At 42.1% G+C, this 481,732-nt stretch overlaps 3 protein-coding genes and 2 long non-coding RNA genes across 6 annotated transcripts; 3 read left to right on the top strand and 2 right to left on the bottom strand.

Moving 5' to 3' along the window:
- Positions 1-77,719: 77,719 nt before the first annotated feature.
- LOC129137322 (uncharacterized) lies at positions 77,720-400,959 on the bottom strand. Its single transcript, XR_010152318.1, has 8 exons — positions 400,640-400,959; positions 314,125-314,246; positions 303,618-303,772; positions 166,632-166,706; positions 161,520-161,648; positions 156,330-156,476; positions 153,581-153,893; positions 77,720-80,041 (listed from the first exon to the last, which is right to left on the bottom strand). It is a non-coding gene; the product is annotated as an uncharacterized LOC129137322 (long non-coding RNA).
- On the top strand, positions 206,329-206,791 carry LOC107972317 (cytochrome c-like). Its single transcript, XM_054668335.2, has one exon. It carries the CDS (start codon positions 206,329-206,331, stop codon positions 206,635-206,637), a length of 309 nt encoding a protein of 102 aa, XP_054524310.1. The 3' UTR covers positions 206,638-206,791.
- On the top strand, positions 227,168-248,856 carry LOC107968813 (uncharacterized). Of its 2 annotated transcripts, XR_010152319.1 has the most exons (7): positions 227,168-227,871; positions 229,155-229,579; positions 236,647-236,912; positions 240,763-240,869; positions 245,285-245,553; positions 247,589-247,677; positions 248,442-248,856. It is a non-coding gene; the product is annotated as an uncharacterized LOC107968813 (long non-coding RNA). The 2 variants fall into 2 exon arrangements; XR_001710275.3 differs by lacking the exon at positions 245,285-245,553 and having other exon boundaries at positions 227,225-227,871.
- A 22-nt stretch (positions 400,960-400,981) lies between the features above and the next one.
- Positions 400,982-423,361, top strand: ZKSCAN2 (zinc finger with KRAB and SCAN domains 2). The gene is made up of 7 exons (XM_001165098.7): positions 400,982-402,593; positions 403,930-404,116; positions 406,269-406,360; positions 407,273-407,399; positions 411,868-412,551; positions 414,980-415,471; positions 418,650-423,361. The coding sequence occupies exons 1-7, from the start codon at positions 402,195-402,197 to the stop codon at positions 419,570-419,572; spliced, it is 2,904 nt and encodes a 967-aa protein (XP_001165098.1). The 5' UTR covers positions 400,982-402,194; the 3' UTR covers positions 419,573-423,361.
- A 6,770-nt stretch (positions 423,362-430,131) lies between these two features.
- Positions 430,132-444,461, bottom strand: AQP8 (aquaporin 8). Its single transcript, XM_016929662.3, has 5 exons — positions 441,846-444,461; positions 437,699-437,825; positions 434,820-435,034; positions 432,195-432,329; positions 430,132-430,956 (listed from the first exon to the last, which is right to left on the bottom strand). The coding sequence occupies exons 1-5, from the start codon at positions 442,085-442,087 to the stop codon at positions 430,908-430,910; spliced, it is 768 nt and encodes a 255-aa protein (XP_016785151.1). The 5' UTR covers positions 442,088-444,461; the 3' UTR covers positions 430,132-430,907.
- Positions 444,462-481,732: the final 37,271 nt, after the last annotated feature.

Here is a 481,732-nt window from a genome sequence, read left to right as displayed (position 1 = left end):
TTTAGAGGCTTTAATAAAATCATTTAATCAAAAATTCAATATAAATATTACTCTGTGTTAATCTTCAAGAACTAACAAGTCAATCTCAGGTCTGTTCATTCCCTGAAGTGAAACTAATTTGGTTAAGGGTGGGACTTTTGGGGACATTTAGTTTCCAAATAGTTCAAAGTTGAAAGCCATGATTCAGTATCTTTTCCCAAATATAACCCCTTAGGGGACCACAATAATAGCACAAAGAAATAAAACAGAATTAACTTATGTTTGAAGAGCCTATAGAGATATTAACTAATGGCATGAGATCCAGAGGATGGTTTAGAAATCAGTTCATATGCAAATATATTTAAACACCAGTCCCTTGGCGCTTGCACATTCAGTACTTACAATTTAGATTATTTGAAAGTGACTCTGAGATGAACGATTGTGAAATTTTGTCAAGGCATGAACTCAACTCACACATAGCATGAAGTTAGAATGCAAAAGTTGGTAGATGGTGAACCAGCAAACTTACCAGTCGGCACTGACTTGTTGTGGGTGCAGTAACTCACATACAGGCATTTCTCATTTTTCCAGCTGTTAGTGTTGCTCCCGGAAGTGCAGAGGTGAAAGGAAGCAATGGCAAGCACAGATAGAGAGTACCTGATGCTGAAGCTCTTGCACCTGTCAAGTGATCACTATAGTCCGTCTGTGTCAACCACCATGACGTCTGCCTTAGGAACTAATTTTCTGAATGTGCAGTTAAGAAAATGGAAGCACTAGTGTCCAGTCTTAGGGAAGAAGATGGAGCTTGGGCTTCTGTTTAATTGGAATTTGAAGGTGGTTTAAGTGACCATTCCCTTACTGTTTCCCCAAATTTTCCCACCTCAGTTCAAAAAGCCATCACCGGGCAGGGCGCAGTGACTCACACCTATAATCCCAGCAGTTTGGGAGGCTGAGGTGGGAGGATAGCTTGGAGCTGGGAGTTAGAAACCAGCCTGGGCAACAAACAAAGACCCCATCTCTTCTAAAAATAAAAAAATAAAATAAAATAAAATAAAATATAAAATAAAATAAAATAAAATAGAAATTAGCTGGGAGTGGTGACACATACCTGTGGTCCCAGCTACTTGGGAGGCTGAGACAGAAGGGTCACTTGAGCCCAAGAGTTCAAGGTTGCAATGAGCTATGATTGCACCACTGCACTCCAGCCTGAGCAACAGTGAGACACCATCTCTAAAAGTACATTCATTCATTAAAATTTGAATAAAAAAAGAAGCCATCAGTTTATAGCCTCAGGCAGGTTAGTTGCACCCAATCCCTTATTCACAGAGTAGGTTTGCTTTTACTTAGTCATCTTTATTTTCTGTTGCATCATCATCATTTTAGTTGCTGAAGTTTGAAACCTTGGTCTCTGGCCCCTATACCGTTATCCTTCTTACCTTGCCCCCTACCAGTATCCTCAGGGCCATCACCATCCATCATCTTTTGGCTTTGATTCCTTGGCCTTCTCATGGGATGTGGCCATCACTTCTAAACCACTTGAGTTACTTAAAGGCCTGGCCACAGCTTGGATCTTTGTGTATTACTCTGAGTCCCTCCTCCTCCAAGAGGGCATCATTACAGGGACCCATTGGGAAAATCCTTTACTTTGGCTCCGCTACCAACATCTCCCCCTATGCCAGCTTGTGCTGATTTTTCTTTATCATGTGAAAGCATGTGAGATTAACTGTTTTGACTCTTTTCTCTTGTTTTAAAGACAGCAACACCAAGATCTGTGCTGCCTCCCGGAAAGCATAGAAATATGAAACCAGAACAGGGAAAATGTGTCTGTAAATTTGTAGCTTAAAGCCCCATGTATTTAAAAATCATTCTTATTTGCCTTGTATCTTTTTAATAAAATGTATAGAGACTCTTATCCCTTGGCGTTCTAAGTAAGATTAAAGAAACTGGCTGGGTGTGGTGGCTCAAGCCTGTAATCCCACACTTTCAGAGGCCGAGGCAGGTGGATCACTTGAGGTCAGGAGGTCGAGACCAGCCTGGCCAACATGGTGAAACCTGGTCTCTATTAAAAATACAAAAATTAGCCAGATGTGGTGGAGGGCGCCTGTAGTCCCAGCTGCTTGGGAGGCTGAGGCAGGAGGATCACTTGAGCCCAGGAGGCAGAGGTTGCAATGAGCCAAGATGGTGCCACTGCACTCCAGCCTGGGTGACACAGTGAGAAACTCCATCTCAAAAAAAAAGAAGAATAAGACTGTTTTTGGATAGCACCAATAACAGAAGGGGATATCTTCTCTCCCTGATGATCTTGGACAGAGGTTCAGCCGCAAGCTAGGACAATCACTCTGAAACCCGCTCCATCATCAAATGAACCACAGCATGCCTGGGGCCCAGGGCTGCCCTGACTAGTGGGAAATTTCACCTTCAGCCGCACGGCAGGAACTGTGCAGGTTCTAATACCTGAATAGCAGTTGGCATTGAATTTGACAGACAGTAAAGGGACTGATAAATCTTTAACCAGTTTTTATTCTTTTGAAGTTTTATAATTTTTATTTCATTTCCATCAATGGAATGGGATAAAAATGATTTTGCCCAGTGAGAAGATGTAACCCTAATGTTGACCTACTCTAAACATAGTGTGAATTCTGAAACCCTCCCCACTTGTCATAGTAATTTCTCCTTCCACCTCTTCATTTCTATTTTCCCCCAGAACCTGTTGTTTGCCGTGACCAGGAGCTCCATTCTCACACCTCTCTTTCTGGCCTCGCTCATCTCAGCCCATGGTAAGCCACATCACTGATTCTCATAAGCATTCTTGATGCCTTTGCCTTCATGAAATTCCATTACCTCTGCCTTCCCGGGTCCCAGACGCATCATCCATTACCCACTTCAGTTCTTAGACTGTCAGGCAATGCTGAGTAAAGGCACAAGGGTTATTTGCTTTTTTTATCTACTGGGTCCTTTGATGCCTTTAATGTCTTTGATCCTCCCCTGGTTGACTACAAAACACATTCTTTGAGGACTTCAAATTTATTCCACTCTGATCAGGGTTTTTATTCTGTCCCAATTGCCAAACCCTTCAAAATTTATATTTTGTAGGGACCAAGTCCAGCCAGTGTGAGTTTTCTCAAAATCTCTCTTATTTACACCAAATTTATATTTGTATGGGCCTCCCCATTTTTTCCTTCTTGTCTCAATAAATTTTCATTAGCATTATTCAATAAAGTTGAAAATATACATGGTACATAACTCGACATTTTTTCTATCTCTTCGTCTTTTTGTCCATTTTCACATTGACTTATTCTATTTATTTTTTTAGATCTCTTTTACTTCTTGGGGAGATGAAACCTTAAAGAAAGCCATGCTGATTATCTATTTCCCTTTTCTCCAGAACGTAAGCCCACTGAAAAATAGACACAAGGGTAAGCCACTGTCATTGTGGAGCTCAGAGTTCAGTGGGGAAGGTGGAGCACAAATAAATATTCCAATGCCATATATGCGCTATAACGGATGTCTACTCAAGGTATAGTTGTGGGACTAAGAAACAGATTAACTTACAGGGGAGTAGAAGCAGGAAAGCATTTCAGACAAGCTACAGCTGAGCCAGGTATTAAAGAACTAGTAGTTCAGTAGACCTGAATTAGTAGTTCAGATGGGAAGGTATCCATTAAATATCTGCTAATTTAATGAAGGAAGGGTCTATCACACGGAGAAAATAACGTGCTCAGAAAGAGTCCCAAAATTTAAAAAAGCTCAGCTTCCTTAAGAAAATGCAGGCGCAGTATAGCTAAATCAGGTAGGAGGAAGAAAGTGATGGCAAATAAGCCCAAGAGCTCAAAAAATAAAAAAAAAAAGGAGTATAGGAAAAATAATGAATATAGATGAAGGAAATAATACTGATAAAAGCAGAAATTTGGGGCTTAGAAATTATAAAAATAGTAGAGTTGACAAATTATTCCAGGGGTTGTTTCTTCGAAAGAGAGAAAGAGTAAGGGGATGAAGGAAGGCAAGAGAGAGGAAAGGAAGGAGGAAGGAATGAAAGGAGGGAGGATAGACAAAGCTCTTGCAAGTTTAATCAAGGGGAAAAGGAACATACACGGAAATTAAATTTATTAAGGATGTATTTACAGAGTGCTTCATGCCTGTCAGGTCTTGGGCTAGGTGTTAGGGACAAACAGCTGTATAAAAGACATGGCCTCTGCCTTCAAGGAGCTGAGTTTTAATGAGAAAGTCCACTTTAAATGTATAATTTTACAAATAAACAAAACTACAAGTTGAGAGTGATATGAAAGGAAAGGAAAGAGTACAATCAGAGGTTATAGCAAGGCCAAGAAGTAAGTTGGACCTGGGCACTGGATCATAAAGACTCTTTTAAAGATGTGACATTTAAGCCAAAAATCTGGCGAAGAAGTTAGCCAGGCAAAGAGTGATTGAAAAAGCAATTTGCTGTGGCTTGGATGTTTCCCTCCAAACCTCATGTTTAAGTTTGATCCCCTATGTTGAAGGTGGGGCTTAATGGGAAGTGTCTGGGTCATGGGAGTGGATCCCTCATGAATAGATTAATGTCCTGGGGAGTGGGAGTGGGGGTGAGTTCTCTATTAGTCCCTGAGAGAGCTGGTTGTTAAAAAGACCTTGGCACCTTCCCTCTCTCCCTCTTGCTTCCTCTCTTACCATGCAATCTCTGCACATGCTGGCTCCCTTTCACCTTCCACCAAGATTGGCGGCAGCCTCAGGCCCTCTCCAGATGCCCAATCTTGAACTTCCCAGCCACTGGAATTAGGATCCAAATAAACTTTTTTTCTTTACAAATTACCCAACTTCTGCTATTCCTTTATAGCAACATAAAACAGATTAAGACCGAAGTCCAGCCAGAGTGAAGGTCTTGAGGTAGGAAAGAACATGGCCAAGTTCACACAACTGGAAGAAAGTCAGTGAGGCTGGAGCAAACAAAGGAAGCAGAGAGTTACAAGACAGACAGGTAGGGGGGCCAGCAGTTCTGGTTTGGCCGGGATTGAGAGGTGGTAGATTTGGGGATGTGGGACTTTCCATTTTAAAACTGGAACACTCCTGGGAAACCCTGGATGAATTTGTCACCCTGTTTACAGACCTCATTTAAGATTTAGGAGCTTAACAGAAGAACAATATGGTAGTCATAAGTAGGGTAAGAGTAGTGAGAATGGAGAAAAGTGGATGGATTATAAAAATATTTAGGGGTCAAGTGATGGAAGTTGGTGACTAAATGACAGCCAGGGAAAGGCGGTGAAGCTGGAGGAACAATCAAGAATAACCTCAGATTTTTCTGTCTTTGGAAACTGGGGTATATGCATTAAAAAAGGAATGAATGCACAATAAATGACACTAAATTTGTCCTTTGACATCAACTGTCAAATCAGAGCTCCAGATTTGATCATCATTGGTTACACAGAAGTAAATGTTGGCACCCTCCATCCCTTCCATCCATGGAGTGCAAACAGATACTGGGCTTGGTAGCAGCCAAAATGTGCTCAAGAAAGAATTTGGAAGTTAGTTCCAACCTTTAAAGATGGGGAGTGCTCCTCACCTATTAAGGGGGTATGACTCAACATAATGAAAAGAAGAAAAGGACGCAGCCTTTGTTACTGACTCCATCCATCCTGCATTCAGATGGCATGTCAGGAAATGCATGGCTCTCATTCCCCAACCCCCAACTCTCAGACTCCAATATTTAACCCAGAGGAAATTGTAACTGAATTATGAAGTCCTTTCAAAGCTAGACATTTGACACATCTGTTATAGGAGCCTTATAAAAAGCACACTGGATGCTTGTAAATTTTATAATTATGTTAATTCAAATTCAAAGACATTCCCATGAATTTTTAAAAAAATATTTCCAACTCAAATCACAGAGTTTGTTCTGCCTGCCATTGAGATGTGGGGAATATTTGCTGTATGCACTAAATTCTCTTCTATAACTGCTCATGTCAGGAGAGCAGAGGACTGGAATGAAGATGAGCACAGTAGACTGAAGATGTAAGTTTATTGAACATGTAGGCTTAATCCAGGTCCAAAAGCACTATCCCAGTGATAGTCAGGTATCTAGATAGGCGGGAACTTGCTTTCCAATACTCCTGCATCTTAAATGGAAAGATGCTTTTCTTAGATGTGGGAGCAGAATGGTAGGATTGGGAAGGGCCATTAAAATCATTCAGCCCAATAGTATGCCCATGGTTGGTTTCTCAAGATTCATTTCCTCATTCACTAATTCAACAAATCTCGAATGAGGACCCACTGTATACAAGGCACTCTTCTCGGGAACTTCGGATATGTGAGTGAACGAAACAGACACAGATCCCTCCTCTCATTGATTTTACATTCTAAAGGGGGGAACTCAAGTAGTGAACAATGAAAATCAGCAAAAAACATGACAAATAAGTAACTTATACAGTACAGTACAGTATGTTAGAAGGTTAAAACAATTCTGTAAGAAAATAAGGAAAAGGGGAGGAGGGAAGAACTCCAAGTGATGACAGAGGGTAGGCAGGCTGCAATTTAAATAAGGTGGTCCGGTAGCTCTCACAGTAAAGACGACATTTTAAAAGGTTTGCAGGGAGTGACGGGGCTAGCCATGGGGATCTCTAGAAGGAAAACTTGGCTGATTGTTTTCTCCTTTTTCCTCCAAAACAGTCCAGTATAATCTAAAATGAGATCTTTAGCAAAACACTCCACTAGGTTCAGAAGCTAGGCTATGCTTGGTTCCCACCCATAAGTCATATCCCATAATTCATTTGCTTTCTAATACTCTGCATAAAATCAGCCCACCCCCATCACAACCCCCATGGTCCCAGAGCCTCTACTGCCGTTCTGACCATCTCATAGCATGATAGGATAGTGTGGAATTGTCTGTTTAGGTGTTCAACTTACGTATGTAGCAGAATAGCAGCTCAAAGACTAGGACAAGCAGGGTCAGAACCGCACTCTGCCACTTAATAGCTGTCTGTCCTTTGCCAAATTATTTAATCTCTGTGAGTCTCAATTTTCTTATTTGTAAGGTAGGTGAAGATAATATGTCTATTAAACGGGATGTTCATTGGTATTACCAGAGAAATCATACGTAGAGCACTTGGCATAGTGCTTGGCACATAATAGGCACTTATTAAAGTAAACACTTTTTGGTGGTGCCCAATTGGTGCCATCCGTTTCATCGCAAGATGCTCTTGTCTTCCATTCTAGTTTACTAGCACCTAGCATAGGGGCCAGCACATATAATTAGGGTTATAGGTAACGGGGTACAGTTTGTCCAAAAATACCCAGAAAAACAAGCCCCACTGGAGAACTCAGCCTTCTTGTCTGTTTGGTAAAGAGCCACCCATTCATTCACCAGATGAAAAGTATAAGCACACACACCAAAATCTGATTTTATCTCCATTTTTTTCTGAACTTACTGTCCTGGGAAGAAGAGAGTAAGGGGAAAATGTGTGGCAAAGTTGTTTCTTGTTTTCTCGCAACTCTCTACTAAACAAGCCTATTCTTTATTCAAAGTATATTATTTCCTGTCCCTTCTTTCTTTCAAAATGTATTCTTTGTCTAAAATTAAAACATAAAAACAATAAAATTAATTCTCTGGTGTGTTAGGCTACAAGAGAGAAGTAGAATGCGATTTTATATATAGAAGGGCTTCGTAAAGAGAATCAAAACTCTGATCCCAAGTGCCTTGCTGTGTGGATAAAAAGTTAGGTACCAAATTTAAAAGACTATTTCCAAATCTCTTTGTTTACTGCATTTTCAAGTTTAAGGACCAACATCAGTGGTGCACAGATTCTGTTTGTGTGTGTTAGACCCTGGTGGCTAATGCATAAAACCTATCATCACCCAGCCCTTCTGGCTGTCCCATCAGAAACTAAGTGGTTATGACCTCTGAGCATCTCTGAGCCTCTTATGGTTGAGGAGCTGTTGGTGGCAGCCATATTCTGATCCAAGGAAAATTCGCAATGTGATCATTCTTGCTGTGAACTGGTTTGGATACAAGTGTTAAGTAAAAGCATAATCTGACATTGTTTTGTATCCAGGGTTAGTAAACTATGGTTTGTGAACCAAATCCAGTCGATTGCCTAGTTTTGTGAACAAAATTTCGTAAATACTGTATGTGGTTGATTGATCTCCCTTTGTTCTGCAGTGTCTCCTGGCCTGTTAAATGTGTCCATGACTACACAGAAATTCCTGCCTATTGCATGCTTTCCTGATGGAGAAGTTCATGATCTGCAATAATCATCAGTGAACTGCAGCCTTTATGCCAATTCTGGCCCACTGCTTGTTTTTTTCAATAAAGTTTTATTGGAACACAGCCATGACCATCATTTATATATTGTATGTGGATGCTTTCCAGTTACAATGGCAGAGTTGAGTAGTTGTCACAGGAGTCGCAAAACCTAAAGTATTTGTTATCTGACCCTTTACAGAAAATTTTGCTGACCACTGTTCCATGTGAATGAAGGTTTCTGAAGCATTTGCACCTAGAGAAGGTTGTGAGATAATTAAGTCATCAACCAGATCATGGTGGTAGACACCTGCCCTCACACTCAAATAAACCTAGTGACCAGCATTGGGCCTAGAAACAGAAATCTTAATGTTGCAAAAAGATATCACTTGTCACATTAAATTAAAGATATTAAGAAATTGACTGGTCCTGTCAAATAAATTAAAAAATTTATTTGTATTTAATTTTTAAGTTTGTTTTGATTTTAAAGTTAATGTAATAGCTTAAAAAAAGGGGGGGAATTTTTTTTTTTTTTTTTTGAGATGGAGTCTTGCTCTGTCACCCAGGCTGGAGTGCAGTGGCTCGATCTTGGCTCACTGCAACCTCCACCTCCCGAGTTCAAGCAATTCTCCTGCCTCAGCCTCCCAAGTAGCTGAGATTACAGGTGCCTGCCACCATGCCCAGCTATTTTTTATATTTTTAGTAGAGACAGGGTTTCACCATATTGGCCAGCCTGGTCTTGAACGCCCAACCTCAAATGATCCACCATCCTCGGTCTCCCAAAGTGCTGGGATTACAGGAGTGAACCACCATGCCCAGCCAAAAAGGGGATTTTTACCAAAATAATCTGTCTGTAAATATTTATTTTACTTTTGAATAAAATAATTTCAGTTGCACCAGAGCTCCTGGAGAAGTTTTGTAAGAAGCCTACCCATAAGTTGGGTTTGAGAAACACTGGTGAAGCATCCCTTTCCTCAGGCCTTAGCACACATCTTCCTGCCCTCCCCTTTTCCCTGTGCTCTAATGTATATCCTTCAACCAGGGACCAGCAAACCTTTTCTTTAAACAGCAGATTGTAAATATTTTAGAGAGTCTCTGTGGCAACCACTCATCTCTGCTGTTGTAGCATAAAGGCAACCATAGGCATGGCAAAAGCAAATGGGTGTCGCTATACTCCATTAAACTTCATTTATAGACATTGAAATTTGGATATTCTATCATTTTCATGTGCTGTGAAATAGTCTTCTTTGGATTGATTTCCAATTTTTTAAAAATGCAAAAATTATTCTTAGCTCATGAGGAGGACTGGATTTGGCCCATGGGCCATAGTTTGCCAACCTCTGCCCTTCACTATTAATGAATGTATTTTTTTCTAAACAGTAACTTTTTTTGTAGACCCTGTTTGTATTAGTCCATTTTCACACTGCTATAAAGATACTACCCAAGACTGAGTAATTTATAAACAAAGGAGGTTTAATTAACTCACAGTTCTGCATGGCTAGAGAGGCCTCAGACAACTTACAGTCATGGTGGAATAGGAAGCAGGAACCTTCTCACAAGACAGCAGGAGAGAGGGTGCATGTGAAGGTGGAACTGTCAGACACTTATAAAGCCATCAAATTTCATGAAAACTCACTCACTATCATGAGAACGGCATAGGGGAATCACCCCCATGATCCAATCGCCTGCCACCACGTCCCTCCCTTGACATGTGGGGATTATGGGAATTACAGTTCAAGATGAGATTTGGGTGGGGTCACAGAGCTTATCACTGCTTGAAAACCTGTACTTGGCCTACTGTTTGTTTGTGTCAATAAGGTTTTATTAGAACACAGCCATACCCATTCACTTATGTATTATTCACGGGTCCCTTATTTCTTACAGGATTAAGTTTATGCAGCTCTTAAGAGGTGAATTCAATTATTTAGGATATTTTTTCTGTCTAATTTTCCTTTACATCCCTCCATAATAATCGTGTTCTGAACACGGTGGACTAATGACTGTCCCCTGTTATTCTGTTGTGCTGTTTTCAAGTCATTTTGCTTTTTCCTAAATGGACTTTATCTCCCCAAAATGCCCTTTCCCTCATTCTTCATCTGTCAAAGCCCTAAGTGTTTTTCCTGGCCTGTCTCTTCCATACAGTGTCTCCTGTCTTGTACAAGCCCAGCTAGCTGCATGGTTCTCCACTGTGACATAGTGCTCAATTCCTCTACTATGAATAGCATTTATTATGTTAAATTCTAATTATTTATCAGAGTGTTTTATTACCCTGATTACCTCAGGTTTTTGAGAGGAGAAATTACAGCAATCCATCTCTGTATCTCTGTCTAGTATAGTATCCTGACACCAACTAGATGCTCAACAAAGATTTGCTTCATGAATGCTGCAGCAATTATTAGTAATAGAAATAACAGCTCATATTTATTAAGTACTCTCCATGCTCCAGACGCTGTAATGAGTACTTTGCGTACATGATCTGAGTTCATATATCAGATCCAGTACATTTTCTCCTCCCACTCAGTTTTTTTAATTAGGTCACAACTCCTTCATTTCACAAGGCACTGTACATTCAACAGTAGCTTAGGGATCAGAGACGGGCTGATGGGAGAAATATTTGGGTCCCTAAACCACACAAACTCTGCCTTACAATTAAGCAAGTTCCATCTACTTGCCCTATGGCAGCCCTGTGCTCTACACAAAAGAAAAGCTTACCAAATTCTTACTAGAGAAAAGATAAAAATAAAGTCTAGTCACTTCAGCAGAATTCTGCTTCATCTTTGTCACTGGGCAAAATTAGGGGCATGTCCTGTGTTATTGGAGTTGCTAGAACACAAACGAAGTCCAAGTTGAGTCAAAGAGGACCCCAGAGACCTGACTGTGCATTGTCCTCCTGGCTGAAGTGAGAAGAGAGTCGCTTTGTTTGGCAGTGGAGGCTTTCCAAATTTAGAGAGTTCTTAATGACTCTTCAACTGCATTACATCCTGAGGATAATTAGTAATGTTGCTGATTGGCTGTTCAGCACCAATCAATCAAAAAGGATACACAGAACTTGCAATAAATCCAGAATTTGAACCCATTCCAGTGAGGAAAAGGTATCTCCTTCAAGGTTCAATAAAAGAGGTTCATCATTCTGGTAACTACATTTAGAAAGGTAAAAATTAAATGAATAAGAGGCTTAGCTTTTGTGCAGTTACAATTCAGTTTTGTCTTGTTCTTCAGTGGTTGGGGATGAATGGCAAAAAGATCTTTATGTGGAGATATCATAAAAGAAGAAAAACAGGTGAGATAGTGAATTTCTCTGAAAATGGCAAGCACTGTCATCTCTTCTAGCTACCTGTGCCAATACTACTTTCCAGAAGTGTCTACTCAGGTTTTTCCTAATCTGCAGCATGAATTGTGCTAGATACCGGGGCAATTACAGGCAGACTCAAGCACAGTATTTGTTCCTGCACTGTCTAAGCAGGAAGACCTGTTCTTAAATTAAGTGAAGAAGGGAGATTCAACTCTTTGGGGAAGCTGTTGAGCAAGGTTGAGGAACATGAGTACAGAGAAATACCCACTGGATTTAATAAGATGAAAGTAAGAGTGATGTTGGACAAGGGGTGAGTGGAAGGAGAGGTAGTAAAGAAAATGAGTGTCAACAATTGTTTTTATAAAATTTCCTGTGAAAGTGAGAGCAATATTGCAAAGTTTAAAGGGGACAGAAGATCCAGAATGCCTTTTCTTTCAGTCATATTGTTGTGTTTTTTAATATGGGAGAAGCTTATCTATTTAAATTATAAAAAGGATTTTTGATGTCAACCACTGATCTGTTTTCTGTCCTTATAATTTTGACTTTTCCAAAATGTCATATAAATGGAATCATAGTGTGTCACTTTTTGAGTCTGCCTTCTTCTTCTTTTTTTTAATTATACTTTATGTTTTAGGGTACATGTGCATAACATGCAGGTTAGTTACACATGTATACATGTGACATGTTGGTGTGCTGCACCCAGTAACTTGTCATTTAACATTAGGTATATCTCCAAATGCTATCCCTCCCCTTTACCCCCACCCCACAACAGGCCCTGGTGTGTGGTGTTCCCCTTCCTGTGTGAGTCTGTCTTCTTTCACTTGACATAATGCATTTCAGATTCATCTATGCTGTTGTATATATCAGTAATTTATTCTTTTTTATCCCTGTATAGTATTCCATCCTATGAATACATTACAATTTCTTTTTCTGCTCACCAGTTAAAGGGCATTTGTATTGTTTCCAGTTTTGGGTGATTTTGAAGAGAAATGCAGTAAACATTCACACACAAGTTTTACATGAGCCTAAGTTTTCCTTTGTCTTGGGTAAATACCCAGGAGTGGGATTGCTGGGTCCTATGTTACATGTATAGTTCACTTCACAGTAAACCACAAAAGTGTTCTCTGAAGTGGCTGTACCATTTTTCTGAATGTAAGTTTTTCAGAAATTAGTGAATGAAATTAAAATTTATCCAAAGCCAAAGATGAGGACCTAGTAAAAGGGGGGAAAGGCCAAGATACAGAGTGGAAGAGATACAGGCAAATCCTAAAATTCCCGGAAAGAAGAAGAAGGTGGGATCCAGGGCACAGGCACAGGGACTGGCTTCACACAAGGAAACACCCCCTTTCTCACTGAGGCAGGAGAAAAGCTGGGAAGGCTGAGTGTAGATGTCAGTTTAGTAGCAGGGGGTTGAGAGGAAGTTTCCATCTTTAAGTCAGAAACAAGCAAGAGGAAAAAGGAAGTAGAAGTTTGAGGACAGTGGAGATTTAAGATAGTCTTTGCAGAGCATGGAGAAACAATTTGCCTAGAGGAATGTAATAAGACTTACAGTCAGTTTTGGGCTTGTATTCGTGGTGCAATTGGCTTGTTTGAAGCAAATGAATTTATGATATCAGTGAGAGAGTCACTGAAATTCTAGGTAGTTAATCTTAAGCTGGAAAGGCAAAGAAGTGGGAATAGTGGATAGAAAGTAAGTAAAAGAGTTGTTCCAGTTATTAAGCTCTTGTCTTTTGGCTTCAAACCCACATGGGGCCAGGGTTGATACTCAGCAAAATTACACTTCTATGACATTTGACACAGGATTCTTTCCCCTTCTTTCCTTTCCTTTCCTGTCCTGTCCTGTCCTGTCCTGTCCTGTCCTTTTCTTTTCTTTTTTCTGATGGAGTTTTGCTCTTGTTGCCCAGGCTGGAGTGCAGTGGCATGATCTTGGCTCACTGCAACCTCTGCCTCCTGGGTTCAGGCGATTCTTCCACCTCAGCCTCCCAAGTAGCTGGGATTACAGGTGCCCACCACCACGCCCAGCTAATTTTTTATATTTTTAGTAGAGACGGGGTTTCATCATGTTGGCCAGGCTGGTCTCGATCTTCTGACCTCAGGGGATCCACCTGCCTTAGCCAACAAATGGCACTTCTATATGGGACTCCAGCTGCCTAGTCCCATTAGGCTTTACCAACATAAAACACTAGACGGTCACCATAATGCTGGAGGTAGGAGGAGGAACCTGCTCCCCTCTGTCTGCCTGTGATTCCTGTGACCAACACCTAACAATGCTTCTTTGTGTTGCAGCAGGACTTCCTTCTTGAACCTACCTCCTGGCACCTTCGCAAAGGCAGCAGCACCTGCCAAGCAGTGTTCCTGCTCAGAGGTCTGAGACCTAGCCCTGGGGCTTTTCCTTCAAGCTTCTATGTCTTAGTCATTCCAACTTTCCCCCTTTGTTTTCTTCGTTTCTAGTCATAGTAGCTGCTTCTTGCAGTCATTATCTCCATGATGCCTTAAAGTTAGAAAGTTTTCCCTTTTCAATTCTTCAATACCTAACACCACTTTTTTTTTTTTTTGAGACGGAGTCTCACTCTTGTTGCCTAGGCTGGAATGCAGTGGTGCAATCTCCGCTCACTGAAACCGCCTCCAAGGTTCAAGCGAGTCTCCTGCCTCAGCCTCCCGAGTAGGTGGGATTACAGGCGCCTGCCACCACTCCTCGCTAATTTTTGTACTTTTAGTAGAGACGAGGTTTCGCCACATTGGCCAGGCTGGTCTCAAACGCCTGACCTCAGGTGATTCACCCACCTCGGCCTCCCAAAGTGCTGGGATTACAGGCGGTAGCTACCGCACCCAGCCAACACTTTTTAATATTAAATTTTCTCTGTTGAAATAGCTTGTGTGATTTCTTTTAAATGGGCCTGGATTGATATGAGGATCATACCAAACTGGAGATAACTAAGCAGTGAAAGGACAGTAGTAACAATGGTATTTGAGCAAGTAAATCGGAAGAATAGGAGGTTTGCATGCTAGCATTACAGACTCAGAGTGGAACAGTTTAGAGAGATGATAAGGTGGAAGGTACTTTGGTCACAGTGGGTGGCTGAGATACAAAGGAAGGTAAGGGTATTAGAGATGAGGAAATCATAGCTCTGAGATGCATTGCATAGGTTGACTACTCAGCCATTGAAGGCAGCCCAGATGATGGCAGCCACTAGAGTAAAAAGGAAAAATGTGAACCAGAATTACATACAGAAACAGGGTTTTGAATGTCTTTAGTGGAAAGGGATGGAATCCGTTTTAGAGTTGAGAGGCTTGAGCTTCAGAACAGTTTTTGGTTTGGTTTGGTTTGGTTTGGTTTTTTTTAATGAGATGAAACAATGGTATCAAAGCACAGAGTGAAATCACAAGGACCACAATAACCATACTTTCTGCCCCCTTGAGGCGTGTGGGCTTGAGATAATAAATTACTTTCCCTTGTGGGATTGCAAGGGACATGGTGTCCTCAGAGAACTGCCAGGTTAAGACAAAGGAGTATTTGCTATCAAATGAGAAATAATGAAGGCTGCTACGAATGTGGTAAATGCTTTAAAATGAAGTTGTATGTTATTAATCACAACATTTATGTGCATCTGTGAAATTTATGTCAAGACACATTCGCTTTACTGCATAGAAGGCCTGGTATGTATATGAATTCCTGGAGCTCATTGCAATGAATTTAAGGGACACAGGGAGTCACGACTCACAGGTTACAGGATGGATCTGGAAGGCTCTGACACCTCTGACATTCCCGCGTCCTCTTCACCTCTTCACTGGTGAAGTGCCTAAGACAGCCCCGAGGAGAAGCACTATGTTCTTCCTATCATCAGGGAGTCGTGTTTTTAAAACGGCAGCTGGATGTAGGCTGGAAGGGATAATCCTGAAGTACACGTGTGTGTTCCCAGAGCCCTGGTTCAACAAGGGTATCAATGCAACAGTGTAAGAGCTTCTATTGGACTGAACAACCCAGTGAAGCAGCTATAGCTGAGGACTGACCATACTCCCCGATTCTTCTTCTGCTCAGTGTTTAGAAGCAGGACAACTCCTTTCGGAACGAACAAGCATCTGAACTTATATGGCATATGGCGGGGGGGTAGGCACCCGTGGGAGTAATAAACCTACTAAGTGACATGTGTGGCCACTCAAACAAATAAGTTGAAAAATAACTGATGTATTTATTTCTGTATCCCACGTTTGTCAAACAGGTCAATGAATAAATAAATATAAATTTTATAAATTAGACTTCTCTATGTACAGAAGTACAACTCATAAATTGTTGCTAAAGGGGAAAGCCAAGGTGATCATTCTTCTTTGTTTCACTTATTTGTAAAATGATCAGGTTCACAAATGAACTGTGGGTAGTCAGTTTATCTCTCTCTAATTATCTATTCACTGAGCTTTGTCATCATCAATAATTATTATTTAATGAGGTCCACTGTACCAGAAATAGCTGGTGAGAAAAGTGCATTGTGTGAAGGTTCCATTCTTAAGAAAAAGAATATGTAATAACAAATAACCAACTGAACAAGGAATGTACTATACCTGTATGAGTGACGTTATAAAATTTTACTGAGAGGTATTCAAAGATTTGGATAAAATGAAAAAAAAAATACACCAGAATCCTGAATGGAAAGAGTCAATGTGGTGTCTCCAATTATCTCTAATCTTAGTCCCAATGGGGCTTCTTCGGATCTTGACAGTAAGTTTCTAATTCTCATCTAGAAGAAATCATGCTGGAAATAGAGAATAGAACTTTGAGGGGGAAAAAGGCATAATGAGAATTCAATACCTATTAATATGTATTATAAAGCTGTAATTGTTAAAACAGCAAAATGGTGGTACAGGAATACACAGTTCCATGGGACAGACTGTCCAGAAACAGATCAAAGAAAAGCATATGGAAGTTCAGAATATGATAAAAGGTGGCCTTTCACATTTATAGGGATAATGATTTACAGACTATCGCTTAACCATTTGGGAAAACAATTGACTTATATAGTTGAATACATAAAGGAAAAAACTTTCTTATTAAGTTGCAAAAGCAAGTTCACCCAAAGGTAACATAAATAATACTTCAAAAATTGTATAAAATATGAATGCCTTTAATGTCTAAAGGGATCTTTCAAATAAATGTAAAAGGATAAATACTCTCAAAAAAGAGAGTGTCAATACAAAAACAGAAAAATATTTACACAGGAGGACACATAAATAGTCAAAGATGAAAAGAGATTCAATTGCATTAGTAATTAAAGAAGTGCAAGTTATAGAGTTAACATGTCACATGCATTATCTTATTCAACCCTAACATCAATGGATATGATGAGCCCTTAATGACTTTGAACTCACAGAATTATGGTATTCCCTATCTCTACCACATTATGGTAGCCTCATGAGAGCCTACCTCTATTTTCTCCCCTGCAGCTACCACATGTTGCCATGGTAGGTGGAGCGGGGAGGCTGTGTACTTTCCTTATATGCCCTCCCGTGGCTGGCTTCCTGTGTCGAGTGGATTGGTTGCCCAGAACCATGCTTTGCAGTAAAATTTCAAGTAGAGCCACCACTTAGGTTCCTGCTATACACATACCCTACCACTACGACCACTGCCACCACCACCAGATTAGCCCCTTTTCATGCTGATATGTGCCTGAACGAAGTCTGCCCTGGCCATGGCCTTTGATATTTGGGCAAACGACCACTAGCCTGTCCTCCCTGCTATATCCTCCTGCCCTGTCTGGACCCAGATTCCTATCCTCCCTGCTGGACTCTGTTGCTGAGACTCCATGCCTGAATCCCCCATGTAATTCCTTGTGATTCAAGTGCCTATGGATGCATTTACAGGAACTTTGAGCTGATTTCACCTCAGATCTCAGGTCACATTTCTCATGGACACCTTTCTGCAGACAAGGTAGTTATTAGCACTGTGAACAGAACAGAACAGAAGGTATCCATCAATCCTGGTGGCTTACGGCATTAGTCCCTGTCTTCTCCAATCATACACAGTAACAGGCACTTATATAATTTAGATATGTGTCCCCTCCTAATCTCATGTTGAAATGTGATCCCCAGTGTTGGAGGTGGGACCTACTGGCAGGTATTTAAGTTATGGGGGCGGATTCCTAATGAATGGCTTGGTGACCTCCCTGTGGTAATGAGTTCACATGAGATCTGGTTGTTAAAAAGAGTCTTGGACCTCCCCTCTCTCTCTTCCATCTCACCGTATGATACACTTGCTCCCCCTTTGCTTTCCACCATGAGTTAAAGCCTCCTGAAACCTCACAAGAGGCAGAGCAGATACTGGTGCCATGCTTCTTGTACAGCCTGCAGAACTGTGAGCCAAATAAACCTCTTATCTTTATAAATTACCCAGCCTCAGGTGTTCTTTAATAGCAATGCAAAGCAGACTAATACAGGCACCTAAGTTATTCTGTCTGAAAGCCCAGTACAGTGCCCAAGAGAACCAGTAGATCAGAATCCTCACCTCTACCAACTGGTGAAAACTGACTCTGTCTTGCTACCTTGAGCCTGATATTGTATGTGGCCTGAGTGGGCCCTTGACTAAAGGTACGCCATCTAAAGCCAGCCCTTTCGGTCAGGACTTATAAGGTTACAAAAGAAAGAAAACTAAAGTCAAGTTTTAGCTTAAGACAAAAAGGGAATTTGACATATGCAACTTTAAAAGGGTGTATTGGTCCATTTTCACACTGCTGATAAAGACATACCCAAGACTGAGTAATTTATAAAGGAAAGAGGTTTAATTGACTCGCAGTGCCATATGGCTGGGGAGGCCTCACAATCATGACAGAAGTCAAGGAGGAGCAAAACAACGTCTCACATGATGGCGGGCAAAGAGCATGAGAGGCAAGAGAAAGGGGAAACCCCTTATAAAATCATCAGATCTCATGAGACGTATTCACTACCATGATAACAGTATGGGGGAAACCACCCCCATGATTCAATTACCTCCCACCAGCTCCCTCCCACAACATGTGGAAATTCAAGATGAGATTTGGGTGGGGACACAGCCAAACCATATCAAGGGGGATATGGCCTCATTGAGAGTCTGAATTATGTCCTCAGAACTCTGTTTCGTTCTCTGTCCATTCTCTGCCTTCATTCTGTTGGCTTCATTCTCAGTTCTACTGATTGATGGCAAGATAGATGGCAAAATTTCTGGAGCCAACTTCTCCCAGGCTCAAGTGCAGCAGAAAAGACGGCAAGTTCTCTTCCAGCAGTGGTAGCAAAAGTCCTACTGAATCTCACTGGCTTCGACTGGGTCACTTGCCCATTTCGGAACAAATCACTGTTGCCAGGAGAATACAGAGCTTCTATTGACCAAGTCTGGGGCACCTGTCTTTCCCGGGATGCAGAGGCAGAGAGTTCTCTTTATTCAAATCATACAGACAAAGAAGCAAAAGGATGGTTTTCCAGTGTAACTCTGGGAACTATTATTAAAGAAGAAGGAGAAAATAGTATATAGCCCACAAAAGAACAGAGGTCTCCTACACACACTGACATGGTTGAAGCTCTTCTCTTACTTATTATTGTCCTGCACTTCCTAGGGCTCTGATAACCTTTGCCTGCCTACTGATGCCAGGATATGTCTGTCCCTAGCCTTCTATGACTGAATGAAATCCTTCTTTATCTATAAACACAAGCAAACATGAGACCCAACTCCTCTGTAGGAACAATCTAGAGAAGTGGAGTGCCATGATTATTAGTTATAGACTAAATCAACATTTTTTCATTCAATAGATATATATCAAACGTATTGTATGTGCAGGAGCTGAGCAAACAGTGGCGAGAACAAGGCAGATGGGAGGAGGATGGGGGGATTAATTCAAATGGTACATAGAAACTACAGGTTGTACTGACGTGTATTTCCTTTGGTGGTCAGCCTTCCTTACCCCCAAGAATATCCCTGGTTTATTGCTGTGTCTTCATTGGTTCACTATTAAAGTTCTGTTATGCATTGTTCTTGAGTCCACATAGGTGTTAATCATTCCACACCACTCTGTTTAAACTGTCCAGCTCTACCAGTACTTCAAACTAATTTGCCTCTTGAGTTTCCATCCATCCTTCTCACAGACATGATTCTCTGGGCCAAAAACAAGAAAACTGCATGTTGGCTGGAATTGAATAAAAGTCAATTTATCAGCCATGTGGCTTCTGAGTGGGCAACATTCATCCCCCAAACATTTATGGGGCTCCTGCAGTGACCAAAGGATTGTGTGCAAGGAGGAAGAGGAATAAAATGTGAGCTCAGCATTCCAGGAGCTTGCCATCTGGTCAGAAAGAAAGGCATGTCTGCAAATGGCTGCACAACAAGGATTAATGTAATAAAAGCAATAGGGTGGCACAAACCAGAAGTTATGGAAATGGAGGCATTTCCTGGAGAACCCAGGGACTGGAGAGCTAGAGAGTAGCTTTTGGTAAGTAGGTCCTATGTGCTTGCAGACTGGCTGTCGTGCTTTATAATTTATCCTAAAAACCTCACTCCTCTTTGCCAGTCTTCTCTAAAGTCTGAGCTTTCAGCTCTGAAATACTGACTGCCGATGTACATTGAAGACACAAGGTATTCTCATGCCAGTGCTAGTATCTGTTGCTGTGTAACAAATTATCCCAAAACTTAGTGGCTTAAGACAACCCACATTTATTTTCCCACAGTATCTGTGAGTCAAGAATTTGGACTAGTTTAGTTATTGATTCGGAGGATGTTGCAATCAAAACGTTGCTTAAGGCTGAAGTCATCTGAAGGCTTGACTGGGAATGGGGAATCAGCTCCTAAGCTCACTTATGTGATTGTGGGCAGGAGGCCTCACTCAGTTCCTGGCTGGCTGTTGGCCAGGTGAGGGGTTCTCATCATACAGACCTCTCCAGGGGGCTTCTTGAGCATCTTTACAACATGGCGGCTGGCATTCCCCCAGCTACGAATCTGAGGAAGAGAGCGAAGAGATACCACACTGCTGTTTATGACCTAGTCTTCAAAGCCATACACTTGTCACTTCTAATATTTTTTACTGAAAGCGAGACACTAAGCCCAGCCTATACTTAAGGAGAGGGAAATTAGACTCCAGCTGTAATAGAAAAAAAAAATCGAAAAAATTTAGACATATATTTAAACCACCACAATGCCTCCTTACCTTTTATTATACTGATCCAGTTGCTTTTTCTGGCAGAATGGCAAAGAGGCTGAGAACACAAGCTCTGAAATAAAAATGTCTAAGTGGAATTCCAGGTCTACCACCTACTTGAAGTGTGACCTTAGGTAAATAATTTAACCTCTTGGGGCCTCAGTCTCCTTATCTGTAAAATGGGAATAATATTAGCACCCATTTCATATGGCTGCTGTGGGATTAAAGGAATGGAATAACATGTAAATATTATATGATTAATACAGGTAATACATGTCAAACACCTAGAACCATAAGTGGCACACAGTAAGTGTTCAATAAATGTTAGCTTTCTTTTTTTTTTTTTTTTTTTTTTTTTTTTGGAGACGGAGTCTCACAGTGGTGTGATCTCGGCTCACTGCAACCTCCTCCTCCCAGGTTCAAGTGATTCTCCTGTCTCAGCCTCCCGAGTAGCTGGGACTACAGGCATGTGCCACCATGCCCAGCTAATTTTTTTATTTTTTATTTTTTATTTTTAGTAGAGACAGGGTTTCACCTTGTTAGCCAGGATGGTCTCAATCTCCTGACCTCATGGTCTGCCTTTTGACAAACTCCTGTTCTTCAAGACTGAATTTGACTGCTTCCTCTATTCCTAAGTTTTCTAGATTTCCTGGGCAAATTTTTCTCCTCCTTCTCCTAAGATTCTCTATCATTTTGATTAGTCTTATAATTGTTACTTTTCAAACTGTATCATCATGACTTAATTACACCTCTGTGTCCCCCACAAAATGGTGTAGCCCATAAAGATAGATTTGGAATCCCTTAGAGGCAGGTTCTATGGAAGGGGAAGGAAAGCAGATTCTGACCAGCCTAAAAGAGACCCAATTTTATATTACAGAATAGGGGCCTTGAGGAAAAAGAGGATTGAGTTCTTATGCAAAGTGGTTTCCTGACCACAGCAGCCTGGAGTTAACACCAACTGCTCCCCAGAGTCGCTTGGTGGAAGTTCTTGGAGGGAATGCTGCCTTGGGGAGAGAATCCTCTCCATCACAGATCTGACACCAGGAGCCTGGGCACTCATTACACATTCAAACACTTCTCAAGGGGACTGTTAGCAGGTTTCGCATACAAGGAAGTACATTTTCAGGAGCATGTGATACTCTGAAAATGTTTTTATCCAGAAGAAGAACATGTTAGGGGAAGGATGAGTTGATGTTTCCTGAACACCTAGGGACAGTTGTTTTTGCTTAGCGAGATTTTGGAAGGGCCTGAATTAAATCACACTGGCTCCCCTTCTTCCAGGATACTATGGGGGAGAGGGACTTCCTCTGCCTAAGTGGACCAGGCTGCTGTCAACAGAAAGCTTCCAGATGTTGCACAATAGCAGGTGTGTCATCAACCTTCACTCCCCCAAAGTGAAAGACTATTATGCTGCTATTAAAAATCATACTTAAAAGGCATTTTCATGGATCGTTTCTATGGTTGTTCCAGGCACAAACTATCACTGCCATTGACTCCACCTCTTGGATATAACAGACCAGTCCATTCTTTCCCTAGCCTGTAAAGTTGTACCATTGTAAATTGTAGCCTGGATTCTAGAAGACATATGAAATGAAATTAGGTTGGTGCAAAAGTAATTGTGCTTTTTGCCACTATACAAGTGGAAAACTTCAAACAGTTTTGAACTGTTTCAAAAGCAGCTTCTACCCAGTTGAAGGATGTCCTGAAGCCCCCATGTTTATAAGATGGACTTGTGGTCATGTGTTTTGACTTGCCCATTCCATCTCCATTAAAAAACCATAACTTTCCCAAGTCAGGTAGCTTGGAGTGGGTGGAGACATGAAATTTCCCTCTATATCTGTCTCCAGCATGGAGGACATTGCACGAAACCGACTTGACCATTCAGAACTTTCAACCACTAGGTCGAGGTGGGGGTAAAGAGTAGATGTTTATATCCTGATTGATATCATCAAGACCCAGGATCCAGCCACACCTGAAATCACACTACTTAATAGATTTCCAAGTTTCATGCCCTTATAAACTATTTTTACTGACTTCAGCCAGTTTGAAACGGATTCTTTCCCTTATAAACCCACAGTTCTGACTAACATGGTAGAACATATAGTCAGGATGGCAAGTACCAATCTCCTTTGCCCTCTCACTCTACATTTCAGACATTTATCTGAATTTTTTGTACTAGAAACTCCTGAAAGATAGCAAAACTAATGATTTTCACTTCCTCTTGAAACTTGGTACCTTTGAGAATACATTTTTGTAAGTATTTTAATTAGAAGATGGGAGAGAGTAAATTTGTACATTTTTTGAAAAGTAATGTAGCAATATGTGTCAAGAACCCAAGAAAATTAAACTCATATAATATGTCTGAAGAATTTCTCTTTTAGGCATCCGACATAAAGAAATAATTAGCAATAGATGTTCATGGTAAGGATACCTGGGAAATTAGGAAAGACAAAAATCTCAATTGCCAAACTGCCAGTTCTCACAGAGACAGAATGTAGTTCAGGAGTTAGATCACAGGATTCAATGCTTCTATATGCACTTGGCTGTCTTGCTACCCTCTTGGAAACATTGTTTCCTAGCCTATTATGAAGGTAGCTTACTTATTCCCTATACTATTGATACTATTAAAACCAAGTGCTCTCCACTCAGCTTCTTGTTACTTTTTAGCTTTTGTTCAATCATAGCTTCCGTTACCTTTTGGCATCAGTCACCTTCAAATCTAGCACTGCCATCTTTCTGTGTGTCTTTTGTCCTCTTCCCCCACTACCTGAGTCTTTCTGGTGATGTATGGTTCCCATTGGCAGTGAGTCCCATGACCCATAGCCCCTGCTTACCCATGGTGCCAAGAAAAGTTTCTGCCGGGCCTGGTGCAGTGGCTCATACCTGTCATCTCAGCACTTTGGGAGCCTGAGATGGGAGGATCCCTTGAACCCAGGAGTTTAGACAAGCCTGGGCAACATAGCAAGACACTGTCTCTACAAATAAAACAAAAAATTTGCCTGGCATGGTGGTACGTGCCTGTAGTCCCAGCTACTCAGGAGGCTGAACCAGAAGAATCAGTTGAGCCCAGGAGTTTGAGTCTGCATTGAGCTATCACACCACTGCACTCCATCCCAAGTGACAAAGTGAGACCCTGTCTCAAAAGAAAAAAAAAATGCTGAACCATGTTTCTTGCTGACCTGTGCAGCTGATGAATCTTGGCTCATGCTGACTCATGGTTTCTACAGATTCATACTTCTACCTGACCCACAGTTTCTGTTGACCCCTTGTTCCTACTGATCCATGGATCCTGCTGACCCATGGCTCCTGGTGACTCATAGCCACCTCTGAGTCACGGCTGCAAATGACTCATGGCTCCTGCTGAACCATGGATCTTGCTGACTTCTCTTCTGCAGACCTGTGTCCTTTAGTAAAAATGATGCCTGCTAATCCATGCCTTCTGTTCATCCATAATTTCTAGTAGGAGGAAGAGAAGGCTAACCCCTCAGAAGAGTTAGGGCTCCAGAAAGTTAGATCTCAGTTCAGGGTAAGCCTGAAATTTCAACCAAAGATCTGTAACACCAATTATGAAAACTGCCTAGGAATACAATACTTCCCCCCTGCCCCATATATTAATATATCTATTGTGCTCCCCGCCCCTACCTTACTGAATGGACTCCTTTGATTATTCTCAACAATAAGGTACAGAGAACACAAAGAATGTTACAGCTCTGGGGTAGTGCAAATAGCATTTTTTGTTGTTGTTGCAGGAAACCTCTAACTCAAATTATTTAAAGCATTTTTCTAGAGCCTCCTAGAAGGTATAATATGTGTGATGATTTTCGATCACTCTAGAAGTTTGCCTTTGGTTTTAAAATAAGTAAGTTCCTCAAGTGGAAGTACTACCTGAAGCTGAAATAGTTTAAAGGAAAGACATCAAGAAACACAGATTTCTAGAATTTCAGTGATTAAAAGCTACTTTGAAACTTTGAATCATCCATCTTTTGTATGAGCAGCTTGTACAACATCCTGCGTAAGAATAACCCAGTCTCTCCTTGAATGCCTCCAGTGAATAGGAGCTCATTAATTCTGGAGGTAGGCCCTTCTATCTTTGCGTAGTTTTCATTATGACAGAGATTTCTTGCACAGATCCCAATTTCTTTCTCCCTGAAATTAATTTAGCTCCATGGACCAACAGGAAAAATAAGCGTGAATTTTTCATATCACAATTCTTCAAACATTTAAATGTTACTATTGGATCATTCATTCATTCATTCATTTATTCATTCATTCATTCTTTAGTCCCTAACAACAGATCATTACCTGGTCCAAAATCTCAATAGTTTCAAGATTGAAAAACACTACCCTAGCCTGTTCCAATACATAGAAAGAAATGTTTTTGTCCCCAAATAAGGAACTTAACAAAGGGTTATTTTTCCTCAAAATGAAACATTTCTTGAGCATTGAGAAGGGGACTACGTCAGGCTTCATAACATTTTTCTTGTTTTAAATTTAGCAAAAAGTATGAAAATGAGGTTCCTGTGAAGCTTCAATTAAATAGCCTTTAAACAAAGTTGTTATTATATTGTTTGTTGCCTTCTTGTATTTATCTGAAAGAGTGGTGAGGTAACCAGTGCCTGTGGCTGTCTACAGAATAAAGACAGCCCTTCTTTCCTCAGCCTCAAAAGCTCTTCCCTGTATCACCTGGCTACCTCATCTGGGCTAATTTCTACCCTGAAGTTTCATGCATGAAAGTGCATCCCAGCAAGTGTGCAGTCTGTAGCAGAGAGCTGGGAGAAACTGTTAAGCCTCTACGCCTGTGATTTCTAGCCACCTGGTAAATTCTACTCATAGAAATAGAAGTTGCACTTACAGACACAGAATAGTTGTTGCTACTTCTCTGGCTGCTCAGTTTGTGAAATGCTAACGAACGAGTATCTTTTGCTATGAATAAGATTACAAGTAAATAGAGATGGGTTATTTTCCTGTTAAAGGCAAATATAAATGTGGAAGTAATATTTGCCAGAAAAAAACTATTAGTATCCTTTATATATAAAGAGCTCTGACAAATCAATAAAAAACACAAAAAGCTTGCTACTTGTCAATAAAATGCAATGTAAAACTGCAACATTTAAACTACCCAGCCATTAAAAGAGAACAAAATGATGTCTTTTGCAAAAACTTGGATGGAACTGGAAGCCATTATTCTAAGTGAAGTAACTCAGGAATCAAAAACAAAATACCACATATTCTCACTTATAAGTGGGAGCTAAGCTATGGGTATGCAAGGCATATAGAGTGGTACCATAGACATTGGAGACAGAAAAGAGGAGGGTGGAAGTGGGGTGAAGATGAAAACTACCTATTGGGTACAATGTACACTAATGGGGTGGTATACAGGTGCACTAAAATACTAGACTTTACCACTAAACAATTCATCCATGTAACCAAAAACAACTTGTACCCTTAAAATTGTTGAAATTTTTAAAAAAATGTAATGATAATATTTTAATCCATAAAATTATCATAATTTTAAAAAGCATTGTTGATTTTAGGGTAAGGTAAATCTAACCTACTGAAAGAAATAAAGATTAGCAAAAATTTCTAAAAAATGCAATCTGAAATTGTGTAAAGATCTTTAAAAATAATTAAAACCCTTTGGAGCAATAATTATCCTTCCTGAAATTTATCATAGGCAAATAATTAGGATTCAGATAGAGATTTATATACAAGAATGTAACCAAATTTCAAATAAACAATATATTATTATTAACTCTAGTCACCATTGTGTACATGTTATATTAAATCTCCAGAGCTCATTCATTTTATAGCTGAATGTTTGTTCTCTTCGACCAACATCTCCCTATTTCCCCAACCCCCAGCCCTTGACAACCACTGTTCCACTCTGTTTCTACAAGTTAGTGTCTAACCACTCACACACACACACACATGCATGCATGCACACACAATGGTAACTATGGGTAGTGATGAATGTGTTAATTAATTTGATAGTGGTAATCATTATGCAATGTATACATATATGAAATCATTATACTGTACACCTTAAGTACAAACAATTTTTATGTTTAAGTATTTTTTAGAAAAATGTAATCAAAGCGTTTATCATACACTTTGGGAGGGCGAAGCAGGCGGATCACCTGAGTTCAGGAGTTCAAGACCTGCCTGGCCAATATGGTGAAATCCCATCTCTACTAAAAATACAAAAATTAGCTGGGTATGGTGGCACATGCCTATAGTCCCAGCTACCCGGGAGGCTAAGGCAGGAGAATTGCTTGAACACAGGAGGCAGAGGTTGCAGTGAGCTGAGATCATGCCACTGCACTCCAGCCTGGTGACAGAGCAAGACTCCGTCTCAAAAAAAACCATGCATTTATGATAGAAAAGAAGTACCCACATTGTTAAAATTATATCCTTTGATGGAAAATATGTTGTCAGAAAAATGGTACTTTTATTAAAATTTTATAACATAAGAAAATGTTTCCCTTCTATATAATATTCTAATATAAAATATTTTATTTAGTATGTCATTGTAAGGGATAAATAATCATGGATCAAGATGGAAGAAAAGTATCTGATTAGTGGCAGAGGTTGATTGTGGAAGGTGGATCATCAGTGATCCTTTTTCATTGTCTTTATGATTATTTCAATTCCTCTGCAAGAAACATGTATTGCTTTGAGAATTCAAGAATTGTTCAAGACTTTTTAAATCTGGAGGTAAGATGGTCTGGAAGGGAGGTCACTGAACTTAGAGAGCCCAGCGTTTGACTCTCAGCTCAGCTTCTCACTAAGGATGGACTTTGAAGCTGGGATAGCTGGCTAGCCGTATGCAGAAGAATGAAACTAGACCCCTATCTTTCACCATATAAAAAAAATTAAGATGAATTAAAGATTTAAATTTCAACCTCAAACTGTAAGAATCCTAGAAGACAACCTAGGAAACACCTTTCTGGATATCAGCCTTGGGAAACAATTTATAACTAAGTCCTCAAAAGCAATTACTTTTGCAACAAAAACAAAAATTGACAAGCAGGATCTAATTAAACTAAAGAGCTTCTGCACAACAAAAGAAACTATCAACATAGTAAACAGACAACCTACAGAATGGGAGAAAATGTTCTCAAACTACACATCTGACAAAGGTCTAATATCCCGAATCTATAAAAAACTTAAACCATTCAAAAAGCAAAAAACAAACAACCTCATTAAAAAGTAGACAAAAGACATGAACAAATACTTCTCAAAGGAAGACATACAAGCAACCAACAAATAGATGAAAAAATCCTCCTCATGACTAAACATCAGAGAAATCCAAATTAAAACCACAGTGAGATATCATCTCACACCAGTCAGGATGGCTATTACTTAAAAGTCAAAAAACAACAGATGCTGGCAAGCCTGTGAGAAAAGAGAACACTTATACGCTGTTGTGGGAATGTAAATTAGTTCAGCCACTGTGGAAAGCAGTTTGGAGGTTTCTCAAAGAACCTAAAATGAGCTACCATTTGGCCCAGAAATCCCATTACTGGGTATATATCCAAAAGAAAATAAATCATTCTACCAAAAAAGGTACCTGAACTCACATGTTCATCACAGTACTATTCACAATAAGAAATAAAAGGAAACCACCGGCTGGGCATGGTGGCTCATGCCTGTAATCCCAGCACTTTGGGAGGCCAAGGGGGGCGGATCACGAGGTCAGGAGATGGAGACCATCCTGGCTAACATGGTGAAACCCCATCTCTACTAAAAATACAAAAACTTAGCCAGGCATGTTGGGGGGCGCCTGTAGTCCCAGCTACTCAGGAGGCTGAGGCAGGAGAATGGTGTCAACCCTTGAGGCGGAGTTTGCAGTGAGCCAAGATTGCACCACTGCACTCCAGCCTGGGTGACAGAGCAAAACTCCGTCTCAAAAAAAAAAAAAAACAGCAAAACAGACAAACAAAAAAAGGAAACAACCTAGATGCCCATCAGTGGTGGATTGGATAAATAAAATGTGGTACACATACACCATGGAGTACTACACAGCCGTGAAAAAGAATGATATCATGTCCCTTGCAGCAACATGGATGCAGCTGGAGGCCATTATCCTAAGTGAACTAACACAGGCACAGAAAACCAAATATTGCATGTTCTCACTTATAAGTGAGATCTACACGTTGGTTACTCATGGACATAAAGATGAAAACAATAGAAATTAGGGACTACTAGACAAGGGAGGGAGGAACGGAGGGGGCAAGGGTTGAAAAACTAACTGTAGGGTATTATGCTCATTACCTGGTTGATGGGATTATTCATACCCCAAACCTCAGCATCACACAATATATCAAGGTAACAAATCTGCATATGCAGCCTCTAAATCTAAAATAAAAGTTGAAAAAAAATTTTTTAAAAATGGACATTGAGAATTGTGCTTCATCCTCTGAACCTCTGGCCTTCAGTGGGGATAATAGTAGCTACCTCATGCACCTATTCTGATTGTTAAGTGAGATGACGTATATAAAAAGACCAGGCCAGGCATGGTGGCTCATGCCTGTAATCCCAGCACTTTGGGAGGCCGAGGCGGGCAGATCATTTGAGGTCAGGAGTTCGAGACCAGCCTGGTCAACATGGTAAAACCCCATCTCTACTAAAAATACAAAAAAATTAGCTGGGCGTGGTGGCAGGTGCCTGTAATCCCAGCTACTCAGGAGGCTGAGGAAGGATAGAATTGCTTGAACCTGGGAGGCAGAGGTTGCAGTGGGCTGAGATGGTGCCACTGCACTCCAGCCAGGGCAACAGAGTGAAACTCGTCTCAGAAAAAAACAAAACAAAAACAAAAAACCAAGCAGCATAGCAGGTACCTTGAGGCTGCTTAATAAACATTAACCAAAGAATTGAATCTGCAGCACAAGGAATCACAATGTTATAGGACCAATGGGTTTGTATGTCTGCTACACTGTAACAGACCCATTACACTGAGACAGCATGGTTGGCAGCAGAGCAAGAGTTTAATGATTGCAGGGCACCCAGCAAGGAGATGACAGGAGACCCTCAAATCTATCTCCCTGAGGAGTTCTGATGGGGACCATGGAAGGTAAGGGGCTGGAAAATTGGGGTCATTGATTGGTTGGGGTAAGGAGGATGAAATCATCAGGATGTGAAAACTGCCTTCTTTGATGAGTCAGCTTTTCATGGAATCCTTTAGACCAGCTGGCCTCAGTAGTTTCACTGGTATGCAGAACCTGAAAAAATATCTCAAAGGAAAAACTTGATGTTTTATAACGTTCACATTCTTATCTATAGGACAGTTAAGGGGAACTATAATCTTGTAACAATATTGATATGGTTTGGATCCGTGTCCCCACTCAAATCTTATGTTGCGTTGTAATCCCCAGTGTCGGAGGTAGAGCCTGGTGGGGTAATTGGATCACAGGGGCAAATTTCTCATGAATGGTTAGTAACATCTCCTTGGTACTGTCCTTGCAATAGTGAGTGAGTTCTCATGAGATCTGACTGTTTAAAAGTGTGTGACACCTCCTCCCTCCCTCTCTTGCTCCTGCTTTCCATGCGACATACCTACTCCCCCTCCACTTTCTGCCATGATTGGAAGCTTTCTGAGGCCTCCCCAGAAGCCAAGCATATGCCAGCATCATGATTCCTATAAAACCTGTAGAACTGTGAGCCAATTAAACCTCTTTTCTTTATAAGTTACCCAGTCTCAGGTATTTCTTTACAGCAATGCAAGAACAGCCTAATACAAAGATCTACATGATCCTAGGAAAACTGGTGTAAGAGTTAAAGAAACAAGAGAAATAAACCTGAGAGGGGCTTCTGGCTGATTTTGGTCTTTAACTTTTACAGTTGGCACCAAACAACTCCAAGGAAGCAGATCAGAGAGCATGCTGACCTCATGATTAAGGCTGTGTGTGCTGCAAGCTTGCTTTATTTTTATTTCTTCCCCTCCCTTCTTCCCTGATTACTTTCATAAAGTTTATAGGGATGGTTTCCATGAGGAGACCCGTCTCGGGGCAGAAGGGTTCACCTAGACGTGATAGCTTAGGAGATCCTGAGCTGGACTCCCGGGCCTGCCACATGCTGATGGATCTCACGCAAGCTGCTCAATCCCTCCAAGACTCAGTTTCCTTATCTGTGAAATGGAGAATAATAGAAGTACCTACTTCCCAGTATCATGAGGGTCAATGTGATAATGCAGGAGTTTGCAAACTGCAGCTCGTGGGCCAAATCCAGCCTGCCACCTGTTTTTGTAAATAACATTTTATTGGAACACAGGCAAACCCATTTGTTTACTTGTTGTCTATGGCTGCTTTTGAGCAACAAGGGCAGACTTATGAATTGTTTCATCAGAGATCATGTGGCCCACAAAGCCGGAAATATTTACTATCTGGCCCTTTACAGGAGAGAGTTTGCTGACCCCTGAGATAATGTATAAAAACTATCAATAAAAATACGTGTCACTCAAAAGATAATTGCTATTGTTATCATTATTATCATTATTATTGAATAATCCCTCTGCTTAGAAGCAGTCCAGAAGAATCACAGTCCAGCCTTATTTTCATCACTATTAAACCCAATTCATCCCAGATGGATGAGTCATTCTTGCTGAGTCACTTTTTAAAACCTACCAGAGCAAGAACTCCTATGGAATCCTTCTGTAATCCATCCCAATGTATTCATCATCACCTTTAGAAAAATATTTTATCTCCTCACCTTCCTTTTCACTGCTGTTTCAATGCATGTTCTATTCCCAATCAAGATAAAGAAGTTTCTAGTGTGAAGTTTCTGTACCACACCTTCTCTTGCCTTAAGAATAGCATGTAGTCACTTCACAATTTCCTCCCCTGAGTGTCATTTGACCCCAATTCCCTTTTGCTATTCCTCAGGCAGATGCTAGTCATAGCCATCCTAGATTTTAGAAATTCAGCCAGTGTAGACAGGGAGGGAGTCAGAGAGCAAAGAAACTGACCTCACTACAGAGCTGGCCCATATAATGTCTAAAACGGAGCAGCACTTTCAGGCCAGGTTTAGGAGACATCATGACCTGATGAGGCCCAATCCAATGGGTGTGATGAAGTTAGGGAAGCCCAGACCACAGGCAGAACCCAGAGTCAGCACAGGCAGATGGCAATAGCATTGGCTGCTAGGTGAACTGAGACAATAGGCCCTTTGTCTGGATTGGAGCAATGTGATGAAACTAGATATACTCTTAGAAGCCTGTGAGTGCCCAGGACTCAGAGCAGGTAACCCAGACACCAAGTCTCAGTCCAGCTGGAGCTGAGATGAATGATAAGTCTCTATTTCACCCAACATTGGCTCATTGGCTCATTAGCTCATGACGGGAGCATAGAGGAGCCTGCAGGTAGCAGGTAAGAGGGATTCCAGAGAAAAAGCAGTGAGAAAGCTCCATCCTGCAATACTAACCTTTCCTCTTGGTCTCTCTCACCTGCAAAACTTCAGCCACTTGTGATCTTGATTGTCTCAATTCTCCATATAAATTATGGCATTTATGATGGGATTTTGAGCATGCTAAAATCCATGCAAAATTCCACTTTTCCCTGGAATACCTGGTAATTGATTGAGCGTTTAGTTCTAGGATGGGGAACATTTACATTTATTTATTTATTTATTTATTTATTTATTTATTTATTTATTGAGACAGAGTCTTACTCTGTCGCCCAGGCTGGAGTGCAGTGGCGCGATCTCAGCTCACTGCCAGCTCCACCTCCCGGGTTCACGCCATTCTCCTGCCTCAGCCTCCCGAGTGGCTGGGACTACAGATGCCCACCACCACATGTGGCTAACTTTTTGTAGTTTTAGTAGAGACGAGGTTTCACTGTGTTAGTCAGGATGGTCTCGATCTCCTGACCTCGTGATCCGCCCACCTCGGCCTCCCAAAGTGCTGGGATTACAGGCGTGAACTACCGCGCCCGGCCAAACATTTATATTTCTAACGTTCCCAGGTGATGCTAGTGTTGGGGGTCTAGAGACTATACTTTGATAAATTCTGGATACAGGAATATTTCATGGGTGAAGCAGAGGTATGAAACTTAAAGCATGATCTCCCTCTCCATTTAATCTTTATCAGAACCCTGAATAGGTGATATCAATCCATTTTACAGATGAATAGAGCAAGTTCCAGGGATAAAATGGGATGGCTCAAGATACAATGCTTGAGACCAGTGGATTTTCAACCTTAGAACAGGTGAAGGGGTGAGGGTGTAAACTAGGAGCTGCAAACTTAAATGCCTGCAGAGGCCATGAAGCTATCACACAGAGAATGAAATAGTTTCTGTAGCAGCTTTTAGCACATATATTCTGTTTTCAGTCCTTACCACATAAGAACGGAGGCCCAGTATTTGTAGAAGGGTTCTTCCGGTTTTTCAAGAGAAGCCCCAAATCTCAATTTTTAAGCATTGCCAATTCTAAATGTCAAAAACATACTGTATGCAAGTCATATAATATACATTTGCTAGCTAAATTTGGCCCAGATGCTGCAAGTTTGCACCCTTTATGTATTAATGTTTCCTACTCCTTGGTGAGCATACAATTTGCCCTAAAGCGAAGCTCTAGAACAGAGCTATTCAGTGTATGGGGTTTGTAGACAGGCAGCAACAACATCATCCAGGAGCTTAAGAAATGTATATTCTTGGGCCCCTCTCTAGAAATGACTGAATCCAAATTTCTTTTTTTTTTTTTTTTCAGAGAACCATTTATTACTGCAGCCAGATTTAAATTTTTTCTCTTTTGTCTTATTTTTTATTACATTTATTATTATTTCAATAGTATTTGGGGAACCGGTGGTGTTTGGTTACATGGGTAAGTTCTTTAGTGGTGATTTCTGAGATTTGGGTGCACCCATCACCCAAGCAGTGTATGCTGTACCCAATGTGTAGTCTTCTTTTTCTTCTTTTTTTTTTTTTTTTTTTTTTTTCAGATGGTGTCTCGCTTTATCGCCCAGGCTGAAGTGCAGTGGTGCGATCTCAGCTCACTGCAACCTCCGCCTCCCAGGTTCAAGCAATTCCCCTGCCTCAGCCTCCAGAGTAGCTGGGACTACAGGCACACGCCACCACGCCCAGCTAATTTTCGTATTTTTAGTAGAGACGGGGTTTCACCATGTTGGCCGGGATGGTCTGGATCTCTTGACCTCATGATCCACCCGCCTCGGCCTCCCAAAGTGCTGGGATTACAGGCATGAGCCACTGCGCCCAACCAATGTGTAGTCATATATCCCTCGCCCTCCTCCTACCCTTTCCCTCCAAGTCTCCAAAGTCCATTATATCACATTCTTATGCTTCTGTGTCCTCATAGCTTAGCTCCCACTTACAAGTAAGAACATACGATGTTTGGTTTTCCATTCCTGAGGGACTTCACTAAGAATAATGGCCTCCAACTCCATCCAAGCTTCTGCGAATGCCATTACTTCCTTCCTTTTTATGGCTGGGTAGTGCTGAATCCAAATTTCTGTAGCTAGGGCTTGGGAATCTGTGTTTAACATGTTCCACAGATTATTCTTATGCACATTCAGGTTTGAGAAACACTGTCCTAGATCAACGGTTCTCTGCCTTGAGACACATTGAAATTTCTCTAGGAGCTTTGAAAATACTGATGTATGGTAACTTTCCTAAATATGTGTATGGAGGAGAGGGGCACTTGGATTTTTTTAACTCCCCAGCTTGTTCTAATATGCAGTCAAGGTTGAAGTTCGTATCAGATTCTTCTTTGTATTTTGTCCGAAATATATACAGTAGCTCGTATGCCCAGGAGGAAAATGCCAAGAGGCTACTTGGGAAGGGGACCCTGACTCCATCCTAGGCCCCAAGAAACTAACACACAAGAAACTTCTTTCCCTGGCACTTCATAATTCTTCCTACAGCCAAGACCCTGCCAGAAAATGAAGCCACCACTCTACTCGGCCACTTGGAAGATGATAACCACCCAGTGCCTGGAGTGGCCAATGGCCAAAGTAACTGATCCACAAATGGCCCATCTGGTCAGGCACAGAGGCCTGGCATTAGTGCCTTGCCTGGTCGTGTAGTTAAAATGCAGGCCACTCTGCTCTCTGGTTTTATAAGTTAATTGGTGATCGGTTAAATGTCCTAAACAGCAATAATAATCACAGTGGGAAATGACTCTCTGACTTCCTTTCCTGAGTGATGTCCGAAGGCTGTGGTCTCTAAAGACCAACAGAGCATGGGAGAAAGTGAGGCCAGCACACAGAGAAAAGAACCAATATCAGAATCCCAGAGGAGGATGGGCTTGTTTCCAGTGGCAGAGCAGGGAGCAAAGGAGCGGAGCAATAGAATCGTTAGGTCCATCAAGCGTACAAAGAGAAGGAATTGCAGATAATCAGCAACAGAGAGGAAGCAAAACAAAGCAAGTGGGTTCTGGAGGCAGAATTTGGAAAGCATTTCAGAGGACCATAGGATGCAGGTGGAGGCAGTGGTGGATGGGAGGATGCCCGTGGCTGAATTGATAGGCTGGAAAGGAGATACTGAGGGCAGGAAGACTGTTTGGACTGCATCCCTCGTTACCTCCTTCCATATCTGTCAGCTGGTCAACAAGTATTTATGAAACCCCTAGTATGGGCCAGGCAATAGGTGGAGTTGGACTGAGGTTTCCTAATTTTACTGATGCATAGCTTTAACTTAAACAAGGATTTTCTAAAGGTTCATTTCTACATTTTGAAATATTTGTTGAGTATCTTTTATATTCCAGGTACTGGGTTCAACACTAGGAATATAATAGTAAAGAAAACAGACTCCATGATTACCGACCTCATGGAGAAAACATGCTAGTGATGAAAGGCAGATCATGATCAAACAAAAGAACAATATAAATAAATATACTTGAGTGCTGTGAGGAAAACTCTAGGTTACCGATGGGAACGCCCTTCTTAGAGAAAACTTGTTTTTCAAGGGTATGGAAAAGGTTCCCTGATGAAGTGACATTTGAGTTGATATCTGAAGGGAGAGTAAGAGTTAATTAAGGCAAAGCTATGAGCCCCCAGCAAAAGGAACAGAATGTGCAAAGGCCCAGAGGCAGGAAGGAGCATGGTGCTTTCAAAAAATGGGAAGGAGACGGGGCACAGTGGCTCATGCCTGTAATCCCAGCACTTTGGGAGGCCGAGGTGGGTGGATCATTTGAGGTCAGGAGTTCGAGACCAGCCTGACCAACATGGTGAAATCCTGTCTGTACTAAAAATATATACAAATTAGCCAGGTGTGGTGGTGCACGCCTGTACTCCCAGCTACTCAGGAGGCTGAGGCAGAAGAATCGCTTGAACCTGGGAGGCAGAGGCTGCAGTGAGGTGAGATAGGACTACTGCACTCTATCCTGCGTGACAGAGCGAGACTCTGCCTCAAAAAAAAAAGAAAGAAGAAAGAAAGAGAGAGAGAGAAAGAAAGAAAAAGAAAGAAAGGAAGGAAGGAAGGAGGAAGGAAGAAAGGAAGGAAGGAAGGAAGGAAAGAAAGAAAGAAAGAAAGAAAGAAAGAAAGAAAGAAAGAAAGAAAGAAAGAAAGAAAGAAAGAAAGAAAGGGAAGGAGGTCAGTGTGGCTGAAATATAGTGAACACGGAGAAGCAACCGGTTCTTGCAATGGTTGGTATGCAATGCAAGGAACTTAGAGTTTTGTCCAAGAGGAATGAGATGCCAGTTAAAAAGCCTTAAAGCAAGCAGGATTGCCTGATGAGTGGGGCTGGACAAACTCTTCAGACTCTCAGATGATGATGATGCCCCTGCCACCCTTAGCAAACAGAGTTTTGCCTGAACTTAAATTTTCACCTGAACCGGAGTCTTCAAGATTTCCAGGTAATAAAAGCTGGCATTTCTCAGCAGTGCCCCAAGCTAGCAGCTAAATTCAAATTTCATGGCATCTGATCCCCACAAGCTTAAAGGACCTGTGTTCCTTCTGATCCTCCTACCCAAGAGGCACAGCCAGGATCAAGTGACACTGCCAGGTTCCGCTGAGCTCTTTGCTTGATGTGATATAGTGAGCTTTGTGACTTTCAAAGATCAGCCAGGCTACTGCATAGAGAATGGACTGGAAGAGGCTCTAGAGCAAATGCACATGAGCATGCTCTCTGTATAAATTCGTATATTACAATGCTTGGCATAGATTCAGAATCTCCTTGGTGTTCTCTCTATGTGTATTTGTATACTAGACTTTGTGACTTGGACCTAGCATCTCCTTAGTGGACTCTCTTTACATATATTTGTATAACTAGAATAATTGAATTGAATCCATTTGGCATTTGCTCTCTCAGATAGATAGATCTAGATATATCTGCATACATATATATACATATCTACATATATAGAGATATCTATATCCAATTCCATTATTTTATGGTTTTTTGTTGTTGCTTTTTGGTTTTTTTGAGACAGAGTCTCACTCTGCCACACAGGCTGGAGCGCCTTGGCACTATTTCGGCTCACTGCAACCACTGCCTCCCAGGTTCAAGTGATTCTCCTGCCTCAGCTTCCCAAGTAGCTGGGATTACAGGCATGCACTACCACACCTGGCTAATTTTTATATTTTTAGTAGAGACGGGGTTTCACCATGTTGGCCAGGCTGGTCTCAAACTCCTGACCTCAGGTGATCCATCTGCCTCAGCTTCCCAAAGTGCTGGGGTTACAGGCATGAGCCACCGTGACCAGCCATTATTCTATGGTTTTTTCGTACATAAGTATATAGAAAATTGTTTTCTATATATTAGCCTACTAGAATAATAATGGATTATATGTATTTTATATAATCTATATTATATATAATCTAATATATATACTAGTGTATATATATAGTATATATATACTAGAGTATATATATACTATATATATACACTAGTATATATATACTAGTAGTAAAATCTCTCTCTCTTTCTCAATCTAAGATCGAAGATCTCCTTAGTGTGTGCCCCCTACATATTTGTATAGTAGAATAGTTTGATTGTATGCAACATCTCTTCAGTGTGTTCTTTCTATATATTTGCTTACTGTAACAACCATACAATAATGGAATGGGATCCAGCCTCTTCTTTAACATACACCCTGACTTGGGTTCCCAAAGAGTCTGCTGCTTGATGTTTGGGAGGATGGACCTGGGGATGCTGAAGGATGGGTTGAGTCCAATGTGGAGAGGCATCTGGAGACCCAAACCCACAAAGTTGGTGACAATCATCACTTATACATTTCAAATGAAATATCAGCCAAGTAATGGCAAAAATCACAACATCTAGCAGTCAGTCTACCCATTAGGGCTTGTAGAAACCTACCTAAAATGCAGGAGGCCTTCTTAGAATCCTTCCTTGAGGGAGGTCTGGACAAAACTCCATTCTCATTACTAGGCAGAGCAATTAACTTACTGTTTTGAAAGGGGTCTTCTGTGAAAAATTGGATGAACTGTTGGAAGTTGCCAGACCTAGAGTCCTCCTGGGAAAAAAAGTGGTTTCTACAACCGAGGTACAGACCCTGGCCTCCATTGTTTAAAGCTGAACTCCATAAGCCAAGTTCAGAAAGGAAAAGTATGAAATTCACCTGCTGGAATGTTGTGGTAGACAATAGGGACTAGACTGCCCTAAACCTCTGTATCTAGAGGAGGTTAATAGCTCATACTGTCACCGTGAAAAATGGGAACAAGTCACCAGGTACTTCTTTAAGTTTTCTAAAGGTCTTTCCATCTCCATCTTATACCAATCCCCACATTCCCAGCCTACCGCCTCTTCTGTATGACTGAAACATACTAAGTTCATTCTCACCTCAGATATTCTGTATTTGATGTGGCCTTCACTTGAAATTCTCCTCCTTTGGAGTTTTGTTTGTTTAGAGATGGGTCTCTCTTTATGGCCCAGGCTGGGGTGCAGTGGCACAATCATAGCTCACTTCAGCCTCCAACTCCTGTGCTCAAGAGATCCTCCTGCCTAGGCCTCCTGAATAGCTGGTACTACAGGTGTGCATCACCATGCTCTGCTATTGTTTTTTTTAGAGATGGGGTCTCACTATATCTTGATATATCGCTACATCGCTAGTCTTGAACTCCTGGCCTCAAGTGATCCTCCCACCGCAACCTTCCAAAGTGCTGGGATTACAGGCATGAGGCACTGTGCCCAGCCACCCCCTGGATTTTTGTATCACCTGTCCTTTCTAATCACTCAACTCTCAGCCCAAAAGTCACCTCCTCTGAGAACCCTTCCCTGATTGTCCTATTGCTTCCTCACATCAGCGTGTTTCATTCCCTTCATGATAGGTATTGTTACTTGAGATGACTTGGGCTGTATAGGTGTTTCTTTATTTTTTCATTGTCTCTCCACCCCGGTGAAAATGTAAACTCCAGGAGGGCAGGGTCATCAGTGCCTAGAGCAATGCCTGGCATTATGGCAGCAGTTCAATAACTACTTGAATAGATGAATAAAGCTTTAGACATGTAGAAGTGGTCAGAAAACAAAACAAGGTATAAAGGGAAAGGTTGTCATTGAAAATTAAGAATTAAAAAAAAGGAAAAGGAAGAGGAGGAGGAGGAGAGAACAAAGAAGAAGGATCAATAGCTTTTGGAAGCTGAGTGATATTGTTTGGCTCTATGTCCCCACCCAAATCTCATGTCAAATTGTAATTCCCAATATTGGGGAAGGGATCTGAAGGGAGGTGATTGGATCATGGTGTAGACCTCCCCCTTGCTGTTCTCATGACAGAGTTCTCACGAGATCTTGTTGTTTGAAAGTGTGTAGCAGTTTCCCCTTCACTCACACACACTCTCTCTCTCTCCTACTGTCATATGAAGATGTTCTTGCTTCCCCTTAGCCCTTGCACCATGATTGTAAGCCTCCTGAGGCCTCCCAGCCATACTTCCTGTACAGCCTGTGGAACTGTGAGCCAACTAAACCCCTTTTTTCCACAAATTATGCTGCCTCAGGTAGCTCTTTATAGCAGTGTGAGAACGGACTAATACACTGAGCTTGCCCAGAACACTTTTCAAAGACATCAGGACCAAGAAACAAAGCTCTAAGGGTGCCAAACTGCTTCCATCACTGAACTCATCTACTGTGTTGTACCTGCACTGACCAGACTAATTCTCTCATGCCTCAGTTTCTGCATCTGGCAATGGGGATAAAAGAAACTACCTTGCAGGGTTGTTGAGGTAATTGAGTCAATATGTGTCATGTGCTTAGCACAGTGCCTGGCACGTAATAAGAGCACAATATAAATGTTCCTTAAGCAAATGCTTTTACACTACTGGTGAAAGTGTAAATTAGTTCGACCATTGTGGAAGACAGTGTGGCGATTCCTCAAGGATCTAGAACCAGAAATACCATTTGACTCAGCAATCCCATTACTGGGTATAATCCCAAAGGATTATAAATAATTATACTATAAAAACACATGCACATGTATGTTTATTGCAGCACTATTTACAATAGCAAAGACTTGAAACCAATCCAAATGCCCATCAGTGATAGACTGGATAAAGAAAATGTGTCACATATACACCATGGACTACTATGCAGCCATAAAAACGAATGAGTTCATATCCTTTGTAGGGACATGGATGAAACTGGAAACCATCATTCTCAGCAAACTAACACAGGACAAAAAACCAAACACCGCATGTTCTCACTCATAAGTGGGAGTTGAACAATGAGAACACATAGACACAGGGAGGGGAACATCACACACCGGGGCCTGTTGCAGGATAGGGGGCTAGGGGAGAGAGAGCATTAGGACAAATACCTAATGCCTGTGGGACTTAAAACCTAGATGACAGGTTGATAGATGCAGCAAACTACCATGGCACATGTATACCTACGTAACAAACCTGCATGTTCTACACATGTATCCCAGAACTTACAGTAAAATAAAATAAAAACAAATAAATGTTTCTTAAGCAAAAATAAAACAATTTTTTCTGTTTCCCATTTCCCTGCATGAAACGTGCTGTCCTCAGTAGACTGGTAGCTCTAAGTACCTCACATGCTCAGTAGCCTCACATGCTCTAAGTACACCTTTGCCCTTAAAATCATGGATGTCGTTGGAGTCCATTGTCCCAGAAAGGACATTTTAGCTATTGTGCTAACCAAACAGAGGGAGAAGACTTGACCTAAGGCAGGGCAAGGTAGGCAGGATGATCTCAACATATTCCAGCCTTGCCTGACCTCCAGTGATACTGGCCTCTGAGCTGTGGCTTCTCCAGGACATGAGCCAGAGACAACTCAACCTGGCAGTGTGTCGTCAGGTCTTTATTCCCCTAGCCAGGAGGCTGTAATCAGCCTTACTTCAATGTTCAGTGTTCTGGAAGTCTGGTGAGCCTCAAACTGCCATCTCCCTGTGCACCTGTGCTCTTGGCACCTGGCTCACTTACCTCTGTTGTGATTCTTACTCTAATGTCCCACTGGAATGAAACCTGACCTCGAATCCTTAAAATCTGGGACTCTGAGACCTCATTAGTTCACCTTAACCCCTGTTCCTTGATGTAGGAACAGGCTATCTGCCTTGACCCAAATATATAGCCTATGTCTTCATTTCTGCAACCTACTTGATATCTTGTCATGGCCTCCAGATCATCATCAATGTCTAGAAAAGTGAGGAGTGACTGGGGACTCACAGATTGATTCACAAGCTCTTTATCTGCCATTATACACCTGGCTTTCATGGACTGTAGAACCAGCCTTAGTTTGAATTGCATCTCTACCACTTTCTAGCTAGGAAAATATATATATATATATATTTATATATAGTATGTGGCATGTAGTAAGTGCTGTAAGTGTTGGCTATTATTTCATATACATTGTCTCATTTAATCCTCATAAGTTGGAGGTGGTAAGTACTATCCTTATTTTACAAATGATGATGCCTATGTTCAGAAAAATTAAATAACATTTCCAAAGTCCACCTCACCAAACTGACCCAACCCACCACTGCTGTGCCGCCCCTTCCTGTTTCTCTGGTTTAGACCCTTTGAACACCAAGACCATTCTACATTAAAATCAAGTTTGCACCAGATACAGTGGCTCATGCCTGTAATCCCAGCACTTTGGGAGGCTGAGACAGGAGGATTTCTTGCGTCCAGGGGTTCAAGACCTGAGTGGGCAACATAGCGAGACCCTGTCTCTACAAAACTTTTTTTTTTTAATTAGCTGGACATGGTGGCATGCACCTGTAGTCCCAGCTACTCAACAGGCTCAGGTGGGAGGATCTCTTGAGCCCAGGAGTTAGAGGCTGCAGTGACCTATGATCAAGCCACCACCCTCTAGTCTGGGCAACAGAGTGAGTCTGCATCTCTAATAAATAGATAAATGAAATCAAGTTTGCTACAGGCATTGAACTTGCCAAATTGATCCTTAGACACCTTCCTGTGTTGGCCTTTGTGCACTTTTCCATCCACCTGACATTCCCAATAGCCCTTTGTAACACCAAGTCACAGCAAAATGAAATCCAAAGAGGAGCTGAGCATGCCTCATCAGTACCCAAATCAAGGTGGGCCATGTATTCTAGGTACTGGCATCCAGCAGGGAGCATAAAGGACAAAGTCCCTGTCCTCCTGGTGCTTGGCTTCCATTAAAAGAGACAGATAAACAAGTTAATATGCAATACAGCAGGTACTAGTAAGTGTTGTGCAGAAAGATAAGGCAGGATGAAATACTGAGAGCACCATAAAATTCTTCAACTTCCCTTAAACCCTTGCTCTCTATCTTGGAGCAGATATTTTCCATGATCCACCATCTGACATCCATGGTCCTTCCAAGTGGCCAAGAAATTTCAGAGCAGATAGGAGAGTAACACTTAAAAGATCAACTCCACAGAACAGATGGCTTCGTTATTTCATGCCAATTAAATCAACGGTTCAGCTGTCTGATCCATTGCTTGCTGATCAAGCTGCAAAGAGCCTCTTGTGCTGGTGCAGATATCTGATTTAATGTAAAAGACGCTAATGGAGACAGACACCAGGGTCACACAGACAATTGAGCAATATTGAGATAGAGAAATTACACAATGGCATCATGGAGAGGCAAGGAGCAAGTGGAAATCGTGGGATGATGGGTGATGGGGCTGAAAAGCTTTATGTAATTAGGACAATGTTAGGGAGAGAGTGTGACAATGCTAACTACTCAATCAACTTGGGCACATGTTATGACAATAGCGTACAATTCCTTTGTGCCAGACTCTGTGCTAAGCCCTGCAGAGGAGGGGGAGGGGATTCAAAGATACAAAAGATGAAGTGCCTTCCTTGAAGGCACTCAGGAAGACTAGAGCTAGAGGAAGACTCAGAGACAAAAAGCTGTAATATAAAGTCAAGTGATACCATCCTGGCCAACATGGCGAAACCCCGCCTATACTAACAATACAAAAATTAGCCAGATGTGGTGGCACACACCTGTAATTCCAGCTACTCAGGAGGCTGAGGCACAAGGATCTCTTGAACCCTGGAGACAGAGGTTGCAGTGAGCCAAGATCGTGCCACTGCACTCCAGCCTGGGTGACAGAGCAAGACCTTGTCTCAAAAATAAAAAACAAAAAAATAAAGTCCATGTGACAGCAGTGTGATTCTGGGTGAAACTATATTTCAAGTCCATTTTTTTCAGCTTGATGAGGAACTACCAAAACTAACCAGGCTGTGACAGCAAACATGTGACACAATATATGGAATATTTGTTAATATATCATCTGTGTATCTGTGCTTAGATGCTGATACCCAGTTGCTCTGAAATAACTGATGCTGGATCATGTCATGTAATTATCTAGTAGGGGCCATATGAAGTGGCCACGTGTTTGCACACTTACTGCGGAGCCAGCCCAGAAGTGGATGGGTCTTCCTGTCCTCCGTCACCCTAGGAATAGATAAATCCCAGGATAAAACATGAGGATTTTAAAGGCAGGCCTAGACTGAGATGGCATGGAGAATTTTCACGGCTCTTTCTGAGCTTAGTAGTAAATTTAGACCAAACATTGAGTGATGAAAATGTCTGAAGCTCCTCCAGTGGTCAGCACATTTCCCGCTGTAGCCTCAGGAATCAAGAAAGGGGCTGTGTCAGAGCTCCTGGGAAGAGACCTGAGCATATGTGGGAGATGTTAATCGTTCCCCTAGTTAGATGTGTAGTGATTCCTTTCCAATACCTCTAAGCTCCAGGAAGGCATCCTGAAAAGCCACTCCCTGTTACAATGCAGCTCTGGTGTGGGAATAGCCAAATAGATCCTTGGAGTAAAATAGAGAGCCCAGAAAAAAAGCCCATATAGTATGGGCACTTAGTGTACTATTGATATGGTTTGGCTGTGTCCCTACCCGATCTCATCTTGAATTGTAGCTCCCACCATTTCTGTATGTCGTGGGAGGGACCTGGTAGGAGGTAATTGAATCATGGGGATGGGTCTTTCCCATGCTGTTCTTGTGAGAGTGAATAAGTCTCACGAGATCTGATGGTTTTATAAAGAGAAGTTCCCCTGCACAAGCTCTCTCTTTCCCTACTATCATATAAGACATCCCTTTGCTCTTCCCTCGCCTTCCACCATGATTGTGATGCCTCCCCAGCCACGTGGAACTGTGAATTCATTCAACCTCTTTTTCTTTATAAATTACCCAGTCTGCGGTATGTTTTTATCAGCAGCATGAAAATGGACTAATAGAATTATAAAACCAGCATTTCCAAATTATGGAGAAGGAATGGGCTGGTCAACAAATAGCAATTTTGGAAAATAAAAAATAAGAACCTACCTTTCACAATACTCAAAAGTGTGTATTCTTGGTGTGTTAAAAAGCTAAGCATGCAAATAAAATTATTTAAATGATAGAAAAAATAAAAGACTTTAAAATTAATGTTGGTATAGGCTCTTCTTAAGCAAAATCCTAAAGGAAAACATTGATAAATCCAACCATAAAACTCAATGATATTCTGTATGTTGAAAAAAATATCCTAAACAAGGCTAAAAGATCAGTGGCAGGATGAAGGAAAGTATTCTCAACATATATAATAACCAAAAGATTGATATCCAACTATATCAAGATTTCTCAAAAATCAATATGATAAAACACTAAAATTTAATAGAAAATTGAACAAACAATATAAAGAGACAATGCACAAAATGAAGAAATACAAATTAAAAGATGTTGAACCTTAATAGTAATCCCCCAAAATGCAAAATAAAACAGCAGTGTTTCATGGAGTTTATTTTTCCAATACAATAGCAATGTTTAGGCAATACAGTTGAGCATCCCTAATCTGAAAATCCAAAATCTGAAATGTTCCAAAATCTGAAAATTTATGAGGGCAAACACAGTGCCACAAGTGGAAAATACCACACCTGACCTCAAGTGATGGGTCACAGTCAAAATGCAGTCAAAATTTGATTTCATTCACAAATTTGTTAGAAAAAATGTTGTGTAAAACTACCTTCAGGCTATGCATATAAGACATATATGAAACATAAATGAATTTCATGTTTATACTTGGGTCACATCCCCAAGATATCTCATTATGTATTTGCAAATATTCTAAAATGTGAAATTTGAAATCCAAAACACTTCTAGTCTGAAGCATTTCAGATAATGGATACTCAATCTGTATTAAGTGCCTGTTGGTGAGCCTTTTCATAAGCTGTTGGTAGATCAAACTGGTAATTTTTCCAGAGGGCAATTCAATAGTACCTTCATTTAAAAAAAAAGAAAAGAAAAGAGGGACAGGTGCGGTGGCTCACACCCATAATCCCAGCACTTTGGGAGGGTGAGGAGGGCAGATCACTTGAGGTCAGGAGTTTGAGACCAGCCTGGCCAACAAGGTGAAACCCATCTCTACTAAAAATACAAAAATTAGCCAGGCGTGGTGGCACGTGCCTGTAATCCCCACTACTCGGGAGGCTGAGGCATGAGAATCACTTGAACCCAGGAGGTGGAGGTTGAAGTGAGCCAAGCCTGGGTGACAGAGCAAAACACTGTCTCAAATAAATAAATAAATAAATAAATAGTTGCAGGAAGTCAGGGACCCCAAACGGAGGGACCGGCTGAAGCCGTGGCAGAAGAACGTGGATTGTGAAGATTTCATGGACATTTATTAGTTCCCCAAATTAATATTTTTATAATTTCTTATGCCTGTCTTTACTGCAATCTCTAAACATAAATTGTAAAGATTTCATGGACACTTATCACTTCCCCAATCAATACCCTTGTGATTTCCTATGCCTGTCTTTACTTTAATCTCTTAATCCTGTCAGCTGAGGAGGATGTATATTGCCTCAGGACCCTGTAATAATTGCATTAACTGCACAAATTGTACAGCATGTGTGTTTGAGCAATATGAAATGTGGGCACCTTGAAAAAAGAACAAGATAATAGCAATGTTCAGGGAATAAGAGAGATAACCTTAAACTCTGACCAACGGTGAGCCGGGCGGAACAGAGCCATATTGCTCTTCTTTCAAAAGCAAATGGGAGAAATAGCGCTGAATTCTTTTTCTCAGTATGGAACATCCCTGGAAAAGAGAATATGCCCCTGGAGGTATAGGCTTATAAACAGCGCCCCCAGGTGCGCCTGCCTCTTATGGTTGAGGCTGCAGGGGTGAAATAGACCCCAGTCTCCCATAGTGCTCCCAGGCTTATTAGGAAGAGGAAATTCCCACCTAACAAATTTTGGTCAGACCAGTTGATCTCAAAAACCCTGTCTCCTGATAAGATGTTATCAATGACAATGGTGCCCAAAACTTCATTAGCAATTTTAATTTTGCCTCAGTCGTGTGGTCCTGTGATCTCACCCTGCCTCCATTTGCCTTGTGATATTCTATTACCTTGTAAAGTACTTGATGTCTGTGACCCACACCTATTCGCACACTCCCTCCCCTTTTGAAACTCTCTAATAAAAACTTGCTGGTTTTTGCAGCTTGTGGGGCATCACGGAACCTACCGACATGAGATGTCTCCCCTGGACGCCCGGCTTTAAAATTTCTCTATTTTGTACTCTGTCCGTTTATTTCTCAAGCTGGCCAATGCTTAGGAAAAATAGAAAAGAACCTACATGAACATCGGGGCAGGTTCTCCTATAATAAATAAGAAAAGAAAAGAAATGCACCCGGCCCTCTACCAAGCAATCTGGATGGTTGGCCTGCAGAAATACATAGGCACAAAATGGTCCATATAAGCTATGGGCTGAATGTTTCTGTCATCCCCAAAATTCAGGTTGAAATCTAATCCCCAATGCCACTGTGATAGCATTTGGAGGTGGCTTTGGAAGGTGATTAGGTCATGAGCTGGGAGCCCTCATGAATGGAATTAGCGCTTGAATAAGAAGAGGCCAGACATACAGAGGGAAATAACAGGTACTGGGGACTCCAAAAGGGAGGAGTATGGGTTGGGGGGTGAGGGTTGAAAAATATAATGTTCACTATTCAGGTGACAAGCACACTAGAAGTCCAAACTTCACCATTATGCAATATATCCATGTAACAAACCTGCATGTATACCCCCGAATCTATAAAAAATTGCATACATATATAATGCATACATATATACATATATATAAAATAAATCTATGAAAAAGGAAGAGGTCAGAGTGCTCTGTAATCACAGAGCTTTGGGAGGCCAAGGGCAGGAAGATCACTTGAACCCTGGAATTCAAGACCAGCCTGGGCAACATAGCAAGACTCGTTTCTACAAAAAATTTTCTTAAATTAACTGAATGTGACAGAATGTACAAGTAGCCCAAGCTACTGGGGAGGCTGAGGGAGGAGGATTGCTTGAGCCTAGGAGTTCAAGGCTGCAGTAAGCCGTGATCGTGCCACTGCACTCTGGCCTGAGTGACAGAGCAAGGCCCTGTCTCAAAAACAAACAAAAAAAATGAAGAAATATATAAATTCTGTGTGAGTTCAAGACACTTTTGAACTTGATAAATTTGCTTCTCATGATAGCCCTGTGAAGTGTTTAACTTCACTCCCATTTTGATACAAAGAAATTCGGGCTGCAGTTAAGAAAGGGTTGCTCAGTTATTGGGTAAAGGAGGCAGGTTCACAACCAGGTCATTCAATCTCAAAGACCATAATCTTCTTCACATTGCCGATGAGATAGACCTTGATATCTGCTGTTATAACAGAAGCAACATCTGTGGTAATAGCATCCGTGTGTCGTATACTCAGTGAGAAATTGTGATAGATGCCGTTTCGAGTGCATATCCAACCCATGCCTCCCTTTCTTTTTTAAAACTTTAAAAAATAATTTTTTATTTCCCACACTACACCAACATAACACACCTTCTTTTCTAAGAACTGTGCTCGGGCCAGGCCTGGTGGCTCACCCCTGTAATCCCAGCACTTTGAGAAACTGAGGTCGCAGGATCACTTGAGCCCAGGAGTTCAAGACCAGCCTGGGAAACAAAGTGAGACCCCGTCTCAACAACAACAACAACAACAAGTTAGCCAGGCATGGTGGCACACACCTCTGGTCCCAGCTACATATGAGGCTGAGGAAAGAGGATCATTTCAGCCCAGAAAGTCAAGGTTGTACTGAGCCATGTTCATGCCACTGCACTCCAGCCTGGGTGACACAGTGAGACCCTGTCTCAAATAAATAAATCAATAAATAGGAAGAAAAAATATGCTCACCTAAAAGCATGGGTAGCCATAGGTCATAGTCCAAACAGGGCCTGTCCCAAATGAGAACAATATGATCCTTTCTCCCAGGAATTTGGCATGGGGGCAGGGGCTTTGGTAATTTACCATATGTTCCCTACAAGAAGGTCATGTAATCTCAGGACTAGGTATACTGTATTGGGGCAGCTATTGGTGACTCTGTACAAGCAGTAATAGGAAACTAGTCTATAAAAAAGGAGAATGAATCAGACTCACCGAGAACGGCAGAGACACGAAACCACATGACCCCAATTAGAGAGAAACAAAGAGTGGCTGCGCTGGTTTTTCGATGTCCACCAGCTCACCATGAGATTCAACTGCACATACGTCGTTTAGGTTCCCTGAATTATCCGGTTTCCTTATTTGCTTGCTCTGTTACTGGGGATTATTTAAATACATATTCATCCATTTTCCTTTCCCTTCCCTTTCAATATCTCCGTTCTATGTTCAATTGAATTGTCCTCAAGCCATAGTGATGGTATCAGTCAGGGGTGAGTTCCCTTGGAGTTAGCCCCTAGGATCCTTCTATAGCTGAGGCTTCTTCTGTTCCCAGGGCTAAAGCACCAGCACTATCCGGTCACTTAGGCACACTGCTTAAGAACTCTCAGGACTTTGCAGCGGTCGGCCTCAGAAGGTTCCCTGCAAGCACCGGTCTCCCTCACCAAGTTAAACCAAATGTATTCGGTAGCAGCCTTGACAGAATATACAGACCTGAATTACTGTGAACAAATTACCCGAGGCTGTTGTACACTTCATCACCTATCCATGCCATACTCAGGAACTTGATTTTGTGTTTGGGAGATAGTGAGGGCATGACTCGGCATAACAAAGGCTGAGCAGGGCGCAGCTTGCTGTGTCTTAGCCACTAACTTCAGTGAATCATTCATTAGCAGGGTTGGTGCATTGGAGAAATGAGAAACAAGGAACCTGATTAGAAGGAGAATTTATCACCCTGCCTGGAAGAGTAAACAAAACAAAGGAGCCGTCCATCACAGTGGGGTCTGGCACCACGTTGGCAGCCAACATCTGCTCCACTGGCTGAACGTTCACCTCAGAAAGGGAAGCGCAACCTGATGGCTTCTAGAAAAGCTCTGCGTACTGCTGGCTCTGGGGCCATAGGGCATTTCCCCAAAGGATCACGAATGTCCCAGACTCTGTAGGTTGCAGAGCAACAAGTAGTCTTTGGGAAAGTGGGTATGTTCAATTTTATTTCTGATCCACCAAATGTTCTACACCCAAAGGGAGGAAATAGTCACAAACTATGCATCTGACAAAGTTCTAATATCCAGAATCTATAAAGAACCTAAACAATTCAACAAGCAAGAAAAACCAAACACCGCATGTTCTCACTCATAGGTGGGAATTGAACAATGAGAACACATGGACACAGGAAGGGGAACATCACACACCGAGGCCTGTTGTGGGGTGGGGGGAGGGGGGAGGGATAGCATTAGGAGATATACCCAATGTTAAATGACAAGTTAATGGGTGCAGCACACCAACATGGCACATGTATACATATGTAACTAACCTGCACGTTGTGCACATGTACCCTAAAACTTAAAGTATAATAAAAAAAAAGTGGGTAAAGACACACAAACAGGCACTTCTCAAAAGAAGATAAAACATGAAAAAATGCTCAACATCACTAATAATCAGAGAAATGCAAATCAAAGCCACAGTGAGAAATCATCTCACACCAGTCAGAATGGCTACCCTTACAAAGCTAAAAAAACAACAGATGCCGGTGAGGCTGCTGAGGAAAGGAAATGCTTACATACTGTTAGTGGAAACGTAAATTAGTTCAGCCACTGTGGAAAGTAGTTTGGAGATTTCTCGAAGAACTTGAAACCGGACTACCATTTGACCCAGTAATCCCATTACCTGGTATGTATCCAAAAGAAAATAAATTGTTCTACCGAAAAGACACATGCACTCACACGTTCATCACAGCACTGTTCACAATAGCAAAGACATGAAATCAATCTAGGCGCCCATCAATGGTGGATTGAATAAAGAAAATGTGATACATCTACACTGTGGAATACCATGCAGCCATAAAAAAGAATGAAATCATGTCCTTTGCAGGAAGATGGATGCAACTGGAGGCCATTATCACAAGTGAACTAACACAGGAACAGAAAACCAAATACTACATGCTCTCACTTATAGGTGGGAGCTCAGCACTGGGTACAGTGAACATAAAGATGGAAACAGTAAACACTGGGTACTACAACAGTGTGGAGAGAAGGAGTGGAGGCAAGGGCTGAAAAACTACCTATAGGGTACTATGCTCACTACCTGGGTGACAGGATGATTTGTATCCCCAACCTCAGTGTCACACGATATACCCATGTAACAAACCTGCACATGTGACCCCTGAATCTAAAATAAAAGCTGAAATTTTTTTTATTATTTATTTATTTATTTATTTATTTATTTATTTATTTATTTATTGAGACAGAGTTTCTCTCTTGTTGCCCAGGCTGGAGTGCAATTCCGTGATCTTGGCTCACTGCAACCTCCGCCTCCCAGGTTCAAGCGATTCGCCTGCCTCAGTCTCCTGAGTAGCCAGGATTACAGGCACCCACCAGCACACCTGGCTAATTTTTTGTATTTTTTGTAGAGACAGGGTTTCACCATGTTGGCCAGGCTGATCTTGAACTCCTCACCTCAGGTGAACCACCTGCCTCGGCATTCCAAAGTGCTGGGATTACAGACATGAGCCACCACGCCCAGCCGAAATTATTTTTAAAATGTTGCTGTACTCCTGCCAGCAGCACGCCTCCCTGTGGGAAAGCTGTACTTCCTCATTCCATGGACTGCAGGCTTTGTCATGTGACATACTCTGGCCAGGGAAAGGTAAATGTAAGTGTCACTTTCATGGTAAGACACTATGTGTTTACTGTGTTTTTTTTTTTCTGTTTGCCGTGAGAGCTGTAGTGGCCCCAACAAAGGATATTCAATTCACCTGACTCCTGGATAAAGACATGATGTTACAGAACTGCAGCTGAGTAATGATGGACAGATAACGTGAGCAAGAAATAAACGTTTGTTCTTATAAGTTACTGAGACTTTGGGGATCATTTATTATTGCTGCTTTCTCTAGCCTATCCCAACTCAAAACATATCCATCAATCTCCCCTACACACATCCATTTTTGTGTTTTATTCAGCTATAAATGACACCAAAATGGGACTGCTGGTGCCTCATTGTTTTGTAAGTTTTGGTGAAATACCTCCTGCAGTTTTTGTTTACTGATCTCTATTAGTGCATTCTCACGCTGCTATGAAGAAGTAACCTGAGATTGGGTAATTTATAAAGAAAAGAGGTTTAATTGACTCACAGTTCCACATGGCTAGGGAGGCCTCAGGAAACTTATAATCATGGCAGAAGATACCTCTTCACAGGGCAGCAAGAGAGAGAATGAGTGTAAGCAGGGAAAATGCCAGACACTTATAAAACCCTTAGATCTCATGAGACTCACTCATTATCACAAGAATAGCATGGGGGAAACCGCTCCCATGATTCAATTACCTCCAGCAGGTCCTGCCTTTGACACTTGGGGATTATGGGGATTAGAATTCAAGGTGAGATTTAGGTGGGGACACAGAGCCAAACCATATCATGCTCTTTCTACCCAGACCTGGTAATTGGTCCACAGGGCTAAATAGAGACAAACTCTTGTGATAGCCACCACATTGGATCCCCAAGCAATCCTTAACTACAAATGCCATCCCTAGATACAGGGTCAAGATTATCATGCCTGACTTATTTTTCCAATGATTGAATCACTCCCAGGGAAGCCTCTCAGTCTCTCATGAATAATTTTCTGAAACCTACCATATCCAGGTCACCAACCGTCTCAGATATCTCTGAATCTTCATTAGAGATGATATTCAAAATATCTAACAGCTGGCATGGAGTTATAGTATGCTGATATAGTGCTGTATTCAAGCAAGGTCCCTCACTAAACTTTATATAACATATTTACTAACATTTTCTTCACATAGTTTTATGTTTTAACTTTTTCATTTTAATTTCATAATCTATATGGAATTTTTTGGTGCACAGTATTAGATAGGAATTTAAATGTCTTCCCCAATAATTAACCCCAGTCATTTATTGAATACTGTACTATCTTTTTACTTATTTAAAATACCAGCATCTTTGGTAATAAATATTTATTTGTACTTAATTCTATTTCTATGCTTTCTATTCTGATCCAAGGATCTATTGGTCTCAATATGCACCATATAGATTAAATACTTAGGGTGTACCGTATTGCATTTCTTTTTCAAAATACTCTTTGTTGTAATCCTATATCTTCTTTCAAATGAGCTATAAAATTATGTTGTCATTCCCCTAGCCTCTAAAAATCTATATTTGTATGTGTATTGGGATTTCCCGAAACTTAAAGATTAATGTTCGGAAATTAAATGGAAATCTATGTAATTCCATCTTTCTACCCAAGAACTTGATATATCTCTTTATTAATTAAGTCTTTTTATTTTTTTAAGTCTTTCTTTACGTCTTCCAGTTAAGCTTACATTTTTCTTCATAAAAATTTTACTCTTTTTATTAAGTTTATTCCTAGATATTTTACTTTTAGGTCCATGGAACTCAGAATTAAGAAACTAACACAAAACTGCACAACTACATGGAAACTGAACAACCTGCTCCTAAATGGCTACTGGGTAAATAATGAAATTAAGGCAGAATAAAGATGTTCTTTGAAACCAATGAGAACAAAGACACAACATACCAGAATCTCTGGGACACATTTAAAGCAGTGTCTAGAGGGAAATTTATAGCACTAAATGCCCACAAGAGAAAGCAGGAAAGATCTAAAATCGACACCTTAACATCACAATTAAAAGAACTAGAGAAGCAAGAGCAAACACATTCAAAAGCTAGCAGAAGGCAATAAATAACTAAGATCAGAGCAGAACTGAAGGAGATAGAGACACAAAAAACCCTTCAAAAAATCAATGAATCCAGGAGTTGTTTTTCGAAAAGATCAACAAAATTCGTAGACTGCTAGCAAGACTAATAAAGAAGAAAAGAGAGAAGAATCAAATAGACACAATAAAAACTGATAAAGGGGATATCACCACCGATCCCACAGAAATACAAACTACCATCAGAGAATACTATAAACACCTCTACGCAAATAAGCTAGAAAATCTGGAAGAAATGGATAAATTCCTGGACACACACACCCTCCAGAGACTAAACCAGGAAGAAGTTGAATCTCTGAATAGACCAATAACAAGTGTTGAAATTGAGGCAATAATCAATAGCCTACCAACCAAAAAAAGTCCAGGACCAGAAGGATCCACAACCAAATTCTACCAGAGGTAAAAAACGGAGCTGGTACCATTCCTTCTGAAGCTATTCCAATCAATAGAAAAAGAGGGAATCCTCCCTAACTCATTTTATGAGGCCAGCATCATCCTGATACCAAAGCCTGGCAGAGACACAACAAAAAAAGAGAATTTTAGATCAATAACCCTGATGAACATCGATGCGAAAATCCTCAATAAGATACTGGCAAACCGAATCCAGCAGCACATCAAAAAGCTTATCCACCACAATCAAGTTGGCTTCATCCCTGGGATGCAAAGCTGGTTCAATATTCGCAAATCAATAAACATAATCCATCACATAAACACAACCAATGACAAAAACCATATGGTTATCTCAATAGATGCAGAAAAGTCCTCCGACAAAATTTAACAGCGCTTCATGCTAAAAACTCTCAATAAACTAGGTATTGATGGGATGTATCTCAAAATAATAAGAGCTATTTATGACAAACCCACAGCCAATATCATATTGAATGGGCAAAAATGGAAGAATTCCCTTTGAAAACTGGCACAAGACAGGGATGCCCTCTCTCACCACTCCTATTCAACATAGTGTTGGAAGTTCTAGTCAGGGCAATCATGCAAGAGAAAGAAATAAAGGGTATTAAATTAGGAAAAGAGGAAGTCAGATTGTCCCTGTTTGCAGATGACATGATTGTATATTTAGAAAACCCCATCATTCTCAGCCCAAAATCTCCTTAAGCTGATAAGCAACTTCAGCAAAATCTCAGGATACAAAATCAATGTGCAAAAATCACAAGCATTCCTATACACCAATAACAGAGAGCCAAATCATGAGTGAACTCCCATTCACAACTGCTACAAAGAGAATAAAATACCTAGGAATCCAACTTACAAGGGATGTGAAGGACCTCTTCAAGGAGAACTACAAACCACTGCTCAACAAAATAAAGGAGGACACAAACAAATGGAAGAACATTCCATGCGCATGGATAGGAAGAATCAATATAGTGAAAATGGCCACACTGCCCAAGGTAATTTATAGATTCAATGCCATCCCCATCAAGCTACCAATGACTTTCTTCACAGAATTGGAAAAATCTACTTTAAAGTTCATATGGAACCAAAAAAAGAGCCCACATTGCCAAGACAATCCTAAGCAAAAAGAACAAAGCTGGAGGCATTACACTACCTGACTTCAAACTATGCTACAAGGCTACAGTATCCAGAAGAGCATGGTACTGGTACCAAAACAGAGAGATAGACCAATGGAATAGAACAGAGGCCTCAGAAATAACACCACACATCTACAACCATCTGATCTTTGACAAACCTGACAAAAAGAAGAAATGGGGAAAGGATTCCCTATTTAATAAATGGTGCAAATGGGCTAGCCATATGTAGAAAGCTGAAACTGGATCCCTTTCTGACACCTTATACAAAAATTAATTTAAGATGGATTAAAGACTTAAATGTTAGACCTAAAACCATAAAAACCCTAAAAGAAAACCTAGGCAATACCATTCAGGACATAGGCATGGGCAAGGACTTCATCACTAAAACACCAAAAGCAACGGCAATAAACGCCAAAATAGCCATATGGGGTCTAATTAAACTAAAGCGCTTCTGCACAGCAAAAGAAACTACCATCAGAGTGAACAGGCAACCTACAGAATGGGAGAAAACTTTTGCAATCTACCCATCTGACAAAGGGCTAATATCCAGAATCTACAAAGAACTTAAACAAATTTACAAGAAAAAAACAAACAATCCCATCAAAAAGTGGGCAAAGGATATGAACAGACACTTCTCAAAAGAACACATTTATGCAGCCAACAGACACATGAAAACATGCTCATCATCACTGGTCATCAGAGAAATGTAAATCAAGACCACAATGAGATACAATCTCACACCAGTTAGAATGGCAATCATTAAAAAGTCAGGAAACAACAGATGCTGGAGAGGATGTGGAGAAATAGGAACACTTTGGTGGGACTGTAAACTAGTTCAACCATTGTGGAAGACAGTGTGGTGATTCCTCAAGGATCTAGAACTAGAAATACCATTTGACCCAGCCATCCCATTACTGGGTATATACCCAAAGGATTATAAATCATGCTACTATAAAGACACATGCACATGTATGTTTATTGCGGCACTGTTCACAATAGCAAAGACTTGGAACCAACCCAAATGTCCACCAATGATAGACTGGATTAAGAAAATGTGGCACATATACACCATGGAATACTATGCAGCCATGAAAAAGGATGAGTTCATGTCCTTTGCAGGGACATGGATGCAGCTGGAAACCATCATTCTGAGTAAACCATCACAAGAACAGAAAACTAAACACCACATGTTCTCACTCATAGGTGGGAATTGAACAATGAGAACACTTGGACACAGGTCGGGGAACATCACACACTGGACCTGTCATGGGGTGGGGGACTTGGGGAGGGATAGCATTAGGAGAAATACCTAATGTAAATGACAAGTTAATGGGTGCAGCAAACCAACATGGCATGTGTATACCTATGTAACAAACCTGCACGTTGTGCACATGTACCCTAGAACTCAAAGTATAATAAAAAAAAGTAAAAAAAAAATTCACTCAATTTTCTCACTGATTTTTTTCATTTGTATCTATAACTTTTTAATTTTTGATATTTCTCTTGTGTTTAGCCACATTATTGGACATTCATATTAATCTAATTAGTTTTTAACTTGGTTATCATGAGTTTTCCAAGTAGATTTTCCAATCACTTAAAAATAATAACTGTGTTTCTGCTTTTCCAAAATATATACTGACAATTTGTCTTTTCTTGTCTTATTATATTGGCAAGAAGCTTGAAAACAATGTATCATATGCTTTGCTATAACTGAGTTGTGTTTTAAACATCTCATCAAAGTTTTAAAAATTTGTAAATTTACTTGTATAAGGAAATCCCTTTAGAAAAGGTAATCATGCAGCTAGAAAGTATTAGATTTACAATAATGCGTTTTGTCCCGAAGGGATTTAAAGACTAATGCTTTGATTGTGTTTTTGTTATTATAAGCTAAAAACGCCAGATTAAGATGTACAAAAACAGACCTAAGCACTTTTTGATTTGTTCTTCAGTCTACATACTTGGCTACATCTTGGTATCCTCTATCATCTACGACCTTGAATTTGAAGTTCTTGATTGATGTATTACAACCAAAAGAAAAAATAATGCAGCATAGAAAGAACAGCCTATCTCTAAAATAAAGCATATTTATGTCTCTGGTCTCCACAACAGCCTTTTCCCTATTGGTTCATACAGAATAGAAATTTTGTTAAAACTCTAGTGGGCCACATGGTAGAAATTGTGTTTCCTAACTAATTAGTCATATATCATATATATCCATTTCTTATTTTGAAAACTTGTTCTGCTGTGGAAATGCCTGTAACAGTGATAATTGCTGCCATTCTTTTCTTGTTCCTGAGTGCAGTGGGATAGCCTCTACTATTTTACTTTGTACAGTCTTTGTAATGCCTGTTTTAATATGGTGAATGGCTAACAGCTTCAGGTACAGGCTCTCCTATCTTCTCTCTAAACACTGTGAAGACACTGAAGATGAATATAGAAAGAAAAAAAAAGATAAAATTTGTAATGCCTGAATCTAGGCAGACTTGAATTCAGTTATGGGGCAAATTGATCTGTATTAACAAAAAAATACAAGCTGCTCAGGTTTTCATTTATGTTGACTTATGAAAGCAAGAACATCTAAAAAAGATAAAAGAGCTTTTGTTAAGTCCAGTAGGTCACCTTGATCACAAGTGTGAGGGGCAAGGTGGGCTGCAACCATAAGAGGACTGGTCAACCAACCTTGAAGATCTGCCCAACACATTTCCACATTTAGACAGGGAACAGATCTGAGAGGACAACTGACATGATAGAATTTGTGCAGGTGTCATCCCCATGACACCAAGGGTGAAGACAGTATGGTAAGAACCTTGGCTGGGCACGGTGGGTCACACCTGTAATCCCAGCACTTTGGGAGTACGAGGCAGGCAGATCACTTGAAGTTAGGAGTTCGAGACAAACCTGGCCAACATGGTGAAACCCCGTCTCTACTAAAAATACAAAATTTAGCCGGGCATGGTGGTGGGCGCCTGTAATCCCAGCTTCTCGGGAGGCTGAGGCAGGAGAATCGTTTGAACCCAGGAGGCGGAGGTTGCAGTGAGCCGAGATCACATCACTGCACTCCAACCTGGGCGACCGAGCAGGACTCTGTCTCAAAAAAAAAGAGAACCTCATAGCAACACTTGACAGCAATTGCTGCTTTTGTATAGAATTTTAGTTCATAGATGTGGAACCTGGCAATGGGAATAGGAGGAAGATGCCACTTCAGGGGATAGGAGTTCATGAGGAGAGAGCTGAATAGAAAGGTACAAAACAAGATTGGTGCACCCTGCCTTTTACTTAGAAGTTTGGGAAAATCTTATCATATCCAATCCAGCATGATCTCCCTCCTGGATCATTGCAGTAGCTCCCTAATGATCTCCCTGTGTCCCCTCGCCTGCCTCCTTTAAAATGTAAGTCAAGGCCAGGCATGGTGGCTCACACTTGTAATCCCAGCACTTTGGGAGGCCGAGGAAGGAGAATTGCTTGAGGCCAGGAGTCCCAGGCCTGCCTGGGCAACACCCTGTCTCTACCAATAATACAAAATTAGCCAAGTGTGTGCCTGTAGTCCCAGCTACTCAGGACCCTGAGGTGGGAGGATCGCTTGAGCCCAGGAGTTTGAGGCTGCAGTCAGCTATGATTGCACCTCTGCACTCCAGCCTGGGAGACACAACAAGACCCTAACTAAAATAAAATACAAAATATAGTCAGATCATGTCACTCTTCTGCTAAAATGCTACAGTTGGTTCCTATCTCACTCAGATATAAAATTCAAAAACCCTTACCACTGTCTGGAGGCCCTAGTGATCTAACCCCTACCTACCTGCGTGTCTAAGCGCCCATCCTACCCACTCTCCCCTCACTCACTCTGCTTCGGCCACACAGTCCTTCTTGCTCTGCTTCTAGTGCTCCAAGCAAGCACATTTCTAGTTCAAGTCATTTATACTCACAGTTCATTCTTCTCGGAGATGTCTGTCTGGGTTGTTCCCTCAGTCCATTTGGATTTCTGTGCAACTTCTCAGAGGAGCACTCTTTGCTCCTTTCTCCATTCTATGTTCTCTATTTAGTCTTCTTTGTTGTTCTTCCTTAGCACTTGTTACACATAATATGCCATACATTTCTTTGTTAATTTATTTCTTATTTATTTGTTAATATTTGTTCATTATTGTCCTCCTTCTACGAGGAGAAAGTTCCTAAAAAGCATTTTAAGTTCTATAAAAGTAGCCAGGCACAGTGGCTCATGCCTGTAATCCCAGCACTTTGGGAGGACAAGGTGGGAGAATTGCTTCAGCCCAGGAGTTCAGGACCAGCCTGAATAACATAGCAAATTCTGCATTGACATCTCTACAAAAAATAAAAAATATATTGGACTTGGTGGTACATATCTGTAGTCCCAGCTACTCAGGAGGCTGAGGCAGGAGGATCACTTGAGCCTAAGAGTTGGAGGCTGCAGCGAGCTATGATCACACCACTGCCCTCAATCCTGGGCAACAGAGTGAGAATTTGTCTAAAAAAACCCAAAAACAACAAACAAGCAAACAAACACGAAAGTAGAAGTTTCATCTTTTCTGTGCACTGATATATCTGCAGTGCCTAGAACAGTACCTGGCACAGAGTAAGGTCCATAATGAATATCTGTTGGATGCATGGATGGATGGATGGATAGACGGATGGATGGATGAGATTTAGAGACCACAAAGGTAAGCAGAAAAAAACCATTTTTACCTGGTGTGTTTATAAACAAGGAATCTCTGTGGCTGCTGTGTGAAAGACAAATTGTGGGAGCTAGGTGAGGGGAGATGCCAGGAGACAGCTAAAGAGCTATGGAAAGATTCAGGAGGGAACGATGGTGGTTGGGGCCTGGACAGATTTCTTCTTTTTCAAGAATGAGAAAGGGAAAAGGGAGCATAAGGGACCTGTTAAAAAAATGCTACCAGTCTAATAAACTGCCTTTGTAGGTAACTATTTTCATACAGACTTGATGCTTATAGAATTCTTTCTTTATCCTTAAACTTACATATATAAAAATAAAGATACCTCAGAGTTGGTTTCTTTCTGTTAAATTTGCCCACAACTAGCTGAACCCCATGCCTCAGTAGGTTCAGTTCTTTCTTTAGTTCAGGAGTGCTGTATTCAATTTTGTCTTTGATTGTTATACAACATTTATTCCTCTTTCTCCCAAAGATCAGTTCTCTATATCATGAATCTCCATTCTCTGTCCTCTAGACATAAGTTATAATGTTCTCTCTCATCATTTTCGTCACTTTCTCTGGTACTTTGCATTCTAGAGCCTCCCAAGTTTATAATAGACAGCACTGATTTAGTTTTCTAAGGCAATTTAAAATTCTGCACTACCATTATTGGTTTCCTTATATTTTCCCTTTATCTCAGGCTACAACTTTTCATCTTAGACTACTGTGATAACTTCCTGTATTTCTACTTTCACTTCAGAGAGAGCAGAAAATACATGCTATCTAAAATGTACTTCCATTTTTCCTAAGATACTCTCTTTTGAATTTTCTTTTCCTATTTACAATGAAATATCTTTCCGTGGAATTCAAGTTCCTTTTCTGACTTTTTAGGTTTGATAAAAGATATTTCTATCTTTGCCTAATATCTGTGAAAAAATACCGTGAGGGAACCTTCTTAACCTCTATTGTCTGACTGCATGCTTTTGTAGAATCGTAAATTTTTTTTTTTTTTTCTCACTCTGTTCCCCAGGCTGGAGTGCAGTGGCACAATCTCAGCTCACTGAAATCTCCGCCTCCCAGGTTCAAGCGATTCTTGTACCTCATCCTCCCAAGCAGCTGGGACTACAGGTGCGCCACCACACCCAGCAAATTTTTGTATTTTTTAGTAGAGATAGGTTTTGTCATGTTGGCCAGGCTGGTCTTGAACTCCTTACCTCAGGTGATCTCCCTGCCTCAGATCATGATTTTTTTAGTGATCAGTTAAGGCAGCTAAGAAACGTTATGGATTGGATTGTATAGAAAGCCAGGTGCTGCTGGAGATCTCTGCCCTGTTTTGACTTTGCGTTTAGTGAAGATACTGAGCTGAGCACCAGTCATTTTTATTTTATTTTATATTCTATGCAACTTGATCTCAGCTTCAAGTATACAATGCGGCTTTGCTAATCATCCTAGTGACACCACCCACTCTATCAGGAAAAAATTACATCATGTCATGGAGAAGACTTGCTGCTCGCCAGCTTCCCATTGGTTGTCACCATCTTTGACCATGGAGGCAGCTGCTCTTGACAGGTGAATGCAATTCACCTGCAGTACTTCCCATGCACACCATGATTTATCCTCCCTCCTAGACATCACCTCTGAAAACTGGAGAAGCAGTGCAGCTCTGCTGTTCTAACTTTCCACATCTCTTCTTGTGGCCCATGCTGCCCTCCTTTTTTTTTTTTTTTTTTAATTATACTTTAAGTTCTAGGGTACATGTGCAGAACCTGCAGGTTTGTTACATAGGTATACATGTGCCATGTTGGTTTGCTGCACCTATCATCTCATCTTTTACATTAGGTATTTCTCCTAATGCTATTCCTTCCCCAGCCCCCCACCCCCCAACCAGCCCCGGTGTGTGATGTTCCCTGCCCTGTGTCCATGTGTTCTCATTGTTCAACTCCCATCTATGAGTGAGAACATGCAGTGTTTACTTGGAACCAACCCAAATGTCCATCAATGATAGACTGGATTAAGAAAATGTGGTACATATACACCATGGAATACTATGCAGCCATAAAAAAGGATGAGTTCGTGTCCTTTGTAGGGACATGGATGAAGCTGGAAACCATAATTCTGAGCAAACTAACAGAAGAACAGAAAACCAAACACCACATGTTCTCACTCATAGGTGAGAACTGAACAATGAGAACAATTGGACACGAGGTGGGGAACATCACACACCAGGGCCTGTCATAGGGTGGGGGGCTGGGGGAGGGATAGCATTAGGAGAAATATCTAATTTAAATGATGAGATGATAGGTGCAGCAAACCAACATGGCACATGTATATATATGAGACAAACCTGCACGTTGTGCACATGTACCCTAGAACTTAAAGTATAATAAAAATAAAATAAAATAAAATAAAAAGTAACCCACCCAAGGTCGAATTAAGAACTTGAGCTATCTTTTTAATCACTACTCTATGTAGACATTTGTTGAATAAATGGTCAAATGTATTTTGATCAAGCATATGCTTATTTAAATATCACTTTTTTTTAAATTTTATGAATATTTATTGACCATTTGGAAAAATGTAAGAACAGAATCTCATGGAAAATGTAAGAACAGAATCTCATGGAAAATGTAAATAATTTTCAATCATGCAAACTTAACATTTGATTTATACACTTCCAGGATTTACTCTGTTGTGTGAATATGCATACTTTAGAATAAAACTGGTATCATACCAAAAAAAAAGAAAATGTGGCACATATACACCATGGAATACTATTCAGCCATAAAAAGAATGAGTTCATGTCCTTTGCAGGGACATGGATGGAGCTGGAAACCATCATTCTCAGCAAACTATCACAAGGACAGAAAACCAAACACTGCTGCCCTCTTTTAATCTAGTTGTGGCTTCTCTAACTCTAGAAGAAATTCCTTGAAGTTCGTAGCAGATGTGTGCCATCTTCCCTGCTTTCCTTTGCTGATCTCTTTATATACTCTTTGGATCATTTTGGGCAAGACTTTGGAAAATGAGAGAAGCGAGAGGAAAAGAGGTCATCTACTGTTTTGGGATCTTTATAATGCCATGCCTGTGACTTAGAAAATTAATGAAACTTTATTGGGTGCATTGATAAAGTGGATGTAGAAGACCCAAGACTTGGGTCTTGGGTGATTTTCCCAAGTTCTCACAGATCACATGTATCTCCCGACCTTTTTTTATGAGGTTCTTGTTCAGATTCTATTTCTGCTAAAAAGCCTGGATTCAATACCCTTATTTTTCCTGCAAAGCTTTCTCTACGCCTCTAAGTCTAAAGTAGTTTTTCCCACACTGAGTTCCCAAAGTACTCTTCTCTGTATCTCTCTTATGACTTTCATCTTTGCTTTATGGTCATTGAATAACTTGTCTTATTCCATCTATCCCTTCAACAAGATAAAAATACTTCCTCTGTAGATGGAGCAGACTTTGATACCCTCTGGGATAGCATCTGTATAAGGCTTAAGATTGAAAAAGAAGAGGGAAATTTGAATTAAGTCAGCCCACTGTGTTGATTTTCACCATCCCTACATGTGTCCTGGGATCCCCAGCCACCTCATGAGCAGAAGGACACACCTGAACTGTTGGCCTTCTAAATCTAGGGATTGCAAACTTTTTCTATAAAAGGTTAGATAGCAAGTATTTTAGGCCATGAATGAGTGTGGCTGTGTTCGAATAAAAGTTTATTTACAAAACAGGCTGTAGCCTGTGGACTGTAGGTTACGCGCCCTATTTTATATCATGGACTTCTCTACCAAGAAAGTGGGAAATAGGTAAGATTTCCTGTTCAGCTGTGGACCCACACTTGACCGGCTAGCTGACCACTATGGAAGGAGAAGAGGTCTTCCCTACAACCAACAAGCATCACAATTTTACTTGTGTAGCAGACTTCAACAAACAATGGAATAGGCATTATCAAAAGTCTTGTGGTAACATAAGAAGAAAGTTGGCACACCAATCAGGTGTTATCAAACTTTGTGGGAGAAATGACCCATTTCTTAATAAGTCAGAATGGAAACATCTCATAAAATAATATTTTAAAAATTCAATAGCAAGCACCTCTCTGTGGAATATTTTAAAAAGGTCCAGGCTAGGCGCAGTGGCTCACGCCTGTAATCCTAGCACTTTGGGAGGCCAAGGAGGGCAGATCACGAGGTCCAGAGATCTAGACCATCCTGGCCAACATGGTGAAACCCCGTCTATACTAAAAATACAAAAATTAGCTGGGTGTGGTGGCGCGTGACTGTAGTCCCAGCTACTCAGGAGGCTGAGGCAGGAGAATTGCTTGAACCCAGGAGGCGGAGGTTGCAGTGAGCAGAGATCGGCCACTGCACTCCAGCCTGGCGCCTGGTGACAGAGCGAGACTGAGTCTCAGAAAAAAAAAAAAAAAGGTCCCATCTGTGATTTTTCCCTCGCAAACATAGGTTCCAGCTAAGGCAGCTGTTTGCAGAATCTTATGGCAGCTAACTCTGCAAACTGACCTACTTCTTCCAAACTCAGTTCTGCAAATTGCGTGGTTAGAACAAGCCCTGTGTGTGACAGGTTTTTTTTTTCAGATACTGCAACCCAGCTGCTATTTCATTATTGCCAACTTTGAAATTCGCCTTGATGGTTTCTTAGGTTTTATGGGAAATCTTAAGGAAAAAAAAAAATAGGCAATGGATAAAAATGGTCACATGCTGAACACAGGTGAGGTTTTTCTGGGTTTCCACCATATGTCAGGCTATGTCCTCTTTTAGGGCCAGATTCACATCTTATTTATTCATCTTGGCATCATCTACAAATCCTAGTGTCTTTCATGTAGTAGCTGTTCAATAAATATTAGTGTAGTGAATGCATACATACATGAGTGACAGATAAAAAGAAATAAGAAGGAAGACAGATAGGAAATGTATGGGCAGGAGAGAATATTTTCCTGTTTCTCAGGTGATCAACTCCATTTATTTGTTCACTCATTCATTCATTCATTGATGAACATTTATTGAGTATTCTCTGTGCCACTACTCATATAGTCATTGGATACCCACTTCCCCACCACTGCCAGGTGCACAGAATCTGTTGGATCAGCATAAGAAATGATTTCATAGAGGCCTTATATGAGGGGTGAATTTGAATTTTGAATATGACTTACTGCTATCCATGATTCTGTCACTAATGAAAATTATAAATATTTTCGTATCATCCTTTTTTTTTTTTTTGAGAGTAAGTCTTGCTCTGTCACCCAGGCTGGAATGCAGTGGTACAATCTCGGTTCACTGCAACCTCCACCTCCCGGGTTCGAGCCATTCTCCTGTCTCAGCCACCTGAGTAGCTGGGACTACAGACGCCTGCCATGATGCCCAGCTAATTTTTGTATTTTTAGTAGAGATGGGGTTTCATCATGTCGACCAGGCTGGTCTCGAACTCCTAACCTCAAGTGATCCACCTGCCTCGGCCTCCCAAAGTACTGGGATTACAGAAGAGAGCCACAGCACCCTGCCTATTTTCAAGTCATTTTACTGAAAGTAGATCCAATGCTAGATCTTTCTCAAATAATGTGTTAATTAAAAGCACAAGTATTATCATATTGCAGATTGGGGTTCCTTTTCGTATTTTGAAAACTGTATTTCAATATAATTAGTTTTCTTAATATATTTCATTTTATGCATTTAAAAACATTATTTTAAAGCAAGCCACAGTGGCTTGCACCTATAATCCCAGCATTTTGCGAGGTCAAGGTGAGAGAATCACTTGAGTCTAGGAATTCAAGATTAGCCTGGGCAACACGGTGAAACCCTGTCTCCACAAAAACATATGAAATTTAGCTGGGCATGTGGTGCCTACCTATAGTCCCAGCTATGTGGGAGGCTCAGATGGGAGAATCACCCACATCACTGCAGTCCAGCCCAGGTGACAGAGTGAGACCCTGTCTCAAAAAGTAAATATATACATACACATATATATATGTGTATGTATATATTTATGTATATATTATGTGCCCTGACCCAAATATATATATATTATATATATTGAATTGAATATATATATAATATATATATTGAATTGAATATATATATATACTATATATAACTTGGGTCAGGGTACATAAATCCAGCCCCTGGCTTCATTCAGAGAGACAGGATCCTCACCTCTGATCATGTGTGGTAAACATTCAGTTTCTATTTTCTATAGGAATTGGTATTCTGTTCCTTTCTCAGCTGGTAGCATAAACTTCACTTAACCCAGTGGGCTTCCCTTGCACTTTGATCAATGGAAGTATTTTAGCAGGGTATTAGTAAGGGAGGGATTTCTATTATTTTTATGCTTATTTTAGTACATTTATATATTTCCAAAGTATTTTATTGATCATTTCTATGTGTTTGCATTGGAGGGTTGAGATCATTGCATGCACCCAGTCTACCATCTTGCCTAGAGGTCTTCTTTTGACTCTGTTGTAAGAGTGATGTTGTAAGAAATTGATTCAATGGCTTCCCACCTTCTGCAGAATAAAGTACAAGTTCTTTAGCAGGACAAACAACTTGGCTCTAGCCAACCTTTCCACCTTAATGACCTATCATTCCCTTTATTCACCTCATATTTCAATCATACTAGATTATTTGCTCTCCTCATAATGTCTGATGAAATAGTACCATGAGTTAATACTCAAGGCCCAGTTCAAAAATTATTTCCTCTCTGTAGCTTTCCCTTAGGCAGATTAATTACCTTTCATCACAGTGGTCTATTAGAGCATTTAATCACTCTATAACCCAATGTGTCTTTTCTTCTCCATCTAATTCTGAGCCTCTAAAACATAATGATATATCCTTTATCTCCAGATTCCCATTACCTAGCATACAGTGACCAGATATGTGTAATGTGTTGTATTAGAACTGACATTAATCCCTCACTCTCTCTGAATGCATGTTTTTAGCGCACATGTTATTCTCTTGAGATAGTTGATCAAAATCTATAGAGCAATTGAGTTTAGAACTTAAAACCTAAGTTGAATTAAACTTAGGTTTAATTCATACAATCGAACATTCTCGGGTTAGAAAGAGATGCTAAGAGCTATGTAGGCTAATCACCCATACATCATACAGTTATTCTGCAACCTCCCAATCTAGCAATCATCCAGAGTTTGACATCTTCTATTTAGCCTGTCTTCATTCCTTGCATATGATGTGGCAATAGTTGGCCTTTTTCCTGGTGCCGGATCACCACTCACTCTCCGGGGTTTCCCAACTCTGCAAAGTTCAACAACAATGAAAAGAAATTCACAGTCCAGTATTTCTCAGATGTCATCTATCCTCCAGCCATTGCCCTTCCAAACTAGCTGATGGTGGAGTTCTGGCAAGGTCTCCTTTATTTGTTTTCTACTGAAATTTTAGGAAGGAGAGTTGGACTAGCTCTTAGTATGCCCCTTGACTTTGATCCCTTTTATACTCTGTCTAGGGGAAGTTACTGGAATGTCTCACTCATGGATGGCACTCTTCCCTAGTTCTACCGCTAATGTAGATTTTTCTCTTCTTTTCATACTCCTTCGATTATGTCAACAAGAACCTGGGAAAAGGGGAGAAGTATGACACTTAAATGCTTCTTCAGAGGAAGAACCAAGGACAGACACCCTCTTCTCTAATCTCAACCTTGAAATGGAGAAATGCTAACCACATATGGTCAAAGTCAAATGTATTGACAGAACATATTTTCTTTTTTTATTTTATTTTATTTTATTTTTTGAGACAGGGTCTGGTTCTGTCACCTAGGCTGGAGTGCAGTGGCACAATCTGGGCTCACTGCAACCTCCGCCTCCCAGGTTCAAGTGATTCTCTTGCCTCAACCTCCCAAGTAGCTGGGACTACAGGCATGCACCACCACGCCTGGCTAATTTTTGTATTTTTAGTAGAGACAGAGTTTCACCATGTTGGCCAGGCTGGTCTTTAACTCCTGGCCTCAGTGATCCTCCCTCCTTGGCTTCCCAAAGTGCTGGGATTATAGGCATGAGCCACTGACACACCTGGCCGACAGGTCATATTTTCTAATGAGCAGAGTCATTGCATGATTAAGGTCATACATGTGAATATGGTCCCGTCTTCTTTTTTATGTTTTTAGGAGGTTAAATCAGCAAACTCACTCTGGCCATCTCCAGCCTATGCCAGGGTACTTCACTCTCTCTTCTTCTTGCCTGGGCTTGTTTGCCCATTTTCATCTTATTGATGAGAAAACAGAAACTTCAAGAAGTGAGCTTTTAGCTTCATAAGAGAGAGAGGGAGAGACCTTAGATGATGGCGATAGGATTAGCTCTATACTGTAACCTAGGTTGTTGGAATGGTTTGTGCTGAGTGTAGGTCATGTGCCCTGATGGTAAAAATCAAATGACATTTGACTCCCATTGGCCACTGTGGGAACCAAGACCCATGGCCCCCTAAAGGTTTGCTGAAAATCACTGACATGGGGCAGATCAACTAACAGGAGAAAAGGCATACAATAAAATAAGACAGGTTATCTTGGTAAATCAGGTTTAGTGGTGGCAAGACAGGCTGTAGGAGAGAGAAGGAAAGAGACTTCGCTAGCAAAGTTGGTCTTGTTATGTAGGCAAAGCCTCACAGGTAGTAGCCCTCAGACAGAAGAGATGAAAATGTTTATTTTCAGACTTTTAAGATTCCAGACTCTAATCTCTCCTGGATCCAGGAAAGGCCTGGCTGCATTATTGGAGATTCTCTACAGATGCAAATTTCCCCTGCAGAAGAAAGTTTACAAGGCCACTCCTGTCTGCTGGCCTGGCTGCAGCCATTTCAAAACATGTCCAAGAAATATATTTTGGGGTAAAATATTTTGATTTCTTTCAATACAGCTATTACTGGAAAGCAGTCTCAACTCAGACCCCAGGAGAAGGTTCTTGGATCTTGCACAAGACAGGATTTAGGGCGAGTCCACTGAAAGAAGTGAAAGCAAGTTTATTAAGAAAATATCAATGAAAAGAGTCAAACTCTGGAAAATATTGGAGGATTTATTCTGAGCCAAATATAAGTGACCAATGGTCTATGACACAGCCCTCAGGAGATTCTGAGAATATGTGCCCAAGGTGGTCGGGGCACAGTCATATTTTAGGGAGTCATGAGACACAAATCAAATATATGTAAGATTTACATTGGTTCTATCTGGAAAAGCAGGACAACTCGGCAGGGGGTAGGGGGCAGGGGAGGGTTCCAGGTTAAAAGTTTTCTGATTGGCAATTGGTTGAAAGCGTTATTATTAATAGAAAGAAATGTCTAGGTTACAGTAAAGGGTTGTGGAGACCAAAGTTTAATCATGCAGATGAAACCTCCAGATAGCAGTCTTTAGAAAGAATCGATTATAAATGTTTCTTAGCTTGTCAGACTTAAGGTCTGTGCGGATATTAAGTGCTGGTCAGCTTTTCCTGAATTCCAAAAGGGAGGAGCACTTCGGGAGGCCAAGGTGGGAGGATCCCTTTAGCCCACGAATTTGGGACCAACCTGGGCAACATAGCAAGTCCCCATCTCTACAAAAATGCAAAACAAATTAACCTGGCATGAGGATGCACATGTGTCATCCCAGCTACTCAGGAGGCTGAGGCAGGAGGATCGCCTGAGCTCAGGAAGCCAATGCTGCAGTCAGCCGTGTTCACACCACTACACTCCAGCCTAGGTGACAGAGTGAGACCCTGAGAAAGAAGGAAAGGAAGAGAGAAGAAAGAAAGAAAGAAAAAGAAAGAAAAAAAGAAAGAAGAAAGAAAGAAAGAAAGAGAAAAAGAAAGAAAGAAAGGGAAGGGAAGGGAAGGGAAGGGAGGGGAAGGGAGGGGAAGGGAGGGGAAGGGAGGGGAAGGGAGGGGAAGGGAGGGGAAGCGAGGGGAAGGGAGGGGAGGAAGGGAAGGAAGGAAGGAAGGAAAGAAAGAAAAGAAAGAAAGGAGATGAAAGAATAGCTGCTCCAGTCCATAGACAGAACAAGTCTTTCTGAAAGCAAAAGAAGGAACATGGCTGCTTTAGATATAATGCTTCTTTATATATAAGACGACTAAGCAAAAAATCATGGATGGCATGTGTTCTACTACGAGGGCTTATGACAAAGGATTGATATCTTTGTGCAACTACTGTCTTCTGCAAGAATCTATATTATTATTTTTAAAGCAAAACTTATTATTAAACTAAGAATGCTTTTGTTCTTAAGATGTTGGTCTGTTAAGACCTGGGTCTGTTTGGTAAACACAATAAACTTGTTCCCCTTACTGTAAATATCTTGTTGACTAAGAATGCCTAACCTCCTGGGAATGCAGCCCAATAGAGCTCATCCTCATTTTACCCAGCTCCTATTCAAGATGGAGTCACTCTGGTTCAAATGCCTCTGACACAACTTCATCCAAAATAACCCACCAGGTAGACCATTCTGCCTGTATCAGACCAGGGCTAGAGCAGATACTGCAGCTCTGAAGGGAAATGTCTGCTTTGGACAGGCTCCACATGAAGGGCTCAGAGATGTTGTTTGCAAGGGTATCCTTCAGTGCCCACTGGTCCTCTGGACTTCCACAGGTGAAAAAGTCAAGGAGATAAACCATTAAGGCTTTCAGAAAGGCAGAAGATGGGGACCATCTTTAGGGTGCAGAGGCCCTCATGGCAGGACTTATCACACTCAGAATAATGTTATTCTTTCCTACAAAGAGGAATGGTGTTTACATCACATCCATCTCTTTCCAACATGTCTGCCTTGGAAACCAGAAGAAGTGAGGGTGTAATGCCCAGCACAAAAACAGACATCTGCCACTCATGGTCACACACCATCAACTCAGCCAAATAACTCATTTTCCAAATGCATAATACCTCTTACACTTGGACAGCTGTCATCAAACAGACGTGGACTCAGAGACCTTCCCAGACAAATCCTTCTGCAGCAGAACAGTGCAGAGGGAGAGGTGTGCCTGTCTGGGGGTTGGGATTTTCAGCTGGAGGGAATTCACTTGGAATTTCAAAAGGCTCTGACTGCAAATTCTGCCGTACATCTTTACTTGTTTGTATGGTTCTTGGGCATACAGGAGACGGGACAAAATTGTACTGGGAAGGAGGCAGCTGTGTTATTGTAGGAGAAGGAGCTACATGCCAGCAATACAATGGTGAACATAAATAGACCTGACACTGATAGCTTAGGATAAGTCTATTCTTGCATAGCCCTGCAGACACATATAAAACACACAAAAATGGATGCACACACTTGGTTCTCACCATCCAAGTTCCCATACAAACAACTCCAAGGCCAAATCTCCCAGAAAATATGAGATTAAGTCACTAATCTGGACTGTAGCTATGAAATCATAGGTAAAAGCCAAAGGAAGGGTCTGAAGAAATGATCATTATCTAAGGACACTTCCTCCTTCCAAGTCACGTTAACATGTGACGGCTCTGTGCTAGAAAGCTGTGAGGCTGGGCCGGGCGTGGTGGCTCACGCCTGTAATCCCAGCACTTTGGGAGGCCGAGGTGGGCGGATCATGAGGTCAGGAGATCAAGACCATCCTGGCTAACACGGTGAAACCCCGTGTCTACTAAAAATACAAAAAATTAGCCGGGCGTGGTGGTGGGCGCCTGTAGTCCCAGCTACTTGGGAGGCTGAGGCAGGAGAATGGCGTGAACTCGGGAGGCGGAGCTTGCAGTGAGCCGAGATCACACCACTGCACTCCAGCCTGGGCAACAGAGCGAGACTCTATCTCAAAAATAAAAAAAAAATAAAAAAAAAAAAAAAAAGCTGTGAGGCCTTGCACAAGTCACAACATCTGATACTCAGTTTCCTTATGTGTTAAATGGGGATAATAGAACCTAGATGAGTCGATATTTCCATGATTTAATTCCATGACATATTTCCATGATATAATCTTTTGTGCATCCAAATGATTATACACAAAGAATCCTGTTTATTCAAGTCCATCTCTAGAGACACTGGGGAATTACAGATTCTACTTTCTATGGCTTGGTCCATTGCAAGCACATTGTGTGTGTGAGGGTTCTTCCTTCCCTGGGGCAGGACAAGGATAAGAAAATATAAAATAAAAATGAAGCCTTAAATAATAATAAGAAGCCACTTCCCCAGAAACTACCTGCAGCTTTGTCAGCAGCCTAACCATTTGCCAAAGCCTGAGGCCACTCTAGAGAGGAAGTGGTGGTATGTGACAGCAAGGAGGAAGGAGTACACAGTGGCTTGCTGTCTGGCGACTGGCCTCCCAGCCAGGTGGAAGCCTCACTCCCAGCCATCTGAAAAAGGAAACTGCATCATGGGAGAACGCAAACAGAAACTATTGACCTCCCCTGCACAATTGAATTTTGTCTCCTCTCTCTTTGAAGTGCAGATAGAGACCACTAATTCTAATTCTGTCAACTTAAATCTATTTCCTGTCATTGGTGAATTATAATGTCAGACACGTGAAAGTCAGCTTTCTCCCTGGATTTTCTCCAAGTTTGGGGATTTGGGAATTATTAAACCCAATTTGCAGTTGGAGAAACTAAGACTCAAAGGGAAAATTACCTATTAAAGCTACATAGAGAATAAAGGGGAGGAGCTGGGGGTCTTTGTGGCAATGTATTAGAAATTTTGAGCGATCTGCGGGTCCTACTCTTATCCCCATTTAAATAGTAATTGTTAGCTACTGTATCTGCTTCTGAACTGAACCTGAGCTGCACACCTCAATAACATCTTCAAGTTCATTTATCCTAATTAAAAAGAAGCCACAAGGGTTCAGAAGCACAATAATAAATCCCCATTTACAGATAGAAATCAATGAGGATTAGATATTCAGGGACACGCAGGGTCACTCAAAATTCAAGGAAGAGGCTGGGCAAGGTGGCTCATACCTGTAATCCCAGCATTTGGGGAGGCTGAGGTGGGTGGATCACCTGAGGTCAGGAGTTTGAGATCAGCCTGGCCAACATGGTGAAACCCCATCTCTATTAAAAATACAAAAAATTACCTGGGTATGGTGGTGGTCACCTGTAATCCCAGCTACTCGGGAGGCTGAGGCAGGAGAATCACTTGAACCTGGGAAGTGGAGGTTGCAGTGAGCTGAGATCACACAACTGCACTCCAGCCTGGGCCAGAAGAGCAAAACTCCATCTCAAAAAAAAAAAAAAATTTCAGGAAGAATAGGAATGGAAATATTTACCCAAATTTCCAAATTGATACTTACTTCATTTAATAACATTCCAATTACTAGCTATAAGGTGCTATGTAAATTGCTTAACATCTCTGAGCCTTCATCCTTTAATGGAACAATGGTAATAATATTTATCTCACACACTATTATGGTTAGGATAATTAACACTGATTGTTGTTAGGGCCAGGAATGGTGGCTTACATCTGTAATCCCAGCACTTTGGGAGGCCGAGGCAGGAGGATCACTTGAGGCCAGGAGTTTGAGACCAGCCTAGGCAACATAGAGAGACCCTGTTTCTACACAAACATTTTAAAAATTAAAAACATATAGAGAGAACACATGGACACATGATGGTGAATGACACACTCTGGGGACTGTTGGGGGGTGGAGGGGAGGAAGGAGATCATCAGGAAGAATAGCTAATGGATGCTGGGCTTAATACATAAGTGATGGGTTGATCTGTGCAGCAAACCACAGTGGTACATGTTTACCTATGTAACAAACTTGCACATCCTGCAGATGTACCCTGGAACTTAAAATAAAAGTTGAAGAAGAAAAAACATATTGTAAGAGTTAAAGAAAGAAGAAAGAAACACGAAAAGCTCCTCAACAAAGACAGGTTTATTTTGGAGAATAAACCTGAGAGGGGCTTCTGGCTGATTTCAGTCAGGAGCACTCTCCCTTACAGACTAACAGTATTTATTGGTGAGAGAGTTTATTAAAGGCTTGGAATGTTTCTGTGTTGGGGAGAAGTTTAAAGTGGGGTTGGAATGTCTTTGGTTGGAGGGCAGGTTATCTCAGGGCTGGCATGTCTCTGGTCAGGGAGGAGCTTATATTATGTTGGAAAGTTTCTCGTCAGAGATGTCATTTGTGGTTTATGGTCATGCTGACCTTAGCCATTAGGCTGATGCACTTTGGATTTAGGCAGTTTTTGACCAAGGTGAACTTTAGAATGGTGGTGCTTGTCCAAGATGGCAATGCTCCTGCTCTGTCACATATATATAGTAATTGTTGTTCAAGACTACATTGGGCCAGACTTATCCAAGGGTTCCATGCACTTTCCACCTATAGCTAAATGCAAGGTTCCACTTCCAGGGTGGAAGAGTAACCTTTCAACATACTGATCCTCCTACCAATCTCAGCTATAAGCTCTGGACACAATCCTCCCCAAAACAACCACCTGAGACCTCTGGAGCATGAAGAAAAGCAAGAGATTTTGGAGGGAAGTCAAAACTTGGAAAGAAGGAATCTTTATGAGTTGAGTTTTCCATTAGTGGGATTTTGCCCTGATGACAAACTCCAGTCTTAATGTAAGGAAGCCAAAATTATAGAAAGCCCACTTACTTTTTGGCCTATGTAACAAGGATGTAAAAACTGGGCAACTATGGGTGTTGAAGAATAAAAAGGGAATCTCAAAAAAAAAACAAAAAATGAGAGCCAGAGAAGAACCCTAAATTGTGTGCAAACCCTGCCCAAGCCTCTGACTGGTGTTTGAACCATTCATGCATGAGACAGACTGCAAGCAGCTGATTTGAATATAGAATATTGAAACTGAGATTTGAGCTGCTACCCACCTAATCAAGTTAACGCAAGTTACAAATAGTATTCACTGGAGGAATGTAACAGAATCCAAATGTGACATCACATCTTATAAAAGAAGGCTTAAAAAATCACTTTGAAGGAGGTTAGTCATGGTCAATGGTGGAAATGGTTCTCGAACTCTGATGTGCCTGGCTCCCAAACCCATGGTTCTTTTTAATTACATCAAAAAGTATTAGACAGAAAATCTAGGAAAGTTGCATTCTCTGTTCTCTCTGCACAGAATCCTTAATGCTTCCACAGCTGGTGAAAGAGGAGATCCCTCCTCCTCTGCCTCCTTTTATCATCTTTATTGAGCTATAATTCACATGAATACAATTAACCTATTTAAAGCCTACAGTGCAATGCTTTTTACTATATTCACAAAGTTGTGCAACTGTCACCACAATCTATTTGAGAACATTGTTATCACCGCAACACACCAAAAAACCTCCATACCCATTAGCAGTCATTCCCTTCCTCCCCACACCCTCACCCTACCCATTGGCAGCCACTAATCTAGTTTTCTTTTGTTTTTGTTTTGTTTTGGTTTGGTTTTCGTTTTTTGGGGTTTTTTTTTTTTTTGAGATGGAGTCTCACTCTCACCCAGGCTGGAGTGCAGTGGTCTGATCTCAGCTCACTGCAACCTCCACCTCCTTGGTTCAAACTGGGACTACAGGCTGGGACTACAGGCGCGTGCCACCATGTCTGGCTAATTTTTATTTATTTATTTATTATTTATTTATTTATTTATTTGTATTTTTACTAGAGACAGGGTTTTACCATGTTGGCCAGGCTGGTCTCAAGCTCCCGACCTCAGGTGATTCGCCCTCCTCAGCCTCCCAAAGTGCTGGGATTACAGGCGTGAGACACTGTACCCAACCCCCTAATCTACTTTCTGTCTCTATAGTTTTGCCTGTTCTGGACATTCCATATAAAGAGAGTCATACAATATGTGATATTTTGTAAGAGACCTGTTTCATTTGGTATATGTTTTCAAGATTCATCCATGGCATAGCACACATCAGCACTTCATTACTTTTTATTGCCATTTAAATAATGTTCCATTGTATGGATAGACCACGTTTTACTGATCCATTCACCAGTTGATGAACATCCACGTTGTTTCCATTTTTGACTACTATGAGCAGTGCTGCTATGAATATTCACACACAATTTTTGTACAGACGTGTGTTTTCATTTTTCTTGAGTATACACCTGGGAGTGGACCTACTGGGTCATGTGGGAGTGCTTTTTTTTTTTTTCTTTAGACGGAGCCTTGATCTGTCGCCCAGGCTAGAGTGCAGTAGCATGATCTCAGCTCACTGCAACTTCCGCCTCCCGGGTTCAAGCAATTCGACTGCCTCAGCCTCCTGAGTAGCTGGGATTACAGGCACCCACTGCCATGCCTGGCTAATTTTTGTGTTTTCAGTAGAGACAGGGTTTCACCATGTTAGCTAGGCTAATCTCCAACTCCTGACCTCAAGTGATCTGCCTGCCTCAGCCTCCCAAAGTGCTGGAATTACCAGCATGAGCCACCGCACCCAGCCCCAGGAGTGCTTTGTTTAAGTTTTGGTGACCGCCAGACTGTTTTCCAAAGTAGCTGTGTATTAGTCCAGTCTCATGCTGCTAATAAAGACATACCTGGGACTGGCTAATTAATAAGGAGGTTTAATGAACCCAGAGTTCCACATGGCTGGAGAGGCCTCACAATGATGGCAGAAGATGATGGAAGAGCAAAGGGACATCCTACATGGCAGCAGGCAAGAGAGTGCATGCAGGAGAACTGCTCTTTTGCAAAACCATCAGATCTCGTGAGACTTAATCACTATCACAGAACAGCATGGGGGAAAATCCCACCCCCATGATTCAATTACCTCCCACCAGGTCCCTCCCAGGGACCCATGGGGATTATTACAATTCAAGGTGAGATTTGGGTGGGGACACAGAGCCAAACCATATCAAGCTGCATCATTTTATATTCTTGCCAGTGGAATATGAAGGGTCCAATTTCTCCACATCCTTGTCCACACTTGTTATCGTCTGTCTTTTTAATTATAGCTATGCTAGAAAGTGTGAAGTGGTAGCTTATTTTGGTTTTAAATCACGTTTTACTGATGGCTAAAGATGTTGAACAACTTTTCATGTGCTAATTGGTCATTTGTATATTTCCTTTGGAGAGCTAGCCAGACTCCTGGACTTAAAAAAAAATTGTCTTTTCCACTGCATCGCTTTTATGGCAAGACAAAAAAAAATTATATATTTTTTTAAAAAAAGATGGGGGTCTCACTGTGTTACCCAGGCTGGTCTCAAACTCCTGGCCTCAACCGATCCTCCCACCTCAGCCTCCCAGAGTGCTGGGATTACAGGTGTAAGCCACTGTACTGTGCCAGAAAATTCTAATTTTGATGAAGTCCAATGTAACTATTTTTCTTTGGTTGCTTGTGCTGACTTCTTCTTGGTACCTGGGTCACCATGTATTATTATTATTATTATTATTTTTGTAGCTCTTATGGTTATCTGAAACTGGATTTATTTATTTATTGCCATACTTGATTACATTCTGTCTCCCACTAGACTCACACTCTGAAGGCAAGAAGCATGTGTGTCATGCCAAAGAAACATCCTAAACCCAAATTAGGCACTTGATAAGTATTTTACATGAATGAATATACAATTCTTTATACCGTCCCAGCAAAAAGCAAGCCCGTAAGGGAAAACATGTCACCAATGAGAAAAGCGTAGGATTCGGCAGTTTGTTTATTCCTTTCCCCCCAAAAAAAGTAATTTTAGAAGCATCCCCTGCAGCCTCCATCCATTCTCACCCGGAACCAAGGCTTGGTGAGCTCTGGGGAAGCAGAGGCCTTTGCTCAGAGATTGCCTGGGGCAGAGCATGAGCTGCTGGTATGGAAATGAGGCTGAGCTACAGTCAGGCGACATCTGCTCATCGAAACCGGCCAAAGGCATCGGCAGCCTCACACAGCTTCATTCTGAGGACTGACAGCCATTCGGTGTCCCTGAAGAGTTCTCACTCGGATACGGTTGGTAGCAAACCCAATAGTCGCTCAACTCCACAAACTAATTGATCATTGTTTGGCCATTAGCATGGCTTACCTCCTACGCCACGTTCCAGGCTCAATCCCCTCTCTTCGCATCACCATCGTGTGAAGGGTTTATCTTCAGATGCTTTTCTTTCCTGGTTAACTTTGTAAAAAGAATGTACTTGGCCCATTTCCCTCAAAAGAAGAAGGCTCTTAAATGGTTCATTTTATCTTCCCTGAATCCCAGGTCTATAGCCTCCTCTTATTGTAACAATTTAAAAGAGACTTCAGAAAGGGTTTCATATCAGGGAAAAATATTAAGGATGTAATTGTACTGGGAATAGTGATGTTACCAAAATGCCAGGCCCTGACTCATCCGTGTGTGACAAGTGGATCTCTCAATCCTAAATTTAGTTTAGTCCAGTCCCTTTAACAAAAACTTACCAGGGACCGGGCACGACTATTACAGGAAAGGGTCCCCATCCAGACCCAGAGAGAGGGTTCTTGGATCTCACGCAAGAAAGAATTCAGGGTGAGTCCACAGTGCAAAGTGAAAGCAAGTTTATTAAGAAAGTAAAGGAGTAAAAGAATGGCTACTCCAACAGCTTCATTTTACCCAGCTCCTATTTAAGATGGAGTTGCTCTGGTTCACACGCCTCTGACATGGTGGCTCATGCCTGTAATCCTAGCATTTTGGGAGGCTGAAGGGGGAGAATCACCTGAGCCCACAAGTTCAAGAGCAGCCTGGGCAACATAGTAAGATTCCATCACTACAAGAAATAAAATAAAAAATTAGCCCAGCATTGTGGTACGCACCTGTAGTCCCAGCTACTCAGGAGGCTGAGGCAGGAGGAACATTTGAAAATCACCAGTGCCCTTATCTAGAGATCCACTAGGAACCTCAGCCTTATCACTTGGTGGGAAAAGAAAATCTGAAATAGACTATAACCCATGGGTCTGGAAGAAATCACCAAACTTATCTAGGATGGCCTAGTTACTGGGATGAGGTTTGTGTTTTCTTTTCCTGTCTCATATTCTAGTTTTCTGCCAGAGCTAGAGCCCCCAGTCCTGCTGACCCTAAATCCTACTTTCATTAGGCCAGTAGTTTCCACAACCGTCAGTACTTATCCATTAGAATTACCTGGGGAGCTGGGCGCAGTGGCTCACACCTGAAATCCCAGCACTTTGGGAGGCCCAGGAGGGCAGATCACTTGAGCCCAGGAGTTCGAGAGCAGCCTGGGCAACATGGTGAAATCTCATGTCTACAAAAATATTTAAAAATTAACTGAGTGTGGTGGTGCACATGCATAGTCCCAGCCACTCAGGAGGCTGAGGTGTGTAAAAAGTAAAGTAGAGGTTCCTCTTCAAAGACTTCCCTCCCCGTCTAATTAGGAATAAATGGTAACTTCTCTTAGAAGCAAAATTTATTCAAAAACCTGGGCACCTAAATATTTGCCCTGGCATGCTTATACTGGTCCAAGCAAGCATTAGGTCATAGCCTGCTCCTCTTCCTTATTTAAAAGTGCTTTTACCTTTCTCAGCATTCCACAAGTTACCTCCTCCTTCCTTTGTTCTCCTCTACCTTTGCCTCTTTTAAAAAGTCCTAAGTTGCTAGCCAGTCGGACAGATACAGAATGTAAGGTCCCGTTCCAGCCAACGGAAACCAGACATAGCAGTAGGGCGGACGCATCAGGTTGCAAATGACCCTGTCTCCTTTGTTCGGTGTATTCTCGTGGCGAAACTGCTGGCGAGTGTACCCTTTCTGCAGGAAGTAAAAATGGCCTTACTAAATAAATTAAATTTATGTTCAAGTGCTATTTCTTTATGGCACCGGGGAACAAGCATTTCAAACAGGTGAGAGGATTGCTTGAGCCCGGGAGGTCAAGGCTGCAGTGGGCTGAGATCATGCCACTGCACTCCAGCCTGGGCAATATAGTAAGACTCTGTCTCAAAAAGAAAAACAAAAAAGAATTACCTGGGGAGTTTTTCAAAAATGCTAGTGCCCAGGCCCTACTCCAGACCAATTAATTCCCAGTCTCTGGGTGTGGGGACCAGACTTCTGAAATCTCAAAAGCTTCCTGGGTAATGCCAGAATGAAGACAGAATGAAGAGCCATGTATTTAGCATTAGATGATAGCGGTATTGAGAAGTAGCATTAACTTTGGGATCCTGAGGCAGGCAGGATAATTTGAGGTTCGAGACCAGCCTGATCAACGTGGTGAAACCCTGTTTCTACTAAAAATACAAAAAAAAAAAATTAGTCAGGCATGCTTGCATGTGCCTGTAGTCCCAGCTACTCGGGAGGCTGAGGCAGGAGAATCACTTGAGCCAGGGAGGCAGAGGTTGCAGTGAGCCAAGATCACGCCATTGCACTCCAGCCTGGGCAACAGAGCAAGACTCTGTATCAAAAAAAAAAAAAAAAAAAAAAGTGATGTTAAGAAAAAGTCTTTCTCCAAGACCTCTGATGCCAATGCCTGCCTGGCTTTCTGCATTAACTCCTAAACGGCTCCTGATAGGTTTACCCACACCTGAGTTTGTCACTCTTTTGTAGATGGACAAGGGGTCAGCCTAACTTCATGGTAGTGTTCTGTCTTCCATCATGCCTGCTCTTCACTTCCTTCTCCTCCCTGTTGACCCAGTTGCTGAGGATTGAAGGGTATCCTAGCACTCTAGACAGTTAGGCCCAGGTGGAGTTTGAGGCTAGAGCTGGGTTGGGGGCACAGAGCAGGGCCCTGGGAGGACCAGCACATGACTGGTAGAACAAGCTGGAGGCCCAGTTTCTCAAATGGAATCTGCATTGGGTGAAGTCCCTGTTGTGCCACATCCCTGTTGACTCCAACACTGTGTCCAAGAAACTGAAGAAGAGACCTAAAATGTGCAAAGGAGACAGAGACATAGAGTTTATTAGAGAGTTACAGACAGGGCAGTCCAGGAACAGTGGGCTGGAAAGAAAACCACTGCCGTTTGTAAAAAGCATTCAGTTTATTTAGCCATGAAACTGCCTTTGCAAAATTATAACTAAGGAAATTCTAACAGTGAAAGAAATCAGACCTAACCAACTCCATTTTGCTTATAACCTTTAAGCTGTCCTTGTTCATTCCTGGGCATAGGCTGAACAAACTTTGGGAAGGAACTCCGTTCATGGTTTGACTCTGAAACAAAATTGATAACAGCCCTTTCCCAAAAAGGCCTCCTTGCCTGGGGACCAGTCTGCCTATGCAGGACTAACAAATTCGTTACAAGATTAGAAATTACAGTTTAGGGGTCGTGCAGCCTGTAGCTCTGAGAGTCTGAACCTCCCCAAATTGCTCCTGGGGATAACATCACTATTGTAAAACCTAAGGTCAGTGTTTGAGATATTTTGCAGACCCTGCACTCGATGGATCCGCTGACACCTTCCAGACCAGTAATCTGGCTCAACCAGTTCTGCCATCCCACCAAGGAATGGAAGACAGCAAGAAAACCTCACTTCAACCCCCTATGATTCCATCTCCAATCTGACCAATCTGCACTCCCACTTCCCGAGCCCCTACCCACCAAATTATCTTTAAAAACTCTGATTCCTGAATCCTCAGGGAGACCGATTTGAGTAATAATAAAACTCCAGTCTCCCACACAGCCGGCTCTGCATGCATTACTCTTTCTCCATCGCAATTCCCCTGTCTTCATAAATTGGTTCTGTCGATGCAACGGGCAAGGTGAACCCACTGGGTGATTACAGCAATCTTCACTTAGCACCCTCCCCCTAGTACCCTCCACCTAGCAACCTCCATTTAATGGAAAACACAGGGCCTTTGTCCCCTGCAAGACCTGCATTGCAAGGAATGGACCAGGGGGTTCCGATGTCCTTCATGCATAAAGAGTGATTCTCCAGATTGACCACTCCTGGATTCCTTAGCTTGGGACCCCAAACACACATTTTCTTAGACCATAGGGTCATTCTCAGGGTATGCTTAAGTTATTGTTGTCAGGTGCACCTGCCATACAGCCCCACATTTCAAAAGTGCTGCCTTTGAGATTATGTGAGCATCCAGGGGTCTCCCACAGCTCTGAGTTCAGTAACTGGTGTCTGACTGCCAGCAAGAGAGCTGGGGAAGTTGCAGGGACAAGGGAGGCAGCCAGAGGCCCAGCTGTCATGTGGGCTCTATTTTCTGAAAATGTGAATGCATCTGATCTCCACTGGTCCCATAGGGTGGAGACTATTAATAAACTCCTTGCCCCGGAGGAAGTCTGCCCTGGAACTGGGACAGGTACAACCAGTAAGTGGGAAGCCTCTGAGACACCAAATTTGGATTGTCATGAAAGGCAGAAGTGGGACTGGCCAGAGATGGGGAGCCAGAGACAGCCAGCTCCTTCTAAGTGTGTGGGGGGTTGACCTTCAGGGCTTTTTCCTTGTTCTGTCCTGACTCCCTTCTGTATTCAAATTCCAGCTAACAGCTAGACTCCACAGGGGTGAGAGCAGTCTTTAAAGGCAAAAGTAAAGACCTCATTAAATGGAGGCATCCAGAGAATAGAATGAATAGAAATGAAACACTTTCAGCTACCCCTTAGGAGGCCCCGGCAGAATAGCACTTCTCAGTGGAAGACATTAACACCGAGGTAATTCCTTAATGAACTACATCTCTACAGTGCCCCCGGAGGCCCAGCATCACTGACAGGGAGTGGGGGAATTTATACCCAGCCCTCTCCCTCTCCCATGATTCAGCCTCAGACATGCAGTCCCAAGGCTGTAGGTGATGAAACGCTGGCCAGGCTGCGGGAGACCCAGAGAATTTGACTGCAAACCCATGCTTCCAATCTCTCACATGCTCTCACTGAGGGTTATGTGGACCTCCAAAGAGAGGCCTGGCTTTTTCAGTGTGCAGTGTTAGAATTTAAAAAGGAAAATTAAGGAATAGTACAAATTTTAAAAGTTTCAGTTGTCCTGGTGTCCTGGGAATCCTGGATGAAGAGAAACCTCTGCTTGGGCTAACCGTGCTCCCCAAGTTAAGAAAATGAGATGTTTTATATAAGCGGGTATCAGGCCGGTGGTGCTGAAGGCTTGAGCTACTTCACACCCATAGAAAGCGGTGAAGGCAGGTCCGTGAAGCTGAAAGCAATGAGAGCTAGAACCAGAAACCTGGGTTTGAATCCTGGCTTTGTTGCTGAATGGTGATATGATATTATGCAAATTCTTAGCCCCCCTAGGGCTTAGAGAGTTGTGTTATTTGTAAGTCAGGGATATTAAACACCTAAAAATAAAATAAAATATATGAATGAGGTGAACTGTTTACTCCAATGAATAGCAGCTATCAATATATATCTGTGGCATTTTAGGTAATCAGGGAGAACTTCTTGATAGTCATGATGATAACAGCTAATATTGGTGAACCATTTATTACATGTTAGGCACCGTGCTTCCATCTTTGCATACATGAACCCATGTATTCCTCTTAACAATGCTGTGAGTAAAGGATTTGTCTTATGATCATTTTACACACAAGAAAACAAAGGCTCAGAATAGACAAATCATTTGCTCAGGGCCATATACCTGGTAAGAGTGAAACCACCTTTGCAAAAATTATAACAGTGATCCTAGGCGTGGTGGCTCATGCCTGTAATCCCAGCACTTTAGAAGGCTGAGGTAGGCAGATCACCTGAGGTCAGGAGTTCAAGACCAACCTGGCCAACATGGTGAAACCCCGTCTCTACTAAAAATACAAAAATTAGCCAGGTGTAGTGGTGGGCGTCAGTAGTCCCAGCTACTCCAGAGGCTGAGGCAGGAGAATCGCTTGAACCCGGGAGGCGGAGATTGCAGTGAGCCGAGATCGCGCCACTGCACTCCAGCCTGGGCGACAGAGCAAGACTCCATCTCGAAATAAACAAATAAATAAATAAAATAAATAAAAAATTAAAACAGTGAGAAAATGATGACAGTGAAAGAGATCTGGTCTAACCAACTCCCATCCTGCCCTTAACCTCCAAACTGCCCTTACTTATTCCTGGGTTTGGAAGAAGCTAATTTTGGGATAAATTTAGTTTAGAATTTAAATGATAACTGAGGGCAGTTTCCAGCCAACAGCCCATGAAGAGCAGAGGCCCTCAGTCCAATAGCCAATGAAGAAGTGAAGTGAATCCCACCAGCAACAGTGTGGGTGGGCTCAGAAGAGGACCCTCCACCAGCCAAACCCTGTGGGAACTGCAGCCCTGGCTAACACCTTCATTGTCTCCTGGTGAAAGGACCCAGCTGAGCCACACCCAGATTCTTTATCCGCAGAAATTGTAAGATCATAAACGCTATTGTGTTTTTTGTTATGATTTTTGTTTTTTTATGGTTTTTTTGTTTGTTTGTTTGTTTTTTGAGACAGAGTCTTGCTCTGCCGCCCAGGCTGGAGTGCAGTTGCGTCATCTCGACTCACTGCAAGCTCCGCTTCTCAGGCTCACGCCATTCTCCTGACTCAGCTTCCTGAGTAGCTGGGACTACAGGAGCCCACCACCATGCCCGGCTAATTTTGTTGTATTTTTAGTAGAGACGGGGTTTCACTGTGTTAGCCAGGATGGTCTCTTTTCTCCTGACCTCGTGATCCACCCGCCTCGGCCTCCCAAAGTGCTGGGATTACAGGCATGAGCCACTATGCCCAGCCTGTTTTTTATGATTTTTTAAATTCGCAGGTTAAAATTGTATTTATTTAGAGTATACAACATGACATTGTGATATATATATATATATATATATATATATATATATATATATATACACAATGTGGATTGGCTAAATCAAACAATTTTAAATATGCATTATCTCATATACTTACCAGTTTTGTAGTGAGAACACTTAAAATCTACTCTCAGCCATTTTCAAGTATACAATATATTGTTATTAGCTATAGTCACTATGATGTATATCTTTTGAACGTATTCCACCTATCTAATTGAAATTTTATGTCCTTCAACCAACATCTCTCTAATTTCCCCTCACCCCAGCCTCCAGTAACCATTATTTCACTCTCTGCTTCTGTGGGTTTTGACATATAAGTGACATCATGCAGTATTTGTCTTCTTTTTTTTTTTGAGATGGAGACTCGCCCTGTCACCCAGGCTGGAGTGCAGTGGTGCCATCGTGGCTCACTGCAACCTCCACCTTCCAGGTTCAAGCGATTCTCCTGCCTCAACCTCCTGAGTAGCTGGGATTACGGGCATGTGCTTCCATGCCCAGCTAATTTTTGTATTTTTGTAGAGATGAGGTTTCACCATGTTGGCCAGGCTGGTCTTGAACTCCTGGCCTCAAGTGATCTGCCCACCTCAGCCTCCCAAAGTGCTGGGATTATAGGCATGAGCCACTGCACCCAGCCAGTATTTGTCTTTCTGTGTCTGATGATTTCACTTAACATAATATCCTTTATGTTCAACTGTGTTGTCACAAATGATAGGATTTCCTTGTTTTTTAAGGCTGTATAGTATTCCACTGTGTATATATACCACATTTTCTCTATTCTAAATGCTGATGTGGCTGGATGCAGTGGGTCACACCTGTAATTCCAATGCTTTGGGAGGCTGAGGCAAGAGGATCACTTGAGGGCAGGAATTCAAGACCAGCCTGGTCAACATAGTGAGATCCTATCTCCAAAAAAAAAAAAAAAAAAAAAAAAAAAAGTCTTTTTTAATTAGCCAGGCATGGTGGTGTACACCTGTAGCCCTAACTACTAGGGAAGCTCAAGCAGGAGGATTTCCTGAGCTCAGGAGTTCCAGACTGCAGTGAGCTATGATTATGCCACTGCACTCCAGCCTGGGTGACAGAGTGAGACCCTATCTCTAAAAAATAAAATACAATAACAAATACTCTTGTTCAAAACTACTAGATTTGGGGTAATTTGTTATATAGCAACATATAACTAATACAATATCTTTTAGCAAAAGCAAAGTGATAAGGGTATATGACCTATATATAAGCTATTTCCAAGAGGTTGAGGGAGAAAATGTTGGCAGGACAAACCCCAAAATTGGGGCCCAGTCCAGGAGACCATTAAGGGTTCTTGGCTTCATTCAGGAAAGAATTCAAGAGTGAACCACAGAGTAAAGTGAAAGCACACTTATTAAAAAGTAAAGGAATAAAAGGGCGGCTAACCCATAGGCAGAGTAGCAGCATGGGCGGCTTAACTGACTCTCCTTATGGTTATTTCTTGATTGTATGCTACACAAGGAGTGGACTATTCATGAGTTTTCCAGGAAAGGAGCAGGGAGTTCCCAGGACTGAGGGTTCCTCCCCATTTCAGACCATGTAAGGTAACTTCCAGACATTGCTATGGCATTTGTAAACTATCTTGGTGCTGGTGGGAGTGCCTTTTAACATGCTAATCCATTATCATTAGCATATAATCAGAAGTGAAGATGATCAGAGGTTGTTTCTGTCACCATCTTGGTTTTTGGTGGGTTTTGTCAGGCCTCTGAGCCCAAGGTAAGTGATCATATCCCCTGTGACCTGCACATATACATCCAGATGGCCTGAAGCAACTGCAGATCCACAAAAGAAGTGAAAATAGCCTTAACTGATGATATTCCACCATTGTAATTTGTTTCTGCACCACCCTAACTGATCAATGTACTTTGTAATCTCCCCCACCCTTAAGAAGGTTCTTTGTAATTCTCCCCACCGTTGAGAATGTACTTTGTGAGATCCACCCCCTGCCCGCAAAACATTGCTCCTAACTCCACCGCCTATCCCAAAATCTATAAGAACTAATGATAATCCACCACCCTTTGCTGACTCTCTTTTTGGACTCAGCTCACCTGCCCCCAGGTGAAATAAACAGCCATGTTGCTCACACAAAGCCTGTTTGGTGGTCTCCTCACATGGACATGTGAGACAGGTTTGGCCAGCTTCTTTACCTCATCCTGTTTTATCAGTGGGGTCTTTGTGATCTGTATCTTGTGAAACAAGTCTTGCTGAATTCCTAACTCAAAAGAGAGAATGATATGTTGCCCAATAATATTCCATAAACATGAGATATGATTTATGTAGGAAGGTGCTTAGCTTACTATTGAAAAGAGCCGGGCACATTCCTCAGCCCCGGGCTCAAAACAAACAAGCCCAGTACAAACACATCCCATCCTCCCATCCCACCACATATCGCCATATATCTCTCAAACTTCCTGAGCCCAGTACAAACACCACCAGGAAAGTCTCCGATAAGGGGACAGCCATTCAAAGTTTTACTGAAAGAGCGGGAACCAAAAGAATTCCTTTGTTCCCCTGTAACTTTCAGGCTATAAAAAGCAAACACTCGCATTGTTCAGGGCCCTCTTGTATGCTGTGGAATGGAGGGACCAGGTTCGAACTTGTAGTAAAGATCCTTGCTGCTTGGCTTTGACTCTGGACTCTGGTGGTCTTTTTTGGGGAACTAACGGTCTGGGCATAACACTATAATGCCTAATATATGGTAGGGATTTGTGGTATTGTGTGGGAGGGGATGATCTTTGAGAGGGAGATGTCCCTGCTCATTTGATATGTGGTCCTTTCTGTATACACAAGGCAGTAAATCTTTTCCCTGTCCCATGAGCTACCAAACGGTAGCTCCTGGATGTACACAGAAAATCATCCAGGATTTTTCAACCTTCAAATGACAGAATGCACCAATATCTAACAACTGGTGCCTTGGTACCACCTGGCTTCTTGTGGCAGTGCCCAGGACTAGCATTGTCATGTTGTCAAGACACACACCATGAAATGCTCCTCCCTGGTAGAAAATAAAATTAGCAAGACTTGGATTCCATTCATGAAAGATAACCATGTAATCACCAAGCCCACCTCTAACATTTTCAAGACATAGAGCAAGAATAAAAATAGAGGCCCATATACTATGTGTCCAAATAGTTATAAAATGAAAATCAAGCTATTGACTATTAAATAAAATATATTCTAGTCTCCTTCCTTGATAAATATATGAAAGAATTAACAGCCCACCAAAGTAGTAAAAAAATTACCTTAAGCTGAAAACATCTGAATAAAAAGCAGCCACAGAAAAATTATCTGAACTTGAGCAGAGCCTCCCAAAAATAAAACTGCTCTTTACCCACCTCCAAGGGAGTTTCCTGTTTGGGAGAAGACTAATCTTTAGCACTGGGAAGTGCAAATTCAGCTGCCATTAGCAACAAAAATCCCAATAGAACCCTTTATACTTTCCTACCTAAGCCCCAAGCCACACTCTTTCCCTTCTTTTGTTAAGTTGGTATAAAACGTTTACCTCTGGCTATTCAGTGAATTACTCATCACTGAGTACTCTTGCCTGCACATGTAAATAAATTTTTCTTCTCTCCTGTTAATTTGTCTACTGTGAGTTAATTGGCAGGTCCTCGATCATTAAACCTAAGTTGGTAGAGGAAATGTTTTCCTCTCAACATATACCTTCATAACAGCCTAGAAGGCCAAGTCCTCAGGTAGAATTATCAGACTTGATCCGGGCATGGGGAAAGCCAACTCTCAGCCCTTGGCCCACCTCCAGCTCTGTCCCACACAACAGCCTCACATAGAAGCATGTGGATACCCTGGCTTGCATGTCCAAGCTCCATCCGCACTCACCCTTCAAACAACTGCACCTTTTACCAGCCATCAGGCCTAGGAAGGAACACACCAGCATAGTCCGCTCTCCAGAAGTCAGACACAGGAAGAAGTTTTTGCAGGGCTGAAACTGATTGATCATGGGGCTATGTGGATAAGAAATTGCAGAATTCTCATGAGCAGATTATGGTCTAGAAGAGTCCCCAAGTATGTATGTTCCCTTGGCATTACAACTCTTCATCCTGGGAAAGGGAGGATGATGTGCAGCCAGAGAACCATGACAGGGCCCTCGAACCACCACAATCCTTCTTGCTCAGGTCCAAGGGCAGTGCTGTAGCTATTAGTGCTTGAAGCGGTGTTGTGTGCATGATAGAGAGGAAATGAAAAGACCATTAGCTGGGACTTGATGGAGCCACTGGGCCGGTGTCCACAATGATGGGATTGCAGAGTGGAGTCGGCTGCAGACTCTGAGAGGAAGCCTAGTTGACTGGGCATGTCTTCCAGTATGGGTATATCAGTGACTGAAATGGGAGTTTTGTCCAAAGCCATCCACGCCCAGCATGAAGTAAAAATGGATATAGGAAAGTCAAAATGACCAGAGCAGGGAGCATCCTTTCCCTGCTGGTAGAAATGGACTAGGGAGGGTCAGAGCAGGGTGAGAGAGGAGAAAGAAAGAAACTGGTCAGGCGGGCAGTTAGGATGGGTCCTTGGTTGAATTCTTCCAAACAAAAGAACAACCTGCAGGCACAGATAAGGGAACTTGCACAGAAGGGTTTGCTTAAGACATGCCCACAGCTGCACAGGTAAGAAAGGCTACACAGGTGACTTGCCCATACATGCCCACAATGGAAAATTCCATTCCCTTACACATATGCAGTAAGGAGAACAAAGCAATATGGAGTAACTCAAGCTAAAGACCCGCATGCACACTAGGGGGACAGGGTGGAGCTACCAGAAATTTGCACCTTATACAAATGAGATGCCCAGCCCTCATTGGTTTCTTATAAAAGCCTTTGCATTCAACTGTAAAAATGCAACCCTCTTCCAGGTCCCCTCTCCACAGTGGAGAGCTTTCTTCTTTCACTTATTAAACTTTCACCCCAACCTTGCCCTTTGTGTCCATGCTCCTTAATTCTCTTGGTTGTGAGACAAAGAACTCCGGGTGATACCTCACAATGAGAGACTGCTACATTGTGGTGCATTGGTGAGACCGTAACAAGGACACACCTCAACATCTAGATAAGTAAGAAATTTTGATGTCAGGGACACAGTCTTGGCCACTAATCAGGGAAGAGGGGCTGAAAGGGTGACAAATTATCCTCTGAACCCAGAGATTGAGGAAGCCCAGTTAGATGGATGAACTTACAGTTACCAGGATGGGATCACCAGGTCAAAACCAGACTAGCAGCAAAATCATGTAATACGGTGTCCACTTTCCCATGTTTTAAAAATCTCAATACATGGCTTGCTGAATTACCCAGCTCACCCCCCTCTGGGAATTTTCAAGCAGCCAAGTGAAATTGCACTTTTCCTATGAATGCTTTCTAAACCCGTGTGCCAAGACAACAAACTACCCTCTCTGTCCTACTCCCTGAAGATGCCATTCATAGCTGGGAGGTGACAGGTGCAACAGGAGAGCCCATACAACTGGGTACCCAGCACGTGGACATTTGAATCATAAAGGTCTGGGTTAATTTTACAGCTACATCGTGGCTGTTTAAACCTCTCTCAGCATTTGTGTCCTCATTCCTAAAACACTAGTCCCTACTTCATAAGATTTTTGTGAAAAGTAAATGAGGTACTATGCATAAAGCATTTAGCATGGTGCCTGGAATACAGTCTGAGCTCAATAAATATCAGCCGTTATTGCATTAGAGTTAGCTGTTCCATGACTATCTTCCATCCTAAGTTATTATTTCCTTAAGGCTGATGGCAGTGTCTTACAGCTTCAGAATCTGTCACAGTGACCTATTCAAAAAAAATTTACTTAGGGCCTACTATATGCCCAACACTATGCAAGGCTAATAATAAGCTATGACTAAATAGATTTTTTTTTTTTGAGATAAGGTCTCTCTCTGTTGCCCAGGCTGAACTGCAGTGGTACAATCACAGTGCACTGCAGCCTCGACCTCCCAGACTCAAGTGATCCTCCCACTTTAGCCTCCCAAGTAGCTGAGATCACAGGTGCGCACCATCACATCTGGCTACTTTTTAAAAATTTTTAGTAAAGATGAGGTCTTACGATGTTGCCCAGAATGGTCTCAAACTTTTGGGCTCAAGCGATTCACCCACCTCAGCCTCTCAAAGTGCTGGGATTACAGGCATGAGCCACCACACCCAGCTAAGTAAAGATTTTTTGAATCAAATAAAGAAGTCAAGAGATTGTAGCTTATTATTAAGAATTTCCCAACTATAAAAGCTCATAAAGCATTTATAACTCATCTTGAAAGTTCCTTGTTTAAATGTTCAAGCAATTCTTTCCCTTTTTTTTTTTTAGCACCTTAGGGGAAATAAATAAGATATTTTCTTTGCTTTCAAACAAGCTGACACATTGGGTGGATCTACAAGCAAAGATTCTGCCATTGCCTTGAAAGCTTCCAGTTTCTCTGATTCATGTGGGGAAAACTGCTGGACAATTATCTGTTATTTGGTTGTTTTATTAGCAAAGTACTCCAGCTACAGATTCCCAGTGGGTGTGAGACCATTCCTTCTCGAAAGGCAGTGATGAGCAGAATCATTTATAGAAGAGTCACCAGACATAGGCACCACACAGCTCCCCACAGTGTTGCCTGTGTGGAAGGTATCCCCACTGGTTATCAATAAACCACAATAATTTATTTCCATATTTTTATAAGTATGTAGATCATTGAAAAGTAAAAAATAAAAGGAGAAACAGCATATTGTATTACCTGTCTCCTCCATTTGATTTGACTAGAGACTAGACTAGCCTGATTTTGTTACTGACAAAGCCATTCTTTCCCCCAAAATTGGGTCTTTCCCTGTTTGGCGCCATGAAGACAATACACAAAACTGAAAGTGAGGGTCAAGCAGTGCAGGCATTACTCAATGGCCATGGAATTAAGACGCAGGAGCTTGGGCCCGGCGCAGTGGCTCACGCCTGTAATCCCAGCACTTTGGGAGGCCAACGTGGGTGGATCACGAGGTCAAGAGATGGAGACCATCCTGGCTAACATGGTAAAACCCCGTCTCTACTAAAAATACAAAAATTAGCTGGGTGTGGTGGCAGGCGCCTGTAGTCCCAGCTACTTGGGAGGCTGAGGCCGGAGAATCACCTGAATCCAGGAGGCAGAGCTTGCAGTGAGCCAAGATTGCGCCACTGCACTCCAGCCTGGTGACAGAGCGAGACTCCATCTCAAAAATAAAAAATAAAAATAAAAGAAGCAGGAGCTTGGTTCACAAATCAACTTCTTGACTAGTGAGGAGTGAGGGACTCAGAGTATACAGTTTTCTGATGAAGACGTTGGACTTAAAAGTGAGGGAAGGAATATTCATGTCTTTTCTGGAAATGGGTGGTGAACTTCCTGAAACTGGGGTGCTGCCTTCTTTTTTCTCCTTTTACGGCTTCTTCCAGTCATTGTGGCAATTATCCACTGTCATGGCGCTGGTGGGAGTGTCATTTAGCATGGAAATGAGATTATAATGAAGTCTGAGGTCTTTTTCAGGTCATTCAGTCAACTAATCAGTCTCAGTTGGTCTGGTTACAAAGGGAACTTTTTAATCACAGGTATCCTGTTTCTTAAACAGAATTAGGGCAGGGTAGAAATTCAGCTATGTCATGAGGCATTACACCAGGTAATAATTTTACCACTAGATCACAAGTTCCTAGAATGAGAATGATGCCTGCCATACAGCAGGGACTTGGGGAGTATTTGCCACATAAACGAACAAACCAATGAATGAGTGAAGAAGTGAATGAATGAATCCTACCCAGGACATTTACTGCACATGGTATCTTTGCCGACCCTGATCCTCAGTGATACGATCTGCTCAGATTTTTCATGGACCTGTTCTGAAGAATTTTTAAAGGCATATCTTCTTAGAATCTGAACCCTAAACTTTCAAAACAATAAACAGAGAAGAGCAGGTTCTATAGCTAAATGAGAGGATGACATGTCTGAGCTGGCCTGCAGATAGTGTGGAGTATTAATTTCCCACAGTTTGTTTGCCCTGTCGGCAAGAGGCTCCTGCCTGAGTATTGTGGACCGTGTGTATATTGAACATTGCTCCTTTAACTTCTGGGACACCTGGAGTTGCATTCAGATGGCCTGGGGAGGGGGGAATTCTTTTGTAATACCTCTTTGGTTCCTCTCCCTATCAGGGATTCTGTATCCTCCCAATATAGCTCTTCCAAGCCCCACTGTATGTAGCAAAGGACCTGAGATTGCATGAGCAAGATTAGAAGTAGCAAAAAGCTGAAAATCATCAGGTCTGGAAGAAAGTAGATAAGAATGTATTCAAAGGATTAAAGTATAAGGTTTTGACCTTGGGAGGGGCATCAGCCTCAAATGGAGAAGAAATGAAATCCTCTGGAAAATAAAGCATATCAGTGAGTACCCCCAATGGTGAAGTGTTTGCTGGCCGGAGAGGAAAGCAGAAAGTTCAGCTAGAGGTAAATAAAAGGATGGTTAGTAAAGGGACAACCTCTGGTTGCCTAAGGGATCTACAGTGACTGCCCATCATAGGGGTAGGAATAAAACCCACCTCTAGGAAGGTCATCCTTTCTACTAAGCTCCCACAAGTCAAGGTGGCCTGCAGAAGAAAATCTAGACACAAAATCCTCTTCAAGAGTCAGAGATCAGATTAGAAGGATATGAGGCTCGTTGGGATTGGCTTCCTTCTTTATCTTTGTGCTAAGTGTAACCAAACACAGGTTTGGCTGCTCACCTCTCGCAAAGTCAAATAACAAGGATGAAATGTGGTGAGAGGAAAGTGACTTTAATACAGAACTAGCAGTAGGGAAATGGCCAAGTCTTCATGCCTTAAAGAAATCATTTAGAATTTTGGACAGAATGCAAGAACTTAAAAAGGGGAGCTGGGTATGGGGGACATGCAGGAGGCCTGAGGAGGTGCTGGTCTACATGACTTGCTCCGATGACTTATCTTGAGTTATTGCCCCACATGATGAATGGGCTGGCACCATGTTAGGCACAATCAAGTTGTAAATTAACTGCAGCCTTGAGGTAATTGCCTGGTGGGGAATAATTCCATACCTTGGGCCTGGATTATTTTAAGACTCAGTCCCTGGAACATCTAAACAAACATATAATTAGATAAAATGACATTGTGCAAGGGAGCACCTGGTGGAAGGAAAGAGAGCAAAGGTTACCATTTTATTTTCAAGAAGCTAAACATAAAGTAAGCAAGGAGAAAAAGGGAAAAAAGAGAAAATATATATTTAAAAATTGGGACTTGGGACAGTGGCTGACACCTATAATCTCAGCACTTTGGGAGGCTAAGGCAGGAGGGTCACTTGAGCCCAGGAGATTTTGTAGAGCCTGGGGTCTGTTTATGTTGACCAGCCTGGGCAACATAGCAAGGCCCCATCTCTACAAAATAATCAAAAGTCTAGCCGGGCATAGTGGCACATGCCTGTGGACCCAGCTACATGGGAGGCTGAGGTGGGAAGTTTGCCTGAGCCCTGGATGTAGAGGCTGCAGTGAGCTATGATTGCACCACTGCACTCCAGCCTGGGTGATACAGTGAGACCCTGTCTGAAAAATAAATAAGTAAATAAACAAAAATAAAAACAGGACACTCAGTTAAGGATCTCATTGTCATGGGTGCTGTCTTTGAACAGTTTCTTACTATGAGTCAAGCAAAAAGAGTAAAATGAAGCGTAACTCATTCAAAACAGTTTTCCCTCCTTAACCTTGAACCACGCTGTATTATTCCATTTTCACACTGCTATAAATAAACACCCTAGACTAGGTAATTTAGAAAGGAAACAGGTTTGCTTGACTCACAGTTCCACATGGCTTGGGAAGCCTCAGGAAACTTACAATCATGGCATAAGCAAAAGAGAAGCAAGGACTTTCTTCACAAGGCGGCAGGAAATAGACCAAGAGAATAAGGAAGTGCCACACTTTCAAACCATTAGCTCTCATGAAAACTCATTCACTGTCATGAGAACAGCATGGGGGAAACCACCCCCATGAACCAATCACCTCCCACAAAGTCCCTCCCTCAACACATGGGAATTACAATTCGAGATGAGATTTGAGTGGGGACACAGAGCCAAACCATACATACCCCAAAACTCACATGAACAGATAATTAAACAGACTTTGAAAATATAGTGATTGAAACAGTGTGGTATATTGATCCAACGAAACATAACAGATAGCCTAGATTATACTTCATTACATGTGAAAATTTAACCTATGATAAGAGAAAAAACAAAATTGTTGAATAAATTATACTGGAACCTTTGACTAGCCATGTGAAAACTCCCTTCAACGTTATGTACCGAAACAATTTCCAAACAGATCAAAGACTTCTTTTAAATCAAAGAATAAATAAACTGTAAAAAAATAGAAATGAATATTGTCAAGCTTCTGGAAAGAGAGGGAGTGTCTAGAATTAAAAGAGATTTAAAATTCACAAAGGAAAAGATGGGCAGATGTGATTACAAAAAATTTTAATCTTCTGTACATAAAAAGCTTAATCAAACTTAAAAGGAGAACAACAAGCAGGAAGATACATTTGAAGTAATACAAAAAAGAATCATGTATTTATAATTTTCAGTTAATTCAAATCTGTAAGAAATAATAATAATAAGCCAACAAATGAGTAAAGAACAGACACCACAGATATTTCTCCCAAAGAGGAAATGCCACTGTTTAACAAACATGGACAGTTTTTTTTTTCAAAATATCTGCTGATCAAAGCCATGCAAATAAAAACAACATTTCGTGCCTTTCAAATTAGCTAGTCTTTCTAAATGATAATAGGCATATTAGCAAAAATGTAGCAAAATGCAGTAATTTTCTTACACTGCAGCTCAGTGTAAATTGGCATAGGCTTTTTTTAAGAGAGTAATTTGTAAATGTGTATTGAATGTCTTAAAATGGTCACATCCATTGAGCAGTAATTACACACTGAAATGTATCACTTAATGAAATAACCCAAAATTTTGATGGTGGGTGGGGGTAGGGGACATGTGAGTTTATTCATCAAGATCAACATCATAACAGCATAAGTAACAGTGAGATAAGCATTTTAAATTATGAATGTTTGGTTAAATAATCCAGGCCACAGTCCTTGTGTGGAACATTATGAAATCATAAACGGCAGTGTTCACTATGACTGTATAATGCAGAAAATGCTTATGATATAATAGTAACTAGAAAAAAATAAAAATTACATATAGACAATGGGTATAATTATGTAAATAAAACTGTGCATAAAATACTGCCCTGAAGAAAAGAGACATTAAAATGTAAATAGTCATTATCCATAGATGGTAAAATTATGGATTATTTTTAAATTTTTCTTTCTGCTTTTCAGGAATTTTCTATCTTTTCTGAAAATATAATAAATGTGTTTATAAATATTTGATTTTTTAAAAAGTTCTATTCTTTTTGATACCTTGGGTCATTATGAATGTCAAAATTTTGCTTCAGTTAAAGGTCAGCTAGGGAAGACTTTGGAATGTAGTGGAAGGATATCAAAATATATATATTTTTTAATTATACATTTTTTAGGTCCTGGGATACATGTGCAGAATGTGCTGGTTTGTTACATAAGTATATATGTGCTATGGTGGTTTGCTGCACCCATCAACCTGTCATCTACATTAGGTATTTCTCCTAATGCTACCACTCCCCTAGCCACCCACCCCCCAACAGGCCCCGGTGTGTGATGTTCCCCTCCCTGTGTCCATATGTTCTCATTGTTCACTTCCACTTATGAGTGAGAACATGTGGTGTCTGGTTTTCTGTTCCTGTGTTAGCTTGCTGAGAATGATGGTTTCCAGCTTCATCCGTGTCCCTGCAAAGGACATGAACTCATCCTTTTTTATGGCTGCATAGTATTCCATGGTGTATATGTGCCACATTTTCTTTATCCAGTCTATCATTGATGTGCATTTGGGTTGGATACAAGTCTTTACTATTGTGAACAGTGCTGCAATAAACATACGTGTGCATGTATCTTTAGAGTAGACTGATTTATAATCCTTTGGGTATATACCCAGTAATGGCATTGCCGGATCAAATGGTATTTCTGGTTCTACTTCCTTGAGGAATTGCCACACTGTCTTCCACAATGGTTAAACTAATTTACACTCCCACCAACAGTGTAAAAGCATTCCTATTTCTCCACATCCTCTCCACCATCTGTTGTTTCCTGACTTTTAATGATTGCCATTCTACTTGGCATTAGATGGTATCTCATTGTAGTTTTGATTTGCATTTCTCTAATGACCGATGATGATGAGCTTTTTAAAATATGTTTCTTGGCCACATAAATGTCTTATTTTGAGAAGTGTCTGTTCATATCTTTTGCCCACTTTTTATGGGGTTGTTTGTTTGTTTCTTGTAAATTTGCTTAAGTTCCTTGTAGATTCTGGATATTAGCCCTTTGTCAGGTGGATAGATTGTAAAAATTTTCTCCCATGCTGTAGGTTGCCTGTTCATTCTGATGATAGTTTCTTAATTAGATCCAATTTGTCAATTTTGGCTTTTGTTGTCCTTGCTTTTGGTGTTTTAGTCATGAAGTCTTTGCCCATGCCTATGTCCTGAATGGTATTGCCTAGGTTTTCTTCTAGGGTTTTTACGGTTTTAGGTCTTACATTTAAGTCTTTAATCCATCTTGTGTTAATTTTTATATAAGGTTTAAGGAAGGGGTCCAGTTTCAGTTTTCTGCATATGGCTAGCCAGTTTTCTCAACACCATTTGTTAGATAGGGAAACCTTTTCTCATTGCTTGTTTTGGTCAGGTTTGTCAAAGATCAGATGAGTATAGATGTGTGGCATTATTTCTGACGCCTCTGTTCTGTTCCATTGGTCTATATATCTGTTTTGGTACCAGTACCATGCTGTTTTGGTTACTGTAGCCTTGTAGTATAGTTTGAAGTCAGGTAGCGTGATGCGTCCAGTTTTGTTCTTTTTGCTTAGGACTGTCTTGGCTATATGGGCTCTTTTTTGGTTCCATATGAATGAACTTTAAAGTAGTATTTTCCAATTCTGTGAAGAAAGTCAATGGTAGCTTGATGGGGATAGCATTGAATCTATAAATTACTTTGGGCAGTATGGCCATTTTCATGATATTGATTCTTCCTATCCATGAGCATGGAATGTTCTTCCATTTGTTTGTGCCCTCTCTTATTTCCTTGAGCATTGGTTTGTAGTTCTCCTTGAAGAGATCCTTCACATCCCTTGTAAGTTGGATTCCTAGGTATTTTATTCTCTTCGTAGCAATTGTAAATGGGAGTTCACTCATGATTTGGCTCTCCATTTGTCCATTATTGGTGTATAGAAATGCTTGTGATTTTTGCACATTGATTTTGTATCCTGAGACTTTGCTGAAGTTGCTTATCAGCTTAAGGAGATTTTGGGCTGAGACGATGGGGTTTTCTAAATACGCAATTATGTCATCTGCAAACAGAGATAATTTGACTTCCTCTCTTCCTATTTGAATACGCTTTATTTCTTTCTCTTGTCTGATTGCCGTGGCCAGATCTTCCAATACTATGTTGAATAGGAGTGGTGAGAGAGGGCATCCTTGCTGTGTGCCAGTTTTCAAATGGAATACTTCCAGCTTTTGCTCATTCAGTATGATATTGGCTGTGGGTTTATCATAAATAGTTCTTATTATTTTGAGATAAAGTTCCATCAATACCTAGTATATTGAGAGTTTTCAGCATGAAGGGATGTTAACTTTTATTGAAGGCCTTTTCTCCATCTATTGAGGTAATCATGTTGTTTTTGTCATTGGTTCTCTTTATATGATGGATTGCATTTATTGATTTGCATATGTTGAGCCAGCCTTGCATCCCAGGGATGAAGCTGACTTGATCATGGTGGATAAGCTTTTTGATGTGCTGCTGGATTCGGTTTGCCAGTATTTTATTGAGGATTTTCACATTGATGTTCATCAAGGATATTGGCCTGGAATTTTCTTTTTTTGCTGCATCTCTGCCAGGTTTTGGTATCAGGATGATGCTGGCCTCATAAAATGAGTTACGGAGAGGTCCCTCTTTTTCTATTGTTTGCAATAGTTTCCGAAGAAATGGTACCAGCTCTTTTTGTACCTCTGGTAGAATTCAGCTATGAATGCGTTTGGTCCTGGGCTTTTTTTAGTTGGTAGGCTATTAATTACTGTGTCAATTTCAGAACCTGTTATTGGTCTATTCAGTGACTCAACTTCTTCCTGGTTTAGTCTTGAGAGGGTATATGTGTCCAGAAATTTATCTATTTCTTCTAGATTTTCTAGTTTATTTGGGTAGAGGTATTTATAGTATTCTCTGATGGTAGTTTGTATTTCTGTGGGATCAGTGGTGATATCTCCTTTATCATTTTTTATTATGCTTATTTGATTATTCTCTCTTTTCTTCTTTATTAGTCTGGCTAGCAGTCTATGTATTTTGTTAATCTTTTTAAAATAAACAGCTCCTGGATTCACTGGTTTTTTGAAGGGTTTTTTTGTGTCTCTATCTCCTTCTGTTCTGTTCTGATCTTAGTTATTTCTTGCCCTCTGCTAGCTTTTGAATTTGTTTGCTCTTGCATCTCTAGTTCTTTTAATTGTGATGTTAGGGTGTCGATTTTAGATCTTTCCCACTTTCTCCTGTGGGCATTTAGTGCTATAAATTTCCCTCTAAACACTGCTTTAGCTGTGTCCCAGAGATCCTGGTACATTGTGTCTTTGTTCTCATTGGTTTCAAACAACTTATTTATTTCTGCCTTAATTTCATTATTTACCCAGTAGTCATTCAGGAGCAGGTTGTGCAGTTTCCATGTAGTTGTGCGGTTTTGAGTGAATTTCTTAATCCTGAGTTCTAATTTGATTGCACTGTGGTCTGAAAGACTATTTATTATGATTTCCATTCTTTTGCATTGGCTGAGGAGTGTTTTACTTCCACTTATGTGGTCAATTTTAGAATAAGTGCAATGTGGTGCTGAGAAGAATGTATATTCTGTTGATTTGGGGTGGAGAGTTCTGTAGATGTCTATTAGGTCTGCTTGGTCCAGATCTGCATTCAAGTCCTGAATATCCTTGTTAATTTTCTGTCACATTGATCTGCCTAATACTGACAGTAGGGTGTTAAAGTCTCCCACTATTATTCTGTGGGAGTCAAAATTTCTTTGTAGGTCTTTAAGAACTTGCTTTATGAATCTGGGTGCTCCTGTATTGGGTGCATATATATTTAAGATAGTTAGCTCTTCTTGTTGCATTGATCCCTTTACCATTATGTAATGCCCTTCTTTGTCTTTTTTGATCTTTGTTCATTTAAAGTCTGTTTTATCAGAGACTATGGTTGCAAACCTTGCTTTTTTTTTTTTTTTTTTTTTTTGCTTTCCATTTGCTTTGTAAATATTCCTCCTTCCCTTTATTTTGAGCCTATGTGTGTCTTTGCACGTGAGATGGGTCTCCTGAATACAGCACACCAATGGGTCTTGACTCTATCCAATTTGCCAGTCTGTGTCTTTTAATTGGGGCATTTAGCCTATTTACATTTAAGGTTAATATTGTTATGTGTGAATTTGATCCTGTCATTATGATGTTAGCTGGTTATTTTGCCTGTTAGTTGATGCAGTTTCTTCATAGTGTTGATAGCCTTTACAATTTGGTATGTTTTTGCAGTGGCTGGTACTGGTTTTTCCTTTCCATATTTAGTGCTTCCTTCAAGAGCTCTTATAAGGCAGGCCTGGTGGTGACAAAATCTCAGCATTTGCTTGTCTGTAAAGGATTTTATTTCTTTTTCACTTATGAAGCTTGGTTTGGCTGGATATGAAATTCTGGGTTGAAAATTCATTTCTTTAAGGATGTTGAATATTGGCCCCCACTCTCTTCTGGCTTGTAGGGTTTCTGCAAAGAGATCCACTGTTAGTCTGATGGGCTTCCCTTTGTGGGTATCCTGACCTTTCTTTCTGGCTGCCCTTAACATTTTTTCCTTCATTTCAACCGTGGTGAATCTGACGATTATGTGTCTTGGGGTTGCTCTTTTCAAGGATTATCTTTGTGGTGTTCTCTGTATTTCCTGAATTTGAATGTTGGCCTGTCTTGCTAGGTTGGGGAAGTACTCCTGGATAATATCCTGAAGAGTATTCTCCAACCTGGTCCCATTCTCCCCCTCACTTTCAGGTACAACAATCAAACGTAGGTTTGGTCTTTTCACATAGTCCCATATGTCTTGGAGGTTTTGTTCGTTCCTTTTCATTCTTTTTTCTCTATTCTTGTCTTCACACTTTATTTCATTAAGTTGTTCTTCAATCCCTTATATCCTTTCTTCTTCTGCTTGATTGATTCGGCTATTGATACTTGTGTATGCTTCTCAAATTTCTGATGCTGTGTTTTTCAGCTCCATCAGGTCATTTATGTTCTTCTCTAAACTGGTAATTCTAGTCAGCAATTCCTCTAACCTTTTTTCAAGGTTCTTAGCTTCCTTGCTTTGGGTTAGAACATGCTCCTTTAGCTCAGAGGAGTTTGTTATTATCCACCTTCTGAAGCCTACTTCTGTCAATTCGTGAAACTTATTCTCTGTCCAGTTTTGTTCCCTTGCTGGTTAGGAGTTGTGATCCTTTGGAGGAGAAGATGTGTTCTGGTTTTTGGAATTTTCAGCCTTTTGCTCTGGCTTTTCCTCATCTTTGTGCATTTATCTACCTTTGGTCTTTGATGTTGGTGACCTTTGGATAGCGGTTTTGTGTGGACATCCTTTTTGTTGAGGTCAATGCTATTCCTTTCTGTTTGTTAATTTTCCTTCTAACAGTCAGGCCCCTCTGCTGCAGATATGCTGGAGTTTGCTGGAGGTCCACTCCAGCCCTGTTTGCCTAGATATCACCAGCGGAGTCTACAGAACAGCAAAGACTGCTGCCTGTTCCTTCTTCTGGAAGCTTCGTCCCAGAGGGGCACCCGCCTGATGCCAACTGAAGCTCTCCTGTATGAGGTTTCTGTCGACCGCTGCTGGGAGCCGTCTCCCAGTCAGGAGGCACGAGGGTCAGGGACCCACTTGAGGAGGCAGTCTGTCCCTTAGCAGAGCTTGAGTGCTATGCTGGGAGATCCCCTGCTCTCTTCAGAGCCAGCAGGCAGGAAAGTTTAAGTCTGCTGAAGCTGCGTCCACAGGCGCCCCGTCCCCCAGGTGCTCTGTCCCAGGGAGATGGGAGTTTTATTTATAAGCCCCTGATTGGGGCTGCTGCCTTTCTTTCAGAGATGCCCTGCCCAGAGAGGAGGAATCTAGAGAGGCAGTCTGGCTACAGCAGCTTTGCTGAGCTGTGGTAGGCTCCACCCAGTTCAAACTTCCACGCGGCTTTGTTTACACTGTGAGGGGAAAACTGCCTACTCAAGCCTCAGCAATGGCGGACACCCCTCCCCTGACCAAGCTCCAGCACCCCAAGTCAACTTCAGACTGCTGTGCTGGCAGCGAGAATTTCAAGCCAGTAGATCTCAGCTTTTTGGGTTCTGTACAGGTAGGATCTGCTGAGCTAGACCACTCAGCTCCCTGGCTTCAGCCCACTTTCCAGGGGAGTGAACTGTTCTGTCTCACTGACATTTCAGGTGCCACTGGGGTATAAAAAAAACTCCTACAGCTAGCTCAATGTCTGCCCAAACAGCCACCCAGATTTGTGCTTGAAACCCAGAGCCATGGTGGTGTAGGCACCTGAGGGAATCTCCTGGTCTGCGGGTTGCAAAGACCATGGGAAAAGCATAGAATCTGGGCTGGATAGCACCGTTCCTCATGGCACAGTACCTCAGGGCTTCCCTTGGCTAGGGGAGGGAGTTCCCCGACCCCTTGTGCTTCCCAGGTGAGGCAATGTCCCACCCTGCTTTGGCTCACCCTCCGTGGGCTGCACCCACTGTCTAACCAGTCCCAATGAGATAAGCCAGGTACCTCACTTGGAAATGCAGAAATCTCCCGCCTTCTGTGTTGATCTCACTGGGAGCTGCTGACCGGAGCTATTCCTATTTGACCATCTTGCCAGCCACCTGGAAGGATATCAAAATATTCTACCCCAAAATATGGCTCCCTGGTATAATGAGTGTTTTAAACTAAAAACTCTTAGAGACCATCAAGTACTGGAAGAGAATTTTCCTTATCTATGCAGAGACAGGACTGACCCGCTGAGGACAAGTGTTCTAGTTCCCCTGCCTCTTATTCTCCATTGCAAAAAGAAGACCAAAAATGTAACCACATCTGAACAGACCCCCTTTGAAGATAAGCACTGTTTCCAAGGACCATGTAAATTCCAAACAGAACTATTCACCTGTTAATTTCTGTTCCCTGGTCATCATACTGCCCCTCAATAGAATTCCTCTTCTCCCTACTCCCATAACCTGTTTTCTGTAATCTCAAGATGATGTATAAGCTTCTGTACCTTGTAAATTGAAAAAACTGATTGAGGCAAGTCTCAATCCTTTTAGATTTGCCAGAGTTGCCCACTTTTGGCAAAGATTTGCCAAAATTGCTCTTGATGTGCACCAGGAGACAGGTCTATGTCTTTCTCCAAAGACGATTTTGAGGGCTTCAAGGAGAAAGGGCAGATATTGAGGGAATACACAATTTTCATGTGAGAGGGGGTAGAGGAAATAGTCATTCCTGCCTTCCTCTGGCTCAGTGAATCTGCAGTTTTACATACAGTAACATAGACAGTAGGTCAGGGGAAGTAATCAGATATGCATTTGTCTCAGGTGAGTGGAGGGATGACTTTGAGTTCTGTCTTATGGTCCTCGCTTGGGCAGACAAATTATTAATTTACATTGCCAAGGTGAAATTCAACAGAAATGATTTAAGGTAAAGATCTTGGAGCCTACAAGGAATTTCCTTATGGGCAAAATGTGAGGGAGGTATGTAGCTTTTTATCTTTGTAGCCATCTTATTTAGGAACCAAATGGGAAGCAGGTTTGTGTCACCCAGTTCCCAGCTTGACTTTTCCTTTTGGCTTAGTGAGTTTGGGGTCTCGAGATTTATCTTCCTTTTACAGCCTATTTGGGAAGTTGAGTCTTCATTCTGAAGGCGTCTGTGTATACACGTGAAATAAATTTGTATGCCACTCTTCTATTCATCAATCTGCCTCAGTAACTTTCAGCAAAACTTTAGGGGGCAAAGGGCCCTGGGCCCCACAGTTATGGCACTGTGAGCAAGATCATCAAAATTGTTCTTTTTTTTCAGGAAGCCACAGCAAAGGGAACCCAGGAAACTGACACCATGGCAAAAGTGTAAGAATTTCGTACCAGCCAGGCTCCTGGCCTGATTCTCTGTGCAATCCAGTTGAGCAAACAGTAAAAATCACTATCTGTCTCCTCTGCAAGGTTTGATTAACGGCAAAAAAAGGATCTGTGTGGCTAGTCTTGGGGTGTGATGTCTCTGGTGTACTTTTGGTATTTTGTGGTATGAATATTCATATCGTTTGATCCCTTTCCCCTCAGAAACAGCCTTTTTTTGTTGTTGCCATTTTTCTTTGTCCTTGTCCTTCTGTGTTGTTCTGTTGTAAAGAGGGGCATGGAGTAGAACATGGACCTGGAAAGCCTATAAGCCTGCAGTTTGAGCTGGCTCTGCAGATCAGTCAGTTTTGTAGTTCTGACTAGACCTGTGTCTGTTAAGATAAACTTTGCTATGGGTCCCTGAAATGAAAACCAGATGAGATTTTCCACTCTTCTTGTTTTATGTCCTTGAGATCTTGACTTGTAATTAAGTGCAGATACTTCTTCTTAATCTCTGCTATCTGGAGGGCATGATTTTTGGGGTTACACTGAGAGAGGAGAAAGGAAGAAGCTGGTCGGGGGGCAGCTAGGGTGGTTCCTCAGTTCAAGCAAAAGAACTGCCTGCAGACACAGATAAAGAAACTTGCACAGGGGGGCTTGCCTAAGACATGTCCACAGCTGCACAGATAAGAAAGGCTACACAGGTGACTTGCCCAGACATGCCCTGCAATGGAAAATTCCATTCCCTGACACATGTGCAGTAAGAGGAGCAAAGCAATATGGAGTAATTTGAGCTAAGGGCCCACATGCACACTAGAAGGATGGGGTGGAGCTACCAGAAATTCATTCATTATGCAAATGAGACACCCAGCCCTCCTTGGTTTCTTATAAAAGCCTTTGTATTCAACTGTAAAAATGGCAGCCTTCTTCCATGTCCCCTCTCTGTGGCAAAGAACTTACTTCTTTCACTTATTAAACTTTCACTTCAACCTCACCTTTTGTGTCCATGCTCCTTAATTCTCTTGGTCCTGAGACAATTAACTCTGAGTGAAACTTTCCAAAGAGAGACTGCTTTATTGCGGTGCACTGGCAAGACTGTAACAACATCAGGTGGCCAGTCTGAAAAGATTGGGAATCTGAGAGGTAAGATTTTAAGCAGCACACTTGTCATTCTGAACATGTCAAGCTTTAAGGGGAACTTTGTCTTAAAAGGGTCTCATTCTTAAGAAACTTTTGCCATATTTGCTATCTTAGGTCTATTTGTGAGACAAAAAAATCTAGGGGGTTCATGGGGACTGCCTCCTTTATGCGCTCTCAAGGAATAACTCTTGCTTATATGGAAAAAATCTGGAAATTTACCACCTGGGCTTTATATGAAGAGGCTTTTGGATTCAGTTGCTATTGGAATTAAGTACTCAAATAACAATTCTATGTGATAACATAATCTAACTTGCAGTCTTTCCTATTAAACTATGATTTCCCTTAAGGCAAAGATTAAATCTTCTTTTTCTTCATGTCTCCAGGGCTTAGCATATTGCCTGGTGCATGAAAGACACACTGTAAATGTTAGCTGACTTGAGTTCTGCCTTTTTTTTTTTTTTTTTTTTTTTTTTTTTTTGATACAGGTCCTGTTCCAGAGAAGTAGTGGTTCAAACATGGCTCACTATAGCCTAAAACTTCCAGGCTCAAGTGATCCTCCCACCTCCGCTTTCCAAGTAGCTGGGACTACAGGCACACACCATGACACCCAGCTAATTTTTTACTTTTTGTGGAGACAGGGTCTTATTATGTTGCCCAGGCTGGTCTTGAACTCCTGGGCTCAAGCAACCTCCACCTCAGCCTCCAAAAGTGTTGGGATTATAGGCGTGAGCCAACACACCCGGCCTGAATTCTTAGCTCCAGCTGCCATAACAAAATCCCATAAACTGGGTGGCTGACAACATAAATGTATTTTCTCATAGTTCTGGTGGCTAGAGTCTGAGATCAGTGAACCAGCATGGTCGGGATCTGGCAAAGGTTCTCCTCTTGGCTTGCAGACAGCTGCTCCTCACATGGTAGAGAGAGAGAAAGAGAGATGGCTCTCTGGTATCTCTTCTTATAAGGTCACTAATCCCACCATGAGGATCCCAGCCTCACGACCTCATCTACACCTAATTATCTCCCAAAGGCCCCATCCCATCTCTATGTACCATTACATTGGGGGTTAGAGTTTCAACATACAGATTCTAAGGGACATAATCCAGTCCATAGCAAGCTTATATCCAATTGAAAGCCAGGAGTCCTGCAAAGAGGAGTCCCCTGACACCTGTTAGAAAATGGGCTCCACGTGTCAAGGGATCCATCCTCATCATTAAGATATATGCTGAGTGGACACAATGGCTCCCACTTGTAATCCCAACACTTTGGGAGGCCAAGGCAGGTGGATTGCTTGAGCCCAGGAGTTTGAGACCAGCCTGTGCAACACGATGAAATCCTGTCTCTACCAAAACTACAAAAATTAGCTGGGTGTGGTGGTGGCATGCCTGTAGTTCCAGCTACTTAGGAGGTTATTAAACCTCCTGAGTAGGAGGCAGGAGGATGGCTTGAGCCTGGGAGGTGGAGGTTGCAGTGAACTGTGATTGCACTACTGCACTCTAACCTGGACCACAGAGAGAGACCCTGTCTCCAAAGTGGGGGGAAGATACAGGCTGAGCAGACTGTTATTGTTAAAAACACTGTGCTTTCCTCTGTGTACATACAAACTCTTCTGCCTTCTCCAGGGCAGTATAAAATATAACTACACAAGCTCAAAAGAAACAAGTGCACAAACCTAAGCCAGACTCAGGTGCATATGTGAAAAGTTCTGTGTAAACTCAAGAAATTCTTATCAATGATGCAAGCCATCCTGAATATAAGCCTGTTCCCATACTGCTGGACTCTCAGATGGGCACTATTTCTCTGCAAAAATATTAGGTTGGTGCAACGGTAATTGTGATTTTTGTCATTAAAAGTAATAACATTGCTTAATTTTTGCCATTACTTTTAATGACAAAAACGACAGTTACGTTTGCACGAACCTAACACTTTATTTATTTATTTCCCCTTGCTGAGATCAGATCTCTCTCTTTCTGATCGTTATTGAGGTATGCTCCATGGCTTGATTCCAGGAAAGCTATATAGAGGGAGACTTGTTAGGCCATCCTCCTCCTCCCTCCACCACCAATAGCACTGTGCTTGAATATTAGATCAAGAAATGGCCTGACAGCCCAAGACCCCTTCTAAATGAAATTAGCTTGAGACTTCTGACAAGAAAAAAGTATTCTGCCCAATGACTCCCGTTTAAAAACCAACTCAAGAGTAACATACTACTTATGCGCTCCAGTGAGACTTTAGAAATAGATATTGAGGCCATATAAGACAGTCCAGAAATTTTCCAGAAAGACTAATAGTTGTACAAGCCTCTTTTTTAAAACTTAAATGTTTATTTTAAATTCCAGGGTACATATGCAGGATGCTCAGGTTTGTTACACAGGTAAACGTGTGCCATGGTGGTTTGCTGCACCTATCAACCCATCACCTAGGTATTAAGCCCACCATGCATTAGCTATTTTTTCTAATGCTCTCCCTCCCTCAACCCCGACAGGCCCCAGTGTGTGTTGTTCCCTTCCCTGTGTCCATATGTTCCCATTGTTCAGCTCCCACTTATAAGTGAGAACATGTGGTGTTTGATTTTCTGTTCCTGTGTTACTTTGCTGAGGATAATAGCTCCCAGCTCCATCCATGTCCCTGCAATTGACATGATCTCATTCCTTTTTATGGATGCACAGTATTCCATGGTGTATATGTACCACATTTTCTTCATCCAGTCTATCATTGATGGGCATTTGCATTGATTACATGTCTCTGTTATTGTGAATAGTGCTGCAAAGAACATACATACGCATGTATCTTTGTAAGAGAATAATTCATATTCCTTTGGGTATATACCCATTAATGGAATTGCTGGGTCAAATGGTATTTCTGGTTCTAGACCTTTGAGGAATTGCCATACCGTCTTCCACATTGATTAAATTAATTTACATTCCCAGCAACAGTGTAGAAACATTCCTATTTCTCCATAACTTCATCAGCATCTGTTTTTTCTTGACTTTTTAATAATCACCGTTCTGACTGGTGTGAGATGGTATCTCACTGTGGTTTTGATTTACATTTCTCGAATGATCGGTGATGTTGAGCTTTTTTTCATATGTTACAAGGCTCCTTTTTAAAGTATTCAACTAAACCAGAAATTACTGTATTCAGATGTTTATATTTATCTGTTTATTTCCTGCCTTCCCACTCCAAAACATAAATTCTTTTGGGAAGAAGGGAATGTATCTTGCTAATCACTGAATCCCCATTTCCTAGTACATAGTGAAGATTTCAATAAATAGTTAACAGACACATTGACCCATCTAATCTCTCCCACCCTCTAAAAGTGGCAGAAGTTTAATGTGATGAATGCGTGAGGTGACCAGAACACTAAGGAAGGCCTCTCTGAGGAAGTGAGGAAATGGCATTTGGTTCAAGTTCTGAATAATGAGACAGCCATGTAATGATGTTGAGGGGTAGAGTCCTGTCTTAGTCTATTCAGGCTTCTATAGCAAAATACCTTAGGCTGGGTAATTTATAAGCAACAGAAACTTATTGCTGATGGCTCTAGAGGCTGTGAAGTCCAAGATGAGGATGCCAGCAGATTTGGTGTCTGGTGAGGTCTCTCTCTCTGCCTCAGAGATGGTGCCTTCTTGCCACACCCCAACATGGTGGAAGGGGTGAGCCAGCTCCCTCTGGCTTCTTTTATAAGAGCACTAATCCTGCCAGGCGCAGTGGCTCATGCCTGTAATCCCAGCACTTTGGGAGGCTGAGATGGGCAGATCATGAGGTCAGATCGAGACCAGCCTGGCCAACATGGTGAAACCCCATCTCTACTAAAAATACAAAAAGTAGTTGGGCATGGTGGCGGGCACCTGTAATCGCAGCTACTAGGGAGGCTGAGGCAGGAGAATCGTTTAAACCAGGGAGGCAGAGGTTGCAGTGGGCCGAGATTGCACCATTGCACTCCAGCCTGGGTGACAGGGAGAGACTCCGTCTCAAACAAGAAAAAACAAAACAAAACAAAAAGAGCACTAATCCCATCCATGAGGGTGGAGTTCCATGAAATAATCACCTCCTAAAGCCCTACCCCTTACTACTGCCACAGTAAAGATTAGGTTTAAACATGATTTTGTGTGTGTGTGTGTGTGTGTGTGTGTGTGTAAATGTATGCAGTAGAAGGTGAAATTTTGCTACAGGGATATATTGTGTAGTGATGAAGTTAGAGTTTTCAGCATATTCATTCCCAGAATAAAGTACATTACCCATTAAGGAATCTCTCATCTTTTTCCACCCTCCCATCCTTCTGAACCTGAGCTCCATTTTCTACTGCTTGTCATCTGAGGCATACCAGTGACCCAGACCTGTGGGAGACAGCTCAGAACATCGTCACAGGGAAGGTAAAGCCGTTTTTAAAGGTTTTAGTTGGTGGATATTTATACAGCATTTACCATTGGTGGCTACTCTTCTAAGTGCTTCACATACAAGAACTCATGTAATTCTCACACGACCCTATGAGGAGGGTACCATTAGTATCCACGTTTTACAAATGCGGGGACTAAGGCCCAGAGAGTTTAAATGACTGGTCCAATGTCACACAGCTAGGAAGTAGCTGAGCCAAGATGCACCCCAGTGTGCAGGCTCTTTTTTTTTTTTTTTTTTTTTTTGAGTGAAACGGACTCTTGCTGTGTCACCCAGGCTGGAGTGCAATGGTGCGATCTCAGCTACTGCAACCTCTGCCTCCTAGGTTCAAGTGACTCTTGTGCCTCAGGCTACCAAGTAGCTGGGACTACAGATGCATGCCACCATGCCCAGCTAATTTTTTTGTATTTTTAGTGGAGACGGGGTTTCACCATGTTGGCCAGGCTGGTCTCAAACTCCTGAGCTTGGTGATCTGCCCACTTTGGCGTCCCAAAGTCCTGGGATTACAGGCATGAGCCACCACACCCAGCCTGTGCAGGCTCTTAACAACTGTGACTATAGAGAACACTGCCTTTGGGTCCAAGGAATCTCTGGTCGTGACTGGGTCACTGTAACACATTAGTAAATCTAGACACCTACTGCAACTTATGTGAGAAGTTTTCCTGATTTATTTTTTATGAATATCATGATGGTAGATGGCAAGAAAGTTTCAGGAACATCTAACTGTCTGAGTGGTCTTGCAACAATCTAGCAGGGTTGTTGAGAGGTTTAGTTAAGATAACTTGCAAAAAGCCCTTGGCAGAGTGCTGTGTGCACAGTAACCACTCCGCTAATAACAGCCACCCCACCAAACCCTGCGTGAATCCCTTATATTGTTAGTCTCTGCTGTAGCTTCAGGGTTTTCAGATTTTCCAAGCAGAGACTGAAGAGCTAAATGATCCTCCAACTCCACATGTTGGACAAACTTCAATTGAATAGATTCACAACGCAAGGTCAGAGTGTCCTCACACCCGTGACCAACACTTGGAAGAAAAGAGGCTGCCAGTTCTCATGATGGAAAAGCTCTGTGACCAATTCTGCCAGCTGGCGCATGAGCCACAAAAACAGTAACCTATCCCATCTCCCATTTCATAGATAACACCTTTGAAGGCATGAGTTTATTTACAGCAAACGTCGGGCCTCTGGTCCTCTCTGATGTAAGTGAATTTCAAAATACTTTAAATTCAGGATAAAGCAGCAAAATGGGAAAATCTTTACACTCCAATAAGACATCATTACTGGCAAGCATATTGCACTTTCAATATCAGACTGAAAACCACCAGTGCATGAAAGGGAATGAGGGCATCAGCGTGGGCATCAGCCGGCTCAATAGATAGGGCCCTGCTAGGGAGGAAAGGAGCTCTGGGGGCTCCTTACAAAAGACTGTCCCTCCCCTTTCTGGACCGTTAGAGGTTTCCAACGATGGCATGGTTTTGAGTCCACTTCCTGCACAGGGGATGGGGTGGGGAGAGTGGATCCTGTTTGCATCTGTACAGTTATTCTAGGGTGTGTTGACTCGCGTTAGTGGAGGAGGATAAGAGGGAAGGTTGGGCAGGGGTCATTAGCATTTGGATTGTACGACTAAGAAACTGATGAATGCAAAGTACAGGCTGCCATGACACATAAGAGGGGAGACCAAGAGCAGACACCAGAAGTCCCTGAGATAGGCCAATTGCTCTTAAATAGGGGTCTCACATATGGGAAATGGAAGAGAGGGAGAGAGGAAAGGAGGGGAAGTAGGGAGGAAGGAAAGAAAGAAGGGCCAGATGGAGGGAGGAAGAAAGGAAGAGACGGAGAAGAGAAAAAGTGAAGGAAATCAATTAGAAAGGAGGATGAATGGAAGGCAGTGAGAGAAAAAGTTTGTATTTCTTGAGGGTACCAGCTATGAGGCAGACGTTTTCTGCTTAATTCTGTGACAGAAGGGCCTCCTGCATTCATTTATGAATAAAGAAACTGAAACTCAGAGAAAGTTCAAGTTCTTTATCATCATATGGCTGAGTCAAAGCCCAAGCTCGTTCTACTCCAATATGCCATTGGCTCTTCCCCTGTTCCTCCTGAGCCAAATGTTCAAAAGGGCAAGTTCAAGGCTGTTAAAAACACCGGAAATGCCTGTCATCACTCATTTTCCATGCCAGCCACTGTGCTAGACACTTAAAGCCAGCGTCTCACTGAATCATTAAAACAATATCCCCAGCACTTTGGGAAGCTGAGGCAGGAGAATCACTTGAGGCCAGGAGTTCGAGAACAGTTGGGCAATATAATGAGACCCCCAACTCTACAAAAAAATTAAAAATTAGCCAGGTATGGTGGCACATGCCTGTTGTCTCAGCTACTGGAGATGCTGAGGCTGGAGAATTTCTTGAACCCAGGAGTTCAAGGTTCCAGTGAGCCATGATTGTGCCACTGCACTCCAGCCTGGGCAACAGAGCAAGACCTTGTCTGTAAAAAAACAAAAACAAAAAACCACACCCCCATTCTACAGAAAAGGAGAGAAGGTCAGAGAGGCCTAACTGAGGTCACACAGCATACTCTGCAGGACAGCCAGCATTCTTATCTGAAGTCTCTTAATTCAGAACCATTAACCTCAGTTAAAATCTCAGCTGAGATGTTAAGGAGTGGTTGCAGGGCTTCTACCTTATAAGCCTGTGATTGGCTGCATAGTGAATGAAGATGCCCATGTTCTAATCTTCGGATCCTGTAAATATATTACTTTACACGGCAAAAAATACTTTTCAGATGTGAGATGGGAGATTATCCTGCTTTATCAGGGTGCACCTAATACAATCACCAGTGTCCTTATAAAGGAAAGAAGTAGGCAGGAGGGTCAGAGTCAGAGAGAAAGTTGACGATGCTATGCTGCTGGCTTTAAAGATGGAAGGGGAGGCCAGGCACGGTGGCTCATGCCTGTAATCCCAGACCTTTGGGAGGCCCAGGCAGGAGGATCACATGAGCTCAGGAGTTCAAGACCAGCCTGGGCAATATAGTGAGACCTCCATCTCTATAAAAAAAAATACAATAAATAGCCAGGCATGGTGGCATGTGCCTGTAGTCCCAGCTACTTGGGAGGCTGAGGTGAGAGGATTGCTTGAGCCCAGGAGGTGGAGGTTGTAGTGAGCTGAGATCATGCCACTGCACTCCAGCCTGGGCTACAGAGCAAGACTCTGTCTCAAAAAAAAAAATGGAAGGGGGCCATCAGCCAAAGAATACAGGTGGCCTTTGGAAGCTGGAAATGGAAAGGAAACAGATCCTCTTTCACAGCCTCCAGAGGAAACACAGGCCTGTGACACCTTGATTTTAGCCCAGTAAGGTTTATTCCAGACTCTTGCCCTCTAGAACTGCAAGATAATAAGCCTGTATTGTTTCAAGTCACTGAGTTTATGGTAATGTGTTATAGCAGCAAGAGAAAACTCAGACGGAGCCTCAGTTTCCTTATCTGCCAAATGGAAATTATAATCTTGGACCTGCTTGTTCCATGGGACTTTGATGATGATTACCAGGAGAGGCATCAGAGCCCTGGCAATGGAAAGTGATTGGCTCACCGGTAGTAAGAAGAATTTCCCAACAACAGTATAGGTTTTGTTAAAAAGAAAGAACCCTGCAGAAGAGGGCATCAAGGTGCCCCAGGAAGAGAGGACTGAGGGTGCCATGGTGGATTTTTACTTTAATATGGTTTGTCTGTGTCCCCACCCAAATCTCATCTGGAATTGTAGCTCCCATAATTCCCACATGTCATGGGAGGGACCCAGTGGGAGGTAACTGAATCGTGGGGGTGGATCTTTCCCATGCTATTCTCATGATAGTGAATAAGTCTCACAAGATCTGATGGTTTTATAAAGGGGAGTTCCCCGCACATGCTTTCTTGGCTGCCACCATGTAAGACGTGACTTTGCTTCTCCTTCGCCTTCAGCCGTGATTGTGAGGCCTCTCCAAGCATGTGGAACTGTGAGTCTATTAAACCTCTAGCCTTTATAAATTACCCAGTCTCAGGTATGTCTTTATTAGCAGCATGAGCATGAACTAATACAGAGCCTAAGGGTAATTTGGGCCCTATCATCCATGTTGGTCATGATAAATGATTACATTTGTAGACATTTTGGTGCCTTGATGTCAGCAAGTTTTGCACAATGAGTTCTGACATGCATGCTATGCAGAGATGTATAGAAATTCTAGTTTCTTACACATTTTAGAAAAGAAGCCTGGTACCAGATGTCTGCTTCAGATAATAGAAAAGTCTAATTACTTCTGAATTCCTCAGCTAAGGAGTTTTGCCTCCGGGTGGTCTGCTTAATGGCCACCAGGGGATCTTTGCTGCCCTCAAAGATGAAATGTGTCCTTACTCTGGCCTGAATGCCATTCCCACTAGGACACATCACATGGGCTATGGTGTCCAAACCTGTTTTTTCCTGTCCAGAAAGGGTTCATCCAGGCCTTCTGCATCTCAGCCTCTGTTCTTTCAGAGTTTTCTGTTTTGCTTGCTCCAGAAATAAGCCAGCTAGTCTACTGGGCTCAATGAAGAATGAAGCCGAAAGTTGGGGGTGATTGTATCCTGATGACATTGTTCGAGCTCCTGGATCCAGCTATGCCTGAAGCCACCTTACGCTGAACTTTTCAGTTAGGCAGGCCAAGAAATTTTCATTTTTTCTTAAGCTGGTTTGAGTTGAGTTACATAGAACTAAAGCATTTGGGATACCCTACTATGTATGAGGCTCCATACTATAAACCTTTGCTGCATCAATTCTATAGAGTAGAATTACTTTTGTTAATAGATGAGAAAACTGAGACACAAATGACTTAAGCAACTTGCCCAAAGTGCAATCGCTCATAAGTAGTAGTGGATTTCAAACCCAAGTTGGAGTCGAAAGTCTTTGCTCTTTTCCCAGTACCAGTTTTTAACTTTCATTTACCTCGAGCACAACTTGGGGGGCCATAAAGTCAAATTGAAAATGCTGTTTCTCTTGGGTCTTTACTCTTGCACTAAAAATAATAGAACACAGTTGTTGTTAGGTCCTATGATGGAAACTCTTAAAACTCTCTGCTGAAAAATCTTATGAAGTTTCTGTTCAGAATGTAATGCTCGGTAGTAAAAAGATACAAGCTCTCTGTAAAACACTTTATATCAGAAAACGTGTTGTAAAAGCTGTTGGCCGTCAGGTAGTTGCCCAAGGAGTCATTTTACTTAAATTCAAATACCACCTAAGAATACTTGATGGCTGGCAATTTACATTAGGAAGGAGTTGTCTGTTACTATGCATGGGAGATTGGAAATTGCATCTGGAATAGAATCCACAACTTTCTTCTCTTCCCCGTCCTCAGTTTCTGTGTTTGTCTGCGCAGCTGAGGTTTTTTTCTTTTTTCTTTTTTTTTTCTTTCTTTTTTTTTAAACTGTTTTGTTGATCTGGGCTTTGGGTGAGAAAGGAGCCTTTTTGTTCTGTTGACCTACCTAGATATCAAAAACTCCAGTGCCTATAGGGGTATGTAAATGAACACACAGACAGGGTAGTATTTTTTTTTTTCAAACACCCTTGATTTTTTTTTTTAATCTTTAAATGTGTACAGTAACCAGCCAGGCATGGTGGCATGTGCCTGTGGTCCCAGCTACTCTGGAGGCCGAGACAGGAGGATGACATGAGCCCAGAAGTTCAAATCCAGCCTGGGAAACATCTCCAGACCTCATCTCCAACTCTAAGAAAAAGAAAAGAAAAATGAAGAATCGTTGCTTGCATCCCAAATAAAATATGAGGTCTTGAAACTCGCTGTGTCTTCGCTCTATTCTTCATTTCCTGCCTTTAAGGGGAGCTGGAAACAAACATGAATGGCACAGAACCTTGGTGGTAGGGACACAGTGGAGAGTGAGTGTTGGGGATAAGACAGAGAGGAGATGTGTGTAACTGGGTGGCCCCAGAGACTGTGAGCCCCTTAACAGAAGTCTGCCAGGCTGAGGGAGCAGGTTGGATGGCACAGGTTATATATCCAGACTGGGACAGGTTTGAGACACATGTAAGTCTAAATGTCTAACAGAAAACTGGAAGAGCTAGAATGGAGGTTTCATGAGGGCCGGGGTTGTGTCTGTCTCGTCTCTATGCCCACTGCTTAGGGCAGGGTCTGGCATAGCACAGATGGGCAATAAATGTTTTCTGAATGAATTGATCAATGAATAAATGAATGAATCCTGGACCAGAATTCAAGCAAGAAGTTGAACCTAAAGATGAATGCTTTGGAGTCTTTTTATATAGATTCATTAGCTGAAACCATGCAATTTAATGGAGTAGCCTAAGAAGAGAGTAAATAGAGATCAAAGGAGAACCAAGGAGAGATCCTCATGGGGAAAGACATTTAAAGATGCTGGTAGGACATTTAGAAGGGCTGCTAAGAGGGAAAAGAGGAGTCAGTGAGGTGAACATACAGGCTGACAACAGAGAGATCATATCAAAAAGTGGGTCTTCTATTCTGAGGCTTAGAACCATTACATCAGCCTTCAGAGAAGCCACAGCTTGGAATCCTAGAAGGACGAAGGCCTGCTGGCAACTGAACAAGAAAAGAGTGGCAGAAAAAGCAGCAGAACCGAAAACCTCCACAGCTTGTTAAATCCTGCTTGAGGCAAAGGAAAGCAGCCTCTAAGCCCAGCAAATTCCAGGAAACTGTCAAGAGGAAGGATTGCCCTCCCCAAGACAGCACAACAGCCTCATCCCAACAGGGCCAAGAGACCTAGCCAGGTTGTCATTGAGCAGGCTTTGCGGTGGCCAGAGAAACCATACTGCCAGTGAGTATTGATCCTCCATTGTTCCTCCCTCCAAGCAATTCCAAAGGCTCATCCATGCCCCTTGGGTCTGAGCTGCTCACAACAAAACAAAAGTATCGTCACACTCAGCAGCTATGATACTTGCTAGTCTTGTGCAGTCTTTGATTAATGATTTTGTTCATAATTTTGTCATCTCCTTACTGTCTTCCCTGAGTAACCCCCAAGTTATTGCTGTTTATGTAGAAAAAAACATTGTACTGGTATACAGGGAAAATTACTGAAGTGGCAGGACTTGAAATTGATCTTCAAAAGACAATAGTGTTATTTATTTTTAATTTTTATTGATGCTTTCATTGTTCTTCAGATAGGAGGAAGAACCTTTGCTGGTTCTCTTGGAGGAGAGGGAGAGAGATCTAAAACATCCTACTCCAAAAATTAATGTGACCTTTGTACCTTACAAGGTCCCTTGTGCCAGCCCCGGCGTGAGGACGTCGTATATATTTAGTCAAGTAAATTCATGCAATTAGAGGACATTCACTGACAAACAACTCTTATTATTGTGGATGAAATACAAAGACAAAAACTTCAAGGTCAAAAACTACTCCTCCAGCTGTAAGAGGTAAAGTTACTGCCTGGGGCAGGACACGGTCGCTCATGCCAGTAATCCTGCACTTTGGGAGGCCAAGGTGGGAGGATTGCTTGAGCCCAGAAGATCAAGACCATCCTGAGGAACATAGCAAGATCCCATTTCTACAAAACGTTAAAAAATTAGCCAGGCATGATGGTGTGTGCCTGCAGTCCCAGCTACTTGGGAGGCTGAGGCAGGAGGATCACTTGAGCCCAGGAGTTCAAGGCTGCAGTGAGCTATGATCACGCCACTTGCACTCCAGCCTGGGCGACAGAGCAAGATCCTGCCTTAAAAAAAAAAAAAAAATTACCTCCCCAACCTAGTCACCATTCACTCCAAGCCAGACACTCGGTCATTGTTGACATTCCATCTGCTTCTTCGTTTAGTCCCTAAATCAAGCTATTTGATTTTATTTCACAAATCTCTTTCAGATCTGCCCTCAACCTTATATTGCTACTGTCACTGCCTTCTTTTAGGGTTTATCACCTCGGGCTAGGAAGGATAACTGTCTCTCTTCTGGTTTTAGCTAGGAGGGATTTGTTCTGGTAACCATATTCTATACTACTAATTACCTTTGTCAAATAAAGTGAGTCTTTACTCTCTTATTTTTAAAAAACCTCCTAGGAATCTAATTTTTTTCAAAATAAATTTTAAACCCCCTACAGAATTTTCCAGTCTCATCCACTTCTACTTCTGCCATTTTTAACTGACATCCCAGCCACGCTGAGCATCGCTCTGATTTCAGAATGAATGCGTCGTGTTCCCAAGATGATTTCATGCTCTTGCCTCCCTTTTTCCAGAATCCTTTTCCCTCTTTTTGACAGAGCAATTTATCTCCTATGACCCCCTTGACAGTCCTTCGTGGGTCTCGAACTGGGTCCCCCTTGCCCTAACTCACCCCGTCTATATCCTCAGTACTGAGGCAAGAGACCCATCATGGCCTGTGTTTTGGGAGCTGCAAGAGAGGACGCAGTCCTCCAAGATAGAGTTTTATCTCTGCTATTTATTTTTTGAAAGGTCCCCAGAGAGGAAAGGACAAATAACACTGTGTGCATTCAATATGTGAAGTAGTGAAAGGGGACATGTCAGGCTGAAAATATTATACAAGGTGAGATGCAAAAAGCAGCACAGAATTGCTTTCCGGCCCTGTATCCTTCCTGCCCACTTGCTAAGCAGCTCCCCAAAGCCCCACGTAGCGGCTGGCCACTGTTCTCACCCAGAATTCCAGGAAATGAATCCCAGCTCTCATCAGGGGCCCAGGACAACCTGCTCTGTCCTGCTAGGAAAACAGGACTAGGGATTCTTCCTTCAAAACTGTACTGCAGCTCGTAGAAAAAAGAACTTAGCAGCCTCCAGGAGAAATGAAGCTCAAAATTACATGCACACAACTCGATTTTTATTATCGAAAAAGAATAGCATATATCAACATGGTCTAATAAGCAAACAATACATAAAGATGTACAATGAAAAGAACGTCTATCTCTCAACTCCGGTACCCTAGCACTTACTGTGGACCTCCTAAAGATACAAAAATACAAAGTAAGTGTTTACCTTATACAAAAATAAGCATCTGCACGTTTTTTAAATAAATGGAAACACAGTAAAAATACTAATCAACACCTCGCAGTTTTTTTTTTTTTTTTTTTTTTAGACAGATTCTTGCTGCAACGCCCAGGCTGGAGTGCAATGGCGCGATCTCGGCTCACTGCAACCTCCACCTCTTGGGTTCAAGCGATTCTCCTGCCTGAGCCTCCCGAGTTACTGGGATTACAGGCACCCACCACCATGCCTGGCTGATTTTTGTATTTTTAGTAGAGACAGGGTTTCACCATATTGTCTAGGCTGCTCTCCATCTCCTGACCTCAAGTGATCCGCCCTCGTCGGCCTCCCAAAGTGCTGAGATTACAGGCATGAGCCACCGTGCCTGGCCAGCACCTTGCAATTTTTAAATTATACTTAAGATATACTTTGAAGATCGTTCCACATAAGCCCATAGACATCTTAGTCCTTTATAATGGCACAATATTCAGTTGTGTGGCTGTGCCATAATTAGATCAGCTTCCCTATCAATAGGGGCTTATTTTGTTTTCAGTCTTTGGTATTAAAATTGTTGCCACAAACAGGTCACACATGTGTCATTGTGCACATATATCAGTATCTGTGACATACGTTCACAAAAGAAAAGACTCTGGGTCAAAATTTACGAAAGAGTTCAGGTGTGATGGCTCACTCCTGTAATCCCAGTGCTTTGGGAGGCTGTGGCAGGAGGATTGCATGAGGCCAGGAGTTTGAGACCAACTTGGGCAACGTAGAGATACCCCATCTACACAAAAAATAAGAAATAAAAAATTAGTCAGGTGTGGTGGCATGCACCTGTAGTCCCAGCTACTCTGGAGCATGAGGCTGGAGGATCACTTGAACCCAGAAGTTCAAGACTACAGTGAGCTATGATTGTGCCACTGCACTCCAGCCTGGGTGGCAGAGTGGGTTTCTGTCTCTACAAAATGTTATGAAAGTATAAACTTTTTAAAAAATGGTCTACTTTTTTTTAAGGTCTTTCTGTGGATGGTTGATCCCTGGCTTTGTGATTCATTCCCCATGGCCCTGTTGGGCTCCAGTGGGGAGCAGCCGGCTCCCAACACAAGGATTGGCATCACGTAGCCTGGCACTACATGCAGGGCAGCAGAGCTTGGGATATTTTGGTGTTTTCAAACCTATTGTCTATATACAAACCCTTAGTGTAGCATTCAAGGCCTTTTACAATCTGACCTTTCACATAGTAAGGTAATTTAGGCTCTATCTACAAACCAAACCTCTGCTCAAAAACTTGAGAGCAGACAATAAGAGTCACCAAGATGAACTCAAATTATGATTAACTTTCCCTAAAGCATGCAGACACCAAGCCCCATGTTACATCTTCCTAGTCTGCCCACAAGTCACTAACGGCCTCCCATTCATATCCCATAATAGTCTCTAGCCACATCCAAAAGGGCAAAGAAAAGTCTAGAGATTTAAGACCTCAGGCATTCCCGATGAGAAATAAAGGTAGATTCAGGGTTGCAAACTCATACACCTACAGGATACTGCCTACAAATACAAACTTTACATTGTGATCAAAGCTGTTGGAGCCTCCACTCGGCAGCTCAGGCCCTGCCCAAAGGGGGCAGCCACTGCTCAGCTCAGCTCTACTGTCTTATGGGAAAGCCTAGTATCATAAGACTTTGCACAGCTTCAAGACAAATTGGAAATCCAGATTTGTACGTAAAGCCTCCCAATTTTGAAGACTCCAAAAATAACATTGTAAAAAGTTAATCCTGGCCAGGCGAGGTGGCTCATGCCTGTAATCCCAGCACTTTGGGAAGCCAAGGCGGGCAGATCACAAGGTCAAGAGATCGAGACCATCTTGGCTAACACAATGAAACCCCGTCTCTACTAAAAATACAAAAAATTAGCCAGGCGTGGTGTCACGTGCCTATAATCCCAGTACTCGGGAGGCTGAGGCAGGAGACTCGCTTGAACCTGGGAGATGGAGGTTGCAGTGAGCCGAGATCACGCCACTGCACTCCAGCCTGGGCAACAGAGCAAGAATCTGTCTCAAAATAAATAAATAAATAAATAAATAAAGTTAATTCTATGCGGGATGAAAAAAAAATGCATATAGTCAGATTAGGACCAAGGGCCCTCTGACCTCTGCTCTAGGTCTATCCTAGACATTTTGTTCCCCTTTCCTCTCCAGACAGGTTCATCCCAAACACTCAGCATCAATGCTTCCAACCCCAAGTAATAGAAACACTACAAAGGGCTCCAACTTACAGCGAACGTGGAGGTGAAACGTTAGACCTGCTTTTGTTATAAGGAACGTTCGAAAGGCCAGTCCTAGCCTGTGCTCCAATTGAGGGTATGAGACTCACACATTAAGTGTGTTAAGGACCTCACAAGACAAGATATTTAAGAGCTACCATGGCAAAGACCAACTGGCAAAATGAATGGCTTGCACTGTAAAAGCAACGAGCAGTTGGATCCACTTAGGAAAGCTGCATTGCTTCATCATCAACACTGAAGCTGCTTCATAATCGAGACTTCTTGACCATTTCCCATTTCCCAGGTGATATCTTTCCTTGATCCTTTGAAATGAGACATGTGCTCCTTCCTAAAGCACCTCAGAGAAGAAGCAGAAAATCTGGGGGCTTCTCACACCCATCCTTGCCATCCCCCCTTTGAGTGGGATGTGCAAATTTGCTTCTCCTTGGAACAGCCTCTTGTACATATGGCATGTTCTTGGAGATGTGCTTGCATCTCAGGGAACTCACTCAGGGCATGGTTGCCACCAGCATATGACCTTTTTCATCAGAACAAGAACAGGTGGATAGATAGGGGTCCTTGGGTTAACAGTCAACAGCACCCCAAATCTGGTCACCATTGTGTAGGCAAGAAAGCAAGAAAGGATTTAGATACCATATGACCTTCATTCCTCATTGCTATGTTGAAATGTGAAAAACACTGGGAGAGATTTGAAGTTTTCCACATTTGTCATCTAAACCTCGCTGGGAAATCAAAAGTACTTCTCTATGTACCCCCCTCTATTGGCTGCCCATTCAATTCACTACTCTTGTGATATTACCCTGATTTCCTTTGGGCTTTGGATATGGGGGATTTTTTTTCCAGATGCTTTATTTTACCCTGGTCAAAGGGTGGAAACGTGTTGTCACTCCTTCGTTGGTTCATTCCACAAATATTTATTGAACATCTTTGTTTCAGACACTGACCTGGCTGTTGAAAACATTGATTGATAATAGTTGTTGTCTTCTCACTTCTGACTTCATAAAGCTTACATGCAAACGTACAATCCAGTTTCCCTTGACCTAGGCTAGGCTAATTAGTAAACTCCCTCTCTGGAATTAGGAGAACACAATAGCTCAAAATGTTTGAACTCATCTATTCCAGCTTGGCACTCTTTGGGGGACTTTGTGGAAGTCCCTGATTCTTGGACCCTTCAGAATTGCTTACATTTTTATCCACAGGGATTCCTGGATGCTTACCCATAATTCTATTTCCCATTTTCCAGCCTTCCCATCCATCCACAAGTACTCAATACACTTCCAATAAACCTTTTGGTTTTTGTTTGCTGGTGTCAGTTTTTATTGCTTGGAAGCAAAGAGCCACTACTGTTTTGGAAGATGCCTCCAGCTTTCCTGTCTGGGCACCAATCATAGGGTGTTAGAAGCAGCCAGACCACCTCTTGAACACTTTGCTGCTTAGAAATTTCTTCTGCCAGATACCCCAGGTCATCACTCTTAAGTTCAAACTTCCACAGATCCCCAGGACATGAACAATTCAGCCAAGCTCTTTGTTATGGTGACGTTTGCTCCAGTACCCAATAAGTTCCTCATTTCCATCTGAGACCTCATCAGCATGGCCTTCACTGTCCATATTCCTTTAAGCATTTTGGTCACAGTTACTTAAGTCCTTAAGTCTGTAAGAAGTTCCAAACTTTCCTTTACCTTCCTGTCTCCTTCTGAGCCCTCCAAACTCTTCCAACCTCTACCCATTACCCAGTTCCAAAGCTGCTTCCACATTTTAAAGTATCTTTATAGCAATGCCCCACTCCTCAATATCAATTTTCCATGTTAGTCCATTCTTGTGTTACTATAAAGAAATACCTAAAGCTGGGTAATTTATAAAGAAAAGAAGTATATTTGGCCCACCGTTCTGCAGGCTGTGCAGGAAGCATGGCACCAGCATCTGCTTCTGGTGAAGGCCTCAGGCCTCTTCCACTCATGGTGGAAAGGAAGGGGAGTTGGTGTGTCACATGGCAAGAGCAGGAGCAAGAATGAGAGGTGGGAGGTGCCAGCCTCTTTTAAATAACTTGATCTCGCTGAACTCAGAGTAAGAACTCACTCATCACCACGAGGATGATGACACCAAGACATTCATTAAGGATCCACCCCCAAGACCCAAACACCTCCCACCAGGCCCCACCTCCAACACTGGGGATCACATCTCAACATGAGATTCGGAGGGGACAAATACCCAAACTTTATCACTCATCTTATCAAAACCTAGAGTGCTTTTTTTAAAATCAGAGTTTTACAAAAACAACCAGGTGGAAATAACTAAACCCATGCTATAGAATACATTTCATGCAGTTTGCCTCTTTCTCTCTCACTTCTCTCTCAATGCTTCCCCCTGAAATTGTAATATCTAAAGTACAATTTTAATGATAACTATCAATGTCTTCTCATTAGGATAATATTGATGTAGTTCTCAGGCAGCAGTGGCTAGGAAAATAGGCAGCTGTGGCCCTAGTTCTCACCTATTTTGGTTTCTTCCTTGTTTAAACTCACCCACTGTGTAAACATAGCCCACTGTTGGGAACAAGCTCCTACATTCTATTTAGTAATTGCTTTGCAGCAGTGCAAATATCCTAACAACTTGTCTTTCAGACTCTCTGTGTATTGTAGCTTCCAGTCCTATTCTCCTATAGGGAATGTTAGATGCACCTCAAAAGCAGTCTGGCTCTTTCTAAGCTAAGCTCCTACATGGCAGCAGAAAACATAAATTGTTCTGGTTATTTTTAGAGTCCAGGCAGATAATGCAAACAAGGAAAGATGGCTTGGTGTAAGATGTCTAAGGTGTCGGAAGCCTATGACCAGGAGCCTCTGTACCCTTCCCGTAGACCCAGCCACCAATCGGCTGTTCCATGCAGAATGCTGGCCCACGACTGCCAGATCTTTCTGTTTTTTCAAGACAAGTTTTGAAATCTGGATTTGTAGGTGAAAGCTACCACTTTTTAGATGTTGGCAATTAACTACAAAGGAATCAACACTGTTTTAGGAAGGTTTTGGCCTGTGGACTGTCAGTTTTCAACTCTGGGTCTTCTTCCTTCACCTTTTCTTCAATGCATCTCACTACGAATCAGCCTGCTGTGCTTCTGCATACTTTGAGCTTTATGTTTTGGTTCATCCTTATTCTTTTTTTTTTTTTTTTTTTTTTTTGAGATGGAGTTTCGCTCCTATTGCCCAGGCTGGAGTGCAATGGCATGACCTTGGCTAACTGAAACCTCTGCCTCCCTGGTTCAAGCAATTCTCCTGCCTCAGCCTCCTGAATAGCTGGGATTACAGGCACCTGCCACTATGCCCAGCTAATTTTTTGTATTTTTAGTGGAGATGGGGTTTCACCATGTTAGCCAGGCCGGTCTCCAACTCCTGACCTCAAGTGATCCACCCGCCTCAGCCTCCCGAAGTGCTGGGATTACAGGCGTGAGCCACTGCGCCCGGCCAGTTCATCCTTATTCTCTTGCCTTGTTGGGAATTGATAACCTCCTAGTCCACTTGCTTTATGGGAGGGGTTCCCAACCCCGGGGCCACGGTACCAGTACCGGTCCATGGCCTGTTAGGAACCAGGCCGCACAGCAGGTGAGTGGGTGGTGAGCAAGCAAAGCTTCTTCTGTATTTACAGCCATTCCCCACTGCTCACATTACCTCCTGAGCTCCACCTCCCTTCAGAACAGAGGCAGCATTAGATTCTTATAGGAGTGTGAATCCTATTGTGAACTGCACATACGAGGGATCTAGGTTGTGCTCTCCTTATGATAACTGAATGCCTGATGAGCTGTCACTGCCTCTCATCACCCCCAGATGGGACCATCTAGTTGCAGGAAAACAAGCTCAGGGCTCCCACTGATTCTACACTATTGTGAGTTGTATAATTATTTCATTATATATTACAATGTAATCATAATAGAAATAAAGTACATAATAAATGTAATGCACTTGAATCATCTTGAAACCATCCCCCAACGATTTGATCCATGAAATAATTGTCTTCCATGGAACTGGTCCCTGGTGCCCAAAAGGTTGGGTAGCACTGCTTTATGGTGTTGCTCTAGGAACTACCCCCAGGTTCCAATCGTCATGTGTCCTTGACCTCACTGCAGATCTCCCAGCCTCCAACCTCTGTTTGAATGCTTTCCATGACAGGGAATTTTCTATCACCCATCAGATGCCTTCATAATAAGGAGCCATGTAACATAGTGGAAAGGATGGGGATTTCAAAGTAAAACAAATGAGTTTAGATTCCAGCTTGGTCGCTCTGCCTGTGTAAGCCATGGTTTTCTCATCTGTTAAACAAAGTCTTGTTTAGAGAACTAAATGTGGTAACATGGGTCAGTGTATTGTACCTGCCACAGGGTAAGTAAGAGGGTCACAGTGGTAGTTTCCCTTCTTTTTATTACTTCCCTGTCCATTTTTCCTGGGAATGCTTTCCAAAGCCATCCAGAATATGTTGAATCTCTCTTTCGTTACGGTCTTTCAAGATTAAGAGATCACACTCATATCCTCCCATGTCTTCTCTTTTCCAGATTCAATAGAACTAGTCATTTCAAGTATATACGGGTCCTGTATGGACATTAAGCCCTGCCACTCCCGGGATGCCAGGCATGGTAAGTTATGTTTGCAGTTTTGATAGAGACGGGCTTCTGGAAGTCTGTTCGAGGAACTACGGATCAACCTGAGAGAGTGGCCATCTTAGGAAGATGGTCCCAAGGGAAAAGGGTTTTGTTCACTTACGATGCTTCAATTTGTGGGTGGGAGGGGGGCATAGGGAAAAGGGTCTTCCTTAGTGCAGCATATGAGATTTGTGCGGCAGCTCATATGATTACATGCCTGAGTCTCTAAGGAGAAGGCAGTGCATTAAGAAATGGGGGAAAGGGCCAGGTGAAGTGGCTCAAGTCTATTATCCCAGTGCTTTGGGAGGCCGAGGCAGGAAGATCACTTGGTGCTGGGATTTGGAGTGTAGCCTGGGCAACACAGACCCCATCTCTGCAAAAAAAATTTTAAAATTTTAAAAATAAATGGGTTGAAGGAAAAAAAAAAAGGAAAAGAGTTGTTTGAGCTTTATAAAACATCAGGACACAGGGCAAGATGGTTTAGATGCTCATGAGACAAACTATACTGTTCTATGAGGGTAAGACGGACCATCTTCCCCCTAACACAGCCTTGTTCCCTACCACCACCATCTCCAACAGACGGAACCCTCTCAGGATTAAAGAGATATCAGCTCTGCAATGCTTTACACATGAGACCTGCAATAATTGTTATTATTCGGTGTGATGGTGTGGAGCTTATAGCGTCTGTGACTCGACAATCAAGTAATGAGATATTGACGAGGGAAATGAAGCTGATGACAGCTAGGGCTGGAGACCATTAACATCTGAGGCTTTTCCTGCTGAGTGTTCTCACTTGGGACTCTTTGATAACAGCCAATCATTACAAGCGCATTTATTGAGATGTTACTCTATGCTGAGTGCTTTCTAGAGATGATTATGTGTAAGTTTCACAACAGCTCTAGGAGAAAAGCAATATTATTCTTCTGATTTACAGATAAGGAATCTGGACAGAAGAAAACAACAAACATCCACCACATATTGGAGAAAGGGGCCTCAGCCATGAGAGAGTTTATCAAGAAACACAAGTAGAGAAGTGACAGATCACATATGATCCCCAGAGAAGGAGTGCATAGTCTGAGCTGAGCTAGGATGGAGGTGCCATGGATGAGAAGTCTATTAAGACAGGTGCTTTTCCCTGTATTGGGTCCACAGTTGTAGGGAAAAAGGAGGGCCAGTCTCTCAGTTTAATTTGCATGGGAAATCACCTGGGGACCTTGTTAAAGATGCAGATTCTGATTCAGTAGGACTCGGGTGAGGTCCAAGAGGCTGCATTTCTTAAAATTCTCCAGGGGAGGCCAAGGCTGCTGGCCCACAGATCACAGATCACACTATGAGTAGCAAGGACCTACGCAAGTGCACAACAATGGTGCTTTTGCTTAGCGAAGTGTCGGGAGGAGCAGCTCGGCTCTGGTCTCAGTCCTACCACTGAGCTTACTCCAACCTCCTGAGCCAAATTCCTGCTAGATCAGCAATGGGGACAGTAGAGAGAAAATGAGCAAAGAAAAAGTGCTGTCCACTTGGGTCTCTCCTTAGTTCTCCATTTGATTTTTTTTTTTTTTTTTTTTTTTTTTGAGGCAGGGTCTCACTCTGTCACCCAGGCTGGAGTGCAGTGGCACAATCATGGCTCACTGCAGCCTCGACCTCCTGGGCTCAAGCCGTCCTCCTACCTCAGCCTCCTGAGTAGCCAGGACTACAGGCACACACTACCACACTCATCTACATTTTTTTTTCTTATAGAGACAGGGTCTTGCTTTGTTGCCTAGGTTTGTCTCAAACTCCTAAGCTGCAGCAACCCTCCCACCTCAGCCTTCCAAAGTGCTAAAATTACAGGCATGAACCACTACGCCTGGCCTCACCACAAGAATTTAAAGTGCATTTAGCTATCATATAACTAAAAAAAAAAAAAGCAAATTAAATGTAAGCAAAACCACAAAACTCATCAAATAAAATGTTTAACATTAAATTAATACGATGGTAATATATTTAATATCCTGGTAAAACAACATGCATTAAGTGAGTGTGATATAAATTACTATAGACAGGGTTCTTTTCATTTTAGCAAGTGAACTGTTCCTAACATAAATTACTGCAAAACCTTTTTTTTTTTTCTTTGAGACGGCGTCTCGCTCTGTCGCCAGGCTGGAATGCAGTGGTGCGATCTCGGCTCACTGCAACCTCTGCCTCCTGGGTTCAAGCGATTCTCCTGCCTCAGCCTCTTGAGTACCTGGGACTACAGGCACGCTCCACCATGCCCAGCTATTTTATTATTATTATTATTATTATTATTATTATTATTTTATTTTTAGTAGAGATGGAGTTTCACCATGTTGGCCAGGCTGGTCTCGAACTTCTGACGTTGTGATCCACCCACCTCAGCCTCCCAAAGTGCTAGGATTACAGGCGTGAGCCACCGTGCCCAGCCTGCAAAACCTATTTTTATACAGCTCACTATGATGTGATTTGGCCCTTGCTTTATTCAAAAGCATCCTTGATCTATTATGGCCACCTCTCTTATTTTTGCATCCACCTGTCAAAATTGAAGTCATATGTTACTGTTTGGTAACATCAAATCAAAATCTTTATTTAGTAACAACATAAGCTGACATCTTCTTTCATAAAAATATCTTTCAATTGCAAAAGACAATCTTTGTTTTCATTCCTGCCAACAGAATTCTAAATGAATGTAAGAGGCAGAAGATGTAAAGTTGTGCCATTTTGTTTGTTGATTTCAAATAATAATAAGCCTTTATTTTTCTTCCATTAAAAGTGTATTTTTGCACTTACTACTTTCTAACATAATAATATAAGTACCCTCTTCAGTTCTATCCCTGTTTCCACTTTCCAGTGTCTTCTGAATTTTTACAATTCAGATTTACAATATTTATATTTTGTTCTACAATGTTAATTAAATCTTCTGAGCTTTATCAGTACGTTGATTCTAAAAATTGAAAATCAATGGTGATTTCATTATTATGACTGTGTAACTGCGGTTCACCACACAGCTATTACTCTCCATGATTAAATGTTCTTTCCTGTATGACTTTTTGCCTGGAGTTCAAATTTTTTGGAACTAATTACTTTGGACATGTTTTTTATTTTGTTCAACCTCTTGCACAAATTTAGTGTTCTGTCGAACCCTCTGGTTTCCCTGGAGAGTTCCTCCTGGGCCTACGTATCTGATAATGTCTTTATTCTGCCATTCTGTTTATTGATACTTTATGTACAGAATTTTAAATTGGTATGATTTTCCCTCATAAGTCAAAGCCTCTCAATATCTAGAGCTGTGGATGAATTGTCTGATGCTGACTTTAAGTTTTCATTTTGGATTTTTCTCTTTTTTTGCTTTTCAGGTTTCTTTTTATCCCTGACCATCTGACATTTGGTGATAATGTGTGCTAGGTGAGTGTTTGGTTTTTTGTATTCATTATGCTGGGCACTAGGTGTACATTTTCAATTTGAGTATTAGGTCCTTCCACTCTGGAAAAATTCCCCCATTACTTATTGGATACCTTTCCCCATCATTTATTTGTCTTTTCATCAGATGTTGATGTTCCTGCATTGATTTTCTGGGGTTCTTTCTCATAGCCATCACCTCCTTGTTTTCTTGCTCTACTTCTGAGAGATTTCTTAAGTCTAATCTTCCAACTTTTCCATTGAATTATTCTCTGTTCTGACAAACATGTCTTTACTATCTAGAAGGTATTTCCTAGCACAGGGTTAGGACACATTTTCACTGTGTCCTACGCTTGTTTTAATATTGCAACATCTCCAGTCTCTCTGAGAACACATTTTAGGATTTATTTCATGTTCTCTTCTGTTCCTGGCACAACATCTGCCTCCTCCAGAATTGTTTTCTGTGCCTGTTTGTTTTGACACCTCTCTTCCATGTTGGAGGTTCCCATTTGGAGAAGTTTATTCATGCTGAGGAACAAGATGAGTAAATCTGGTGAGAGCCCTGTAGCCTGGACAGAACTTGCTGATTTTGCCAATTTGTTCTAAGTGAGACCAGTTTTAAGAAGCAAGTGAACCACTACCTGGTAAACTCCGCTATGGTTTAAATGTTTGTGTTCTCCCAAAATTCGTATGTTGAAGCTTAATCACCAATGAGATGGTATTGGGAGGTAGAGTTATTGGGAGCTGATTAGGTCTTGAGGGTGGAGCCAACATGAGTAGGATTAGTGCCCTTATAAAAGAAGCCCCCGAGAGCTCCCTTCCCCCTGCACCATATGAGGACACAGCAATAATGTGCCCCCTGTGAACCAGGAAGTGGGCCCTCGCCAGAAACAAAATCTGACATGTCTTGATCTTGGACTTCCCAGCCTCCACAGCTATGAAATAAATGTCTGTTGTTTATCATTTACCCCATCTATGGTATTTTATTTTAACAGCCTGAAAAAACTAAGATAGTCTGTAAATGGTAGAAGGTAAAGAGCATTCCCCTGGAGGCTGCCAGTTTCTCTGGAAGAGAATACTCCTTTTTTCAAAGTCTGGGAATCGAAGCCTGGCTTCTAGGCATTATGTTCTCCGGGTAAAGTAAGTTTGACTGTTTCCCATATAGACTTTGATTAATCGCCTGATGTATTAGTCTGTTCTCATGCTGCTATGAAGATGTACTTGAGACTGGGTAATTTATAAAGGAAAGAGATTTAATTGACTCACAGCTCCACATGGCTTGGAAGGCCTCAGGAAACATACAATCATGGCAGAAGGGGAAGCAAACACATCCTTCTTCACATAATGGCAGGAAGGAAAAGTGCCGAGCAAAGAGGGGAAAGCCCCTTATACAACCATCAGATCTCATGAGATCTCACTCACTATCATGAGAACAGCAGCATGGGGGCAACTGCCCCCATGATTCAATTACCTCCCACTGGGTCCCTCCCATGACACCTGGGGATTATGGGACCTACAATTCAAGATGAGATTTGGATGGGGACACAGCCAAACCGTATCACCTGGTTTTCTCCTCCATATCAGCATCTTACCCTCTCTTGGAGCTGGTACTTCATGTTGCTGAGGCCCTTCGATGCATGAAGGGCATACCGCCTGCCTTTCACTTGAACCTCCTTCTGCTGCATTTCACCTGAACCTCCTTCTGCACATACTCTGCACAGTGACTTCCTTGATCCTGCTTCACCAGTTTTTGATCCCCTCTATTTTATCCATCTTCCAGAAATGTGATGAAATCTTTTTTTCTGAAGACTGTCTTCCCATTTTCCTGTCATTGAGTATTTAGACTTTGTTCCTGTTTATTTATTATCATTTTATGGAGAGTGTTGGTACAGAAAGGAAATGAATTTTTGTGATTGACCAGTCAACTCTAACCAGAAGTCATTATTATCAATCTAGCACTGAAAATACCAATCTGCTGGCAGGCCGACCTGTTTACCTACATCTTTAAAGGTAAATTCTGCCTTTAATTGGTGCCAATAATTACCTGGTGCCAATATAATTATAAACTATTTACATAGACAGTACTTGAGCATAGGGATATGTGCCAAATAAGATGTTTTCACCTGTAAGTAAGAGGAAACCTTGACACAATATGTTTAAACAATAAGGACACTTATTATTTCATAAATCATTAGGTCAGAGGTAGGTAGGATCCTGGGTTAGTAAAATCAGGGCTCTGTCTCAAGTTCTCTGAGGTTCGGTTCACTCTGCTTTTCTCTGCATGCAGACTCACATTAGCTTCCATCGTGGTAACAAGACAATTTCCTGTATCATCACTAGAGGCAACTAGGGCAACTGGTTTTTCATTTTTATATCCTGTAAGAAAGGAAAAAAATTCTCGGCCACAAAACTAAAGGTCATCCTAGCAACCTTGTGTCTGCTCCACACCTTTAACAGTCACTAGAGAAGTCTCATGTATTTAAGTCTAGGTTCTAGGTTTCTGAAAGTTACTTGCAAGGTGCTATGGTTTGTTTGTCCCACCAAAACTCATGTGGAAATTTGATCCCCATTGTGGCAGGATTGGGAGGTGGGCCTAGTGGGAGGTGGTTGGGCTATGGGGGTTGATTTCTCATAAAAAGCTTGGTGCCATTTTGAAGTAGTGAGTTCTTGCTCTCTCAAGACTGGATTATTTCTCAAGGGAATGGATTAGTTCCCTCGAACATGGGTTGTTATAAAGTCAGGGTGCCCCTCAGGTTTTCCCCTCTTTGCACACATCCCTTTCCCTTCTCCACTGTGTTTTATGTCCCTCCCCGGGAATCCAGCAGATGCTGATGCCATGCTTCTTGCACTTCCCAGCCTGCAGACCCATGAGCTAAATAAACCTCTTTTCTTTATAAATTACCTGGTCTCAGGTAATCTGTTGTAACACTAAATGGACAAAGACACAAAGGAACTAAGATTGCCATGATTTGCATAAAGAAACCAGAATCTGCCCTCAGAACATGGTCTATGTAAGAGGTGAGAATACCTGAAAATATGGAGCTTTGAAAAAAGATGAATGTGAAATATGTGAAATACGATGCAGGGCAGGTAAACCACAGTGTGCACCATTAGTAGTCATCTCAATGACACAGAATATGCTAATATTTTAATTATTATTAATGCAAACATGGCAATGTATCATTTAAATATTCTCATAGAGAACTGTCCAGAACCTGACCACGTGTTGATGAAACACTGCACCTGACCACATTATACTGTTTCTCCAAATGTGAGCTTCCCCATCAATCTACCTCACTACCCTCCCTACAGAGAGCAGGCTCAGTTTACTGTGCCCTCTGAGATGAAAGTTGTCTGGGAGATCTTAATTGTCAATCCTAAGAAAAGAGTGTCCAGCAAAGGTTTCAAGACAGCTTTGTGGGAGGTAAAGCTACCATGCTGTCCCACCATCAGTGATGTTTGAAAAGGAATTACGTTTATTGTCATTCTCCAACACTGCCATTCCTCTCTGATGCCAAACTTCAATTTACAGCCCAAGCTCTGTTCCTGATCATGCTGCTATCTGCCTTCACCTTCCACATTAATACTTTGTGCTCAAGTAATTCATCTTCAAATGCATCACAAAAGCGACAACCATGCTAAGTTCATCCAAGCAGCATTAAAGTTCAATTAAAATAGAAACTTGCAAAGTGAGGGAGTGTTATCTTACCTAGACCCAAGATTAATTTCTCAGACTTTGGAAGTCCTAGTTTTATTAGTAAAAAAGAATAAAATAAGAAAAATTATGTAGCTTGGGAAATCTGAGCAGGTTAAATTCAGGCAGCTTTGTTTTCATTCATGTATTCATTCCACAGATGTTTCTTTCTTTCTTTCTTTCTTTCTTTCTTTCTTTTTTTTTTTTTTTTTTTTGAGAGTGAGTCTGGTTCTGTCACCCAGGCTAGAGTGCAATGGCGTAATCCCGGCTCACTGCAACCTCCGCCTCCTGGGTTCAAGTGGTTCATCCTGCCTCAGCCTCCTGAGTAGCTGGGACTACAAGCACACACGGCTATGCTCGGCTAATTTTTGTATTTTTAGTAGAGACAGGGTTTCGCCATTGTTGCCCAGGTGGGTCTCAAACTCCTGGCCTCAAGCAATCCACCTGTCTTGGCCTCCCAAAGTGCTGGGATTACAGGTGTGAGCCACCGTACCCGGCCCCACAGATGTTTCTGAGTATCTACTTTGGGGAAACAGCTGGAAGAAGCCCTTAGGGAAACCTAGATGTTCTCCACCTATAGGGTGGTATCTTAAAATTCATCTCCTCGGGATGCAGATGCTAAGATGGAAGTTTGTGAGCAGGAGGCTTATGGGAGGCGCTTTTGGAGTTAATGCCTATGAGGTAGTAAGTGAAGCAAGATTCATAAATGTAAGAGGTTGAACTGCAATGCAGTTGAAACAGAGGCCTGAGGCCACTCCATGGAAAGCACTAGATGCAGGCTGGCCCTTTATCACTGTCCTGAATTGACACAAGGAGGTCAGTTCTCGGTACCCCCACTTGACCAGTCACTAGAATGCAGCAGCTTCTGAGGAACGGTCATGATCTTAAGCATGGCAGCTCCCTTCAGCTGAAGAAAATTCCTGGACGGAAGTTCAGCTGCAAGCAATGCCTTCTCAGTGCATTGACAGCTGACAAGGAGTGCTTGTCCTGGAGGGAATCCAGGCAGTTCACCGGAGCATCAACTACAGGTCTCAGACTTAAAAACATATCAGGACAAAAAATAACAAATGTTGGTGAGGATGCAGAGAAAACACTGTTGGTGGGAGCATAAATTAGTACAGCCACTATGGAAAACAGTATGGAGATGGAGGCTCCTTGAAAAAACTAAAAATAGGACTAGCATATGACCCACCAATCCCACTGCTGGGTATATATCCAGAAGAAAGAAATCAGTATTTCAAAGAGATATCTGCACTCCCCTGTTTATTGCAGCAGTATTCACAAGAGCCAAGATATGGAATCAACCTAAATGTCCGTCAAGGGATTAATGGATAAAGAAAATATGGTATATATGCGCAATAGAATATTACTCAGCCATAAAAACAAATTAAATCCTGTCATTTGCAGCAGCATGGATGGAACTGGAGTTCATTATCTTAAATGAAATAAGCCAGGCACAGAAAGACAAATATCGCATGTTCTTACTCATATGTGGGATCAAAAAAAGTGGATTTTATGGAGGTAGAGAGTAGAATGGTTACCAGAGGCTAGGAAGGGAAGGGGAGAAATGAAGAGAAACTGGTTAATGGGTACAAAATACAATTAGGTAGGCCCGGTGTGGTGGCTCACACCTGTAATCCCAGCACTTCGGGAGACCAAAGCTGGTGGATCACCTGAGGTCAGGAGTTCAAGACCAGCCAGACCAACATAGTGAAACCCCTACTCTACTAAAAATACAGAGTTAACTGGGCATGGTGGTGCGTGCCTGTAATCTCAGTTACTTGGGAAGCTGAGGCAGGAGAATCGCTTGAACCCAGGAGGTGGGGGTTGCAGTGAGCCAAGATTGCACCATTGCACTCCAGCCTGGGCAACAAGAGTGAAACTCCATCTTAAAAAAACAAAAAAAAATTAGATAAAAGGAATATGTTCTAGTATTTGATGGTAAAGCAGGGAAATTATAGTTAACAATAATTTATTGTATATTTCAAAAAAGCTAGAAAAGAAGATTTGTAATGTTCCCAACAAGAGGAAAAGATAAATGTTTGAGTTGATGGAAATCCCAAAACCGTGATTTGATCATTACACGTTGTACACATGTATCAAAATATCACATGTACCATGAAAATATGTACCAACTATGATATATCAATAAAAGTACAAAAAGAAACGGGAAAAAAAGTATCAAATTGACTTCTGGTCAAAGAGGGGTGAATTATGATGTACATGTTTTGAAGCCCCTACTGCTACTCCAAACACATGGCAATAAAAGATAAATGATAAAAAGTCATAAGCAAAAATGCACATTCATATAAAATATAAAAAATTAAAATTAGGAAGGAGTGTTCATGTACTTGGCATATTGCCCTAATAGTAACTTTTTTTTTTTTTTTGAGACGGAGTCTCTCTGTGTTGCCCGGGCTGGAGTGCAGTGGTGTGATCTCGGCTCACTGCAACCTCCGCCTCTCTGGTTCAAGCTATTCTCCTGCCTCAGCCTCCCGTGTAGCTGGGACTACAGGCGCCCACCACTACGCCCGGCTAATTTTTTGTATGTTTAGTAGAGACGGGGTTTCACCGTGTTACCCAGGATGGTCTTGATCTCCTGGCCTCGTGATCCACCCGCCTCAGCCTCGTAAAGTGTTGGGATTACAGGCATAAACCACCATGCCCAGGCAATAGTAACTTTCTTATAGTGATAAAAGAGAACTTCCTGTGGCAATTAGAGCAACAGGTTTCCTTATTCATATGCTATAAGAGTGAGTGGGAAAATTAACATCCCCTTTAACCACAAAGTCCCTCCCTCCAGTCTTGCATCACGCCAGCCACAAAACATCCACAGATAACAGGTATGTGCATCAGTAACCCAAGGTGGCCATGAGGCTGCTGGACCAGGCAAAAGGAAGCCAGGAGTTTGGCCTTCTACAATACAATGAAAATCAAACATTCCCCACAATGGGAAGGGGACAAGAGCCTCAGTTACTGCTTGAGCCCAGGAATTAGACTGGCTTTTCCCACCTCTGAAAGAAAGCTGGAAAAGCTAAGAGTTAATCAAAGGGGTAGTGAGACAGGCAGGAGGGATCAGACACAGCGCCTCACTAAACACAGCCAAGCAGCCAACACAGATGGCTCAGTAACTGCATCTGTGTTCACTCAACATCACCAACAGTAGCCTTCACCCAACAAGAGAAAGTGGGGCTCTGGACTGGGGGCCCCTGAAGGGCCAGCTGCACAATTGTCAATAGGGAGGAATGAGCACAGAGGAAAAAGGAGAGAAAAAAATGTTTTCACCGAAGATGAACCTAGAGTACAAAATAATAAGATACGCAAGATCTAATGTTAAGTAAGGAATTCTATATCATCAACAATTAGGTGATTATAAATGAAAATAACAACAATGAAAATAATAGACTAATCTGAAGTTAACATTAAAATATTTATGTTTTATATCCTTGAAAGAAATAAAGGGATATTACTTTTTGTTGTTGTTGTTTTGTTTTGTTTTGTTTTTTTAATACAGTCTCGCTCTGTCACCCAGGCTGGAGTGCAGTGGTGTGATCTTGGCTCACTGCAACCTCTGCCTCTCAGATTCAAGCAATGTTCCTACCTCAGCCTCCTGACTAACTGGGATTACAGGTCCCCGCCACCACACCTCTCTAATTTTAGTGTTTTTAACAGAGATGGGTTTCCTCCATGTTGGCGAGGCTAGTCCCAAACTCCTGGCCTCAAATGATGTTCCCACCTCAGACTCCCAAAGTGCTGGGATTGCAGGTGTGAGCCACTGTGCCCAGCCACTAATAATAATAAAATGTATGTGTATGTGTATGTGTATGGGTTTTTTTGGTTGTTGTTTTTTGAGGTTTTTTTGTTTTGTTTTGTTTTCTTTTCTTTTCTTTTTTTGGAGACAGGCTGTCACCCAGGCTGCAGTGCAGTGTCGTGATCATAGCTCACTGCAGCCTCAAACTCCAGGGCTTACACAGTCCTCCCACCTCAGCCTCCTGAGTAGTTGGGACTCAGTCGTAGTGCCTCATCATGCCTGGCTATTTTTAAAAAAATTTTTTGTAGAGATGAGGTCTCACTATGTTGACCAAGGTGGTCTCAAACCAATGGCTTCAAATGAGCCTCCCAAAGTGCTGGGATTAAAGGCATGAGCTACTGCACCTGGAAAAAATGCCTATTTTAAAATGTCACTTAGAAATGTTGGAAATGGGCCAGGCGCGGTGGCTCAAGCCTGTAATCCCAGCACTTTGGGAGGCCTAGGTGGGAGTATCACGAGATCAGGAGATCGAGACCATCCTGGCTAACACGGTGAAACCCCGTCTCTACTAAAAATACGAAAAATTAGCCGGGCGTGGTCGCAGGCCCCTGTAGTCCCAGCTACTCGGGAGGCTGAGGCGGGAGAATGGCGTGAACCCGGGAGGCAGAGCTTGCAGTGAGCCCTGATCACGTCACTGCATTCCAGCCTGGGCGACAGTGCGAGACTCCGTCTCAAAAAAAAAAAGAAATGTTGGAAATGAAAACTATGGTCATTAAAAGTTTTTAAATCAATAGATGATATCAACACTAAACTGGATATTGTTAGCAATAATTGGTCAATTGGAAGATAATACTGAGAATTCAACCATAATGCTGCATAGAGAGAGAACAATTTTTTTTCATTAGACAATTAAGGGACATGGAAAATAAATTGACAGACTGCAAAATATGTCCAATAGGAGATGTAAAAGAGAATATCACAAGTGGTAGAATAACAATATTTAAAAAGATAATGGTTGAGAATGTTCCAGATTTTTTTAAAGATGCACCAAATGCAGGTGTATAAAGGAAAACAAATGCACATCCATACACATCCTATAGAAATTTTAGTATATCAAGAAAAAATAGATAATATTAAAAGCTACAAAAGAGAATGCAGATTATCCACAAAGGAATGACAATTACACTGTCAGCAAACTTCTCATCAACAAACAATTGATGCCAGAAGGCAATGGAGTAACATTATATCGTCACAGTGCAGAGAGAAAATAAGAATAACCTAAAATTTCATATCTGACTAGATTGTCCTTGCATGTGAAGGCAAAATAAAGGCATTTTCAAATACACAAAGATTAAAAGAATATACTGCCTCCAGCCCCTCCTGGATACTCACTGAAGGCACTATGCAAAGACGTAATTCAGAAAGAGATAATTTTTGTGTGTGTATGTGAGAGACAGAGTCTCGCTCTGTCACCCAGGCTGGAGTGCAGTGGCACGATCTTGGCTCACTGCAACCTCTGCCTCCCGGGTTCAAGTGATTCTCCTGTCTCAGCCTCTCGAGTAGCTGGGTCTACAGGCGCATGCCACCATGCCCAGCTAATTTTTGTATTTTTAGTAGAGACGGGGTTTCACCACGTTGGCCAGGCTGGTCTTGAACTCCTTGCCTCAGTGATCTGCCTGCCTCGGCCTCCCACAGTGCTGTTATTATAGACATAAGCCACCGCATAAGGCCTGAAAGAGACAACTTTTGAGCTGGCTGAGGCAGTCAATAAACAAACATTTATTGAATGGTTACTGTACATCAGACACTGGACTAGACACTAGAGGTCCATGATCCTTGCCCCTATGGAGTTTATAGTCTGGCTCTGAAGAACTAGACCGAAGAGTACCCCAGGCAGAAAGAACTGAGGGTACAAAGATATATGGGCAGGTGAGTGCATGGGGTGTTACAAGAATAAGTCGTGAGTAATTAGGCCAAATAGCTCGTGGTTAAAGGAGCTGAAATTGAAAAGAATGAGCCCAGGATGTGCTTCCCAGGCAATGGGGATCCGTTAAGGGCTTTGAGGAGCGATTAACCAGAGTTGAATCTTGGTAATTTCAGTTTGATATTAATGTAATTTGTTAAAAATGAGAATATAGGCAAGGCATGATGGCTCACATCTGTAATTCCAGCACTTTGGGAGGCTGAGGTAGGATTCCTTGAGGTCAGGAGACCAAGACCAGCTTTGGCTACATAGTGAGACCCCATCTATACAAAAAAAAAAAGAAAAATGAACTAGCCGGGCTTATTGGCATGCACTTGTAGTCCTAGCTACTAGGGAGGCTGAAATGGGAGGATTGCCTGAGCCTGGGAGGTCTAGGCTGTAATGAGCTATGATCACAACATTGCACTCCAGGCTGAGCGACAAAGCGAAACCCTGCCTCAAAAACAACAAAAAAACAAGAATGTAGGTCCAGCACCCCAGCACCGTGGCTCATACCTATAATCTCAGCACTTTGAGAGGCCAAGGCAGAGGTTTGCTTGAGGCCAGGAGATAGAGACCAGCCTGGGCAACATAGTGAGACCCTATCTCTAAAAAGATTTTTATTTTCTTGTAATTTAAAAATTAGTTGGGCATGGTGGCATGCACATGTAGTACCAGTTACTCAGGAGGCTGAGGCAGGAGGATCCCTTGAGCCCAGGAGTTTGAGGCTACAGTGAGCTATAATCACACCACTGCCCTCCAGCCTGGGCACTACCGCACTCCAGCCTGGGCGACAGAGTAAGACCCTGTTTCTGAAAAAATGAAGGTGTAGAATGTGTGAACCCTGAATATCTCCTTACAGGGAAAATAGCTGGAGAGTTTTAACTCTCTGTGGAGGTGTTTAAAAGATGTCAACCATTTTCTGCACACTATAAATTCATCTGAATTTTTCCAGTCCTAGCTACTGACCATCTTATATTTTGACAATATGAGATAGAAAAGGAGAGAGTGAAAACAGGATAAGTTCCAAATAAAAATAGCAACAAACTGAAATAAAAAGGAAAACCCCTGCCCTTTAGTCCATTTTGCTTTCTGAAAAAAGGATGTGCATATGAATTTGTTTCCCTAGCTACCATGTAGAACAATAGAAGATGCCGTATTTTGGTAATTTTATGGCTATTAGAATGATAAAGTGTCACAGAAAGTTATTGCATTTTAAAGCAGTATTCTCCTTCATGCACAGACTCTGGGGAGCAGGAAAAGCTAGGGGAGATTGCATTGTGTACAGAGATAGTTTCTGTGTTTATGGATCCTTTTACAAAAGTTTTGCATACATAGAAGGCAAGATGCTAGCAGTGGCTATACCATGCTCTCAGGAGTTAGCCCGCACATAGCTCCTCTGAAGATAAATGCAATATTATGAATCTCACACCAGAGATCCTTCATCACAAAACACATAAAACTGTCTTGCCAGTTTGATTTCATGCTGGAGAAAAAAATACATGGCAAGGCACACAATGTAGCAAACACACCAGTACAACCATAGGTGCAGCTTTGCGGGGATACACAGAGGATTCTGAAAGAGGACATGAAGACCAGAGGAGTTTTGATATTGGAAATGGTTGGAAAATTGAAGCGCTTATTTTTGTCCAGCAAAACCATTGGGTTCTATATCTTTGAAAATTATAAATTCAGTCTTTGGAGTTGAATGGCAAGAAATTTAATGACAGGATTTTTAAATTTTTTTTTGAGACAAGTCCTTTCTCTGTTACCCAGGCTGGAGTGCAGTGGCATGATGGGGGATCACTGCAGCCTCAACCTCTACTTCCCAGGCTCAAGCGACCCTCCTGCCTCAGCTTCCTGAGTAGCTGGGACCTCAGGCACGTGCTGCCACACCCAGCTAATTTTTTTGTTTTTTGTAGAGGTGAGGTCTTGCTGTGTTACCCAGGCTGGTTTCAAACTCCTGGCCTCAAGCTATCCTCTTGCCTTGGCCTCCCAAATTGTTGGGATTACAGGTGTGAGCCACTGTGCCTGGCCAATGGTAGCATATTTTTTATGAAGTAAACCATTTGATTACTTGACAGGTATCCAATCCAATCCTTGAAATCTAAGCACATCCTAATTACATCTACAAACATGAGGACAGATAGGCCAACCATTGTGATGGTCTTTCCCAAGATGCCATGATCTTTGTCAATAGGACATTTTTCCTTGCACTCCCGAGGGACATGAAGAGATTACCCAACACTCCACCTTGACTTAGGGAGTACCACAATGAAACCTCATAAAAGGAACGACTGTACTTTTCAAAAATGTCAACTCTGCCTACTGTTTTTTGAATCTAGCTCATGGTTGGGAAAGTCTTCAATATGTTTACATTCCTAAGATTCTCCACCATCTCCTGGAGTATATCCTCCAAAGGTCGCTATTATCTTCAGATTCCAACAAAACTCCTTAGAGTAACAAATATAGCTCCTCTTGGCTTTCTCCTACATCATACATCCCTCCCCCCTTACTCACTGGACTCAGGTTCTCCACTGCACTAGGAACATTCATTCTGTGTTTCAGCCTTACCGAGCCACTCATGGTTTTCAGGATATGCCATTCTTCCTTGACCTCCGTTCCAGGTTGGTCCCTAAATTAGCTTAAGGAATAAGGGAGTATGAAGAGACTCACCCAGTCCTTCCTAACCCACTTCCATGGACAGATGAATTAAGTGCTCATTACTTTTAGGCTCTTGAAATGGTGATGGAAGGTGGTGGTGATTAAAGAAGAAAGTTGTAGTTCCACCCAACTCTTGTCTAAATGCCAAAGGTGTGCCCCATTGAGGTGGTGGTAGCTGACATTACACAAGATGTTAGCGGCTGGGCGCGGTGGCTCATGCCTGTAATCCCAGCACTTTGGGAGGCGGAGGCAGGCAGATCACGAGGTCGAGAGATTGAGACCATCCTGGCCAGCATGGTGAAACCCTCGTCTCTACTAAAAATACAAAAAAAAATTAGCTGGGCTTGGTGGCACACGCCTGTACTCCCAGCTACTCAGGAGGCTGAGGCAGGAGAATCGTTTGAACCCGGGAGGCGGAGGTTGCAGTGAGCCAAGATCATGCCACTGCACTCCAGCCTGGTGACAGAGCGAGACTCCGTCTAAAAAAAAAAAAAAAAAAAAAAAGATGTTAGCTACTGATTCCTCCTGGACCATGGTTATGCCACAGCTGGGTTACTGACTACAGCAGCTTTTCAAAAGGAAAACCAAAAAATCACGGTTAGAACTGAAGTAATAGCTAAACAAGTTTAATGTGCACCCCTAACAAATAATCCCTGAGATCACAACTCTGCCTTCTACCATCTGTCGATTCTCCATCTGTTATCCATCCTTGGTCCAACTGCCCCAGGATCAATATATCAGAATTGAAAGTTACCTCCTAACTTTCTAACAGTCTTGTTAACTCTTATGTTAAACACATTAAATAAGAAATAGACTCCATAGGTAGGACTCTATTTCTAATTGGCTCAACATTTTATCTTGATTAATGAAGGAAATTGTAGTGACAAGAAAACAAAACATACCCCAAATGAAATATTATTCAGCCATAAAAAAGAACGAGAGCCTGTCATTTGCAAAAACATGGCTGGAACTGGAGGACATTATGTTAAGTGAAAAAAGTCAGGCACAGAAAGACAAATGTCACATGTTATCATTCATAAAAATGAAAACAACTGAACCTATAGAGATAGAGAGAATGATGGTGAACAGAAGCTAGGAAGGGTAGCTAGGAGGGGAGGGTAAGGTGGGGATAGTTAATGGATATAAAAATAAAGTTAGGTAGAATGAATAAGATCTGGTATTTGATAGCACAACAGGGTGACTATAGTTAATAATTTCTTGTATATTTTAAAATAACTAAAAGTGTGGAATTGGAATGTTCCTAACATAAAGAAATGATAAATGCTTGAGGTGATGGACACCCCAATTACTCTAATATGATTATTACACATTGTATACCTGTCTCAAAATATCACATGTACCCCATAAATACACACACCTATTACATACCCATAATAATTAAAAATTAAACATCTGTTTAAAGAAAACAAAAGAAACCTATGTATTAAATACAAGCTTTAGACTTGTCCCTTCACTCAAGAGGACACTTTCAAACCTAAAAGTTTTCTTCTTTCTTACAATTTTTATTTTCTCTCCCAAGACAAAGTAATCATAGCAATTCTTGAAGACATTTCACTATATCAGCATTTTGTCTTACACATATTTCTTCTCTAGCCAGGTAATTACACTGAGAGATAAATTTGCATGTGTTTAAAAGCTAACAATAAACTCCTAAATATTAACTATTTGTTTTATAAATATTCTATTTCTTATAGATGTACACATCGTGGCCGGGCATGGGGGCTCACACCCATAATCCTAGCACTTTGGGAGGCCAAGGCGAGTGGAACATTTGAGGTCAGGAGTTTGAAACCAGCCTGGCCAACATGGTAAAACTCTGTTTCTACTAAAAATACAAAAAAATTAGCTGAGAGTGATGGCATGCACCTGTAATTCCAGCTACTGGGGAGGCTGAGGCAGGAGAATCGCTTGAACCCGGGAGGCAGAGGTTGCAGTGAGTGGAGATAGTGCCACTGCACTCCAGCCTGGGCAACAGAGCAAGACTCCATCTCAAAAAAGAAAAAAAAATAGTGTACATTGTACCCATTAAGTAATTTCTCACTCCTCACCCCTCCCACTCTCCCACCCTCTGAGTCTCCAGTGTCTATTATTCCATGGTCCATATCCATGAGTACACACTGTTTCACTCCCACTTATAAGTAAGAACATGAAGTATTTGACTGATTCTGAGTTGTTTCACTTAAGATAATGGCCACTGGTTCCATCCATGATGCTGCAAAAGACATTATTTTACTCTTTTTTATGGCTGAATGCTATTTAATTGTGTATGTATACCACATTTTCTTTATCCAATTATCCACTTATGGACACTTAGATTGAGTCCATATCTCTGCCAATGTGAACACTGCAGTAACAAACACATGAATGCAGGTATCTTTTTGATATAATAATTTCTTTTCCTTTGGGTACATACCCAGTAGCGGGATTGCTGGATCAAATGATAGTTCTAGTTTTAGTTCTTTGAGAAATGCCAGCATACAGTGAGATGAGAGGGCAGGCTGGTTTTGAGTTGGTTGTTTTGTTGTTTTTGAGTTATCCCCAATTACCTGCTCCCAGAGCTGACTTCTGGGCCCCCATTGCACCCCTCTACAATCTCACATTGGTGTGCCACTGAGTGTAGGTGGAGGTGCCAACTCTCTTACTTTTTATCTATGATCTCTTTTATGCCATTTAGATGTGACTTATCACATTTTATCTTGTGAGGAGGATATTTGTGTCCATATTTCATCATAAGCTATGTGAGACCAGGTACTGAATCTTTTCCACTTTCCTAAGTGTTCAGCAGAGTATCTGAAACAAAGAAGACCATCAATTAATCTGTACGTTTCATGAGTAAGTCACGAGTGAATATAGGTAAGAAAGCTGAGACACAGAGAGGTTAAGCAACTTACTCAGAGTCACAGAGAGTTATCTGTAGTGCTAAGACTGGAATCATGACTGCCTGATTTAAGTAAAGCTGTTAATCAGGCAGAAATTGCCCATTCATTCTCCTGAACTAAACTCACAGAAAGCTGACCATTTATTCCACTTTGGCAATGACTGGTCATATGAGAGCAGCCAAGGTCAAGGTTGCATAATTTTCTCAACCTCTTGAGTTCAATGTGAAATACCAAAAGCTGAAAACGCTTCCTAGTTTTAATTATTTTTAGGGTTGTAGGCCTTTTTTTTTTTTTTTCCTTTTGAGGGAGAATATAAGGGAGAAAAAGCATTCACAGGTTTTTCAGCCTAATTGAAATATTCTCTACATCAAATATGTTCAATGTAGTAGAAACTACAGATGTTATTGCTTTAATTTTATAACCCAATTATTATTTTATTTCTAGTTGTCTTCAGGATAAATTAACTCTTATCAGCTATTCAAATAGGAAATTACCATAAAGCTAAATACCACACAACCTCATAATCCATGTCAATTTATAGACTAAACTGAAGTAAAATCGTGCTCTGGAGTTATAAGAAAGAGAAATCCAGATTTTTATTATTTCTCAACATTTTCCCCAGAATACCCAAATGAAATTTAACAAGGAGATGATTTCTTTTTGTGAGGAAAAGGATTCTAGAGTTGGCTTTTTCATTGTGGTGAAATGAATGCTAAACTTCCAGCAAAATATAATGAGTTTGGATACAAGATCTATAATTTATCAGCTGTATGACTTTGGCCAAATTATTTTATCCCTTTGTGTTTCTGTCTCCTTGTCTCTAACAGAAAGGGTTGGGATATTTTATCTCAAAAATCCTTTTTATCCATAAAATTCCATCACCTTATGCTTCTGATGGTACTATCATATTCTTGCCAGGACATCCCAGGATTCAGAGCCTTATGGTTATAATAGATAATACAGTTATCATGTGGCCTTCGAGAACAAAACTGTATTCATCTGCATCACCTTAGGGCAGAGACAGGATTAAGGTGGAGCAAGTAAAACACTCGACATTCATGCAAAATTTAAGGGCACCCTCAAAAAAACTCAGTAATCAAGATAAATCATCTTTTGATGCACTTTTTTTTTTTTGAGACACAGTCTGACTCTGTCTCCCAGGGTGAGTGCAATGACACGATCATGGCTCACTGCAGCCTTGACCCCCCTGGTCCAAGCCATCCTCCCACTTCAGCCTCCTGAGTAGCTGGGACTACAGGAGCACACCACCATGCTAGACTAATTTTTGATTTTTTTGTAGGCAGCTCTCATATGACCAGTCATTGCTAAAGTGGAATAAATGGTCAGCTTTCTGTGAGTTTAGTTCAGGAGAATGAATGGGCAATTTCTGCCTGATTAACAGCTTTACTTAAATCAGGCAGTCATGATTCCAGTCCTAGCACTACAGATAACTCTCCGTGACTCTGAGTAAGTTGCTTAACCTCTCTGTGTCTCAGCTTTCTTATCTATATTCACTCGTGACTTATTCATGAAACGTACAGATTAATTGATGGTCTTCTTTGTTTCAGATACTCTGCTGAGCACTTAAAAACGTCATGTTGCTCAGGCTGGTCTGGAGCTCCTGGATACAAGAAATCCTCCCGCTTGGTCTCCCACAGTGCTGGGATTACAGGTGTGAGCCACCATACCTGGCCTTTGATGCAATATTTTAAAAAATCAAAATTAATGGAAAAATCTACAATGAACAAATGCCAAAATTTTAAATAAAGATAGGATTGATACTTAAAAAGAAGAGATGTATTTTTATCAAAACAGGCTTATGTTGTAGTTGTGTGCGTGCATGTGTGTGTGTGTGTTTTAAGCATCATTCTCATATCTCAGAGGTTTAACAAAGTGACCAGTCATTTACTGTTCTTGCTACAAATTCAGTGAGGGTCTTCATGAGCTCTTTTTCCCACAGTCAGACAGAGATCCAGTTGGCCTCTGTGACTGGTGCAGATTGAGTTATGTGCTAACTCAACTAATTATGACCATAATAAAATGGTTGTTGTTTTCAGCCTCTAAGATTTGGAGGAGCGTGGAATACATCAAAAACAGACCAGAAAAAAATTTGCTACTTGGAGTGGGGTGTTGCCATTAGAAGGAGAAATAAAAATAAACTAAGACATGTCACATTGTCTTTAGGACTGAGTTGCAGCCCAGAGATTTAGCAGCCTCAAGAAGTTTTAGTGAAGGCTTGAAGTTCAGTGAGGAATTTGTTATTAAAGACTGGAGAAAAAGGGATAAGTGTCCTTAATGGTAAAAGGTTTGGCAACATTTTTGCCTGAGGTAATGTGGAAAGCAGAAAATATACATGATGAACTTACAGATTTGGCTAAGGAGATTCCCAGGAAGAATGTGGAAAGTGCCAGTTAGTTTTATTTAGCTACATGTAAGAAAGTACAAATAGAGACAGATGAGCTAAAAAAAAAAAAAGGAATTCTGTAGCTTTCAATAAGAATTTAGAGGAAATATTAAGGAAAAAAGACCTGTATGTTTAAAAATAAAATCATTCCTCATTCCCAGACTTTCAAGACAGCAAAATGATCTCAACACAAGAAATGGCCTCAGGGTACAGATCATCTCAAGGATAAAACTGAGACCCTCTGTTAATACCTCAGAAAGATTTATAGGCACGCCTCATGGACCCTCTCAAAGAGACAAAAAGGTTTCTAAGCATCTTAAGGGTGTCGTCTCACAATATTCTGACTCTAAAATAAAGCTGGAGAGGGAAATGTCATAAAGAGATTTGTGGGTATTGTTTTTGTCTAATGAGGTGAAACCCAATAAGATTTACAGAAAACTCACATAGTATTTATGATAATTTTTCTTTTTTTTTTTGAGACAGAGTCTCTCTCTGTAACCTAGGCTGGAGTGCAGCGGCATGATCTTGGCTCACTGCAGCCCTGATCCCCTGGGCTCAAGTGATCCTTCCACCTCAGCCTCCCAAGTAGCTGGGACTACAGGCACACGCCACCACGCCCAGCTAATTTTTGTGTTTTCTGTAGAGACAGGGTTTTACCACGTTGCCCAGGCTGTTATTGAACTCCTGAGCTCAAGCGATTTGCCCACCTTTGCCTTCCAAAGTGCTGGGATTATAGGCACGAGCTGAGCCACCCGGCAATAATTTTTTTTTGAGACAGAATCTTGCTCTGTTTCCCAGGCTAGAGTTACAGTAGTGTGCCAAATCTCACTTCAGCCTCGATCTCCTAGGCTCAAGCAATCCTCCTGCCTCAGCCTCCCGAGTAGCTGGGACTACAGGCATGCACCACCGTGCCCGGCTATTTTTATTTTTTGTAGGAATGGGGTCTTGCTATGTTGCCCAGGCTCATCTTGAACTCCCAGGCTCAAGTGATCCTCCTGCCTTGGCCTCCCAAAGTGCTGGAATTATAGGCATGAGCCACCACAACTGGCTATTTATTTATTTATTTTTGTGTGATGATTAAATTGGTGGAAGTACCAGCAACTTATACAGAAAGGGAGAAAAATAGTATATATATATAAAAAAGAAGCCTATGGATCTCCAACTTATTCTGGGAAGGAAAAAGGGAGATACAGCTATTCAGTTGCATACCTGATCTATCTTATGCGAGAAAGTGGTCTCAGAGCATGGAACCAAGAGCCATAGCAAATCATTTTCAGGGAGTAAAACGGAGCCCATGTTCTTTGACAAGCAACATGTTCTTAACAGGATTTCAGAATCACTATGGACCCCATATTCCTCCATTGTGATTATTCTATCTGTATTTCTATGACATGTTGGATGTATTTGGGCAATAAAGAGCTTAGCTCTTTAATCCACAAGTCTTCAGATCAAGAGGAATCATTCTCAAAGAACCACATCCAAAGATCTGCATCCATGCCAAGACCTGATTTTGATTATGATATCCTGGAATATGAGCCAATGCCATGATGATGTGAGGCTTTGGTAGTCTTGGAAGATGAAGGTAGTAAATGTGTTTTTCAAGAGAGAAGAATATATTTGTGGCCAAAGGGCAGATTGTGGTAAATGAAAGATGACCACAGACTTTTTGACACTCATCCCATCTATGCCTTCCTACTATTTTGAATTTGGGGTAGGCTGTGACTTCTCTGATCTCTAGAGTATGGTAGAAGTAAGCTATGCCAGTTCAGAGCCCAGGCTTTAAGAGGTGGAAACTAGTAGTTTCCACCGTAGACTCTTGGAAGTCTGGTTGAGTTATGCTGCAGAAGCAATGATCCCCAAAACTCCATGATTTGTTTCTTACTCCTATTTCAAGTTGAGTTAACTGCAACTCTGGCCCACATCTTCTTCATTAGGGGAGCAGGATAAGTAGACTGTTTGTATCTGGACCATATGAGGCTTGTGGCAGAGGGAGATAACGACATGGAGTAACCATATGTTGGCTCCTGGAGCTTTTCCTTGGACAAGTCACACTGCACATCTGCTCACAATCCATTGACAAAAACCAGTCATGTGGCCTGTGTCTAACTGCAAGGAGACTTGGATATGTGAGGGAGTTCTTGAATATTAAGCCCATATCTTTATATCTTATTTATTTCTTTTATTTTACTTTAAGTTCTGGGATACATGTGCAGAATATGCAGGTTTGTTACCTAGGTATACATGTGCCGTGATGGTTTGCTGCACCTATCAACCATCATCTAGGCTTTAAACCCTGCATGCATTAGGTATTTGTCCTAATGCTCTCCCTCCCTTTGCCCCCAACCCCCCGACAGGCCCTGGTGTGTCAGGGGGAAAATTATCAATATTATAGAAATGCATCTTGCTCTGAGGGCTATTTAAAAGGTCAGTAATTCCTTGAATCTCAAGTCAGAAGACCCAAGACAAGGCATTACCAAATCTCCTGTCTTTTTGAAGCATGGAGTCCTAGTGGAATTTTTATTTAATTTTTGAGAAATGTTTAAAATATGGCCAGAGTGGCATTCTGAATATTGTAGAGTAGTTCAAACTACTTAAGCTAGTATTTTCCATGGAAATCTTGGAGAGAAAAATGAAATGACTATGCCCAAATCAAAATCTTTCCTAGAAGTCCCCCAGGAGTTTCTTTTTGAAAAACCATTCTGGCAACATCTGGGACTGAATTTTACAGTTCTAAGATTGGAAGCAGGGAGACCAGATAGGAAGCTGTTGCAGTAATGTGGGCCAAAAATAATGAATTCTTGGCCAGGGTGGGGAAGTTGGAGGTGGAATGAGGGAATGCATTCCAAAGATATTCTGGAGACAGAATTGAAAGAACTTCAGGAACAAATGGTAGCAGGTGGGAAATCCAAAAAGTCAGAAATCAAGGGAGAAAAACTGCATCACAACACATTCCACAAGTCGAAATAAATCATGATGGATCAAATATTCTAAAAATGAAAAATTTAAATCCAAAAATAAAATAAGGGTAAAAGTTATTGCCTTTCTTTTTATAAGTAGGAAACAAAAAAAAAGATAAAAATTGAGAAATTTGACTACAAGGGTTTTAAAAGTGCCTGCATTCTTCCCATATATATGTGCACAAGGTTAAAAGTCAAAGGAAAACAAAGTATCAAGTGGGGAATAAAGGTTGCAGCACAGATAAAAGTGAATGTCCCTAATATGTAAAGATTGGTTACAAATCAATGATAAAATGTGAACTCCTAAATCAAAACTGGTCAAAAGACATGAAAAGGCAACTCACAAAATAAAAAATACTAATCACCAATAAATATATAACATTTATTTTCACTAATGATCAAATAAATTCAAAATTTTAAATGTGGCACGAGCCTTTTCCATGAGATTACAAATACTGAAAATATTTACAAAACCTAACATTGACAATCATTTTGAAGAAAGAATACTCCTAATCACTGTTAATGAACATGTAAACTAATATAATTGTTCTGGAGGGAAGTATGACAATATTTTAACAATTTTTAATGAAAATACCTTTGATCCAGCAATCTGACCAATCTGACATTAAGGACTTTATGGGAAGAAGGCAGTTGTGCAACTACTTTATATTAAAAGTATGTTTAAGGATATTTGTTGTAGAAATGCTTGTTGGAACTCTTAATGCTCATTAGTAAGGAGAACTTGTTAAATAAATTATAGTATATTCATTAAAAATGAAATACAGCCCTTGTAGATGTAAATGTATTGACTTGTAAAGCTGGCTAAATCATATTATTTAATAAAAAATAATGCTACAGTATTTTATTGTCTGATCACAAATGTACAACTTTATGTTTAAGATGAAATCATCATCTTATGCAAAAAGGGGCATTTTCCATGAAGACACTGGGGATTCTCACAGCCTCTCAGAATAGAACTACAGCCAGAGCCAGCGGCACATATTGTCAAAACTCTCAGTCTTTCTGCTTTTCTTCCCTGAATACAGGTGATATTCTTAAGGCTCAGTCTACTAATCTCTTCTGTTTTCTAGTCCATATGGTAGAAAACTTGTCACTAATATCATATTCCAAATTTGCATTTCTTCAGTTCAACCAAGCAGCCAGGCTAGACTAGAATATTTTGGCCTCAACTCCAAGTCCTCAAGAATCCACTCTGATTGGCCCAATCCAGCTCTGGTTTAATAACTGTTAATTGGATAATAATGTCATACTGTCTAAAATTGTTCCCAGTGGTAATGAAGTGGGAGAGGGAGATGAGGGAGCTTGTTTCTATAAGATGAGGATAATTCCCAGAAAATCCAAGATGGAAGAACTAGTCAAATAAAGCAACTGGCATTCAGTATACTGTACCATTTGCTGCCTAGAAAACACAAATAGTCACTTTCTCCCATAATTTTTTTTTAACAGTCTTGCTCTGTCACCCAGGCTGGAGTGCAGTGACACAATCTGGGCTCACTGCAACCTCCACCGCCTAGGTTCAAGCAATTCTCCTGCCTCAGCCTCTAGAGTAGCTGGGACTACAGGCATGCACCACCACACCCAGCTAACTTGTATTTTTAGTAGAGACGGGGTTTCGCCATGTTGGCCAGGCTGGTCTTGAACTCCTGGCCTCAGGTGATCTGCCCGCCTCCGCCTCCCAAAGTGCTGGGATTACAGGCATGAACCACTGCACCTGGCCCCCCCATACATTTTAAAACTACGACATTGCAAACGCAAGCAGGAAACACAGTAGGAAACACAGTAGGAAAGAGTAGCTACTTCCTACGTGCTGTCAAGATCCAGCTCTCTGGGTGATGCATCTTTTTTTCTCCAGTACCACATCTAACCGATCCATATTATCCATTATTATAAGAAAAATCCAAAACTGAATACAAAAAAATGGAGGAAAATGGCATAACTACAATAAAGACTATCATTTAAAAATGACAGTGATGTACCAACTATTTCTTGGCCACTGGCGCAGAGCACACACTCTATTGCAGGGTTTCTCAACCTTGACACTACTGACATTTTGAGCCAGATGATGCTTTGCTGTGGGGACTTGGTTACATCAGCCCTTTACCTGCTAGACGCCAGGAACACTTTCCCCAGTTATGACAATCGAAAATGACTACAGACATTGCCAAATATCCCGTGGGGCAAAATCATGACCAGGTGGTCTATTAGAACACTCTATTAGAACAGGTCTATTGGTCTATTAGAACAGTCAGGGATGGTTTGTAACAATTAAGCAACAGGGGCAGAAGATCTCATAATGGGAAAATAAGTGTCTTGTTCTGAAATGTTTCTACCCTAAAGTCTTCCTAAGGAAAACATCTCCATTGCCTAGTTATGTTAGGAACCACCTCTGTGAGGAGGGAATTGGGGATGATTTTCCTATCAGGGAAATGATGTCAACTAAGCAGTATACTCCCTGTTATTGTAGGTATTTGGGACCAGGAGGAGCTGCCTTGAGAAGAGGCAAGTCCAGGTCATTGTCTTCCAAGCTTGGAATTCTTCTGAATATACAACTCCCTAAAAGAATCAATAAGCTGCCTATCAGTCTCCTTATTAAGAACTTATTTTCCGGCTGGGAGAAGTGGCTCACTCCTGTAATCCCAACACTTTGGGAGGCCAAGGCAGGTGGATCATTCAGGAGTTCGAGACCAGCCTGGCTAACATGGTGAAACCCTGTCTCTACTAAAAATACAAAAATTATCCAGGCGTGGTGGCGCGAGCCTGTAATCCCAGCTACTCTGGAGGCTGAGGAAGGAGAATTGCTTGAGCCCTGGAGGCAGAGGTTGCAGTGAGCCGAGATTGCGCCACTGCATTCTGGCCTGGGCCACAGAATGAGACTCTGCCTCAAAAAATAAAAATAAAAATAAAAAAAGAACCTATTTTCCTGATAGCCTATGACAGAGAGTTTATCAGGCGTGCCCTTTGAACACCCATCCAGTGTTTTGTCTCACGTTCCTGGCCACTCTTTGTCAACCTCACGGCAGGACAGGATCTTCCTACAATGTTGCCCCTATCTTCAGTTTTTATTCCAATCAAGTGTGCTTTACACAGTATCCTTCATCCAACATGAATTATACTGTAATAAGTGTTTTGTGGGGGTGAAATAAAACTGTTCATCTTTCCTGACTTTTCCCACCTTTTCCCTAATATCCCCAATCTAGTACAAGTAGTCCATTTTCTTAACCCCCATATTATGTTTATAATATAGCAAAGAATCCATTCCCTGCCATTCAGCAAGGCATATTTGATCTTAATTTGCTTCTGAAGGCTAGCTAAGATTTCTATACAAGATGCCCACTACTGGGACGACTAATTGTGAACATGTGTTAGGTGGAAGGAGGATTTTGTTATCTTCTTTCAAGATGTATACAAAATAACAGTTCCTTCAGTAATCATGATTGGTAGAGTTGCCTCCAAAACGGGAGCAATTCCAAAAAAAAAAGGACAAATCGTTGTTTAGACAGTTTTGAGTCCACGTTGGAGAGACAGGCTAGGAGGAGAAAAGATGGCTATTAAAATGTTAACCTTTTCTCTGCAACTTCGCCAGTGCTTTTACATTGTTGGTGGGAATGTAAATTAGTTCAACCATTGTGGAAGACAGTGTGGCGATTTCCTAAAGATTTAGAAGCAGAAATACCATTTGACCCAGGAATCCCATTACTGGATATATACTCAAAGGAATATAAATCATTCTATTATAAAGATACATGCATGTGTATGTTTATTGCAGCACTATTTACAATAGCAAAGACGAGGAATCAACTCAAATGCCCATCAATAATAGACTGGATAAAGAAAATGTGGTATATATACACCATGGAATACTATGAAGCCATAAAAAGGAATAATATCATGTCCTTTGCAGGGACATGGATGGAGCTGGAAGCCAATTATCCTCAGCAAACGAATGCAGGACCAGAAAACCACACACCAGATATTCTCACTTATAAGTGGGAGCTGAAAAATGAGAACACATGGACAGAGGGAGGGGAACAACACTCACCAGGGACTGTCAGGGGAGGGCAGGAGCTGGGAAAGCATTAGGGAAAAGAGCTAAATGCACGCTGGGCTTAATACCTAAGTGATGGGTTGACAGGTGCAGCAAACCACCCTGGCACATGTTTACCTATGTAACAAACCTGCACGTCCTGCACATGTACCCCGGAACTTAAAAAATAAAATAAAATAACTTTTTTTAAAAAATGAAATGTTAGCCTTAGTTATCTACAGGAGCTGAATATTAGGATAATTTTTATCAGTCCACTTTGCACTATTCTGGGCATTGCTTTAAATTTTTAGTAATTATCTGTCAACTTTAAAATCAGAAAAATAATTCCACTACGTTAAAAGCAATAAAAATAAATTTCCAGAGAATAAGGATTTGGCTAAGAGAACTACAAAGGAAGTAGTGAGAGTTAAGAGAAAAACAAAACAAAACAAAAAAAACCAACAATAGAAAAATGTCAATTAAGAAAGTTACGAAAAATGTCAATTAAGAAAGTTACGAAGCAATTTTCAGTAAGAAACGGAGTACTCAGATGCTGTAGAGAGGTCAATTAAGAAAAGGATCAATATCTTCCCCTTACAGTTAACAATTGGTTCTTTGGTGATCTTGGAAGGTTTCAGTTTAGGAGCTGGGGAAGGAGTCAGAATAGAGCAGGTAAGGGAGGAACAGTGGAAGGAGAGAGAACAAATTTGGGGAATGAATGGCTACTGAGGAGCATACATTGCTATGCCCCTTGGTGAAGGATATGAAACAGATAACAGACCCTGAATCGTCCTTGGCCAATGAGAAAGAGCACCTGGGCTTTGAGTCTAGCAGTCAGACCTCATTTCACACAGCAGACGTAAATTTTCAGAACTAAGATATTCATGGAGGGGAGCAAACTTCAGCTTCCCCGAAACCTGACTGAAGAGAGCCCAAAAGTGCTTTTCTCCTTCACGCAGTTGCACACTTAGGAAAAGCAGAATTCCAACATCTGCTGCTCTCTATTGAGCTCCAGGTTCACACTTCCCACTGGTACAGGACGAATCTATTTGGAAGTCCACTGGTGTTTCAACCCCAATATATCAAAATGAATTCCTTACCTTAATAACTGACCTCCTGTGTTCTGATCTTGAATAGAAAGCATCACCATCCACCTAATTTCCAGACTTTATAGTCATCCTCAATGTCTCACCAATTCTTGATTTCAACTTCTAATTGCTGTCAAATTTGTCTTCTTATTTCCTACCCACTACCAGTTCTGGAAATTCGTTCTGGACTTCATCATTTCTTACAGAGACAACAAATGATTCCATAACTGGTCTTTCTGCCTCCAGTGCTTACCTCTTCATTCCATTCTCCATATGTGTACCCAGGGTGATTGCTGCAAAACCTAAGATGGAGCTGGGCACTTTGGGAGGCCGAAGTGGGAGGGTCACTTTGAGCTCAGGAGTTTGAGACCAGCCTGGGCAACATGGTGAAACCCCATCTATACAAAGAATACAAAAAAAAATTAGCTGGGCATGGTGGCTTACACCTGTGGCCCTAGCTACTTGAGAGGCTGAGGTGGGAGAATTGCTTGGGCCTGAGAAGCAGAGGTTGCAGTGAGCCAAGATCGAGCCACTGTACTCCAGCCTGGGTGACAGTGAGATCCTGTCTAAAAACAAAACAAAACAAAACAAAAACTAAGATCATCTAAAATCATTTCATGGCTATTCATCAACCCCAACATAATGTGGTAAGACTTAAAGATGAAGGATAAGGTCTTTTTATTAATTGGCTCAAGCCCGAGTACCTTACAAATGTAATATACCACCACCACTTCCCACACACTTTATACTTTAACTACATGAAACTATCTTAGGAAATTTGCAGCCAGGTCCTAGAACATAAAAGTCCATCTTCTTGGAAAATTTTCTCCCTCTCTTTACCTGGAAAACTCCTATATATTAAATGGAGAGCAAGAACATCATTTGTTTTGTGAAGTTTTGACCCTCTCAAGGGAAAAGGCCTTGTCTTTATTATTTTTGCATCACTCCTGCCTTGCATGGTACCTGGAAATCAGCAGGAGATGAAAGAAAAATTGAACGTTTGTGCTTCACTCTTGAAGTTCTTGAAGCACAGTCAACTCAACCACTGAATAAGCCCCAGTGAGCACATTTAAAAAGTCATGAACAATAGATAATGTTTCTCTTAACTCCCAACATTTTCCCTTTTAAAACTATTTGAGTGCCAAGCACAGTGGCTCACAACTATAATCCCGGTATTTTGGGAAGCCAGGGCAGGAGGATTACTTGAGCTCAGGAGTTCGAGGCGAGCCTGGGCAATATACTGAGACCTTGTGTCTACAAAAAATAGAAAAAAAAAATAGCTGGGTATGTGGAGCACATCTGTAGTCCCAGCTACCTGGGAGGCTGAGGTGGGAGGATTGTTTGAATTCAGGAGGTTGAGGCTGCAGTGAGCCATGATTTCTCCATTGCACTCCAGCCTGGGTGACAGAGACCCTATCTCAAAACAAACAAGAAAAATCTATTTAATCACTATATCAGTCATATCAGTCATTATATAAATGTGTGGGTATTTTCCAGGCACTACATGAGAGTCAGGGAATGCAATGGTAAACAATATACATATCTTGCTCTTGAGAAGCTTAGAATCTAGTATGATTCTCAATTGTTTGCACTTACTTCCATCTCCTTGCCTCTGAATTCCTTGCTGAATACAGCAACCTACTAACTAACGCTTGACCTTGCATTTTGGACACTGGCACTGCTGAATGGCTTTTGGCTTCTTCTCTACTTGCTCTGGCTTTGAAGTATTCCAAAATCACTAGGGATAACTACATTTTCGCCCTGGGACACTGTGAGAACACAAATGCTGCTCTGACCCCTGACTGCTATCCCTGGTTTTATCAAACCTGACTTCTTTGAAAATATTTGGGAAAAATGAATGGCTAAAGAATTTTTCAGTCCCTTTTTCTCCTATGACCTTCTTTATTACTTTTGACGCACAGTAGTTTTTGTGTCATTTGCTCCATTCATGTTGAGGACTATAGCATGCAAGACAGAGGGTCTTAGATGCAGACAATAAATTTTCAAGCTGTCCTTTTCAGCTTTGCAAGTGAAAGAGGGATGCAGGGCTGAATGGAGGAGGATGAGGAGCTCGAGTGAACTGTCAGTTTCAAGAAGGTCATTGAGTATGTTCAGGCTGCCAAGTTCCTGGGATTGTTCCCAAACTCCCACAGTGCTGCCTCAATCTGGCTATGGACTCTGTGCCATAGACTAGGATCTGTGGCTCATTCCATGGAACTAAGCCAGGTTTCTCTGGGGTCTCAGATGCTTCCATGGGTGTCAACTGGGTACCTCAATAAGTCACATTCTTGCCTTCAGCTTTCACATTTGTATTTTCTGGTCAGAACTAACAATTAAAATAGTTTATTATATTTAGAGTAAATAATAATATAATTCTATATTATTCTGTCTATGTAAGTACGCTTGAAGCATCTTTAAAATCTCCAAAATGGCTATGCTGGGCAGGACCATGGAGAGCATCCAATGCATCCTCCCACTGTGTCTAACTCACTTCTAGAAGCATGGCTGCAACAGTAACAACACAATTAATGTTACCACTGGAACCCCTCTTCTTGGAATTACTGAAATATCTTCCAGGTGTTGCATAAGAAAAGTATTGAATAACCTTAAAAGGCATACTTATTGTGGAGTAATAATGATAAAATTGAGTGAACAGTTATTACATGCCAGTTCATATTATAATAATTTTCTATGTAGTAACTCATTTAACTCTCCAAATTATTGTTTTTCTTACTTTACAGTAGAAGGGAAACTAAGGCATAGAGTCACAAGTAGTAAACATGAAGCTTTTGCAATATCTCTTCTTCTGAAGTACACAACTTTAGCTACACCCAAGGTAAGTTGATACCCCCCCACCACCCCTTTTTTTTAGACATGGTTTCACTCCGTTGCCCAAGCTGCAGTGCAGTGGCACAGTGATGGCTCACTGCAGCCTTGACCTCCCGGGCTCATGTGATCCTCCCACCTCAGTCTCCCAGGTAGCTGAGACTACAGGTGCTCACCTGCATGCCTAGCTAAGGGTGCTGTCTCTTGAAGTGTTCAGAATGTCCTCTTTGTACTTCATGTCCTCAAATTTTACTATGAAGTAGGTGTCCATGTATGGGCCCTTTCTTCATTCATCTTCCTTAGTAGCCAGCGGGCCCTTTGATCTGAAAAGAATATCTTTATTCAACTCTGGGGAGTTTTCTTATGTTATCTACTTAGTTATTTGCATTTCTCCATTCTATCTATTGTCATGAAACACATGTTAAACATATCATACCATCTTGGTATGGCCTAATCACCCCAAATCTAAACTGTAGTATGGAGAAAATGTCTTATAAAAGTGGTCTTTGACTGTCAATGCATCAGAATCTTCTTGAGAAATTTTTGAAAATCCAGATGTTTGGAATCTCAAAGATTCTGATTCAGGAAGTTTTGATTGAAGCACAGGTATCTATATATTTTTTAAATGTCCACAAGTAACTGTGCAACTTAGAAACTGAGAACCTCTCTCTTTGTAGGAATAAACAATATACGTGTTTTCACCTGTGTCAGAGGTAGACAAGTGATGAAGAATTCTGGATCCTGATCAAGTATCCCCAGTAAAAAGGAGAGAGAAATGTGGTATTATGCAAATACGAACTGAAGATACTCAGTGTGTACTCCTAAGGTTCTTTCCATTTTATTGACTCTAGCTTTCGAAGTTTTCTTAAATTGCGTCTACTTGGCCACAGTCTACTCCCCCATATGTTGTGAGCTGTTGCCTCCAAATTTGTCTCTCCATAAATCTGATCATTTCTGCTTTCTATACATTAGCAATGCCTCAAATTTTCTTATCTACTAATGGCAACCCTCCTTGTTTTCCATGCCATTATGAATTTATTCTTTTTCACAGCTCCTCTATTCCTTCAAGAAATTTTGAAGGCAAAGGATGCAGCTGTGTCTGCTCCTTCCACCCTCAGGAGCCAATTCCTCCTTTCACTTTCTCTGAATTTGATTTTAGGAGGTACTGTTTTTATCTACTATGGAAGAGAACTTCATCAGTTCAACTCAAGGATGAAATTCAAGGAGGATTTCAACATATTTTTTTCCCTATAAAAAAGGCTTGAGGCCAAATGTAGAGAAATGACCTCCTTCTTAAGTCCTATTTGTCAGCTAGGCTTGGAAAGAGTTCCCTTCCTCCAGAAAGTCCTTCTTACTATTCATCTTTCTTCCTCCACATCCATATGACTGCCCTCACTCCCTGACATATGGCATATACTCATAATGCTTGTCCTAAAAGGAGTTTCCAGCTGGACTGGAGCTGGAAAGACCCCTGGATCACGCTGATTATATTTCAGTAGAGAGCCAATTTCCAGATTCACCCTGGCGTACAATTTGGATGCTAAAAAGTCTCTTAGCATGCGATTTCGATGCTAAGTGAAGGATGCTTGTTTTCAATGGAACAAAACAATTCTGTAGAGCAAAAAGCTAGAAAGGACACTGGAGCCATAGCTTTCAGATCCCTTAACCAAAATGTTCAAGAGATAGAAAAACTGCAGAATACAAAGAGATGCTTAAATTTTCCCATGGACAAGGCTTATTTTATAAATCAAGAAAAATAACAGGAATACTCAAAGGATAGTGAATAACTGAAATTATTTTTAAGTTTGTTTCTCCAGGCTGGACTGCAGTGGTGTGATCTTGGCTCACTGCAGCCTCTGCCTCCTGGGTTCAACCGATTCTCCTGCCTCAACCTCCTCAGTAGCTGGGATTACAGGTGTGCACCACCACACCCAGCTAATTATTGTATTTTTAGTAGAGATGGGGTTTCACCATGTTGGCCAGGCTGGCCTTGAACTCCTGACCTCAAGTGGTCCACCTGCCTCGGCCTCCCAAAGTGCTGGAGGCATGAGCCTTGGTGCCCGGCCTCATTTTTAAGTTTTAACATTTTAACTCCCATATCTGATTCCCCTTGCACAGTGGGATGCTGGCTAATACTGATATGACCAACCTAGAACATAGAGCCGCCAGTGACACAGTGAGGACAATGTTTTGTCAGTGGCTTTGCCACATGGAGCTGGAAGAAAGTACCAATTCAAGACTTGGAACAGGAAGCCTGAACCTTGGTTGCATCTTAGAATGACACCAATGTCCCAGCTGTCCCTAGACCAGTGACAGCAATATTTCTGAGCGTGAAATCTAGTCCTTAATATTTTTAAAGCTTCCCAAATACTTCCAATTTGCAGACAAGGTTGAGTGGGCAATTGTAAGGTGAGCATTGTGAACTGTGATAGAAAGCTAAGGAAGTTAAAGATTTAGGAAAAGGGAAAACAACCGAGGGTGACAATGTGCAGATAACATTCAGGAGACTGTTTAATTGGACAGGATGAAATAGATATTGATGTTCTCTAAGGCTCTAGGAAAAGCCCCAAACTATCACACCAGTCTTGCCCCATACCTACAACATACCCAGCATGGTGACGGATAGCAGAGCTATGATTTATGAGACCTCATCTTGCCTTCAAGAAGTCAATAGTGTGGTGGGAAAAGATATATAAGTGACTAATTATGTCCATCAGAGTAAATCTGCAGAAAGATAAACTTTCAAATCGCTGTTGGAGCAAGGAGGAGGGAATGATACCATTAAGTCTGACTTGTGATTGAAGGGTACCAGAAAAGACATCAAAGAAAAGATGATCACTGAGCAGAAGCTTCAAGTATGAATTAAAGTTTCCTGAGCAGCCATGGAAGATGAAACATTCTAAGCAAGGAGATCAGAAAAAATAAAGTCATACCCATGAAGGGTTTGATTTGACAGTTGTGTCAGAGTGGCTATAGTGTAGGGTATGTGTCCAAGAACAGCAGAAGATAGTGTTGACAAGGTAAGATGGAGGGAAATGCTATATTGAGAATTTTGTACTTGATGGACAATGTGGCATGTCACTAGTGAAAGTTTTTAAAAGGAGGGTGACAAGAGCAGATTCATGTGTGTTGTAGAAATCTTCCTGGCTATAACGTGAATTTTGAGTATAGGAGGAATGCATAAAAATAAGATCTACCAGTTGGTTATTACAATGATTTAGGTGTAAACCCTTGCTAAAGCAGTGGCCATGTGAATAGAGGAAAGTGGGACAGACTAACACAGGGAAGATTTTAGAGAAGTTGATAACATGGCTATAGTGAAGAAAATAAATTTAAAAATCAGAAATGATTTTTAGGTTTCTAGCCCGAGTGAATGGGTGGTACCGTGAGCCAAAATGTGGACTAATGGAGTTTTGATGGATTAATTTGAGTTAACGGTGGGTTTAGTTCTGGATGTAAAGTTAACCATCCTATTTCCAACCATTGAAAGGCAAAGACCCTCAACTAACTTGCTCTCTAAAAAGCACATAGATAAACAGATCCCTGAGTTTCCCCAGGAGGCAGACTACCAAGAGCTCCTTGGGAAAGGGTCTGTTTACCTTTCATGGCAGCAACTTAAAGCTATTAATGGTAATTTTCACATGCTCAAGACCCCTTCTGGATTTTTTTTTAATGTAATAGAGTTTATTTGAGCAAAAAGTGATTCGTGAATTAAACAGCACCTAGAACCAAAAGTTTAGAGAGGTAATCCCTGCTTAACATGGGCATTAGCTTTTATAGTCTAAACACAGAAGTAAAGTACAGAAACAACTGGATTGATTACAGGTAGGTACATGCCTTATCTGGGCATGGTCTAATCAGTTGGCTGTCTAGAAATGGCTGAAGCTCAGTTGCTGAGACTCGGTTATCTGTTTCAAAAATGATACTCCTAACTTAAGTGTTGATTTGTTTGTGTACTAAATTCAGTTGCAGGCTGTTACGTAGGAACTCAAAGTATGCAGACAGTGTCAGGCCAATGCCTTCCTGTTTCTTTCTTTTTTTTTTTTTTTTTTTTTTAACAATTTCTCCCTTTTGTTCACCCTCTCAATTTTGAGAGAGTGACAAAAAACCTTGGGAATTGTGACCACTCTGCCACTAACATAATACACTCATTTGGTCTCAGTATGGAATTCACAAGTCACAATGGTGGATTAGTCAAATGATTATTGACCTTGTTGCTGTCCTAGTCATAATCACACTGCTTAACAAACAATGCATAGCTACAAGCAAACATTTAAGACCCTTAAGAGGACACGGTGTGCCAGCAAGACTATTATAATGACTATCAGGAGGATAATACAAGGAAACTGAAGTGTACTCCATAGCAGAGACCTCCCCAAACTGAACTGATTAAAACATATTTAAAAAGTCAAATTTCACACAACATAGACAGTTGAACCATATTTGAGTCCAACTGGTGAAGACTCCTTTTATATCAAGTCAGGATCAGTCATTGGGATTTGCCAAATTCAATAGATATAAACTCAAAGGCCTCTTGAAGCAATGCAGATGATGCTGGTCAGGCGGGGACTGGAGTAAATTAGAAAGTTTAAATACCATCAAAAAAAAAAGCTCTTACTTCAAATGATTATTCTCATGCTTTCATAGAAGATCTGTGTTGCCAGATTTTTGGCTCTTGCAAAAGAAAGTCCTGTTTTTACATGTTGACAAGAAACTTATTAAAAAAAAAAAGAATACTAAACAATGAAACTCACTTGTGACCCCTGGACTTCAAAGCTTCTTGAAGCTGAAGATTTATATATTTGTCTTGTGTTATCACTTTGAGATAACTTAGTGAGAGACAGTTCCAAAAGCCTCTTTCATTTATAAAAGTTGCTCTTTTCATTGGTCCTAAATCTAATGCTTCCAAATATCTCATGATCCTTCTTTATAAGATTCCAGGAATTTAAGAACAATGCCATTTTCAATTTATCCATGTCATTTGTGGTTTTATTGACTTTAATCATAGCTCCTTTCAGCCTTCTTCTTTCTAAACTAATTTTACAGATTATTATTATAGGATAATACTTTCATAGATACAGAAAAGTTTATGTCTAAAAATGATATGATATTGGGTCATCTAAAATCACTAAAACCTCTTCACATTAGAAGAAATCAGAGCCAGATGGACAAAGTAGATGTTCAAAGGTCATACAGCCAATTTCTGGCAGAGAATGATAACCTAGCTTTACTGGCCCTCACTCCTTTGTCTTCCTCGTGTCTGGGCTGAAAGCTCATTGTGGGCTTAACTTGTTTTTCTTTTTGGCTGTATCAGTTAGCTGTTTCTGCATAACAAACAACTCCAAAAATATCAGCAGCATGCTCACATGTGCGTTTGCAGGTCAAGTAGGTTCACTTGTCTTCAGCTACACTCTTCTGGGCTTCACTTCAGATGTCAGATCTGGTTCAAGTCACATGAAGTGGTTCTTCAGTTCTCATTTTGGGATCCAGGTTACCTGGGAGAAAGAATAGTGTCTACCTGAGGTATAGTCTTCTCATGGTGATGACCAAACAGATCTCAGAAGATCAAGCAGAAACATGCAGTGCCTTTAAAGCTTAGACTCAGAATTCATTTCCACCTATATCCCTCTGGCCAAAGCAAGTCATCTGGAAACATTCAATGTCAGTGGGGCAGAGAAGCACATAACCTTATGGAGGTCATGGTGGGAGGAGGCGGTGAGCATATATGGAACACTAATCATGTCTATCATGGCTACCACTAATTGAGGGAATATTGTGTCTGGCACTGTATCAAGCACTTCATTATTGTTAAATGTAACCTTCATGAGAATTCTATGTGGTATGTATAATCACCTCCATCTTACAGATAAAAATATTGAGACCCAGAGAGATCAAACAAGTGGACAGATGCCACATATACTAGTAAGTGGCAGCATAAATCTGAAAAGAGGTCACCAGTGCACACCGACACTCTGCAATGCTGGATCTTTTCTCTCTTCATTCTAAATGTTATTGCCTATTTTCAGAAGCTCAATATATTTGTGAGCCACAAAATGTGTCATTATATCAACAGTTGATCTATGTCTGCATGTTAGACAATGACAGTTATGGTCAAACACCTGCATGGTCAAACCTCTGTGATTAAAGAGAACAAAAGGAACAGAGTAGAAGGGTAAACAGAACTGTAGGAGGAAGACCATGGCAGAAATCCCATTCCATATGTGCTTGCCCAGAAATCATGAAAATAAAAATAAAAATAAAACTCTATGCCAAAATAATAGTGTGCAACTATTGGGTAACATGTCAGTTGTTTTACATTACAGCTTAGCCTTTAAGTTAGAACCGTAAATAAGAGTGAATACTTCTTCTCTTGAAACACAACCCCAGAGATCATATAAATAACTGGAGCTCATTTAACTTGGGAGTTCAGATAGAGCAGACAAGTCCATGACATTAAGGCAAATGTCACTTTCTCTTCTTTGAACTAACACAGATTCCTAACCAGAAAGAGCGAGACCTGGCAATAACACTGGCCGAAAGGAACAGGTGATGAATTAGGCCCTGAGTGAGAGATCATTGATTCCTCTGATGTTCTTCCTATAATAATGAGGTAGCCTAGTCTTCCTATCAGCTTTTATTGTGCCCTAAATCTTGATGCTGGGTTTCTCATTTGGTTCTCACTGAAAGTTGCTGTTCTGATAATTCTAGCTCTGGAGACTGGGAAACTGCTCTAATCTGACCAAGACTTTTCCCTGGGACTAAAGTGCTGGACTTGAACCTGCCTCATTCTCATCACTAAGCATGACTCCAAAAGATTCTTCAAGGACCTTCTGACAGGCCTGATTTTGCTGTAAACCAGCCAAGACTGAACAGTCACTGAGTATCCAGAGCTTTAGTCACAAGGGAAGTTTAGGAGTAACTTCAGACTCTAAATTAGCCAATATCAGAGGCCAGTAGAGAAAGGCTTTTGAGCTAACTGAGTCCAAACTTGTCAGTATCAGCATCACATTTATAGAAATTCACGACCAAGTGATGCCCCCTCCATGGCTAACCTAGAGCTCAGTAAAGAGCAGCAGTCTAAGGCTGGCCGCAGTGGCTCACGCCTGTAATCCCAGCACTTTGGGAGGCCGAGGCAGGTGGATCACTTGAGGTCAGGAGTTCGACATCAGCCTGGCCAACATGGTCAAACCCCGTTTCTACTAAAAATACAAAAAATTATCTGGGTGTCGTGGTGCACAGCTGTAATCCCAGCTACTCAGGAGGCGGAGGCAGGAGAATCACTTAAACTAGCCTAGGGGTCAGAAAACTATGACCTGGGAGCAAATGTGTTCACTGCTTTTTTTTAATGCATAAAGTGTTATTGAAACACAGCTATACTCATTTGTTTATGAATTGTCTATACCTGCTTTTGCATACAGTTAAGGAGTTGTGACAGAGACCATGTGGCCTGAAAAGACTAAAATATTTACAACCTGGCCCTTTACATAAAAAGTTTGTCAACCCTGGTCTAGTTCTTTGAATATATTAAGGATAGATATTTCCAGGTCCCTGAGCTGAGAATTGTCTTCTGCACAGCTCACTGTCTCTCCATTTGTAGAGAAATACTGTATCTTGCAGTTGGATTGGAGCTATCATGAATTAATGTTTTTAAAGCTTAGATATTGTGGCATTTTTAAGATAGGTTCACAACTCTTTGTCCTTCCATAGAGAGGTGGAGTCTATGTCCCCTCCTCTTGAATCTGGGCAGACTTGTGAGTCATTTGTAACCACAGAATGTGGAAAAGTAATGTGACTTCTGAAGCTACATCTGAAGAAAAAAAGACAGTACTGTTTCACCTTGCTTGTTGGAACACTTGTGTTGGGGGCTTGAGCCACCATTTAAGAAGCTTGGCTGACCTTAGGCCACCATGCTGTAAGGAAGCTCAAACCATTTGGAAAGGCCACGGCATAGGTATTCCGATCAGTTTTCTGTGCTGAGTTCCCAGCAGCCCACATCAACTGCCAGCCGTGTGGGTGAGTAATCTTGGACATCAGCACAGTTAAGCCTTTAAATCACCACAGCACCTGCCAGTATGCCAACATCTGACTACAGTTTCGTGAGAACTGCCAACTGAGGTCGGCCTGAATTCTTGACTTACAGATGATGAGAAAACAAAAGATTGGGCTGTGTGTGTAGACAGGGGAGATGTAGGGGGGAGGAGGTAAATATATACACACACACACACACACGTGTGTATATATATACAAACACATATATATATACACACACATATGTGTATATATATACACACGCACATGTGTATATATATACACACGCACATATGTGTATATATATACACACGCACATATGTGTATATACATATGACTTCTGGTTTCCAGTTCAACATGTAAGGAGCTTAGAAGTCATCACTTCATCCTGATAAGTAAAAGCCACAATGAACTAAAAAATCAACAACTCTTCTTAGATATGTAAGAGAAGTGAGGACATGGGGCAAACCACTGCCCCCAACATTGGAGAGACCAACAGGTACACTGGAACAGAGACTCACTGCTTACGGGAGTCGCATCTTAGTGGAGCAGAGACTCACAAGCAAAAATCACTGCAGAAGCCCAATGCCAAGGGAGGGAAACCTGAACTGTAATTGACAAATTGCTGGAGGCTCAATATGAACAAATCTGAGGGTTAAAAACTCCAAGGAGACCTAGTCATGGAGGACTCCACAATATTGTGAGTTTTACCTCCAGGAGCTCAACCAAGTTCTCACAGTGGATAGCAAAGAAAAATTCCCATGTGCTTCTGGCTGCAGGAGGGAAAATGGAACCATTTGAAAATACACAAGAGCAATTTGTTTTTCTTAACAAAATCTGTCTTCAGTAAAACTATTTAACCAGAGCTTAACCTGCTGAGGTTTTATCAAAGTCTTACTGACTTGGGAGAAGGGAAATATCCAACTCCAACCCCCTCCAGCCTTCCTGTGGAAAAAGAGAATTACCCAACTGCAGACCATTGTAGTTATCCTGTTCCCCGTAAGGGAGCAGGCAGAGAAAAATTAAGACACACCCGTAAAGTTCAAAGTCCAGAGACATAGGCTTACTAAAAGACTGAAACCTAATAACGGGACTAGAGAATGCTTCTCCTTATTCTATGCCTTACCACTACATTATTAGAGACCTATTTACAGGAGTTTATATGCTGTAAATAGCATATGCAGTATATATCAATAGTCACTTTAGACACCAATAGTCTAAATGCACTAGCTAAAAGATATTGTTAGAGTGGATGGAAAAACACAAGCCTCTTTAAATTCACTTTAGTGTAAAAACATACTTAGATTAAAAGTAAATGGATGGAGAAAGATATGCCATGCTAACACTAATCAAAAGAAAGTAAGAATAACTATATTAATTTCAGACAGAGCAAACTTAAAAAGGAAGGAAATTTATCCAGGGACAGAGAGGGGCATTATGTAATGATACAGGATTCTCTAAAAAACATAACAATCTTTAACATGTATATACCTAACAACAGAGCATCAAACTAAATGAGGGAAAAATGGACACAACTGCAAAGAGAAATAAATGAATTCAACACCCCTCTATCAAAAAGGGACATATTCAGCATGCAGAAAATCAGTAAGGACACAATTGAGCTCAATAGCACCATCAATGAACTGGATATAAATTGTATCTATAGACCACTTTATCCAACAACAGTAGAATACACATTCTTCCCAAGCTCACATGGAACATTCACCAAGATAGACCATATTCTGGAAAAAAACTAGAAATCAATAACAGAATAACTGGAAAATCTCAATATAAGTGAAGATCAAACAAAACACTTCCAAATAACACACAGGTTAAAGAATAAATTTCAAGAGAAATTTTTAAATATTTTGAAGAAAGTTAAAAGGAAAACACAACTTATTAAAATTTGTGAGATTCAGTGAAAGCAGTGCTTAACAGAAAAATTTATAGCATTGAATGCATATATTAGAAAAAATAATCAAAATTAATCATCTAAGTTTATACCCAGAAAAAGAAGAGCAAACTAAATTCAGAGTAAACAGAGGAAAGAAATAAGTATTACAGCAGAAATCAATGAAATTGGAAACAAGAAATCAATAGAGAAAATCAACAAACCAAAAGCTGGTTCTTTACTAGCCAGGCTAAGTAAAAAAGGAAGAAGACATGAATTACTAATAGAAATGAAGGAGGAGACATCACTACAGATCCATGGACTTTAAAAAGATAATAAAGAAATTCTAAGAACACAAATTTGAAAATTTGGATGAAATAGACCAGTTCCTTGAAAGACATAATCTGCCAAAACTAACACAAGAAGAAATAGACAATCTGAATAGGCATATATATGTTAAAGAAATTGAATTAATAACTAATAACTTTCCTAAACAGAAGCAACAGGCCCAGAGGGATTCACTGATAAATTCTATCAAACATTTAGGAAATAAAGTTACCAATTCTCTACAATCTCTTTCAGAAGATAAAAGCAGCAGATGCTTCCCAACTCATTCTGTGAGACTGGAATCACCCTGAAATCAAAATCAAACAGATGTATTACAAGAAAAATAACTATATATGAAGATCTCTCATGAACATAGATGCAAAAATTTTCAGCAAAATATTAGCAAATTGAATCAAACAATGTATTAAAAGAATTATACACCACAACCAAGTGGGATTTATCCCAAGTATGCATGCCTAATTCAACATTCAAATATCAATTAATGTAATATATCACATCAATAGGCCAAAGACGAAAAATCACATGATGATATCAATAGATGAAAAAAAATCATTTGACAAAACCCAAAACCCACTCATGATTAAAAAAAAAAAAACTTTCAGTAAATTTGAAATATATAGGATACTACAGTAGTGGATACATGTTCTAACCAATAGAAGGTACAAAACCAAAAGTGAACCCTAATGTAAACTATGGACCATGAGTGATAATAATGCATTAATGCAGGTTCATCAGTTGTAACAAATGTTACCACTGTAGTGGTATGCACCACTCTGAGGGTATTGATAATGGAGTAGGCTATACATGTATGGAAGCAGGAGTTATATGGGAAATCTCTGTATTTAAAAAAAAATTTTGCTGTGAACCTAAAACTGTTCTAAGATAATAATGATTTTTAAAAAGTAAAATCTAAGCAAAAAAGAATTTTTTTGTAAAAAGAGTCTTAAACCAAAAGCAGGATCCATCTGACTATAGGTCAGGTCACGTCAGTTGGCTACAAGGGGTCTCTGATGGGGACAGTTCTCAACCAAGTACTGTGAGGAAAGATGGCACAGAGAAGGAGAAAGAGAGATTGAGAGAGAATATTTTTTGAAATTTTAAGCATAATCTATAAAAAAGTGCACAAATCATGAGTATACAGCTTCAACAGTTTTCTCAAAGGGAATAAACCTTTGTAACCAGCACCAAGACTAAGAAACAGAACATGACCAGCACCCCAGAAGGCCCCTTTGTTCCTCTGATAGGTACACCTCCATCCCGTCTTCTAACAACTTAGATGAGTTTCACCTGTTTTTAAGCTTTATATCAACAGGAACCAGACTGCACATTTTCTTTTATGCTTGGCTTTTAAAATTTCACTTCATGTTTGTGAGATTCAGCCATATTACCATGTGTAGCTGTGGGTGCAAATTATCAGAATGGTGAAACCAAGGGTGAGAGAGGCTGCTGAACACACCAACTTGCTTCAACTAACTACCTATAGAAAAATCCTAGACATAGCTAGGAGGAATATCTGCCACAAAGGGACCACAACACAAGGAAGAACAGATCTTTGGAAAGAAGACACTGACAGTGAATGGAGAGAGAACACAGACACTGGGCTGAAGTGAGAGGAAGCTGGGAACCCTGCATGAGGCAATCATGCTCCAGGACTTGTTCCTGGGCCCTAACAACTGGGGAAGGGGTGAGTTGAGCAGGAGAGGAGCAACCCATTCTCACCATGGACCTCAGGAATTCTGGCTACAAGAGACTCCACGATTCCCATGGACACTTGAGCTGGCAGGGAGAGCTGCTTAATGAGGTGGTAGGGACAGGATTCTAGCCTGTGTGGAGCCCAGAGGGTTTGGTGCAGGAATGTCTGCAGAGGAGCACAGCCAGGGATGTCCCTCCCTCAAGGCTCATCATACTGCTCTAGGAGACTCTAACCTTAGGGGAACTGTAAGACCTGAACAGAGTAGGGCAATCTTGTCCATGAGATGGGTCCAGTCTTACCTGGGCACCCTTCTGCCCACTGGCCTCTCCCTGGGACTCATCCTCACCATGCCTGCTTGCAGTGCAGCCTCAGATGCCCAATCAAAGTGCTTCCCAGGGGCCCACATCATAGTTCCTGTGCTGGCAGACCATGCCTGACAATTGGAGAGCTCCAGCAGAGTGGCCCCCTCTGACATGCACCAGCCTACCCACAACCTCCCCCCATAGCAGCCTCTCCTGTACCACTTCACTGGTGTGCACTCACCTATGGCCACTCTACCATCACTTTGCTGGCACCTGTGTGCATAGGGAGACCTCACCCCTTCCCCATTGCTGCCTGCATGAGAGCACCCACACACCCCCACAACAGTGCTATTGTGCCACCATTGCTGGCATGAACACACCCAGGGAAACCAGCAGCCCCACCCTCTGCTCCATGCCACCACCACCACTGGCATGAACACATGCATGGAGGTCACCAGCCCCGTGCCTGCCAGCACCCCACCCTCACTTCAACAATGCCACACACATGAACATGCACACAAATTCCAGTGGCCCCACTCCCTCCTCCTCCATCCCTAGCACTGCCACCTCTGCTGCTGCTGTCAAGGTCCACACTGAGGCCAGCCATCCCAGGCCAGCCAGTGCCCCACCCTAGCTGACAAGCATGCACCCTGCCACACAGCTGCTGTTGCTGACATGTGCAAACATGCACAGATCCCACTGCCACTGCCTGATGAAGCACTTTAGCTGGCATTGCCCTTCAAAGTGTTGTAGCCAGCAGTCCGGGAACACTTCAGCCCCTCCAGGGCAATAGGTTGCCAACCTTGAGGGGCCAGAGAACGAAGCTGGAGGCCTGATACCAGCCCCCCAGAGTTAGAACACACAGCCCAGGAGTGCTGAGCTAAGCCTTGAACACCAAAAAATGTACCAGAAACAAAGCCAGTTGATTGACTCTACCTTATACCACAATCAAAACCCCAAGCACATCAAAGAAAATAAAGCAAAAAAAAAAAAAAAAAAATCCAAAGGACAGCAATTTCAATGATTGAAGGAATACACAGATGAGAAAGAACCAGCTCAAGAACTCTGGACATTCAAAAAGCCAGAATGTCCTTTTACCTCCAAATGACCACAGTAGTTCCCCAGCAATGGTTCTTAACCAGGCTAAAATGGCTGAAATAACAGAAATATAATTCAGAATATGGATAGGAATGAAGATCATTGACATTCAGGAGAAACTCGAAACCCAATTCAAAGATTTTAAAGAACAAAATAAAATAATATAGGAGATAAAAGACAAACTGGCCATTTTAAGACATAACTAAACTGAGCTAATAGAGCTGAAAAACTCACTTCAAGAATTTCAGAATACAATTGCATTATTAACAACATAATCAATTAAGCTGACGAAAGCACCTCAGAGCTCAAAGACCACCTCCAAGAATATGGGATTATGTAAAGAGACTAAATCTATGACTCATTGGCATCCCTGAAAGATAAGGGAGAGAAAGCAAGAAACTTGGAAAACATATTTCAGGATATTGTCCATGAAAATATCCCCAACATTTCTAGAATGGCCAACATTCAAATTCAGGAAATGCAGAGAACCCCTATGAAATGCTGAATGAAAAGAAAATCCCCAAGACACATAATCATCAGATTCTCCAAGGTAGAAATGAGAGAAAAAAATATTAACAGCAGGTAGAGAAAAGGGGAAGGTCACCTACAAAGGGAGCCCTATCAGGCTAACAGAGGACCTTTTGGCAGAAACTCTATATGCCAGAAAAGATCAGGGACCTATGTTCAGCATTCTTAAAGAAAAATACTTTCAACTAAGAATTTCATATCCATCCAGACTAAGCTTCATAAGCAAAGGAGAAATAAGATCCTTTTCAGACAGGCAAATACTAAGGGGTTTTGTTACCACCAGACCTGCTTTATAAGAGGTCTTGAAGGGGGTGCTAAACATGGAAAGGAAAGACCACTACTAGCTACTACAAAAACGCATTTAAGTACATAGATCAGTGACACTATAAAGCAACCACACAAACAAGTCTGCATAATAACGAGTCAACAACATGATGACAAGAACAAACCTGCACATGTCAATACTAACCTTGAATCTAAATAGGCTAAATTCCCCCAATTAAAAGACACAGAGTGGCAAGTTGGATAAAGAAGCAAGACCCAACAGTATGCTGTCTTCAGGAGAACCATCTCACACGCAATGACACCAATAGACTCGAAGTAAAGGGATGGAAAAAAATCTACTAAGCAAATCGAAAACAGAAAAAAAGCAGGGGTTGCTATTCTAATTTCAGACAAAAACAGGCTTTAAACCAACAAAGGTCAAAAAAGATAAAGAAGGACATTACATAATAATAAAGGGCTCAATTCAACAAGAAGACCTAACTATCATAAATATATATGCACTCAGCACAGGAGCACCAACATTTATAAAGCAAGTTCTCTGAGACCTATGAAGAGACTTAGATAGCCACACAATAATAGTGGGAGACTTCAACACTCCCATTGACAGTATTAGACAGACGATTGAGGCAGAAAACTAACAAAGATATTCAGGACCTGAACTCAACACTGGACCAAATGGACCTGATAGACATCCACAGAACTCTACCCATTCTTCTCAACTGAATATGGCACATACTCTAAAAGCAACCACACTATTGGACATAAAACAATAAGCAAGTTCAAAAAAAACTGAAATCATGCCAACTATGCTCTCAGGCCACAGCACAATAAAAATAAAAATAAATATTAAGAAAAACATTAAAAACCATATAATTACATAGAAATTGGACGACCTGCTCTCAAATGACTTGGGTAAATAATGAAATTCAGGCAGAAATCAAGAAATTCTTTGACACTAATGAGAATAAAGATACAGCATTCCAGAATCTCTGGGCCACAGCTAAAGCAGTGTTAAGAGGGAAATTTATACCACTAAACACCCACATCAAAAAGTTAGAAAAATCTCAAATTGACAACCTAATATCACATCTAGAGGAAATAGAGAAACAAGAGGAAACCAACCCCAAAGCTAGCAGAATACAAGAAATAAACAAAATGAAAGCTGACCTGAAGGAAACTGAGAGGAAAAACAAACAAACATAAAAAGAGCAACAAATCCAGGAAATGGTTTTTTGAAAAAATTAATAAGATAGACCACGAGCTAGACTAATAAAGAAAAGAGAGAAGATCCAAATAAACACAATCAGAAATGATAAAGGGGAAATTATGACTGACCCCACAGATATTAAAAAAGAAATCCTCAGAGACTACTTTGAACACCTGTATGCACACAAACTAGAAAACCTAGAAGAAATTGACATATTCCTGGACACATACAACTTCTCAAGACTGAACCAGGAAGAAACTGAATTTCTGAATAGACCAATAATGAGTTCCGAAGTGAAATCTGTAATAAAAAGCCTGCCAACCAAAAATGAAACCGAGGACCAGATGGATTCACAGCAGAATTCTACCAGATGTATAAAGAAGATGTTGTACTATTCCTACTGAAACTATTCCAAAAACTTGAGGAGGAGGGATTCCTCTCTGTCTCATTCTATGAGGCTGACATCATCCTGATACGAAAACCTGGCAGAGACCCAAAATTAAAAGAAAGAAAGAAAGAAAACTTCAGATCCATATCCTTCATGAATATCAATGTAAAAATCCTCAACAAAATACTAGTAAATTGAATTCAGCAGCACATCAAAAAGCTAATCCACCATGATCAAGTAGGCTTTATCCCTGGGATGCAAGGTTGGTTCAAAATAGGTAAATCAATGTGACCATCACATAAACAGAACTAAAGACAAAAACCATATGATCATCTCAATTGATGCAGAAAAGGCTTTCAATAAAATTCAATATCCCTTCAAGTTAAAAACCCTCAATAAATTAGGCACTGAAGGAATAAAATCCAAAATAAGAGCAATCTATGACAAATCCATAGCCAACATCATACTGAACTGGTAAAAGCTGGAAGCATTTCCCTTAAAAACCAGAACAAGACAAGGATGCCTTCTATCAACATAGTACTAGAAGTCCTGGCCAGAGCAATCAGGCAAAAGAAAGAAATAAAAGGCATCCAAATAAGCAGAGAGGAAGTCAAACTATCCCTGTGTGCAGATGATGTAATTCTATTCCTGGAAAACCCCATAGCCTCTGCCCAAAAACCCCTTGATCTAATAAGCAACTTCAGCAAAGCTTTAGAATACAAAATCAATGTATAAAAATCACTACCGTTTCTGTACACCAATAACAGCCAAGCTGAGAGCCAAATCAAAAGCACAATCCCATTCACAATAGCCACAAAAAGAATCAAATACCTAGGAATATAGCTAATCAGGGTGGTGAAAGAGCTCTAGAGGGAGAACTACAAAATGCTGCTCAAATAGATTAGAGATGACACAAACAAATGAAAAAAGAATTCCATGTGCATGGATAGGATGAATCAATATGGTTAGAATGGCCATACTGCCTGCCCAAAGTAATTTATAGATTCAATGATATTTCTATCAAACTACCAATGACATTCTTCACAGAATTAGACAAAACTATTTTAAAATTTATATAGAGCTAAAAAAGAGCCCAAATAGCCAAGGCAATCCTAAGCAAAAAGAACAAAGCTGGAGGCATTATGGAACCTGACTTCAAACTATACTACAACGCTACAATGACCAAAACAGCAAGGAACTGGTAGAAAAATGGATGCATAGACCAATGCAACAGAATACAGAACCCAAAAATAATGCCACACACATCCATCTGATATTCAACAACGTCAAGAAAAACAAGCAATGGGGAAAGGACTCCCTATTCAATAAATAGTGCTGGGATAACTGGCTGGCCATGTGCAGAAAATTGAAACTGGACTCCTTCCTAACACCATAAAAAAAATCAATTCAAGAGAGATTAAACACTGAAATGTAAAACCTAAAAATATAAAAACCCTGAAAGATAACCTAGGCAATATCATTCTGGACATAGGACCAGGCAAAGATTTCAGGTAAAGAGGCCAAAAGCAATTCAACAAAAACAAAAACTGACAAATGGGATCTAGTTAAACTAAAGAGCTTCTGCACAGGAAAAGAAGCTGTTGACAGAGCAAACAGACAACCTACAGAATGGGAGAAAATATTTGCAAACTATGCATCCAACAAAAATCGAATATCCAGAACCTACAAGGAACTTAAACAAATTTACAAGCAGGAAAGAAACAACCTCATTAACAAAGGGCAAAGTACATTAACAGAAAATTTTCTAAAGAAGACATACATATAGCCAACAAGCACATGAAAAAAATGCTCAATACCACTAATCATTAGAGAAATGCAAATCAAAACCACAATGAGATACTACTTCAAACCAGTGAGAGTGGCTACTATTAAAAAGTCAAAAATTAACAGATGTTGGTGAGGTTGCAGATAAAAGAAAATGCTTATACACTGCTGATGGGAATGTAAATTAGTTCCGCCATTGTGGAAAGAAATTTGGAGATTTCTCAAAGAACTTAAAATAGAATTGTCACTTGACCCAGCAATCTCATTGTTGGGCATATACCCAAAGGAATATAAATCATTCTACCATAAAGACATATGCGCTTATATGTTCATCACAGTACTATTCACAATAGCAAAGACATGGAATTTACCTAAATGCCCATTGATGGTGGACTGAATGAAGAAAATGTAGAACACATACACCACGGAATACTATACAGCCATAAAAAGAAAGAGATCATGTCCTTTGCAAGGACATGGATGAAGCTGGAAGCCATTATCCTAAGAGAACTAACACATGAACAAAAAACCAAATACTGCATGTTCCACTCATAAGTAGGAGCTAAAACATCAAGTACATGTGGACACAAAGGGCCCATGTGAGGGTGAAGGTTGGGAGGAGGGTGAGGATCAAAAAACTAGTATCTGGTACTATGCCTGTTACTTGAGTGACAAAATAATCTGTATGCCAAACCCCTGAGACATGCAGTTTTCCCATGTAACAAACCTGCACACGTACCCCTGAACCTAAAATAAAAGTTAAAAAAAAAATCCAAGATGAGAGAAATTAACTAGTGAGTGAATTACTCCATTTTCAAGCAGAATTTAGAAGAATTGTAAAGGAGCCAAGACTTTTGGAGTTCAAAAATAAAACTACAATTCCAGTCTCTCCCAGCAAAAGATTCTCGAAGAATGGGCCTTAGGGCAAGGATCAAGTCCAAGGAGGGACTGTAAGATCCTTTAGTAAGACATTAGAAAGATCTAAGGTGATGCATCATAGATCCTTTCAAGTGTACAGTAATCTTTCAAGAATCTTAAGACGATGTCTCAGAGATCTTTTCCATTAAACAATGGGACTTCTAAGAAATTGAAGGATGTTTTCCCACAGCAATGTTACAGAAAGCCAAAAATAGCAAAGGTCTTATCTCAAACAGATGTGTTGGTGTATCTTTTGTCTAGTGGAGTACATTATAAGAATATTTGAAAAAGGGCTAAATAGAGATTATAAGAAAGTATATAGTCCTTGAAATTAAAGTCTCAATGATGAGTTAAAATAAAGATTAGAGAGATATGCTAGGCACCTTTACAATTCAGTAAATTTAAAACCTAGCTTTTCTTGGCCATTTGTGATACGATTTAATGTTGAAAATAATATCAACAACATTCTTGCCTGAAGGTCAAGCAAAAGCTGAATAGAACATGCTTGTATAGATTAATGAATAGGTGGTCCACATGTCATCTTTGTGTTCACTTTTTAAAATTACTCAAATAAATTGTTTGTTGTGTCTACTTCATGAGCTATATTCAGCCCAAATACCTGAATCCACCATGCTCAGCCACATTCTGATCTCATAGGAGGTATCAGAACAGGCAGAAGCGTGCGGAGCAGAAACTGCCCATCTGCAAAGCTGGACTCTAGCTATTTATGCCTAGTGTTCCATTATTGGAACACTAAGCTTGTGGGAGTTCTTTATATCTTACTGCTCAAAGTCATCGCCAAGGTCTGATTTTTCGCAAAAAAAAAAAAAAAAAAAAAAAAAAAGAACCTCCGGCATAAATGGGTTAGAAGACTTGTGAAGATTCCCTTTGTCACAAGAATCTTCTCAGTCCAAAGCAGTGTCTCCTTTTTGTTTACTACCTGTGGCAGGAAAATAAAGTTGTTAGTTTTGCTTTAACAAATCCACAAGAGAAAAACCAAGCCCTTATGACCTGCAGAAGAGGAGAAAGGGAAGAACTTAATCTGCACCTCCTTAGCAATCAGGTCACAAACAGCGTTAGCTGCTGCCACTGTGTTTCACCCATGCTAGTCATTTCAGAGTTGGCAGTGACTAAAGGGCCAGGAATCCGAGGTATCTTCACATTCCAGCCCTTCTCTCACTACCTTATGTAAAGTTGCTGGGACAATGTGGGTAGATCTGGACAGGAATAGGATAGCTGCAAGGAGGGAGTAGGATGGAAAGGGACATTTGAGGCCACTCAAGTAACAAGACTGGAGGTGGAGAGCCTGCTGAGGAGCCCATTAGTTCCAGCAGTATTTTTACCAATCCCATTGCCTGTATCAAGCCTGCCTCCCCAGGAGAGCAACACAGATGAGCATCTGGCTGGCTACTGTGAACACAGGCAAGAGTCCTGGGAATCTGGGAGGACTTGGAACTGGAAAATTCAATAGATAATGATGATCACTATGAACTATGCATGTCTGCTAAGGAGTGACAGTTCCCTGAAACCTAAACACCTTGTCATTTGAACACCTGAGACACAGGATATTGTGAACCCTATAGGCAGTGTTGCTGAATATAAAATTCTACATTTCAGACATTCAGGGGAACCCAACCAACACAAAATACATCAATGCAGACACACGCACAGTTTGATTCAATAGGAAAGCTTTCTACAGGCACTGCAGAGTTAAGTAACACAGCAACAGTAACAGAGCAGGGAATACAGAAACCAAGGCAGGACACAGAGAAACTTTTAGTCAAGATGCTAAATGACTCAGAATAAATGGAAGAAAGGAAAGTGGAGATGAGAGTGGGAAAAGAAGGAACGGAAAACCTAAGACAGGAAGAAAACAGAGGATGAAAGAAAAGAAGAAAGGGCCAGGAGTGATGGCTCACGCCTGTAATCCAGCCTAGCCAACATGGCGAAACCCCATTTCTACTAAAAACACAAAAATTAGCCAGGCATGGTGGCGGGCGCCTGTAATCCCAGCTACTCAGGAGGATGAGGCAGGAGAATCACATGAGCCCAGGAGGCGGAGGTTGCAGTGAGCCAAGATAGTGCCACTGCAATCCAGCCTGGGTGACAGAGTGAGACTCCGTCTCAAAAAAAGAAAGAGAGAGAGAGAGAGAGGGAAAAGAAAAGAAACAGAGAGAAAGAAAGAAAGAAAGAAAGAAAGAAAGAAAGAAAGAAAGAAAGAAAGAAAGAAAGAAAGTTAGTTTATGATGGAGAAATAATATCAATAAGAAATCTTCTAGTTTCCAAAACTAGTTTGTATCATGTAGTATTATAATTATTTGTTTACATCTCTGATTTTGCCTTAAATTCAAGACAGGAAAACTGGATCACTACTGCAACTTTCGCAGCATCAGCAAGGTGCTTGGAGTAGATGTTTAATAACGATGAATGTAGAGAAGAAAAGGAATCCAGCCAAAGGAGCTTACGGCTTGTGGTTCTTTTATTTATTTATTTATTTTCAATAGCTTTAGGGGGTACAAGTGGTTTTGCATTACATGAATAAATCATACAGGGGTGAAGTCTGGGCTTCTCATGCACCCATCATCTAAACAGTGTACATTGTACCCAGTAGGTAATTTTTCATTCCTCACCCCCACCCACCCCTCCCTTTCTGAGTTTCCAGTGTCCATTATATTATATCACTCTGTTTGCCTTTCTGTATCCATAGTTTAGCTCCCATTGATCAGTGAGAACATGTGGTATGTGGTTTTCCATTCCTGAGTTACTTCACTAGGATAAGGGCCTCCAGTTTTATCCAAGTTTCTGCAAAAGACGTTATTCCATTCATTTTTATGGCTGAGTAGCGTTTCATAGTATACATATATGTGTGTGTGTGTGTATATATATATGTATGTGGAATCTATAGATTCTATATACTATGGAATATACATACTGTGAAATATATATATACACACTATGGAATTATATATATATACCACATTTTCTTTATCCACTCATCAGCTGATGGGCACTGAGGTTGCTTCCATATTTCTGCAGTCTGAAATGCAGCATTTCACTGAGCTTTCCCCTTAGATTTCAGTCTTTCTTCTCTATTTCTTTGTTGTTATTGTTTTTGTTTGATTGCTTGTTTGTTTGAAACAGGGTATTGGTTTGTCTCCCAGGATGGCGTGCAGTGATGCAATCATAGCTCACTGCAGTCATAGCTCACTGCAGCCTCAATCTCTCAGACATAACTGATCCTCCCGCTTCAGCCTCCCATGTAGCCGGGACCACAGGCATGTGTCACCACGCCTGGCTAATTCTTTTTGACTTTTAGTAGAGACAAGGTCTCACTATGTTACCCAGGCTGGTCTCAAATTCCTGAGGTCAAGCAATATTCCCACCTTGGCCTCCCAAACTGCTGAGATTACAGGTGGTGAGCCACTGCTCCTGGCCACTTCTCTATTTCAATTTGTCCTATGTCTCCCTCCCCTACCCCCACTCTCTTTTTCTCTCTGTATCTCTCTCTCACACCAGAGTTAAGAACCTAGGAGGCATCCATAATTCCTCTCTCTTCTTTCCCTCGATTCTCCATCACCGTCGTGCTGACTTTTACCTCCAAATGTTCTTGCGTCCATTACCTCCTTCCAATCCTTGGCACCTCTTCCCTAAATCATCATATGACAGCTTCATAATGCTATCTTCCTCTTTGGCTGCCTCTTGTGATTACTGCCAGAATAGAAAATAAATTACCATCAAGTTTTTGCTTGACATTCTACAGTGGCTCCCTATCACCTACAGGCCTAAGTTCAAGGCCAAGTATGGACTGGGTTGTGGACACTGCAAGGGCACACTCCATAGCCCTTTGAGTCCCCTCTACTATTTCTGGGTACCTATTCCCCCAACCCCAGCTTCTGTGTGTTTTGCTTCTAAGGGCCCACACCTTAGATTCTCTTGGGAGGGCTGCCCCTACATGAATTGACCACCTTTGCTCACAGGTACAAAGAGTCAGAAGTGTCAGGGCGGCCTACAACCAATGAGTGACTGATGCCAAGGTGTTAAAGCCCAGCTCCCTTGGCTCAAATAAGGACAAAGTCTGAGGTATAACTTACATTCCAGAGCTCCCCAGCAGCACCAGATTAATGCTGAGACTTTGCCTAAAGTCACACCATTACTTGGCATATTATTTATCTATTGTTGCATAACACATTTTCCCCAAAAAATTAATGTCTGAAAGAAACAAACATTTATTATCTTGCATAGTATCTGAGGGCCAGGAATCTGGAAGCGGCTTAGCTGTGGTCAGGGTCACTCATGAGGTTGCAGTCAAGTTGTCAGCTGGGGCTGCAGTCATCTGATGGGAATAGAGGATCTGCTTCCAAGATCACCTCACGTGGCTGCTGGCAAGAGGCTCCAGTTCCTTGCCAGATGGGCCTCTCTATAGGGCTGCTGTCTTTTCCCAAAGCAAATGATCCAAGAGAAGGAGAGAGCTAGGAAATGAGCAAGACAGCACCCAAAACAGAACCGAACCTCAGAGGTGACATGCAACCACTTCTGCTATATGCTGTTGGCCACACAGGTCAGTCCTGGTACAACGTGCAAGGGGGATTACAAAAAAGGCAGGAAGTGGGGATTGCTGAGGACCATCTTGGATGCTGGAGACCACACTTCTTCCCCTTCTCTATCCTGCTCCTCACATTCTCTTCTCAGGTTTTCCTAGGAGCACTTTTTTTTTCTTTTTTTGAGACAGAGTCTTGCTCTGTTGCCCAGGCTGGAGTGCCATGGTGCGATCTCAGCTCACTGCAACTTCCCCCTCCCAGGTTCAAGTGATTCTCCTGCCTCAGCCTCCCAAGTAGCTGGGATTACAGGTGCAAGCCACCATGCCCAGCTAATTTCTGTATTTTTCTGAGATCAGGTACATTCAGGATAGTATGGCTGTAGACTAATTTTTGTATTTTTAGTAGAGATGGCATTTCACCATGTTGGCCAGTCTGGTCTCAAACTCCTGATCTCAGGTATACCTGCCCACCTCGGCCTTTCAAAGTGCTGTGATGTAAGGTATGAGCCACCATGCCTGGCAGGTTTTCCTAGGAGAACTTCTCAATGAATCACTTGTATCTGAATCCTAGTCTCAGGGACTGCTTCTGGGGGAACTCAACCTAAGACAGACTGCAAAGTCCTCCAAGACATGGCCCTTGCCTAATTCTCCAGTTTCATCTCTTGCCAGCAACATGTGCCTCACCCTTGATGTGCCAGCAACATCGAAATGACACTTGAAATCACCTGCACAAAGCATGTAATCTTTCTATGCCTTTACTCAGAGGGCAGAAAAAGAGTCTTAATCATCTTTTTATCTCTGTCACTAGCTGCCATTAGACATTTGTTGAATGAATGAATGAATGTGAACATCCTAAAGTCTTCACTGTCACTGTGAACATCCTTAAATGGCCACTACACAGGGGTGAGTGGAGAAAAGGACATGTGGCTTTGTTCTTTCACCTGGAGCAAGTTTGAGAACTTCACCATGCCCTCTAAACTCTGGGAAAGGAAAATAAGGGAATCCATGCATTCATTCAACAAATATTTAGTGAAAGCTCACTGTATAACTGGCATTTTCCTGAGCATTGGAGAAGCAGCAATGAAACAAATAAATTCAAAATCTACTTTCAAGGGCTTATATTCTAGTGCAGGAAAATAGTGACAGCTAAAAGATATCGAGTGTCATATGTCCCAGCCACTGTCCTAGGGGCGTGTGTGTGTATGTGTGCACATATACACATAGAGAGAGTACCTCATTTAATACTTACATAATCCTATGAGATAGGTGTTATTATTATTCTTATTTTGAAAATAAGGAGACTAATGCACAGACAATAAATAGTGGGCCTGGAATTTGAACCCAGTTTGTAGCATTCTAGAGCCCATATTCTTGTCTACTCTACTCAACAAATAGAAGCGCACTAAAAACTGCATTGATGTGGCAACACCAACAACATACTTGTTCGTTTATCTGGATTTTCTTACCCATACAATGTGTTTTATTTTAAAACTCTGAAAAGGGGAAATAAGAAACTGCTGATGCCTAGTGTAACTAGAATAAAAACAGCCGCTTTGGGCCAGGCATGGTGGTTCATGCCTGTAATCCCAGCACCTTGGGAGGCCAAGGTAGGCAGATCACTTGAGGTCAGGAGTTCAAGACCAGCCTGGTCAACATAGCAAAGCCCCGTCCCTACCAAAAACACAAAAAATTAACCAGATGTGGTAGTACGTGCCTGTAATCCCAGCTAGTCAGGAGGCTGAGGCACGAGAATTACTTGAGCCTGGGAGGCGGAGGTTGCTGTGAGCTGAGATCACACCACTGCATTCCAGCCTGGGTGACAGAGTGAGACTCTGTCTACCAAAACAAACAAACAAACAAAACAAAAAAGCAGCCACTTTGAGCCAGAATAGGCCTAAAAGGCAATACAGTGCAGAGATAACAATTTAAATAGAAGTCGGGAGTTAGGGCTGAGCTAGAACTGGTAGTGTGGTACTGTCTGTTTCCTCTTCTCCATGATAAGGAAGCTAGATGAATGTAGCTCTCAGATCCTTTCTTCTATTTCTTCGATAGCAACCTTAATGGGCTGGCTCTTAAGATTTCAATGCCTTTATGAAATGTAGCCTTGGATTATATTCATCAGCCTACATATGCCATCTCCCCTGCTAGACCATAAGCCCTGTAGTAAGTGAATGCTCTTTTACACACCACTATACGCCATATACACCATGCCATCTGGGGCATGTCTTACCATAGAGAATGGGCCTCTATATTCGAAGACCACCCTTGAAAAGGCTTCTTCAAGGTCACAGAAGGAATGAATCAAAGAGTCAACATTTAGACGCAAGCCTGTCCCATTTCAAAGCAGGTGCTTTCAGCTCACACCTAATGACTCAAGAAAGAGCAGTTGCTTAAATAGTATTCCTGCTGGGTCAGCGTGTTGTTTCATAAAGCCTATTTCAAATATTTCTCTCTCAACCACACACACTCACTCACAAGTTCAACACTGACTTTTCTAAATCCCCCAGATGGTATCCGTCACCTTGAAATTGGGTCTTTTATGAGCAAGGTAGGTCCTGGTCTGATTCTTGATTCTCAGCTCAGAAGCACTGTAGGGATATACTTCAGAAGAGATAAAAAACAAGATTTTACCAATATTGATATTTTTATTTCTTTAGATGCATGGGAATTCATTGCATTGTACCTCACTTGCCTTTACATCTTAATTGTTAAATAATTTTTTTAAAGGGAGGCATTGTTTTTCCCCTGAAATATCCTAGTTTCTTGGAAAATTTATGTAGTTTCAATTTCTTTTTTTCTTTCTTTCTTTCTTTTTTTTTTTTTTTGTCAGAGTCTCAGTCTGTCACCCAGGCTGGAGTGCAGTGGCGCAATCTCAGCTCACTGCAACCTCTGCCTCCTGGGTTCAAGCGATTCTCCTACCTCAGCCTCCTGAGTAGCTGGGATTACAGGCGCACACCACCACATGCAGATAATTTTTGCTTTTTTTTTTTTTTTTCTTTTTTTTAGTGGAGATGGGGTTTCACCATGTTGGTCAGGCTGGTCTTGAATTCTTGACCTTGTGATCTGCCCACCTCGGACTCCCAAAGTGCTGGGATTACAGGTGTGAGCACCGAGCCTGGACTCTAGTTTCAATTTCTTAGTAATGCCCTCGTTCCCCACAAGTCTTTGAGGGTTGAGGTCCTAGCAGAAAACACATATCACACTTAGAAGGGGTTACTGAAAAGAGCTTAATAAAGGGGCTACTGAAAAAGGTGTGGGTAGCTATTTGGGAGGCTGAGGGCAAGGGGATTGCTTGAGGCCAAGAGGAGTTTCAGATCAGCCTGGGCAACACAGCAAGACCCACAGTTTCTACACACACTTTTTTTTTTTTTTAATTAGCAGGGTGTGGTTGTGTGCACCTATAGTTCTAGCTACTTGGTAGAATGGCAGGGGAAGATCCCTTGAACTCAGGAGTCTGGGGTTGCAGGGATCTATGATCATGCCACTGCACCCCAGCCTGAGTGATACAGCATGACCCTGTCTCTAAAATGAAAAAAAAAATTAAAAGGGCTGGGCAGGATAAGGGAAATCAGCATGGGTACGGTGCAACACCTCAAAACTAACAACATGAGAGCCATTACTGCCCCTAGGTCAGAAGGCGCAAGAGTGGGGAGGACTTAGGGAAACCTGGTGAGAGTCGTGGAGAGGCCTGGCAGAGAGGCATGTGGCCTCTATTCAGGAATGTGACTCCTGCAGCCTGACTGTGGAGCGAGGGCTGAATATCATTCTCATCTCACCTTCCCAGCTCCTGCTGCTGCGTCCCATTGGCCTGACACAACCAGGAGCTGAAGGAGAGGTAGCCTGGGTGATATGGTGTGGCTGTGTCCCCACCCATATCTGACCTTGAATTGTAATAATCCCTACGTGCCAAGGGCAGGGCCAGGTGGAGATAATCGAATCATGGAGGTGGTTTTCCCCAATACTTTTCTCATGGTAGTAAATAAGTCTCACGAGATCTGATGGTTTTATAAAGAGGGCTTCCCCTGAACAAGCTCTTTTGCCTGCAGCCATGTAAGATGCGACTTTGCTCCTCCTTTGTCTTCCACCATGTTTGTGAGGCCTCCCCAGCCATATGGACCTGTGAGTCAATTAAACCTCTTTCCTTTATAAATTCCCCAGTCTCAAGTATGTCTTTATTAGCAGCGTGAGAACAGACTAATACACTGGGTAATGCGACCTCCCAGGCGAGCCTCCCAGAGCACAGAGCAGCTGGAGAAGAGTGGAGCATGGGTCTGGAGAGGCCAAGTGAATCTCCTGCTCAGAAGCCAGAGAGCCGAGGTCGTATGACAACAGCCACCTTCTTCAGCAGTCAGATGTCAGAAAGGGGATGGTAGAGGCTGACATGTAGCATACGGCATATCTAGCATTCCCAAAGTGAACAAGCATCCATTTGGCTAAAACAGGAAATCTCCTCAATAGTTGTATATTCATTTTGCTTCTCATAGAGAAGAAAAGTCAATCGACAAAATATAGAGAAGAAAGAAGTAGATCAAGTGCTATAATTAGGAAGCATAGCGTAACCATAACATTCATTCATTGAATATATGAAAATTCAAATATGTTGCAGGAGTGGCAGAAAGGGAAAAAAGAACATGTTTAAGCAGCAGCACAGGAAATCCTGCCCACCATGCACTCCACAAGCTTATATATGAAAGTGAGCATGAGGTCGATGACATTAATTCACTGTTCCCACCAATCTCAGCTCCCTTGAGCCTCTCACAGTGCAAGCATTTGCAACACCAAGTGTGATTCTAGTGTGTGTAGATGTGGTCATGTAGGTACTCTTGATTACGTAGTTTAGATTACTATATATGTTAATATTTATGCCTCTGTGCAGGTCTGTTCATAGAAAAATCATGTGTACTATTCTTTAAAAAGCAATTTAAGAAATTTTCAAGGCTTTTTTATGCTTCAGAGCCATAACACTTTTTGTAATCATAAAACCCATGGAAAAAATTTTTGAGACTCAACTACCTATTTGTATATACTGTTTTCTGTTCACTGACTTTAAAACCTCACTCCTGCATAAACTATCGCTCTACTGAAATCTCTTAACAAGGTAGAAATTAGAAAAGGAGTCTACAGAGAGTCCGTTGTGGAAATGGGGAGAGAATCAAAGATTTCTTAGTAGAATAATGAATAAATTCCTCAGAAAAATCTATTAAGTTTTGTTTCCATATATAGCAATTTTTAGATGCTTAATAACACCCTTGGGTCACAAATAAGTGGTTCTTAATTAGACAAAGAAATAAAAATCTAGATGATTATTTGCCATTCACTCATAAGAATCAAGGAAAGGACTTTAATGCAGGATTGGTTTGAGCCCATCAGGAACCCTCTTGGAGTTAACTGGGGAACTCTGATCTCAAAGTCAGCATAGACTAAGTTGTGTCATAATAACAAATAATCCCCATACTTCAGAAGCTTAAACAATAGGAGCGTACTTCTCACTCACGCAGCAAGGGGAAAAAGGTGGCTCTGTTGTCCACCATCATTGTCCTCTCTCTAGGACTCAGGCTGATGGAGCCCCCACACTATCAAACATTGTCCATCATGGTGGTGGAAAGGGGACTCTTACACTAGTAATCTAATGCCTTAATTAGGAGCAACACAAGACTCTACACCTCACAGCTCATTGGCCAGAACTGGCCACATGGCTCCAACCCAAGAGGGCCAAGAACAGCCATCCTACCATGCACCTAGAAGACTGCAGAACCAGAAACAGTCAGTGTGCAGCATTGCTGGCTACTGTATCAATACAATGTCCTTTCCCATGTCCAGGGAACACAGACTGGGACCTGGGAATATGAGCAGAGTGGAAGATGGGGATCATCAGACTACTTGGTCAGCAAATCCAGAGAGATTGCAGCAGTTAGGCCTGAACCTGCACCCACGTGGTCAGGAGAGTACCTTTTAGAACAGTAGTGCTCAATCTTTTTGGCACCAGGGACTGGTTTCATGGAAGACAATTTTTCCATGGATGGGTGGGGAGAAGGGGGTATGGTTTCAGGATGAAACTGTTCCACCTCAGATCATCAGGCATTAGACTCTCATAAGGAGCATGCAACCTAGATCCCTCGCACACGCAGTTCACAATAGGGTTCACGCTCCTTTGAGAATCTAATGCCGCCACTAATCTGACAGGGGGCAGAGCCTAGGTGATAATGTGAGTGATGAGGAGTGGCTGTAAATACAGATGAAGCTTCTTTCACTCACCAGCCACTCACCTCCCACAGTGTGGCCTGGTTCCTAACAGGCCATGGACTGGTACCAGTCCTCGGCAAGGGGATTGGGGACCCCTGTTTTAGAAGCCTGGGAATGTGGAAGTGTGGTCAAAGATGTCACTTGCCAGCATTTCAGTGTTTTAGAGCTATCGTTAAGAAACATTTTAGATCATAATATCCTTTGAAAAAAGTTTTTGGAGAATGGACCACCAATGTGTATTCACATATCTGTAAATTCCATACATGTACTACTATGCTAATACATTATGTACATTACTAAACATACAAAAACAGACATTGAAAATATGAGAAAAATAAGGCCAGGAGTGGTGGTTTACACGTAATCCTAGCATTTTGGGAGGCTGAGGCAGGTGGATCACCTGAGGTCAGGAGTCGGAGACCAGCCTGACCAATATGGTGAAACCCTGTCTCTACTGAAAAAAAAAAAAAAAATACAAAAATTAGCCTGGCATGGTGGCACACACCTGTAGTTCCAGCTACTCAGGAGGCTAAGGCAGGAGAATTGTTTGAATCTGGGAGGCAGACGTTGCAGTGAGCTGAGATCACACCACTGCACTCCAGCCTGGATGACAGAGCAAGACTCTGTCTCAAAAAATAAAAACTGAAAAAAAAAAAAGATAAGATGAGAGAAATACATGTATGCTCTAATATGCTTCCCGTTCAATATCACACCTTCCCTGGGATGTCTGCACCCTGTTTTGGAGAACTTCTCCCTTAAATGACCACAAGGCTTAAGTCTCACTCTTAGGAACAAGAGATCAATCAAAAAGGGATATGTATTTATTTTTAAATGTCCATGTTTCTAGGAGTATATATTATGTACCTATTTAACTTAAAGACATAAAACATTCATTTTAGAAACATTTCAATATATTCTTCTGACCAAGAGCACATAAAATTATCTGTAATCCTAGATATAACCCCAAAATTATAAGTGTTAGTATCTTGGTACATTTCCTTTTTCTCTGCACAGCTATCCATATAGGTAAGTATCTTTAAAAAGAAATTATAATGAACACACTGTTTTATAATCTCCTTTTCCCACAGAACACATTGTGAACAATATATTACATATTCTTCTACATGATTTTTGTAAGTTTTATCATTTTCCTTATTTCAGTGGTAATATATGTTCATTGTGAGATCTTATTAAATGTGTACAAGCAAAGAGAAAAAATAAAAATTACCCACTTTCCATTACCCAGACATAGCCACTTTTAATATTTTGCTGTCAATGTTTTTTTTTTGTCCAATTTCTTTTCAATGCACTCACAGTCTTCCATTAATGGGACCACATTGTTCATACTCCTCTGAAACCTGTGTTATCATTTTATACGTATTGTAAACACCTTTCCTTGTCATACAATGCTCTTCTACAACAGCATTTGAGTAACTCTATATGACAGTGCTTCCAAAACTGATGATCTCTAAATATTATTATAAAACATTCTAATAGGCACATTGAGAAAAATACGTTTCATTGTAAAATAAGTTAGGAAAATGCTGCCTGTTTGAACCATTATCATGCGCATTAGCTATTAAAGTCTGAAAACCCTACAACTAAAAAAAATTGACTTTGTTTAACATGGGTTTTCTCAAATTTATTTGAGCACAATTTACTTTTTTGAGGCACTTCAAACAACATACTGCAGAGGCATGTTAATTACTGTATATCGAGTCCTGTCTTCTTTAACATTAGTTGTCATAATTTTTACCTACAAATATCAGCATTGTAATGAGTATTTTTGTCTCTGTCTTACACCCTTCATATATAATTATTATTTTACCTTAAGTTCTGGATACATATGCAGAACGTGCAGGTTTGTTACATAGGTATACATGTGCCATGATGGTTTGCTACATCTATCAACCCGTCATCTAGGTTTTAAGCCCTGCATGCATTAGGTGTTTGTCCTAATGCATGCGGAGCTAATGCTAATGCTCTCCCTAATGCATGCGGGGCTAATGTCCTAATGCTCTCCCTCCCCTTCCCCGCAATCTGCCAACAGGCCCCCATGTGTGATGTTCCCCTCCCTGTGTCCATGTGTTCTCATTGTTCAACTCCCACTTATGAGTGAGAACATGTGGTGTTTGGTTTTCTGTTCCTGTGTTTAGTTTGCTGAGAATGATGGTTTCCAGCTTCATCCATGTCCCTACAAAGGACATGAACTCATTCTTTTTTATGGCTGCATAGTATTCTATATACCCTTCATGTATTCTAAGATAAATTTAATAAAGCAGAATTGTCAGCTGAAAGATGAATGTAGATTTTGAAGGTTTCTCTCCTAACAAATTGCTTTCCAGAAATGTTAAACTTATTTATACTTCTCCTGGGAGGACATAAGAGTACTCATTTTCATACAACCATGCCAGCACTGGGTATTATTATTCTAACAATAAGTAAACACATAAATAACAGGTCTTCCTATTTCAAAAGCAATTAATATTTGTTGTCTAAAAATTTAAATTTAATATATTTAAAAAACAGAAAAATAATACATAATTCCACAACTCAAATATAACAACTACCTACATGGGAGGCAGTATATGATCATGGATGTTTTGTTATTTTTGAGAACATCTAATTACGCAAATTCTATATCATGCCATTTTACACTTAATGTTATCTAATTGTTTCAGTTTGCTGTGTGTGTGTATTTTTTTGTTTGTTTGTTTGTTTTTTGAGACAGACTCTCACTCTGTCGCCCAGGCTGGAGAGCAGTGGTGCAATCTCGGCTCACTGCAACCTCTGCCTCCAGGGTTCAAGCAATTCTCCTGCCTCAGCCTCCTGAGTAGCTAGGATTACATGTGTGCACCACCACGTCTGGCTAATTTTTGTGTTTTTGATAGAAATAGGGTTTCACCATATTGGACAGGCTGGTCTCTAACTCCTGACCTCAAGTGATCTGCCTGCCTTGGCCCCCCAAAGCGCTGGGATTACAGGTGTGAGCCACTGTGCCCGGCCTGCATTTCTTTTAATTATAGCAAAGACTGAGCAGTTTTTCATGTTTATTATCTCAGTGTTTTTTTAAGGCAATTGTTTATGCATGTCTTATGCTCATTTTTCTGTTGAAGTCTTTGTATTTTTCTTGTAGTTTTGAGATGCTTTCTATATATTGAGGAACTTAACTATTTTTCATGTATGATGCAAATATTTTCCCAAATTACTGTTTTTTCGATTTTGCTTATGTGATTTTTTAAATACCAAGTTCCTGATTGTTATGTAGCTAGATCTGCACAAGTTTTGTTTTTTTTCTTTTGGTGTTGGTCTTTCAAGTAGGGATTAGAAATTCCTCCTATACTTCAAGATTATATTATTTTCTTCCGGTGTTGGTAGTTTTCTAAAAATATTTACATCTCCAATCCAGCAGAAGAAACAGAAAGCAGGTGCCATACCCAGGAAGACGGGGTCCCTGCATGCTATTTCATTTATATTTAAGCCTTCCCCATATGTTTTAACCTATCAGGCTGTGTGCAAACATCCCTCAGATCCTCATCTGTAAAATTCTATATCATGCCATTTTACACTTAATGTTATCTAATTGCTTCAGTTTGCTGTGTTTTGTTTTTTTTTAAGACAGACTCTCTGTCGCCCAGGCTGGAGAGCAGTCTTCTTTCCCTTTTGTGGTCACCACAAATTTAAAAGTATACCATGTCTTGGCCGGGTGTGTTGACTCATGCCTGTAATCCCAGCATTTTGGAAGGCCGAGGCGGGTGGATCACTTGAGGTCAGGAGTTTGAGAAAAGCCTGGCCAACATGGTGAAACCCTGTCTGTACTAAAAATACAAAAATTAGCCGGGGGTGGTGGGAGGCACCTGTAATCCCAGCTACTTGGGAGGCTGAGGCAGGAGGCCACCTGAACCTGGGAGGTGGAGGTTGCAGTGAACAGAGATCTTGCCACTGCACTCCAGCCTGGGTAACAGAGTGAGAGACCATCTCAAAGAAACAAACAAACAAAAAGTACACTGTGTCCTCCTCTTTGTCATGTTTGCATCCAAATTCCAGTAGCATGCTGATTGTGGCATGTTCTTTTTGCCAGCAAGTTCTGTCCCTCTAACTCTATTGATTCAAACTTTTATTTTTAATGACAAAATAGTATATACTAATTATTCTCAAGTACATATACCCATTACAAAAATCTCTTACCAAATATCTTTTCATATTCCTATTATTCAATCTATTTCCTTACTCTGTTAAAATAGATTTGTGCTGATTAGCACTACCCATCAAATGATGTCTGATATAGCAAAGATAGTTTGTGGGGAAATTTTCAGGAGGGTTGGAAGGGAGGTAGAATGGTAATTTTAGCTTTAAATGGAAAAGTGTGCTGGTTTGGGTTTGTTTTTGGTTTTGTTTTTTTTAAAAAAAAAGAGTTCTGGGGAAGAGAACTGAAGAATGGAAGAGAAGACACAATAAAAATATAATAATAACAGGGCCCTTTTTTCACAGAGCCAAATCAAAATAGACTGAAACCATGAAAGAACAATATAAATTATAATTGGAAAAAATATAGAAATGAGATGATTGGACTAAAGGAAGATTTTAGCAGAAAGCTGATAGACTTAGATCAGAATATAACAAGAGTTTAAAATTTTTAAAAAATCATCTCAGAAGTGAAGTCTAAATAAGAAGAAATGTAAGAGTCAAAATTGTATGTGAATTTATTATTTGACTCAGCAATCCCATTTCTAGGAATCTATTTCAAATATACACAGACAAAAGCATGAAAAGGACATAACACAAAGCTATTCATTGCAGCATGATTTGTCATAGACAAAGACTGGAAAAAACCCAAGTGCCCAACAGTAGGGGGCTGGGTTCCGTAACAATGATGTATCAACACACAACGAGATGCTATGAAGCTCTGGAAAAAATATGAAATATCTATACATACTGCTATGTAATCATCTCTAGGATATATTGTTAAGCAAAGCAAAAACAAGAAACTGTATCTGTGTGTGTGTGTGTTCACGCGTGTGTGCGTGCACACGTGCGTGTGTGCAAGTGTGTGTGTGTAAGTATAAACCAAAACTCATTGTTTAAACAGTGAGAAGAGAATGGAGGAGACAGGAGTAGAAAACAGACCTCTCCAAATATATGATGATCTGTATATTTGACTTTGAAACTGTGTATTTTTTTAAAAAAAAAAGCAATCTCTAAAATTCATTTGAATATAGATGAAACAAGATTGGCTATTAGTTATTCATTGTGGAAACTATGTAATAGGTACGTGGGACTTTTATAAATTTTTTGTATGTATTTGGGGAAAAGTTTACAATAAAGAGGTTTGTTTTTTTAAGATGCTATCATGGCCAGACCACCTAATTCTGCCCATAAACCATCACTTTTCCCCATTACGACCTAAACGAATATGTATGCACAGAAAAATGAACAGAAAATTCAAGGAAAATGGCAATCCATTGTTTGATCTGGCTTTGATCCTAAATCTCAATGCAGAAGTTGGGTAAAACGAGCCGAACCATATGGCTTAGAAGGCTGGAGCCGTAAGGGGCTCTCTTTCTCTCCCTGCATATCTGATGCTACCTCTGCACAGAATGTCCAATCCACTACAGCCTAAGGAAAGAATTTTCATTTCCCAAGACTCCATGTGCTATAAAGCACATCCAAATCCATTTTCTGAAATCTAACTAACTTCCCTGAGAAGGAATGGAAATAGAACTGGAGAGAAAGGGAGTAGGGTGAGCAGAGAAGAGCTTTGAATCTTTTGCATCCTTTAAACTCCCAACACTCAAATCTTCCTCTAAGCTTTGCTTCTGCTACAGAGGCCAACAATGCGATTGGAATTCAGGATCAACTCTTTCCTTGCTGCTATGCCCCACCCCCAAAGGCTTTATATCATAGGCTTCATGATACTTCACTAGGTTTGTCCCATTGCAATTTAACTTACTGAAATTCTTCAAAGTTTTTTAACCTAGGCATGTCCTCGTTTTCTGGTTTCCAATATGAATAGGGTTTTTCATTTTTAAAAAATGAACATTTCAATAGCACATCCAAATATACTATGGCATACTATTTTGGAAAAGGGGAGATTAGGCGTGACTAGTTGCTAAGGATGCCATGGCAATGTACTACAGACAGAGTGGCTTAAGGATCAGAAATTTATTTGCTCACTGTTTTGGAGACTAGAAGCCAGAGATCAAAGTGTTGGCAGGGTTGGTTTCTTCTGAGGCCACTCTCTGTGGCTTGTAGATGGCCTTCCTCTCCCTTTGTCTTCATGTGGTCTTCCCCCCTGTGTGTGTCTGTGTCCAAATTTCCTCTTTTTATAGGGACATAAATCGTATTGGATTGGGGCCCACCCTGAATACCTCATCTTAACTTCATTACCACTTCAATGACCTTATCTCTGCATCAACTCACATTCTGAGGTACTGGGGTTAAGACTTCAACATTATGAATTGGTTGGAAACAGAGGACACAATTTGGCTCACAACAGATGTCTTGGCTGAAATTACTAGCTTGGATCAGATGGCTTCAGAGACTGTGTGAAACGGGAATGACTTGAGTACACTGAAATGAACTTGAGAAAAAACCAATAAAGAAGAAGTTCAAGGAAAGAGTGGGATGTTCCTGGTGGAAGGAGGTGGTAGGAAATGAGATTTAGAGTGCAGATCAAGAAATTAACCATGTGACAAAAGAGGGAAAGGAAAAAAGTTTGAAAAAGGATATAGAATCTTTTGTATCCTTTTATGGCAGGAAGTCAGGAAATTTCTTGCTTGATGGCTCCTATTTTCTCTGCAAATTGGGAGGCAAGAACGTCAGCTCAAAGTGATGAGGAAGAATTAAAGAGATTAGAAATAGTCTGGAATAACTGCCATGGAGAATGAATGAGAGACGTATAAAGATTGCTACATCACAGAAATGGTCCTGAGAAAACCAGTAGGAAAAATACTTGATAGTCCCATATGAATGTTTTTTTAAATTCCTGATAGATGAAAGAGTTACATGTTTTGTAAACATATACAAAAATGTAAATATGTGTACATAAGAAAAGTATCAGACCTTGAGAAAGAGATCTTTCTAAGCATAATTATATTTTTAAGAAAACAAGGAAAAAATTAACAAATTTGACTACATAAAAATAAATATGTAATATCACTACTGGTCAAAAAATCACCAAAATACTAATGAGAAACATTTTTCATCTATAAAATTATAAAAATTAAAGAATGATAACATCTAGTGTTTGCAAGGATATGATCAAATGTGGGTTGCCACAGCAATTGAGAATATAAAAGCTTATATCACATTTCTAGATCCCAACTTGGCAATATCTATCAAGAACATCTAAAGACCATTTGACTTCTATTTCTAGAAAACTAAACTAAAGAAATAATCAGAAGTATGCACAGATTATTGTGTAAGAATATTCACTGGTAAATCATTTGTAATATCAAAAAAATTGGCAAAAATTCCTACTTTTTAATGTAGAATTTGCAATTGGTTAAATAAATTTTGATGCCTCACACTATGGAATACTATTAGCTAATAAAAATCATCTTGTAAAATAAAAATTAATGGCATGGAAAAACGCTTGCAATGTAATGTTGGGCTAGCAATGAATGTGGGGTTGTACCCAGGAAAGATACAAAGTGCTACGTGCCTTAAATGAGAGGACCTGGGCCAGTTCAGAAGCCAGGATGGAGGAAACAGTGTAATAAAAGGAAATGGTTTGGAATTCTGGAGCCTGAGTCCGCTACAATCTCTGTGCACATAAAGGGTCAAGGAATAAAAGAAACAAACACAGGGAACTTCAGTGATTATGTCTTAAACATTCTACCATCTTTTGAAAATCCTTCGTATGTTTAGGGAATTTTCCACATTATAAACATTTCCTTCCCAATCCAGAAGCCTGGAACTAACTTTCCCAGCCTCCCTTCCAACGATGGCACAGACATGTGACCTAGGCTCTGCCAATCATACAGGCTCTCCTGAGATTTCAGTTTGAATGACAGCAACCTGGGGAGCAGATACCACATGGAAGTCATTTTCTGATGAGAATATTTAGGGATGCATTGGAGATGGGAGAGGCTGTTAGCATCTGCACTGAGCAGTGACAGCATTAAGTTTTCACTGGAGCAGTCTCACCAGGTAGAGACTTTGTTCCTGGCTGTTTCGAAGTTTGACTCAGCACCCTTGAAGACTCCATGAAGGAGCTATCTGATATCCTATTTAAAAGATCCCTTTTCTGCTCAAAGAACCTCAGGTGAATTAGTTCAGTCATCTGCAGCCAAGCACATTGACTAACTCAGACTTTACTATAGCTGCAGTGCCCACTATATTCTCAATACTTTAAATAATACTTTAAATACATTTATCTCATGGTATCCTCCCAACCATCCTGGCTCCTCAACCAGTAAGTGGAAGAGCTGAGAATAAATCCCCAGATCTGTGAAAACCCATTCTTTTTTTTTTTTTTTTTTTTTTTTTTGACGGAGTCTTGCTCTGTAGCCCAGGCTGGAGTGCAGTGGCGCAAGTAACTGGGACTACAGGCGCCCACCACCACGTCCGGCTAATTTTTTGTATTTTTAGTAGAGATGGGGTTTCACAGTGTCAGCCAGGATGGTCTTGATCTCCTGACCTCATGATCTGCCATCCTCGGCCTCCCAAAGTGCTGGGATTACAGGCGTGAGCCACCACGCCCGGCCCCAAAACCTATTCTTTACTCATGAGAAAGTTTCTATTCTTCTGCAACCCTTTATTTTCTATCTGTAGCACGTGCAGTTTGAGCTAGAAAGATCTCCGAGTTGCTTTTCATTTTAAGTAAGTGTATAGCTCCATGTCCCAGGAGATTTTGTCCCATCACTGTAAAGAATTCAAGAAATCCCTCTTGGATATCTGACCTGGTGCCCAGCTTTTTACCATCCTAAGGAGACACCAGCGGAACGAGATTGGGGAGAGCCCCGCAGGTGACCCAGAAGCTTGACCACAAAGCCCATCAGTATTTCCCAGTACTGGACAGACTCCACAGTTACTCTCAATAACCCTGTGTGCACATTCCGCCTCGCAAACACTTTCCAGATGAGCTTCCGGGGCTGGCTTTGACAGAGAAGCTGAAACAGAGGATTCCAATGTAAAAAGTGCAGAATTAGCATCGGGAAAACAGGCTATTCTCCCAACTCTGCTACTTACTGGATGACCCTAGGCAAGCCATATGACCTCTTCAATCCTCCGTGTCCTACCCTGAAAAACTGAGCATGGTAGGGCAGACCAAATGAGATAACACAAGTGGAAGTGATTTGAAAATTGAGAAGCATTGTACAAATGTGACGAGCTATCATTAATTTAGAGAGGAATCGAAGAATCTAAAACTGTCTTGCATTTGAATAGTGTTTCTTATTTTGCAACATGCTTTTCTCATTTTTGTCTTCACAGCCACCATGTGAGAAAGTAGGGCAGTTATTATTATCTCCATTTTTACAGATGAGGAACCAGAAGGAAAAGTGACAAAGCCAGCCCTAGAAGCCAGGCGTCCTGATTTCCAACCCCAGACTCACTCCAGTATATTTGTAGGTAATTGGTCCCTACCCACTGTGCAGATGACACAGGCAAAACAGTAGAGTACACCTGTCAGTCATAACGTTGAGAGCTGTCGCAGGGTTTGAGCTCATTGGAAGATATTTGGCCTGCAATGCTCACTTTGGACTAACAAGTGGGCTTTCTAGGAAAAAATAGAGAGTTACAGAGTTTCTCAATTGCAATGGAGGGCAGGTTAAAAACCAGAAATAGATAAATGTTAAATGCTGAAAGAGATTCAGTGTACATTTTTAGAGCATGTGCCCCAATCCCGTCATCTTCTTTCTGCCATCCTACAACTCGAGTCAGCATCAGCTGTGAGATCTGCACTCTGCATATCAACAGCGGCAGCATTAGACTATCCCTGGAGCCATCCTGCAGAAAATTAATGTCCAAGTAGGATGCTCAGGTTGAGGTTCACAGACAAATTTGTTTTTATCATCGCTATTGTAACAATTATGAAGAGTAAATTTCAGGTGCTTTGGCTTTTAAAGAGCACTTCTACACCTGCTGGAGTTTCAAAAATAAGCCTAGAAGGTAGATTGATACCATTCTTAGAAAGGACTTCCCAAAGAAGACGCGACTAACGAGGTTTTCTTATTTGAATCGTGAACAAACCCAGTCATCCTGTTATGTCACTGTGATAAATTGGATTATTGTCCAACATATCCTTCTGAGGCAGAATAGACTTCAGGCTTGGCCATTTGTTTATTTTACCCCACAGATTATGTGTGCTACTTCCAAGCCAAGGCCTGAAGAGGCACCATGTATTTCCACGTATCCTCTTCCTGCAACATGACCTACCACAAGAAGAGACGCCCGAGGAACTGGCTACTCCAAAGAGGATGAGGACACTTGGAGAAAGCCTGAACCCAAACTCCATCCTGCTGCTCAAAGCATGGAGCCCTACCTTGACCAAACTGCAGCCAAGCCATAGACCCATAAGCATGAAATAAATGCTGGATATTTTAAGCTTCTGCTTTAGGGATAGTTTGTTATGCAAAATATTGCTGCAAATAATTGACTGATGCAGTTGCTTTCACCAGAAGCAGTGATTGTAAATTATAGGGCCTATTTGTTTTGTTTTGTTTTGTTTTAAGATTCTTGATTTTTTTGCAGGTGGCAGGTAAGAATTTCTCTACAATATATGAAGCAAGAAATGTTCTATTTCTTTATCTCCCTGATGACATGTCCAAGACCCCTCAGTAGTAGACTCCCATCACAATATATGATCTCATAAAAAGTCTTGGACATATGTATCTCCAGACTCATGGAGGAAGGACCAAGGCAAGAGGGTCCTATTTTTGTCATTGCCCCTTCACTACTCTAGAATTTCATTGTATTCATTGCTACTGTAGGCAAGTTCAGAAATCACACTGATGAAATGGAGATATTACTTTTTACTGCTTGACACTATCCAGGATTTGACCAGGTTAGGCCAAGTTGAGAGTCCTTGGATGATATTGAGTCTGACATTAAGAATAATTTGGGCCAGCTGTGGTGGCTCATGCCTGTAATCTCAACATTTTAGGAGGTCAAGGCGGACAGGTCACTTGAGCCCTGGAGTTTGAGACCAGCCTGGGCAATATGGCGAAGCCCCATCTCTACAAAAAATACAATTATTAGCCGGGCACAGTGGCTCTTACCTGTGGTCCCAGCTACTCAGAAAGCTAAGGTGGGAGGATCACCTGAGCCCAGGGAGGTTGAGGTTGCAGTGAGCTATGATCACGCCACTGCACTCCAGCCTGGGTGACAGAGTGAGACCCTGTCTCAGAAAAACAAAAAAAGAATAGTTTGGGCCAGGCGCGGTGGCTCCCACCTGTAATCCCAGCACTTTGGGAGGCTGAGGCAGGTGCATCACTTGAGGTCAGTAATTTGAGACCAGCCTGGTCAACATGGTGAAATCCCATCTCTACTAAAAATACAAAAATTAGCAGGGCGTGGTGGCAAACTCCTGTAATCCCAGCTATTCGGGAGGTGGAGGCAGAAGTTGTAGTGAGCCCAGATTACACCACTGCACTTCAGCCTGGGCAACAGAGCAAGAATCTGTGTCAAAACAAAACAAAACAAAACAAAACAAAGAATAGTTTGATGGCCATATAGTTCACAGAGTTTATACTACGTCTAGATGATCTGAGGAATTCAAAGTCAGCTCTGTGTTTCTCCATTTGTTCAAGACTACTTGTATGCCTCTCTGAAAAAAAAATTTTTTTTTTTTGGAGACAGAGTCTAGCTCTGTTGCCCAGGCTGGAGTGCTGTGGTGCTATCTCGGCTCACCACAACCTCCACCTCCCAGGTTCAAGCAATTCTCCTGCCTCAGCCTCCCGAGTAGCTGAGACTATAGGCGAGCACCACCACACCCATCTAATTTTTGTATGTTTAGTAGAGACAGGGTTTCACCATGCTGGCCAGGATGGTCTCTATCTCTTGACCTCGTGATCCCCCGCCTTGGCCTCCCAAAGTGCTGGCATTAGAGGTGTGAGCCACCACACCCGACTAATTGTCTCTGAAAATTTTATATTTGTGTTTGTTGAGGTCCAGCATGTTTCGTTTCCTTTTTTAAATTTTAGATTCAGGGGTCCATGTGCAGGTCTGTTACATGAGTATATTGCAAAATGGTTAGGTTTGGGCTTTCAGAAAACCAATCAACCAAATAGTTAACATGGTACCCCATGAGTAGTTTTTCAACCCTGTCTCTCCTCCCTCCTCCCTCTTGGAGTTCCTAGTGTCTGTTATTTCCATCTTTGTGTCCATGTGTACTCATTGTTTAACTTCCCCTTGTAAGTGAGAACAAGTGGTATTTGATTTTCTGTCTCTGAGTTATTTCACTTAGGATAATGGCCTCTAGCTCCAACCATGTTTCTGCAAAGGGCATAATTTTATTCTTTTCTATAGCTCTGTAGTATTCAATGGTGTATAATGTGGTATATAACACATTTTCTTTATCCGATCAACCACTGATGGACACTTAGGTTGATTCCATGTCTTTGCTATCATGAATAGTGCTGCAATAAACATACAACTCCTGAAATGTTTCATTTTATTTTATTTTATTTTATTTTATTTTATTTTATTTCATTTTATTTTATTGAGATGGAGTCTTGCTCTGTCACCCAGGCTGGAGTGCAGTGGCACGATCTCAGCTCACTGCAACCTCCATCTCCTGGGTTCAAGCTATTCTCCTGCCTCAGCCTCCTAAGTAGCTAGGACTACAGGTGCCCCCCATCACACCCAGCTAATATTTGTATTTTAGTAAAGATGGGGTTTCACCATGTTGGCCAGGCTGGTCTGGAACTCCTGACCTCAAGTGATCTGCCCACCTCGGCCTCCCAAAGTGCTGGGATTACAGGTGTGAGCCACCGTGCCCAGGCCCTGGAGTGTTTCTTATCAAGTGTATGGCTGTCCCCATGGCCAAGCATAAATGTCAAGTTCTTTTGCATGCCTATAAATGTTCTTCATGATCTGACCCCTACCTACCTTAGTAGCCTCATTTCTCACTCTTTCCTGTGGCCACAGTATGTTTCATTCATCATGAACAACCTTAATATGCCTTATTCTATTGTTTGCCTTTTATTTTTATAGATGCCTTCCCCTTTGTTGGGATATGCATCTGGACATTCCCTTCTTATCTTCAAGATCTATTTCCAATAGCTCCTTCTTTTTAATAGGGCAAGGACTAAGATGAGGCAAGTGAGGTGTCCAAAGTGCTAATTTTGTGCCCCTCAGCACCTCCTTTGCCCTACCCCGCACCTAGCCCAGCTCTTTAATGCCTCCCCAGATATACTCCACTCCTTCCCCAAGAACAGTCTGTCATTCCTTCCTCATGAAAACTCTGTACCTTTCCTCATTATAGCATTGATTGCACTGGGTTGCTTTTTTCTTAGAACAGAGACTATATTTTATCATCTTTGTAACACCAGCACCATGACTGGCATTGTGTGTTTGATGAATAGTAAACTCATGGCTAATCTATATGAGCATTTCCTTTGTTCCAGGCATGATTCTATGCACTTTACTTGAGTGGACTTATTTAGCCCTCACAACAACCTATACAAATATTACTACCTCAGCTTTTATAGATAAAGAACAGACTAAAAAGCACTAGGTAAATCCCACAACATCGCACAATGAGAGTGGCAAAAATTGGGATTTGAACGTGGGTCCTTCTGATGCAGGACCCTGTGTGGATGACTGAACAACGTGACTATTCCCACTATATTACACTGGATAAGAATCAAGGAGCAAAAGACTGTTTCTCTTATGTTATTCGGAATCTAAGGCAATCACTACAAAAATTTCTGTCTCAAGGGCAGGGAGGCTTTATGAGATGGGATGACATTTTGGTCTATTGTGCCGGTGAACAAAGTCTCCAAATGCTGACTCCTTGTCCAGTCTCCAAAGGCTCCAGTATTGGGGGAGATGAACCTGAGTGCTGGTCTCAATCTAGAAATGTAAAAACAAAAGGTCCGAGCAATGCTTTAGACAGCATTGACCAAGGACAATTATTGTCCAAAGGGATTTGAACCCTATCGATCAGCCAGCCGGAAAATTCTGCCTTGTTGGCTGGATCATTTGCTAGTCAGAGGTTATAGAGACAACATTCTCCTCTGTCAGCCCAAATCCATCAGCCATGAGCAGGGAGCACCGGCAGCCAGTGTGGCTGCTTCCCGCTCTGCAGTGTTAACTTCTTACATAGGACAACTAACTCCCCATGCTTTTACATTCTCTGCTATTCACAGTGTCTACCTGAAAACAGATAGTTGTTTTCTAGGTCAAAAAATATTCCTCATCACCATACCAGTGGGAAATTGATGCCAAGCCAGAAGTCCCAATTCAAATGCTTGTCACATAAATGAGGGAACTTGGCTGAGTGAGGAGTAGGGTAAACTATAGGCCATATGCTTGTTGCTTGCTTGCCTGCCTGCCTGCTTCCTTCCTTCCTTCCTTCCTTCCTTCCTTTCTTTCTTTTTCTTTAATTTTGAGACAGAGTCTTGCTCTGTCACCCAGGCTGGAGTGCAGTCGTGTGATCTCGGCTCACTGCAACCTCCACCTTCCAGGTTCAAGTGATTCTCCTGCCTCAGCCTCCCTAGTAGCTGGGATTATAGGTGCATGCCACCACACCCGGCTAATTTTTTTTGTATTTTTAGTAGAGACAGGGTTTCACCGTATTAGCCAAGATGATCTTGATCTCCTGACCTCGTGATCTGCCTGCCTTGGCCTCCCAAAATGCTGGGATTACAGGCGTGAGCCACTGTGCCTGGCCCACATGCTTTATTAATCATACCTTTTTATTTTCTGTGTTTCTGATGCTTTGACAGCTCAGGTCTTGCTGACCCTGGAAAGACTGTCTCTCCCAGGTACTGTCAATTCCTAGAGATAGTAAATGACTCACCTGTGAGCTCCTTTTATATGCAAATTAACCAATCCAGAGTGGATACCCCCAGACATCTCCGTTGTACCCCGAACACCAGATCCTTTCACTCTGGGCCACTATTCCCTGCCCTGATCACCCCAGAGTCAAGCACTACACAACTAGGGACAACCCCTACACCCCAAAGCCCATTGAAAGTATTCCCACTAGCCAATTCTAAACCTGCTTACCCTGCCCTGCCTCACGTTTGACCAAGGAAACCTCAATAAAGATTCTTGCCTAAATTTTCCCTCACTCTTTCTACCTCCTGCCCAACCCTAGTGCCCCTGGGCTCAAGCGATCCTCCAGCCTCAGCCTCCAAGTAGCTGTGACTTCAGGCACAAACCCCACCCAGCCACAAACTGCATTTTCAATAGCAATCATCCCCAATCTGTTGGCCTTACCATATGTGAATAATAATAATCAAAACCTACATTTAAAAACATATGCCCACATAGAGGGAAAGAGTCCCTACTCGTTTCTTGATGATTACTGCCAGCCACGAACCAGCCCAATAATACATTCAGATTTTTTTTTTAATATAAAGTCTCACTCTGTCACCCAGGCTGGAGTGCAGTGGCACAATCTCAGCTCACTGCATCCTCACCTCCTGGGTTCAAGCCATCCTTCTGCCTCAGCCTCCTGAGTAGCTGGTATTACAGGAGCCCGCCCACCACCACGCCTGGCTAATTTTTGTATTTTTAGTAAAGACCAGGTTCCACCATGTTAGCAAGGCTGGTTTTGATTGCCTGACCTCAGGTGATCCGCCCACCAAGGCTTCCCAGAGTGCTGGGATTATGGGCATGAGCTACTGTGCCCAGCCCACACTCTGATTTTTTTTTTTTTTTTTTTTTTTTGCAACGGAGTTTCACTCTTGTCATTCAGGCTGAAGTGCAGCGGCATGATCTCAGCTCACTGCAAACTCCTCCTCCCAGGTTCAAGGAATTCTCCTGCCTCAGCCTCTTGAGTAGCTGGGATTACCGGTGCCCACCACCAGGCCTGGCTAATTTTTGTATTTTTGGTAGAGATGGGGTTTCACCCTGTTGGCCAGGCTGGTCTGGAACTCCTGACCTCAGATGATCCACCCTCCTCGGCATCCCAAAGTGCTAGGATTACAGACGTGAGCCACTACGCCCGGCCTGTGACTTTTTTTTTTTTTTTTAGAGAAGCTAGAAGCCTGGATTTTATTAGCCTCCGAAGGTTTAATGTTGATTTAAAATGTTGTGTTGTTCATGTGTGTACTGAAACACTGGAGAGCTAAGGAAAAAGAAATAGAAAATGGAACAGCCAAGCAGAGTTGCAGCAGAATATCACCTACATTTTCCCATGCCTACCCCACTGAAATTGGCCACACTAGCATAAACACATAGTTCTAGGTCTCAGGAACAATGTCTTTGATCATTACAAAAGGAAATACTTTTTGAGTTTTTCTAACCTGACTCCCAGCAAGAAATATATTTACATTACAACATACACATTTTTTTTCTTTTCTTTTTTTTTTTGAGACGGAGTCTCGCTCTGTCGCCCAGGCTGGAGTGCAGTGGCGCGATCTCGGCTCACTGCAACCTCCACCTCCCAGGTTCACACCATTCTTCTGCCTCAGCCTCCCGAGTAGCTGGGACTACAAGCGCCCACTACCATGCCCGACTAACTTTTGTATTTTAGTAGAGATGGGGTTTCACCATATTGGCCAGGATGGTCTCAATCTCCTGACCTCATGATCTGCCTGCCTCGGCCTCCCAAAGTGCTGGGATCATACACATTTTCATATTTATCTACCTGAAATAAAAATGTTATCCTTACTATACGTAATGTACTTTGACATTTTCTGTTCTATTTTATTCCATTTAATTTTTTAATGACACTGATCATTACTACTCCCTGCATTTATGTTACAACCTGTCAGTGGATATCAAGCCACAGCTTGGAAAAAAAAAAAACATCAATTCAGAGATTAGTGGTACCAGTTCATTATGTTATGGATAAGGAAACTGAGATTCACAGAGATTCACAGAATACTGTGAGTTGTCCAATATTACACAAGGCAAATGGTAGAGCCAAATCTAAAGCTAATTATCAAGTCAAGACCATTTCCCTAATGTACTTATATCCCTAAATGCATAGTATACATGTGTATAAGTAGGGGTTCAGTAAAGAAGCAGACTGCTAGCATACATACACATACGTATAGATTTGTATCTATGTCATATATGTTTGTGTATATGTATGAGGTGTATACATATAATATACATAAATTTGTTATAGAGATTTGACTTTACACAGGCTAAAATTAAGAGGTTAACTAGTTTCCGGAAAGCTATTGACTTCATATCTGATGCTGGAGCTTGAAGTTCACAAAGAACAGAAATAAACTAGAGCCCATGAGAACAGATTGCAGCCATATCTGTTCTTGTCATCGCTGACCTCAGTCATGTAGATGTCCTAGAGAGGATAAAGGAGGTGCTTTGTCATGGATTAGCACACATGTGGCCCACGAGTCAGAGAAGTTGAAGGAGGATCCAGAAGAAGGCCTTGACACTGCCTTGAGCCAAGGAGATGCACCAGCAGATCTGCAAAATCATTGCTGCTTCACTTCAGCCTCCAAATCTCCCATAGCAATCTCTCTGTGGCTCACGCTTTCTTTAGCAATTGAGAAAGCATGCTCATAGTTCAATTTTAAAAACCAAATATCTGTTGCTTCACTTGTTTTTTGTTTGTTTGTTTGTTTTCTTGAGCTGGAGTCTCGCTCTGTCCCCCAGGCTGGAGTGCAGAGGCATGATCTTGGCTCACTGCAAACTCCGTCTCCCTGGTTCAAGCTATTCTCCTGCCTCAGCCTCCCAAATAGCTAGGATTACAGGCATTCACCACCACGCCCAGCTAATTTTTGTATTTTTAGTACAGACAGGGTTTCGCCATTTTGGCCAGGCTGGTCTTGAACTCCTGACCTCAAGTGATTGTCCCGCCTCGGCCTCCCAAAGTGTTGGGATTACAGGTGTGAGCCATCGTGCCCGGCCTTATTGCTTCAATTATTAAAATCGAGAATACAGAATATCTATAGATGAGAAAAAATAGCACACTTTGATTTTATTCCTCTCCATTCTTTCTCGCAGTTTATTATCTGAAATTTTATTTTTTTTATTTTTATTATTTTTATTTCAGTAGGTTTTTGGGGAACAGGTGGTGTTTGGTTGCATGGATAAGTTCTTTAGTGGTGATTTCTGAGATTTGGTGCAGCCATCACCCAAGCGGTGTATACTGTACCCAATGTGTAGCCTTTTATCCCTCACCCCCTCCCACCCTTCCCGAGTCCCCAAAGTCCATTGTATCATTCTTATGCCTTTGCATCCCCATAGCTTAGCTCCCACTTATAAGTGAGAACATGTGATGTTTGGTTTTCCATTCCTGAGTTACTTCACTTAAAATAATGGTCTCCAATCCCATCCAGGTGCTGCAAATGCCATTATATCACTCCTTTTTATGGCTGAGTAGTATTCCATGATGTATGTATACCACATTTTCTTTATCCACTCATTGAGTGATGGCATTTGAGCTGGTTCCATATTTTTGCAATTGCAAATTGTGCTGCTGTAAACAAGAGTGTGCAAGTGTCTTTTTCATATAATGACTTCTCTTCCTCTGGCTAGATACCCAGTAGTGGAATTGCTGGATCAAATGGTAGTTCTACTTTTAGTTCCTTAAGGCGTCTCCACACTGTTTTCCATAGTGGTTGTACTAGTTTACATTCCTACCAGCAGTGTAGAAGTGTTCCCTTTTCACCACATCCACACCAATATCTATTTTTTTTTATTTTTTAAATTATGGCCATTCTTGAAGGAGAAAAGTGGTATTTACATTGTGGTTTTCATTTGCATTTCCCTGATAATTAGTGATGTTGAATAAAACCATTAATTAATTAATGCTTGTTGGCCATTTTTATATCTTCTTTTGATAATTGTCTCATGTCATCAGCCCACTTTTTGATGGGATTGTTTGTTTTTTCTTGCTGATTTGAGTTCCTCCAAGATTCTGGATATTAGTCCTTTGTTGGATGCGTAGTTTGTGAAGATTTTCTCCCACACTATGGGTTGTCTGTTTATGCTGCTGATTATTTCTTTTGCTGTACAGAAGCTTTTTTTTTTTTTTTTTTTTTTTTTTTTGAGACGGAGTCTCGCTCTGTCGCCCAGGCTGGAGTGCAGTGGCGCGATCTCGGCTCACTGCAAGCTCCGCCTCCCGGGTTCACGCCATTCTCCTGCCTCAGCCTCCCGAGTAGCTGGGACTACAGGCGCCCGCTACCGCGCCCGGCTAATTTTTTGTATTTTTAGTAGAGACGGGGTTTCACCGTGTTAGCCAGGATGGTCTCGATCTCCTGACCTCGTGATCCGCCCGCCTCGGCCTCCCAAAGTGCTGGGATTACAGGCGTGAGCCACCGCGCCCGGCCTGTACAGAAGCTTTTTAAGTTTAATTAAGTCCCGTCTAGTTATCTTTGTTTTTGTTGGATTTGCTTTTGGGTTCTTGGTCATGAAGTCTTTGCCTAAGCCAATGTCTAGAAGGATTTTTCCAATGTTATCTTCTAGAATTTTTATGGTTTCAGGTCTTAGATTTAAGTCTTTGATCTATCTTTAGTTGGTTTTTACATAAGGTGAGAGGTGAGGACCCAGTTTCATTCCTCTACATGCGGCTTGCTAATTATCTCAGCATCGTCTGTTGAATAGGATGTCCTTTCCCTGTTTTATGTTTTTGTTTGCTTCGTCGAAGATCAGTTGGCTGTAAGTATTTGGCTTTATTTCTGGGTTCTCTATTTGGTTCCACTGGTCTATGTGCCTATTTTAATAACAGCACCACGGTATTTTAGTGACTATGGCCTTATGGTATAGTTTGAAATCAGGTAATGTGATGCCTTCAAATTTGTTCTTTTGGCTTAGTCTTGCTTTCGCTATGCAGGCTCTTTTTTGGTTCCATATTAATTTTAGGACTGTTTTTTCTAGTTCTGTAAAGAATGATGATGGTATCTTGATGAGAATTGCATTGAATTTGTACACTGCTTTTGGCAGTATGATCATTTTCACAATATTGATTCTCCCCATCCATGAGCGTGGGATGTGTTTCCATTTGTTTGTGTCATCTATGATTTCTTTCAGCAGTGTTTTGTAATTTTCCTTGTAGAGGTCTTTCACCTCCTTGGTTAGGCATATTCCTAAGTATTTTATTTATTTATTTATTTATTTATTTGCTTATTTACTTATTTATTTATTTTTGCAGCTATTGTAAAGAGGATTGAGTTTTTGGTTTCATTCTCAGCTTCGTCCCTATTGGTGTATAGCAGTGCTACTGATTTGTGTACATTGATTTTGTATCCTGAAACTTTACTGAATTCATTTATGAATTCTAGGAACTTATTGGATGAGCCTTTAGGGTTTTCTAAACTCAAGTTTGTATTTTCATAATGTTACTCCTTTATCATGGGAATCTTTCAAGTTTATTCACATTTGCATCCTGCTAAATGACAATCCTATGTCTTCACTCTATGTTCAATTGATTCCATCACTTTCTGGCAGTCATTTAGGCCTCAAGTTTTCTTTTCTAAGATTTATTCATTTTAAATTAATCTATACACTGAACAACAAATTCTTTGTAGAGTTTGTTTGTTGGTTTGCTTTTAGTAAGATACTTCTAAGGCCTTGCATATTTGGAAATTGTCTTTCTATTGCTTTCAAATTTAAATAGCAAATTTACTTTTGAGTTACAACCTTTTCTCCTCAAAATTGTATATGGGCAGTTTCCTCCAGGATATACTGTGAAATGAAAAAGCCAGGTAGAGAAATGTGTCTATATCATACCACCATTTCTCTAAAAAAAAGGGGGAGATACGAGAGACTGGAGACGTCCAGCTTCAGAGCAGGAACCTTAGTTGTGCCAGCGACGAAAAACAGAACTAAATATGGGTGATGTTGAGAAAAGCAAGAAGATTTTTGTTCAGAAGTGTGCCCAGTGCCACACCGTGGAAAAGGGAGGCAAGCATAAGACAGGGCCTAATCTCTTCAGGTGGAAGACAGGTCAGGCCATTGGATTCTCTTACACAGACACCAGTAAGAACAAAGGCATCACCTGGGGAGAGGATACACTGATGGAGTATTTGGAGAATCCCAAGAAGTACATCCCTGGAACAAAAATGATCTTTGCCGGCATTAAGAAGGAGGCAGAAAGGGCAGACTTTATAGCTTATCTCAAAAAAGCTACTAATGAGTAATAATTGGCCACTGCCTTATTTATTACAACACAGAAATGTCTCGTGACTTTTTTATGTGTACCATACTTTAATAGATCTCATACACCAGAATTCCGATCATGAATGACTGACAGAATATTTTGTTGGGCAGTCCTGATTTAAAACTAAGACTGGGTTGTGGTTAAACGAATATGTTCAGTTTTTGAATTGTAATTCCAATTCAGTAAATGCTATCACTGTTTACCCCTTCTAAAGATAGAACTAGACTTTGCTAGTAATGTTCAACTTTTCGCAAAGATGGTGAGTGCCATCTTAAAACTGACTGGAGGTTGGTTTTATATTTAGATTTATATAACTGGTTATGTGAATATATTTAAATACTAGGGAAATTCCTTCACTGGCTCAGAACCAAGCAAAATTCACCTGTGTTTTGTGTTCATTTGCCTCTTAAAGGCAAGGGTTGAAGATAAATAAGGTAGCAATGTCTACTTTATATTTTTGGGCTTAACTGTGCCAATCTAATTAGAATTCCCTGTATTTAAAATAGTTCCTTTTATTTATTGAAAGGCATTTTAGTGTGGTTTATGTGTAATATCAAAGATTATTTAACACTTCTCACATTTTATAGATCTGTAAGGTCACACGCATTTAAAATAGTAGCAAGTTAAACTTCACTCTTGAATTCTTTACAATCTAAGTCAAACTAAGTTATAATTTAGGGTTGTCTTTAAACAGCCATTCAGAAACATAAAACTGTAGAACTGCTGTGTGTGATCAGGAATGGTGCTTTTGCCAACTTAAAAGGATTAAAGTAGAGGCGATATACACAAATTTTAAGATTATGTGTGATCATAAGACTTAAGATAATTAAAAAGAAAACCACAGGGGAAAGAAAAGAAAAGAGGAGATACACACATGTACACAATATATCTAATTAACATGTTAAAGACATATATGTTATAATATGTTAAACTGTGTTAATTAATATAATGTGTTAATATACTATTACATGTTGTATACTGAATAATATTAAATTAGCATATGTTAATGTTATCACACAGTAATATATTGTTTTATACATTTATTGTTATACATTATAGCATATTATATTATTGTATGTTAAATGTATGAAATTAACATATATGTTAAAAACAGAATAAACCTTAACACTTAAAATGCTTAAATTAAAAAAGAGAGGAAATATTTTGAAAGATTCGGGGGTTGAAAACAGACTCCTTTGAATGGACCTGGTATTATAGCTCTGTCTTTGAAGCTATGTTTGTACTTTACATAATCATAAAACAAAATTAAATAAAGAAAAATACAATCCCCAGACTACAAAAGTACATTTAAACAGATGAGCCAAGTTGTGAACTCAGTCGGTAACCTAACCTCACCGCAAAGGAAATAGCCCAAGTGGCTCTAAAACATAGTAATTTAACTCTGCGTCTCTAATGGAATAGATCCTAAGAACAAAAGAAAAGGCAAAGAAAGTCTTAAATTGTTTCCAGTAATAGCACAGCATTGTAGGTGATAGTGTTGATACTGTTATTGTAAGATAATAAATCAAATGAGTAATTACATCGGTGTCATCAAGAACTGAGATTTGGGGCTTGGTGGGAAGGAGATACAGACATGAAATTGATGAGGTCAAATAAAATCCCTTAAGCCTGATTTTGAATTGGATATAAACTTAGGATGTACTGTATCTAAAAAAATACATATGTCCTAGCCCTGTCCACCAAAGAGTCCTAGAAATAATAACTAACTCAGGGCACGGGGCATCCCGGGTACCCAGATCGTAGTCTTTCTTCCCACGAAAAAGAACCAAAGATCTTTGATCTTCGGAGAAAGGGTTGATTCTGTATCTGAGGGAGGAAACGTATAAGTCTGAAAACATCCTGTTGTACAAGAAAGCTATCATAGACAACTAAATTAATCCTTCATTGTTTTTCGGCACTTAATCTGAGGTCAGCCTTCATTTCTTACTTTGCAGATAGTTTATTTCCCCATCCTGCTTGACAGTTGAAGTATTCTTTATCTTTCAGGTTATATCTAGGAGTTGGGCTCTTCATAATTTTTCTGCTGTCTGAATGGGTCTTTTATTTTTGCTAGTGGAATGTATGTAGAATGTTACTAATGCTCCTCATTTCATGATAGACCTTCATTGTTTGTGTGGTTCTTACATTATATGTTTATTTCTTGCCTTTTATTCTATATACTCTTCAATTCCTCTCTACGTCTTCCTGCCTTTGGCAACTATTTGAAGGTGTTAGATGTGTGCTCTTCTATTTTCTATGTCCTTGTAAAACTAGTAGTGTTGTTTTATGCATACATATTTTTAATTCACATAAATAGCATCACGCTGTGGACCTCATTTGATTCTTACATTTTTACACTCAACTACACATTGCTCTGGGTGCATTTCACCTGTTGCTTCTGACCTGAATATTATTACACGGTGTGCATACCATGCCTTTTGCTTATCCATGTCTCGTTGATTGAACCTAGATTCACTTAATCATAGCCTTTAAATCTCCACTACCACAAACAACACTTTGATGAACGTTCTCAGAGTTGTCACCTTAAAAACCTGTGTGACTGACAACTTCTCTGCAAAAACATCTGGAAGTGAGAATTTTTGATCATAAGAGACCTGTATATTTAATGACGATGTATCACTGGTGTGTTCTCAATGGCTGTGCCAGTACAGTATTCACAGCAATGCATGAGGGTTATAGTGTCCCCATCTCTGACAAGTCTTTTTCAATCTTACATCCTGACTGTGCTCTATGCAATCTTCTATATTTTTTGAATATTTATTTACCTCTTTTGTTTGTGTCTTTTCTTTGATAATTGAAAATTATTCAACAGCTGAAAGTAAGTTATTTGTCCCCTGTAGTTATCAACTTTCATTTAATATTCTTACTATTTTATTTTGTTTTCAGTTCTTAATCCTTATCATTTTTTCTAAGAACTAGAAAGCTTCTAAAATGTGTTCTTTTTATTTTCAATTAAATTTCCCTCTCTGTCAGTTCTATACTTTACTGTTTCTAATATACTATTTAAAAATATATCCTATCAAAATGTAAATTGGTACAGCCATTATGGAAAACAATATGGAGGTCCCTCAAAAAATTAAAAATAGAACTACCATATGATCACGCAATCCCACGTCTGGGTATATATCCAAAGGAAACACTGGTCATTAGAGAAATGCAAATCAAAACCACAATGAGATACCATCTCACGCCAGTTAGAATGGCAATCATTAAAAAGTCAGGAAACAACAGATGCTAGAGAGGATGTGGAGAAATAGGAACGCTTTTACACTGTTGGTGGGAGTGTAAATTAGTTCAACCATTATGGAAGACAGTGTGGTGATTCCTCAAGGATCTAGAACCAGAAATGCCATTTAACCCAGCAATCCCATTACTGGGTATATACCCAAAGGATTATAAATCATTCTACTATAAAGACACATGCACATGTATGTTTATTGCAGCACCGTTCACAATAGCAAAGACTTGGAACCAACCCAAATGCACATTAATGGTAGGCTGGATAAAGAAAATGTGGCACATACACACCATGGAATACTACACAGCCATAAAAAAGGATGAGTTCATGTCCTTTGCAGGGACATGGATGAATCTGGAAACCATCATTCTCAGCAAACTAACACAGGAAGAGAAAACCATACACCACAAGTTCTCACTCACAAGCGGGAGTTGAACGATGAAAACACATGGACACAGGGAGGGGAACATCACACACTGGGGCCTGTCAGGGGGTGGAGGGCTAGGGGAGGGATAAAATTAGAAGAAATACCTAATGTAGATGACAGGTTGATGGGTGCAGCAAACCACCATGGCACGCATATACCTATGTAACAAACCTGCACATTCGGCACATGTATCCCAGAACTTAAAGTATAATTTAAAAAAAAATGAAGTCAGTATCTCAATGAGATATCTACATTCCCATCTTCATTGCTACATTATTCACAATAGCCAAGATATAGAAAAAACCTCCATGCCCATCATTGAATAGGAAAATGCAGTAAGTATATATATGTAATATATGTAGTGGATTATTATTCACAGAAAGACAAATACTGCGTGATCTCAGTTATAGGTGGAATCTAAAAAAGTCAAACTCATAAAAGCAGAGATTAGAATGGTGGTTGCCAGGGGCTAAGGAGTTGGGGAAATGGGGAGATGCTTGTCAAAGAGTACAAAGTTTCAGTTATGCAGAAAAGTCCTGAGAATCGAATGTACAGTATTGTTACCATAGTTAATAATACTCTATTGCACACTTAAAATATGCTGACAAAGTAGATCTTAAGTGTTCTCAACACAGGGGGAAAAAAGACAACTATGTGAGGCGATGAATATGTTAACTAGATTGAGTGTGTTCATCATTTCACAATGAATATGTACATCAAAACGTCATGTTGCACACCTTAAATATATACAATTTTTATTTGTCAATTATGCTTCAAAATGCATGAGAAAAAAATTTTTGTGTTGGCTCAACTCCTAAGCCTGAACATTCTCTTAATACTACTCTCTTCAACTGCTTTGGCTTGTTTTCTTTTCCTGAATCCAGCCATATCTGATTTAATGAGAATGAGATAATTAACTGTATGTGTAAAATTTGGCTGTATAGTTATGGTGCTATTGTAGTGTGTTTGTTAAAATAAAAGTTTTTGGCTGGGCACAGTGGCTCACGCCTATAATCCCAGCACTTTGGGAGGCTGAGGCAGGCAAATCACTTGAGTTCTGGAGTTTGAGACCAGCCTGGTCAACATGGTGAGACCCTGTCTCTACTAAAAATACAAAAATTAGCCGGGCATGGTGGTGCACGCCTATAATCTCAGCTGCTCAGTAGACTGAGGAATGAGAATCACTTGAGCCTAGGAGGTGGAGGTTGCAGTGAGTTGACATTGTGCCACTGCACTCCAGTCTGGGTGACAAAGTGAGAACCTGTCTCAAAAAAGAAAAAATAAAATAAAAGGTTTTAAGTCTAAAAACACCGGGGCCTGTTGTGGGGTGGAGGGAGGGGGGAGGGATAGCATTAGGAGATATACCTAATGTTAAATGACGAGTTGATGGGTGCAGGACACCAACATGGCACATGTATACATATGTAACTAACCTGCACGTTGTGCACATGTACCCTAAAACTTAAAGTATAATACAAAAAAAAAACTAAAATAAAATACATTTACCCTATCTTGTAGTATCTCACTTTTATGCTGAATCTTTTATTTCTAACTTTCTCACAGCCAGATTCTTCTTCATTAAATTCTTATTATGCTATTTTGAATTTCATGTTTCATAAAATGCAAGCACTTTTACATTTTGGATGAACAAAATAGAAACTTTCTAAAACTGACTTGTTTCTTTCAGTAGGTTTATAATACTCTCTTTTACTTCTTGTTTTATTTTACATCACATATTCATATGTATATTCATATTTCTTACATATCTTCCCTTTTTCTGAGCTTTGTATGGTGAAATTCTAAATAGAATGGTTTTGTCACCAAACATGGTGAATCTATTGTTTTTGGATTCCATATCTTTCCACTTGGATGCTTTCAAAATATGCCTGTCAAATCATGTGCTAGAAGGCTGATAGTAATAGTTGAACCCTTTCTCAGTTACTAGGGTTTTTTCTTATATTTACAGGTCCTTTGAATTTTTTCCTTCACCCTTGATGTTGAGTAATTTCACTAGAATGTGTGTTAATTATTTGGTATCAATGTTTCCTAGTTCATGTTGTTTCCTTCCAGTTTGCAAATAAAGAGTCCCTTTTATTCAGGAAAGTTCTTTTCTATGATTTTTTTTTCATTCCATTTGTTCTGTTAGCTTTTCCAGGGCTGCCAATTATACATGTATTGCCACTCCTTTGCCCTCCAATCCTTTCTAACTCTTTGTTCTTTCTATTTATTTTTTTTACTTTCCAAACCCTATATTCTGTATTCTTAATTATATTTTCAGCAATGCTAACTCTTGTCAATACTTCCATCTTGACTTTCATATATTTTATGTTGTTTTATTTTTTCCTCCACGTTTCTTAAGTTCTACTAAGTCATTTTTCTACTCTTAACGTCTTCTTTGAGACATTTTATCTTACTTGATTTTCTCTTTCATTTCTTTGATTTTGTAGAGAAGTGTTTGTATCATTTTTCCCTGAAATGCTACATGAACTTTCTAGGCTATAGTCTACATTTGCCTTTTAGTTTATTTTCTAAATTTTATTTATCTTAGAATAGGAGTCATTTCTTCAGAGAAGCTGTAAGCTAAAAGATACTGTGTATGACAAGCTGGGCAAGTGAGCAGGGAGAGCTGACCACTCAGAATTGGGGATTCTGTCTCAGAACACTTTCCTCCCCACTGTGCTATTTAGTCTCCTCTCCAGGCTGTTAGCATTTTTATCCTTCTTTAGGTGGTGGCTTTGCATATGTCTGTTGAGGGAGGTCATCCTATTTGTTTTGCAATGAAGTACTCTTTCTTCCATACTTTTATCTTATGGTCCAGTGTTTATTTTTCTTCTGCCCCTGTCCATCTCTCCTCTCTCCTCTCTTCTGTACCAATATCTTGCTTCTTGGTAACATTATATGCCTGCACAGTTTCTAAATCACCCCCCACCAATGAGTGGCATTTGAATGGACTCATGGATGGTTCTGCAGCCCACTCATGTTCCCAGTCTTTGCAGACACATCGTGTGGTGCTTACATTTGGAAAACCCTGCATGCTGATTGAGTTGTGTAGAGACACATCTTCTCTAGAAGGAATGTCTTGATTTGGTCATGTGTAACTATCTTTAGCAGACATTCTTCATAAGTTATACGTTAGAGGTGCAAATCTTTTATAGCTTTATTGAATACAGAGTTGTGTTTATTGCTTTTTTATTTTTGCTTTCAGTCAATTTCAAGAAAGAGAGTGGGTAAAAACAATTTTAGTTCATAAAAGATTTTGGAGAATCTACATTTGTATTTTAGAAAGATCATATTGGCTTCAGCAAGAAACATCGTAGAAGACCAGGTTGGGGAAAGGATGTATGAGACTGGAGGTTGCTCAAGCCTGGAAACAGACAGGAAGACCATTAAGAAAACTAATATATTTATGCAAAAGAGAGATGATGAGGTCTAGGAAAGGTCAAGGGCTGAAAGATAAGAAAAGGGGAGAAAGAAGACCTAAGTCTTTGGAGTCATCCGTCCACTGATGACACTTGATGACAAGTTTCTAGTCCAATTTATGTGACAAAATTGGATGGAGACATGCAGGAAAGAGAAGTGAGCTGAAATTGAATCTTGGGAATTCTGCACTTAGGAATGGAAAGCCAAAGATTCTCCTGTAAAAGGCAATGAGAGGTAGATACTGAAAATGTAAGAGGAAAATAATGCAATAGTGCGAGGGCAAAGAGTGTTTCCAAACGGGAGATGGTCAGTGGTGCCCAGTGATTCCAGGAATTGGTGCAAGATAAGGTCTTAAAGATTGACATTGGATTTAATGGCATGAACATCATTGGTAACTGTTATGAGAGTAGTATCAATAACAGTGAAAAGGGAAACCTGATATCAGGGGATTGAGGTGTGAACAGAACATTTCAAAGTATAGTTAAAGAATACAGGAAACTCTTAAAGAAGTTTAACTATAAACACGGAGGTAAATATAGAAATAGAATGTAGAATCAGCTCAAGGAAAACCTCTCGTATAATGATATGCCATATATCATAGCTTTAGGATGCCCCAATAGCAACAATAAATCATATTTCTACAGAAATTTAGTTCAGGTGGGCTTTTGCATACCTAAGCTCATTTCAAATTCACCTCACTAAATTATCTCAACTTTACTCATGAGGAAACTAAGGCTCAGAGAGATAACAATAAAACAATTCTCTAAAGAATAAAATAAGAAAATTAGTACTTTTTTTTGAGACAGGGTCTCACTCTGTTGGCCAATGGTGAATGCAGTGGTGCAATCTCAGCTCACTGCAACCTCTGCCTCCTGGGCTCAAATGATCTTCCCACCTCAACCTTCCAAGTAGCTGGGACTACAGGTGCATGCCACCACACCTGGCTAATTTTTGTGTTTCTTGAAGAGGCGGGGGGGGGGGGTCTCATTATGTTGCCCAGGCTGGTCTCGAACTCCTGAGCTCAAGGGATATGCCTGCCTCCGCCTCCCAAAATGCTGATATTACAGATGTGAGCTACCATACCTGGCCAGTACATCATTTTGACCCCAGCTTGAGCACAACCCCATCATTCAAATCCTGGGTCAAGGCCGGTGCCATGACTCATGCCTGTAATCCTAGAACTTTAGGAGGCCGAGATGGAAGGATTGCTAGAGTTCAGGAGTTCTAGACCAGCCTGGTCAAAATAGCAAGACCCCATATCTCTGAAAACAAACAAACAAACAAAAATCCTAGGTCAAAGTCAGTTTCCACATCCTTAGCGCAAAATAGAGTCAATATTTCACCTGAGCCCAAAGTTACCATGCAAATTGTTAGATTGAAATGCATACTTTCATTTCCAATGGAATAAAACTGCAGAGTCCAGTTCGCTTTCTATTAACTCCTCCAGAGCATCTTCCCTGCCCAGGTATTTCCATGCAAGGATGATACTAGCTAATTGCCTGAATTAAATATTTTACTGCTTAAAAGGGTTTGCTAGACTACATGATTTATAAATATTCATTCTGCAGGCAAGAGGAAGCAAGGGAAATTTGGTTTCTGGTGACTGCCTTTGTAGCAAACTATTCAATAGTAACACTCAGAGATAGCCTCAGTATCTAGGTAAAGTGTTTTTGGAGCCTCAAATCCCTAATAGGAAAACAATTTCTCCAAACGCACAACCGTTTCTGCTGAGCCACTAAATACTTCTGTTTGCCCATGACAGGGACAGCCTTAAGGTGATATGATAGATGCCAAGCAAATAATCAATCGATACACTGGCTTAAGTCTCCGTCTATCAGTTTGGCATTGTGTGGACTACTTAGATGATAAAATGTGATGAATGTGTATTAAACTCAGCCTCCCCCTGAAAGCTCCCAGGGGTCCTTTCCCATTTTCTAGCTGACCTTTTAGCGCTCAGCTTTATTGTATGTGAATGCAATTAAATCAATTTGTAAGATATTTGCATTAGTGTGGCTTGTTCAGAATTCAATTATTCAGTGTCTGTTTACTGCCCTTCGGAGGCTTGTGCACTGGCTCGTGTTCAAGTAGTGGATAAAGGCAGAAAGGGGTGATCTGGTCAGGATTGAAGCCCATGAATACCTTCCCTCCAAGATATTTCTGAGAACCAACTTACCCAGATCCCTCTCCTCCCAGGTCTCAGGAGGGATAAGAATGAACTTTCAACATGGCTGAGCTTTCATCCTGGCTCTGCCGCTTACTGGAATAATAGACTTGAATAAGTCATTTAACCTGTGTGAGCCTTTGTTTCCTTATGCCAAAGAGTTGCTTGGCTTTGAGTTCCCTCCAAAATAGATGCTGAGAGTAGGATTCGAGTGCAAGTGTTTATTGGGGAGGTGATAGTAGCAAGTGATAGTAAGACAGTGAGGCAGCAAGAAAGGGATGGGAGAAGCAAATATGAGATGCATTCGGGAGCAGATTACTGTCGTGGGCAACTGGTGTTCATTCCCTCTGGGGACCTCTGGGAGATGGAGTAGAACATTCACCAGAGCTGTCCCACCCAAGAAGCAAGGAGCTTAGGCATTTCTCCACCAACTGCCATTCATTATTGGTCCAGGGGTGTTCACTTTATGGCACTTCAGGTTGGCCACAACACTGGCTGAGTGTCCTTCTGATGCCAGAGAATACCTCCAAATAGAGTAGCTGGCCGCTTTCAGTAAAAAGCCCTGTGCATGCAGCAACATGGCACAGCACAATGGCATCCACTACAGGGGATGGGCTTCATTGTAATGTCAAAGAGCGATAATACATGTAAAGTCCTTAGTACTATTACTGGCACAGCATAAGTCCATCTATCAGTAATAGTTGAGAAAATCATTTCTGGGAATATACAAATCTAGGAAAGTAGCTTTCCTCAGCATGGGAATCCAATTGTGATCCCAAGTATTTGGCAAAAGGAAGGCCACTGTACTCTATGCCTTATTGAGCAGTGCAGAAGGTGAAATCGTGGAAGGCTTTATGGAGGAGGTGACATTTGAACTGGATTTTTAAGGATGGGTAGGAGTTCACTGGGTGCACAATGGGAGTGCAGACATTCCTAGCAGAAGGGATGGCATGTGTTCTGATATAAAGACATGACGTAGAATATGCTTTGTGACCTACTTATAGTTTAGAATGGTTGAAGTGTAGGATGAGGGGAAACTTTATGTCATGATGCCAGAATTCAATTCATAAGAGAATTTTTACATAATTCATGAGCATTATAGTATTAGTATTATCTTATAAGCAACAGGGAACCATTGGATCTACTAATGCAAAGTTTTTAATAACACATTTTGATGACACATGAAGGAAATCATTTATAATAGAAATCAGTGGATTAATAACCATAAGTTCAAAAGATCTGCTATACAGGAATGAGAGAAAATATAATGTTTTATATGAAAAGTGCTTCAAGGTTTTCATTGAGCCAGCATGTTACATGACTTCAAAGAAACAAATAAGTTAATTCAAACTTAGTTAGGTTGCATTAATATAAACAGAGCAGGGTCCAGATAAGGGACGAATAGAATCACACTTGATCTGTACTATCTGAGCAGCTCAGAAAGCAGTTGTCCAATTTTAAATGACATATCTTTTCAAAGGGACACAGGTACACTGGAACAAGCCCAGGGAAGAAGAAGCAGAATGTCAGAGTCCAAAAATCATGTAAGATGTAGATGACTGAAGAGCAGAGAGCAGGTACGCTGCAGAGAGTAGACTCGTAGAACACACCTGAGCTGGCTTCTATTGTGAGGAAGAGATGAGATTGAGTCTATGTGGTTCCAGAGGCTCCCAGTGAAGCATGTTTCAAGTCAGTGGAACTAATCAAAGCCATTCAACAATAAAATAGTCAGCCCTGGAGGAAGTTCTCTATTCTTTGGAGTAACTGGTAATAAACGAGAATACCTCTCCAAGAGGCTTGGATGAGATGCTAGCTTTTAGAAAGGAACTAACCCCTAAAGTCCCTTTCAACTAAGATTCTATGATTCTATGACAATGATTCTCTCCAGGTATCCTGCTAGGAGACACACCACAAAAGGGGGCATTTTACAGGGCATACCACAAAGATGCCATTTCTAGTGGTCAAGGAACAAAAAGCAACATCTCTGTGTGGTCAGTTGCAAATGATTGGAATAAGGGGAATACGAAAAGAAAAAGTCAGTGGTTTCCTTTTGTCGTTGTCTAAGAAAAATAATAGGCATCAAATATCTCCTGTGTTCTGGGCGCCATATTTAATAGCATTAGCAATAGAAGAAGATGGAGAAAGAGATAGAGAAGGAGAAAGAGAAGGAGAAGGGAAAGGAGAAGGAGAAGGGGTAGGAGAAGGAGGAGAAAGAGAAATCACAGTAGTAGTAGCTACAATTTATTATTTATGTGTTACTGAATGTTCTCATGGAACTGTTATAAAAACTTTTTAACTTCATTGCTTTACCGGATGAATTCTTTCTGCTGTAAACAATATTACATGATCATTACTGTAGACAGGGTTCAGATAAAACACCCTTTGGAGAAAGAAGCAACCTCTCACTTAGGGTCTGGGCTAAAAAATTGGTCTTCCCTTTGGACAACATAAGATACTTTCTATGAAACATCATAACGCACCCCTCTGGAAACAATGATTCAGGTCAGTGCTGTTGAGTCTTTGTGCTTACTAATGTGTAGGCTTTTAAGCATCATTTCAGCCCCACCTGTTAGAACATCCTGTCCCCTTTTATCTCAGACCCTTGTAGTCCTCATTTTTGTCGATTGTGTTGCAAGATCACTGAACCTCCTTGACACTGAGATTTTCCCATTCCGGATACCCCCCTCCCTCCCACCAAGTGGATACATCTAGGGCCTGTCCCACCCCCACCCCCAACTGGGCCATCTCTCTGAAATGCTGACGTGTCTATAGATACCACATCTGTCTGCGGAGGATCAGAAACTCCCCAACACACCCCTTTTACAAAGGGATCTACGTTGTCACACACTGACTGCAGCAGTTCTGGGGTAAGCTTCTGTGTGGAGTCCCCATCCATGCATATCCAACAATGACTCCGGCATGCTCACTGATGTCTGGGTATTGGCCATTCCACAATTGGAGAGGAGCTAAATAGCAAATATGTCTCCATCAAGGTTCTTTTGTTGTCTCAAAACAAAAGAGAGAAATGAAAATGCTACCGGGGAAAGGCTGGAAATTGAAGGTGAAAGAGTGCAGCCAAGCCTCCCAATAAGAGACTGGAACTAGGAGTGGGAAAGTGGTCAGAAATCCTGCAGGATGCCTCTCTCTCTTCCTGTCTCCCTACTCCTTCCCCTCGGTCCCTTCCTTTTTTCTCTTTCCCAGCCTCCCTCCTTCTCTCCCTTTGTCACTCCCTTTTTGGGGCCAGATGGCCTTTTGTCTCTTCCATGTGTCCACTTTATTTCGTCTCCCAGATTGGCTTTTGCTAACTTGGAGAGCAAACAGTCAAATATGGCTGCCCCATATCTCCCAAATTTGCATATTCTTGTTTCAAAATAACCAGCAGGAAATAAATCATAACTCTAAATCCAGTTCCAAGTCCCTGGGAGAAAGAATATCACTGGTCCATTTAATATCACTGCTCTATTTAGGGTCAAGTGTTCAGCCCTGGTTCAATAAGTCATGGCACGGAAGCAAAATTGCATGGTTCAAACATGGCTTTCCGATCCCATCCCTGTGGGATGGAGGCAGAAGTTCTCAAAGAAGGGACATATTGGGTGGGGTGGGCTTTACTCCTCTAACTTTATACCCTGATCACAGATAATTTTAGAAAATTCCCTTCCACTTTGGCTGATCTGAGCTCTCTTTAATATATTGACATGCCTTGTTCTAATCCCCTCTACCAGGCAATGCACATAGGAAAACATACCCCATGAATTAAGTTATTGGTATCAAATACCTCCCTAACAGCAGATTTCCATGCAACTGGGATGTATAAAGAGGGAGAAAGATTAGGAGAATTCAGGGGAAAAAAGCTAAGGGATCACACTATTGTAATCTCAAAAATTAGGCTGATGGCTTAGTTCAACTAAAGATTATGAACTGTAGTGAGTTAGTTTCCATCAAGAGATAGCAAATCAGTGGAAGGCCCAAGACGTATACACACACACACACACACACACACACACACACACACAAGCTTTAAAGGAGGCAAGATAGAAAATATACATACTTTACAATGAGATATTAAATTTCAAACCTTTCAAGTGTGCTAGAATCCTCAAAAATACAGAATGAACCTAACATAAAAACTTTAAGTGTGCATCTTCCTTCAGGCAGGTGAATATTGAATTTATGTCCTCTAAGAATAACAGTTTTGTTTTTTGTTTTTTTTTCACAGAGAGAGAGGTTGAAATCTTTATTACATAGGTTTGGAAAATGCCCAGGCATACGGCTGCTTGTAAGTAGAGAGAAAAAATACTGAAGCAGTTAGAATAGTATTCCAAATCAGACAAGTCTAGGTGGCAACCCCACAATTGAATTGTACCAACTTTTTTAACCTCAATTTTCATCATTTATGAAATGGGAGTAATAATGCAATGCTTACCTCTAAAGTATTATTGTAGACATTAAGTGAGATTATGTGTATAAAGTATTTAGAACTGTCTGGCATAGTTAGCTTCCACCTTAAAAAACTAACAAAAGACTGGGCACTGTGGCTCACACCTGCAATCCCAGTATTTTGGGAGCTGAGGTGGGTGGATCACAAGGTCAGGAGTTCAAAACCGCCTGACCAATATGGTGAAACCCTGTCTCAACTAAAAATACAAAAATTAGCTGGGCGTGGTGGCACGCACCTATAATCCCAGCTACTCAGGAGGCTGAAGCAGGAGAATCACTTGAACCCAGGAGGCAGAGGTTGCAGTGAGCTGAGATTGCACCACTGCACTCCAGCCTGGGTGACAGAGTAAGATTAAAAAAAAAAAAGCTAACAAAAAAAGCAAATTAAATTCAAAGTAAGTAGCATAAGAAAGAAACTCATAAAAATCAAAATGAAAATTAATGAAATAGAAAACTGAAAAATAGAAAAAAATTCAATGGAACCAAAACTTTGTTCTTTTGAAAAGATTGATAAAATTGATAAACCTCTAGTCAGACAAAAGAGAAAAGATGCAAATAAACATCAGGAACGAAAGAGGTAAAATTACTAACGAGACTACAGATATTTAAAGAATAATTATGGAAACAGTATGAATAACTTTATGCCAATAGATCTGACAATTTAGATGAAATAGACAAATTTCTTGATAACACAAACTACTAGTAGCTTACTTAAGAATAAATAGACAATTTTAATAGCCCTAAATCTATGAACGAAAGTGTAATTATAGTTAGAAACTTTGCCACCAAAACAACAACAACAAAAAAACACAAAAACAAATGCTAGGCCTAAATGTCTTTAATAGTGAATACTATCAAAAATTTAAGAAAAATAATAGTAAGCCTACACAAACTCTTCTAGAAAATTAAAGAGAAGAACATACTTCACAATTGACTCCATGAGGCCAACATCATCTTAACAGCAAAACCAGGCAAACGCATAAGAAAAATCAATAGACCAATACCTCTCATGAACATAGATGCAAAAATTCTTAAGAAAATTTTAGTATATTTAATTCAAAAATATATAATTAAGATAGTACATCATGACCAAATGAGGTTTTCCCAGGAGTGCAAGATTGATTCAACATTCAAAAATCAATCTATGTAAAAAAAAAAAAAAGAAAGAAAAATGAAAGAAAAAAAATAAACTAAAAAGGAAAGAAAAATTATGATCTCAGTAGACAGTGAAAAGGCACTTACAAAATCCAACACCCATTCCTGATTTAAGAAAACAAAATTTAGCAAACTAGGAATAGAATGGAGCTTCCTTAGCCTGATTAAAAGCATTACAAAAATCTACAGCTAACATCATACATAATGGTTAAAGATGGAATGTTTTACCTCTAAGATCATGGCAAAGCAAAAATATTCACTGTCACCACTTCCATTCAGTATTAAAATGGAAATTCTAGACAGTACTGTAAGGCAAAGAAAAACAATAAAGGGCATTGAAATTGGAAAGAAAAAATTTAAACTGCCTTTCTTCACAAATGACATGATTGTCTATGTAGAAAATCTGACAGAATCGGCCGGGCACAGTGGCTCACGGCTGTAATCCCAGCACTTTGGGAGGCCGAGGCATGCGGACCACGAGGTTAGGAGATTGAGACTAACCTGGCTTACACGGTGAAACCCGGTCTCTATTAAAAAATTAGCCGGGCGTGGTGGCGGGCACCTGTAGCCCCAGCTACTCGGGAGGCATTGGCAAGAGAATGGTGTGAACTCGGGGGAGGAGCTTGCAGTAAGCCAAGATCACGCCACTGCACTCCAGCCTGGACGACAAGTGAGAATCCGTCTCAAAAGAAAAGAAAAGAAAGAAAAAGAAAAAGAAAATCTGACGGAATCTACAGAAAAGCGAACTAGAACTAATAAGTGTGCTTGGCAAAGTTGCTGTGTGTAAGACCAACAACAAAAATCATGTGTATTTTGATATACCAGCAATGAACAATTGGACTTTTATAGCATTTATAATACCATAAAGAAATGAAATTCTTAAGTCTGAAAAAAATGTGGAAGATCTGTACACAGAAAACTACAAAACTTTGTTAAGAGAAATTAAAGAAAAGAAATGGCGAGACATATAGTGTTTGTGGGTTGAAAAATTCAATATCTTTAAGATGTAAATTCACCCCAAATTTATCTGTAGATTTAACGCAATCCCATTCAAAATCCCAGCAGGATTTTTACGTAGAAATTGACAAACTGATTCTGTAATTCATATGGAAATGGAAAGGACTTCAAATAACCAGAATAACATTGAAAAAAGTCACTAAAGGACTATCTAATTTCAAGACTTCTTATAAAGCCATAATAATTAAGATAGTATGGTATTGGCATAATAAACCAATGGAACAGAATAGCGAGTTCAGAGATAGATCTGCACATTTTAGCAACTGATTTTCAACGAGGTTACAAGAGCAACTGGGGGGAAAAAAGACAGTCTTTTCAATGAATGGTGCTGAACTGGATATTCATATGCAAAAGCTAATATTAATAAAATAAAATGAATTTTGTTTCATGCCTTGAACCCCAGAAATAAAGCCAAGTAGCTACAACCAAGTTATCTTCAACAAAGCAGACAAAAACATACGCTGGGGAAAGGATACCCTATTCAATGAACGGTGCTAGGAAAACTGGATAGCCACATGCAGAAGACTGAAACTGGATCCTCATCTCTTACCATATACAAAAATTAACTCAAGATAGGTTCAAGACTTAAATGGAAGCCCTAAAACCATGAAAATTTTAGAAGAAAATGCAGAAAAAAACTCTTCTGAACATTGACCCAGGGCAAAGAATTTATGACAAAGACCCTAAAAGCAAATGCAAAAAATAAATAAATAAGTGGGATTTAATTAAACTAAAAAGCTTGTGCACAGCAAAAGAAATAATCAACAGCGTAAGTAGACAATCTGCAGAATGAGAGAAAATATTCTCAAACTATATATCTGACAAAGGACTAATATCCAGAATCTACAAGGAACTGGAGCATATCAGCAAGAAAAAAAAGCAAATAATCCCATTAAAAAGTGCGTAAATGGTATGAACAGATATTCCTCAGAAGAAGATATGCAAATGACCAAGAAACATGAAGAAACGCTCAACATCACTGATCACCAGGGAAATGCAAATTAAAATATCAAATCATACATTTTATGTAGTTTATTTATTATAGGTCAATTATTCCTCAATAAACATATTAAAAATAATATGTAGATTATAGAAAAATATATAGAGATATATGCATGCACGTTAAAAGAAATGAGACTGGAAGCATCCATGTCAACCTGTTAACAATGGTTACCTCTGGGGATGGGATGCACTCAGAGATGAAGGGATTTGAATGAAGACTCACATTATATGTACATCAGTCTCACTTAAGTCTTTTACCAAAAGAATGTGTTCATGAATTTCTTGTGTAGTTTTATCATTAACAACTGAAAAAATATATAGCCAAAGGTAGCAGCAAATTGCACCTACCACTGCTAAGAAAAACCTTTCTGGCTTCAGGTCAAAAGATCAATGAAAGCATAAGCAGCTGTCACCTCCAATTACTTTTTGGTGAAAACAAACGTACAAGAGCTCAGATGCAAATCTTTCCCTTTAGAAAGATGGTGAAGGTGAAGAGTGTTTGTTTGTTTTGAGACAGAGTCTCAGCTCTGTTGCCCAGGCTGGAGTGCAGTGGTGTGATCTCAGCTCACTGCAACCTCAGCCTCCTAGGTTCAAGTGGTTCTCCTGCCTCAGCCTCTCAAGTAGCTGGGATTACAGGCATGCACCAGCGTGCCCGTCTAATTTTTGTATTTTTAGTGGAGACTGGGTTTCACCATGTTGCCAGGCTGGTCTCGAACTCCTGACCTCAGGTGATCCACACACCTCGGCCTCCCAAAGTGCTGGGATTACATTTGTGAGCCACCACGCCTGGCCAAAGAGTTAATTTTATAAAGTGTCTCTGAGTTCCATGTTCCATAAAGATACAACGTCATTCATGGAGTGCTCATAAGCATGCATCCTTATTCCTCATATCAGGGGACAGGGTACAGAAAAGCATCCCATGATAAAAGTGGACCATGTGGAAAGGAGGAGGGAAAGGGTGAAAAGAAAAAGAAGAGGTAAAGGAAGAGGAGGAAGAAAAAGAGGAGGCAGTGATGAGGAGGAAGAGGATGGTGATGATTATGGCAACAGCAGTGAAGGTGATGAAGCAGAAATAGTAAGAGAAGTAGATTATGTTGATTGGGGATGATGACGGAGGTAGTGGTGATGTATCAATTTTACATATCTTTTGCTATCAATCGTGGGTTAGCCTCTGATATCACAGAGCACTGAAGCAATAAACAAGGGACTTTAAAGGTCCATGAGTTTTTGGCAGGAAGCTCAAAAGCCTGGACACTTGAACTCAGCTAAAGACAACACAAAAAGTCCCTCCCAAAGTGGGAATTAATTCTGCAGATAGAACCCATTGCAGCCTGAGCCTGCTACGACCCCAAAAGACCACAAGCTATCACTCCAGCCTCCTTTTACCACAAGGTGCTCTCATTTGCAACAATGTAGTATTCCCTAAAACTTGTCTTTGTTAATCACATACCTCATGTATTACTCAGAACTATTTATTCAAAGCTATAGGTACTAATATACTAATGTGTTTTATCCAGTTTTCTCAGGTCACGAATTATAATTATTCCACCTAACACATACGGTACATCTAACTAATAATTATTATAACTAAAAACACCAATAATGGTTATAACTAACACATAGTAGCTGGGCAGGGCGGCTCACACCTGTAATCCCAGCACTTTGGGAGGCCAAGGTAGGAGGGTCACTTGAGCTCAGGAGTTCAAAACTAGCCTGGGCAATATGGCAAAACCCCGTCTCTACTAAAAATACAAAAAATTAGCTGGGTGTAGTGGCACGCGCCTGTAGTCCCAGCTATTCAGGCGGGGCTGAGGCGGAGGATCACTTGAGCCCGGGAGGTCAGGGCTGCAGTGAGCTATGATCACACACCTGCACTCCAGCCTGGGTGACAGAATGAGACCCTGTCTCAAAGAAAAAAAAATCATTATAACTAATATATAGTGAAGATTGACGGGGCACTATCTCATTTAACCCACATAACCTGTAAGGTAGTTACTGTTACTACCCTCATTTTACAGATTATGAAAATAAAGCTTTGAGAAGTTACACAATGCTACACAGCTAGAAAGTGGCATCGTCAGGATTTGAATCAAGTGTGCCTCTACATGGACCCAAAGGAAAAGTTGGTTTAGGCGGGACAGACTCAAAGGTGAAAAGACAGATTCTGTAAGTCAGGCATGCGAGCTGGGGGTAGGGGGGCAAGTGCAGTGGAGTCAGCTAAGGCCCAAAATTGTAGCAGACATGGTCCTGAGCATTACAGAGCATGAGGGCAAAGGGAGTTTTTCCCTCCCGCCTTGAAGGTTGGAGTCTTTAAGTCTGTTGAAATAAAGTGGCAAAAGACATCCACAGGAGAAAAATCATACAGATTTATTAATGTGCACAGGAGCATCACAGGAAGTAAGTACCCAATAATCCAATGAGGTTAGAAGGTTGTATACCCTTCTTCATAGGGGAGAGGAAAGTAGGGGATGTAGGCAATTTTAGATGGGTAGTAAATTATTTTTAAAGAGTAAAATGGGCCTGAAGAACAGACAATAGTTTATAAATTCTCATTGGAAAGTTAATGGTAAAAACAGACAATAGCTTATGACAAAGCCTGCCTAGGTGTGATGACATTCCTCAGTCTTTCTTCCTGTGATATGAGTTTAACCTTCCCTGGTTAATAAAATTGCAGGAAAGACATCAAAAGCAATTGTCTTCTTCTATGGAAGACCTGGTCTCTAGGTAGATGAGAGAACTTTAGAGAACAACCTCATCCACCCTTTTGCTGAACCCCAAGTGTCTTTACAATCAGCGAACCAAGGTGCCATATTTGGGGGTGATATTCACTAGGCTCCTTCAGTAGACAGCCCAGGGGGCAAGAATGTGTGGACACTGAGCCAATGAGATAAGATTTTATTCAACATTTCATGGGCAAAGCTGACCTCAAAGTATGAACAAAAATAAGCCGACAAGACACAAGTGAAAATATTGATTGGATCAGAAGATAGGAGGAACAAGATAACAAGGGGCTAGGATGGTAATTAGTTGTGGTGAGAGAAGGAATTGTGGGCGAGGTAGGGTAGCATTTTGATAAAAGCCCGAGATCCTGGCAACTAGCCCCACAGCTCATATAAGCAAGCCCAGGGAGGCTGCCCTAATCTACCTAATCTATGGAGACAGCTGTGAATCGCTGTTTTGAAATGGAATGCAAAGCTGGGCACAGTAGCTCACTCCTGTAATCCCAACACTTTTGGAGGCCAAGGCGGGCGGATCACTTGAGGTCAGGAGATTGAGACCTGCCTGGCCAGCATGGTGAAACCCCATCTCTACTAAAAATACAAAAGTTAGCTGGCCTTGGGGCAGGTGCCTGTAATCCCAGCAGAGGCTGAGGCAGGAGAATCACTGAAACCTGGGAGGTGGAGGTCGCAGTGAGCAGAGATCGTACCACTGCACTCCAGCCCCAGCGACAGAGACTCTGTCAAAAAAGAAAGAAAGAAAGAATGAATGAAAGGAAGAAAGAAAGAAAGAAAGAAAGAAAGGAAGGAAGGAAGGAAGGAAGGGAAGGAAGGGAGAGACAGACATGGAATGCAATCCATACAGATAAACAAGGCCACCCAGAAAGGTCACAAGGGCAAGGGATAAGTAACAATGAACATGGAATTTTGCCCATCCTTATGAACACCTGAATTCTATCCACTGATCCCTTTAGGGTCCATGAGCCCCAAGCGGAGATTCCATCTAAACCCCTGCTTTAGATGCGGGCACTGCAGAGCCACTCCAAGTCATTTGTTCCAAGACCATGTGTTAAAATAAGCCTATTTGTTGAGTGGCATGAGGTTAAAGTTAGTGTCTTATTTATGTTTGTGTCACTGGTACCCAACTAGCACATAGCATATGGTAGGGGCACAGTGAACATAGCAGGGATATACATGCAGTGTTCAAGATGCTGGCAGGGTGTGAACAGGGTACCAGAACGTGGGCTTTATGTAGGATTAGAGTTAGAAGCATTAGCAGCTGAAAAATGGCAGGAAAATGATGAAATCTACATGATGGAAAAAGGGGGTCAGAGATCTAAAGTCTAGATGAATGCAGAAAACAGAGCACTCAGGAATAAGCTTCTGCTCACCACTCCTGGAGAAGTGTGACATACATGCAAAATTCTGCACATCTGGGACTGAAGAAGTAGATCTTTCACCTTAAAATTACCCACTGATATCCACTGGGAGAGAGAACTCTCTCTGATTTGATGCTCAGCAAGAGTGACTCTCATCTCCAGGATTGCTGGTGGGAGGTCAAGTCTTCCTCCCCAGGATGCTGCACTTGGATGGACTTGAAAGAGTTCTGTTTGTTCCAAGTAAGTTCTCTCCATGCACCTGAAGCCACTGTGCCATAGCCTTCATGCAAATTATGCATATAAGCAAAGAGACTTCCCACAAAGGGTGTTGTTTCCCTTTCAGAGGCAGAAAGCACATTCTTTCCACACTCTGGTGGCCCCGGGCCCAGAAGGCACACTTCTTCACAGCGCCTTCCAACAGTGTGGGGAGCACTGAAGTGGTAATTACCTTAGAAAGTGGTTTTTCCCAGTATTCGGCTGCAGAAAAATAACACGCCGCCTCTCTTTCCGTGCATCTCATGGAATTACGTAAATAGACCCAAAGCAAACCAGTCTAAATGATTATAAGATGGATTTCTAAGTGGTACCTGTTACCAGGCACAAATACTAAAAAACATCCTGCTCTTTCTCAGCCACCAAGATGAAAGAATAGAGTTTTTAGTAAAGGATTCTCTCTAGTGGATAATTCCTTCTGGGTTATCCGGCTTTGTTGACTTGATAGAGACAACAGTCTCACCCGAGTATACAGGAGGGATGTCTTCCTGGAACTCTGGCCACATTTCATGAAACTAGATGAGGAAGAAACTAGATAGGGAGAATGTAAAAGTGACTCAACAAATGGAAGAAAGGTTCTCAAACTTTAGCACACATAAACTCACCTGGAAAGGTGTTCAAATACAGATTTCTGCACCCAGCTCTCAATGACTCCTAGGGCCCAGGAATTTTCAAGTTCCCAGCTGATTCTGATACTGGCGGTCCATAGACCACTCTTACTGTGTGGCTTTTGAGGATTGCCCCTCCCTGACATTTACCGGGACTGTCAAACTAGGGTGCCTGCCTACTCTACTAGAAGGGTAGGCCATGAGCCAAGCTGTTCAATCAGCAAACCCTATCTCACAAAACCCAAATTCCTCCAATAGTGGGCTTGAGGTCAATCAGAGCCCACGTAGATGTTGGCAAAGAGACACTCTTTCCTTCTTTCCAAGGTCCTTTGTGCCAAGGACTATGTAATTCTGAAGCTACAAGTGCCTTTCTTTGTAGCCCATTGAAAGGAGACTAACACAGAACCAATACAGAGAAAAGGAAAGAAGGAAGGAGAAAGGGAAGGAATGAGAAAGATCTGATGATTTTGTCCAAAGAAACCCTTGGAGCCAGTCACACCTAAACACTAGTAGACCCAGAACTTTGCTGGTGAGTCAAGAAATTCACCACCCTGCCCCCCACCTTTTTTAAATCTGAAACATTTTGAGTTGGTGTTTCTGCTTAGAACAGACAGATTCCTTATTGATACGCTTTCCTTTCAGCGTCTATAAAAACATCATGAACTTGAGATTTCTGACAAGGACATCAGCACTGGGTGAAAAGACGCACACATATCCTGACTCAAGGGCCTGTAATTCTATCCGTGACGTGGTTCTCCAAGTCCAGCTTTGTTCATCCCAGCTCATGTTCCACATAAGTTTGTCAGGCCCATGCTCCTTAGCCTTTGAGTTTCAGAATGGCTCTCCTAAAAGGAACACTCCTATTTGTCCAGGTTGCGATCTCATATTCACTCTGGGCCAGACCAACTACACAACTCCTTAATTCTTCAGTTGGCCGGGAGTGAGGTTCCAGGATGCCACAGCCCTGTGCTCTGAAGACAACAAGTTCATCTATTCAGATGGATCTGATTCACCTGACCTTAGGAGGAATACACTGAATTATTTTTCATGCTAGAGCATATTCCCAGGTAAAATACTTCTAATGTTACCTACACCTGCCAACCCTAGAACCAACTTCCAACATCAAAATAGGAGGGCCACCATGTTTCTGATACCCCAGGTCAGTGTTTTCTGGAAAGTTCCATCTGCTGCCTGTTATTACTTATGCTGAATATATTGCTAACCCTGCTGTTGCTCTCCAAACTGTAGCCCCTTAGTCTCAGCCCCTCTCTCGGACTCCTTTAGTGTAATTTCTCTGTATCTTACTCTGAAAATACTGTAACATCATCATCAGTGTTCCTTCACCTTCTCAAACTCCTTCCATCCTGTTCTTGCCTCTCTGCCCCAGTCAACTTCTTTCTTTTTTTTTTTTTAATTTATTTTATTTAAAGAAAAGATCTCACTCTGTCACCCAAGCTAGAGTACAATGGAGCAATCACTGTTCACTGCAACCTCCAACTCCTGGGCTCCAGCAATCCTCCCACCTCAGCTTCCCAAGGAGCTGAGACTACAGGTGTACATCACAATGCCAAGCTCATTGTTTAATTTTTTTTTTTTTAGAGACAGGGTCTTGCTATGTTGCCCAGTGTGTGCTCTCTGAAGTCAAACTCCCAGGGTTCAGTACCAGCTATACTTCTTATTTATTACTGAATCTCTTTGGGATTCAGTTTCTTCATCTGTAGAATAGAGATAATGATAATCATCATAGATATTTTATGCAGATTTTTGTGTGCTTGAAATGACAATCTAAATAAAACATTCAACACAGTTCTAGGCACATAAGAAGCATTCCGTACATGTTAGCCACTACTGTGGTATAGGAATATCAGAAAAATCTCACTTCCCTAATCAACTAGCCAAAAAGCAATGTCCGATTATCTATTTTATTTTATTTATTTATTTTTTAAGAGAAAGGATCTCACTCTGTCACCCAAGCTAGAGTACAGTGGCACAATCATGGCTCACTTTAGCCTCAAACTCCTGGGCTCAGGCAATTCTCCTGCTTCAGTCTCCCAAATTGCTGGGACTACAGGCGCACACCACCATGCCTGGCTAATATTTTAAGTTTTTAAAATTTTTTATAGAGACAGGGTCTCACTATGTTGCCCAGGCTGGTCTGGAACTCCTGGCTTTAAGTGATTTTCCTCTCTTGGCCTACCAAAGTGCTGGGATTAGAGGCATCTGCCACTGTGCCTAGCCTGTTCAATTATCAAACTTCACAAATTGTTGTCATCTTTAATTTAACATCAGAGTGTTGAAATTTTATCTTGTTCATTCTTTCAACTAAGATATGTAACTTCATGCCTGATACATTGCAGGTACTTCATAAATGTGTTAAATGAATGAATCAATAATAATAACAATCATTTAATGAGAACTTATTCTGTGCAAAGCACTTTACATATTTTATGTAATCATCAAAACAAACCTGCAAAGCCAGTGTCACTTTCCCTTTTGAAAGGTGAGGAAAATTAAGGATCAGAGAAGTTGAGTAACTTGCCCAAATGCAAACAGCTAGCAAATGGACAAACTTTTCCCACAGCCTCAGATTTTTCCAACTTCTTTTTGACTCATGAACCTCTCTCATAAACAAATATGCTATTGTAGGCCCGGGTGTGGTGACTCATGCCTGTAATCCCAGCACTTTGGGAGGCTGAGGAAGGTGGATCATTTGAGGTCAGGAGTTCGAGACCAGCCTGGCCAATGTGGTGAGACCCCGCCTCTATTAAAAATACAAAAAGAAATTCACCAGGCATAGTGTCACATGCCTGTAGTCCCAACTACTCAGGAGGCTGAGGCAGGAGAATCACTTGAACCCAGGAGATGGAGGTTGCAGTGAGCCGAGATCATACCATGGCACTCCAGCCTAGGCAACAGAGTGAGACTCCATCTCAAAAAATAAATAAATAAATAAACTATTGTAGGCCTTTAGGAATTTTTGAATCATTTCAGCATTGACAAAGAAGCGACTTTTAATAGAAGGTTCTATTATAGCGCTATATTATCGAATAGTATGCTGTAAAGATCATGTTACAATCTTTATAATATTAAGACAAATTTTGACTTGTCCCCATTTAACATGTGATGTAAAGCTGGCAGATTTAGTTTAAATTATTTATGAAAGAAAAATGTGTGAGTTTATTTCAGGAAGGAATTTTACTATGTTGCAAGACATTTAAAAAAGACAAAGCTCCTTTTATGAACCGATGTTTGGAGTTCTAAATTTTGTGCTGATTTTTTGTAACACATAATTGTTCTAAATGATAAGATGCAAGAAAACGTTCCAGATGATATTTGCAAGCACTTTTCTACAAATAACACATTGCAGGTGTGGATAGCCATTATTCTTAATAAATGAAAAGCCAAATTGGATATAATTGTCACTATATTTTCTATTTTTAACATTAGCGTTGAAGGATATTTCAGCATACCTTATAAGACTTTTTATCAGATAAATGCAACTTTCAAATCTGGTGAAGGTCAGTCTGAAGTAAATGTGCAGGTTGATTATCATATTTTTGTTCCTCATTAACTTGCTGCATTTCAATAGCACTGTTCTGTATACTTCCTGTTGTCAAATCTGGGTCTTATAGGTGTACACTAAATAATCTATACTGTGATGAAAACAGCCAAACTGTCTCAAAGTGACCCCAGAAGTTCATTCTGGATTGCCTTGGACAAAGAGATAACTAAGACCAGACACCTACCTACTCTAGGTGAGAACGAAGGGCCATGCCACAAGACCAACAGCATCTTCCCCAACCTTGGCAGAAAGGACTTATGACTTGGAGTCCCCAGGGTCTCCAAGTGCTGAGGGCTGGTATTGCCAGACAAACTCCTGTCAACAGCTGGAGCACCTTGTGTTCTGTTTATTCCCCCACTCACATGTCTGCCTACAGAAAGAGCAAGCAATAAGGGAATGGGTCCCTCCACTAGAATGTAAAGTCACACGGCATGTCTAGGACTTCCTGGCTCCATACCCTCTGCACAAGTTTTTTAAACTGGAAACAAAGTGTGCTTATTTTGCCATAAAATTAAAAGTGCCTCAGTTAAGCTTAGTCCCCAAAGATCTTCTGCAAAAGTCTGAAGTGGTGGGAAGAAGAAGAAATAACAGAACAAGACTTGGAGTTGTTCATGCATCTAAGACTTAAGTTTGGGCCAATGCAATAAGACATGAAACATGTTTGCAGACCTAAATATTAGAAAGGAAGTGACAAAATTATGATTATTTGTAAATTATTTATTTGCATACCTATGAAGTCTAAAGAACATTATAATTGATTTTTAAATGAACCAAAAGGATAGATGCAGGGTAAATATATAAAAATAAATCATATTCCCACTCACCACTTAAAAAGTATATATAAGGAAAAGAGAAATTCTATTCCCAACATAATTGAACCACAGCAAAAAAAAAAAGTTAATAAATTTTACCCCCCCAAAAAATGCTACTTATAAAACTATATTTCTTGTTATGTGTGTAAATAACCCTTATTAAATGTAGCTACAAATTATACCCCTGGATAAGAAGGCTAAAAATATTATAAAATGTAAATTTATAACAAAGTAAAGTGTAGAGACAATTTAATTATTATTCTTACAGCTCTCATAACAAAGGATACTCTCATTATCCTTGTTTTTCAGGGGATAAAACTGATGCTAAGAGATATTAAGTAAGTTGCCTAGAACAGTTAGTAGTAAAGGTTGGATTAAGTCAGACACCAGAGCATGTATATTTAAGAACTCTGCCATATTGCCTTCCAAATCCATGTCACATCCCCAGAAATGTCTTTCTTGGTGCAGAATTTCGTAAAAACTTTTAATCTTGGACAATATAAAAAAAAAGAAATGTAATGGGAGATCAACAACTACTTCCACCAGATGACTGAAATCTATTAGAGGCCCTCAATAATTAAAATAGCAGAGTACTAGCCAGGCACGGTGGCTCACGCCTGTAATCCCAGCACTTTGGGAGACCAAGGCAGGTGGATCACGAGGTCAAGAGATCAGTATCATCCTGGCCAACATGGTGAAACTCTGTCTCTACTAAAAATACAAAAATTAGCCAGGCATGGTGGTGCACACGTGTAGTCCCAGCTACTCAGGAGGCTGAGGGAGGAGAATCGCTTGAACCCAGGAGGCAGAGGTTGCAGTGAGCCGAGATCTTGCCACTGCACTCCAGCCTGGCAACAGAGTGAGACTCCACCTCAAAAAAAAAAAGTAGCATAGTAGTAGAGCATGAATGGAAGAGAGGCCCAATGATTGCCAAGATCTAGCTGACAGTCAGGGTGGTGGTGGCCAAACTGCACCATGGGGGGTGGTGGGGCATCCAGATTGACAGAGCAAAACCCATAGGAGGAACTCATTATGCAGATGGCCTGGCAGGGGAACCAAATTATGGTAAGGCCAAAGACAGTGGGCAGAAAAAGGTAGGCAGGAGAATTCAGCTCCTTGCCTCTGATGATACTGAATGAAAAGCTCATTTTGTCTGAAATGTCTTGGTCACAGGAATGGCTGAAGCAGCAGGAGCTAAAGCCAGTGGGATCCAGTGAGTGGGCTGGGTTGAAAGGGAAGATGAATATTCTGAGATCCACGAAAGAGTGGGAAAACGGGAATATGCTTGCCTGGAATGCAATACAAGCCAAAGAGGAGCCTTCTATGGGGAAGCTTTCTTTTGTCTCTGGTTGTCTATGTCCCTAAAGGGAAACAGCTTCATTTCCAATCACTACAATAAACTGAGATCCACCACGGCTTATCACAGGGTGAAAAGGAGGGATCATATTTCAACTTTGGGCTTTCTCTTCAAATAAGGTTAATAAACAGTCTTGGAAAGAAGCATATGGTGGAAAGGAAAATGTTTATGTTAAATTTTAAACTTGTTTCTTTGTGCTGGATATCTTCCCATTCTCCTGTAAATTCTCTCTCCCCTTCTCCACCCAGTCAGGACTGCTAAAGGCTAAGCTGTGTAGATGTCATTACCAGACCCCGAGACCAAGGCTGGGGCTAGGGTAGGGAGAGTGAGGCATTGAGGGTGGAACATTGAAGAAGGCTGTCATTCTCAGGGCTGTGCAAGTGCTCCATGCCCAGTCCTGACAGTGAGGGCCTCCTTAATTGTTGATCCCCGGATGTGTCACTCACCGTATCCTTATTGGTTCTATCAGTGGGGACTTCCTTCTGGTAGGAAGTCAGAGACAGGGTCAACTATGAAGTCAGGTTGATGTAGGGCAGGCAAGCCCCAAAACTGGAGCTTAGCCTGGGAAGATTCTTGGCTTTACTCAGGAAAGAATTCAAGAGCCAGCCAGTGGTAGAAGAAGACAGTTGTATGAAGGCAGCAGTGTTACAGCTCCGTTGACTGCTCCTGCAGAGCAGGGCTCCCCCATCCTAGACAGTGTGTGGAGAGCAGCAGCTCAGGGGCAGGTCTCCAGCCATATTAATACCCATTTTTAATTACATGCAAATTAAGAGATGGGTTATTTCAAAATTTCTAGAAACAGGGTGCCATGGAAAGGGGCAATAACTTTCAGGTGTTGCCACGGCAATGATAAACTGTCATGGCACTGGTGGGCGTATCTTATGGAGAGGTGGTGGTGGTGCCTCTTCCCTGTTTCAGCCAGTCTTAGTTCTGGTCCAGGATTGAGTTCTGCCTCCTACCTTAAGGTTATTTGTTTCCCTGGTTGGCTGCAGCTCCTGACACATCAGTGCTGCACCCAATGCCCTTGCCATACAAAGCTCTTACTTTAACTTGTCCCTTAGAGCCTGGAGGTGGTAACTGTTGTCTGCTACTAACCTAGATAATTACACTGTCTTCTGTGGTTCTTCTACACCCAAACATCTGTAAATAAGCCCTTTGTAAATAAACTTTCTTTGAATAATCTTCTTCTGAGTATGCCATCTTCTTTCCATAGAGACCCTGATAAATATATGTCCCTCATCCAGGCTCTGCCATTTGTAGAGTACTATGAATTAATATTTTATGAGCCCTGTAATTATCTTGTGAATAACCCAACTATATTGCATCATACATTTTTACATTAAATGCATTAATTATGTATATGGGCACATTTCTTTTTAAATACCACATTTTTGGGGCATGGCTGTTTTGGCCTCAAAAAAATTAAAAGTTGTCCTGGCCTTTCCTAATGCCCATTGAGACCATGATGTCGACAAAGCAGCAGTGATGGATAATGATTTAGAAAACAGGCTTAGAATTAGATAGACTTAGATGCAAATCCCAGCTCATCTTCTTCCTTGCTGTGTGACTTTGGACAAGTTGCTTGCTCCAGTGGGTGTAGAGACTGCAGCCGTTGACTCTTTTTTTTTTTTTTTTTTTTTTGGTCCTTCTAAAATTGGACTTTCTTTCTGAAAATATTTCCCATGCCAGGCTGGGCACGGTGGCTCACACCTGTAATCCCAGCACTTTGGGAGGCCGAGGCAGGCAGATCACGAGGTCAGGATATCAAGACCATCCTCGCCAACACAGTGAAACCCCGTCTCTATTAAAAATACAAAAAATTAGCCAGGCGTGGTGGCGTGCACCTGTAGTCCCAGCTATTTGGGGGACTGAGGCAGGAGAATTCCTTGAACCCTACAGGCGGTGGGTGCAGTGAGCGGAGATCATGCCACTGCACTCCAGACTGGGCAACAGAGTGAGACTCCATCTCAAAAAAAAAAATTTCCCATGCCAGTTTCCAGGCTCAACTCTTATTTGTGATGTGACCCCAATTGAGACACCAAGTCTTGTCTCTTTAAACTGAAGCTCTCAGCTCCTGGGAAAAATCACACAGATCTTCAGCTTCCATATTCGTTAGCTCACACCTTTCCTTGCCAACTGACAGCAAATTGTATGCACCTGAAGGGAGCAGAGTTGGAGACCGACTCCAAAGGGGCAAGATGTCTAAAACAACAAAACGTGAGTTATTTTTGCAATGTTTCTTTTTCAGGCCCTCCCACTCCCTGTAATATCTGGCTGAGGTGTGAATGGCTGACTCCAGCAGGTATCAGGAACAGATGGAACCAGCTAATTACGTCTCTTACATGTGAGTAGAGACAAAGCTGTTAATTACTAATTGTACACTTCTCCCATTTCCCACCCCAGGGCGCTGGGGCAGAGACCACGTCCTAAACCCAACTCAAATGTGGCCTGTGCTCTTGGCTGAAGAAAAGCATGGAAAGCAGTTGGGGACCTGCATCCCCAAGACTGTCAGCCCTTCTCCAGGGCTAGCAACAAGCAGAGTGTAGCAGTGAGAAGATGCTCTTGGCAGGCTCCAGATAGCTGTGCCCTCAGCCCAGGAGGACTCAGCCAATGAAGACTCAGCTAATGAAAGCTCAGCATGGAGGTGGCAAAGGGCTGCAGCCCCACCAGTAAGTGACATCTGGTAATTGTTTCCAGTGTGCTCCAGGGTCAACTTAGTTCCCCAGAACCCACGTGATCCTGAGGTCTCTAGGCTTCTATGCAGCTCCTGACTGGACACTGAAAAGCACTATAATGTGGAATCTTCCTCCATCTTCCAAGCCTTAAGATCATGTCTTGTGATGGTCACAGGATTTTAAGCTAATCAGCATCTCTTTTAGGAAAATATCCCTACCCCATTCCCAGTAGATGTGAGTTGACTGTGGTAGTGTGTGCCTATAGTCCAAGCTACTCGGGATCCTGAGGCAGGAGAATTGCTTGAATCCAGGAGGTGGAGGTTGCAGTGAGCCAAGATCACACCACTGCATTCCAGCCTGGGCAAGAGAGTGAGACTCCATCTCAAAAAAAAAAGCAGACTTACTTAGATACCAACAGGCATAATCAGAGAGATGGCCCAATCATATACTGCAATGTAACAGAATATTCCATTCCCATGGCCACAGTAATTGGTTTAGGGAAGGTCAGGTGACACTAATTTGGCCAATCTGAGGCACTCCCAAGACGAGTTAAAATTCTTTCCAGGCTGGAGTCTGATGGCGCCATCATAGCTCATTGCAGCCCAGATCTCCTGGGCTCAAGTGATCCAAGCAGCTAGGACTACAGATGCCTGCCACCACACTGGCTAATTTCTTACTTTTTTGTAAAGACAGGATGTCACTATGTTGCCCAGGCTGGTCTAGAACTCCTAGCCTCAAGCGATCCTCCTGCCTTGACCTCCCAAAGCTCTGGGATTACAGGCATGAGCCACCATGCTCGATCTGAAATTCTTGGGAAGGAAGCATTCTTCTTTTTTTTTTTTTTTTTTTGCGACAGAGTGTTGCTCTGTTGCCCAGGCTGAAGTGCAGAGGCATGATTTAGGCTCACCACAACCTCCACCTTTTGGGTTCAAGCAATTCTCATGCCTCAGCCTCCTGAGTAGCTGGGATAACAGGTACACACCACCATTCCCAGCTATTTTTTGTCTTTTAAGTAGAAACAGGGTTTTGCCATGTTGGCCAGGCTTGTCTCCAGCTCCTGGCCTCAAGCGATCCTCCCGCCTTAGCTTCCCAAAGTGCTGGGATTACAGGCATGAGCCACCATGCCCAGACTAAAATTCCTGGGAAAGATACATTATTTGGAATTGCTACACTAGGGATATTGTAAGCTACCAGTGGTCCCTACCTTTCTTTCTTCACAGGTATAGCATATGCTGTTGGTGCCCTGTGCCATATCCCCTTGGCTCACCTGAGCTTACCTACAGCTTTGATAGACAGTTTCCAGCCTCAAGCATTTGCATCTTTCCTCTCTGCCTGAAGGCTTTTGCTAGTACCCAGGACCCTTCTCTGCCACCTACAAGTAGGGGAGAGCTGATGCCCTCAGGTGATCTTCAGCCAGTGGGAAATGGAAAACCATAAATAAATTCCCTAGCATCCTTGCCCTTGGCTGAGACAATCCTGAGTATTCTCAACGTAGTCTCTAACAAGATCCCAGTGTGACCTGCCCATGGGGCCACCTGCTCCTCAGTACACTTTTTACTGGTTTTTCTCCCATCTGTCTTATCCTCTCCATTTCTTCACTTGTGCTTCCTGAGATCACCTCCTGTGTTAGTTTGGTCCTTCTGTTGAGATTAGACATGTGGGAAGTTTACTGGAGAAATACCTGTGAAGGCAAAAGGAGAGGGAGCTGGAGAAGGCGGGGAGAAACTCAGACTCCAATATGGGACTCACACTGCAGCAGAGAGAGGGAAGGAGGGATAATTGGGCAGGAAGAGACATAGACTGCAGCCTAATTCGAAGACAAGTTTGGCCAGGCCAGTGAGGGGTTCTCAAAGACACCTGTCAGAGGAGAACCACATCTTGTAGGAATGAGCCTCCCTTAGTGGCCTCACTGTGCTGTCATTAGCTGGGTACAGCCTGAGGGAAGTATGGCTTTGGTGTAAATGTGGTGTCCCAGAAGAGTAAGAGCAGGGCTATTAGTCAATCATGCCTCCTGCCACAGAACATCTGAGTGGTTCATTTTCACGACCACCATATCTCCCAAATAAAGTACTGTACCACAGGGTCTGCTTTTGGTGGTGATGGTGGTGGTCGGGGAACCCAAACTGAGATGATGAAAATCCCTGAAAATGAACCATATGTAAAAGAAAGCAAAGCCAAAGGCCATCGTTTGAGTACCTGGATCCAACCATTCCTGATGTCAGTAACCCACTGAATGTTACAGCTAAATAAGCCAATACAATTTCCTCTTGTTGTTTTTTGTTTGTTTGTTTTTCTTATTGTTGCTATATAATCTAGTTAGAGATGGATTTATGTCAATGAGAGCCAAAAGAGTCCAGACTAGCATAGACATCATAGCTATCCATTTTTACTAGTGTTGGCCTGAAATTCATTTTGCTTGCCTTGGAATTGTTAAGCCAACCATGGTGAAAATTGACTTCCCTTAGCCTTTGTTATAACCATCTTTGACCCTCTTCCTTCTCCCTGCCCAGAACAGCCAGTATGTCATCCAGATGGAACTCTTCAAATATGGTAGAACACATGTTTATCCATCCATGGCTGTACCCCTGACTCTAGATCACTGTTTCTCATGATTTATAAAATAAGTGCACAGGTGTTTTGCGGAATGCTGACATGAGCACATAGGTCCTCTCTGAGCCATATCAGGCAGCCAAGGAAAGGAATCAAGATGCCTGGAGACCAACATGACTGAGGACAGCAAGGCAGGGCGATGCAGCCCAGCCTCAGTGACTGGTTCTAGAAATACAGAAAAATGGGCCAGGTGTGGTGGCTCATGCCTATAATCCCAGCACTTTGGGAGGCCGAGGCAGGCAGATCACCTGAGGTCAGGAATTTGTGACCAGCCTGGCCAACATGGCAAAACCCCATGTCTACTAAAAATACAAAAATTAGCCGGGCGTGGTAGTGTGTGCCTGTAGTCCCAGCTACTTGGGAGGCTGAGGCAGGAGAATCGCTTGAACCAAGGAGGTGGAGGTTGCAGTGAGCCGAGATTGCACCACTGCACTCCAGCCTGGGCAAGAGAGTGAGACTCCATCTCAAAAAAAAAAAAAAAAAAAAAAAAAAAAAAAGAAATACAGATAAATTGGCAGACTTACTTAGAGACCAACAGGCATAATCACCCCAGAATCAGCGTAATCCTGAGGTCTCTAGGTACCAACTTGTGTGCAGCTCCTGATGGGACACTGAAAAGTGCTGTCATCTGGAATCTTCCTCCATCTTCCAAGTCTTAAGACCATGTCTTGTGATGGTCACAGAATTTTAAGCTAATCAGTATCTCTTTTAGGGAAACATCCCTGCCCCATTCCCAGTAGATGTGAGTTTCAGAAACATCAACTCTAAAAAAGGGGAGTTTCTTTAGTAAGGATTTTACACAGTGGTTAACAAAGGACATAACACAAGTGCCCCTTCTTTCTTCTTTTGTGTGTAACTTCCACACAGAAGCTGTCTCATTGGGTTAATATTACCCAAAAACAAATCCCATTTAACGGAGAACTCAATAATAATAAGGCTGCTCTCAGTAAATGGGTTCAGACTGCAAGAGGACCAGAAATGGAAAAAGGATAATTTTTTCTTTAGCTTGATGTGCACAAATACCATATGGCTATGAGGAATGAGTACATTCCTCCTAAAAGCCCAGCCAGAATGAGAAGACAGAAGCCACATGCACTTTGTACACAATGTCATTCTGCCTTGAGACATGTGCTTTCAAGTTTATGTCTGTCTTGGGAAAATAAGGATCACTTACTTTGAGCCGTAGTGATTAATTTTTGTGTCCAAATAAGTATTTGTTTGTCCTTTTGTACAGAACTCTTTGCCTCCAGGCGCTGTGGTGGTGAAGAACTGAAATACACAAACCTTGGGGCTTCCCCTTGTCCCTGAAACTGCAGAAGATGCTGGCTCGGGAGAACTCAGGTGAGAAAGCTGCTGCAGGAGCCAGAAACCTTGGCAAAGACTCTTTCTTTGCAAGTAAGAAAGCTGGTTGGGAAAGAGGACCAACTGTTCCTTCTAAATTCCCAGGGAGTGGAGGGTACGTGAGGCCCTGTGATTCATTGGCCAGGAGTATCTGCTCCAGCTGCCAGGCCAGAGTGATCAATCCAAAAGTGCTTCTGAAAATGAGGCCAGACCCACATTAATGAAGCCTGATTGCCTCAGAATTATTGTCGGATTAATTAGCAGCTTTGCCAGTAGCCCATGTGTTCAGGGTCAGTAACAATTTATGGTGAGTCACATTTAAGTAATTTCATTCAATTCAACCAGCATTTGCTGCACCTACTAAGCACAGAGTTTTAGGCAAACCTAATGTAAGAACAGGGTCTGAACTGGACTTCCAATGCCAAGGATTCTAGGCCTAGATCAGCCGTATACAAGTCATTTACCAGTAGGAAAAAAATCACTTTGTCTTTCTGGCCTCAGTTTCCCCATTTGTAAAAAAAAAAAAAAGGTGGGATGGAATTGACTCAATAGTTGGTCAGTTTTCTCCAATATCAATGAGGTAGGAGGTGGAGCTCTACTCCAGAGACAGGGCTTGGACACCAGATCAGATTGCGGAGTAGTTAAAAAAGGGCCAGGGTGAAAGCAGCTTTAAATCAGACACACCCACCAGTGTGTCATGTCAATTTACTGTTGGCATGGCAACACCTAGGCATTACTGCCCCTTTCCATGGCAATGACCCAATGACTCAAAAGTTAGTACCCTTTCCCTAGAAATTTCTGCATAAACTGCCTCTTAATCTTCATGCAATTAAAAGTGGGTATAAATATGACTGCAAAACTGTCCTGAGCTGCTACTCTCTGCCTATGAGGCAGCCCTGCTCTGCAGGAGCAGTCACGGAGCTATAACACTGCCTCTTCAATACAGCTGTTTTCTTCTACCTCTGGCTTGCCCTTGGATTCCTTCCTGGGCAAAGCCAAGAACCCTCACAGGCTCCACGTTGGGGCTTGCTTTTTGAGAGCTTGAAATGTAAAATTAGATAAGACACATACACACAAAAGGAAAATTCATTAATTCCATGAATGTGTTTATCCACAAATATTTACCGATCAGTTCCTACTAGGTTCCAGACACTATACAAAATAATGTAAGATAAGCTTACCTTCAAACACATACAGTCTACTGGGGAAGACCATGAACAAATGCACAGTTGGAGCATAGGCACAGAGCAGGGAGCTTTTGAATTAGAGGGAGGGTAGCAAAGTTGTGCCAGAGGAAGTAGCATTGTACTGAGAAATATAAAAGAGATGAAAGGCATCTCATCAAAGAGTATAGAATTTAATAAGACATAGAGTCATGATAAAAGTATGTTGGGGGAATGAAGGTGTATTCTGTGAGAATAATAACAAATGCAGCAGGAAAACTGCATTAGAGCTAGGTTATAGGAGAACATTTTTGTTTGGAATTAAATTCTGGAAGCCAAGTGAATCTACTGAAGGAATATGACATGACATGGTCAGATTTTGATTCTACGGTAGTCTAGAAGCAGAGAGGAAGATAAATTGTTGAGGGAAGATGTTAAAGACAAAGAAGCCCATCAGGAGGCTTCTACAATTATCTAGACAAGGGATGGTGCTGATCTCACCTAAGACAGTAAAGCTAGAGAGAATAAAGGTGATACAAGCAATGTTTCAATAGCAGATATTGTAATTCTTGGTGACTGATTAAATATGGGAGATCCATAGTGTTGAGTGTCCATATCAACTGCTAGATTTCATTTCTGGGTGTCTTGGGGAAAGGGGTGCCATTTACTAAATAGAGAATGTGCCAGGAGGAAGTGGTTTGGAAGGAGAGCCATGAAAAGAGGCCCAGCTCTCTCATGCTGTGTCAGAGTCACATAAGCTGATTGATATCCTAAGGCATAGGCCCAGTAAGAAGCTGGAGATGTGAAAATCATCAGCATAGGTGAGAACCTGAACCATGAATGGAATGGATATTGCCAGGAAGACTGGAAAGACTGAGACCAAAGTAGTATTGAACAGAGCCTGGGGGGTCTAAAGAACAGTCTAGGAAGAACAAGGAAGAACATGGAAGAGGGTTGGACAGAGAAGTAGGAAGCAATCCATACTAACTATATAATTATGGTTAGTATATTGGAGTATATCCCAGCATAGAGAGGATGAATGGATAGAGAGATAGTGAGATGGAGAGATAGAATTGATAGCTATATGGATGGAAGGATGGATGGAGAGGTAGGTGGATGGCTGGCTGGCTGGCTGGCTGGCTGGCTGGATTAGATAGATGATAGATAGATAGATAGATAGATAGATAGATAGATAGATAGATGTGATAGATACATGGATGGAAAGATGGATGAATTGGTAGATGATAGATAGATAGATAGATAGATAGATAGATAGATAGATAGATAGATAGATAGAATTGATAAGTAGATAGATGGAAGATGAATGGATAGGTGGATGGATAGAAAAAGATTATAAGAATTTAAGGGGTGAGCAATCAGGGGGTTAGATACCCCAGAAATGTCAAAAAGATAAGGATGGAAAATTGTCCATAGGATTTGGCTCCATGAAGTTCACTGCTGATCTCATCAAGAACAATCTCTGTGGAGTCAGGGAAGTCAGATTGCAGGGCATTCAACAAGCCCTTATTGCGAGAAATGTGGCAAGAAGTGTAGACTACTCTTTCAAGCAGCAAAAAGGGAAAATAGAGAAAATATAGGATGCTATCTCAGGAAGGTTAGGAAAGTTAGGGTTTTTTTCCACTATGGCAGAAACTTGAGCATGGTTTTAGATTTAGAAGAAAGAGCCAATAGAGGATACATTGAAGATAAAGGAGAGATGATCATTGACAAGAGGGTCTGGGATCCAAAACCCAGATTGCAGGATCCTTGTTATACAAGAGGAGTTACATTGCTTTCTCTGAAACAGAAAGGAAGAAAGAAAATTTAGACACAAATCATCTTAAAGGCATTAGCAGAAGAATGAGGTTAGTCTCTCCAACCCAAGAGATCTTGGTTTCCTTAGGGAAAAATCAGAAAATGGTAGACAGTGTGAAGCATGAGGTAAACTGTTGAAGTGGCCACTAGTGAGAATAGGAGCCCGAATTGCCAAGAGACAAGGACATGGATTCCTGGGAATTATGGAGGCTCCCACTGGGGTTTAAACCATGAACATAGTAAAGCTACTGCCCTCATGAAGGAATGGAGAACTCCAATGGTTGAGTCAACCAAGGATAAATAGGAACAGACATTTCCACCATTATCTTGGATTCTACCTCTGCTCTTTCCGCAATCCACCAAGCCCCGTAAACTTGCCAGAAGTTACATTGTGTCTTCAGTTATAATGTTTAAAACATGCTCTCACTTGACCCCAGGATTCTCATTAGCTGGGTTACCCTCTCCAACCTCATCAGCAGACAAGAAGCTTGGCAAAAACAAATTAAACTTTTAAAATTACCCAAGTAAAATATACTTTTGTAAAAAAAATGCATCTAAACAAAATAGTACAAGTAAAATCACCCATAATCTGAATAATCAGATAATTATAATTAGTATGTTGGAGTATATCCTGGCATAGAGAAGATAGATAGATAGATAGATAGATAGATAGATAGATAGATAGATAGATATAGATAGAAAGATAGATAGATAGATAGATATAATTGACAGATCGATGGGTAGATACATGGATGGATGGATGGATGGATTGATGGAGATAGATACATAGATAGATAGATATCATTGATGGATGGATAGATGATAGATAAAATTGATAAATAGATGGATGGAAAGATAAGTGGATACGTAGATTGGTGGATGGATGAATAGAAAGATAACTTAGAAATAATTGATAGATGAATGGATAGATACATGGATGGATGGATGGATGGATGGATGGATGGATATAGATAGATAATTGATGGATGGATGCATAGATAGATATAATTGATGGATAGAAAGATGATTGAATAGATAGGCAGATGGATGAATAGATGGATATATAGAAAGTGAAAGCACAAATGATGAAGCAAATGTGGCAAAATTTAATAGATGAATCTGAATAAAGAATATACAGGTGTCTTTGCACAATTTTTGTAATTTTTCTATATGACTAAAATAAATAAAAATTTTTAAATACTGAAAAAAGTGTGTTGCTTTCAATCTGTGAAATGAGCATGATACAAACTTTAGAAACCATTGTTCTATCTTGTAGAAAGTCTTTATTTTGGCATGTGAATGGCACTTTTCCTTGATATCTCACTGATACAGATTTTCTCCTACTTTTTAAATTTTTTTTGGCCATTTCAATTATATGAGCTCTTTTTAATTGTAAGTGAGGCCTGCCAGTTAGTAAAATTTGGTTTCTTTTCTAAGGATATGGATCATATGAAGACTTTCATTCCAAGAACGTCTTGACCTACTGTTGGCTTCTTGCCACAGATGAACAGAAAGACTTCCCTCTCCCCATTTTAAAGTATGCCTGGAGCAGTGGTTCACATCCATAATTGCAACACCTGGGAGGCTGAAGCAGGAGGATTGCTTGAGTCCAGGAGCTCGAGATCAGCCTGGGGAAACATAGCAAGACCCCATCTCTACAGAAAAAAAAATTAGCCAGGCGTGGTGGCACGCACCTTTAGTCTCAGGTACTCAGGAGGCTGAGGTGGGAGGATATTTTGAGCCCGTGAGTTTGTGGCTACTGTGAGCTATGATCATGCCACTGTACTCCAACCCTAGCCTAGGTGACAGAGCAAAACCCTATCTCTAAAAGCAAAGTAAAAATGAAAATAAAAAGTATGTGCCACTAATAGCCATTGATTAAGGAATAAATATTTTTGCCCAGCAGTACTTATTCTGAAACCTGTGAATGATCAAGCATTTCCTGGTGGTTTAAGTATGAAGCTCTGCCAGCCTCCCCAAGTATTCCATGACAACTCATCTTTCAAGACGCCTTTTTTTGTCCATTTCCCCAAAGTGATTTGGCAGAATCTGCAGTCATTTTGGAATGTCAAAATGCATTATTTGGATAGAAAATAAAACTATCTAGTTAGTGAACATTGTTTTCCCACACATTACTTTGGATGGACAAAGAGAGGTAAGGCCTTCCTTCTTGCCTTCCATTCATTCATCTATTTATTGAAACAAATACTTATTACGTGCCTGCACTGTGAAAAAGATTGTGCTGGGCACGCAGGATACAAAGAGGCTTGGTAATCTCCACCTTTGATGAACACAGGCTGGCAGATCAGTTTCCTACGAATGAGTGACAGGTGCACTGCAAGTTGAATCTCCTTAGCCATCAGGGCAGCCGGGAAAGTCTTGACTCGGGACAAGCCCCTCAGCTTGGTTATCTCAAACACAAGCAGTCTCATTCATTTATCCCAATGTGCTACACAAATTGTATCATTTTTCATGTACACTGTGACACAAAAAAGAACAGAAAACACTGGAGGAACCAGATCATTAGAAAAATAATAGGCCAGGCACAGTGGCTCACACCTGTGATCCCAGAACCTTGGGAGGCCAAGTTGGGAGGATCGCTTGAGCCCAAGAGTTCAAGACCAGCCTGGGCAACATAGTGAGACCCCGTCACTACAAAAAAAAATTTTAATGTTATTTTAAAAAAGGAAAAATATTCAATAAAAATTGAAAAAATAATGACAACTTTTATGAGTGGTTACATCATTGTTTCTGTTCTAAGCACATTGCACATATTACCTCATTTTCTCCTCATAACAACCCTATGAGGCATGCAACATTATTCTGATTTTGCAGATAAGGAAGCTGAGTCAAACAAAGCTTAAGTAACTTACCCAAGTTTGCACAGCTAGTAAATGACAGCCAGGATTCAAAGCCAGACTTTCTGGTTCCAGACATGTGCTTTTAATCACTGCATTATAACGCTTCTTGAAGATATAATCACCATGCATCATGATAAATTCTGTAACATACATATTCCTAAAGTGCTATGTGTGTACAGAGGAAAGAGTGATTATTTCTTCATGGGAGAAGTGAGGGAGACTTCACCATAAACAACCTAAGTACTGGCTGATAGGATACAATCCTGAACAATATGTACTGAAATTCAAAGCAATATTTTGGAACACAAAGAAGTAAAAGCATTTTCTTCTTTTTTTTTTTTTTTTTTTGAGACGGAGTCTTACTCTGTCACCCAGGCTGAAGTGCAGTGGCACCATCTCGGCTCACTGCAAGCTCCGCCTCCTGGATTCGCACCATTCTCCTGCCTCAGCCTCCCGAGTAGCTGAGACTACAGGTGCCCGCCACCATGCCCGGCTAATTTTTTGTATTTTTAGTAGAGATGGGGTTTCACCATGTTAGCCAGCATGGTATCGATCTCCTGACCTTGTGATCCTCCACCTCGGCCTCCCAAAGTGCTGGGATTACAGGCGTGAGCCAGTAAAAGCATTTTTTCTAATTAATGATCATTATGGCCTAATTGTAACCATAAGTAAGAGTAAGTGACATATAAATAACAGCATGTCCATAAAGATCTTGGGCTTTCAAGCCAGGCCCTACCAAATCAGGATTTCAAGCCAAGCCTTTCTTAAATAAAGGCCTGTGGTCCTGGTATTCAAATTGTATGCTTGTTTCAGTCTTTCATTTTGTGTATGTGTGTTGCTGACCTTTCCATGTGACATTTAGTCTGCCATTGATTTTTAGGTTCCTAGGACACAGGTTGATTGATTTTGCATTGGCTGATTTTCAAGAACTTACCAGAAATTTTGGTCAGGACTTGGCAAATTGAAAGGGTAAGGAATATTATGCCCCAACTTCTTATTGAACTAGCCTGTTCTTCACAGTCATAATAATTTCTCAAAACACATATTGGAATAAGGTACTCATTTGCTTAAATACCTCTAGTAGTGTCATGTAATTTGCAGGGAAAAGTTTGAGCTCAATTTTTTAGTTCAGTGTGAAAAGACTTTCCTAACACGAACACCGATTATCTTCCCAGTTTCATTTACCATCCTTTTCTCTGACAAATCCTAGTTTTCAGGCACACCGCATTCTCATCCCTCTCCCTGTATTATATGCTATATTCTTATAAGTTCCTATAACCATATATTATGTATTCTACTTTTGAGTGTCTTTCTCCTATATATACAGCCAGCTAACACCTATCTCCTATGCATACATCAATACAAAGTTCCAAAGACACCTCCTCAAAGAAGTCTTCCATGAGCCCCTTCACTCAGTCTTCAGTAAGTTTCTATTAAATTTTTCTCTGCGAATCCTTCCACAGTATTTCTATCTCTATATCTTTATCTGTATGTCTATATCTGAATATTTATCTCCGTGTGTGTGCATATATGTCTGGGTATATATATATACATATATATCTTAGTACAGTGTCTGAGAAAGCGTTAATCAATGTTTGTTGAATTAACACTTCTAAGAAAGTAGAAACACAGCAGGAAAAAAAGAAAATATTACTCAAATAAAAAAGGGGCTTGAGAACTGAGCATTTGGGGGGAAATAAAAACATAAACTAAGATTGAATATCGCCTGAAAGTTCACAGGGAGCTGCCCAGTTGAAAGAGGTTGTGGAAGGCAGAGAGGGGAAGACTCATTTTACCTTAATACAAGCCTCGGAAGAAGGAAAATTGCTTGGATGTTGGGGAGAAGGTGCAATTCTACTAATAAAGTGAAAGAAATTTGGCTTTGAAACAAGAGATCCAGAGTGCAAAAAAGAGTTAAAATATTTATAAGGATAAAAGCAAATGTTACATTATACACTAACCAACGGGCCATGCAGTCTTTGAGTAAATCTCCGGAGTGAAGCTTTTGAAGTTCTCTCTGAAGAGATGGAGTGTGTGCAGCTATAAGTTGATGCACAATCTCTCTCCCCAACAAAACTGAAAACCTTCCTCTATCATTGTTCATATTTGTCCTTGCTGTCTCCAGGAAAGCCTTTTTCTGCTGTGCTTAAAAAAAATAAAGAAAGAAAGAACAGAAAGAAATAGGAAAGAGAAATCCTATTTAACCAACTTTCAGAGGTTATCTCCTGATAATTGAGCTTGGAACGAGGCAAGCTGCCTCTTCTTTGCCAAGGTCATGGGTGACTCTTGGCTGGATATCAAGCAAGGGGGCAGGAGTGCAATGCAAGGTAAGTGGCTTTCCTCAATCATGGCTGCTTCCGAACCATTTTAAAGAGGACTGCTTTCCTTGTGGAATGCTTAATAATCTTCACAGCCAAAGGGATGACAGCTAAGATTACAAACTCAAAAAAGAATCTAAGAAAAACCAGCCTGCCCTAGCCCTAGCGATTCTGTAGCCATTAATTGTACAGACACCACCTGGGGAAGGTTGATACTTGATATAACTAAAAGAGAAAAGCAGGTACAAAAGCCATTTTTTTGCAGGGCTAGAGACATGTAAATTAGGCAGATCTGGGGTCGAATTGCAAAAGAACCCGCCCAATGATCCTGTGCCTTCCATACAGCCTAGCCCTCATCCCCCATTCACAGATGGGTTAGCATGAAAAGAAGGAACGTAATATTCTTTCAACGGTTACAATATTCCAAGGACTTTTACATGTTTTATTTTGCTTCATTCTCACAATAACCCTATCAGATGGACATGATTATCTTCATTTTCTAGTTGAAAAAATTGGTCTCAGAAAAGTGAACCTGCTCAATGTCATGTGACAAGGAAAGAGAGGGTCTGGATTTGAACACAGGCCTCCTCATTTAAGAAATATTTCTTATCTCTCTGTATTATACTATCTAGATCCTGTGTTAGATAATGGAGACACAAAAGCAAAAAGATAGCATTTTAAAGCTACAGGGAACATAACAGTCCAGAAGAGAAACAGGCACACAGAGAATTACATTACGATGTAGTATATTGAGTTAAAATTGAGGTCAGTACCTAAGTACAGAGGGCGGGCCTGTCTTCCAAGGGTGGGATTCTGAAACGGTGCCAAAATAAGATATCTCCACCTTGCCATTAAGTTCTAACCTAACTCTTGGATCTTTCAATCAAGTATATGCAAATACAGAAGAAAATGAGCACCAGTTAACATTTATTGAGCACTTGCCATGAGCAGACCCAGATGCAAAGGACCTGAGACACAAACAATTTGGGGCATTACTGAAATCCACCCACTGCCAGGATAATTACAGGACCTTTATAAGGAGTATATACTTTAATGCATGGGGGAAAAAAGTTAATCATAGCTCCTGGTACATAGTAAAGACTCAATAAATGTAATTTGTCATGCTGTTTTTGTTGGAGGGTGAGAAACATTGCTCCGATTTCCATAAATGAGAGAGGGTTTCTGTTCCACTTTACAAATGTAAACAGTTTGAGGAAAATGATTTCCTTCTCTTTCAACACCCCTTGCTCACTCCTTCCTTTGGAAGGAGAAGTGTTCTTTGTTTGTTTGCTTGTTGTTGTTTTTTGGCTTTTTATTTTTATTTTTATTTTTGTTTTTGAGACAGGGTCTTACTCCATCACCCAGGCTGAAATGCAGTGACATGATCTTGTCTCACTGCAATTTCCACCTCCCGGGTCAAGCGATTCTCCACCTCAGTCTCCCAGATAGCTGGGACTACAAGTGCACACCCCTACACCCAGCTAATTTTTTCAATTTTTTTTAGGGATGGGGTTTTGCCACGTTGCCCAGGCTGGTCTCAAACTCCTGGGCTCAAGTGATCCACCTGCCTTGGCCTCCCAAAGTGCTAAGATTACAGACATGAGCCACCGTGCCTGGCCAGGAGAAGTTGTTTATCTGGTTGGTGCTTCTCATTTCTCTAATGCAGGAGTTTTCAATGTCATGATCTGAAAAGGGAGATTATAATCCCTGCTTTTCTCATAGGTTTGTTGAAATAATTTATGAAAGCACATTGTGTCACTCATGACACAAAGTGAAGTGTTACTCCATTAAGCAGCATGGCATAATAATTCCTACGAACAAGATGAGTGCTTCCTACATACAAGAACTTTAATGCATCATTTTATATTATCCTCCTGATCATCCTGGCTAAAATGTGTCTCCTTTTTACATAGGAAGTGATTGAGCCCCAGAGGTGCTGAGCAACTCATTCAAGGTCACACAGGTGGCAAATGGCTGAGCCAAGCTTCAAATCAATTTTGCACCCCCCGCAAATATTTGACAGTATCTGGAGACATTTTGGGTTATTCTAACCGGCATGGTGGTGATGCTACTGCCATCTAATGGGTATAGGCTAGGGATGCTGCTAAACATCCTACAATTCCCAAGACAGCCCCCACACAGTGAAGAATTACTCAGCCTAAGATGTCGATAATGCAGAGTTTGAGAAGCTCTTCTCTAATGAGTATTAAATATGCTGCCTAGTATAATGGTTAAGCTAGGAGACTCCTGAGCTACATTGCTCAACTCCACTTACCAACTGTGTAACTCTGGGCAAGTCATTTAACACCCCCCTGCTTCAGGTTCCTCATCTGTAAAATAGGGTTAACTATAGTTTCCACCTCCTAGGATTTTTGTGAAGGTGAAATGTGACTGCATGTAAAGTATTTAAAACAGGGCTTGGCATTTAGCAAAAGCTCAATAAATGTTTACCATTGATGTATTAGAAAGTCATGCACATTGTAAGCCCACTCTCCAGCCCATCCTCTGTGTAAATCTTCCCAGTCCTGCTCATACTTTATGCTCCTGGTGATTAAGAGCTCTGAAGCCAGACTGCATGGGTTTCCTGCTCTGAATCCTGACTGTTAGTTCAGCAGCTCAGGAGATGGGATTCGAAGTGATCAAGATCATCTGAGATGCATTTGCTCACTTAATACTTAAAACAAACCTAGGAAACTGGTACCACTATTTCACTGATGAGGCTTTGGAGGATTCGTTCACTTGCCCAAAGTTCCAGCTACTAAGTAGAGAGTCTCAAGGTACTGCCAGGGCTGGGCGCAGTGGTTCAGGCTTGCAATCCCAGCACTTTGAGAGGCCGCAGAGGGAGAATCGCTTAAGGCTAGAAGTTTAAGATCAAGGTGCTGCCACCTGTCAGTGTCATCACAAATGGATTTAGAGACTCAACCCCTACCCTTCCATCTGTGGAGAGAGGGCATTTGCAGGCAGAAGGTTAATGCCGGCTCTGCCACTATGTAGTGGCCAGACACTGAGAAAGTAACAATCTCTCTGAGCTGCCATATATATATAAAAAGATTTCAACTTTGTTGATTGTTGATATCAAATAATATTTGAAAACACATAATATAAGGGAGATTTAGGACCTCTTTCAGGCAACAGAGTTTGCCTTAGAATGCCTTAGAAAATCCATATGTGAAGCTCGACCTAGTGGCTTTGAACAATGTACAAATAGCCTTTTAGCAATCCTTGAAATTCCTCCATTTCTAGTATGACCTAGCCCAGTTTGGGGGATTTATGGAGCAGGATTGATGGCCAGGTATGTATCTGCAAAATGCCGTATGGACACTCATGGAACCATCCCAGCCATTCAACTCTCTCTGGGTCATAGCACACAAATGTGAGAGGAGAGGAGAGGAGAGGTCATTTAATAGGACTATTGTACTCTCAGCTTCACTGGTTCAATAACTATCTCAGCATGCTCAAGAAACTAATATTCCCCAGCTAGCTCACTGCCCTGAACTTTTTCAGAAGCTCTGACCTCTGAGCTGTTTCTTGGAGATTGCAGGTGAACCTCACTTATTCCTACCGTTTTCCCTTGGAGCCTCTAAATTCTCCTTGGCCTCTATCACTCTGCCAATGTAGATGAAGTACCGCTCCCAAAGTAAGAAATCCTAGGCACGAATGGGCCCTGGTGGGGTGACTCTGGAGAAATTACTAAAATTATATGAGCAATGGTTTCCTCATTTGTAAAATGGGAAACTAATAATATCAATGTCAAGGGCTAATTTGAGAATAAAATTGACTTAGTTCATATTAAAGTGCTTTCGAATGTGTGTAATGTAGAATGTGCTATTATTTCTTATCTAGGTATTGCCTTTAGTACCATTTGTTAAATCTCTCTGATGTAACAAGGACTGATGAAGGATTTACACACAGTATCTCATCTGGTCCTCACAAATAATTCTAGGACATAGGACTTGTTATTGGCCCCATTTGGGGAGTAAGCAAACAGGCTTAAAGTGGTTAAATAATTTCCCTAAGCCCGTAAGTGGCAGAACCAGTACTTGGACCTGGGCCTATCGTAGAACAAGTCCATGCTCTTACACTATGATAATCTCTGGTCTTCTCCAAAACACAGAAGAGGTGGGACAAGGTGGCTCATGCCTATAATCTCCGCACTTTGGAAGGCCAAGGCAGGCGATCACTTGAGTCCCGGAGTTTGAGACCAGCCTGGGCCACATGGTGAAACCCTATGTCTACAAAACATACAAAAATTAGCTGGGTGTGGTGGCACACACCTGTGGTCCCAGCTACTCAGAAGGGTGAGGTGGGAGGATCATCTGAGCCTGGGGAACTCGAGGCTCTAGCAAGCTGTCATCGTGCCACTGGACTCCAGCCTGGGCAACAGAGTAAGACCCTGTCTCAAAACACAAACAACAAAAACAGAGAAGAAGCTAAGAAACTAGGAGGGAACCAAAATTATTAGTACTGAGATGATTGTTTTTTCTATTGGGCTTTAGAGAAAATGATATATGGTGAGACAGAGCTATAAAGTATGGTCCAATAAATTGCAAAACCCTTTTTAACCCTCACAACAACCCTATGAGGTAAATATTTGATCCCCTCTTGACAGATTGGAAAATCGAGGCTTAGGGACCTAAGAGATATGCCTCCAAATCACAGAACTAGTAAATAAAGGTACCAAGACTTGCACCTAAGTATTCTGGGACCAACTCCTGCCATCTTTCCACCATTCCAGTATGGATTTGACACTTGGCTCAGCCATTTATGAGCCACGTGACCTGGGATGAGTTACTCAACCTCTCAAAGGCTCAATTACCACATAGGTTAAAAAAAAAGACATATTTTAACCAAGATGATCAGGAAGATAAAATAATGCAAGTTAAGTTCTTGAACACAGCAAGCACTCAACAAATGATAGCGAGAATTATCACACCATGCTGCCTTACTGTACTAACATCTCACTTTTGTATCATGATTAATGATTTACACATTGTGTTTAAATACATTATTTCGGTAAACCTATAAGGCAAGAATTATGGACCCCTGTTTTAGGTTATGACATTGAGATGTTAGAGAAAAATAACACTTACTCAAAATCACACAAGTAGTAAGTAAAGGTTTGGGGATGCAACCCAGTCTTTTGGTTTCAAATGAAGAATAATTTCTATTGCACTGTGTCGGGCATTGAACACATTATACACTACCTTTTCATTCATTCATTCATTCATTGTTCCAACATCTACAAAGTTATCCCTCAGATTCAAAAGTGGAAGTTGAGTTCAATTTTCTTCTCACTCAGGGGTCACCCTCCCAGTTAAAAAATCAAGTTACTAATGAGTGACTGAAAAGACCTCCCTAAGAGGCAATACTACCATTTGTTAATGTAATAGGTATTTATTGAGCACCTACTGTATGCAGATAAATATGCTACATGTTGGGAAAACAGCAGACACGGCTCTTTTTCCTCTCTGCCTCTAAGATGTCCAGGGAAGCACCAGAATGCAAAGCATTATTAAATGTGCTTATGATACAGGTGCTGTGCAAGAGAAAATGAGAGTCACTAACACAGGAACAGAAAACCAAATGCTTCCTGTTCTCACTTATAAGTGGGAGCTAAATGATGAGAACTCATGAACACGAAGAAGCGAACAACAGACTTAAGGGTGGAGGTTGGGAGGAGGGAGAGGAGCAGGAAAAATAACTGTTGAGTACTAGGCTTAATATCTGGGTGCTGAAATAATCTGTACAACAAAACTCCATGAAACAAGTTTACCTGTACAACAAACCTGCACAGTATCCTCAAACCTAAAATAAAGCTTAAAAAAAAGAAGTCACCAACTCACCCTGGAGAGGTCAAGAAACATCTATGGAAAATGACGTTTGAGTTGAGATTAGAATGATAAGTACAGTTTATCTTTGAACAATACTGATCTGAACTGCAAGGGGCCACTTATGTGCAAATTTTTTTTCAATAAAAGTGGCACTGAGTGTGCCTGCCTCTCCGGGCTCCCTTTCTGCCTCCTCCACCTCTTCCCCTTCTGCCTCCCCGAGACAGCAAAACCAACCCCTCCACTTCCTCCTCCTCCTCAGCCTACTAATAATTAAATTTTATTGTGGAGAAGGGATCTTGCTGTGTTGCTTAGGCTGGTCTTGAACTCATGGCCTCAAGCAATCCTCCTCCCTTGGCCTCCCAAAACCCTGGGATTACAGGCATGAGCCACTATGCCCAGCCTATCACACATCTTTGTTTCTCTGAATGTTACTTTCGAGGAAGTTCTTAAACCTGAAAATGATGAGAATGGAAAACTTTATGATGATCCACTTCCACTTAATAAATAGCAAATATATTTTCTCTTCCTTGTGATTTTCTTAATAACATTTTCTTTCCCCTAGCTTACTTTATTGTAAGAATACAGTATGCAATGCATATAACTTAAAAAAAACAGGTGTTAACTGATGGTTTATGTTATTAGTAAGGGTTCCCATCAATAGTAGCCTATTAGTAGTTAAAGTTTTGCAGAGTCGAAAGTTATGTGCAGATTTGTTTATTGCATGGGGGTTGGCACCTCTAACCCCTGCATTGTTCAAGGGTTAACTGCAGATGTTAACCAGATAGTAGCTGTTCAGACAGAGGAAAGCATGGAGAGAGAATGGTGCATGGAATAAATAGAATCACTGTGAAGCTGAACTACATAAAGGGCAAAAGAAGAAAGTCAGGCCTGAGAAGAAAAGACAAGGGTACTTCAGATTTGCTTTATAAGCCATGCCAAACAGTTTCAACTTTATCTGAAATCCCCTAGGGAATCATAGAGATTTTTTTTTTAAGACAGAGTTTCACTCTTGTCACCCAGGCTGGAGTGCAATGTCACGATCTGGGCTTACTGCAACCTCTGCCTCCAAGGTTCAAGCGATTCTCCTGTCTCAGCCTCCCGAGTAGCTGGGATCACAGGCACCTGCCACTACACCTGGTTAATTTTTGTATTTTTAGTAGAGACAAGGTTGGCCATGTTGGCCAGGCTAGTCTCAAACTCCTGACCTCAGGTGATCCGCCCACCTCGGCCTCTCAAAGTGCTGGGATTACTGGTGTGAGCCACTGCACCCAGCCCATAGAGAGATTTTGAAGAGTTAATCAAATCAGGTTATTAGTTGGCTCACTGATAATTGAGAAACATCATGTGGCAGGCCTGAGGATGGAGACACTGGATCAAGGGAAAGACTAGAAACAGTTAAGACCAATTGTGGTGTTATTTGCGACAATCCTGGTAAGAGCAGCGAGGATGGACGGGGGAAAGGATGGATTCCTGAGATACGTAGGACAAAGCCTTAACAATCATGGGCAAACTGATCGTTAAACTGGTCACATTCTGCATCTCTACTGCTGACCTAATACCTGCACTGAGCAAATCAGTAGAGCTCAGCCCTGCCGGATCTGACCTGGAATTTGGAGAGCCACCAGAGAGGAGCACTAAGGGTCAACTCTCCAGATCCTGCAACAAGATGAGTTTGACTGTCAAGCATCTTTCCCACCAACACAGTGTCAAGTCTCCTAGCAAACAGGCTGGCACAAAAGTGTATGATGGGGAGCAAGGGATGACACACAGGGATGACAGTTGACGCATTAGCACTGTTGCAGAAACAGGACCAGTGATGGCCCACAGAAAACTCCTGGAGTCTGAAAGTGACTAAATTGGACTCCTGACAGCTTTAAACTCAGAGGCAGAGCCTGCATCTCAAACAGAAGAGGGAGAATTGTCTAAATGCTTCAATTCTTGTAATTGAAGCAATTGCACATCATTTTACATGCCAGCTCCCTGACAGGATAACCAGTTTGAGCTGAGTGTGGGAATTCAATTATGGATCTTCTGTCTGCATTTTTGAAAGAAAACAACCCAACTGGCCTGTCAAATATCCAGCATGTTTGCCTGTTGGAAATTGCTATCTCCTCCTGACACAGAAAATGTCTGTGCAGAAGAGAAACCTATTATATTTCAGAAAGCTAGCATAACCCTATTACAAAACCTGACAAAGAAAACTACAGACCAATTTTATCTATGAATATAAATGCAAAATCCCTAAATAAAATATAAGCATATGCAATGTGGCAGTATAACACAAAGCTTTTCCATTAAAAATTGGAAACAAAATAAGGATACCCACAATGACCTAATTATTTTAAATTGCTTTGACATGTCTGGCCAATGCAATAAGACAAGAAATATAAATAAATAAAGGGTATAATTATTGAAAAGCAAGTGGTAACATCTCTCATTATTTGCATATGTGATTATCCACCTGGAAAATCTAAGCAAATAAACTGAAAAAGTTCTTAACCCCCGTAAGAGTTCCCTGGTTACTTTCCTAAGAACTTAACCTAAAGTAACTTTCAGAGAGTATCAAAGATTTATGATAGGCTGGGCACAGTGGCTCACGCCTGTAATCCCAAGGTTTTGGGAGTCCAAGGGAGGAGGATTGCTTGAGGCCATGAGTTCAACACCAGCCTGAGCAACACAACAGGCTCCCTTCTCCACAATAAAATTTAATTATTAGCTGCGCATGGTAGCATTTGCTGTAGTCCCAGCTATTCAGGAGGCCGAAGTGGGAGGATCTCTTGAGCCCAGAAAGCAGAGGCTGCAATGAGGTATGTTTGAACCACTGCACTCCAGTCTGTGAAACAGAGCAAGACTCTGTGTCTTTAAAAAAAAAAAAAAATTGTGATAGAAGGATTCTCATCCCAGAATTATTTTTATTAGTGAAAAAAACAAAAATAATCTAAACATCTAACAATGAGGATGTGATTAAACATGTTACTTTAGATCCAAGTGACAAAATATGCAGGCATTAAGACATATTTTTAAAAATATTTGATAACTTGGACAAATGCTCGCATACTATCAGAATAAGAGCAAAATACAAACCTAAATACAGTATGATTTCTCTTTTGTAAAATAATCAAATAAAACAAATCAATGCTTATTTGCATAGAAAGCATACTGTGAGGAATATAAAAATGGTAATGTAGTTATCATTGGGTGGGGGCTTTTAACTTTTATAGAATTATAATACACATGAATTAGTTTTACAAATTACGCTACGACTATACTGTGAAATGTATAGGATTAGGCCAGATAACAAAGATACTTGCCAATCTGCTTCTACATAAATATGACGATTTTCTATGAAAATCAGACACTCCAAAACACAAAAGGGCCTGTGATAGTATTATCCCTTGAAGACCTGGGCTGCCACACAATGCTAACAACTAGCTTCACTCAGAATTTGGCGGGAGCTGGCCTTCCTGGACAAGACCCTAACCTTCAACCTTATCAGCAGACAAAGCCCTTTTTCTTTTCTGGGTCCAGTTAGAGTCTAATTTGTCACCCAACTCCTTTTTTGCCACACTCCTATCTCCACTGGGCCCCTCTGGCCAATCCTTATAAAAGCCACATGTGTGACCCCACCTGAGATGAGCTTCCCAGGTGAGCTCACAGGGTCACTCTATCAGAAACCACTTGAACTCCTAGCTCAGGATCTTCCCCCGGGATATCGACGATAGGGTCCTGGATTTACATGGGTTCTCCTTTAATAGATTTCTTGCCTGAATTTCCCTTTCTGATGAACCAAAGCAGACCCAACCTGGATGCCAACCTAACAGACCAATACAAAAGGTTATGTCCGGAGGAGCTAAACTCAGACAGAATACTTTACCTACTGAAGGTGGCTTGGAGTGAGAAGACCCTGGGTGTTTATGAAGGCCAGTAAATTTAGAGAGAACTGGAAGTCAATACAGAGATACCAGGTGTGAATGCCCCACCCACAGAGCTAGAGCAAACCTACAAACCACAGATAAAGTCAAGGATAGGAAAGAGTCAGAGACTATGCAGAAAAGCCTGGACACAGCTGCAAAATCTTTGGGATAGCCCAGACTCAGTTTCAGTGATTTGCTGTGCACATGTTATGATAGGTTAAAGCAAGGACGTAGGAACACAAGCTCAAATGCCCATAGAATGCAGGCAGTAATCTAAAAGAGTGAAGTGGGCCAGCTGGAGACCACGTGCCTCACGCAAAGGGGAACAGCCACTACTGAACCCTAACTAATTGTTGCCATGCAGAAACAAGGCTAGGAATCCAAATTTGTGTGTGAAGTTTCCCATTTTAAAATGTTGCCAACTGTTTTGAACATTATACAAGCCAAACAAAATACATTTGCAAGCTGCATTTTATCCCTGGAAAGAAATTCATGACTTCTAACTAACACAAAGTCTAAAAGGGGTGGGAAATTGATTCCAATAAGATTGACCCATCCCCAACTTTCCCTAAGAGGCTTCCCTTGCAGGAGTGTGAGAAAGGAGATGTTATGCTTTCACCTCCTCCAGAATGTGACCCATCCTACCCCAGGGTCAAGGCAAGGGGAAAACAGTCACCCACTGACTCTGAGCCTCATGCATTTCTTCTATGTGTGGGGGCCTGGTCAGTTCTCAAGGTTTGAATATGCATGCCCTCTGGAAACCAGGACCCTATAGTTGAAGTCCTAGAGGAGGATCCTGAGTCAGGAGTTTAAGTGGATTTTTATAGAGTGATGCTGGAGGATAAGCTCAACTGGGAAACTCATTTCAGGTGGAGTCACACATATGAGAAACTCAGAGGCACAACAGTAATGACTGCAGAAATCCAAATGTCATCACCACATCTAACAAGGTCCTATCCATTGAGAGCTATCCTGCTGGATGAGCTCTGATTGACCATTGTCTAATAATACGCGTCTCCAGAGTATAAACAAGTCCAAGTCAGAGAGGTAGATGGGTGGAAGACCTCCCTGAGAACTATGGGGTTTGTCAGCTTTTAAAATTCCCTACCAAATCCAGCTATCCCAATGCACATTGCTCAGTGTGTGCTCCATGATTTATCTCAGAGGCCTTCTGATACTTTCTTGGGATCTTGAGAAGTACAAAGCATGTATCTGTATGCTGTTGGCATTGGTACGTATCAACCTAGGGAAAAAAATGCATATTTCACCTGAAAGCATTTCCAGATAGAAGAAACATGAGGCAGGATATTACTAATAAATAAATAAATAAATTTCCCAATAATTGAAGGACTTGAGTTTTTTAGAATTACCCTTTTAGGACCCACCACCATGAATGAAGACCCATACCAAAGCAGGTTTTGATGGTATTTCAGAATAATGAATAAAAAAGGCCAGGTATGGTGGCTCATGACTGTAATCCCAGCACTTTGGGAGGCCGAGGTGGGCGATCACTTGAGGTGAGCAGTAAGACCGGCCTGGCCAACATGATGAAACTCCATCTCCACCAGGTGCTGTGGCTCATGCCTGTAATCCTAGCACTTTGGAAGGCTGAGTTTGGTGGGGATTGCCTGAGTTCAAGAGTTTGAGACCAGCCTGGGCAACATGGTGAAACCCCATCTCTACTAAAATACAAAATGTTAGCTGGGCGTGGTGATGGGTGCCTGTAATCCCAGCTACTCGGGAGGCTGAGGCAGGAGAATTGCTTGAACCAGGGAGGCAGAGGTTGCAGTGAGCTGAAATCACACCACTGCACTCCAGCCTGGGCAACAGAGTGAGACTCTGTCAAAAAAAAAAAAAAAAAAAGTCTGAGGATAAATAATTTCCAACTCCAAGTTTCTAGCCAAATTAGAAAGTTATTTGTGAGAGCATAATAAAGTCAGTTGTAGATATTCAGGGTAACAAAACACTTAGCTTCCCCTCACATTATCTCAGAAGCTACTAAAGGTAATAACAAGGAAAACAAAGACATAAAGCCCAGGAAACACATGATCAAAAGAACAGGGCAAGAAAGTTTGCAGGGTGAAATTCCAGGATAACATCTGTATAGATGGCCCAAGGAGTGACACTCAAAACTGGAGCAGGAGATGGAGAATTCCTGGGGACACACACATGCACACACACACACACGAATCTGAAAACTCATCTAACACAGTCGATGACACTGAGTTTTGAGAGTTTTATTGGATAATTTGGGAATCAATACATATATAGAAAAATAAGCCAACCAACAAAAAAAGAGGCAACTATTAACTCCTGGAAAAATAAAAAGAAAGGAGCTATGGTCATAGGACACCTTATGGTTCATCTGAGAACAGTATTTTCATAATCATAATAATGTAAAACTATTTAACTTAAAATCGTGATATAACTGTATTGAGAGACTGACGGAAGGGGAAGAAGAATGCAATGGGGTGGGGATTGGAGTAATATTAAAAAAGCTAATTCTCATGTCCCATAGTAGGACGTCAAAGAACTTTTTTAATTAGAAATTTTTTAAAATCAAGAAATGGCAAAATAAGTATATGATTTACAAATATGAGGATAAATATCAGAAAAGCTGAGAGTTGAAAATGGTTGCCTCCTGGGAACTGGATTCAAAGGTCAGGTAGAGGTGGTCAGTGACCGCTGATCTTTGTTAAAATGTTTGCAGGATTGCACAATTAAATTATTTACATGAATTACATTGATTTTAAAAAATTAATTAAAAAGAGATTTCTATATATATATTCTCTGTTTATTTGAGATTTATTTTATATATATATATATATATATATATATATATATATATATATATATATATGCTTTCTTACTTTGTGATTCTCTATCACCTGAAATGATCTGCACTGGTGGCACATATACCATGATTTATTCCAATACTTGAGAAAACCCCTGAAGCCCTAGGTTTTATCATTACCTTCCTGCCCTTCTGTAATATAAGTTTTTCTGTCACTGACATGCTCACCAAAATAATCAGCTTTTTTCCATCCCAGGCTACCACTACCTAAGTAGCTGCCACATTAACCTAGGTGAGAATTATGAAAACCTAGTCTAGGGTAGTAGAAGAAGGAATGGAGATGCAGGAATAAATACCGAGATATTGAAAGGGTTCAGTAGCCAGCTGATGAGATGCAGCTTGGGTCAACAGGGTGAGGGAAAGGCATTGAATATAATAGTAAGGCTTTGATCTTAATTGACATGAAGAAAGAAAGAAATCAAAAGGAGAGATACACTTGGAATAAATGATTTTGTGTTGGGATGTTGAATTTTAGTTTCAGTGGACAACCAATTTAGAGATGTTACACTATTAAACATACACTTTGTCCATGATCACTGGAATCCCAGGACAGCATAACTCAGACAGATAACTCATGGCAACAGAATCTTAGAAGATTATATTGGCCACAGTGGGCCCCATAACACAGAAGACAGATAAAATCCTGGAGCAAACCTGCACCAGAGGAAAGCTATCACAAATACTTCATTACTGCCAAAATCACAGCAACTTCCAAAGCTCCCTTCCCAAAACAGCACAGTGTCCACCTGATGACAGAATAGTGGAAGTGGTGCAGAGACAGTGTGCAAACTTTGACCTTTGTCATAAGAGTGTTTATGTCACTCATAGCATTCCAAAAGGCCATTAACCAGATTTCATGATGTCCTATGGCAAATCTCACAGGTTCTAAATTCTTGATTTTATATACTGGATTAGAGGAAGCTGATTGTATTAGCCCATTTTCACACTGCTGATAAAGACATAGCCAAGATTGGGTAATTTATAAAGGAAAGAGATTTAATGGACTCACAGTTCCACATGGCTGGAGGCCTCACAATCATGGTAGAAGAGCAAGGGACATCTTATATGGCAGCAGGCAACAGAGAGCTTGTGCAGGGAAACTCCCCCTTATAAAACCATTAGATCTCATGACACATATTCACTTTCACCAGAACAGCATGGGAAAGACCCACTCCCATGACTCAGTTACCTCCCACCAGGGCCCTCCCATGACACATGGGAATTGTGGGAACTACAATTCAAGATGAGATTTGGGTGAGGACACAGCCAAACCATATCACTGATATTTCTCCATCTTTTGTACTTTGGTATATGATCTTCCTCAGCCTATTCTTTAAACATTGATGTCCTCTTCTCCTTTTCTCCTTGGGCAATTTTATCTATTTTATCCCCATATGTAAGGTAAGAAAATCAAGGAAATGAAAAGGATTCAGACCCTTGGATCAGCTTCTCTCTCAGATGCAGGAAGACAGGAAGAAGGAGAGTACCATAATCATACATTGGTAGTTTAATGTACAATGAGTCTATCCACCAGCAAAGACCTAAACTGTGACCAATCACATTACTATCCCTCCTACATCTGGAAAACTTACAGAATGTTCTCTAAGGGAGGAACACTCAGGGAGAAATGTGAAATAGAATCAGCTAAAAAAGATGACTAGAAGACTTATTTAGCTTAAAAACACTACATCAAGGGATGTGGTATAAAACTGAGGTAGCGGCCGGGTGCAGTAGCTCACACCTGTAATCTCAGCACTTTGGGAGGCCAAGGCAGGAAGATTGCTGGAGCCCAGGAGCTCGAGACCAGCCTAGACAACATAGTGAGACAAAAAATTAAACAATAAAAAATTTGCCAGGTATGGCGGTACACACCTGTAGTTCCAGCTACTCAGGAGGCTGAAGTGGGAGGATCACTTGAGCCTGGGAGTGAGCCAAAATTGCACCACTGCACTCTAGCCTGGGCAACAGAGTGAGACCCTGTCTCAAAAAAAAAAAAAAGAAAGAAAGAAAAAAGAAAAGAAAAAGAAAAAAAGAACTACAGCAGAGATTGCCAGTAGCCAAAAATTGTCTATTTTTCCCTCCTTCACTAACAATGAAATCTGATTTTATTTGAGGTAGCAGTGCATTTATAAAAAACTACTCTGCCCCACCTTCCTTGAGGCTACATGTGGCCATAAGATTGTGTTCTAGTCAATGAAATGTAGATGGAAATGTTGGGTTGAGCTTTCAAGAAAGCTTTGTAAAAGAAGTTACTTCAGCTGAGACATCTGCCTCCTTTCCCTTCCTTTCTTCCTCCATCTTCCTGCCTCAAATACAGGCATGATGATTAGAGACCCAGCAGGCATCTTTGACCATGAAGTGGCCTTGATGCTAAACGCCAATGGCTTATATTACCAGAAAGATACAAGGAGCTGGGTCAATCATGAAGTTGACTTTTTAGACTTGAGAGGCTTCCTCCAGACTTTGTTTTACATTGAAGAGAAATAAACTTCTCTTTTTTTTTTTGAAACCTTCATTCTCAGCAAACTATTGCAAGGACAAAAAACCAAATACCACATGTTCTCACTCATAGGTGGGAACTGAACAATGAGAACACTTGGACACACGAAGGGGAATATCACACACCGGGGCCTGTTGTGGGGTGGGGGTAGGGGGGAGGGATAGCATTAGGAGATATACCTAATGTTAAATGATGAGTTAATGGGTGCAGCACACCAACATGGCACATGTATACATATGTAACAAACCTGCATGTTGTGCACATGTACCCTAGAACTTAAAGTATAATAAAAATATATATATATATATATATAAACTTCTCTTTTTAAATCAGTTTTAATTTTAGTTTCCTAATACAGGCAACCGAACTCAATCCTACTAAGTGATGCAGAAATTATTCAGTCGGTGCAAAAGTAATTGCAGTTTTTGACATGACTTTTTATAAAGTGTATGTTTAATTCAGCTATAAATGTCCCCAAAGTGATTGTAATCCTTTAAGGAATGTACTTCCAAATAAATCTTCCTGGAAGAGTCATAATATGTGTAACCAAAGTCTACTGCTAAAAGAAACTATCACTGAAATATTTACTGTATGAACAGTCTCTTCTATGAATACTAAGTTTGCTGGGAAAGGTGACTGGAGTAGTGAAAAAGACTGAGGCAAGTAAAGTAAAGGGAAAACTTCTCTTCAGATGGGTAAAAGAGAAGAAATAATGCTTTTGACACTGTAGGGAGGAGGAAATTCTGTTTTCTGTGTAAGCAGTGGCTCTTCTATTTTTCTTTTTCCTGAAAGGTTTGATTGCGTGGTCTCTGAAAAGAGGTTAAGAAGGAAAGACAGATAGTGAAAATGTGAAGGAAAATCTCAAGTGCGCTCAAGGCTGAGATACAGCTGAGGGGAAAGAAAAAAACCTGGAAAGGGGGTTATTTGGAGGCTTTGGTGACAATCTTGCCTGTTTGATGGAAATCTGAGTTAGTCCTGGAGGCCTGGATACCAAGTTAGGATTCACAGTGAATTATAAGGTTGGCTCCTCTACCAGATCTACCCTGCTACTCAGATCTAATGAGCATAGCCCACTATCACCACCTGATGGAAGCATACCTAAATTACAGGAGCAAAGCTGGTGGAAAGGCTTAATACACAGAGAACATTCCTTTTCCATTTTCTTAAACTTCTCTCAATTACTGTTCTGCCATTACCTATCCAGATAATAATATTCTTTATGTTTAAAGTTATGTTTATTGTGGTTACATTTATGACATGATTACAGCTTGCAAAGAGCTTTTGTATACATGTTCTTATCCAATTAGCATGGCATATCTATAAAGTTATTGGGAAAGATTAGAAAACTAAGGCTCAGAAAGATTAAATGATGAACTAAAATGCTCTTTAAAAAGGAGACATCTTAGGCCACACGCAGTGGCTCACTCCTGTAATCCCAGCACTTTGGGAGGCTGAGGCAGGTGTATTACTTTAGGTCAGGAGTTCAAGACCAGCCTGGTCAACATGGTAAAACCCTGTCTCTACTAAAAATACAAAAATTAGCTGGGGGTGGTGGCATGTGCCTGTAGTCACAGCTACTCAGGAGGCTGGGGCAGGAGAATTGCTTGAACCCAGGCGGCGGAGGTTGCAGTGAGCCAAGATCACACCACTGCACTCCAGCCTGGGTGACAGAGCAAGACTCCATCTCAAAAAAAAAGAAAAAAAAAAAAAAAGACGGAGGGGGACATCTTATATTCTTAAGTTTCTTGACATAATTTAGTGTTCATTTCCACTAATCCATGCTGACTTTAGAATAAATGTGGAGGGTTTTCATTTTATTTTTCATTGGTCAGGAATCAGTTTTTCTCTGAAGTGTTTCATAGGGATGAATCAAGAGAGGGACTAAACCCTATTCGACATGACTCTCTTTGGACATTAGTAATAATGAAGTATAGGCGTCATTAGTCACAAGTTAGTGTTGTCTGAGAAGTGAAAGTAATATTTCTGCCCACTGTCACTGACTGAATCTCCTCTGCTGGGCCAATTTCACAGTACTGAGTAAATCCTCAGACTACCATCCTTTTCTTTAGACATTTAACTTACAAGATTATTATTTTTATAAAAACGAGAAATGCCTTTCTGTCACCGCTCACAAAGAAACTACTGAAATTTCTGCTCATTTCAAAATAATTTGTCTACTTCTTTAACTTTCATCCAAGTCAATTGTGTTGTGAATCCTGGCAGCTGAAAGTGAAGCTCAGAAGGACTGACCATCAAGAATTAGATTCAGAGCAAGTTATGAAGCATTTTCATGTGGTTTCTATAATTTGATCCAATAATCCAGCATTGCAGCCACTGGCATTATTTTTAGCTTGTATCTAAGAAAACTGATACTGTGAGACTTAAATATCTTACTCAAAACAGAAAGTGGTGGAGCTATAAAGTAAATGCAGGATTTTTTTAAACTCCAAACTTCAAGCTTTTTCCACAACACCACACTGAATTAAAATTTTTACCTGATCTCTGTATAAAATAAGGGTTAGAGCCAGCAGATTAGCCACAATGCAGAAGATGTGGAATAATTTTTACTTTTGAGTTGCCCATCGTGATGGTTAATTTTATGTTTCAACTTGACTGGGCTAAGTGATGCCCAGATATTGTTTTTGGTGAGTTTTGGAAGGAAATTCACATTTTAATCAGTAGACTGAGTTAAAAAAAAAAATCCATCATCAGTGTGGAAGGACCTAAATAGAACAAAAAGTCAGAGGAAGGGCAAATTCTCTCTCTCTTCAAGTGGGGACATTCATCTCCTGCTCTTGGATACTGGAGTTTCTGGATCTCAGGCCTTCGGACTTGGACTGAATTACATCACTGGCTTTCTCCTGAGTCTCCAGCTTGCAGATGGCACATCATGGAACTTCTCATCCTTCATAATCACACAAGCCAGATCCCATAATAAGTATCTTCTTATACATTTATATCTATCTACATCTATATATATAAAAATATGTATATCTTATTGGTTCTGCTTCCTTGCTGAACCTTGACTAATACACTCATGTTATACAAACTATTTCAAAGACTTATAAAAGAAATCCGTAAAGCTTAGAATTGCCATGAAATAAATTAGATTACTATTCTTACTATAAAAAGAGCTTTTTAAAGTCATTTTTTTTAAATCCTAATTCTAAAATGAAAAAAAGCAAAGATCATGAATAGGCAATTGATATAAGAAAAAATGTAAATAAGTGCAAATATTAAGTGATACTAATAATTAAAGACATTTTAAGGACATACAATCATCTTTCACTTCTAGACCCAAACTACTAATTGAGTAATTGATTCTCCAGAAAATTAGTAATGGCCAAGGTCTGTTAAACTGGCAAATATTCAGTATAGGAAGGTGTAAGCTCTCTCATAAACTATCTGTAGCAGTATAAATTGGCTCAATCATTCTGGAAATGTGAGATATTCCAGAAATATGGAGTAATATGGGCAAAAGAGTACAAAATGTTCATACTAAAGACTTCTGGATTAAAATCAGCAGCCCAATCTAAACTTCTCAGTAAAATTTGAAAACTCACAATATACTCCATAAACTAGGATTGATACAAGTTAATGTCATTGTAAGGAAAAATTGGCCAATAAGTATTAGAGACACAAGTCAGGATTAAAAATTACAGCTGATAGGCTAAATGTTCTAAGCTGGCACCAAGAGCCTCTAAGCCTTAATTGACAATTAGATGAGGGAGTTTCAAAGGAAAGGCAAGACTGCTGGCATGCACAGAAGAGAAGGCACTGAGTTAGCTATAATATGCTGCCAAGAAAGGGTTATATCTAAAGATTACTTATATTTGCTCTGAGGATTCTATTAACAAATATACAAATATTAAAATGGATGGAGATGAAAGTCCATTTTTAGCAGAGTCATACCTACTTTACAATCATATAATTATGAATCATATTCTGGCTAGCTTGTTTAAAAGCAGTTCCTCTGAGACATAATAATTTCAAAGGTGTTACCGTCTTTTAAATGTAACCCCTAAATCCTGAGGATATACACAGGTGTGTCTTAGGAAATGTTTATTTTTGCAATGGTGATTATCTGAAAACAAGTTTATTTACTCAGAAGTTGTGAAATACATGCCAGCATTATAACAAGTAACCCTCTCCCTATAATCTCATTTACATCAAGACTCATTGTGTTTACTTTCTCCCAATAGACTTATTTTCAAAGATGAAGAAATTCTAGCAGATTTCTTTCTTTCTTTTTTCTTTCTTTCTTTCCTTCTTTCTTTCTTCCTTCCTTCCTTTCTTCCTTTCTTCCTTTCTTTTCTTTTCCTTTCCTTTCTTTTTTTTTTTGAGATGGAGTCTCGCTCTGTCGCAGAGGCTGAAGTGCAGTGGCACAATCTCAGCTCATTGCAGCCTCCATCTCCCAGGTTCAAGCAATTCTTGTGTCTCAGCTTCCCGAGTAGCTGTGACCACAGGCGTGCACCACCACGCCTGGCTAAGTTTTGTATTTTTAGTAGAAACAGGGTTTCACCATGTTGCCCAGGCTGGTCTTTAACTCCTGACCTTAAGTGACCTGCCCCCCTCAGCCTCCCAAAGTGCTAGGATTACAGGCGTGAGCCACCATGCCCAGCCGGATTTGTTTCTTGAAAAGCCAGATACATTGAAGTTTTTTTCATACATAATAAGGGATATGGGCGCTTCCTGAAAAAGATTTACTGCAGTTATCAGAAGAAATTTTGGAAAATGCTCAGCAACTTGGAAGTAGCCAAGAAGGCAAGTATGAGGCTGTTTAAACACCTCAGTATAACCAGGCATGCAAGGGGTAGGCCACCAAAGCACAAGAAGCCTACCAATCTTGAAAACATACAGATAAAAGTCAGTCACACACTTTATTTCACACATGGCATTGATACCTAACCTCAAACAACTGTATTATAACCAAGGTAAGCTTCAACTACCTTAGGAGAAACACTGGTGACAAAAGAAACAAAGTCCTGTTCCAGTGTGAAACTTACTTTGGGGTATCCCAGTTACTCCTTACCAAAACACCTCACATATACAGGGTTACAGTGGAAAGTCCCTTATAAATATATGACACTACTCACTACCTTAACCACAATTTATTGGTTCATATCTGCTATGGTTTGAATGTGTGTCCTCAACAAAACTCATGTTGGCATTTAATGGCCATTGTGACAGTGCTGAAAGGAGGGAAATTTAAGAGGTGATTAGGATGAATGAAGAGGCCATATGGATTTATGCCATTACTGTAGGAGTGAGTTAGTTGTCATAGGAGTAGGCTGTTGATAAAAGGATAAGTTCAGCCCCCATTTGCTCTCTGTCTCATGCATTCTCTTGTCTTCCCACCATGTTATGACACAGCAAGAAGGTCTCCAGCAGACATAGTCCCTGATCATGAACTTCCCAGCCTCCAGAACTATAGGCCAAATAATCTCTTTTCTTTATAAGCTACCCAGTCTGTGGTGTTCTGTGATAGCAACTAAAAATGGACTAAGACAACATCTGAGTACTTTACCCAGGAAGCATCAATCAGATTCTTTCTTTCTGGAAATTGGAAGTAAGACTAAGACTCCCCTCCATGATGACTGCTTTCTGAATAAAGAGTTATTGGCAGTGATTATTTGCATTATATACTAGTTACCCATTGATGTGTAAAATATTAGCACAAAACTCAGTGGATTAAAGAGTAAGCATGTTTTCTCACAGTTTCTAGGTAGTTTCTAGTACTCAAGAATTCCACAGGGGATGAGCTGTATTGTTCTAGCTCACAGTCTCAGATGAGTTTTCAGTCAGGATGCCAGCTGGGCCCAGAGTCTTCTGAAAGTTGATTGAGGCTGAGCAATCCAGTTCCAAGATTACTCATTCACTGCTGGCAGGAGGCCTCAGTTCCTCACCACATAAACCTTTCCACAGGACTGCTTGAGTCTCCTCATAACATGGCTTCCTCCAGAACAAGAGATCCAAGAAAGAGAACAGGGAAGGGGCTACAATACTACAGAAGCATATACACAGAGAGAAACAGAAGTGAGTAAATGAGAAAGAGGTCTGCCTGGGTTTCCTGACTAAAGTCCATTACTAAAGACCCCTTTGTACCCCTGCCCTTGATGGTTTCTTAACTAAGAAAATAAATTTTCTTACTTAAGCTATCTTGAGTTGCCTTTAGTTACATTATAACCAATAAAATCTTAATCATTATAAGGATTACTTTGATTTAAAAATGTGATTCTTCTGATTATTCTGCTTCAGTCACCTTGCTCACTGACCTAAACACCAAGGTACTGGATCTTTATATTGGATACCCTAGAGTAGGTGTCCCTCCTCCAGATGATCTCACCTACCAAAAAAATCAAAATAAAATAACCACAAGTACCCTATTATTGCTCCTTCCAAACCTGCCCCTCCCCTTTCTCAATCCTGCTTAGTGATATAAGAAGACAGAGAACATAAAACAAGAAATAGGAATAAAAAATTCTCTCAAGCATATATGGTCTGGGTAGTGATTGTACAGAATTTCTGACAAGGGAGCCTCCCTGAAACTTTGAATTCAAATTCAAGAAAAGGTGACCTGTGCTACTAAAGCCAATTTTTAAAAATCAATGTTTAATGAATGACCTTAGTCATGTGCTAAAAATGTTCCTCTTCACTTATCCTCAACTGCCTGGGCAATACGTCTTGAACTGTATTCCTGAAGGCATAAGGAAGTCTCCAAAATTCAACCAAAAAGATTATGGGGAGGGATGGCATTATGTTAATGATGTAAAGAGTAAACCCTCTCCAAGTTACTTGCCTGTCAGAAGTCTATGGGTTCTGTGATGACTGATGGAGAAAATTAGAGTTTAAGGCTTTGCCAGTGTTTGTACTGTCCAAGGCAAAGAAATATTTATGGTAGATGTAGTGGTTTTGTCCACTGAAAACGTTTGGTTTAAAATGGAACAGGAGAGATGAAGAGCAGCATCACTAATGAGCAGCAGGAGATGACCTTAAAGCAGAAACCTTCACTGGCCCTGCGCTCACCTGTAAGCTCCAGAAACATGGCAAAGAAGAGGAGGACTCTGGCCTCTTGGACATCAGAGGAAGAAATGGCAGCAGAAACTGCAGCTCTGTGGGTCTACTTTCAGTGACACAGGTCCTGAATTCCAGCAGAAGGGCTAATGTCAGTCAGTTTGAAGAGCCCCACAAAGGAACTGAATCAGCATGAAAATGCAGTTTCTTCATCTCCTCATCCTGCGACTTCACCCTGCATTCTTCAACCAATGATCCACCTGCCAACCTCAGCCTACTCCAAACTCCTTAAAATCCCAGGTCCCACACTCCTCAGAGAGGTGGATTTGAGATTTCCTCCTGTCTCCTCATTCAACATCCTTATGACTAAACTTCTTTCTCTGCTGCAAAAATTAATAAACAACCCAGTACTTTGGGAGGCCAAGGCAGGTGGATCATCTGAGGTCAGGAGTTCGAGACAAGCCTGACCAATATGGGGAAACCCCGTCTCTACTAAAAATAGAAAAATTAGCTGGGCGTGGTGGCGGGCACCTGTAGTCCCAGCTACTTGGGAGGCTGAGGCAGGAGAATTGCTTGAACCTGGTAGGCAGAGGTTGCAGTGAGCCGAGATCACACCACTGCACTCCAGCCTGGGTGACAGAGCGAGAATCCATCTCAAAAAAAAAAAAAATTAATAAATAAGTAAGTAAGTAAAATAGAACAGAATAAAACATCTCCCATACCCTTCCAAAGTGATTGAGAAATATTTTTCTAAGGAGAAGCAAAAAGAACTAATATTTTTAGATATTATGCAGTGTAGCTGGCATTACGCTAAGTACTTGTATAATCCCTACAAACTTATAAAGTATAGACTTATAGTGGACACTGGGAAATGCTGTCAAGATCCCCTCTTCAAAACCAATGCACTCTAACTGCTGGGAATAGAGGCTGTTAGAAGCCCACAGCTGTACCTCTCACTAGAAACTGCCCTCAGTTATATGGAATGACATCATCCAAGGTCATACACCCTCGGCATGGTATATGGCCACAGATTGATTAATGTAAAGGTTCAAAGGCTCAGCCCTTCTCTCCCAATTTGAGACAACTTGAAGGGTTATCCCAACTCTGAAGTCCCTATCCAAGTTCCAGAGATCTCAGTTACAGCCACATTGCAGGTCAGTTTATCCCTTCTACAATTCTCACTTTCTTACAAGTATGTCTCCCCAGTAAGACTCTGCTTGCAAGTCTCAGTTTATTTCTAAAAATCCACTTTAAATTTGTACTATTATCTCTATTATTCAGATGATAAACGCTTCAGAGAATTTTACCAAAGGTCTGCAGTCACACAGCTGATGGTAATTCCAAAGTTACATGGTTCCCAAATTGAGTCTCCTCCAATCATCCATTCCACATCTTTTCCCATTTTCCAGGTGCCTTAATGACTGGAAGGGTGTCCTAAGGATTAGACCTGAGACTTCTTGTCACTGCAGTGGTTTATCTTCCCTCCTTGTAATAGTGCAAATTTGGTTTGTAAATTAGACTCAGTGTGTCTAGACAATGTGAGTCTGTCCCTAAAGAGATCCCATTTCTAAGGGAATGGATAAAATAGTTTCAGACACTTTGAGTCAGTCTTGCCTGAGAATCTGCCTGTCATCACTGTAGCTACCCTGGTCTTTTATATCATCTGCTTGGTCCACAATGATAAATGTTTTATAGCTTTCCAGCAGGACCAAAGCAGACTTCTGACTATGTTCTCCATAGCAATAAGCTCTCTCTGGGTACTTCAGGTAGACTAAGTTGGAGGAGCATATATAAAGAATAGGGGCCAGGCATGGTGGCTTAGACCTGTAATCTTAGCACTTTAGGAGGCTGAGATGGGAGGATCGCTTGAGCCCAAGAGTTCAAGACCAGCCTGGGCAACACAGTGAAACCCTGTCTCTACAAAAATCAAAAAATTAGCTGGGTATGGTGGCACATGCCTGTAGTCCCAGCTACTCAGGAGGCTGAGATGGGAGGATTGCTTGAGCCCGGGAGGTGGAAGCTGTAGTGAGCCATGATCATGCCACCACACTCACAGAGTGGGACCCTGTCTCAAAAAAAATTTTTTTTAAGAAGAAGAGGGTGAGATTATTTAGAGAAATGTGCAGCTCCAAATTCTGTGAGTCCAGCCCATCAAGGCTGTGGGCAAGGGGGATCAGGATGAGTGGCACCTGGGGAGCCCTAGACATGGAGAGTTGTATCTCCGGGCTTTGAATTTCAAATGCAGCAACCAGCTAAGTGATTTATTAGACTGACCTCATGGATCTATATCAGATACATCTCAACTTCACATAAGGATCAACAATCCCAGAAATTGCCTTAATATTGGAAATATATATATATATATATATATATATATATATATATATCCTTTTTATGGCTGCCTTTGAGAACCCCATACAACCAATGACTCCGAAAAATAGTAATTTTTCTGTATAGAAGATGAAAAGAGATTCTTTGATTTGTTTTATCTCCATTTTAAAATTGTTTGATTCTTTTCATTTATTTTTCTTTTTAAATTACAAAAACAATAATATTGATGATAAATTTTTGGACAATATGGAAGAGCATAAAATAATAAGTAAATTCCCATTTAATCCTCTCCCAAATCCACCCTTCTGAGATGTTATGGTCTGGGGTATGTTCTTTCAGACTTTTCTCCATGTCTTGTCAAATTTACATACATACATACATACAAACTTGGAAAAATATACTTACACACACACAAACACACATATATACAAACACATATAGTTGTAACATAAATGTGATTATGTTTTATGTTCATTGTCTTCTGTTATTCAACACAATCCAATGGATTATTGTATTATGCATCTAGTCAATGCAACTCATTGCCACTTAATTATCAGCAACAACAGTGAGAATACTGATCATGAAGCGTATTTTGAGCAGACAGTGTTTCAAGGGCTTTTCATCTATTAACACATTTACTCTTCATGCACTGTTTACAGATGAGGAAACTGAGAACCCCAGACATAGCATTAAACTTGCCCAAGGGCACACAGTCAGTAAGTGACTTAGCTAGGATTTGGGCTCAGGTAGTTTGACTTAAGAACCCTGTTCTAGATGCTGGAGAGGATGTGGAGAAATAGGAACACTTTTACACTGTTGGTGGGAGTGTAAATTAGTTCAACCATTGTAGAAGACAGTGTGGCGATTTCTCAAGGATCTAGAATCAAAAATATCATTTGACCCAGCAATCCCATTACTGGGTATATACCCAAAGGATTGTAAATCATTCTACTATAAAGACATGCACACATACGTTTATTGCAGCACTTTTCACAATAGCAAAGACTTGGAACCAACCCAAATGTGCATCAATGATAGACTGAATAAAGAAAATGTGGCACATATACACCATGGAATACTATGCAGCCATAAAAAAGGATGAGTTAATGTCCTTTGCAGGGACATGGATGAAGCTGGAAACCATCATTCTCAGCAAACTAATACAGGAACAGAAAACCAAACACCTCATGTTCTCACTCATAAGTGGGAGTTGAACAATGAGAACACATGGACACAGGGAGGGGAACATCACACACCGGGGCCTGTTGGCGGGTGGGGGGCTAGGGGAGGGATAGCATTTGGAGAAATATCTAATGTAGATGACGGGTTAATGGGTGCAGCAAACCACCATGGCACGTGCATACCTATGTAACAAACCTGCACGCTCTGCACATGTATGCCAGAACTTAAAGTATAATTTTAAAAAAAACCTGTTCCGATAGTATGGGGAACATCTCTCTAATCAATCACAACAGGAAATTGGGAGAAGATGCCCTGGACACTCCCAAGGTAACAGAGTGACCCATTGCAAGGTCTATCACCAAATCCTGAGGCTCCCAAATGTCTATTTCAGAGGCTCTGAAGACTGAGTACATACAGGTTTCCCCTATGTAGAGTTGCCACCGCCACATACTCCAGGAGGAATGGTCCATGAAGCTTAATCTCAGAAATAAAATCTGAACCTAAAACATAACTACCATTCAACCCAGCAATCTCATTGCCAGGTATGTATCCAAAAGAAAATAAATTGTTCTACCAAAAAGACACATGCACTCATATGGTCATTTCAGCACTATTCACAATACTAGAGACATGGAATCAACCTAGGTGCCCATCAACAGTGGATTCAATAAGGAAAATATGCACATATACTCCATGGAATACAATATAGCCATAAAAAAGAATGAAATCACATCCTTTGCAGCAACGTGGATGCAGCTGGGGGCCTTTATCCTGTGCAAATTAACACAGGAACAGAAAACCAAATCCCACTTAGAAGAAGGAGGTAAACATTGAGTACTTATGGACATAAAGATGACAACAATAGACGCTGGGGACTACTAAAGTGGGGAAGCAGTGAGGGGCAAGCATTGAAAAACTAACTGTTGGGTACTATGCTCACTACCTGGGTAACGGGATCATTCATACCCCTAACCTCAGCATCATGCAGTATACCTGAGTAACAAACCTGCACATGTACCCACTGAATCTAAAATAAAAGTTGAAAATATTTTTTTAAAAAAGAAATAAAATCTTAGTAAAGGATCCCAGTGTCTTCATTTATTGTAGCCTCTAAAGACCAGCACACAAAACTGGATTTTATTTTGGATTTTATTATGATTCAGAGGAAACACGGAGCATAAGTTTTAAAATTAAGAACACAGTAGGCATTTAACAAAAGGTAGATGGGTGATGGATGATGGATGCACAGGTGAACAAACGAACATGCAGAAAAAACAAAGGAGAGCCATGAAAGCTGCCTTGAGCCCTAGAAATGAACCTGTATTAATCTGTTCTCACACTGCTGTAAAGAACTACCTGAGACTGGGTAATTTATAAAGAAAAGAGGTTTAATTGACTCACAGTTCCATGGGCTTAACAGGAAGCATGGCTGAGAGGCCTCAGGAAACTTACAGTCATGGCGGAAGGTGAAGGGGAAACAAGCACCTTCTTCATGTGGTGGCAGGAGAGAAAGTGTGAGGGAGGAAGTGTCATACACTTTCAAACCATCAGATCTTGTGAGAACTCACTCACTATCACGAGAACAGCATGGGAAATTCCACCCCCACAATCCAATCACCTCCCACTAGGTCCCTCCCCCAACATTGGGAATTACAATTCAACATGAGATTTGGGTGGGAACATATTGCCAAACCATACCAGAGCCCAAGTCTTAACCCTTGAATCACAGCTTTTCCCTGGCCCCAGGTGCAGAATGTTCCTGTAGTTCCAGCAACACTCATATTGAGACAGAGTCTCATTCTTGTCGCCCAGGCTAGAGTGTAGTGGCACGATCTTGACTCACTGCAACCTCCACCTCTGGGTTCAAGCAATTCTCCCGCCTCTGCCTCCCAAGTAGCTGGGATTACAGGCACCTGCAACCAGGCTTAGCTAATTTTTGTATTTTTAGTAGAGACGGGGTTTCATCATGTTGGCCAGGCTGGTCTTGAACTCCTGACCTCAGTTGATCCACCCACCTCAGTCTCCCGAAGTGCTGGGATTACAAGCGTGAGCCACCATGCCCGGCCAACACTCGTATTTTTCTGATTTGGAGATTTAACGGGTACTTCACAGACCCCACTGAACCCTGAAGGTCACTTCTTTGCCACTTTTCCACCAACCAGTTCTCTCTTGGACTTTTCTTGCCTTCTTTCTTACTAGCCTTCCTTCTGATTTTCTCCGACTTCTTTAATTTTCCTTTATTAATTTTATCTGGCTCTCTTGCTTTAATTAAAAATGTAGTAATTGCTCAATATAACCAGTGAAATAATGCAAAGATATACAAAGAAACACTTCCTAATGCTTCCCCTTCCATTCCAGCCTTCCTGAGATAACCAATATTAACAGCCTAGAGAGTGTTTTTCCACTTCTTTCTTATACTCATGGAAACATACACAAACACATAATCATACATAGAAAGGATTTTTGGTTGGTTTCACAAAAATAAGATCATGGTATCCACCTTGTTTTACAACTTTTTTCATCCTAAATTATCAGGAGACCCCGCCCAGTCAATCGGTATAGATATAACTCATTTTTGATGTCGTTAAACATGTTTTATACATTATTACACAGCAAAATCAACCTTTTGGGAGTGTATAGTTCTATGAATTTCAGCAATGTCTGCATTCATGTGATCACCACCACAATAAACATGTACATTTCCACCACCCCAAAAAGTTCCTTCACATCCAGTAGTCACACCCTCCTTCCATCCCTAAGCCCCAACAACCACTAATCTGTTCTTCAACATTATAGTTTTGTCATTTCAAGAATGTCACATCGGCCAGGCATGGTGGCTTACGCCTGTAATCCCAGCACTTTGGGAGACTGAGACTTTGGGAGACAAAAAATAAATTAGCCAAGTATAGTGGCACATGCCTGTGATCCCAGCTACTTGGGAGGCTGAGGTAAGAGGATGGCTTGAGCTCTGGAGTTTGAGGCTGCAGTGAGCTATGATTATACCACTGCACTCTAGCCTGGGCAGCAGAGTGAAGCCCTTTCTCTAAAAAATTAAAAAAAAAAAATTTTGTGGCTGAGAGAAAGGCTAGCATTTCTGCTGGCAATAATAGTACCTATCTCTCAGGGGTCTTGTTAGGATCTTCAAAGAGATAACTGTCATGATGCCTGGCACATAGTAGGCGATTTGGGTTTTTTTTTTCCTAACCTATTAGAAATTGAGATGATAGTAGGTGATTTTGGAATGTACTTTTCCCTTTTCTCTAATGCAAACACTGAGCCAGGCCCAAGAAAGGGCAGCTGATCTATGCTTTTCACAGGTTGAGGAAGCATGATTTGGAATCCAAAAAGCACAGGGACTTATAGGCCGATCTTCACACAGATAAGTCCCTTAGGCATAACAATAGCTAATATTTACATAGCACTTTGTACGCTGGGCACAGTGGCACATGCCTGTAATCCCAGCACTTTGGGAGGCTGAGGCGGGTGGATCACCTGAGGTCAGGAGTTCGAGACTAACCTGACCAACATGGTGAAACCCTGTCTCTACTAAATACAAAAAATTAGCCAGGTATAGTGGCACATGCCTGTAATCCCAGTTACTTGGGAGGCTGAAGCAGGAGAATCACTTGAACCTGGGAGGCAGAGGTTGCAGTGAACCAAGATCATGCTACTGCACTCCAGCCTGGAAGACAGAGTAAGACTCTGTCTCAAAAAAAAAAAAAAAAATACGTAGCACTTCGTGTATGCCAAGTACTGTGTCAACTCCTTTAATCTTCACATCAACACTACAATATAGGTACTATTATTATTCATATTTAGAGTTTGAAAAAAAAACTGAGTCACAGAGACCAAGTAACTCACTGAGGATCATATAATCAGTAAACTGCAGTGCTGGGATTTGAACACAGACAGTCTGGCCCCAGCTTCCATGTTCTTAGCTACTATGCCATGCTATGCTATACTGTATTATACTATGCCATATTACATTATATGATTATCCAAGAGCAATATCAGAGACTCATGATTAGCTCAGGGTGGTAAGTAGGGTACCCTGGGGAAAGTGAGTTATCTAAAGCAAAAGCAAAGGATGAGGGCTGGGTCTTGAGCTCTTCAGCAAATGTGGGCAAAGATTATTCCATTGCCTGATTTCTTGCTGAGAGTTCAAAGCATGCCATTTTCATTTCCAGCCACATGAAAAGCCTTTGTTTTGTTTTGTTTTCTTTTCTTTTGTTTTGTTTTTTCTGACAGAGTAGACCCAGGGCTATGGTTTGGGCATGTCCCCCAAAATGTATGTGTTGCAAACTTGATCCTCAATGTAGCGGTGTTGAGAGGTGGAACCTATGGGCATTGATTTGGTCATAAGAGCTCTGCCCTCATGAATAAATTACTCCATTTATGAATTGATGGATGAATGGGTTATTGAGAAAGTGGGTTAGTTGTCACAAGAGTGGGTATGTTATCAAAGCCAGTTTGTCCATCTCTGCCGAGACCAGCTCGGTCGGGGAGACCCTAACCCAGCAGTGCTAGAGGTATTAAAGACACACACACAGAGAAATATAGCACGTAGAGTGGGAAATCAGGGGACTCACAGCCTTCAAAGCTGAGAGCCCCAAACAGAGATTTACCCACATATTTATTGACAGCAAGCCAGTGATAAGCATTGTTTCTATAGATTACAGGTTCACTAAAAGTATTCCTAACGGGAAATAAAGGGATGGGCTCTGGCTAGTTATCTGCAGCATGAACACGTCCTTAAGGCACAGATCACTCATGCTATTGTTTGTGGCTTAGGAACGTCTTTAAGTGGTTTTCTGCCCTGGGGTGGGCCAGGTGTTCCTTGCCCTCATTCTGGTAAACCCACAACCTTCAGCATGGGCGTCATGGCCATCATGAACATGTCACAGTGCTGCAGAGATTTTGTTTATGGCCAGTTTGGGGGCCAGTTTATGGCCAGATTTGGGGGCCTATCCCCTGCACATCTCTCATGAGCCTTCTCACCATGTGATGCTCTGTCCCACCTCGGGACTCTGCAGACAGTCTCCACCAACAAGGCCTCCACCAGAGGCAACCCCTTGACCTTGGACCTCCCAGCCTCCAAAACTGTAAGAAATACATTTCTTTTCTTTATTAATTACCTAGTCTACACCGTGGTCTATGCCTGTAGTCCCAGAACTTTGGGAGGCTGAGGTGGGCGGATTGCTTGAGCCCAGGAGTTCGAGACCAGCCTGGCCAACATGGAAAAACCCCATCTCTACAAAACAAACAAACAAACAAAAACTTAGCCAGGCATTGTGGCATGTGCCTGCAGTCCTCACTACTTGGAGGACTGAGGTGGGAGGGTCACTTGAGCCCAGGAGACAGAGGTTGCAGTGAGCCAAGATTGTGCCACTGCACTCCAGCCTGGGTAACAGTGAGATACCATTCCAAAAATAAATTAATAAATAAAATAAAATAAATTACAGGTACTCAGTTATAGCAACAGAAAATAGACTAAGACACTCAGGAAATCTGTCAGGGTGTTTTGTATGCACAACATAGAAATGAGCTCTAACCAATTTAATCAAAACAGAATTTATTGGAAAGTTTTATAGGGAAGCTCAGAGAACTGAAGGCAAAACTGAACAACCAAAAGGATGTAAAATGGCGCCACTCTGGGCATCTGGGTGGCAAGAACTAGTGACCAGTCACTCCTGGATTCCATCATGGAGGTGAACAGAAGCCAGTCATTTCCCATTCCTCATGCTATTCTTCTCAGATTTCAGAAAGAGAGTATCTGATTGGACCAGCTTGGGACTTGGGTCCACCATTTAGCCAGAAGAGGAAATGGTAGTAAGAAGATGCTGCTCTGTATCTCCTTTGTACCCACAGAAATTAAAATCAAAAATTAAAAAAAAGGAAGATGCTGTTGATAAACCCTATCTTCTTGGCTCACCTGAGTTTGCATGTAATTTCAGTAGACAGCTGCAAGCACACGATGAACTTCTCATCTCAAGATCCTGAATCTCTCTCAAAATCACATCCCAAATAAACTACTTGAACTCAACGTCTTTACCTAAGATTACTTTGGTGGCAATCTAAATTAAGACAAGTACCACATTTGACAATCACACCATTACAGTATTCAATGGGGAAAGGTCATTTTCCCAAAGAAAAAGCAAAAAAAAAAAAAAAAAAAGAGAGAGAGAGAAAACATGTTGGACCAAAAGCAAACAATTTCCACCTCATGCAGATAGATCTTAGCATTCTCTACACAGACATCTTACTTTAGAATTATCACCCAGAGCTTTGTCTGGCCAACAAAGCCAATGTGAGTGAATTTCTCTTTTAAATCCCCAAGGCCAGAGCCAAGACACTCAGACAAAGTACACTCCAACATAGACATTTTAATGCACAATGGGAGTGCCCTAGGAGACCTGTAAATCAGGTAGCATCTCTATTGTCACTGATGACACGTGGGAATGTATCTGTCCATCTCCTCCTCCATGATGAGCAGACATCAAATCACCCCTCATCACCACGCACACCTTCAGATCATTCTGCAGCATGTCCTGGATACCTAGTGGCTTGGGAGAATGTCTAGCCTTGAAGATCACTCAAAGCGGAGAATGCACGTAAGAATTCATGTCAATAAGAAAAGGGCCATAAAATCAGGACTCATGAGACCAAACTCTGAAATCCATGAAAATTTAGCAGAAGTCTGCCTTGACTCCTGCGTGAATAGCCAACAAATGGAAGCTGAGGCTGCTAGAGAGATTCCTGAAGAAGACTCAGACCTCCTCCAAAAAGTATTCAGAGTGCCTACTGCTTACCTGGACCATTGATGGCCCCTATTATGCAGCAATGTTCCTACCCCCAACCCCAAAGAGCTCACAGACAAGCCTATAAACAATTGCAGTATATGCAATATTTATTTATTCAATTCATATGTATTAAGTTATATTTATGTCAAACTTATGTGAATTTCTTGCTCACACATCTGTTGGTTCACTGGGGTTTCGCTGATCCAGGCTGGGTTGGGTTCATGTATGCTGCACTGTCTCCCCTTTTTGGGGGATGGGTTGGACTCCTGGAGCATTTCCATCCTACAGTAATGACAGGAATGCATGAAGTCCAGCCCACCTAGCGCATCCCAAGCCTCTGCTTGCATCATGTCTACTAATATCCCAGTAGCCAAAGTAACAGCCAAGAGACAGGAAAGTAGATGCTACCCACCATGAGGCCATGACAAATGGATGCATGATACTATTACACAGGAGAGGCCGGGTGTGGGTGCTCATGCCTGGAATCCCAGCACTGTTGGAGGCCAAGATGGGTGGATTGCTTGACACCAGGAGTTCAAGACCAGCCTGGGCAACATGACAAAACCCCAACTCTACTCAAAATACAAAAATAAGCCATGTGTGTTGGTGGATGCCTGTAACACCAGCTACTCAGGAGGCTAAGGAAGGACAGTCACTTGAACCTAAGAGGTGGAGGTTGCAGTGAGCCGGGATTGCACCACTGCACTCCAGCCAGGGTGACAGAGTGAGATTCCATCTCAAAAACAACACAAAAAACAAAAACAAAAACAAAATAACAAAAAAAAAACAAGGGAGAATGTGGGGCCAATCTATCACAGATAGATTGAATCTATAATTCCATCTATCACAGTTTAAATAATGATAAATGGGCAGCCTAGTAAAGATCAAAGAGAAAGAACATTCCATACAGGTAACAGCAAGAGAGAACAGCTATGGCCAGAGACTAGAGAAACACAAAGATGGACACCCAATACAGCTTACAGGAGTCTAAGGGGGCTTTCATGTCTTATAAAGGCTTCTCCTATACTCCCTACCCTGGTAAAGATCTACTGTCTCACAGAATGAGGCTGAGCTACTGATGTCCAACTACTGGACAAAAGGACTCAGGGTCTAACATTCTGTTTCTTTTTCCTTATTCTCAGGTCACTGTCACACCTAGAAAGACATTATTACAATAGGTAGCTCATCAGGCATGAGCAGGGCAGGAGAGGGCTCCCCCTGTCCCACCACCCCCCGAACAAGGAATGTCAGGCAACCATCAGGTGATGGTCAATAATAATTGGTTGCAGCCAGTGCCAGGGAAAGGCAGTCTCCCTATAGCTAGAAAAAAAACTGAAATTGGTGATCAGCAGCTTCCTGATAAGATCTCAGGAGTTGGGTGAGTGTGCTCAAGCATGCACACTAAGAGGCAAAATGGCAGAGTTTAACTAGTATATGACCTCCTAGGGACAACAGGCTGGTAAGAGAATAATGCCTCAAGTGAGCATGTGTACAACTCCAGTTAACACGCTGCACACGGTGGTCCCCTCCCAAACACTGGCAGGCCACCATGTATGCAGAGAGCCCACCATGAGGGAAGAATCACTGGAGAAGTAGCAACTCAGAAAAATGCCAATGTATAAAACCCCAAGTCAAAAGTCAAAGTGCACCCTTGACTCTCTCCAGTCACCTGCTTGGCCCTCTTCCAAGTGTACTTTACCTCCTTTCATTCCTGCTCTAAAGCTTTGTAATTCATTTTCAGGCCAGGTGCGGTGGCTCACACCTGTAATCCCAACACTTTGGGAGGCCAAGGCAGGTGGATCACCTGAAGTCAGGAGTTCGAGACTAGATTGGTCAACATGGTGAAACCCAATCTCTACTAAAAATACAAAAATTATCTGGGAGTGGTGGTGGGCACTTGTAATTCCAGCTACTCGGGAGGCTGAGGCAGGAGAACTGCTTGAACCCAGGAGGTGGAGGTTGCATTGAGCCAAGATTGCACCATTGCACTCCAGCCTGGGCGATAAGAGCAAAACTTCATCAAAAAAAATAAAAAAACATAAAAAATAAAAATTGACAAATAAATTTTCACTCCTGCTCTAAAACTTGCCTCCATCTCTCCTTCTGCTTTATGCCCTTCAGTTAAATTCTTTCTTCTGAGGAGGCAAGAACTGAGGTTGCTGCCGACCCATGCAGATTGGCCACTGCTAACAACATTGGTGGCCATCAGGAGAACAGTTTCAGCCAAGCTGTAGGAGCAGAAACTGGGTCACAGGGGATTAAGATTGTGAGGACATTGTTGCTACAGTGTAGACATTTATTCAATAATTTACTAAAGGTTGGATCCAGTGGCTCATGCCTGTAATCCCAACACTTTGGAAGGTCGAGGTGGGCGGGTCACCCTGAGGTCAGGAGTTCGAGACCCGCCTGACCACCTTGGTGAAACCCCATCTCTACCATAAATACAAAAATTAGCCGGGTGTGGTGGTGTGCACCTGTAATCCCAGGTACTTGGGAGGCTGAGGCAGTAGAATCACTTGAACCCAGGAGGTGGAAGTTTCAGTGAGCCGAGATTATGCCATTGCACTCTAGTCTGGGTGACAGAGCAAGACGCTATCTCACAAAATAATAATAATAAAAATTTTAAAAATTAAAAAGTAATTTACTAGAAATGAGGAAAAAACAGAAGAGAAGGTAGAAGAATGTGTCATTCTTGCCTCAGAGCATTTGCAGATGCTTCTCCTTCTACCTGGAATGTGTTCCTGTTACCGGTGGAGGGTCTTGACTATGAGTTGTCCAAGTCCTTGGCGTTTTGAACAAAATATTGAACAAAATCCTACAAAAGTAGCAGAGGAATAAAATGCAGGAAGGAAGCAGCGAAAGCAGGAATTTATTAAACTGAGAAAGCACCCCACAGGGTGGGAGTGGGCCCAAGCAAGCAGCTCAAGGGCCGGGTTACAAAGTGTTCTGGTCTTTAAGTATTCCATTGTAGTTTCTTATCAGCTACCCCTTATCTGGATGAAGGATTTGGTCTGTGGCTAATTAAAAGCTGAGGTGAATTGGTGCCCTATAGATGAAGGGATGGTCCCTGCTTGGCCCAAGGCCAATCCAAGACATTCTCCCTTTCCATCTGAGACCTGGCAGAAGGCGGAGAGCTGTAGGGAAAGTAGCCTTTGATCCTTTGCTACTCGGGGTGGGGAAATGGAGTTTCCCCTTTTGATGTAGCTTTAGGAAGTAGTTATTAATTGGCCTTTGATTTCCTGCCCCCAGACGTTGGTGTTTTCTGTTTTAGAAAGTTAGCACAAATTGGCCTTAAGTTCCCTGTCTCCAGACCCTATTCTCCTGCCTTATTCCCACCAGATCTTCACAGAGCTGACTCCTAGTTATCATTCAGATCTTGATTCAACCATCATCTCCTCAGAAAGTCTCATGCTGACACCCCTGCCCTACATAAAGCATCCCTGTTCCACCCACACATTGCTCTCTACCACATGCTATTATCTTCATTGTATTTATTAGTATGTAAGTTTTGTTTGTTGTTGTTGTGTTGTTATTTTGTTTACTTGCTTATTGTCTCCCTCACCAGAATGCGCTTCAGTACTGTTGATGAAAGAAATCAGACTCTGTAAATTAGGCACTTATTCCAAGCCTATGTGAGTGACTGTGGCCCTGAGAACAGTCTCAAGAGGTCCTGGGAAAACGTGTCCTGAGGCAAGAGAATAGGGTCTGAGACAGATCACCTGAGGTTAGGAGTTGGTGACCAGCCTGACCAACATGGTGAAACCTCGTCTCTACTAAAAATACAAAAAAAAATTAGCCAGGCGTGATGGCACATGCCTGTAATCCCAGCTACTCAGGAGGTTGAGGCAGGAGAATCACTTGAACCCAGGAGGTGAAGGTTGCAGTGAGCCAAGGTCACACCATTGCAATCCAGCCTGGGCAACAAGTGCAAAACTCCATCTCAAAAAAAAAAAAAAAAGAAAGAGAGAGAGAATAGGATCTGGAGGCAGGGAACATAAGGCAGATTCATGCTGATTTCCTAGAACTAAATCAAATGGAAACACTTCAGCTATGACAGAAAATATCTTCTTCATTTACATAGGGCGTACAATGAGTAAATGACTTTGTAACTTTACTTCATCCTCTTTATTTACAGAGGGCATACACCAAGTAACCAATAGAAACCTCTACAGGATATTTAAACCCCAGAAAATTCTGTAATGGGGCTCTTGAGACCCTATGCCTGGGCCAGCTCCTACACTGTGGAGTATACTTTCATTTTCAATAAATCTCTGCTTTTGTTTCTTCATTCTTTCCTTGCTTTGTTTGTGCATTTTGTCCAATTCTTTGTTCAAGACACCAAGAACCTGGACACCTTCAACTGGTAAGACAAGGTGATTAAGTTACAAGTTGGTTTTATACATTTTAGGAAGATAGGAATTGTAGGCGAAATTATAAATTGATACATGGAAGGTGCACATTGGTTCAGCCTAAAGAGACAGGACATCTCAAAGCGGGGGTTTGGGAGAGCTCACAGGTCATAAGTGGATTCAAAGATTTTCTGATTGGCAATTAGTTGAAAGAGTTAAGCTTTTTCTGAAGACTTGAAGTCTGTAGAACGAAGCCTGAGTTAAGGCAGGTTGTGGAGACCAAGGTTCTTATTATGTAGATGAAGCCTCATTGGAAGCAGCCTTCAGAGAGAATAGATGGTAAGTGTTTCTTTTCAGACCTTAAAAGATGTCACACTCTTAGTTAATCTCTCCCAGATCCATGAAAGGCCTGGCTGCATTAAAGGAGATGCTCTAGAGATGCATATTTCCCCCTCAAAAGATGGCTTTGCAGGGCCATTTCAAAATATATCAAAAAATATAATTTGGGGTAAAATATTTTTATTTCCTTCAGGGCCTGCTATCTGTCATGTGACGCTATACCAGAGTCAGATTGGAATGTGGTGTCTTACTGCCACACAGAGTCTGTTTTGTCAGTCTTATGATCTCTATTTTACCGTTAATGTGGGTCAATTGTGCCTAAACTCCAAAAGGGGGAGACATCTGACCTCCCTTCGGGTCATGGCCAGGAATTCCATTTTTCAGGTTTCTCTGGAATCTCCTTGGCACAGAGAGGGTCTGTTCAGTCAGTTGGGGATGGGAGGTGGAGGAGCTTAGAATTTTTATTTTTTCTTTATTTATTTTTTAATTATTTATTTATTTATTTATTTATTTTGAGACAGAGTGTCGCAGTGTTGTCCGGGTTAGAGTGCAATGGCGCGGTCTCAGCTCACTGCAACATCCGCCTGCCAGGTTCAAGCGATTCTCCTGCATCAGCCTCCTGAGTAGCTGGGATTGCAGGTGTGCACCACCACGCCTGGCTAATTTTTTGTATTTTTAGTAGAGACAGGGTTTCACCATGTTGGCCAGGCTGGTCTTGAACTCCTGGCCTCAGGTGATTCACCCTCCTTGGTCTCCCAAAGTGCTGGGATTACAGGCATGAGCCACCGTGTCCAGCCCCGGAAATGGACCAGTTCCTAAGCTGCAGGCAGTGCTGTTCTCCTTGGGATACCGTCCTCTGTTGGGACTGTAACCGCCCAAAGGGTTCACTTTGCCCGCTGCCTAGACAGATTTATCAAGACAGAGGAATTGCAACAGAGAAAGAGTAATTTACGCAGAGCCACCTGTAAGGGAGACCAGAGTTTCATTATTAATCAAATCAGTCTCCCGAAGAATTTGGGAATCAGAGTTTTTAAGGATAATTTGGTGGGCAGGGGCCAGTGAGCCAAGAGTGCTGATTGGTTGGGTAGGAGATGAAGTCACAGGGAGTCTAAGCTGTCCTCTAGCACTGAGTCAGTTCCTGGGAGGGGTCCACAAGATCAGATGAGCCAGTTTTTCAATGTGGGTGGTGCCAGATGATGCATCAAGTGCAGGGCCTGCAAAAGATCTCAAGCACTGATCTTAGATTTGACAATAGTGATGCCATCCCCAGGAGCAACTTGAGCAGGGTCAGAATCTTGCACCCTCCAGCTGCATGACTCCTAAACCATAATTTCTAATTTTGTGGCTAATTTGTTAGTCTGCAAAGGCAGTCCAGTCCTCAGGGAGGAAGGGGGTTTATTTTGGGAAAGGGCTGTTATCATCTTTGTTTCAAAGTTAAACTATAAACTAAATTCCTCCCAAAGTTCCCAGGAATGAAGAAGGACAGCTTGGAGTTTAGAAACAAGATGGAATTGGTTAGGTCAGATCTCTTTCACTGTAATAATTTTCTCAGTTATAGTTTCACAATGGTGGTTTCAGGACTATCTAGGGGCCAAACCTGCAGATCTCGGCATCAGCTTGTAGCAGCGAAAAAGAGGCCTCGCATGACTAACTCCATTTTTCTCCTAACCTCGTACCCCCACGGTGTTATCTTTTAGGTTAACTGCTTGTGCTTATCTCTGCATGTAGGCCAAGCTAACTATGGAAGGAATTTAGTTTATAGTTTAACCTTAAAGCAAGGATGATCATAGTCCCTTCCCAAAACTAGCCCTCGAGGAGATAAGGAGGGTGCACACACAAGTATCAATGTTATACTAAAGATTTATAGGAGTTGGCCAGGCGTAGTAGCTCACGCCTGTAATCCCAGCACTTTGGGAGCCTGAGCCGGGTGGATCACCTGAGGTCAGGAGTTTGAGACCAGCCTGGCCAACATGGTGAAACCCTGTCTCTACTAAAAGTACAAAAATTAGCTGGGCATGGTGGCAGACGCCTGTAATCCCAGCTACTTGGGAGGTTGAGGCAGGAGAATTGCTTGAACCTGGGAGGCGGAGGTTGTAGTGAGCTGAGATCGTGCCATTGCACTCCAGCCTGGGTGACAAGAGCAAAACTCTGTCTAAAAAAAAAAAAAAAGAAAGAAAAAGAAATGTTTTATAGGAGCATTGTGACCTGACCAATGCCACCCAGATACCTGTGGTCAGCAGTCATCTTTTGATCTCAACCACGCTCCTCTTTTCCCTTCCCCTCACATAAAAGGAGCCCAAAATTCATGTTAGTTTAAGAAGCTTTTTTAGGACACCAGTCCAACATCTTCTCAGCTTGCTGACTCTCGGAAATAAAGCCGCCTCCCTTGCCCCAACACCTTGTCTCTCAACTGATTGCTTGTCATGCAGCAAGCAGTATGAGCTTTGGACTCAGCTACAAGCTCACCACTTCCACAGCACTCCCGCCCTGCCTTGCTATTGCTCCAACTGCCTCAGACTCACATTAGGCTTAAGTAGCAAAGAGAGGGTTCAACTCACCCTGCCTATCTACCATCTGTGGCACCTGGGCCTCTCTATCTCTTTCACACTGACAATCAACCACTTGCTCCCTCTCCAAACAACTTCCATCATTTTAGTTAGGTTCTAGGATGCATGAGCCTCTACCTCTCTTCTGCATCATCCTCAGGATTAAATTCAGGAAGGAGTCAGTCAGCAGCCTTGATTAATTCTCCTTCTTGGCTAATCTACTCTTCATGCATAGACTAGCATGCATGCACGCACACACGCACATGCGCGCGTACACACACACACACACACACACCAAATAAAGCGTAATATTTGCAACTTCATGTAAGCATATTTGCAGGACAAATTCTCTTGAAATGCTGAAATAATGGATGCGCATATTTTAAATTTTGATAGAAATTGCTCGAGTGCCCTTCAAAACAGTGTACCAATTTACACTGTCAATCTTAGTGCCAATTTTCCCGCAAAAACTGTATACATAGGGTATTACCAAACATTTCAATGTTTATGACAAAAAGGTATACAAAAATGATATTGTTCTTTCAATTTGCAGTACCCCAGTTATGAGGAAGATTGGATTTTTTCCCCATGCATATTGTAGCAGTTCTTAAAATAGTTGAAAAGGAGACTTGATCTAAATATCTACCATCAAAATGATTTGTTAAGTAATTTGTAGAATAGGTTACAGAAAAAATAAGTGATTAGTAAATATAAGGAAAAAATGCTCTCTGCCAACTATAATTAAAGAAACATGAATGAAAACAGCAAATATGCTACCATTATTTTCAACCTCATATAACTGACAAAGATTTAAAATTTTTAATAATTCCTGTGGTTGGCAAAGTTCCACCACTACTATTGCTAGCACTTGCTACAGAATTCAAATAAAAGTGATGACCTCTGTCATATACTTTTGCCCCAAATCATGCCTTTCCTACTTTTTAATTCCTCAAGCTATACTCAATGTACCATTAAAATCTCTTTTAATACCTATTTTCTTAACTTGATCAGAACTTGACACTCATACTCCCTTAATTCTGGATGAGAAGCTAGATAAGGTGAGAAAGAAATAAATTGGATTTCCACTTACCAATGTTTAGTGCTCCAAACATTTGACACCCAAGAGGTCTTCTAGTATCTTAATTTTGGTTTCCCCAAAAGCAGTGTCTAGGACTTGGCTACAGGGATGTTATTTGGTAAGTAATCCCCAGAAGTGTAGTAACAGGGTGGTGATTATGAGGCAGGGAAGATGTAGCAGTCACTAAAGAGTATTTTGAATAACAGATGCTAGCCAGACTGCAGAGAAAAGGGAACGCTCATACACTGTTGGTGGGAATGTAAATTAGTTCAACCAATGTAGAAACCAGTCTGGAGATTTCTCAAAGAACTAAAAATAGAACTACCACTCAACCAAGCAGTCACACTACTAGGTATATACCCAAAGGAAAATAAATCATTCTACCAAAAAGATAACTGCACTTGTATGTTCGTTGCAGCACTATTCACAATAGCGAGGACATGGAATCAACCTAGGTGCCTACCAACAATGGGTTGGATAAAGAAAATGTGGTACATTTACACCATGGAATACTACACAGCCATAAAAAAAGATTGAAGTCTTATTGATGCAGGATCTTTTGCTCCTTAGTTCAGCTAAAATCTGGGTTCTTGTCACACAACCAGGAAACATTAGGCACACAGACACATTCTCTGAAAGAGAACCTTTCTCTGAAAGGTGAGGAGAGTGGAAGTTATTTTTATTTTATTTTATTCATTATTTTTTTTTTTTTTTTTGGAGATGGAGTTTTGCTCTTGTTGCCCAGGTTGGAGTGCAATGGCGCGATCTTGGCTCACTGCAACCTCCACTTTCCGGGCTCAAGCAATTATCCTGCTTCAGCCTCCCAAGTAGCTGGGATTACAGGTACCCACCACCATGCCCAGCTAATTTTTTTTGTATTTTTTAGTAGAGACGAGGTTTCACCATGTTGGGCAGGCTGATCTCAAACTCCTGACCTCAGGTGATCCACCCGCCTCGGCCTCCCAAAGTGCTGGGATTATAGGTGTGAGCCACTGCACCTGGTCAAGAGTGGAATTTATTTTAAAAAATCTCCCAGTGAAAAAAAGAAGAGGTCCTGCCAACAGGCTCCCACCTCACAGATTAAATGGCCACCACACACAGGAGCTGAAGAGGCCAGGCTCCTCCCTCCTGCATAAGGCGCAAATCCCCAGTGGCTCCACCCCATTCTCCCAGTGTGCAGGCAGGCCCCCAGTCCATGGTGGGCACGTCCACAGAAAGCCCTGAGCAAGTTCGCTCATCTGCACATAAGCATCTGATGTAAACACTTGTAGGGCGGGTCAGAGATTCTCCCGGGGCCCTCCCTTATCTGCCTCCTGCTTCTATCAATATCATTTGCAGTAACATGGATGCTGCTGGAGGCCATTATGCTAAGTGAATTAATGCAGGAATAGAAAACCAAATACTGCATGTTCTCATTTATAAGTGGAAGCTAAACATTGGGTATACATGGACATAAAGATGGGAGTGACACACACTGGGGACTAACAGAGGGAGAAAGGACTCATGGGGCAAGGGTTGAAAAACTACCTATTGGGTGCTATGCTCACTACCTGGGTGAAAAGATCATTTATAGCCCAAACTTCAGCATTACGCAATATACCCAACAAAGCTGCACATACACCCTGAGTCTTAAAAAAAAAGTTGAAATTTAAAAAAAAAAAAAAAAAAAGAGTATGCACCTCTAATCTTAGCTATATGGGAGGCTGAGGGGGGAGGATCACTTGAGGCCAGGGGTTTGAGAGCAGCCTGGGCGACGTAGTGAGACTCTATCTCTACAAAAAATTTAAAAATTAGGTGGCTGCAGTGAGCCATAATTGCACTACTGCACTCCAGCCTGGGTGACAGGGCAAGACCCTGTCTCAAAAATATATATGTAAAGAAGATAAATAGATAAAAATTAATTTTTTTTTTTTTTTGAGACAGAGTCTCACTCTTTTGCCAGGCTGGAGTGCAGTGGCACGATCTCAGCTCACTGCAACCTCCACCTCCCGGTTCAAGCAATTCTCCTGCCTCAGCCTCCTGAGTAGCTAGAACTACAGGTGCATGCCACAATGCCCAGCTAATTTTTTTTTTTTTTTTTTTTTTTTTTTTTGAGACAGAGTCTTGCTCTGTCGCCCAGGCTGGAGTGCAGTGGCGCAACCTCGGCTCACTGCAAGCTCCGCCCCCAAGGTTCACACCATTCTTCTGCCTCAGCCTCCCAAGTAGCTGAGACAACAGGTGCCCACCACCACGCCCGGCTAATTTTTTTGCATTTTTAGTAGAGACGAGGTTTCACCGTGTTAGCCAGGATGGTCTCGATCTCCTGACTTCATGATCCACCCGCCTTGGCTTCCCAAAGTGCTGGGATTATAATTTTTGTATTTTTAGTAGAGATGGGATTTCACCATGTTGGCCAGGATGGTCTCAAACTCCTGAGCTCAAGGCAATCCACCCACCTTGGCCTCCCAAAGTGCTGGGATTGCAGACATGAGCCACCACGCCCAGCCTATACTCTTTTTTTTTTTTTTTTTTAAACCATGGATCTTAGCAAAAAGCCATAAATTTAAATTTAAAAAGTGCATCCACTGCATGCAATAGCCTGTGTTGAGGCAAATTTCCCTTGCTTTCCCAACCTGGCTTCACCCCCGATCACTGAGAGAATGAACCCCTGTTGACCCCAAGAAAAATATAAATATCTCTGTGACATTGTGATATAATAAGAAATGTGTTTCCCTACATCGTCCTTAGTCTTCAAGGGCTAGTCCTCATGTAGAACTTTTCAGAGTTCCCAGCCAGCCATCCGTGTGCAGAAAATTCAGGGACATTAGTCATGCCCTTTCCTCCTGCTGTGGATTCTAACCTATCTGAGGGAAACATTCAAAGAGCCAGAGGAGGATCAACTGCAGAATTAGTTTTCCTTATGAAGCTCAATTGGAGAGCATCGCATGGCTCCCCTTACAAATCTAGACTTTGAGACCAGCATGACCCAGATTTCCCCACCCAGTTACAGGTTGAAAAGCTGTAAACACAGAAGAGTGTGTGAAAAGGCAAACACAGAAGAGTCTGCCTGGTCTCTACAAGAAGAAGGAAATGCCAATCCTCGTTGTACCTGGGAGCAGATCGGTCCACAAGAGGAAGGACGGCAGATACAAAGAAGCAGAGAGAAAGACAGGAAGGGAGGAAGAGAGGGAGAGGTGGAGGAAGGATGACCACAGACAGAGGGAGAGGGAAAAGTGTAACAGTTGCCTCTGGATCACCCAATGAGGAAGTAAGCCATGCCTTGCCCAAATGCATAAACTTCCTCCCCACACTGCGAAGAAAACAGAAGCATTAGCAGAACTACCTCCCTCTACGGACCTAAGTGGGGACTACAGAAATTAAGAACTGTACCCACTTGTAACCTGCTTCTAGTTTCTTTTAGACCTTGAGCCTGTGCTAATCAGGATGCCTCCTCTAGATGCTAAAAGGCATTCATTCCCAACATTAATGGAAGGCTTCACATACAGGGAATATATTTGCAGACTTTTGTAATGCCAAGAAACCTAGGTGTGAGTTTCCCAGCTAACTTCTTTTCCCCATGCCACTCCTGCATTTTTGAAAAATGATGCACGTTCCCCTCTTGGGAAATTCCAAGTCTACCTGGGCATCTCCAGGCCTGTGTACCCACCTGCTTCTAACTCCGAGTACCAAAGGCTGCCTCTGAAAACTAATTATTGACTGCATGCCTGTTCATGGGATAAATTTGTCACAGCTGCTAAAACACTTGCATTCTCAACACGGCCTTGGTGCCTTTGGGAAGCCTGACCACAAAACGAGTTGATTTTAATGGCATCTTGCAGGGAATACACCTATTTTTAGCAATTATCTTTGGAGTCACTGAAATAAAAGCTTCTGAAAATTAGTGATTCTTACCAAGGTGTTGGCTTCTTGATATGCAGAGCTGAACTGCACAAGATTAAAGAAAAGCCAGGCAGATGGTGTTAAGGGAAGAGCGTTTTTTTTTTTTTTTTTTTTTTCTAGGAAGAGAATATAGAAAAGAAATGGTGTCAGATAAAGGAAAGAGCTATGGACACAGAGTCAAGAAATGTGAGTCGAATTCTACGTGGCCATAGGTAAATAGCCTAGAGCTTCTCTCTAACTCTTAATGTAGCCATTTTTAAGTAAAGAAAGTGTAAGTCAGGGGAAAAATGAGGTTTTGTGTTTTTTTTAAGCTAACCTCAGGAGTTCTCTCAAGAAGTGAATTGACCTATTCTTTCATGAGAATATACTTAATAGATATTTTTGCTTATGAACTGAGCCATTCTAAACAAAGCCAGGTTACTCTAGGGTAAGAAAAAAACAGATAATTAACTGGCTTGTATAAGAAATAAACAGAAGTCTGGGCGCAGTGGCTCACGCCTGTAATCCCAGCACTTTGGGAGGCCGAGGCAGGCAGATCACAAGGTCAGGAGATCGAGACCATCCTGGCTAACATGGTGAAACCCCATCTCTACTAAAAATACAAAAAATTAGCCAGGCGTGGTGGCGGGCATCTGTAGTCCCAGCTACTCGGGAGGCTGAGGCAGGAGAATGGCGTGAACCTGTGGGAGGCGGAGCTTGTAGTGAGCCAAGATGGTGCCACTGCACTCCAGCCTGGGTGACAGAGCGAGACTCCATCTCAAAAAAAAAAAAGGAAAAAAAGAAATAAACAGGAATTTAGCATTACGTCAGCTAGTGGGGAGAGGGGAGAAATTCCAGGAGAGGGGAAAGGATTTCAAGTAGGGCAGGGAAACAAAGCTAAAAAATAAGAGCTAGCCAGGAGTTTAAGACCAGCCTGAGTGACATAGCGAGACCCTGTCTCTACAAAAAAAATTAAAAAGTATAGGTTGGTGCAAAAGCAATTACAGTAAAAGTAAATGTAGATTGAAAGCAATGACAAAAACCGTGATTATTTTTGCATTAACCTAATAGCCAGGCATGGCGCTGTGCACCTGTAGTTCCAGCTACTCAGGAGGCTGAGGCAGGAGGCTCACTTGACCCCAGGTGGCCAAGGCTACAGTGAGCTATAATTATGCCTCTGCACTCCAGCCTGGGTGACACAATGAGATTTCATCTCGAAAAAGAAAAGAAAAGAAGAGATGATCCATAAAATATGAATAGAGATGATGTCTGTCACTTCCAGGACAAAGCAGTGGAAAGGGCATGCACACTTCCCTTCCATCTTCAGCACTGAGAAGGCTTGATGTTCCCTCTGGAACCTACAAGAACATAGGGCACCATTAGCCTGGGTCCCTGAGTGACCATGTGGAGCTGACCCCTCACTATTGCTTACATGGCAGCAATAAATATTCATTAGTTTAAGCTAGGTTAACTAGATTATATGTCATCACAGACACCCTCTACATCTTAGGGGGTGTCTGTGATGGCATATAACCTAGTTTCTTCTGGGTCTCCTTTCCTGCTTTATGTTCTCTAAGAACCTCTTGAAAAATTGGATTTCCTACTGCATATGAGGTAGAAGTGTGTCCTAGTTCCACTCCACACTCTTCACAGCTCTGTTCTGTGTCCAGGAGGATAATTAGCTCCACAGATTGAATCACCAGACATCCCTCGCCCTCTGCCTGCTGGATAGGAGCAGTCAATGGGAGGCAGCAGCAAGAGCTCAGAGGGTGGGGTATTTAGTCCTGGCCCCCAATAGAGCCCTGAATCCACCTACTGCCACCACTCCTAGCTGGCTGGCCCTCTTCCATGTCTACAGCTGTTTCAGTTTCCAATAACACTGCTAGTCTCTCCCTTCCCTTCTTCTTCGTGCCTGAGGCTGGTCACAGCTCCCTGCTGGTGCTATTTCCATGTGCTTCACCAACTCCTACTGGCTCCTTAGTCCTTGAGCCTATACAACTTGGGATGCTTCCTCTAGATACTAAAAGGCATTTCCAACATTCATTGAAGGCTTTACATACAGAGAACATATGTGCAGACTTTTGGAATGCCAAGAAACCCAGGTGTGAGTTTCCCAGTTAACCTCTATAGAGTATGCCATTCTTTCCTCCTGGGACTCTGATGTTTACAAAGCTAACACAAATTTTATTTAAATTATATGAAAAAAATGCTCAACATCACTAATCATCAAAGAAATGCAAATTAAAACGACCGTGAGATACCATCTTACACCAGTCAAAATGGCTGTTATTAAAATGTCAAAGAACAAGAGATGCTGAGGAGGCTGCAGAGAAAAGAAAACACATATACACTGTTGGTGGGAATGTAAATTAGCGCAACCTTTATGAAAAACAGTATGGAGATTTCTCAAAAAACTAAAAATAGAGCTACCCTTTGACCCAGCAATGCCACTACTGGGTATCTACCCAAAGGAAAAGGAATCATTTAATCAAAAAGGTATCTGCACTCATATGTTCATCGCAGCACTATAAGCAATGGCAAAGTCATGAAATCAACCTAAGTGTTCATCAATAGATGACTGGATTAAAGCCAATCATCTACTGACCATGGAATATTACTCAGCCATAAAAAAGAATGAAATTATGTGTTTTGCAGCAATATGGATGGAACTGGAGATCATTATCCTAAGTGAAGTAACTTAGAAACAGAAAGTCAAATACTGCATGTTCTCACTTATAAGTCAGAGCTAAACAATGGGCACACAGGAACATAAAGATGGAAATAATAAACATTGAGGAATCCAAAAGGTAGGTGGATGGGAACAGGGTACTATGGTACTACCTATCGGGTACGATGTACAGTATATAGTTGATGGGTACAGTAAAATCCCAGACTTTACCACTACACAATATATCCATGTAACGTAACTACACTTGTACCCCTAAATTCATAACAATTTAAAAAATTAATTAAAAATAAAAATAAATTTTAAAGGCCAAGATGACCCCAGTACAACAAAGATCCTAGGAACACCCAGGCTGTTAACATCTGGAATACTGTACAAATAAATACTTTTAAAAACTGTCATAAGAGAGCCTGGAACATAGGAAGTATGCTACACATATGAATCTGAACCTGAAAGAAATAAAGCTTTTATTTCAATGAGATGTTCTGGAATTGTACATCTGTCCATTTACACTATCTATGGTTGAATTCAACCATAAGTCAAGGACACTGACATACATCTTGAAATACATATTAATATCTTACAGATTTCATCCTGGGTATAACAGAGGTTTCTCAGGATAGGGTTGGAGGGAGCTTGAGCATTCTTTTTATTTCCCATCTAAGGTCCCATAAACCAAGAAAGCAATGCCTATCAGGGCCACTCCCTCCCAGCTTCCTGCAGAAGCCTCACCTGCAATCTGAGATCTCTTTTTCCTTCCTCACCTCTTCCCCTCTGAGATATTGAGTCGGGCACCTACACTATGCCAGCATCACCAAATTAAAGTGGCAATGCCAAACACTGGGTAAGATTCCAAATCCTGTTTAATGAGGTAAGAACAGAATGGAGGATCTTATTATGATCAAGTTAACACAAAAAGTGATGCCAAATACTGATGCAGTGACTCAAACAGCAGTCCACAGGAAAACAGGAAACTGATGCTAAGTGGGTGACAATGAGGTATGCCAACATGAAGCAACTCCAGAGTGCACCATTTAAATAGAATACAAGGTGAGTGGTGCAATGCACTTTACTCATTCATCCAGTCTCGAAGCCAGAGAAGGTGAATTCTTGCTGTTGTTTGGAAGGCCCTCACGGCTACCCACTATTTTTCACATTCATTTCCCTGTTTGTGTTGGCTGGCTGAGCCAGGCTTGTGAAAGGTGGGATCCTCTGCTGTAAGTGGAGGATTCTGAGAGGAGCTGCCAACCTTCAGACAGACCATCAGATCAGAACACTTTGCTCAACCCTGCAGCTCCTAATGTGGCCAAACAGAGGGAAAAGTCTTCTCCTTATGGAGATAAAGGACTTTCTGGTGGAATTTAACAAATATACAATGTAATGCCTGGAAGAATCCAGAGCTCTCTTTGAACCCTGGATTCAGACTGTTAACCAGCTATTGAGCATCCAGAGATAAAACAGCACAGTGACTAGAAGCGTGGACTCTGGAACTCAAGTGCCTGGGTCTCAATCCTGAGTCTGTTACTCACTAGCTGGGTGATCTTCGGAGAAGTCACTACACTCCCATGTTGTTACTAGGGATACCAGTTATATCAAAAGGTGAGCTCTTTCCTGATTGACGTCATGAAGCCAATATATGAAACCAGAAGTGAGGCCAGGCACAGTGGCTCACGCCTATAATCCCAGCACTTTGGGTGGCCGAGGCAGGTGGATCACCTGAGGTCAGGAGATCAATACCAGCCTGACCAACATGGCAAAAACCCCATCTGTACTAAAAATACAAAATTAGCTGAGTGTGGTGGTGAATACCTGTAATCCCAGCTACTCGGGAGGCTGAGGCAGGAGAATCACCTGAACCTGGGAGGCAGATGTTGCAGTGAGCCAAGATCACGCCATTGCACTCCAGCCTGGGTAACAAGAACAAAATTCAGTCTCAAAAAAAAAAAAAAATGCAACCAGAAGAGAGCATCAAGCAGTGCAGGCTTTCTTTGATAGCCATGGAGTGGAGAAGTGGGAGCTTGGCGCGACCTCAGCTTACTGCAACCGCTGCCTCCCGGGTTCAAGAGATTATCTTGCCTCAGCCTCCTGAGTAGCTGGGATTACAGGCCCACACCACCACGCCCAGCTTATTTTTGTATTTTTAGTAAAGACGTGGTTTCACCGTGTTGGTCAGGCTGGGATCCAACTCCTGACCTCGTGATCCATCTGCCTTGGCCTCCAAAAGAGCTGGGATTACAGGTGTGAGCCACCGCGCCCGGCCAATAGGGGGTATCATTAATGAAAGGGTTGGGGATAAAAAGCAAGGGGAGGAATATCCAAGCTTTTTCTAAAAAGGGGAGGAGATTTTCCTTCTGTGGTCTTTTCCAGTCATTGTCATGGTGATTGTCAACTGTATGGTGCCAGAGGGAGTGTCATTTGGTATGGAAATTGGATGATAATGAAGTTGGAGGTTCTTCAGAGGTCCAGTTACTGCCATTTTGGATTTTGCCAGCTTTGACCAGTTTAGTCCTAAGGAAGAACTTCTGACCACAGACAGCCTGTTTCCTAAAGACAAGCAGAGTTAAGACTGAGTATGAATTCAGCTAAGTCATGTAGGCACTGCGGTAGGTAACAGATGGGTAACAATGTCTGTTTCTCTGACTATAAAGTGGGGATAATAAGAATACTTTCTTCAAGGGCCGGGCACAGTGGCTCACACCTGGAATCACTTGAAACTGGAAGGCAGAGGTTGCAGTGAGTTGAGATCACGCCTCTGCACTCCAGCCTGGGTGACAGAGCGAGAAAAAAAAAATTATTTTCTTCATATATTCTTAATAAATGAGTTAGTATCATTGGTGCCTAACATCATGTATCATACATAGTAATAGTCACATAAGTACTAATTGTTATTCTCTGTCTGAATAGGCCTCAGATGGGCCACAACTAAAACTCAGATGTTTAAAGTAGAACTCATCCTGCCCTTTCCCTTCAAAACACACAAAATTTCTGCAAGGCACACTGACTTGCTGATCTTGTAAATCACTTCTCCATTTCCCCAGAAACCAAAATCCAACTTCTGAAGACTTCTCCCTGTCAATCCCCTGTAGCAGGACGAGCTGCAGACAAGAACCCCTCAGACACCGAGTTGTGGAAGGAAAGGGCTTTATTCAGCTGGGAGCATCAGTGGACTCATGTCTCCAAAAACCGAGCTCCCCGAGTGAGCAATTCCTGTCCCTTTTAAGGGCTTACAACTCCAAGGGGGTCTGCGTGAGAGGGCTGTGATCGATTGAGCAAGGAGTGGGTACGTGACGGGGGGTTGCATGCACTGGTAATCAGAATGGAACAGAACAGGACAGGGATTTTCACAGTGCTTTTCCATACAATGTCTGGAATCTATAGATAACATAACCGGTTAGGTCAGGGGTCAATCTTTAACTACCAGGCCCAGGGTGTGGTGCCGGGCTGTCTGACTACTGATTTCGCTTCTGTCTTTTCTTTAACCCCTACTTTTTCTTTTTTATTAATTAGCAAATAATATTTTATTCCCATTTCATATAATTTTTTTATTATTATTATTATACTTTAAGTTTTAGGGTGCATGTGCACAACGTGTAGGTTTGTTACATAGGTATACATGTGCCATGTTGGTGTGCTGCACCCATTAACTCGTCATTTAGCATTAGGTATATCTCCTAATGCTATCCCTCCCCCCGCCCCCCACCCCACAACAGTCCCCGGTGTGTGATGTTCCCCTTCCTGTGTCCATGTGTTCTCATTGTTCATTTCCCACCTATGAGTGAGAACATGCGGTGTTTGGTTTTTTATCCTTGCGATAGTCTGCTGAGAATGATGGTTTCCAGCTTCATCCATGTCCCTACAAAGGACATGAACTCATCATTTTTTATGGCTGCATAGCATTCCATGGTGTATATGTGCCACATTTTCTTAATCCAGTCTATCATTGTTGGACATTTGGGTTGGTTCCAAGTCTTTGCTATTGTGAATAGTGCCACAATAAACATACGTGTGCATGTGTCTTTATAGCAGCACGATTTATAATTCTTTGGGTATATACCCAGAGTGAACAGGCAACCTACAGAAGGGGAGAAAATTTTTGCAACCTGCTCATCTGACAAAGGGCTCATATCCAGAATCTACAATGAACTCAAACAAATTTACAAGAAAAAAACAAACAACCCCATCAAAACGTGGGCGAAGTATATGAACAGACACTTCTCAAAAGAAGACATTTATGCAGCCAAAAAACATGAAAAAATGCTCATCATCACTGGCCATCAGAGAAATGCAAATCAAAATCACAATGAGATACCATCTCACACCAGTTAGAATGGCAATCATTAAAAAGTCAGGAAACAACAGGTGCTGGAGAGGATGTGGAGAAATAGGAACACCTTTACACTGTTGGTGGGACTGTAAACTAGTTCAACCATTGTGGAAGTCAGTGTGGCAATTCCTCAGGGATCTAGAACTAGAAATACCATTTGACCCAGCCATCCCATTACTGGGTATATAACCCCTACTTTTTCTTTGAGGCAGAAATTGGTCATAAGACAATATGAGGAGTGGTCTCCTCCCTTACCCCTACCGCCCCGGCCCCACTGACTGGTAATCAAATGCAGGTAATTCTGTCTTGGAAACATCCTAACCTCTCCCTTCCTAGCTGTACCTCTCTACCATAGCATCAGTTCAGACCCTGAACTAGACTAATGGAAAATCTTACGAATTCATTTCCCTGTTTTCAGTCTCACCTTGAATCCACATCCCCATCCCAGTCCAGCCCTTTAAACTACTGCCAGAATGATCCCCTTAAAACACAGAGATAGGCCATGGATGGTGGCTCACACCTGTAATCCCAGCACTTTGGGAGGCTGAGGGGGGCGGATCACAAGGCCAGGAGATCAAGACCATCCTAACTAACACAGTGAAACCCCATCTCTACTAAAAATACAAAAATATTAGCTGGGCATGGTGGCACGCACCTGTAGTCCCAGCTACTCAGGAGGCTGAGGCAGGAGAATTGCTTGAACCTGGGAGGCGGAGGTTGCAGTGAGCCAAGCTCACACCACTGCACTCCAGCCTGGGCAACAGAGTGAGACTCCTTCTCAAAAAAAAAAAAAAAAAAAAAAAAAAAAAAAAACCACAGAGCTGTATTAGGCAGACTAGGCCAGGCTATGCTACATAGCAAGCAAACCCCAAACCTCAAAATTTATGAAGGCTGATTTCTCATCTACATAACAATCCAACGTAGTTGGGTGGCTCTTCTGTGTTGCCCTCCTCTAGCCCAGGGATCCAGGCCGCTTCCATGTTTTTAGCTATGCCATCTGCAACTCATGGCCTGGAGGACAGCAGCATGGTCTAGATCAGTAGTTCTCAAACTTTGACCTCAGGATCCCTTTACAATCTTAAAGAAGTCCTGTCTGTATGGGTTATAACTGGAAAATTTTACCATATTAGAAATCAAAGCAGAAAATTTAAAAATATTTATCTGTTTATTTAAAATTAATAATAACGGGCCAGGTGCGGTGATTCACACCTGTAATCCCAGCACTTTGGGAGGCCGAGGCAGGGGAATCACAAGGTCAGGAGTTTGAGACTAGTCTGGCCAATATGGTGAAACCCCATCTCTACTTAAAAAATACAAAAATTAGCCGGGCGTGGTGGCATGCACCTGTAGTCCCAGCTACTCGGGAGGCTGAGGCATGAGAATTGCTTGAACCTGGGAGGCGGAGGTTGCAGTGAGCTGAGATCATGCCACTGCACTCCAGCCTGAGCGACACAGTGAGACTCCGTCTCAAAAAATAATAATAATAATAATAATAATAACTGGCCAGGCACAGTGATTCATGCCTGCAATCCCAGCACTTTGGGAGGCCAAGGCAGGAGGATCTCTTGAGTCCAGGAGTTCGAGGTTGCAGTGAGCTATGATAGCACCACTGCACTCCAGCCTGGGTGACAGAATGAGACCCTGTCTCTAAAAATAATAATAATAATAACTCATCACGTTATAAATAAAATATCTTTATGAATAATAAAATAATGTTTTGTTTCAAAACAAAAAAATTTAGTGAGAAGAGAGGTATCGTTTTACAAATTTTTGCAAATCTTTCTAACATATGACTTGATAGAAAAGAGCTGGATTCTCTCCTCTGTTTCTACAATCAGTTTGTTGTGATATGTTGTTTGGGATGAAATAAATGAAGAAAATCCAGCCTCACACAGATGTGTGGATGAAACAGGAAGAGTACTGTAATAATGTTTTCAGATGATTGTGGCTATTTTTCTTTGAAACTACAACAAACTTTGACAAGTGCTTATTTTCTTAAAGGTTATTTGCAACGTAAAATACGAAATCCTATCAATGAACCTTTCATACTCCACTACACTACAATGCATTGGTCTGTCTTATAGTCTGATGGACCTTTTTTCTGCATGATTTCGCAACATTGTTCATTGGTTATTTGGAAAATATTGGTTCACTGAGTTATGAAACTCTTCCAAATGTTGACGCATTTGATTATACAAAATTTAAAAATCATAGCAATTAACATGCCCGATTTCATCAGAAATGACTCTAAAATTTGAGAAGCCATTACGCTTACAGTGGCAGATACAAGTTTTTCAAAATTCTAATTTTCACCTGGAAGATAAACTTTGTCTCTCCAACAAATACATCCTGCTAGTTGCTTCCCTTAAATAGGCTCTTTTCATTCATTCTAAAGAAAATATCTGCCAAATATCTGTGTCAGAATAGCCATAGTTTGTCTGTCATTCCTTCAAGTACAATGGTGTTGCACTTTAAAAAGCAACTAGGTCATTAAATATAACCTTATTTTCCAAAACAAAAATTTAGTAAGAAGAGTGGCATTGTTTTATATTTTGAAAAATCTCTGTAATGTTGGACTTGCAACTCAACTGCATAAGTGCTTTTCACACTTTGGTTTGCAGTAGCAGTGCTGGGTACATCCCATTTCATCATACAGAATAATAAAAGAACTTGTACCCAAGGCTTAGGATTTAATAAAATTAATAATTTGTACTGCTACCTCAAGGACTTTTATAAGTGAAAGTGGTATTCTTTTCAAATGTAAATTCACTGTAAGAATATAGTGAATACTGATACTGTTTGCCACCACTGCCTTCATTCATCCTAAGTGCCAGTTTTATTATTAAATGGTTCCAGTTTTACTTTGAAATCTTTTTGACCTTGAAGACCCCCTGAAAGAATCCTAGAGACCCCCTGAGATCAGTGTTCCACACCTTGGGAACCTCTGGTCTAGCCTACTGTGATTAATAACAGTATTTTACATACCTGCTTAATAAACATTCCCCAACCAGGGCAGCGCTACTCAAAGTTGCTCCAGGAACTGGTGCCAGTCCATAATCCACAGCAAAATGCACAGATTGAGAGTAAGCATTTATAAATTTTTTAGTGATTTCAACAGAGTAATTTTATGTCTGCCAAGCCTGACAATAAAAAAAAAAGAATGCTTTATATACATTTGTTTTTTGTTTCATTTTCTAAACATTTATTTTTATTTCATCTTATAAAATATCTGTGACAAATTATAATTTTTTTGTTTCTTTCCTAACTTAGCCAATACTATACAGTCTTGTTTATTGTAGCTATGTAGTAAGTCTTCAAATCAGACAGCATGATTCCTCCCAATTTATTCTTCTTTTACAAATTTGTTTTAGCTATTGTATTTCCTTTCTTTTCTTTTCTTTTTCTTTTGTGTGTGTGTGTGAGAGAGAGACAGAGAGAGAAAGAGAGACAGAGTTATGCTGTCACCCAGGCTGGAGTGCAGTGGTGTGATCTCGGCTCACTGTAACCTCTGCCTCCCAGGTTCAAGTGATTCTCCTGCCTCAGCCTCCCGAGTAGCTGGGATTATAGGCACCCGCCATCATGCCTGGCTAATTTTTGTATTTTTGTAGAGATGGGATTTCATCCAGTTGGCCAGGCTGGTCTTGAACTCCTGACCTCAGGTGATCCACCTGCCTCGGCCTCCCAAAGTGCTGGGATTACAGGTGTGAGCCACCACACCCAGCTGTAGCTCCTTCTATATAAATGTTAGAATAATCCTGTCTATATCTCCAAAATATCTTGCTGGGATTTTGGTAGAAACTGCAATGAAACCGTCAATTTGAGAATTGATGTCTACTACATTGAGGCTTTCGACTGATGAACATGGTACATCTCTACATCTATTTAAATTTTATTTGATTTCTTTCTCATCAACATAGTGTAGTTTTCAGCATAAAAGTTCTGTACATGTTTGGTTAGATTTACACTAAGTATTTTATTTTGGGGGTTTATGATAAATTGTATTGTTTCAATTTCATGTCTGTTGCTAGTTTATAGAATTACAATTGATTTTTGTGTGTATATCTTGTATCCTGTGACCGTACTGACTCATCTATTAGTTCTAAGGGTGGGTTTTTGTTGTTGTTGTTGTTGTTGTTAGTTTGTAGATTCCTTTAGATTTTCTAAGTAGACAATCATGCTATCTGAAAAGAGGGGTCATTTTATTTCTTCCTTTCCAACTTGTGTTTATTTCCCTTTCTTGCCTCATTGCACTGGCTAGAATTTCAGCATTATGTAGGTTTCTAAAATAGTTTGATTCCATCTTGGTTGGAGAACACACTGTATTATTTCAATTCTTTCAAATTTGTTGATGTTTGTTTTACGGCTTAGGTTATGTTCTATCTTGGTATGTGTTCCATGAGCACTTGAAAAGAACATGTATTCTGCTGTTGTTGGAAGGGCGGGACCTACTCCCAGAATTTCCCATTCAATATGTCTGAGTGGGGCTTGAGAATTTGCATTTCTTTTTTTTTTTTTTTTTTTTTTTTTGAGACAGAGTCTCACTCTGTTGACCTGCCTGGAGTGCAGTGGCGCCATCTTGGCTCACTGCAACCTCTGTCTCCCAGATTCAAGTGATTCTCCCGCCTCAGCCTCCTGAGTAGCTGGGATTACAGGTGCATGCCACCACACCCAGCTAATTTTTGTATTTTTAGTAGAGATGGGGTTTCACCATGTTGGCCAGGCTGGTCTCAGACTTCTGACCTCAAGTGATCCACCGGCCTTGGCCTCTCAAAGTACTGGGATTACAGGTGTGAGCCACCGTGCCTGGCAGAGAATTTGCATTTCTAATAAGCTCCCAAGTTACACTCGTGGGGCAGGGAGCACACATTGTGTCCAATAGTTACCAAACTGATGATTGGAATAACTGGAAGAGCTTTTAAAATCAGGTCATGCATAGACAAGTTAAATCAGAATCCATGAGGGATGGGAACCAGGCATCAGTACTTTGGAATCACCTGGAAGCGTGTTTAATACATTCCATAATGTGGTCAATTTCTATATTCTGAGTTCACTGGTCTGGGGGAAGAGTCCTGAACACTGGCATATTTTTAAAGCTCCCCAGGGGATTCTTCTAATCACATATCAACAGACTTGAGAGACACAGAACTAGATGGAAGGTGATGCCATGTGCTGAGATAGGTTCAGGCGTTCTCTAACACGGTTCACCTTGCAGGAGCTCACTAAGTCACTACTTCGGTATATGATGCTCTTAAAACATCCGGACCAACAGTCTTCTCTTCTTTTCCTCTCTTATTGCAAACACACAATGATGCACATTCTCAGAAGGCTGGCTGTTAATCCCAGACCTGCAGTCCCACATAAGAAGGCAATAGAAAATTCAGGAAAAACTGCTCCTTCCCCATTGCATCTTCTATGCCTAGCACCCTGCCTGGTCCATAATAAAATTAGATACATATGTATTAACTAAATATACTACTCTGATTCATGAAAAACACAAATATACTCAGAAGCTTTGGAATTTTAAATATTGGTAGTAACCAATGAGTTCAATGCATCTAAATTCTGGTTGTGAAACGTGAGGAGTTTGATCTGCATCCAGCTGCAACACACCCAGGTGAGCTCAACCTTGACCTAACAGCTTCTGAGCCATCAGGAAACAAAGACATGTTTGCAGAGCCCTTGAGGACCTGCAAGGAGTAGTCTTGTCAGGGAAGATGTGGGTTGATGGTACCTTCCATGTAAGTGGCCAGGTTCCACATGTCCTCATGTTCTCCATCAAAGCATTCTGATGATATAGCTATGAATTCACAACCACCATAAAGAATGTGCAAGAAATGTCATTCCCTTTATTTTATTTTCTTTAATTCCATCCAAATTCCAAATCAGCAGCCTACATATATTATTTTTACTGAAGGTCACACTACTTGTCCAGCCCACCTAAGAGGTGTGGGGTTTTTGGTGGAATAAAATATTTGGGGAGGTCCCTTCTGGTCTTAGTCCATACCCCTTATCTATAATGAGCCCACCTGGTACCTTGAAAATGGCAAGCTCAGCTTCCATGTTGTGCCTGGGCATGAACATTCTCACGGGCTGAAAGTCTGGGCATGCTGGGTGTGGGCTCACTACACAGTCATTTCCCCAAAAGTCCTCTCAAGTTTTTCAGGCTCTCTTGGGGCATGGATTAGCAATCTTACTACCAAGAGTTTCTGGCCAGGCACGGTGGCTCCCTTTGGGAGCACTTTGGGAGGCCAAGGTGGGTGGATCACTTGAGGTGAGGAGTTTGAGACCAGCCTGGCCAACATGGCAAAACTCCATCTCTACTAAAAACACAAAAATTAGCCAGGCATGGTGGCGGGCTGGCTAGTAGTCCTGTAGTCACAGCTACTCGGGAGGCTGAGGCAAGAGAATCCCTTGAACCTGGGAGGCAGAGATTGCAGTGAGCCAAGATCATGCCACTGCACTCCAGCCTGGGTGACAAAGCAAGGCTCCAACTCAAAAAAAAAAAAAAAAAAAGAGTTCTGTCTCTTTCCTCTTGTGGTTGGAATCTCTTTCCTCTTAGTGTTTCCTCCCTGTACTCAACTTTGGGCACTCACAAATCTCCCATCCTCTTCCAGGACGCCTAGTCTCATCTTCTTAGTAGTCTTAAGTTTTCATAAAATCCAAGGAGAGACGTTGTCTTTCAGGAACTTTGACTTTTTTTTTTTTTTTTTTTTTTTTTTTTTGAGATGGTGTCTCATTCTGTTGCCCAGGACGGAGTGCAGTGGCACGATCTTGGCTCACAGCAACCTCTACCTCCCAGGTTCCAGCAATTCTCCTGCCTCAGCCTCCTGAGTAGCTGGGACTACAGGTGCCCGCCACCACGCCCAGCTATCAAATATTTTTAGTAGAGGTGGGGTTTCACCATGTTGACCAGGCTGGTCTCGAACTCCTGGCTTCAAATGATCCACATACCTTGGCGTCCCAGAGTTCTGGGATTACAGGCATGAGCCACCATGCCTGGCCTGGAACTTTGCCTTCCTGCTTTGCAAACACATTGAAGAAAGAGAAGACAAAGGCCTTGCTACTTTCTCACACAGAGAGAGGAAAAAGTTCAGATTCCAAAGCACAAATGCACTTTTACTCTTGTAATTCTTCAGCATGTTAGCATCTCAGTAAGTTATCGTACTACAATGGTAAATTGAGATGCAATGCATCTCCTGGCATCACACCATTCTAGAAGCCAACGTGGCCTACTTCCCTAAGGCTTCTGCAGCTGTGAGGGGGATAGTTTCTGAATCTCTTTTGACTATGTCAGAAAGGAAATCTCTGTTGATGAGGAACACTTCTTATAAATCCAACAGTCACAAATCTTTGCAGGCAAAAGTCTGCACAGCTCTGTGGAACCTCTTCCAGAATCTTTTTCCTAGACTTAAATTGGCATTTCGTTAGAACTTCTCTTACCAGCCAGAAGTGTTTCTATTCAAAGGCAATACAATCTAATTCTCTTTGCAAAATAGACCAGATTGCACTAATAAATGGGAAGAGTTAGCCTAATTTGGGTGTCATTAGTAAATCTGGCCTCAGCAAACATTTACTGAGTGTCTGCCAGCTGCCAGGTGCTGAGGACTCAAAGAGAAAAAGGTCTTCAAGGAACACTTGTTTTTTGGGGGGATATAACCACAAACTTCTATAATATGAGGTAATAGGATATGGAGAAAGGGCTCTGGGATCCTAGCAGAAGAGCCAATAGAAAATGTATAGAGGAAATGACATTAATGTGGGTTGCGAAGAACAGATAAATATCTTCCAACTGGGGGTGAGAGAAAGGGCATTACAGGAAGAGGAACAGCCAGAGCAATGGCAGAAGGTCAGAACTTTGTGAATTTCCTTGTGATGGGGTATGTATGAGTGTGTTTGCACCACTGCATTCATTGGGAAACGGGGAGTAGGAGTTGGTAGGAGTTGAGTTTGGAGGAGGAGCACAAGGATAAGAAGTTTCTCTAAGTTTAGCCGAGTTTTATAACTAACATGTAAATCTTTGGTCTCCCAGGTGGAGTGCAGGGGCATAATCATAACTCACTGTGGCCTCAAACTCCTGGGCTCAAGCGATCCTCCCACTTTAGCCTCCTGAGGAGCTCGAACAACAGGCACGCGCCACCATTCTCAGTGTATGAGTCTGTTCTCACGCTACTAATAAAGACATGCCTGAGACTGGGTAATTTATAAAGGAAAGAGGTTTAATTGGCTCACAGTTCCACATGGCTGGGGGAGCCTCACAATCACAGTGGAACGTGAAGGAGGAGCAAAGTCACATCTTACATGGTGGCAGACAAGAATGCTTGTGCAGGGGAACTCCCATTTATAAAACTATCAGATCTCCTGAGACTTATTCACTACCATGAGAACAGTATGGGGGAAACAGCCCCCATGATTCAATTATCTCCACCTTGCCCTACCCTTGACATGTGGGGATTTTTACAATTCAAGGTGAGACTTGGGTGGGCACACAGACAAACCATATCACTCGGCTAATTTTTTAAAAATGTTTTATAGAAATGGGGTTTTGCTATGTTGCCCAGGCAGGCCTTGAACCCATGGCTCAAGAGATCCTCTCTTCCTGGCCTCTCAAAATACTGTGATTATAGGCACCAGCCACCACTCCCAGCAAAGTTAAGTGTATTTAGGGATTATCTCATTTGATCCTCATAATATCCCAAGAGTAGGTTCTACTCTTATTCTCATTTTATAAATGTTCTTCTTTATGTTCTCACATGTTATTCTCTGTTCTTACTAGTATTCCAGGTACCTAACAGACTCAAATATCCCTGTGTGACTACTTTATTCCTACAGAGCCATAGAGTTGTGTTTGTTTTTTTTGGGGGGAGGAGATAAAAAGGTCTGCTTTGCAGCAAACTGAAGTGGCCCAGCGTGGTGTCCACTTAAAATGGTTGCTATGCCACAGGACATTTTGACCTCATCATTTTAACCCCTCTGTTTTGACTTTGAGGACAATTGCTCTTGCTCTTTTGACCCTGAGAACATTTTGAATTCAAGACTTTTAATTAGAATTATATCAACTCAGATAGACTTTTCATCCAGAAAGTGTTTTCCAGAGTGAATTCCATTAAGCCAATTTAATCCCTTGATCAATTTTCTACATAGCACAGTTAGACCATTTCCAAAAATATTAACTCTACTGAAATTATTTTCATTTGGATCAATTCTTTTCCATTTAAAATTTGAAACAAAATCTGATGTATTGATTAGGTATTGTCCATACCAAATTTTATTGATCTTGTCTTCTACTTTGTGTAATAGTCATTATTTCTATCAAGTCCATTTTTTTTCCCTGGGTCAAAACTCACAGACCTAAGTTTTTTATAACTAAAGTTTGACTCTTCTGTCAATGTGTAGTCAATAACAAGGTTTGTTGTGTGCAGTTTTAGCTGTTGATTATTTATACCAGTAAATTAAAATTTATGTCCATTATAAATTGAAATAAAATAATGATGCTTTTGGTTTTATATTCATAGGAAAATTTTTTGTGCACATTTTTGCAAGAGAGAGGAAAAAAGAAAAAGGGACGGGGCAGTAAAGGAGACAGAGACAGAGAGATATTTAGAGAAAGAAAAGTTGTTTGCCAAGTTCTCAAACATATTGCAAATGTATTTAAATTTAAATGTATTGCAAAAGAGTTTAAATGTCCATGAGGTCAGAATGGACAGAATATGAGAACAGTGTTTGTTTCTGGGAAGAGTAAGGTTGCCCTGAGTAGAAGCAGGGGCTGAGATCCCCATTACCCTTAGGAAGGAGCCTGGAGAAAGGATCTGAAGGCAGAAGGAAGATTTATTTACACAAGCAGCATCCAATACACTGCTTGACAGCTATGGTTCCCTGGACTTACTAGAAAAACAGAATTATTAGATAGCACCAACCTTATGCATTTCTGTTTATATAACCAGCATCACTAAAAGTAATGTGCAGATGAAGGTCTTGGACTCCTGATATCTTCAGGGTTCTTAAGACGGAAATTCATTGATATGGGGCCAGATGCAGTGGCTCACCCCTGTAATCCCAGCACTTTGGGAGGCTGAGGTGGGAGGATCACCTGAGGTCAGAAGTTCGAGACCAGCCTGACCAACATAATGAAACCCTGTCTCTACTAAAAATACAAAAATTAGCTGGGTGTTGTGACAGGGGCCTGTAATCCCAGTTACTCAGGAGGCTGAGGCAGGAGAATTGCTTGAACCTGGGAGGCAGAGGTTTCAGCAAGCCAAGACTGCCACTGCACTCCAGCCTGAGTGACAGAGTGAGACTCTGTCTCAAATTAAAAAATAATAATAAATTCGTTGGTATGGATTTCCATTGTATCTTATAAATCCCGTCAAGAAGGGGGCTAGTGCCTTCCAGAACTTCCTTTTCAATTAATTTCCATTTCCTATTGGGTTAAGTCCAGCTTCTTTTAGTGTAGAATACTGAATCCTTCACAATATGGCTGATGTCGGCATCTCAAGCTTCTGCTCCCATCACTCCACACAAATGCTCACCTCACTCAGGTGGCTGAAAATTTTTCTGTTTGCAGAGCACTTGATGTTTCCCTGGTTATCCCCATGGCGGTTTTGCCTGGAATTTTATTTCCAGTTCTTCTGTCTGAGAAACTCATACACATCTTTCCCAAAGGGGCTCTCTATTCTGTGAATTAGGTAGAGGGACGGAAACGACGTGGAGGGACTGTTTAGAATGTGCAGCACAGGGGAGTGACTGGGGCAAACTGTGTGATGGGGGCAGACAGACAGGGGTTGGGAAGTAATCTGAGATGAGGAGGAAGACCAGGAGAAACAGGCAATTGGAAGGGACAGGGGAAATAGGAAGGTCTGAAAGAGACTTGGGGAGGCTTAGACTTAGACTTGGAGGATGCTATAGAAAATGTGAGGAGATGAAGAAATGGATGAGACTAGGGGTGACCGGAAGGCAGTAGAGATTAGGGTTAGAGTCAACTATGCCTCCCTGTATTCTGTATAGCACCCCATGGGGACCCTACTACAACCCTGAATGCATTGAGTGCCTAATGTTGTGTCTCTTGCCCCCTGTAGTTCCTCTCGCAGTCCTGGAACATGATTGGGAAGAGTGTGCCATGGCTGAGCCTCCGTTCCCCAGGGAGAAACTCTTTGGTGAGAAGAGATAAGAGTGGGTAGGCAGGGGGCCTACCATCTTTTCAGGGTGTACCTGCTCATTTTCCCTCAGGACAATCTTAAGCCATTAATATACTTTGGTTCTGTTTCCACACCCAAATCTCATCTCAAATTGAAATCCCCACATGTCAAAGGAGGGACCTGGTGGGAAGTGATTGGATCATGGGGCGGTTTCCCCCATGCTGTTCTCATGATAGTGAGTTCTCACAAGAGCTGATGGTTTTAAAGTGTGGCCTTCCTTGCTCTCTCACCTCTTTCTCTCTCTTGCTGCCTTGTGAAGAAGGTGCCTTCTTCCCCTTTGCCTTCTGCCATGATTGTAAGTTTCCTGAGTCCTCCCCAGCTATGCAGAACTGTGAGTCAATTAAACCTCTTTTGTTTATAAATTACCCGGTCTCAGGCAGTATCTTTATAGCAGTGTGAGAACAGCAGCCATGCTGTTAAAGCACCAGAATCTCACTGGGTCTGATTCAGCTCCAACTTCCCCTGATGGTCTTCTCCATGGAGTCTGTGCAAGGAATGGCTGACCCTCCCTGGGGAACACTCACAATGTGAGAGGGGAGGTATGCCCCTGAATCGTCTTTTAAACTTAAGTCTTCATCAGGTTGTCTGCCTGGGTACTACCCTAGGCTAGAAAGAATAATCATTTGCTAGGAGTTATGAGCTGGGTTAAATGAAAACTGTAAGGTAAATTTACCTAATGGGGACATCTGGAGAACAACAAACTGACTATGGATGTCTTATGAACTCCTGGTGTGTGATTTTGTGTGACCTCAGGTAAGCCGCTTGGTCTGTCTGAGTCTCATTGTTTACATCTTCAAAACTGGGATCAAATAGCTATCTTTTAGGGCTTTTGTGATAACTAATAGTGTTATGACACCCTTAGTGTTTCTTTTTCCTATTTAGATTTTAATTAAGTTTCAATTGATTTTTGTGTCTGATGAAGTTTGGAATTTCAGTTAATTATTTCCTGAATGAATAGACAATTGTACCACAACATCATTGATGGAATAACCCCTTCCTGCCTTCACCAATGAGAGATTCCATTTTTATTGGACACTGAATTCTGATCTGTCCCTTTCTGGACTCTCAAATTTTGTTCCATACTTCCACTGGACTAGTGCCATACTGCTTTATTATTGTAACTTCATAATATGTTATTGTATGTGGTCCCTTATCATCATTCTTCTGTTTCAAGATTTTCTTGTCTGTTCTTAGGTCTATGATTTTTCCCCTAGAGGAAAGTTTTTATCAAACAACTTGATATGGTTTGGTTGCGTCCCTACCCAAATCTCATCTTGAACTGTGGTTCCCATAATCCCCACATGTCATAGGAGGAACCTAGTGGGAGGTAATTGAATCATGGAAGCAGTTACCTCCATGCTGTTCTCTTGATGGTGAGTGAGTTGTCACAAGATCTGATGGTTTTATAAGGGGCTTTTCCCCTACTTCGCTCTGCACTTCTCCTTGTTGCTGCCATGTGAAGAAGGACATGTTTGCTTCCCCTTCTGCCATGATTGTGAGTTTCCTGAGGCCTCCCCACCCATGCAGAACTGTAAGTCAATTAAACCTTTTTTCTTTATAAATTACCCAGTCTCAGATATGTCTTTATTAGCCGTGTAAGAACAGACTAATACACTACTAAATTCCAAAAATATTGGGACTCAATTGTAACCATTCATGTATGGATTTAGGGAGGAATCGTACCTCTTTAAAATAGTGACTTTTCCTAATTAGGAGAATGCCATGTCTTTCAATTTACTCGGGGTTTTCTTTTTTGTCTTTTGATTTTTGTATGTAGTTCTTTGACATTTTTAAATGTTTTTCTGAGTAACACATATTAATGAATGTTATCATCTTCATTTTACTTTCCTTGTTCACATTTTCTTTGCTCACTTTGATTCTGGATAGTTATTCTGCCCAGCATCATTTCCCTCTTCTTTCACCATACTCATGTCACATGGTTATTGCAGGAGCTGCCATATGAGACGGCATGACCCTGCTCAGGAACATTTAATTTGGCCAAGGGAGGATGTCCTAGCATGACCAGGTGCACCCTCTCTGGGACTGGTAGGATTACATAGACAGCTGGGCTTTTTCGACATTGGGGTCTCAGGAGCAAGAATTAGCTATGAAAATGGAATAAGAGAAAAACTAGGCTTCTCAGGGCCAGGGACGGTGGCTCATGCCTGTAACCCCAACACTTTGGGATGCCAAAGCAGGCGGATCACTTGAGGTCATGAGTTCGAGACCAGCCTGGCCAACATGGTGAAACCCCATCTCTACTATAAATACAAAAATTAATCAGGGGTGGTGGTACATGCCTGTAGTCCCAGCTACTTGGGAGGCTGAGGCAGGACAGTGGCTTGAACCCAGGAACCAAAGGTTGCAGTGAGCCGAGATCACACCATTGCACTCCAGTCTGGATGACAGAGTGAGACTCCATCTGAAAAAAAAAAAAAAAGAAAAACTAGTCTTCTCATCCTGGGTAAGTAAGGGTGCCCTCCAGAAATGAGATGAATCTTGTTGCATCTAAGGTTGAATCTAAGAGGTCAGCCTAAAAGCAAACTTCAATTCAGACTCAAGGGTCAGCAACAGTAGTCATAACACAAAAGCAACAAGATGTGGAATAGAATAGAACATGGAGATTTTCTGTGGCAATGCCACAGAGAGATGAGATGGAGGAGGGGTTGGTGTCTGTAGCTGTCAGTTCTTGTGCCATTAAGGTGATCAATTAGTCTGAATACATGGGGTAAGTCAGTAACATAGGGAAGATTAGAACTGACATTTGTCTAACTTCAAAGACTGGGGTATCTCTGCAATCTTTGCATGCTCCCCAGACACCTCTGTCTACTCAGTCCCTTATATACATTTATACTTTATGTCCATTCATACCTATTCTTGTGCCTCTGGGAAGATAAAGGAGGTACACTTTTCCCTATTCTCTCTGCTAAGTAAAACTAAAACCCCCAAACATTATATATAAAACTAGCAAACGACTTTGAAATGAAGTGAAGCAAGACTGTCTGGGGACCATTTCTTATCCTCCACACACCCTTCCTCCTTCTTGAAACCTCCTTTCAACCCTCTACTCTCTGTCATACTTTATTTCTGCAGCATTGGCTGACCACAGACCTCTCTAGTTTCCCAGAGTGGGGGACAGTCCAGAGGACTAAGGATTAAGGACTTCCTTCATTATTTCACTCCTTCTCCTTGAAGCAGATCATTAGGCATAAAAGCTTTGAGCCAACCGTAACATCAGATTGTTCCACAAATGACACATAACATGAAAATAGCCATCATAGCTTGGAATAACAAGTAAGGGCATCCCTCCCCCTTCATACGATGTCTTGCAGGAGCCAAGTCTTTCCATCTACATCCAGGCAGATGGTGCAATTTTCCTGTCCTTCCTCATGCAAACAGCTCATCTCCGAGGATGAAGATGTTGCTATTTGGGCTGTGCTCTTTGCTTCAAGTTGTAATTGTTCAGGTTAACTTGACACTTCATGGAACATCTGTAATTAATGTGTCACTTAGGGAGGTACAAAGGAAGGAAAACAGCGAGGGACCATTTTAATTGAGATAGAAATTCAACAATTAATTCAAAAACCCTTTAAGCACCTACTATGCACAAATAACTGCTTGGGACTAGAGCTACAAAGTTGAGAAAATGGTCCTTAGCTTAAGGAAGACAGCCTTTAGCAGAGACAGCAATTATCAGCAAGGGACAATGCAACATGCTCAGTGTGTTAGAGGAAATGTTCACAGATGCTCTGGTAATAGGTTGGAGTTAAACAGAGACAATGTATTTGCAATGCATATAACAAATAAAACTGTAAAATGAGTTCTCTCAAACTGATGAGAAATATACTAACACCCAACAGGAAAATGGAAAAAGGCAGGAACAGGCCAATAAATGTATGTTAACTAAAAATGAGATACTATTTCACCCCGACAAAGGCAAAAATTTAAAATGAGGCCAGGCACAATGGCTCATGCCTGTAATCCCAGCACTTTGGGAGGCTGAGGCAGGCGGATCATGACGTCAGGAGATTGAGACCATCCTGGCTCACACAGTGAAACCCTGTCTCTACTAAAAATACAAAAAAAAAAAAAAATTAGCCGGGCATGGTGGCGGGTGCCTGTAGTCCCAGATATTTGGGAGGCTGAGGCAGGAGAATGGCATGAACCTTGGAGGCGGAGCTTGCAGTGAGCCGAGATTGTGCCACTGCACTCTAGCCTGGGCGACAGAGCGAGACTCCACCTCAAAAAAAAAAAAAAAAATGTAAAATGAGAGGAAACTCCCAGAGCTGGCAAGACGCTAGAAGAAACATATATTGTCATGTCACTGGGGAAATGTGAGTCATCAGAGCCTTTTGTGGAACCATAACCATGCCATGTTTATTCAACTTAAAAGTACATATACTGGCTGGGTGTGGTGGCTCAAGCCTGTAATCCCAGCATATTAGGAGGCTGAGGCAGATGGATTACTTGAGGCCAGGAGTTCGAGACCAGCCTGGCCAACATGGCAAAACCCATTTCTACTAAAATATACAAAAATTATCCAGGTGTGTTAGTGCACACCTGTAGTCCCAGCTACTTGGGAGGCCGAGGCATAAGAATCTCTTGAACCTGGGAGGTGGAGGTTGCAGTGAGCCAAGATCCTGTCACTGCACTCCAGCCTGGGTGACAGAGCAAGACTCCATCTCAAAAAAAAAAAAAAATAGTACATGTACTGTTTATCTTGATCTGTCCTTTTTTGGTAATCTATCCTATATAAATAAAATTATTATTTGTGAAGGCAATAAAACTAAAAACAAGTTAAGTAACCATGGCTCTTCCATATTATAGAATATTAAGTAGCTAATATAAAGAATGAGTTAGATCTATGACTGTTAGCCCAAAAGGGTATCCATTATGTATTATTAATGAGAAAAGGAAGTTGCAAGAATATATACAGTATGATTTCGTTTGGGTAAAAACAGTGACAAATATTCTGTGTGTGTGTGTTTGCATGTGCATATTTGTAAATGTGTATGGAGAAAGAATAAAAGGATATACTCTAGGCTCTTAACATTTATAACTTTTTTGGAAAAGAAGATACAATAAGAGAGAGACTTTTCTCTTATAAATTGTTTTTTGTTTGTTTGTTGTCTGTTTTTTTTCCAAGACAGGGTTTCACTTTGTCACCGAGGCTGGAGTGCGGTAGCACAATCATGGCTCCCTACACCCTCAAACTCCTGAGCTCAGGCGAACTTCCTGTCTCAGCCTCCCGAGTAGCTTCAGACCACAGGCACACACCACCATGCGCGGCTAATTTTCTTTCTTTCTTTCTTTCTTTTTTTTTTTTTTTTTTGTAGAGAAGAGGTCTTGCTATGTTGCCCATGCTGGTCTTGAACTCCTGGGCTCAAGTGATCCTCCCGCCTTGGCCTCTCAAAGTGTTGGGATTACAGGCTTGAGCCACTGTGCCCAACCAATAGACATTTTTTTTTTTTTCCTAGAAACTGGTTGCAGTTCTTGTGCCTCTGGGAAGATAAAAAAGATATATTTTCCCTATTCTTCCTACTAAGTAAAACTAAAAACCCTTGACATTACATATAAAACAAGCAAAGGATTCTGAAATGAGGAGAAAGCAAACTGGCTGGGGATCAAGGAACAACACGTGGGTCTGCTCACTTGGTTTCTTTTCATTTTGTGTATCCCAGACTTGAAGCTGAAGAAGCTAACAAAAAAGCCTGTATAAAAGCCCAATCTTTCTGCCAAAAAACAAAAACAAAAAAGAACAGGAAAAGAGCAATCTAGCAAGAGAGAAAACTCTGGACAATAACCACTTAACTACATCCAAACACCATAGAAAAATTGTGGCCCTGTGTCCAACCACACCAGCAGACTGAGTGAGACAGCCCAGACTTCCACTTCCGGGGGACCCGTGGGACTGTAGCAAAACATTTAACATTTTTGTCACAAGAGAACCAGAAAGACAGAAGAAAGAGGATAGGACAACAACAACAATAACAAATAACATTTTTTTTTTAAAGAAATCATGGCTGAAAACTTTCCAATTTAACAAAACTTCAAAACCTCATTTCTTTCCATCTATTTTGTCACTTTTTAGATTGGAAGGTGGTTTAACAAGGCTTACAGGTGATCCGGAAGCATGCTTGAGTGAGAACCATTGCTCTAGTAATTCCCCAACCAGAAACCTGGGAGTAAGTCTTGATTCTTCACGTTCATCCCCTATCCACATTTAGCCAAGCCTGTCTATTGTACCTCAAAGTTCCTCCACCTCTTTCTCTCTTCACTACCACTATCCTAGTCCAAATGACCATCATCTCTTGCCTGGGCTGATGTAACATCCTCCTAAAGCTATGGCTCGCAACACTAGTTACAGTGATGCCTGGCCCCACTCCCAGAGGCTCTGATTTACAATAGCCTGAGGGTGGAGACACCCCTGAGTGACTGTGTCTTTAGCAACTCCCCAGGGAAGTATAATATACAGCCCACATGGAGAGCCATCTGAAATCATCTTCTCCTTCCACTCTTGCCTTTCTAGAAGTGCTGCTTCCAGGAAACACCCCAGAGGGTACCATTCACATTGTGGTTTGCATAAACCGTGGAGGGCTGCAAAGGGATTGCCCTGCCCTGGCACTTATTCTCTGCAAAGCAGGAGGAAGAATATTCTTAAAACATAAATCCTCTGTTTGGCTTTCACTTATAAGTGAGAGCATGTGGTATTTGGTTTTCTGTTTTTGCGTTAGTTTGCTTAGGATAATGGCCTCCAGCTGGGTCCATGCTGCTGCAAAGGACATGATTTTGTTCTTTTTATGGCTGTGTAGTATTCTATGGTGTATATGTACCACACTGGGTAAGTGTGGACATAAAGATGGGAACAACAGACACTGGGGACTTGATATGGTTTGGCTGTGTCCACACCCAAAACTCATCCTGAATTGTAGCTGCCATAATTCTCACATGTCATCGGGGTACCCGGTGGGAGGTAATTGAATCATGGGGGCGGGTCTTTCCCATATTGTTCTCATGACAGTGAATAAGTCTCCTGAGATCTGATGGTTTTTTGTTGTTTGTTTATTTGTTTTGGGACAGAGTCTCGCTCTGTTGCCCAGGCTGGACTGCAGTGGCGCAATCCTGGTTCACTGCAACCTCCGCCTCCCAGGTTCAAGCGATTCTCCTGAGTAGCTGGGGCTATAGCTGCGTGCCACCACGCCCAGCTAATTTTTTATATTTTTAGTAAAGACGGGGTTTCACCGTGTTAGCCAGGATGGTCTCGATCTCCTGACCCCGTGATCCACCTGCCTCGGCCTCCCAAAGTGCTGGGATTACAGGTGTGAGCCACCGCGCCCAGTCGATCTGATAGTTTTATAAAGGGGAGTTCCCCTGCACAAGTTCTCTCTTGCCCGCCACTGTGTAAGATGTCCCTTGCTCTTCTGCCATGACTGTGAGGCCTCCCCAGCCATGTGGAACTGTGAGTCCATTGAACATCTTTCCTTTATAAATTACCTAGTCTTGGGTATACAGCTGGAGAACAGACTAATACAGGACTACTAGAGGAGCAAGAGAGGGAGGGGGGCAAAAGGCTGAAAACTACCTATTGGGTATTATGTTCACAACCTGGGTAATGGGATCATTCTTACCCCAAACTTCAGCATCATGCAATATATCTTTGCAGCAAACCTGCACATGTATGTTCTGATTCTAAAATAAAAGTTGAAAAATTTTTAAAAACATAAATCTTATTAGGAGTTTCCCCTGCTTAAACACATATGTGCCTTACCATAATACATAGGAGAAAATCCACGCTCCTTACCAAGGCCTAAATGCCTTGCAGCACCTGGCCCCTACTTACAACCTCATCTTCCTTCCATCACCATTCTCTCCCCAGACGGCCTTAATTCAGTTCTTCAGACCCACAGAGCTCTTTCCCACCCTGGAGTCTTCATGCAATTTGCTCCCTCTTTCCAAAATGTACTTTCTCCACTCGTCACATGGCTAACATCTTCTCATTCCTTGGGTGTCAACTCCAGTCACCTCTTCAGCATGGCCTGGCCACAAATCCAAGGTGGCACACATCCCCCAGCCCCCCAGGTGTTCTTTATCTCAATCACATAGTTACTGTCTTTACAGCACTGTTATTAAAATCATTTCACTTGTCTGTTTGATTGCTTGGTTCCTCTCTCTGTTTCTCTGTCTCTCTCTTACTCCTCCCCCAACCCAGTCTAGACTGAAAGCTCTGCAGAGTCAATGATAATTTTTGTTTTGCCCACCTTAACACAATGCCCAGCACATAGTATACAATACAGATTTGTTGAGGGAATTAATTAATCATGGATCCAAGAGATGATAAGACATCCAAGTCTGGGCCTCCACACTGGACACCTCTTAGAACTCAGGCAGTAAGGCAATTAACACTGGGAAGATTGATCCAAGATTAGGAAACCCTTCCTTGGGGTCTAGGATTCAGAATCAAGACTCCAGACTTGGAAACGAACCATAAAGGGCTCAAGTAGAAATTCAGGAAAAAGGACCAAGATAAAATTCCAATCTTGCAAACTAAAGCTAGCGAAAAACAAGACTTGATGTTTTTGGATACTGAAACCCTTGTGATAGAAAAATAGCAAAAGAAAATAGGAAGCACATGAACACAGAGGATGCTGAGACACTGGTAGGCATTCCTGGGAACGCGAGCCCCAGTGGCTCAAGCAACGCTAAGTCCTCATAATAGGCATTGCATATGTCCCAGGATTGATCTGGGAGTGGAGGAGTTTGCTGAGAACTGCTTTACCCGCAGTTTCCTGTTATATATTTAGTGAGCATTTATCATGTGCCAGGCACTGCGCTAGACGTTGGGTTACAGTAATAAGGAAAACAGACAATGACCATGCAATCACTGGAAAGCCAGTCAATAAACAAAGAAATTGAGCCAAGCAAATTCTAATTTAATGGAGCCCAAAGCTTGTATACAGTTGTCCCCTAGCATCTGCAGGGAATTGGTTCCAGGACCCCCTACAGATACAAAAATCCATGCTCAGGGCCTTTATATAAAATGACACAGGCCTGGCGCAGTGGCTCACGCATGTAATCCCAGCACTTTGGGAGGCCCAGGAGAGCAGATCACAAGGTCAGGAGATCGAGACCATCCTGGCTGACACAGTGAAACCCCATCTTTACTAAAAATACAAAAAATTAGCAGGTAGGGGTGGCGGGAGCCTGTAGTCCCAGCTCCTCGGGAGGCTGAGGCAGGAGAATGGCGTAAACCCGGGAGGCGGAGCTGGCAGTGAGCCGAGATCGCGCCACTGCACTCCAGCCTGGGCGACAGAGTGAGACTCCGTCTCAAAAAGTAAATAAATAAATAAATAAATAAATGACATGGTATTTGCATATAACTTGCACACACTCTCCCATATACTTTAAATCATATCTAGATACTTATAATACCTAATACAATGTAAATGCTACATAAATAATTGGTATACTGCATTGTTTTTTGTTTGTATTATCTTCTACTGTATCATTATTTTTTTCATTGTAGTTTTTTTCTAGTATTTTCCATCTGTGGTTGGTCAAATCCACAGATGTGGAACTTGAGGATACAGAGGGCTGACTGTAATTTGGGGAAAGGAGAGCATCTAAAAAAAATACAAAGGTACAAATGCAAAATTAGGTACTGAAGTCAATGTCTATGGGCTTGTCAAACTCCCAGAACTGTACATCCAAAAAAAGCATATGTAAATTTAAAAATAATTTTAAAAAAGCAGAAATAAGTGGCATAGAAGTAACCATTCAATAGGTTTTATATTGCATTACTGTCTCCAGAACAAAAAATAAATGTGTATAAAGAAAAAAACAAACAACCCCATCAAAAAGTGGGCAAAGGACATGAACAGACACTTCTCAAAAGAAGATATTTATGCAGCCAAAAAACACATGAAAAAATGCTCATCATCACTGGCCATCAGAGAAATGCAAATCAAAACCACTGTGAGATACCATCTCACACCAGTTAGAATGGCAATCATTAAAAAGTCAGGAAACAACAGGTGCTGGAGAGGATGTGGAGAAATAGGAACACTTTTACACTGTTGGTGGGACTGTAAACTAGTTCAACCATTGTGGAAGTCAGTGTGGCGATTCCTCAGGGATCTAGAACTAGAAATACCATTTGACCCAGCCATCCCATTACTGGGTATATACCCAAATGACTATAAATCATGCTGCTATAAAGACACATGCACACGTATGTTTATTGCGGCATTATTCACAATAGCAAAGACTTGGAACCAACCCAAATGTCCAACAATGATAGACTGGATTAAGAAAATGTGGCACATATACACCATGGAATACTATGCAGCCATAAAAAATGATGAGTTCATGTCCTTTGTAGGGACATGGATGAAATTGGAAATCATCATTCTCAGTAAACTATCGCAAGAACAAAAAACCAAACACCGCATAGTCTCACTCATAGGTGGGAATTGAACAATGAGATCACATGGACACAGGAAGGGGAATATCACACTCTGGGGACTGTGGTGGGGTGGGGGGAGTGGGGGGGATAGCATTGGGTGAGATACCTAATGCTAGATGACGAGTTAGTGGGTGCAGCGCACCAGCATGGCACATGTATACATATGTAACTAACCTGCACAATGTGCACATGTACCCTAAAACTTAAAATATAATAAAAAAATAAAAAAATAAAAAAAAATAATGAGTAAACTGCTGGACTTGGGTGGAATAGGCTGTTTATGTGTGTGTGTATATATATATATCTGTGAGGTCCATTTGGCCTATTAAATACAATGCTATTCAAGTCTGCTGTTTCTTTATTGACTGTCTGTCTGGATTTTCTATTCATTATTAAAAATGGGGCACTGAAGTCTCCTACTATTATTGCATTGCTGTCTATTTGGTCCAGCAATCCTACTTCTGGATATTTATCCAAAATAATCAAAATTAGGATCTCGAAGGGATATTTGCACTCCTGTGTTCATTGCAGGCTTATTCACAACAGCCAATATATGGAAACAACCTAAACATTCATCAGTGGATGAATGGATAAAGCAAATGTGTTCTACACATACAATGAAATAGTATTCAGCTTTATGAAGAAAGGAAATCCTGGCCACGTGCAGAGGCTCACACCTGTAATCCCAGCACTTTGGGAGGCCGAGGCAGGCAGATCACTTGAGGCCAGGAGTTTGACACCAGCCTGGCCAACATGGTGAAACCCCATCTCTACTAAAAATACAAAAATTAGTCGGGCATGGTGGTGCGTGCCTGTAGTCCTGGCTACTTGGGAGGCTGAGACTGGAGAATTGCTTGAACCTAGGAGGCAGAGGTTGCAGTGAGCTGAGATCATGCCACTGCACTCCAGCCTGGGTAAAAGAGTGAAACTCTGTCTCAAAAAACAAAAGGGGGAGTGGGGGAAGAAAAGAAAAGAAAGAAAGAAATACCTGACACTGGGTAATTTATAAAGAAAGAGGTTTAGTTGGCTCACAGTTCTGCAGGCTGGGAAGGAAGGAAGGAAGGGAGGGAGGGAGGGAGGGAGGGAGAGAGAGGAAGGAAAGAAGAGAAGAAGGAAGAGGAGAAGAAGGGAAGGAAGGGGAGGAAGAAAAGGAGAGGAAGGGAAGGTAAGAGATGGGGACAGCAGCAAATGTTAAGAAAAAACGGGAGACAGACAAGTTTCATAATATAAACTCAGCCCCTATACACACCATGGAGCTATCCATGAATGCTGCATGGTCTTTTCAGTTATTTCCCTTTCTACTTAAACAAGTTTGATTTGAGTATCTACCACTTAAAAAAAGAAGGAAAGAGCTTTGGCCAATTAAAAGCATATGTTGCTAGGGAATTTAACCTAGTCTACTGAGTTAGGTGGGATCTGTCTAAGTACCCCTTAAACCAAGACTCTAAGGGATAGTGAGAAGGAACCTCCAAATCATTTTAATTCTGAGTAACCCAAAGCCATGTGTTTGCCTTCAGAGTGGAGGATAAGATCACATAGATTTAATGAGATCTCTGCTCCTTTTGAGAGGAAAGAGGTCTGCAACAGTCCAGGAGTTTTTCTTCTCCATGTATCAATCCTGCATGGGGATTTTTCCCTAGAACTGAGAAGCAGGAGACAGAATTTGCACCCACCAAGGATCAGGCATGTGGTTCAACATGGCATCTATGCTTCCACCCTCAGGCATTGGAAAGTCTTGGTCCTGAAGCTAATATCAGGCTGTGCTCCAATCCAAAGATCATGAATTAATGGCCCCTATCACAGAAATAAAAGTAATATGTACTTTAGAATCTCCCTATGCTATTCACAGGAAGATTTCTCCCAAGCTATGTTTATTCTGTTTTAAGCTTAATAACCTTATATGTAGGTGTTGACTATAGCTTGTATGTAGATTTTTTTCCGAAAGAGGGTCAAGAGTTATATTTCCTATCATTTTCCCGTGATATAACTTGAACTTCTTATCCCCATTTTACTGGCAAGTAAATGAAGACACAAAGAATAACAAAATTGAAAATATGAGAAAAGCCAGCATGAGACAGATAAAATGTGAGAAAGCCAGAGGCTTGGCATGGGGATCATTCAGAATCTGGAATATTGTTGGTAACAATCACACCTAAAATTATATTTCTTTCATTTTTTTTTTTTTTTTTGAGATGGAGTCTTACTCTGTCACCCAGGTGGGAGTGCAATGGCACGATCTTGGCTCACTGCAACCTCCCCCTCCCGGGTTCAAGTGATTCTCCCACCTCAGCCTCCCGAATAGCTGGGACTATAGGCATGCACCGCCATGCCCAGCTAATTTTTGTATTTTTAGTAGAGATGCGGTTTCAACCATGCTGGCCAGGTTGGTCTCAAACTCCTGACCTCAAGTGATCCGCCCATCTCAGCCTCCCAAAGTGCTAGGATTACAGGCATAAGTCACTGCACTCGGCCTTAAAATTATATTTCTTTTTAAAATGTTTCAAAAATAAAGAAGAATTCATCCCCCCATCCCCCACTCCCCATTCCTAACAAGAGGTCTTTCAAGAGAGAATGTACCAAAGAAATACACACAGAAATGATTTGATTGAGAGAGTGGAAAAGCTGAAGATATGATAAAGGAACATTATGTTTTTGGCAACAAGTTAAAGAGCAATTAGAAACTCCAGGCTTAAAAAACTATGAGAAAGTCATGCTCTAAATATGAAGCTAATTAAATGTGGTGTGGTTTTAAGCCACTGCCGTAAGAACATAAAAATCTTTTAACTTTGAGGCTTAGGACATTCTTATTTGAGTGACCAAAGGGTTGTGACTTTATATCTGTAAAGAAGAAAATATAATTTTAGTTCAATCCCTGCTCCAGGTGTGAATGACCATTACATAATTATAATAACGAAAGCATGAGTTTGTATTCTATTTTCAGTGTCAACCTATTGGCAAAGAACAACTTAACTGTTTGTTAAAGAACAGAATGTAGCTGTTAAGTGTCTTGGCAACCTGAGAGTAAAAGGGTAACAGAAAAGGGGAGGGTGAGAGTTGAGTAGAGGCAGGAAGAAAAATGAAAGGAAATAATGTCCCCATCTCAAAAAGAACGTAGGAAAAAAGCACCGATAAAATTTAAAATGGGAAGATAGAAACTGTGTACAAACTATATTGCATAAAGTTGAAAATGTAAATTTAGAAGAACCAAAAACAAATGCACCAAATATTCAGAAGGGGACAGAAGAGAAAGGGTTATTTGTCTGAACTAAATCTAAATCCTCATTTTTCATCACAAAGAAGAAATAAAAATTGTATGCCATAGATAAGTCAGAAAATAGAGATGTAAGTATACTATTTAGAGTTCTAGTGGAAACAGACAGAAGAAGTAAAACCAGAAATAGTTAAAAAATAAAAATAAAAAAAGCTGCCTCTGGAGAGAGAGCTGCAGGTGGAGTGAACACCTATTGTTTTCTGTCAGTGAGTGTTTCTGTATTTCATGACTTGTTACCATGTATATCTATTGTTTTGATTTAAATTTTTTTAAATTTTAATAGGTAAAATTCTGGAAAAGGATTCTCCGAATCAATGCCCATGTCTTGACATTATCCTTTGGTGGTGGTAAGAAAGAAGGGATCTGATTTAATAGTGCCCTGGGGAGCCATGGTGTCCCCCACAATTCAATTTTGTGAACGTTTATTGAGTAAATAGATTCTCTGTGGCAGGACCTCTGCTAAGCCATGAAAGGATAAAAAGATGAATCAAACATGGTTTCTGCCCCCAGAAGCTTACAGGAAAGTAAGAGAAAAGCATGAACTGACAAAAGAAGGTAGAATATACCAAAAGTATATAGTTCCATCAAGACACGGTGGAAGACAGAGGAAAGACTGACTATAGGAATTAATACGAAGAATGTAGAAGTGTAGCTGGTGCTGTTAGAGCCCCACCCATATTCCTTCATCTGTCTCCTTCCCCATATATACCAGCAGCATCCCACTGAACATGCCTGTGACATTTCACATGAACTGAACAGGACCCAGACAGAAATAATGTTATTATCATCTTGAGTGACCCTAGACCACAGTAGCTCATGACCACCAGAAGATTAGTGGAGAAATTTGCTATGACCACGGGATTATGGTCTTTTTAAATAAAGTGGTTCCTAAGTTGAGGCCATGAAGAATGAGTAAAACTGGGGCAGGCAAAGATTAAGGAGAAGAACACTGTAAACAGAAATAAAAATTGCCAGCAGTAGATAAGCCAAAAAATAGAGATGTAAGTATAGTGCTCAAAGTTCTAGTGGAAACAAACAGAACTAAACACAGAAATAGTTAAAAAAAAAAAAAAAAAAAGAAGAAGTTAGTTGCCTCTAGGGAGAAGACTTCAGGTGGAATGAAAGGTTGTTGCTTTTTGTCAGTAAACACTTCTGTATTATATGACTTGTTACCATGTATAACTATTACTTTGATTTTAAAGTTTTAAATTTTAATAAATAAAATTCTAGAAATTGATTCTCTGAATGAATGGCAATGTCCTGACACTTGATTAGAAGGAACAGAGACAGGAAGGGTGAAGAGAGGCTTATTTCTCATTGAAATTTCCCATGTCTCTGAATTTCCCTTTTGAAAGATTCATCTATTACTGTTTTTTGTTTGTTTATTTATTTGTTTTGATTTTCGTTTTTTTGTTTTTTTCAGTGCAGTGGCACAATCTCAGTTCATTGCAACCTCCACCTCCCGGGCTCAGGTGATCCTCCCATCTCAACCTCCCAAGTAGCTGGGACCACAGGCATGCACCACCACACCTGGCTAATTTTGGGTGTTTTGGTTTTTGTTTTGTTTTGTTTTGTTTTGCTTTGCTTTTGTAGAGATAGGGTTTCACTATTGTACTAGTCTGGTCTCACACTGCTAGTAAAGGCATATCCAAGACTTGGTAATCTATAAAGAAGAGAGATTTAATGGACTCACAGTTTCACATGGCTGTGGAGGCCTCACAATCATGGCAGAAGGAAAAAGAGAAGCAAAGGCACCCCTTATATGGCAGCAGGCAAAAGAGCTTGAGCAGGGGAACTCCATTTATAAAACCATCGGATCTCGTGAGACTATTCACTACCGCAAAACAGTATGGGGGGAAACACCTCCATAATTAAATTCTCTCCACCTGGCTCCGCCCTTGACATGTGGGGATTATTACAATTTAAGGTGAGATTTGGGTGGGGACACAGCCAAACCATATCAACCATGTTGCCCAGGCTGGTCTCGAACCCCTAGGCTCAAGCAATGCTCCTGCCTCAGCCTCCCAAAGTGCTGGGATTACAGGCATGAGCCACTGTGCCTGACTTACTAGGTTCATATCTGTCTTCTCCATTTGGTAATCTCATGAAACTAGCTATTAATTCATTTATTACTGCATCCTCCAAAAAGTCCAATATCCAGAAGATGTTCCACAAGTTGATGGAATGAGAAAAAACAAAATGAGAAAAGGAGAGAGGAAGGGCTGGGTGGTAGCTTAGTGTACACATCAGCTCTTTGCCCTGAACAGCTACCTCCCCGCCTGTAGAAATGGCATCTGGCATCTTATAAGTGACCTCTCCTTTGTAAACTTTTGCATCTGATTATTTCTCCACGTACCACCACTCCCTTTGATCCACAACCTGTCTTCATTTGCACTGGATCCATTTCTTGCTTTCCACCCCAGCTCTTCATATTTGATGCATCAGACTGTCTCTGACTTCTGGACTCACCTGTAATCTGGACTCAAATCTGTCCACTTGATGAAGAAATTTTAATTGAGTGCTTATTGTATACCAGGCACGGCAATATAATGAAGAAATACACCCACGTAATGTCTGCCCTCTCTGAACTTACCTTCTCCTGGAGTAAACAGATAATCACACTCACAAAAAAAAAATTACAGACTGTGTTTGAGTGACATGAATAAAAAGAACAAGGTGTTATGAACTAGAATAATAGGTGATCTAAATTAGTCCAGAGCTGCGAGGGAGAAGGGAAGTTAGAAAAGACTTTTCTGGGGAAGTGACATTTAAGTTGGGATCTGGAAGAAAAATAAGATTAAGTGATGTAAAGGGGGAGATGTTTGAGAGATAAGGCTGGAGAAGTCAGACCAAATCATTAAATCACTCAGAGCCTTACAGACTGTATTAAGTTTTGCTACAATAATAAATATCAACGTCTTAAAATAGTGATTTATTTCCCATTCATGTTATACGTCCATGTGGGTCATGTCTTCATGTTGCCTTCAGGACTGATGGATCAGTCTTTATCTGGGCCAATGCTAGTCTTATAAAAGAGGAAAAAGAGAGAAAAGAGAAGCCATATATCTGGCCCTTAAAGCTTCTGCTTAGAAATAACACACATCACATTGGCCCACATTCCATTAGCCAAAGCAAGCCACGCGGCTACATTTGTGTTCAACAGAGTAGGAATATATAATCCTCCTGCATGGAGGGACCCTGCAAGTCACATGGCCATGATTAACATTAGTGAGACAGGGAAGTAGAACCCTTACCCAGGAAGAGCATCAAATATTTTGAACACTGATACAATTTCCTACATAGGTTTTATCCTAAGAGCAGTGGGAAGCCATGGAAGAGTCTTAAGCAGTGATAAGATTCATAATTTCACAAATTATAAATCACAATGCAGAGAATGGCTTGGAAAGTCTCAAAAGTGTTTATTGATGGTTATCATAATAGTAAAGGTGGGAGGAAATGTATGACTTATACTAGGGTGATGCCAGTGGAAATAGAAGACATAGATGGGTTAAAGTCTTATGAGATGGAATTTATAAGATCTATTGAGTTGTTGGGTATGGATAGTAAGAAAGAAAGAAGGATCAAAAATGGTTCTAGATTTAACTCTTTATGCCTTTACATTATAGTTACCCACTCATTCCTAGCCACTCTCTTTTTTTACTAAATATCCTGGTGTACCATTTTCCTCTCTGTTCCAAGCACTACCACTATCCCAAGTGACTTTAGTATCCATTTGAGCACCCCATTCACTATCTATGCTTCTCAAATCTTTTGCCCGCTCAACTCAGTGGCCTTCACCTCCACTCTTCTTTGACCATCTTCTCTCATGATCACACCCCAGACCATAAAGTCATCCATCCAACAAGAAATCTCACATCTCTGAGATCTTAAATTCTAAGATTTCTTTTTGGCAACAGCTGACAATCATCCTAGCTCCTTTTTTAATATTTTAATCTTTTGTATCAATGTCTGACTTTCTCACCTACATGGAAAAATGCCAGCCCTGGATGAATCCAGTAATTGCCTCCCACACGTCTTCACTAGCTGTGAGCTCTGCTGGAAGAAATCATATAATTAGAAAGAATGGAATAATAGCAAAATTCTGGTCTCAAAACTCATCTGAGCCCTTCATGCTGTTGTGAATATCTTCTGGGTTTCTTTTTCCATAGTTGTTTCAGATCTGTAGTCTCCTGAACTGTATTAGTCCATTCATGTTGCTATAAAGAAATACCTGAGGCTGGGTAATTTCTAAAGAAAAGAGATTTGTTTGGCTTATGATTCCACAAGCTGTACAAGAAGCATGGCACCTGCATCTGCTTCTGGTGAGGGTTTCAGGGAGTTTCCACTCATGGTAGATGACCAAGGGGACTAGCATGTGCAGAGATCCCATAATGAGAGAGAAAGCAAGAGGGGATCAAGTTGCCAGGCTCCTTTTAACAACCAGCTCCCAAGGGAACTAATACAGTGGAACTTGCTCGTTACTCCCACTCAGGGAGGGAGTTAATCTATTCATGAGGTATCCACCCCCATGACCCAAACACCTTCCACTAGGCCTACTTCCAACACTGGGAATCAAATTTCAACGTGAGGATGAAGGTCAAATATCCAAACTATAGCATAAATTTTCTTAACTTCCTCTTCTCTGATCACCCTTAGAATAAGACCTGACCTTCTACTTCCCAAAGTAAGTTAAAATCCTGTATTATCTCCCCTCCCCATAACTTCAAGGGGAAACTACCTCACATGGTTCCTGTAGCATGTATGCATGTAGAGCACGGCCAAGATTCAAGTCACATGATCCCTTCCACTGTCCAATGCATCATTCATTGATTAGCCAGTCATGAAAAATTTGTAAGTCTGGCTCACAAAATTAGGATCAGCCAATCTGATATTTGCCTGAATTTGGAATTACAAAACTGAAGCAGCTGAAAGAAAGTGATGTGGGCAGCCAGCACGATGTGGGTATGTGAAGGTTAATATCAAGTAGAAAGAACATATAAACAGAAGATGCTGATGAGTGGAGAAAGGAAACCAGAGCTGACACCCAGGGAAAAGAAAGCAATTCCCTGCTGTTCATTAGACAGGGAGCATCTTAGCTCCCAGTTCCAAACTCTGTAAGGTCTGGCTCTACTTCGGTTGGTTAGATGGACTTTCTGAGATTTTTTTAAATTTTATTTTAGAGACAGGGTCTCACTCTGTTGCCCAGGCTCAAGTGCAGTGGCCTGATTTTAGGTCACTATAGCTTCAAACTCCTGGTCTTAAGTAATCTTCCCGCCTCAGCCTCTCAAGTAGCTGGGACTAAAGGTGCACACCAATACACCCGGCTAATTTTTTTAAAATTTTTTGTCTAAATGGGGTCTTGCTATGTTGCCCAGGCTAGTCTTGAACTCCTGGCCTCACGTGAGCCTCCTGCCTCAGCCTCCCAAAGTGCTGGGATTATAGGCATGAGCTGCCACACCCAGGTGAGATTTTTTCATGCATTCTTCTGCAGTAGACGTTGCTATTTGCCTATCCACATTCCCTTCTCCTTTTTGCCCTGAATAACACTCTGATTTTGTTGAGGGGACTGTATACCAATGAAATATACTTACCTTTGACAGGTGCAGTGACATGAGCCTGTAGTCCCAGCTACTCAGAGGCTGAAGCAGGAGAATTGTTTGAGCTGAGAGGTTCAAGACCAGCCTGGGCAATGTAGCAAGAACCAGTCTCTTTAAAAATTTAAAAATAAAGTAAATATATTTGCCTCCCCAAACCTTCTTGCAAATAGGAGAGTTATATGACCTTCTCTGGCCAATGAGATATAAGTGGTAAACTACTGCCAGTGTCTCCAGGGAAAAATTTTCCTGATTGAAAAAAATGAAGAGGCTCAACTGATATGTACCTTTTGCACTTGTGATAGTCTGTCCTCATGCTGCAAATAAAGACATACCTGAAACTGGGTAATTTATAAAGGAAAGAGGTATAGTTGACTCACAGTTCCACATGGCTTGGGAGGCCTCACAATCATGGTGGAAGGTGAAGGAGGAGCAAAGTCACATCTTACATGGCAGCAGGTAAGAGAGCTTGTGCAGGGGGAACACCCATTTATAAAACCATCAGATCTCGTGAGACTTATTCCCTACCACGAGAACAGTATGGGGAAAACCACCCCCATGATTCACTTATCTCCACCTGGCTCCGCCCTTGATATGTGGAGATTACTACAATTTAAGGTGAGATTTGGGTGGGGACACAACCAAACCATATCAGCACTCCTTTCCTGCTTGGAATCCAGACATGATGCTTGAGATACAGTAAACATGTGGCCATGAGGGCAAAATTTACACACTGAGTCTGGTCAATCAGATATCTAGAAAGAGCTTTAATTATTTATTATTTCCTTAAGTAGCTGATACTATCCCTGATCTGCCTACTCTAGATTCTCAATATTTGAGAAAAACATAAGATTTCTTTTGGACTAAGCACCTATACTTGGATTTCTGCATGCAATTCTAACTGATTACCTCTCTTGTGCAAGCTTAAGTACGTTTCTGTTCTTACAACCAAAATTGCCACAAGTCAAAAAACATCAGCTAGCACTTCCTCTGCCTATCTACCCACTCACCTACAAAATATATGCATCTCTACAATCCTTTCCTTCCCAGAGGAAGAAGGTCCTTCCTCCTCACACATTCTAGATCCTATGACTTCTTCTCAAGAACACTGTCCATCATTCACCCCTTTTGCCTGCACTTTCAACCTCTCCCTTTGCTCTGTCCCCTGCCAGTCACTAAACCTACTCAAGTCTCTCCCAGTTCAAATAAATCCTGCCCTTAATTCCATCTCTGCTTCCTATTACCACCATGTATTTCTTCTCTTCTTCAAGGTTCTATCAGGAATTATCTTTACTCTTGACTCGCATTTCATCCCCTTTTTTTCATTCCTTAACCTATTTCCCATTTGCCCTGAGAATAAGCTGCACTTTTTTTTTTCTAAATGGGAAATGGGTTTCTTAATTCATCCCAGCACTCGACTGAAAAAAACTCTTGTTGAGGTCCCTGAGAACACAATACACTCTGCAACCCAGTAAAGTCAACTTGCATACTCACTGTTTACAGAAGATACCATGCTGTTGAGATAGGAGGCAGGGTTCAGATACTGGACAAAACTGAGGACTAGCTAAAACAGGGAGAGGGTGGAAGCAGCTTTCCATGAGACACACCCACCAGTGTCCCATGTCAGTTTACCATCGCCTTAGCAACACCCAGAAGTTACCATCCCTTTCCATGACAATGACTCTGTGACCCAGAAGTTACCACCTTTTTCCTAGAAATTTCTGCATAATCTGCCCCTTGATTTGCATGTAATTAAAAGTGGGTATAAATATAACTGCAGCCCTGCCTCTGAGCTGCTACTCTGGGCACACTGCCTATAGGGTAGCCCTGCTCTGCAAGAAGCGATACCTCTGCTGCTGCTGTACACTGCTGCTTCAGTAAAAATTGCTGTCTAACACCCCTGGCTCACCCTTGAATTCCTTGCTGGGTGAAGCCAAGAACCCTCCCTGGCTAAGCCCCAATTTTTGGGCTCACCTGCCCTGTATCAGCATCTCTCACCTCCATACCTTGGCATGGCTACATCTAGGGAGCAGTCCTCACTCTACTTTCCTCCTGCACCCTACGTGTACCTGGCTCTCTTACACATGTCCTTCTCAGACATCACCTTCTCCTAGGAGTTTTTCCTAAAACACCTTCTGGCAAAATATGTCCCTTGCTCCCAGTTAAACTCTTTGCACCTCAGTTTACTCAACTGCAGGATGGGGATGTTAATCGTACCTACCCTAGCAAATATCATGAAAATTAAATAAGTTCATTGTATCAATACTTAGAACACTTGCTTAGCACATAGAAACTACAATATAAGTGTTCAATGAATAAATAAATAACTCATTTGCTGAAATTGCTCCTGTCCAACAATTATCACACTGTATTGAAATTGCCTCTGGCTTTACAGTAGAAACATTTGGGAAACTTTAAAAATTTCTGAACCCCAGACCACATACAGACCAATTACACCTGTATCTCTAAGGGTAGTGCCAGACATAAGTATTCTTCATACATACACACACACACACACACACACACACACACAATTCTGTTGTGTAACCAGGCAAAAACCACAATCCTAAACCCACTGATTCTAATCCCTGATTGTGCCTCAAATTACCTGAAGAGTTTCTTTAAACGACTGATGCCCAGACCCCACTCCCGACCACACTTAGAATTTCTGGAGATGGGGCTGACATCAGCATTACTATAAAGCTCTCACATGACCCTGGTGCACAGTGTGGTGTAAGAACAACGCTCTAAACCAGGGGTTGGCAAACTATAGCTCAGCCCATATCCAGCCCATCATCTGTTTTCATAAAGAAAGTTTTACCAGAACACAGCCATACTCATTCAGTTACATATGGCTGTGGCTGCTTACATCCCACCATGGCAAAGTTGGACAGTTATGATAAAAACCATACTGACCAGAAGCCTAAAATAGTTGCTCCAGACCCTAATTTTGTCAATGCATTCATAACACTGAGCTTAGCATGTGGCAAGCACTGGAAAAATATTTGCCGGCGTTAGTTTCTCTCTCTCTTTCTCTCTCTCTCTCTCTCTCTTAAACTAATTGCTAAGATTCTTTTTTGGCTTAGCTTTATGGTTCAACAGAATAAATCCAGCAAGTCTTGGAGGCAATGCCCTTCGTAGAATGTTTTTCTGGCTTCAGGACACTGTCAACACAGGGCTTATTTTACTTTTCCTCCTGTAAGTAGCTGCAAGCAAGACTGCTCCCTGCTTCTCCAATAAGCAATGATCCTCAGGGAGACTTGACATTCTTCCTTTAATTACCAGTAACTGAGTCAAATTATTTCCCCTGGGCTCTCCCCGACCTCCATCACTCACAGAAGCAGAGGATGTGGTGTCTTCCCTGCTACTGCCCTACCCTCCAAAAACAAAAACAAAAGGAACTTCACTCTCAATCTTCCTCTTTTCCTCTCACACCATCTCATTTTTGCAAAATATGTCTCAGCTCCCCTGACTCCAGGTAACGTCAAAGAATGAGCCCCTTTTCAGCCTGAGGATAGATACCAAGGAAACAGCAAACAAATTTAACAAGATATTTTACTTGCTTCAGGTCTTTCCAAACCTTGTCGGGAGTGCAAGACCACAGTGGATTTGGGAGGAGACGCAGAGAATAGCCTTTGAGCCACTGGGAAAGAAATTGCTGAGAATCACAGGTTATAATCTTCCAAGTCCTATCTTCTCCTTGGAGGTCCAGACAGCCCCTTTTGTTGCATGATGTGATTTTATTTCTATTAATCTCCCTCAGCTGCTGGGGAGATCCCACATCTAGTTTAAAGGATGCTCCCAGGCTATTATTCAGCAACTCACTCACTCTGGCTCCGCACAAACGTCAGTTCTTACGCAGCATAACTCGGTTTCTGCAAAATGGGACTAATTTCCTCATCTCTCGTCTACCTTCATAACGGTGCTCTGAGGGACCTAGTGAGATATAGATGAGTGTCTCAGAACTAGATGATATTGCCAAAGTCTGCCAAAGCCAATCTCTCAACTCCAGGCCTGATTGCTCTAGGATCGTTGAATTTTAGAGCCCTTTGCTTATTTTCCAAAGGAGGAAATAAAGGCCCAGTGAGGCCAATCACATACATGACTGTATTTCCAGCAGCCTATGTGATACCTCCTCATATAACCATGTCTTATTTAGTTTTGTCAAATCTAAATTCTTGGTTTTTCTTCATTATCCCCAAATTCATTTCTCCCCATGTAAGTTCATGGCTCATGTCCATGTGCCCAGTTGCACCAGCCACAACCTGAAAGTCACCTTTAATTCTTCCCTTTCCTGCAGACCCATACCCAATCCATCAGCAAGCCTGGTCCCCTCTGCCTGCCAAATCCTGCCAAAAATGATGAAAGGTGAAGAGTGAAAACCCCTTTGTCGCCACTGCTGCTCCTCTAAACCACTCCACCATTTCCATTCATCTGGACTAAGTACTGCTAAGACTACAAAAATTAGACAGTTAAAAAAAAATCATTCTTCTCTCTGCTTCTACTCTCGATCTGCTATAATCAGTTTTCCATTCTGCAGCCAGTTGTCTTCTGAAACGTAAATCCCTGAAAGGAACTCTATTGCTTCAAGTCATCTGACAAATTCTCTTCCACTTCAAATAAATTTCAATCTCCTTTCCTTGGCTTATAAGCTTATAATCTCCTTTCCTTGGCTTGTATAGAGGAATCAAGGTTTCTCAACCTTGATGCTATGGACATTTGGGGCTGGACCATTCTGTAAGCTGGAGACTCCTGTGCATTGCAGGGTGGTAAGCAGCATCCATGGCCTCCACCCACCAGATGCCAGCAGCGCAGCCCCATGTGGTAACCCTGACTCTCAATCCAAACTCTCAAAATGTATCCAAAGCCACCTCCAACTTGCAACCCCTGTCCTGGCCCTGATCACTGTGCTCTAACCTCACTGTCCTGCTTTCATGCTTGTTCCCAAATTTACATTTGCTTCTCCTCTGCCTGGAAGACCCTTCTTCCAGATCTGCACAGGACCAGCCCCTTCCCATCATCCAAGTCTCAGTTCAGATTGTCACCTCCTCAGAAAGGTCTTCCCCAGCCATCCTGTGTAAAGCAGCCCACCCACCCACTTCTCTATCTCATTGCCCAGTTTTATTTCCCTCACTGCACCTGTTAGTGCCTGAAATCATCCTATTAATTTATTTGTTCAGGTTTGTGGTCCTGCATTAAACTACCAGCTTGATGAGGCTTTGTCTGTACTGCTCTCTGCTGTTTCCCCAGTGCCTGCCTAGAAATTGTGCATAGTAGGTATTCAATAAATAGTTATTAAAGAATATGACTCAATGAATGGATAAATAAGATTAGAACTCATGTCAGCTAAGGCTTTATACAGGATTCCTTCCAAGACCCCAGTGCAACCAGAACCATTTCAAGAGAGTGATTATCTACTGTGAGAAGTTACCACTGCTTAAAAATACAGATGCCCTGGGTTCGAATCCCAGCTTTGCCATTCATCAGCTGTTTGGCCTTCGGCAAATTGCTGAGCTCTCTGACCTTCAGTTTTCTCATCCATAAAATGAGAATAATGATGGTATCTTCCTCATAGGACTGTTGTAAAGACTAAGTGAGATCATAAATATAAAACACTTAGAGTGGCACTCGACACAGAGTAAGCACCATGTGTTGGTTGTCATGGTTGTTGTTCTTTCACTGATGAAGAACTTTTTAGAGGAAAATAATAACCACCGCAGAATACAAAAATTTCAGAGCCTCCTCACCACTCTACCCTGACAGAGCCAAAGCAGTCCCACAGAACTTTCTATCAGGGACTTCTTCTCTCTAAAGCTATTTCCCTCCAGTTAAAATAAATCTGATTTTATCTTGGGCCCAAGCAGGGAACTACTTACATAGTAGTCACCTTTACTAGCTCAGAACAATATAATTGCCACCTCTTAGCATTCTCTTCTCCAGGGTAAATCATCCTAATGCTTTTAATGCCTACTTGCTTTTCCTATTTTCTGATCTTTCACATTCATTGTTTTCAGTTTGGAAATAGATCCAGATGAAGAAGGAGGAGGGCTGCTGTTGTCATAGCAACTGCAAAGGGACGGACAACCCAATTCAGAGGAAATAAGAAAAGTTGAGGGTTTTTCTTTATCATATTTTTCCTTTCTGATTGAAAACGTTGCATTGCTTTGAACAGAAGACATGTGGCTGATACTGTCACTCTCACACATTGCCTCCTGATCCTCCACCCTCACCACCCCCCCGACACACACATAGAAAGGGGAAATTGTCAAAGTTTGATGAGTGAAGGTGCTTCGTGTCACCTCTATTGAAAAGCATCCCCCCTTTTATCACCACTTTTAAGGCTTATTTTTGTATTCACCCAACATAATCCACAGCCTCTCTCCCTAGTTTCTCTCTTGGTTTGCATTACACAGCTGGACACCTGCCTATTCTCCAGTTTAAAAAAATAAGCTTATTTCTTATTTTTTTAATCTTTTTTAATTACACAAGTAAAACAGCATTATACAACTCAAACAATCTAAATACATACCCCTTCATGCCACTGCTGATTCTACAGCATACACACACATATATTTTTAACATAAACAGAATAGTATATACAAACAGTATATACTATACACACTGTTCTCAAAATTGTTTTGTTCTCATCATATGTCACGGGTATTAATATCACTGTCCCTGCCTCCTTTCATCTTGGTTATCATTTGCCTTATAGATCTTTTTCCAACTCTTTATTTTCAGAATTTATATATTGTTTTGCCTTGGTTTATCTCTTACAAATAACATGTAAGTAATTGTTTAAACCAAGATGAGTGGTAGTTTAATAGAATGATTAAGAGCATGGGTCTTAACCATCAAAGAGCATGGGTTCAAATCTGGCCTCTCACTTGAAACAAACGGCTTAATCTCTCTTAAGTCTCAGGGTCTCATCTTTAACATGAGAATAAAAATAGAACCTACCTTGTAGAGTTTATTGTTAGCTTTAAATAAAATTGTCTATTTAAAGTGCTCAGCACAGTGCCTAAATCATAATAACACTCACTAAATGGTAGCTATAGTTTCTGCCTTTTTATAGAGGAGTTTAACTCATTCACATGTAATCTGAATACTAATACTTGAGTTTATTTTTGCTGCCATATTTTGTGTTTTCTATTGTTATGCTTTCTTGAGTTTTCTTCTATCCTTTGTCTAACTTCTGTGAAATTCATGAAGTTTCATTATTCGATTTTTTTCTATATTTTCTATTTTTTCTCCACAGTGGTAGTTAATCAATGTCCATATCCTACTTTTAACTTCTAAGCCCTATTAAAACCCTTAGCATGTTTCACTTCTATTCTCAGATCCCCACTCTCACTTCCTGCTTTGAAAGCCACTGGAGATTTTTTCCCAAACTGTTACCCCTTTTGTATTATGCATCAAAATTCTTTATCCTTAATTCTATGGTTTTCTGGTTTACTGTGTCATCATTTTTTATGTCCCATATTTTCCTTTTTCTTTGATCTATCATTTTCATTTTGCTGGAATACATCCTTAAATAATTCTTTCAGATAAGGGCTCTCAATGATAAAATTCCTAAATACTTATATATATGAAAATGACTTTAATTTGTCCATACTTGACTGATAGTTTCTCTGAATAAAGGACTTTAGGTGCAAAATAATTTTCTTTCAGAATTTTGAACTCTATTTTCTCTTTATATCCAGTATTGCTATTGAGAAGTCAGATATATATGTAATCTCTTTTTGTTTTTGAAATGCTGTTTCTTCCTTCTTGAACCTTCAAGAATGTTCTCTTTATACTTGGGATACTAGAGTTTTACCTAATGTGTCATAGGAGGATCTTTTTTTAATACTATTCAGCACTCTGCATCTGTCTTCAGCTCTAGAAAATTTTCTTCTATTGTTTCTGTTATTGTTCTCTTCCCTCTATTCTATCTCCTTTTGAAACAGCTATCAATTTTGTAACTTAAAGGTCTATCCTCCCTGGCTTTTAGTCTATTTATTATTCTTTACATCTCTTCATCCTTTTATTCTGCATTCTGGAAACGTCCCCTGCTTCTAGTATTCTAATTCAGTCTTCATCTTTTCAGCCCACTTATTGAATGGGGTTTATTCTGCAATCATACTTTAAAATTTTAGGTCCTCTGATTTCCTATTTTTCTTAGCAGTTTTTTATGGTTGTGATAGTCTCTTGAATCTCTCTGAGAAATTAATACTAGTGTTTATATTTCCTACTTCCCTTCTTTAATTCTACTATCTCAGATGTCAGTTTTTGTGCTTAGTGAGTTTGGTACTTCTCTTATGAGACTGGCTTTTCTCAAATGATTAGTGATTTTTTAATTGCATTTTGTGGATGAGAACTTAGAAGGGAAATACTTGGCAGGCGGTCTGGGTTTTGTCAGCTCAAGTCAGGTCTCTATTTACCTGGTAGCAAATTCACGTTTTCATCACAGAATTCCTCCTCAAGCGATTTTGTGAGGCAAGAGGTAAAGTGTGCAGTCACACTTAGTGTATGTGGCAGGTAGACTTCAAGATGGCTTCCATGATCTCTGTCTCCTGGTGTTCGGGTCCTTTTGTGATTCCTCCCATTGAGTGTGGGTGAGACCTGTGACTTACTTCTACCCAGTAGAATATAACAGAGGTGAGAGGATGTCACTATCATGATTATGTTACATTATCTAAGACTCCTTCATGTTAACACACTCTACTGTCTTCGTCTCTCTTACTTTCCATTACTGGCTTTGAAGAAGTAAGCTATCATAAATCCTACACCGCAAAGAAATTAATTCTTGCAACAACCTCAGGGCGCTTGGAAGGAGATCCTTCCCCCAGCCGAGCCTCTAATAAGAGCCAAGTCCTGGCCAATACTTTCATCGCAACCCTGTGAGAGACTAAGCAGAGGACCCATCTAAGCCACACCCAGACTCTTAACCCACAGAAACTGTGAGAAAATAAATGTATGTTGTCTTAAGCTAATAACTTTTTTTTTTTTTTTTTGAGATGGAGTCTCACTCTGTCGCCCAGGCTGGAGTGCAGTGGTGCGATCTCGGCTCACTGCAAGCTCCGCCTGCCGGGTTCACGCCATTCTCCTGCCTCAGCCTCCCAAGTAGCTGGGACTACAGGGGCCCGCCACCATGCCCGGCTAATATTTGTATTTTTAGTAGAGACAAGGTTTCACCGTGTTAGCCAGGATGGTCTCGATTTCCTGACCTCGTGATCCGCCCACCTCAGCCTCCCAGAGTGCTGGGATTGCAGGCATGAGCCACCACGCCTGGCCACTACTAACTTTTTTAGTAATTTGTTGCACAAGCAATAGACAGCTAATATAGTTTGTTTGTTCTCTGGCTGTAGGCACTTTCTTCTCTTCTTGTAGTTAGGTTACCTGAGTGTGTTATCCGATTTCTCTATCTCCAATGCACACTTGGAGAGTGTTCTCCCAGTAAACACACACACACGCACAGTTTAAAGAGGTATACTTTCAGCTTTATCCTGGGGAACAAGGCTAGAATCAAGGATTCCACATCTTTTTTACTACACAAAACACTAAGACTAAAACACAGCAAAATAAAGACTAGTGGCAATTTTCATGGTTGAGAATAGATGAATATTTTTAGATAAAATATTACTAAATAAAATTCAATGAAGCATAAAAAATAATAAATCATGAGCAAGTAAGATTTATTTCAGAAATACAAAGACAACTTAGTACTATGAAGTTTTAAAAATGTATTTATCAAATTCATCCGGGAATTTAACGTACAATAAGGTAGTATTTCATTTCAATGGTGAAATTATAAAGTATTAAACATTATTGAGATTACTGACTAGCCTTTTGAATGAATAGCACTAGGTCCTCAACTCACTTTTAATAGCATAATAAATCTTAAAGGATAAAAAAGGATTTTAAAAGGACTTTTAAAGGTTTAAAAGTTATGTTGAAATTTCATGAATTTTAAGATTTGTAATGGAAAATCTTTATAATTGTGGCATGAAATCCAGAAGCTGTAAAAGAAAAGGTTAAAGACAAATACTTTTACCCTCTAAAAATATTTAAACGTCTACATAGCACAGCTGGTTATCTATTGTGTGTGGAAAAGAAGAGAGCTGCAATTAGAATATACATAGGCTCCTGGGCAGTAGAGAATGACTCAGCCTAGATGTACAATGATTGATATATCAGAGACCAGTGTGGGGACATGTGGATGGACATGTGGAAGTAAGCAGAAAGGGTAAAGATGTTTCTGTTCACTAATAGCATGCATCAAAGAAAGCACTACACAACTTGAGAGATTAAAATGCTCAGTCATTTGGCATCAGTCAATATCTGTCATAAGCCACCCCAGTCCTGGCACAATGGGTACATTCAGTATCTAATTTAGACGATGGTAAAAAAAAGTTCATCCCCCAACTCTCAACTTCAGACAACTCTGGAGATCATCCAAGCTTCCGTATTATCTTAAGGTCAGCTAAGGTCTCCATTGAGATGACATCTTAGCTCAATTTCTCCCTCTGCCCAGTCCTGCATGATCCCTTCCCTTCTATAGTTGTTGATCCCAATAATATACCCTAATGAACTTCTTACCCACTACTCACTATTTCAGAGTCTGCTTCCTGAAGAAGCCAACTTGCAACACACATGAACAATATGGGAGAGTGTCTGTTTCCCCAAACCCTGGCCAACAGTGGGATGTGTATAACTTTTTATTCTTTCCAAATTGATAAGTCAAAAGTAGTATCCCTTTGTTGTTTTAATTTGGAATAAGGTAGACACTTTGATATGCTTCACTGTCATTAGGAGTATGCATTGAAGTAACGTTTTTGGAGAGTAATTTTACAATAATGCAAACATTGAAAATTATATATGCCTTTTTAAACTTGAGGTGACTCTTTCAAATTTTCATTTACATTTTATTTTATTTTTAACTTTGAAGTTCAGGAGTACATGTACAGGTTTGTTATGTAGGTAAACTCGTGTCACAGGGGTTTGTTGTACAGATTATTTCATCACCCAGGTATTAAGCCTACTACCCGTTAGTTATATTTCCAAATCCTCTCCCTCCTCCCACCTTCCACCCTCTGGTAGGCCCAAAGTTTGTTGTTCCCCTCTATATGTCCATGTGTTCTCATCATTTAGCTCCCACTTCTAAGTGAGAACATGCGATATTTGGTTTTCTGTTCCTGCGTTAGTTTACTAAGGACAATGACCTCCAGCTCCATCCATGTTCATGCAAAGGACATGATCTCATTCTTTTTTAAGACTGCATAGTATTCCATGGTGTCTATGTACCACACTTTCTTTATTCAACCATTGATGAGCATTTAGGTTGATTCCATGTCTTTGCTATTGTGAATAGTGTTGCAATGAGCATACTTATACAGGTGTCTTTATGACAGAATAATTTATATTCCTTTGGGTATATACCCAGTAATGAGATTGCTGGGTTGAATAGTAGTTCTGTTTTCAGGTCTTTGAGGGATTGCCACACTGCTTTCCACAATAGTTGAACTAATTTACACTCCCACTGATAGTGTACAAGAATTCCTTCTTTCTCCATAACCTTGCCAGCACCTGTTATTTTTTGATTTTTAAATAATAGCCATTAGACTGGTATAGGATGGTATCTCATGGTGGTTTCGATTTGCATTTAATGATCAGTGATGTTTAACTTTTCTTCATGTGCTTGTTGTCCACATGTATGTCATTTCTTGAAAAGTGTTCATGTCTTTTGTCCACTTTTTAATAGGGTTGTTTGGGTTTTTCTTGTAAATTTGTTTAAGTTCCTTAAAGATGCTGGATATTAGACCTTTGTCAGATAGTTTGAAAATTTTTTCTCCCATTCTGTAGGTTGTTTAAACAGATAACCAGGGTAAACTGAGTGTTGATAGCTTCTTTTGCTGTGTAGAAGCTCTTTAGTTTAATTAGATCCTATTTGTCAATTTTTTATTTTGTTGCAATTGCTCTTGGCATTTTTATCATGAAATCTTTGCCCATTCCTATGTCCAGAATAGTATTGCCTAGGTTGTCTTTCAGAGTTTTTTATAGTTTTGAGTTTTACATTTAAGTCTAAACCATCTTGAGTTGATTTTTATATATGGTGTAAGGGAGGGGTACAGTTTCAATCTTCTGCATATGGCTAGCCAGTTATCCCTGCACCATTTATTGAAAAAGGTGCCCCTTCCCCCATTGCTTCTTTTTGTCAGCTTTGTCAAAGATCAAATGGTTGTAGGTGTGTGGCCTTATTTCTGGGCTCTCTATTCTGTTCCATTGGTCTGTGTGTCTGTTTTTGTACCTGCATCATGCTGTTTTGGTTACCATATCCTTGTAGTATAGTTTGAAGTTGAGTAGCGTGATGCCTCCAGCTTTGTTCTTTTTGCTTAGGATTGCCTTGGCTGTTTGAGCTCTTTTTTGGTTCTATATGAATTTTTAAATGGTTTTTTCTAGTTCTATGAAGAATGTCGTTGGTAGTTTGATAGGAATAGCATTGAATCTATGCATCGCTTTGGGCAGTATGGCCATTTTAACAATATTGATTCTTTCTATCCATGAGCATGGAATGTTTTTTCATTTGTTGACATAATTGTAGATTCACATATAGTTGTAAGAAGTAACACATAGAATTCCATGTACTTTTTACCCTAGACCCAACTATATTACAATTGTAATATTGTAGCCTATATTATACCACTATATTACAAGGTAGTTGTACATTTTGTAAGACTGCAGTGTAATATCACAACAAGGATATCAACATTGATATAATCAAGCCATCTTATTCATATTTCGCATTTCATTTGTACTCATGGTGGGAGGGGTGTATTTAGTTCTATAAAATTTTATTACGTTTGGTTCCACATATCCAGCATCACAGTCAAGGCATTAAACAATTCCATCACCACCAAAATAACTTGTTTTGCTCTTTTCTAATGACATCCACCTCTCTCCCACTCCTACCCTCTACCACCCTACCCCTGTCACTAAACCCTGAAAGTCATTAATATCTGTCCTCCACTTGTAAAATTTTGTGTGTTGTCAGCAAGATAGCAGAAGAAGAGTTTCTGACATTCATCTCCTCACAGAAACATCCACTTAAACAACCACCAACACATAAAAATACCTTTACAAGAGCTAAGAAATTCAGGTAAGAGATTATAGCCCCTGGGTGAAGCACAGAAACTTTTTTTTTTGTAATGTTTATTTGGTTTATCACTTTAATGGCTTGCTTTTCTGCTTCTTATCTTTCTCACTCAATAATACTCCATGGAAGTAAAATTCCAAGTTACTCAATAAAGATCTAAATAAATCGTTGTGATGAATACCAAGTGAGAAATGGGATAGTTATACTATAAGTTATTCATTAATTTTCATATCAGTGGTATTTGTTTCCATTATTTTCCTACCACAAACATTGCTACAATAGCATCCTGTTATACATATCCTTGTGTGTACCCTAGAACTTAAAGTATAATAAAAATATATATATTAAAAAAAAAAGAAGCACAGAAACTTTAAAGGGCGTATTGACGACGATAGGAAAACAATGTCACATTGCCTGCATCACCCTTCCCCAAAGCCCAGGAAACACAGCATAGACAGTGATACCTTCAACATGAGGAAAAGAGAGTATGGCTGGGAGCAGTGGTTCATGCCTGTAATCCCAGCACTTTGGGAGGCGGAGGCAGGCAGATCACCTGTTCTGAGTTCAAGACCAGCCTGGCCAACATGGTGAAACCCCGTTCATACAAAAATACAAAAATTAGCTGGGCATGGTGGCGCATGCCTGTAATCCTAGCTACTCGGGAGGCTAGGAGAATCACTTGAACCCAGGAGGCGGAGGTTGCAGTGAGCCAAGATTGTGCTACTGCACTCCAGCCTGGGCGATGGAGCAAGACTTCATCTCAAAAAAAAAAAAAAAAGAAAAGAAAGAAAGAAAAAAAAAGAAAAGAGAATAAAGTGAGCACCTGACTTTTCCGTGGACCTCAGAAACAGGCTCACCCCAGTGAACCTCAGCACTCAGCCATTCCCACAGAATCAGGCCTCAGACCCAATGGCAGGACATCCTCTGTGGCCCCAGGCTCAGGCCTGCACTAGCATCAGGCTATCCCCCTAGACCTGGGCTCCAGACCAGCCCCAGCACCAAGCCAGGCCCCAGAGCTCCAAGTTAAAAGCCAGCCCCTAAAAACTCAGGCTCCAGGCCAGCCCCCATAGACCCAGGCACCAGGCCAGCCCCCACAGTCTCAGGTTCTAGCAGACCCAGGCCCCAGGCACACCCTAGTAGACTCAAGATCTAGGCCAGCCCCATCATCCTCAAGCTACAGGCTGGCCCCTATATCCTCAGCCTCCAGGCCAACCTCCACAGAGCTACACCTCAGATCTGCCCCCGTACCAAGCCAGCCCATGGCCTCAGGTTCCAGACCAGCTCCCATAGATGCAGCCTTTAAGTCAGCCCCCACAGATTTAAGCTCTAGGCCTGCCACAGTGCCAGGCTGGCCCCTATGGCCCCAGACTCAAGACTAGCCCCATGGGCCCAACCTCCAAGCCAGACCCCAGAGCATCAGACCACAGACCAGGCCCCATAGACCCAGTCTCTGGGTTTGCTCCAGCAACAGGCAAGCCCCCACAGACCCAGGCTCCAGCAGAAACAGGAATCAGGTCCACTCCAGTGAAATCCGGAGTCCAAGCTTGCCCCATTATACCCCTGTGCCACACCAGCCACCACAGACCCAAGCTCCAGTAGATCCAGGGTCCAGGCCTACTCCAGTGAATCCAGGCTTCAAGTCAGCCGTTATGGACCCAAGACCCAGGCCCACCCTTGCAGGCCCAGGTGCCAGATCATCCCAGACAGATTCAAGCTCCAGACCTGCACCAGTGGACTCAAGTTTCAGACCCACCTCTGCACAAATAGAAATCAAAACCACAGAAGCAGGCCTGACCATGGACCTCACCAACCTACCTGCCCAGAATCTCAGGACAGGCTAACTGGTGAAGGGCTTCCCTGCCAAAGCCAGCAGAAGATATTCCTACTTCTTCAAATGTTCAGACACAATGCAAGGCCACAAGGATCATAAATAATCATGGAAACATGACACCACCAAAGGAACAAAATAAAAGGCCAGTAATTTACCCTAAAGAAATGGAGATTTATGAACTGCCTGACAAAGATACGAAATGATTGTCTTCCAGATGCTCAGTGAACTACAAGAGGACATAGATAGACAATTAAATAATATCAGGTGTGATGATTAATACTGAGTGTCAGCTTGATTGGATTGAGGGATACAAAGTATTAATCCTGAGTGTGTCTGTGTGGATGTTGCCAATAGAGATTAACATTTGAGTCAGCAGGCTGGGGAAAGCAGATCCACTCTTAATCTGGTGGGCACAATCTAATCAGCTTCCTGTGAATATACAGTAGGTGGAAAAAAGTGAAAAGGAGAGACAGGCCTAGCCTCCCAGCCTATATCTTTCTTCCATGCTGGATGCTTCCTACCCTCGAACATCAGACTCTAAATTCTTCAGTTTTGGGACTCAAACTGGCTCGCCTTGCTCCTCAGCTTGCAGACAGCCTATTAGGGAACCCTGTGATCATGTAAGTTAATACTTAATAAACTCCCCTATATATATCTCTCTCTGTCATTAGTTTTATATATATATATATATATATATATATATATATATATATATCTTATTAGTTCTGTCCCTCTAAGAGAACCCTGACTAGTACATCAGGAAAACAATAATGAACAAAATGAGAAGTTCAGCAAAGAGATAGAAACCACAAAAAAGAACCAAACAGAAAATCTGGAGCTAAAGAACATAATGACTGAACTGAAAAATTCCATACAGAGCTTCAACAGCACAATTGATCAAGCAGGAAAAAAATCAGCAAGTTTGAAGACAGGTCATTTGAAATTACCCAATCAGAGTAAAAAAAAGAAATAAGAATTACGGAGTGAAGAAAACCTGCAAGACTTTGGGATACTATCAAGCAAACCAATATATGCATTATGAAAGTTTCAGAAAGATCAGAGAAAGAGAAATGTGCAGAAAACTTATTTAAAGAAATAATGACAGAAGCTTCCCAAATCTGAAGAGGGAACATCCAGATCCATGAAGCCCAAAGAACTCCAAATAGATTAAATATAAAGAGATGTCTACCAAGACATATAATCAAAATCTTAAAAGTCAAAGAAGAAAAGACAATTTTGAAAGCAGAAAGAGAAAAGTGACTTATAACATACATGGGAACTTTAATTAGACTATCCATGAATTTCTCAGAAGAAACTTTGCAGGCCAGAAAGGATTGGGATGACATATTCAAAGTGCTGAGAGAAAAAAAACTGCTAATCATGAACACTATACACAGCAAAATTACCCTTCATAATTAAGGAAAGATACTGTCACAGACAAACAAAAGTTGAGGGAGCTCATCATTACTAGACCTACCTTACAAGAAATACAAAAGGAATTCTTCAAGTTGAAAAGATGCTAACATAATAAAAACATATGCAAGTATAAAACTCACTGTAAAGGTAAGAATATGATAAAATTTAGAATACTCTAATTCTATAATTGTGGTACATAAAAGCACTTTTAATATAAAATCACTTTTAGTATAAAAGTTAAAAGACAAAAATATTTAACATAACTATAGCCACGATAATGTGCTGATGTATACACAATATTTTAAAAAGTAAAATGTGACATTAGTGGCATATAATGTATACTGAGCATCAGCTTGATTGGATTGAAGGATACAAAGTATTAATCCTGGGTGTGTCTGTGTGGATGTTGCCAATAGAGATTAACATTTGAGTCAGTGGGCTGGGGAAGGCAGATTCACTCTTAATCTGGTGGGCACAATCTAATCAGCTTCCGGTGAATATACAGTAGGTGGAAAAAAATGAAAAGGAGAGACAGGCCTAGCCTGGGTGTGGTGCTGGGTGTGGTGGGTGTGGTGACTCATGCCTATAATCCCAGCACTTTGGCAGGCTCACTTCAGGCCAGAAATTCAAAACCAGCTTGGCCAACATGGCAAAACCCCATTTCTACTAAAAATACAAAATTCAGCTGGGTGTGGTGGTGGGTGCCTGTAATCCCAGCTATTCTGGAGGCTGAGGCATGAGAATCATTTGGACCCAGGAGCCGGAGGTTGTAATGAGCCAAGATCACGTGACTGCACCCCAACCTGGGTGACACAGCAAGACTCTGTCTCAAACAAAAAAGAAAAAGAAAAAGTAAGAGGAGAAGTTAAAGTGTAGATTATTTTTATGCAGTTGAAGAAAAATGCTATTAGTTTAAAATAGACTACTATAAGAGGTTTTATACAAGCTTTATGGTAACCACAAAGTAAAACCTGTGGTAGATACATCAAAGAGAAAGAGAAAGGAATAAAAGCATACAAAAACAAAAGTCATAAAGGAAAATAGCAAGAGAGAAAGAAACTACAAAACTGTCAGAAAACAACAAAATTGCAATAGTAAATCCTTACTGATCAATAGTTAATTCAAATGTAAATAGGTTCAAAGCAAAGACAGAATGGCTGAAATGGCTGAATGGATTAAAAAAAAAAATTCCAACTACATGCTGCCTACAAGAGACTCACTTTAGCTTTGAGAACACACATAGGTTGAAGGTGAAGGGACAGAAAAAGATATTTCATACAAATGGTATCCAAAAGAGAACAAGGGTGGTTATGCTTATATCAGACAAAATAGACTTTAAGTCAAACTGTCATAAGAGACAAAAAGGTCATTATATAATGATGAAGGGGTCAATTCAACAAGATAATATAACAATTGTAAATTTATATGCACCCAACATCAAAACATCTAAATACATAGAGAAAATATTAACAGAAATAGAGAGTAATACAACAATAGTAGGGAACTTCAATATCCCACTTTTCCTAACGAACAGATCATCCAGACAAAAAATCATTAAGGAAACAGCAGACTTGAATGACACTATAGAACAAATACCTAACAGATATACATAGAATATTCCATACAATGGCTACAGGATACACATTATTTTCATGTACATAAAGAACACTTCAGGATAGATAATATGTTAGGCTGCAAATCAAATCTTAAATTTAAGAAGATTGAAATTATATCAGTTATCTTCCCAACCATAATGGTATGAAACTAGAAATCAATAACAACAGGAAAAAATGCAAAACTCACAAATACATGAAAATTAAACAACACACTCCTGAACAACCAGTAGGTCTAAGAAGAAATCAAAAGGGAAATCAAAAAATATCTTGGTACAAAGGAAGATGGAAAAACAACATATCAAAACTTACGGGATACAGCAAAAGCAGTTCTGTGTGTGTGTGTGTGTGTGTGTGTGTGTGTGTGTGTGTGTGACGGAGTCTCACTCTGTCGCCCAGGCTTGAGTGCAGTGGCGCAATCTTGGCTCACTGCAACCTCCACCTCGCAGGTTCAAGCAATTCTCCTGACTTGGCCTGCCGAGTAGCTGGGATTACAAGCACATGTCACCATGCCCAGTTAATTTTTATAATTTTAGTAGAGACAGGGTTTCAACATGTTGGCCAGGCTGGTCTCGAACTCCTGACCTCAGGTGATCCACCCACCTTGGCTTCCCAAAGTGCTGGGATTACAGGCATGAGCAACTGCTCCCAACCAGCAAAAGCAGTTCTAAGAGGTAAGTTTATAGCAAAAAAAAAAAAAAAAAGGCTGTGTTAAGAAAACAATATATCTCCAGTTAACAACCTAACAACCTAACTTTATATTTCAAGGACCTAGCAAAAGAAAAACAAACTAAGCTCAAAGTTGGCAGATGGAAAGGAATAAATATTAGAGAATAAATAAATGAAATAGACTGGAAAAGCAATAGAAAAGATTAATGAAACTAAGAGTTTGTTTTTTGGAAATAAAACAAAATTGACAAGTTTGGCTAGACTAAGAAAGAAAGAGAAGATAAACAAAATTATAAATGAAAGAGGAGATATTACAAGTGATACCACAGAAATACAAAGGATCATAAGAAATATAAGAAGCAATTATATACCAACAAATTGGATAACCTGGAAGAAATGGGTAAATTCCTAGAAGTATAACTTAACAGGACTGAATCATGAATTGAAAATCTGAACAGATCAATAATGAGTAAGGAGATTAAAGCAGTAATCAAAAACCTCCCACAAAAGAAAAGCCCAAGATGTGATGGCTCCACTGATAAATTCTACCAAATATTTAAATAAGAATTAGGCCGGCCGCAGTGGCTCACACCTGCAATCCCAGCACTTTGGGAGGCCGAGGCAGGCGGATCACTTGAGGTCAGGAGTTTGAGACCAGCCTGACCAACATGGTGAAACCCCGTCTCTTCTAAAAAGACAAAAATTGGCTGGGCATGGTGGCTGGCGCTTATAATCCCAGCTACTGGGGAGGCTGAGGCAGGAGAATCACTTGAACCAGGAGGTGGAGGTTGCAGTGAGCTGAGATCACGCCACTGCGCTCCAGCCTGGGAGACAGAGCAAGACCCTGTCAAAAAAAAAAAAAAAAGAAGGAAGGAAGGGAGGGAGGGAGGGAGGGAGGGGAAGGAAGGAAGGAATTGATCTTTCTCAAACTCCTCCAAAAGTTTGAAGATGACAAAACACTTCCAAACTCATTTTATGAGACCAGTATTACCCTGATTCCAAAGCCAGGGAAGGACACTACAAGAAAAGAAGACTGTAGGCCAATATCCCCGATGAACATGGTGTAAAACTTTCCAACAAAATACTAGCAAATTTATTTCAACAGCACATTAAAAAGATCTTACACTTGATCAAGTGGGATTTATTTCTAAGATGCAAGGATGATTCAACATATGCAAACTAATAAATGTGATAAGCCACATGAACAGAATGAAGGATAATAGTCCTTTGTTAAAATAGCTATACTGCCACTTTGGTCTACAATTTCAATGTAGTCTCTATCAAAATTCCAATGGCATTTTTCACTTGAAATAGAAAAAAAAAAAAAAAACTTAAGTTATATGGAACCACAAAAGACCCCAAATAGCCAAAGCAATTCTTGAGGAAGAAGAACAAATATTATTCTCAGTGAAAAGAAAATTTTATCACTTAAATATGTTAAATAAGTGAAATAATACAGTATGTAACATTTTGGGGGGTTTGAGGGTATGTTTGTTTTGTTCATTTATTTGTTTGTTTCTTTGTTTGTTGAAACAGGGTCTCACTCTGTCTCCCAGGCTGGAGTGCAGTGGCGCAATCTCGGCTCACTACAACCTCCGCTTCCTTGGATCCAGTGATTCTCCCACCTCAGCCTCCCAAGTAGCTGGGACTATAGGCACCTGCCACCATGCCCAGCTAATTTTTGTATTTTTTGGTAGAAACAGGGTTTCATCATGTTGGCCAGGCTGGTCTCGAACTCCTGACCTCAAGTGATCCGCCCACCTTGGCCTCCCAAAATGCTGGGATTACAGGCATTAGCCACCACATCTGGCCTCTCACAATATATACATATATCAAAACATCATATTATACACCTTAAGAATATACAATTTGTATTTGTCAATTATAGCTCAGTATAGCAGTGGCAGAAGGAGAAGGAAAAAAGAAAATTTTGTCGCTTAAAAATGTTAAATAAATGAAATGATATAGCATGTATATCATACTTTTTGAATTAGCTTTTTTCACTCAACATAATTCCCTAGATTCATCCAAGTTTTAGTGTGTACCAATAGTCTGTTCCTTTTTATGGCTGATGTGAATTCCATGATTTGGAATACAAAGCAGATCATGGTTTGCTTAGTCATTCACCTGTTGAAGGACATCTGGGCTGTTTTAAATCTAGCAATTCAAGATCTGGAAATTTATCCTTCAAATACAGTACACAAAGGCAAGGAAGTGTTTACAATAGTAAAGAACAAAAGAAATGCAAAGTTTATCAATGGGGGCCTGGTTAAACAATGTGCATTAATTCACACAACGTGTATTTATATAGAGAGAGAGAGATTCCATATACATACACATGATATATATGTAAAAGTAATTTCATACATATGTTGTATATAACTGAGTTACAAAAGAGTAAATGCAGTATGACCGGAAGCAAGGAAGGCAGAGAGAACAATGTTTTCATGTTTCAGTTAATAAAATTCTGCAAATTCTATATTCCTGTCCAATATTTATCTCTCACATATTTCCTCTTATTGCATTGGCTAGGCCCTCATTAGAATTGTGATTATTGGTAGTCAAAGCAAACATCCATGTGTTGCTTCTTATTTGAATGACAATGTTTCTAAAAAATTCAGCATTAAGTGTAACATTTGCTGTATATTTATGGCAGACCCCTTTATAGTTATTTCTAGTGTGTCTAATTATGAAAGGATGTTGCATTTTAATAAATGTATTCCTAGTATCCATTGAATGATTTTCTTCTTTGATCTGTAAATACAGTGAGTTACATTGATATTTACATTGATTCCCAAACTTGAATTTATTAGATAAATCCACTTGATCAAGATATATTATTCTTTTAATGTACCACTAGATTCAATTATCTAGTACTTTTTACAGTTTTTTGCCTCTATATTCAAAAGTGCCTGTAATTTTATTTTGTCTTGATGTTGGAAATAAATTTGCCTTATAAAATAAGATTGGTTGTTCCCCATATTTTTCAATGCTCTGGCATGTAAAATAGAGTGGGCTCTTCCCTGGAATTTGGTAGAACTTACCTATGTAACTACAAAGGGCTTGTGTCCTGGATGACAGACAAGGAGGGGCACATTGGTCGATGGGCCTTTAACTGCCATTTCTAATTTTTTTTTTAATGAGTGTTTTCTATTGCTTTTCTTAGACCAATTTTGGTAATTTATATTTTCCTTGACATTTTTGTCCATTTCATCTAAGGATTTCAAACGGATTGGTATAAAGTTACATAGTTGAATCACATCATCCATACATTTATTATATGTGGATTCAACTATACATGCCCTATTAAATTTTTTATATATTTTTAAAGAAAGGAAAAAAGGAGGGAGGGAAGCCAAACAATGTAAACTGCGTGGGCAATTCCTCCTGTTATTCCAATTAAAGAGGCTATGCCTCACATGAGCAAGATGTGAATCTGCTGCTCAGGCTGTTAGTTTCTGTCAAGCATCTCACCTCTCCAAAGGTGATCGTATGGTTTAGAAGTAAACTATACAATCATATAAGTTGGCCACTAATTTAAAAACAATGATGACGTTTTTCATATAAGTTGGCCACTACTTTCAAAACAATGATGAGATGCAAAGATGAATTTAAAAAAAATTAGTTTTTGCAAGAATATATCCACCTTTGATATAGGTATGACTTACAAAGTAATTTCAATGGCATTTTTTTATTACAAGCAGTTACTGTTTTAACCTCTGACTGACTTTAGCAAAAGTGCTGTACAAAGTAGCCTCCTAATTTTAAAAATCTCTTCTGTATCCATACTCTATCTCCTTCATCATTCCTAATACCATTTGGATCCTCTCTCTTTGCCTTGATTAGGCTAGCAGAAACTGTGTGTTTTATCATTCTTTTAAAAAAAATCCAGTTCTGGGTTTTATTGATCATCTTTACTCTTGTTTTTTCTGTTTCATTTATTTCTGCTTTGGTTTTTATTAACTTGATCCATCTATTTTATTTGGGTTTCTTTTGTTTTTCTCTTCTTGCCCAGTGCTGCTGGAGTGTAGTTTGAGGTTTCAAAGGGAAATTTAGCAGTGCTTTTTTTAGAGAAGCACATACTTTCTGACCCAGCAAATTCACATCTCGGAATCTATCCTGGAGAAGGATTCACACATTTGTCCAAGGATGCTATATTAAAATTTCCTTTTCACACTATTGTTTGTAACCCAAAAAAAGCTAAAAGTACATCAATATGAATATAAGTTATGCTATACTGAAACTATGGAACAGTATATAGCCAATAAGAAGGAAGAGTAAATTTTCCTAAATAACCTACAAATGCTGTTTCACTTCTTTTTTCTCCATATAGCTATCCAGTTGTCCTTAAACCACTTACAAATAACCTGTCTTTTCTCCCACTTAGATATGTTCAATCTTTGTAATACACTAAATCCCCATCTATTCTTGGATATATTTCTATACTTCATTACATGCCATTGATCTAACAGTCTGTTCCTGCATCAGTAGTCTGGTGTTATAAATTGCATTATTTTATAATGCATTATACTACATGGTGAAGCTGGTTATTTCTCATTACTCTTCTTTTTAGAGAAGGTTCCTGGTAATTGTGACAAGTTCCAAGAAAAAAGTACTATTGAAATTTGATTGAAATTGCATTGAATTTATAGATTTATTTAGTGAGAATTGACATCTTTACAATTTTGTCTTCTTATCCAAGTGCAAGGTTTGACATGCCATTGATTCAAATCTTCTTTTATGTCCCTCAATAGAGGTTTATAGTTTTATTCATATAGATCCTCCACATTGCTTGTTAAGCTTGTCCCCAGATATTATATGAGTAGTGTCTCACAAGCATATGGATTTCAGTATGCCTAAAACTAAACTTTTAATCTATCTCCTGAAATCTGTTCCTTTGCCAGACACCACTTCCCCAGCCCCCACTGCAAGTAAGGTATCTGTATTCACCCTAGTGCGATTGTCAGGAATCTGAATCATTCCTGAGTCCTCTTTCAAACTTACATCCAACTCATGACTAAGTCTGACCCTCTCCAAAACATATCTCAAACACACTGGCTTCTCTTCCTTTCTACTACTACTACCCTCCTTGTCTAAGCCATACTGCTATCTGAACTTATTGCAACAGATTTCATTGGTCTATGTCTTCTCTTTTCTTCTTCCAATTCACCCTTTCTACAACAGGATCTTTTTAAACATGTAAATTGATCAATCACATCCATGCTTAAAATCTTCCGATGGCTTTGTATTCCATTTAGATGTAATTCAACATCTTCAGTGAGACCAGCAAGGCCCTAAATGATCTATCCCCTCTGTCTTTGGCCTTATATCCCACCACTGTCCTTCTTGTTCATGACACCCAAGCCCCATGGGAATTAGTTCTTCAGATTTCTGACTATGTTTTATTAGATTATTTTTTCTAATTCTTCATTTCCTCCATGTTATAGAATTACACATCTTTATCTCATCAACATTGGACTTGGCCATGTGATTTGCTCTTACCAATGGAATGTAAACAAACAATGCAAAGAGAGGCTTTAAATGTGCTTGCATGGTTTAGTTTAGCTGCCTGCACTTCTGCCATATGGGAGAAGAGCATGCTGATTTGCTGCTGGTCCAGACTGAGAGATACGTGGAACAGGCCTGAACCCAAACCATAGCCTAAAGCAGCACTGTCCCCAAGCAACTTGCACACTGTTGAGCAGAACAATAGATATTTATTGCTTTAAACTACTAAGATTTAAAACAATTAAGGGATTGTTTGTTACACAGCATTTATCAAAGCAATAGCTCACTGATGCACTAAATTCTTCCCTCCATCAGGGATTTTGTTTAATGTATGCCCACTTCTTTAGACTATAAGTTTCATGAGGGTAAAGCTTCTGTCTGTTCTGTGTACCTCTATTTAGCTGTGGCCTAGCATGATACTTGCTATGTGGTAGTGGCCAAAATAAATATTCATGAAATAAATTATTATTGGAGCCAGGCACAGTGGCTCACGGCTGTAATCCCAGCACTTTGGGAGGCAAGGCAGACAGATTGCTTGAGGTCAGGAGCTTGAGACCAGCCTGGTCAATACAGTGAAACCCCATCTCTACTAAAAATATAAAATTTAGCCGGGCATGGTGGCATGTGCCTCTAGTCCCAGCTACTCGGGAGGCTGAGGCATGAGAATCACTTAAACCCAGGAGGTGGAGGTTGCAGCGAACCAAGATCGTGCCACTGCACTCCAGCCTGGGTGACAGAGCAAGACTCTGTCTCAAAATATATATATATATTATTGGTATTGTAAATGCTGTCTTTGATTTCATTAACCTTCACAAGTAACATTGTAGGTATAATTAGATATATAATCTATAACATCTAATTATATGTATAATATATATGAAAATATATCTAAATATATTTGGTAATATATAGTTAACAAGTTGTTGTTTTTAATCTATTCTGTTATCCATTATTTAACTAAATGCTCTTATCATTCCTAATCATTTTGTGGTTGATTCTGTTATGAATCTATAACTAAAGTCTTATTATCTATCATGGTAATTTGTTAAATTGTTGTCCCAATAAACCACACCTCCTGGTGTTTGCACCCTTGTGTAGTCTCTTGCCCTTGGTTCTAGGCTGGGTCTGTGGCTTGCTTTTGATTAATAGAAAGGAATGGAAGTGACGTTGTGCCTAATCCTTAAGAAGCCCAGCAGTTTATGCTTTTGTGCTGTTGGGAACCCTAATCCACCTTGCGAAAAGTCTGATTCTATTGCTGGAAAGACCACGTGCAAAGGCCATAAAGAGAGAAAGATGGAAAAACCCATCCAAATTGGCAGAATCATGAGCAAATAAAATGGCTGTTATCTTAAGCCACTGAGTTTTGGGGTAGTTTGTTACACATCAATAGATAGTTGAAACATCTACAAATAACAACAATTTTGGGTCCTCAATTAAGATTGTTATGCTACTTTATATTCTTTTCTAAGTGTGTTGACTAGTTCTTTGATCCCATTTTGTGACCCATCCAAAAAAATGTAATAAATCTTAGTATTTTCTTAGGAAAATAAAATTAGGAGAAAAGGCATCAAACGATTGAATTGATATTTTAAGAGCATGCAATTATAGGGAGGGCTTTCACTTTTTATTATGTTTTTCTGAGAAGTTTAAATTTTATAGTATAATATGCTTTACTTGTATAATTAAAAAGATACTAATAATTGTGATTGCAGCCCTCATTTAATTTCTTGCTTTAGTAGGAAATGTTTCAACATTTCACCCTTAAGCAAAGCCCTGGCTTATTTTGTTTTTTTTTTTCCTATGTGTATAAATGAGTGTGAATTTTATATTTTTATATGAAGCACATAAATGTATATTTGTATATTATATATTTTTATATTTTTTGTCATGTTAAGTATGTGTCCACCTATTATTATGTAACTAAATGTTTAAAATCAGCATGGGACTTTAAAATGTATTGAATATCTGTTTTTGCATTTATTTAAATGATATAGTTTTTTCTTTTTTGGCCTACTAATATGACAATTTACATTACAAAATATTAAATCATACTGGCATTACCGATTGTCTTTTTTTTTTTTTTTTTTTTTTTGAGACAGAGTCTCACTCTGTCACCCAGGCTGGAGTGCAGTGGCGCAATCCCAGCTCACTGCAACCTCCATCTCCCAGGTTCAGGTGATTCTCTTATCTCAGCCTCCCGAGTAGATGGGATTACAGACACGTGTCACCTGCCCAGATAATTTTTGTATTTTTAGTAGAGATGGGATTTCACCATGTTAGCCAGAGCTGGTCTTGAACTTCTGACCTCAGGTGATCTGTCTGCCTTGGCCTCCCAAAGTGCTGGGATTACAGGTGTGAACTCCTGCGCCCAGCCTGACTGTCTTGATGGAAGAACGATGCTCTTAATACAGTAGGGGCTCTGCCACAGGAGAAATTCATGAGGAAGAATTGAGGCTTCAGAGAGAAACAGACCAATGTCCCCAAATCCCTCCCACAAGCTAAGCACCGTCTACATTCTTTAAGGGAAAACTCAGTTACACTGCATATTCCCCACACCAAATTCCCTGTCACCATAATCCACATTCACTGCCTGAGCCACACTGATTTTCAATTATGCTGAAAGAACCACACTTCAATCCAGACAACCAAATAGTTGAGGCAAACAGCATGAAACATAAGGCTGAATAAACAGAGGAGCTAACACCAAATGAAGTAGTACAGTTAATACAAAAATCAGAAGAGACTTCTCAAAGAAGTATGGTTAATATAAAGAGATATTTGAGTAGATATCACATTCTTAAATCGAAATGAGGACGCCAACAATACAAAGGAACCGAGTCCTTGTAAATTTAAAGAAATAGTTGCCAAAATTAAAAGTCCAACAACAACAAACAAAGCAAAGGGCAGGACAAACACATATGAAGATAAATTTCGTGAGCCAGAAAATCGATATCATTTATTGTCCAGATTGCAGTGTTAAAGTAAAAGAATTTTTCTATCCTTTAGGCAGTCCCTCTCTTTCTGATGCAGCTTTGGAGAATTTGGAGGCAACTGGATGAGTAAGGCAAGAGGAGGAGAAGCCTTGCCAGGCGTGGTGGCTCACGCTTGTAATCCCAGCACTTTGGGAGGCCAAGGCAGGCGGATCACCTGAGGTCAGGAGTTCAAGACCAGCCTAGCCAACATGGTGAAACCCCATCTCTATGAAAAACACAAAAATTAGCCAGAAGGAGTGGTGGTCACCTATAGTCTCAGCTACTCTGGAGGCTGAGGCACACGAATCACTTGAACCCACGAGGAGATGGTTGCAGTGAGCTGAGATTGTACCACTGCACTCCAACATGGGCGACAGAGCCAGACCCTGTCTCAAAAAAAAAAGAAAAGGAGAAACCTGGACCAGGAAACAGAGAAAGAGATGTCCAAGCCCTTCTTTCCCATCGTGGGCTGCCAGCCCAAAGCATGCACTACCACAGGACGAGAGAGGCTTTCATTCCCTTTCAAACCTCTTTAAATGAAATTTAAGGCCTTACATACATTTGCCGAAATGAGACTTTTCTATGTACAGCTTGAGGTGCCTGGAGAACCGAGTGACTAATAACAGCCGAGAAAGGCATTGGGGCTTCCCAGGAATTTTTCTCAGGGCTGCATAACAGGTTTGAACACACAGTGGGAAACAAAAATAAAATTGCTGAATGATTATCCCTACAGTCCTGATGGTTCCAGCTAATGGCTCCATTTGGTTTTCAAACTATATAGGATAATAAAATCAGAAACTCCAGGGGAGCTTGTTAAAAATAGATCCTGAGGCCCCAGGTCCCAGAAAGTCACACTCGCGAGGTCTGCAGAGGAACCCAGCAATCAGCATTTTAAACAAGACCTCCCAGATGATACCAATTAAGTTAACCCACTCCCCACACCTTCAATAATTCTCTTCAAACCCACAGCCCAACCTCTAATCATTTTCCTCTGTGACTTAAGGCAAGCTTTTTATGTCTCCTGAAAATCTCCACCTCCATTTCAACAGCCAGAAATTACTTTTTTTTTTTTTTGCAAAGCTCTCCTGGATTTCTTCCAAGCTTCTGTGCTCCCATTTCCTTCCCTTACTTGGGATACTTGCAATATCCCCCCAATTTTAGCAAAATTAAAAAAATTAAAAGTGTGGACTTCGGAGTGAAATAGACTGGGGTTCATGTCCCAGCTTTGCCACTTGCTAGCTATGTAACCTTGACTCTGAGCCTCACTTTTCTAATCTGTGAAATGGGGGTAGTGCAGATGGAATTATATGATGTCTGGAATTTTCTTCTTAACAATCCAGGTGAGAGAAGCAGACAGGGGTATGAATGAATCAAAAGTGGCCATAGGTTGATAATTGGTGAATGTATTAGTCCATTTTCACAATGCTAGAAAGAACTTCCTTGAGACTGAGTAATTAAAGGAAGGAGATTTAATTAACTCGCAGTTCCACATGGCTGGGGAAGCCTCAGGAAACTTACAATAATGGTGGAAGGGGAAAGGGAAGCAGACACCTTCACAAGGTGGCAGGACAGAGAGAGAGCACACAGGATAAACTACCTTTTATAAAACCATCAGATCTAGTGAGAATTCATTCAGTATCATGAGAACAGCAGGAGGGAAACCGACCCCATAATCCAATCACTTTCCTCCCTTGACACGTGGGAATTACTATTTGAGATGAGATTTTGGTGGGGACACAGAGCCAAACCATATTAATGCAGTTAGATGATGGATATCTAGAGGTGTATTATATCATTGGCTCTATTTTGTATGTTTGAAGTTTCCATAGTATAAAACTTAGGAAAGTTAATTTAAATAGACAAATACCCCATCATGAAAATGGATAATCAAAAGGAACTCTTGATAATGAAAGAACTAAAAGTGGCCAGATGTTTTCAAATGCTTAGCTTTACTACTAATTCTTCAATGTTAGTTTTACAAACAAAGATGATACCTCTTGCTGAGCACAGTGGCTCACGCCTGTAATCCCAGCACTTTGGGAGGCCGAGGTGGGCAGAGCACTTGAGGTCAGGAGTTTGAGACAACCTGCCCAACATGGTGACACTCCGTCTCTACCAAAAATACAAAAATTAGCTGGGTGTGGTGGCTGTAATCCCAGCTACTCAGGAGGCTGAGGCAGGAGAATTGTTGAACCCAGGAGGCGGGGGTTGCAGTGAGCCGAGATTGCGCCACCGCACTCCAGCCTGGGCAACAGAGTGAGACTCCATCTGAAAACAAAAAAACAAAACAAAACAAAACAGAGGTATCTCTTAAGTGATGACCAAATGGAAATAAATAAAATAATGTATATTAAGTACTTATCGAAGTATCTGCCACATAATTCTCAATAAAAGTTAGATGTTTTCATTTCTTCTTTACATCAGGCAATGTGTGTGCATTACCTCTCCCCTGCTACACTACACGCTGAACTCCTAAGGGGATAAACTGTGTTTCCGTCTCTGTGACATCCATAAGGCTTAGTGCCTGCACTTGGCCCAAACTAGGTACTCAGTAAATATCTGTGGACTGAGTCTTATTTATTCAACAAACATTTGCATGACACACACTGTGTGATTGACACTACTCTTAGCACTTTACAAATATAAGTCCATTTAAGTCCACAGGCTATTCCAATGAGGCCCTCTGCTTTCAAGTTAAGATAGAAACAGCGAGATAAGTAACATGTCCAGGACGATACAATAGTTAATGGCAGAGCTGAGATCTGAACTACATATGCACTTGACATGGACCAGAATCCACGTGCCTGATAATTACATTAGGCTGTTTCTCACTCAGCTATGAATGCCACCTTCACCTCAACCCTGAACTCCTCTTATGGGAGCTGCAGATGGCCCACGTATGAATGAGGTAATGAAATCAGCAAGGGGGTGGAGATGTGGGTGCAGATCACATCCACTGGGTCCTGGAGCTGGCTCATGATTTCTGAGAGCCACTGTGCACACCTGCAGTGACTTCATATTGGTGACTTCTAATCAACCGTGGTAGGAGTATTTATACCAGAGAAATCAGCAAATAAAACATTTGTAGTGATCAGAAATCACTACAAATAAAACATTTCTTCATTTTTTTGGCAAGCTGATTGTCAAGCACTTCCCAGCACACCACTGGGTCTATTTGCAGTGATCAGGTAATCTTTTTTTTTTTTTTTTTTTTTTTTTAAAGACAGAGTCTCTCAGCAGGCTGGAGTGTAGTGGCACGATCTCCACTCACTGTAACCTCCGCCTCCTGGGTTCAAGCGATTCTCCTGCCTCAGCCTCTCGAGTAGGTGGGATTACGGGTGCATGCCACCACACCTAGCTAATTTTTGTATTTTTAGGAGGGACAAGGTTGCCCTGTCTGGTCTCGAATTCCTGGGCTCAAGCAATCCGTCCACCTGGGCCTCCCTCGTGCTGGGATTACAGGTGTGAGCCACTGCGCCCAGCCGTGATCAGGTAATCTTGAACATCAAAATTTGTGAGTCGTCTTTGTTGATAGACAGGTTCACGGTACATGGGTAGAATAAGCTTGCTTTTAGGGCCTGGGGGGAGAGAGATGAATGAATGCATGCATGCATGAATGCATGAATGAATTCTCCTGAAGGGATTCCTAATGTGAACTCCTAAAGGCGAGGCATTATAAGCAATTTTGGTAATTGCACCTTTTCAGGTGGCAAATGAGAGAGGCATCCCCTACAGACTGAAGTCATCTAAGTACTCAAACCTCATTATTCAATCATAGACATCTTTTCATGAAGCATAGTAAATAGACATGTTCAGGCATCAAGCCAATTTTGCAACATCCTTCCCCCTTCAGCAAGGAGAGTGGTAACGTTCATGATGGAAGTTTCTCCACTGAAAGAAACAAACATGGATTGGACTCTACCAGCGGATGCAGATTCACCAGCTGCTTCAAGATCAAATACACAAACAGGAAGCTAGCACATCTCAGACCTCAACTGTCTCTCCATCAAAACTGTTGCAGTTGATCAAGGAATGCGTTAGTAATTGTTAACATCTACACAGGAAGTGATGTTTTGGTGTACAGTTAACTTGGACCAACGCTGGATTACAAGTTAGCTGTGAGAGCTAACAACATACTCTCTGCCTCTTTACCTAATCTGTAACAGTGTAGTCAACCCAAAGCAATGAAAAAGCATAGCCTGGCTGGGTACAATGGCTCACTCCTGTAATCCCAGCACTTTGGGAGGCCAAGGTGGGCAGACTACTAGGTCAGGAGTTCAAGACCAGCCTGGCAAACATGGTGAAACCCCGACTCTACTAAAAATACAAAAATTAGCTGGACAGGGTGGCAGGTACCTGTAGTCACAGCTACTTGGGAGGCTGAGGCAGGAGAATTGCTTGAACCCAGGAGGCGGAGGTTGCAGTGAGCCAAGATCACACCACTGCACTCCAGCCTGGGCGACAGAGTGAGACTTGGTCAAAACAAACAAACAAAAAAACAACAAAAAAACATAGTCTGAACAAGTTCTGGTATATGCTTTAAAAAAAAAAAAAAAAAAGGAAAGACTGAGGGACCTACATAGACTCCTTGACTTACTTTGAACTTTCCAGATTTCACATTTGGAGAAGTCGCTGTATAACCATGATGAGTATTTTTACTAGGTACTTTAGAAGCCCTGAGAAAATGTGACTATGTCATTTAAGATATCTATTATCAGAGCAACAAGGTAGTAAGATAGCTGCTAACAGAGCATGACTAATTGCAATACTCAGCACTTAATAGGTGCTCAATGAATTGAGTAGATGCAAGGGAGTTATTAGGAGAAAGGCAGGGAGTTTATAGGAACATGCCTCTTAATCTTTTCCAGCTTACAAGAAAAAGAAAATTTGATTAGTGAGGAATGAGACATTCTCCTTCTCAGAAATAAGACTTGAAAAGGTAAAATGAGCAGCATGCTATTGGCACTGATACTATTAGTAATAAGGAAACTAGGAAGCAAAATAAGCCCTTCTCATCAATAAATGAAAGCAGACCATGGAGGCTTCTTGTGAAATGTGAAGACACTCTGCTGTAAGTACTGTGGACTTTAGAGATACTCTGAAGTGCAAAACCACAGGAGCTGAGCCCCATTTGGGGAAGAACTCCTGAAAGTTTTGGAATTACCCTTCTCCTGAGCCCTAGCAGAAGAATGAGGACCAAATTAGATGCCGACTACGGCCGGACATGGTGGTTCACACCTGCAATCCCAACACTTTGGGAGGCAGAGGTGGGAGGATCACTTGAGGTCAAGAGTTCAAGACCAGCCTGGGCAACATAGTGAGACCCTATCGCTACAAAAAAATTTAAAAATCAGCCAGGCGTGATGTTGTACCTACAGTCCCAGCACCTCAGGAGGCTGAGGTGGGAGAATCACTTAAGCCCAGGTTTTTGAAGCTGCAGTGAGCTGTGATCATGCCACTGTACTCTAACCTGGGCAACAGAGTGAGACCCTATCTCAAAAAAAAAAAAAAAGAAAAGATAACAATGTTGACTATGAACAGTTGTACTTTACAAAGAAATATGCTAAACCATATTTAGATGTTTATATTTCTTAAAATTTTGCTCATTTAAAAAAAACTTTAGTGCTTCTATTAGTGGTCAGTTGATTATGATTTACTTTATTTAGTCTTTTTTTTTTTTTTTTTTTTGAGATGCATTCTCGCTCTGTCGCCAGGCTGGAGTGCATTGCTGTGATCTCGGCTCACTGCAACCTCCGCCTCCCAGATTCAAGCGATTCTCCCATCTCAGCCTCCTGAGTAGCTGGGACTACAGGCGTACGCCACCATACCCAGCTAATTTTTGTATTTTTAGTAGAGACGGGGTTTCGCCATGTTAGTCAGGCTGGTCTGGAACTCCTGACCTCAGGTGATCCACCTGCCTTGGTCTCCCAATGTGCTGGGATTACAGGCATGAGCCACCACACCCAGCCCAGAGACAGTTTTTGTTTTTTGTTTTTGAGACAGGGTCTCACTCTGTCACCCAGGCTGGAGTGCAGTGGGGCAATCATGTCTCACTACAGCCTGGACCTCCCAGATTCAAGTGCTCCTCCCACTTCAGCCTCCAGAGTAGCTGGAACTACAGGCACATACCACCACACTCAGCTATTTTTTTATTTTTTGTAGAGACCGGGTCTCACTATGTTGCCCAAGCTGGTCTCAAACTCCTAGACTCAAGCGATCCTCCTACCTCAGCCTCCCGAAGTGCTGGGATTACAGCCATGAGCCAACACACCCAGCCAGCTTTTGTATTTTTGCTCTGGCTCAGCAATTTCTCAGAAAGCAAGCCCACGGGGAAATGAATTGCTTCCTCTCATCCAAGTATAAAGTACAGTTGGACTTTAAGTGCCTTGTTCAAGTCCTGCCTCCATCTCTTGCTGGGTGTGGGATCTTAGACAAGCGCCTTCACGCCTCTAGGATCAGTCTCCTCCTCTGTAAAATAAGTCAGTTCCTTCCTGTAAGAGATAGCTATGTATATGAGAAGCACTTAGGAAAATGCCTAGCAGGTAGGGAGCACTCAAAAACTGTTAGGTATTAAGGGAAGCATCTGCTTACCTGCCTTCCCTGGAGTGAATGGCATCTTCACTTTCAATCAGATCTATAATTTTATTCATTTTTTCCTTCACTTCATAAACACTTTTTCGGTTTTTTTTTTTTTTTGAGACAGAGTCTCGCTCTGTGCCTGGGCTGGAGTGCAGTGGCGCGGTCTCGGCTCACTGCAAGCTCTGCCTCCTGGGTTCACGCCATTCCCCTGCCTCAGCCTCCGGAGTAGCTGGGACTACAGGCGTCCACCACCACGCCCAGCTAATTTTTTGTATTTTTAGTAGAGACGGGGTTTCACCACTTTAGCCAGGATGGTCTCGATCTCTTGACCTCGTGATCCACCCACCTCGGCCTCCCAAAGTGCTGGGATTACGGGCATGAGCCACCGTGCCCGGCCAACACTTTTTTTTTTTTTTTTTTTTTTTTGAGATATAGTCTTGTTCTGTTTCCAGGCTGGAGTGTAGTGGTGCAATCTCAGCTCACTGCAACCTCCACCTCCCAGGTTCAAGCAATTCTCCTGCCTCAGCCTTTGGAGTAGCTGGGATTACAGGTGCATGCCACCATGCCCAGCTAATTTTTGTATTTTTAGTAGAGATGAGGTTTCACCATGTTGGCCAGGCTGGTCTCAAACTCCTGACCTCAGGTGATCTGCCTGCCTTGGCCTCCCAAAGTGCTGGGATTACAGGTGTGAGCCACCATGCCTGACCCAGTAGTTCATTTCTAAAATGTAAGTCAGAGCACATCACTCTTAGGTTCAGAAAAATCCAGTGGTTTTCCATCTCTGCTTCAGCCAGACTCACTTTTTTACCAATCCTTGAAATAACCTCAGGGCCCTTGCACATACTGTTCCCTCCTCTAGATCCCACGTGGCTTGCTCCCTCAATTCCTTCAAGTCGGGATTCAAACACAACCTCCTCAGTGAGGTTTTCCCTGAACACTCTCCTTTAAGAATCCTCCCTTTCGAGAGAGAGCCCCCCCACCTCCTGACTCCCTTCTTGCTTTCTCTCCGCTGTATTTACTGCCTTCTGCTATGTTCTGTCTCCCCAATGAGAATGAAGTTCCATGCGGTGGGGGCTTTTGTTTCTGTTCACTACTCTATTCCCAGTGCCAGGAAAGAACAGTGCCAGGCCTTTGATCAATGTTTAGTAAATGAATGAATGTGGCGGCTCACCAAACAGCTAAAGCAGAAGAGAAGTTGTCACAAGACTGATTACAAGGGTCCTGTGGGTTAAGATAAGAAGACTGAACCAAAGCCTAAATCCTGTGAGGAGCCCCAGAGGCACTCAACAGAGCACTTTCTGATCAGATTCGTGCTTTAGAACCACCTCACTGGGTGAAATATGGATTCGAGACTGAGGGAGACCAGGAAGTGCAGCAAGACCACTTCAGAGATTAACGCTGTGATCCAGATGAGATGTTATGAAGGCCTTAATGAGGACGGTGGCCATGGGGTAGGGCAGAGGAACAGAGCAACAAGTGTCTAGAGCAGGGGTGTCCAATCTTTTGGCTTCCCTGGGCCACGTCGGAAGAAGAAGAATTGTCTTGGGCCACAGCAGCCAAGGGACCACCATTGGTAGCAGCACCAATAAAACAGGAGCTGGGCCAGGTGCAGTGGCTCACACCTGTAATCCCAGCACTTTGGGAGGCTGAGGCGGGCGGATCACCTGAGGTCGGGAGTTTGAGACCAGCCTGGCTAACATGGTGAAACCCCATGTCTACTAAAAATACAAAATTAGCTGGGCATGGTGGTGCGCACCTGTAATCCCAGCTACTTGGGATGCTGAGGCAGGAGAAGAATTACTTGAACCCAGTAGGCAGAGGTTGCAGTGAGCTGGGATCGCGCCACCGCACTCCAGCCTGGGCTGTGAGTGAGATTCCGTCTCAAAAAAAAAAAAAACAAAAAACAAAGAAAAACAGGTGCTGCAGCAGCAGTTCCCACTTAAGCTGCACAGGTCCCAGGAAGGGTCTGAGATGAGAGAGACAAAGTCCTAGCCAATACTAAATACCCAGAGAGGGCAAATAGAAAGCCTACTTTCTTGGCTGGGCGCAGTGGCTCATGCCTGTAATCCCAGCACTTTGAGAGGCTGAGGTGGGCAGATCACGAGGTCAGGAGATCGAGACCATCCTGGCCAACATGGTGAAACCCCGTCTCTACTGAAATACAAAAAATTAGCTGGGCATGGTGGTGCATGCCTGGGGTCCCAGCTACTCGGGAGGCTGAGGCAGGGGAATCATTCGAACCCCGGAGGCGGAGATTGGAGTGAGCCGAGATTGTACCACTGCACTCCAGCCTGGTGACAGAGTAAGACTCTGTCAAAAAATAAAGAGAAAGAAAGAAGAAAAGGAAGGAAGGAAGGAAGGAGGGAGGGAAGGAGGGAAGGAGAGAAAGAGAGGAAGGAAGGAAGGAAGGAAGGAGGGAGGGAGGGAGGGAGGGTGGGAAGGAGGGAAGGAGAGAAAGGAAGGGAGGGAGGGAGGGAGGGAGGAAGGAAGGAAGGAAGGAAGGAAGGAAGGAAGGAAGGAAAGAAGGAAGGAAGGAAGGAAGGGTCCAAACCCACTGCCTGAAGCAACACCTGCTGCCTGCTGCAGGGTCCATCATTCAATCGTTTTAACAGTGACACTAAAACTAGATGGGGAAAGTGTGACAGTCAGTATGTAGAGGTAATTCAAACTCAAACGCAACAGCTCAAATTGATGAGCAGAGAAGGCACACCAAGTAGGTACACAGGTGGTCTCAATGAATTCATTTAGATAATATACAGGACTTTGGAACAGGTCCAAGGTCATGATGCTTGCACATTGCTCCATCAATCTTAAAGATGTAGCCTTCTAAGTTGAACATCTGATATCAACCTATAATATGTTCCAAAACCTTCCCAAGACCTACTCTTCTGGGGCCAACTTTATCACCTAGTGTTGAAATAGTGTTTTTCAATGAATTCTTTATTAAACTTGTTTCTTGACATATGACCTGTCAACCAAGTGGGCTGCTGTCTCCTAAAATATAGATCCAGCTTTTCTAAGTCCCACACCTTCACTGGGCACTGCTTTAGGAAAGGTTTCTCTTTTGATGGATATTTTTTTGCTGAAATAGATCATCAGTCCTTTCAGTCTGTGTTCTTGTCATCCCTGAAGCATTTATGCCTTGCTTAAGCCCTTCATTATAATCAGCTGTCCTTAGCTTGCTATTTCCTGCAAGGGCTTTGCCTCAATCATAGATGCATTAGAACAATTGCCCTTTTAGCTGTGGATCAAGTTATCTTTGGGGTGCCCTATGTAAATGAGAACACTTGAAAATGCTAATTTATAATGAGCCAAAAATTGATAACAATATCTCTATGAGTGAACTGGTGAAAAGGCCAAATGGATGGACGAGAAAGAACGTGGCTGGGAAAAAGGAGTGAGCTCATCAAAAGCACGGACAGGAAAAAAGTGAAGACAGAGAAACATGGGCAGGTCATGATTGCCACTGGGGGGTGGTTTGAGGCAGGAGAGCAAGAGAAAAAGAATAATGTTTTGTTACTGTCCTGACAGCCATGTAACAAATATAAGACTTGAAGTCCCCAAGGGGAAAAAGTGGATCTGATTAGAATAACTGATGTGATAAAGGATGGGGAAAAATTGTGTACATAAGAAAAGCACAGCCGAGCGTGGTGGCTTGCACCTATAATCCCAGCACTTTAGGAGGCCGAGGTGGGTGAATCACCTGAGGTCAGAAGTTTGAGACCAGCCTGGCCAACATGGTGAAACCCTGTCTCTACTAAAAATGTAAAAATTAGCTGGGCATGGTGGTGTGCCCCTGTAATCCTAGCTACTCGGGAGGCTGAGGTGGGAGAACTGCTTGAACCTGGGAGGCGAGCCTGCAGTGAGCTGAGCCTGGGTGACATAGCAAGACCCTGTCTCAAAAAAAAAAAAAGAAAAAGAAAAGCAGTCCAGGTGCAGTGGCTCACGCCAGTAATTCCAACACTTTGGGAGGTTGAGGCAGGTGGATAGCCTAAGGCCAGGAGTTCGAGACCAGCCTGGCCCACATGGTGAAACCCCATCTCTACTAAAAATACAAAAATAAAAAATAAAATTAGTTGGCTGTGGTGGCAGATGCCTGTAATCCCAGCTTCTTGGGAGGCTGAGGCACGAGAATCACTTGAACCCAGGAGGCAGAGGCTGCAGTGAGCCAAGATCATACCACTGCACTTCAGTCTGGGCAACAGAGCAAGCCTCTATCTCAAAAAAAAGAAGAAAAGAAAATAGTACAAAATTAAAAGGAAGAAGACATTAAGGCAATTAGAAATCCTGGGGAGTGTGAGAGAAGGAAAGTTTTCAAGAAAAAAATATAATAATACATCTGTTGGCTCTTTGGTGAACAATATTTACCAGTGACATAATTATAAATAGCCGTATCACTGTATGAGAAGGATGGGAGACAGGCAGTATAAGAGAGCTAAATCCACCACCATTGTTTCAGAATGTAAATAGATAATATCTGAAACTGATGCATCTAGAAATACATGGCCAGGCACGGTGGCTCATTGCTGTAATCTGAGCACTTTGGGAGGCCAAGGTGAGTGGATCACTTGAGCCGAAGAGTTCAAGACCAGCCTGGGCAACATGGCGAGATCCTAACTCTATAAAAAAATTTTTTAAAAAATTAGCTAGGCCTGCTGGCATGCGCCTGTAGTCCCAGCTACTTGGGAGACTGCAGTGGGAGGATCGCTTGATCCTGAGAGCGCAAAGCTGCAGTGAGCCTGTTTGTGCTACTGTGCTCCAGCCTGGGTAATGGTTGGAGACCCTGTCTCCAAAAAGAAAAGAAAGGAAGGGAGGGAGGGAAAGAAGGAAGGAAGGAGGGAAGGAGGGAAGGAAGGAAGGAAGGAAGGAAGGAAGGAAGGAAGGAAGGAAGGAAGGAAACATAAGAAAGAAGAAAGAAAGAAAGAAAGAAAGAAAGAAAGAAAGAAAGAAGGAAGGAAGGAAGGAAGGAAGGAAAGAAAGAGAGAAGAGAGAGAAAGGGAGAAAGAGGTAAAGAAGCTTATGATTTATTCTTGTAACTGATCAAAGAGTTTAAAATTTTTACCTCCGCTGGTCATCCCAGCTAGTCAGGAGGCAGAGGCAGGAGAATCGCTTGAACCTGGAAGGCGGAGGTTGCAGTGAGCCGAGATGGCGCCACTCCACTCCAGCGTGGGCGACAGAGCGAGACTCCGTCTCAGAAAAAAAAAAAAAATTTTTTTTACCTCCAGAAAGCAGGAAAGGAGGGGAAACAAGACATTGTTGCTTTTATTACAAGGTTTTTGGTGCTGCTTAATTTTTTTTTTTTTTTTTTTTTTTTTTAGTTAGCATAGAATTTAGTGTCTGAAAAAAATTTTACTGAGCATTTGCACCATGCTAGGTATTTTCTACACATTCCTTTAAATCTCACAACCACAACAACAAAAACACTTCCCTAGTGCTTACTATGTGCCAAGTACTGTTCTAAAAACTTAACATTTATTATCTCATTCCATCTTTGCAATAACTTTATGTTAGTCTTATTTTGCCCACTGAACCAATGAGGAAACTGAAGCACAGAGGGAACAAGTAACTTGCCCAAGGTCATGAGATTGAGAGTCGCGGTGCTGGGACCTGAGCCTGGGTAACCTGGCTCCAAAGTCTGTGTTCCTAACCTCTACAAGCTGTTGTGTTGTCTAGCAAAGCCAAGGCATAGATATTATTGTTGGTTTGTTGTTGTTGTTGTTGTTGTTGTTTGAGACAGAGTTTTGCTGTGTCGCCCAGGCTGGAGTGCAATGGCGCAACCTCGGCTCACTGCAACCTCTGACTCCGAGATTCAAGAGATTCTCTTGCCTCAGCCTCCTGAGTAGCTGGGATGACAGGCGCCCGCCACCACGCCTGGCTAATTTTTTGTATTTTTAGTGGAGACGGGATTTCACCATGTTGGTCAGGCTGGTCTCGAATTCCTGACCTCAGGTGATCCACCTGCCTTGGCCTTCCAAAGTGCTGGGATTACAGGCATGAGCCACCATGCCCAGCCCGGGCATAGATAGTATTATCTAATCCTTGAAGGTGAGGAAACATACAGAGAGAAAGCCACTTTTCTAAGATCACATAGATAGTATGTTATGAGATCTGGTTTGACCATGGGTTAGATTGATTTTGACACCCATGCTTAGTCTCTCCATTGCATCATGCACAACTGTGTTTACAAGAATGAGCTAATTGGGAAGAAAAGGAGGCCATCCACCCTCACCACTGCTATTCAACATAGTGCTGGAAGTTCTAGCCAGTGAAATAAGGTTAAAAAAAAGAGAGAGAGAATAAAAAGCACACTAATAAGAAGGGAAGGAAAAAAATGGTCCATATTTGCCAATGGCATAGCAGTCTACACAGAAAATTCCAAGGAATCTATAGAAAAACAACTGGAACTGGCTGGGCACAATGGCTCACACCTGTAATCCCAGCACTTTGGGAGGCCGAGGTGGGCGGACCACCTGAGGTCAGGAGTTTGAGACCAACCTAGCCAACATGGGGAAACCCTGTCTCTACTAAAAATACAAAAATTAGCCAGGTGTGGTGGTGGGCACCTGTAATCCCAGCTACTTGGGAGGCTGAGACAGGAGAATCACTTGAACCCGGGAGTTGGAGGTTGCAGTGAGCCGAGACTGCACCATTGCACTCCAGCCTGTGCAAGAAGAGCAAAACTCCGTCTCAAAAATAAATAAATAAATAAGTTCAGCAGGTTTACAGGATACAAGAGAAAGATACAAAATTATTTGTGTATTTATGTATTAACAATGAACATATGAAAACTGAAATTAAAAATATAATGCCTTTTATAATTGCTCAAAAGATGAAACAATTATGTGTAAATCTAACTAAATATGTATATGAATTACAGGCCAAAAACTATTAAATCAAAGATCTAAATATACAGAGAAACATAACATGTTCATGAGTAGAAGACTCAGTAAAGATGCCGATTCTCCCCAAATTGAGATGCAAATGTAACAGAATTCCTGTCAAAAGTCCAGCAAAATTTTCTACAGATACAGACAAAATTATTCTGAAATTTATATGGAAAGGCCAGGCGCTAGAATAACCAAAACAATTTTCAAAAGACATTGATAAACACAGAGGAATCACTCTACCTCATATCAGGACTTATTAGATGTAGCTACAGTAAGGCCAGGCATAGGGGCTCACACCTGTAACCCCAGCACTTTGGAGGCTGAGGAGGGTGGATTGCTTGAGGCCAGGAGTTCAAGACAGGCTTGGCAACATGGTGAAATCCTGTCTCTAAAATCTTGTATCTAAAAATAAAAGAAGAAAAATTAGCCATGTGCAGTGGCGTGCACCTGTAGTCCCAGCTACTTGGGAGGCTGAGGCAAGAGGATCACTTGAGCCTGGGAGGCAGAGGTTGCAGTGAGCCGAGATTGCACCATTGCGCTCCAGCCTGAGTGACATAAATAAAACCCTGTCTCAAAATATATATATGAATAAATAAATAAATAAATATTAATAGAGGTAGTTAGAGTAATAAAGACTGTGATAATGGCAGAGGGAGAGACACAGAGATCAATGGAAATGAATAAAAAACCTAGAAATAGTGCCACATGAGTGCAACCAACTGATTTTTTAACACCCCTCTGCTTTTGCATCAACCAACTGATGTTTTACAAGATGCAAAAGCAATTCAATATAAGAAGTGTAATATTTTCTCCAAATGGTGCTGAAGCAAAAAAAAATTTTTAAGTACTCTGACCTACATCTCACACCTTATATAAAAACTAACTGAAAATGGATCATAGACTTCAACATAAAATGTAAAACTATAAATATTTTAGAAGATAACAAAAGGGGAAATCTTTGGAGCACATGAAGAACTCTTAAACATGACACCAGAAGTGTAATTCATGAAAGAATAAATTGATAAATTGGACTTCAAAATGAAAAACTTTTACTCTGTAAAAGACTTCATTAAAAGGATAAAAACATAAGCTATAAACTGGAAGAAATTATTTGCAAATCACATATCTAACAAAAGGCCACTTTGGAATAAAGAACTCTCAAAACTGAACATTAAACAAATAATAATAATTCAATTAGAAAATGGGCAGCCGGGTGCAGTGGCTCACGCCTGTAATCCCAGCACTTTGGGAGGCTGAGACGGGCAGATCACAAGGTCAAGAGATTGAGACCATCCTGGCCAACATGGTGAAACCCCGTATCTACTAAAAATACAAAAATTAGCCGGGCGTGGTGGTGCGTGCCTATAGTCCCAGGTACTCAGGAGGCTGAGGCAGGAGAATCGCTTGAGCCCGGGAGGTGGAGGTTGCAGTGAGCCGAGATTGCACTGCTGCACTCCAGCCTGGTGATAGACCAAGACTCCTTCTCAAAAGAAAAAAAAAAAAAAAGAAAATGGGCAAAAGGCGCATTTCACCAAAGAGGATATACAAATAGCAAACAAGCACAGGAAAAATGTTCAACATAATTTGCCATTAGGAAAATGCAAATCAAGACCACAACGAGCTATCATTACTCATCTATTAGAACATTTGAAATAAAAAACAGTGACAGTATCAAGTGCCAGCAAGGATGTGGAGAAACTAGATTTTTTGTATGTTTCTGGAGTGTAAAACGGTATAGCCACCATGGAAAAATAGATTGCCACTTTCTTTAAAAAAAAAAAAAAAACAAGATATACACTTACTATATGACCCAGCAATTGCACCCACCCCTGGGCATTTACCCCAAAGAAATGAAAACCTATGCCCACACAAAAACTGATCTGTGATTGTTCGTAGCAACTTTATTTGTAGTAGCCATCTTTACATCTATGAGCATATTTATCTCCCACTTGTAAGTGACAACATGTAGTCTTTGGTCTTCTGTTCTTGCATTAATTTGCTTAGGATAATAGCCTCCAGCTGTACCCATGTTGCTGCAAAGGATGTGATTTTGTTTGTTTGTATGGCTGCACAGTATTCCATGGTGTATACATCTTCTTCATTCAGGCCACCATTGATGGGCACCTACACTGATTCCATGACTTTGCTGTTGTGAATAGTGCTGTGATGAACCCATGCGTGCATGTGTCTTTTTGATAGAACAATTTATTTTCCTCTGGGTATATACCCAGTAATGAGATTGCTGGGTCGAATGGTAGTTCTGTTTTAAGTTCTTTGAGAAATCTCCAAACTGCTTTCCATGGTGGCTGAACTAACTTACATTTCCACCAAAAGTGTACAAGCATTCCCTTTTCTCCACAGCCTCACCAACATCTATTATCTTTTCACTTTTAACAAAAGCCATTCTGACTGGTGTGAGCTATTAATTGGTCTCACTGTGGTCTTGATTTGTATTTCTCTGATGATTGGCAACATTGAGCATTTTTTTACATCTGTTGGCTGCTTGTATGTCTGTTTTGTTTTGTTTTAGATAGAGTTTCACTCTTGTTGCCCAGGCTGGAATGCAGTGGTGTGATCTTGGCTCACCGCAACCTCCGACTCCCAGATTCAAGCGATTCTCCTGCCTCAGCCTCCTGAGTAGCTAGGATTACAGGCACCTGCCACCATACCTGGCTAATTTTTTGTATTTTTAGTGGAGACGGGGTTTCACAATGTTGGCCAGGCTGGTCTCAAACTCCTGACTTCAGGTGATCTACCCGCCTCTTTTGAGAAGTGTCTGTTCATGTCTTTTGCCCACTTTTTAATAGGGTCATTTGTTTTTTTGCTGGTTGAATTGTTTAAGTTTTATATTACACTTCTTTTGGATGCATAGTTTGTTAATATTTTCTCCTGTTCTCCAGGTTGTCTTTTTACTCTGTTGATAGTTTCTTTTCCTGTGCAGAAGCTCTTTCATTTAATTAGGTCCCATTTGTCAATTTTTGTTTTTGTTGCAAATTTTTTGAGGACTTAGTCATAAATTATTTCCCAAGACCAACGTCGAAAATGGTGTTTCCTAGATTTTCTTCTAGAATTTTTAGTTTTAGGTCTTACATGTAAGTCTTTAACCCATCTTGAGTTAATTTTTGTATGTGGTGATAGAGGTCCGGTTTTATTCTTCTGCATATGGCTAGCCAGTTATCCCAACACCATTTACTGAATAAAGGGTCCTTTCTCGATTGCTTATTTTTGTCAACGATCAGTTGATTGTAAACATGTGGCTTTATTTCTGGGTTCTATATTCTTTTCCACTGGTCCATGTTTCTATTTTCATACCACTTCCATGCTGTTTTTGTTACTGTAGCCTTAGAGTATAGTTTTAGGTCAGGTACTATGATGCCTCCAGCTTTGTTCTGTTTTGCTGAGGATTGCTTTGGCTATTGGGGCTTTTTTTTTTTTTCTTTTTTTTGGTTCCATATGAGCTGTAGAATAGTTTCTTCTAATTCTGTGAAGAATGGCTTTGATAGTTTGATAGAAATAACATTGAATCCATAGACTGTTTTGGGCAGTATGGCCATTTTAACAATATTGATTCTTCTAGTCCATAAGCATGAAATATTTTTCCATTTGTGTGTCATTTATGGTTTCTTTCAGCAGTATTTTGTAGTTCTCCTTCTAGAGATCTTTCTCCTCCTTGGTTAGAGGTATTCCCAGATAGATATTTTGTTTTTGGTGTGGCTACTGTAAATGGGGTTGCATTCTTGATTTGGATCTCAGCTTGATCATTATTGATGTGTAGAAATGCTACTGATGTTTCCACATTGATTTTTGTATCCTGAAACTTTACTGAGGTCATTTATCCATTCTAGGAGCCTTTTGGTAGAGACTTTAGGATTTTCTAGATATAGAATTATATCATCAGGGAAGGGACAAAATTTGACATATTCTTTCCCTGTTTGGATGACTTTTTTTTTCTCTTGCCTGATTGCTCTGGTTAGGATTTCCAGTACTATTGTTATTGGAAAGTGGTCCCAATCCATATCCCAAGAGAGGGTTTTTGGATCTTGCACAGGAAAGAACTCAGGGCAAGTGCATAAAGTGAAAGCAAGTTTAATAGGAAAGTGAAAGAATAAAAGAATGGCTACTCCATAGACAGAGCAGCCCTGGGGGCTGCTGGTTGTCCATTTTTATGGTTATTTCTTGATGATATGCTAAACGAGGGGTGGATTATTCATGCCTCCCCTTTTTAGACCATATAGGGTAACTTTCTCACATTGCCATAGAATTTGTAAAATGTCATGGCGCTGTTGGGAGTGTAGCAGTGAGGACAACCAGAGGTCACCCTCGTAGGCATCTTGGTTTCGGTGGGTTTTAGCTGACTTCTTTGCTGCAAACTGTTTTATCAGCAAGGTCTTTATGATCTGTATTTTGTGCCAACCTCCTACCTCATCCTGTGACTTAAATGCGTTAACTGTCTGGGAATGCAGCCCAGTTGGTCTCAGCCTCATTCTACACAGCTCCTATTTAAGATGGAGTTACTCTGGTTCAAATACCTCTGACACTATGTTGAATAGAAGCGGTGAGAGTGTTGGCCCATAAATTTGTACAAATAAATGTTCATACTGCTCTGTGAAAAATAATAATAATAATAATTTGCACCCACCAAAAAAGTGCTGCTGCCTAAGCCTTAACAGCAAATCAACTCTTAATAAGCTAGAATCTCTGCGCATGGAACTCAGGCATCAGATCTTCTAAGAAACACTTACATGTGGAGATCGGGGGGAAAAGGAGGATCAAGCAAAAGAAGATTGGAAAGAAGTGGACAATGATAGAGGAAGGAAACCAGGATATGTGGCTCCTGGAAGCTGAGAGGGGGCTGTTTCAAAAGGGAGATAAGATACTCCTGCACTAGGAGTTTGTGAGGACTGAAAGAATGCATGCCTATGGAAGCACTTTGTAAGCTGTTAATTGATGAACAAATACTACATGAAGTATTACTATCATCTTAAGGAAAAAAAATCATTCTCCCCTAGTCCAACATCTCTGTGCTTAGAGAAAGAACTTAGAAAAGCGCTGGGAGGGGTGTCCATCCCCAGCACTTATACTTATGAGAATTAAACAAAAATCTTTACAGTTATGAGGCTTAAACAAATTAATGTCCATTATGCTTAACTCAGTGCCTAGTACATCATCATCATCACCATGTAATAATAATAATGATGATAGCTAACACTTACATAGTGCTTCCTATGTGTTAGGCAATGTTCTAAGTGCTTTATATCTATTCAGGTAGCATTCAAGAATGATGAGCTATTGTTGTTTCTTTTGTTATTATTACTAATTCCAAATGGTTTGGTTTCCTTAGTGGGCATTAAGGGAGGGTATAGATGCTGGTTTGGCATTCCAGAGCCACTACTGTTCCGATGTGAGGTTAATGATGTCCCATGAGACCTCTCTGGAAGTAGCAGAGAAAGTGGGGAGGGGGCTTCCCTAGAACAGTCTACGGGTCTCCAGAACTGTGTGTCAGTTCTAGGGCCACCTGGCAGACAGAAGAACCGTCCTATGGGAGGGCTGTGCCCCACTGTGATAGCTGAATTCCTTCATGGAGGCTGTGCTATAGATCCGTTCAGAGCTATATATGAAGGCATCTGGACATGGTGAGAACTTTATCTGGGCTCTTCAACTCAACTGTTATTTACTGACCACTCATAGGCACCAGTGTATTTAAGCCTGTCATTGACTTTGAGAAGTAGAGATGGTTATCACCATTCTCCAGGTGAGGAAGCTGAGGTTTACAGAGGTTAAATAACTTGCCCAAATTCACACAGCCAGTTAGCATCAGAGCCAGGACTGCAACTGGAATACCCTAAATTCAAGCTCTGACTTCGTCTCCCATGCATGCCACTTTTTTTTTTTTTACCAAGTTTTGAGGAGGTAGGGCTATGGCCAAATTTTAAAAACCAAAACCAAGACCTAGAAAGACTTCACCTTCAATATGCTAGTAGGGGAAGGGAAATGGGCAAAGGACATAGGAAATTTGCAGAAGAGGCACACAAACGCCAAAAAAAAAAGTGAATAAATGCAAATATAACACACATTTTAAAAATATACACACATCATTTTAAGCCCATCAGATTCATTTTTTAAATGTATAAAAGTCAGAAAATAACAAGCCTTGGAAAGGACGTGGGTAACACAACCCCAAGACACTATTGTAGATTTGTGCAATGACCCCAGAGAGCAAGGTAATTGTATCTTAAAATGTTCAAGAACTGCTCACTCCTGAATCGCTTGAACGCAAGAGGTGGAGGTTGCAGTGAGCCGAGATCACACCACTGCACTCCAGCCTGGGCCACAGAGCAAGACTCCGTCTCAAAAAAAAAAAAAATCCTCACTCCCTACAACCCAGCAATTCCACTCTAAGAAAAGTCCACAGAGAAACTTCTCTCACTTGTGCGCAAGGAGAAATATACAAGGATATTTCCAAAGGTAACAGGAAACAGTAAACTATTTAAATGTCCAATATTAGAGAATGGATACATAAAATGAGGTAAATTCCTACTACATACTGTCTAGCAGTTAAAGTGAATAGACTACATCAAAATATACCATATATGAATAGATATGAAATAGGCAGACTTGATGGGAAAAGGCAGGTTTGCAGAACGATACATGGACTATGATATCATTGACTAAGAGAAGTGATTTGTAGGAAAAGTATAGGTTCTTGAACTAGTACAGAGTGAAGAGGGGGCAGAGGATCTGTGGTTCAAACTTCTCGACACGTTTGTTTCAAAACTCTCCCCATTTTTTTCCAACTCCCTCCTCACCACTGTCTCCCCCTCCCTCCCTTCCTCTTTTCTTCTCTTAGAATCTCCTAATCTAGGTTCCATGAGTGGGTTTCAGAGAAACTGTAAATCCCCTAACATTTTAAGTAAAAATTTGTATTTATGAATATTTTTCTGGGGAATGGGTCCATGTCTTTCATCAGATTCTCAGAGAGGTTACAGTCCCACAAGAAGATTAAAATTCATGGAAAAAAATGTTCAGAGCATAAATGTAGCTTTGATGCAGTTTTACTAGTCTATCATGCCTTGGGAGTAGGAGTTATTTCTCATCAGAAGGAAAAAAAAATGGAGAGAAAAAAATGTAAAGTGATTTGTTCTGACCCTGTTTCCACTCATCCTGTGCCCTGGGAGAAAATGCCCTGCCTTAAGAAATAGAAACATCTCCATCCTTCCTGGCCTGCCGGGCCGCTCATCCATCATCTCAGGCAGGCTCTGGGCAAATTCAGCCAGCTTCCTTTTCTGCCATTCGTGACCCTTTCCATCAGATGTCGGGGTCTGACTCTGGCCAGAGTGTTGATAATTATGAAGATTTTTCTAACCCAGCCCAACAGCCTCTGCACCATCAGAACACTCCAGCTAAGGAAACTACAAGAGATCAGGAAAGGGTTAATAGTTTTATAAAGGATGTCCCAGGAGCGTGTCCAAATTCATAGGTCCAAGCACAACAACAGGGAGTCCCCAGGGCCTGAGGATGCTGGGATTGAATTAGGCTCCTCCATCATCTAGAGTTGTGGGATGCCATTTCTCTGCTCTAAACTCACAGGTCCTCTGGGGAGACCAGTGAGATGAAAGCAATCAATGCACAGATCTTGGGGCAGCTGATGGTCAGCCAGGTGGCTCTGCTGATCCTGGCTGGCTTGCTCTCATGTCCAGGTGTCAGCTGGCTATCCAGGCACCTGGACTGGCCTCTGCAGGGTGGCTGGGCTGCTTCAGCTCTCCTCGTGTCTCTCATGCTCCAGCACACTAGTCTGGGCATGTTCTCATGGTGATGGCAGAGGGACAAGAGACAGCAAGCGCCAGCGCACAAGCCTATTTCAAGCTTCTGCTTGCATCACATCTGTGAATACCATATTGGCCAAAGCAAGTCACAGGACGCAGCCTGGAGTCAAGGACAGGTCTTGATGCCCTGCCTACAGTGAGAAAGCATGGCAAGCCAAGTGAGAATTTGCAATATTTTTAAAATAATTTCACCTTTTATTTTAGTTTCAGGGGCTACATTTGCAGCCTTGTTACATGAGTACATTGCATGACGCTGAGGGTTGGGGTATGCTTGATCCCATCACCCAGGTAGTGAGCATAGTACTCAATAGCTAGTTTTTCAACCCCTCCCCTCATCTCTTCCTCCCTACTATAGTACCCCCAGTGTCTGTTGTTCCCATCTTTATGTCCATGAGTACCCAACGTTTAGCTTCCACTTATAGGTGAGAATATGTAGTCTTTGGTTTTCTATTCCTGCATTAATTCGCTTAGGATAATGGCCTCCAGCAGTATCCATGTTGCTGCAAACGAAATGATTGGGTTATTTTTTTATGGCTGTGTAGTATTCCATGGTGTATATACACCATAATCTATTTATCCAAACCACCACTGATGGGCACCTAGGTTGATTCCATGTCTTTGCTATTGTGGATAGCGCTGCAATCAACATTTCAGTCCATGTGCCTTTTTGGTAGAACGATTTGTTTTCTTTTGGATATATACCCAGTAATGGGATTGCTGAGTCAAATGGTAGTTCTGTTTTAAGTTCTTTGAGAAATCTCCAAGCTACTTTCTACAGTGGCGGAACTAGTTTACATTCCCAACAACAGTGTATAAGCAAGAACCTGCATTTTGAGGTCAAGCTCTACTTCTTACCAGCTACACTGATGTCTTTTAAGTTCTCTGAGCAAATAAGACACTATTTTTCATCTATCTGATTAGTGAAGTTTTTTTAAAATGTAATAATACACAGTGCATAATACAGCAAAGAAACAGGCAACTGAATATGCTCTTGGTGGGATTTTATTCTATTTTTCCAAGGGCAACTGAATCATACTTATCATGGTGGGTTGCAAAAATACCCCCTAATTCTTCTCATCTTTGTATGCACTCCTGTTTGCAATGTTACTTAGCAGCTCCTACCTCCATGAATCTGGGTTAGTCATGGGCCTTGCTTAGGCCAAGGAGAGAATGGGAAATATAATGCAAACGGGGGCTTGTACATTGGAATTGCCTCCCTTGCTGTGCTTGGAAGCCTGAGGCCACCATGTGAATGAGCCCAAGCCAGCCTGCTATAGAATGAGAGGCCACGTGGAGGAAAACTGAGGTGCCTCAGCTGACCTTAGAAGCTTGAGCATGCCCAGCTAAGATCAGCTAAGCCTGGTCTAGAACAGAAAAGTCAACCACCTGAGCCCACCCCTAATTGCCAAATCCCAGAATTATGCATGAGCTAGTAAAAGATGCCAATTCATTTTATCACATTCTCATAAAGGTCAGCATCTTTCATAAGCAGAGCTGTGTTGTAGCTTCATTTGACAAATATTTATTAAGCCTATTATTACATGCTAGGATTGTCTAGGCACTGATGAAATAAAATGAAAAAAATAAAAATAAAAAATAGTTTCTGCCCTCACGAAGCTTACATTCTAGAGGTAAGAGACAGAATGTTGTTTTGTTTTTTTGAGACAGGGTCTTGCATTGTCACCCAGGCTGGAGTGCAACGGCACGATCATAGCTCACTGCAGCCCCCACCTCCCAGGCTCAGGCGATTTTCCCAACTCAGCCTCCTGAGTAGCTGGAAGTGCAGGCCCACTCCACTGTGCCCAGCTGATTTTTTATTTGTTTGTGGTAGAGATGAGGTCTTGCTATGTTGCCCAGGCTGGTCTCCAACTCCTGTGCTCAAACAATCCTCCCACCTCCACCTCCCAAAGTGCTGGAATGACAGGCGTGAGCCACCATGCCCAACCACAGAATTTTTTTTTTTTTTTAATTACTAAGTGTAACAGATTGAGCAAGAGTGATGAGTGCTCTGGAGAAAAAGAATAACACTATGTATAACCCTATGATCCAGGAACTTTTCAAATGAGGGTGGAGAGTGTTGAGAGGGGCTGTAATAGTAAATGAGAAGGCCAGATAAAACCTCTATAAGATGATCAAGTGAAGATCTGAAGCAGGTAAGGGAATGAGCCTCATTGATATCTGGGGAGGAGTCTTCCAGAGTGAGGGAACAGCGAGAACATTTTCTGAGGATGCGCTGGGGCCAATAAGTGTATAGGATTCAAAGACAGAGAAGTAAAAGGGGGGCCTGATTGCGTAGGGTCGTGTGGTGACTCTAAGGAATCTTTTGTAAATTCTTGTATAGATCTAATATTTTAACGACGCGTGTGGTTGATCATTTTAAAAAACATATACAGATCAAAAACAGGCTGGGCACAGTGACTCACGCCTGTGATACCAGCACTTTGGGAGGCCTAGGTGGGTGGATCACCTGAGGTCAGGAGTTCGAGACCAGCCTGGGCAACATAGTGAAACCCCGTCTCTACTAAAAGTACAAAAATTAGCCAGGCATGGTGGCGGGCGTCTGTAATCCCAGCTATTCAGGAGGCTGAGGCAGTAGAATCACCTGAATCCGGGAGGCAGAGGTTGCAGTGAGCTGAGATCGCGCCGTTGCACTCCAGCCTGGGTGTCAGAGGGAGGCTCTGTCTCAAAAATATATATATGTGTGTGTGTGTGTGTCAAAAACAAATAGCAATCCTGAGCTGCACCCGTGGATTGCAGTATTAGTGGACTCTACATGAATTTTATTATAATCCCTGGCCCCATATTCATAGAGCTTGCTGGAGACAGCAAGAGAGTGATGTCATTTTTGGGCACAAACTGCCCTCTGCTGTTCACTTGGATTAACAGCCACCATTATCACCTGAAGAAGCAAACGCTGTCCTGGTAGAAAACAGATAACCAGTTATCAGGACACCCCGTCTTCCTTGCCAATAAGTTTGACTATCTCCGGAAGCTCTTAAAAAACAATATAAGAGGAAAGGATATCTCCCAAATCTTCGTCATTCATTTCTATCCAAATATTACATTATCTCTTTCTTTTCTTTCTTCTTTCTTTCTTTTTTGTCTTGTCTTTTGCCTTGCCTTGCCCTGCCCTGCCCTGCCCTGCCCTGCCCTGCCCTGCCTTGCCTTACGGGTCTTGCTATCTCACTCAGGCCAGAGTGCAGTGGCGTGATCATAGCTCACTGCAGCCTCAAACTCCCAGGCTCAAGCGATCCTCCTGCTTTAACTTTCCAGGTAGTTGGGACTACAGGTGCACACCACCCTGCCTGCCTAATTTTTTTATTTTTTGTAGACAGGGTCTCACCATATTGCCCAGGCTGGTCTTGAACTCCTGGGCTCAAGGGATCCTCCCGCCTTAGCCTCCCAAAGTGCTGAGATTACAGTAATGAACCACCAGCCCTGGCCTATTTTCTTTATTTTTATTTTTTTGAGATGGAGTCTCACTCTGTCGCCCGGGCTGGAGTGCAGTGGCACAATCTCGGCTCACTGCAACCTCCACCTCACAGGTTCAAGCGATTCTCCTGCCTCAGCCTCCTAAGTAGCTGGGATTACAGGCGCCCACCACCATGACCAGCTAATTTTTTTCTATTTTTAGTAGAGACAGAGTTTCACTATGTTGGCCAGGCGGGTCTCGAATGCCTGACCTCGCGATCCACCTGCCTCAGCCTCCCAAAGTGCTGGGATTACAGGCATGAGCCACCACACCTGGCCTTATTTTTTATTTTTTTAAGATTTTTTTAAAAACAGTTTTAGGGTCATAGCAACTTTGTGAGGAAGGCAGAGAGAATTCCCATTCACCCCCTTCCCTACACATGCACAGCCTCCCCCATGATCGACATCCCCCACCAGAGTGGTACAGTTGTTGCAACTGAGACACCTACCAGTACTGATGCGTCATTATCACCAAAGTCCCTAATTTACATTAGGGTTCACACTTGACATTGCATATTCCGTGGGTCTGGACAAATGTATAATGCCATGTATCCACCATTACAGTACCACACAGAGTATTTTCACTGCCCTAAAACCCTCTGTGTTCCGCCTATTCATCCCTACCCACCCACCCCTAAACCCTGGCAATCACTAACCTTTTTGTTGTCTCCATGGTTTTGCCTGAAAATCTGAAAAGGCTGCATACTGTATGATTCCAACTATATGACCTCCTGGAAAAGGCAAAACTGTTTAAAGATCTAAAATATTCGCCAACTTGTTCACGTGATGCTCTGCAAATGCCTGTGAGGTGAGCTGTGTGGGCATTGTTAGCCCTTTTTGCAGATGAGAGAACTGAGACTTTGGAAACTTGTAGAACTTGCATTTAGTCTCATTAGCCAGTGCATGGTAAAACCAGGATGACAGTCAGAACCTTCCAACTCAGCTGGGTGCGGTGGCTCACGCCTGTAACCCCAACACTTTGGGAGGCCAAGGTTGGAGGATCGCTTGAGGCCAGGAGCTTGAGACCAGCCTGGGAAATATAGTGAGTCCCTCATCTCAACAACAACAACAAAATTTAATTGGCTGGGCATGGAAGCACACAGCTGTAGTCCCAGCTACTCAAGAGGATGAGGCTGGAGGACTGCTTAACCATTGAGTCTGCAGTGAGCTATGATTGCATCACTGTATTCTGGCCTGGGTGATAGAGCAAGACCCTACCTCTTAAAAAAAAAAAATATGGCCGGAAATGATGGCTCATGCCTGTAATCCCAATACTTTTGGAGGCCAAGGCAGGTGGATACTAAAAATACAAAAATTAGCCAGGCATGGTGGCAGACACCTGTAGTCCCAGCTACTCAGGAGGCTGAGGCAGGAGAATGGCTTGAATCCAGAAGGCGGAAGTTGCAGTGAGCCAAGATCACACCACTGCACTCCCTCCTGGACAACAGAGTGAGACTCCATCTAAAAAATAAATAAATAAATAAGAACCTTCCAACCCACTTTGGTACAACTGAAGTGCAAAGAGTGTAGACGACTTGCTCAACATCACACAGATTTTAAGCAACAAATCCAAGATAAAAAGCCATGAGTTTTCCTCACTTTAACCACAGACATGTCCAAGGAGAAGCCCAGATAAAGACCCAGGGAGGAGACGGCCATCTACAAGTCAAGGAGAGAGACCTCAGAATCAGCCCTGCCAATACCTCGATCTCAGGCTTCTAGCCTCCCGAATTGTGAAAAAATACATTTATATTGTTTAAGCCACCCAGTTTGTAGGACTTTGTTATAGCAAATTACTACAAAGGGTCTCCTCTTCTTGATAATGATATGATCATTATGATATTAGAAAAGTCATACAAATGAAGTGAACAGAGCAAACTGTAATTACAGTCAGAACAGCATACGCGCCAACCAGTTCTACCTCGGCGGAAGTTCCGGGAGGTTGTTCTGGAGGCTTTTGAACAGTGGACTGAGTTTAAGAGTGAGTGATGGGCTTAGGGTGTAAGTTCAAGGGATTGGGCTGCAGCTGGGAGCTCGGGACATTCTTGGCTACTGCAGCCTTACTTTACCTTTCACTGGCATGGTCATAACTTAGGTAGAAAATGTTGATTATTTAATCGTGTTACCTTGCTTTTTGACCTGATAACCATTGATCAGTGGAAAGAAACACCTGCACAAGTCAAAGCAGGGCTCATTCCTCTGACGGCTTTTTGTATTGGCTTAGCAGCACTCAGCTCACTGCCTTGTTTGCTTTCTTTATCCCTTGCTGTTACTGAGAAAGATTTGGCCTGATTAGAGAAATTAGGATATACAGAAGGAGTCAACAAACTGCATCAATAATCTCCAATTAAAAGACAAGGACTCAATGTAAGGATAGACAAACCGATCAATGGAACAGAATAGAATACAGGAATAGACCCACACATATTGAATCCACTTATTTTTCACAAAGGTACCAGGTCAATGCAATGGAGAAAGAGAATTTTTTAACAAAATGATGCTGGAACCATCCAATATCCATATAGAAAAAATATAAAAGAACTTTCACCTCTACTTCATATAAAAAAATGAATTAGGGCACATATTCTCAGGGTTTCCTGAGGGCTGTGTCATGGGCAAAAAATTTTTTCCAATAAAAAAATTTAAAGGCTGGGCACGGTGGCTCACACCTGTAATCCCAACACTTTGGGAAGCTGAGGCAGGTGGATCACCTGAGGTCAGGAGTTGGAGACTAGCCTGGCCAACATGGTGAAACCCCGTCTCTACTAAAAATACAAAAATTAGTCGGGCATGTTGGCAGGTGCCTGTAATCCCAGCTACTAAGGAGGCTGAGGCAGAAGAATCACTTGAACCCAGGAGGTGGAGGTTGTAGCGAGCCGAGATAGTGCCACTGCACTCCAGTCTGGGCAACAGAGCGAGACTCCATCTCAAAAGAAAAAAGTAATGAATATTAATTATTAATGGAACTAACATTTACAGGGTTAGGTCCCACATTGTGATAAAAAGCCTCATGTACATTGTGTTATGTAATCCCGGGAGATGGGTGTTTGTACTGATTACATGGGAACATGAAGCTTAGTAAATTTAAGTTAGTGGCTCTCAATGGCATGCTAATATCATCTTGGGAGGTTTTATTTTTAAAAAAATTCTGATGATTGGACTTCATCCCAAGTCTACTGGATTAGAATCTCTGTGGATGGTGTCCAAGCATCTGTATTTTGTAAGTGCTCTCAGAGGTGACACTGATGTGCAACCAGGGCTGAGAACCAATGTGAATGTTAGAGAGACTGGAATTCAGGGCTTTACTGCCACTTCATTTACAGAAGACGATATAGATATAGATGTTGATAGTGATATCAATATATGTAGACATAAGTACAGATATACATACACCTAGTGTATTAGTCCATTTCACACTGCTATAAGGAACTAACTAAGACTAGATCATTTATAAAGAAAAGAGGTTTAACTGATTCATCGTTCCACATGGCTGGAGAAACCTCAGGAAACTTACAATAATGGTGGAAGGAGAAGGGGAAGCAAGGCACATCATACGTGGTGGCAGGAGAGAGAGAGAGCTAGGAGGGAAGTGCCACACTTTTTTTTTTTTTTTTTTTTTTTTGAGATAGGGTCTTGCTGTGTCACCCAGGTTGGAATGCAGTGGTGTGATCTTGCCTCACTGTAATCTCCGCCTCCCAGGTTCAAGTGATTCTTGTGCCTCAGCCTCCCAAGTAGCCGGGATTATAGGTGTGCACCACCACACCCAATTAATTTTTGTATTTTTAGTAGACACAGGGTTTTGCCATGTTGGCCAGGCTGGACTCGAACTCCTGATCTCAAGTGATCTGCCTGCCTCAGCCCCGCAAAGTGCTGGGATTACAAGCATGAGCCACCAAACCCAGCCTACACTTTTAAACCATCAGATCTCATGAGAACTCACTCACTATCACAAGAACAGCTTTGGGGCTGGGCGTGGTGGCTCACACCTGTAATCTCATCACTTTGGGAGGCTAAGGCAGGTGGATCACCTAAGGTCAGGCGTTCCAGACCAGCCTGGCCAACATGGTGAAACCCCATCTCTACTAAAAATACCAAAAAAATTAGGCAGGTGTGGTGGTGGGCACCTGTAATCCCAGCTACTTGGGAGGCTGAGGCAGAATAATTGCTTGAACCCAGGAGGTGGAGGTTGCAATGAGCTGAGATCGTGCCACTGCACTCCAGCCTGGGCGACAAGAGTAAAACTGTCTCAAAAAACAAAAACAGCTTTGGGAAAACTGCCCCCACGATCCAATTACCTCCCAAGTCCCTCCCTCAACATGTGAGGATTGCAATTTGAGATGAGATTTGGGTGGGGACACAGAGCCAAACCGTATCAACTAGCATTGAATTTGTTTTCAATTATTGATGAAGAACATCTCATGTATAAAACAGACTGGCACTGTTTCCTCTCCTCACTCCTTTCAGTACATCCATCCTCGTGTTGCTGCTTTCTCTTGTGGTCACTGAAACTCCTGAGCAGTAAGAGTCCAGACAGCACAGAAACTGACCAATCAGAACGGACACTGGACTTATCGCTGGAGCAGGATTGAGACGTTAACGTTTTGATCACTGGATCCGGAAGAGTGTGGTTCCCAAGGGAGGGCAGCAGTGGGGAGCCACTCAGAGGGTTCAAGAAAGCAGCTGTTTTCCAACTGATATGGAAATAGCTTAATATTTTAACAAGTGTTACAGTAATGCCAGTGTCTGCCTGTGCCTTGATCTAAATAATAATTGAAAATACCTACTATTTATTGAGAATTATGTGGTAGATACTGTGATACATACTGAATAAACATTATTTTATTCCATTTGGTCATTGTTGAAAACATTCCTTTTTTTAGACAGGGTCTCACTCTGCCACCTAGGCTGGAGTGCAGTGGTGCAATCATAGCTCACTGTAGCCTCAAACTCCTGGTCTCAAGCAATCTTCCCATCTCAGCCTCTTGTGTAGCTAGGACTACAGACATGCCCCACCACACCTGGCTAATTTTTTTTTGGTGGGGGATGGGGGGGCACTGACAGGGTCTCACTATGTTGCCCAGGCTGGTCTTGAACTCCTGGCTTTGCCTCAGCCTCCCAAAGTTCTGGGATTACAGACATAAACCACCATGTCCAGCCAGGTCTGAGCATCTATTACATGTCTCTACTCAAGGATTGCTTCTTACGCGTTGGGAAGAAAAGGAAGAAGCTAGCAGGCAGTCTGCAGTCCACACCGGGCTGCCCCCACCAGCTGTTGTGTGCCTGGCAGCGCTGCTTTCAGCCCCATTCATTTCCAACTCCAAGGGGTTTGTCACTTTGCTGGTTGTTGCCACATTTCCATCCTGAAGTGGCAGCTCCAGTTGTGTTTCCCAGATAATTTCCAAGATGCTAATTGCCACCTGCTGATTTCCTGTAAACACTGTACTGTACACATGTGATTAATCAGAGAGCTGTGGACTGTTCCAAGGAAGTGTGTGTGCATGTGTGTGTGTGTTTCATTACGGTGGTGGATTTAAATCACAGGCAATGTTTGCTCACAAAGCTGCATTAGCAGAACGGCAGGGAAAACAAAATTATAAAATACCATAAACTGCAAGTTCACAGACTGTATACACAACAACTCAAGTCAGCCCAATAATTCCCTGACTAAATTCTGGAAGCGAGCAGCAGGAAGGTAGCATCTCTAAAGCAGACTTTGAACCATTTCTTCTTCAGATTCAAGATCAATCTTGGGCCAGACCTTAGCTTTTCACTGCAAGTTACCTGCACCTTTAAACCTCCAACTCCTCATCTGTAAAAATGGATAATAATTTCTGAGTCACAGAAGATAACATGTAATATGTTTATTTTGTATATCAGTCAGAACTGTGTGGGTTGCAAGTGACAGAAACTGAATTCAAAGTGGCTTAAGCAAAACAAAGGAATATATTGGCTCAAAAACCTAGAGACAGGGGTCTAGTTTCAGGTGCAGTTGCATCTAGGAGCTCAAATAATGACTTCAAACTCTGTGGCACCCTCTGTTTTTTTATCTTGCCTCATTCTTGGAAGACTCTCCTTACAGCAACCTAGTAGACTAACCATAGGTCCAGGCATATATTTTATCTTCTCAGCAACCATGGTAAACTAGTGTAGATAGCATCACACTTGGGAAATGACCCACTAGTGTAAGAGTTAAAGAGCAAAGAAACATGAAAAGCGGCTTAACATTCAAAGTCAGGTTTCTTTTGGAGAATAAACCTGAGAGGGGCTTCTGACCAATTTTGATCGGGGGCACTCTCTCTTACAGACTAAGGATGTTTAAGGATATAGGAAGTGGGGAGCTTATCGTAGGTTCGCAATGTTTCGATGTGAGGGAAAGTTTATCATGGGGTTGGAAAGTCTCTGGTTGGAGGTGAAGCTATCTTGGGGTCAGCATGTTTCTGGTTGGAGTGGCGTTTATCTTAGGGTTGGAATGTTTCTGGTTATGCTAACATTAGCCATTAGGCTGATGTTTGGGGGCTGGATTTGGGCAGGTTTTTTTTAATCAAGGGGAACTTAAAATGGTGGGGTTTGTCCAAGATAGCAATGCTCCTGCTCTGTCCACTAGCCCATTCTCAGACCTCCTGATTTAGGTAGAGTTAATTGCCTACTTGCTTACACCTACCCAAACTCCCAAGACATGCACAGAATCAGCCACATACATGAAGACACTGCCAGACCTCTGACCCCCAAACCAAACCAGATGGTTGGAGGGACAGCCTGGCACCATCTGACAGTGTTCATAAGAGAAAAAAATCGGGGATTCCAACATCAGGATATGGATTTCACGAATGATACTCAACCTCCCATACAAACTCATGTGCTGAGCGACAAGAGGGAGAAGTATACTTAACTTGGAAATAACCGGTCAGCCCCTTTTACACATGCTTGTTTCAGTCCTGGGCCAACAGTGGAAAATGGGCAGTTCACAGACTCAAATCCAGGCACATCTGGCCAAGGTCGCTATTTGCCATTTTCTGTTTCTAAGCCGCTCCAAGTCTCTATGGCTTTTTTTTTTTTTTTTTTTTTTTGACGGAATCTTGCTCTGTTGCCCAGGCTGGAGTGCAATGGCGCGATTTCAGCTCACTGCAACCTCCGCCTCCTGGGTTCAAGCGATTCTCCTGCCTCAGCCTCCCGAGTAGCTGGGATTACAGGCAAGTGCTGCCACATCCAGCTAATTTTTGTATTTTTCATAGAGACGAGGTTTCATCATGTTGGCCAGGCTGGTTTCAAACTCCTGACCTCAGGTGATCCACTCGCCTCGGCCTCCCAAAGTGCTGGGATTACAGGCATGAGCCACTGCGCCTGGCCTCTATAGCATTTCTTATAGGAAATACTCATAGAATCCCAGCCTGAGATTCTGGTCTTGAAGTATAGAACCCATGGCTCTACCTAATCACACAGCCCCTTTATCCCATCCTATTGGGGCAAGATCCTATCCCCTAACCCCTTCATTTCCATTGTTCCTCCTCTTCAACTTTTTTCCTAGCGGGAAGAGGATCATTAGTATAATACATGAAAGTTATTCTATGAGAGTTGACCAATATTAGCCATAGAGGTTTCATGGTCTTTGGGTATCCTGCTCTGAAAAATGTGAGAACTCAGGGAAAATGGGTCTTATCAAGACAGATAAAAAGGAGCAGGTGCAGATAAAGGCTGGAACCCTTGTTAGAAAATAATAGAGGGATGGAAATCAAGATAAAGGGAATTTCCTTGTGTCTACAAAAGGCAAACTCAGCCTGACAGGTAATGCACAGAACAAAGAGATGTTGGCAGCAGCCTCTGCATTCTCAATCTATTCCTGACTAGCAATGATGAGCATTAAGTCCTTTCTGTTAATTAAATGAGCTTATTTGCCTTCTTTTTCAGTCATTGTAAGTTAAAATAACAGGGTTAGATGCAGCATAAAGTAATGGTTAAAAGCACAAACTCTGGAGTCAAGTCACCTGAATGTGAATCCAGGATCCTCTACTCAGCAGCTAGAAGAACTCGGACATGTTACTTCCCTTTGCTTTAATTTTCTTGTTAGTAAATGGGAATATTGATAGCATCTACCTCCCAGTGTTAGCATGAGAACGAAATTAGTTATTGCATATAAAATAGTCAAAACCATACCTGGCTCATAATACAAATTCAATACATTTTAGCTATTAGACAAGTAGCAACCTGGACTTCCCTGCCTCCAGGGAAATTCCCTTGTCTACACGCACATGGTTGATTGGGTGAATCCCCCAAGAGGAACACTGGACCTCTCTAGGGACTCACAGAGGCAAAGTGGGAGCACCCAATAAAAGTGTGGCTTTCACATAAGGAACTTTGATTTCCTTGCAGCTGTTCCTTGCTTGTGCTTCACTTGATTTTTTTTTTAGATTTGGGGGTACATGTGCATGTTTGTTACAAGGGTATTACATGCATAATGGTGTGGGTTGGGCTTCTAGTGGACCTATCACCTAAATACCAGACATTGTACCCAATAGGTAATTTTTCAAACTTCACCCCCATCCCACCCTCCCCATATTAGGAATCCCCAAAATCTATTCTCTCCATGTTTATGTCCATGTGTAACCTTTGTTTAGATCCCACTTATAAGTGAGAACATGCAGTATTTGATTTTCTGTTTAGTTCACCTAGGATAATTGCCTCCAGCTCCATCCATGTTGCTGCAAAGACGTGATTTCATCCTTTTTATGGCTGTGTAATATTCCATGTTATAGATCTGCCACATTCTTTTTTTTTTTTTTTTTTCTTTTTTGAGACAGGGTCCCACTCCACCAGCCATCATAGCACCATCATAGCTCACTGCAGCCTCCACTTCCTGGGTTCAAGTGCTCCTCCCACCTCAGCCTCCCTAGTAGATGGGACTACAGGTGCATGCCACCACACCTGGCTAATTTTTTATTTTTATTTTTGTCATTATGTTGCCCAGGATGGTATTGGCCTCAAGCAATCCTCCTGACTCAGCCTCTCAAAGTGTTGGGATTGCAGGCATGGGCCACCGTGTCCAGCCCACCATATTTTCTGCCTGTCAACCACTGGCAAACACTTAGGTTGGTTCCATGACTTTGCCATTGAAAACAGCTGCATTTGCTCTTCTGATTAAGAGGGATTTTTCTTCTGTTTGACAGTGTTGCAGCAAGCTCTCCCAAGGCTTTACTCTGAAAATAGGGAATGGCCTGCAGCATATTTTCTGTGTCCCAGGCTAAAATAACTTGGCACAATCAACTACAAGGGGTGAACCGGATTGGTCACACGAGGGCATACATGGACATCAGACTTCTCCAATAACTAGAAGCCTCATCACAAAGTAGGCAATGGGGTCAGTAAGAGGTGTTCCCAGAACTCCAGAGACAAAGGCCAGCTAGAACCCAAGGGGCTATCCATGCATCACAGACAAGAATAAGGATTAGACCACAGGCTGGCTCAAGCAAATTTTGTCAAAAGGTTTGCTTGCAGCTCTCTTGGCCAAGGTTATCCTATCAAGGTAATCAAAGTTCTGGCATTTGCAACCTCTCTCCCTTCACCAACTACCCACTCAGTTCACCCTGGTCCATTGAATGTACTCTAGTCCTGCCCACCTCTAGAACTCCTCTTATCAATTCCTGCCCATTCCTCAAGCTTAACTAAATTTCAGTCTCATCCATGAAGTTTGTTTTGACCACTTCCAAAACATCTGAATTGACAGCTCTAATTGCCTGATATAATTATATGGAATTATGAACGGTTTTATGACACCTCTTCTACTAGGGCCTTGAGGGAAAGTGAACATCCTTTCATTTTACCTGTATAGCATCCTTTATCCCTTCTTCTGGTAGTAGCAATTTTTCTTTAGGAAAATTTTTCTTTAGGAAAAATTGACCACTCAATTTTTCTTTACGGAGAAAAAACAAACAAACAAAAAAAAACCCTTCCAAACTCTTGGACCAGGCGGCTCAGAAAGAGCTGACAACACACCACAGCTCCAGAGTGGACATGTGACCCAGGCCTCACCAATCAGGAATTCCCTCTCCCTGGTCACAGTGATTGGTTCAGGATGGGCACATGACCCAAGTCAACCCTATGAGGGTCAGCCCCAGGACATTTGCTGAAACTACTGGGGGTTCAGGGGAGTGTACTCTCTTTCAGAAGACCAGCAGCTACTACACGGGGAGAACCTACTGAAAATAAGGTTGATTCAGGAAAAAGCAGAGCTGAAAATAGAGGGGAATCAATTGCCTGAGGACATCATCTGAGGACAGAGCAAGACACTGTCTCAAATTTTTTCCACTTTACTGTAACACTTTAAGTAAAATGGTCATGTCTTATGTATCTGCCTATCCCATTAGTGCCTGGCATGATGCTTTATAAAGAGGCATGTAGCTTAGTTAAGGAATCATATTTGAAAATATTAATACTATGTCTGAAGTAGACACCAGTACACACATACCCAATCTTCTCATTTCCACTTTTCAATTTTTAAGAAGTAGATCAGATTTGGCATAAAAGAAATGAAAAGGCTGGGCACGGTGGCTCACACCTGTAATCCAAGCACTTAGGGAGGCCAAGGTGGGTGAATCACTTGAGGCCAGAAGTTTGAGACCAGCTGGCCAACATGGTGAAACTCTGTCTCTACTAAAAAAACAAAAAAATACAAAAATTAGCCAGGCATGGTGATACACACCTATAATCCCAGCTACTCGGGAGGCTGAGGCATGAGACTCTCTTGAACCTAAGACGTGGAGGCTGCAGTGAGCCAAGACTGCACCACTGCACCCCAGCTTGGGTGATGGAGGGAGGGAGGGAGGGAGGGAGGGAGGGAGGGAGGGAGGGAAGGAGGGAAGGAAGGAAGGAAGGAAGGAAGGAAGGAAGGAAAAGAAAATGAAAGAAATGAGAAATAACCTGGCACGGTGGCTCATGCCTGTAACCCCAGCAGTTTGGGAGGCCGAGGTGGGCGGATCACTTGAGGTCAGGAGTTCGAGACCAGCCTGGCCAACATGATGAAACCTCATCTCTACCAAAAGTACAAAAATTAGTTGGGCGTGGTGACATGTGCCTGTAATCCCAGCTACTTGGGAGGCTGAGGCAGAATTACTTGAACACAGGAGACAGAGGTTGCAGTGAGCCAAGACTGTGCCACTGCACTCCAGCCTGGGCAACAGAGTGAAACTCTGTCTCAAAAAAAAAAAAAGAAAAAGAAAAAGAAAAAGGAAAAAAAAATGAGAAATAACAGGCATTACTAAAAAATTCTCTATCTTGGAGTTTTTATTTTTTATCTAACATAGGCACAGATATAATTTCTTAGGACTTTAATGCATATTTAATATTCACGTTTACGGTGACCCTAAATTAGATCCCACTGGCCAATACCAAGTTATAGTTCATCAGTCTCCTGGCCAAAAGGCTGGTGGCTCAGCACCATGGACAGAGGAATCTGGTGCAAAAGTTGGATCTGCGCCTACTTAGAAAATAACAGCTGTGATATATGATGTTCTACCAAAGAAAGATTAGTGTGAACATTGTTCTTGGCATCAAAGAGAGTGGCTCTGGGTTTGGATCAACTCAGAGGATTGAGGTCTTGAGAAAATAACCACTTCTTAAAGATACCTCAGAGTACCATGACCTGCTTCATTTACTGACCACATATTGATCCACTACTTCTTCGACAATCTGCTCTTCTGTTCCCAAGACACCATTTTCATGCTGAACTAAATGTAAACACCTAGTTAGCAAATGTGGAGGACATCTGTTCTTTTTACATGTCCAGCATCTATAACCCTTTTTTCTTTTGCAAACGAATTAGCTGTCCTGAGTTTGCTCTTTTTGTTGTTGTTGTGTTGTTTTGAAGAAACAGTCTCACTGTATCACCCAAACTGGAGTGTAGTGGTTCCCTCATGGCTCACTGCAGCCTCAACCTCCCGGGCTCAAGCAATTCTTCCACCTCAGCCTCTTGAATAGCTAGCACTACAGGTGTGTGCCACCACACCTGCTTAACTTTTATCTTTGTAGAGATGAGGATCTCACTATATTGCCCAGGCTGGTCTTGACCTTCTGGCCTCAAGCAATCATCCCCCCCTTAGCCTCTCAAAGTGCTGAGATTACAGGAATGAGCCACCATGCCTGGCCCAAATTAGCTGTTTCTTTAAATGGTATTAAGGAATTGTTGATACAATTGAGAAGAGCTTATGATGATATTGAAGCTATGTTTAAAATAAGAGTTCCTGGCCGGGCACAGCACTTTGGGAGGCTGAGACAGTCGGATCACTTGAGGCCAGGAGTTCAGGACCAACCTGGCCAACAAGGCGAAACCTGCCTCTACTAGAGACAAAAAGTTACCTTGGAGTGGTGGTGCACGCTTATACTCCCAGTTACTCGGGAGGCTGAAGCAGGAGAATCACTTGAAACTGGGAGGTGGAGGTTGCAGTGAGCCGAGATCGCATCACTGCCCTCCAGCCTGGGCAACAGAGCAAGACTCTGTCTCAAAAAAAAAAAAAAAAAAAAAAAAACAGTTCCTGTCTTTACGCAATACATTCTGATAGTTTCAAATAAAAAATATCATGTCCAGAATTTGCTTCAAAATAATCCAGGATCAGAGCAGGTGAGACAAGATTGGCCATGAAATGCTCATTGTTAAAGCTGGAGGACAGAAACATGAGGATTCTATTTTATGTTCGAAATTTTCCATTAAATATATACATATGCAAAATATATATATATACACACACACACATGCGCGTATATATGAGTCTGTGTGTGCACACTTGTGTTACTGAGAGGCTACCAAAAAATTGTAACAATTCCTGAACAACTTATGATCCTGCACCTAAGAAATAATAAAGAGCAAGCCTGATTCCCTCTGCACCCTGAGGAGCTTTCAGGAGGCAAGGTTCTAAATGCCCCATGCAGACCTGAGATTTTTCTCTTGCTCAAGTCCATGTGATGGAGTAGGAAGTTCAGATGTCCAGGGATGATCACTTTCGCAAGATGTCTCAGGACAGCAATTTCTAAGAAATGAAACCTTTTCATGCACTTTTCCCTGACAAGCAGCTGGGAGCAGGGGCTGGGCCAAGAGTAAGTGAAAGTATACCTAAGTGTGGTCATGGGCCCCAGGTCAATACATAAAGTCTAGGTGAGAACCAAAGCAACAACAAAATATTAAATATAAAATGGGCTGGATAACTAGAGGGAGCCAAGATATAATGCCAAGCACATTAGGATGGAGAAAATGTAAAATACGAAGAGGGCGGAAAGGTACAAAAGGAAGGCACAACTAAATATTTCCCTGGGGAGCCTTTCAGGGGACTTTTCCTGCAGCAGCCACATCAGGACAAATGAGGTGCCAGCTGAAAGACTGGTGGATAAAATAATGACCATAAAACTGCTTCAAAAACTGTGAAACCATGCGCACAAGGGAGGAATCGCTCAGAGGCTACATACCACAGATGAGGTTGAGTGCTTACTATGCGTAAGGCACTTTATAAGCTCCCAGTACACAGTGGTTAAAAACATAAAATGTCCTGCTTCACTGAGTTAACATTATAGTGAGGCAAACTGACGTAACTGCCAATTATTTAGAAGTGTGATAACTTCACCTAAAAATACTGCCAGCTTCTTTTTAGAAATCAGAAGATCTAGGCCGGGCACAGGGGCTCACGCCTGTAATTCCAGCACTTCGGGAGGTCAAGGCAGGCTGACCGCTTGAGCTCAGGAGTTTCAGACCAGCCTGGGCAACATAGTGAGACCCTGTCTCTGCAAAAAAATATATAAAAATTAGCCGGGTAGTGGCATGTGTCTGCAGTCCCAGCTGCAGTGAGCTATGATTGCACCACTGCACTCTAGCCTGGGTGACAGAGCGAGATTCCTTCTCAAAATAATATTTTTTTGTTTTTTGAGAAGGAGTCTCCCTCTGTCACCCAGGCTAGAGTGCAGTAGCGCGATCTCGGCTCACTGCAAGCTCCACCTCCCGGGTTCACGCTATTCTCCTGCCTCAGCCTCCAGAGTAGCTGGGACTACAGGCGCCCACCACCACGCCCAGCTAATTTTTTTATTTTTAGTAGAGACAGGGTTTCACCATGTTAGCCAGGATGGTCTCGATCTCCTGACCTTGTAATCTGCCCGCCTCGGCCTCCCTAAGTGCTGCGATTACAGGCATGAGCCACCACGCCAAGCCCTCAAAATAATATTATCAGAAGATCCAGCAAGGCTTGGTCTGTATTCCTGCATGACAACAAGAGACTGGAACTAGTGGCTGCTTCCTTTAGACAGGAAATGTGGCCTTCAGCTCACCACACTCCCCACCATTCCCTATTGTCTTACACTCTGCCTTACTTCACTCTATGCTATCTGCCTGAGCTCTGCAGGCTTTCAAGTTTGTGACTCCTGCTCCCTCATGTCCCCAAGCTGTTTGTGATAATTGCCTATCCTAAAACCACCAAATAGCCCAAGGAGAATATAAAGAACCCTACTCTTATTTGAATCTGAATCCTGGGTTGCCATTTAATCTGATGTAACCTTGGGCAGTGACATCACCTTGCTCAAGTCTCAATGCCCTAAACTCTAAAATGAAGGTAATCATATCTGGTTTATAGGATTTTTGTGAGGACTAGGCTTTGCCTAATTAGCTCTTCTCCTTTGGATCCCACCCCTAGCACTGCTTCTTCAAAAAAACCTTTCCAGACCTCCCAAATAGATCAAATCCCTCTGACAGACATAGGTTCTCAGCACCATGTCTCTTCTTGGTGGCACCCATCTCCCTTAGAATTGTACTTGAGTTTGTGGATTACTTGTTTAATTCCTGCCTCTCCCACCACTCTGAAAACTCAATAATGGGAGGGGAATCCTGCTTTTGCTCCCTACCTACCACCATATCTGGCATTAAATAGGTCCTCAATAAGTATTATTTAAAAAGAAAAATGAGCTGTGTAAGGATGCTGATACAACCCCTGGCATATACGAGGTACCCCACTGATTCTCTCTGCCCCACCCCCAGGTAATGCCTGTTATGTACATGGTACCCTAAGCTTCTGGGGCTAAAATTGGCTCAATTTTTAACATTTGGGAAACAAGTGATTAGGTTGTGTTTTCTAATAAGCTATCTACCTCCCAGAATAAGGATTTTTGTTTTGCCCACTGACATACGTGTAGCCGAACTGGTGTCCAGGCCACTCGTTGCCTGAAAGCCAAAAACTCAAAAGACAAGCTTTGGTGAAAGCAAAGTTAGCTTTATTCGAGAAACCAGCAACCTGCAAAAGGCAGTGCACTAGCGTTCAAAGACCACCTTTCTCAGTTGTGCCTCTAGATCCAGGGATTTTAAGGAAAATTAGGAGAAATAATGATCAAAATATTCTTGTGGGCCAGGAGCGGTGGCTCACGCTTGTAACCCCAGCAATTTGGGAGGCCGAGGCAGGTGGATCACTTGAGGTCAGGAGTTCGAGACCATCCTGGCCAACATAGTGAAACGTCATCTCTACTAAAAATACAAAAATTAGCCAGGTGCGGTGGCACACGCCTGTAGTCCCAGCTACTCAGGAGGCAGAGGCTACAGCGAACCAACATCACTGCACTCCAGCCTGGGAGACAGACCAAGACTGTCTCAAAAAACAAAACAAAGAAACATTCTTCTGAATCATGCGCAGTCTCAGATGGGCAATTAATCATTACTTTCTTGGTCGATGCCTTGTGACTAGACTGTGCAGGGGCCATCAGCCTGTTCCCAAAGCTGCGGGTCTGTGTGTTTTATCTGTTGAAGAAGGTCCTGTTTTTCTCTGTGGCTGTTTTTAGTGAATAATTTACAAACTCAGGCAAAACAATAATTATACTCAAGCAAGCAAGCTTTTCTCTAACATAGAGTCAGTACTGCTGTTACCCGTTGCAGGGCCTAGGGGACTCAGCTGGACGCCTACCTGGCTTTTGTTACCCAATGCAATGCCTCCATGACATAGCTAAATTCCTACTCAGATTTAACTCTGCTTATTTTTAGAAAACAGGTTGTCTGTGGTCATAGGTTCCTTCTTAGCTTACTCGACCTCTGAAGAACCTCTAGCTTCATTCTAATCCAACTTCAGTACTAAATGACATTCCCACTGGTTGCCATGACAGTTGACAATCACCATGATGACCCGAAGAGACCAAAAAAAGGACAAAAAAAGGGGCAGCTCCTTGATTCCAGGAAAATCTACCTCCCTTCCCAAGAAAAAACATGAATATTCCTCCTCTTGTTCTTAATTTTTATTTTTTTTAGAGACAGGATCTTACCATGTTGCCCAAGCTGGTCTCCAATTCCTGGGCTCAAGCTTTCCTTCTGCCTCCTCGCCTTGCTCTTAATGCCCAGCCCCTTCATTAAGGACACCTGAGGACTAAGCTCTGATTCTTTTTTTTCTGTTTTGTTTTGTTTTTGACACAGAGTCTCGCTTTGTCACCCAAGCTGGAGTGCAGTGGCACAATCTCAGCTCATTGCAACCTCCGCCTCCCGGGTTCAAGTTGAGTCTCATGCCTCAGCCTCCCAAGCAGCTAGAATCACAGGCGTGTGCCACCATGCCCAGCTAATTTTTATATTTTTAGTAGAGACGGGGTTTCGCCATGTTGGCCAGGCTGGTCTTAAACTTCTGACCTCAAGTGATCCACCTGCCTTGGCCTCCCAAAATGCTGGGATTATAGGCGTGAGCCACCACGCCCAGCCTAAACTCTTTATTTTTTTAATCCTGCTCAAATTCCTATATAAGGGATCTGGGGAGTCATGACCTACAAACCATAAATTCTCATCAGATGGGTTTTATTTAATCCTATATATGATGACTTACTTTCCAATCTGACTCTGGCATAATATTACGTGACAGAAAGTCAAAATATTTTACCCCAAAACATGTTTCTTTGCCCTATTTTGCAATTTCTTCCATAAAGGACAGCATTTTCCCCCAAAAGCTATCCTTTGTGGGGTAAAATGTGCATCTGTAAAGAACATCTATTAACATAGCTAGATGTTTTTCTTCCAGGCCCTCCCAATCCTAAACGGATTAACTAAAAGTCTAACACCTTTTGAAGATCTGAATAGGAAACATTTGTCATCTATTATCTCTAAGAGCAGCCACCATAAGACTTCAAAAGAACCTTAGTCTCCACTATCTTTTATCTTAACCTGAACACTTCCTTTCTATCAATCCCAGGTCTTCAGACAAACTCAACCAATTGTCAACTAGAAAATATTTAAATTTACCTATAGCCTGGAAGCCCCCACCCCCACCCCTTTGCGTTGTCCCGCCTTCCTGGACCAAACCAATGTATTTAATGTATTTGACTGATGTCTCATGCCAACCTGAAACATAAAACCAAGCTGCACCCCGACCACCTGGGCACATGTTCTCAGGGCCTCGAGAGGGCTGTATCACAGGCTGTGGTTACTCGTATTTGGCTCAGAATAAATCTCTTCAAATATTTTGCACAGTTTTACTTTTCGTCAACACTCCCTATTACCTGTAACTTCTCAGTTTTCAAGAGCTGAGAGCTTGATTTGCGAGCTACCCTCCCACTTCTCCAATTCCATGGCCACTGAATGAAGGCTGCACTGCCTGATACTCACACTTGGTCTCATGCGCTGGCTCTGCAACAACGGACAGACAAGAGTTCCTTTGGGGGAAAGCAGCTTCCCAGGTGACACTGTTGCCTCTGCTACATGCGCAAAGCGCAGCCTGGCACATAGTAGGTGCTCAAGAGAGGGAAAGCCGGGTCTATGAATTCAGGGACAGGGGCAGCACCAGAAGAGAGCAAGCTGGGGCCTGGCTGGCTGAACCCTGGCCCCGAGACCCCTGTGACCCCCCTTCTCATCAGGATCCACCACATGAACCTCCCCAACGCCAGGGCCAACAAGTGGCCCCAGATGAGACCGCGCGGGAAGGGCCTGGGGCCACGCACAGATACTTCCGCCAGAAAAGCACCACGCCGCGCCGTGCACCTCCGCCAGGGGAAGAAGGTCCCGCAGGGTAGGGGTACCCGCTCCATCCCCGACCGCAGCCCTGGACCAGGTACACGGAACAGATCCCTCCACCGGAACGCCGTGTCCCTCCGCCAGACACACGAGTCCCCGCTCCCGGGCTCTCCTTCCCCGGCAGCCAGGCCCCGGTGCCGACTCCTCCGCCTCAGGGAGGCCCCGCCGCCGCCTGGATTCTCCGCCTGAAGCGGGACTCGCGACGGCAGGTTCCCTAGAATCCCTCTGTGTCCCTCCGCCCCGGGGAGGACCCTCCGCGCCCCTCTACAATCCTAAAGTCCCTCAGCGACGAGTCACCGCGCCGCGCGCTCTCGCGAGAGTCCACCGCACGGCCCCCCCTCCCCCAGCCCCTCGCCCGCGAGGACGCCTCGCGCGGGCCCCGCGGCGCTCGGTGGCAGGCGGCGCATGCGTGACTGCGGTTCCCAGCGCCCCCCGCGCTCTCCGCGGGCCGAGTGGACGAGGCCGAACGCGAGCAGCCTGCCGCTGCCCCCTGCGAGGCCTGGCTTCGCCCCGCAGCTCTTCTCCCTTCCGGGCGGAACAGTTTTTGCGGCCTTTTCTCGGCGGGCAGCGGTTTCCTGAGGACGGTCGGGGCCGTCGTGGGCCCGAAAGAGCCCGGCGCCGCTCTCGGAATCCGGCGGCCCCAGCGGCACCCCCAGCGGCCTGGACGTGCTGCGGTGACCCGAGCCCGGAACCTGGCGCCGGGCGGGGCCTGCACATCCGGCCCCACCCACTCGGGGACTCGCCTCTCCGCGCCCGACCCGGGAGTAGCGGACACACCCCCTCCCGGCCCGGCTGTCCGCCTCCGCCCAGCCTTTCCTCAGCCTGCTTCATTTTTCTCCCAGTCGTCCAGCCTCCCGGTTTCCGACTTTGCACTAGGAGGGATGCACCCTGGAAAACCACATTGCGCGGTCACATCTTGTTTGGAGAAGAGGCCAGGCTTTTGCATCTTAGAGTATACGTTCACCTTTTCAAGGGCCTGGCATAGATTTGATTAATCAGCCTGGAATACCCTGTTCCTGCCGACCTGGCCGTTTTTAACCTCCGTACCTTATCACACTCCCAGGAACATTAAGCAGGGAGCGCTTGGAGTCTTCTTTGGGTTTGGGTCCCCACCTTGAGCTAGACGTGAAGTTGACCCCTGGGCTGCAGCATGGCTGTCGCCCTCGACTCTCAGATCGACGCGCCCCTGGAGGTTGAGGGATGCCTAATAATGAAGGTGGAAAAGGACCCCGAGTGGGCATCAGAGCCCATTCTGGAAGGATCGGATAGCTCTGAGACCTTCCGCAAATGCTTCAGGCAATTCTGTTATGAGGATGTGACTGGACCCCATGAAGCTTTCAGCAAACTCTGGGAACTTTGCTGCCGGTGGCTGAAGCCAGAAATGCGTTCCAAGGAGCAAATACTTGAGCTGCTGGTGATTGAGCAGTTTCTCACCATTTTACCCGAGAAGATTCAGGCTTGGGCACAGAAGCAGTGTCCGCAAAGTGGAGAGGAAGCGGTGGCCCTGGTAGTGCATTTGGAGAAAGAGACTGGAAGACTAAGACAGCAGGTGAGAGAGGATTTTCCAAATTTTTGTACTTAGAAAAAAGGGAATGGGAAAGGCATGTGGGCAGGGATGTATTGCAGAAAGACGTGCTCTTCAGAGAAAGATAAATGGTACTAATAAAAGACCCTATAAGGGGGTCTTTTCACTTTAAGTGAATCCACTTAAAAGGGGATCAGAATTTCACGTGAAATACAAAAATAAAAGCTTTGGTTGAAATATTATCTTACAATGGAAACCAGACATTATTCACCTAAGCATTTATCGTCATCTTTGGCATAATGTTTGCAACAAAACAATATAAGAGAACAATATGGTTTTGCGTCACAGAGGTTCACTTACGCATTTTGATCAAAAAAGGCTATTCTGTTCCCCCTTTAAAAAAAAAAAAAAAGGACTTCATCCGTTATCCCAGAGCCGTCTCCAAGCGTTTTACTGTTGCACTCAGTGTCTTCTGAAGTGCTCTCATGCCGTCATTTCTGTCACTCTCCTCCAGTCTAACTGCCACATCTTCATTTCTCAGTGGCTTGCATGCTCTTCTAGTTGTTCTTCAACCTCACTTTCATGAACCTCGTGAAATCCTGCAACATTTGCAAGATTTGCAGTTTCACCTTGCATCGGACTTGCATTGTGTAGAGATCTATCAGCAGGTTGCTGTGTTGGTCAGGGATAGACAGATAGATGTGGATATTAATTTTGTAAGTTTTCATATCACTACTGAATATATTCATGTCCTGGTAACTTCTTTGCGAACGTAACAGATATAGAGTCAAATAATATCTATTCTAGCAACAAGGAGGCTCTTTCACTCCTGACAGATTTCCTCCTCTGTTTAGTATTAAAGATTACTCTGGCCAGGCGCGGTGGCTCACATCTGTAATCCCAGCACTTTGGGAGGCCGAGGCATGTTGATCACCTGAGGTCAGGAATTCGAGACCAGCCTGACCAACATAGTGAAACCCCAACTCTACTAAAAAAATATAAAATTAGCCCGTCATGTTGGTGCATGCCTGTAATCCCAGCTACTTGGGAGGCTGAGACAGGAGAATCGCTTGAACCTGGGAGGTGGAGGTTGCAGTGAGCCAAGATCGTGCCGTTGCACTCCAGCCTGGGCAACAAGAGTGAAACTCTGTCTCAGAAAAAAGAACACTGTTCTGTTACCTTACACCCAGACTGCTGGACAGTACTCTCAGCCCAGCGCTCTCAGAGACTCCACTGGGAATGGAGTGGAATTTTCATTCCTTCTCATGTCTCTGTCCTTCTTTGATGTCTTTCCTGGGAGAATTTCGCCCTGATATGGGCCTGTTTTACTCCCTCTTATGGTATTGACTTCATTTCTCAGGTCAGCAGTCCCGTGCACCGGGAGAAGCACGCCCCACTTGGAGCAGCGTGGGAGGTGGCAGACTTGCAGCCAGAGCAGGTGGAGACCCAACCCAGGGCGGTGTCTCGGGAGGAACCTGGAAGCCTCCACTCAGGACACCAGGAACAGCTGAACCGAAAGCGAGAACGTCGGCCCTTACCCAAGAATGGTAAGAGGGAAGACTCGGAGCACGCCCAGTGCAGAGGCTGGGGCAGATTTCCGCAGTGCCCCAACGCTGTGAATGTGCAGTGGAGGGCCTCCTTGATACATATTCAGAATAGGAGAAAGGTTTCATTCACTTCAAGAATTAGGAACATGTGCAATATAAGTGAAAAGGTATCATAAAGGTGGAAACTGAGTCTGGGCAACATGGGAAAACCCAGTCTCTACAAAATCGCAAAAAAAAAAAAAAAAATTAGCCAGGTGTGTTGGCATGCACCTGTGGTCTCAGCTACTCAGGAGGCTGAGTCAGGAGGATTGCTTGAACCCAGGAGGTTGAGGCTGCAGTAAGCCGTGATCACACCACTGTATTCCAGCCTGGGTGACAGAGCGAGACCCTGTCTCAAAAAAAAAAAAAAAAAAGATCCAAACTGGGGAAACTTAGATTGCCTGGGCCAGCTATGAGATCCTGTGGTGGTAAACTCTCCACGGCTGGACACAGTGACTCACATCGTAATCCCAACACTTTGGGAGGCCGAGGCAGGCGGATCTCTTGAAGCCAGGAGTTCAAGACCAGCCTGGGCAAGATAGCGAGACAAACACATTTTCTCTACAAAAAAATAAAATAAGATCTACATTCTACAATCATCATGTGTTTTTCAGTCCTGCCATGTGTATGTGCTCTTGACTGACTATAAATAAGTCAAACAGCTGTTTGAAAGGGAACAAGGCATTTGTGTTCAAAGTTTGACTCACAGGCCATCACAGAAGTGGCATACAAGAGAGATAAACAGTTAAGATTTCACAAGGAAGGGACCACTGACATTCACAGCTGCCCTGCACATTAATGACTCAGGTCAAATGCTAGGAAATGAATACCCTGTCCTTCCCAGTCCACAGTGATCTCTCCATCTCCTGAAGTGTGGCTTCATCTCAGTCTTAAAGAGAGGAATGGAAACATCACTAAACCTGCCGTCAGAAGTCTTCTGTTTATATCTTGTCTCTGCCACCCTCTGTCTGTGATCTTGGGCAAATAATATGAAAAGACGCATGAATGCACAGAGGCTAAGAGCTTAGGCTTTAGAGACAGACAGACCTAGATTCAAAACCTAGCTCTGCCATTTTTTTATCTATGTGGCCTTGGTCAGGATACTTCTCAAACTTTCCATTCTCTCATCTTTATTTTATTTTATTTTATTTTTTCTTTGAGGTGGAGTCTTGTTCCAGGTTAGAGTGCAGTGGCACAATCTCAGCTCACAGCAACCTCCGCCTCCCAGGTTCAAGCAATTCTCGTGCCTCAGTCTCTTGAGTAGCTGGGATTACAGGCGTGTGCCATCATGCCTGGCTAATTTTTGTATTTTTAGTAGAGATGGGGTTTCACCATGTTGACCAGGCTGGTCTTGAACTCCTCACATTAGGTGATCTGCCCGCCTTGGCCTCCCAAAGTGCTGGGATTACAGGCGTGAGCCACCACACCCAGTCCTCTCATCTTTAAGAGGGAAATAGCAAGGCTATTCGTGCAGATTAAATGCGGCAGCATGAAGGAGCCAGTGCATAATAGTGCTCAATAAATGCTAGTTTCCTTTCCCCCAGAATGGCACAATTATTTTTAAACCTCAAGTCTGTCTGATTTACCCAGCCCTTCACTGAGAGGCAAGATTCAGTACTACTATACTGTTTTATGCCTCCCCAAATTTATATTATGATGGAATGCATTGCAAATGTCCATGATTGAGAGAGACAGAGAGAGAGAGAGAGAGGAAGGGAGAAAGGGAAGGGAAGGGAGGGGAAAAGGAAGGCTGGGGAAGGGAAAGGGGGTAGGGAAGGAGGGAAGGTACCACAGCCATAGTCTCACACTGAGACATGAGCGGGACCTGAGCATTGGCATTGGCAGTGCCCTTTCAATCAGATGTGTGCTCTCCAGTTCCCACAGTCCTTACCTGGTCCCCTTCATCCTGTATTTACTTGCTTACCCCCGGAAAGCATTTGAGGCTGTGATCCCAGCTTTAGGGTACTGTGTTTTTGGGGATTGTTGTGAACTCACAGAGAAAATGGTGAATTTATATTTGTTGGTGTTTACGTACTCATCTCTTAAAAAGAGAGACAGCATGAATTAAAGGGTCAAAGCCCAGATTACTAATCGTTTCTTTCTATTCTTACAGCTCAGCCTTCTCCCTGGGTTCCTGCCCTTGCTGATGAATGGAATACCCTAGATCAGGAAGTGACAACCACACGGCTTCCTGCTGGGTCCCAGGTACATTGTAATTGTCTTTTTTTTCTTTGAGATGGAGTCTCACTCTGTCACCCACGGTGGAGTACAGTGGCGCAATCTCAGCTCACTGCAACCACCTCTGCCTCCTGGGTTCAAGCAATTCTCCTGCCTCAGCCTCCTGAGTAGCTGGGACCACAGGTGCATGCCACCACACCTGGCTAAGTTTTAGTATTTTTAGTAGAGACAGGGTTTCACCATGTTGCCTAGGCTGGTCTCAAACTCCTGACTTCAAGTGACCCGCCCGACCCGGCCTCCCAAAGTGCTGGGATTACAGGTGTGAGCTACCATGCCCTGCCATAATTATCTTCTCTGGCCTTCCTTAGTAGGGTGTTTAGGCGCAATGCTTTCTGTGCCTTCACTGTCCTCAAATTTTTATACTCCCGTCAAGAGTATAAAAGTGTATTTCCCCCTTACTCCTTTACTTATACTTACTTTAAATATACTTATACTCCCCACAAGAGTATAAAAGTATATTTCCCCCATTCCTTTACTTATACTTACTTTAAATATAATTACTTTACTTACCTTAAATATACTCCCCACAAGAGTATATTTCCCCCTTATTCCTTTACTTATACTTACTTTAAATATACTTACTTTACTTACTGTAAATATACTTATAGTCGTCACAAGTGTATAAGTATATTTCCCCCTTATTCCTTTTCCTGAAAAGATGGGACCCAGTCTTCTGAGTAATGAGACTCCTTGCTGGATCATCTTGTTTATCTTGTCATCTTATGATTCTTTCTCTTCTGCTTCATTTGGCACAAACTATCCACTTGTTCCTTGATTTCAGTTCTTCTTTAGGGTTCTTCTCTGCCTCATCTATGATTGCTCATCCTTTGAAGACCTGTGCAGTTATCTTGGTAGTCATTGGTGTTAGTGTCATTACAGGAACCAGTGAAAGATGTCCACGTGGCCAGAGGCTTTTCCTACAGAAAGAGTGTGCATCAGATTCCTGCCCAAAGGGACCTCTACCGGGATTTCAGGAAGGAGAATGTTGGGAACGTGGTCTCCCTGGGTAAGGATTCCTTCCCTTTCCAAATATAAGACTTGGAGCTTTCTAATGTATTCATTTCTACTGATTAGAAGATAGGCAGATAGAAATGTTAACACTTAAAGGATCTCTAAGGATTGTCTAGTGTAATCACTTAGCCAGGTTCTCTTCCCTCACCCAGTCCTCCTTCCAGTAAAAAAATAATAATAATAATTTAGTGATTAAAACATTGGAGAGGAGTTACATATGACTATCATATTTGTATTACATAAAATGGTGTAGTACAGTAAATGGTATTATTCCTTAGGAAACTGAGGCTTAGAGAGCTTAAGAAACTTCCCCTGGTCAAAGTAAAGTAAGCAATGTAGCTAGGATTCAAATGACGACATGTTCATCTCTTTTGTATCATAAGCTGGCAAATTCTCAGTTTGCTTTCTGTTCTTAACAGCTCTTTCCTGTTAACCTCACCAAAATGTCTTCAGAAGTTTTTTTTTTAATTAATGAAATATTTTATTAATGAAATATTTTGTTTTCAATAAATACTTACGAAAATATATCTGTACCAATAATTTTCAAATGTGAAGTCACAGATTATTTTTCCCCTTCATGTAATAGAAAAGTAGATTTCAGTCTCTTTTGAGGAGAAAGACATCTTTGACGTGTCTCAGGACCACAAAGCTATAATAAGATATAAGGCTTTTTTTTGCCCACCTACCCTCAACCTCCTTAAGCAAAACAACTCAATTTTATTTCTTTGATATATGTATTTGTGGGTTCCTGTAAGTTTTGTTTGGAAATTAGGTTCTTCTACCAAATTTTTTTCGGCTTTATTGGGGTACAAATAAATTTAATATTTATTTATTAAATATATGTAAATAAGACCAGGCACAGTGGCTCATGCCTGTAATCCCAGCACTTTGGGAAGTCAAAGCAGACAGATCACCTGAGGTCAGGAGTTCAACACCAGCATGACCAACATGGTGAAACCCCATCTGTACTAAAAATACAAAATTAGCTGGACATGGTGGAACATGCCTGTAATCCCAGCTACTTGGGAGGCTGAGGCAGGAGAATAGCTTGAACCCAGGAGGCGGAGATTGCAATGAGCCGAGATCACACCATTGCACTCCAGCATGGGCAACAAGAGCGAAACTCCATCTCAAAAACTATATATATGTATATATATGCAAATAAAATTGTGTATATTTAAGAATGTCATATTGCAACTTGATGATTTTATGTACATATACATTGTAAAATAATTACCACATTTGAGTTAACACATCCATCACCTTACATAGTTATGTATGTGTGTGTTGAGAACACTTAAGATCTACACTCTCAGCAAATTTCAAGTATACACTATAATATTATTAACTGTATATTGGCCAGGTTGGTCTCGAACTCCTGACCTTGTGATCCACCTACCTTGGCCTCCCAAAGTGCTGGGATTACAGGTGTGAGCCACTGCGCCCAGGCTCCTTCTTTTTTATGACTGGCTAGTACTCCATTATATTTTTTTTCCTATATTTTCACATTTTCAATATTCATTCGTCAGCAGGTACTTGGGTTGTTTCCATGTCTGGACTATTGTGAATAATGCTTCATTGAGCACGGGAGTACAGCTATCTCTTCAAGATGCTGATTTTGTCTCCTTGGGATATGTACCATAAGTGGGATTGCTGGATCATATTGTAGTTCTGATTTTTTGAGGAGCCTCCCTAATGTTTTCCATAATGGCTGTACCTGTTTACATTCCCACCAATAGTGCATGACCATTCCCTTTTCTCCACAACCTTGTTATCGTTTGTCTTTTTTTAATTGACAGATAATAATTGTGTATATTTATGGGGTACAATGTGATATTTTGATACATGTTTTCGTTGGGGAGTGATTAAATCAGCTAATTAACATATCCATCACCTCGGCAGAGCATGGTGGCTCATGCCTGTAATCCCAGAACTTTGGGAGGCTGAGGTGGGCAGATCACAAGGTCAGGAGTTCAAGACAAGCCTGGCCAACATAGTAAAACCCCATCTCTACTAAAAATACAAATATTAGCCGGGCGCGGCGGCATGCACCTGTAGTCTCAGCTGCTTGGGAGGCTAAGGCAGGAGAATTGCTTGAACCCAGGAGGCAGAGGTTGCAGTGAGCTGAGATCGTGCCACTGCACTTCAGCCTGAGCGACAGAGCAAGAACTTGTCTCAAAAAAAAAAAAAAATTCATCACCTCACATGCTTATTTTCCCATGGTGAAGATATCTAAAATCTACTCTTTTAGGCCAGTCACAGTGGCTCACGCCTATCATCTCAGCACTTTTGGAGGCCGAGGCAGCCAGATTACCTGAAGTCAGGAGTTTGAGACCAGCCTAGCCAACGTGGCGAAACACCATCTCTACTAAAAATACAAAAATTAGCCAGGTGTGGTGGTGGGTGCCTGTAATCCCAGCTACTTGGGAGTCTGAGGCAGGAGAATCTGTTGAACCCAGGAGGCAGAGACAAGTCAAGATCGTGCCACTGCATTCCAGCCTGGGCTCACTCTGTCTCAAAAATAAAAGAAAATCTACTCTTCTAGCAATTTTGAAATAGACAAAGCATTACTACATATTATAGTCACTATATAATAGATTACTAAATTTATATAATAGATTACTAAAGTTTATTCCTCCCATCTAACTGAAATTTTGTGCCCTTTGATCAAATCTCCACTTTCCCCATCTTCCCTCCTCCTCCCCCAGCTTCTGGTAACCATCTTCTACTCTCTACTTCTATGAGTTGGACTTTTTTAGATACTGCCAAAAAAGTGAGGTCATGTGATATATGTCTTTTCTGTGCCTGGCTTACCTTAGTTAACATAATGTTCTCCATGTTCGTCCATGTTGTTGCAAAAGGCAGAATTTTCTTCTTTTTTAAGGCGGAATAATATTCCTTTGTGTATATAGACCACATTTTCTTTATCCATTCAGCCTCCTGGTTGCTTCCGTATCTTAGCTGTATGTGAATAATGCTGCAGTGAACATGGTAGTGCCTCTTTGGCCTACTGATTTTAATATTTTTGCATATATACCCAGTAGCAGGATTGCTGGATCATATGGTAATTCTATTTTTAGTTCTCTATGGAACCTCTATACTGTTTTCCATAATGACTCTTCCCAATTCACAGCTCTGCCAACAGTATTCAGAGGTTTCATTTTCTTCTCACCAACACTTCTTATTTTTGTCTCATTGATGATAGCCATTCTGAAAGGTATGAAATGATATCTCATTGTGGCTTTGATTTGCATTTCCCTGATGATTAGCAATGTTGAGCACCTTTTCATGTACCTATCTTCCATTTGTATGTCTTCTTTGGGAAGAAGTCCATTCATATCCTTGGCTTATTTTTTAATGAGATTATTTGTTTGGTTTGTTGTTGTTATTTTGCTATTGAATTGTAGGAGTTCCTTATATATTTTAGATATTGACCCCTTAGCAAATGAGTGGTTTGCAAATCTTTTTTTCTATTCCATAGATTTTTTCGTCACTTTGTTGACTGTTTCTGTTGTTGTTGTTGTTTTGGATTAGATTTTTTTTTTTTTTTTTTTTTTTTTTTTTTTTTTTTGCTGTATAGAAGCTTTGTAGTTTGATGTAGTCCCACTCATTTACTTTTACTTTCATTGCCTGTGCTTTGATGTCATATCCAAAACAATTATTGCCCAGACCAGTGTCAAGGAGCTTTGTCCCCTGTGTTTTCTTCTAGGAGATTTATGGTTTCAGGTCTTATATTTAAGGCTTAATCCATTTTGAGTTCATTTTTGTGAGTCGTGTAAGACAGGGGTCCAGTTTCACTCTTTTGTATCTGGATATCCAGTTTTCCGAGCACCATTTGTTGAAAAGATGACCTTTTCCCAGTGATGTGTTCTTGGCACTCTGTCAAAGATTATTTAGCTATACATGTGTGGACTTCCTTCTATGCTCTCTATTCTGTTCTACTGGTCTTTGTGTCTGTTTTCATACCAGTACCATACTGTTTTGATTACTGTGGCTTTGTAATATAGTTTAACAAAAAATTCTTGGCTTCTTATCTCTTATAGTCCCAGTGCCTATATATGTATGTATGTTATGTATGTTGGGGTGGGCATGGAGGGGAATGTGGGGAAAAGATACACTTTATTTTACAAGTAACAAATACTGAGTAGGAGCATACCCTGAACCTAACACAACACTGGCTACTGAGAGAGAATCAAAGGTTAAAAATATATATTCTTACCCTTAAAGGTTTTCCTGTAAGAACTAGCTAGGAAAAGAAATGGTACATATATGAGAAGTAAAATGATCGTGTAAGTTAGTAGATGTTTGTACCAAGGAAGTCATGTAAAAATAAATGTGCAATGTCACAGCTGAGGAAGGTTTGGGTGTGAACAAGTGGCCCAGGAGAGCATGTGACAGCAGAAGATTGAGGCATGCAGTAATGACTTCTATGTCTACCATGAAATATGTTTATTTTACTGTAGGAAGTGCAGTGTCTACATCTAACAAGATAACCCGGTTGGAACAGAGAAAGGAGCCATGGACTCTAGGTCTGCATTCCTCTAACAAGAGAAGTATCCTACGAAGCAACTACGTCAAGGAAAAGTCAGTTCATGCTATTCAGGTCCCTGCAAGGAGTGCAGGAAAAACATGGAGAGAGCAGCAGCAGTGGGGTTTAGAAGATGAAAAGATAGCAGGTGTGCATTGGAGCTATGAGGAAACAAAGACTTTCCTGGCAATTCTCAAAGAGTCTCGCTTTTATGAAACACTTCAGGCCTGTCCCCGAAATAGCCAAGTGTATGGTGCTGTGGCTGAATGGTTGCGAGAATGTGGCTTCCTTAGAACCCCAGAACAGTGTCGAACCAAGTTCAAAAGTCTCCAGAAAAGCTATCGAAAGGTGAGAAATGGCCACATGCTAGAACCCTGCGCCTTCTTTGAGGACATGGATGCTTTGTTGAACCCTGCAGCCCGTGCTCCGTCCACTGATAAACCAAAGGAGATGATACCTGTCCCCAGACTGAAGAGAATTGCCATCAGTGCTAAGGAACACATCAGCTTGGTGGAGGAGGAGGAAGCTGCAGAAGATTCTGATGGTGATGAAATAGGCATCGAATTTATCCGCAAGTCTGAAATCCATGGTGCCCCTGTCTTGTTTCAGAACCTCAGTGGTAAGAATTGTGCTTTGTTTCTCTGGTAGGAAAACAGATGTGTGATCTTGTGGAAAAAGGAGTAGACCAGAAGTGGCCAAACCCGGGGGGTGCTGTCACGCACACCTCACCACTTTCACTGTGGTGTGGCCACATCACTGAAGTACTCTCAGGTGCTTGCTGCTGCCCCCATTGCAGTCAGAGTAACAGCTCCAAGTGGCCGTGGAGGAGTCGTTTTCACTTTAGAGCACAGCATGGATTTTGAGTGTTTGGGTCCTTGTGGAAGGAAGACAAATGGAGTTACAGGGTTCTAAGGATCTTGTATTATCTGATAATTGGCATAAAGCAATCAATTATATTGCATTATAAGTCAAGCATGCATTATTACGTTATCTAAAATAACCAGTACAAAATTTTGTAACAGTTTCAACAGGTTTTCATTAAAAATAAAATAAACATTTTTTGTGTAATATAAAAGAAGACAAAGGAGAGAAAAAAGAATACAAAATAGATGAGTCAGATGGAAAAAAATAAGATATAAATCCAAATATATAATTAATTACAAACTTAAAGAACTAAGATTATCAGACATTAATTGCTTATAAGAGATCCACCTTAAATATAATACAGAGACATTAAAATTAAAAAGGCAGACAGATACACCATGCAAAAGAGAGCTGGTGTTAAATATTTTGTGACTGAGACATGCAGAATTAAATCGCCAATTAATAACTGTGTGACAGTAGACACATCACGTAACTACTTTGAGCTTCAATTTTCTCATCCGTAAAATATGGCTAAGAATACCTCATAGGGTTGTTATTAGTGTTAAATAGGATAATATAAATGAAGGCACTGTGAAAATGCTAAAATATAATACAGCATTGCCTGGTATCACTGTTATTAGTAATGTTTCTTTACTACAGCTAGAGATAAATTCTTTTTTTTTTTTTTCCGAGACGGTGTCTCACTCTGTCACCCAGGCTGGAGTGCAGTGGCGCAATCTCGGCTCACTGCAACCTCCTCCTCCTGGGTGAGTTCAAGCAATTCTCCTGCCTCAGCCTCCTAAGTAGCTGGGATTACAGGCACCCACCACCATGCCTGGCTAATTTTTATATTTTTAGTAGAGACAGGGTTTCACCATGTTGGTCAGGCTGGTCTCAAACTCCCAACCTCAAATGATCCACCCACCTCGGCCTCCCAAAGTGCTGGGATTACAGGCATGAGCCACCGCACCCAGCCTATAAATTCTTACATAGAATGGAAAACTAAATCAGGCTAGGGAATGTATCCATGACTAAACCCATTCAAAAGAAATATCTGGCTGGATGTGGTGGTTCATACCTGTAATTCTAGCACTTCAGGAGACTGAGATGGGAGGATCCCTTGAGGCCAGGAGTTTGAGAGCAGCTGGGCAACACAGCGAGACTCCGTCTTTACAAAAAATAAAACAATTAGCCAGACGTGGTGGCACACTCCTGTAGTCCCAGCTACTCAGGAGGCTGAAGCGAGAGGATCGCTTGAGCCCTGGAGTTCAAGGCTTCAGTGAGCCATGATTGTGCCACTGCAGTCCAGCCTGGGCAACAGACTGAGATTCTGTCTCAAAAAATAAAAAATAAACATCTGCTAAGATGGGAAGATGCATTATGCCTAGACAGGTCTCACCAATCTGAAAATCCATCAACATGAGGCTGGGACTCTTGGGGTGGTCTCAAATATGGGAATCCAGTCATAGGCCTGGAAGAAACCACCTAGTAAGATAGAGGATAGAGATTTTTCCTACAATAGATTACAAAACATACAAAAAGCATGTTTTACAAATTATATTTAGATATGCCCTGAAAAGTTTTATTCTGCTATAAATGCAGAACATAGTCTTGTCTTACAGATCATTTCATCTCAAAGTAGAGGATTCAATGACATCCAAAAACTACTCTGAACATAGTTCTGCTCCTCAAGGAAGACTGCTTACAGAAGTGGTAGGAAATTTGAGGGGGAAAGTTCCTATTGGAAATTCTAGTCATTATTGTTAACCACTTTGGAAAGAGACTTCTAGAGAACTAAATCATTTAGTTAATCACCATAGCAATGGCAGATTTGGGGGACTGCATTTTTTTTCTTCCAAATAAGCTTTGAGATTAGTTTACCGATTTCAATTTTAAAAATCTGAATGGGATTTTGACTATAGATTCATATGAGAAATGATATCTGTACAACTTGAGTCTTCCTATTCATAAACAGTGTCTTGTCATTTTTTCTAGTTGTATGATATTACACATTTTGATATAGACCTTCTCATTTCTTGCAAAGCTTATTCCTAGGCATATGTAGTTCTTGTTGCCACTGTGAATGGGATTTTTTTTTACCTCTACATTTCTTAATGTATATAGTATAGAGGCTACAGACTCCTTTTCTTTGTTACATTATGAACTTTATCCCCAAATGGCAGGCGTGCACTGGGGCTATGAAGAAACCAAGACTTTTCTTGATATCCTCCGTGAGACTCGGTTTTATGAAGCGCTTCAAGCCTGTCATCGGAAGAGCAAATTGTATGGGGCTGTAGCTGAACAGCTTCGAGAGTGCGGCTTCCTCCGGACACCAGAACAGTGCCGAACCAAGTTCAAAAGCCTTCAGAAGAGTTACCGCAAGGTGAAAAATGGCCACGTGCTAGAGTCCTGCGCGTTCTACAAGGAGATGGATGCCCTGATTAACTCTCGGGCATCTGCTCCTTCCCCCAGCACCCCAGAGGAAGTCCCATCACCTTCAAGGCAAGAAAGAGGGGGTATTGAGGTTGAACCCCAGGAACCTACAGGCTGGGAACCTGAAGAGACCTCACAGGAGGCAGTAATAGAAGACTCTTGCAGTGAGAGAATGAGCGAGGAGGAAATTGTGCAAGAGCCAGAGTTCCAGGGACCTCCAGGTCTACTGCAGAGCCCAAATGGTAAGGTGCAAAACCAAGGAGTTTTGGTGCAAAACCAAGGAGTTTTAGTCCAAAAGAGGAATAAGTGTGATTTACTGAAAAATCAGTAGATCTTGCACATAGCTCATGAATATTCCTTCATTCAAGAAATATTTGAGTGCCTGTGCTACTTGAAGAACAGGGGATATAGCAGTGATGTTCTTGGCATGGTGGCTCACACCTGTAACCCTAGCAGTTTGGGAGGTTGAGGCGGGTGGATCACCTGGGGTCAGGAGTTCAAGACCAGCCTGGCCAACATGGCGAAACCCTGTCTCTACTGAAAATACAAAAATTAGCTGGGTGTGGTGGCGGGCACCTGTAATCCCAGCTACTCAGGAGGCTGAGGCAGGAGAATCACTTGAAACCTGGGAGGCGCAGGTTGCAGTGAGCCGAGATCGTGCCATTGCACTCCAGCCTGGGTGATAGAGTGAGACTCCATCTGAAAAAAACAAAGTTCCTGTTCTCATGGTGCTTCTATTCAAAGGAGGAACTCACGTTAGAGAGATCGTGCCATTGCACTCCAGCCTGGGTGATAGAGTGAGACTCCATCTGAAAAAAACAAAGTTCCTGTTCTCATGGTGCTTCTATTCAAAGGAGGAACTCACGTTAGAGTGACTCAGTCCTTGGGTTCTCAGCCTTGGTTTTTGTTGGTATGGGTCAGACAGTGTTTTGTATCTCCTGGAAGTACCGTGGGGAAGAAAAACTTGGAATTACACATGAGAAAAAACTTGGATGAGGAAAGTGTTTCAGTAAGCACAAAAGAAGAATATCTTATGGTTATATGGGGTGTGCAAGACAAAAAAGATAGGCAGAGACTAAATAAAAGACTTTATTCTGGTCCTGAGCTCCACCTGCATGTTTCCCACTGACTTACGCCCTCGTGGGCCTGTCACTAGTAACTCAGGTTTAAGATGTTCAAAACTAACTTCACCATCTTCCTTACCACACCACGGCTCTTCCCTGTGGGCTCCCGCCCTCATCCAGACTATCACGTCTATCTGTCCCCTCTTCAGTTACCATTAGCCACTGTCTAGTTTAGTCTTCTCTCTCTCTTGCCTAGACTGTTGTAAAAGCCTCCAAACCAGTTTTCTCCACCCACACTTTTATTAAGGTTTCACAGCCATTTTTGATCTGAGCTCATCTTACTCTTCTAGTCTACATGTCAGCATTTTCCTTCCTCAACTCTGCTTATTCAGAGCGGAACTACTGGCTATTTCCTACATGCACCTCAAGCTCTTTCACATCCAAACTTTAGCTTGCGATGTTCCCTCCACCTTGGATGTCCTTGGCTCTACATATCTCCATGTCCAAATTCTCTCTCACCTCCCATACTTTGTCTGTCTCTGCCTTATGGCACTGAACACTTTGTATATAAGATCTCCCAGACATGGTGAGCTCCTGAAGGACAGGAGCTCCGTCTTCCCATAACACTAGATTAAGCCCCCGGCAATCAGTTGAATATGCAGGGTAATTCAGGACTAGTTTATTGAAGCAAGTGACTCTAGCTTAGTATATATATGGGAAATTATAGTATGAAGGCTTGAATTAAGTCCTGTAGAACCCTGGCTTTGATAACTGGAAACAAAGTCCTTGTGAATCTTGTTTTTAAAGTGAGCTCCAAACCTATCATCAAATTATCAAGCTTTCTCTGAGCCAACTCCTAGGCTGTGACTTCCTTCAAATCCCAGAACAATGTTGAACTCAATCAGAAAACTTCAAAAGAAGTACTGACAGGCCAGGTGTGGTGGCCCACACCTGTAATCCTAACACTTTGGGAGGCCAAGGTGGGAGGATCGCTTGAGCACAGGAGTTTGAGACTAGCCTGGGCAACATACACCCCATCTCTACAAAAAATAAAAAATTAGCTGGGAGTGGTGGTGTGCACCTGTAATCCCAGCAACTTCTGGGGTTGAGGTGGGAGGATCACTTGATCCTGGGAGGTCAAGGCTGCAGTGAGCTATGATCATGCCACTGCACTCCAGCCTGGGTGACAAAAAAAAGTACTAATAAGTGAAAGATGGAATTGTTAGGGCTTTTTACTTAAGTGTCTAGATTGATTGATGGCTGCCCTCCTCTCCCCGTCCCATGCCACAGCCTCCACACTTGGGATTGAGAGTTATCTGTGGTTTCTACTGAATGTGTGGAAGGAAAGTAATGTTGAAACTGGCAGTAGAAACAAGGCAGGAGAGCAGATGCTTAAGAACAAGGATTAACCTGAATTGGGCCTAAGTTGCACAGCTTGTGAAATGTTTATGGATGAAATAACGTGATGTCTGGAATTGGCTTCAAAGTAGTCTGGATGGAGGGGGCAGGGAGTATGTGGGAGTGGAAATGAAATGAGATTGGCCATGAATAGGTCACAGTTAAAGGTAGGTAAGTGGTTTGTGGGAGTTCATTATACATACTGTTCTCCAGACTTTTCTGTGTTTGAATTTTCCATAAGTTAATACAAAAGTCACACAGTTAATAACTCACCAAGATGGGACCAGACTCAGAGCCGTGTAATTCCAAAACTTGTCTCTGTTCACCATGTCATGCTCTCTGTCCAGAAAACTTAACAGAAAATCTGGATCCAAGATGTAGTGAACGTGGGATGTAGGTGAAAAGAGTGAGAAAATAATCCAATTTGGGTAACAGTGAGAATTAAGATTTCATTTAGTGTGGTTTATGGGACAGCCTGAAAAACAAAGTGAGAAGAACATTTGAAAAGAAACAGGTACCCTTGGGTGGGATATGATTAGATATGTAGAGGAATTTAGTTCCTCAAGTCCCTCGAGGAACCTGGACTTAGTCAGAATCTAATCTAGAGATCAGTGTGGTGTAGTGTGCTTTAGTATAGAGGTGAAATTATGAAAATAGGATGAATTCGAGTGGAACCTCAGGGAGATAAGCCAGGTTGCCCCCTTGTTAATCGGGATATGGATGGGGAATGATGGCTTGGATTATAATGCAGAAAACATTTCTGAAGGCCTACTCTGTACTGGCTGTTATTGGCCTGTTTATGAATGGAAAGAAATATAGCAGAATGAATCAGGGAAGAGTCACAGGATCTGAGGTTAGAGAAGTGTATGGAAAGCAAGCGGATCAAGCCTTGCAAGCCAGGTGGTTTATGGTTAATATCAGACTTGTATAAAATTTGTATTGTCTTTCATTTTTTCAGATTTTGAAATCGGAAGTAGCATCAAGGAGGATCCAACACAGATAGTATATAAGGACATGGAACAGCATAGGGCATTAATAGAAAAGTCCAAAAGAGTTGTTTCCCAGAGTACCGACCCCAGCAAATATCGCAAAAGGGAATGCATCTCAGGAAGACAATGGGAAAATCTTCAAGGAATTAGACAGGGAAAGCCGATGTCTCAGCCTAGAGATTTAGGGAAAGCCGTTGTGCATCAGAGGCCTTTTGTGGGGAAGAGACCCTACAGACTTCTCAAATATGGAGAAAGCTTTGGAAGGAGCACTCGTCTGATGTGCCGGATGACCCACCACAAGGAGAATCCTTACAAGTGTGGTGTCTGTGGGAAGTGCTTTGGTAGAAGCAGGAGCCTGATCAGACACCAAAGAATCCACACAGGCGAAAAACCTTTTAAATGTCTTGACTGTGGAAAAAGCTTTAATGACTCCTCAAATTTTGGTGCCCACCAGAGAATCCACACAGGAGAGAAACCCTACAGATGCGGAGAGTGTGGAAAATGCTTTAGTCAGAGCTCTAGTCTTATTATACATCAGAGAACGCACACCGGTGAGAAGCCCTATCAGTGTGGAGAGTGTGGGAAAAGTTTCACCAACAGTTCTCATTTCAGCGCCCACCGGAGAGTTCACACTGGGGAGAATCCCTACAAATGTGTGGACTGTGAAAAAAGTTTCAATAACTGTACGAGATTTCGAGAACATCGGAGAATACACACTGGAGAGAAGCCCTATGGTTGTGCCCAGTGTGGCAAACGTTTCAGTAAGAGTTCTGTTCTTACCAAACATCGGGAAGTTCATGTGAGAGAAAAGCCTCTGCCACACCCTCCATCTCTGTATTGCCCTGAGAACCCACATAAGGGAAAGACTGATGAATTTAGGAAAACTTTTTGATGATGATCTTCTCTTCCTAAATGCCCCCTTAGCCATTTTACCCTAATCTCATTCTTGGAAGCAATCTTTTCTTAGCTATGAAGTGTAATTTCCAAGATAAACTTGAGAATATAAATAAACTAAACACTTTCATCCTGTTCTCACCTCTGCCTCTAACTTCATCAGTCTGTTCCTCCTCTTCTGTGTGTCTCAGCTTCTCCTTTAAGAATGTGGAGAAGATACATTGTCCGAGTTCAGAATGAAATACCCTTCAGTACATTGAGGCCACTGCAACTGGATTGCTAAGTTCGGCAACATTCAAGATCTTCCATATGGGTGAGAGTTGTCTTCAAGGATATAAAAAACGCCAAAAGTTTTTTTGTTGTTATTACCTACTCCGTGAGATCGTGGATGCAGCTTGATAACAGATTTTCACATTTAGATAGAACTTTGAGGAGTCTGATCAGAACTACATCAAATCCATCTTGGTTTTGAAGAGATCCACAAAAGAAGAGTGAAGATTTTATAGCTTTCCTCAGAAGTCTGTTACAGTGTACCTTTTTTTTTTTTTTTTGTCAAGAAGTTGATCCAAATAGCTAGGGCAGAATCCCTGTATTGTCACTGAAATCCTGTTACTAATGCCTTGCCCTCCATGGAGGTGAGAAGCAATTGATCACCCCTCATCCTTTTCTGTACCCGAAGACTTAAATCCCCTGGCTGCTGCTTCTCCAGCCTATAAGTAATCCCAGGTCCTCCTACTGTTTCTCATAGCCCTGCACTTGCCTCTCAGTTGCTCTGGGTGCTCCTGCCGGCCTCTTCTGAACTACCATGCCCTCCTCAGATAACATAGGAGGCCTGCTCGTGGTGTGTCTCACTAAAGCAAAGTAGGATTTCAGATGCGTTCTAGTTCTATCCTCTAACTTCTCTGGCTCTTATCTAGAACATGACTGGCATGTTGGCATATTTCGTACCTCCCACCCCCGCGCTGCAGTATAATAATAGTGTTTCTAAAACTTTAAGGGGATAGGGAAGAGGTAATAGACACCTGAAGCATTTCTAAGACCAGTTGGACTCCTTTGGCCTGCTGTCGATCAGATAGCCACCTCAGCTTAGACCAGCGCTCTCAGGTCTGGCTGTTTAATCTCCCAGTCTCTTTTCCTGAGGCTTCTAGTCCCTTTTCACCGCATCAGAAACCTAACTGTAGTGTACCAAGTAACTTAACACAACTCTAGAGCTCACTGGGTGAAAAGTGGGAACATTTATAAAAACTTCAATCCAGAAATCCAGAACACCGTTTTTGTTTTCCTCATTTACTTGTTTTGTCTGAAAAATCTCTTTGAGAACCCCCGGCAGTAACCCAGTAAACACTGAAGGAAAAGTTCTGATGGGGGATGGTTAATTGACTTTTGAAGTTACAGATGAAACCCAGAGATTTGATTTTCCATGGCCAGTTGCTTCAGGATGGAGTCAGTGGCGTTTATTCCCTTAGTATGTAGGTGACCCAGGGTGGCTTTGCTTTGGCAAGGGAGAAGTCACAAGTTTAATGGGAAGGGAACCGGAGTTAGGGCTGTTTGTGGGTGATTATTTTGCTCTTCTCTCTCCCTTTCTTTGTCAAATGCTCTTATTTGAAGCCATCTGGAAATGATATTTTTCCTTTTGGTATGTTTCAATCTTTTGAAACTTGTTCAGCAAAGTACCTAGGAGGGTAGGCACTGTAGAAAGAAATCTAATTTATGGTGCCAGAATAGGGTGTGGCCTGTTGGAAGGCAGGTGACTCAGGTAAACATTGATAAATGTTTCTGATATACGTTTGTTGGAAATATTATCACTGTTCACATCTCAATAGGTTGATTTTTCTGTGTTGTCCAAGTTATAGATTTCTAATGCTAAGTACAGTTCCATGTTGGTAGTGTGCGTAGCACAGTAAGATGTTTGTGGTGCCAGTGGGCTTGTGTTTATATTGTGTAGATGTTCTGGAATTCCAGCTCTAGAGAAGATGTACATTAATAGAAATCACCACTTAGTAATATGTACACAGGATTGATATTATGTGGAAGCATGATTCAGGAAAGTAGATGACTTATTCATAAATATGAAGCACTGTTACATGTAAGGCCATGTTCTAGCCACAGTGAATGATACAAAAAGGAAGGAAGGGGCATGGTGCCTGGGCTCAAGGAACTCACAGTTTGATAGAGGAAGCATCACAGCAAAAGTTGGGGCCACTTACACCATGGCCGTTACAGAAGGCCAGGAGCTCAGTCATGAGAACATCACCTTCCCCTGCAGAAGAGTTGCGCTAAGTTGCCCAGAATCATATTCTGTACCTTCATCTCTCAACCTTCCCCAGTGGCAGGAAAGGGTCAAGCAAGACCCATTCCCTCTCTAGTGGGACAAACTGATTCTGTTTAACTCTCATATGCCTGGGAGCAAGCTGAGGTGGAATTTGGGTTCCCCTACCTCTACTCCTAATTGTAAATGGGCTGTCTAGACATGTGTTACATTAATTTGATGAACTTTGTTCTGAAGAAATGGAAGGTCTCCCCCCCATTTTAGACCAACACTGCTTGTCTTCCTGCATTTTATTTGTTTTCACCTGGTACATGTAAGTCAAAATGAATAATCATGTTCTGGCCAATGTGTCTTTTAGATCACATAACATTGCCTTTATGAAGATTCATAGAAAAAGGTTTTTTTATCTAAATCTCAGTACCAAGGAAAGCTCTGATCCTAAGCGCAGTATGTATACACACACACGTCTACGTGTGTGTAGATCTGTATGTATGTATTACAAACACTGTGATTTTTGTAACTTAAGCTGCTTTTTCTCTCTTTGTTCTGGCTGCTGGAAAGTTCAACAAAACTTACAGCCCACCTCAACCAACTACCCCAACCTATATTTATTTAATTTCGTCTTATTTCCTTGTAAATTGTGTCAAATCCTGTTTTTGAAAAGCAGCATAGACTGACAACTTTTCACTATCATCTTATCGAAGGCATTTTGGAAACTGGGGTCGTATGTCCCACCTAGGCTTGCTTTGTTACTGCCACAAATACCTCCAGTTCTTACCAGTGATGTTATTATGCATTCAACCTAATTCATTCATCTGGAAAGAAACAGTTTTTTAAAAAGGGAAACCTCACACATAAATGGCTCAGGGCAGCCTGGCCTTGGTGGAATGAGCATGAGACCGGAAGCTGAAAGAAGCAAGTTTTAATCTTGTCACTAAATGAGTGTTGTTTGACACATCATAGCCTCTCTGGGCCTCGGCTCCTCATCTGAAGAGAAGTTGAACTTAACTGCTGAGTTGCTCTGGCTCTAATGTTTCATGAGGCTGTGGAGCGTGATATAGACGCGGAAGAGGTTAGAAGACCAGGCTGCCGGCCCAGCTCTCCTGTGCCTGCCGCATCTGGCCATACCAAATCCATCGCATGCTTCAGGAAAGGGAGGGGATGCTGTGACAGCAAACTCAGCCCAGGAGCTTGTTGGGGAAGGAGAAAGGGCAAGTCCCTCGTGGTCCACAGCAGGCAGCCCCCCAAGCACCTCGATAACCAGTGGCAGGTAGGCTGAAGTGAAGGAAGCCTCTGTCAGGAGGTCTGACGCCCAGTGACAGACAAGACAGCTGTGAGGGAGCTGGGGCAGCCCTGGCTAAAGGAATGTCTGAGTAACTTGTGAAACTGGAAGCCTCTGCCTCTGAATGCATTCCAAGACCTGGTGCAAATGGATGTCCATTCATTGTTTTGTATCAGTGTTCACTTAGATGTCTTCTTGAAAACTTGTTTGTGGAATAAATGTCTAAAATAAATGGCTCCCACTGGTTTCTGCCATAATTTGAAGGGCGTCATTCTATTAAGAGAAAATATAATGTACCAAGAAGTTGATAAAAGCTGATCTTACCAGCCAATGAAAAGAATTCCAGTCTCATTCTAGTTCAGTGCTGTCCCCCACAAGTAGCAGGGGTCTTTTGTGAGTCCACAGCTGTGTGCAGCAGTCCTCTGGTGGTTGTCCCTGCCATTGTCCCAGTAATGGTCATCTCCAGTGCTAGGAGGGAATTAATTAGCCTTGGATACACGTGCTGCCTGTGTTTCTGAGGCACTCCCCCATAGCCTAATGGTGGAAGAAGTCTTAAAAGTTTCTTCGAAGATAGAGTAACAGGAGAGACAAAACTTTACTCTTTTAGGGTCTCAGGCTAGGCCTGAGGATTAAAGTAACACAAAACAGATAAACAAGAGAAAAGCATACACGGGAGTCTCCACAAGAAATGAAGACCCGGCCAGGCGCCGTGGGTCATGCCTGTAATCCCAGCATTTTGGGAGGCCGAGGCGGGTGGATCACGAGGTCAGGAGATCGAGACCATCCTGGCTAACATGGTGAAACCCCGTCTCTACTAAAAATACAAAAAAAATTAGCCAGGCGTAGTGGCAGGCGCCTGTAGTCCCAGCTACTCCGGAGGCTAAGGCAGGAGAATGGCGTGAACCGAGGAGGCGGAGCTTGCAGTGAGCTGAGATCACGCCACTGTGCTCCAGCCTGGGTGACAGAGCGAGACTCCATCTCAAAAAAAAAGAAAAGAAAAGAAATGAAGACCCAAAGAAGTAGCAAAACCTAACTGTATTATGGATTGAACAAAGAGTCAGTTGTGAAAAAGTACCTAAAATATATGGGAAGACCAAAGGAAGATAAGGATTATTTTAACAAGGTCTGTACAGATTCCCTCGGCCTTGCCTCCCCATCTTGTGATAAGAACGTTTCTTTCTTCCCAGGACAGGGAGGGCGTCTTTCACTTGGGGGTTCAACTCCTGCTTTCAGGGAGTAAAAGAGGAGTGAGAGTGCCCTGTGGCACCTGCTGTTTCTCAAGTGCCTTTAACTCAAGATAATCGTTATTCCCAAAAGTGGCACATATGGGGGTGGCACCTTCTGTCATCCTTGAGCGTTGCTTTTGATTGAAAATTTTGGCATACAGGAAGTGTTCCAGTGGCTTCCACTTAGCTCTTCCTACCATAACTCCAGCTCCATGGGTTGTAAAGGCAGGGTAGAGATTTTAGCACTTGCTGAGGCACTATTTCCAACTACACCATCAGGAACTGTAGAGAGAACTATAGGATGCGTTCCAAGAGCCAGTCCACCTAAACATGAGGTCGATTCCAGACAAAGTATCTGTCACATGGACTTGATAAGCCTCTGCTCTATGCAGCGTGCTTCAATGGGACCCAGAGACCTCAGGAGGTGTAGCTGCTCAGAGCCAGTGTCTGCAGAGTATCCATAACTAGAAGAGTCCCCCTGTATTTTCCTTGAGTAAATGGCCACAAACCTTTTTGGCGAAAGCCAAGATAAAAGCTCATTATCTTCACAGGCCGAATTCCATCAGGGTTCTTCCGCAGGGTTACCGGACCTCCCATTCCTTCACAGAGACTTAAGTCTGTGAACTCACTCAGGTCTGGGAATTGGATGAGAGACTTTAAGTCTCTGAGGGGAAAAAAAATCTCTAAGGATTACAAATTTTCAATTCCTAAAAATCAGTTGAGGCAATTAGACATTAAGGGAGGAGAATGAATGCTTTGTGTTCCAAGCACTAAAAGGAGCATTGCTCATCATAACCCCCAAACTTTATGATGAGTCCAGGGACTTGGAGGGGGAACAGTGGCTTTGGGTTCCAAGACAAGTAAATATCTTACTCACTCTGAGGTGGTCGGACTCTGGAAGGAAAATGATGTTGATGGTGGTGGTGGGTATAGGGCTCTAGGTAGGCCAAGGGGAGAGGAGGGACCTGAAAGGCCATAAGCCTTGCTTGGATACATGTGCAGAGTCCATGGCGCATGCAAGTGTGCTTGGCATGGAAGTTGTGGAATTATCAGTAAAGGAGCCCTCTTTGAAGACACCAGTGTGACTTTGCTATAGCATACAGCATCTCTGAGAACCTCTTCCAACAGCGGCACCATGTGGCAGCGGAGAGAACAGCAGCTGCGGCACGAAGTAAAATTTTCCCTCCGACATCATGCAAGGTGTTATGTTTCGTTTTGTTTTGTTTTGTTTTGTTTTGTTTTGTTTTGTTGTCTGAGATGGAGTCTCACTCTGTCACCCAGGCTGGAGTGCAATGGCGCCATCTTGGCTCACTGCAACCTCCGCCTTCCAGGTTCAAGAGATTCTCCCACCTCAGCCTCCCAAGTAGCTGGAATTACAGGCGTGCGCCACCTCACCTGGCTAACTTTTGTATTTTTAGTAGAGAAGGGGTTTCACCCTGTTGGCCAGGCTGGTCTTGAACTCCTAACCTCAGGTGATCCACCCACCTCGGCGTCCCAAAGTGCTGGGATTACAGGTGTGAGCCACCGCGTCCAGCCCATGCAAGTATTAATAAAAGATTGGTACACTTCCCTTTTGGCTTGCTTAAACCCCCAGGGTTCTTGGAAAATATAATCCTAGTAGGGATACTAGGATTCCCAACAACATGGCATGTGAGGACCTCAACACAATTCTGGCAAAAGGAAATGGCTCGGTACTTGTACCCCAAGGGTCTGGAGAATTAAGTACACACATGTTGCAGTAGAAAGGGCACTAGATGTGTGTCCAAGATCCTGGATTCTAATTGAGCTCTGCTGCTAGACAACTCTGTAATTACAGTCAAATTATTTAGCTTCTCTGGGTTTTGAAATTTGACGTTGGACGGGATGAAGGGGTTCCAACCTTTTTCACTTGGGAGGCCCTAATAGTCCCTATATGAGAATACTTGACTGAGAAAATACATATGTCCCAAGTCCATTTAGAAGTTACTTGCCAAGGCTGGTAATCACGCCTGTAATCCCAACACTTTGGGAGGCCAAGGTGGGAGGACACTTGAAGACAGGAGTTCAAGACCAGCCTGGGCAACACAGTGAGACCCCATCTCTACAAAAAAAATTTTTTTTAATTAGCCACTGTGGTGATGTACACCTGTAGTCCCAGCTACTCAGGAGTCTGAGGTTCGAGGATCACTTGAGCCCAGGAGGTCGAGGCTGCAGCATGCTGTGATTGCACCACTGCACTCCATCCTGGATGACAGAACGAAATGCTGTCTCAAAAAAAAAAAAAAAAAAAAAGAAGAAGTTCCAAACCCCACCCGTTGTCATTATTCTGATACCTGCAAATTGCAAAACCTTTGATAATAAATATAAGAGCTAACACATTGTGTACTTACTATGTACTGGGCATTGTGCTAATGCTTTATAAACATATTGTCATAAGCAGTCTGAGGTAGTAGTTGCATGTTATAGATGAGAAAGCTGAGGCTAAAGAATTTCAATAGCTTCTTCAAGCACATACAGCAAAAAGGTGACAGTTCTGAAATTTAAACTTGGATCTTCCTCAGGATGTAAACTTACAGCCACCATATTTCACTACTGTAATAGAGTTTCTAGCTCTAACACCCCAAAATTCTGTGACTTCCTTGTTACTGAGGAAAAGGGACCTGGGATAGAGATGAACCTGGTGATCTGGATCAGTTTTGGATTCCACTCTGTAGGGTCAGAATGAATTTGGGAATCACTGGGATCAGCCTATGCCATTCTTCCAGTCAGTGAGTACTGAGTCCCTTCTGGCCAGGCACGGTGGCTCACGCTTGTAATCCCAGCACTTTGGGAGGCCGAGGTGGGCCGATCACTTGAGGTCAGTAGTTCAAGACCAGCCTGGCCAACATGAGGCAGGAGAATCGCTTGAGCCCGGGAGGCGGAGGTTACGGTGAGCCAAGATCACCCCGCTGCACTCCAGCCTGCGCGGCAGAGCAAGACTCCGTTTAAAAAAAAAAGAAAAGAAAAGAACTGAGTCCCTTCTATTCAGCAAATGCCAAACACATAATGTACAGTTATTTAATACAAATATGAATTTATATCCATCTTGCTCTTGAGAGCTTATGGTCTAGAAATTGAAATGAAAGCCACAACTTAAAATCCAATTGCAAGTTTGAAATGAGGAGTTAACAATGAATGTCTTTCTGTCCTCCTTTTTTTTTTTTTTTTCCAGACAGAGCCTTGCTCTGTCACCCAGGCCGGAGTGCAATGATATAATCACAGCTTGCTGCAGCCTCGATCTCCCACGCTCAAGCGATCCTCCCATGTCAGCCTCCTGAGTAGCTGGGACTACAGGCATGCGCCACCATGGCTCTGTCCCCTTTTTAATGAGGAACTAATAGGCAAGTAGGAGACTAGGCAGAGGACAAAATATTGTCGTTTATTCAGAAACAGAAACGTATGATGACAAAGATCATGGACCCTGCAGCCAGATATACCTGACCTTCTACAGTTGCCCACCAGTGCACTAACCATGCAGCTTAGCATTAACACCATCCTTTAGAACCTCCACTGGCTCCTCTGCAGAATGAGAATAATGAGAGAATCTATCTATTCGTTTCCTGGAACTGCTCGAACAAACACCGCAGACTTGTGGCTTAAGATGACAGAAACTATTCTCTCTCAGTTCTGGAGGCCAGAAAGTCTGAAATTAGAAGGTCAGCAGAGCCAGGCTTCCCACGAAGGTTCTAGAGGAGAACCTTCCTTCCCTCCCCCTGCTCCTGGCGGTTCCTGGTGCTGTCTTTTGGCAGTATAACCCTAACCTCTGCCTCCATCTTCACGTGGCCTTCTCCTTTGTGTCTCTGCGCCTCTTTTACTATCTCTTACAAGAAAAGGGCACCCTAATCCAGTGGGATTTCGTCTTGACCCGTACCTTAATTGCATCTTCAAAGACCCTATTTCCGAATAACGTCACACTCTAAGACTGTAGACTGACACAGATTTCGGGAGGACACTATTCAACCCACTGTACTATCTCATAGGATTGTCGTAGGGAGTAAATGACATAATACGTGTAAAGCATTCAGCACAGTGCCTAACATGTAATAAACTCTCCATAAATGTTAGCTATATACATATAAGTATACATATGTATGGATGTATAACTTTTGTTATTTACTAGATTAATCAAAGATTTATTTCATTATTTCACCAAACAAAATAGTAACTTTTAATATTTTTTACTCTTCTTTTACTTTATTTTGTGGCAGGGTCTTACTCTGTTGCCCAGGCTGGAGTGCAGTGGCATGGTCTTGGCTCACTGCAACCTCTACCTCCCGGTTTCAAGCAATTCTCCTGCCTCAGCCTACCAAGTAGCTGGGATTACAGGCACCCGCCACTATGCCTGGCTAATTTTTGTATTTTTAGTAGAGAAGGGGTTTCACCATGCTGGCCATGCTGGTCTTGAACTCCTGACCTCAAGTGATCCGCCCACCTCAGTCTCCCAAGGTGCTAGGATTACATGTGTGAGCCAGAGCGCCTGGCCTTTTTTTTTTTTTTTTTTTTTTTTGAGATAGGATCTCACTCTGTTGCCCAGGCTGGAGTGCATTGGTGCTGTCATAGCTCACTGCAGCCCCAACCTCCCAGGCTCAAGCGATCCTCCCACCTCAGCCTCCCAAGTAGAGGAGACTACAAGCATGTGCCACCTGCCCAGCTAATTTTTTTATTTTTTGTAGTTACAGGGTCTTGCCATGTTGCCTGGATGGTCTCGAACTCCTGGCCTGAAGCAATCCTCCACCTTGGCCTTTCAAAGTAGTGGGATTACAGGCGTGAAACACCATGGCTGACCCATTTTGAACTCTGTAAATGTCCTAATTTGCTTGTTTCTGATTGTATCATATTTTTTCCTCCCCTTTTCTATTCTGTCGGGTTGTCATCGTTATTCTTGTTTGTTATTCTCCTTTTCCCTGAGAATGATTTGGATGTGTGGCTATATCGTGAATCTATTTCCTCCATGGACAGTCTCTTATTGTAGTGGTGATTTTCTTCATTTTTGCTCAAGTGAGCATTTTGCTCATCTTGTTGAAGTGGGTGAGTTTTCGGTTGTTGTTGAGAGTGGTTTCTTCCTGGCCCTTCTTTCTGGTGTTATAATGATCATCTTCCATAAATGACCCATCGATTCTTATGGAGAAGACACATACTCCACTTCGAAGGGGTGACTTCCGGGGTGTGTCTTTCTGTCCTTTCTTATCTGTTATACTCCTATCTTCCACCCAAGTGCCACTGGTTCTTCAGGCCTGTACTGTGTCACTTGTTCAGGATTCTATTATGTTAGTGCAAAAGTAATTGCAGTTTTTGCCATTGAAAGTAATGGGTTGGCTGGACAACTGGCTGGGCACCGTGGCTCACGCCTGTAATCCCAGCACTTTGAGAGGCCGGGGTGGGTGGATCACTTGAGGTCAGGAGTCCAAGACTAGCCTGACCAACATGGTGAAACTCCGTCTCTGCTAAACATACAAAAATTAGCTGGGCATGGTGGCATATGCCTGTAATCTCAGCTACTTGGGAGGCTGAGGCAGGAGAAGCGCTTGAACCTGGGAGGCAGAGGTTGAAGTGAGCTGAGATCATGCCACTGCACTCCAGCCTGGGTGACAGAGCAAGACTCTGTCTCAAAAAAAAAAATTTTTTTTGCACCAACCTAATATTTCCTCAGGAAATTCTTGCAGCCCATCCCAATCCCACCCACCCCCCCACCTCCCCACCTAGAGTGAATGAATGGGCTGACCCATGTCCTGGACAGCACCAAGCACTCGAGTAGGGACAGCACTGGGCACTCAGCCAGACCCTGGACTCTGCCTGGGGGTTTTCAGCAGGGTCCTGAGGTCTGTGATGTGGAATTGACTCTGACTAGACTCCAAGTTGGACTCAATATGCACTCTGAGCTCCAGACAGAGCTCCAGGATGGGCCCGTCCAAGTGGAGACAGGCTCTGGTCTGGCCTCAACTTCAAGAGCCTGCCGTGGCCCAGGACTCTGAGTTGGGCTGTAGGATCAGCTCAGGCCTAACTAACCCCAGCCAAGGCCTAACCCCAGACTTTTTTTTTTGCTTGCTTTCTCCTCAGCAGTGCCCATTTCTCAAATGAAAGGCAAGCCAGTGAGCACGTGGAAGGAAATACTGGACTATTTATTGCAAAGTGAGAATTGTCAGCTTGAGAAGCAAGGAAGTGGCCAGGCCCCCAACAAAGCAATCAAGAAAGAAATGGGGTGCGGGAAATGAGCTGATGTGCAGAAACAGCCTCCTTGTCCAACTCGGGGACATTCCTCTCAAGAAACACGCTCGTGTTGTGGTGTTTGCACTGCTCTCTGGGCAGTGCAGGCAGCGTGTTCCCCAGGCTGGGGTCTCTGATGAGCACAAAGGAATTCCAAGAACCTAGAGCCTCCTCAGCAGTCAGTCTATCTGAGAAAGCAGGCCCAAGCAGTGGAAGCAGGGGGTCACTCCTCTGGGCCTCTGCCCTGGCAGGAAATGCAGGAGCTCCCCTGTCCTCAGTCTGGGACAGGTGAGCTGAGGACACCTGGAGCAGCAGGAATCCCACGAGCTCTGCTTCACCGAGCCTTCAGGATGAGGCGGGTCTTCCCATCTCCAATGAAGCACCTGCAAGAAAGATGACCCAGTAAGGTCTCTGCCCCGGAGGTGAGACCCAGCCCTTCGCCATGTCTCCAGGCTCAGAAGTCTCCAGAAAGATGACTTCCTGAGCCTCCCCAGCCTTAATAGCCAGATCCCCTTGCAGAGAGAGAGACAGTTTCCTGCTTGGTTTCTTTTTTTTTTTTTAATTGAGACAGAGTCTCACCCAGGCTGGAGTACAGTAGCATGATCTCAGCTCACTGCAGCTTCCACCTCCTGGGTTCAAGCAATTCTCATACCTCAGCCTCCCGAGTAGCTGGGACTACAGACAAGCACCACCACACCTGGCTGATTTTTGTATTTTTAGTAGAGACAGGGTTTTACCATGTTGGCCAGGCTGGTCTCCAACTCCTGACTTCAAGTGATCCACCCACCTTGGCCTCCCAAACTGCTGGGATTACAGGCGTGAGCCACATGCCCGGGTCCTGCTTGGTTTCTAACCCTTTTCCTGAAGATGCTCATTGCTGCCACTCTGAAAGCCCAGAATTAAATGAAGCCAGGTGCAGTGGCTCACGCCTGTAACCCAGCGCTTTGGGAGGCAGATCACTTGAGGTCAGGAGTTGGAGACCAGCCTGGCCAACATGGTGAAGCCCCATCTCTACCAAAAAAATCACAAAAACTGGCTGGGCGCGGTGGCTCATGCCTATAATCCTAGCACTTTGGGAGGCCCAGGCAGGTGGATCACATGAGGTCAGGAGTTGGAGACCAGCCTGGTCAACACGGTGAAACCCCGACTCTACTAAAAATATAAAAATTAGCTGGGCGTGGTGGCGGCGCCTGTAGTCCCAGCTGCTTGGCAGGCTGAGGCAGGAGAATCTCTTGAACCCGGGGGCGGAGGTTGCAATAAGCCAGAATCACACCACTGCACTCCAGCCTGGGCAACAGAGGGAAACTCTGTCAAAAAAAGAAAAGGAGAAAGACCAAGTCCTAAAGACATTGTTTGAGCGCCACCTGAAACCACTGCTACCTGTGAAGTTTTTGATGATGTGAGCCAATGAATTCCTCTTTATGACATAAGCTATTTTAAAATAGATCTCTGTCACTTGCAACCAAAGCTCCTAGATGGAGCCATTTTCTTTGCCTCTAAAGAGGCTCCCTCTTTTCTCTTCCAAACCCAAGTGAGAGCCTAGCCCTCTAGCCCCGGACTCCCTGGGAGATGTTGCCAAGTGCCCATCCAATGGGCCGGTGACCCTGTGTCACACTCCTACCTAATGAGCAGTCCAACAAGCAGGCCAGCCAGGAGTGGGCCCAGCCAGTAGATCCAGTGGAAGTTCCAGTGGTTGGCCACCACCGCAGGTCCAAAAGCACGAGCGGGATTCATGCAGCCTCCAGACACAGTGCCCCTGCAAACACCCAGGCACCAAGGTCACCAGGATCCCAGCCAGACCCCACCTCACCTCACACTCATGTCCCCAACTAGGCCTAGTCACACACCACCCAGAAACCCTCTCTAAACTCCTACATCATGAGCTCCTGGGTAGATCCTAAAGAAGGCAGAGGGGCTATTAGCACCAGGAAGCAGAAGGCATGGCTCCCCGCTGGGCGTGCAGTCCAGCACTCCCCACACACTCCTCTAGAATGCCCAGCAAAAATGCCTACTGGGTGATGGCAGGAAGAGAAGCTGGAGCTACATTTGCTCCAAAGTCTACAAAGGAAAGTCAATCAGTTTCAATCCTTTTGGAGTCAAGCTGACCTAGATTCAAAACCCAGCCCACACATTATAAAATAACAAAAAGTGTATCATAGGATTGTTCGTGACCCAAAGAATAAATGCTTGAGGGGATGAATACCCCGTTTACTTTGACGTGATTATTACACATTGCATACCTGTATCAAAACATCTCATGTAACCTCAGCCAGACACAGAGGCTCATGCCTGAAATCCCAGCAGTTTAGGAGGCCAAGGCAGGCAGATCACTTGAGGTCAGGAGTTAGAGACCAGCCTGGCCAACATGGTGAAACCCTGTCTGTATTAAAAATACAAAATTAGCTGGGAATAGTGGCACACGCCTGTAGTCCCAGCTACTGGGGAGGCTAAGCCAGGAGAATCGCTTGAACCTGGGGGTTGGAAGTTGCAGTGAGCCATGATCATGCCACTGCACTCCAGCCTGGGTGACAGAGCAAGACTCTGTCTCAAAAACTAAAACTAAAAATAAAATAAAATAACGAAGAGTATAAGTGGATTGTTTGTGACACAAAAAATAAATGCTTGAGGGGATGAATACCCCATTCACCTTGATGTGATAATTATGCATTGCATGCCTGTACCAAAACATCTCATGTAACCCAGAAATATATACACCTACTAGGTTCACCCACAAAACTTTAAAAATATACATATAAAGAAAGAAAAACCCCAGCCCAGATAGTTCTAGGTGTGGGAACCTCCATGAACCTCTCTGTGTTCAGGTGAGGTGAAAGTGACTATCCCATAGGTTGTCATCAGGAGCGAATGAGAAAATGCAAATGGAGCCCACACCTCGAATATAATTAATGTACAAAAAGCATTAACTAATCTAGCTGGTCCAGATGAGACCCTTGTTGCACCACAAGCTTAAGACCCAGAATCTCCTACAGGGAGACTCTTCCCCAGGTGCACTCCTCTCGTTCTGGGGCTCCGTCTTTACCCCATTCTCTCCAGCTGGGGGCCTGTAGACCTCATCCCCACCCTGTGTCCAGCTTCGAAGTCAAAAAGCTTGTAAGTAGGCCGGGCACGGTGGCTCACGCCTGTAATCCCAGCACTTTGGGAGGCCAAGGCGGGCGGATCATGAGATCAGGAGATCGAGACCATCCTGCCTAATACGGTGAAACCCCGTCTCTACCAAAAATACAAAAAAAAATTAGCCGGGCGTGGTGGCGGACGCCTGTAGTCCCAGATACTCGTGAGGCTGAGGCAGGACAATGGCGTGAACCCGGGAAGCGGAGCTAAAAAAAAAGGGGCTTGTAAGTGAATCAGAGACCACTAGGGGGCAGCAAAGCATGGCCACAGCTTTACACACACATTCCCCAGCCTGCCCCAGGCTCCACCTCCCAAAGTTGAGGGAGAGCTGACCCAGGAGAAAGGTTAGACTTGGTTCTGTGTCCAAAAGAAAGGAAAGAGTCAGACATTAGGGAGGGGCTCCCTGGGCTGGGCACTGTGGCTCATGCCTGTAATTCCAGTACTTTTGAGAGGCCAACGCAGGAGGATGGCTTGAAGCCAGGAGTTCAAGACCAGCCTGGGCAACAGAGCGTGACCCCTATCTCTACAACAAAAATTAAAAGGGTTCACTCAGCCTCTTGTCCCAAATCTATCACTTAATTTGCCACTGCCCACTGACCTTAAATAAGTCACTTCTGTCCTCTCTAAGCCTCAGTTTCCTTATCTATAAAACAGGAGACATCATCCCCAATCTTGTCTCCTTAATCCCTTCCAAAGCCTGCTGGGAGTCTAAAAATAAATGAGACAACAGCTACACATGCTCTTTGTAAGCCTGAGGCTAAAACCCGGCTGCCCGCTGACCGAATGAACACAGTTCACAGAAATGTTGTATTTACGCTACCAACATTGGAAAACATCACATACAGATTTAAATTTCTGACTTCCTTTGAATGAAAGCATCACCCCAGACCCATGTACCCAGCAATAATTGACAAGAGCTGAACTGACTGCAGCACCTCTGATACCGCAGTCCCCACCACTCCCTGTTGTCTGCCTGATGCCAGCCCACCTCCCCATTTGCAGCACCTTCCTGGCCCCTAATAGCAACTGAATCTGTGACCCTCAGGCCTGAAATCCCCCAGAGCTGAACAGCACAGATCTGGGCATGGTCACCCCACTGCCAAGGGACACTCACCCAGCCAGGATATCCACGGTGACGGCAAAGCCGATGGAGAACGGGGCCAGAGGGCCCTTTGTCTTCTCATTGATGGCACCCATGCATACAGCCAGGGCCAGCAGCGTCGTCAGGATGATCTCTGCCACCAACGCCCCTGCCACCTGCCCCTGCTCCTGGACTGTCACAAAGGCCGCCCCAGATGCATTCCAGAACCTCTCCTCAGGACTCACCGCCTGCACAGAGAAGCTGTTGAGCCTCACAGCGGGGCAGAGAGACAGCTGGAAACTGAGGGGAGAGGGCCTAAAAAACGCATGCTACCCACCTTAAGAGCCAGTGAAGGGTTATGTCCAATTTCAGTTAGATATACCTGCATCCACATCCCAGCTCTGCCAGATTTTACTGTGCGACCCTGCGTGAACTACTGAACCTTTCTGAGCCTCACTTTGTTCAGCTGAAAAATAGTAATGGGGCTAGGTATGGTGGCTCACGCCAGCAACCCCAGCACTTTGGGAGGCTGAGATGGGTGGGTCACTAGAGCCCAGGAGTTTGAGACCAGCCTTGCCAATATGGTGAAACCCCATCTCCACTACAAATACAAAAATTAGCGGGGTGAAGTGGCAGGCACCTGAAATCCCAGCTGCTCAGGAGGCTGAGGCACCAGAATCACTTGAACTCTGGAAGCAGAGGTTGCAGTGAGCTGAGATCACACCACTGCACTCCAGCTTGAACAACAGAGCGAGACTCCGTCTCAAAAAAAAAAAAAAAGAAAGAAAGAAAAAGAAAAAGAAAAATGGGGATAACCCAGTCATGGTTCCAGGTTACAGACCTAAAACTTATGTAACTTAGATGATCCTCTTTGAGAAAAAGAACATAAACTATCTTTTTTTTTTTCTTTGACACAGAGTCTAGCTCTGTCACCCAGGCTGGAGTGCAGTGACACGATCATAGCTCACTGCAGCCTGGACCTCCTGGGCTCCAGTGTTCCTCCTACCTCAGCCTCTCATGTAGCTGGGACCACAGGTACATACCAACCATGCCCACCTAATGTTTTTTTAAAATTTTTTGTAGAGATGGAAGGTCTTACTATGTTGCCCAGGCTGGTCTGGAACTCCTAGGCTCCAGTGATCCTCCTGCCTCTGCCTCCCAAAATGCTGGGATTACAGGCACCAGCCGCCATGCGCGGCTAAAAATACCTTACTCTTAGAAACTTTACAAACACATATGATCAGGTGAACTCATTGCTAAGCCCCCATAGGACCATGGAAGGGGCATGTGCAGGAGAGCCCTGAAGCCTGAGCTCAATTATTTCTATGGGCGATCGGCCTCAGGGCTATCACAGCCCCGAAGGGGAAAGACAGTGCAGTGCACAAGCTTCTGGACTCTGGATCCAGTCGGGGCTGTGCTGCTTACAGGCACGTCTGAACTTGAGCAAGTTACCTGCTTCTCTGCACCTCTGTTTTCTCATCTATAAAATAGGGATGATACTGACAGCTCCCAGCTCACAGACAAGGCCGTTGGTGTGCCTGGCACAAGGTAAGCGCTCTCTATGAACTGACTATGGTTTTTCATAAAGTTGCTGGGAGATGAAATAAGAGAATATGTGTAAAACATTTAGCAGGAAGAATGTGCTTAGGGAACCCTGCTGCCCCGCAGCTGTCAGAACCATGTTTGACAGGTTTTAAGTGGCAGAGCTTGAGCTCGAGTCTGGCCACTGCTTTTCAGAGCAGAAGCCGAGAAGGAAGGTCCCGGGCGTGTTCCATAGACAGGGGAACAGGCTGTGGCTCTCAAATTGGGACATGGAGAGACCACAGCAGGGGATGACAGTAAAGTGAGGCTTGAGAACAAAGTCTGAGCACTTTGTTCTTACAGCACTTACAGCTTACAGCACTTACAGCTTCAGACCCTATCACAGCCAAGCTCAGAGCTCCCCCATCCACCACCCCCCACACACACACCAAGCAAGGCCCACATCTTGAAGGGCTTGAAGTATCCCTGGCTGAACCAAGACTTAAGGGCAAAAGAAAAGAAAGAAAGAGAGGGAAAAACAAGAAAAAGAGGGATGAAGGGAGAAGGTCTATCCATGGATTTATGCATTTATGAAAACTCTGTGGCTGGCCGGGCTCGGTGGCTCATGTCTGTAATCCCAGCACTTTGGGAGGCCAAGGCAGGAAGATCACTTGAGGCCAGGAGTTGGAGGCCAATGTGGTCAACACAGTGAGAGCCCGCCTCTACAGAAAATTTTTAAAAATTAGTTGGGTGTGGTGACACACACCTGTAGTCCCAGCTACTCAAGAGGCTGAGGCAGGAGGATCACTTGAGCCCAGGAGGTCGAGCCTGCAGTGAGCTATGATTGCACCACCGCACTCCAGCCTGGACAACAGAGTGAGACCCTATCTCTAAAATAATAAAGAGAGGCCGGGCGCAGTGGCTCATGCCTGTAACCCCAGCACTTTGGGAGACCAAGGCAGGTAGATCACTTGAGCTCAGGAGTTCAAGACCAGCCTGGCCAACATGATGAAACCCCATCTCTACTAAAAATACAAAAATTAGCTGGGCGTGGTGGCATGCGCCTGTAATCCCAGTTACTCAGGAGGCTGAGGTGGGAGAATTGCTTGAGCCCAGGAGGCAGAGGTTGCAGTGAGCCAAGATCAGGCCACTGCACTCCAGCCTGGGTGACAGAGCGAGACTCCATCTCAAAAAAACAAACAAATAAAAAATACAATAAAATGCAATAAGAAAGAAAGAGAGAAGAAAAACGTCCACCAATTCCACTGGCAGAAACAAGCAAAAGATTGGACATTTCCCCACTCCCCACTGTCCCCCCCACACACCCACATATGCACCTCCAGCAGCCCCATCAGAGAGGAAGACTAGCCCAGCCCCTGGGGTTCACCCACCTTGGCCAAGGCAGCCCCGAGCATCCCCCCGAGCAGCTGTGAGACCCAGTACGGGAGGAGCATCACCAGGTTGAGGCCTCCGATCAGCATGGCTGCCAGGGACACCGCAGGGTTGAAGTGTCCACCACTGTAACCCACAAGAGCAGAGGAAGTCATGAGCCCAGGGCTGACCACATGGCTGGCACTTGAGACAGTGTGTCCCAGCCAACCCACCAGGCTGGCCTCTCAGGGCGAGAGTCAGTCCGGGGCCCAGCTCAAATACAAAGAGGCACCAAATTGCTTCCATTTTCCCTGAGATGCCAGGCAGAGGGTAAGAGATAAAGGGCAGCCTCTAAGTCCAAAGCCCAGCCCCCAGGTTGGCCCTGGAGGAAGAGCGTGTAGGGAGACCATCCCTTAACTCCTCCCTGACTCCCTCCAAGCCTCCCTCCAGCCCTTCAGAGATGTGGCCACAGGTCAGATTGAGACACCAAGGCTCCAAGTTAGTAGCCCAAGAGCCGTATCCAGGCCTCCCCTTATGATTTGTTTGATTTTACGAGACGGAGTCTTGCTCTGTCGCGCGGGCTGCAGTGCAGTGGTGTGATCTCGGCTCACTGCAACTTCCACCTTTTGAGTTCAAGCAATTCTTCTGACTCAGCCTCCCAAGTAGCTGGAACTACAGGTGTGTGCCACCACGCCTGGCTTATTTTTGTATTTTTAGTAGAGACGAGGTTTCACCATGTTGGTCAGGCTGGTCTCAAACTCCTGACCCCAAGCGATCCACCCACGTCGGCCTCCCAAAGTGCTGGGGTTACAGGCATGAGCTACCGTGCCCGGCCCGGGTCTCCCTTTATGAGTAGCTAGGCCCTGAATAAGACCTCCTGATTGGTTGAACTGCTCAGCCAGTGAAAACCCTACTTGTGGTCTGAAAGTGTGATGGGTGTAAAATGCAGATTTGGAGTTCAGGCTGAAAATGGCATTGAGAATCACGGGGTGGAGTTGGAGGTTCATGACCAGGTTAGGGATTGGGATTGGGAGTTTGGGGTGTGGAAGGGAATTAGACAAGTCAGAACCTGAGGTCAAAGGGCAGGTTGCAGTTGATCAGCCACTCCCTGGCTCATGGGTAAAGAGCCTTCATGTTCACCAAGATGTTCAACCAGCCCAGGCCCCAGAGCCAGGGTGGCTGCACTCACATCAGTGTCCCAACCAGTCCCACTCTGATGGAGAAAATATTGTCACAGTTTGGCCTCCTGAATCCATCTGGTTTCCAGGAATGGATACTCCCCAATGAGAGAGAAAGGGACCCCAAGACTCCCCATGTCACTCGAGAACCAAAGTGCCCCCCAAATGTAAAGAGCCCACCAATGAGCTTACCCATCCTCCAACGGACATAGGACATTCAGTTGAGACTGGGCAGAGGACCTCAGCTCTGCCCAAAAGGACTTTGTCCAACACCCTGATAGCTCGAGACCAGCTACCCCAACTTGTCTGGCTCAGCTCTGGGCCCAGGCCCTCAGAAAAGCTCCATGCATGGTTTGATTTGATTTGATTTTTTTTTTTTTTTTTTTTTTTTGAGACAGGGTCTCCCTTTGTCACCCAGGCTGGAGTGCAATGGTGCAATCTCGGCTCACTGCAACCTCCGCCTCCTGGGTTCAAGCGATTCTTCTGCTTCAGCCTCCCAAGTAGATGGGATAACGGGGCTGCCACCACGCCCGGCTAATTTTTGTATTTTTGGTAGAGACAGGGTTTCACCATGTTGGCCAGGTTGGTCTCGAACTCCTGACCTCAGGTGATTCACCTGCCTCGGCCTCCCAAAGTGCTGGGATTACAGGCGTGAGCCACCGCGCCTGACCTCCATGCATGGTTTGAAAGCACCAGCCAGTGCTCAGACTCCACAGGTTGGGAAGAGGGGCAGCCAGGCCTACTTGGCCTCAAGTAGCTTAGCCTGGGCTCTGCTGAGATACACAGATGAAGTCAGGGTGAGGCGGCTTCCCAGGGGAGCCCCAAAGGGGAGAGAAACTGTCACCCAGAGCATGGCTCTACCAGGAGGGCCAGGTGACGAAAACCACACATTTCCTGGTTTACACTCATTAGCAATAAAACAATCAAGACACATTCATTCATTCATTCATTCATTCATTCATTGTTCACTCAGCATATATTTCTCTGACACTGTGTGCCAGGTGCTGTGCTGGGTGCTTATAACTTACATACATAGCTTATCCTGGATCCAGTGAACAACCTCAAAGTCAGTGTCTGGCACGCAGTAGGTGCTGAATAAATATTTGTCAAAAAAGCCAAACAGAGAGGCAGTATTTGCAGTGCCAAAGAGATGGTCTTTCCAGCCAGCTGGCCTGGGTTCAAAGCTCAACTCTGCCACTGAAGAGCTGTGTGACATTGGCAAAGTTACATAACCTCTCTGTGCCTCAATGATCTCTGCCTGATAAAGCTATTGCAAAGATATTAAGAATTAATATTTGTACAGCCCATAGTAGTATCTATGTAGTTAGCATTCAAAAAACATCAGCTATTATTATTACTCATATTTATACCACTGCACACAGAGGCTTCAGCAACTTGCTGTGGTCACCCTGCTAAGAAGTGATAAAGGTTGCCTTCAATCTCAGATCCGTCCAAAGGGAAGATCATGTACTTTTTGTTTCACTTGCAGCCTCTCTTGGACGTCTAAAGAGATGTGGTTTTTTTGTTTTTTGTTTGTTTGTTTGTTTGTTTTTTGGAGATGGAGTCTCACTCTGTTGCCCAGGCTGGAGTGCAGTGGCACAATCTCGGCTGACTGCAACCTCTCCCTCCCGGTTCAAGCAATTCTCCTGCCTCAGCCTCCGAAGTAGCTGGGACCACAGGTGCCTGCCACCACGCCCAGCTAATTTTTGTATGTTTAGTAGAGACAGGGTTTCACCCTGTTGGCCAGGCTGCTCTCCAACCCTGACCTCAGGTGATCCACCCGCCTCAGCCTCCCAAAGTGCTGGGATTACAGGCGTGAGCCACTGCAGCCGGCCTAAAGAGATGTTAAAGCTCTTTCCCATTCTGGTTTTCTCAGAAACAGTATTTCTGTTTCCTCATTCAGATCTATTTTTTGAGTGAGATTTAATACAGACCAACCATGTCCCAGATCACCCTGCCAGGCACCCCATTCAAGATCTTTGTCGTGATGGCTGGCTCTCCTGGGAACCAGCAGCCATGTCCACAGACCTCCCCATTGAGCCTCTACCCAGACGAGAGCTAAGCCAGAGAAGCCTGTCCCTTTCCCTGCCCCTCCTTCTTGATCACCTCTTGACAAGCCAGGACCACTGCAGATCTCTGCATACCCAAGTGGGAAAACCTGGCTCAGGTCTTCTATGCATTTCTGCTTTCCCTAAAACCCCCTTCTAGTGGTAACAATAACACAGCAACCAATGCCTATTGTATGTTTGGTGTGTGCCAGGCACTCTACTTCATTTAATTCTCATCACTTCTGCATGAGGCACTTGGATTTGAGCGCTGGAGCCAGAGAGCTTGTTCTTGACTCCCGCCTCTGCCACTTTCTGGCCCTCTAAGCTTGGACAGATTACACGGCCTTTCACTTTTGCAGCTGTACAATGGGGCTAATAACAGGACCTACCCCACAAGGCTTTTGTGAGGATTAAATAACTAATATCTATAAAGTAATTAGACTAGTGCCTGGTACATGGTTAGCAATATAGATATGTTGGCTTGAAAAAAAAAAAACATTTAAAAGCTACTATTCCCATTTTATAGGCGGGGAACTTTGGGTTTAGAGAGTAACTTGCCAGCCAGGCATGGTGGCTCATGCCTGTAATCCCAAAACTTTGGGAAGCCAAGGCAGGAGGATCGCTTGAGACCAGGAGTTCAAGACTAGCCTGGGCAACATAGTGAGACCCCATCTCTACAACAAAATTTAAAAATTAGTTGGGTGCTGTGGTGCATGCCTGTGATCCAGCTACTCAAAAAGAGAATGACTTGCCCAAAGTCACAAGCTCACAGGCTGCGGGGTCTGGAGTTGACCCCAGTCTGACTCCCAACCCCATAGTTATCCAGAGCGCTCCTTGAAATCCCAAATACGTATGCACCCAGGGGTCCTTGACAACGGCTTTGCTTTCCACACCCAGCGCCCCAAGTCAGCATCAGGCTGAATCCTCAGAGCTGGTCTCACCTGATATTCCCCAGCGTGGCAATCACAAGCCCCAAAGCCAGCCCGTGGGCCAGGGCCGGCTGCAGCAGCCCAGTGTCCGTCCCATTCTCAATGACTGACAGGCACCCGATGAAGATGAAGAGAGTAGAGCCCAGCAGTTCGACCAGACATGGCTGCACAAACCGTTCGTACCAGGACACTCGCCACCTGCCACCCACGCTCGGCTCCCTGGCCTTGTCATTGCCAAATTCAGGCTCACACATGGCTATCTGCCGTAGGGAAAAAGGGACAGAGGACACGGGTGGGAGGCAAGTCCAGATATAGAAGGCCCCGACCCCCAACCTTGAATTAATTCACAGCCCCCCTTGCTCTGCCAGCCTGGAGAGGAAGATGCCGACAGAGGGCTCACCTCTCCAGACATCAGGATCAGATGGCACAAACATCGGACTCTTGCCTGAGCTGCTGGGAAACCTGCACCTGCTGTGCAAGATACTCTTATCTCCTAGGGACAGGACCTGCTGATCACACTATGGGCTCTGCCCCTTTTAAAGGGCTGCAGAGGCTCAATGCAAGTGCAGAGAAAGCAATAAACCTCAGGTAGGAGGTGGCTCTGAGGCCCAGAAGAGGAAATTTTTTAAAATCTCAACAGGGCAGGGTGAGGGAGTCAGGGATTGCTGAACTTTCCGCCAATGAGGGAAAAACACACCAGCTTGGCTGTGTCATCTGGGAGCACACTCCAGGCTGTAGAAGGTGGGAGATGGGTCCAGCACTCCAGCTCCCCACGGTCCAAAGCAGAACAGCACATGTTAGTGGGCCCCACTGGGTTGGAACCTCGCATGTTAAGAAACAGCAAACAGCCAGGTGCAGTGGCTCACGCCTGTAATCCCAGCACTTTGGGAGGCCGAGGCAGGTGGATCACTTGAGGTCAGGAGTTCGAGACCAGCCTGGCCAACATGGCGAAGCCCTGTCTCTACTAAAAATACAAAAATCAGCCGGGCATGGTGGTGCATGCCTGTAATCCCAGCTACTTGGGGGGCTAAGGCAGGAAAATCATTTGAACCTGGGAGGCGAAGATTGCGCAGAGCCAAGATTGTGCAACTGCACTCCAGCCCGGGCAACAGAGCAAGGCTCTGAAAAAAAAAAAAAAGGAAAGAGAAAGAAGAAAGAAAGAGAAAGAAAGAAAGGAAAGAAAGAAAGAAGGAAAGAAAGAAAGAAAAGAAAGGAAGGAAGGAAAGAAAGAAAAAGAAAGAAAGAAAGAAAGAAAAGAAGGAAGGAAGGAAAGAAAGAAAGAAAGAAAAAAGAAAAAGAAAGAAAGAAAAAGAAAGGAAGGAAGGAAGGAGAAAGAAAGAGAGGGCGTGTTGGTGTTTGCCTGTAATCCCAGCTACTCAGGAGGATGAGGCATGAGAATCACTTGAACCCAGGACCCAGAGGTTGCAGTGAGCCAAGATCGCGCCACTGCACTTCAGCCTCAGAGTGAGACCCTGTCTAAAAAAAAAAAAGAAAAAAGAAAAGAAAGAAACAGCAATCCCATTTTCAATTATTTTTCCAATGAGTCCCACAGCTTCAAACACCTGCAGTCACCTGACAGCCTGAGCCAGGACTGAGTGTATAGATGACGATCCTTCACAGACAGAGGCAGCAGAGACTGGCAAGAGGTAATGCAATGCAGCGGCAAGACCCACGAACTTTGGAAACAGGCTGCCTGGCGTTCAATCCCAGCTCTGCTGTAAACTAGCTATGTAACCCTTGGGCACATGACTTGGCCTCTCTGGGCCTTTGTTTTCTCATCTGTTAGGTGTGGATGTTAGTGGTTTCACCATGTCATAGGGTCGTTGAGAAGTTTAAATGAGATAATACGGGTAAAGTGCTCAGGACAGTGCTAGACACACAATACCAGTGTCCACTAATTTACAATACATGCTTAGCTGTAACTAATAGCTAATAGTGAGCACTTTCTATGTGCCAGGCACTGGCGCTAAGTGCCTTCTATTATCTCATTTAAACCTCACTGCCACCCTGTGAAGCAGGTACTATTATTACAACCATTTCACAGACGAGGAAGTGGAGTGTCAGGAAGATTGAGTTTCCCAAGATTACACAGCTTATATGATCACAGAACTTGTGGGCTGTCACAAAAGGATAAATACTGTATCTGATTCCACTTGTATGAAGTACCTAGACTAGTCAAATTCATAGAGACAGAAGTAGAATGGTGGTTTCCACGGCCCGAGGGGAAGGGAGAATGAAGAGTTTGTGTTTAGCGGGTACAGATTTCCTGTTTGGGAGGAAAGTTTTGGGATGGATGATACAGTGGCACAACAATGTGAAGTACTTAATGTCACTGAAATGTACACTTAAAAATGGTTCCAATTGCTGGGTGTGCTTGGCTCACACCTGTAATCTCAGCACTTTGGGAGACCAAGGCAGGAGGATCACTTGATTTTAGGAGTTTGACACCAGTCTGGCCACATGGTGAAACCCTGTCTCTACTAAAAATACAAAACTTGGCTGGGTGTGGTGGTGCACGCCTGTAATCCCAGCTACTTGGGAAGCTGAGGCAGGAGAATCGCTTGAACCTGGGGGGCAGAGGTTGTAGTGAGCTGAGATCACACCACTACACTCCAGCCTGGGTGAGAGGATGAGACTCCATCTCAAAAAAAAAAAAAAGGTTAAAATGGCATATTTTATTTTATGTGTATCTTGCCACAATTGAAAAAAAATACTTGTGAGCTAACCCACTACACTCTACTGCCTTTCTAAGAGAGATGGATGGATGGATGGATGGATGGATGGATGGATGGATGCATGGATGGATGGGTGGATGGATGGATGGATAGATAGATGGTTGGGTGGGTGGGTGGGTGGATGGATGGATGGATGGGTGGATGGATGGGTGGATGCATGGATGGATGGGTGGATGGATGGATGGATAGATAGATAGATGGTTGGGTGGGTGGGTGGATGGATGGATGGATGGTTGGAAAGAAGGGAAGAAAGAAAGGAAGGGAGGGAGGAAGGAAGGGAGAAAGGAAGGAGGAAGGAAAGAAAATGAGATGAGTTCCTTATTCATTCATTCACTCACCAAACATTTAAATAGCTGCTGCAAGCCAGTCACTGTTCTAAGCTGGCTGGAGATGTAGCAGTGAACAAGACAGGCAAAATCCTGCTCTGTCTCGTAGCTTTATCTCTGAGTGTTTGTATGCACTGATAGAGAAGTCAAGCTAGAGCTAAAGGAATTTTAATGCTCATTTCTGACATTTCTCAACTACTCACTACATCTCCAACACCATGCTAAACACTCGGTATATATTCGTAAACCCCCTTTGAGATAAGTCCTATCACTTATTATCACCATCTTCAGATGATAAAAACGAGGCACAAAGAAGTTAAGAACTCACCCATGGCTGTGTACATAAAAATATCTGCTTCAGGACAGAAGTGGACATATCTAGAGAAGAGCGTGACAGTTTGTTGACAGCCCATGTCAGCGAGAGGCCCAGGAATACAGGGTCTCTGCCAAATATCTGCACCTCTAGGAAGGTTATTTTTAGCCCTGTTCTCTACCTCCTCCATATCCCACAGCACATCATACAAGATGTTTCTTAGACCCTTCCTTCCACATCCTATAAATAGCAACATAAGATAGTCTGACCCAAGGCTTCCCCATCCCCCTCATTATTTGCTCAAATCCTGCCAGTACTGCTTCCAGAATAATTCTCTCTTGTTTTCACCCATGCCTTCATCTGTTCTTGCTTAGTCCCTTGAACAAAGAAAAACTAGGCTGGGTGCACTGGCTCGCACCTGTAATCCCAGCACTTTGGGAGGCCAACGCGGGCAGATCACAAGGTCAGGAGTTCAAGACCAGCCTGACCAACATGGTGAAACCCCATCTCTACCAAAAATACAAAAATTAGCCGGGCATGGTGGCACACGACTGTAATCCCAGCTACTCAGGAGGCTGAGGCAGGAGAATTGCTTGAACCTGGAAGACGGAGGTTGCAGTGAGCCGAGATCACACCACAGCACTCCAGCCTGGGCCACAGAGCCACACTCCATCCCACCCCCCCACCCCCCAAAAAATGGATTCTTTGCTCACATAATAGTCCATGACAGGCTTGTCTCCAAATGGTGACTCAGGGATCCAGGCCACTTCCATCTTGGAGCTGCCCCATCTAGGTCCTCAGATCTTCTCCAGCAAAATGGGAAAAAGAGAATGTGGAGGGCTGTGCAGGAAATTATTATGGGCTAGGCCTAGAAATACCATATATCCCTCTCATCTATATTTGATGGGCTCAAACTCAGTCACGTGGCTTCACCTGACTGCAATCGAGCCTGGGAATTGTAGTCTAGCCCTGTGCCCAGGAGGAAAAAGAAAGGCATTTTATGAATATCGAGCAATTTCTGCCACATACTAAAAAGTGTTGCTTTCCCAGAGACCATGGTTCTAGTTGAGTTTTTCCCTGAATTAAATCATTCAGTGTCTCCCATGGTTCCAAGACAAACCCAGACTCCCTTAGCTAGCCACAGAGACTTCAGTTCCTAGCCCCTGAATCATCTCTTGCCACATGAACCCTAAACAATTTATCAGATAAGCTATGTACCCTCACCCGGCCTTGTCCATGCCAGTCCCTCTGTTTGGAGTCCTTGTTTGCCCTCTTGGCCAACTTCTACTCCTCATTCAGATCTCAGATCAGGTATTATGTCCTCTCTGATGCCTGGGCAAACTACCTATTGGTCCTCTAAAAACACCCTTCCCTTGCTCAAGGCAAGGTTGGATTCCATAACTCCAAAACTAGGCCAGTGCGGCGGCTCATGCCTGTAATCCCAGCACTTTGGGAGGCCAAGGCGGGTGAATCACAAGGTCAGGAGATCAAGACCATTCTAGCTAACACAGTAAAACCCCATCTCTACTAAAAATACAAAAAATTAGCAGGGCATGGTGGCACGCGCCTGTAGTCCCAACTACTCAGGAGGCTGAGGCAGGAGAATTGCTTGAACGTGGGAGGTGGAGATTGCAGTGAGCCAGGATTGCACCACTGCACTTCAGCCTTAGCAACAGAGCAAGACTCCGTCTTAATTTAAAAAAAAAAAAAAAAAAAAAAAAGGAAAGAAAAAGAAAACTAGTGGCTTCCAGGGAAAACCTGAATGCCATTCAGACAAAACAACATATTTCCACTACATGAGAGTTTTAGAGTATGTTCTGATGTCCTCATACACAATATACTGTCTCTCAAAACCACTGAAAAACCTAGTGGGCTAAGGAGATACTGTCTTCCTAAGAAATTCTTTGGCTGGCAAACTTCCTAGTTTTCCAAATCCAGGTCTGGTTAACATGACCAAGGCTTCTAATCTTTATCCCTGTTTGGTTGGCAAGACTTCTCTGCATCTATACCTGTCTGCCATCCCCCACCAGGTCCAAATGGAGTGTAGAAGCAGGTCACATTTTACCCTGGCATCTCACCTTTCCCTTCTCTCTTGCCTTGATGGCTGCACTGTTGTGCCAGATGTGACGCTGCTGCTGTGGCAGCCATCTTGGACCGTATATATAGGCCAGATGTAGTGGCTCACCCTTGTAATCCCACCACTTTGGGAGGCCGAGGCAGGTGAATCACCTGAGGTCAGGAGTTCGAGACCAGCCTGGCCATATAGTGAAACCCCGTCTCTATTAAAAATACAGACATTAATGGGGCGTTGTGGCACACACCTGTAGTCCCAACTACTCAGGAGGCTGAGGCAAGAGAATCACTTGGACCTGGGAAGCAGCAATTGCAGTGAGCCAAGATCACATCATCGCACTCCAGCCTGGGCAACAGAGCAAGACTCCATCTTAAAAAAAAATATATATATATATAAAATAAAATATATATATAATATAAAATATATAGATATAAAAAAATATATATATATGATTGTAAAACCTAAGACCAGTACTTGAGCTATTTTGCAGACCCTGTACTTGATGGATCAGCTAGCACCACCACCTAGATGGATAAACTGACTCATGTGATCTTGTGGGCTCCCTCAGGAACTGACTCAGCGCAAGGAGATAGCTTCAACTCCATATAATTTCATCTCTGACCAATCAGCACTCCTGACTCACCGGCTTACTCCCACCCACCAAGTTGTCCTTAAAAACTCTGATCCCTGAATGCTTGGGGAGACTGATTTGAGTAATAATAAACTGCTCTTCTGCACAGCCAGCTCTGCGTGAATTACTCTTTCTCTATGGCAATTTCCCTATCTTGATAAATTGGCTCTGTCTAGGCAGCGGGCAAGGTGAACCTGCTGGGAGGTTATGTAATTATTTAAGAATGAAATACAAATATAAATAAAATATGTTTTTAATGTACGTGTCTTATTCGGTGTATGTGTATTATTGTCTGTATGTACAATATATGTGAATTTTTTGTGTACATGTGGGGTTTTTTACAAATGGCTACTAAGTTGTTAGAACATAAGAACTTTTTAAGTGTTTTGCACCTAATTCCTTAATAAATAGAGCTGTTATGTATTTTTTGGGGGGGGGCCTCCACACAGAGTGAACCAAGAAAGTTTGGGGTCCTCTGAATTAAAGAATTTATGTTCTTGTATTTCAAGTACTTGCAGAAGAGAACAGTTCTTGCAGATACATCATCCCCAAATTCCAGAGATACTGGGTTTCAGGTTAATAACTTCTCAAAGCTAGACACCATTTATAATGCAGAGACTTGACAATTTAGGCTGTGCTCTGTGGACAACCACAGAAACTTAAAGCAGAACCTGTCATTCTCTTCTGAAACTGCTTTCTTTCCATCTCAGTAGATTTGCAATTGTATTCAATGTATTACCACTTGGAGCTCAGGGCAACTAGCCATTGGAAGTAAGTCTAGTTTTCACCTTTCTGTCTTCTCAAACTGCAAGATTGAGAAGACACATTTCTCAACTACTCACTACATCTCCAACACCATGCTAAACACTCGGTATATATTTATAACCCCCCTTTGAGATAAGTCCTATCACTTATTATCACCATCTTCAGATGATAAAAACGAGGCACAAAGAAGTTAAAGAACTCACCCATGGATGGATGGATGGATGGATGGATGGATGGAAGTTTGCACCTGAGCAACTTCCTTCCTCAGAGAAGTCACCAGCTCTTTCTATTCTCCCCTGCAGTGTCAAGGTCAAGGTGTTGAACGTCTTTCGAGTCACGAGTAACCAGTTATATTGGCTATTTCAGAATGCTTTACAGCCAAAAAGTCCTTGAACGAAGGAAGAAGTCCACTAAGTCTCATCAGCAAGGGTCCAGCTTCTCTTCATCTGCATGTTTTGAACAATAAAAATGACTACCATTTTCTGAGAACCTACTGAGAGCTTGGCACTCCGTCTTCCTTTTCTATCTCTTTTATCCTTTTTATCTACATCCAAATTAAATAACTCTACAGAAGAAAAAATCCAAATGATCAATAAACAGACAAAAAAAAACCCTTAATCTCTGCAATAGCCAGAAAAAAATTCAAATTAAAGCAACAGAAGTAACATTTTCACCATTAGATTGGTAGAAAGATTTTTTTAACTGATTAACATACAGTGCTGACAAAGAAGGGGAAAACAGGCCGGGCGCAGTGGCTCATGCCTGTAATCCCAGCACTTTGGGAGGCCGAGGCTGGCAGATCGCCTGAAGTCAGGAGCTCAAGACTAGCCTGCCCGACATGGTGAAACCCTGTCTCTATGAAAAATACAAAAATCAGCCAGGCGTGGTGGCTCACGCCCGTAGTCCTAGCTACTTGGGAGGCTGAGGCAGGAGAATTGCTTTAACTTGGGAGGTGGAGGTTGCAGTGAGCCGAGATCGCACCACTGCACTCCAGTCTGGGCAACAGAGTGAGACTCCATCTCAAAAAAAAAAAGAAAAGAAAAGAAAAGAAAAAAAGATGGGGAAACAGGCAAACTTATACATTGCTGGTGGAAGTGGGAATTGCTACAATATTTTGTAACACCATCTTGAAATATTTATTGTTAAATACTTAGATATACACACCCTTGACCCAGCAAACCTCAAACTGGGAATTCTAGCTACAGAAATAAAAGCTCCAGTAGGTGAGAATATAATTACAGGGACATTGTCTTCATCTTTTTATTTATTTAATTGTTTTATTTTTTTGAGGTAGGGTTTCACTTCCATCACTCTGGCTGGAGTGGAGTGGTGTGATCTCGGATCATTGCAACCTCCACCGCCTGGGCCCAAGCATTCCTCCCACCTCAGCCTCCCGAGTAGTTGGGACCACAGGTACACGCCACCAGGCCCGGTTAATTTTGTTTCTGTATTTTTTGTACAGACAGGGTCTCACTATGTTTTCCAGGCTGGTCTTGAACTCCTGAGCTCAAGCAATCCACCTGCCTGGGCCTCCCAAAGGGCTAGGATTACAGGCGTGAGCCACTACACCTGGCCAACTTCATCACTGTTCATCATAGGAAAAAAAAAAAAAAAAGATGAATGTCTACTTTCAGTGTCCTGAGCATCCCATAGTTTCTCTCACTGTTCAAGTCTTCAGACTGTCTACTTCTTTTACCCAAACTGCTCCCTAATGCTGATGACAACCTACCCATCTTTCAAGTCTCAACTAAGAAAAAATAATTTTTGGGGGCTGGGCAAGAAAGTGAGACCCCATCTCTACAGATTAAAAATTAAAAAGCTGGTCAGGCTTGGTAGCATGTGCCTGTAGTCCCAGCTACATGGGAGGCTGAGGCAGGAGGATCGTTTCAGTCCAGGAGGCCAAGGTTGAAGTGCGCCATGTTTGGGCCACTGCACTCCAGCTTGGGTGACAGAGTGAGAGCCTGTCTCAAACAAAAAACAACAACAAAAAAATATATATATGATTTTCTTGTTTTTTTTCTAATAACTTTATTGAGACATAATTGATATACTGCACATAAAAGGATAAAAAGATGATGATTTTTTTTTTTGAGACAGAGTCTCACCATATCACCCAGGCTGGAGTGCAGTGGTGCGATCTCGGCTCACTGCAGCCTCCACTTCCTGGGTTCAAGCGATTCTCCTGCCTCAGCCTCCCGAGTAGCTGGGACCACAGGTGCCCACCATCATACCCAGCTAATTTTTGTATTTTTAGTAGAGATGGGGTTTCCCCATGTTGGCCAGGCTGCTCTCTAACTCCTGAGCTCAGGAGATCTGCACACCTTGGTCTCCCAAAGTGCTGGGATTACAGACCAAGAAATGATAATGTTTTGAAAGGGAGAAAGAGAGAAAGCATCATGGGAAATGCAAATCACGTGTATTGGTTAGCAATTGGATGGATCTCACAAACATAAAGTGAAAGAAACCAGACACAAAGGAGTACATACTGTGGATTCCAAAACCCAGAAAGAAGCAAAGTGGGCCACACTACTAGCTTTAGGAGTTAGTTACTGCCCAGGGCACATGGAGAGTTTTGGGGTGCTACCTCTATTTCTTGGTGCGGATGCTGGCTACGTGGGTGAGTTCACTTCGTGAAAATTCATCTAGCTGTTACAATATGTGTGCTTTTCTGTGTGTGTGGTACACTTGAATAAAAAGTTAAAACCAAACTGTTCTCAAACAGTTACCTGCTGGACATAAGAGGAAATCTGTAAGTGACTCATTGGTACCAAAGAAGAGAATGCTGAAGATAATACTGAATTCAAACTTCATGCTGTCAGCTATAACATTTTATCACCATGAAATATAAATATAAGCCAGTCGTAGTGGCTCATGCCTGTAATCCCAGCATTTTGGGAGGCTGAGGTGGGCGGATCACTTGAGCCTAGGAGCTCAAGACCAGCCTGGGCAATATGAACATGGCAAAACCCAGTCTCTACAAAAAAAAAAAAATTAAAAAAATTAGCCTGGCCTAGGGGCAGACTCCTGTAGCCCCAGTTACTGGGGCTGGGGGTTGGGGCTGGACTGAGGTAGGAGGATGCAGAGAGCCCTGATCATACCACTGCACTGCAGCCTAGGCGACAGAGTAAGACTCTGTGTCTAAACAAATAAATAAGCACATTTGGAAATTGCCTCTAAAAACCAGAAGCCTCGGCTGGAGGTGGTGGCTCATGCCTGTAATCCCAGCACTTTGGGAGGCCGGGGAGGGCGGATCACTTGAGGTCAGGAATTTGAGACCAGCCTGGCCAATATGGTGAAACCCTGTCTCTACTAAAAATACAAAAATTAGCCTGGCGTGGTAATGGGCGCCTGTAATCCCAGCTACTCGGGAGGCTGAGGCACAAGAATCGCTTGAACCCGGGAGGCGGAGGTTGCAGTGAGCGGAGATCGAGATGGCGCCACTGCACTCCAGCCTGGGCCACAGAGCAAGACTCCTCCTCGGAAAAAAAAAAAAAAAGAAAAAGAAAAAAGAAAAAAAATCAGAAGGTGGGGCGCGGTGGCTCACGCCTGTAATCCCAGCACTTTGAGAGGCCTAGGCGGGCGGATCACAAGGTGAAACCCCGTCTCTCTACTAAAAATACAAAAATTAGCCGGGCGTGATGGTGTGCACCTGTAGTCCCAGCTTGAGGCAGGAGAATCTCTTGAACCCGGGAGGCGGAGGTTGCAGTGAGCCAAGATTGCGCCACTGCCCTCCAGCCTGGCAACAGAGCAAGACTCCGTCTCAAAAAAAAAAAAAAAAAAACAGGAGCTTCTACTATGCTCTTTGTAATGACAGCAATTGAAATTGTTATCAAAGAGAATAAAGGTTAACATGCAGTAAGTCCTAGCCCAGGCCTTGCACAGAGCATTTAACAAACACCATCCTACTTACTCCTCGTGACAATCCTGTAACGTAGGTATTGTTCCCATTTTGCAGGAAACTAAAGTTCAAAGACCTGGTGACTCACAAAAGGTCATATATTATATAATTAGGATCTGAATCAGTTTGCAAACTCTGAAAATTTTGCTTTTAACAGGTAAAATATCTCCTCTACAGGAGAGAAACCACCGGAAAACAGGAACAAGCAATACCTTTTGACAAAGTCATTTGGTTCTATTTCACTTGTGAAAATTGACTTCTGGATGAAAAAAACCCTGGGCAGAGTTTGGGAGCAGATGTTGGTCTTAATTAAGAATCATCTCCAAAATTATTTAATTCTCCTTCTCATTCTCCCAAATTTCTTCTTTTTTTTTTTTCTTTCTTTTTTTGGAGACAAATTCTCACTGTTGCCCAGGCTGGCGCGCTGTGATGTGATCTCAGCTCACTGCAGCCTCCACCTCCTGGGCTCAGGTAATTCTCCCACCTCTGCCTCCCGAGTAGCTGGGACTACAGGCACATGCCACTACACCCAGCTATTTTTTAAATTTTTTGTAGAGATGGCGTCTGGTCATGTTGCCCAGTCTGAAAGAATTTCTAACGTCTTCAGAAAAAACAAATAATTTAGTCTAATTAGAAAAATATGCTTTCATCAAAAACTCAGAGGCATATTTGACCCCAATAATAGGAGAAAAAGATTCAATAGTGAGCTTAGAGATAAGGAAACATTAGTAATTTTTTAAATTAAATGTTAAGTATTAAGACTTTAAAAAAAGATAATAGAATAAGGACATAAAAATTCTATTCAGAACTTAGAGAAAAACATTCAGACTTTTATTTATTTATTTATTTTTCCTTTTTGAGACAGAGTCTCACTGTATTGCTCAGGCTGGAGTGCAGTGGTGCAATCTTGGCTCACTGCAACCTCCACCTTCCAGGTTCAAGCAAACCTCCTGCCTCAGCCTCCCGAGTAGCTGGGATTACAGGTGCCTACCACACACCTGGCTCATTTTTGTATTTTTAGTAGAAATGGGGTTTCACTATGTTGGCCAGGCTGATCTCAAACTCCTGACCTCAAGTGATCCACCTGCCTCGGCCTCCCAAAGTGCTGGGATTACAGATGTGAGCCACTGCACCTGGCCTATTTTTTAATTTATTTTTTGAGATGGACTCTCACTCTGTTGCCCAGGCTGGAATAAAGTGGTTCAATCATGGCTCACTGCAACCTCTGCGTCCTGGGTTCAAGCAATTCTCCTGCCTCAGCCTCCTGAGTAGCTGGGATTACAGACATGTGCCACCATGCCTAGCTAATTTTTTTGTATTTTTAGTAGAGATGGGGTTTCACCATGTTGGCCAGGCTGGTCTCGAAGGCCTGACCTCAAGTGATCTGCCCATCTCGCCCTCCCAAAGTGCTGGGATTACAGGAGTGAGCCACCGCACTGGCCCTAATGTTCACAGTTCTTATGAACATTACAATTGAGACCCTCTAAGCTAGACTAAAGGAAAGACAGAAAAAAAAAAGAAAGAAAGAAAGAAAGAAAAACCTGTCCGGTCATCTAAACCATTCACTAAGTATAAAAGAAAGGGTGGAAAATTATGCAGTGCTCCTAGTTGTTTACAAGGATTATTTCTATGGGTTTTAAAATATTCTGTATAAGATGTTTTATTGTTTTGATTACTAAGCCAAATACATATGACAGCACCTAGCATAGAACTTTAACAACTCTTTATACTATATGTTCAATACATATTTGTTGAATTAGAATGTACATCTTGCTTAATCAGAGCCACATGTATTCTGTTCTTTGAAAAATTGTAGAAAAGACTGGCCAATTTGGCATTTTTTGTTGGAATCCTATTGAATAACTATCGCTCTTATACTTCTAGTCATTGGTCTAATGGAGTGGGATTTTACAAACGTAAGTTATATAGTCATCCATAAGTTAAATGTGTAATTCTATTATATTTAATGTAACAGAAAAAAATGTAAATACACAATAGTATACATTTAAAACCTAGAGGTATTGGCTGGGTGTGGTGGCTCACGCCTGTAATCCCATCACTGGGAGGCTGAGGCGTGTGTATTACTTGAGGCCAGGAGTTCGAGACCAGCCTGGCCAACATGGTGAAACCCAATCTCTACTAAAAATACAGAAACTAGCTGGGCGTGGTGGTGGGTGCCTGTAATCCCAGCTACTCGGGAGGCTGAGGCATGAGAATAGCTTGAACCAGTAGGCGGAGGTTGCAATGAGCCGAGATCGAGCCACTGCACTCCAGCCTGGGTGACAGAACAAGACTCTGTCTCAAAACAAAACAAAACAACACACCTAGGGGGAAAAAATTTGCCAAGGCTAATTCATCCACCCAGAAGCTGTCTGGATACAAAACATTTAAAAGCAGGGAGAGGGGCCAGTGCGGTGGCTCATGCCTGAAATCCCAACACTTTGGGAGGCCGAGGAGGGCAGATCACCTGAGATCGGGAGTCTGAGACCAGCCTGACCAACGTAGAGAAATACCATCTCTACTAAAAATACAAAATTAGCCTGGCATGGTGGTTCATGCCTATAATCCCAGCTACTCGGGACGCTGAAGCAGGAGACTGGCTTGAACCTGGGAGGAGGAGGTTGCAGTGAGCCGAGATCGTGCCATTGCACTCCAGCCTGGGCAACAAGAGCGAAACTCTGTCTCAAAAAAAAAAAAGCAGGGAGAGGAATATAGAGTAATTGGATTGTTTTGCTTTTGTTTTTATTTTTCTGACTTTGTCTCACAAAAAGAATTTTTGTCAATCAAGTAGAAAGTTTAACTTCTGGCCTGATAAAAAGTGTCAGACTGCAACATTCTGTAAGTTAAACCACCTCTCGAGAAACACAGAAAGGCCAATATGTATTTGTTTTTTAAAATAAAACTGTATGATTTTATATATATATAATATATATTACATATATTATACTATATATGTAATATATATTTTATATATGTATGCAGTTTTATTATATATATAAAATCATAGTTTTACTTTATATATATATACATATATATATAATTTTTTTGAGACAGTGTCTTGCTCTGTTGCCCAGGCTGGAGTGCAGTGGCACGATCTCAGCTCACTGCAACCTCAGCCTCCTGGATTCAAGCGATTCTCCTGCCTCAGCCTTCTGAGTAGCTAGGACTACACCACACCTGGCTAATTTTTTGTATTTTTAGTAGAGACAGGGTTTCACCATGTTGGCCAGGCTGGTCTCAAACTCCTGACCTCAGGTGATCTGCCCGCCTTGGCCTGCCAAAGTGCTGGGATTACAGGCACGAGCCACTACACCTGGCTGTATGATTATATTAAACATATTTTTTCAAACAGCATACATTTCCCTTCTTTACCCCTTAATCCTCCTTGCAACCTCCAGAAAGTCTGTTCTGTGTGTTGCACCTGATTGGTGATCTACATCTGTGTGTTGAGGTCAGGATGGTTCAGTGGGGCCCAGCTGGGCGGGAGGGGGCATTGGTCCTTATTGTTGGTGCTATGGGTGCATCTCAGTGCCCCTCCCTTTCCCTTCCTCTTCCTGCCCGTACCCTTTCATGCAGAATCCCCAGCATGGGATTAAACCCAAGGCAAATTTATTGTGTGGCCCTTTGCTGTAAAGGATATTGAGTAAGAAGTTAATTTTAGAAGTGTATTTTTATGCTGTAAACTTCTTGTGATTCATTGAAAATTAACACAGACCAGGAAGGTACCTAGGAGGACATAGGTGAGGGTGTGTGTGTGTGCACGTGCGTGTTTGAGCTTTTGGACAGGTAAGAGGACTTCCCGGGCGGGCTTGGCCTTGGCAACTATTGACATTTAGGACTGAATAACTTTGTTTTGGGGATCTGTCCTGTGCATTCTGACATGTTTAGCAGCATCTCTGGCTTCTATCCATTAAATCTCCCTGCTCCCCCAGTTATAACAACCAAAAATTGTAATCCCAACTACGCAAGAGTCTGAGGCAGGAGAATTGCTTGACCCTGGGAGGTAGAGGTGGCAGTGAGCCGAGATGGCACTGCTGCACTCCAGCCTGGGCAACAGAGCAAGACTCCATCTAAACAAACAAACAAAAAAAGTCTCTAGATATTGCCTGATGTGCTCTATGGGCAAGAAGGGTTGAGAAATGAAGGGGATTTGAGCTATTTGGGGAAGGCTGACAGCCACATGCTGATGATCAGGTCTGCGTGAGACAATGTGGAGGTTCCCACAAAGACTCAAGCATTCAGGGCCATGATGTGACATGTGGAGGATAATTTTTGTTTGTTTGTTTTTGGTTTTGTTTCTTTTTGAGACAAGAGTCTTGCTCTGTTGCCTAGGCTGGAGTTCAGTGGTGGGATCTCGGCTCACCACAACCTCCGCCTCCCAGATTCAAGTGATTCTCCTGCCTCAGCCTCCCAAGTAGCTGGGGCTATAGGTGCACACCACCATGACTGGCTAATTTTTGCATTTTTTCTAGTGATGGGGTTTCACCGTGTTGGCCAGGCTGGTCTCAAACTCCTGACCTCAGATGATCCGCCCACCTCAGCCTCCCAAAGTTCTGGGCCAGAGGATGATCATCTTAACATGTGCTGAGAAATTATTGCTGGTGGCCTGGCAAGGTGGCTTACACCTGTAATCCCAGCACTTTGGGAAGCCGAGGTGGGTGGATCAGCTGAGGTCAGGAGTTTGAGAACAGCCTGCCAACATGGTGAAACCCCGTCTCTACTAAAAATACAAAAAATTAGCTGGGCATGGTGGCGCACGCCTATAGTCCCAGCTACTTGGGAGGCTGAGACAGGAGAATTACTTGAACCCAGGAGGCAGAGGTTGCAGTGAGCTGAGATTGTGCCATTGCACTCCAACCCGGGCAACAGAGCAAGACTTCCTTTCAAAAAGAAAAAAGAAAAAAGAAAAGAAACTATGGCTGGCTTCGTGATGGGGGCAGAACTTCTCAAGTTGCTTTATTGATATATCCAGGAAATTTTTATTTATTTATTCTATTTGCAGGGCACTGCACTAGGCAAAGTCTGAGTTAAGTGTATTGCCAAGAAGGTGTGGGGCAAATGGCTTTCTTCCTCTCAGTCCCAATAGCAATTGTTTCTTTCTTTTAATTTAATGTTTATTGTGGGAAAATATACGTAATATAAAAATTACTACTTTGACCATTTTTAAGTTCAAATCAGTGACATTAAATACATTCACATTGTTGTGCAACCATTGCCACCACCCACCTCCAGAATTTTTTCATCTTCCCAGACTAAACTCTGTACCATTAACTCCCTAATCCTCTTCCCTCAAGGCCCTGGGAACCACTGTTCTAGTTTCTGTCTCCATGAATTTGACTACTTTAGGGGAATCACACAATATATACTTTTTTGAGTCTGGCTTATTTTACTTAGCATAATGTCCTCAAGGGGCACCTATGTTGCAGCATGTGTCAGAATTTCTTTGCTTTTGATGACAGAATAATATTCCATTGTAGGTATAGACCACATTTTTGTTTGTTTGTTTGTTTTTGAGGTGGAGTCTTGCTCTGTTGCCCAGGCTGGAGTGCAGTAATGCCACCTTGGTTCACTGCAACCTCCACCTCCCCGGTTCAAGCAATTCTCCTGCCTCATCCTCCCAAGAAGCTGGGATTACAAGTGTCCACCGCCACACCCGGCTAATTTTTGTATTTTTAATAGAGATGGGGTTTCACCGTGTTGGCCAGGCTGGTCTCGAACTCCTGACCTCAGGTGATCCACCCACCTCAGCCTCCCAAAGTGCTAGGATTGTAGGCGTGAGCCACCACGCCCAGCCCTTGTTTATCCATTTATCTGTTGATGAAAATTTGGGTTGTTTCCCCCTTTTGGTTGTGGTGAATAATGCTGCTATGAATATCCGTGTAATAACTGTTTCTTTTTATTTTCTGCTTTTTAAAATATGAGATGGGGTCTCCCTATGTTGCCCAGGCTGGTCATGGACTCCTGGGCTCAAGTAATCCTCCCACCTCAGCCTCCTGAATAGCTAGGACTATAGGCATGCACCACCACCCCCAGCTAATTTAAAACTGTTTTTGGAGACGGGGATCTCACTATGTTTCCCAGGCTAGTCTCGAACTCCTGGGCTCAAGTGATCCTCCTGCCTCAGCCTCCCAAAGTGCTGGGATTATAGGCATGAACCACCACGCCCAGCTCTGTTTCCTGATTACTAAAACAAGTCACTTTTCTTCTTAAAATTACAAAATTCTCTTTCTTTCCCCTGTGTCAGTGGTTGGCTTCCCTAACGGTCCATCTGGCTCTGGCTCTCCCTCTCCCTCTCTGATGCTATGTCTCTGGCTATGTCCCGTGGTCCATGGATATCTCGCATGAATATCTGCTCAAGATCTCATTCCTCCTTCCTTAGGTGACAGCATCTTGATTTTCCTTGGGGAAGCCACCATTCCTCCACTCTAAGTTCACATGATTTGGGTAGAGCAGATCCTCTTCCCCACCATCATTCAGCTCCCCAACCTCAACCGCCCTACCCTTTCGAAGGCTGCACATCAGACCCGGGTCCAGCAATCAGACACTCCCTCTCCCAGGCCATACTTCATACTTCAGAGATGGGCACGTGATCAGAGTCAGGCCAATCTGGGAATCTGGAGACTTTGAGGAGTTAGACATACCCCCGCCTTTTTTTTTTTTTGAGACAGAATCTGGCTCTGTCATCCAGACTGGAGTGCAGTGGTGCCATCTCGGCACACTACAACCTCTGCCTCCCGGGTTCAAGCAATTCTCTTGCCTTAGCCTACTGAGTAGCTGAGACTATAGTCACCTACCACTGCACCTGGCTAAGTTTTGTATTTTAATTAATTTATTTATTTTGAGATGGAGTTTCATTCTTGTTGCCCAGGTGGTAGTGCAATGGCACGATCTCTACTCACTGCAACCTCCACCTCCCAGGTTCAAGTGATACTCCTGCCTCAGCCTCCCAAGTAGCTGAGATTACAGGCATGCACCACCATGTCTGGCTAATTTTGTATTTTTAGTAGAGACAGGATTTTGCCATGTTGGCCAAGCTGGTCTTGAACTCCTGACCTCAGGTGGTCTACCGGTCTCAGCCTCCCAAAGTGCTAGGATTACAGGTGTGAGCCACCGCTTCCGGCTAACATACCCGTTCAATGGGATTGCTGAGGGTGAGGATTTAGACCCGAGGCTGCCAGCCACCATGTTCACCACCAGAAGGGATGGGCCGGAAGAGAAGGGAGCCAGTCAGAGAAAAACAGAGCTGAGAGGTGGAGCAAGACTGATGAATACATATTGTGCCCTGGGTCCAGTTGTGCCTGAACTGGCCCTGGTCTATATATATATATATATATATATATATATATATATATATATATATATATTTGTTGTTGTTGTTGTTGTTGTTGTTGTTTTTTGAGACGGAGTCTCGCTCTGTCACCCAGGCTGGAGTGCAGTGGTGCGATCTCTCCTCACTGCAAGCTCCGCCTCCCGGGTTCACGCCATTCTCCTGCCTCAGCCTCTGGAGTAGTTGGGACTACAGGCGCCCGCCACCACGCCGGCTAATTTTTTGTATTTTTAGTAGAGACAGGGTTTCACCCTGTTAGCCAGGGTGGTCTCAATCTCCTGACCTCGTGATCCGCCCGCCTCGGCCTCCCAAAGTGCTGGGAATACAGGCATGAGCCACCGCGGCCGGCCTAGCCCTGGTCTTTTTCAGGTTTTTTTTTCTTTCTTAAGCCAGTTGGAGCTAGATTTTTGTCCCTTACTCAAAAAAAGAGAATCCTGCTTGCTGAACTCCCTTTTCTGCCAAGATACCATTTGCTTTTTAGATTTCAGAATTCCTAGGAGATGCTGGACCAGAGACACCACAGCAAGAAGACATGTCCTTGGTGTTTCTGAAGCCCAGGCCTTTGCTCGTGAATGTGGACAGGGCAATACTTTAGTCATCTTATGACACGCCCAGAATATAGATGAGTAACAGATAATGTCACAAAGACTTTACAGTCAAATCGGGGAGATGTGTCAGATGCATCAGTAACTATCCCATAAAAGCAGAACGTGAAGGCAAAAGCCACATTCCAGTAAGCTGCCCTGGGGTTTATGTGGCCACCACTGATGACCCAACTCTGGTCCAAGAGATAGGGTGTACCTGTCTGTTAACAATGTCTCTTTGTCACAATGCCAGAAATTCTGACAATAGAAGGAGTCATTTGCATTCCCAGTCATCCTCTTTGGGAATGCAATTGTCCCAGTGAGAATGAAGTATCCTAGTTTTCCACAAGACCCCCTAGGACCTTGATACCATAGGCCAATGAGAAGAAAACAGTGGCATGATTAAGTGGGACCCCAGCCATCAGCCCAGTGCAGAGGGCGCTGCATTGCTAGCCTCTGGCTGAAAGTACAAAGTCATACCCATAGGTGGGCAGGACGTTCTTAGCTAGAAGAAGAAGGGAAGTCTAGTGGCACCAGCTTCTCATGGGAGCAGTGGGATCCCAGACAGGAGTCATGGATGGGGTGGACAGAAACAAGGCAGAGGGTTAAGACTTCAGCCAAGTGACTGTGTAGTCAGGAGCTGGCTCATTAAATAAAAAACAGAAGCTGAGGTCGGGCATGGTGGCTTACGCCTGGGGGAGGCTGAGAAGGAAGGATCACTTGAGCCCAGGAGTTCAAGACCAGCCCAGGAAACATAACAAGACCCTACCATCCATGCAAAAATAAAATAAAATAAAATTTTGGCCAGGTGTGGTGGCTCACATCTGTAATCCCAGCACTTTGGGAGGCTAAAGCGGGTGGATCACTTGAGGTCAGGAGTTCAAGACCAAGCTGGCCAACATGGTGAAACCTTGTCTGTACTAAAAATTCAAAAATTAGCAGAGCATGGTGGTTCATGCCTGTAATCCCAGCTACTTGGGAGGCTTAGGCAGGAGAATTGCTTGCACCTGGGAGGCGGAGGTTGCAGTGAGCCAAGATCACGTCATTGCACTCCAACCTGGACAACAGGAGCAAAACTCCATCTCAAAAAAAAAAAAAAAATTTAATTTGCCGGTGGTGCATACCTGTGGTCCCAGCAACTTGGGAGGCTGAGGCAAGAGGATCGCTTGAGTCCAGGAGTTTGAGGCTGCAGTGAGACATGATCACACCAGTGCACTCCAGCCTGGGCAACAGAATGAGGCCCTATCTCAAAAACAATAATAATAATAATAATAATAATAATAATAATAATAATAATAATAAGGCCACCCAGAAGCTGAAAGCTAATTGAAGGTATCAGTGTGAGTTGGGGTGGGGTTTAAATTAAGAACACAGGTCTGGATGTCAATGGTAGCCCCAGGAACAGTGGATTCTGGCTTTATTTTATTTAGTCCACCCAACAACTGTGTGAGGTAGGGATCATAATTATCACCCCCATTTTACAGACAAGGGAGCTGAGACCCAGAGAGGTAAAGGACCACACACATGAATAGTGGAGATGGAATTCAACCAAGCCTGTAAGTCTGTTTCCACAGCCAGTACTGTTTTTTTTTTTGAAATGGAGTTTCACTCTTGTTGCCCAGGCTGGAGTGCAATGGTGCGATCTCAGCCCACCACAACCTCCGCCTCCCGGGGTTCAAGCGATTCCTCTGCCTCAGCCTTCCGAGTAGCTCTGACTACAGGCGCCCGCCACCATGCCCGGCTAATTTTTGTATTTTTAGTAGAGATGGGTTTTCACTATGTTGGCCAGGCTGGTCTCAAACTCCTGACCTCGTGATCTGCCTGCCTCAGCCTCCCAAAGTGCTGGGATTACAGGCGTGAGCCACCATGCCCGGCCCCAGTACCTTATTTCTTTTTATTCTTCAAACGTGGTAAAATATCATCTTACTATATATATATATATATATATATATATTTTTGGTTATATATATATATACATATTTTGGTTTGGCAACTCACTGCAAACTATTTTATTTCCACAATCATGATTACACATATATACAGATAGAGTAGAAATGCACATTAGTATAGCTATATGTCTAAATTCTATATAATCATATCCTTCTGTTTAGGGGAAATACAAACAATCCTGTTGACCTAAATCATAAGAATTTTTTTTTTTTTGAGACAGGGTTTCATTCTTGTTGCCCAGGCTAGAGTGCAACAGCAATATCGGCTCACTGCAACCTCCATCTCCTGGGCTCAAGTGATTCCCCTGCCTCAGCCTTCCAAGCAGCTGGGATTACAGGTGCCTGCCACCATGCCCAGCTAATTTTTTGTATTTTTAGTAGAGACAGGGTTTCATTATGTTGGCCAGGCTGGTCTCGAACTCCTGCCCTCAAGCAATCTGCCCGCCTCGGCCTCTCACAGTGCTGGGAGGTGTATACAAATTGCTACTGGTGTATATTACAGGTGTATACAAATCACTACTGGGTAAAATAGTTTCCTCTTAAAGATAAGGCATACCTTGTTTTTTTCAAGTAATTCTTCATTTATGGCCAAGAGTGAATACTTCGCAAGAATCAAAATACACAGTTCTTTGATAACCCATAGGTTTTTTAAAGGAGTCCTTTTAGACTCAGACACTCACATGGAAATTTATATTGATGTTTACACTCGTGAGTTAAAGATGTCTAAATATGGCCAGACATGGTGGCTCATGCCTGTAATCTCAGCACTTTGGGAGGTCGAGGCCGGTGGATACCTGAGGTCAGGAGTTCGAGACCAGCCTGGCCAACATGGCAAAACCCCGACTGTACTAAAAATACAAAAATTAGCGGTACGCGGTGGCACATGCCTGTAATCTCAGCTACTGGGGAGGCTGAGGCAGGAGAATCGCTTGAACCTGGGAGGTAGAGGTTGTAGTGAGCCCAGATCGTGCCACTGCATCCCAGCCTAGGCAACAGATTGAGACTCCGTCTTAAAAAAAAAAAAAAAAAAAAAAAAAAAAGATGTCTAAACAGTTGTTGGAGCTCAGAAAATGATACCCTAAAATGAAGGCCTCAGAAATAAAAGTTTTTCTCTGCCCTCTTGCCCTCCTGTCTCTGGCCCCTCTTCCTCCACCCGAGGCAAGTCATAGAAACTAGAATCCTTCTTCCCTAAGGCTGGTGATAGAAACCAGATCCCCTTTTCCCCCAAGCCAGCCATAAAACCTAAAAGTGTTACTCTATATTTTACTCTGCCTTTCGGTATTAAAACTGACCCAGAATTTATCTGACCTCTCTTGTTAGAGTGTAGCTCATAAGACCCCCATTCCAGAGAGGGTGGCGCCCCACACCAACAAGGAAGGAGCTGCTCAGAGAGGCTAAGGAGAATCCGGACAGACAGGCCGTGCAGGGTTTCCCCACTCAGTGTATTAGCAGTACATCAGACCCTTTTTGTCCAACCCTATTTCTATACGGCTGTCCATACTTTGTTGAACCTAAGCTTAAAAATGGACAGTTGCCCTTGTATCTTTGGGTCTTCATTCCGCAGGCTCCCGTGTCACATAAAGCGATGATCAAATAGCTGTATATGCCTTTTCCCCTACTCATCTGCCTCTTGTCAGTGATTTTCAGCAAACCTTCAGAGGGCAAAGGGGAAGTTTTCCTTTGGCCGCTACATCATGTTAGGAAAACCGGGTAACCTCATATAAAAAACAAACAAAAAAAACTAAAGTTGGATCTTTGCCTCCTTCTTTAGCTCAAAATAAATTCTAAATGAACCAAAGGTTAAAATGTAAAATAGGGACCATAAAAGCACTAAAATAAAACATGGGTGGATGTCTTTGTAGTCATGAGAGGGAGAGGCTTGACATGAATACTAGACACTTCTCACAAACGGAAGGATTGATCATCTGAACCAGAGAAAATACAGAATGCTAAATGACGAGTTGATGGGTGCAGCACACCAACATGGCACATGTATACATATGTAACAAACCTGCACGTTGTGCACATGTACCCTAAAACTTAAAGTATAATAATAAAAAATAAATAAATAAATAGAAAATACAGAACACGGGGCCAGGCCCGGTGGCTCATGCCTGTAATCCTAGCACTTTGGGAGGCCAAGGCTGGTCACCATGTTGGCCAGGCTGGTCTCAAACTCCTGACCTCAAGTGATCTGCCCGCCTCAGTTTCCCAAAGTGCTAGGATTACAGGCGTGGGCCACTGCACCCAGTGATAGTTTTTTTTTTTTAACCTACACATGACAAAATAAATAAAGCAGTAACGGATTATAACCCAAGGTATACAACAAGCATCCATGAATCCATACTGATAAAAATAAATTATTGAATAAATTTTTAAATGAGGGGCCGGGAGCGGTGGCTCATACCTGTAATTCTAGCCTCAGCCTCCCAAAGCACTGAGAATACAGGTGTGAACCACTGTGCCCAGTCAAAAACATTTTTCTATTTTTTATTATTTTTTTTAAGACAGAGTCTCTGTCACCCAGGTTGGAGTGCAGTGGCCCAGTCTCAGCTCACTGCAACCTCCGCCTCCAGGTTCAAGTAATTCTCCTGCCTCAGCCTGCCAAGTAGCTGGGAAGAGCGCGCTACCACACCCAGCCAATTTTTGTATTTTTAATAGAGATGGGGTTTCGCCATGTTGGTGAGGCTGGTCTCAAACTCCTGACCTCAAATGATCCGCCTGCTTTGGCCTCCCAAAGTGTTGGGATTACAGGTGTGAGCCACTGTGCCCAGCCAAAAAAATTGCTTTTTATTTTAAAGATAAGATTTTATAAAAATTCTAAAGCAGCTATAGATGAAAAAAAGCCGACACACACACAATGATAAAAGACAGAAAGTCAACTAGGAAAATATTTGCCACACATATGACAGACATAGTTCTAATTAATTTCTTAACTGACAAAGAGTATTCATATATTATTAAGAAAAGGACAACCCCAGCCGGGCACGGTGGCTCATGCCTGTAATCCCAGCACTTTGGGAGGCCGAGGCAGGCGGATCACGAGGTCAGGAGATCTAGACCATCCTGGCCAACACGGTGAAACCCCATCTCTACTAAAAATACAAAATATTAGCCAGGCGTGGTGGCGGGTGCCTATAGTTCCAGCTACTCGGGAGGCTGAGGCAGGAGAATGGCTTGAACTCGGGAGGTGGAGGTTGCAGTGAGCCAAGATTGCGCCACTGCACTCCAGCCTGGGCAACAGAGCGAGACTCCATCTCAAAAAAAAAAAAGAAAAGAAGAAAAGAAAAGGACAACCCAGCTTTTAACCAGTCAGGACATTGATAAAGGAATAAAAATGGCTAATGAATATATGAAAAGTTGCTCAATCTCACTCATTAGGGGTTAACCTCACTCACAGAGAAATGCAAATCAAAACAAGATATATCTCTATCTCTATCTATCTATTTATCTATCTATCTTGTTTTTAACCAATTGGACATTTTAGATTTTTTCCAGGCTGACAGAGATCTGAAAAAGCATACTTCCAATCCCCATTGGTGGAAAGTGCAGCCTTATTGGGTGAAAATTTGGAAAGCACTTCTCAAAATGTAAAAGGTACCTCTCTCTGACACAGCAATCCCATTGCTAAAATTACCTGTAACGGGTATTCAAAGGTTACCTGTTGTAGCATTGTACATAAAAGCATGAAAACCTGAAATTACTGAAATAATCATTAACAGTTAAATGTATTCTGCTACATTGAAATAAAGAAATACCATGTAGCTGATAAAAAATAAGTAGATTCATACATACTCACGTGGAAAGATCTCCAAAACGTTTGAGATGTGTTTTGTTTTGTCTTGAGACAGGATCTCACTCTGTCACCCAGACTGGAGTGGAGTGGCATGATCACAGCTCCTTGCGGCCTTGACCGCTCCAGGCTCAGGTGATCCTCCCACTTCAGCCTCCCAAGAAGCTGAGACTACAGGCATGCACCACCATGCCCGGCTAATTTTTGTATTTTTATGTAGAGATGGGGTCTCACTATGTTGCCCAGGCTGGTCTCGAACTTGTGGGCTCAAGCAATCTGCCCACCTCAGCTTCCGAAAGTGCTGGGATTACAGGTGTGCAAAATATTTTATTAAGTGAAAAGAGTAAGGTTAAGTATAGTGTCTAGGGCATAAGCACTTTTGGGCAAAAATTTTAAAGGATATATTTGTATGTGTGTGTGTTGTAGTTGCAGAGAATGTAATTTACGGTATATTATAAACACCATAGTTTTTGTTTGTTTTGTTTTGTTTTGTTGAGATGGAGTCTCCCTCTGTTGCCCAGGCTGGAGTGCAGTGGCGCAATCTCGGCTCACCACAACCTCTGCCTCCCGGGTTCAAGCGATTCTCCTGCCTCAGCTTCCCAAGTAGCTGGGATTACAGGCGTGCACCACCACGCCCCGCTAATTTTTGTATTTTTAGTAGAGACAGGGTTTCACCATGTTGGCCAGACTGGTCTTGAACTACTGACCCCAAGTGATCCACCCACCTTGGCCTCCCAAAGTGTTAGGATTACATGCATGAACCACCGTGACCAGCCAACACCATAGTTTTAAGTTAAAACTATTAATATCATTCTTTTGAAGGTACACAATAAAATGCAAATACCATAGCAATGTTCATATCTACCCAATATCTATTTTTTTTTAGACTTCCCATATTGTATTAAAATTAAATGTTCTAAAAAATCCAAATGTGGCCGGGCACAGTGGCTCATGCCTGTAATCCCAGCACTTTGGGAGGCCGAGGCAGGTGGATCACGAGGTCAGGAGATCGAGACCATCCTGGCTAACATGGTGAAACCCCGTCTCTACTAAAAATACAAAAAAATTAGCCGGGTGTGGTGGCGGGCACCTGTAGTCCCAGCTACTCAGGAGGCTGAGGCAGGAAAATGGTGTGAACCCGGGAGGCGGAGCTTGCAGTGAGCCAAGATCGCTCCACTGCACTCCAGCCTGGGTGACAGAGCAAGACTCCGACTCAAAAAAAAAAAAAAAAGAAATCCAAATGTAATAGAAAAATGCAATCACAAAGGTAACTTTGAACAAACATTTCTGAATAATTCTGTATTCTAACTTATGAGTACAAGAAAATGTTGGTATGCTATTTGTACTTTTTTTTTTTTTTTGAGACGGAGTCTCACTCCGTCACCCAGGCTGGAGTGCAGTGGTGCGATCTCGTCTCACTGCAACCTCTGCCTGCCAGGTTCAAGCCATTCTCCTGCCTCAGCCTCCTGAGTAGCTGGGGCTACAAGCACGCATCACCACACCCGGCTAATTTTTGTATTTTTAGTAGAGACGGGATTTCACCATATTGGTCAGGCTGGTCTCAAACTCCTGACCTCATGATCTGCCTACCTCAAGCCTCCCAAAGTGATGGGATTACAGGCTTGAGCCACTGTGCCCAGCCGCCTGGCTAATTTTTGTATTTTTTAGTAGAGACGGGGTTTCAACATGTTGGCCAGGCTGGTCTCGAACTCCTGACTTCAAGTGATCCACCCACCTTGGCTTCCCAAAGTGCTGGGATTACAGGCGTGAGCCACCATTCCCGGTTCAGTCCTTCCAGATTTTCTAAATTCTACTCTGTCATTAAATCCAGCTTCCCAGAGCTAAATAATCAGACCGCATTGCTTTGGCCTCATAGAATCACCTTCATGGAATTTCACTTCGGCATTAAGTCATCAGTTGCATCCAGGGACCCTGGGGCATCAGCTACAAACCCAGGTCCACGAACATGCGAATCACAGGGATCTCACTGAGGGTTTTTGGGTGAAGCTTCTCCAGGGTCTCCTGCAGGAACAGCTGTGCCTCTCTTGAGCATGTGGCTGGCTGTAATTTTATGGAAACTGAATCATGTTTCAATCCTTGAGAGGGAGGACTTGGGGGAAGTCAAATTTATGGCCCACTTCCAGCATCTATGCGAGACAATGAAATGTGCACATCCGTGGGCTAATAACTCCTGGCATTTAAAACAAAACAAAACGAACAAACAAAAAAAACCTCATGTTCAAACTTCCCCGAGCATTTGTTTGTTTGTTTGTTTTTCTGTTGTATAGTTTTTTTTGTTTTGTTTTGAGACAGTCTCACTCTGTCGCCAGGCTGGAGTGTGGTGGCACAATCTCAGCTCACTGCAACCTCCATCTCCTGGGTTCAAGTGATTCTCCTGCTTCAGTCTCCTGAGTAGCTGGATTACAGGCAGTAGCCACCACCCCCGGCTAATTTTTTGTATTTTTAGTAGAGATGGGGTTTCACCATGTTGGCCAGGATGGTGTCAATCTCCTGACCTTGTGATCCGCCTGCCTCAGCCTCCCAAAATGCTGGGACTACAGGAGTGAGCCACCATGCCCATCCTGTTGCTGTAGTTTTATCAGGTATCTCAATTCCCCTTGTAGAACAAGGAGGGATATAAAGAAATAAACCAAAATATAAATATATCTCCTGCCCATAACGGATGCTTTATTCATGATCAGATATCCACTTCTCCCACCCAAAAATGAAAGGCATAAAAGCCTCTAAGATGGAATCCCTTGAGTCAGGAGTTTGAGGATGCAGAAAGCTGTGATTATGCCACCGCACTCCAGCCTGGGTGAGACAGTGAGACCCCATCTCTTAAGAAAACAAAACAAAAAATAACAATAAGATGAAAAAATATCGTTTGACCCTGCCTCAAACTTCATAAATTTTCTGATGTTATAGAAACCTATTCTCAGCTGGGCACGGTGGCTCACGCCTGTAATCCCAGCACTTTGGAAGGCCAAGGAGGGCAGATCACTTGAGGTCAGGAGTTCGAGACCAGCCTGATCAATATGGTGAAACCCCATCTCTACTAATTATACAAAAATTAGTCAGGCATGGTGGTTGGCACCTGTAATTCCAGCTACTTGGGAGATTGAGGCAGGAGAATCGCTTGAACCTGGGAGGAGGAGGTTTTGGTGAGCTGAGATTGCGCCACTGCATTCCAGCCTGGGCGACAGAGGGAGACTCTGTCTCAAAACAAAACAAAACACAAAACAAACCAATTCTCTGCATACTACAGTGAACACAACCAAAATGACTTCACACTGGGTAGCCGATGATCTAAAAGTCCTGTGTATTTTGCCCATCTTGTATTATAAAAGCTCGAAAGCCAGATATTCTATTTCCCACCGTTTCTTCCAAATAGATTTAGTTCTAGGGTTGCCAGATTTAGCAAAAAAAAAAAAAAAAAAAAAAAAAAAAAAAAAAAAATACAGAACGCCCAGTTAATTTGAATTTCAGGTAAACAACACATAATGTTTTTAGTGTAAGTATACTGCAAATTTCAGGTAAACAACACATTATTTCTTTAGTGTATGCATGTGCCAAATATTACATGGGTCCCAGTTATATATTTTTTTAATTATGTGTTCTTTACTGAAATTCTATTTAACTGGGCTTTCTGTATTTCATTTGGCAACCCTACCCAGTTCTTAGCATGAGATACAGAGGGAAGTCTATTAGGCATATTTGGGAACAATTTTATTCTGGATAAAAAAGACAGAGACCACTGAAAAAAAAAAAGACCCATCTTTTTTCCTGCCATGAATGCAGTTATGATGCCTGGCACTCTGGGAGCTACTTTGTGATCATGAGGCAACAAGCTGAAGATGAAAAGTCAACATGCTGTCCAGGCGCAGTGGCTCACCCCTGTAATCCCAGCACTTTGGGAGGCCGAGGCAGGTGGATCACTTGAAGCCAGCAGTTCGAGACCAGCCTGACCAACAGGGTGAAATCCCATCTCTATTGAAAAATAAAACAAAACACACACAGAAAAAACAATGAAAATTAGCTGGGCATGCTGACGCATGCCTATAATCCCAGCTACTCAGGAAGTTGAGGCACTTGAATCATGTTTCAATCCTTGAGAGGACTTGGGGGAAGTCAAATTTGTGGTCTACTTCCAGCATCTGTGCGAGACAATAAAATGTGCACATCTGTGGGTAATATAACTCACAGATTATATTAGGGAGGCAGAGGTTGCAGTGAGCCAAGATCACGCCACTGCACTCCAGCCTGGGCGAGAGAGTGAGACCCTGTCTCCAAAAAAAGAAAAAAAGTCAACATGCCAAGGAAGACAGAGCAGAAGGCATGAATCCAAGCCCTTGGTGGCATTCATCAATTAATGGCGTATTCCTGAAACCATTTAGATAGTGCATTTCAAAAGCCGTTTCTGCAACTAAGTATTCAAAAGCCTCACTAAGAACTGTAAGACTTTTGAGGAGAGGGTCATTCTTCATCAACAGCATCAAGGGGTGCCCAGAAAAGGAGAAATCAGCCAACCTGACAAATGGGAAGAAATGAGACCCCACACCTTCATGTAATGGTGGTGCTGGGGGAAAAGAAAAAGATTTTATGTGCTATTAAGGGCAGGGAGAAAGGAGACACATATAACATAGCAGTCAAAAGCACAGGCTCTAAAGCCAACCTGCCTGGTTTCAAATTCAGTTCCATCATTGATTGGCTGTATGACCTTGGACAAATTACACAATTTCCACATACCCTTATTTCCTCATGTTTAAAATGAGAATAAGGCTGGGCACAGTGACTCACGCCTGTAATCCCAACACTTTGGGAGGCCAAAGCAAGAGGACCGCGTGAGCCCAGGAGTTCAAGACAAACCTGGGCAACACGGTGAGACCCCATCTATACAAAATATAAAAAATCAGCCAGGCATGGTGGCATATGCCTATAGTCCTAGCTAATTAGACTTGGGAGGTTGAGGTGGGAGGATCCATTGAGACCAAAGTGGTTGCAATGAGCTGCGATTATGCCACTGCACTCCAACATGGGTGACAGGAGTGCGGCCCGGTCTCAAAAACAAAAATGAGGATTAAAACAAACTGACGTAGAGTTGTTATAGGGACAGAATAAATTAACACAAGCAATTAGAAGCACAAATATGCAATTGGCTAGTAATGACGGAAGACACGGGTATACAGGCATGCTCTCTTGCGAATGCTAATCCATCTGCCTAGGGGACTTTGTATGACAGTCTCAGGAAAGCTTCCTCGGCCAGCTTAAATGGAAAAGCTGCTTCTCTTTTTTTCTTTTTCTTTTTCTTTGAGACGGAGTCTTGCTCTGTTGTCCAGGCTGGAGTGCAGTGGTGCGATCTCAGTTCACTGAGAGCTCAACCTCCGCTTCCTGGGTTCAAGTGATTCTCGTGCCTCAGCCTCCTGAGTACCTGGGATGACAGGTGTGCATCACCATGCCGCGCTAAGGCTAGTTTTGTTGTTGTTGTTGTTTTTGAGGCAGAGTCTCACTCTGTCGCCAGGCTGGAGTGCAGTGGCGCGATCTCGGCTCACTGCAACCTCCACCTCCCGGGTTCAAGCAACTCTCCTGCCTCAGCCTCTGGAGTAGCTGGGACTACAGGCATGTGCCACCATGCCCAGCTAATTTTTGTATTTTAGTAGAGACGGAGTTTCACCACGTTGGCCAGGATGGTCTCGATCTCTTGACCTCATGATCCGCCCACCTTGGCCTCCCAGAATGCTGGGATTACAGGCGTAAGCCACCACGCCCGGCCTAATTTTCTTTTTTTTTTTTTAAATAGAGACAGGGTTTCACCATGTTGGCCAGGCTGGTCTCGAACTCCTGACCTCAAGTGATCTGCCTGCTTTGGCCTCCTAAAGTGCTGGGATTACAGGCATGAGCCACTGCACCCAGCCAATAAGCTGCTTTTGTTAGGTGAATCCATGGCTTTCCCACATAAAGGTTGCCATACCTTACAGTAAGGCATATTTAACGGTCCTCCAAAAGAATGAAAGCTCCTTAAGGGCATATGTCATGTCTGTCTTGCTTATACAGTAGGTGCTTATCTTTCATTGAATAAAATAATAAAATAATGAAAGGAGCCAGGTGCGGTGGCTCACACCTGTAATCCCAGCACTTTGGGAGGCCAAGGAGGGCAGACTGCCTGAGGTCAGGAGTTCAAGACCACTCTGGCCAACATGGTGAAACCCTGTCTGTACTAAAAATACAAAAATTAGCTGGGTGTGGTGGCACACAGCTGTAATCCCAGCTACTCAGGAGGCTGAGGTAGGAGAATTGCTTGAACTTGGGAGGCAGAGGTTGCAGTGAGCTGAGATCATGCCATTGCACTCCAGCCTGGGCAACAGAGCAAGACTCCATCTCGAGGAAAAAAAAAAAAAATGAAAGGGTCAAGGAAGTTTGCATTTGGAGTGGGCTTTGAAGGTGGGCAGGGTTGCATGCATGAACTCTGGGGAAAGCACAGGCCAAGGAGAGAGGCTGGCATTAGATACAGCCTGGCGGCACCTGGTTTTTTGACTAGAAAATAAGACTACATGTAAGATGAGGCCCAATCACGGAGCATCTTCCTTGCCTTGTTAAGAGCTGGGCGTTCAGGCATTAAGCAAAGAGGCAGCTTTGACAGTCTTTGGTCACTGGAATGATGTGCTCAGGGCTTCAGGGGACAGGTTTGTGGTCTACAGGAATGCAGGAGGCTGAGAACAAAGGCCAAAAAGATTCTGTGTGAGACAGAAGAAGACTGAGTCTGGGTGGCAGCAGTACAGTAGAGACAGATATGATAAACACGCTGATTGAGGAAAAGGAACCGAACATGGCCTCCTAGCCAGTGAGGAGAACGAGGAGAAGCAAGGAGTCGATGACTCTGAGGATGCTGAGTGGAGTGGAGGTCCTGCTGGGAAGGAATTCAAAGCTCATTAAAGAAGAGCTATTTAGGGCCAGGCATGGTGGCTCATGCCTGTAATCCCAGCACTTTGGGAGGCCAAGGACGGTGGATCACCTGAGGTCAGGAGTTCGAGACCAACCTGGCCAACATGGCAAGACCTCATCTCTACTAAAAATGCAAAAATTAGCTGGATGTGGTGACTCATGCCTGTAATTCCAGCTACTCAGAGGTTGAGGCAAGAGAATCGCTTGAACCTGCGAGGTGGAGGCTGCAGTGAGCTGAGACTATACCACTGCACTCCAGCCTGGGTGACACAGCAAAACTCTGTCTCAAAAAAAAAAAAAAAGAAAAGAAAAGTTATTTAGGAGACGGGGAAAGATGTATTTGGTTTTAGAAATGTTGTTTGAGAAGCTGGTGAGTCACCTAAGAGGAGGTTAAGATAGGCTCCTGAGAATTCCATCTAGGAGACATCAGACTTTTCCCTCTGTTTGGTTAATTAGGGTTAAGATCCAGGTTTCAGGCTGGCCACGGTGGCTCACACCTGTAATCACAGCACTTTGGGAGGCCAAAGCGGGTGGATCGCCTGAGGTCAGGTGTTCGAGGCCAGCCTGGTCAACATGGAGAAACTCCATCTCTACTAAAAATACAAAAATTAGCTGGGCATGGTGGCGCTCGCCTGTAATCCCAGCTACTAGAGAGGCTGAGGTGGGAGGATTGCTTGAACCCAAGAGGCAGAGGTAGCAGTGAGCTGAGATTGTGCCACTGCACTCCACCCTGGGTGACAGAGCAGGACTCTGCCTCAAAGAAAAAAAGAAAAAAGATCAAGGTCTCAGATAAGCTTTGGAGTCTGAAGCCTATGGTGAGAACAGCTAGAGAGAAGATGAATAAGGAAACAGAGGACAGGAACAACACTGTGAACAAACTGGACCTAACAGACATGTGCAGGACACTCCACACACATGCAGCGAATGCATGTTTAATTAATACCAATTCTTCTCAAACTAATTCAAAAGAAAAAAGAAAAAGGAGGAAACACTTCCTAACTGATTCTATAAGCATGGCCCCAGTACCAAAGCTAGATGAAGACCCTGGAAGAAGATTACAGACTAATATCTCATATAAAGATTGAGGCCGGGTGTAGTTGCTCACGCCTGTAATCCCAGCAGCACTTTGGGAGGCCGAGGCAGGTGGATCATTTGAGATCAGGAGTTCAAGACCAGCCTAGCCAACATGGTGAAACCCCGTCTCTACTAAAAATACAAAAATTGGCCAGGCGTGGTGGCTCACGCCTGTAATCCCAGCACTTTGGGAGGCCAAGGCGGGTGGATCACTAGGTCAGGAGTTTGAGACCAGCCTGGCCAACATAGTGAAACCCCGTCTCTACTAAAAATACAAAAAATTAGCCAGGCGTGGGAGGGGGGGCGCCTGTAATTCCAGCTACTCAGGAGGCTGAGGCAGGAGAATCACTGGAACCCAGGAGGCAGAGGTTGCAGTGAGCCAAGATGGTGCCATTGCACTCCAGCCTGGGCGACAAAAGTGAAACTCCATCTCAAAAAAAAAAAATTAGCCGGGCGTGGTGGCACATGCCTGTAATCCCAGCTACTCAGGAGGCTGAGGCACGAGAATCGCTTGAACCTGGAAGGTGGAGGTTGCAGTGAACAAGATTGTGTCACTGCACTCCAGCCTGGGCAACAGAGCGAGACTCTGTCTCAAAAAAGAAAAGATCGTTACTAGGCTGGTTGTGGTGGCTCAAGCCTGTAATGCCAGTACTTTGGGAGGCTGAGGCAGGCAGATTGCTTGAGTTCAGGAGTTTGAGACCAGCCTGGGCGACATGGCGAAACCTCATCTCTACAGAAAAAATATCAAAAAAAGCCAGGCATGGTGGCAACATGCCTGTCATCCCAGCTACTGAAGAGGCTGAGGTGGAAAGATCACTTGAGCTGGGGAGTTGGAGGCTGCAGTGAGCCGTGATCAAGCCACTGAACTCCACGCTGAGCGACAGAGTGAGACCTTGTCTCAACAACAATAATAAAAAAGACGGATACAAAAATCCTCAACGAAAATTCTAGAAAACTGTCGCTCAGCGTGGAGTTCAGTGGCTTGATCACGGCTCACTGCAGCCTCCAACTCCCCAGCTCAAGTGATCTTTCCACCTCAGCCTCTTCAGTAGCTGGATGATAGGCATGTTGCCACCACGCCTGGCTTTTTTTGGTATTCTAGCAAACTGAACTCAGCAGTATATTAAAAGAATTATATGCCATGACCAAGTGGAATTATTCCTGGAGTGGCCCAATGTACAAAAATCAACCGATGTAATGTACCACATTAACCAAAGGGGGAAAAAAAACCACACACACACAATCATCTCAATTGATATAAACAAAAATTTGAGAACATTTATATCCTTTCATGATTAAAAAAGCACTCAACGAAATTAGAAATAGGAAATTAATTCAATATAATAAAGACTATTTATTTATGAGGCAGGATTTTGCTATGTTGTCCAGGCTGGAGGGCAGTGGCATGATCATTACTCACTGTAACCTCAAACTCCCGGGCTCAAGCTATCATCCTGCCTCAGCCTCCAAGTAGCTAGGTATGCACCACCATGCCCAGCTAACTTTTTAGTTTTTTGTAAACAAAGAGTCTTCCTATGTTGCCCAGACTGATCTCAAACTCCTGACCTCAAGCAATCCTCCCACCTCAGCCTCCCAAACTGCTGGGATTACAGGCAGGAGCCACCATACACAACCTGACCATATTAAAAAACCCATAGCTAATATCATACTCAACAATGAAACACTAAAAGCTTTTTCTCCAATAGCAGGCATAAGACAAGGATGTCCACTTTTTACTACTTCTATTCAATATCGTATTGAAGGTAGACAGAGAAATTGTGCAAGAAAAACAAAGAGAAGGCATCCAAAATGGCACAGAAGTAACATTATGTCTGTCATGATCTTATATATAAGAAATCCAGGCCGGGCATGGTGGCTCACGCCTATAATTCCAGCACCTTGGGAGGCTAAGGCAAGCAGATCACCTGAGGTCAGGAGTTCGAGACCAGTCTGGCCAACACGGTGAAACCCCGTCTCTACTGGAAATACAAAAATTAGCTGGGTGCGGTGTTGTGCACCTGTAGTCCCAGCTACTCGGGAGGCTGAGGCAGGAGAATCGCTTGAGCCTGGGAGGCGGAGGTTGCAGTGAGCAGAGATCGCACCATTGTACTCCAGCCTGGGCAACAAGAGCAAGACTCCATCTCAAAAAAAAAAAAAAAAGAAAAAGAAAAGAAAAGAAAAAAAGAACAAATATTGTTCTTTCGAAAGATTTCACGTACAGGAATATCTGAGAGATATTGCAGGTTTAGTTCCAGATCATCCCAATAAAGTGAATATCACATGAATTTTTTGGTTTCCCAGTGCATATAAATGTTATGTTTATGCTATACTGTATTCTATTACGTGTGCAATAGTATTATGTCTTTAAGATGTGCATGCCTTACTTTAAAAATACGTTATTGCTTTAAAAATGCTAATGATCATCTGAGCCTTCAGCAAGTCATCATCATTTGGCTGGTGGAGAGTCTTGCTTTGATGTTGATGGTTGCTGCCTGAGCAGGGTGGTGGTTACTGAAAGATCAGTGAATGGCTGTGCAGACAACAATGAAGTTTGCCTCATTGGTTGACTCTTCCTTTCCCGAAAGATTTCTGTAGCAAGAGAGGCTGTTTTACAGCATTTTATTCACAGTAGAACTTCTTTCAAAATTGGAGTCATTCCTTTTAAACTTTGCTGCTGCTTTATCAACTAAATTTGTGTAACATTTTAAATCCCTTATTGTCATTTCAACAATGTTCACAGCATCTTCAAGGATGTAGGAGTAGATTCTATCTCAAGAAACCACTTTCTCTGCTCATTCATAAGTAGCAATTCCTCATCCGTTGAAGTCTGATCATGAGATTGCAGCAATTCAGTCACATCTTTATGCTCCATTTCTAATTCTAGTTACCTTGCTATTTCCACCACATCTGCAATTCCTTCCTCTACTGAAGTCTTAAATGCCTCAAAATCATCCATGAGGGCTGGAATCAACTTCATCCAAACCCATTAAGGTTGATATTTCGACCTCCTCCCATGCATTACTTTTTTTTTTTTTTTTTTTTTTTTTTTTTTTTTTTTTTTTTTTTTTTTTTTTTGAGACGGAGTCTAGCTCTGTGGCCCAGGCTGGAGCACAATGGCGTGATCTCGGCTCACTGCAACCTCCGCCTCCCGGGCTCAAGCAATTCTCCTGCCTCAGCCTCCTCAATAGCTGGGATTACAGGCATGTCCCACCACACCCGGCTAATTTTTGCATTTTTAGTAGAGAGGGGGGTTTCACCATGTTGGCCAGGCTGGTCTTGAACTCCTGACCTCAAATGATTTGCCCATCTCGGCCTCCCAAAGTGCTGGGATTACAGGCATGAGCCACCGTGCTCAGCTACTAATGTTCTTAATGGCATCTAGAATGGTGAATCCTTTTCAGAAGGTTTCCAATGTACTTTACCCAGATCCATCAGAGAAATCACTACCTATGGTGGCTACAGCCTTACAAAATGTATTTCATTATTTTTTTTTTTTTTTTGAGATGGAGTCTCACTCTGTCGCCCAGGCTGGAGTGCAGTGGCGTGATCTTGGCTCACTGCAACCTCCACCTCCCGAGTTCAAGCGATTCTCCTGCCTCAGCCTCCCAAGTAGCTGGGACTACTGCCGCCCGCCACCGCGCCCGGTTAATTTATGTATTTTTAGTAGAGACGGGGTTTCACCATATTGGCCAGGCTGGTCTGGAACTCTTGACCTTGTGATCCACCCACCTCAGCCTCCCAAAGTGCTGGGATTACAAACGTGAGCCACTGCACCTGGCCTTACAAAATACATTTCTAAATAGTAAGACTTGAAAGTCAAAATTACTCCTTGATCCGTGGGGCTGCAGAATGAATGTTGTGTCAGCATGCATGAAAACAGCATTCATCGCCTTGCACATCTCTGTCAGAGTTCTTTGGTGACCAGGTGCACTGTCAATAAGCAATAATATTTTGAAAGTAATTTTTTTTCTCAGTAGTAGGTGTCAACAATGGCCTTAAAATACTCAGTAAACCACACCGTAATCAGATGTGCTGTCACCTGGGCTTTGTTGTTCCATTTCTATAGCACACAGATTTGGCACTTTTTTTTTTTTTTTTTTTGAGACAAGAGTCTCACTCTGTCACACAAACCGGAGTGCAGTGGCACAATCTTGCTTCAGTGCAACTTCCACCTCCCAGGTTCAAGCAATCCTCGTGCCTCAGCCTCCCAAGTAGCTGGGACTACAGGCATGCACCACCACACCCAGCCAATTTTTGTATTTTTTAGTAAAGATGGGGTTTCACCATGTTGGCTCGGCTAGTTTCGAACTCCTGGCCTCAAGCAATCCGCCTGCCTTGGCATGACCCACTGCACCCAGTGGATTTAGCATAATTCTTAAGGGCCCTAGGATTTTCAGAATGGTAAATAAGCACTGACCTTAACTTAATGTCACCAGCTGCATTTGATACTAGACACTAAGAAGTCAGGCTTTCCTATGAAGTTTTGAAGCCAGGCATTGAATTCTCCTCTCTAGCTTTGGAAGTCCTAGACGGCATCCTCTTGCAAGAGAAAGCTGTTTTGCCTACATTGAAAATCTGTTGTTTAGTGTAGCCACCTTCCTTCATCAATGATCTCAGCTGGATCTTCTGGACAACTTGCTTCAGTTTCTCCATCAGCACCTGCTGCTTCACCTTGCACTTTTATGTTATGGAGATGGCTTCTTTCCTTAAACCTCAGGAACCAACCTCTGCTAGCTTCCAACTTTTCTTCTGCAGCTTCCTCTCCTCTCTCAGCCATCACATAATTGAAGAGAGTTAGGGCCCTGCTCTCGATTAGGCTTTGGCTTAAGGGAAGGTTGTGGCTGGTTTGATCTTCTATACAGACCGCTCAAACTTTCTCCATATCGGTAATAATACAGTTTCGCTTTCTTATCATTCATGTGTTCACTGGAGTAGCACTTTTTCATTTCCTCCAAGAACTTTTCCTTTGCATTCACAACTTGGCTGTTTGGCACAAGAGGTCTAGCTTTCGGCCTATCTCAGTTTTTTTTTTTTTTTTTTTTTTTTTGAGATGGAGTCTCACTCTGTCACCCAGGCTGGAGTGCAGTGGTGCGATCTTGGCTCACTGCAACCTCTGCCTCCCAGGTTCAAGCGATTCTCCTGCCTCAAACTCCCAAGTAGCTGGGACTACAGGCGCCTGCCACCACACCAGGCTAATTTTTGTACTTTTAGTAGAGATGAGGTTTCACTATGTTGGCCAGGCTGGTCTCAAACTCCTGACCTCAGGTGATCCGCCCACCTCGGCCTCCCAAAGTGCTGGGATTACAGGCATGAGCCACCGCAGCCGACCCTATTTCAGCTTTTGACGTGCCTTCCTCACTAAGCTTAATCATTTCCAGCTTTGATTTAAAGTGAAAGGCATGTGACTCTTTGTGACTCTTCCTTTCACTTGAGCATGTAGAGGCCATTGTAGGGTTATTAACTGGCCTAATTTCAATATCAAATTTGGAATAGGACAGATGGGAGGATCACTTGAACCCGAGTTCAAGACCACCCCTGGCAACATAGGGAGACCCTGTCTCTACACAAAAATTTAAAAATAGCCAGGCTTGCTGGTGTGTGCCTGTGGTTCAGTTACTCAGGAGGCTGAGGAAGGAGGATCGCTTGAGCCCAAGGAGGTTGAGGCTGCAGAGAGCTATGACTGCACTACTGCACTCCAGCCTGGGAGACGGGGCAAGACCCTTTCTGAAAACAACAACAACAAAAAGTAAACATTGTGGGGCCAGGCGCGGCGGCTCACGCCTGTAATCCCAGCACTTTGGGAGTCCGAGGCAGGTGGATCACGAGGTCAGGAGATAGAGACCATCCTGGCTAACGTGGTGAAACTCCGTCTCTACTAAAAACACAAAAAAAATTAGCTGGGCATGGTGGCGGGCTCCTGTAGTCCCAGCTACTTGGGAAGCTGGGGCAGGAGAATGGCGTGAACCCGGGAGGCGGAGCTTGCAGTGAGCTGAGATCGCGCCACTGCACTCCAGGCTAGGTGACAGAGCAAGACTCCGTCTCAATAAAAAAAAGTAAACATTGTTTCTGCTAATGCTGTATATATACCAGAGTTCCCCCTTTCCTGTGGTTTTGTTTTCCAAGGTTTCAGTTACCTGAGGTCAGTTGAGGTCCAAAAATAAGTGAGTATAGCTAAGATATTTTCTTTTTTTCCAAGATGGAGTCTTGCTCTGTCATCCAGGCTGGAGTGCAGTGGCGCAATCTCGGTTCACTGCAACCTCTGCCTCCTGGGTTCAAGCAATTCTCCTGCCTTACAGATGCCTGCCACCAAGCCCGGATTTTTTTTTTTTTTTTTTGTATTTTTAGTAGAGACAGGGTTTCACCATGTTGGCCAGGCTGGTCTTGAACTCCTGACCTTGTGATCTGCCCATCTCAGCCTCCCAAAGAGCTGGAATTACAGGCGGGGGTGGGGGGGGGGTGTTTCACCATGTTGGCCAGGCTGGTCTCGAACTCCTGACTTCAGGATCCACCTGTCTTGGCCTCCCCAAGTGCTGGGATTACAGGCGTGCACCACTGTACTCGGCCAGTTAAGATATCTTCAAAGACCACATTCACATAACCTTAACATATTGCTATAGTTGTTCTTTATTAAATTGTTGCTAGTCTTACTGCACCTAATTTATACATTTTATCACAGGTATTTATTGATAGGAACACATCCCATCAACTGGCATGCCACTAGAGGTGCAGGGCCCACACTCTAGGGGACACTGATTTAAGGATTCTGAATGGTAGAAGAGGGGCTGTTACCTCTCCAGCAGAGGAGAGCGCTGGGGACTTCTGCAGTGCCACCCTGCACATGCAGGTTCAGGCTCGCTGCGCCAGTCACATAACTTAAGAAGTCCCTGTAGACAAGGTCTACCCATCACTCAGGGAGTTCAGCAGACAGGTATGGGACAAGCCTTATGTTTCTGAAATATGAGGTCATCACTCAGGGGCCCTATGAACCTGTCTCATAACTGCATTGACTTCCAGTTGTGGCTGTAAGTTTAAGCCCCCAACTTGGTGGCTCAAAACACCACAGATCAGTCTGGGCACAGTGGCTCATGCCTGTAATCCCAGCACTTTGGGAGGCCAAGACGGCCGGATCACTTGAGGTCAGGAGTTCGTGACCAGCCTGGCCAACATGGTGAAACTCTGTCTCCACTAAAAATACAAAAATTAGACAGGCATGATGGTATGCACCTGTAATCCCAGCTACTTGGGAGGCTGAGGTGGAAGAATCACTTGAACCCGGGAGGCAGAGGGTGCAGTGAGCCGAGATCGCGCCACTGCACTCCAAGCCTGGGCAACAGAGCAAGACTCCATCTCAAAAAAAGAAAAAAAAAACAAAAAACCACCACCACAGATGTATTCTCTTACGGCTCTGGAGGTGAGAAATCTGAAATCAATTTCTCTGGGCTAACATCAAGGTGTTGGCAGGCAGTTCCAGCTGGAGGCCGAGGGAGG

The sequence above is a fragment of the Pan troglodytes genome, chromosome 18 (assembly GCF_028858775.2).
Source record: "Pan troglodytes isolate AG18354 chromosome 18, NHGRI_mPanTro3-v2.0_pri, whole genome shotgun sequence".
Classification (NCBI taxonomy): Eukaryota; Metazoa; Chordata; class Mammalia; order Primates; family Hominidae; genus Pan; species Pan troglodytes.
This window is presented reverse-complemented; position numbering and strand designations above follow the sequence as displayed.

Bases quoted from the DNA above. Each gene is read 5' to 3' on its own strand.
- LOC107972317 (XM_054668335.2), top strand. From the start codon at position 206,329: ATGGGTGATGTTGAGAAAAGCAAGAAGATTTTTGTTCAGAAGTGTGCC.
- ZKSCAN2 (XM_001165098.7), top strand. From the start codon at position 402,195: ATGGCTGTCGCCCTCGACTCTCAGATCGACGCGCCCCTGGAGGTTGAG. The intron at 412,552-414,979 runs GTAAGAATTGTG...CCCAAATGGCAG, and splicing joins CTTGTTTCAGAACCTCAGTG to GCGTGCACTGGGGCTATGAA. The intron at 415,472-418,649 runs GTAAGGTGCAAA...TCATTTTTTCAG, and splicing joins TCTACTGCAGAGCCCAAATG to ATTTTGAAATCGGAAGTAGC.
- AQP8 (XM_016929662.3), bottom strand. From the start codon at position 442,087: ATGTGTGAGCCTGAATTTGGCAATGACAAGGCCAGGGAGCCGAGCGTG. The intron at 437,826-441,845 runs GTGAGACCAGCT...TGTGGGTTACAG, and splicing joins GCCACGCTGGGGAATATCAG to TGGTGGACACTTCAACCCTG. The intron at 432,330-434,819 runs GTGAGTGTCCCT...GGGTGTTTGCAG, and splicing joins ACCGTGGATATCCTGGCTGG to GGGCACTGTGTCTGGAGGCT.